Raw genomic sequence first — 510701 nt, 5'->3', positions numbered from 1 at the left:
GAAAAAAAAAAAAAAAGTTATGGGTGTTGGATGGCGGCAATGTAAAAACATTTTCTTTCTTTTTTTTTTAAAGAGTTTTATTGGTGCAAAAGTAGTAAAGCATAAAAAAAATATGTATGTGGTATCGCTGTAATTGTACTGACCCAGAGAGTAAGGTTATCATGTTATTTATGCTAAAAAATGAATGCAGCAAAATTTATAACGTAAAAACTGAGTTTTTCCCATGCCCCGCAAAAAGAGTTAAGGCTCATGCACTTGACAGTATTTTGCGTTCAGTATACTTGCTGTTTTTTAAGTTCAGTATGCGGTACATATACTGAACCATTCATTTCAATGGTTCAGCCAAGAAAACGGAAGTGTCTCCGTGTGCATTCCGTTTCAGTATTTCCGTACCGTGAAAAGATAGAACATGTCCTATTCTTGGCCGCAAATCACGGTGCTTGGCTCCATTCAAGTCAATGGGTCCGCAAAAAAAATGGAACACATACAGAAATGCATCCGTATATCTTCCGTATCCGTTCCGTTTTTGCTGAACCATCTATTGAAAATGTTATGCCTAGCCCAATTTTTTCTATGTAATTACTGTATACTGTATATAGCATACGGAAAAACAGAACGGAAAAACGGAAAGGAAACGGAAACACAACGGAAACAAAAAACGGAACAACGGATGCGTAAAAAACAGACCGCAAAACACTGAAAAAGCCATACGGTCGTGTGCATAAGCCCTTAATAAAATATAATCAGTAAGATATGTGTACCCCAGTATGCATACCCTAAAATGGTACCATAAAAATCTACAACTTGTAGACCTTATACAGCTTCACTAATGGAAAAATAAAAAAAGTTATAGCTCTTAGAAGGCGATGATAAAAAAATGAAAACAAATTGCTTGGTCACAAAGGCCCAACATGCGTACAGGGCGAAGGAGTTAAAGGCACATTGTGCATTAGTATTTCTGATGTGTGTCCCAGCCCAACTTAGTTTTCGGACCCAAACCCGCAGAATCATAGGGGTTTGATGGGCTTTCCATCGTGCTTTCCTTTATTTTTACTGTCCTTCTCAGCTTCTCTGCAAAGTGTGAACAAAACCTTTGAACCACAGACGCTGACTTTTATTATTAGTAGTTTTTGATCTATCAGCAAAATATTAACCAAAATAATGGCAGCAAAAATCTAAGTATTTTTCATTCATTCACTCATTCATTTATCCATTCAGTACTAGTCACTTTTAGGGTACCTGCACACGTTGCGGAATATGCACGTGCAGTACCAGTAAAGTGTATGAGAGTAAATAAATCTCATGCAAGGAAAATGACCTGCCGTGCGGATTTCCAACTTTACACCATGTCAATTATGTTTGCAGTTTGAGTTGCAGGTTTCACCTTTTTCAAATAAAGGTTGAGATCTGCGGCAAAACCGCACAAAATGTGCACCAAAAAATGCAATTAGAGACTACGGTTTTTGGTGCGGTTTGGGTAAGGAAACGCACAGAAATCCACATGGAAATTTGTGGGGATCTTTGCATGTTAACCCGCCCCCATGTGCAGATACCCTTAGGTGTGCGGAACACGTGCGTATTCTCGTGTGGAAAAAACGCAGCGTATTACAGTACCAGCAGAGTGCATGAGATTATACAGCTCTCATGTACACTTTGCGGATTTTTTACGTGCGAAAATTAGCCTGACACCCAGATTTCAAAATAAATAGCATAGTAATTATGTTTGCGGTTTTAACTACAGATTTCCCCCTTTTCAATGGAGGCAAAACCCCATCAAATCAGCACCAAAATACGCAATTATACATTGAAGATTTTGGTGCGGATTTGCAGCAGAACTGCACATAAATCTGCATGGAAATTCGTGCGGATTTTATGTGCGTTCACCTGCGCCCATGTGCAGATGGCCTTGTAGTACCAACATGCTCCACGGCGCTGTACAGTACATATATTCACATCACTTGCCGGAGCTGAGGTCACATAATAACAACTTGACTCCAATCAGTCTTATAATTCATTACGATGCTGATTGTCTGAACTGTACATTAACATGCAGATGTTTTGCGTCTTACGGGAACTATGGGGTCCATCGGGCCGTTTACCTGCAGCATAAACCGCAATGATGAGTCATTTTCGGGCATGTTTAACAGCGTCCTCAGTGTGTCCAGTCTGCAATACAGCAAAATGTGTGGATCCGCTCTCATTGATGAAGATGAGGCGTAATAGATCATATGGTATAATAGTCATTTTTAGGATTTGTTACACTTTATATTATTTTTGTGACTTACAGCTGCCTGCCAATAGGGACACGTTGAGACAAAGGAGACAAGATGTAGCAATAAGGTGCATAACCAATTTCTCTCAGCTCAGATGCTGTTCTTAGCAATGAGGACCTCCTGATGTAGGAACAGATGATCAGCACCACAAGCTAACACCGTAGGGAGGCACATGGATGTCTGAACGCTTTGCAGAATACAAATGAATCATCCACATTCTTCCTCTAGCAGACCGGGCCTCATTAGAATTTATTATCCCTCAGCTTTCTGATGTTAATGTACCAGTTACATAAATAGCAGGCCAGGAGCATGAGGCAGGGGGGAACAAGGCATTCAATATATGCAAAAAAATAAATAAATAGTAGCAAAGGTAAAGCAAAAATAAATAAATAAATAGATAAATCATATTAGTAATCCTGATAATAGCACAGACTCATGTAAATGGATTTCATTGTGAGGAAATCAATTCTACCATAGCAACTGAGAGCACACATGTTCAGAACGACTTACTACAGGGTATAATGCTACATTTAACGGCAACTGACCTAAAGTAAAAGGGAGCCAGTAAACTGCATCCCCTGTCGACACGCGGTACTCGTTCTAGATGTTTTAGTGCCTATAAAGGCTTTGGATCAGAGAGCGTTCTCTTCTGATAGTTCCCTGATCGGCATTATCAAAGATTCACTAATGACAGCCCAAATGCTTCTCAGGTCTCCAGGTCTCCCCACAATGCAGACGAAATGTCTACTTTGTGAACAGGCAGTTGTTTCTGTAGCCTCCATTGCTGTGGATAAAAGCCATGATGTGACAAGAGGGGGGCCGAGCCAAGAATCCAAACTGAACGCCACTCTTCCATCTCCCTATGATATTGCTTTTTAAATGTTTCATAGCGAACCGCAGTCATGGACTGGGATTACATAGCGAACGAATGCGAGCCTTTCCTGCATGATCCAGGGTGAATATTTACTACTGTTATCATGGTAATTAGTGTTGCGCGAATCTCTGTATTTAGGGGAAAATTCGATTTGCCGTGAAGCCGAATTTCCTCGTTCTTCATGGTAACTAATTGATTTTCCCTGAAATGGGTTAAAAAATTAAAAATAAATCATACTTAACTATTCCGTTTGAGCATGAAGAGCCGGCTGCCGCGATCTTGATTGAAGATCCGGTGCACGGTGAAATATGACGTCACCGCGTCGACCAACGCGCCATCGCTGGCCGCCAGAGATTTCGCACTGGATCTTCAATCAAGTTGGCAGTGGCCCACTCTTCGGGATCAAATGGCTCATTATTTTTTTTAATTATACACTTTAATATTAAACTCCAGAATCAGCGATGAACGCGGCATCTGAGGGGTACAATGACGGGGAGCGGTGCAATCGCCGTTTCCTGTCATTGCACCCACTACTTACAAAGAAATGTGCTTTGTGACGAAGTAATTAGTCACTAAGCAAATTTTTTTAGTAAAAAAGCAGCCATATTGAATTTTACAAAACTTCGCTTATCAATGTATATATGTATATATACTTAGTATGTACTTTCCATTTTATTTATTTCCTATTATTCATACAGTATCAGTGTATACCCCGATGCATGTACATCAAATCCTGTCTTGTCTTAATCTAATATCCTTATTTTTAAGCCTGGGTTCGCAAGTGACTGAAGATTCAGCTGGAGAAATCCACTGCAGTTTTTGCTGCGTTTCTGCAGCAAGAACAGCACTAAAAACTGCAACAAAACCACACATACACTACGTGCAGAATTATTAGGCAAATGAGTATTTTGACCACATTATCCTCTTTATGCATGTTGTCTTACTCCAAGCTGTATAGGCTCGAAAGCCTACTACCAATTAAGCATATTAGGTGATGTGCATCTCTGTAATGAGAAGGGGTGTGGTCTAATGACATCAACACCCTATATCAGGTGTGCATAATTATTAGGCAACTTCCTTTCCTTTGGCAAAATGGGTCAAAAGAAGGACTTGACAGGCTCAGAAAAGTCAAAAATAGTGAGATATCTTGCAGAGGGATGCAGCACTCTTAAAATTGCAAAGCTTCTGAAGCGTGATCATCGAACAATCAAGCGTTTCATTCAAAATAGTCAACAGGGTCGCAAGAAGCGTGTGGAAAAACCAAGGCGCAAAATAACTGCCCATGAACTGAGAAAAGTCAAGCGTGCAGCTGCCAAGATGCCACTTGCCACCAGTTTGGCCATATTTCAGAGCTGCAACATCACTGGAGTGCCCAAAAGCACAAGGTGTGCAATACTCAGAGACATGGCCAAGGTAAGAAAGGCTGAAAGACGACCACCACTGAACAAGACACACAAGCTGAAACGTCAAGACTGGGCCAGGAAATATCTCAAGACTGATTTTTCTAAGGTTTTATGGACTGATGAAATGAGAGTGAGTCTTGATGGGCCAGATGGCTGGATTGGTAAAGGGCAGAGAGCTCCAGTCCGACTCAGACGCCAGCAAGGTGGAGGTGGAGTACTAGTTTGGGCGTTTGGGCTGGTATCATCAAAGATGAGCTTGTGGGGCCTTTTTGGGTTGAGGATGGAGTCAAGCTCAACTCCCAGTCCTACTGCCAGTTTCTGGAAGACACCTTCTTCAAGCAGTGGTACAGGAAGACGTCTGCAAGGTAAGAAAAACATGATTTTCATGCAGGACAATGCTCCATCACACGCGTCCAAGTACTCCACAACGTGGCTGGCAAGAAAGGGTATAAAAGAAGAAAATCTAATGACATGGCCTCCTTGTTCACCTGATCTGAACCCCATTGAGAACCTGTGGTCCATCATCAAATGTGAGATTTACAAGGAGGGAAAACAGTACACCTGTCTGAACAGTGTCTGGGAGGCTGTGGTTGCTGCTGCACGCAATGTTGATGGTGAACAGATCAAAACACTGACAGAATCCATGGATGGCAGGCTTTTGAGCGTCCTTGCAAAGAAAGGTGGCTATATTGGTCACTGATTTGTTTTTGTTTTGTTTTTTAATGTCAGAAATGTATATTTGTGACTGTTGAGATGTTATATTGGTTTCACTGGTAAAAATAAATAATTGAAATGGGTATATATTTGTTTTTTGTTAAGTTGCCTAATAATTATGTACAGTAATAGTCACCTGCACACACAGATATCCCCCTAAAATAGCTAAAACTAAAAACAAACTAAAAACTACTTCCAAAAATATTCAGCTTTGATATTAATGAGTTTTTTGGGTTCATTGAGAACATGGTTGTTGTTCAATAATAAAATTAATCCTCAAAAATACAACTTGCCTAATAATTCTGCACTCCCTGTATTACATGCATTTTTTGCCACGGAAAAGCCAGAAGATTTCACACTCTCTATTAGAAAGGGTAAAATTCACAAGAGAAATCCACTGTATAAATGCTGGGGATTTTAGATCCACAATACCGCAGCTTTCCACTTTGGTCGTACTGTACAACGCTACTGATTTGCCGCACAAAAATCCAGCATGGCAAATCCACAGCTATTCAGTCACATGTGACACCCGCCTATGGTTCCAATCTGACCATAAGGCCTCTTTCACACGACCGTATGTATTTTTCTGTATTTTGCAGTCCGTTTTTCATGGATCCGTTGATCCGTTTCTTTTTCCGTTGTGTGTTCCATTTCCGTTCTGTTTCCTTTCTGTATTTCCGCAAAAACATCTCTGTATGGTTTTAGTATGCGATAAGTTTTTTGTGGATCGCACACGGAAACATGACATTTTTAATCATTACTGTAATGTACTGTAATGTTTGTAAACAGTAAACACATGGGCAAAGTGGGCATGGATCCGCAAAATACAGATGACACACGGATGTGTTCCGTATGCATTCCGTATTTTTTGCGGACCCATTGACTTGAATGGAGCAACGGAACATTATTTGCGGACAATAATAAGACAAGTTCCATCTTTTAACGGAATGGATATACGGAAACGGAATGCACACAGAGTACATTCTGTTTTTTTTTTTTGTAGAACCATTGAAATGAATGGTTCGGCATACGGACCGCAAACAGAAACCGCTAAAATGGAACGGAAACGGAAAAAAAATACGTTCATTTGAAAGAGGCCTAAGGCTCTGGTAGTGGAATTTTTTTGCACTTTTGCATTTTTTTGCGCTTCCTATTATTGCAGCATTCTTTGCAGTGAAAACAACTGTACATGTACGGCATTATGGACAAGAGCTAAAATGGAGCCAGCTGCTGCGCTGAGCCCTCACCATACATGCCAGGTGCCGGCTGTATAATAAAGCAGGCACCCAGCCGCAATGGTTGGGATAATTTAACCCCTCAGATGCCACGTTAAATAGCGATCACGGAATTGGTAAGGTTAAACAGATGAAGGGGGCTCCCTCTGTCTTCTAATTAGAGCCCTGGGGGCTCCGATCAGTTACTATGTCAGTCTGGAGCCTGCTGAAAGTTCCCAGGCTTATCATGGCAAACTGCCTGTAAAGCCGTGCACAAGGCACAGCTTCACAGGCAGGCAATCAAAATCACTTAGACCTATAACAGTTCCCTATTACCACCAATGGGACAATCGATCAGAAGATTGCAGGTTAGAGCCCCTAAGAGTAAAAAAGTTTTTTTTTTAAGTAAAAAACAAAATAATTACAAATTCTAACCACCTCCCTTTGCCAATTTTACATATAAAAATAAATAAACAATAGAAAAATAAACATAACAAGTATCATCACGTCTGAAAATGTCTGAACTATTAAAGTATTCAAATATTTTTCCTGCATGGTGTATGCCATAATGGAAAACTAAAAATCTAAACTTGATTCGCCATTTTTTTTGTCATCTTAAATTTTTTTTAATAACTTTGATCAGAAAATAGTACATACCTCAAAAATGGTACCAATAAAAACTACAGTTCATCCCACAATAAACATCTATCTGGAGATAGAAATATAGAAAATATATAAAAAATTGTATTGGTATTTATTTTTAAAAAGTTATAAAACAAAATAAAAACTATACAAATTTGGTATCACAATAGTCATATGGAGAACAGCAGAACAAGGACCCCATGTCATTTTTAGCGCACAATGAACATCGTAATATCAAAACCCCAAAAACCTTGTTTTTGTTTTTTCAATTTTACCCCACAATTTTGTTCCCATTTTCCAAAGCAAGATATGGTAGATAAAATGGTGCCATTAAAAATATATCTTGTCCTGCAAAAAACATGTGAATGGAAAATGTAAAAAGTCAAGGCTATTGGAATGTGGGGAGGAAAAATCAAAAATGCAAAAACGAAAATGGGCCCACACCTGAGCGTATTACAGCGCGTTCCTACGCGCTGTAAAACGCTCAACAAGGAGAAACCAATGCTTCCCGATGGGAATGGTTCTCACCTGGGCGTTTTACAGCGCGTACGATCGCGCTGTAAAACGCCCGACGCTCAAACAAGTTCTTGAGCTTTTTGTCGCGCGTTCCCGTACATAGATATTCAGGGAACGCGCGACAATGTGTGTTCGCCTGTCTCTGTATGCGCGATTGTAAACGCCGGTACAATCACGCATACAGAGCGCTACTTTCAGAACGCTCAGGTGTGAACCCAGGGTTAAGGGGTTAAATTAAGGTCTATGGAAAATCTGAAATGTAGGACATGCAATTTTTATTTATTTTTTGCTCCGTTTTCACTCATTAGGTGATGTTTTTCTCTTTTTGGTTCCTTTTTAACGATGCAGCATGCTGTAGTTCATTCCATTTTTTCAGGCTTTGTGCCAAAACCTTCTCCATATGGGAAAAACATCACAACGAATACTCTACTTTACACTGAAGAAATGCAGCAAAAAACGGAATTGCCCAAAATTTAGAAAAAAAAATAAAAAGAATGCTTGTGCTTATTCTGCTGTTACTAGTAAAAAATGCCAGTGCCAAATGAATGCGTGGGGACCTTACACATGTATATTCTACTGCTCTGATAAGTACAGTAAATGAATGAATAGCCCTTAAACAACAAGCATCGTCACACGCGGAAGAGAAAGTGTTAAAACAAACAGTGACATATGCTATCGTATGTCAGCGGAATTGCTGCCATTACAGGGACGAGAACAGATCGACATGTTAGACAAGCTGTGCATTTTACTGAGAAATAGCATTTTCTGTAAGAGTAATGGAGGCATACCGTATAAATGTAATATAGCAAACTGTAGAAATCCTGCTGCATTTTCCGGAACCATCGCCTACAACATTCAGCTGAAATACTTTCCATGTAAGTTTTGTGTAGCGTGCTGCATGATTGAAGGCTGTATTGTACAGTGATGACATGTGAGCAGTCCACAGCTGCAGATATCAGACATACGGTACGTGTGTACTGATTAAGCTTTTTCCTAATTTTTTCATCATTTTGACCATTACCTGGGAATATTCAATAAAATGAATTGCTTATTGGGCCTTGGATAGTCTGCGTTCACTCTTTGATTCATGATGAATCCGTTTTTGTGATACCTAGGACCAACGTATAGAAACAGACACAAATGATCATACACAGATATACACAATAGTGTTGGGCGCGAATATTTGAATAGCGAATATTAATTGCGAATATCGGCATTTCGAGAATTCGCGAATATTTAGAATATAGTGATAGTTAGTTAGTTAGATAGCTTATATATATAATACAGATAGTTACATACATAGTGCTGTGATGTCACAAGTTCACAACAATACTTAGTGCACCCATCACTAGTAAGTAGTCAGACCTTTTAAAATGTGAAGTTACACGTATTGCGCCAAAATATTCGCATCATTAGTGCCGATTTCAGAATCGCAAATATATTGGAGCACTCTGTTTACATATAAAGCTATTGTAATGTTCTGCCGTGCCAACCATTTTTTCCAGTCTCAGGAAACTTCTAGCAGCTTGAAAAATGTAGCTATAGTGACCCACGCCTGTATTTCACGCGCATTACGCAAATATTACACTGCCGATTTTTCGCGATCAAGAAAATAATCTCGAATTCGCGAATATATGACGAATATTCTACCAAGTATTTGTGAAATATTGCGAATTCGAATATTGCCCCTGCCGCTCATCACTAATACACCATACAATAATACAAACAAATTCAAAGACACATAAAGAGGCTATTGCCCACATGTGCATACACAGATGCATAAAAAGACACATTCACATGCATAGACACATAGGCACATTCACAGTATACAGTATATGTACACACAGAAGCACAGGTTTATACACATGCACATAGAAAGACACACAGACATATTCACTGATGCATACACTAATACAAACATACACAGAAACATACAAAGATGCAATCGCGCACATGTACATTCCCAGACACATGCATAAAAAGAGACATTCTCAAGCAGGTGTGGGCCCGTGCTGCGGACAGCAAATTGTGGCCCGCAATGCACATAGGGCCATTGCATGCGAACGCGGACCCATTCGCCTTCCGGATTGCGGACCTATTTAAGTGAATGGGTCCACCTCTGTGATGCGGGATGCACATGGCTGGTGCCCATGTATTGCGGACCTGCCGTGTGCATGAGGCTTAACATACAAAGACACACAGTCCACACACTGCACATACAGACACACGCATTCACCGATATAGACACTAAGGCCTCTTTCACACAAGCATTACAGATTGTGTCCGGATTTTGCACGCAAGTTCGGTTTTTTTCGACATTCTACATCTCCTAGAAACCATCAGTGAAAAACGCATTGCATCCAGACTGCAGAATGTAGAACATGCTGAACGCAGAAATGCATACATAAACCCATTGAAATTAATGGGTCAGGATTCAGTCCGGATGCTATGTGTTTGCTTCACGCATCACACCCAGACGGAAAACTCGCTTGTGTGAAAAAGGTCTCAGGGTACGGCCATTTATGAACCACGCGGCCAATTAGCCTGCAGCTGGCTTTCACTTCACTAATGAATGAATGAATAACTTATATAGCGCTACAATTGCGAACTAAATCGCCTCAAGGCGCTTTTGCAGCCCTTGACCGCCTGTGCCTTCAGAAGAGGTGGGTCTTGAGCTTCTTCCTGAAGGCTAGATGGTTTTCTTCTGAGCGGACTCTATTGGTCGTGCCCTAATACACAGACACATACAGACACACAGGTCCATGTACTGCACATACAGACACAACATACACAGACACAGATATATTCACTAATATGAACTGATACACATACAAAGACACTTACAGGTACAATCACACACACATTCACATGCACAGGCAGATTCCTGGATACTCTGGCTCAATAGACCTTCAGCAATAAAACAGCCTCATACAAACTCTGTATCTGCATGTACGGGGGAGCCATAGGATTCCACTCAATCATCATCACATTACATATGAATAAAATGATCTGGTGACATGATTGTGGCTGCATCATCCATGACTCTGTCCTGTTACCGGTTTACATTCACTAAACTAAATGCAAATCAGAAATTCTCTGTTGCACTTACTGATGAAAATATGAATTTGACTTTTTACTAGTAAACTCCATGTGTTGTACTTGTAATTCAGCTCGGTGAAAATATGTATCTTTCCTGCATTAAGTCTTCTATATCTATATATATTCTTCCCTTCATGGCATCTCAGAGTTCACTGGTCAAATACTCTATATATGTGTTTATATATATATATATATATATATATATATATATATATATATATATACAGTTGCAAGAAAAAGTATGTGAACCCTTTGGAATGATATGGATTTCTGCACAAATTGGTCATAAAATGTGATCTGATCTTCATCTAAGTCCCAACAATAGACAATCACAGTCTGCCTAAACTAATAACACACAAAGAATTTAATGTTACCATGTTTTTATTGAGCACACCATGTAAACATTCACAGTGCAGGTGGAAAAAGTATGTGAACCCCTAGACTAATGACATCTCCAAGAGCTAATTGGAGTGAGGTGTCAGCCAACTGGAGTCCAATCAATGAGATGAGATTGGAAGGTGTTGGTTACAGCTGCCCTGCCCTATAAAAACACACACCAGTTCTGGGTTTGCTTTTCACAAGAAGCATTGCCTAATGTGAATGATGCCTCACACAAAAGATCTCTCAGAAGACCTACGATTAAGAATTGCTGACTTGCATAAAGCTTGAAAGGGTTATAAAAGTATCTCCAAAAGCCGTGCTGTTTATCAGTCCATGGTAAGAAAAATTGTCTATGCTCTGTCAGTAAATTACTGGAGGAGAGGAGGCGGGCGGCAAGGGAGGCTATTCTAGCAGCTCCCCACTCCTCCCTCGTGCGCCCTCTGTGATGCCGGAATATGACGTCATTCCGGCCCCGGCATACTAAACGGCGCATTGGAGGACTGAGGAGCTGCACACCCTGGACCCCAGGGAGGTGAGTGTTTAAGTGTTTGACTAAGTGAGGGTCTGCCTTTTTATTTATGTCAGTGAGTGAGTGTATGTATGTCTGTCTTTCTGTCAGTAAATGTATGTGTGTCTGTCATTGAGTGTCTGTGTGTGTATGTCAGTGAATGAGTGTATGTCAGTGAGTGTGGATGTCTGTCGGTCAGTAAGTGTCTGTGTTTGTCAGTGAGTATATGTGTGTGTGTGTTTCAGTGGGTAGGTGTATGTCTGTCAGTGAGTTTCTGTGTACATCATTCAGTGAGTGTCTAAGTGCATGTCTGTCAGTGAGTGTATGTGTGTCTGTCAGTGAGTGTATGTGTGTCTGTCAGTAAGTGTATGTGTGTCTATCAGTGAGTTTCTGTGTACGTCATTCAGTGAGTGTCTGAGTGCGTGTGTGTCTGTCAGTGAGTGAGTGACATGAGGGGGCGGCAAAATGAATCTTCGCCTATGGCAGCAAAAATCCTTGCACCGGCCCTGTTTGGGGATGCTTTGCTGCGTCAGGGCCTGGACGGATTGCTATCATCAAAGGAAAAATAAATTCCCATTTTGCAGAACTTAAGGCCATCTGTCCACCAGCTGAAGCTCAACAGAAGATAGGTGTTGCAACAGGACAACGACCTAAAGCATAGAAGTAAATCAACAACAGAATGGCTTAAACAGAAGAAAATACGCCTTCTGGAGTGGCCCAGTCAGAGTCCTGACCTCAACCCGATTGAGATGCTGTGGCATGACCTCAAGAAAGCAATTCACACCTGACATCCCAGTTCTGTAAAGAGGAATGGTCAAGAATTACTCCTGACCGTTGTGCACATCTGATCCGCAACTACAGGAAACGTTTGGTTGAAATTATTGCTGCCAAAGGAGGTTCAACCAGTTATTAAATCCAAGGGTTCACATACTTTTTCCACCTGCACTGTGAATGTTTACATGGTGTGCAGGGCTTTTTTTCTCAGAGAAAAGGTCGTGGAACTCACCCCCCTCCCCTGGCCACGCCCCTACCCACCCCTAGGACCGCCCCCTAAAACCGCCCCTTTAGAGAACAGGGATGCAAGTAAAATTTGGGGGGGCTATAAAAGTCCAGCCCAGCAAAAGAAACCCCCCAGATGGGGATGGCACTGTTAATGGGGGATCTAGGGATGGCACTGTTAATGGGGGATCTGGGGATGGCACTGTTAATGGGGTGGAGGATCTGTGGATGGCACTGTTATGGGGTGGAGGATCTGTGGATGGCACTGTTATGGGGGATCTGTGGATGGCATCCACAGATCCCCCATCTTATAACAGTGCCATCCACAGACCCCCCCATCCTATAACAGTGCCACCCACAGACCCCCCACCCCATAAAAGTGCCACCCACAGACCCCCCTACCCCATAACAGTGCCATCCACAGACCCCCCTACCCCATAACAGTGCCATCCACAGACCCCCCCACCCCATAACAGTGCCACCCACAGACCCCCCCACCCCATAACAGTGCCATCCACAGACCCCCCACCCTATAACAGTGCCATCCACAGACCCCCCCCACCCCATAACAGTGCCATCCACAGACCCCCCCACCCCATAACAGTGCCATCCATAGACCCCCCCCAAGCCAAAACATTGCGTCACCAATGGGTCAATAAGCCACTATTTTCCACATTATCCTGGAGTGCTGCTCTAATTTTGGGACTGGATTTTTGGGTAAGCTAGCCCTTATGAGCTTGCACCCGCAGTATTGTTTATATGTTGGTGCTGCCTTTCTTTTTCTATTATATTATATATATCTATATATATACGCACATAACTACAGCTACATCTAACATCAGTCTATAAAACAGACAGTATTCTTGTGGTATAGACGCTATAGACAGATGTAGCTTGAAGCAGTTCTTTGGCTCTGATGCCAAATTTATACATGATATTGCTCTCCTCGTTAGATCCACGTGTGGCCCTTGATTCTCCGCATCCCCTACAGGTACATCAGGGGTGGTGCACCACCAATGAGGTCAGGTGAGGCGATCACCTCAGGCATCACCAGGTAAGGGCAAGAGGGGGGCAGCGGAAGGGCCATGGGCAATGAGCGCTTTCATTGTGGCAAAGGAGTTAATTTAAGAAATTGGCAATGGGGGGGGGAGTTCAGTTTTCACCTCAGGCAGCAGAAAGGCTAGGTGCACCCCTGAGGTACATCACTGACTTCCAACAAGGCCAAGAAAAATAAATATTGGTGTGACATAATTGTAAATATTTTTAAGCACATAAAACCAAAATGTTCGAAAACTGACATATGAGAGCCATTTCCTAAAGAGAGACATTTATAAAATGGCCTCTATTATGTGAGAGGTCATCATCATAGCCTCCTTAGATCCGGAGCTGACACACAGATTTTCACCGTTATGTAGCATGTATCACCCATATATTGGCATTAGGGGAAATAGATATGGCAAAGCCTTGTGTATGTCCCATGTATAGTGCCATGGTACTATATGGCGCCATAGCTATAAGTGCCCTGTTCTGGTTATGTACAGCACAGATTTATAATACAACGGTTTGAAATTTAGCAGTGAAAAATGTGGGAACTCACAATGATTGATATTGATGATTTTGGTAGGTTATTTACATTATAAGAAGTCACAACTAGGAATAGGAACAGGTAGTATGGCTAAATGCTGTATGAAAACCAGCCTGGGGCAGCACCAGCTTCAGGGCAACAACAGAAACTGTATAAGCCTTTCTCCTATTACTCTTGTGCTAAATGTTCAAGGATTTAACAGAAACACATTGTTGTTGGAGCAGACACAGAATTGGCAAATAATAAGACAATCATTTATTAATAGGACAGTCATCTGGGCTCATAATTTACTCAGAGAGATTTATCAAAACTGGTGCATAAGAAAACTGGCTTAGTTGTCCATAGCAACCAATCAGATTCCACTTTTCATTTTTCAGAGCTGCTTTAGAAAATGAAAGGATCAATTTGATTGGTTGCTAGGGGAATCTAAGCCCATTTCCCCTTTTCACCAGTTTTGATAAATCTACCCTCTTTTTGTTACCATGGAAAGGAGTTACATTGCATGGGAATAAACCAGTACAGGTTTCCATGAGGGGGCTTCTCTGAGGCCATTGTTTAGAGCTTATGACCATACAAATTGCGGAGAATATTTTAACTAGAGGAAATAAATGTCTGCACAGCATGAATCCACCATCTTGTCCATTTACAGGTTAAAGGGGTTTTCTGGAAGTAATATATCTGATTCACCTAATGGCAGCCCCTCCGTCAGCTCTCTGAAGAGGCCATGGCACCCATGCAAGTGCTGCGGCCACTTCCTAGGCCAGTGAGGTCGCGTTCATCGGTCACGTGGCCTAGGCGCAGGTCAAGTGAATGTGCCTGAGCTGCGATACCAAGCATGACCATTATACAATGCACGGTGCTGTGCCTAGTATGTTGTGAGGAGGCCGCGGTGTTCACAGAAGCACCATGTCCTCTTCAAACTGCTGATCATGGCAGTGCCAGGTGTCACACCCCACCCCCAGGGGCGTAACTATCATTCATAGGGCCCCATAGCAAAATAAGATGAGGCCCCCACCACTTGAAAAAAATATATAATGCGTTAGTTTAATTATTAAGTAGTAAAAATTATAGGTACGTATAATAACACAATATACTGTATATGAAAACTCACATTATAGTAAAAAGTCCCCACAAAATTCTTCCACCGGATTGGCCGCCGGAAACTCTGGGCCCTATAGCTTGGGCTATGGCTGCTATGGATATAGTTACACACATGCCTACACCGATCAGATATTGATGACTTCTAGAAAACCTCTTTAATTATCACTATATTCAGTCATTTTTTTGTTTGCAACTTAGAAAAAAAAGTTTTGCCATAAATATTTTATAATCACATATAAAACGTAACACTAATTCTATGGTAAAAATGACATTGCAGCTTATAGATCAAAGCATGGCTGACATTTCTTCCATCAAACACCTCCGAAAATAGTGTTTTCATTTATTTTTTTGTGGCATTTAACATTACTGTAAAACAACCTGTATGCTGAGAAGAATAAGGGGTACAATTATCACCCATGTAGAATATTTGACTACGGATACATCGTGTCATACATGGCCTCATGCTGTTATTGATGGAAGCCAATACTAATAATGACACTACTGACAAATAGCCCTGACAGGACTGCCAGTCATAATTTACTAGCAAAGAATTATTTTAAAAAAATCAGAAAGTGAAAGCTAATGCTTTGTTGATAATGAATGAATATTATAAAATAGTAAAAATCTGATGCAAACCCCTGAGTCATTGCTCCATTAGAACCCGGCTCCTTTAAGACAGCGGAGTCCATTTGCTTGCAGTGATCTAATGGTCAGACTGTAAACTGGCCTTTTACCCTCAGGCTCTCTCCTTCCTATTCTGCCTCATCGAATGTTAATGTGACTTCTGCTGTAAGCCACTCTTGAAGGGAAGTCTACAGCTGCTGCAAAGCCTCTTGGGAAGCACCAATCATGCTTGTGCGGCAAGATAATAAGGCTGCAGCAGAGGTTTTCTATTTCCATGTCACTCGGTGAAGACTGCTGCTGCTTTGATTTACTGATAGCTCAATATCTGGGTCAGTAGGAAGCAGACATAGTTTGTCAGTCGGCTCCTGGACATGCTATGCCAGCCTAAATGAATTCTGTGGTGCTAGCGAGCATCATTAGACGAAGAAATATGGCAAATGTGTGTCTTGCAGTGGAGGTCTGAAGGGTATTAGATAGCAGAACCAAGGAGGATAGAGGACAGGACAATGGAGAACATTTTTGTAGACAGCTGTCTACTGGATGTATAATTTTATACAGGGCCTTGTGGCAAATGTTTTGAAGGGTTCGCCATGTCAAAGAGCAAAAGGAAATCTTTATAAAGGCCCATCATAATGTGTGTGAATAAGGAAAACCTGATGAGACAGCCCAATGTGGCCCCTCCTGTCCTGCCCTGAACACTTCTATGCATTGGCATCACTATAGGTAAAGGTTCTTTAGAAATCACAGGAAGTAGTAGGTGAAGAATGATATTAGATTATCAGATTTTTCTGGATAAACATTTGTAAATTAAATTGGAATAGGTACTTTTTTGCTAATGCCCATAGCCTACTTCAGTAAGTTAAAGATTGATACATACCCGCAGCTCCAGTCCTCCGCGATGGCTCCGCTGTGTCCAGGTGCCGCATGGGCATGGCTTCATCAGTGACATGTCGCTTGTGGACTCATCAATACTGAAGCCAGTCTTTGGTGAAGTGGAGCAAACGTCTATGCCCATGCTGCGCCCTAAGATGGACACATTGGAGTAATCTCTGAGGACAAGAGTGGCAAGGAGCAGGTAGGTATGAATCTTTCACTTACTGAAGTAGGCTGTGGGCATTAGCTAAAAAAAAATTATATTTATTCATGGACAACCCCTTTAACCACTTCCAGACCGGGCCATTTACCCATTTCCTGACCAGGCCTAATTTTGCAAATCTGACATGTGCCACTTTATGTGGTAATAACTTTGGAACGCTTTTACTTATCCAGGCCATTCTGAGATTGTTTTTTCGTGACACATTGTACTTCATGTTAATGGTAAATTTGAGTCAATATGTTTTACCTTTATTCATTAAAAAATCCAAACGTTAACAAAAAATTTTTAAAATTCACTGTTTTCTAAATTTGAATCTCTCTGCATTACAAACAGAAAGTGATACCTCATAAAATATTTATTACTTAACATTCCCCGTATGTATACTTTATGAATTGTTGGCATCATTTTGGAAATGTCATTTTATTTTTTTAAGACATTAGAAGGCTTAGAATTGTAGAAGCAATTCTTAAAACTTTTAAGAAAATTTCCAAAACCCACTTTTTAAGGACCAGTTCAGGTCTGAAGTCACTTTGTGGGGGTAACACAGTGGAAACCCCCTATAAATGCCCCCATTGTAGAAACTACACCCTTCAAGTTACTCAAAACTGATTTTACAAACTTTGTTAACTCTTTAGGTGTTCCACAAGAATTAAAGGAAAATGGAGATGAAATTTCTAAATTTAACTTTTTTAGCAGATTTTCCATTCTAATCTACGCCAAGGGTTAACTGCCAAACAAAACTTAATATTTACTACCCTGATTCTGCGGTTTACATAAACACCCCACATTTGGTCGTAAACTGATGTAAGGCTCCTTTCACATCACCGTTTCTGCTTTCCGTTCTCCGGAAAGGAGACCCTATAGACTATAATGGGGTCTTTTCGGATGTCCGCTCAGATAAAAAAAATCATATTCTGAGCGGACACCGAACGGACCCCATTATAGTCTATAGGGTCTTCAGGCTCCGTTACGCTCAGTTAGGTCTCAGCTATTTGCAGAATCCGTCCTTTCCGTTCTCCTGCTCCTCAACGGAGCCGGAGAACGGAAAGGAGAAATGGTGATGTGAAAGGAGCCTAAGGGCACACGGCAGGGCGCAGAAGAAAAGAAGCGCCATATGGTTTTTAGAAGGCAGATTTTGCTGAACTGGTTTTTAGATGCCATGTCCCATTTGAAGCCCCCCCCCGATGCACTTTTACAGTAGAAACTCCCAAAAAGTGACCACATTTTGGAAACTAGGGGATAAGTTGCCATTTTTATTGCTACTATTTTGGGGTACATATGATTTTTAATTGCTCTATATCACGTTTTTGTGAAGCAAGGCAATGGATGTTTTGGCACTGTTTTTATTTTTTACAGGGTAGATCATGTGCTATTTTTATAGAGCAGGTTGTTATGGACACAATAATATCAAATTTGTCTACTTTGTTTGTTTGTTTGTTTCAGTTTTATATAATAAAGCATTTACATAATAAAGCAAAAAAATTATGTTTTTGTGTCTCCATTTTCTGAACGCCATATTTATTTTTTCTGCCAATCGTCTTGTGCATGGGCTCCTTTTTTGCAGGAGTAGTTAATGTTTTTATTGGTACCATTTTGGGTACATATGATTTTTTCATTCATTATTTTTACAGTGTTCACCTGAGGGGTTAGGTCATGTGAGATTTTTATAGAACAGTTTTAGAGCAGTTTACACAATAATAGCATTTTGAAACAAAAAAAATGATGTTTTAGTATCTCCATAGTTATTTATATTTTTGACCGATTTTCTTAGTTAGCATATAATTTTTTGCGGTATGAGGTGAAAGTTTGATAGCACTACTATTTTGGGGGGCATGCGCCTTTTTGATCGCTTGGTGTTGCACTTTATGTGACGTTGAGTGACAAAAAACTTCTTTTTTGGCACTGTTTTTATTTTATTTTTATTACAGTGTTCACGTGAGGGGTTAGGTCATGTAATATTTTTATAGAGCCGGCCATCACGGGCGTGGCAATACCAAATATATTTTATAAAATTTTTTCTATATTTAACTTTTTTTTTTCTTAATTGGGTAAAAACATTTTCTTACATGTGAAATCTTTTTTTTTTTATAAAACACATTTTTTTAAAAAAAAATTATTTTACACTTTGCGTTCCCCATAAGGTCATACAAGACCTCTGGGGGACATTTAACTTCACTTTTTTTCACTGAGAGGCTGTACAGCAGAATACAGCGCTGTACAGCCTCAGTGCAGGGCTGATCGTGGTCTATGGAAGACCCCACAGCTCCTGCACTTTCCCAACCCCGGCGGTCACATGACCAACGGGCCGGGAGAGGAACTGTCCTTGCCTTCCCTCTGGGTTGCCCTGCTGTCACTGACAGCGGGCCCCCCGCTCGGCAGCTGCCCGATTAGCGTGCAGCTGCCATCTCTGAATGGACGTTTTAGAAAGTCCATTTAGAGACAACCACCCATAGGACGTTTATATCCTATGAGCGGTCAGGAAGTGGTTAAGACCCACACACACTGTAGAGTATGGTCAGCCAAACCCGCAGTGTTTGGCAATATGTTGTCTGTGGGGAGCTCCGGACTCTTCCCTGACAGAAGATGTTGAAGAAGAAACAGATTGGGCACATTGAGGTTCTCGTTGGAGATAAGTCGACAACACAGGGGTCTAGCATCATCTCTCGTCATCTCTCCTATCCAGTAAGTGTTCAGCCGACAGCTAATGGACCCGTGTGGACATCTTTACACTATATTTTTCTTAAAGTTTTTTTCAGTCAAAAAGTGAAGGTAGGAATATCTTCTAGCAAATAGCCATTAGTCGCTCACATCTCATACATGACCAGTGTCAGACTGGGGTGCCTAGGGCCCACTGGGGGCCCACTATATGGATACATTCAAATATTACCTGCTCACACAGCAGCAAGATGCTACCAGATAATTGTATATGGGGGTCCTTGCAGCAACTTAGAGAAGGTAGGTCCTGGGGAAAAGAGGACACTGGCTAGCTTTCCTCTATACCTAGAAGTTATCTCAGCTCTGATCGTGTCTATTATAATACACTGGGGAGTTTCTTTAATAATCTATCAGGTTTTTATATGAACATAGGCTGGTTGAGGTGCTGTACATTGAATATATCTATGTAGTGCAGGAAGTCTACTGTGTTATGTGCCATAAAAAAAAAAAAAACACGAAACACAACCATGGGTGTCAGTAGCCAATTGAGTATACACACGATGGTGTGGCTATATAAATAGACTTCCCAATATTATATATAACTGGACAAGCTTTTGAATGCAAGGAAAAAACAAAAGAACGAAAGCTCATAGACGTCCAATAATGAAAAGTGATATACTTTATTGTGCCACTTGTGCAGTGGGTGGGAGACTAGGGGTCCACCTTGCTCAGGGGCCCACCGGGGATTCACCTGTACCCCTGTGGGCCAGTCCAAGGTTGTGTATGACAATATAAGCCAAAGCTAATTGGCTGCTGTGAATTGCTTCTTCTATTAAAGAGCATCTGGCACCTCTCCTGACATGTCTGTTTTACTACATACATGTACTTGTATTCTTCATGAAATAACATTTCTTGAGCATCTTTTCTCAGGCCTGCACATTATGTTGTCCCTTTGTTATTACTCTTAGAAATTTATGAATAAATTGTCACCTGGGTGTTACTAGTCAGAAGCAGAAGCGAAATTTGAAGATCCTGGGCCCCAGTGTGAAATCTGTAACAGGGCTCCTCACTACTATGTGGTTTCTATAATACCGGTGCCTTCTTATAGAACAGAATGGTCTTTGGTCCCCCTCAGGCGACTGCTACCTCTGCTGCCCCTTTAGCTACTCCCCTGGTTGGAGGTATGTTCTTACACGCTGAGCAGTGCCACACGTCTTAAAGTTAATGGTACCAGCCAGTTACTGAGTTATTTATGCATATATTAAGGCCACCTGATCCAAAAAATAAAGAGAAAAGGCAGCTCTCACCTGTTTCACTCGTTAGGATCACGGATGCAGCTTGGACACAGCCGCCAGCAAACTGGAGAAAAAGACGTGGAATCCAGCTCCATAAAACAAGTAATTCTTTATTTCATGCGGTATAAAAATCCAAACTAATGCAAGGTAATTAGTCTACGCATTCTGGACTACGATATACCAGTCCTTACTCAAGACAGGACATGAGTGTTATAAGTAGGGACTGGTATATCATTATCCGAAACGCGTAGACTAATTACCTCGCATTAGTTTGGATTTTTATACTGCATGAAATAAAGTATTAAGGCCACCTGCACACAAATTTCCATGTGGATTTATGTGCTTTTCTGCAGCAAATCGGCACCAAAATCCGCTATTTGAAATTGCGAATTAGATGCAGTTTTGCTGCAGACCTCACCTTCCATTGAAAAGGGTGAAATCCACAGTTAAAACCGCAAATGTAATAGCCTACAGGTTCTCTTTTTAAAGGGTTTCTGTCACCTGAAAAATTGGTATTTAGCTGGCCGACTTTAGCGATGTGCTAATGTCAGCTGAACATACCTATATTAGTGCAATCTCACCGCCTGCCGCCGTTATTGAGAAAAACAAACTTTTATAATATGCTAATTAGCCTCTAGGTGCAGCGGGGGCGTTGCCCCTGCTCCTAGAGGCTCCGTTCTCCCACCTCTGGCCACGCCCTGCTACACTAGATTGACAGGGCCAGGCAGTGTTGGTCTCCTACCTCCGGCCCTATTTGCAGTGTAAATCTCGCGCCGTTCAGTATTCGGCGCAGGCACAGTGAGTGAAGGACGCTCGCCGGCTGCCAGCTTCCTCTTTGCGCCGAATATTGAACGGCGCAAGAATTACACTGCATATAGGGCCGGAGGTAGGAGACCAACACTGCCTGGCCCTGTCAATCTAGTGTAGCAGGGCGTGGTCAGAGGTGGGCAACCCCCCCCCCCCCCCCTGCTCCTAGAGGCTAATTAGCATATTATACAAGTTAGTTTTTCTCAATAACGGCGGCAGGCGGTGAGATGGCACTAATATAGTGATGTTCAGCTGACATTAGCACATCGCTTATATCAGCCAGCTGAATACCCATTTTTCAGGTGACAGAAACCCTTAAACATTTTACTACATTTAAGCCACCTCTACTAAAATTACCCCTCTCCATATACATAATAGAAATAGACTACTGAGAACATAGCAAGGGGCATTTCTTCCTGCAATGTTTCCAATGAGACATGCATTAGACAACATTCATAAATCTTTACAAGGCGCTTTACATGTGCCCAGCAGCTTCCAGGACCTCGCCACATGTAGATCCTTAGTTATAATATACAGAGAAGAGATTTGTGCCTAGTGCACACAACCGTATCGTACAGATCCACAATATGGAGCCCATAGAAATCTATAGGCCCTCACTGTAGTCGTGTGTGCCTCTGATTTTATAGGGAAGAGCACATCAGAGGCACCCAGATGTACAGCTGATACAGGGTCACATGGAGTGCCTACAGGCACAGAAGGGGGAGCCATACAGATTCGATATGGCCCATACAGGCCGCCTGCACACAGCTTTTATCATGTTTGAGGCCTAAAGTTGTGCAATAGAGAAGAGCAAATCACTCAAAATTCGATTCAGATTCGATTTGGTCGAATCAGTCAACCTGAACTGAAAGTGCTCCAACTGCCTTGAAAATTTGTGTATGACACGCTGCGGTCTCCTAGGACTTTTCACTTGAAAAAAAAATATTATTGAGTTTTTTTTCTCTTTTTTAGAAAATTGGGATCAAATCCAATTCATTTACAATCCTCTCACTCATTTCTAATTTGAAAGTTGAGCAGCAAGTCCTTAATATATGCAGATATGGCTGCGCCTACAACTGGGAGCGCTCCGATATAAAGAGCGGGAAGCCGTAAAAGCTTTTACTTATAAAGGCAGCAATGCTTTTAGGAATGTATGCAGTTCCCTAATATATTAGTGTGGGTTCATGAGCCCTGCCAATCCTTTCTCCTGGATGAATGCAATCCCTCCGTGATCTAGAGGTAAATGAGTGTGTAACATGCGGACTGCTGAAGTTCCTGCGGAATAAGAGGGAGCCCGGGTCCATTCACTTGACAGCAGCACTGTACTTCTTCATTGTGTTTGGAGGCCAGATGGCAATGAAATCATTTACTTCACCTTGTTGTGCTTAATTACTACAATCAACACACTATTTTCCAAATTAATCATAGCAAAGTAATTTCATTAGTAACACAGCAGGCTGTTGAATTATTAGCGTCATAACAGGTTCGCAAACAATTAAACTTTATTTGAACCTTAGAAATTTGCAGGGTGGAACGCTTAGAAAGGAAGGCACTGCGCACAACATCAGCGCACCGCTGGCATTTCAACATCATTCATTTAAGATTCAAGACAAAGGATTCTCCTTTTATTCCTACTGTATAATATAAGGAATTATCATGGGCAGAGATTCAGATACACTGTAGCGTGTGATATATAGAGTTAAAAGAAAAATGCATCAGGAGTCATATATTAAAGAGCATTTCAACTGAAAAGTGAACCAAAGGTCAGCGTAATGGACTGATCAGTTGGTGAAGTACTCCCTCTCCTGGGCACCGGGAGAAAGGGATAAGAATAGATTTTTGGTTGTGGAGTCAATTTTCTTATGTGCACCTATAAAATAAATTAGGGAAGGGGGAAGTTCTAAATAATTCTGGTTGAGCATTTCTATAAAAAATCTGCCACCTGCTGGTCACTGGCTGCATCAACCACCATTTTTTTTGTAATGCAATACTCCATGTATATAACATAATATGTGTAGTAACAGATCATCATGGATACAAAGTGATTAGAAATTAACCAGAAATTCTTAGTCTTGTACATCCAACAATGTATCGTAGATTATAGTGTCTAATTATAATGATCTCTCCTATTCTCCTTTCCCTTTACGCCTAGTTCACACGAACGTATGGCTTTTATAGTTTTTTGCGGTCAGTTTTTTACGGATCCGTTGTTCCATTTTTTGTTTCCATTTCCTTTCCGTTTTTCCGTATGCCACATACAGTATACAGTAATTACATAGAAAAAATTGGGCTGGGCATAACATTTTCAATAGATGGTTCCACAAAAACGGAACGGATACGGAAGACATACGGATGCCTTTCCGTATGTGTTCAGTTTTTTTGCCGACCCATTGACTTGAATGGAGCCACGGAACGTGATTTGCGAGCAATAATAGGACATGTTCTATCTTTCAACGGAACGGAAAAGCTGAATGCTTACAGAACACATTCCGTTTTTAATGCGGAACCATTGAAAAGAACGGCCCATACACTCGCAAAAAAAAACCATCGTGTGAACTAGGCCTTAGATTGTAAGCTCATATGGACAAGCCTTATCTACTGTGTTTTGCCAAATTCAGCAGTGATAATTATCTCTGATATTGACATCCTCAGTATGTACCATGTATAAAGTTAATCCTGGTACAGCCCAATCAAATACTAAATTACTATCATTCTTTGCGTTACCATTGACAATACATTTAGGATGAATTTACAAAATTCTGATTATTATTATTATTATTAACCTGGAAAAATAATACAAGAATTAAGCAAAAACATTTGAAATAAAATATAAGCTATTTTAGATATTAAAAAAATATATTGCAAGTTTACATTTTTTTTAATTTATTTATTGGTGTGTAGAAATAGAAGTAGCACACTATTAAATAGCGATATCCGGCATGCCACAATGTTTAAGCAACGCCCCATATTCTCTATATTTGTAAAAAGCTCATAAACACGACAACGCCACATAACATATGAAATATTCCGCTATTGCGCCATCTTCTCGGTGCTTGAAATAAAGGACGAGTCCTGGTTAAACAAAAAAATAAATAATGATATGAGAAAAGCAAACCAGACGCCATGGGTTTATCATAAATATCACAGTATCTAAGACAGAAATTAATTACAATGTTTGATTGAAGGCAATATTCAGTAGTGAGCAGAGATAAGCACGCAGCGCGCCTGCTGCAATGTGGGATTCTGTTGCATGCAGACAACTAATGGAGCAGTATTAATTAAGGCTTAAAAGCTATTTTTCGCCACAATCCTTAAGTTAATATAAGTGCTGCAGAGGTTTTAGGAAGGAAATGCTTATAAAACAGAGAACAGGAGAACACATGAGCCATTATGGTAGATTGGATTAAAATGTACTTACCCAGGCCTCTCAAATATCATACATCTCCATTATGTACGCTTTAGGCACCAGGCCAATGGATCCCTTCATTTCTCCTACCCACCAGCCATATCTATTGTAGTCCTAATTCGAAACAATAAGCTGGATTAACCTTTTGCCTAGCACAAATGTAATATCATTTAATGCAAAGCTACTTTTAAATGTTTTCGCCCTATGTTTGCTCTGCTCATCACAGCTACAGAAGCCAGGTTAGAAAGAACTCTTAGATAAGATCCGGGAGAGAAAAGCAAATCTATAAATGTATAGTTGCTGTTATTAGCATTAATGTAATCATTATTTTTAATTATCATTTGAAACAGTTGACCAACTGACCATGAAAAACACAGGCACATATATAAATATACACACATTAAAGTTATATAAACTAGAGACAAACCAGCAATAAGTGGCTTAAAGTGACCAATTACATGTAAAAGTTTATTATAAAAACAGTCCAATTTAAAACACATGGAAAGAGATATGAAATATGCAGTAATAGCACATGTTACACGTTAACACGGTTGAATATGAAATATGCCATAATAACAGTTTAAATGTATAAATAAGCTCTGTGTATCAATATATGTCTACCTACCTGTCTGTCTGTCTATCTATCTATCTATCTATCCATGTCTATTTCTAGCTACCTACCTATCTACTATGTATGTTTCTATCTATTTGTGTGTATCTATCTATCTATCTATCTATCTATCTATCTATCCCTACCTACCTATCTGTCTGTTTATCTTTCTATCTAATTATCTATCTATCTATTGATCTATCTATCTGTGTCTGTTTCTAGCTGCCTATTTATTATGCATGTTTCAATCTTTTTGTGTATCTATCTAATATCTATCTATCTTACAGCATATTTTTTAACCTTACACGTTGTCTAATCGAACAACACAGATATGATATGTATAGGCTTGGCAACTTAAAAAAAATCAGAATATCCAGTGAACAATATCTTTACCATATTCCCTGTACATTTTTGCATCCTCTCCTTCTCTCATCAGTACAATGCCTTTGTATTTGCTAATCATATTGTTACCTGTAATCTATGCCCTTTTGAGCATGTATTACAGATGTGCTCTTTGCACGTCATCTGTTATTCAGTGTGATATTTTACTAGATGGGTTGCATGGGATCCCCAGTTATTAAACGTGGTATTTATAAAAAGTTAGATGACTAATTTGAGGTTTAAAAGTTTAGGCCTGCTAGTGCCAGCTCCTTCTGCGTCGCCCATGGGCACATATAAGCACTGGGCTCAGCCCATGTATGCAGTGTGTAGAATGCTCTATAGGAAGGGAATTTAACTTTTCTTTGCAAAGAATATCATTTTCAGTGACCTGCTTGTTAATATCTAATCATTGGCAACTGGGGACCAGGTTTACCATTTGGTAGTTGACACAATCATATGTGTACTTTGTATTCTATTTTGTAAATTTATATTGGAATATTACATGATAATTTTGATTTAGCTAGATACTGTTCATATGTAGTGTCACTGATTACGTACACACGGCGTACGCTTATCATGGAGCCTCTCAACATCACAAATGTTGAATGTTAGTCTAACATAAGAAACCATTTGAATTCCTTCTCATTATGTCTAGAGAAATAGGAAATAAGATTGATATTTGTCTGATGCCAATACATATTTACTGGCAGTCATCTGTAGAAACTTGTATTGTAGCTGTTGGACAGCACGTGCAGGTTGTCACAGAATGGGTTGTCTCTGCTGAGCAGGACACTGTGTGGACTATACATCTCCTAAAGGGAGTGACTCTAATTAATGCAAGTATATTAGGGGATTGTTTGAAGTCCCATAATATAAAAGCATGAATCTGCAACTGAAGCAATATTTTAATAGCTCTCAAGAGATTTGCATTTTCTGCAAGCCTAGTACATTTTAGGGGAGATCCATGAGTAGTATTATAGGGTGCGGTGAAAATGGCACAAGGGTCGGTGAAAATGGCACAAATTGCACAAAATGTATCCAGATGGTATTGGTACGCTGGGTTTGTCGCCGCACTACATGTACTAGATTATTTTGGCACACTGTGCAGCAGAATTGCGGTGCTTTTTGTACAGGCTTCTTCACATACATCTGGTGATCAGGCCCAGTTTCCCTCGAGTGTCGTGCACTAAACGCCGGAGGGAAACTGTAGGAAGAACTGATTTCATGGTTTTCTGTGGGTCCGTCCATATTCATCTGGTGCATCAGTTGGGAGGCTGGATGTCAATTAGCACGCTGCATGCTATGTTTTTCTGTCCGGCACTAATGTGTACATACACATATATCAATTGTGTCTGGCTCCGCAACAAAAAAAAATTAAAAAAGCCGGCCGGACAAAACTGATATATGTGTACCCAGCCTTAGGGTCCTATTAGACGGGCATATATGCTTTCATTAACGAGCAGCAAGCGACAATTTACCGAGTTATTTATATTCAAGACATTCAATTCCACAAAACAATAATCTCTAAATATTTTCCGCTGTTTGCTCGTTATAGCGACTGGCAGATTTCTGATTAGATGGGCGGATCTGGTGGCGACTAACAGTAATCTTTCGGTCAGGCAAATTTGTCTGATCCACAGAAAATGAACTATTTTTTTGGCCATCTTTTGATTGCTGCACACTATTACATGCAACAATAATTCCTCAAATTTTAAAGATTATACAAACCTTCAAACTATAATTGTTCCATCTAATAGGCCCTTAACTGTCGCCCATAACACGGTTATCACACCATGCCATTCAAATTTACATTGAATACAAAAAATATGATTATAAAAATAACAGAAGCATCACAACATATAAACACGCAATAGTACGACTTTTCTTTTTGATACCATGAGCTTTGTGACATTACATATTTATCATTACAACTCACCATTTTCACAATAGCGTAATAAATAAATGAAACATAAAAATATATAGATAAAAAAAATATAATTAAACGGAACATAAAAATACCTCCACATTACATTTGTTGCATGGACTTTTGAATGTGATACATTACAATGCATTAGCCAGATGTCTATATTGATTTCATTCATGGGTTGCTGAGAATAAGGCAGCATAAAGGGTTAACAGCCATTGGTACAACACTGTTGTAGTAAGGCCACTGGAAATTGTAAACTGTGTGTTTGTAATATGTTCTGTGTTTTTTGCTTCGCGTTTGTTTCTACTTGAACTTTGGTAGGAAAAGTGACTACAACAAGTCTAGCATTTTATAGTAACGGCATTTTTTGGTGTAAATAATTGATGTAATGTTTGAAAAGGTGCATCAATGCTACAAGTGCCTAGCCAACTTTTTTATTTCAAGTGTATCATTTGGAAGAAATGCAGTTTTAAAGAATGTAATTATTTAAATTAATTAATATTAGAATTCATAAATAACAATAGAGACTATTAAATATATAAGAAAAATTATCTTTCTATATGTATATCTGTCTGTTTATCTATATCTATTTCTATATCTATCTATCTATCTATCCATATATCTATCTATCTATCTATCTATCTATCCATATATCTATCTATCTATCTATCTATCCATATACCTAGATCTCTGAAAGAAGAGGCAGCACTCCAGGATAAAAAGTGAAATGACCCGCTTTATTTCCCCTGTGCAACGTTTCAACTGCTCATTGCAGTCTTTCTCAAGCATATATCTATCTATCTATCTCTCATTTAGCTTTCTATTTTTATATATATCATCTATCTAATCTAAGATCTATCTATCTATCTATCTATCTATCTATCTATCTATCTATCTATCTAACTATCTATCTATCGCTCATGTCCAATAGACTTTTTCTCTTCTACTTCAAACTCAGCCTAGCCTCACATTCCTCTTAGGGCCAACTTTGTGTATTGAACAGTAATCAAAGAGGTTCTGCAGCGGTTGTACTTTCTAGTTTCATTAGTTTAACATTTAATATTCTCATCATTTTGCAGAAAGGTAAATAAATATACACACAGACATAGCCTAGTAGATAGATAGACAAACAGATAGCTAGATAGACATTAATTTGTCACAAATCACTATAAATCAGGTATACCCAGGCCAATCTGACTATAAGTAACATTGGCCTGTAATACTTACGCACAGTAAGACTATAAATATTGGTGCACTGCACACTTATGTACATGGCGATAAATTAGACCTGCCTGTAATGCTGATGGCGCAGTAACTCTACAGCAGACATGGCCAACCTGCGGCTCTCCAGCTGTTGTAGAACTACAGCTCCCACCATGCCCTGCTGTAGGAGGCTAGCTGTAGGCAGTCTGGGCATGCTGGGAGTTGTAGTTTTGCAACAGCTGGAGAGCCTCAGGTTGGCCATCCCTGCTCTACAGCTAACAGAATGGATTAGCTATAACTCTTGGTGTAATGCACAGTTATGTACACAGCGATAAATTTGTACCAGAGTCTGCAGTTCAGCAGGCTCCCACGCTCTGCCTACACTCTCCCTGCACTCACCCTGCAGTCTTCCTCCACTCACCCTGCAGTCTCCCGGCACTCACCCTGCAGTCTCCCTGCACTCTTCCTCTCCAATATTGTCTAATACTTTCTGTTAACAGGTTGCATCAACACTGTCCCTAGTTCATGATTGTCTTGTCACGTCCCACCTTATGCTCAGCTCACAGGAAAATGGTGGCAACTGCGCAGGATCAGGGTTTTATGTGCTCTGCCTAGCTGTGATATCACAGGGAGATGGCTACCTGCAGATTGCCTGGCTGCACAGCATTATGGGTGATCTTGCGTTCCTGGGATTGTGTCTTCTACACTTTCTAACACATGCAGCCAATTTTTTAGGAAAACAAATTCGTTAACACAAAGCGCAAGGAAATTCGGATTCTTTTAGAGTCAAAGTTTTCCTAAATTTTGGACTGGATTCTGCTTCAGATACTTCACTTCTCTCAACGCTAATAGATGGATAGATAGAATATAATAATCAACAAAATCCTAATTATTTTATTATATCAGAATATTTACAACTATTCTTTTCAGTGTTAGAAAAATATTTTTTAATTGCTGCACAGAAGAAAGGAAGACTGCTTGGTTAAGTGCAGGTGTGCTAGAATTTCAGAAATGTCATCATTCCTCTGCGCTCATGATTTACACAGCTTAGACACATAGCCTGAAGCTGACTAGCACACATTGGTTACATCTTAGAAAGCAGAGCTTAAGAATGCTTGCCTATAAATTGTAGGAAGACATGTGATCCTAATTTTATGGCATGCAGTGTAACATCTGGCTGCTCTGTACTGAGAATGCCCAGGATGCACAGCGCAAGTGATTGAGCCCCCCACTTTTTATGCTCTTAAATATAGATAGCTCACTTCTGCTAAGCATGAACATTTCACATCACGCGTTTCCTAAAAACCACAAAAGCTAATTTATGGCAGGTCTGTGATATCACATCCACTCTCACTACAGTCGTACAGGACAAGGCTTAGAAAGACAGTATCAAAATCGCCACTAGGGGGCAGGAAAGGGGAAGAATCAAAATTCTGTCCAAGCTAGAAGGCTTGAAGAATTTAGTCTAAGCAGAAGACGTCCCTCAAATGGTTTGTGGTCTGTAAAGTTTTATTTAAATAAACTTCAAAGAGTGAGAGTGAAAAGTTTAATCCAGTATAATAGACTGCAACAAAATTACATTTTCCGTAAAATTAAGGAGAATTAGTTGTATTGTGAGTATACTCTATACAGTGAAATGACTTCACAGTAGTTAGCTAGTTCACCCCCCATCCTGACCAGACACATTTTTTTTTTTTTTTTTAGCACATGTGGCTTCCAAAACCATACTTATTTTTCTTTTTGGTTATTTCAATAATGTTTGTTCTTATTTTTTTTTATAAGTTCTGCTTTTCACATTTTAATTTTTTAGCAGCACAAAATGCAACTAAAATACTTCCTTTGTAAAATTGTGCCTTCTCTCCATTACGGTCATTTTTGTATAGGGGATATATTGTTTACAGTCACCAGGGCAGGGCTAGAACTGCATTGTGGGCTAGTCGTGGGATTTTTTTGTTTATTAATTGTTTAGTTTTATCTTTTTTTTTCTTTGCTTACGCCTTGTGTCATACAAAACTTTTTGGTGGCATTAGGGTAGTCCAACTTACAGTGGGAATGCAGCCTCTTGACATGCACTGCAGAGCTGATCTGGGTCTGCTAAGAACCAGCAGCTCGATCAGTTATTCAGCGATTGCAGTAAGACTGGCTTGCTACAACTTATTGAGTACCGTTTAGGCCGCAATAAAGAAGGAAGGAACAATTAAAGGGCACCTGTCAGCATATTTGTACCTTTAAAACTAGCTGAGCTGTTGCATGGGCACTTGTCAGCTAAAGGCAAGTGTGTTGGTCCCATATTCATATGTACCTGCATGGCTGAGAAAAAATTTGAAAAATTATGTTTTAATATATACAAACAAGCCTCTAGGAGCAATGGGGGTGTTGCTGTTAAATCTAGAGGCTCCTCTCTCTTCAGCTACTGCTCCTTCTCCACTTTAATTGACAGGGCTAGGCAAAGAAAACATCATAATGCCTGTTTCTGTCAAACAATGGGTGCGGCAATTGCAGAGAGAGTAGAGCCTCTAGGTGTAACAGCAACGCCCCCGCTGCACCTAGAAGCTCTTTTGCATATTTTAAAACATCATATTTCTCAGCAATGCGGGCACATATGAACATGGGACCAACACAGATGTCTTCAGCTGCCAAGTGCACATGTAACAGGTCAGCCAGTGTCATAGGTACAAATCTGCTGACAGATGCCCTTAAAAAAAGTTTTCCCATTGCTTATATAGCACCAACATATTCTTCACCGCTGTACAGGAATATCACATAAGTTATTCTCTCTAATGGAGCGGGAAGCCAATTAACCTATCAGTATGTTTTTTAGGGTGTGGGAGGTGTTCATACAAGGTGCAGACACTGAGACAGCGTGGAATGCTTGGAGATTTCAGAAAATGTGTTAATGAATCCCTCGAATGTAATACAGATTTTAACTTTTAAGGATTTGTGTGAGAGAAATAATGCAATGCATTTACAAACTTACTCAACTCCAACCAGTCAATTCACTGGGTGCTGGAGCCCAGCAGCGGGACCCGCGGTGCTCTGGAACAGGCACTAGAACAGTCACAGTCCTGTACATGGTTAGTGGCCATGAATGGTACTGCAGCTCTCTCCCATTCACTTGAATAGGTGAGAGCTGGCTCCTTCAACCCGCTGATCAGTGGAGGGGACTGGGAGCCGGACCACCACTGATATGATATTCATGACCTATGGAGCCAAAGCAGTCAAAATGTTACTATATATGTCCCAGTTATTTGTATAAAAGAAAGGTTTATGTTTTTGTCAGGCTGAAAAAGTAGGACACCAAAACAGTAAACATGGACCACACATCATATATGATCTATCTTCTGGTCAAACTGTAAGCCCACTTGGCCACTATATGACGATCTCTTTCAAGTGGATCCCTAGGCTATCGGATGCAGCACTGTATGGCAACCATGACTGCCACCATAACACAGAAAACACAGTCCGGAAGCATCCTGCAGCCAGGCTGAGCTCCCTTGGCCCTGGGCCACTCTACCCCACATGTCAACAACAGCCACCATGCAGTACTGCACCATGTGAACAGATCACAAATGTAGGTTTATGTATTGGTCAGGCAGAAAAAGTTGGACCAGTTGTATTCAGCTGCAGATCAACATGACAAATGTAACCGAGACATTTTAAAAATATGTAGAAAACATATCACACTGTTGTAATGCTAAATGAATACAGTATATAGACTCCTAGACTCTGTGTGGATCTGTGCACCATGACATGTCCAATATTATTCCTAATAGCCAGTCTTAGCGTCTCAGAGATAGAGCAGGAGAAGAAAAGACGCAGAGGAATGCTTGACAGTACTCAAACCATTTTTTAAAGGGGTTGTTTCATAAAGACAACCCCTTTAATCTTTCTCTAATAAACGTAAAAATTAATTACACATCCCCCTCTGAGTCAGACTGTCTGATTAGAGGTTCTAGTGGACCAGGTCCGTCAATGCATTATGCGGCCAACCATTAATTTTTGTATGCTTGTCGTGTAATACTAAATTTCCTTTCTAGTGACCACAAGAAGTGGGGAGACCTGCTGGACCATACTTTTGTGAGACAACTTCTTTAAAGGATCTCTTAAAAGGATAGGGGATTAACATAGAAACCTAGAATGTGTCGGCAGATAAGAACCATTTGGCCCATCTAGTCTGCCCAATATACTGAATACTATGGATAGCCCCTGGCCCTATCTTATATGAAGGATGGCCTTATGCCTATCCCATGCATGCTTAAACTCATCCACTGTATTTGCAGCTACCACTTCTGCAGGAAGGCTATTCCATGCATCCACTACTCTCTCAGTAAAGTAATACTTCCTGATATTACTTTTAAACCTTTGCCCCTCTAATTTAAAACTATGTCCTCTTGTAGCAGTTTTTCTTCTTTTAAATATTTTCTCTTCTTTTACCGAGTTGATTCCCTTTATGTATTTAAAAGTTTCTATCATATCCCCTCTGTCTCGTCTTTCTTCCAAGCTACACATGTTAAGGTCCTTTAATCTTTCCTGGTAAGTTTTATCCTGTAATCCATGTACCAGTTTAGTAGCTCTTCTCTGAACTCTCTCCAAAGTATCAATGTCCTTCTGGAGATATGGTCTCCAGTACTGAGCACAATACTCCAAATGAGGTCTCACTAGTGCTCTGTAGAGCGGCATGAGCACCTCCCTCTTTCTACTGGTAATGCCTCTCCCTATACACCCAAGCATTCTGCTAGCATTTCCTGCTGCTCTATGACATTGTCTGCCTACCTTTAAATCTTCTGAAATAATGATCCCTAAATCCCTTTCCTCAGATACTGTAGGAATGCTTTGGATCCAACCGCTAGGACCCCCACCAATCACAAGAATTGCGTCCTCAAGTCCACCGTGTGAATGGAGTTGTAGTGTCCATTCATGACTGGCTGTCACACATGCGCACTAACACTTCATTCAGGGACTACCGATTCTCCTGATTGGTGGGGACTCCCATTTGCCTGATGGGTGAAGTCCCAACAATCATACGCATCTCTCCTATCCTGTGGATACGTAATACATGCTGACCATGGTCCAACCCATTCATCAAAGTGTCAGCTGATGGATACAACCACAGCTAGTCTTTATGCTTATTAATGTATTGTCTATCAACGGTATCAATTATTGTTTTGTTCACTTTTTACATTTTTTTATATAACGTTGCCCATTTAACCAGTACAAAATAGTAAAACTAAGTAGAACTAGCAATGAGCTATGGTACTACTTCTGCCTGAACAGTCTGCCGCCACCTTATCAGAACTGTGTTAGGCCACCAGACTGGAGTCCGTGGGTGCAAAGTCAAGAGCAAAACTGGAGCCTAATTCTCCTTTTAAGGGTAACAGCATACAGATTTATAACAGTCAAGGGGCAGAGGTTAAAATCTGCCCAAATGTCCAAAAGCTCTGAGGGATAGATAGTAACGGTTGCTGTGCCAGAGGCTTAAATGCACTCGAGTAAGCTAGTAATTGTATCATGTGAAATCAGAAGGACACACATACTTGAGCATTTTTTAAGAAAAACATACAGCCTAGGACAACTTTTGAATGCGCCCTTATAGGGCTGAATATTACAAATAGCCTGATTTGGATTTGTTAAATAAATACCATATGAATGGCCGGCTTCTCCTTTAATAAAAACGTCCTTGAAGTTTACAAGAGCCGCAGCTGCTGACAAAATGTTTTTATTAAGTTAAAAATAATTTGGCCAACTTAATGTACCGATTATATATGTTACATTTCTCTATAAACAATGTCTGGATGAATTATGAAGACGTAATATACACCGAATGCATTCCTTATCAGTATTGGCGTTTTTTTTTTGTTGCAAGGATACCGTGACAACTACTGTGGTTACGTCCAAATAATGTATTGGCAAAAATTGAAGGAGTTTCAAGTGGCCATTCCCTAGCATATTCTTCGTATGACTTAGAGACTCATTTATCAATAGCACGTAGTCTTTGCCAGGCTATTCCCTTCTGCGCTGTATGTTGTACTCAATAGAAAAGCATCATGTGCTCTGTCAGAAATGTAACTGATGCATTCAACCTTAAGCGCGCTATAATTGCTTGTAACAACTTATCAACAACATGGTTTTGTCATGATTCATTTCTGCACATGGCTGACACTTGATGAGGAGAACTTTAGCCTACTTCAAATGCAAAAGCGCACTTCCTCATTCTTGCCACTAGATGGTGTAGAACCTAATAGAAAGGACAAGGCGCTCCCATATGGGCTTTCGTAAACTAAATATTACACAGAATGGTTGTAAAGTGCTCTTTTTGGGGCCTATACAAATTCATCCACCTGTTCACTTAAAAGTGAAAGAGAAAGCGCTGTCCATATAGAAAATGTTTAACCATTAAATCAGATTTTCTCTTTAAAAGGCATCTGTCAGCAGATTTGTACCTAAGAAACTGGCTGACCTGTTGCACGTGCACTTGGCAGCTGAATGTTCATATCTGCCTGCATTGCTGAGAAATGTTTTTTAATACATGCAAAGAGCTTCTAGGAGCAAAGGGGGCATTGCTGTTACACCTAGAGGCTCTGCTTCCTCTGCAACTGCCGCACCCTCTGCACTTTGATTTAAAGGACCAGGTGTGATCATGTTTCCACTGCCTGGCCCTGTCAACCAAAGTGCAGAGGACCTCTAGGTGTAACAGCAACGCTCATTTGCATATATTAAAACATAATTTTTCTCAGCAATGCGGACACATATGAACATGGGACCAACACAGATGCCTTCAGCTGCCAAGTGCACATGTACAGTGCCTTGCAAAAGTATACACCCCTCACAACCTGTAATTAACATGGATTGTTTGAGGATTTGCATCATTTAATTTACAGAACATGCCCACAACTTTGAAGATGCTTTTTTTTTTTTTTTTTTTTTTTTTTTATTGTGAAGCATACAACAAATAGGACAAAATAACAGAAAAAGTCAATGTGCATAACTATTTACCCCCCCTAATCAATACTTTGTAGAGCCGCCTTTTGCGGCAATCACAGCTCCAAGTGGCTTTGGATAAGTCTCTATGAGCTTTCCACATCTTACCACTGGGATGTTTGCCCATTCCTCCTTGCAAGACTGCTCCAGCTCCTTCAAGTTGGATGGTTTGCGCTTGTGAACACAAATCTTTAACCTCTTACAGACACAGGGCGTACAGGTATGCCCTGATGTCCGAGTCCTTAAGGACACATGGAATACATGTACACCCTGTGTATTTCCGATCACCGCCGCGCGGCGGTGATCGAAACAGAGTGCCTGCTGAAATCATTCAGCAGGCACTCTGTGAGAAAGCCGAGGGGGGTCCTGTGACCCCCCAGTGACCCCCCAGTATCGGCGATCGCAGCAAACCGCAGATCAATTCAGACCTGCGGTTTACTGCACTTCCGGGTCATTCGTGTCTCCGGTGACCCGATTACCCGGACTAGGATGGTGATCGGTGGTGTGATGGAGGGATAGTTTAGGGGGGAAAAAATGTTTTTTTTGTGCTTCACCCTGATCGGGTGTCTGGGGTCCACAGCACACTCAGCTGTGCGACCCTACACCCCCCAGGGGTGCTGCAGCTTGCCCCCCTGCCCCCCACCCCATACACACATTTTTGGGGGTACAAGCGCTTTTTTTGTGTGTGCGTGCGCTGACTGTGGCCGGCACTCTTAGCGTCCGGCCACTGTTAGCGCATCGCCCACCCCACTGCTGATCCGCTTCAGAACGCTGATCAGCGAGTTTGAATCATTTTTTATTTATTTTTCAAATTTTTGGGGCTTTCATTTTTTTTATTTAGTTTTATTTATTTTTTCTGTTAGGTTTAGAGTGGGTTAGAGTAGGGTATAAGTGTACGTGAACACCCGTCCCCCCACACAAACGCACAATAAATAAAGTTTTACACACACACACATACTCCACTATGGTCCGCCGGACGTTCTTTGCTGAGGAGGCATACGCCCTGCTTGTCTCCGACTCCGAGAGCCCCAGTGAGGATGAGGATGACCCCACTTTTCTCTTGTCATCCACGTCCTCCTCATCATCTAGTGATGATGATGAGCCCCCAAGGCGGTGGAGACGCCGCCAGGCGGAGCAAGGGGACCTCCATGCCAGGGACCTTGTGGCCCACACTAGTATGAGCAGCCCTGGGGCTCGTACTAGTTTTCTGGCCCACAAGATGTTTATTTTTTGTTTAAAAAAGGATATTATAGTGTAAAACCTAAATAAATTTTAAAAAGTATACATATTAGGTATTTCCGCGTCTGTAAGAATCTGCTGTATAAAAATAATGACCTATCCCCTCAGATAAACACAGTCAAAAAAAGAGAATATAAACGGTGTAAAAAAAGCCATTTTTTTGTCAGCTTACATCACAAAAAGTGTAATAGCAAGCGATCAAAAAGTCATATGCACCCCAAAATAGTGCCAATAAAACCGTCCTCTCATCCCGCAAAAAATTTTGCCCCTACCTAAAACAATAGGCAAAATCATTTTTACATATTAGGTATTGCCGCGTCCGTAAGAATCTGTTCTATAAAAATAACACATGACCTAACCCCTCAAATGAACACAGTCAAAAAAATAAAATAAAAACGGTGCCAAAACATATCTTATTTGCCAAATTTTCCATTTTAATCCATTTTTTCTGTTAACAGAGCAAGGGTTAACAGTAAAAAAAAACTATATTTATTGCCCTGATTCTGTAGTTTACAGAAACACCCCATATGTGGTTTTAAAATGCTGTATGGCCAAACGGCAGGGCGCACAAGGAAAGGAGAGCCATATGGTTTTTGGAAGGCAGATTTTGCTGGACTAGTTTTTTGACACCATGTCCCATTTGAAGCCCCCCTGATGCACCCCTAGAGTAGAAACTCCATAAAAGTGACTCCATTTTGGAAACTACAGGATAAGGTGGCAGTTTTGTTGTGCGCATCGAATCAGAGTGCCTCGCCAGGAAGAATGAGCGCAAGTTCTCGCGAGAATCACGAGAACTTGAGCGTGTAGACATCCTTGAGCTCATTCTCCCTGGCTAAGAGCGGGGCGCTCTGATTGGATGCTCTCACAGCCAGGGAGAAGGTAACCACTCCCAGGGAAAATACAAGTCTCCGTCTAGTATAACCGAGAATACAAGTCTCCTCATTATAATATAAGGCGCCAAAATATACGGGGCCAACAGTGGATGAACGGGGGGTTCTGTAGAAAAATAAATAAAGTGCCATGGCATCAGTAGGGGCCGCCCTATAAGGTAGGATAATAATTAGACTAGAGCTAGCCTGATGATAGGTCCTCTTTAAGTCTGACCACAGATTTTCTATTGGATTGAGATCTGGGCCATTCCAACACATTTGCATGTTTCCCCTTAAAACACTCAAGTGTTGCTTTAGCAGTGTGTTTGGGGTCCTTGTCCTGCTGGAAGGTGAACCTCCGTCCTAGCCTCAAATCACGCACAGAGTGGTACAGGTTTTGCTCAAGAATATCCTTGTATTTAGCACCATCCATCTTTGCCTCAACTCTGACCAGTTTCCCAGTCCCAGCTGCTGAAAAACATCCCCACAGCTGATACTGCCACCACTATGTTTCACTGTGGAGATGGTGTTCTTTAGGTGATGTGATGTGTTGGGTTTGCGCCAGACATAGCATTTTCTTTGATGGCTGAAAAGTTCAATTTTTGTCTGATCAGACCAGAGCACCTTCCTCCATACATTTTGGGAGTCTCCCACATGCCTTTTAGCAAACTCTGAAAGTAATGGCTTTCTTCTGGCCACTCTGCCATAAAGCCCAACTCTATGGAGCGTACGGCTTATTGTCGTCCTATATACAGATCCTCCAGTCTCTGCTGTGGAACTCTGCAGCCCCTCCAGGGTTACCTTAGGTCTCTGTGCTGCCTCTCTGATTAATGCCCTCCTTTCCGAGTCCGTGAGTTTTGGTGGGCGGCCGTCTCTTGGAAGGTTTGCTGTTGTGCCATGTTCTTTCCATTTGGTGAGCGGAATCATTTCACAGGCAGGGAGAGATGTGTGCAGATGCTAGGGAGAGTCCTAGGAAAATCCTCATTGTGAAAAAAGCGATTTACAAGTGCAGGGAAACACTACATGGGGATCCAGATAGTCTCATAATACAGCTCTGTCATTCCAGCAATTAGTTATTGGGGTGCAAGTGCTATGCTGAAAAGCCTTTAGTGGCTTTTATCTGTGGAAAAATATAAATATATATGCAGGTCACTTTTGCTGCTAACTACGCTGATAACATTTAGTGGCCTATTTCAATACAATACGAGAAATATTTATGCAGGTCACTTTTGTTGTTATTTGCACTAAAAGCGTTTATTGCCATATTTCTAGAGCAAAAGAGAAAATTAGACTACGTTCATATTTACTGTTATTGCGCTAAAAGCGTTTCTTGTCATATTTCACTACAATACAAGAAAAATAGACGCAGTTCACATTTGGTGTTATTTGCGGTAAAAGCATTTATTGCCATATTTCTAGAGAAAAATAGACTAAGTTTATATTTGCTGTTATTTGCCCTAAAAGCGTTTATTGTCAAATTTCACTACAATACAAGAAAAATAGACGCAGTTCACATTTGATGTTATTTGCGCTGAAAGGGTTTCTTGTCATATTTTACTACAATACGAGAAAAATAGACGCAGTTCACATTTGGTGTTATTTGCGCTAAAAGCGTTTATTGTCCTATTTCTAGAGAAAAATAGACGCAGTTCACTTTTTCTGTTATTTACTTAGAAATCGTTTTGCGGCCTATTTTAGTCCAATACGAGAAATATATGTGCAGTTCACTTTTGCTGTTATTTACTCTGAAATCGTTTCATTGCCGATTTCAAATCCTTTAGTTGCCTATCTCAGTAAAAAAAATATATTTGGCGCTTTTAGAGGTGTTTTAATTTGCTTTTAATTTATTTAGTTCAGCTAAAAGTATGTCAGACAAAGAAATGCCAGGCCCTGCACATGGGAGTGTCAGAGGCGTAAATGTTTCTGGGGCAGGCACAGGTTGCAGCAGAGTAAGGGGGCGTGGCAGCAGTTTTTTTTACCGAGGCCTCAGGTCCACATGTCAGCTAGCGGTCGTGTCTTGACCAGCAACTCAGCGTTTCTTGATTGGTTGACTGGATCTTCGACTTTGTCGCAAGTGACAGCAGCACTAGCAGCCTGAGTGTAGATTTGCTGATGAGCATTTTTTTACACCCGCATAGTGAAGAAACTACTAACTAGCAGCAGGTAGACCTGGAGCAGGACCTGAACCAGCAGGTGGTGGCATACTTTGACAGCACCCTGCCAGCCGTCATAAAGATCCACTGGACTACTGGCAGCCAAACTGGATTTGTGGCCGCAACTGGCCGAGTTTGCCCTGGAAAAGCTGTCCTGCCCGGCCAGTAGTGTGGCATCAGAGTGGGTGTTTAGAGCGGCGGTACCATAGTTATCCCAAGAAGAACTCACCTGTCCAAAATGTGTAGAGACTTATTTTTGTCAAGATGAATCAGGCGTGGATCAGCCAGGATTTCCACCCACCAATGCCTGATGCATCAGATTAGACCATCCATCCACACTATGTCACCGTGCCACTCTTTGGTATCATACTGCTGCTGTTGCTGCCATGTCCACACTATGTCACCATGCCACTCTGTGGCCTCCTGATGCTGCCATCTCCACACTATGTCTCTGTGCCACTCTGTGGCCTCCTGATGCTGCCACCATCTCCAGACCCCTTCATTGTGCAACTTGGTGGTCTCCTCATGTGCTTCCACCTCACCACTATGTCATAAGGTCACTCTGTGGACTTCTCATGCTGTTACCACCCTTCCCACTCTATGACAGGGTCGCTATTGTCCTTGTTTGGCCTTGAAATCACCATTTATTTGACCTTTCTTCTGATCGGTCAGAAGGAAGGAAAAATGAGACGCACAACGGATCCTGTCTGTGCCTTTAATCAGTGACTTCAACAAAACCTTACTGCTGATACCGTCTCCACTCTGTAGGGGGGGCTCTACTTGTATAAGCGTTTAATAGAATAGGTTCTGTAGACATCGATGTGGAATCAGCTGACGAGGGTGTAAAAGGAGCTTCTTCTTGATGCTTCTTCTTGATGCTAAAATGGACCTGTAAGTTCGTTATTTGGTCAGTTTTGGCCCCTTGACTGCTAAATAAGTGAAGTGTGCAGTGATTCTAATAGTGAAGCCTGTCATTTGCATGTCATACTGACTGACAGTATTATTTCACTACCAAAGCAGACTCCCTATGTGTGCTACTGCAAGGCACAGTGTTCTACACCTATATAAAGGCTCTCTGCAGCCTGGAAATAGCAGTTTTTATAGCGATTCGTTGTGAATATATTCAGATCAAATCAATTTTTTTCAAAAAATTTGGTGAACTGGCCGAAGCGAATTTTTGAGAAATTCGCTCATCTCTAGCTGAAATGTAACAAAACACAAAAAAAAGTCAAGAGGGGTGAATACTTTTGCAAGGCACTGTATCAGGTCAGCCAGTTATGCTTTTTTGTGGTAAAAAGCTATAGAAAAAGGGCTATGGAAAATATGAAACGTAGGACACACAAACCTTTTTTTTACTGGTAAAAACACCAGTAAAAAAAAAGCTCCTCCCTTTATCCAGCAGGTTGGAAAAAAGTTTTGAAAGTGTTTTGTCAAGTTGCTCAAAAAATCTTCCAATGTGCCCTACTTTTTGGACCAAGGCACAGACACGTTAGTAAATCTTCACCACTGTTTGCAAACAATGCCAGAAACCACCACCAAAAAACTGCAGTTGAAAAAAAATGCTTGTGCCTATTCTATTCTAATTTTTTCTTTTCCTGGTAAAAAAAAACAAAAACCGCCAGAGCCAATTTCATGTGTGTAAGGAAGACCCTTATGATCATTATTATTAATAGTTTGTTATGCTACCCTTTAATATTAATATTTTTGTATTTAATTATACATCAAAAAGTGATCCTAAGGCTACATGCACAGAACAGTGATAAAAATCGGTTAAAAACGGACACACTGTCAGTTTTTCATGGCCATTTTTCAACCATTTGTGCACCGTTTTTAACGGCTGTTAGATGGGTGCACTCGTGTCTAAGCGGCTGTTAAAAATGGTCCCATTGAATTCAATGGGGTCCATCTGGCCGTGAAAATGGCCAAAAATAGGACATGTCCGATTTTTTGATGGCCACTATTCTCTGGCCATTAAAAAATGGCCATGTGATTAGCGCCATAAACTGCAATGGTTCTGAAAATGGTCGTGTTTCACTGTTGTGTGCATGTAGCCTAATCATATTTCCCTAGTGGTCATACTCATATAGACAGATACAAGGGTCAATTTTATAGGAAGCTAGATTAAATAATAGTGTAAAATTACGGTCTATGATTTTGAGAGTCAGGGAAAATCTGTGTTATTTCACAATGGGTGACCAATATGACACCAGACCAGCTAATGAGAATATTAAGGGACTGAACAAACAAGAGCAACTGACCAGTTGAAGATTGGTCGGTTTTAGTTTTTTCAACAATTTTAGTTTTTTTCAACAATTTTTGCGCCTTTTTTCAGTGATACATAGGGCTTTATTTTTTATTTAATTTTTATTTATTTATTTTACTTTTTTACCTGAGAAAAAGAAAAAAATATATAACGTTTTTCACATAAAAAAAAAAAGTACAACTAAGGGTACTTTCACACTTGCGGCAGAGGATTCCGGCAGGCAATCCTGACGCAAACAGATGCATTTGTTAGATGGCTCTGGATGCGGATCCGTCTCACAAATGCCTTGCAATACCGGATCCGTCTTTCCGGTTGTCATCCAGAAAAAACGGATCCGGTATTTATATTTTTCTAATTTTTAAAGGTCTGTGCATGCGCAGACCGCAAAACCGGATCCGTTTTACCGGAAAACTTGGGGCCGGCATTAAGGCCGGCAAGTGTTCAGGAATTTTGGCCGGAGACCTTAGAAGACCTTTGGGAGCCTTTAAGCTTTACATTTTTAATTGCTGATTTCTCCTATAAATGGGGCTAACATATCAACCCCAGTTACAGGGGGAATACCACCCCCAGAGAGGTTAAGGCCCACTGCAGAGCTGATATGAGTCGTACAGCAGCTCGTACGGTTTTCAGGCCCCCAATAATCACATAGGACCGTAGCAGAAAGCGACATTGCCACCACCTGATCTGTATATGCAGTGTTCATTGAGCAGTGTGTACACAGTAAAGGCAGGGACTGTGAAAAAAAGCTTAGAAGCCCTGCTGTCACTGTGTAGCTGACTACGCAATGGCTTTCAGGAATGTTCTTGCAGAGTTAATTGTGGACCACCCAGACATTTGTAGTCAATGGATGCTTCTGAAGCGGTTAAAGGGGACACTTCAGGTTGATGACCCTTTTCAAACTGAAGTCAGCTTAGTGATTAGCTGGTTGCTGCAGGTCTGGATTCAGAAATCCTCTGGCGATCAGATGTTATCAATGGTGGAACCTGCAGCCAGCCATACATTTTCTCTGCGGCAGTCTCTGAAGGCTTAAAGGGGTTTACCATAAATGTCAGATAGGTGCAAGTCCCACCTCTAGGACCTGCTCCTATCTCCAGAAAGGGGCCCCAAAGTGAAGCAGAGCACAGCGCACATGTACAGTGCTCTCTCTGTTCACTTCTATGGGTGTTCCGAAAATAGCTGAGCGAGAGCGTTCAATAGTTGATCGAATTGAATCCAACGAAGTGGAATTCTATCCAAATTTCAGGATAAATTTGATTTGCCGCAAAGCCGAATTTCCTCGTGCTTCATGCTAGTAAATCAATTTAATCTGAAATTATGTAAAAAAAAAAAATCATACTTACCTCCTCCATTTGCTCTCGACGGGCCGGCTGCATCTAGATTGAAGATCTCGGCAGAAATCCTGTGCGTGATGAATTATGACGTGATGAGCAAATGGAGACAGTAAGTATGATTTAAAAAACATTTCTGTTAATTTTAGGCCTCTTTCACATGACCGTTTTTTTTTTCCGTTTTGCGGGCCGTTTTTTGCGGTCCGTATACGGTCCGTATACGGAACCATTCATTTCAATGGTTCCGCAAAAAAAACGGAATGTACTCCGTGTGCATTCCGTTTCCGTATTTCCGTTTTTCCGTTCCGTTTAAAGATAGAACATGTCCTATATTTGGCCGCAAATCACGTTCCGTGGCTCCATTAAAGTCTATGGGTCCGCAAAAAAACGGAATGCATACGGAAATGCATCCGTATGTCTTCCGTATCCGTTCCGTTTTTTGCGGAACCATCTATTGAAAATGTTATGCCCAGCCCAATTTTTAATATGAAATTACTGTATACTGTATTTGCCATACGGAAAAACGGAACGGAACAACGGAACGGAAACGGAACCACAACGGAAGCAAAAAACGGAACAACGGATCCGTGAAAAACGGACCGCAAAACACTGAAATGGACATACTGTCGTGTGAAAGAGGCCTTACACTGTTTTTACTCACAGATGCTGCAATAATGTATGAAGGCGGGATCTGAGGGATACAATGATGGGGAGCGGCGCTATCGCAGCTCTCTGTCCTTGCGTCCGCTACTTACAAAAAAATGAGCTTCGTCACAAAGTAAATTTTTTTTGTAAAATTCGCCAAAGCAGCCGAATCGAATTTTACAAAACTTCATTCATCTCTTGTAGCGATAAATCACCAAAAGCCCCTAAGTGTCATGAAATAAGAAAAATAAAAACTAAACTTAGTGGTTACTCCTAACCTTCCGTTTCAGGTATAGGTTCATGTTTTGTTATTCTGGCTTTAGGCAAGTTTTTTAATACCTAAGACAAATCTTTGTGTCACGGCCTTTGGTGTGCGCTGTGACACTTTTGCCACGCTTGCAGTTGCCTGTGGCAGCGTGTTGCTGTTATAGCATGCGGGGGCAGTGTCACGGCCTTTGTTGTGTGCGCCGTGACATGGTTGCCACGCATGCTGTTGCCTACGGCAACTTGTTGCTTTTTATGCTTGTGTGTGCACTTCCCCTTTAAGTTGTTTCCTCCTTCTGTCTGGTGGTCGTGGGGTTAATGTCTTCCCTGGTGTGGAACTGGGTGTGGTCTCTAGGCTCTATTTATTCTTGTGTTTTGAGCCTGAGATCTAGTTTTGTCTCCAGCCTTGGTGTGTGTGTGTTGGAGTGTTGATGTTCCTGGATTCCATCTGTCCAGTCTTGGGGCCATCCTAGTTGAACATCAATGTCACCCCTTGTTTCTATGTTGTGTCCCCTACCCTTACCTGTTGTGTTTGGTGTGGGTTTATGTTATGGGTGTGTGGTGATGTCTTGTTTAGTGTACTATGTCTGGCATGTTTGGTGTTATGCCTGGCATGGTTGCTAGAGATCTCCTTGTCTGTCTATGCCTCCGGAAGTGTACAAAGTCTTTAAGCTTGCCATGTCTACGTCCTCCTTTGTAACTCAGTTTCTTTCGCATAAGGCCCCTTTCACACGAGCGAGTATTCCGCGCGGGTGCGATGCGTGAGTTGAACGCATTGCACCCGCACTGAATCCTGACCCATTCATTTCTATGGGGCTGTTCACATGAGCGGTGATTTTCACGCATCACTTATGCGTTGCGTGAAAATCGCAGCATGCTCCTCTTTGTGCGTTGCGGTGCGATAATCCACGCAACGCAGGCCCCATAGAAGTGAATGGAGTTGCGTGAAAATCGCAAGCATCCACAAGCAAGTGCGGATGCAGTGCGATTTTCACGCATGGGTTCTAGGTGACAGTCTATTCACTGTATTATTTTCCCTTATAACATGGTTATAAGGGAAAATAATAGCATTCTGACTACAGAATGCATAGTATAATAGTGCTGGAAGGGTTAAAAAAATAAAAAAGTTAACTCACCTTATCCTTTTGTTCGCGTAGTTCGTTCCCGGTCTGTTCTTTGCTAGCTGTGGGCTTGGGCCAAAGGACCTGTGGTGATGTCAGATCACATGCTCCATCACCATGGTGATGGACCATGTGATTGGAGCATGTGATCTGACGTCACCACAGGTCATTCAGCCCAAGCCCACAGCTAGCAAAGAACAGACCGGGAACGAACTACGCGAACAAGAGGATAAGGTGAGTTAACTTTTTTATTTTTTTAACCCTTCCAGCACTATTATACTATGCATTCTGTAGTCAGAATGCTATTATTTTCCCTTATAACCATGTTATAAGGGAAAATAATACAATCTTCAGAACATCAATCCCAAGCCCGAACTTCTGTGAAGAAGTTCGGGTTTGGGTACCAAACATGCGCGATTTTTCTCACGCGAGTGCAAAACGCATGACAATGTTTTGCACTCGCGCGGAAAAATCGCGCATTTTCCCGCAACGCACCCGCCTCTTATCCGGGCAAAAAACATGACGCCCGTGTGAAAGAGGCCTAGGGCAGTATTCTTATCTCAGTGGTTTATGGCTGATATTGGAACACCCGTTGTATGCGGCAGCCAGAGGTGGAATTACGGAAACAGCTGACTGGAATTGCACTGTTAACGTAACTCCTATTGAAGTTATTGGGATTTACAGAAACAGCATCGATCAGCTCGTACCGCAGTACTGGTCGCTTCTGGTATTTTGATCTAGTCATGAATGTCTGAGATATGAATACCGTTTTATAGGGACTCTCCAGTCAGCTAAGATAGAGCAATATATTTATCTGTATTATACAAGACACTTATCGGCTGTGACTCCCCCTTCTGCTCAATGGTCACATGAACAGTACAGTGTTCAGCAAGACATCTCGTGGTCATGTGATCTCCCCGCCAGCTTGCCCCGCCCCTGTAGACAGATGCCAATCATGCTCACAGCCATACAGTGCGTCTGCGCTATAGAATCAAGAGCTTGTCCAACTGCCAGCTTTTCCTTCAGTCAGAAGGGGGAATGGCAGCCAAAATTGACAATGAAGTTTAAAGGGATTATTACATGACAATGTAAAAAAATAATAATCAGACATTATATAGTACATGACAATACCTTTCTAACAAAGCTAGAACCATTCCTGTACCTCACATGGGTCCAGAGATCTCCTCATTCACTGCTCCAATTTCTCTGCTAGATTATCTTCAGCTTGGTGTCACAACCAGACAGCTGAGAAGCTCTGACAGACGCCTTTCAGAACCTCCTCCTTGAGTTCTCTTTGTTGTGCTGTTCAGTTCCTCATCTCGTTAGCCTCTCTCAGCTGTCATGGAGTTGGACTGATTGCTTCCCTTTAAATCCCTCCCCATGGTGCATTGCTGGGCGGCTTATACTTCCTCCTGGAGTGTGTGTGCATGCTGATCTTGTTTTCCTGTCTGCTACAAAGTTAAGTGCTGAACATTTATCTGTTATTTTCTGTTTGATGGATCCCAGGTGACCCTGACTCCCTCCGTGTCTGGAGTAGGGAGCAGGTGGTCGTGTCCCCTCACTATTGTAGGGTGTTCAGGGGTTATATAGTCGAGGTACGTGGATATGCAAACCTCCACCTTTCGGATGTTTGCATAGGCTGAGCAGCCAGGGATAGTCTCAGGTCTTGTGCAGGGGTCTCCCTTTTGGTTCCTTAGCTTTGGATCCACTCAGTCATATATGCATGTTGCTTTGTCTTGTTTCCTGTACACCGTCTGTGACACTTGGAAGCTCAGGGGTTATGTACTTTCTGCTGCAGCTCTCGCCCTGCAACTGCCACAGCTTCCAACAAAACATATGGCTAGAGGCAGTTGAAGATTTAAACCGAGCATGTTTGACTAGCTCAGTGAGACGTATAAAAAAAATAAGAAAAATAACAAACAGCAGGTGGCGCTATACAGATACATTTTATTCAATAGCTCACTGGCTATACAATTTTTTTTATTTTTTAAAGTATTTGGCTCGAAAAATGAAGAATGTTTCATGACACACCCCCTTTAATTGGTAGGTTTATTGAACAATGTGTGTGTGTATATACACACTCACCTAAAGAATTATTAGGAACATCTGTTCTATTTCTCATTAATGGATCTAGTTAACCAATCACATGGCAGTTGCTTCAATGCATGTAGGGTTGTGGTCCTGGTCAAGACAATCTCCTGAACTCCAAACTGAATGTCAGAATGGGAAAGAAAGGTGATTTAAGCAATTTTGAACGTGGCATGGTTGTTGGTGCCAGACGGGCCGGTCTGAGTATTTCACAATCTGCTCAGTTACTGGGATTTTCACGCACAACCATTTCTAGGGTTTACAAATAATGGTGTGAAAAGGGAAAAACATCCAGTATGCGGCAGTCCTGTGGGTGAAAATGCCTTGTTGATGCTAGAGGTCAGAGGAGAATGGACCGACTGATTCAAGCTGATAGAAGAGCAACGTTGACTGAAATAACCACTCGTTACAACCGAGGTATGCAGCAAAGCATTTGTGAAGCCACAACACGCACAACCTTGAGGTGGATGGGCTACAAAAGCAGAAGACCCCACCGGGTACCACTAATCTCCACTACAAATAGGAAAAAGAGGCTACAATTTGCACGAGCTCACCAAAATTGGACTGTTGAAGACTGGAAAAATGGTTTCTTGAACATGACAATGAGTTCACTGTACTAAAATGGCCCCCACAGTCACCAGATCTCAACCCAATAGAGCATCTTTGGGATGTGGTGGAACGGGAGCTTCGTGCCCTGGATGTGCATCCCTCAAATCTCCATCAACTGCAAGATGCTATCCTATCAATATGGGCCAACATTTCTAAAGAATGCTATCAGCACCTTGTTGAATCAATGCCATGTAGAATTAAGGCAGTTCTGAAGGCAAAAGGGGGTCCAACACCGTATTAGTATGGTGTTCCTAATAATTCTTTAGGTGAGTGTATATATATATATATATATATATATATATGTATGTATATATAAAGAAGGTACCTGGAATCATCATGGATGGAAGGTATGTGTCACCGAGGTTCCTGGCCTCGGTGAAGTAAGAGCCGGTATTTTATGTGTCAGTAGCAGCTATTGCTAATTGACACCGTGAGATTTAGCATGGCTGTCATAGCTGATCCGGGACGACTCTTACAGGGAGTAGTCAAAGTGCTGGGTGGGTGACTACTCCCCATGTTCCAGGTCGGGTTTTGCCAGGCATAAAAACCAGCCAGCACTGCCAGGTGTGGATTTACCTCCCTCTGACAGTGGAGCTCAGGAGTCTGTGGGCTGTGAACTGAGGGCTGTGCTGGGATTTGATGTTTCAGCCGGGCTGGAGGACTCAGGCCCCTCTAAAGGCGAACAGGCCGCCTATGGACTTGATGAGGCTGAACTGCTAAAAGGGGGTGAATTAACACCCAGGAGAAAAGGTGTATTTTATTGTTTATGGACTTTCCTTGTGTGTGAACAAACACCAAGCCACCTGCGTTTTGTGATGCACCTTATCTGCATTTTGTTATACACCAATGTGTGAATAAACACCGCTGTTTGATTCAAGAACTGTGTACTTTGCCTCTATACTGCATCCGCTAGTCCTAACTACCAGAGCAAATCCCCACAATTGGTGGAGGATGCGGGCACACGCAGTGAGGCTGGCGTGAGCGCCGATATATTTTTGGGCACAGTTGTATGTCGTACATCAAACCAGCTGTATTTCAACCCGTGCCCCACTACAAAATGGATGCTGTTGGTTGTGAAGGCCCTCATGAAGGCTAATTTGAAGCAGCGGGAGACCAACCTGCACCAACGGGAGGCTAATAAGCAGCAGCAAGAGACCAACCAGTTGCTGATACAAGATGTGATGACTTTGCAGACAGCAGGAGCAATACCAAGCATCCACGATGCCCAGAAAGCAGTCCATGCAGCGATCCCTAATATGACACCCTCAGACAACATCGAAACCTACCTGGCGATATACGAGAAAGTGGCCACCAAGGAAAAGCTGCCCAGAGACCAGTGGGCTGAGGTCATGGCTCCTTTCCTGGCACAGAGTCCCAGCGGTTGTATTTCGACTTGCCGGACAATCAAGCGGTCGACTAAAGGGTGAGATTTTGGCAAGACTGGGGGTGAATGTATTGGTCTGGGCCCAGTGGGTACACCAGTGGGGGTTTAAGCCAGCTGAGCCTGCGAGACTCCAGTATTATGACTTACTCCACCTTTTGCAAAAGTGGCTACAGCCTAAGTCACACGGCTATGCTGGATAGACTATTGTCTGACATTCTGGAGGGCGCTGCCACCCCCTCATCAGCACTGGATCGGCCAGGTATCTCCTGGAAATGAACTGGACCTAGTGGAACGCTATGAGGCCACCAAGAATCTCAAGGGCGGTTCTTTTGGGAGGAGGGCAGGCAAACTCCAGAACCCCCCACCCCAGGCCCAACGGTATGAGTCAATGAAACCCCCCAGGAGGTTCCCCCTATGGGTCGGACTCAGTTAATCTGCTGGCGGTGTCAGGAACCTGGCCATACCAGGGCTGAGTGTCCTCATCGGGTTGAGCCCATGGACACTAATTGTGGTTAGTGATGGACGAACATCGGCCGGGACGATTCGCAAACGCGATAAAATGTTTGCGAACCGCAAGTTCGCGGCGCGCCCCATTAAGTTTAATGGCAGGCGAACCTGAAAAACAAATAGTCCCACAACATGGACAGTGACATACCAGAGGGGGATTAATGACAAAAATTCCCACAAAAGTATGTATTTTAATCATGGGCCATTTTTATGCATCTTAAAGGGACATTCTCAAAAATGTGCCCTGCTGGAGCCTAGAAAATTTTTATTTTAGGCCACAGGAGTACTGGCCCTAAAAATTAGGCATTCACCTGACATAAAAGAAATAGTGATTATGTGGCTCAAGGTACATTATGCAGTCACTGAATAACAATTTTACTGTAGCCCACTGCAGTACAGGCCCCAAACATTAGGCATTCACAGGACAGAAAATATCAACTGCTTATGTGGCTGGAGGTATATTAGACGGTCATTGGATATAAATTTTACTGCAGGCCAGTACAAATACATGTCAAATACATATGTTTAAAATAACTAAAAATATAAAATTGGATTAAAAACATGGCTAACAAAATTCCCCTCTTGAATAAACCCCAAATAATAGGTGAAACTCGATAACACGTGGTCGTCACAGGTGTTGAATTCCTCCGAGGCCCCAATAATTAGGCATTCACCGTACAGAAAATATCAAGTGATTATGTGGCTGGAGGTACATTAGGCGGTCACCATATAACAATTTTACTGTTGGCCAGTTAGATTACAGGCCATAAAAAATTATGCATTCACAGGACAGAGAAGATCAAGTGATTATGTGGCTGGAGGTATATTAGACGGTCAATGGATATCAATTTTACTGCAGGCCAGTGGAGTACAGGCCCCAAACATTAGGCATTCAATGGACAGAAAAGAACAAGTGATTATGTGGCTGGAGGTACATTTGGGCGGTCATCGTATAACAATTTTACTGTTGGCCAGTTAGATTACAGGCCCCAAACATTAGACATTCACCATACAGTAAAAATCAAGTGATTATGTGACTGGAGGTATATTAGACGGTCATTGGATAACAATTTTACTGTAGGCAAGTACAAATAGATGTCAAATACATATGTTTAAAAGAACTAAAAATATAAAATTGGATTAAAAACATGGGTAACTGAAATCCCCCCTCTTGAATAAACCCCAAATGATAATAGGTGCAATTCGATAACACATGGTCATCACAGGTGTTTAATTACTCCATGGCCCCAACAATTAGGCATTCACGTACAGAAAAGATCAAGTGATTATGTGGCAGGAGGTAGATTACACAGTCATTGGATACCAATTTTACTGCAGGCTAGTGGAGTACAGGTCCCAAACATTAGGCATTCACCAGACAGAAAAAGCCTTTTATGCTGCTGTATTTAAATAAGACAGGGACCATTCTTTGTTCTGGGTGGTGGTGGATATGTTTGGGCTGGCATGAGGAAATTCAATTAAACGTGGTCATCACAGGTGTTGAATTCCTCCGAGATCCATGCCTCATTAATTTTTTGAAATTTGAGGCAGTCCACACTATCATGAGCTAGGCGAGTGCGCTTATCGGTCATGATCCCTCCCCCCTGCTGCGCTGAACGTACTTTCGGACAGGACACTCGACGAGGGGCAAAGAAAGAGTTCCAAGGCAAATTGTGCGAGCTCTGGCGACAGGTCAAGCCTGCACACCCAGTAGTCCCAGGGGTTCCTCGCTTCTCAGGCCGTTAACTCGATGTAGTCGGACACCTGTCGGTCTAGGCGTTGCCTGATGCTGGATACGGAGGGCGGCTGTAAATAGGTTGGCTGCAAGAATGATCTCATATCCGAAGTGACCAACACATCTTCAAACCGCCCTCTTCTTGCATGCGCTGTAGGATTGGTACCCGCAACTGTTACTCTGTGGGTGGAAATTTCTCTGCCAGCGCCCGCAACAGCAGAATGCAGCATCTCTCGCAGCAGGGCCTGGAAATGCTGCATTCTGACTGCCCTCTGTGATGCTGGTAACATGTCCGCCATTTTGTGTTTGTACCAGGGTCTAAGTATGTTGCCACCTAGTACTGGTCCTTGAGTACTGGTCCTTGCCCTTTATGCTTTTTATACGGGCGTCCCTCTTCAAACACTGGAGCATGAAGGCCCCCATTTGCACCAAATTGGAAACAGTGTAGCGCCCTGGATCCTGCTCATTGCCCAGGAGGTTGTCGTCCTCGGTCTCCTCCTCCCAGCCACGGACAACACCAGGGATCCCCGAAAAGTTTCAAGTCCCCCTCAAAGCCTGCTCTTCTTGCTTCTCCTTCTCCCCCCAGCCACCATCCTTCTCTGACTCCTCTTCAGACTCCTGCTGACTTGTCTCAGATGGAGTATCCCCCCTGGGAATTCATTCAGCATTGTGACTTCTTCATCTTCCAGCTCCTGCTCCTCGACGGCTTGACCAATGACACAACACAATGCACGCTCCAGAAAGAAGGTGTAAGGTACGAAGTCACTAATGGCGCCCTAGCTGCGACTAACCAGTTTGATAATCTCATCAAATGGCCGCAGAAGTCTGCATGCGTTGCGCGTGAGCAGCCACTGGCGCGGTGAAAAGAAACCAAGCTCCCCAGAACCTGTCCTGCTGCAGACTTTGTACAGGTAGTCGTTAACGGCACATTGCTGCTGGAGCAGCCTATCAAGCATATACAAGGTGGAATTCCAGCGCGTCGGGCTGTCACAAATCAAACGTCTGACGGGCAAGTGGTGTCGCCGCTGGACGTCAGCAAGGCGAGCCATGGTTGTGTAAGATCTTCTAAAATGGCCAGAGATTTTCCTGGCCTGCCGCAAGACATCCTGAAACCCGGGGTATTTGGCACTGAATCTCTGCACGACTAAGTTCAGGACGTGTGCCATGCACGGCACGTGTGTCATTTTTCCCTGTTTCAGATTGGCACCGTTGCCGCACACCACTTTGCCAACTGTCAAATTGAGCAGGGTTAGCTACTGATCGGCTTGTGACCGCAGAGCTGAAAGCAGTGCAGGACTGGTGTGGCTCTTGGCTTCCAGGCACAACATGGCAACGTCTCACCTGGCACTTCGAATAGGTTCTGGGGGGCTTGGGAGGTGCAGCGGAAGAGGCTGTAGCAGTGGAAAAGGAGGAGTCAGCCGAGGAGGTGAGGGAGGAGGAGACGAAGAGGCAGGCCTGCATGCAATCTGTGGCGGTAAAACCAAATCCACACGGGTGCTACGGGTTGCATGCTTGACAGCCGTCAGAAGGTTTACCCAGTGGGCAGTAAAAGTTATGTACCTTCCCTGCCCGTGTTTGCTAGACCACGTGTCTGTGGTCAGATGTATCTTGGCACCGACACTGTGTGCCAGAGATACATTCTCATGCCGCTTGACATGGCCATATAGCTCTGGGATGCCCTTCTGGGAGAAATATTTCCTTCCGGGGACCTTCCATTGCGGTGTGCCAATGGCCACAAATTTTCGAAAGGCCTCCGAGTCCACCAGTTTATATGGCAGTAGTTGGCGGGCTAGCGGTTCCGACAAGCCAGTGGTCAGTCGTTGGGCAAAAGGGTTATCCAGCGTCATCAACTTTTTACGTTCGAACATTTGGGCCACGGAAGCCTGCATTTTGCCAGATGAACGCGACGACGGCATGGTGGAAGGTGGAGGACAAATGAGAGGAGAGTGAAGGAGAAGAGGCAGGAAGTGGAGCGCCGGTAGTGTGGCTTTGTGGGTTCTGACGGTGTTGATCCCACTGTGCTCGGCGATGGATGGATGGACAGGTGCCTTTTTAAGGCGGTCGTCCCTAGGTGAGTGTTGGGCTTACCACGACTTACTTATGCGTTGACAGCACAGGCTGCAGATGGCAACACTATTGTCAGCAGCTGACCTGTTAAAAAAAAGCCCACACTGTGGAGCCATGTGCCGGCATCCTGGGAGCGCCAGATGTGAATGTGCATGGTGGATGGCTCGCTCTTCTACCCCCTATCTGCTGCTCTGTCTCTCCCTCTGAACTCTCCTCCTCTTCCTCTCTTGTGGGCACCCACGTGACATCCGTCGACACATCATCATCGTCACCTTCACCACCACTGACATTAGAGATCTCAGAGTAGGCAGCAACAGTGGGGACCTCCCTCCTTGGGCTGATCTGGGTGGCGGCCATTGCTACCTCCTATTCCTGATCCGATGCCAAGAATGTCTACGCATCGGTAAGGTCTGGGAATGGATGGTAGAATAATCCCTCTGAATCGAGTGGGAGGGCTATGGTGGTGGTGTCTTTGGGGGTGAACACAGCAGAGAGTGAGGAGGGTGCAGATACAGAGGATGAGGAGGGTGCAGAAGCGAAAGACTGAATGAGCCTATCAACCAACTCTGGTGTATTGTTTGATGTAATCGCACACACCTTCTCCAACTTCCCACCTAGGCTTCGGCCTGGTGCACCTGCCCGACCCCTACCAACCCTGCGGAATAGCCTGCCTCTTCCTCTGCCTGTCATTTTCAAAATGACCCTGTGACAAAGTCCCTATAGAAGAGCAGTATTTGTGGAAGCAGGTATATCGCAGGCCTCAATCAATATTTGGTGGAAGCCAGTATATCAAACCCCTCTATCAGTATTTTGTGGAAACAGGTATATAGAACCCCTTACTGAGTTTTTGCTGGAAGCTGGTAAATCAAACTCCTTAATCTATATTTTATGGAAGCTGGTGTATCACACCCTTTAATCTGTATTTTGTGGAAGCAGGTATATCGCACCTCTTTTTTTTTAAAATCAGATATCTCTTTATTATCAGTTTTTTAGTCATTTTTCATAACAACGACATGACATTATTTTGTAGACAGAAGACATATACATTATCAGTCATATATATTATATGCATTATACAACACATATCTACAAAAGACATGACATGAATCTACATAGAAACGCTGTTATCAAAGACACCTTCAATGTGATCACAAGTACCATCCATTAACAGACAAACCCTTAACCCCAACCCCCGCCCAAACCCTACCAGAGCAGGACATGTTTATACCAGCCTTTCTCCAACAACACTCCTGGGGTGTCGGCACCATAGTACTTATTAGTAAACCATCCTCCAGCATCAATTCCCATTCCCCTATATATCCATAGAGCATCACCATCCAGCTATCCTTACAGCCACACCTATATCGCACCTCTTAAATCCGTTTTTTTGGGGGGCAACAGGTATATCACACCAGTTGGAATTAGTTATTCCAATAGCGTTTGTCCCTCTATCTAGCTGCGGTATCTCAGCAGAACCGCACACAACTTCTGCACAATACAAATGCACTATAATATACTTTCTATGTTAGAAAGCATATTATAAGTATATCAAACCCCTCAGTATGTCTCACCTATCGATAGCACACTGTAGGGATTTGCTCTGGTAGACAGGGTAAGCGGACACAATACAGAGGCAAGACCACGGTTGAAAAGCAAAAGTTCAGTGTTTAATCACACCAAAAGGCAGAAAAGAAAAACAATACTTTGCAGGGTCCTGGTGTTAATTCACACAGCAAGAGTCCTGCTGTTAATTCACACAGCAAGAGTACACAGAACAAAACATGTCACCTGGCAGTCCACAGCAGGCTTTAGAGCGCCTGACTCCCAGCAGGCAGCTCTCATGCGGCTCTCGGCCTTGCAGTATGGCGGAACTCCTTAGCTCCCAAAAACAGAGCTTTCACAGCTCCACTATCACCTGGAGGATTATTCCACCCTCAGCTCAGCTGCTGGCTGGGTTTTTAAATCCCAGCCCAAAACCTGGCCTGGAACGTGTGGAACAGCCACCCACCCTTCTCTTTGGCTGTACCCAATAAGAACCGGCCTGAATCGGCTTTACAGCCACCCTAAGTAAAAAACAGTGTCAGCCAGCCTAGCTGCTGTTGATAATAAGAGATGCAGTTGTTAATAGAGATGTTTTACCGAGTGGGGATACCCAAAGAGGTTCTGACTGACTTTTATGTCCAAGGTCATGCGGGGGCTCTGTAAGTTGCTGGCTATCAAACAGATACGGACATCCGTCTATCACCCGCAAACTGACGGCCTAGTAGAAAGGTTTAATCAAACGTTAAAAACTATGTTAAAACAAGTAGTAGCTAATGATGGAAAGGACTGAGACCTCCTTCTGCAATATCTTATGTTCGCAGTGTGAGAAGTGCCCCAGGCCTCTACTGGGTTCTCACCCTTCGAACTAATATTTGGCAGACATCCACGTGGTCTGTTGGACATAGCCAAAGAGGCGTGGGAGCAACAACCTACACCATATAAAAGTGTTTAAATACGTCACCCAGATGCAGGAACGTATGGAAAATGTGTTGCCGCTGGTAAAGGAACATATGGTGGCAGCTCAGCGAGCTCAAAGTCGGGTGTATAATCGGCAGGCTTGGGTCCTGCTCTTTAAGCCGGGAGATCGGGTTTTGGTTCTGGTACTGACAGTGGACAGTAAGCTACTGGCTAGGTGGCAGGGACCCTACGAGGTACTCGAAAACGTTGGAGAAGTAAACTACAAGGTACACCAGCCAGGGCAGCTGAAGCCGGAGCAGGTGTACCATGTGAATTTACTCAAACCGTGGAAGGATAGGGAGACCAGTTCTGATGATAGCCCGCGGCCGAGTTTTCTAGGGGGAGAGGTTCTGGCCCCTAAGTCTGATGTAAGGGAAGCGGTTGCCACAGTGAACATTGCTGACAGGCTCTCCTCTAAACAGACTCAGGAGGCCAGGGAGTTCATCAGCAGGAACACAGATGTGTTCTCAGACCTCCCTGGATGCACTTCCAAAATCCAGCATGACATTGTCACTGAGCCTCAGGCCAAAATCTGGTAGAAACTATACCGGGTACCCGAGGCTCGGCGACAGGCCATCTCTGAGGAAGTACAACTAATGCTGCAACTAGACGTCATCGAGGAGTCTAAAAGTAAGTGGGCCAGCCCTAAAGTAATGATACCCAAACCGGACTGGAAATTGCGGTTTTGTAACAATTTTCGAGGTATCTAAGTTCAACGCGTATCCCATGCTCCTATTAGACGAGCTGATTGAGAGGTTAGGACAAGCCTGGTATTTTTCTATTTTGGACCTCACCAAAGGTTCCTGCAGGTACCTTTAACGGAGGCTGCCAAAGAGAAAAATGTCTTTCATCACACCTGAGGGGCTGTACCAGTATAACCCTTGGTCTGCATGGCGCCCCTGCCACTTTCCAAAGGCTAATGGACATTGTGCTGCGACCACATCGTCGGTACGCTTCGGCTTACCTGGACGATATTGTCATCCACAGTACCGACTGGGAAAGTCACCTGCCCAAAGTGCAGACTATAGTAGACTCCCTTAGAAAAGATGGACTAACCGCTAACCCCAAAAAAATGCGTGATGGGGTTAGAGGAGACAAAATACCTGGGGTATGTCATTGGGCATGGAGTGATCAAACTCCAAGTAAACAAAATAGAGGCGATAAGAGATTGGCCCCGACCTGTCACCACTAAACAAGTAAAGTCGTTCCTAGGAATGATAGGCTATTACATGAGACTTGTTCCCCACTTTGCCACTATAACCTTGCCGTTGACAGAGCTCTTAAAGGGACGAAAATCGGTGATGGTTCGCTGGGATGAGCGGGCGGAAGAGGCTTTTTCCACTTTGAAGTCGGCCCTATGCAGACAATAAGGAGTTTGTGGTACAGACAGATGCCTCCAAAGTAGGCCTCGGTGCTGTACTCTCTCAGGAAGTCAACGGGGAGGAGCATCCCGTTGTCTTAAGCCCCAACCTCACCCCAGCCGAAACCAGGTATAGTGTAGTGGAGAGAGTACCTGGCTATCAAGTGGGCACTCGAGTCTCTCCGCTACTATTTGTTGGGGAGAAAGTTCCACCTAGTGACTGACCACTCCCCTCTCAAGTGGATGAGCCAGGCCAAAGAGAGAAATGCCCGAGTCACCAGGTGGTTCATGTCCTTACAGAACTTTAATTTCTCTGTGGAACACAGGGCAGGCCACTTGCAGGGAAACGTGGATGCCCTGTCCCGGGTATAATACCCCCTCAGAGTTGAACAAAGGGGGGGGGGGGGTTATGTAAAAAGGTACCTGGAATCATCGTGGATGGAAGGTATGTGTCACCGAGGTTCCTGGCCTCAGTGAAGTAATAGCCGGTATTTTATGTGTCAGCAGCAGCTAATGCTAATTGACACCATGAGATTTATCATGGCTGTCATTGCTGATCCGGGACGGCTCTTACTGGGAGTAGTCAAAGTGCTGGGTGGGTGACTACTCCCCATGTTCCAGGCCAGGTTTTGCCAGGCATAAAAACCAGCCAGCACTGCCAGGTGTGGATTTACCTGCCTCTGAGAGCAGAGCTCAGGAGTCTATGTGCTGTGAACTGAGGGCTGTGCTGGGATTTGAGGTTTGAGCCGGGCTGGAGGACTCAGGCCCCTCTAAAGGCGAACAGGCCGCCTATGGACTTGATGAGGCTGAACTGCTAACAGGGTGTGAATTAACACCCAGGAGAAAAGGTGGCTTTTATTGTTTATGGACTTTCCTTGTGTGTGAACAAACACCAAGCCACCTGCATTTTGTGATACAGCTTATCTGCATTTTGTTATACACCAATGTGTGAATAAACACCGCTGTTTGATTCAAGAACTGCGTACTTTGCCTCTATACTGCATCTGCTAGTCCTAACTACCAGAGCAAATCCCCACTATATATATATATATATATATATATATATAATTTTTATTTTATTTTTTTATTAATGGGAAAATATTCCATATAACCTGTAAATCCTTGCTCATTTAATGCTTAGGAGTCATGTGGGTGGTTGTTGGCAGCTATCTCTTTATACACAGTCAAGCGGAGATAGGCGTCAATCACCAATAGTACCGCCTACATGACTCTGCCTAAGTGGGCAGGAATAGTCGTAAGGGGAGATTACATGATCGGAAGTCTTGTATGCTGTATAACATGCTGCCCGCCTGCCTTGCACTGCAGTTTTATGGCGCCAGGTTCACTTTAAATGTACAATAATATAAAATTGCATAAATATTCAAAGGTAGCAATAGCTCAGAGCCATTCAAACACAGTTCAGACATGCATTAATTGTGAAACCATCTTAATTAGCAACCGGAATGTCAAGAACTGTATGCAAAATGACAGCAATTACAACATTATCTATCATTTTATTTATGTGACCACAGAGCTCTCCAGCATTGCTTTCTATAAAACTAATGATAGGTTCCTGCAGCTGCCAGGCCGACAGTTACTGAATCTTCTTTCCTTCATTTCTGTGTTAATTAAGTTCCATATGCAAGGAGATAGTGCCAAACTCTCACACAATGGCGTAAGATTTCGGACAATTGTCCTGTCACGTTACAGAGATTTACAGCCGCCCTCAGATCCAGTGAAGTACTGAACTCTATTTCATACATGACTATATTTATGAAGGTAGTGTGCATTAACTTTTTAATATATCCTGTAATTCATAACAACCAATGACAACCACGTGTTGTTGGACCAGAAGGAATTTGAACAAAAAGCAATTCCTTAATATATTTCTGTTAAAGGGGTTGTTCCACAAAAAATATTCTACAGTTTTCCAACCAGCACCTGGATCTGAATTATTTTGTAATTGCATGGAATTAAATAATTAGCATAGCTTCTAAGTTATTCAATAAAATTTATCTGTGTAGCGCAATCTGCAGTCTTTTTTTCTTTTTTCTTTGTCCTGCTCACTGAGATGGCCGCACATGCTCAGTTTCATCCTTCAACCGCCTTCTGAGCTGTGATAGGGAGAGCTGAGACACGCCCCCTGAGCTGCAGCAGGAAAGACACTCCCCCTGAGCTGCCAGCTTGATATAAATCTAGCAGAGCTATGAATGGGGGGATCTCTGAATCCATGTGAGGTACAGGGCTGATTCTAGATTTGTTAGAAAGAGATCGTCATGTACTATATCATGTCTAATAAAATTTTTGTACATTAGCCATGGGATAACCCCCTTTAAGAGAATGTTTTAAATCTGCTCCTTGTCAATTGGGAGCAAATAGATAATATAGCTGGAAAATAGCTGGAGATGGAAATTCCAGTGACTTAAAGGGGTTATTCCATGAATAATGTAAACAATGAAAATCAGATATCATATAGTACATGACATCCTTTTTCTAACAAAACTAGAAGCAGCCCTGTACCTCACATGGATCCAGAGAGCTCCCCATTCAGTGTTCCAATTGTTCTGCTAGATTTATTTCAAACTGTCAGCGTAGGGGTGTGTCTTTTATCAGGGGTGTGTTCTTTCTGCTGCATCTGGTTGCAGTTGAAGGATGGAACTGAGTATGTGCTTCCGTCTCAGTGAGTGGGACAGCAAAATTATAAAAAAGAGCCAACAGCAGGTGGCACTATACTGCTAGATTTAATTGAATAACTCAGTAGCTATAATAAATCTTTAACTACATGTAATTACAAAAGTATTCAGATCCAGGTGCTGGTTTTAAAACTGTAGAAAATGTTTCTTGGAGTTGTGGGGTTGTCGGCATTTGACAACCCCTTTACAGATTCTCTAAAAGGACAGAAGAAATTTAGGGGCGGGGGTCACCTGGATTCTGTCCATTTTTAGTAGCCAGAGCTGAGAGCCACTGCAGAGCGCAGCTCTCACTCTAGTGATCCTAGTGCAGCTGCACATTACCTGAACAACTCATTGACATCGATAGATGACACATACAAGGTTTTATTTCTTCTATGCAACACTTTAAAGGGATATCCCACAAAAAAAAGTGCAGGATCTATCGCAGACCCTTAAAATAAGAGAAAGGCCCCCTATAAACCATTCCCCAACCTTCTGGACCAAAAGGCTACTGCATTTTTTTTAAAGCGGGACCTGGATCTGAATACTTTTGGTTTTGCATGTAATGAAAAATTTAGTATAGGCACTGAGTTATTCAATAAAATGTACCTGTATAACGCCACCTGCTGTTTGTTATTTTCCTTATTTTTTTTGTTGTCTACTTGGCTGAGGTGGTCAATACTTCAGCTTTCACCACCTCTATTTCCTGTTAAATGCTGTGTAAGTTACAGGGAGAGAACTGTAGCTGAATGGAAACGCCCTCTGAAAAAGGACACGCCCCTGAGCTACCAGATTAAAATAAATATAGCAGAGCAACTGGGAGGAGCTTTGGAACCATGTAGCGCATAGGGCTGGTTCTAGCTTTGTTGGAAAGAGATTTGCATGCGCTATATGATTTTCATGTTTTTATATTAATCTTGGGAAAACATTTTCAAAGTGGTCATTTAAGGGGTCACATTAGACTAAAGGCCCTTTTACATGAGCCAATAATCAGGAATGAACCTTTATACAAATGTTCATTCCTAATAATTGGTCCGTGTAGATGCTAATCACCCTATGAATGTGCAAAGGCTCATTCTTTAGGTAAAAGCAGGGTTGATGTAGCACCTAAAATTGTTGTTTCTGAGCAGCATATATCCCTGGGATTTGCCGCCCAGAAACAATGGTGGAAGATTTATCAATTTTGGTGCAATTTGCTAACTATAATAACTGAAAGATGAAAGTGTTGAAAGTTGAGATCAAATTTATCAAATGTCCTACAGAACATAATAAACAAATTGCACCATTTTACACCAATTTGTGGGAGAAGAGCAGGAAGCACTGGTGGCCAGCTCTGCAGGACAGAGAAAAACAGAACAAAAAATGTTTTTTACCCCTTTAAATGGCGTCACAGTCCCTCAGATGGAAATATATACTGTATAGATCCACTGGTTGGAACGTAACACTCGATAGATTGAAGTCTCCAAAGTATTTATTTGTATATATGTATATATACGTATACAGACTTATAGCATGCACATTTAGAAACTCATTTAGAGATCAAATGGACAATGTCATAGTATAGATTAAAAGAAAAAGCAAATTTAACTCACTTCACCCAGGAGGTATCGGATGGGATAAACTCAAGACACCCTCCGGATTACCTCCTGCGCCTGGGTAGCCTATAAGATCTCACGGAATGATAGCAGTCCAATCGTACTTCTTGCCAATCGTCTTTATTGAACCACAGGGTAGGGGTGAAGGTATCTGCTCAACGTGTTTCGGGGTAAAGGAGAGACCCCTTCATCAGGAGCATATGACATAATACATTTTGTAAGGGGTATAAATACATAAAATGTTTGAAAAATGGCGCCAAAATAGAGGGAAGAACGCCACTTCCGGTTTGCATTCCACCGTGGAACGCACTAGAAGTGACGTCCCCCTCACCCCACATAGAGATGCCATTCCACAGAGGCCAAAATAAAATAGAGATTAATTGTTATAAGTACAGTGTTGAAATTATATTCATATATTCGCATGACGTGTGTTTTTGCAACAAATTGGTTTGTTTGGGCTAAAAATCGGAGTGACGAACGTCACTTCCAGTTTGCGCTCCAGCATGAAACGAACCAAAAGTGACGTTCTGCCCACTTCAATCAAGATGCAGTTCACTGGGGCCAAAATAATGCAGTGATTGGTTGCCAATATTTGCAATATTAGAGGTGTGTTGGTGTATTTACATGAAAATATATAAAACATTTGAAAACTGGCGCCAAAACGGACGGAAGAACGTCACCTCCGGTTTGCACTCCAGCGTGAAACGCACCGGAAGTGACGTCCTTGGATACCAAGACTAAAATAAGACAAAGGTTGACAGTTATAATTATAGTGTTAAAATTATATTCATATATTCGCATAGAGTGTTTTTTTTTTTTTTTGTGTGTTAAACTGTTTGCGCCAGATTAGCTTCTTTGGGCTGAAAAATCTCCACATTCAAAAACCGGAGTCACTTTCGGTTTCCGCTCCAGCATGGAACGCACCGGAAGTGACGTCCCGCCCACCTCAATTGAGCTACAGTACACTGGGGCTAAAATGATACAATAATTGGTGGAAATATTTGCAATATTAAAAGCGACTTTTCACTAGTTTCCACTTGTCTGGGGTATGGTTACAACAACGCCTATATTTGCGTCTTTTCTCTGATAACACATTTGTAACATTAAGTTCCTAGCGCCACTTTATTAAACACGTCCACTGTTCTTGGCAGATGTTGGCATGTGGTAGACTTGACGCTAACTGGATGACTTCTAATTTGTCGCATTTTGCATTATTATTTCTGCGCAGATTGATAGATAAATGTCCCCTAATTAATTGACTGGTTAGGCTGTTTAGAGGGGCCTTTATTTTGGCCAGACCCACCAGTCTTGGTGAGAATGTAGTGAGCCTGGTGGGAGGCAAGTGGATGGGAGTAGTAGTAGAAGTCCAATAGTGGTAGTTCTCGTGGTGGCTGTGGTCCTTCCCTGGGCTAGTGCACAGTGAATAGAGGAACTGTATCCTTTCTTCCCCACAGGGCACACCTTGGTGATGGTCTCCTGCCTGGTGGTGGTTTGGGGTGCCCTTGGTGTGGGTGAGCAGGGGGGTGCAAGGCTGATAGACAGGGCTGCCCGTGAGAGGCAACAATCAGGTTGGTTTTGGTAAAATGGATAACTCTTTACTGTCTTGGTGAAGTGCAAATACACGTACCCTTCTAGACAGGCACACTTCTTATTATGTACAGTCTTGTAAGAGTAGGCACAATTCTTGTCACCAGTTGCGCTTAACAGTTTATCCTGAGACGGTGACTATGGGGTGAACAGGCCAGGGGGTCTCTCTGAGTCACTCTCCAATAAACCAAGCTATCTTTCTGTTCCAACCAAAGCAATATACAGTCCTTTAACAGGTGGTCAGTCTGTCTCTTTAGTATGCGGAGTGTCTAGAGCAGTGATGGCGAACCGTTTAGAGGCCAAGTGTCCAAACTGCGAGACAAACTCCACTTATTTATCGCAAAGTGCCAACATGACAATTTACCCTGAATCCTACAGTCCAATATAGTCTATCTTCCATGTACTTTATCATGTAGCTATAATAGCCTGCCTACAGTCAGGCGCTGCCTGTGCTGTTCATAGTGCGGCCTGCGCTGATGAATGGCAAGAAAAAGTCTAACACATATTGCTACACCATAGACTTTTTCCAGGGTGTGGGTGCCCACAAAGAGGGCTCTGAGTGCAGCCTCTGGCCCCCGTGCCATAGGTTCACCACCACTGGTCTAGAGTCTTTAGCTCAGCCACATGTATAATCTTCACAGACCTGCTCCATGCACAATTCCCTCGTAATGGCTGTTTTGTTCAGTTCTCCCCCTCTCCCCCCCAGGCTAGCACCTGTTTCTGTAGCAATTTCAGAGCTGTTCCCTGTCACTGTCTCAGACTACTAATTAAGGCAGCATTCCCCTCTAGATGAGGTAGGTGAAGCAGCCGGCTAGTTAAAGGGAATGTGTCATAAAAAAAATGACCTATTATTTAAATCAGGTAAACTTTTTTTAGAATTTTTTTTCCCTTGTCACTATCTACATTTAAATAAAAATGTATAATATCCTGCAGCTTTCACACTGGCCGCTAGGTTAAAAATATGCAAAGACTTGCAGTCTTTTGAGAGCAGCTACACGACATGTTCAGTGACCTGTGCAGAGGTCAGGAGGGTAGCGGATAAGCTGTGATATTGCATATTGTAAATTGAATTGTGGATCCTGTGTTATCTATATAAGGCAACGTTCACACAACCGTAAGTGTTTTGTGGTCCGTAAATTGCAGACCAGCAAAACACGGATATTGTCCGTGTGCGTTCTGCAATTTGCGGACCGCACATGGCCGGCACTATAGGTTGCGGACAAGAATAGGACATGCTCTGCTTTTTGCAGGGCCACGGAATAGAACAACGGATGCGGACATCAGATGGTGTGCTGTCCGCATCTTCTGCGGTCCCATTGAAATGAATGGCTCTGCACCCGCTCGCGGAACAGATGCTAATCCATTTATGCGGTTGTGTGAATGCACCCTTAAGGTGTTACTTTTTTTTAATAGAGACACTAGCATGGAAAAAAAAAAAAAAAAACTCGCCAAAAATCCTAAAAAATTATATTTTACATAAAAAACGTGATTTAAGTAATAGATCAATTTCTAATGAGCCATTCCCTTAAACCCCATATTCACAGTAAGTTCACACATTAACCCCTTATGCAGAGGGCCACTGGATTACTGCAGGAACAGCTGACCATCTAATAAGAATGGTATGGCATTAAATGGACAAAATAAAACATTGACTTGCACTGCACACATTTAAATTATTATAATTTTATTTTATTAAAGGGGTTGTGCCCCTTTGGGTGGGGGTGGGGGCAAATCCTACCTCTTCGTCAGGTCTGCGAAGGAAAGCATACTTGCCTGCTTCCTTGTGTTGGGTACCCACTGCTCCACTGTGCTCCCAGGATGAAAATGTCTGTTTTGAGGTGGCTGCGCAGCCATTCGCCGGCCACACTGGTGGCCTGTTCCCCTTACATCATACGTGATGCAAGGGGAGGCAGTGACAACCCCTTTAACCCTTAGAGGACCCTATGACTTCCCATTTTTGCATTTTCATTTTTCACTCCCCATTTTCCCAGAGCCATAACTTTTTTATTTTTCCGTTCACATAGCCATATGTGGGTGTGTTTTTAGCAGGACAAGTTGTACTTTCTAATGGCATCATTTAATATTGCATATAATGTAGTGGGGAGCTGGGAAGAAATTCCAACTTGGGTGGAATTGGGAAAAAAAAACGCAATTCCATCACATTTTTATGGGGTTTTATTTTTACAACATTTACTATGTGGTAGAATTGACCTGTTACCTTCATTCTCCAGGTCAGTATGATTACAAGGATATTACACTTGTATCGTTTTTCTTGTGTTTTAAAGGGAACCTGTTATCTGGATTTTGTGTATAGAGCTGAGGACATGGGTTGCTAGATGGCCGCAAGCACATCCGCAATACCCTGTCCCCATAGCTCTGTGTGCTTTTATTGTGTAAAAAACATGATTTGATGCATATGCAAATTAACATGAGATGAGTCAGGGACAGGGTATTGCGGATGTGCTTGCGGCCATCTAGCAACCCATGTCCTCAGCTCTATACACAAAATCCCGGTGACAGGTTCCCTTTAACCCTTAAGGACTCAGCCCTATTTCACCTTAAGGACTTGGATTTTTTTGCAAATTTGACCAGTGTCACTTTATGTGGTGATAACTTTAAAACGCTTTTACTTATCCAGGCCATTCTGAGATTGTTTTTTTGTCACATATTGTACTTCATAACACTGGTAAAATACAGTTAAAAAAAATCATTTTTATTGATTAAAAAAAACAAATTTACCAGAATTTTTGAAAAATGTGCAGATTTCCAAGTTTCAATTTCTCTACTTCTATAATACATAGTAATACCTCAAAAATTAGCTATTAGTTTACATTCCCCATATGTCTACTTTATGTTTGGATCATTTTGGGAATTTTCAAAAACCCACTTTTTAGGGACCAGTTCAGGTTGGAAGTTACTTTGTGAGACTTACATAATAGAAACCACCCAGAAACCCCATTCTAGAAACTACACCCCTCAAGGTATTCAAAACGGATTTTACAAACATTATTAACCCTTTAGGTGTTTCCCAAGAGTTGATGGCAAATGGAGATTAAATTTCTGAATTTCAATTTTTGGCCAAATTTTCAATTTTAATCCATTTTTCCACTAACAAAGCAAGGGTTAACAGCCAAACAAAACTCTCTATTTATTGCCCTGACTCTGCGGTTGACAGAAACACCCTATATGTGGTCGTACACCACTCTACGGCCCCACGTCAGGGCATAGAGAGAAAGGAACACCGTGTGGTTTATTTACACCATGTCCCATTTGAAGCCCCTTGATGCACCCCTAGAGTAGAAACTCCAAAAACATGACCCCATTTTGGAAACTACAGGATAAGGTGGCAGTTTTTTTGGTACTATTTTAGGGTACATATGATTTTCATCTCCATTTGCCGTTGACTCTTGTGGAACACTTAAAGGGTTAACAAAGTTTGTAAAATCAGTTTTGAATACCTTGAGGAGTGTAGTTTCCTAAATAGGGTCACTTTTTGGAGTTTCTACTCTAGGGGTGCATCAGGGGGGCTTCAAATGGGACATGGTGTCAAAAAACAAGTCCAGCGAAGACTGTCTTCCAAAATCCATATGGCATTCCTTTCCTTCTGCGCACTGCTGTGTGCCCGTACAGAGGTTTACGACCACATATGGGGTATTTCTATAAACTAAAGAATCAGGGCAATAAATATTGAGTTTTGTTTTGCTGTTAACCCTTGCTTTGTTACAGGAAAAAATTGATTAAAATGGAAAATTTGCCAAAAAATACCTGTTTTGGCACCGTTTTTATTTTTTACTATTTACAACGTTCATCTGACAGATTAGATCATGTACTATTTTTATAGAGCAGGTTGTTATGGACGCAGGGATACCTAATATGTTTATGTTTTTAAATTTATTTAAGTTTTACACAATAATATCATTTTTGAAACAAAAACAATCATTTTAGTGTCTCCATAGTCTGAGAGCCATAATTTTTTTTTATTTTTTGGGCCATTGTCTTAGTTAGGCTCTCATTTTTTGCAGGATGAGATGACTGTTTTAATGGTATGATTTTGGCATACATACGACTTTTTTAATCACTTTTATTAAATTTTTTGGAAGTAAGGTGACAAAATTATGGCTTTTTTTACACCATTTTTATTTTTACGTTGTTCATCTGAGGGGTTAGATCATGTGATATTTGTATAGAGCAGGTTCTTACGGACACGGCAATACCTAATATGTGTACCTTTTTTTATTTTTTAAGGTTTCACACAATATCATTTTTGAAACAAAAAATAATAATTTTAGTGTCTCCATAGTCTGAGAGCCATAGTTTTTTTTGGTTTTTTTGAGCCATTGTCTCATGTAGGGGCTTATTTTTTGCGGGATGAGACGGCGATTTGAATAGCACTATTTTGGCATACATACGACTTTTTTGATCACTTTTATTACCTTTTTTTGGAAGTAAGGTGATCAAAATTTCAATTTCATCATAGCTTTTATTTTTTATGGCGTTCCCCGTGCGGGAAATGTAACATGACCGTTTTATAGATCGGGTTGTTACGGACGCGGTGATATATAACATGTGTAGGGAATTTGAGTTTTTTTTTTTTTTTACTTTTTTCACTTTTTTGCGCCCGCAGGCACAAAAACACAGAGGGCTGCGGGGGGAAGGGGGGGTGTTAACATAGAAATATAGGCACTTTGGGGTTTCTGATCCTTGCGGTCATGGACCGCAGGGATCAGAAACTTGCATAAGCGCTAAAAAACGCAGGTCTGAATTGACCTGCGGTTTGTAGCGATCGGCAATGCGGGGGGGTCACAGGACCCCACTAGGCATTGTCACAGGGTGCCTGCTGAATGATTTCAACAGGCACCCTGTTCCGATCACTGCCGGCCGTGCGGCAGTGATTAAAACTACACAGGACGTACCGGTACTCCCTGGGTCCTTAAGGATTCGGGAAACAGCGGGTACCGGTACTCCCTAAGTCCCTAAGGGGTTAATACTAAAGAAAGAAAAAAGACCTTTATAAAAATAATTATTTTTTCTTTTTATTGCCATATTCCATATTCTATCCTATAACTTTTTATAGCTTATTTTGTCTTATTTTTTATGGGGTGATATTTAGCTTTCAGTGATACTATTTTGATGTGTGTTTGACTTTTTGATCAGTTTTCATTCAATTTTGTTGGGGAGGTGAAGTGACAAAAAATAAGAAATTGGCCATTTTGGGTAATTTTTTTACGTTATGCTATTCGTCGTATGGGATAAATATTGTTATATTTTAATAGTACGGGCATTTCGGATGCGGCAATGCCAATTATGTTTTTTAATTTTATTAAAAAATTTATGGGGGAAAGGGGGGTAATTTGAACTTTTATTTTTTTATATGTTTAAAAACTTTTTTTTTTAAATCTTTTTTTTATATCACCCTAGGTGATTATAACTAGTAAGCATCAGATTGTATTCTGTGATGAGTATTTATCCATCACAGAAAGCACTATTCACTGAATACAGTGCTGCAACCTGCAGGCTTGTATTGGTATATACCAGTGATAGGTATCGGAGTCTGCTTGAGGCGCCAAGCTATCACAGACATACAAAAGCTTCCCGATCTAAGTCAGGGAAGGCTGTTACTGGTGCGGGAGCTCACGGCTCCCATGTTTTCCCTGCTCAGATGCCGTGGTCATTGTGTAGAAGAAAAGGAGGACCCTCTCTATAATGACCACTATCAGCCGTAAATATGTTCAAGAGGGGAGCAGATTATTGACCTATCCTTGGGGTAGGTAATCAATATCTGATCGTGGGGGTCCAACACCTGGCCCCTCCAGAGGCTACAGCACTCCTGTAAGTACTGTGGCCTCTTCATAGCTTATTATCCATAGCGCCATACATTGTAAAGTAGTTGTGCTTGGCATTGCAGTCCAGGTCCATTCACTCGAATGGGACTGAGCTGCAAATATGCCATGTGACTGATATATCAATGGCCCACAAATGGCTGCAGCTCTCACCAGAGCGCTGTGGCCTCTCCATACAGCTGATAGTCGGAGGTGCCTCAAGCCATAGGCCCATCAACCAGATATTGATGACCTATCCTAAGTTTTTACCCCTGAAAACCCTCTTTAAAGTTTATTATTATCATGGTAATTTATCTGAGGCTTTTTCCTTTCTTTGGCATTCTACTATATGTTGTTATCCTTTCATCAACTCACTTTAGAGGCTACTTTAACAATGTCATTGACCTCCTAAGTTGCTGGACGGACCCCCATAGTAGCTTCTCTGGTAGGCTAATGCTTGATACCAACAGTAGTGATACATTCTTATTAACACTTGTTTGGCACAGATCTGCACTTTACATGAGAATCTAGAGAACACTAGAGCTAACACTGGCTGGTTACTGGTGATAGATTGGGGATTATTGGAGTAACAGTGTGTGGCGGCATAACATGTCATTGCTAATGCAGACAGTGTAATTAATGGCTGTTTCATTATGAGATCTCAGCAAATGACAGTGTGCATGCTAAGAATATGTGGCATTGCTGTTACTTTATTGTTGAGAGAAAACACTTTGAAGGTAGCTGAATCATATTTCATAAATCATAGTCAAGCCTGCGCTGAAGGGACAATCATAGGGCAGACTAGCACATTGTTGGCTATAGAAGTTTTGTGGTTCCAAGTATTTGCCAAGTGCATTCTTCGATCACTTATATTCATGGGGAAACAGAAACGTTCTAGTCTCATGAGCTTACATTCTCTGCAATAATGTAGCAGAGGTAACAACATCACATTTAGCGAAATTGAACTGTCAACGCTCAAATACTACTGAATCTGTCAGACTGTACAGAATGAGGGCAATCACATTGCAGGTTAATTCCATGTTCACAATACCAGCAGTCTATGAACTTGTAGCTCATGCCTCACTGTATTAATAGTTGATACTGACATATTATCCAAAAAGAGACGGCGCCTACAAAATATCTTCTTGTATAAGTATTATATTAAGGCTGAGGTAGGCTGCCTGCAGTTGTATCATCTATCCACAAGCAGGCCGCTGTTCTTGAAAAATCAGCAGCCAAGGAGAGGCCAAGGGCCATGGCCAGTCCCTTGGCAGGTCATGGCCTGTTAACATCTTCAGCAAACCTGAAGGATGGGCTTGGATCCCAGTCAGAGTTGCCGAGCAGAAATGTCAGCTTACTTGGTGCCCAGAGTTGGAAATCCTACTGTACCCATACCTGTCACGGGGGACAGGAACTCAGATACACAGACAACCAAATACACAAGTGTCTAGGCTAGATGCTAGGGACAGGTCACCTCCTAGCACATCCCTGACTTCTCTCACTATGCTGCTAAGCCCACATTCAGACCTTGATGGTAGGAATGAAGTGTCCTCATGCCTGGACTGCAAACACCCTAGAATCCCTGAGATGGTGAAAGCGGGGAAGGGGCAGAAGACACACAAATAGCCTAGACCGCAAACAACACAAACAGAAATAGAACTTATCTGAGCTGGAACAGACAATCCTTCCTTCCTTGAATCCAAGGCCAGACGGAAATCTATAACCTGCACGGCCCTCTGGGATTGAAGGCAATTTAAACCAATGACCCCACCCAGAGCACCTGAAGGAAGGCGGATCCAGCATGATTCCAAAACAAACAAAAGGTTAGACACGTGCTGCCAATCTGACAGACCTCCGCACACAGTCTGAGCAGGGCATGACAGTACCCCCCCCTTCTACGGGTGACCTCCGGGCACCCCAGACCAACCTTATCCGGGTGGGCTCTGTGAAAAGCCCTAACCAGTCGGCTGGCGTTGACCTCCAGTGCCGGAACCCATATCCTCTCCTCAGGGCTGTATCCCCTCCAGTGTACCAGATACTGAAGGGAACCCCAAAGAACTCTAGAGTCAAGAATCCTAGAGATCTCGAACTCTAAATTCCCATCGACCAGAACAGGAGGAGGGGGCAATGGCGATGGTTCCACTGGTCTCACATATTTTTTCAATAAAGATCTATGGAACACATCATGGATCCTCCAAGTCTGCTAAGATCCAGTCGAAACGCTACTGGACTAATCAGTGCAGATATTTTGTACGGGCCGATAAATCTTGGACCCAATTTCCAAGATGGCACTCTCAATTTAATGTTTTTAGTGGACAACCACACCAGATCACCCACACACAGGTCCGGACCAGTCACACGTCTCCTGTCAGCCATTCGCTTATATCTCTCACCCATCGTCTCCAAATTCACTTGTATCCTCTGCCAGATAGAGGATAAGGTAAAGGAAAACCTTTCCTCCTCTGGCATCCCAGAGGAACTAGTCCCAGAAAAGGTACCAAACTGAGGATAAAAACCATATGCGCCAAAAAATGGCGACTTACCCGTGGATTCCTGTCTACGGTTATTCAAAGCAAACTCCGCTAAGGGCAGGAATGAGGACCAGTCCTCCTGATTTTCCGCCACAAAGCACCTCAAGTAGGTCTCCAGGTTCTGATTAGTACGCTCCGTCTGTCCATTCGACTGCGGATGGAAAGCCGAAGAGAACGAAAGTTGAATGCCAAGCCGAGAGCAGAACGCCCTCCAGAACCTGGAGACAAACTGCGTGCACCTATCAGAAACCACATCCGAAGGAATACCATGCAATCTCATGATATTGTCAACAAAAATTTGCGCAAGAGTCTTGGCATTAGGCAGACTAGTTAACGATATAAAATGAGTCATCTTGTTAAAACGATCAACTATTACCAAAATGACTGTTTTCCCGGAGGAACTCGGCAGATCCGTAATAAAGTCCATGGACAAGTGCGTCCAAGGACGAGACGGAATAGATAAAGGAAGGAGTGAACCAGCCGGTCGAGTATGAGCAACCTTAGATCATGCACAGGTCTCACAAGCTGCCATGTAATCCTCAATGCTCCTATGTAACCCGGGCCACCAGAACCTCCGGGACACAAGGTCACAGGTGGACTTACCACCAGGATGTCCGACAAGGACAGTATCGTGATGTTCCTTGAAAACCTTGTATCGCAGTTCTTCGGGAACAATTAACCTCCCTGGGGGACAGGAACCAGGAGCCCCCTCCTGGGCTCCCAACACCTCCATCTCCAATTCGGGATACAGAGCGGAAACCACAACCCCGTCAGCCAAAATCGGAGCAGGATCCTCTGAATCACCTCCCCCAGGAAAACTGCGAGACAACGCATCTGCCTTGATATTTTTGACCCCCGGACAAAAAGTGACAACAAAATTGAACCTGGTAAAAATCAGTGACCTTCTGGCCTGTCTAGGGTTCAGACGCTTGGCAGATTGCAGGTAAGCCAAATTCTTATGATCTCTATAAACAGTAATGGGGTGAGAAGCCCCCTCCAACCAGTGACGCCATTCCTCAAAGAACAATTTTATAGCCAGCAACTCTCTATCTCCCACATCATAGTTCCTCTCGGCGACCGAGAGCTTCTTGGAAAAGAAAGCACATGGGACCCATTTGCCAGGAGAAGAACCCTGCGACAGCACCGCTCCCACCCCCACTTCTGATGCATCCACCTCCACCACGAATGGTTGAGACACATCGGGCTGCACCAGAATGGGAGCAGACGCAAAACACTCCTTAATAGTCGAAAAGACCTGCAACGCCTCCTCCGACCAAACAGAGACGTCAGTGCCCTTCTTTGTCATATCAGTCAGAGGTTTAACAATGGTGGAATAGTTTAGAATACATTTTCTATAATAGTTAGTAAACCCCAAAAATCGCATCAAAGCTTTCTGATTCTCTGGTCGGTCCCATTCCAGAACCACCCAGACTTTTTCGGGGTCCATACGAAAACCAGAGTCGGAAAGCAGATATCCCAAAAACGGAAGCTCCTGCACAGAAAACACACATTTTTCCAATTTGGCATATAACTTATTCTCCTGAAGGATCGTCAAAACCTGTCTCACATGATCCTGATGGGTCTTCAGATCAGGAGAGTAAATTAAAATGTCATCCAAGTAAACCACCACGAACCTCCCCACCAAGTGATGAAAAATGTCATTGACCAATCGCTGAAATACTGCTGGCGCGTTCGTCAAACCAAAAGGCATAACCAGATTCTCAAAATGACCCTCGTGTGTATTGAAGGCCGTCTTCCACTTATCCCCTTCCTTGATTCTGATCAGATTGTAGGCCCCTCTCAAATCCAACTTGGAGAACACCCTGGCACCAACAATCTGATCAAAAAGGTCGGATATCAAAGGAAGGGGTATACGGATCCCAGACCGCAATACTGTTCAATTCCCTAAAATCCAAACACGGTCTCAGTGATCCATCCTTTTTCTTGACAAAGAAAAAACATACTGCCACCGGAGACTTAGATGGCCTAATATGACCTTTTGCCAAACTCTCGGCGATATACTTTCGCATGACCTCTCTTTCAGGTTGGGAAAGATTGTAAAGGCGAGACTTTGGCAATTTAGCTCCTGGGATGAGATTAACTGGACAATCATAGTCACGATGAGGGGGCAATTCCTGGGTCCCACCCTCTGAAAAGACATCCGCAAAGTCTGAGAGATATTGAGGTAGAACCGCAGTGGACACCCCTGTGCCAAGACAATTCTCCGAACAAAACTCTCCCCAACCAATAATTTGTCTTGCATGCCAATCAATAATTGGATTATGTTTTGTCAGCCAAGGTAAACCTAGGACTAAAGGAGCAGGCAAATTCCTCATGACAAAACAAGAAATAAGCTCTACATGTGAATCACCCAATCTCAACTGAATATTATGTGCAATATGAGTGAGACTCCTTTGAGAAAGAGGTGAAGAATCTATTGCAAACACCGAAATCTCTCTTCCCAAAGTGCACGTACTTAGACCCAGATTTTGAATGAAAAAAAAAGTCAATAAGGTTTAGCCCAGCACCACAGTCAATGAATACCTCAACAAAGAATTTTCTTGAGTCTAGCGCCACCATGGCTGGAAGGAGAAAACGAGAATTACAGGGAGCTTGCATATTTGCTTGTTCCGCTACTCCATTCACGCTACCAAGAGTCAGGACGGTTTCTTTTTCTTTCATATCATCACATGATTTAACAAAAGGACAAGCAAAAACAAGATGGTCACTTTTACCACAGAAGTAACATAATTTATGTAATCTCCTAAAGTTTCTCCTACCAGAACGAAAAGATATCTGACCCAACTGCATGGGTTCCTCCCCTACCCCAGAGTTATAAGTAATATCACCCTGGGCAGCAGGTGAGACAAAACCACATGCAGAAGGGATCCCTTGCACGGAGGGACCCTTACACCTCTCTCTGATACGTCTATCCAACCGTATAGCCAAAGACACTGCATTCTCTAGAGTATCTGGGTACTCATGAAAAGCCAGGGCATCTTTCAACCTTTCAGATAACCCCTGACAAAACTGACTACGTAACGCGGGGTCGTTCCACCCTGACTCAGTAGCCCATCTCCTAAACTCTATGCAGTAACCCTCTGCAGTATGTTTACCCTGTAGTAAGTTACGCAATTTAGATTCCGCCATCGAGACCCGATCTGGGTCATCGTAAATCAATCCCAGGACTTTGAAAAATTCCTCCACCGACCGGAGGGCCAGAGAACCGGGCGGCAGAGAAAAAGCCCAGGATTGTGCGTCCCCTTTAAGCAGAGACATAATGATAACCCTCTGATTTTCATCACCTGACGAAAATGGACGCAGTCGAAAATACAATTTGCATGACTCTTTAAAGCGGATTAAATCATCCGCACCCCCTGTAAATTTCTCGGGAAGAGCGACTTTAGGCTCCCCACCAATTTGACCTGCACCTGATGCCAGAACCCTCTGACACTGTGTGACCGAACTACGCAGATCCGCAACCTCTAGGGATAATCCCTGCATGCGGTCAACCAGTGCATCAATTGACGCCATCACAAAACTGCTGAGTAATGGCAGTCACAGTATGGCGGGTTATAATGTCACGGCGGACAGGAACTCAGATACACAGACAACCAAATACTCAAGTGTCTAGGCTAGATGCTGGGGACAGGTCACCTCCTAGCACATCCCTGACTTCTCTCACTATGCTGCTAAGCCCACATTCAGACCTTGATGGTAGGAATGAAGTGTCCTCGTGCCTGGACTGCAAACACCCTAGAATCCCTGAGATGGTGAAAGGGGGGAAGGGGCAGAAGACACACAAATAGCCTAGACCGCAAACAACACAAACAGAAATCAAACTTATCTGAGCTGGAACAGACAATCCTTCCTTCCTTGAAACCAAGGCCAGACTAAAATCTATAACCCGCACGGCCCTCTGGGATTGAAGGCAATTTAAACCAATGACCCCACCCAGAGCACCTGAAGGACGGCAGATCCAGCATGATTCCAAAACAAACAAAAGGTTAGACACGTGCTGCCAATCTGACAGACCTCCGCACACTGTCTGAGCAGGGCATGACAATGCCTTTCACTATCACCATGGAGTTGGCAATACGATGGTTAATAGCCCGTGATCTCGTTTACAGCTGGACAAGACTTTTTATCACACCATGGAAGGTCCCAGAGGGCCAGAGCAAAGAGGTAGAAGATATTAGCTGTTGTGCACCTGCCATCAGAGGGTGCCAGAGCTCTTGCACTAGCATATGCCAGTCCGGCAACCCAAAGATCCTGTTGCATAAAAGGCAGTAAAAAGCAGCAAGAAAGAAAAAGTAAATGAGCCCAGAGCCTAGGGTAATAGACTGCCCTATATTCTCACATTGTTTAGTTTAGTTTTCTATGCTGTTGGTCTGCCGTATAGACTCTACCCTAAATGGACTTTCTTCACCTTACACCTTGCACCTCCCTTCTCTTCCCAGGCAAAAGAAAAAAAATGAAGTTGTGTTAAGTTAAAGCATCATGCCCAGAGAAAAGACTCTGAAGAGACTTCGACATATCTAAGCCACTCTGAAATGTTTACCTATCCTGTTAAGTGTGATACTCAGGGTATGGACTTTAACATACCTAAGCTCCCTGTGTCTTTTTACATTTTAGAAGAAGTCATGGACTATTTTATTTTTATTTTTTATAGTAGCAATGGACTATTTTTCCACTTAAAGTGGACTTTACCCTTCCATAGAGAATGACACCCTATATCATCACTCTATGTGAAGATATTGTCATCCCAGATCCTATCTGCTGTGAACTGAAAGCCTAGATGTACTGTCTATTATGCATGTGCCTTAACCTAATTCTTGCAGGAACAAGACAAGAGGAAGGAGCTAGCCTGTCCTGTGTCTTGTCTGTATGCATGCTGAATTGCAGGGGATCTATGTGTCAATACATCGGGCTGGCTTGTCTCACAATAAGGAGGGGTGCAGTACACCAGAGGAGTACTACAAAGGGTTAACTTAAGCTTAGAGGGTTTATGCAACGTTATTGACTTAAATGTTGTGATTTATTGTATTCTATGTGCACTTAGTAGTAAGGCATAGGCAACCAAACAGTTAACAAATTAGCAGACTGTTTAGGTTACCAGGGTGATGGACCAGGTCTATTACCTGGTGAGGTTCAGGAGTATAGTCTAAAGAAAGCTACAAGAAGGATGTGTGTGGGAGAGTTCCTGCAGACCAGGGCCTAGCTCACAGAACCTCAGTCTCTGAGGCTGCAGCGTCCAAAAAAGCAAATTCACTACCAGAGTACTCCTGAGAGAAGGTCTCTGCATCTGCCCTGCTGCCTTGCACCCTGTCAACTATTCAACATGAGGTACACCCCATCTACCACCATGCAGGAGCCCCAATACCCTGGTATGCCCCGAGGGAAGAAAGGGTACACCCGGGTCGTCACTGGGCAGCCCTAGGGACTGACACAGTGGAGATTGTCACCATGAACTGTGAGTATTACTAACACCCTCAGAGCCACAACTACCACTCCCATCTTCCTTGCTCACCCCAGCGACTCTCTGCAAAAGCAGTAAATTGCAGTGCACAGGGGCACCATGTGGATAGGAAATGTGTGTGGTGCTGTGATCTTAGTTGACCTCTTTAGTGGAAATAATAATAATTCCTAATCAGAATCATCAACTTGAAAAGGGAAAGATGAAAATAATATGCGTATTATCAGTAGGTCGTGGAGGGCATCCTATAATTATTGTCCATTATACTGGCCCTTCACAGGATCCTTGCCAGCCCCTTAGGCATTTGTAAACATACTTTTAAGTTCATTCCTGTTATTAGGTTATGTTTTCAAATGTGATTGTATTAGAATGACAATGTCATTTATTACTGTGTGTGTAAAGACAATTTGTGTGAGAGATTAAAAGATGTAATTCTGGGTAGCACATTGAGTACTGCTGGCAATGCCAAGTATATACTCATGTAATCTGCCAAACAATTGAAGTCCCAACCGGGTTCTCAGCATAAAAGTACAGTTGTGTAACTTACCCTATTGAGAATATATATGACGTCACCGTGCTTAAAGGACAATTCATCAGGATGGTTCCCTGTGCAGTCCCATAGGCCTCTGTAGTAATTTGTATAGTCGGTCTCTTTTCCTATTGAAACAAACAACCATGAGAGAAAGTGTTCCCACTCAGGTGATGCTGTCACTGTATGGATCTGTACTATATTGAATAAATGAACACACAATATTTTCAACTTCGATGCTGGATTCATCTTTTCATTCCTACAAAGATACAACTCACCCTGTACCTCACATGGAACCAGAGATCTCCCCATTCATTGCTCTAATTGTTCTGCTACATTTATTTCAGGCTGGCAGCTCAGGGGGTGTGTTCTTTCTCAGGGGGTGTGTCCGTTCTGCTGCATCTCTCCCTATCACAGCTAAGGGGGGTGTGTCTTTTCTGCTGCAGCACTCTCCCTGTAACTGTCAGAGCTTCTAACAGGCAATATGGCTAGCGGCAGTTGAAGATCTAAACTGAGTATGGGCGACCACCTCAGTGAGTTGGACAGAGTAATAAGGAACAGAAAAAAACAGCAGGTGGCGCTATACAGATCCATTTTATTGAATAGCTCAGTGGCAATACCAATTTTTTTTTTACATAAAATGATAAAAATATTCAGATCCAGGTGCTGGTTTGAAAAATTTTGAATATTTTTGTGGCACAATTCATTTACCATTTTTGCTACTATTTTTGAGCACATCATATGTAAGAACAACAGATAGCCAACATTCCTTCACAGGCCCAGTCGTACTATTGCACAGTGATGAGTGTTAGAACTGCAGTACACCTCAATAACTGATTGACTACTTATTGCTCAACCTGCAGGATAATGTATGGATCTCCTCATGCTTGCCATCTTTGGCCAAAATAAGAAGGTAGATTGAAAATCAAGTAATGTAAATCTAATATAAAATGGAACTAAAGGAGTTAACTTAAAAGTAGGAGAGGGGCATTAATTATACAAAAAGAATAACTTTCTGGTGCCAAATATTTTGACAAGATACCATGTGTTTGACAATGGCAATCTGCATGTAAATTGCATCATTTGATTTTGATGGAAGCATAAACACAGTTGAGACTTTACCGCCAATCTAAGGTTGTTAGAAGATCTTTAAACAGCAGGCCCGGTGGATTCCATAGCACTTTATAACCCACATTTACATATCATTAGCAAGTTGTGTGCATAATGCATAGATCAGGAATAAATTAAGTCAAATCGACTTAGTATGCTAAAAAACATTTTATAGACAGGTTTACGGAATGAGCGATATTGATAACTGAACACTCAGAGAAAGTAGAACACTTAGCGATAAATCCTCAGAGTTCCTCCACGTGACAGAGTTGTACCAATAAATTGCTAATTGCACAATGTCAAGGAAAACCTGCAACTTGCTCCAGAATTACTTCTAATGCTAAGTCACTGACAAGCTCGACAAATTCTTAATAGGAGTGGTGGAATTTCATGATCTTGCAAAAATGCGTTGCACCTTGTGGGTAATTAATTTCTGTTATATTTCCGAACCGCAAGAGAGACCATGTAATAGCTTCAGGATATAGAACAACTAATGATGAGAGTGTTTGTAGGTTTCTGCAGCTTCCACTGATTTCTGCATAGAGGTGATGACACATTTAAAGCCATGTCACTGGTGGCAATGTGGGCTGTGACGTTGGTGGAGGTCCTAGTTGCCTTTCTCTGGCTGCAGCAATCTATGGTTTGGTGGCATAACTAATTTCCTTTGTACATTTTATTTACTGTATTTTTCGCCCTATAAGACGCACCGGCCCATAAGACACACCTATGTTTTTGAGGAGGAAAATAAGAAAAAAAATATTTTTAACCAAAAGGTGTGCCTTTGGTGGGTTTGAACTAATGGCGGTCTGTGCATGACACTATTATGGGGGATCTGTGGGTGATGCACTGTTATGGGGTGGGGGATTTGTGGATGGCACTGTTATGTGGGGGATCTGTGGATGGCACTGTTATGGGGGGAGCTGTGTGTAACGGTCAGCAGAGGAAGAGACCGTAGAGCAGGACTCAAGTACAGTGCAGCAGACAAGGAGGCTGAAGCAGAAACCGGCTTTATTAAAAGAGAACTCTAACTGCCGGAAAAGCAGATTTACAGTATGAACAGCTTGAGAATTCACAATAATGATAATGGAAATTTGCATAAAGAACACAAATGAATCACAAACACAAGTACAGAAAATGGCAGGCTACTCTCTTCTAGGTAGTCCTATCTGTCCCCGCTACCCGGGGTGCACCTCTACGGTGCACTAAACTAAATCCTATTCCACTATGTCCTAGCTCAGATTAGCATCAGTGCACTCACAGTTCTGTGTCCGGCACATACAGGCAGATACAGTCTGGGTCCTGATCTGGTTGCTTGCTTGCTTGCTTGCCTCAGCGTGGCTCAGCTCTGGCAGGGGTGATGCTGCAAGCCTTACTTTGTAGTCTCTGTAACTCTGGTTAGAGATAATCAGCAGCTCAGGACGTATAATCAGGCAGGGCCTGGAATTCACTCACAAGCCCCTCTGGTAAGTGCCTTACACTGCAGCAGTCTCTCTTCTGCACCAGGAAACATCAGCTCAGTCAGAGAGCAAACACACTCTAATGTCCCAGATACTGTGTCACAGCAGGCAGGGAGAAATCACTCTAATCTTCCCTGTGGATCTCCCTCTCAGTGCACAGCGTCCTTCTTCCTGTGTACTCAGACACCTTCAGCCCAGGCTCTCTGCTCAGCCCGGGAAAAACCCTTAACTCCTTATCCTCTGGAAACAACCCCTCTCACTGTCCTACTCAGCCACAGTGGCCTCTGGTGGCTGGAGGGAAACATGACAGTCTGATATATATATATGTGTTGGAAATGTTGCTGGATGATCAGGGCTGCCTCTTACATGTGGATGGCATTATGATGGGGGGATCTGTGGATGGCATTATGATGGTGGGGGATCTGTGGATGGCATTATGATGGTGGGGGGGATCTGTGGATGGCACTGTTATTGGGTAGTGGATCTGTGGATGACACTGCTATATGTGTCATCCACAGATCCCCCCCATAACAGTCCCATCCACAGATTCCCCCACATCATAATGCCACCCACAGAGCCCCTCATCATAATTCCATCCACAGATCCCCCATCATAATGCCATCCACAGATACCCCCCACCATCATAATGCCATCCACAGACCCCCCCCCCTCATTATCTCATCCATAGATCCCTAAGGAGGGGCTGTAGTAGGCGGGGAGAGCGACAGGCAGTGCGCTCCCCATCTGTACAGTACTTACCGGTACATGTCACACTCCGTCTCCTGTAGTAAGCGCTAGCAGGCAGGCCGGGCTACAGGCGGCTGTAACTCACTAAGGTCACGTGCCTGCTCCACCTACTTTATGAATGAAGTAGGCGGAGCAGGCAATTGACCTCAGTGAGTTACGGCCGCCTGTAGCCCGGCCTGCCTGCTAGCGCTTACTACAGGAGACGGAGTGTGACATGTACCGGTAAGTACGGTACAGATGGGGAGCAGGGGGGGCGCAGTTTAGATATTATGATTAACACTAGGTATAATACAGTACATACTGAGCGGCGGGCCAGAGTACAGTGCCTGCACTGCCCGCCGCTCTTCCCGCCTACTACAGACCCTCCTCACTAATACATCGAAATCTGCGATGCAAATTGTCAGCATGCGCCCTATAAGACGCAGGGGCACTTTTCCCCCACTTTTGGGGGGGGGGGAAAGTGCGTCTTATGGGGTGAAAAATACTAATGAGATTTTAGGATCAGGAGACAAAAGCAGAATAAACTGGAATATATATCTAGTTTTGACATTTACCTAACCAATGGGGAGCCCAACTTGTTCGTTCTAACTGTTGCGGATCTTGCTGTGGAAATGGGGCTGATTTGAGGCAGAAATCACCCTTTGCATTACAAAAGGTGGAAGCCGCAATGAAAATCTACAGCATAAAATAACAAGATGTAGATTTAAACTGTGCACCACAGGTCATTTTTTTCTGCAGCATTCTCTCATTTAGTTTGCTGGTACTGTAAAGTGCTAGAGATTTGCCGCACGTAGGATTCGCCATTTCAGGTGAAACATATTGAGCCAATATGGCTCACCTGAAACAGCGAATCTTACAGTGCGGTTTTCAGCGCATTTGTGACCAGTGGATGAATCATTAAACCATGTGCATCCGGCACAAGGGTAGACACATAGAATAAGTTGTGTATAGCACTTTAGGAAATTTTTACCTATTTTAACTCCTAAACAGGTAAAGATAGGTCAAAACGGAAGCTTCCAGTGTGTTTCTGAATAAATTCTAGCCAAGACTGATATATCACACATTCCAATTGAAAAACCTAAGCTGAATTCAATATGGCAGATTTCAAAATGACAGATAAAAACGTTTCCTCCACCAAATAATGCAACCTCCCTCCCAATTAATACTTTTGCACATTGGAAGTCAATTTTCTACAAATTACACCAGTTAAAATAATGTGTCCAGACTTTTGCCTCACCCTCTACATAATATATATAGAAAGATATTACCAGACCTGTGTTTCTATGAATTTACTGTAATCTTTAGGGATTATTCCAATGGTGCAGACAAACTGTGTTTTTCACTGGGCTCACCAACGACAGCCCTTCCCTAATATCATGACCTTATTCTTAGTATAGGTCAATATTGGTGGGTGTCTGACACAATGGCTGTTCTCTGCAGTTGCCAACACTGGAACTATAACTTTGATCTGAGCAGGAAGTGTAGTACTCCAGACCTGGGGTTACTACAAATTGTCTATTGTTATGTATTTTACTGTTCCAGAAAACAAAGAATGGCAAAGGTTGGCAGAAACAGGGTAACCACCCTGTTCCTACCCTCTTAGTAGGAGTGGGTTGGTCCTGCTACTTATTAAGAGGGGAAGTTGCTGAGAAGTTACAGAGGGGAGCGGAAGCAATTTTCAGTGCTCCTGCTCCAGTTACAGATTTCTCCAGAGAACACTACTCCAAATTGTCCTCAAGTAAAGCTTTGAGATTCCAGGCAGCAGAGTGACCTGCTACATCTCCATCTACAGACACTGCTGTAAGGTAAGGGACTACAGTCAAGCCACCCATCACCAAACAACCACTAGACCAGTATTACCTAAGTGCTGGATTACCACCAACCAACCTGCCTTCATATGCTTGCTGGTGCCAGAAAAGAGTTGCACTTGAAGCCTTCTGCTTCTATTTCAAGTTCTACTTTGCACTTAGTAAAAAAGATTGTTACATTTAACTGTGGCCTTATTCTTCAGTACTATAATTCCACTGCACCGATTCCCAGGGAGCAACGGTCTGAGGGAGTACATCGTAACACAACACTTCAACAGATCCACTACCACTCCTATCCTTTAAACCGGCTCCTCAGGGGTTCGCTGCAGAAGCATAGCTACATTCAAAGTCTAGTGCCTTACCTGGGTTACTGCATCTCAGAATGAGAGCTGAGTTGCAGTAACCTATAACAGCCATTACACCGAGAATTGCGCTGCCTGCTCCATTAAATGTGCTAGTTTTAGCGCCACCAGCAGCAGAGAAGAGCTAATCATTGGAGAACCACTGTCGATGAGATATTCATGACCTATCCTGAGGAGAGGTCATCAATAATCAGAGCCCGGAAAACCCCTTTAAGTGAGTAGATTAGAAAATGACTTTGTAGTGACTGACACCGAACAGAAAGCAGAACTTACATACCTTGTTAGTTTACACAATTTTTTAGTAGACATTTTTAGTGCCTTGAAGTGGTGACACACAATATGATGTGCTTGCTTCCTTTCTGCAAAACACAAAGAGAGCCTAAGCACTCATGGTAAACCTGTTTTTGCTTTCCTGTGCGGGCCCTGAAATCAGCCTTTTGTTTCCTGTCCACATGTCACACGAGGAAAAGAATGAAAAGGAACTTCCTGATCATGGTCTCCTTGTCCACCCTTCTCCTGACAGCAGGAGAGGAGTGATGTATAGGGCACGTACAGCTGAGAGGGCGACCCAGACTACATTTCCTTACAGGACACAGTTAAGATACGGCCACTATGCTTTTGCTTTTGCAGAGGTGCTAAGTCCAGATAAGAAACACATCTTCTGCTGGACGGCGTTGTGTAATCTGTCTGTATTATTAAAAGTACAGTGCCCTTGAGTTCAGGAATATGCATTGTTTTAGGGAAGCTTCAAGTGCCTGATATGACATGGTCATCTGTACCATTCTGTATTTGCTATAAATCTCTCTATATAAGGCTGTTTTATCACATAATATCACACCCGGCCCTAATGGAGCTTACAATTAAATTTCCCTAAGTAATGCAATTAGAAGTGAATTATTTTGAAACTAGTAAAAAGGCCAGGTTCACACAGAGAGGGTTAGGCCAATAGTTGGGCTATATCATGGTTCCATAAAGAAAACAGAGTAGCTATGTTGAGCCCTGACATTTTATTTCTAGGAAGCAAGCTGATATCATAGGTATACAGGTATCATAGGAATGGATGTCTGACTGCCTTCTTCCCGCATGGAGCATGCTGATGTTTATAATACGATGTCAGTACGATTTCCTTTAGGCTAGAGCCACAACTAGACTTTTTGTACTGCTATGTAAAGTTTGCAGTGTACAAAGAACACATTAAGTTGCATGCAATCCTGTGGACTACAGCTGTGGAGCCTTAGCCTAATGGAGTGTGCAGAGGCTAGTGGCTCCATTCATCAGGACCTGGTACCTTACATCACCCTGTAAAGCTTTTATCTTTTAGATATAGAACTTTGTTCTTCTAAGGCTGGGGCCCATGGCCACCACTGCTCCCCGGTTGCCAGTGGGCATGCCTGCTGGAATGCTTACCACTCATGCCGCTCCAACAGTCCATGCCCATCAGTGTCTCGCTGCCCTGTCCAAACCTCATTGGCCAGCGATCTGCTCTTCAGCTTTAATGTCACTTTCTGTTTGTAACAGACATCTGCTTCCTCTGGCTCTTAAAGGGCTAGCATACACAGCCTAGTCCGCCCAGCCTATGGATAGCATCCCTGGAATATTTAAGACACCCTTGCCTTGCGGGAGGGTGCCTGAGTAATAAGTTCTAGTTGCTAGTTTCCTGCGGAGGTGTGCTACTCTTCGGTTTGTCTGCCTTTACCCCAACCCTAGCCTGACCCTTTACTGCCTGATCTGACCACTGCATGTTCCTCATATACCATGTGCCGCCCACTCTAACCTTTGGACTGTTTACTGGATTGCATAAATGCTGACTGTACCAACCTCGGCTTGTCCCTGACTATGGTTTTGTCTGATCCCTCGGTGCTCTGCACCAATGTCTCTTGACTCCCTTGGGTCAGCGCCACTGAACAAAGAGCACTCCAAGAGGTAATGGCCTGATGGTTCCTCTGCAGCGGAGTCCAGATCCCTGTATAAGTTTTAGAAAGTGAAGATCGGAGGGCCACTTAGGGACACCGGTGCAAACTTAGCCTTGAGCCAGCCATATATTTGATTACTAGTCAACCTTAATGTGCATGGTGGCCTCCTGACTTTTTTCTGATGGCAGGGGTAGGAAGGATCACACAGTTGGATTTAAACATGTTGGATCCTTTTGTTCATGGGAAAATAGGCCTCCAGAGATGCCTGGCAGTGGTTTACTCCCCTTTCCTGATCCAAGTGTGCATGTCTATGTATAGTTTGGAAGAAACAGCTGTTAGCCAATTAAGCACTAGACCAACACCTATTTAATGTTTATGGCCGACTTGTCTTGTGAAAATTGGTTGCGGTGTTCCAGAGGAAAAAAAGTACTTTTTATTTTTAATGCACATATCAAGCAGTTTCTAGTGCTGGCCATGAACCTTAGTGCACTGAATATTTTCCACACGAGCAGCACAATGCCAAGACGGAATTCCAAGACCTTAGTATTAATGATAACCATTGCGCAAATATGTCTCTATTTTTTTGTGGTAGGCGTATGGTGATTAACACTTGGATACCATACTCCAGCTCAACTTCCCTGCATCGAGACTTCTGCGCTCCTCTAATTTCTATTCATCTGCTGTAGTCGTTGGTCTTCTCTTTTTTTTTCCGATTCGATTGCTTTTTGCTATAATCATATGCAATGAAGATATGCATGGCCAACATTTAAACAGGCTGCAGATCAATTAGTGGTCTTAGGTTTATCTGATTTTTATCAAAGAAGACAGAACTGTGGGTCGATTGTCAGAGCTTGTGTCAAGTTGACCTTTTCACAAACGTCTACATTGCCAGTCCCCTGGGTTACTTGTTGTCCCCTGTCAGCCTCTGAATGGCAGAAGTCTGTTCTGTTGGAGCACAAAGTATACACAGATGTCTATATTACATTCTCATAGGTGTGACAGCGACTGCATGTTGTATCTATAAACTGTCCTTTAGCCGTGACACTTCCTCAATGATGATAAGCTAATTTATGCAAGCAAATCTCCTTTGTGCAGAAATGAAAGCTAATTGAGTCATTACCAAGTAATTCAGGAAGGAATGCCTTGTATAAACCGGCTTACTTTAGAAATCCTCCTCAAGTGTGTTTTGTGAATCCTAAATGGACGGAAGAAGCTTTAGGTGCCACTCAGCCTCCAAAACAGACAACTTTTACAGACGTGAATAAATTACACCTAGACCAATTAACGCTACATTGTAATTACCTGGAGCATTGCTTGAAAGAGCTGGGCTTATGGTCTTCAGAGGCTTCGGTATCTCAGGTACGTTCAAGGAATCGTTACTTTCCTCTGAAACAAAAGAGCAGATTGTTTAGGTTATTGCAAGCGTGTGATAATCTCATTGTTAGACACATAATGCGAGTCAATAAAATCCAAGAAAATGGACAATAGAAAAAGTGGTCATAGATGGTAATAGCCCATCCCTGGAACAATAAGCTGTGTGGTGATTGTTGGTGGAGTTCAATACATTGCTTCCTCCGCAGCGATCTATACAAAGGAGGGGAAGTGGGCAAGACAACAGGTAATAGTAGAAACAGCTGCAATGCAAACATTTTCACAACGGCCTGCCAATATGACTTAATCTGTTCCTCTCATGGTGACAGATTGGTTGGCTTTCCTTGTCCCATCAATCTTTGGCCTTGCTCATGAAATTGTCAGCGAGATTGACAACTTTCAAAAATGAAAACCACAGAGTCCTTTCACGTGGCCTCAAGGAGGCAAAGTCTCTGGTCACTTAGAATCAATAAGCTGCAGATAATTGTGATAGGCCTTCATTGCTCCACAGCATGTCAGACTAAGGTAGACACTCAACACAGGAATGTAACTGAATTGTCTATCACTCCATTGCTCCACATTACACTTCGTAGATTTAAAGAGGACCTGTCACCTCTCCTGCCATGTCTGTTAGTCTGTTAACTACTTGCATTCTGCATGTAGTAACAACTGAGGAGCATCTGGTATTATGACTCTATGTTGTGTCATTCCTTTGCTGTCCCTTCTATAAATGTAAGAATTGCCAGAAGTATACCATAAAGGTCCAACAGTACTAGTAATAGACAATTTAGTATGAACCACCCCGGAAAAAAAATACAAATGCTGCTTCCAGGTGCGGACTGTGAACTTAAATTGGCCCTTGAAAAAAAACCTAAAAGTGGCCCGATGTTGTAGATCTAAGTAGACAAAAGGCTGTGCAACACATGTAGGCAGGAACAACAGAAGTAGGCGGGGCCAGCAATACCATAGTGCAGAACAAAATACCACCCCAGCAGAACCAAATACCACACTGAAGCAGAAAATACCACCTCCGTCCTGTGCCACAGTAGGAAACTATCATCATCCTCAGAACAGCAATACAGTTGAATTAAGGAGGGCACCTGCACTGCTGGCCAGGTGCGTAATTGCCTGATTCTCCTACATTAACTAATGCTGCGAGCATCAGATCTTTATGCGGAGGCCTTGGGCAGCCCCGTGGGCGTAGGCCAACCGGGAAATTTCCCTGTGTGGTCTATGGTCAGTCTGCCCTTGAAATGAATGGGAGGCTGCTTTGAGTCATTTTTTTTATGCTGATTCTGATGTGGAAAATGCGTAGAAATCAGCAGCAATAACTCTGGGCTCTTGCAATTATTCTTTCCACCTTGATGTTAATAAATTAAATATGCTACATGGTACATGTTACATGCAATCTGTGTCATTAGCAGACTGTGGGCATCTTAGCGCTCTTAACGAATACATATAGAATACAACCTAGATTCATTCTGGGAGATTTCTATCAATGACTCATTTACATTGATTTACAAAGCCCCATGTAGACGCACAGACATAAAGTAGTTTTTATTATAATAAATGCTAGTTTACGGGCCTTATAGATTTATGTGTGTACATATGTGTCTATGAGTATGTGGGTCTCTATGCTCTTTTTTAACATTAACCAAAACCAGTTCTGCCATGTAAGACGCTCCATCAAACTGCACAGATGGCTCTGGGGTTTTCATTAGATAGTTACCATGGAAATCATACAGAAAATCTGGAAGATTCGTACAAATAAGCAGCTTGTATTTACATGGCTCTCATCTGCAATGTGGAACTTGTCAGCAAACGAACTTACTATTCCAAACACACGCAACAAAACCAATCGGACAGGCGGCTGCAAAGAATGGACTGATGACAGGTGAGTAGTACACACTTCTACACTGTCCACACCATCCTTTTACTCTTACAGATGCCGCATATCTCATATTTTTCGCACCTGCCTGTAGGACCCACTCAGGTTTTGGAGAAGGGAAATAAAAAAATTTAATGTCATCAGATCTCGGATCAGACCACCAGACACCCCAGTGTTAATCAGACCTCAGCTCACAGGCACAATCAGACCCCCAATATTAATTAGACCCCCAATTTTGATAAGACCTCAGCTCAGACACCTTTTGTTAATTAGACCTCAGCTGAAACCCCCAAAAAGAACTCAGATTAGACCCCAATGGTAATCAGACCCCAAATGCAGGTCACAGCACAGCGTTTGGCACCAGCACACAAAGAGAAGGGAGTAGATGTATTCACCACTCCCTTGTCCTAGTGTACTAATGAGTGCTTCCATAATGAAAGCGCTCAGGAGAATTCACCCTATAAGACGCACTGGGGTGAAATAGTGCATGTTATAGGGCAAAAGATACGGTATATATACTGCCTTGAGCCCTCTCATACCACTTTTCCCAGCATAGTTAAACCCTTTCCCGCCCTCTACTTGCGTGTTTTACATGCCGTGGAGAGACTGAGCTACAGTGCACCGTACTGGTGCTGCTGGTCCTACCAGCCTCTAGGAGTGACTCAATCACTGCCATGAAGATCTTCTTTCTTGTGTCCCACATCAGTGTTTCCCACCAGAAGGTGGTTTATCGCTCTCATTAAGAGAAACAAAATAAGAGTCTTGCAGGTATGATACCCTTTAATGGCTAACAAAAACAAAAGCAATTATGTTACAAGCTTTCTAGACAACTTAGGTCTCAGGCATCTACTCATTCCTCTTCTAAAAGTTCTGGAGCATATGCAGCCATGACCAGCATCTTCCCTGCACTGCCACAGCTAGCCGCTGGCTGACCTATTATATCAGGGGGGCAGAGCTTGATATTATGGATGATTTGCCTGGATTGTCTATTAAAATTCAGGACAATATCAGCAACTTCAGAACAATTAGTAACTATGATATAAATGAGAAAAAAACAAATGCAATCGCACTCTGCAACCAGCACTCTGCCCTGCCTCTATGCTGGATGTTGAATGAGGCATTAGTGTACATTTTGGCCAAAGCGTAATAAGCCACTCACCACGTCAAGGTCGCCTCTATGAGTGGTCCCTAACACTAGTTCCTACCTGTTATGGGCCATGACAGCCACACCAAGTCCAGGGAGCGCAGGTACAGCATGCACGCCAGGCACACTCTGCTTTTAACCCCGTCCGGTGCCATAACAGCTTCCATCGGATCCAGGGATGCTTTGGCCAAAATGTACACTAATGCCTCATTCAACATCCAGCATAGAGGCAGGGCAGAGTGCTGGTTGCAGAGTGCGATTGCATTTGTGTTTTTGCGTTTGTATGTGTATTTCACCATAGCAATGTGCACCTGCATACAGGGTTGTGCTGACTGAACCCCCCACATTTTTTTCTTTGTAGTATATATTGGAGGCGTGGCGATCTCCAAGCAGTCATGCACACCTGACCAGTTAGTCTGCCCTGGAGGCTGGTTTTAAAGTCAGTATAAAACTGAGCCTGCTTTTATAGCACCTACCAGTAGCCATTTGGCTCCAGGAGAAGTATATAGTGGGCTCAGCATGCATGTTGGTACTTGCATCCCTGGATCCGATGGAAGCTGTTATGGCACCGGACGGGGTTAAAAGCAGAGTGTGCCTGGTGTGCATGCTGTACCTGAGCTCCCTGGACTTTGTGTGGCTGTCATGGCCCATAACAGGTAGGAACTATTGTTAGGGACCACTCATAGAGGCGACCTGGATGTGGTGAGTGGCTTATTACGCTTTGGCCAAAATGTACACTAATGCCTCATTCAACATCCAGCATAGAGGCAGGGCAGAGTGCTGGTTGCAGAGTGCGATTGCATTTGTATGTGTATTTTGCCATAGCAATGTGCACCTGCATACAGGGTTGTGCTGACTAAACCCCCCACATTTTTTTCTTTGTATGATATAAATGAGGGTTATGCCATGAAACAAATGCATATGAAAAGTCCCAAAAGGCAATTAGCCACTATTTTAAACCACTTTGCACTTGTCTGTGACCGCTCACTACCATTAATAATCTGTGCTACTGTGGGCAGGCTGCTGGGTCATTTTCAATTTTTTTTTCTGTGTACAACTCCCCAAAACCCTGTCATTTACTCTATTGCAAGAATTCTTATGAGAGGACCTTTTAAAGTCAGTCTTGCAGGAGTCTGTGTTATAATTTATCAAATGTCACACATTGAGGGACATTTACAAAGCTCTTTATGCCATTATTGTGATGGGAAAAAAATAGCAAAATATGGCACATAAGTGTACTATAATTTGTGACTTTTTTAATCTTCTCGCCACTTTAGAAAAAGGGATGGGGCTTCATGGGAGGGGCTTAGCATGGCCCACCGGATTTACTATAACTTGCGCCAGAAACTTAAATTTTAGCTGAAGTCTAGGCCAGTCCCTGGTGACATGTACCCTTTAAGAGGCATCTGCCTCTTAATAAATTAGGTGCATCTCACACGAGCACAGGGAGATCAAGGCTAGTGTATGGGAATGCCACTCTTGATAAATGTCCCTCAATGTTTAATAAATTTGTTGCATCTTTAAAGGGAACCTGTCACTGGGATTTTGGGTATAGAGCTGAGGACATAGCTCTGTGTGCTTTTATTGTGTATAAAAACCGATTTGATACATATGCAAATTAACCTGAGATGAGTCACAACTTGAAAATACACTTTTATGTTAATTTGCATATATATCAAATCGTTTTTTTTTTACACAATAAAAGTACACAGAGCTATGGGGACTGGATATTGCGGATGTGCTAGTGGCCATCTAGCAACCCATGTCCTCAGCTCTATACCCAAAATCCCGGTGACTGGTTCCCTTTAAATCTAACACTTCTATCTGGGGATATCACTATACTTTCTACACCACCCTTTTACTGGACTAAGATTTTAACAATTATTTCGGCTACTTAATAAGTTGCAGTTAATAAATATGGCATCTATCACAATGATCAACCCTGTAAAACCAGGCATCCTGCCTAGTACGGTTGATCATGGTGTCTAAAATGAGCTTTTTTTCTCTGCAATCAATGTTACCGATACAGAGAAATTCTTTCTTTTAGTTATATGTAAATTAGGTGCTTGGAGCACTAAGAGGCCAGCCTAGGCCCTCAGAACACTGCTTCACCAACACCTTTGCCTGTTGCCACTCCCCCTCCCAGAGATACTCGGAGCACCAGGGGGCTGGTCTAGCCCGTCAGAGAACCACTTCACCTCTGCCTCTCCTTATTGACACTCTCCCTCCCAGTGAGATTGACAGAGTCAGGCATCCTCACTGCTGCAATACCTGGTCCTGAAATCTTGTGCATGCATTCCATGGTCGTATGGTTTGACCATGACACGGTTGCCGTGCACACTGGTTGCCGGGGGCACCGAGTAGTTTTCGGTTTGCACGTGCACATTCCCTTGAAGTTGTGTCTCCCTGCTGTGTGGTGTGCGTGGGGTTAATATCCTGACTTGGTTAAATCAGGGTGTGTTTGTTTTTTATTTTAATTTTTTTTTACGGAGTGGGGAGGAAGTAACAGGATCAGCGTCAGTGCAAGCAAGTTTCTTAAAGACTGCTGCCAACTCCCGGAACCACCAAGAAACCAGGCAGCCAGCCACCTTAGAGCTCAGAGAGACCACACTGAACACTGTGTCCACCTCAGACCCAGTTCACACAAGGTCGATGCCAGCAAGCATTCCCCACCAGCACACAGCCAGTACACCACAGGAATGCAGCCAGCACACAACACAAGCACCTGAACCACTGAGAAATGGACGAGGAGAAATGCAAACACAAGTGACGGTTCACACCTACTGCAACCAACAGTCACAGGGAACCACACTGTTAACAGCGTCTAACCTTTCACCCTCCCTCCGGAGGATAAGCATGTGCGCCAGAAAAACAGCAGGCGACACATGATGGGCCCTCTTCCGAAGGCCCGATGGAGACTCCAGTTTGTCTGTTTCCTTGAGGAACCGGTTGTCTCCTATCCCTGACCTCTATGCTAGGGACCGTTAGGGTCAGTAGGATCTAGGTTCGTGTGTATGAGCCTTCCCACCTTTAGGGGGCGCTCATACAATCAGGAGATCAGGGTCAGGATTAGGGCGGCTATAGAAGGTGACACTCTCCCTATCCCTGTTTTGTGGCCTAGTATCAGTTTCCATTATGTGGTGGAGGGTTTCCCCCACTCCCCACCGTGACAATGCATCAGAAGCAGTACCATTGGCGAATGTGCAGTGAAGAATGAGGGACAACTGTTCTGAGATCTTCACTGCACCGCTACATACACAAAATTTCAGATCCAGGCATTGGAGCACTTAGGATGCCTGGCCCTATAAATTTTACAGGGTTAGTTGCAACAGGCAAAGGTGTTGGTGAAGCAGTGTTCTGAGGGCCTAGGCTGGCCTCTTAGTGCTCCAAGCACCTAATTTACATATAACTAAAAGTAAGATTTTCTCTGCACCGGTAATACCAATTGCAGAGAAAAAGTGCTCATTCTAGTCACCATGGTCGACCCTAGCAGGCAGTATGCCTGGTTAAATAGGGTTGAACATGGTGAGAGAAGCTCTTTAAATCAACTCAACAGGCAAACCACATTCCCATCCACTTTGAAAAATAAGAGAAAGTAATGTAAAAATGCAAAATGTTACCATTTTTTTCACAAATAAACACAAAAGTCATGACTTTTAGGAGCCAAAATTCAGGAGTGCGGGGCTTGTTAAATTCCCCCATTATATGCCTTTTACTCCTTCATCTTCAGCATCAAACACCAGTCAATCTTTACTCACTCTGGTTGCTGTAAATATGGTGTCCAGTAAGGTCCCAGTTAGTCATCTTCCCACTCTGGCAGCTGTAAGTGTAATCCCCATATATAAGTACTGTATGCATAGTTCCCATTTACCTCTATTAGAGTTAAGACAACAGAGTGCCAACCCATTGACTATTTCTGTAACTCTGGCCAGCCACTGCCTGTGCTTGCTGTGGGTTATTCCCATCTCAGCCATAAAAAAGCCAAGATGGGACAAGTAGTCACAACCCCTTTAAGAATTCAGACATTGACATAGAGTTAGCTATGATTTTAAGAATGCACTGAAATGACATAAACCTGAAAGAAATAGGGATTTCCTCAAGGATTTGCCCACAGCAGCACTGCATGTCATGGCTACATCATCTAATCACAGGGTTATTATTCCAATGTGACATAGTGTCCTGCTCCAGCAAATGGGCAATTACTTATAATGCTGTAAGAAACAACTGGATGAAAAATCTCTTTAAGGGCTTCTTTAAACATAAAAACCCAATAAAAAATACATGCATTTTTGTTGCATAAGTTTCTTATGTCTTTTTTGTGCGTTTTTTCTCTTCACGTGTTTGAAATACATTTTTCAAGGCCTTTTCCATCTCCTCTGTCTATATAAAAACACAAGAAATAATACCATTGCTTCAACATACTGCTTTAAAAAAATAAAATAAAAAAAAGCCACATGGGTGAAATAAAATACACCCAAACTGGGAAAAAAACTGCAAGCAAAAAAAAAAAAAAGGTGTCCTGCATTTCAAAATTCCTTCACAAACTATCCTCAGTTGACTTTTCTTTCCTGAAAAAAATGCACCAAAAAGCATGTTACCTGTTAAAAAATGCAGCAAGAGGCATTTATTAAGACTGACATTCCCATACACTAGTTTTTATTCAGATGCCTCTTAAATTACTGAAAATAGTGCATTAAAACATAGATGCAAACATTATATATGGACTAAGCCCTCACTCTGATATGATAAACTCAAAGACTCTCAGCCAATATATTTTGATCAAAACACATCTGTGCCCGCCTACTCAGAGCCAAGGTGGTCTCAGTCAGGCAGGCCCTACTCTAAACCTACCTCTGCCATATGGGCATCTACATTCAGGAGAGCAGACACTGCACATATAGTGTGCTGGATCCTGTTACCTCCATGTGCAATCCAGCAGTCAATAAGGAGGAGGAGCCCATACCACTAAATGTGACACCTAATCAAGGTCGCCTGTGGGATAGGCAGAGCAAAAGTGGCTCTGCGCTGGCGGTGGTTTCTCCGAAGTTATGTAAAGGCGTCACCCTCTACATAACTCCGGCGGATCCACTGCCAATTCTAAATCCATGGCACCACGCCCACTTTTTTAGACCTGGCATGAGCAAAGAAACTTCACAGATTATGACACATAGAACATTTGCGCCGCAGTCTGCGCCAGAAATATGCCTAATGTAGACTTATTTCTGTTGGTAAATAACCCCCTTCGTTTTTTTCAATCCCATCAGTATAAAGGCTACTCTCATCTGCAAAAATGGACAGGAATAGGACTTGCGGTGAGATTCTCGGATGTATGAATAGCTCCATTGAATTGTATGTTTTAAAAACAGATAGCATACAGAATTATGCATGAGCCATAAACAGTGCAACAATTCCTAATAAGCGAGAACTCCACATTTATAATTCTAATGCAAATATTTAGTGTAAAGAATAATATTTCACATTTATGGATTCATATAGTAAACACTAGATCTACATGAAGACATAAATGTGAGTAGCCAGGATTAAGATTTCTAGGTAGATGGCTTTGTTTAAGGAAGTACTTCTTCCACACACCTATGTAGAGTATGAATTATAGGATGATATTTCCTTCCTATTATTATCCTATCATATGCACTAACTAAATATTTATTTCCAGTAGGGTATTGCACAGAAGCTGTGTTTTTAATATGTACAGCAGAGGCATGCCAGTAATTTGTATGCATTGTAAAATAAAAAAAATTACACATACGAGGGGCAGCTGTCATGCCGTCCTGTGAGTGATCTGAAAAGATCTGTCAGACTTGCTGCATGTGAATCTATCTGACATATTGCTTTGTTGTGGCTTTGGGCAGGATCCAAAACCCTCACAGGTTCTGCTCATCAGTTAGTTAGTGATTAGTGGTGAACGAACATCTGCCGGGACGGTTTGCTAACGCGATCGTGCGAACGCGATCAAATGTTCGTGAACCGCAAGTTCGCAGCGGGTCCCATTTATTTTAATGGGAGGCGAACCTAAAAAACCTTCAGCTCATATTTGCAGCCAAGAAATAATTACTAGAAGTGCACAAATAGTCCCACAACATGGACAGTGACATACCAGATGTAGTATTCGAATTTGCAATCTCCATTCATAATTTTTTTTCAACGCGAGATATCGGCAATATAATTTTCACATTCGTGCATGCGCAAAATAGGCTGCAGATGGCAACACTATTGTCAGCAGCGGACAAGTAAAAAAAAAGCCGACACTGCGGAGCCATGTGCCGGCGTCCTGGGAGTTCCAGATGTGACCATGCATGGTAGATGGCTCGCTCCAGATACATTTGCAGTCTGATTTTTGCCTCCTGTGCACTGTAAGTTCTGCCTGCTTCTCCTCCCTCTCTGCTGCTCCGTCTCTCCCTCTGAACTCCCCTCCTCTTACTCTCTTGTAGGCACCCACTCGACTTCCATTGACACGTCATTATCGTCACCTTCCCCACCACTAACATTAGAGATCTCGGAGTAGGCAGCAACAGCGGGGACCAACCTCCTTGGGCTGATCTGGGTACTGTCATCAGACTGCTGGGTGGCGACCGTTGATATCTCCTCTTCCTGATCCGATGCCAAGAATGGCTGCGCATCGGAAAGGTCTTGGAATGGATGGGAAACAAATTCCTCTGACTCGAGCAGAGGGGATGTGGTGGTGTCTTTGGGGGAGCACACAGCAGAGAGTGAAGAGGCTGCAGATAGAGAGGATGAGGAGGGTGCAGAAGCGGAAGGCTGAGTGAGCCACTCAATCAATTCTGGTGCGTCCTTTGACGTAATCGCACACACCTTCTGCAAATTCCCACTGAGGCTTCGGCCTGGTGCACCTGCCCAACCCCTACCACACCTGCGGAATGACATGCCTCTTCCTCTGCCTGCCATTTTTTAAATGACTCTGTGACAAAAGTCCCTATAGAAGAGCAGTATTTGTGGAAGAAGGTATATCACACCCCTGCCTCAATCAGTTTTTTTAGGGGACGACTGGTTTATCACACCAGTAAAAATTATTTTTTACAATACCGTTTGTCACTGTGTTTACCGAGGGAATGCAGCAAAACAGCAAACAAATGCTGCAGTACCCAAATGCACTATATAGAAAGTATATTATTGGTATATAACACCCCTGCTTCAATCAGTTTTTTTGGGGGGCGACTGGTATATCACACCAGTTATAATAATTTTTTCCAATACCGTTTGGCACTGTGTGTAGCTGTCATGGATGATATTTTCAGATAGCTGGAACTTATAAATAAACGAGCGACTGGCTTGATCCCAAACTAAGGAGCTATTAGGTGAGCCCTATAAAACCCTAAGAGCTCTCCCTGACCACTATGCACATACAAGGGTCTTGATGGTAGACGATTGCATGCCCACGTACCTAAGCCTGTGTGACACCTGAAAACCCTATAATAGTGAGGGGACACGACCACCGGCTCCCTGTACTTAATATGGAGGGAGTCAGGGTCACCTAGAATCAAGCCAGCAAGCAAACACAATAAAGTAAAGGACTTATCTGAGCAAACAGCAGATGCAGCCTCCAGCAGTGAACGCTTCATCCAGGAAGTAGTATAAACCGCAAAGTGAGGCAGTATGGTAGGGAATATAAAAGAAGACGATTATGTCTAAATAAGTGACACCTGGCAGAAGGAAAGGAGATGAGAAAGTGAAACCAAAACAAAGAACATCATACAAGAGGTAGAGAAGAACGTCTGCCAGACCTTCTCACAGAAGTGGCGGTGACAGTACCCCTTCCTCTACGGGTGGACTCCGGACACTCAGAGCCCACCTTCTCAGGATGAGACCTATGGAAAGCCCTGATGAGACGAGTGGCCTTAATGTCCGCCACTGGGACCCACATCCTCTCCTCAGGACCATAACCCTCCCAATGAACGAGGTACTGGAGAGAACCGCGGATAATGCGAGAATCCACAATCCTAGATACCTGAAATTCAAGCTTACCATCAACAATAATCGGAGGAGGAGGCAAAGAGGAGGGTACAGTGGGTTGGACATAAGGTTTTATTAGGGACTTGTGAAAAACATTATGGATCTTCCAAGTCTGAAGAAGATCAAGACGGAAGGCAACGGGATTGATGACGGACAAGATCTTGTAAGGCCCAATAAACTTAGGACCCAACTTCCAGGAGGGAACCTTCAGTTTGATATTCTTTGTGGACAACCACACCAGATCACCCACATTCAGGTCCGGACCAGGCACATGTCTCTTATCCGCCACACGATTATATCTCTCACTTATCCTCTTCAGATTACTCTGAATCTTTTGCCAAATAAATGACAAAGACGAGGAAAATCTCTCCTCGTCAGGTAAACCAGAAGACCTCTCTCTCGAGAATGTCCCAAACTGCGGATGCATATGCACCAAAAAATTTTGACTTATCAGAGGACTCCTGGCGATGGTTATTTAAAGCAAACTCAGCAAGGGACAAAAAAGAATACCAATCCTCCTGATTCTCTGCCACAAAACAGCGCAGAAATGTCTCCAGATGCTGATTGACATGTTCGGTCTGACCATTCGACTGGGGGTGAAAAGCAGAAGAGAACGACAACCAAACTCCCAAGCGAGAACAGACGGCCTTCCAGAATCTCCAAACAAATTGCGTGCCCCTATCAGAAACGATGTCTGAAGGGATGCCATGCAATTTAACAATATGATCAACAAACGCTTGCGCCAGCGTCTTAGCATTGGGTAACCCAGGAAAGGGAATGAAATGTGCCATTTTGCTAAAACGGTCCACTACCACCAGAATCACAGTCTTCACAGAGGAATAATGAAGTCCATGGACAGATGCGTCCAAGGACGGGAAGGAATGGGTAATGGGAGGAGAGAACCCAATGGCCATGAATGAGGGACCTTGGCACGAGCGCAGGTCTCTCAGGCTGCCACAAAATCCTCAATCATCTTACGAAGAGCTGGCCACCAGAATCTCCGAGCAAAGAGATCCACTGTGGCTCTACTCCCTGGGTGCCCAGCAAGGACAGTATCGTGGTGCTCCTTAAAAACCTTGTGTCGTAAAGCGAGAGGCACAAACAACCTTCCAGGAGGACAAAGATCAGAAGCCTCTGCCTGGGCTGCCTGAACCTCAGCCTCCAAATCAGGATAATAAGCAGAGACGACCACCCCTTCAGCCAAAATGTGACCCGGGTCTTCAAAGTTCCCCCCTCCCGGAAAACAGCGTGACAGGGCATCCGCCTTCACATTTTTAACCCCAGGGCAGAACGTAACCACAAAATTAAACCTAGAAAAGAACAAAGACCATCTGGCCTGTCTCGGGTTCAGATGCTTGGCCGATTCCAGGTAGGCCAGATTCTTATGGTCGGTAAACACGGTAATAGGGTGTCTGGCTCCCTCTAACCAATGGTGCCATTCCTCAAAAGCTAATTTGATGGCCAACAACTCCCTATCTCCTACATCGTAATTTCTCTCTTCAGATGATAGTTTCCTTGAGAAAAAGGCACACGGTCGCCATTTGGCAGGAGAGGGACCCTGAGACAAGACCGCACCCACACCCACCTCAAAAGCATCCACCTCAACAATAAAAGGTAGAGAGACATCAGGTTGTACCAAAATGGGAGCGGAAGCAAAACTCTCTTTAATAGTAGAAAAGGCTTTAAGCGCATCTACCGACCACGAGGAAAAATCCACCCCCTTTTTAGTCATATCAGTGAGTGGCTAAACAACAGAGGAATATTTCAAAATGAACTTTCTGTAATAATTTGCAAAACCCAAAAACTGCATCAGCGCCTTCTGATTCTCAGGAAGCTCCCAATCAAGCACAGCATGGACCTTCTCAGGGTCCACCCGAAAACCAGAAGCGGAGAGAAGAAAACCAAGAAATTGAATCTCCGGAACCGCAAACACACATTTTTCCAGTTTAGCGTACAATTTATTCTCCCGCAGAATCAGCATGACCTGACATAGGTGGTCCCGATGAGTCTTGAAATCAGGAGAAAAAATCTAAATGTCATCTAGATACACCAGTACAAATTTCCCCATTAAATGATAAAAAATGCTGTTCACAAAATGTTGGAAGACGGCCGGAGCATTCATCAAACCAAAGGGCATAACCAAATTTTCAAAATGACCCTCAGGGGTATTGAAGGCCCCTATTCCATTTGTCCCCTTCCCTGACCCTGACTAGGTTGTATGCCCCTCTTAAATGCAACTTAGAAAAAACTTAAGCCCCAACAATCTGGTTAAACAGGTCCGGGATCAGAGGAAGCGGATATGGGTCACGAATTGTGATACGGTTCTGCTCCCTGAAATCCAGACAAGGTCTTAAAGAAGCATCTTTTTTCTTAACAAAAATAAAAAAAACAGCGGCAACAGGTGACTTTGAGGGTCGGATGTGTCCCTTTCTCAGGCTCTTAGAGAAATAAGTACGCATAGAGATTGTATAGACGTGATTTTGGCAGCTTGGTGCCTGGGATGAGATTAATAGGGCATTCGTACTCCCGGTGAGGGGACAACTCCAGGACGCCACTCTCGGAAAACACATCCGAAAATTCAGAGAGAAAAGATGGCACAGTCTTGGTAGAAACCTCTGAAATAGATGCCGTGAGGCAATTCTCTCTGCAAAACTCACTCCAACCATTTATTTGCCTTGCTTGCCAATCAATGGTGGGATTATGTTTAGTGAGCCAGGGTAGCCCCAACACTAGAGGAGTAGGTAATCCGTTTAAGACGAAACATGACATATCCTCAACATGAGCATCACCCACAGTCAAACGGATATTGTGAACTATGCCCTTTAGGGATCTTTGGGAAAGTGGAGCGGAATCGATAGCTCCACTATCTACAAAAATCTCACAAACAATGTTCTTGCTGTCTAGCGCCACCCTGTTATGTAGGAGAAAACGGGAACTACAAGCAAACGGCAAGCCTTCAATTTCCCCATCAACCTTGCCAATAGTAGCAAATGGAAAGTTTTTAGAGTTTTTTGTTTTGTTTTGTTTTGTTTTTATTACCCTCAGAAAACTTCATGAATCTCCTAGAGGGGCAAACATTAGCTAAAGGATTTATACCTCCACAGCAGAAACAAACCCTCCTCTGAGAGCTGAATCCTCTACTATCAGAGGCAAGCAAACTTAGCTGCATGGCCTCCTCCTCAGAGGGGATTGAGACAGACTGAGACCCCTACGCACTGAATGAGACAGCCCAACTGTCCTTGGGCTGAATATGACAGGAAAGAGTAGTCTCCTCTCTCTCTCTACGACGCCTGTCAATACAAACAGCTAGAGACATTGCTGACTCTAAGGACGCTGGTCTCTCATGAAAAGCGAATGCATCTTTCAATCTTTCCGAAAGACCATGGCAAAATTGACTTCGGAGTGCAGCATCATTCCAACCAGTATTAGCTGCCCATCTCTGAAATTCAGAACAATAGATCTCTGCGGACTGTTTACCCTGACATAAAAAAACGCAGTTTAGATTCAGCCTGAGCAATACGATCTGGGTCATCATATATCTGCCACAGGGCTACAAAAATTCATCCACCGATCGGAGGGGCCATGCCCCCACTGGGGCGAAAAGGCCCAAGACTGAGCATTATCCCTGAGCAGCGAGATTATGATTCCCACCCTCTGCTCCTCATCACCAGAGGAATGGGAAAGTAGGCGAAAATGGAGTTTGCCAGCCTCTCTAAAGCGAACAAAATTCTCACTACCCCTAGAGAACGTATCCGGAAGCGAGATCTTAGGCTCGGAACAAACTCCATGAACGCCAGCAGAACCTGTCTCCTGAAACTGAGACACAGTTTTACGGAGATCTGCTACCTCCAGCGAAAGACCTTGCGTTCGGTCAATCAAGGCTGAAACCGGATCCATGCTTAAGACGGTTATGGCGGTTTATAATGTCATGGATGAGATTTGCAGATAGCTGGAACTTATAAATAAACGAGCGACTGGCTTGACCCCAAACTAAGGAGCTATTAGGTGAGCCCTATAAAACCCTAAGAGCTCTCCCTGACTGCTATGCACATACAAGGGTCTCGATGGTAGACGATTGCATGCCCACGTACCTAAGCCTGTGTGACACCTGAAAACCCTATAATAGTGAGGGGACACGACCACCGACTCCCTGCACTTAATATGGAGGGAGTCAGGGTCACCTAGAATCAAGCCAGCAAGCAAACACAATAAAGTAACATAGTATATCACACCAGTTATAATTATTTTTTCTAATAATTTGTTTGTCACTCAGTATCGCTGCAGAACCGCTCACCACTGCTGCACAATACAAATCCACTATAATATGCCTTCTATGTTAGAAAGTATATTATAAGTATATCACACCCCTCTGTACTGCACACCTATCAATAGCACACCTATACCAGTCCATAAAAGGACTTTTGTGGACCTATTTAATAGCGTTTTTGTCCCTAACAGTCTGTCCCTTATCCACACAGTCCCTTATCCACACGCTGTCCTGTACCAGCTGATGGATGTGTCATGGGTCAAAGTTCTTCACAATGTAAAAGAATATGGCGAACGTGAATATCTCCATATGTTCGCATGTTCAGCGAATGGCGAACCGCAAGGCTATAATTAATAGTGATGCTATTTATACCTGCCTCACACTATAGCTCTTGCGGTTTATAGTTTCTCCTGGAGTTCTCTGCTGGTGTTTTATGGATCTCCTGTTCCCAGTTCGACTTCAGTTAAGTCCTCCTTCCTTTTCTTCTGTTGTTTGTACTGGCTAGGCATTAGGTGGACGCTGGTTCCTTTATCTTGTGCAAGGAACCGGTTGTCTTTTCACCTGCTCGCTAGCTGAGGGCTTGTGTCAGTTGCAGCAGGGCTGAGGTTTGAGTGCATGAAGACTTTTACCATCGAGATTTGTTCATGTTGGTAGCAGTCAGGGAAAGGCTCAGGGATTGTCAGGAGGTGACCTTTCCCTGTTCCATAGCTGTAGGGCCTAGCCTGCTGTTTTGTTTAATTCTGTTGTGTTTCGTTTGCTTTGCTTCCCTCACCTTCCGTGACATTATATACCGCCCATACCGTCTTTTTTTTTCCCCCTCGCTCCATGCAAAATGGAAGCTGTTGATACTCTAGTTGATCGCATGCAAGAATTATCTTGGGAGGTAGCAGACCTTCATAATTCAGTTGCACTGTGTCAGAGATCTCTGACGTCTGGTGCTGCTGGTGGGAACCAGGTCAGCCTTGCTAAAGGTCGCTCTCCCAGATAGGTTTTCCGGGGGAAGTCTTGTAAATTATGTTTTCGTCTGCGTCCGATTTCATATGGAGACGAAAATCAAAGAGTGGGGATTATCATTTCTCTGCTAAAAGGAGATGCTCAGTCCTGGGCTTTTTCTCTGCCAATCGGTTTGCAGTTCCTTCGATCGGTGGACAAATTTTTCAGAGCCCTGTGCCTGATTCATGATGACCCAGACCGGGTCTCTCTGGCCGAATCTAAGCTGCGTAGCTTGTGTCAGGGAGAACATACGGCTGAGTCATATTGTGCTGAATTTAGAAAATGGGCGACTGACTCGGAGTGAAATGACCCTGCACTCCGTAGTGAGTTCTGTCAGGGGCTGTCTGAGAAATTAAAAGGCGCCCTTGCGTTTCATGAAAATCCTGATTCTTTGGAGGCGGCCATGGCACTGGCCGAAAGGATTGATAGACGTCTGAGGGAGAGGTGCAAGGTTCCCCTCAGGCAGAAGGCACTGTCCCTCCTGTCCCTCGGGGTACAGCGACACTTGAACCAGGGACTAGAGAGGAACCTCCAGTTAGGTCAGGTCTCTTCTTGCGTTGGTAATAGGAACTCTAGAGTGCAGAGAAGACTGTGTTATTTCTGTGGTAAAGAAGATCATTTCATTAATGTGTGTCCTTTTTTTAATCCTCAAAGTGGTAACGAAAAACAAAAGGGGGGATCTTTAAAAAAAAAAAGTTCCCTTACTCTTTGTAGTGTGAATGAAGAGTCAGAACAGGTATATTTGTATTCTACCTGCAGTACCCGATTCCTCCTGTCTGCCATGGTGGCACTAGACTCTGAAAATATTAAATTAGAAGTATTTGTTGACAGTGGCGCAGAGGTTAATCTTGTTGATTATCAATTGTTCAGAGTCATGGTTTTAGAACTAGCGCATTAAGCAAAGAGATATCAGTGTTTGCTATAGATTCTGCTCCTCTCTCGCAAAAAGGTATATTGTGCAGGATATTCATTTGAGGGTGGGTGATTCTCATGTTCAATCCATTTCTTGTTTTGTTCTTAAATGTTTGCCTGCTCCGCTGGTTCTGGGTTTACCATGGTTGACCAAACATAACCCAACCATTGATTGGCAAACTAGACAAATCAGTAATTGGAGTGATTTTTGTATGGACAACTGTCTCGGCGCATCTATTTCTGGGGTATCCACTAAGGTGTTACCTCAGTTTCTTTCTGATTTTTCGGACGTATTCTTGGAGGGTGGAGATCAGGAGTTGCCCCTTCACGAGAGTATGATTGTCCTATCAATCTTATTCCCGGACCAAAATTGCCAAAATCTCGTTTATATAATCTTAACTAACCTGACAGAGTAGCTTTGCGGGAGTATATTGCCGAGAGTTTGACAAAAGGACATAGTAGACCATCCAAATCACCTATGGCAGCGGGCTTCTTTTTTGTAAAAAAAAAAAGACGGGTCCCTTAGACCATGCTTAGACTTCCGGGAACTGAATCTCATTACTGCCTGTGACCAGTGGCGTTGCAAGGGAGGTGCAGCCTGCACCGGGTGACACCAGCAGGGCCGGCCGGCAGCACCCTGCCTGTGTCACAACTTTCACACTTTTCATTTACGAATCCCAGGCATAGTCATCTGTATTTGCCATCCTCAGGAGAGGATGTGTCTGGGATTCGAGCCCACGACCTTCTGTATCAAAGGCAAAGAACTTACCCACACAGCCATAAAAGCTGCATTGCCACAGACTGAAAAAATATGAGACTTCTACTGTTATAGCTGGCTAAGTGTACATCTATACACATGACAGCTGCCCCAACACATCCAGCAATGCTATATCTCTATATGACAGCTGTCCCAGCAGACTCAGCTCTGCTATATCTCTATATATGATAGCTGCCCCAGCACACCCAGCTCTGCTACATCTAATACACATGACAGGTGCACCAGCACACTCAGCTCTACTATATCTCTATATATGACAGCTGCCCAAGCACACCCAGCTCTGCTACATCTATACACATGACAGCTGTCCCTGCACACTCAGCTCTGCTATATCTATATATCTCTAAGTATTGCTATACAGTAGATAGATAGATATATAGAGATATAGCAGAGTTGAGTGTGCTGGGGCAGCTGTCATGTGTATAGATGTAGCAGAGCTGGGTTTGCTGGGGCAGCTGTCATATATAGAGATATAGTAGAGCTGAGTGTGCTGGTGCAGCTGTCATGTGTATTAGATGTAGCAGAGCTGGGTGTGCTGGGGCAGCTATCATATATAGAGATATAGCAGAGCTGAGTCTGCTGGGACAGCTGTCATATAGAGATATAGCAGTGCTGGGTGTGTTAGGGCAGCTGTCATGTGTATAGAGGTACACTTAGCCAGCTATAACAGTAGAAGTCTCATATTTTTTCAGTCTGTGGCAATGCAGCTATTGTGGCTGTTGGCTGTGTGGGTAAGTGCTTTGCCTCTGATACAGAAGGTCGTGGGTTTGAATCCCAGCAGAAACTTTTCTGATATACAGGCTAAATTAGAATACACAAGCACTGACTCCATATATGGACATACAGGGCGGGACACAGGAAGAGAATGCATCGCATCGCTGACATGGAGGTAAGTATAAGTGTTTTTTTTATTTTTATATCGACTGTTACTGCCATGGGGGGAGCGGGAGGCACTTGATACTGGCACATGGGAGGAGGGGGGTTGGCACCTGATACTGGCACATGGGGGGGGTTGGCACTATGATACTGACACATGGGGGGGAAGGAGAGAGGCACCTGATACTGACACATGGGGGGAGGAGGGGGGTTGGCACCTGATACTGGCACATGGAGGGGGGTTGGCACTATGATACTGGCACATGGGGGGGAGGAGAGAGGCACTTGATACTGGCACTTTTTTGGGGGGGAGATGGCACTATGATACTGGGACATGGGGGGAGGAGAGAGGCACTTGATACTGGCACATGGGGGGGTTTGGCACTTGATACTGGCACATGGGGGGGAGGAGAGAGGCACTTGATACTGGCACTTTTGGGGGGGGAGATGGCACTATGATACTGGCACATGGGGGGGAGAGGCACTTGATACTGGAACTTTTTTTTTGGGGGGGGGGTATGGCTCACACTCGGCCATCAGAATCTCTTCTTCCTTTGTCCATTCCATCTTGTCCTTGGATGCATTTGTCCATGGACTTCATTACTGATTTGCCAAGTTCCTCTGGGAAAACTGTGATTTTGGTGGTGGTGGACCGCTTCAGTAAGATGGATCACTTTGTACCATTATCAGGTTTGCCCAATACTAAAACTCTCGCTCAGGTGTTTATTGATAACGTCGTGAAATTACACAGCATCCCCTCTGATGTGGTGTCTGATAGGGGGACACAATTTGTCTCCAGGTTTTGGAAGGCTTTTTTACTCGTCTGGGTATTCAGTTGTCTTTCTCTTTGGCTTTCCATCCTCAATCGAATGGAAAAACTGAGCGCACTAACCAGAACCTGGAGACTTATTTGAGGTGTTTTTTCACTGAGAATCAGGAGGAATGGTCCTCGTTTTTGTCCTTGGCTGAGTTTGCCTTGAATAACCGTAGACAGGAGTCAACTGATAAGTCACCATTTTTTGGCGCATAGGGTTTTCACCCTCAGTTTGGTACTGAATCTTCTGGTACAGTTTTGAGACTGAATCTTCTGGTATACCTTAAGAAGAGAAATTCTCTTCTTCGTTGTCTTCTCTCTGGCGGAAGATTCAGGTTAATTTGGAAAAGATGGACGAAAGATATAAACGGATGGCTGACAAGAGACTTATGACTGGTCCGGACCTGTGTGTGGGTGATTTGGTGTGGTTGTCCACTAAGAACATTAAGTTGAAAGTACCCTCTTGTTAGTTGGGCCCAATATTTATTGGTCCTTACAAAATCTCGTCCATTATTAATCCGGTGGCATTTCGTCTGGAACTTACGCAGACCTGGAAGATCCATAATGTGTTTCACAGGTCCTTGTTGAAGAAGTATGTTGAACCTGCTGAACCATCTCCTTGCCTCCTCTTCCTGTCTTGGTAAAGGGTAATTTGGAGTTTCAGATCTTCTGAATACTCAACTTGCGTGTTCTTCAGGGTTCCCTTCAGTACCTGGTGCATTGGAGGGATACAGTCTTGAGGAAAGATGTGGGTTTAGGCTACCGATGTCAATGCTAGCCACCTTGTGAACGCCTTTCACAGGGCACACCCGGATAAAGTTGGTCCTGGGTGCCCAGTGGTCACTTATAGAGGGGGGGTACTGTCACGCCCTGCCCTGTGAGTGATCTGAGAACATCTGTCAGACTTGCTGCACGTGAATCTATCTGACAGATTTCTTTGTTGTTTCAACCCCCTCACAGGTTCTGCTCATTAGTTAGTTAGCGATGCTATTTATACCTGCCTCTCACTATAGCCCTTGCGGTTTATAGTTTCTCCTGGAGTTCTCTGCTGGTGTTTTGTGGATCTCCTGTTCCCAGTTCGTCTTCAGTTAACTCTTCCTTCCTACCCTTCTGTTGTTTTTACTGGCTAGGCATTAGGTGGACGCTGGTTCATTCATCTTGTGCAAGGAACCGGTTGTCTTTTCGCCTGCTCCCTAGCTGAGGGTTTGTGTCAGTTGCAGCAGGGCTTAGGTTCGAGTGCATGAATACTTCTACCATCGAGATTTGTTCATGTCGGTAGCAGTCAGGGAAAGGCTCAGGGATTTTCAGGAGGTGACCTTTCCCTGTTCCCTAGCTGTGGGGCCTAGCCTGCTGTTTTGTTTAATTCTGTTGTGTTTGGTTTGCTTCCCTTCCCTTACCTTTCGTGACAGCAGCACTGGTGCTTTGCAGCGCTGTGGTCCTAGATTCGAATCCAACCAAGGACAACATCTGCATGGAGTTTGTATGTTCTCCCCGTGTTTGTGTGGGTTTCCGCTAGGTACTCTGGTTTCCTCCCACACTCTAAAGACATACTGGGACCTTGGATTGTGGCAATCCCTGTCAGGACGTTGGGGACAGCAAACTAAACACAACAGAATTAAACAAAACAGCAGACTAGGCCCCAAAGCTAGGGAACAGGGAAAGGTCACCTCCTGACAATCCCTGTCAGGACGTTGGGGACAGTTGGATGCTAATGTCTGTAAAGCGCTGCAGAATATAGTAGTGCATAAAATAATACTAGTGTGTCTGCACCTAGAATCTGTCTAAAAAAAATGGTGCAACTACAGTTTATATACTTTTTCCCAACCAACTAGAAAAAGGTTGGGCCTACTGGGAAGGGGGAGCTCTGTTAGAGTGGAGGCAAGGCTAAGATGCAACATTTTGCGTTACTATTCTGGTGTAAAAAATTATTTCTCAAAGTAATCCAACCAATAGCTGGTATAGAGTTAGAGAAAAGTGTCCATCCCTGCACCACATTTATCATCCAGTCTGACCACTGTGATAAATCTAGTGCAGGTCTAGACAGCCAGTCTAAGCTTACATGATTTTTAGGATTAGTAAATCTGGTGCAATGTTGTAACGTAGGCTACTGGAAGCAAACTTTAAGGGTATGGCCACATGGTCAGGTCGCTGCATGCAGCTTTGGAAGCCAAAATCAGGAGTGGGTCATAAAAGGAGAGAAAGTACAAAGGACAGATACTACTTTTTTAAATTCAGTCCTGATTTTTGCTTCCCATCAGGGAACCGGACCGTGTGTCCATACCCTTAAAGATTACAGTGTATGGAAAGACCATTAATGTTCAGACAAAAATGTCATAGCTTTGAACACTGTTGTATTCGTCTTAAAAATGGCATACAATAGAACTTGGCAGAGCTTATAAAAGATATATAAGTGGACTAATGTTTTATCATCCTCCTAAGGCATTCTTAGGCAGCAATCACACCATATTTGTGCCCATTTCCAGATGTGTACCTTACAGAAAAAGAAAAGGAAACAGTGTGCTGCAAATAATGTATATAATTATGAACTGTAAGATGTTTTTTTAAGGGGAAGTAAGCATTTTATTTCTTTCATTTTATTTGAAATATTTGTGTTCCATACAGTCAAATGGCCTTTTCTGGCGTTATTTTTTATTTATAATTTTTTTTTAAAACACAGCATGTTCACCAGAGATTTCAGTATGCTTTTAAAGGAAGTCTGTCACCAGGAAATTCACTGTTAAGCCAGGCTTAATGACTTTTATGTGCTAGCTCAGCTGAAGGTAATTATACCCTTTCATTGCTTTATACCAGAGGAAAAAAAATAGATAATCCATTCCATAGTTTAGCTCCTTAGGCTTTTTAAAAGTTGGGCGGTATGTGTGTGTAGTGTGTATATATGGTGTATTTATGTATGTGTACCATGTATATGGTGTATATATGTGTGTTACATATAGATTGTGTATATGTAAACATTTGTCGTGACGCCACTTGTCCGCCGTTGAGTACCTGTTGTTAAACATTTGAATCCCACTCCTGATCCCACCCCTTAGCTAAGCACAAGCCCTCAGTTGGATCAAATCAACTAGGGATTAAAGGGGTTCTCTTGTCTTTTAATATTGATGACGTATCCTCGGGATAGGTTATTAATATCAAATCGTCGGGGGTCGGACACCCGGGACCCCTGGCGATCAGCTGTATAAGGAGACAGAACGCCCCGTGTGCACGAGCCGTCTTCTGGCTCTCTTCCTGCTCTGCTGTATTGCCATAGACATAGCAGCGAACAGGAAGAGAGAAGGGAGACAGCACGTGCGCACTGTGTGCACCATGTCCTCATAAGCTGATTGGCAGAGGTATCGAATGTCGGACCCCCGCAGATCTGATATTAATGACCTATTGTGAGGATACGTCATCAATATTAAAGGCTCGGAGAACCCCTTTAACTGTGATCGCTGAAAGATTTCTTATGCAAAAAAAATGCTGCAGAATAACAAACGGATAGGGCCTCTATATTTCTTGTTTAATTTTATTATGCATTTCTATGTTTAGCGTTCCTTTAAGCTGTTTGTTTTGAGCAGACATACTTAGAGTAATTATTATACACTTTTTGTGCCAAAACACACTATGATTGATATGTTGAGAACTGTGGGGGTTCGCTCTGATAGGCAGTTTATAACTCAAAAACTTTTGAGTTTATTCACACTTGTTGCAAGTACACAGTATGACAGTTCAATTGCAGTATTGGTGTTCGTTCACACTCAGACAGTTCCAAAAGCAAAAACAGTCACCTTTTATCCTGGGTGTTAATCCACACACAATTAGCGTAGCACAAAACAGAGCAGTTTGCCAGGATTCAGGCCTCCAGCCTGGCACAAGGCTCAGATCCCACAGAGATTGCCAAAGCTCCAATGTCAGAGAGAGATCATCACCACCACCTGACACTGCTGGCTGTTTTTTATAGGGCTCTCAAAACCCAGCCTAGAAAGTGGGGAGTAGTCACCCACCCAGCACTTTGACTACTACCAGTAAGAGCCATCCCGGATCAGCTATTTACAGCCATACTAGATAGCAAGTTGTCAAACAGCAACTGCTGCTGACACATGAAAACTGTCTCTTACTCCACCGAGGCCAGGAACCTTGTGACACATACCTATCGTCCACATTGATTCCTTGTACCTTCTTACAGAATACACAAATTATGTATGCCCTATAATTAAAATGAACTGACTTTATATGACAGATGTCCCATGAAGATAAACTATAGAATTCATGAAAGGATCTATGACATGGTATTTTTTTTTTGTTCCAAACTATAATGAAAATAGATGAATCTTCTGCTTCGTGTTCCTTCTGCGAATGCTGAAAATGATTTAGACTTGTATGGGGTTTTAAAAGCTCTTATCCCTGATGAATCCTGAATGAATGATGTGCCCCCTAGTAAAATGCATCAGTGGCCATACAGCTTGTGAGTTTTAGAAATGACCATGATATAAATAATGCGAGTTTAACTTATTTTTGTATGTTTTAGCTGAATGACATACTGATATAGAACAGAGCCTGATGCTTCATCCTCCAAACAGCAAAAATATGTGAAGCATTTACAAGCTGTGCTTCATTTCAAAATGCGGCCTCTTCTGTACACAGAGACAAGGAAATTTTGGCAACTGCGGTTACTGTAGACTGAGATAAACTTGGCCCAGATGAGACTAATGCCAGAGAACATAATTTATAGGACACGGGACAATCTTCTTACTGTACTACACTTTACAAATAGGAAATCCAGCCTTTGGCAGCTTATACAGGAAAAGTCTGGCTCCCAGATGCTTCTTTCTATCCCACAATCGCTTCGAAATTGTTTAGAGAATAGATTTTTTGCACTTACTGCATGGGTGACCCGCAGACAGACCCGAAGAGAAGAATTAAAGTCACCAAACACATAAAACTAACAAGTTCCTTCTTTTGCTGTTTTCATTGCTCTGTCCATACCAGTTTAATTCTAAGCTCTGGAGCACAAGGGTCAAGAGTGGTATTAATGTGATGGCAACTAATATTCGCTATTTCTTTCACTGAATTCTAACGCTCAAGATTAAGTCTTACTTTGGGATTAACCCCTTTGTTTTTGGAAATGATACGACAGCAAGCTATGCTTTAAAGCTAGTATAAGTTGTCCCACAGTTTTTTTAACTTATTCAAGCTAATTTTTGAGACAACGTTTTTGTTATTTCCTTCCTACCTTCCAGGAGTCATGACTTTTTTTATTTCACCATGTATGACGGCTTTTTTTTTTTCTTACTGTGGAGCGACATTTTTAAAAATATAATGTAACTATTAAAAAAAACATTGTGGGGTGGTATTGAAAAAGTAACATCATTCCATAATTGTATTGTATTGAATTTTATAGTTTTTATGTTGTATTATTTTTTACTTTGTGCTGTCATTATGACACCCACAACTTTTTTTTAAAAATTTCATAGTTTGCGAGATGAGCTGTAGTTTTTATTGGTACCATTTTGAGGTAGCATTTTATATTCCATATTTCTGGCGAGTGAATTGGCCAAAAAATAACAATTCTGGCATTGGGAATTCATTCACAGTGTGGGATAAATAACATTATATTTTAATGCTTCAAAAGCATTATTAACTTTATTTGTTTAGTCCTCCTGAGGGACTTGAATTTTAATTGATTGATTGCTTCTACAATACACTGTAGTACTTCTGTATTGCAGTGTATTGTGATTTTAAAGTTATTCTACTACACCATGTCTAAGAAGTAATAAGAACATATGTGTAAAAGTAGAGGGATGGCACTCAAACAACTGAGGTGTATGGAAAAATATTCATTTAATGAGGAATAGCTGATGTTAAAATATATCAGATATAATGGCTGTGTATGCACATGATTAAATAAATCAATACATGATGGTAATAGAGATAATAAAAGAAAATAAAATAAAATAAAATAAAATAAAAAGACACCAAGTAAGGTGGTTCGATGTCAATTCAATAGAAATCGGTTGAATGTCAATTCAATAAAAAATTCAATAAAAAATTCAATAAAAAATTCAATAAAAATCCTGCTGGAAAAAAGAGAGAGGAATCCTGTTGGAAAAAAGAGGGAGACACTCCGCTGAAAAAAAGGTCACTTCCAGTATTATAATGACCAATAATATCCTAGTACAATGTCAATAGTGTATAATCCTGTTGGAAAAAAATTGTATAATCCTGTTGGAAAAAAAGAAGAGGTGCTCCTGGTATGGAGGGAGAGGAGATAGTCTCGTAAATCTGTTTTATCAACCTGTTTTGGGAGAGAGGTATGTACCTTCCTAAACAGGTCTAATTCATATAGCCCAAGATTTTTTAGGGTTTAGAGATTAATCCGGTTTCGGTCCAGTATTGATGGGCTGTGGAATAAAGACTGCTTTGTAAGCAGGTACGTTACCCTCCTTGTGGTTGTTGGTGCGCTGATCAGCGGCTCCTGTCCGGGCGGCGATATCCACGTGTGCCGTTCCCGCTCTCTGGTGTCTCCGGCCGTTAGTTGTTATTAGGTGTCGTCACTTCCGGTGACGTCACCAGCGTTCCTCGGATCTCCCGCTCAGTGCTGATGGAGCTTGCCACGTGGAGGCTAGTGGCGGGAAGCGGAGGCGCTGTAGTTTTTGGGTAGCTCCGGAGCTGATCTGTAGTGGTCGGATCCTTCTTGTTTCGTTGCTAGCTAGATGACATAGACTTACTCAATGCCCATACGCGTTTCAGAGCTCACTGCTCCTTCATCAGTGGGAATGAGTAGCCTCTTGTTTTTTGGGAATATATATGCATCTGATTGGGTCCAATTAGTGGATATGGGAGTGGTTGAGGTTTTTTTCAAATATGGGAGTGGTTGAGGTTTTTTCCAGATATGGGAGTGGTCAAAAGTTTGTTTCAAAAAAAGAGGGTGTTTTTTCTCTTTCTTCTTCTTTTCTTTGGATAAATTCTATATTCTCAAAATAGAATGGATAATCCAATAACAGGTGGTCAATTGTTCGGGTGCAAAAGATATGTAAGAACAGGATATGGAGATAAAATAGGATTAAAATTATATAGTGGACCAATATAAGGTATATTTGTATATACCAATATTTGAAGGATCAGATCATTAGATTGTGAATATGATATAGAAGTGGATGACCTTCATTATATTCTAATGTGTGGATCGATACCATGAATCATTTTATATCCGGTCATAACGCAGAAGAGTAGTTACAGTCTGGAATGTACAGTCTAGGAGTAGTGTTAGGTTATTATACCTTCTCCTCGTATTTGGAGGGAGATGGTGTTCATAGGGACGTAATATTTGCGAGACGGGAAGTGTTTGCATGATGAGAAATATTTATGAGAGGTATTTATAGGGAGGGGGCCCACCCGGGAGGAGGGGTCGGAGTGCTGGTAGACAGCCGGACTACGACCTCAATTCCCGAGGGGGCACCCCGCCAGGTCTAGAGTCGCCGTTCTTTTATAGAAAGCCAAAGATTTCCATTTCTGCATTGAGACCCTTGGGGATCATTGTGTTGAATTCAAATATTTTTCTGGATTCAGACCTTGACATAGCGGCTACACAAGCAACTTAGACAAGAATGGGAGATCAAATCACTAAACCAATATCTAATAAAAGGACTGATACCAAAGGGATTAATGCTAACCAAAGACCCAGCAGACGATCTATATAGCGATGAATTTAAACAAGAATGGGATAAGTTCCTACAAACCCAGTCAAGTATATTAATACAACTGATAATTAAAAGACGTTCCCAGATCCTGGAAGACACGATAGCACAAATCACAAAACTAAAGGGAATAATAGATAAAATACCTAAAGACGACTCATTCAATATATGGCAGGAAAGAATCTGTACAAGTCTAGACAATCTAGAAAAAACAATTATAACTAGAAAAAATAAAAAATTAAAACATAACACAAAGCAGAACCAGATTCATCATAGAGAACCTGTATCATATATCCCCATCAACACCATAGAAATGCCCTTTGAAAGACAAGGAGATAAACACATCAGGAAAAATATCCAAGACCGGTATAATATTCCAGCCAACAACTATTTTGAATCACTCACTTCACCTCATTTTTTAGATCAAACCCCGCCCCATCACAGAACAAGAACACGCCACCACCCACGTTCCCCACAAAGATACAAGAGAGCACCAACCCCGACACACAAATACAACTTAAGACACAGGAACGAAACACACAAAGAAAACCCACCCAGATCACACCGAGAAAGGACACCAAAGAACACCTCCCAACACTTCAGGGAACACCAAGAAGAGACTCCGACACACACCCACCATCAACACCACCACACGAATCACCAGATGATATTAGACCCACAAAGAGAACACCTGCCCAGATCACTAGAGTACAGAACACAAAGACAAGAAGGAGTAGACACAAGAAGAAAACAGAACAGATATCACAGAACCTAGAGAACATCATTGTCAATCTAAGCAATACCAATTTAAATGAGACACAACAGAAACTACTCAATAAGGGACTGAAATTTTCACCCACAGCTACAATGGACAAGTTCAACGCCTACATAGGAATAGAAAAATACGTGAGAAAGTTATGTTTGAAAAAATATTTCATTAAAAACCCAATATCTACAGATAATCTCCTACCATCTATATACAAACATACTGATCTTAAAATTAAATCAACCAAATACCCAAAACAAGAAATGGGAGACAATATAGCTACATTCCGAAAATGCATAGAGTCCGATATCAGGAGAATGAACCTCAACAAAACACAGTATAACATAACCAAAAGAGAGATACATGCAATCAAACAGATACAATCAACTTTAAACCTAACCATAAGACCAGCAGACAAAGGTGGAGCAATTGTCCTACTAAATACAGAAGACTATATGTCAGAATGTAGGAGACAACTATCAGACCTACACACATATACCACACTTAAAAAAGATCCCACTGAAGACTTTTATGGAGAATTAAAAACTTTGACACAAATAGGTAAAGAAAAAGGTATCCTTAATGAACAGGAATTCACATTTATCACAAGCCCTCACAATAGAATCCCGGTATTCTATTGTCTACCAAAAATCCACAAAAACCCAACTCATCCACCAGGTAGACCAATCATCTCAGGAATCGGATCCCTCACCTCGAATCTTTCCCAATACATAGACAGACTATTACAACCAACCGTGAAATTAATACCATCATATATCAAGGACACCACAGACATTGTGAGGACAATTGAACAGATAGAATACCAAAACCATTGGTTACTTTGCACGATGGATGTCAATTCCCTCTATACTAGTATTAATCATAACCACGGCACTGCTGCCCTAAGGGAACAATTGAATCACTATCAGACTCTACACACAGACCAAATTGATTTCTTAATTGAGGGAGTATCGTTTATTTTAACTCATAATTATTTCATGTTCGATTCGACATTCTATCTACAACAACGAGGGACCGCCATGGGTACCAGGTTCGCCCCCAGTTATGCCAACATCTTTATGGCCCAGTGGGAACAGGATTTCATCACCCCACTACTGGGGACGAGCCTGGTACTATGGCGGAGATATATAGATGACATCTTTTTTATCTGGAGTGACACAAGAAACAATTTGGATATATTCTTAGAGAAGATCAACACAAATGATAGAAACATAACATTGACAAGTAGCATAAGCCAAACACAAGTAGAATTTCTAGATCTATTAATAAAAACAACTGAAAATAAACTACTATGCAGTACATACCATAAGCCGGTGATGAAAAACAATTTCATTTTACACTCCAGTTGCCATTTACCTAGCTGGCTACTAAACATCCCGACCAGCCAATTCAGACGCCTAAAAAGAAATTGCACACTAGAAAGCCAATTTGAAACAGAGGCGGCCAATTTGAAGAAACAATTTTTAGCAAAAGATTACCCGATGACAATAATAGACAGATCTTTAGACAAAGTAAGATCAATGGACAGAACAAAGTTTTTTGACACCAATAATGAAACAACCACAATCACGACCAAAAAAGAACAAACACCCCGATTAATTCTACCATATAATGCTCACTACAAAAAACTAGAGAAAAGTATCTACAAACACTGGCATCACATCCTAAGTGACAAAATTATAGGTCAACTATTACCAGATAAACCACCGATTACATATACCAGAGCCCCCAATCTAGGCCTACGTTTAGCACCAACAATCAGAAGAAACACGACCAAACCGAATCAAAGCTGGCTCTCATTACAGGGCTTCTTCAGGTGCGGGAAATGTAATAATTGCAAAATCACAAATTTTCCCAAAAAAACAACAACAGTTCATTCAACTATCACCACATTTAAACATGAGATCCAAGAGCATCTCTCCTGCCACTCCAATAATGTCATCTATGTTCTACAATGCCCCTGCAACAAACAATACGTAGGGCGCACAAAAAGACTACTCAAAACGAGAATATCTGAACACATCTCGAATATTAAAAAAGGCTACGAGCTACATTCTGTCTCCAAGCACTATAAAGAACACCACAATTGTGACCCATCAACACTTATCTATGTAGCCATAGAAAAAATCACACGTCAATGGAGAGGCGGGAATCACATAGCCGCTATGTCAAGGTCTGAATCCAGAAAAATATTTGAATTCAACACAATGATCCCCAAGGGTCTCAATGCAGAAATGGAAATCTTTGGCTTTCTATAAAAGAACGGCGACTCTAGACCTGGCGGGGTGCCCCCTCGGGAATTGAGGTCGTAGTCCGGCTGTCTACCAGCACTCCGACCCCTCCTCCCGGGTGGGCCCCCTCCCTATAAATACCTCTCATAAATATTTCTCATCATGCAAACACTTCCCGTCTCGCAAATATTACGTCCCTATGAACACCATCTCCCTCCAAATACGAGGAGAAGGTATAATAACCTAACACTACTCCTAGACTGTACATTCCAGACTGTAACTACTCTTCTGCGTTATGACCGGATATAAAATGATTCATGGTATCGATCCACACATTAGAATATAATGAAGGTCATCCACTTCTATATCATATTCACAATCTAATGATCTGATCCTTCAAATATTGGTATATACAAATATACCTTATATTGGTCCACTATATAATTTTAATCCTATTTTATCTCCATATCCTGTTCTTACATATCTTTTGCACCCGAACAATTGACCACCTGTTATTGGATTATCCATTCTATTTTGAGAATATAGAATTTATCCAAAGAAAAGAAGAAGAAAGAGAAAAAACACCCTCTTTTTTTGAAACAAACTTTTGACCACTCCCATATCTGGAAAAAACCTCAACCACTCCCATATTTGAAAAAAACCTCAACCACTCCCATATCCACTAATTGGACCCAATCAGATGCATATATATTCCCAAAAAACAAGAGGCTACTCATTCCCACTGATGAAGGAGCAGTGAGCTCTGAAACGCGTATGGGCATTGAGTAAGTCTATGTCATCTAGCTAGCAACGAAACAAGAAGGATCCGACCACTACAGATCAGCTCCGGAGCTACCCAAAAACTACAGCGCCTCCGCTTCCCGCCACTAGCCTCCACGTGGCAAGCTCCATCAGCACTGAGCGGGAGATCCGAGGAACGCTGGTGACGTCACCGGAAGTGACGACACCTAATAACAACTAACGGCCGGAGACACCAGAGAGCGGGAACGGCACACGTGGATATCGCCGCCCGGACAGGAGCCGCTGATCAGCGCACCAACAACCACAAGGAGGGTAACGTACCTGCTTACAAAGCAGTCTTTATTCCACAGCCCATCAATACTGGACCGAAACCGGATTAATCTCTAAACCCTAAAAAATCTTGGGCTATATGAATTAGACCTGTTTAGGAAGGTACATACCTCTCTCCCAAAACAGGTTGATAAAACAGATTTACGAGACTATCTCCTCTCCCTCCATACCAGGAGCACCTCTTCTTTTTTTCCAACAGGATTATACAATTTTTTTCCAACAGGATTATACACTATTGACATTGTACTAGGATATTATTGGTCATTATAATACTGGAAGTGACCTTTTTTTCAGCGGAGTGTCTCCCTCTTTTTTCCAACAGGATTCCTCTCTCTTTTTTCCAGCAGGATTTTTATTGAATTTTTTATTGAATTTTTTATTGAATTGACATTCAACCGATTTCTATTGAATTGACATCGAACCACCTTACTTGGTGTCTTTTTATTTTATTTTATTTTATTTTATTTTCTTTTATTATCTCTATTACCATCATGTATTGATTTATTTAATCATGTGCATACACAGCCATTATATCTGATATATTTTAACATCAGCTATTCCTCATTAAATGAATATTTTTCCATACACCTCAGTTGTTTGAGTGCCATCCCTCTACTTTTACACATATCTCCTTACCACAAGCGTTGGGTACGCTTTGTTTGGATTGAGCACCTAATCCATCCTCTTGCCAACAGAGAGCCGCCTCACTTCTATTCTTCAAGTAATAAGAACACTCTGGCTGCGAACTGCTTGACAACTGAATACATCAGGAGGCAGATTGGGGGATAGAGGGAACCCCTACCTTATGTTTAGCCACTTAGATGGTGAGCCATCTCAGAAATGATCAGGGCACTCAGATGTCCAAGTTCTTATGATCTAAGAAAAAATATCCCAGAAATTGCTAAACCAAAGGGATGTTTTACCCCTTAAAATTGTGAGGAGCTTCAAAGACCAGCTGACAGGCATGGGTCTTCTACCCTGACTTCTGGCAAATAGCTCATTTTGCCAGGTAAAACCACAGTCATTTTGATGAATGGCCCACTATGTAATAGATAGACAGCTTGAGTCGCCATGGCGAAAGCTTGCTAGCAGCTCTCCTCTCCATCTCATAGGAGAGGGTCCTGAATGGGTAACTTCTCTATGACTTTTTTCTATCTAAAGACATATAAAACAGTATATGGGCGGGGGTAATCATAATGGGACAACACCTTTAATATCCTCCTACCTGACTCCTAGAGTTAAGCACTACCCTCCTAGACCTCTGGTAGCAATAATAGGATCAGGAAGACATTAACATCTGGGTTCTCTACAAAATGTGTACAGGAACATACGCAAGTCTGCAAACACTGTGGACCAGCTTTTCTTCTTTTCACTTCCATCACTTATCTAATGTTAAAGGGGTTGTCCCATGAAAAATATTCTACATTTTTCAAACCAGCACCCGGATCTGAGTTATGCACTGAAATCTATCTGTATAGCACCACCTGCTGTTTGCTCTTTTTCAAATTTCTCTGTCCTGCTCACTGAGATGGAAGCACATGCTTAGGCTACTTTCACACTAGCGTTCGTCGGTCCGCTCGTGAGCTCCGTTTGAAGGGGCTCACGAGCGGACCCGAACGCAGCCTTCCAGCCCTGATGCAGTCTGAATGGAGCGGATCCGCTCAGACTGCATCAGTCTGGCGGCGTTCAGCCTCCGCTCCGCTCGCCTCCGCACGGACAGGCAGACAGCTGAACGCTGCTTGCAGCGTTCGGGTGTCCGCCTGGCCGTGCGGAGGCGTGCGGATCCGTCCAGACTTACAATGTAAGTCAATGGGGACGGATCCGTTTGAAGATGCCACAATATGGCTCAATCTTCAGGCGGATCCGTCCCCCATTGACTTTACATTGAAAGTCTGGACGGATCCGTACGAGGCTATTTTCACACTTAGCTGTTATATGCTAAAATAATGCAGACGGATCCGTTCTGAACGGAGCCTCCGTCTGCATTATTATGATCGGATCCGTTCAGAACGGATCCGATCGAACGCTAGTGTGAAAGTAGCCTTAGCTGTAACCTTCAAGTGCCACCAATGGCAGTAGAAAGGACATGCCCCTGAGAAAGTGCACACCCCCTGAGCTGCCCACTTGAAATAAATCTAGCAGAGTAATTGGAGCAATGAATGGGGAGATCTCTGGATCCATGTGAGGTACAGGGCTGTTAGAAAGAGGATGTCATATTCTATATGATATTGGATTTTCATTTTTTATATTAATCAGATGATAACCCTTTTAAGTCCTGCTCACTAAACCATACAGACCAACTTGCAATGTTCCTCCCTGCACCATAGAAATGAAGGCTCAAAATCAAGCATTGAAGAGGACTAACAGACCTGTAAATATTGTTTGCCTCACATGCATCCAATGCTGCATCTCTCATGGAGAAGGATCTAGCACTGTAAGCCATAGCCAAGATCTCTGCATGGAGGGAGCGGTAATGTTTTCAGGGGCACACTTTGGGCATGTAGACACTCCATGAGCATCTGCTCTTAAATCAGAAATTCTGCTAATGAATGCACACATTACTCCATGCACAACTTTTATTTTCATAGACGCTCACCAAATCTGTTACATATAAATTCAGTTTCTCTGTGTATCTGGAGGCACAGTGTGGAATTCTAGCTTTCTAGGGATGTGGTATTTTATAAAATCTTACAAAACCATAACCTTTTGCTTGTATGTTTGTGTTATTTTTATTATATACAGATGTTACAGATCCCTGCTTGTCAGTTTCCATTTCCATCACTACATTACATATTTCTGCCACTAGGTGGCAAGTGTTTAGATAACGTCATCATCTGGTGCATTAGAAATGAAACTGTATCTGCAGGAACCAGCTAGAAATGTAATAACTCCTATTAGCTGACATTCAGGTCTAATATGTCAGTAAATATGCATTTACAGTCCTGATCAAAAGTTTAAGACCACTTGAAAAATTGCAAAAAAATCTTATTTAGCATGGCTGGATCTTAACAAGGTTCCAAGTAGAGCTTCAACATGCAACAAGAAGAAATGGGAGTGAGACAAAACATTTTTTGAGCATTCAATTTAATGAAAACAACGAATAAACTGAAACAGGCTGTTTTTCAGCTGATCAAAAGTTTAGGACCACACCTCCCAAAAAAACTAAACCCCCCTAAAACAGAAATCCAACTTCCAAACATGAATTCAGTAATGAGTAGCTCCGCCGTTATTGTTGATCACTTCAAAAATTAGTTTTGGCATGCTTGATGCAAGCGTTTCCATGAGGTGAGTGCTGAAGACGGCCACACGAAGGCCATCTACTGTCTGGAACTGTTGTCCATTTTTGTAAACTTCCCTTACCATCCATCACCAAAGGTTCTCAATTGGATTTAGATCAGGGGAACACTCAGGATAGGCCAAAAGAGTGATGTTATTCTCCTGGAAGAAGCCCCTTGTCCTGCAGGCATTGTGTACTGTAGTGTTGCCCTGTTGAAAAACTCAGTTGTTACCACACAGACGAGGGCCCTCAGTCATGAGGAATGCTTTCTGCAACATCTGGACATAGCCAGCGGCCGTAGAAAACATGGCACGTAGAAAACATCTCAGGTGGGATCTGCTTGATATGCCAGTAACGTTGGAAACCATCAGGACCATCAAAGTTAAATTGTTTCTCATCAGAGAATAAAACTTTCTTTCACCTTTGAATGTCCCATGTTTGGTGCTCTCTTGCAAAGTCCAAATGAGCAGTTCTGTGGCGTTCAAGGAGAAGAGGTTTTTGAAGACGTTTTTTGTTTTTGAAGCCCTTCAGTCTCAGATGCCGTCTGATGGTTATGGGGCTGCAGTCAACACCAGTAAGGGCCTTAATTTAGGTCGAGGATCGTCCAGTGTCTTGACGGACAGCCAATTGAATCCTCCGGCTCAGTGCTGGTGATTTTTTTTGGGGTCTTCCACTTGACTTTTTTCTTCCATAACCCTCAGGATCATTTAAGAAATTCCAAATGACTGTCTTACTGCGTCCCACCTCAGCAGTGATGGCGCGCTGTGAGAGACCCTGCTTATGCAGTTCAACAACCCGACCACGTTCAAAAAGGGAGAGTTTTTTTGCCTTTTCCATCACAACGTGTGACTACCTGACAGAAAATGACAATGAATCCACATCTTTGCACAGATTTGGCCTTTTAAAGGCATGTGATCCTAAACTTTTGATCAGCTAAAAAAAACTGCCTGTTTCAGTTTAATCGTTATTTTCAATTAATTGAATGCTCCAAAAAATGTTTTGTCTCACTCTCATTTCTTCTTGTTGCATGTTGAAGCTCTACTTGGAACCTTGTTAACACCCAACAATGTAAAATATGATTTTGATCAGGACTGTATAATGCTGTTTTTATTGAGTAGGGATGATGATCTGGGCACACTCAGTTTGCATTCAATAATTGCAAGATTAAATCATTGAATGTCAACGGAATGGATAAAAAAAAAAAAAGAGAAAAGTATTCTGGCTTATATACCCCCCTCCATTTACGATCCACCCTGACATGATACAAGTGCATCAAAACGGCACATGTGAAAGTACCCTCAAAGAGTACTTCCTGAGCATTATTACTGTGCCTGACTAGCAAGAACTGAAGTACATGCCCTGCATTAACCTTTCATTTTCTCTATTTTCATTCTGGTTGAGCTTCTATGGAGAAAAGCTCATTGCAATACGTGAGTGTACCAGACTATGATGGCTGATGTACTGAAATTGTGGGACATGTGTTGCCCTTTAATATATGATAGTTCCCGGAAAGCTTTAGCCCCAGCAAAAGATGACAAATTCACCAGTTCATGTAAGTCATTAAATAACAGTAGGTAAAAAGCAGAGAATTCCCATAAGGACGGAGCCTTTTCATTCTAATGGCTCTATTTGTGCCATTATCTAGAATCAGTATTGTTATGTGCCGCCAAGTAAACACTTGCAGCAAGAAAATTTCAAGGGAGTGCAGTGTCAATTCTGGAGACCTTTTATTGCAGTGTATTGTAAATTACTGTATTGTCATTTTCAGACGGCTGCCCATGGCTATTAGTAACATACGCCTGAAGGAAACTAAGGCTCTACAATGTGAAGTCCAATCACAAAAAGTTTTTCAGTGTGTTGCTGCTCCACTTTTATGTGAACAAAAAAAGGGACTGATATAGAAATGCCAAACCGAGGTTTCAATCAAACGTCATGTCTACATGGCATATAGCTCCTATATTGGTCCTGTTACAAGGTACAATCAAGCAAGATTTAAAGGGAACCTGTCACCGCCAAAATGCCCCTTAAACCACCTACAGTACCTCATACCCAGGGCCGGCGTCATAACCCGGCATCCCCGGGCAAGTGCCGGGGCCCAATGCTCCTGGGGGGGCCCACTGAGCTGCTATGAGCACCTCCATCAATACAGATGGGAGCTCTCACTGCTGTCACTTCACTTACGCAATACCCCTTTGGTGGGGCCCTCTGAGCTGCAGAGACTCAGACCACACCCCCTCTACACAGGACACACGCTGCCTGAGGAGAGAGACCGGAGGGCTGGAGGCTGGAGCTGGAGCTGGAGCAGAGAAGTGTGTAGACAGTCTGTGAGTGAGTCTGCACTGTGACTGTCTCTTGTCTGTGGGACAGAAGGGGGGGTCTCTTCAAACGGCTGCTGCTTCATTCTATTTAGTTGTATTACTGTTTCATTAAGCAGTTTGCCTCCATGATACCTGCCCCCCCCCCCCATATCCTGTCCTATCTCATCCTCATGGGGCCCCTGCTGTCTCCTTTCCTCCCTCATGTATCCAGAGCTCCTGTTTCACCCCCCTATCTCCTATTGCTGCCCTGCACAGACCTCCTGCCCCTACTTCTTGTATGAATCCCCCTCAGAGCCCCTTCCCCCTACTTGCTGTGTCCACCCCTCCTGTCCATCCAGGGCTCCTGTTTCACCCTCCTATCTCCTATTGCCTTGGACAGACCTCCTGCCCCTACTTCTTGTATGAATCCCCCTCAGAGCCCCTTGCACCTACTTGCTGTGTCCACCCCTCCTGTCCATCCAGGGCCCTTGTCTCACTCCTCTGCCTCTCATTATGGTGCCATCTGAACCGCATTCACCATAAGGACCTTCTAACGTCACAGGGTCATGTGACTGTGCCCCCCACCCCGTACTGTACCCCCTTTATACCCTGCATTGTGCCCTCTTACCACACCCTGTGCAGTGCCCATAGTCATTCCGTGTACTGTGCCCTCTTATACCCTTTTATCCGGTCACTGTATGGTGGTTTTATCATTGTATGGCGGTGTTATCACTATATGGCGGTGGTATCCAATAACTGCATGGCCATAACTGTGTCCCCTTCCATGCCCACACCACTTTTTTTAGACCTGGCATGAGCGGGAAAAGATACAGATTGCGGTGTCAGAAATACGCCTAACATAGACGTATTTCTATATAATAAATGACCCCCTAATTGTATTATTATTCGGGGGTAGGGCTAATATCTTTATATTATATAGATTCTAGTGTATTATACTGTGCCCTGTATTTCCCAGTAGAAAATGATCCTTGGGAAACACAGTCCTCATCCCTGACCACCAGGACCAGGAAGCGCTCTGTCAGTACATGGCGGCCTCCCCTCTCCGCCGCGCTGCTCCGCTGTGTACTGGGGCTTATTCTGACACTAGGGCTGGGTTGACATCCCATTTGTGGCATCCATTTAATGTATACCAAAAATGTATGTGTTAACAGATGCCTCAGACTGATGCCGCACAGTGGCGTCCGTTCACCATACAGTTCCATTGTAAAAAAACATATATGCATTTTTTACTTGACTCTGCAGGATACAAAAACGTGGAATGCTGCACATTTGTATACATCAGGCATGTCCAAACTGCGGCCCTCCAGCTGTTCCAAAACTACAACTCCCAGCATGCCTGGATAGCTTACAGCTATTAGAGCATGCTGGGAGTTGTAGTTTTGCAACAGCTGGAGGGCCGCAGTTTGGATATGCCTGGTATACATCAAACAGATAGGAAAAACGTGATGTGAACACACATTGGGGGGGAGGGGGGCGTACTAAAATTTGCTGTGGGGCCCAGTCAGTTCTAGCTACATCACTGCACATCTTCTCTCCTCCAGGCCTGGCTCACTGCTGCAGCGGCCGCCGGAGAGAAGGAGCGCAGGGAACTGCGGTTAGTGAATGACAGGACTGCCAGCTCCCCTGCAATGATAGGTATGTGAGGGGGCCACTGGGGGGTCATTCATCACACGGTGAGGGCCCCTTACACAGTATAATGACTCCCAGTGCCCCCCATTTAGTATAATGATCCCCATTGACCCTCTATTTAGCAGAATGACCACCAGAGCCCCCATTAAATATAATAACCCCTTGTGCCCCCTCCATACAGTATAACCCCCAGTGTGGGGGCGACTGGGGGTCATTATTCTGAATGGAGGGTCACTGTGGGGTCATTATACTGTGAGGGCCCTTTACATAGTATAATGACCCCCAGTGTCCCCCATTTAGTATAATGACCCCCAGAGCCCCCTCCATACAGTATTCCCCCAGTGTGGGGGCTACTGGGGGTCATTATTCTGAATGGGGGCGACTGGGGGGTTATTATTCTGAATGCAGGGCCACAGGTGGTCATTATACAGGGGGGGGGGGAATTGGGGGTTCATTATACTGTGTGAAGGGCCACTAGTAGTCATTATACTGTATAGGGGCCACTGGGGGTCATTATACCATGTGGGAGCCACAGGGGGACATGTCAATGTAAAAAAATGCCTCATGGGGGCCCACTGGGATTTATCGCCCAAGGGCCCACATGAACCTGGAGCCGGCCCTGCTCATACCTAAAGTATGTCCTTGGCTAATTGGTCTGAAGAGCAAGATTGCTGAAAAGCAACCTTTATTCTGCCGTGCGTTGTATGCAAGTGAAGAGCTTGATATCAAGGGGGCAGCAGCCTTAACGCTTGAAGTCAAGCTTGTTGCATCCCCTTCCTGCCGTTTGCATTTGACTGGTGTTTATTTTTATTTTTTTTCATGCCCAATTCCCCAGGATATCTTTCTCCTGTGCCATCGATCTTGTATTCTGCGCCTGCACAGTGAGCCCTGCTGTAGTGCACCTGGCTTCATAGGCTCATCGTGCAGGCACCAACTCACAGGCACGAGCCAAGCCAAGTACTCTGCAGCAGTGCTTTTTGCTCAGGCACAGAAAAAAAGATCGAATGGTACAGGAGCCGAATCTCCTGGGCAATTGCACATGAAGAAACAATAACAAGACATCAACCAAAAGCGAACGAGAAAGAAGGGGACGCAGCAAGCTTAAAGGGGTTCTCCAGGAATTAAGAAAATGAAAATACCTAAATATTACTTACTTATAAATAGATTCCCAAATACCTTTCATTAGTTAAAATGGCTTGTTTTTTTCTATGGAGCAATCATTAGGAGAAATAAAATAGTCACCGTCCTATTAGTACACACAAAACCTGTCCTAATCACACAGCCGGACAAGTTACTTCACAACACTGAGGTAAAATCTTCCTCTCTGCTCTACTTGTCAAGGCTTATGATCTTGAATAGAGCTGATCTTTAGCTGCATCTCTGTGGGAATGTAGTTCATGAGAAGACATGAGGTACAGAGAGGACGGACAGGACAGACTGTGGTATTGCGGGGCTTTAGTAATGGAAACTGCATACAAGTGCTGCTGCTCATTATCCACATCCCCACCTCTTCTCTGTACTTCATGTCTCCTCATGGACTCCATTCCTACAGAGATTCAGATGGAGATCATATTAAACTGTATTCAGGTTCATAATCTCTGACAAGTAGAGCAGAGAGGAGGATGAGGCAGCTCTTTACCTCAGTGCTGTGTAGTAATTTGTCCTCCTATGTGATTAGGACAGGTTTTGTGTGCATTAATAGGACATAGGCCATTTTATTTCCCCTGAGGATTGTTTCCTATACAAAACGTGCCATTATTATTAATGAAAGGTATTTTGGAATATATTCATAATAAAGTAATTTGTATTTTCACTTTCTTAATTCCCAGAGAATCCCTTTAACTTTAAGCTCCTTATTTGCACACGGTGGAATAAAAGTTGTTTTCCTTCGATCTTGCCCATCGGACGAAGTATCCAAGGACATCATTGCAAACCAGATGACTTCAGCTGTGAGGCACTGCGGGTGATTTAGGGGGCATTTTGGCATTGACAAGTTCCATTAAAAGGGATATTCCCATTTTAAGTTGGCCATAAACACAACATGACAATTGAACATTATTTCTCCCAACTCCAAAATACACCTGCACTCTTGGCTGAGATCAATGAGTTCTAATGTGTATGCCCAGCTTATAGGGGTTGTCTAATCTCTCTGTTACTAGGGTTAGATGAGACTAAGCCCTGACCACCAGGTGGACAGGAAACAATGAGCAGGCCGGCATTTGCTGTTTCAGTAGCTGCTACTGCAGTGCATGGGAGCTAGAGAAACAGAGTAGCGCAGAAATCTATGCTACCTAACGTTGAAATAGCATGATTTGCTATAGCAAGTTATGCTGTTTTAATGTTAGGTAGCATAGATTTCTGTGCTACTCTGTTTCTGTAGCTCCCATGCACTGCAGTAGTTTACAGTTTCCATGGCTCCTATGTACTACAATAGGAGCTACTGATACAGCAGAGCACTGACCTGCTCCGTTTTCCGGCCACCTGGTGGTTTGGGCTTAGTCTCATCTCGCCTTAGTAATGGTGAGATGAGACTACCCCTTTAAGATATTAATAGCACTGCAGTCCCCTTTTCTCTGTAATGTAACTTCCATAGATCCCACAGCCACCTCTCTGTTGATGTCAATGGTAGTAGCAGACACTGTAGACTGATTTGCGATGAAGGGAATTTTTGCTTATTGGACATGGGAGATTTATGTCTATCTCTGTGTTCCATCCCTTTTATTCCGTTCCTAGACTGTTGTTTTTGTTTCCTATATAACCCGCTTATTCTGTGTATTATTACACCCCTTCCAGTACTTCATACACCCCAGGAGTAACATACAAACCTCGCAGCTACTTATATAGAAAAATAGTTTACTGATAACATAGAGGAGACAAAGCAATGGATATTATACATAAAGATACAGACACTACAAATAACATAGAGGACACCGCCACACACAGCCACCTCCGTTCCTGCGCACCCTGGATGCTAAGCAAATGTGGCTAATAATGTGTATGTATATACAGTATATCCAGATTTCTCCAATATACTTTCTACTGGATATACACTTCTAACCAACTCACATCCAGTACCTGACCATTAGTACATGTACATATAGAGACTCATGCCTAAATAGCATATATAATCTACTGGTAATACAATTGCAGACTACAAATATCTATATGCACACATATAAAGTCTACAGATATATTATACTTAACTTATATGCATACCCACATACGCACACATATAACTTAGTTTGCTCTTGAAGTAAGGTTGGTCCAGGGGGGTCCAGGAAGAGAGAGAGAGACTCCTAAGTTTCATGTCACCTTTATGTTCCTGTGTCCCAGACCCCACCATGAACTCCACCCTGTGATCACCAAAATATCTTCCCAATCTGTTGGCCAAGAGAATGTTGTCCAACTGCTTTTACAATGTGCCCTTCCTGCCTTTGATATGCTAACAAGGGAAACAATGACCAAATGGCTACTGGCCATACTGATATCACTCAATGGGTGAATACCACTGGCTATCACTATACACTATATCCAATTATTAGGCATATTTGTGTGGTGATCAGGCTGAGGTTCTGGCTAAGAGCCAAATTTTCCTGTAACAGTTTGAATTGGTAAAGGGAGCCTCATGACCCCTATTGTCCCAAACAGTGAGGATCCCAGGGGATATGCCATAAATATTCTAGCTGGCCATACACATTTAATAAATGTCGGCCAACAATGGCTTGGTCGACAACTATCTATCCCAACTTGTGTTCAATGGGGCGGGAGGAGAAAGCCGCTACCAGTCACCTCTGGCCACAACTTATCTTTTGGGAGAACAAAAGGATCAAACAAAAGGGGTAGAGTTGGGAGCTTCCCATACAGATTAGATTGTCAGCCAAACCTACTATTTTTAGTGGATGTGGCTGACAATAGACTAATGTGTATGGGGGTCTTTATACTGTATATGTAGGATTTAAAAGTGGAGGGTTTTACTTGGGTTTCCATTATACAAATATGCCCAGACTTTTTAGGGGCATAATGGTAAGAAACCAAACAATCATCAGGATTTTATGTTTGTTTAGGGGTTACATGGTATAGTCATACCTGGGAGTTCTTCATAAATATCTTCATGGTCATCAATGAGAGACGGCTGGGTCACATCATCATACGTTTCCCCATCTACATAAAAAATAAAAAAAATACATAAAGGGCCCTCTTCAGATGCACGTACCGCAGATGTAAATGCTTTAAATATACTCCATAGAATATTTTTTTTTTTCCATCTGCTAATAATACAACATTTAGGATCAATCAATACAAACTTCATATGTTGCTTATTGCATTTTAGGCTTGCATTGTTCAATATGTACCAGTAGAAAATGAAACGTAGCTTATTCCCTGGGGGAGAGGCACACCATGCCCCCCAAAGTTAAACTTATCTAATCCCGCAATTCTGGAACTGCACAGTCAGCTATGCTGAAGGAGTTACCATCCTGTAGTCCCTCATGGATCGGTAGGGATTAGATAAGTATATCTTTTAGGCCTCATGCACATGACCGTTGTGTGCATCCGCATCCGTTCCGTCATTTTTCACAGTTTAGCGGAGGTTCCATTCATTTCTATGGAGATGTGAAAAAAAAATGATAGTCCTCAGTTTTTTCTCCGCGTCCGTGATCCGTGATTCCAGTCCGTCCAAAAAATATAACCTGTCCTATTTTTGTCAGTGGAAAACGGAGGACGGACCCATTCAAGTCAATGGGTCCGTCCAAAAAAACGGATGCACTACTGAAAAAAAGTAGCATTTTCAGCTTTTTAGCAGAGGGTAACTTTAAATGGTGTACTGAGAAATGGTTGCCAGCATTCCCCTTGTCAATAGAGTCTGTTCCTACAAAGCTCGACATCACTGATTGAACAGTTTCACATAGTGTACAGGCACACCATTTTGTCAAAGGGAAGTTTACATTTACATTCCAAAACTACATCAGGAAACCAGAACGTGTACCTGTACCCTTAGGCCCCTTTCACACACATTGCACCCGCACTAAATCCGGACCCATTCATTTCTATGGGGCTGTGCACATGAACGGTGATTTTCATGCAGCACTTGTGCGTTGCGTGAAAATCGCAGCAAGCTCTATTTTGTGTGTTTTTCACGCAACGCAGGCCCCATAGAAGTGAATGGGGCTGTGTGAAAATCGCACCGCATCCGCAAGCAAGTGTGGTGCGATTTTCATGCACGGTTGCTAGGAGACGATCGGGATGGGGACCCGATCTTTATTATTTTCCCTTATAACATGGTTATAAGGGAAAATAATAGCAATCTGAATACAGAATGCATAGTACAATAGGGCTTGAGGGGTTAAAAAAAAATAATAACAAATTTAACTCACCTTAATCCACTTGTTCGCGCAGCCGGCATCTCTTCTGTCTTGTTCTGTGAGGAATAGGACCTTTGATGATGTCACTACGGTTCGTCACATGATCCATCACCATGGTAAAAGATCATGTGACGGACCATGTGATAAGCGTAGTGACGTCATCAAAGGTCCTATTCCTCACAGAACAAGACAGAAGAGATGCCGGCTGTGCGAACAAGTGGATTAAGGTGAGTTAAATTATTATTATTTTTTTTTTAACCCCTCAAGCCCTATTGTACTATGCATTCTGTATTCAGAATGCTATTATTTTCCCTTATAACCATGTTATAAGGGAAAATAATACAATCTACACAACCTTGAACCAGTTTTTTATCACGCGCATGCAAAACGCATTTCACCCGAGCGATAAAAACTGAACAACAGAACGCAATCGCAGTCAAAACTGACTGCAATTGCATACCTACTCGCGCGGGTTTGCCGCAACGCATCCGGACCTTATCTGGACACGCTCGTGTGAAAGAGGCCTTAAAGTGATATTCCATCTCATAAAGTGAGGGCATCTCACAAATAAATGCCATCACTTAACGATTGTGGGTTTCTGACTTCTGGGTCCCACACCAAGCCTGAGGATGAAGGTACTGAAGGGTTGAATCGGTGCTTTCACAGTCCTTTCCAGCATAGCGACATCCATAATGGAACCAACTGCAGTTGAGGACAACTGGAGCACCACTTTGCTGGGAACAACAGTGAAGGGGCTGCAGCACTCAATCAGGACTGTGGTTCCTTCAGTCTCAGGATCGGTGGGTGGGATCCCCATGAATCGTAAGGTGATGGCATATTCCAACAATATGTCCTCACTTTATGAGAAGGGATTACTCACAGTATGAGCATGCATATATTTTATAGGACATGTCACACTTCAGCCGGGTATTTCTGGTATGTACCTTCTTGAATTGCATGTACCCACTCTTCTGCCTCCTTGGGGGTTGCAGCAGCAAACTGAAAAAAAAAATGTAAGAGTAATAGGCACAAACGATTTTCCAGCTGAAAATGCTAGCATTCATGTCACTTCTTTATGGAAGCATTAGCAATTCTTTACGTGTCTACTGATACTTTTCTTGCAAGGATGCTTCTTATAATGTACAGTTAATTTTGACAAATTTACATAATTGGAGCAGAGGATGATGGATTTGAAACTCTGATCAGCAGCTGGCAGCTGGGCAGAAAAAAACTGCTTCTCTTCATCAATGTCAAAGCCAAAACTGATGAACGAAATTTGCCCTTGACAATTAGAAGACACCCGTGAATATATCTAGACTGCTGGGTATAGTTTTCTTAAAAATGTTCCTGTCAGATTCCAACACATTACCTGACAAGTTAATTAAATGATTTTCAAATGCAATTTTAGATATTTAGACTGTATTAGAGTTACATTCTATATTGATGCAGAGATGATAGAGCCTTGAAATGCTCCACTGGCGTATGAGTTTGGGCTGATTCCCTCATACCCCCTGGCGGCCATGTTTTGTGATTTAGCATTTAAGGTGTTTGTATTGATAAATCTGCATTTATCTTCTGGGGAATTCAATGTTTCTGTACTATATTACAAACTACATAGAAAAAAAATAAAAAGTGACAGTGGTAAAACATAAAAGGAACAATAGAAGTGATATGTATGCAGCCTTTTAATTTGGAGGACATGAACTTTATCGGAATTGTTTTTCTGCTTATATTCCCCTATGCATCAGCACACTGCAGATGTGCCTGCCAGTTAGTGAGCTGTTACAACCCAAATGTTCTTCGTTCTCCTAGCCTGACGATCTTACAGTTTTATCAATTTAATTTAAACAGAGGCGTAAAGAGTCCAACCTGATAGACGCGTTTATCAGGAGCGTAGATTTCAAAACAGCAATCTTTCTTTCCATCCTTGCGTAGCGTATTATTTATCCTGGCACTGTACCCTTCCAGAGAAAATTCACCTTTCTGCTGTTTGTCTGTCAGAGATAAAGAAGAGTAGCACCTGTAGTTAAATCCCTAGTGGCTGGCCATCTAAATGAAGCGGGGGCAAAAGGCGTTGTGCTTGGAGCTTTTAGAAAATTGCTGAGAATTACAATCAACAAAAAATATTTTCCAAAAATATGCGCACCATGATGATGAAACAAAATTAAAACATCTTGCTCCAAGCATTTAATAACTGAAAAAATGTTGGCAAAACATCCGCACTCCCTGTAGGAGAATTTAAGTAAAATAAAGTAAACCTTTAAAGGGGTTTTCCAGAAGTAAAATATTGATGACCTATCCTGAGGATATACTGTATTAGGCTACATGCACACGACCGTTGTGTGTTTTGCGGTCCGCAAATTGCGGATCCGCAAAACACGGATGGCGTCCGTGTGTGTTCCACAATTTGCGGAATGGCACGGACAGCCATTGATATAACTGCCTATTTTTGTCCGTTTTGCGGACAAGAATAGGACAGGTTATATTTTTTATGCGGACCATGGAACGGAGCAACGGATGCGGACAGCACATGGAGTGCTGTCCGCATCTTTTGCGTCGCCATTGAATTGAATGGGTCCGCATCCAAGCCGCAAAAACTGCGGCTCGGATGCGGACCAAACCTACGGTCGTGTGTATGTAGCCTTAGAATGCAGGTCTGACTCCTGTTCATAGGCTAAATGTCCTTTAAGTCTCCTCACACTGATTAACGCATTCTTCCCCCAAGGAGAGATAGGACCCCCCAAAACCTGACTTAGGCCTCTCACCCAGTTCTCTCTGCTCTGCACTGATAATGGGCAATCACCCTGATACAGCTGTCTGCTGATGAGGTGCTGGCTTATTTCTTATCCAAGTCATGTCTCAAGGCCTATTTAAAGGGTCAAACATTGACTTATAGGATAGCTGCCTCACATCTGGTAGAATTAGAGGCGGAGCTTGTTAAGAGCTCATTTGCATCCCTTTCTTTCCAGAATTCTAGAGGAGCATGTATGGCCTATTAAGGCACTCTCCGTAAGGAGAGATAGCACCCCCCAAATCATGACCTATGTTTAGCTCAGTCCCATTCAAGTAAATGGATCTGGGCAGCTGCAATACCAGGCACCGCCACTACATAATATACAGCGCTGTGCTTGGTATGCCGTAAGCAGGCCACAGCACTCACAAGAATACTGTTGACTCTTCAAACAGCAGACTGGTGGTGGTGCCATGAGTTGGACCCCAAGTAATATGAGTAATGAGCTATCCTGAGGATAGGTCATCAATATTCTACTCTGTGAAAACCACTTTAATATGATGTATTGATAAATATATGACATACAGATGAGTCTCACACTTCAATCCACCAAAAAAACATTCTAAGTACGGTCAAATGCAACACCAGGTTTCCTTAGTTCATGGTAGGGGTGCAAGGATAGGTAGAAATCTTTGAAACTATTAACATCATGACGTTTTGGGGACAACATTCCGTTGTGATGACTATGAAACCACATCACAGATTATAAAATCTCTGCCACTAGGTGGGGCTCTGCATTTCTACTTGTACTTCTCCCAATAATAAATCAGTGCTGATTAAGCTCCTAAGCTCCTCCTTGTGGCAGCTGCATGTAGATAGATTTGTTGTTATAATTTAAAGGGATAGTCCAAGATTTCAATATTCACGGTCTATCTTTAGGATAGACTATCAATATCAGATCGGCAGGGATCCGACAACCTGCAACCACACTGATCAATTGTTTCAGAGTAGCTAACACTGGATGTCAGCACAGGAGCTACACTATCCTTAGAATAGTCCATCAATATTTCATCAATGGGGGGCTGACTCCCGGCACCCCCACTCATCAGCTGTTTGAAGAGACTGGCGTTGCATCCCCTCCATCGATGACCAGGCACAACTCATACTTTTCGTAGTGGTCATGCCTGGTATTACAGTTGACCACAGTTTTGTCCCATTTGAATGCCATGGCCCCTTCAAACAGCTGGTCAGGAGACAGACCCGCACCAATCTTTTATTGATTGTCTATTCTAACCCTGAATATCACTTTGGTTCCATGATAAAGCACACTGGAACTTGGCTGCCAACTAGGAAACTATGGGTTGAATTGTGAATCCCTCCAAAACATGAAAAGACGGGACACTTATTACACCAAATATCTTAAAAGTTAATGACTAGTTGAGTCAAGTTGCACTGCATATGTAATGCCACAAGTGCCAATATGATAGATTTAGCATAAGTAGCACCATATACTCATGCATATACCATGCAAACCCCCCATATTGCTCCCTGCTGTCCATCAACAATGTAAAACATGCTTCATCCTATCATGCCAGTTATGTATCCCACAAAAATATCTGGGCATCATTTTATAACTAATTGTCACATGCATTCCTAAAGGTAAGATTATAATGTTAATTTAAAACCTGAAAGAGTTATGGGCTTAACATGTCAGCTGAAGAAAAAAAATAGTAATAAATAACATACCTTTGTCACTGCCATAGTAGTAAAAGGTGGTGTAACTTAGTACACACCAGCGCTTTTGCCATTCTAATGCGAAAAAGCTGTGATCTGGCATGGGGAGAAAGGATTCAGTATTAAACCAGGTTGTTACATTTATGGCTTACTTTTGGTCAAGTATTATACTGGTGTGCGTGTGATCATCTATCTGTGAAATGAGAACAGTATGAGGGAAATCAGTAATAATTATTGGGGGGATTATGTGCAGAAAACGTGGACATGACTGACAATGTTTATGAACAATATATTGATGCAGTTGCATGGGTACTCAAGGTACATGGTCAGGGACTGTCTTCCATTGTCTTGGTGGAGATCACCACCAGCGTTGGAATGGCCCATCAGAGTACCAGAAAATCCTCCAGTGGGCCCAGGCTCTGATACCATGGTGAGTCCCTAAGGTCCAGAGAAAAAATAATTTGGAGATGCCTTTGGAGACAATAAATCACCACTAGGCTTGATTTCTTTGAATTAAAATCTATTAGACTTTATTCATGATATGGAGGTTGGGCCAAGAGAATCATTTTCTCTGGTGGGCCCAAACAGCCCCATTCCGACCCTGATCACCACAATGTCCAACTGCATCTCTTTCCCGATGCTTCAAGGCAAAAGTTCTAACCAATGATCCGCTATACTGCCCTTGATGTGTGATTTATTTACGTTGAAGATTTTTATTAGAGGAGGTAGTTATCTTTTATTTTGACCGGCACTGGTATAAGATCTCTATATGGTAATATTATCCATTTTATCTGAGCACTATGTAGTATATAATTATTTGGGTTTCCTATTATTAATTAAAGGAGTTTCCAGAGGGGTTCTTTAGAAACGGCTCAGAGTAGTAAAAAACAAAAACAAAAAAGGGATGTTCACCCTCACTAATCCCATGCTTACTGGGTCCCCACTGGTCTCTGATTCCTGGACCAAGATTGACACACAAGAAATGCCTGGAAAAGCCTGCTCAGCCAACTAGTGGCGGAGGCGGGTCACTGCTGTGGACAGGGATTGGCTAAGCAGGCATCCGCAGGCATTTCCAGTGTGTTAAGTCAGGACCAGGAAGTAGATATTGGCAGGGACCAGGTAAGCATAAGAACAGGAGCAATAGAGGACCTCTGAAAGTGAGCATCCCTTTTTTATTCTTTTATACCACTCTGAGCCATTTCTAAAGAATCCCCCCTTCCCCCAAGAAAACACCTTTACTCAAGGTAAGCGAGTGGATCTCCAGCCTGCCAGCGGCGATCGCTCGCTGGCAGGCTGGAGATCTGATTTTTTTAACCCCTAACAGGTATATTAGACGCTGTTTTGTTAACAGCGTCTAATATACCTGCTACCTGGCCCTCTGGTGGTCCCTTTTGTTAGGATCAACCACCAGAGGACACAGGTAGGTTAGTAAAGTCGCACCAAACACCACACTACACTACACCCCCCCCCGTCACTTATTAACCCCTTATGACCCCCTGATCACCCATGATCCCCCCATATAAACTCCCTGATCACCCCCCCTGCCATTGATCACCCCCCTGTCATTGATCACCCCCCTGTCAGGCTCCGTTCAGACGTCCGTATGATTTTTACGGATCCACGGATACATGGATCGGATCCGCAAAACACATGCGGACGTCTGAATGGAGCCTTACAGGGGGTGATCAATGACAGGCGGGTGATCACGCATATACACTCCCTGATCACCCCCTGTCATTGATCACCCCCCTGTAAGGCTCCATTCAGACGTCCATATGATTTTTACGGATCCATGGATACATGGATCGGATCCGCAAAACACATGCGGACGTCTGAATGGAGCCTTACAGGGGGGTGATCAATGACAGGCGGGTGATCCTACCCATATACACTCCCTGATCACCCCCTGTCATTGATCACCCCCCTGTAAGGCTCCATTCAGATGTCCGCATGTGTTTTGCGGATCTGATCCATGTATCCATGGATCCGTAAAAATCATACGGATGTCTTAATGGAGCCTTACAGGGGGGGTGATCAATGACAGGGGGGTGATCAATGACAGGGGGGTGATCAGGGAGTCTATATGGGTGATCACCCCCCTGTCATTGATCACCCCCCTGTCATTGATCACCCCCCTGTAAGGCTCCATTCAGACATTTTTTTGGCCCAAGTTAGCGGAAATATATATATATATTTTTTTTTGTTTGTTTTTGTTTTTTCTTACTAAGTCTCATATTCCACTAACTTGTGTCAAAAAATAAAATCTCACATGAACTCACCATACCCCTCACGAAATCCAAATGCATTTTTAGACATTTATATTCCAGACTTCTTCTCACGCTTTAGGGCCCCTAAAAAGCCAGGGCAGTATAAATACCCCACATGTGACCCCATTTCGGAAAGAAGACACCCCAAGGTATTCCGTGAGGGGCATATTGAGTCCATGAAAGATTGAAATTTTTGTCCTAAGTTAGCGGAAAGTGAGACTTTGTGAGAAAAAACAAAAAAAATCAATTTCCGCTAACTTATGCAAAAAAAAAAAAATTTCTATGAACTCGCCAGGCCCCTCATTGAATACCTTGGGGTGTCTTCTTTCCAAAGTGGGGTCACATGTGGGGTATTTATACTGCCCTGGCTTTTTAGGGGCCCGAAAGTGTGAGAAGAAGTCTGGAATATAAATGTCTAAAAATGCCCTCCTAAAAGGAATTTGGGCCGCTTTGCGCATCTAGGCTGCAAAAAAGTGTCACACATCTGGTATCGCCGTACTCAGGAGAAGCTGGGGAATGTGTTTTGGGGTGTCATTTTACATATAACCATGCTGGGTGAGAGAAATATCTTGGTCAAATGCCAACTTTGTATAAAAAAATGGGAAAAGTTATCTTTTGCCAAGATATTTCTCTCACCCAGCATGGGTATATGTAAAATGACACCGCAAAACACATTCCCCAACTTCTCCCGAGTACGGCGATACCAGATGTGTGACACTTTTTTGCAGCCAAGGTGGGCAAAGGGGCACATATTCCAAAGAGCACCTTTCGGATTTCGCAGGCCATTTTTTACACATTTTGATTGCAAAGTTCTTCTCACACATTTGGGCCCCTAAATTGCCAGGGCAGTATAAATACCCCACAAGTGACCCCATTTTGGAAAGAAGACACCCCAAGGTATTCCGTGAGGGGCACGGCGAGTTCCTAGAATTTTTTATTTTTTGTCACAAGTTAGCGGAAAATTATGATTTTTCTTTTTTTTTCTTTTTTCCTTACAAAGTCTCATATTCCACTAACTTGCGACAAAAAATAAAAAATTCTAGGAACTCGCCATGCCCCTCACGGAATACCTTGGGGTGTCTTCTTTCCAAAATGGGGTAACTTGTGGCGTAGTTATACTGCCCAGGCAATTTAGGGGCCCAAATGTGTGAGAAGAACTTTGCAATCAAAATGTGTAAAAAATGGCCTGCGAAATCCGAAAGGTGCTCTTTGGAATATGTGCCCCTTTGCCCACCTTGGCTGCAAAAAAGTGTCACACATGTGGTATCGCCGTACTCAGGAGAAGTTGGGGAATGTGTTTTGGGGTGTCATTTTACATATACCCATGCTGGGTGAGAGAAATATCTTGGCAAAAGACAACTTTTCCAATTTTTTTATACAAAGTTGGCATTTGACCAAGATATTTTTCTCACCCAGCATGGGTATATGTAAAATGACACCCCAAAACACATTCCCCAACTTCTCCCGAGTATGGCAATACCAGATGTGTGACACTTTATTGCAGCCTAGGTGGGCAAACGGGCACATATTCCAAAGTGCACCTTTCGGATTTCGCAGGCCATTTTTTACACATTTTGATTGCAAAGTTCTTCTCACACATTTGGGCCCCTAAATTGCCTGGGCAGTATAACTACGCCACAAGTTACCCCATTTTGGAAAGAAGACACCCCAAGGTATTCCGTGAGGGGCATGGCGAGTTCCTAGAATTTTTTATTTTTTGTCGCAAGTTAGTGGAATATGAGACTTTGTAAGAAAAAAAAATATTAAAATAAAAATCATCATTTTCCGCTAACTTGTGACAAAAAATAAAAAGTTCTATGAACTCACTATGCCCATCAGCGAATACCTTAGGGTGTCTACTTTCCGAAATGGGGTCATTTGTGGGGTTTTTCTACTGTCTGGGCATTGTAGAACCTCAGGAATCATGACAGGTGCTCAGAAAGTCAGAGCTGCTTCAAAAAGCGGATTTTTTTTTTATCAAAGACATGTAGAACAATAAATTTAGCGAAAAATTTATATATGGATGTCGTTTTTTTTGCAAAATTTTACAGCTGAAAGTGAAAAATGTCATTTTTTTGCAAAAAAATCGTTACATTTCGATTAATAACCAAAAAAGTAAAAATGTCAGCAGCAATGAAATACCACCAAATGAAAGCTCTATTAGTGAGAAGAAAAGGAGGTAAAATTCATTTGGGTGGTAAGTTGCATGACCGAGTGATAAACGGTGAAAGTAGTGTAGTGCAGAAGTGTAAAAAGTGGCCTGGTCATGAAGGGGGTTTTAGCTAGCGGGGTTGAAGTGGTTAACAAAATGTGTCCTTGCTATCTTCTCCCGATGTCCCCAAATGACCCAGGTATATTGAAAGTCTAACAACACCCCTTTTGGCATATAGAAGTTGAGGACATAGGCCGGGTCTTATACAACTGTAGCAGTGGTTCAGTCCTGTCAAGGAAAGTGATAGATATTGCCAAAATCTATCCCTTTCACCCTTAGCTGGAACATTTTCACTAAACGACCACAAGCAATGTCAAATGCATCTATGGGTGAATAATAACCCTTAAGTCAGAATTTTTGGGGGGTTTATGCAATTTCTTTATGCTTTTGGTGGGCTGAGAATACTGCAGGTTCAGTCACTTTGTTCTTAGGGAAGTTTCACACTGCCGTTTAACTGCTGATCACCCCTGAACCCCATTGACTATAATGGCATGGATCCGGCTGCTTTCCAGCAAAATGCTGGTTTTGGGGCGGACAAAAAACATTGCATGTACCGGTTTTTGCCTGGCCAAAAACTGGCATTTATGCCAGAAAGCGGCCACATTCCCGCCAGATCCCATTATAGTCCAGCGGTGAAAAGAAGTATCCAGCTAGGCTGGATCCGGGGAAAGACGGCAGGCTGCTGGATCAGTCAAACGGAGGTGTGAACATACCCTTATGCTTTTGCATCTACACAGTCCTGATGAGTACTTGATTGTGGGCTGTGTACTTGCTTGCTGGTGACAGTCCTTCAACTTAAAGCATGACCGGCCTTGAATGAGGCAGAGGATAGTCACCTAATGATCACTACTACAGGACTGAAATGAACTAGCTGCTGTATGAAAATTAAGGTTTTTTAGATGACAATATATTGCTCAAAATTCCGCTTTTTAAAACAGTTGTACAGGATTTAAAAAAAACATGGTTGCTTTCTTCCAAAAACAGCGCCAACCTGTCCACATGTTGAGTGTCATATACTGCAGCTCAGCCCAGTTCATTTCAATGGAACTGAACTGCAATACCTGACACAACCCATAGACAGATGTGGCGCTGTTTTTAAAAGAAAGCAGATTTTTTTACGGATTCTGCACTACCCCTTTCTGATCACAAAGGGGTTAAGAAGACGTTTGCACACAGAACATCGCCTATAACCAGTCCATCTGTCTTTGATATTTTATCATTGTAAAATGACATACCTTTTCTTCGCTTCTCAAGATAACCTGCCTTTGTAACTTCCAGATCCTGAGCAGCAACTGGTGGATGCAGATTTCCTAGAAAATGAAAAGCGGGTTTACAATGTAATTCTCCTGCCAGTAACAATATGTATTGTACCAGGAGCAGCACGTATACATTTCATTGATGTGTAAAGCAATTTCCAGAGCAGGTGGCCTATGGTTGTGAGCATGCTGTCCTCACGATGAATGTCAGAGCAGGACATTATGATGTAGCTGCTTTTCTAATCATACAGCTGTTTTCTATAATATCACGGCATAACCGGCTCCATACAATGATTATGTCAGACTGAGGAATCTGAGACATCTGCCTGCTCCACAAAATGCTTATCTACCATTTCCTTCCATTTTGTAAAACCAATTTTGTGTTTTCGCCGCGGCTATAATGGCATACAATTAGAGAATCTTAGTTTAGAGGAAACATTTTTAATACCCCACCAATGAACAATATTCCAGTATCTCATTTTAACCACTTCCTGACAAAGTGATTTTCCATTTTTGAGTTTTTTCGTTTTTTTTTACTCCTTGCCTTCCAATAACTTTTCTGTTTTTTAATTTACAAAGACAAATATAGACTTGTTTTTTGTTGGACAAGTAGTAGTTTCTAATCAAACATTGAATATTGCATACGATGTAGTGGGAAGCTGGAAAAAAAATCCAAATTGAATGGCATTGGCAAAAAAACACAATCCCGCCCCAGTTTTATGGGTTTGGTTTTTCCAGTGTTCCCTATTCAGTAAAACCGACCTGTTCCCTTCACTCTCTGTGTCAGTACGAGTACAACAATATCATATTTATATACAGTTTTTCTTGTGTTTTGATACAGAAAAAAAAAACCTTTGTAAAAAACGAATTCTTTCTTTGTATTGACATATTCTGACCATTACTTTTTATAGTTACTATCTATGGAGCTGTGTAGGGGCTCATTTTTTGCGGGATGATCTTTAGTTTTTTATTGATACCATTATGTTATTATATTTTGATCACTTTTTATTAAATGCTTGGGAAGGTGAATCTACTGTATGGGGAAAAAAACGTGAATTGGCCATTTTGTTTTCTTTTAACGTTGTTCACTGTATTTACGAGCATTTTGGAATGCTACAATGCCGATGATGTTTATTTTTTAATTGTTTATTTTTATTTTTATTCTGGGGAAAGGGGGATGATTTGAATTTGTATATATTTTTAAAAACTTTTTGTACTTTTGTTTGTTCGTTTTTTACCTTTTTTAAGGCCCCCCAAGGGTCTAACAACATGCAATTGCCATTTTTATTAAGAATGGATATAAATGCACAGCTACATAAAAAATTATGTGTATTCCAATGCAGTGTGCCACCTGCAGGCCTACATTGGAATATACCTGTGAAAGGCCTAAGGGCTCTTTCACATTCACCGCTGCAGTCCTGGGCTCTGTCTGTGTAGGTACTGTTGTTCTGGGATCTGCTCCACAGTTTCCTCTCAGCCCTGGCCACAGCATGCTTGCTGCTTGTTTCCTGCAGTACTTCCTTAAGGGCCGACGCTCGTCAGTCCCTGTGCTTTATGGGTTAGGTCATGTGACCTTGCTGACCTATTCCAGCCCTCCTGCACATATATAAGTGTCTCAGTCCTCTTCCCAGATGCCTCAGTGTCAAGGTCCTTGTGTCCTGCTAAGGTTCCTGATATCTGCTTGTGTTCCTGATTTGTACTTGTATTCCTGGACTCTGCTACCTCCCTGCCTACTTGTCTTGACTCTCATGTTGCCGACCCAGATTGCCTGACCTATACCTGTGCTGCCTGCCATGACCTATTGCCTGTCTGACTTCGCCTCTGCCTCATCCTTCGGTCATGCACTGTTGCTCCTGGTTATGACTCAGCCTGCTGGCAATGCCTGTACCTCTAGTAACTTTCTCATGTACCTCCTGGTCCGCCTGGACCAGCTGCCTCGTGTGCCTATCCTCCTCAAGAGGTAGAGACCTGGTGTTCCCCTCGGAAAGTCTATCCCCACCATCAGGGGTACTGTGAAGATCGAGGGGTTCACTTAAAAAATGCCCTTAGAGGAGGTAGGACACGTGGCACAGTAGGTGGTAGGACACAGTGTTAACCAACTGTTAACGTGGCTATTAAAAATGGATGTATTTCATTGGCTTCCTTTTTTAAATCCCAACCCCTGCAGTTCCCTCAATATACATAATGTCCCCTATTGTGCCTCTCAGTATAAAGAACAAACCCCCCCTTGTGCCTCCCAGTATAAAGAATGGCCCCTTTTGGGACACACCCACGCCCCCCAAATAAAAAGAATGGCCCCCTTTGTGCCTCCAGTATGTGTTAAAAATTATAAAAACATATATACAGTATATACTCACCTCATCCACTTATATGTAATTAAACACTCGCTCCTCCTAGGAGGCAGGACCTGTGCTCCCAGCGTGATGATGTCACATGTGACATCACCACGCTGGGAATGTCAGGATTTTAAAGCCTACAGTGAGGAGCAGTGTCCCAGCGTGTGCAAGTGGATAAATGGGAGTTTTTTTATTTTATTATTTGAACCCCTGAATGTTTTTTTTTTTTTCACAGTGTACCACTGTTTGGAGGAGTGCACTCCTCTATTGAAATGCCTGCTAAAAACTGTTTCATTGATTTTGATGGGGTCAGTCTGGCCAGTCCACCTTTTCTCTGTTTGCGTGAATGCAGCCTTACATTCCACAGGTACTAACAATTCTCGAGCATCTATTCTGCTGGGCCATTCTTTTATTATTCCTGCTAGAAGTTATAATTGAATTAGTAGCAATTTGCAGTAAAGGTCCAGATGAGTGATACCAGTTAGGGCCCGTTCACACAGCGGGTTTTACAGTGTAATTTTTGCATGGATAGCTGCGCCGAAATTTCACCAAAAACCCACCAGCAGTTGCAGCGTTTCTGCCCCCTGTTTATTTCAATGGGAGGCAGCGCTGAGCATCTCGCGGTGGTGGCTTAAAGCCACAGCCACGGTGAGAACAGACATGTCACTTCTTGGCGTGGCCACAGCTATTGAGATGTATGGGAGGCAGAAAGGCTGTCCATGCCAATATTACGCTGTAAAACCTGCCATGTGAATGAGCCCTTAGGGTATCTTTTTACAGTATCAGCGCTGCTAGTATCAGACTGTGCACAGACACACCCACATCTGGTGACACCCAGCTGGACCTTCACTGCACACTGCTAGCAATTCATTCAAACCTTCTAGCAGGAATAATAAAGGAATGGCACATAAACAAACTCATAAGAATAGATGCTCCAGAATTGTTATTACAAGGGGGATGCAAGTAGTCAAACAGTTGTGTCAGCATAGGTGACAGGTCCCCTTTAAGGCCCAACGGAGAGGATAAATTGTTTCTTTTGGGCAGTATATAAATATCATTTACAAGTTGTCAATATACAAAATGGTATGGCAGCAAAAACACGATTGATGAAAATATGACAAGACCTCTTGTATAGATTTGTCTTTTGAAAAACCAGAAGCTGACGTGCCGGTACTTTATCTCCCTGACTTCCAGCTTAAATCACGATGTAACAAATAGTACTCGACTTTGTGGAAATGTTTAAAAATGTAATCACAAAATGACAGCAAGAAGAAAAAAAAATAGACGGGAGGTTGAGCAAGGTCCACGGGACACATCATCTAAATTAGCCTTATTACGAGAAGCCGCAGCAGTAAAGTAAGAAATACAATGAAAACATCGTAATTCAAGGGCTATTTTTTACATCTGCAAGACAGTAGCAGCAAAATGAGCGTCCTACAGATCCATCTTTCTCAATAACCTGTGCCAAGAGCGAGAAGGAGCACTCTGCTAAAGGGTCCATCAGATATTTTGAATATCGCGCTGACTAAATTTCCGTCGAGTGGCAGCGGACATTCTCTGACATTTCCTGCTTTTAACACTACACAAACCTATCTTTAATGCTAAAAGATAAGAATACAATATCATTGTCTCTGTTAACAGCAGAGATGCCCTTTCGGTGACAACTGTCAGTGTTGTTTTCCTCTCATTTTCTTCTTATTGTGACGGAGAGGCTAATACGCCGAAAGGTTGGAGAGTTAATATCCCCATATACTATGCGACTTCTATGGCCACATAGGCCATTACAGGCATAATTGACAGCGAATTAACTCGCCGTGTGGACGTCAAAAGACCATTAGTTCTGATATATCCACGTTTGCACAGAAGAGTAGGACAAATAATAGTATTAAGCAGTTATTACCCAACTTTAATAGCAGGCCACATCCAGGTAATTCGGCCTACTTGGTCTCTATTAAATATACCAAATTACCATAATTCCTCTATGGTCGTACCAGACATATCCATTCTTATGTCGCTAAATCCATCTATATTTAAAGTTTTATACAATCCATCATGGTGAGCGGAGGGCCCCCTAATTCACTTGTGCCTCAATTGTAGGACAGGATGGCAAAGCACTTGGGTTAGAATTTTTCAGAATAGACAATATATAGGCAACTTGGTTGTGGATTTTATGTTTTATATATTTACATTATTATGACCACTTCCTACTATTGATGTGGGCAGCGTGTAGATCATGAACAAGGTCATGTGTGGCGACCTGGCTCAGTGGGTATATAAGCTATGCAATAGGCTGTCTGCACACATACAGTCATGTGAAAAAATTAGGACACCCTTTGAAAGCATGTGGTTTTTTGTAACATTTTTAATAAAAGGTTATTTCATCTCCGTTTCAACAATACAGAGAGATTAAAGTAATCCAACTAAACAAAGAAAACTGAAGAAAAGTCTTTTCAAGATCTTCTGTAAATGTCATTCTACAAAAATGCCTATTCTAACTGAGGAAAAAGATAGGACACCCTTGCCCCTAATAGCGAGTGTTACCTCCTTTGGCTGAAATAACTGCAGTGAGACGGTTCTTGTAGCCATCTACCAGTCTTCGACATCGGTCTGAGGAAATTTTACCCCACTCCTCAATGCAGAACTTTTTCAGCTGTGAGATGTTTGAGGGGTTTCTTGCACGTACAGCCCTTTTCAAGTCACCCCACAGCATCTCAATGGGATTCAAATCTGGACTTTGACTTGGCCATTCCAGGACTCTCCATTTCTTCTTTTTCAGCCAATCTTTGGTTGATTTACTAGTATGTTTTGGGTCAGACTCATTGTCATGTTGCATGGTCCAGTTCCGCTTCAGCTTTAATTTTCTAACTGATGGTCTCACATGTTCTTCAAGCACCTTCTGATACACAGTAGAATTCATCGTGGATTCTATGATGGTGAGCTGACCAGGTCCTGCTGCAGCAAAGCAGCCCCAAACCATGACACTTCCACCTCCATGCTTCACAGTTGGTATGAGGTTCTTTTCTTGGAATGCTGTGTTTGGTTTACGCCAAACATGTCCTCTGCTGTTGTGTCCAAATAATTCAATTTTGGACTCATCTGTCCAAAGAACATTATTCCAGAAGTCCTGGTCTTTGTCAACTTTATCTCTGGCAAATGTCAGTCTGGCCTCGATGTTTCTCTTGGAAAGCAAAGGTTTCCTCCTTGCACACCTCCCATGCAAGTTAAACTTGTACAGTCTCTTTCTGATTGTAGAGGCATGTACTTCTACATCAACAGTAGCCAGAGCCTGCTGTAGTTCTCGAGATGACACTTTAGGGTTTTTGGAGACCTCTTTTAGCATCTTGCGGTCTGCTCTTGGGGTGAACTTGCTGGGGCGACCAGTCCTGGGCATGTTGGCAGTTGTTTTGAAAGCCCTCCACTTGTAGACTATCTTCCGGACAGTGGAATGGCTGATTTCAAAATCTTTTGAGATCTTTTTAAATCCCTTCCCAGACTCATAGGCTGCTACAATCTTTTTTCTGAAGTCCTCTGACAGCTCTTTTGCTCTCACCATGGTGCTCACTCTCACTTCAACAGTCAGGAGCACACCAAACTAAATGTCTGAGGTTTAAATAGGGCAAGCCTCATTCAACATGCAGAGTAACGATCTACTAATTATGTGCACCTGGTGTGATATACCTGTGTGAGATCTGAGCCAATTTATGAGGGAATACATGTGAGGGTGTCCTATCTTTTTCCTCAGTTAGAATAGGCATTTTTGTAGAATGACATTTACAGAAGATCTTGAAAAGACTTTTCTTCAGTTTTCTTTGTTTAGTTGGATTACTTTAATCTCTCTGTATTGTTGAAACGGAGATGAAATAACCTTTTATTAAAAATGTTACAAAAAACCACATGCTTTCAAAGGGTGTCCTAATTTTTTCACATGACTGTATCCCTTGTTTGTGTCATGGGTAAAAGGGGCAATTTATCAGAGATGCAAAAGGAGTTGATTATTGGCTTTTAGCAGTATTTCCGAAACTGTGCGGTGCACACTGCTGTTCACTTGTTGAACATGTATTGTGAGTGCACAAAATCACCCCTGTGAATAAGCGACGTGGAAACTGCATAGTAACATGTACATACCATTGAGGTGAGAGGTGAACATCAGCTATGAAGGTGCGCAAGGGCAGACCTACACCCTACATTGAAGCAGCTCACTGACAAAATAACTCAAGAAGCTACCAGACGTGTCTAAAACACCAGGTCAGAGAACACTACTGCATAAGGGGCTCCAAAGCAGATGGATCATTGGACCTCTGCTAACAAAATTGTATAGGTAGAAAAGGCTTCACTTTTCATTTCAGTATCTGAATTGGACCTTCGCTGATTGGCAAAGGGTTGTCTTCTCCAATGAGTTGCATTTTCTACTTCATCAAGCAGATGGACGTTGGCGTGTCAGGGCGAGAACCATCAGAGAACAAACACCCTGAGACCATTGCTGGAAGAACACAAGTTGGTGGTGGTGGCAGCGTTATGGTCTAGGTCTGTGATGGCTAACTACCGGCACTTCAGCTGTGGTAAAACTACAACTCCCAAGATGCAGCCTTGCATGGCTGTTCTCAGAACTCCATAGAAATGAGCAGAGCATGCTGGGATTCGTAGTTTCACCACAGGTGGAGTGCCGGAGGTTAGCCATCACTGGTCTAGGGAATGTTTTTGTGGCATTCTCAGGATCCACTCATCCATGTGGAAGGCACTCTCAACCATGGGGCCCATTGTTTCTTTCATATGAAATTGAACAACCTTGGGGTGATTTATTTATCAGGATTTTGAGTCACTCCTTCAGCCCCACTCGCTGCTGTCCATGCTACAAACGGTAATTACTCTGGATATTAGATGGTGATCGTAGTAATGTGTATATTAGATATACACCAAGAAGGAGATCTTGGAATGGAATGAAACTTTCTATGTGTGAATGCAATGGAGATATATGTAAGTGAGGGAAAACTGTACAATTGAAAGACGTACCCTGTTGGGCCACCACTAGCCTGGATACAAGATGAGATATGGTTGGGCATGGAGGCATATAGGTTCAGTATGGTATCCACATTTGTTCAGTGTTCACAGATGTTGTAGCTGGACATGTAGAACTTGCACACTCCTAGGATGCTGAAGCTGGCTTCCCACCAGGTCCCATAAATTCTTGATTTACGATAAATCTCTCTCATGCTCTCTCCACTATGCTTCATAGTTGGGATGCATTTTTGGTATGGGGGAGCAGTGTTCTTTAAACTACAAATATAGAACTGCACATTTCTGCAAAAAAAAGTTCCACTTTTGTCTCATTTACACCTACATCATTTTTAGGAATGATTGTGGAATATTTATGTGGTCTTATGCAAATTTTAGACAGGCTACAGTGTCTTTTTTTTTTCTTAGTGTCCTTCCATGAACACCATTCTTGTTCAATGTTTTTCTAATGTGGACACATGAACAGAGGTTTTTGCAGTTTTTAGAGCCTTTTAGAGCCTTCTGTAGGTCTTTCACTGATGGGTTCTCTCTCTTACAACTTTCAGGATTGCTTGATGTGATATAAACAGAATGCCCATGCCCATGCCTAGAGAGGATAACACCAGTCCTGATTTTTTTTTCCATTCGTAGACAATCTTTCTTAAGAAGAACAAATTTATCAGCAACCAGGCTTTGTGTGGCCTTACTTACAATCTTATATCCTTGATTGAAACATCTTTTTCTAATTAGCTCCTGGGGAAGTCATTAGCACAGAGGTTCACTTATTTTTTCTCCATGCAGTGTGGATGCTTACTCAATATGCTCAATAAAAGGCATGAACAATACAACTGTTTGTATTTTATAAGTTTAGTTAAGCTAGATGGGCAGTCCATCTAATGTCTATGGGGCTTCCCGAACATCAACTGTCGATCCTTTAGGCCTCTTTCACACAGGTGTGAGGGCTGTATAGGATGTGGGTGCTTCGCGGGAAAATGGTGCGATTTTGCCTGCGAGTGGGGTGAGTTTTGTATGCAATTGCGTTGCGTTCTTCAGATTTTTCCGCGCGAGTGCAAATCATTTTGCACGTGCGTGAGAAAAAACTGAATGTGGTACCCAGACCCAAACCCGGACTTCTTCACTGAAGTTCGGGTTTGGGTTAGGTTTTCTGTAGAATTTAATATTTTCCCTTATAACATGGTTATAAGGGAATATAATAGCATTCTTAATACAGAATGCTAAGTAAATTAGGGGTGGAGGGGTTAAAAAATAAATAAATTAAACTCACCTCATCCACTTGTTCGCGCAGCCCGGCTTGTCTTCTTTCTTCTTCTTTGAGGACCTCGGAGAAAAGGACCTTTGGCCTTTGGTGATGTCACTGCACTCATCACATGGTCCATCACCAGGGTGAAGGACCATGTGATGGACCATGTGACGGACCATGTGATGAGCGCAGTGACGTCACCAAAGGTCCTTTTCTCCCAGGTCCACAAAGAAGAAGAAAGAACAAGTGGATGAGGTGAGTTTAATTTTTATTTTTATTTTTTTAACCCCTCCATCCCTAATTTACTTAGCATTCTGTATTAAGGGAAAATAATAAAGATCGGGTCTCCATCCCGATCGTCACCTAGCAACCATGCGTGAAAATCACACTGCATCCGCATTTGCTTGCGTATGCTTGTGATTTTTACGCAGCCCCATTCACTTCTATGGGGCCTGCGTTGCGTGAAAAACGCACAATATAGAGCTTGCTGCGATTTTCACGCGACGCACAAGTGATGCGTAAAAATCACCGCTCATGTGCACAGCCCCATTGAAGTGAATGGGTCCGGATTCAGTGCGGGTGCAATGCATTCACCACACGCATTGTACCCGCGTGGAATTCTTGCCCGTGTGAAAGGGGCCTTACTTCGCAGGAGATAAGCCACTGTCAGAGGAAACTGGAAGCAACTTCCTGCTCCTCTTCCTACTGAGAACATGTGCAACTATGTGTATGAGGATCAGGAATAATAGCTGTTAGTCGAATGGGTGTGTGTGGCCAGATTTAGATTGCATTTGTCTATAATTGTGATAATAATCCAACCACATTTTATTAGTAATCAATACAGAAATCCAAGTAATTGCAAAATGTAAATATATATATATATATATATATATATACACATATATTTAACATTATAAATATATAGTATAAACACAAATGCCATAGAAATCTGTCTCTGTAAATAATTTAAATGAGAAAAGTCTGTGCATATGACATTGTGAATTCTGCCAGTGTAGCAAAATTTGTTATGGCTTGACAGAGCATTAAATAGTACAGATGTTTCTTAACATAACTCTGTAAGTTTTTGTAGGACCCATGTGCTCAGAGCAGTCTGTAGGGATCATACTGCCATAACATGGATTAGCTTCCATATATTAAAAGCTGAGTACACAGCAGGAATATATATATATTATACCAGTATGTTAGGTGTATAACCATTGCATAAAAATGGGGACATAATTGATCATTTTCAACATATTATAGAAATATGGATACAAGCACGCATACATACATTACTCCTTAAGCAGCTGAAGATTTATGTAATGAAAACAGAATTATTTCCCTGTATTCCACAACTGTAAATTTTCTGTATTAATTTGTGTGCAGGTGGACTGTGAATCAAGCACTCCCCACTCTACTGATTTTCCACTTCCTCTTTCCCTAAAGCTGCAGCTGCATCCCCTCCCTTCCCCTCTTCAATCTTTTCCATTCTATACACCACACATCATTTTTAGAATTGAGAAGGTTTGTATACATTTCCAGAGAGCCTACACGCAGATAAAAGGAAACTACTACCACTGATAAGGCTAAGGTAAACAGAATCTAAGCAGGTTAGATCGACTTTTAAGGTAAAAGGCTCCAGGAAATACGGCAAAAGGATTGGGTCATCAGAGCATACTTAAAGGTATTCTTTTTTTCTGGACTTAAAAACATTTCAGCTAATGATGTTTTCAGAAACTGCACAAACTTCAGTACAGAGACAGTAATGCTCCCTTTGATCTGTAGTGTGTGATGGTACAACCAAGCTGTGTGGGAAGTAACTTATCATTTCACTGGAAACGCAAAATATTTCTCATTGAAATAGAATATTTAGACATTATGACAAAATAAGATTTACGGAGACCATAGCTTTTGTTTGCAGTAGTTTATACAACTCTCCCCAAAATTACAGCAAGGAGACCAAGCCTGAAGCAGAGGGAGATATCCTTCATCTTTTAGGGCGTTGTGCACACAGGCATCTTTAACTCTTTCCTCTGTTCCATTACTTTACAGGTAGATGGAGGAGAAACAGATACTTTTGTACATAAGGGCAACTGGGTGGATGGAAACATAAGGGAAACTCTACTTTTCCTTCACTCAGATGCTCATCATCAGGAGCTCACATGACAATCTATCACTTCATAGGGTACAGATAAGACATTTGCGAACCAATTTGTTGAACAAAAAGAACAATAATGATAATCCTAGAAGATCAACAAAGTTCTAATTTCGTTGATTGTTCCTCACCAATCAGCCCTGATACAGAGCTCAAGGCAGGAAAGAAATAGAAAGGTAATAATGTGTATAAAGTTGCAGTGAAAGATTGGATTCACATATTATCTTTTTGATGCATTTGCCTATTTTTAAGCACATAATAATGCGTCAATTGGGATCTAGTCAGAAATATTTTCTATGTTAAATCTATTTTAAATGAACCTTTGCTTTGTCCTGTATATGCCTTTTTTTTAATCTTATTGATAATTAGAAATAGACACACCAATTCCTTTCACACTTCATTGGCTGTACAGGCTGAAGTATCCGACATCTACAGTCCTCTTCATCTACTGATATTGCCTTTGTAAGATTTAACCAGTCTAGAAGTACAATGAGTAGCTTAGAGTGAAGCATATGGCTACAGTACTGTTCTGATGGCGCCATGCATTGAGGGCTCACAAAGAGACACAATCCTTTTAACTTTGACAACTGGGATCACTGTATATTCCAAAAAAATGACAGGGTGTTTGCAAAGCACTTAGTAGAGATCTGTTGAGCAAACCAGGACACCAGGTAAGAAGAAAGCACTACTCCATTGATGAATATGCCTGCCGAATAGATCAGTACTCACATAAAAGCTAAGGTATTAAGTCCTGAAGACAATATGATGGTCAGCAGCATCTAAGACATATTAACTGCTTTATATCCTAATGCCATAAATTTTTGTCATTTTGTTACTGGTTGTGTGGCTGTAGGCTCAGTGTTACTGCCTTGTATGGTTGTCAAGTCCTTGCATGGATTCCACATTCATCTTCAATCATGACAGAATAATCCATCTAGCTTGCTTAGCAGAACATTTAAAGTGTCCATACTCATAAGAACGGTATCATCCAAGTGTGAGTGCTATTTGATTAGGGGGATAAGCAAGTGTCGGACATCTTTGGTGCCACTTCTTTTTGGGGAAACAAAAGACCTGGTTGTCCAGGAGACATCTGGGAACAGTTGGACCTATATACATAACATTATGGGTATATCCCATCAAAATTCCCAGTCATTGTCAGTCATTTATTGTCTTACCAAAAAAACTAAAAATCGTTGTGTTGGATTTTTTGGGGGGCTAGTAGCCATCAGTAATCTGTTTATATCACAAACGGCCAATCTGAAGGCAAATGTTCCCAGAGCAGTGAGCTAATAGAACGTGAAGTTAGTTAAGGTTGCCATACACATTAGATTGGCTGAATTTGTCAATTTCAGCAGGACTGGTCAACGATCTAATGTGAATGGTGGTGTCCCGACTTTGCCCAATGTAGGTGCTGGAGCAGAGAAGGATCCTTTGTTGTTAAAGGAGGTGTCTGACAGTGGTTTATGTCCCTCTCCTGGTTGAGAATATATGTACAGGTGAAACTCGAAAAATTTGAATATCGTGCGAAGTTCATTTATTTCAGTAATGCAACTTAAAAGGTGAAACTAATATATAAGATAGACTCATTATATGCAAAGCGAGATATTTCAAGCCTTTATTTGTTATAATTTGGATGATTATGGCTTATAGCTTATGAAACTCAAAATTTTGAGGTACCCTTTGCTCAGGGGGTATGAAGTAATTAGCTGACTAGAGTGTGACACTTTGAGCCTACAATATTGAACCTTTTCACAAAATTCTAATTTTAAGCTGCATTAATGCAATTCCTTTTAATTTGCATTACTGAAATAAATGGACTTTTGCACGATATTCAAATTTTTCGAGTTTCACCTGTATGTAGGACTGAGCCAAGTGTGTATTTGTATGGATGGGGTTGGGAGAAATAACTGTCAGACAAAAGCTCGGAAGATTTATGGTACCCCTTATACATGCATAAGGTTGTCTCAAAAAACATAGTATACTTTACAATGTGCACTTTAAAGAGTCGCTGTACTTTCACATCATTTCATTTACTAGAGACGGCGTAACTAGCAAATTTCCAAATCAGTTCAGTTAAAAAATATGCTTGAGTCCACCTGAAAAAGCTGTAAAGTCATGGCCACTAGGGGTCTCACTTCCACCTAATTTGCAGTCCACTGCCTGTTTTCAGGCAAGATCTGTCCCTAATAACAGAAACACAGAAGATGACACACGGAAAATGGGGGGGTGCCAGAGATAGCTGAGATTCTGAGCATTATAAAAGAACTGCTTATACACTGCCACCTTTGTGTCTGTAATTTTGATTTCCCCCTCTTATCTGTCCTGTGAGCATCAGAGCTGAAAACAAATGTAGTGGGAAGTAAGGGAAAGGACATCACAGTACGGTGCTGGCAGATTTCTTAGAAAGGGAGAAGCTCCCTGCTTCTGAGCGAAATGCATCTAGTTGGGAAGGAAACTGCTAGACCTGATAAATCCTACTGCAGATACATGGTAGAATGGCCATCTGGCCCTGAATTGAAGCTGCACATGTGTGGAGAGGATGGGGAAGAGAGAAATAGAGAGCATGCATTATAAATAGAAACTGTGGGGATTAGAGAGGAAGTGCCAGAAGGTCAATGAAATGAATAATTATAATTCATGGACTAAGGGGTTTTGTAAAATCCTTGCCTATGGCATCAAAGGAGCTTGCACTGAACCTGGTCAAATACTTAATATGTTACATGTACTTCCAGTTTAGTCTGTTGAACACACACATGTACCGTAATTCATATAATGAGATGATATATATGTCACAATCTGACGACTTCTCATTAATGCTCCCTAAAAAAAAACTGTTGGAACCGAGAACAAACTGTCTTTATATGATACATTCCTTATTTTGTGCCATGGACAGATTGATACATGAGCGCTGGCACTCTTTATCTTCCTATCTGTGTATAACTTCAGCTGACGGGTTTCCTTTTCTAAAAATTGCTACATTCTCCACGTTCATAGTTAAGAAATCATGTGTAACATTACAGCTGAAAAAACTGTACAAATGTATTCTTTGCCCTAACCCAACCATTTATCATATAATATATCTGTCAATTTCAATAATACTCGTGACAGGAACATTGGTGTGAATGATGAAAACTTCACCTAGCGCGCAGTCCAGGAAGTGAGAGCTGTTTCATCTTCTTTCAGAGTAGCAAATCAGTAATCAATATTTGTAAAAGCAAGCTAATCCTTTGTAAAATCACTGCTGCAGTGACTTAAATTTGCTCAATCTGCACAGTTAATCCCTCTTCATCTGCTTGATCCCTTTATTTATTCTAACCACTTACAATGCTAACTATGCCAGATTAATGTATCTCTGCGTGGTACATGCAATTTGACAGCTCACACAGGTTATTGATGTCAAGCTAATCTTTATAAACATTGCCCTCCACTTCTGCTCTACTTCATGTCAGGGCCCTTACATCAAAAGTTTACCAACAAGCATCATATGAACTTTGTAATATATCAGAAGACTTATACGTTTTTACAACAAAAGGATGTATTCTTCTTCCATCTTAATTTTTTGTTTTATATTTTCCAATAAAAATGCATTTAAATTCATGCATGAAACGTAATATGTAATATTTCATCAGTGTACCAAACAATATAGCTCAGAACACATATCCAGGGCTGGTTAAGACATCTTAAAGCGTACAGCTTGCATAGTGGCTGTGCTTCTTTGTACAATCACAACTGTGAAGGAAATTGTGTTTTTTGGGCTTCCCTAAAGTCTCTTTCAGCCATATTATTCCTTGTTTCAGCTGCACAGCTAGATGCATTTCACTTAAAAGCAGCGTATCTCCCTTCTGTTGAAACTGCCAGCACTGTATGCAGTGACCTCAATTCCCTTACTTCCTGCTAAGTTTGTTTTCTTCTAGAAAGCTCAGAATGCTGCTGAGGATGAGAGATCAGACTTACAGATACACACAGGAGCTTCTCTGCCCTTCAGAAGCAGTGTAGAAGCAGTGCTTTTATCAAGCTCAGGATCTCAGCTAGCTCTGACATGTTCCCATTTCCTGTGAGCCGTCTTCTGAATCTCTATTACTAGGGACGGATCTTGTTTGACAACAGGCAGTGGAATGAAAATTTGGTGGAAGTGCGACCCCTTGTGGCCATGACTTTACAGCTTTTTTTCAGGTGGATGCAGGCATTTTTTTTAATTAAGTGATTTACAAATTTGATAGTTACATGGTTCTCGATTAAATGAAATGATGTGAAAGTAGAGTGACTCTTTAAAATAGTGATAACCAATAAGGATATGTAGGGTTACATAGTATGAAAAAATCTCATAAACACCCAGTATACATAGTTAATTTTACGGACATATAAGGTTAAACATGATTAGCAAGACACAGACAGGTTAAAAATATTTAAAAACAAGACAAAAATTGTGGTCTATGAGCGGGCTAGGGATAAGAAAGTACAAGTGCAGAAATAGATAGACGGTAATTCAATTCCTAGTAAAAAGACTATGGCCATCTAAAAAAACAGATCTCAGGTGGAAATGGTTAAAATGGATGAAAAATTTGCATAACTGGGCATAAAGGATGCCTAAAATACAGTATCTGTTTTTTGGTTTATTTTTCTGTTTCTCTGACGGATCAGTAGAATGGAAAACTAAACGGTGATGTCAGTCCTGCCTTACTCCAGTTTTCCTCAATTAATTGACTAATGACTTAGAACGCTGAAGTTAGTGTGCTCCTAGGCTACATGTGGAATTGTTGTGGATTTTGCTGGCATGATTACCATGGATTTCACCCTATGCATTGGATGGGATTTTATAAAACCTTCTCTACTTTGGTGCTGCTGTAAATTACCCTCAGCACCCAAATTTATATCTCAAAGTTCCGCTGTAAAGTCCAAAATATTCCTACTTCTGCAATAAAATAGGAGCTACTGTAATTCTTCTGAGAAGCAACCAAAGTAGGAACCATCATGGTAGCCAGATTGGTTGTACCCATAAGTAGATATATCTAAGCAATGGCTGAATAGAATTTTATAATGCCTAAGCGCAGCTCAGTCCCATAGAAGTGAATAGGTCTAAGTTGCAATACCAAGCACAGCCAATATACAATGTATGGCACTGTGCTTGGTAAGCAGGGAGAAGACAATGGCGCTCAAAGGAGTGCTAGTGCCTTCTCAAACAGCTGATCGATGGGGTCCCAGATGCCAGACCCCCACCGATCAGATACTGATAACCTATCTAGAGGATAGGTCATCAGTTATAAAAACTTGAAAACCTATTTTAAACATTATTTTGAGAAAGACTAGCTTTGTCCTTAAAGAATTCAGTTTTTCCCCTGAAATTAGAGTTGCCCTTTAAATTTAGTCTATAAGGTCAATTCATGTATAGAACTGTGGAGGTCATCATTCACAGCATGCAATATATTAGTGCCCTAACTTTATCAAATGAATTTATGGTGACTTGCGCATGAGAACAGTAATTGTGAGTTTAGGTCAATGTACCTTTCAGGTTTGCTCTTCTCATTAGTGTTACAAATGCTGAAAGAAGACTAATAAATAAATAGGAGATGTCAATAGGATTTATGCAGAAAACAGAATTGATGTAAACAGCCACGTATAATTAGAGCCATATTTATTTTAATGCTACTTTCATAAAAGGGTTTATTTAATTGCTGGGGACAGCAGCCGCGCTTTGAGTCATTGATTGCTGACTGGAAACACAGAGCAATAAATGAAAGCGTCGAAATAAAATATGTTTGTACTTTAGTTGAACTTCTTAAAAATGTTAGAAAAAAGTATTTTTACATTACTGTGTAGCACTGTTTAGGCTTTTGAAGTCTTTTCAATGTACATTCAGAAGTCTCTATGTGGGAAGCGCAATCGGTTAATTCATTAAAGGGGTGTTCCTGGAGTACGATACTGATGACATCCTCAGGAGAGGTCATCAATATCTGATCCGTGTGGGTCTGACCCAACACCCCCATCGATCAACTGTTTGAAGAGGCCACTCTGGTGAGACCGTGGCTTACCAAGCACAGCGCCATAGATTGTATAGTGGCTATGCTTGGTATTGAAGCTCAGGGGTCCATTCATTTGAATGGGACTCAGTTGTGCCTAGGCCATGTTACATAGTTACATAGAATAGTAAAAAAAAAACATAAGTCCATCAAGTTCAAGCAAAAGATGGGACGGGGAATGATAACCAGATTTCTACACATTTTAATAAGCATTAATGTTATTTGATTCTAAGAATTAATTTAAGCCATTTTCAAACTGTCCACTGTTTCTGCTGTGACCACGTTCTGAGGGAGACTATCCACAGATTCACAGTTCCTATGGTGATAAAACCCTGTCACCTTTGGAGACTGAACTTTTTCTTCTCCAGGTGGAGGCAGTGCCCCCCTAGTGTTTGAGGAGAACTTTTCACTATATTTTTTGTATGGCCCATTTATATATTTGTATAGGTTAATCATGTCTCCCCTTAGGTGTCTCTTCTCAAAACCAAATACATTTTATATTTTTAGTGTAACGGATCCCCTGGCACCCCGACTGGGTACCTCCCTTGATGGATGCTCCTAGTGCTTCTCCGGTTGACACCTTAAGCACTGCCAACCCCACGAACCACCGTAGCTTGGTTGGGATCTCGCCGTCTTCTACCCACCCTGGACCCACTACAAGGTTTCCAGGTTCCAGTGGGTGACTCTGTCTTCCTTCAGAGAGCAATGCAGGAACAAGCTCCTAAAAGAGCTCAGTGATTATAGCCAGGGGAGTATAGAGCGTATAGCATTCCCCAGTGTAGATGCAGCCTTTTCCCCACACACATAAGACGAGGCTCTATGTTGAGGGTAAACAGGAACTCTTTAACGGGGCTACATCTCAGCCTTTTATGCAGGTCTTCCAGCAAGGGACACTCCCCTGGGGACCTTGTGGAAGACTGAGACTGATTTTATATTAGCCAATCACATGAATTTACAGCATGGAAACACTCCCAGCATTTGTACACAACCCCCCACGCCTGTGATACAATTAACAAACACAAAGGGCTCTGCCTGTGATACAATTACCAAACACAATGGGATCTGCCTATGATACAATTACCAAACGCAATGGGCTAACTTAATCACTCACAGGCAGAAAACACAAATTTTTCCCCAAAACACAGAAAACATCCCACATCCCCACATATCCCCATAGATTATACATCCCTGGATAGCTCTGATCTGGGCGAACAACATATCCTGAAATCACAACACCAATAGAAAAAACTAGCCCAAAAGAGTAATGACTGTGAGGTCAAAATTGAACCACAAACCCCTATAAATACTGAACATAGCAGCATAGAATATAAAATAGGCAATCTTTATTGTTACAAAAACAACATTTTAATAAAAAGACAAATGTACGTGGCAATACAGACACAGGAATGAATAAAGACTATGATAGCATGTCTATACAATAAATGCGGTAACTCCTAATAGCTGCTAACAAGTACCAAGGGGATAAAATCCAGATAAATCATGGTAAAGTGCATAAAACAGAGGTAAACATAGGAGAGATAGTTGCCTAGTATATACAGACCAGATAGTCCTGACCCCAACGTGCGTTTCGCTGTCGCAGAGATTCACATCAGGGGATAATATGAGCAGGCAGCAACATCTGGCAGTGCGGCAATTAAACAAAATTTATGATGTGGTTATAAAACCATCGGATAAGGGGGGCAAAAAAGTATTGTGGCCAATGGCAATGTATGAAAAGGAGGTATTTAGACAACTTAGAGACTTTAAGTGCTACAAAAAACGTACCTTTAATCCATTAAATACATTCCAGGGCATATTGAGCGCTATCCTTCAGGAAGCAGTTGACAATGGGTTGATTTCTCAGAAGGAGCAGAAATGCCTACGGTTGGATAGTCCACCAGTGGCAACTCTATTTGTTGCCGAAGGTCCATAAAAATGAAAAGGTTCCACGAGGATGCCTTGTTGTTTTGGGTAATAATAACATTTGTGAAGCGATTTGCCAACTAATATATTATACTTTACGACCTTCGGTTGAATCTCTCCCGTCTTATTTAAAGGATTCCGGTGATGTATTGAATGGCTTACAACTAGAGGATGATATGATCATCGTCACCTGGACGTGGAGTCACTTTATACCTCGATTCATCCTGAGGATGGAATCCTGGCGGCTACCCATTTTCTGATGACCTCTAACATTGAGGGTGAGTATGGAACATTTATACTCAAATTGTTGGACTTTGCGTTGCGACACAATTTCTTTATCTTCAGGGGGTACTATTACCTACAGCTCCAGGGAACCGCAATGGGGGCAGCCTGTGTGCCGTCCTACGCGAATATTTTCCTGGGACTGTGGGGAAGGGACATTTTCCTGACAGATCCTGTCATTTATATTGAAAAAGTCAATTTATGGTGTCGATATATTGGTTATATCCTGATGATTTGGCAGGGTTCAACTTAAGATCTACGGACCTTTATGACTACTCTAAATGTCAACAATAAGAATATCCATCCCACTTTTTGGACATATTACTCCAGGTGGATAATGAGGGCTTTGTTCTATTTCGAAAACCGACGGCGGTAAACAGCCTCCTACTCCTTCCATCCGAAGAATCTTATCAATGGTATCCCGATAGGACAATTTCTGCGACTGAGAAGGATTTGTTCCCATGATGGTGGAGGATCTTTATAGCAGGTACAGTGAAACCCCATTAGGAGAGGATATATACGGGCCAAACAATCAAATAGAGATGCCCTACTACAAACCCAAATAAAACGTAAAGATAACAAGGATGATATTGTACGGTTTGTCACCACCTACAATTCAGGACATGATCAATTGGTTTCTATCTTAAAAATACATTGGAACATCTTATGTATGGACCATACATTGCATGGCTATTTGCCAATTCATCCTTTAGTGACATACAGATGCGAAAAGAACTTGAGAGATATTCTGGTGCATAGTCACAACCAGGGCAAGAAGCCAAATAAATTATTCGGGTCAAAGGGATCAAAATGGGGTTGCCACCTATGTGGCAACTGTGTTGCCTGCCCCAACATTGAACGAACAACAACCTTTACGGATGGTACTGGTTAAAGAACTTATAATATCACCCATACAATCACGTGTATTGGGGTTGTTTATGTAGCATTGTGCCCATGTAATCTTCTGTACGTAGGGATGACCTCAAGGGAACTGAAAAAACGTACCAGAGAACATGTCCTGGGGATTAATGCAGCAATAGACGAAAAAGACCTGGCAAACCTGAAGACTATTCCCCGACACTGCAAGGTCCACCATGGAGGTGATGGATCACGATTGCAGGTAAGGGGCATAGATAGGATATTTATTGGAGGTGGCAACTGGAAGAGGTTATTGGCCTAGACGGAAGCCAAGTAAATTTTTAAGCTAAATACAGTTTTGCTCCTTTTCTGAAAGTTTAAGAGTAGGCTTGCACCATGTCTGTTAAGTAAGTTTCCCGGTATTCCTTTTTTAATTGTACATCCTTTTATTTTTGGATCTGCTCCTATTTTTTATAGAGAATTTTAACTGTTCCGGGTTTCTTGTGGGATCTTGTCTTGTCAATAATACTATGTGTTAATTTTTTTTCTCTCTCTTTTTCTTCTCCCTTTTTGTTATTTTCAGGTTGAGTAACGTTAAGGACCTATGATGTTTAAGTACCTCGGAAGATAATATATAGTTTTTCGAAATGCACCCTGTGTTTAGGATACCAGTCACACCTCTGATATGTTTATTTACATAACCACAGCCCATAATGCTGTCAATATGGTCAATATAGATGTAATTCTTTATCTTAATTCTCATTTGTCATACTGTTGATATGATATGTTGACACTTTGGCTTTTGCACGTTTGCACTGAGCACTAGCACTGAGCACTGGTAGTGTTATGTAGCTATTAGAGTTGTACATTGATGTATTTACATGTCGGGGTGTAGGTTTACTGATACCGGAGGTGACGCTTAGGTGTTCTCTAGCAACCTGCGTCATTTCCGGTATCCACTACAGGGTATTTGGCGGTCATTTACCTTATCACATGTGTTCAGCGTTTACTCAATCAAATGGGTTTATAAGGCCAAGGGGCACAGTCCATGTTTTTCCCCTGAGGAAGCGACAGCGAAACGCGCGTTGGGGTCAGGACTATCTGGTCTGTATATACTAGGCAGCTATCTCTCCTATGGTTACCTCTGTTTTATGCACTTTGCACTTTACCATGATTTATCGGGGTTTTATCCCCTTGGTACTTGTTAGGAGCTATTAGGAGTTACTGCATTTATTGTATAGACATGCTATCATAGTATTTATTTATTCATTCCTGAGTCTGTATTGCCACGCACATGTCTTTTATTAATATGTTGTTTTTGTAACAATAAAGATTGTCTATTTTATATTCTATGTGGCTGTGTTGAGTATTTATAGGGAGTTGTGATAGCCAGAAATCACCCAGATCCGAGCAGGGGTTCCCGAATTCCATAGAAGTCTACCTTCTCCTTCAAAGTTTTAGTATATTTGCCATAATCCTGAGGCAAAAGGCTAGCAAACAGGCCCCTGCAAAACCCAGTGGCGAGGTTATTTCAGCCACATTTCCAGGGTATTCTTTCTATGAATTTTAGCCAAGAACTGAACTGCATATTTCAGATGAGGCCTCACCAAATCTATGTAAAATGTTTTTTTTAATATGATGTCTCTGTCCATGACTCATTTAATACATGACAATATCCTGCTTGCTTTAGAAGTATGCTATTATTTAATCTATGGTCGACAAGCAAACACAATTATTCTCTACAATTGACTCTCCCATGGTAACTCCCCTAGGACATATGATGCATGTATATGTATTTGTACCCAGACTCATAACTCTACATTTATTCACATTGAACCTCATTTGCTAAGTGGATGCCTAAACATTCAGTGTCCACTTGTAGTTTATGGACATTTTCTATAGACTGCACAGTACTACATAGCTTAGTGTCATCTTCAAAAACAGAAACAGTGCTATTAATCCCATCCTTGATATCATTAACCCCTTAAAGACCTTTCCATTTTTCACCTTAAGGACCAGGTTGTTCTTTTTGGAAATTTGTGTCACTTTATGTGGTAATAACTTTGGAAGACTTTTACTTATCAAAACCATTCTGAGATTTTTTTATCACAATACATTGTACTTCATGATAGTGGAAAATTTGAGTTGATATAATTCACATTTATTTATAAAAAAAATCCCAAATTTACAGAAACTTTGGAAAAATTAGCAATTATCAAACTTTTAATTTCTCTGCTTTTAAGGCAGATAGTGATACATCATAAAAGAGTTATTAATTTACAGTTCCCATATGTCCACTTTCGTGTTTGTATCATTTTGTAACTGTAATTTCATTTTTTAGGATTTTATAAGGCTTTTAGAAGCAAATTTTAAAAAATTTAAGAAAATTTCCAAAACCCACTTTTTTTAAGTACCACTTCAGTTATGAAGTCACTTTGTGGGGCTTACATAGTGGAAACTACCCATAAATGATCCCGTTTTAGAAACTGCACCCCTCAAGTTATTCAAAACAGATTTTACAAACTATGTTAACCCTTTAGGTGTTCCACAAGAGTTAAAGGAAAAGGAGGTGGCATTTTTAAATTTCACTTTTTTGGCCAGGTTCTCTATTTTAATCAATTTTTTACTGTAACACATCAAGGGTTAGCAGCAAAAGAAAAATCTATGTTTATATGTGGTCGTAAACTGCTGTATGGGCACACGGCAGAGAGCAGAGGGAAAGGAGCGCCATATGGATTTTGGAGGGCGGATTTCACTGGGATAATTTTAAGTTGCCATGTGACATTTGAAGCCCCCCAGATGCACCCCTAGAGTACAAACTCCCAAAAAGTGACCCCATTTTGGAAATTACAGGATAAGGTGACAGTTTTATTGGTACTATTTTGTGGTACATATGATTTTTGATTGCTCTATATTATGCTTTTTGTTAGGCAAGGTAACCAAAAATGGCTGATCTGGCACAGATTTAATTTTTAGTTTTTTTACGGCATTCACCTGACAGGTTATATCATGTGCTATTTTTATAGAGCAGGTTGTTATGGACACAATATTAAATATGTCAAATTTTTGGGGGGTTTTAGTTTTACATAATAGAGCATTTACTTTTTAAATCATGTTTTTGTGTCTCCATTTTCTGAAAGCCATACTTTTTTATATTTTTCTGCCACTCATCCTGTGTAGGGGCTTTTTTTTTGCGGGAATAGTTGATGTGTTTATTGGTACCATTTTTGGGTACATATGATTTTTTGATCAGTCAATATTACATCAGTCAAAATGTATAGTTGATAGTAACTGTATTATTAACACCTAACACAAAGATGTGATTTGAGAATATGCTTCTTGAACCTTAGTGAACCTCTGAGGTTTAATTCACCAAAACATGGTGGCATAGAGGTGGCATAGTGTCAGCTTGAGTCTCTTCTACTTACTATGTACAACCCAATTATTCAACCATGCACAAAGTTTGTGTCTCCATTTTCTGAAAGCCATACTTTTTTATATTTTTCTGCCACTCATCCTGTGTAGGGGCTTTTTTTTTTTGCGTGAAGAGTTGATGTGTTTATTGGTACCATTTTTGGATACATATGATTTTTTTGATCAGTCAATATTACACTTTTTTAGGCAAGGTGACCAATCGATGGTTGTTCTCCCTCCCTCCCCCCTCCTCCTGCTGTAAGATTGCTGTGACACCTCCCGCTCTCCCTCCCTCCCCCCTCCTCCTGCTGTAAGATTGCTGTGACGCCTCCCGCTCTCCCTCCCTCCCCCCTCCTCCTGCTGTAACATCGCAATGATTATGAGGCGGCGCTGGGCACGAACGGCAGCGGGTGCGGGCGGCAGCTTGGAGCCATTTATATCCCCTTGGGCACCTTATTTTTATGAATGACAGGTTAGTAATAGCGTATTTTTAGCAAAATGAGCCTACAGATTACATTTATAAGACCACATTAGGAATGGTTAAATAACCATATTTTTATCTGGAGGGGGTGAAACCTGGTGACAGAATCCCTTTAATCTCCTGCAGCCTCACACAAGCTCCATTGTCTTTTCTTTTTTTTTTTTCATCACTCCCCTCCTTCAGCACCTTCTCCTACCTCCTTCCCCTTTGCAAGTGGTGCCTTCCTTCTCCCCTCGCCGCCGACAAAACCACACCCCCTCCACTCTCAGCAGACACGCCCCCGCCATTCCCAACACTTACCACTGCTTTGTATGACACACACCTACCTCAACAACTGCGACCACGCCTCCTCAATTCCACACTAAAGGCTTTCGTGAGAAATCGAAAACACCCACTGATGACAAACCTGGTCTTCCTTTCTCTCTCACCAGAGGAACATTCCACTCCTAACTGCCTCCCCCCTCCTGCCCTGTGAAGAGTTGCACTGCGCTGCTCCTTACCCCTGGTCCCGCCTCTATTACTCCCCCCCTGGCCAACCCCTTAACTACATTATCCTTGAGAATCATTTATCAAGCTTCAGGATCCAGAAGCATCTGGGTAACCTCCTCAAATATCTGTATATCTGTCCTTGAATCCAGGAAAGCTGTGTCATTTGTATGTTATATCACATTACATTATCTTGAACTAGACCTGAGCTAGCCTACATTATAGTCCAGAGCTGCATTCATAGTTCTGCAGGCTTAAGAGCTAAAATTTCCCAGTGGCTCAGTGTATGCACAGATCTTGATTTGGTGACTGACACTCTGGAAGATTTTATACCAGGCACTATACAAAAAATAACTGTCCTTGTTCATTTACATAATAGATGGTCAGGTAAAGATTATAGCAAGATACATAATAGAATGTATTTACAAAGTCACCTGCTTTTTACGTATATTATCTCTCTATCTATACTCATTTGCTTTAAAGGAGTGTTCACTTTAACTACAGTGTAGTTTCATAATGCCATAATTTGTTGTATCATAGTTAATACCATTATATGTAAAATTTGGTCTGCAAAGTGAACTATGAAACCTCCAATAATGGGATGGACAACCTCAGTAACCACATTTTTTTATTTAACAGTACTAAAATTAAAATAAGAAGAAGCAAGGAAAAAAAAATTCTTTATGTCTGATGGAGCCCACCATAATGTTTTATACATCAAAGGAAATTGCATCATAGCTGCTCTTCCTGACCTCTGAGGAGTGACTCTTCTTACACAGTTATCATTATATCCTACTGTTTATGTAATCCCAAGTGAGCTTCAAAAGTGGAGGAAATAAACATTGTTTCAGGATGTAACTTACCACCATTTCCATGGCCTCATATGATAAAAACTCAACATCCATCTTGTAGGTTTATATTTTCGTAGTTAGTGTAAGCTGACAGGTTGAAAGTCACATTCTTCTACTGGTGTCTACAGCAAAGAGCATTACGAATGAAGTGGTGTAAAGACTAGGGGAGTAGACGGCACTTGTGTCGAGTCCATGTCAGTTATTTTTATTGAATTTGCCCATCTATTCTCTAGTCTAGAGCATACAGGAGATACATTGACTAGTTAGGTGCGACCTGGTGAGTTCAGTAGGGGTAAATAACCTCCAAATCCGAAATAAAACACTAACATAAAATATTATATAACATGAGTTGTCTTTTTGGTTAATTCTGCTGAGATTTCTGAGATTATTTATTAATATCAAATTTGCTAATTCACTGGAATTAGTAATGTCTGAGGAGGACTATGACTGGGAACAACAGACATGGTTGGATCATAGCTACGACTGGGCAGTAATGTACAGGGTTACAGTCTGTTTAGAAAAGATCGTAAGAACCGGAGAGGGGGAGGGGTCTGCCTTTATGTAAAGTCCTGTCTAAAGCCCACATTCTGGGAAGATATAAGTGAGGAAAATGAACATGTGGAGTCACTGTGGGTAGAAATACATGGAGGGAAAAAGAATAATAAATTACTAATAGGAGTTTATTATAAGCCACCTAACATACCAGTCCACAGAAAATGGGGGACTTCAACTTCCTGGATATAGACTGGGAAAGTGAAACCTGTAGATCTTGTAAAGGAAACAGGTTTTTGGCAATAACCAAAGACAATTACCTTGTCTACTGTATTTTTCGCCCTATAAGACGCACCGGCCTATAAGATGCACCTAGGTTTTTCAGGAGGAAAAAAGGAAAAAAAATATTTTGGGTGGGTTTGGAATTAATAGTGGTCTGTGCATGACACTATTATGGGGGATCTGTTGATGACGCACTGTCATGTGGGGGATCTGTGGATGGCACTGTTATGGGGGACCTGTGGATGGCACTGTTATGGGGGATCTGTGGATGGCACTGTTATGGGGGATCTGTGGATAGCACTGTTATGGGGGACCTGTGGATGGCACTGTTATGGGGATCTGTGGATGGCACTGTTATGGGGGACTTGTGGATGGCACTGTTATGGGGGATCTGTGGATGGCACTGTTATGAGGGATCTGTGGATGGCACTGTTATGGGGGATCTGTGGATGGCACTGTTATGGGGGATCTGTGGATGGTACTGCTATGGGGTGGGAGATCTGTGGATGGCATTGTTATGAGTTGGGGATCTGTGGATGGAACTGTTATGGGGGAATCTGTGGATGACACTGCTATATGTCATCCACAGATCCCCCTCATAACAGTGTCCCCCAATACACCGGCCCTCTGCTCACCGAATTATTTATAAACATGAATCCTTATGCTGTTATTAAGTTTAACTAACGCTGCCCTCTCCCATGTTCCCCTGTATCCCCACAGCACTTACGAACACGCTTCCATAGCAGGCAGAGCGGACGGCAGCAGTAACGTCACTCACTGACGTCGCGCGTCTGCTCCGCCTGCTTCATTCATAAAGTGGGAGGAGCAGGCGCACAACGTCAGTGAGTGACGTTACTGCTGCCGTCCGCTCTGCCTGCTATTGAAGCTTGTTCGTAAGTGCTGTGGGGATACAGGGGAACATGGGAACATGGGAGAACGCAGCGTTAGTTAAACTTAATAACAGGATAAGGATTCATGTTTATATATACTTCGGTGAGCGGCGGGGCCCGGTGTAAGAGTACAGTGACTGCACCGAGCCCTGCCCCTAGTTCCGGACTCCAGCCCCTCCTCTCTCCCGGCTCATACATCGCAGTCTGCGATGCGGCAGCGTCGCAGACTGCGATGTAAAATGGAAGCATTCGCCCCATAAGACGCAGGGGCATTATCTTTTGGGGGGGAAAAGGTGCGTCTTATGGGGCGAAAAATACGGTAACTGTTTCAGAACCCGACTAGAGGGATGGCCATACTGAACTTAGTATTAATCAATAGACATGACAGAACAACAGATGTGCAGGTTGGGGGGCACCTGGGATATAGTGACCATAAAGTAATAACCTTCCAATTGTCGTTCAAAAAAGCGTTTCTTCAGGAAGGAACAAAAATACCAAACTTCAAAAAAGCCAAATGTGACCAGCTAAGACAGGCCATTGGCCTCACTAACTGCGACAACATTCTCAAAAATAAAAATGCAGCTGCAAAATGGGATATTTTTAAAAGCATCCTAACCTTAAAATGTTCTTCAATTATATAAATGGTAAAATGTTTAAACCTGAAAGTGTTGGCCCTTTACAGAGTCACAAAGGCAGAAGTTGTAGAGAGCAATGAGAAAGCGAATCTATTAAATATTTTCTCTCCTCTGTATTCAATTAGTGTTGAGTAATATTGTGTCTGAAGGAATATGGCAACTTTTATGTGGACTACAGAATGCCATAGGAAAAACAAACCTTCATATGCCTCTACCTGAAATGTGTACACACCAAATTACAGCTCCATACAATTCAGAGGTTATATGGAGCCATAATATGCCCATGCAAAAACCATTTCATGCACCACAAGAAAATGCACAGCAAAACAATGCATCCACAGGCAAAAACCCATATATATATAAATATCACCACTATTTCACTGCATATAATATGGCCATCATGACCTAAAATACATAAGAAAGTTAAAAACAGACACAAACCAAAAGCTGGTAGTCATGGTTTAGGGCTCTTTCACACTTGCGTTGTTCTTTTCCGGCATAGAGTTCCGTCTTCGGGGCTCTATGCCGGAAGAATCCTGATCAGTTTTATCCTAATGCATTCTGAATGGAGAGAAATCCGTTCAGGATGCATCAGGATGTCTTCAGTTCAGGACCGGAACGTTTTTTGGCCGGAGAAATTACTGCAGCATGCTGCGCTTTTTGCTCTGGCCAAAAATCCTGAACACTTGCCGCAAGGCCGGATCCGGAATTAATGCCCATTGAAAGGCATTATTCTGGATCCGGCCTTAAGCTAAACGTCGTTTCGGCGCATTGCCAGATCCGACGTTTAGCTTTTTCTGAATGGTTACCATGGCTGCCGGGACGCTAAAGTCCTGTTTGCCATGGTAAAGTGTAGCGGGGAGCGGGGGAGCAGTATACTTACCGCCCGTGCGGCTCCCGGGGCGCTTCAGAGTGACATCAGGGCGCCCCACGCACATGGATGACGTGATCGCATGGATCACGTCATCCATGCGCATGGGGCGCTCTGACGTCATTCTGGAGCACCCCGGGAGCCGCACGGACTGTAAGTATACTGCTCCCGCGCTCCCCACTACTACTATGGCAACCAGGACTTTAATAGCGTCCTGGCTGCCATAGTAACACTGAACGCATTTTGAAGACTGATCCGTCTTCAAATGCTTTCAGTTCACTTGCGTTTTTCCGGATCCAGCGTGTAATTCCGGCAAATGGACTACACGAAGGATCCGGACAACGCAAGTGTGAAAGAGCCCTTAGAACAACGTGTAGTCACCTATACTTTGGTTTATAATAGTGTTACAACTTGGATGGTATTTAAAGGGACACTTACATTAGAGAGAGGGGTAAAAACAAAATATTCAAAGAAAACTTTTTTTTATTTACATTTTTGACTGTTTTCCTTTTTCATTTAGGTAGCACTATGCCACAGAAAATGAATCACATAATACTGTCCTTCTGTAACAGTCAACACAGAGAGAGAAAAAAACCCTATATAGATGGCAATCCATTAGTACTGCTGCTGTGATGGGCAGATGGTATCTGTTAGAATAATAGTAGTTGCGGAAGTGGGATAACAGTATGAAAAGCTTAGATATAGATGCCCACAGAAGAGCATTGCACTTATCAGTGTGATGCCATAATTTAGTCACTCATCCTTCCTTCTTTGGCTGCAGTGAATGTTCTGACTGAGAAAGTCAAGTGAGACTATTTGCAGTGTTAAAAGTCCACAAAAAGGAGGAAGTTACAGACTCAGTACAGGAAGTAGAATACATGAAGTGACTTAAAAAAATTATATCTAGAAAACTATCCACCTGTTTTATAAAAAACAATTATCTTGAATATTCACATACAGGCTGTTAATTTATGATTTCCCGACTGCTGACACCCCCACTGATCTCAGCTGTTTGAAGAGAATGCAGTGTTCTTGTCTCTGTTTACCTGCTTGCAATTACAACTCTGCGGTCCCATTTACTTTACGTACAAGCGCTGCGTTCTCTTCAAACAGCCGATCGGCGAGGTTGCCAGCAGCTGGGCCTCTGCCGATCGGATGTTGATGACCTATGCTGAAGATCGGTCATCAATATTACAAAAGCGGACAACCCTTGTAAATAATCTGAGCCAACATTGTGCCATTCCACTTTTGTATTGCATTATAATATAGCATAGTTTACATGGGAATTCACATTGACTTTTTGTACACTGTGCTTTCTTTACTCATAATTTTTATGACGATGGCACTGGTCCAATTTGTAATAGCTTTCATGCCATAGAGTATTTGTATAAGTTTATATTGTACTACTGACCAACATTTTTCACTTTGAGCCTGTTTTGAATATCTTTATATATTTTTTAGGTTATGATGGTAAGATTATGTGTAATTTATTAAGATTTTAGCTAGTATACTTGTAAATATGTCTGTAGATTTATTTATTTATTTCTGCTTCAGGATGTGCTGCTTAGGTTTTTCTCATTTTTATTATTTCAATAGGATTACAGTATTAAAGCACGGTGGCTCAGTGGTTAGGACTGGTGCCCTGCAGTGCTGGGATCAACCAAGGACAACATCTGCATAGAGTCTGTATGTTCTCTCTGTGTTTGTGTGGGTTTCCTACCGTACTCATGTCTGTAAAGTGCTGGGGAATATGTCAGTGCTATATAAGTGAGCAAAATAAATTAACATAAAATTCAAGGGGTAATGCACTAATTTTCCCTCCATGTAAATTTCCTGACACCGCTGCATCCAATCACTGGCCAAATGGTCACATAATGCCAGGTGGGGTCACTGCTGCAGCCAATGATTGGCTGCAGCAGCATCAAACCGAAAGTTTGCATAGAGGGACCTGAGACAGGCAGAGGAGGCCGGGGAGTAAACAAGCTGGAACAAAGCACCAGAAATTGGGTTAGTATGATAGCCAATGCTGGTCCCACCAGTCTTAGAAGTCTGGAAGTAAGTGCATAACCCCTTTAAGGCAGCGCAGTTCAGCAAATATGTTCAGTTCCTGATACTTCATTAGCTGCTGATAGGATAATATATCTATTCATAAAATAACCTCTAACTTTCCTGAAATTGCCAGTTCAAAATTACTAATTGCCCTGACAGTCTCGCAACCTGAAAATTGCCTGCTTAATGCCTTGCCATAGATCAGTGATTCATTTAAGCAAATTGATTTGTTTGATATTCTTTGAAGTGCAAATATGGCTCCCTTAATATTTGTCTAAGATCTCCTTAAAGGGCCACTAACTCAGAAACCCTTGGATGATATTATTTAGGAAAAAAAGAGCCAACGCACACCTCTCTGGCGATATTTTAATGTAGTTACTGAAGGATATTACTTATCCATTGCATTGTACTAAATGATCCTTGACACATCTGGTCCTGACCCTTTTGTCAATGCATTGACGTGCTCCCCTATTATTGTATATGATATATGTGCTTAATTATGATACGTGGTAATATTGTTACTTTTGACGTTATTCTTTTTTATTTATTTTTTTGCAGATAAAGTGTATGCCTTTTATTAAATGCGGCCAAATCGGACAATTTAACCATCTGTCAACTGGCTGGGGTTCAGCAAGCATGCGCCTGTAGTTTTACCTCTAATTGTGTTTAATGGTACACTAATTATTTCAATTGGGAATAATTTTGTACAGTCAAAGTTGACTCATTTTATAAACTGGAAGCTCCTCAGCTATAAATTGGCAGGTATCATCCTTCATTTCTCCTAAGCGTTGTGCCAAAGGGGAATAAGTATATGGTTGCTCTGTGACCAAATGTCATGTGCTGGGCAGAAACATTGATCCTGGCTATTAATCACTCTGCAAGCCCTCCCAGTAATCAAAGGGCACAGCTGCAATGATATATAACCAGTGTCACAGCAGAAAGCCCTTTACAAGACGGCGTGCCTACCAGCTGATTTCCAGTATGTTCTACAGCATGCACACTAGCCAGACCAAAATGCCCAGGCTAATTAATCACCACATCTAACCGCTCATACTATCATTAAACACCTTTATTGGCCGAATTACCAGAGGAGTCATAGCCCCTAATTACTTAGGTCTGAAATCCTGCTCACCTGGATACAAACTGCTGCCTATTACCTGTGGTCTACCAGCATGCCCTCTCATTCTCTCCGCAATAAAGAGTGTACTGACCCAGCAATGAACCTGCATCTAGGAGAAAATTGGATACGGTTGTGACTGATCTCAAAGCAGCCTCCTTGTATCAACTGATCAAGACAGAAGCACAACGCAACCATATGAACTTGTCTAAATTTAATAAGACTTAAGGGTCCTGCACCTAGAGACAGAAGGCGCGCAGCCGTTTCCCTACTGTGCTGACATTCTGTTATTTTTGGACTCTCCCATACAGACAATAACAAATAAATTTACAGGCAATGCATTAACTACCGAATGACTATCTATAGACCTTGTCTCTTCTCGCAGCGCGGGGGCTTGCGCTAGAAGGAGAGGGGGCACAGGTTAAATGTGTTTAGACAAAGGGTTATAGTGGGGATATATCGCTTATGTGATCGTATCGTAGGTGAAATCATAGGACTAGAATGTTATAAAGCTTGATTCTATAATATTGAAGATTTCATTGCCTATTATTATGTATATTACATTCTGTATCAACGGTGTGTACTTTGCTACATACTTGGCACGCCACGATAAAAAGAAATAGTTAGTCTTAAAGATGTAGCTTACCTAAGCATATGGCTAAAGACATGATCTCACTAGAGATAAGCGAGTCAATTGAATGCAACCTGGATCTTGTAAACCTTCAAGGTGGATCTGGATCTGAATTTTTGGTTACTCGATTTGGGCAAATGAGATGAGAAGAGGAGAAAAAATATATATTTAAAAAAAAAATGAGAGATGAAAGAGAATAAAATTGTCCTATGACTCCTAGGAGACCTCAAAGTGTCATACACATATTTTCAGGCCCATTGGAACACCATTGATTCAAGTAGAATTGATTTGGACCCAATTCGAGTCGGTCAGCAGTTCCATAGTGAATGCACATGACAATGGTCCTCACACTCATAATGGTGTCATCCACATTATGGACAGCAAAGATGGGGTGCTCCCGCTCAGGACCCCCGGATTAGCCAATCAAACGGCCCCATATGTAAGAGCAGCTTAGAGGGAGTTTCCCCATGGTCAGTCATTAATTGATTTCCTCTTTAGGCGGCCGCCTCGCAGCCATTAGCTGATTGATGTGTCAGCGGTTTTTATAGAACCTGGTGATCTGAGTTTAAAAAAAATGGAAAATAAAAGAAGGGAAGATGTTTCAAACAATATAGAATGTGTACTTGGTTCAAATCCCCTTTGTTCTAGTACTGCATGTTTCTGGTGGCAGTAGTGGCATGTCTGTATACCACACATGACCACGGAAACCAATTACCAATCACTGGCCTTTACCATTGATTGGGGCCAGTGATTGGCTGAAGCAGTTACGTCTGGTATATATGAATCCATCACTGCTGCTGTCATGTGAAAAAAGCCTGATCAGAGGGAGTTGGCTGTAAAAAAACTGCATTGTCAGAATCTTATAAGGATACCTTTATAAAGTTTCCCATTAATATCTTGAAATATAAAATAATAATTATGGCCATTATTCAAGGATCTGGTCACATAAATAGATATTCCGTTCAGGTTTATGCCGCACAGCACATGCATGCTAGAGGTCATTACATGCACAGCGTCGATGCTCACAAAGCCGCACAATCATGTCTGTTCACACTAGCATATAACAGAATGGATCGGTGGGTGAGATGAAGCATACCAACGAGCACAGCACAGTGTTACTTGGACACTTCTCCGAAACTGTTGGTGTATACAGCTCAGCAATTTCCACACAGACATAGTTTGACATACTTGAACCTGAATCTCTTCCCATATAGGTATAGATCAGTCGTGGAGAACCTATGGCACGGCTGCCAGAGGCGGCACTCAGAGCCTTCTCTGTGGGCACCCACGCCGTGGAAAAAGTCTATGGTGTACCAATATCCCTTCGACTTTTCCCGCCATTCATGAGCACAGGGCGCTCTATGAACGGCACAGGGCGCATTGACTGTAGACAGGCTGTTATAGCTAAATGATAAAGTACATGGAAGATATACTATACTGGACTGTAGTATTCAGGTTAAATTCCTGTGTTGGCACTTTGCGATAAATAAGTGGGTTTTGGGTTGCAGTTTGGGCACTCGGCCCCTAAACGGTTTGCTATCACTGCTATAGATAAGGGGTGATTAGTAATTTTGAATATGTAAGTTTTTACATATCATGCAGGCAAAACTGGTTAAATAGAAACTACAGTATAAATTTGATGGACAAATGTTACCAAATGTGAGTCTGCCTTACTGTGAGATTGAAGCTTACCATATAATTTCAGTAGGGAATCATGTAAGGGTCATATTGATGTAAGGAAGTACTGATTGTGGTAGGGATGATGTAACTGAATACTGCTGATGTAAGGGATGCTGATGTAAAGGAGGGCTGATGATGTAAGGAAGAGCTGATGATGTAAGGGATGATGATGTAAGGAAGAGCTGATGATGTCAGAGGTGATAATGTAAGGGAGAGATGATGTAAGCGATGCTGATGTCATAGAGAGCAGATGATGTAAGGGAGGATGATGTAGGGTAGAGCTGATGATGTCAGAGGTGATGATGTAAGGTAGAGATGATGTAAGCGATGCTGATGTAAGGGAGAGCAAATGATGTAAGGGAGGATAATGTAAGGGAGAGATGATTATGTAAGGGATAATGATATAAGAGAGGACTGATGATGGAAGGGATGTTATAATGGAAGACTGCTGATGAAAGTGATCATGTAAAGGATAATGACCTAAGGGAGGACTGATGATGTAAGGGGTGATGTAAAGAATGCAGATGTAAGGAATGATATAAGGGATGACTTTTGATGTAAGGGATGATATAATGGATGATGGTTGATGGTTGGCAGCTAATGCCTGCCGCTGCCCCACTGCTTCTGGCGGGCATGGGTGCTGCTCGACTCACACTGTGTCTGTCACAGTTCTAGTGCTCTGGCTGCTAGTGTGGTTTATCAGGGATATTCTTCATTGAACCTCACCTCATTCTGCAGTACTGCAAGGGTTAAACCCTCCTTTGGCACGTGTGCAGCTGCTAGGCTGTTTCTAATGTGTGAATCAGCTTCTCCTATATATGCCATGCTGTTTGTATCATTCTCTGCCTGAGCAGAGGCGTTTACCTCAGTACTTTGGATTTCTATTTTAAAATGTTTTTAAATACAAAGATAGGAATCCCGAAGTCATTCACCGAAGTCTCGTGCTACTTCGGCAGAGACAAAGTTTTACTACACGGAGCAAATACATTTTAATGCTGTAGGCGGTAACAGTATTACAAACACATTTTTTTTAACTAATCAACTTTGGATCTTTGATCCGAAGCTTGATTTGCTCAACCCTACCTGTTATGTTTGTTTTTCAGAAAAATTGCAGATCATATGTAAAAAAAATATAAATTCATAAAAAATTAGAACAACCAATACAGGTAGTTACTAATGTTTGCTTGAATTTCCACCTGCCTGCTTATTTAATATTAAGAAATTGTGTTTATGATGAAACATTCTGGTGCCCAATATACACCGCCTGATATCTAGTTTCTTTTATAATATCTAAATTCTGAAACGTTACATCTTAAAATCAGCTATAGTTTCAGTTATATTATTCTATACTGTTTGTCTCCCATCTCTTAGCTAGTTAGACGCACATTGGTGATTACTTTTTATCATACTGTGACACATGACAACAATTAACACAGGCACTCAGTATGGGAGACTCAATGGTCTCATAGGGGATACTGTTATTGATTATGAACATAAGGCAGCATTTGAAAATTGGTTTAAAATAACCATTAGGGTAACAGATCTCTTGTTGGGATCATGTTAATTTCTCAATGATTTGTCAGTATACCATGAGAAAGGAACAGTCAAGATGGAAGTGTAACATTAGTTTACATAAGATACAACATTTATAGGATAAAACAATTTATTAGCATCAGTCATGAAATGATTGTGAATGATATATCAGATCAAATCTATAGTAAACTATGTATGGCCAATTGCACAGAAATACAATAATGATAATCTAAAAAGAACGAAAAGTTCCTTATCACAAACCCTTCTAACAAGTATAATAAAAAAAAATCCCCTCCGGTTATCCAGCAGCCACCTTGATTTTTTTACATAAGTAGCAGTATAAGTGGCCACCAAAGTTAAATGTTGATTAACCCCTTCTTGACAGCGATTTTCCTTTTTTAGTTTGTTTTTTTATTTACTCCCTGCCTTCCCTGGAGCCATAATTATTATTATTAATTTTTTCCCATTGACGTCTGTTTGTTTTTTGTGGGACAAGTTGTACTTTTGAAAAGCATCATTTAATATTCCATACAATGGAAACTGGAAGAAAATTCCAAATGTGGTAGAATAGGAAAAAAAACTATTCCGACACAGTTTTATGGGTTTTGTTTTTACCGTATTCCCTATGCGGTAAAACTGACAATTACTTTCATTCTCCAGGTCAGTACAGTTACAGTGATACCACATTTGTATAGTTTTTCTTGTGTTTTAATACCTAAAAAAACTTGAAAAAAAACTTTTCCTTAGCATCACCATAGTTTGACACTCTATGGAGTTGTTGATGGCTCACTTTTTCCAGGCAATCTGTAGTTTTTATTGGGATGTGTATGACTTTTTGATCACTATTTATTCAATATTTTCTGGGAGGGGGAGCAATGAAATAAATGCAAATCAGCCATTTGTTTTCCGCTGAGACGTTCACCGTACAGGATTAATACGTTTATATTTTAATAGTTCAGGCATTTGAGGCATTTAATTTTTTTTTAATATTTTTAATATGGGGAAAGGGGGTGATTTGATTTTTTATATTTTTTTATATTTTTTAAAACTTTATTTTACTCTTTTGTTAATGGAGGAGCCTGAAAAGATCTTGATTCCATGGTTGCAATTGACTACAGCATCTGAGGGGTTAAAAGTCTGTGATCGGTGCTATTGCCAATCTCAAACTTTACACCTGGCCCTAGTGTCTGTGGGGGCTCAAAAGGTTTGTCTGTAATATATGAAGACATCAATTTTATAAGTGGAACATGATAGCTTAGTGGCCATTATAGATTTTGCATTGGGCCCTGAAGGTTCAAATTACATGTCTGGTGATCATGTTTGCTGCTGCACCCATGTATACCTCCAATGCATTTCCTAGAAATTCAGCAGAAAAAAAGAATCAGATATCATATTATCACAGCCAATCTTGGAAGCGTATGACCTGTGCAGTTACCCAGGGCACATCTACTGACCTGAAGGGAGAACCACAATTAGACCGACACCTGAAGCCCTCGATCACCTCAAATCTTGATTTATTGCAGGATTATTTAGACGTTGTTTACCATTGTCATTAGATTGCTTTATCCATTTAGCTATTATTTATTGCATGTATGTTGGTGCTCTTTTAGCACTGTATGTAGTGTATAGCAGTGCTTATTATTTTTGCAGTGTATGTTTGTGGCATCATTGATAAGTATTGTTATTTAGGCAACTATATGTTATTTGGTGAATGTATGCCACTGGTGATTAGGTTCCACACTGTATGGTGCATGTAATTAAAGGGGTTGTCCTTGGACATAAAATGTTCTTTTGCTATTTTGTAAATATAAACCTATTTTGTAAATATAAATTTATAAAACTTACTAATATAGTTTAAAGGGGTTTTCCCATTTCAGACAATGGGGGCATATTGCTAGGATATGCCCCCATTGTCTGGTAGGTGCAGGTCCCACACTGGGACCCGCACCTACACTGAGAACAGAGGCCTGAAAGTGGTGGAGAGCGCACTGAGCATGCCCAGCCTCCTTCCATTCATTTTGATTTGGCCGCCGAAATTAGCCGAGCACTGGCTTGGCTTTTTCTCTTGGCCCGATAGAAATAAATGGGAGTGGTGGCCGCGCAAGCACAGCGCGCTCCCATTCAGTACTATAGGGAGAGCCCTAAGTGGTGGTCGGACCCGGTGAAACCCGAGGTCCTCCAAAAACCACCACCTTCCCCGTTCCATTCTCGGTGTAGGTGCAGGTGCGAACAATATGCCCCCATTGTCTCAGATGGGAATACCCCTTTAATTGTGAACACTTCATCCGCCCGATTTCAGTGCTGGTCCTATAGTCCCAGAAACCCTATTCCCTATTTGTTCTGACACTGGCAGGGAGCTTTCTTCCCTTCTCTGTGTTAACTTGTTTGAAGGGGGCTGCCTGTCCTGCTCAGTTCGTTAGCTAAACCAAACCCTTCTCTGTCACTAAATTTAACCCCCCTCCACCCTCACCCCCGACAACTACTGAATAAATACAGTATAAATCTATGTGTGCTGTGTGCAGAATCTTCAGTGTATTTCTATGAAATTTAACTTCGTATTGCATTTCACCTGCCTCCCTGTGGAGTGCAGAATCTCCAGTGAAAAGCAAGTGACATGATGGGGAATGTAGGCTGTCCTAACTACACTGGACAGCAAGCTATGGGCTGGTAGTCAGGCTGGGGATCACATGACACAGCTGGTCATAATGAAGGGGTTCAAAAAGTATGGCTACAAGAGATAGGATGACATAAATCAAAATTCTAAGCAATTTGAGATTCATCTTCAACGCCGCTGTAGGGCTGCATGGGTGTTTACATGTTGAACACTGGGAATGTCCTAAAAATATCCAGTAAAACCAGCATTTCCTCTTGTTATTAATCAAAGAGACCTTCAGACACCCATATAAATATTTGTATGCACTTTGTTTGCCAGGAACTTGCACAGTATGTTAGGGTCATCACTTAGCCGGACACAGATGACCATGCTGGATTGCCTTATTGTAGAATTGCTCGTAGAGCAAATTAATGATGTACCTTCAGCACATCTGCACTCAGGATTCTTTTCTTGGAAGATAGCTTCTTCTGGCATTGCTGATGATGAGATGATAGTGATAAAGGGAGACTGATCAAGTAAAATGTCCAGTATTGTAGCTTGTTACAGATCTACTGACTGACAGGATTCCTCTAGTGCCATGCGATAAGTTTTATCACAGGGAAACTGCACCCCATAAATCATTCTGCTCATAGGCATCTCATGAATGTATTTATTTAATGTGCCACTGTCTCGTGACAGAGAAAGATTAAAATAGGTCTCCATTCTGATGCCGGTTGACACCACCACCCCTACCTGACACAAAAGGTATATTTGATAGAGAATTTAGGGAATATGGAACATATAATAGAGGTAGATTGTAAGGTCTTGTGAGCAGGGTCCTCTCCCCCTTTGTAACAGTCTGTTAATAAGTCTGTGGAGGTTCTCATTTATCCAGGTCATGGTATATCTGTAAAGAATAAATCAAGGCAACTGGACGTGCTGTAGATTTCTTGAAAACATTTCACTCGTTCGTAGTCTGTTAATAGTTTAATGTTCATCATATTTATGTTTTTATATTATGTATGTGTAACCCCCTCTTGGTTTACAGTACCATGGAAATAATGGGACTTTCAAATACATTATAATAAGAGCCCAGGTTGGTCTTATTCCCAATTCATTGGTGGTGAGAACCTTCACAGGAATGTTGTCTTCACAGTTCCTGCAATGTTAGCAAACAAGTAAGTGAAAATGGTACTTGAAAATGGCATGGGGGCACAGGGACACCAATCACAGGTGGTTAAGGAAGTAGTGATGTCAAGGAGCCTACTTTTCTTGTTTGCTTCTTCTATGTATGTCAGTCCTTATGTCCAGTGTATGGAATTTGATATGTTGCTACATGTTTAGATGATAATTATATTTATGTGTCTCAATAATAGGAAAGAACCATTGACAAAAACATTAGGACTGGGTAAAAGTAATTGTTCTAAAGTTTCATATGGAAACCTGTTTGTTCTCACAATTGAATGGTCTTTGTATTATGTCCATAGCCTTTGACATGCATCAGTCACCTGAAATAGGTGTGAATGAGCAAATCTTTAAACAGCCAAAGAAGTATTTGTGCTCCCCATTGTGTGGGATAGACAAAAAATTCAGCACCAGCTTGTGTATTTAGAGGGTGGGTGTAATGAGGAGTCTTTTACGAAACATTCTTTTTATATTGTGCCTTGCATACTTTGTGTTAACAAACCCCAAAACAAACAAAGCATTTCATCACTGTCTAACCAGAGAAGAAATCTCAACATGCCATTGAAGATTTTTGAGAAAACCAGTCTGGGATAGTAGGGGTATATCTAGATATATTTCTAAAATATACAATATCCCAAATAAGTACCTCACCAATTTTAAAGCCTATGCTGGGCAATCCTTCAGACAACCTCAAATAGCAAACTATAGCAATTGTTTTAGTCCTCAGACAGGGTAGGGGCTAACTGAGAAAAGAAGAAAAATGACCTCAATATAAGATGGAAGTGAACATACTGTTTGAAGCTCTACTGAAGTGAAGTGTTTTATAACAATTAACTCAGTTTGGAAAAAGCCAATGTCTTTGTAATCTAGGGGAAATTATATCATTAGCGGGAATGCTACATTTAAGTGAAAGTAGCCTTTTTAAAAAGAAAAAAAAAAGAAGATGATCACAAAATTGCTATGGTAAATCTGCACATATTAACAAATTAAAAGACTCAAATGGCTATATCAAGTTCCTAAGAATACATCAACAAAATTAAAGCCTGTGCTTTCTTCAGAATATTCATTCCAGGAAGAATTATGGCCCGGAGGCAATTTGTATACTTTTGAAATACTGTTCCCACTCCATTACATCATTTGTAGTGCTACTTAAACCAACATATTTATTTAGCTATATTCTGTTCTGGTGCATTTTTTATGTTAGGCCATTAGTCAAAGATCCTTCTTTTTTTGAAAACACTTCAGCAACTTTAGCAAGCCAAGAAAATTAATTATAAAGATAAATGATGACTATTCTGTGTTGAGGCAGAAATGAGTAAGTGGAATTTTAAATGTGTACATAGGACACAAGTTACCAAGATATATCAAATGGCGGCAGGTATGGCATTGCTGGAGACTGTCTGTGCTACATGTACAAAACATAAGATAGCAAACAGAATCGGGATCTTAAACACTCAAGCTCTCAAGGGTTAATAAGCAAACTTTAACAATTGCATTCTGTATTGACTTAGCGTTAAGCTTGCTCTAATCTAGTGGTGCCCGACCATTTTTCGTCTGAGGGCCGCACTAAACATGGTATAAATTTTGCGGGCCAGAACCAGGTAGCTTTGCCATAAAGAAATGCAAACACTGTGAGGGGGCACGTGTGAGCATTACTACTGTGAAGGGGCAAATATCTGGGTATTTTTTCTGTGAAGAGGCACATCTGGGCATTTTTACTGTAAAGGGAGAACATATGGGCAGTTTTACTGTAAAGGGGGGCTTCTGGGCATTTTTAACATGAAAGGGGGCACATGTGAGCATTACTACTGTGAAGGGGGCACATCTGAGCATTACTACTGTGAAGGGGGCATATCTGGGCATTACCCCTGTGAAGGGGCACATCTGGGCATTACCATCGTGAAGGGGGCACATTTGGGCATTACCACTGTGAAGGGGGCACATCTGGGTATTATCACTGTGAAGAGACACATCTGGGCATTACCCCTGTAAAGAGGCACATCTGCGCATTATCCCTGTGAAGGGGGCACATCTGGGCATTACCAATTTACCACTGTGAAGGGGGCACATCTGGGCATTACCATCGTGAAGGGGGCACATTTGGGCATTACCACTGTGAAGGGGGAACATCTGGGTATTACCACTGTGAAGACACACGTCTGGGCATTACCACTGTGAAGGGGGCACATGTGAGCTTTATTACTGTAAAGGGGCCACTCTCTCTACTGCCAGCCACAGCGCAGACCTCTGCTACCAGTGTCACAATTCCAACCAAGACCAATGAACACCACTCATGTCCTGGCCTACCCAAACAACAAGGAGGGGTATGTACTGCTGGACCCCCTACCACATGGACAACACTGGCCCTTCAGGATATATACCAACTCTCCTCACTAAGGTACCAGCCACACTCACAGGGGGCAGCCCTCCTGAAACCACACTGCTCACAGACCACTGTCGCCTGTGCCAGCCATTAAGCAGTAAGGTAGTCAGCCCTTCCTCCACACGTAGCAGCGCACACATCCAGACACAGCACTGCCGTTACAAACAACTACTGGGCCACGGGAACTTATTACACTTACATTCGTTCCGTGAGTTGCCTTGATGTTGAGAATGGAAATTCAGCTCTGCGCCACAGCAGCTGCCCAGGCGTGTCGCTTCTACTCCTTCTTCTTCCACTGTGCGCAAGCTTCGCCACCGGCCACTGCGCATGACACGGCTTTGTGGCCCGTGGGCCGTAGGTTGGGCATCACGTCTAATCAATCTTTTTTTAAAAACATTTTTAAAGTTGTCCTGCAGTTTGGATAAAGTTGAATTCTTTAACATGCATTGAACACCTATAGACATCACAAGCAATGCTATTGATTAAAACCAGATGTTGTGACTATAGTGGCCATAATAAGATAACACCAGGATTTGTGCCATAATAAAACAGTATATATGTTTTGTTGAAGTCCTGTATCAAACCGTTTTTTTCTTCACTTACTATCAGAGTGAAGCTGCTCAGTGATATGTGGCTTGTTGATTTCTAGAGATACTGTAGTAGGAGAAGCATCACTACAGCCCTTCCAGGACATTTCACACAGTGATGTCATAGCTTAGCAGCAGTTCAATCAGATATAAATCATGTTGTGACTCCCAGAGTGCAGAAAAGAGAGTGGTTAAAGGGAATTTGTCATCAGATGTATGCCGACCTATCTGAGAGCAGCATAAACTAGTGAAAGACCATGTTTCCAACACTTTTTTCATAAAATAGTTTTCGGAAAATCACTGTTGAACAGCTGCAGCACAAGCCACAGCTGGAGTCTTTTAATGATTTGATACGTACAGTGGAGTTATCAGTATTCATGAAATGCCAGCTCCCCACATCCCCCAAATTTCCCCTTGCTGATTGGTAGCTTTCTCCCTATACATAGTATAGGAAGAAATCTGTCAATCATCCACAGCAGAACAGGAGGATCCCTGGACTCTATGCTGGGCCCATGCTGCTGAACACTCATTTTACTAAAACAATTTAACAAAAATAAGTAAATGACACAGCAGTGGAATCAGGGTCCCTGCCACTAGTTTAGGATGCCCTCAGTGCAGTATAAACCTGGTGACCGATTCCGGTTAGGCAAGTTGTTGGGACCAAAGAACCAACCAGGCCTTCCATCAAAATCTTACTTCTTTCTACTGTATTTGGAGAAGATTATCACACCTACTTCACACAGTGACTACACACCAGGGTTAAGCAGCACTGCAAATGAATCTGTGCAAAAAGCAAGATTTTTTCCAGGGGGAACCGCTCTTAAGAGAGTCTAGAGAGACATAGCAGAGCTGGAGAGGATTCAGAGGAGGGCAACTAAAGTAATAACTGGAATGGGTGGACTACAGTACCCAGAAAGATTGTGATGAGGGGACATCCTCCTTGTCTGGAGAAAAGAAGGATACAGAAGAGGATTATCTACGGTAAGAGCAGTGAGACTATGGAACTCTCTGCCTGAGGAGGTGGTGATGGTGAGTGCAATAAAAGAGTTCAAGAGGGGCCTGAATGTATTTCTGGAGTGTAATAATATTACATTGGGACCAAAGACCCAACCAGGCCTTCCATCAAAATCTTACTTCTTTCTACTGTATTTGGAGAAGATTATCCCACCTACTTCACACAGTGACTACACAGGGTTAAGCGGCACTGCAAATGAATCTGTGCAAAAAGCAAGATTTTTTCCAGGAGGAACCGCTCTTTAGAGAGTCTAGAGAGACATAGCAGAGCTGGAGAGGATTCAGAGAAGGGCAACTAAAGTAATAACTGGAATGGGTGGACTACAGTACCCAGAAAGATTGTGATGAGGGGACATCCTCCTTGTCTGGAGGAAAGAAGGTTTGTACACAAACATAGAAGAGGATTATTTACGGTAAGAGCAGTGAGACTATGGAACTCTCTCCCTGAGGAGGTGGTGATAGCGAATTCACTAAAAGAGTTCAAGAGGGGCCTGGATGTATTTCTGGAGTGTAATAATATTACAGGTTATAGCTACTAGAGATGGGTCGTTGATCCAGGGAGTTATTCTGATTGCCTGATTGGAGTCGGGAAGGAATTTTTTCCCCCTAAAATGAGAAAAATTAGTTTCTACCTCACAGTTTTTTGTTGTTTTTTTTGCCTTCCTCTGGATCAACCTGCAGGATAACAGGCTGAACTGGATGGACAGATGTCTTTTTTCAGCCTTATAAACTATGTTACTAAGTTTTACAGAGGAATCGTTTTCCTCTAAAAAGGGTCAGAATGGGTTAAAAATAAATCAGAATCATTACTCACCTCACCGCTCCCCTGCCATTGTGACACTGCTCCAGTCCCTGCTGCACTCCACTTCCTGCTCCGGGTTTTGACACACAGTAATTGCCTTGGAATGCCTGCTGAACCAATCACTGGCCACAGCGGTGATCCTCCTTAGCTAGTGATTGGCTGAGCAGGCAGTCCAAGCCTTTCCTGTGTGTATTACCCAGGAGAAGGAAGTGGAAAGTGGCAGGGACTGGAGCAGCACTGGTAAGGCAGTGGCGGGTTCACATAAGTAATCATTCTCTTTTATTTTTAACCCATTCTGCCCCTTTTTAAAATAAAATTATTTTTATGGAAAACCCCATTCAAAATTCAGCTACATATGCTACTGGTACGCCAAGCCTAATTCTACTGAACGAGGCCTAGATTTCAACTGTTATTTTTGAAACTCTGGCTATGGCTTTAATTCTACAGTGACGCTTGAGAAAATTAGTATAGGAAATACTACAACTGCATCAGACAAGTTGTTAAAAGTTAACTATGATTCTATACGGAAAATACTTCAGCTGCCCTTATCAGTGACCGCAGATATTTAGAATATCACATGTATATGATATGAGTTCACTGACGAGTTATTGCCAGCATCACAATATGTAGAAGGTGGGATATAAAGTGTAAATCCCAGATATGTTGTGGTTATCCTACCACAGTGCATACTCTTCATAGTGTATTTTTGGCAGATTTTGTTGACCAAAAAATGTATGTAAAAAAAAAATAAAGTTACCTAAAACAACAAACTTTCCGACTCCTCCAAGTTTTTTTTATTGTATTATTTTAAATCACTGCGGTTCTTGCGGATCTATGGCGTGGCTCAGATTACCATTACAATATCATATGCTGTTTTAACACAAAAGATGTAATTCCCCATAGAGACTAATGCAACAATAAATAAATAAATTATAAAATAGCGCACCTACTAACAGGTGGGACTTTATAAAGGGGAAATTACAAAGCAGAATATATATCTGAAATACTATCATACTGTATAACTTGGGTGCTGGAGATAAGATATACACTATCTATATATATATATACCAAAATAAACTAATATTGCAATTGTAAATACCAATGAGGATGAATAATGTCCACATCCATTATGATACAGCTCATATTAAATATTCTCCAGTGCAACTTGCAGAGCGCTGACCATGTCTATGCGGCGCTGTGATATAGGTTGGCGCTATTATAGGCAATAAGAAAAATAATACAAAAATGAAAAAGGATGAAAATGCTGGAGGTGGGTGATATATTTTTAATTATAACTAGTGAGTAATATTTTAAGAACAATTTGCCTGAATCACTGCGAGCTCTTTCCACAGACCTCCCCAGATCCAGCCTGGTCTGTCTGAACTTCCCATCAAAACATTGTGCTAATTCAGCGTGATGCCATAAAGCCATAAAAATGGCTTTTTTTTTTTTCCAAGCAGGCTTCTGAAGCGCCATAAAATTAAGGCCATCCTGGCCCCTCTGTCTTGTCCCTTGCTAGAAGGGTTGTAAATACCTCTGTCTTCAATAAAAGAGAGACAGGTTTTCCCATCTTCCAGGCTCATTTCCTGTGGGAAATGCACTGCTGTAAATCCCACTGACACATCATGTATACATTTACATTTTCATCAGGATGCGCTTCGCCACCATAGTGGAAAATGTAGCAATTTTCTTTTTTGATATTCAAGTATATTTTATAAATGAATTAATTTTTATTATTATTCAATTAATGCATAAAAATAATGAATTCGATTTTTTTTATTATTCAATTAATGCATAAAAATAATAAATATATATTTTACAAATAATAATAATAATAATAATCTTTATTTATCTAGCACCACCATATTCCATAAATAATTAAATATTCTCCAAATAAATATATAATACAGGCCAGGTTTGGGCTGTATCGGACAGCGTTACGATAAACCCTTTACTGGCCAGTCAAGGCGGACTGTACGACAAAAAGAACATTTTTCGGAGGCACTAGAGATCTATGTTGTGCAAATCCGGTTGTTGGGCAGTGAATGCGCCTCGGTTCTAATCAAATAGCCAAATTCAGAGATGCTGCTGGCTTGGGGCATGTAGCAAATTCCACCAGCCACAAAACTTAGAAACAGTCCTGCATTATTTGTTGCTGACCGCTGGCTGAACCCAGTCCTGATGAGCACCATTACCATTAGCTACTTCTCAGTGTATTCCATCAACCAATGGCAAGAGCGGCGTGCTGCAGCCCCAGCTACAAGGAATTGATCAAACAGGGTAATGAGACTATTTCTTCACCGAGGTTATTTTAAATGAATATAAATATTTTCTTTCTACATAATTTGCCGCAAAAAGGTCACTGAACTCCCTCTGAGTCAGAAGAAAAATGGGGCAGCATCTCCTTTTAAATCTTTGAGCTGAGAAGAAGAAAAAAAATAAAAATAAAATGAAAATGAAAAAAAATAAAAAAACGGCAAACAATCACAGGCGTTTTGCGATATGCTGGCTGCATAAATCCTAATGAGCGCTGATGCCGGGTAATTAAAGGTGGCTGCTGGTTTGCTACATCTTTAAATTACAGCTTGCAAGCTGATGTGATATCTCCAAAACCTGGCGTTCGGATCTTGGCACGTCAATAATAAATAACGGCGGTGACAACTGAATAGGCTAAGCATTAAATATGCATCATAGACACAACTGGGAAATTACAGCAGAATGATGCCTTGTGAATTTTAACTTTTTTTTTTTCACTCTTTTTATCATAGACCTGACAAATCATTCCCTCAATTTATGTTCACCAAATAAAAGTCTGAGAAAGCGTTTAAACAGTGGGAGATGCACATTTTCAGCAATATTAGTCCTACTCCTTCGCTGTTACAATGGTTATTACCCAATAATACTACTAACGAGTGATAATATTTAATTAATATTTGGAAACTAGTGACTATAATAGCAGAGCAAATGGTCTGGCTCCCACTTAGCGGCTGCTAATCTAAGCTACTAGGCAGTGAATTTCGAGTATAAGTGGCCATGCTAGCAATAAGTCACAAGTCCACCTTTTAGTGGAGAGACAATGGGGCAGATTTACTAATCATATCTAACATTTAGACAATGGGCTAGATTTATCATTAGCTCAAGTCAAAATAATGGAGTGAAAATGTCGAAAAATTTTGCGCAATCGCTAAAACTGCGCAAAAATGTGCAACTTTTATTGGCTCTGCGCTATACTTGCAATTTTTCTGAAAGTGGGAGTGTTTTCTTATGTAAATTAATCTCTAGACAGATTTACTATTGCGACAATTTAAAAAGTCGCAAAAAATTGCGCAATTTCACTCCAGTGAGGACCATGCTTATCTTATGCGACTTTTTAATAGAACATGCAACTTTTTCGTAACGACGTGCGACTTTTGTAAAGTCGTTTACTGAAGGATAAACTGCTACCGTCAAACCACATTGATCACAGTATTAAAGGACCATTAATAAATCTGACTTAGCCAAAAGTGACTTTGGACATATGTAAAAGTGTAGTAAGATGTAAGTGTAATGATAAATCTGGCCCAATGTGTACTTTAAAGGGGTTTTTCAGTTAGTATCAACCTCTTGTAAAATAATTATTTATGGAGGTCGCTGTAATTTTGTAATGTAGTTCTTTAAGTTTCATTGCTCCTATCCACCATTCTAGGCTGTGGTCACATGACAGTGTCCATGCTGCTCTTTTTTATTTCCTGTTATGTCATGTCCATGGGCATGTCAAAGCAGCAACAGAAGTAATGATAGAGTGTCTATGTAACTAGCTGGCTGGGAGGAGCTATAAACTAGCTGGATGTTAGGGGCGGTGCTGGAGGTGTGGCAGAGAAAGGAGAAGTGCATCATGGGTTTGGTTGGATACAGCAACAGGAAGTGCTACATACCGGATGTAAAGAAACGACAATGATTTCTTTACATTGAGAAAACGGGTCAGGAGAGTGAAATTAAAATCGAAAAATATGGGGAAGAGGTACATGAGGTAAGCAACTACATGAGCATATCTGTTCAAAACCATAGTAATGCTGAAAGCCCTGTTTTATAAAGGCCCACCAATCAGCTGACAAGAGCTTACAGTCTATAAGGAAGTGGAGGGTGACACAAGATGTAAAAAGTGCCTGTTTTGTAATTTGGTCTCAGCATATTATTTACTTAAAGGCTATGTACACCTTTGGGGTAAATTTTTTATTATTGCATTGTAGTTATTTTGAGCCTTAAAATCATTTTTCAATTGGTCTTTATTAAAAATATGGAGCCCTTTTTTCTGTACATAGCTGAGATAGCCTCTGTATTTTCTCTCTTTTCCGTCAGTTGGGGAGATGACGGGCTCCTTATCTCCGCTCTTTGACATTATAAACACTCATTATAGCTCAGATCTTACTGATCAGAAAGTGGCTTAAATAAGTGTTTATGATCTTTTAGTAGTTTAGAGATAAGATTTATTAGATGACCAGCAGAAAGTAAAAGTGAAAGTACCAGTCACACAGCTAGAAAAACAGTTAACCCTTTGTGACAGAACGGCTCAATATTTTTAATAAAGGCCAGTTGAAAATATGATTTTTAGTCAAAAATGAGTAAATGCAATCATAAACAAAAATAGCCTCCAAAGGTGTACGTAGCCTGTAACTAAATGGCGTGTGCGTGGGGGAAGGAGGGCATTTATTTTAGTACATCTACCCCAATGTTTATATGGAGTGGAAGCAATGATATTAGTGTCTGTACCTCTTACTCCTGCAATGGCTGTACTTACATGTTCCATAATATGGGGAGTATATAAAGGACCTGTCATCTCTCCTGTCCCATTTGTGCTTCTAAATACTTGTATTCCCCGTGAAATAAAAATTCTGAGCATCTATTCTTAGAAGTCTGCACTGTGTCATTCCTTTGTTATTCCTCATGGAAATGTACAAATACATTGAAAACTTGGTGTTACCATTTTTATGTCAAAGTAGTGTGTCCCTACACAGCCTTTCACTGTCAACACCGATAGCCCAGCTATCACTTTATTCCAAAATTTTCAAGAGGAATAACAAAGGAAAGACAATGCAGAACACAAGATGCTTCAGAGTTTTAATTTTTATGGGGAATACAAGTATTTCCTAAAACATATGTTAGGAACCCTGACGTTCTCTTTAAGTTAATAGGACAAAAGAAAATTGGTTATTGGCTACGATATAGGAAATGGGACTGTTGATCAATGTATGGCTGGGACCTCGCGTAGGCAAAGTAGGCTGCTGGCATAGGCACCACTTAATGGGATGCTGTTTATCTTTTGAAAAAGAAAATATAGAAACAAATATATATATATATATATATATATATATATACATATATATGTATATATATTCCCAAAGTTTAAGGCTGTGATGAATAATTCCTTTAACTGCAAGACTACTGTTAATAACTGTTAAATCGACAGCTACTGTATCATGCTGAACTTCATGACCGAGGGTTTAGGTGGTCTGAAATCTCCACTGGATTTAGGTACTAGGGACTAAGGTGGAGATTTATCAAAACTTGTGCAAAGGAAAAATGGCCCATAGCAACCAATCAGATTCCACCTTTATTTTTTCAAAGCTAATTTGAAAAATAAAAGATGGAATCTGATTGGTTTCAACTAGAGATGAGCAAAGTTTTGCCGGTTTGCCGAATTTTACAAAAAAATCTGCTTCGTGCTTAATTACATTGTCACAAAGCGCATTTCTTTGTAAGTAGTGGATGCAATGACAGGCAGCAGCTCCCCGTCATTGTACCCTTCAGATGCAGCATTAATCTCTGAACACGGCATCTGATACACGGCAATAATACAGTGTAAAATAAAAAAATAATAATAATACTTACCTGTCCATTTGCTAATGATGGGCCAGCAGCCGCCAACTTGCTTGAAGGTCTGGCGCAAAATCTCGGGCAGCCCGAGATGACGTCATCATGCCAGCCTGCGTGGCGACATCATACATCACAGCGCACGGGATTTTAGCCAAGATCTTCAAGCAAGATGGCGGCAAACGGCATGTCGCAAGGAAATAGATCAGGTATTATTTTTTTTTGTTTTTTACACTATTTCAGGTTAAATCGATTTGCCATTGCAAAGCACAAGGAAATTCGGCTTTGCGACAAATTGAATTTATCCTGAAATCGATTTGCTCATCACTAGTTGCAACTAAGGCTACTTTCACAATCACATTTTGGCTTTCCGTTTGTGAGATTTATCATGGACTCTCACAAGCGGTCCAAAACGGATCAGTTTTGCCCTAATGCTTTCTGAATGGAAAAGGATCCGCTCAGTTTGCCTCCGTTCAGTCTCCATTCCGCTCTGGAGGCGGAAACTAGTGTTGATCGAGCATGCTCTTCCGAACACCATTTTGACATGAGCATCGTGATGCTCGGCACATCACGATGTTCGGCCGAACACTGCGTGTGCTTGAGCGCGATGCTCGAGTCTCCTCCCCGCACAATTGTTGGCTGTCAATAAACGTGCAGGGGAGTACTACCACTCACTGTAATGCCGTAGCCATGTTGGTTACTGGCATTACAGTGATTGGCTGGTTGGAACGCGTCATCGGGTGCTATATAGCACCCGATGACACAGGGTTCAGCTCAGTCTTAGTCAGGGAGAGCTGTGCTGAAGAAGGGATAGATAGTGTAGGGACAGGAATTGGTTTATTTTTTTAGGCAGGGTTTATTGTTGAAAGGTGTTAGAGACCCAAAAGTCGTTTTAAGGACTATTGTTTTATTTGGCTGCAATATATATGATTAGCGCAACCTGCGCTAAATTGAGTGCCATTGTTTGGCCGCGGCTGACAGTAACAAACCTCTGCTACATCTGTTGTGTTACATTTGCGCATCCTAAATATCTGACATTCTGCGCAATCGTTTGGCCGCTGCTGACAGCGACATAACCTGTGCTACATCTCCTGTATAACGTTTGCGCATCCTAAATATCAGTGACATTCAGTGTAATTTTTTCGCCGCTGGTGACAGCGACATTACCTACGCTACATCTCCTGTATAATGTTTGCGCATCCTAAATATCAGTGACATTCAGTGTAATTTTGTCTCCGCTGGTGACAGCGACATTACCTCCGCTACATCTCCTGTATAACGTTTGAGCATCCTAAATATCTGTGATATTCAGTTTAATTTATTTGCGCATACACTTACAAAACCTGCGCTACTGTACGTGTGACATACTTGCAAGCATATACCTATACCATTTAATATGCTTAAGCCGAGCAGTAAGGGACGGGGAAGTGGCCGTGCTGCCGATGGTGCACACAGAGGCCGTGGCCCTGGTCGCGGTGAAACTGTGCCTGCTGCCAGAGCACAAGAAACACACTCATCCACGATACCTAGCTTCATGCCCCAGTTTGCAGGGCCGCACAGGACACCACTCTCGAAGTCAGACCAGTGCGACCAAGTGGTTGGTTGGATTGCAGTAGATAATGCTTCGAGTCAGTTAAGCACCACCCTGTCTTCCACAAAACCCAGTCTCAGTAGCCAAGAGTCTGGTCAACAGAATCCTCACCCTGATCCTCCTTCCTCCCACCAAGATGACGGTGGGGAATGGCACTTAGTGTTTAATGAGGTGGATGATGATGATGAGACACAGTTGCCAATAAGTCAACCGCAATTAGTGTCTCAAGAGGTTCATGATGAGGATGAGACACAGTTGTCAATAAGTGAGGTTCTTGCTAGGTCAACAAGTCAGGAGGATGACCAGAGTGAGGAAGTGGAAGAGGAGGTGGTGGATGAAATCACTGACCCAACCTGGGAAGGTGGCAAGCCGAGCGAGGACAGCAGTACAGAGGGGGAGGGATCCGCAACACCGCAACAGGCTGGAAGAGGCAGTGGGGTGGCAAAAGGGAGAAGGCGGGCCACACCAAATAGGCCCACAACTGTTCCCCGGAGCACCCCCTTGTGGCAATCTCCCTTGCCAAGGGGTAAGTGTTCCACAGTCTGGTGCTTTTTTGAGGAAAGTGCGGACGATAAAAGAATTGTCATTTGCAACCTGTGCCGTACCAAAATGAGCAGGGGCGTGAACACTAACAACCTCACCACCACCAGCATGGTCTGCCACATAGCATCAAACCACTGTAATAGGTGGGCCGAACGCCTGGGTCCACAATCAGTGTCTGCGGGTCACACCACTGCCTCCTCTTCCCCTGTCCAAGACGCAGGCCCGGATGCCTTCCACCCTGCACCTGGATATTCGCAAGCACCATCATCTAGCACATCCACTTCTGTGTCCCAGTGCAGCGTACAGATGTCCATACCCCAGGTCTTTGAACTAAAGAGCAAATACCCAGCCACCCGCCAACAGGCCATAGCACTAAATGCTGGCCCTGGAAATGTCATTTAGGCTTGTGGACACAGAGGCTTTCCGCAGCCTGATAGCGGTGGCCGTCCCTTGTTACTCAGTCCCCAGCCGCCACTATTGTTCCTGGTGTGCCGTCCCCGCCTTACACCAGCATGTGTCCCATACCATCACCCGTGCCCTGACCAACGCAGTTATAGGGAACGTCCACTTAACAACTGACACATGGACAAGTGCTTTTTGCTAGGGACGCTACATTTTCCTGACGACACACTGGGTAAATGTTGTGGAGCCCGGGAGCGAATCGTACCATGGGATGGCAAAGGTGCTACCGACAACAAGGATTGCGTGCCCTACTTCCAACAGGATTTCTGCCACCACCTACATTAGTGGCTGCAACCCCCCCCCCCCTCCCCCTTCTCCTCCTCCACCTCCTCCTCCACTTCCATCTCTGAATTCTTATCTTGGAGTACCAGTCAGCCATCAGTCAGTAGCTGGTAGTGTAACATCCCAGAGTATGTCACTAAACTCTGTCTCCCTGCTACAATATGTCAAGTGTGTATGTATTATCATCTTGTGTAATCTAACTTTGCATTTTCCTATATGTGTACTTTCCAGGCCTGTCTTATGTATTTTCTGTAATTTCCCTGTCCGCCAGCAGGTGGCAGCAATATGTAGTAGACCATAGCTAGGTTAGTATATCTAGTCTGGAATAGTCCATTCCAGCCTAGCCTCCCCTGTGTGAGCAGAAGTGGGATGTTCCCATGTCCTGTCTCATGAGGAGGAGAGGAAGTTTAGTTAGTGTACCAGCCACCCCTGCCAGGGGCAAGCTGTGTTGGTAGGAGCTCCCAGAACTAGGGATTCCAACCCTGGATCCCGCCTCGGCTGAGGCAAGGATCCATCTTCCCAGCCTGAGTCATTTACCTCAGCTGGTGACAAGCAAGCAACAACCTCCAGAACTTCAGATCTCCAGGGCAGTGCTGTGAGTACATATCCAGAGTCCAGGAGAAGCCAAATTCCTCCTCAGCTAGTCAGGCCCACTACAAGCAGAAGTCAGACAGAGCAGAAGATCAATACCTGCCAGATTCTTTAGGCATATGACAAGAAGCAGAATAGATATAAATTCCTGCCACATATTGCCAATACCTGCTGGGACCCAAAAAGACTATTGCTGTAACTCGTTTGGATATCTGTTGCCATTAAGTAAAGACAATTTGGATTATATCTCCTGTCTGGATCTCAGTCATTCCACCATTACTCCTACTGACCACACTCAATTTTATTGCAAGTGAGCCAGGATTCAGGGGTCCAGCCGTACCAAGGTAGGAGACACCGTTGACAGGTTCATATACTGGACATTGATGTCATTCATGGCTTCTAGTTCACATATATAATATCATTTGCATTGATTTGATTGATTTGTAATGGATTAGGCTTTGGTTTCTCACAATCCTCAGGTCCTGGGTCGGTTATGGAAACGGCCACATTTCTGATTATCACTTATTGCTTGACTAGGGTCATTGTCTAGACGCAGGAGCAGGTGGGGGACAACTCTGGCTTTCGTGGTGTTTCAGCATTCAGAATCTTTCTCTCCTGTTATTTCCTTTGAAAAGTATCAATTTAGGTAAAAGAAATGGCAGCATAGAACAGGGGGCAGTGGGAAACTATCCCATAAAAACCCCTTCCAACTTCACATCCATGTCATCACTAGGATGAGCCCCATAGTCCAGGGGTAGGCAACCTCCGCCACTGCTACGAAACTACAACTCCCAGCACACATACTTGCTCTGCTCTTCTCAGAACTCCCATAGAAGTGAATAGAGCATGCTGGGAATTGTCACAACATCTGGAGTGCTGAAGGTTGCAGACCCCTGCCATAGTCATTCATTTCTAGCCGTCCTCTGAAACATTTTCTTTTGTACGTTGCAGATCTGGGTCAACATACATAGCGAGAAGATCTGGGCATTATTGTAATATCTGCTAACGTACATATTCTATATGGTTTCAGGCGTCTGCCAGTCTAAATATTACTGCCCCCCAAGTTTTTCTTGGAGATATTATACTGTATGTGCGTATGCTGTTCATGTCCTTCTAAAATGTCCAGACTGTATTTCCAAAGAAAGATATGTCCAAAACCAGTGAGAAGCTCTTTCCGTGGTCATTTAGACCTGTTGGTCGATAGTTCAAATAGCTTTAGTTCTGTAAAGCTTCACAAGAGAACATAGTGTAATAAGGACTATGGCGCAAACATACAAAATCGGTATGTGACGGTTTTCACCTAGCAGTAAGCAGATGCTTTGGATGTGCTGTTTCCCACAACACGCAATCCCAAGGGTCTGGAGAGAAGAATGGATTATTGGCCAAACTCGTAGACTCCCAGCCTGGATTGCCCTGTATGTTAACCCTCTCAGTGGAGAGCGAGCAGCTTCGCAGCACTTCTCTGTCATCTCAGAGCCCCTCAGTGAATGAGTATGTGACCAAGCGCAGTGAACTTTACCAAGACAGGATCATAGAAACATCTGTATCTTTTGCGAATATTTGCGTCATTTGCAGTATTTTTCCCACAAACCTGCAGCCCCAAATCACTTCCCCTTAAATTATTTATATCATGTAGCTCTCTTTATATGGAAAACCTATTTTATGGTAATGTGTTTGCAATGAACATTTGTAAAATAACAGTTTGTTACAGTATAGGACATCAGATGTAAATCCTGATCCCCTACATAACCCTGAAGATGTGACCAGAAGAGGAAAGCTGTCATTTTTGGCAGGCTGTACAGTGACCTGCAGGGAAGGCAAGGATGGAAGGAGTGGTAGTGGCTAGGATGGTGGTACTCTCGTCTTCCCTCAGGAGAACACCTTGGCACTGGAGCACCTGCCTGGTGGTAATAGTTGGGGTGTCCTTGATGGTGGATAGTTGGCAGGGTGCAAGCAGGGGTGCAACTCCAATGAGGCCAGGTGAGGCAATCACCTCAGGCAGCACCAGGTGGGGGCAAGAGGGGGGCAGCAGAAGGTCAGCTCTAGAGGCTTACGAATGGTGGAGTCAATAAACAGGGGCAATTGTTACGCTGAGCGCTCCGGGTCCCCTGCTGGCCTCGGAGCGCTCACAGCGTATGCCCCCAGGCAGCACTCCAGTGTCTCGGCGTGTGCGTCCTCGCTCTCTAGGGCGCGCGTGCGCCGGGACTCTTATATTCAAAGGGCCAGTGCACCAGTGATTGGTGCCTGGTCCAAAAGGGTTATTAAGGGTTAAGGTTTGTGAGAGGCAGTGCTGACTTAATTAGGCTGCACCTGTGCACTGCCCATTTATACCTTCTCCTCCCACAGCTTCCTGCCGGATCTTTGTGCCTTGTGCCTCAGAGAAAGCGTTCCACTGTGTTTGTTTGCCTTGCCTGTTGCCGAACCCGTTGCTACCGTCTACTCGCCTGTGAACCTTTGCTGCCTGCCCTGACCTCTGCTACGTCCGACTACGCTCTTGCCTTCTCCCTGTGTACCACGCCTTATCAGCTGCCAGAGAGGTCGAGTTGTTACTAGGGGACACGACCTGGTAGTTACCGCCGCAAGCAAATCCATCCCGCCTTGCGGCGGGCTCTGGTGAAGACCAGTAACTGCTTAGAACCGGTCCTTTAGTACAACCCGCGCCATCGCCTCTCTGGTCCAGAGGATCCACTACCTGTCCTGCCGGTACGTGACAGCAATAAATTCTTTACTGAATTGAAGATGGGAGTAGTAGTACATACAGCTGTAAGGTGGACAGTTCCAAAAAACATCACAGTGTAGTCTTTCGCCCAATAACGTTGCATAGGCAGCAACAATAATGGAGGTTGTGGTACTTCCTGTCTCTCTCCCTCTCTCTATAAGGACATTTTGCAGTATCTCCAAGACAACCACATGCATGTGATTAGGTTCTTGTTAACCCTTTCTGCAATTCCAGGGTTGAGGGGTGCAGATCTTTAGACAGGGATAGACAGTATGTTTCAAAGTGTGGTAACTGCTCGAGGCAATAATCCTTTCCACAGCTGCAAAGTCTCTAATGCCATAAACGAGCAAATACCTTACTGTCTAAACCTTGCACTGCCTCTAAAAGGTCTGGTATCTTTCCTTCAAGGGTACTCTGGTAGAAGAGTTGTCAATTTGGTAGCTTCAGTCTCTTCCTGTAGTTTTCCTCAGACTAGACTCCCTCAGACTAACTAACCAAGGGGCGGACCCAGTTCATCACCCTGGAAGCCTAAACAGTCTGCTAATTTGTTAACTCTTTGGTTATATGTACATTGCTATTAGGTACACATAGAACACATAAATCACAACCTTTAACTCATTAACATTGCAGTAACTATTTTGACTTTAGGTAAGCCTTTGCAGTAGTCCTACTGGGGTACTGCACCTGTATTCTGGGAATGTAGTTCTCACACGGGGCAAGGGCCATCTGTGTCACTGTCCTGCTCTTTCATCAGAATTATAAATCATTCATACAGAGAGCAATGTCAAAAATCATTATATTAAACATTTTCTCATATTAAGGCCTCATTCACAGGACCATATATATTTGTGCGAACCGCAAATTGCAGATCTGCAAAAACATGGATACCGGCCACGTGCCTTCTGCATTTCACGAAATGGGACATCCTTCTCCATGATATAAATGCATATTCTTGTCCGCAAATGCAGGCAACAATAGGACATGTACTATCTTTTTTGCAGGGCCACGGAACAGTGTGCTGTCTTTTGAAGCCCCATTTAAATGAATGGGTCCACATCCAATCCGCAAAATTGCGGAACGGATGCAGACAGAAATATACGGTATTCTGACTGGGCCCTAAACACAAAGATGTATGTACAATGCATAGAAACCTTTGAAAAACATTTCCATAGAATATTTTGATTTTAGGAACCTCAATGCTTACACTGTAACAGCCCATTTATTTAAATAGCATATGTCAGCTGGATCAACCCAGCATACTCTCTGGTAAGGTTGAACCTGCTGATTAAAATAATGTCAGTCTTGTGAAAATCGGTAGCAGCATTCCTGAGAAAAAAAGGTGTTTATTATTGATGCAAGTCAGAGCTTCAGTGCACTGAGGGGTGGATCTTAGCTTCTCTCTGCTCCTCTGCTTTCCAGTGCTGACCACGCCCCTCAGTGCACTGAGGGGTGGAGCCTAGCTTCTCTCTGCTCCTCTGCTTTCCAGTGCTGACCACGCCCCTCAGTGCACTGAGGGGTGGAGCCTAGCTTCTCTCTGCTCCTCTGCTTTCCAGTGCTGACCACACCTCTCAGTGCACTGAGGCCCTCACTGGCATAAGCAATAAAAGTATATTTTCTTGGGAATACCACAATCAATTTTCGCAAGACAGGTATCATTTTAATCAGCAGGATCCACTCTGCCAGACAGTATACCTGGATTAATGGGGTTGATCCTGCTGACAAATGCTCTTTAAATAGATTACATCATTTACATTAACCCTGGGCTGGTGCTGCAGAGGCAGGGGGAGACTGGGAACTAAAAGTGGCCCTGGAAATAAAAGGTAAAAGTGGCCCCATGTTGCAGGCGGCTCCAAATTGACAGAAGGTGGGGCAACATAATTAGTCAGGGATAACAAAAGTAGGCAGGGCTAGCAATACCATAGTGCGGAGCAATATACTGCCCCAGCTGAACCAAATGCCACAGCGCAGCACAAAATACTGCCACTTGCGCCACAGTATTCAACTGTATCGCTGTCCTGAGGACGTTGAGACAGATGAATTGAGAATGGCACCAGGGGCTGCTGGCCAGGCTTAGATGGCCCTCCTAGGCATCGGCCCACCAGGAAATCTCCCTGTAAGGTCTATGGCCAATCTGCCCCTGTGCAGAGGAATTGACCATTGATGGATGCCCTGCTGAGGTTTCCAGCAATGAGACACCATGCCACCTTCTTATCATGGGACCCTTCTAATAGAAAGGGGTTGTCTAAGGACACAACCCCTTTAGTATAGCTCCCAGGAGTTTTTGTTCTCAAATATATCAGCTAACAATGCTTTAGAGATCTTTCAAGTAGTTGTCACCACCGTATGATCTAAACCTATATATTGCCTACAATGTACCTTACTGTACATCTAAAACCAGAATGAACCATCGAAACCACAATGTAAAAAGCAGCAGACACTAAATGAATGAACATTAATGAGAACTGCTGAGCATATTGTGACCATAAACCTGAATCCTCCGCTATCATTGAATCAGTAATGAAGCAATATTGGGCAATTAATAACCCCCTAATGGCTGAGCCCATTGCTGTTAGGGACACAGTGCTTAACGGGAACAGAAACTCATGAGGGAATCATGAAGATACACAGAGTTTATTAGGATTAATGTGCATATACTGTAGATAACATATCATAAAGACACAATTATAGAGCATATAAATATATATGCTCCATACATATGGTGCTATTCCAGCAAAAGTGGCCGTAGTAACATCATAGCAATATATTAGAGCAGGACCACTCAAATCTCATATGCTAAAGAGGTGAACATCCCTCGACCACTGTGCACAGGATGCAATAAAGATCTGAGATGTGTATAACTTGTTCTGTGCAGTGATCCTCACACTTATTGAATATTTCTTAATCTAAAATGTCACTGCACACTACCTTCCCTGGGCATGACCCGCCATAGATAGCCTCCCAGATGAATCATACTGCTAGCCAAGCCAGACATATGCTGCTCACGGGTCACAACCTTCATACACTGTGGACATAAGATATCTTGTAATTGTGCTAGGCCCTGAGGTTACTATTAAAGCGTCTGCAGCACTCAAGCATTTCCTAACGCAAGCAAAACTCATAGAGAAACATGGAACACACAGCACATCATTTTCGGGGTTCATGCCAGTGGTCTCAAATTGCCAGTTTTTTTTTTTCCTGTTCTCTCTTTATATAAGTTATTGCAAGATCAAAAGATCAAATTTTGCACTACAAGTATTTTTATTTCTAATATAGCATAGGCTGCATAAAAAAATGATCATCCTAATTAATACTCTAAAACCATGTGAGTGGTGCTTAAAGTGTAATTTTGAATATCTTACTATTTAATATCTTACTATATCTTCATAGCGATCAGTTAGTTTCCTGATTCCGAGCTCCAAATCCCCAGATTTAAAATACTGTACAACATTCCAGCTACCTCCAGCCTCCACTAGAGGGGGCTGAGATCTTAACTGCATAATGTTATATTCTGTACTGTATGCAGTAAGCTCCCATGCTCCCTCTAGTGGCAGCTTCCAGCAGACAAGAGGTTAGCCTTTAAATGTTATCCTTCCCATGTTCATGCAGATTTGGAGCTCTGTACAAGAACAAAAAGACAAGGATTAAAAAAAACGGTCTGTCCATTATAAAGAAATTTGGGGTAATTGAGCAGCACCGAATTTTGGACCTAAATATGATATAGTTACATGCAGTTCGTCCTATTACTGTGCAATGTTGATTAAGATGGAGGTAACAAACCCCAAGAGGTAGAAGCCACTTTTTCTTATCTTCCTTTCTTTCATTTCTGACTCCAAATCTAACAATTAGAATACATCCTTGGTCCAAAATCCATATCAAGTAATCTAATAACCAAAGCTTATGATATTGTAGTAGTTAAGAAATAAATGCAAGTCCCTATTGAACGCTCTTAGTGAGTTCACCATCACCATCTCCACCAGCGTAGAGTTCCATAGTGTCACTGCTCTTACCGTAAAGAATCCTCTTCTATGTTTGTGTAAAACCTTCTTTCCTCCAGACGCAGAGGATGTCCCCTCGTCACAGTCACCGTCCTGGGAATGAATAGATGATGGGATAGATCTCTGTACTGTACCCCTGATATATTTATACATAGTTATTAGATCTCACTAGAGATGAGCGAATCGAAGTTGACGAAGTGAAATTCGATCCTAATTTCAGGAAAAATTTGATTCGCATTGAATATGAATTTCCTAACGCTTCGTTGTAACGAATCGCATTTTCTCATAAAAAGGCTGCTGCACATGTGAGGACAAGGAGCAAAGAACTCTGGGAATGAGGGATCACCCACAATGCCATGCATGCAGCCAATCAGCAGCCAGCCAACCCTGTGATGTCACATCCCTATAAATTGCCTTAGCCATCTTGGATTCAGCCATTTTCCAGTGTACTTAGTGCAGGGAGAGACAAGACAGGCGCTAGGGACAGTGCTAGGAAAGAGTTTAAAACTTTTATTTTGCTGAATAGAAGTTCAGGGAAAGATCATTAGAAGTGTAGGAAATAGATAGGGAGGAATTATTCTACACTATAAAAGGAGAACAGGGCCCAATAGGGGACTGTACCAGCCTGGGTAATAGAAAAAAATCCTATTACACCTTGAAGCACTGACTGCGGATCCAAATTGCCATTATACTGCTGCTTTCAGGTTTACAATAGATGATACCTCTGTAATTCCAGCAAACCTTTTTTGTTATTGGGGTGCAAGTGCTGTGTGATACAGCCATTAACAGGGTGTATTACTAGGAAATATTTATACGTCTTATTAGCCCTTGTGCGGTGCAGTTACATGTTCTAAAGCCTTTTTTGGCGTTTATAAGTGGAAACAAATAAGGGCTTTTTTGCCGTTCAGCGGTGCAGTTATATGTTCTAAAGCCTTTTTTGGGGTGTATTACACTATGTCACTGGGCCACTCTGTGGCCTCCTCATGCTGCTGCAACCTCCACACTATGTCACCTTGCCACTCTGTGGCCCCTTCATGCTGCTGCTGCTGCCACCTCCACACTATGTTACCTTGCCAGTCTGTGGCCTCCACATGCTGTTGTTGCCACCTCCACTCTCTGTCATTGTGCCACTCTGCTGCTGCCTCCTCCACACTCTGTCATTGTGCCACTCTGTGGCCTCCTCATGCTGCTGCTGCAGCCACCTCCACACTATGTCACCTTGCCAGTCTGTGGCCTCCTCATGCTGCTGCCACCTCCACACTATGTCACTTTCTCAGTCTGTGGCCTCCTCATGCTGCTGCTAACTCAACACTATGTCACTGTACCACTCTGTGGCCTCCTCATGCTGCTTCTGCTGCCACCTCCACACCATGTCACCTTGCCAGTCTGTGGCCTCCTCATGCTGCTTCTTACTCAACACTATGTCACTGGGCCATTCTGTGGCTTCCTCATGCTGCTGCCACCTCAACAGTATGTAAATGGGCCACTCTGTGGTCTCCTCATGCTGCTGCTACCTCAACACTATGTCATTGGGCCACTCTGTGAACTTCTCAAGCTGTTCTCCCACCCTCCCCACTCCATGACTGGACCACTATTTTGCCTTTTTGGCCTAGTTGACATCATCATATATTTGACCCTTCTTATGATCTGTCAGAAGGAGGGAAAAATGAGATGCACAACGGATCCTGTCTGTGTAGCAGCTGTAAGGCCTGTATGATCCCATCAGAATTGGCTTGTGATTTGGTACCCAAAAGCAGGAGTGGGTAAAATACAGAAGACATGCAAATATTCCATTCACCTGTCATCTCTGTTTTAGATCCACTACTGTTTTTTTTTGGGCTTTCGCAATACTGACAGATTACTGAACAAATGCTGACTGAGTGAAGGCGGGTGCTCAACAGACAGGATCCGTTTTTTGGGGGGTTATTGTTCTGACGGATCAGAGGAAGGGAAAAATAATCAGTGATGTCAACACAAACTTACTGCTGACACCCACTTCACTCTTTCGGGGGGGGGGGGGGGGGCTCTACTTGTATAAGCGTTTAATAGAACAGGTTCTGTAGACATCTATGTAGAATCAGCTGACAACGGTGGAAAAGGAGTGCGATCTTTCACGCTACAGTAGGATCTTGAGCCTTTGCACGGTTCTTTATACCTGGCGCTAACATTGACCTGTAAAGCTGAGTTCACACTTGAGTTATTTGGTCAGTTTTGGCCACGTAACTGCCCAAATAAGTGAAGTGTGCATTGATTCTAAGAGCGACGCCTGTCATCTGCATGTCATACGGACTCACAGTATTATTTCACTACCAAAGCAGACTCCCTATGCGTGTTACTGCAAGGCACTAGTGTTCTACACCACTATACGGGCTCTCTGCAGCCAGGAAATAGCTGTTTTTAACTCGATTTGCCGCAAATAAATTCGGATCGAATCTTTTCAGAAATCTCGACGAACCGGCTGAATCAAATTTTTTTGAAATTCGCTCATCTCTAGATCTGACTTTAGTCGTCTTTTTTATAAACGAAATAACCCTAATTTTGATAATCCTTCTGATACTCCGCCAATTCCACTTATTACCTCAAAGGGATTTTTACAGTTTCCACTGCAGTCAATAGCTACTGAATAAATTTCTATGCACTGAGCTTTCCCCTAGTGTATACAGGTGTAAAATACACTGAGGAAAGCCAAAGACATAGGGCTATATGGGGTGGTTTATCAATGTATGTTTGCCAGTTGTCGGATATGAATACATTGAGAAACATGGTATTCAGAATGCGCACCATATTTATGAAACACCTGTCCCAATTTTTCTAACATAAATGAGGGATGAAGTGGGGGAGGCGGAGGGTGACTTTTTCTATAAAAATTTTTTTAATTAAAATTTCTTATTAAAAAACATAATTTCAGCAGAAATCTAGGGCATCATGCTTTGAATTCCAAGTAGCCTGTAGAATGGACCCCCCTCTGTAGAATGCCCCTCTCTGTAGTACATAGAAAATCCCCCATCTGTAGAATTCCCTTCTCTGTAGATTGGCCCCCTGTGTAGTATACAGAATGCCCATCTGTGTAGATTTGCCTCCTCTGTGGAATGGCCCCCATCTGTAGAATGCCCCCCGCCCGTGGAATGACTCCCCTCTGTATAATGGCCTCCCTCTGCAGTAAATATAATTCTATACCCCTCCTCCCCACACTACGGCCAGCATACATGCATTAAAAAAAGTATGTATATATACTTACCCGTGTTCCGCTCTCTGCCGCCGTCTGCTGTCCCCCTGATCTCCTGCATCCTGACACAGGTGGCCGTGATGATATCAACGTACCCTCCAGCGGTGTATCTTGTGCGATGAAGTGATAACTGTGATGTCATTGCGATCTCCTGCACCGTTCTACTTCCTCATAGGCTTCAGGCCCAATGGCAAGAGGCCTATGAGGCTGAACTTAGTTCCATAGTTGCCCTATGTCCAAAATATCCATAAGAGGAAAGATGCACACAGAGGTACAGTGTGGTCCATAGACTTCTATGGTCTCCGTCTCTGTACACCTCGTCTCATGCATGAGCTCTAGCACTGCACTGAGGACTAGAGAAAAGCACACACATAGGGGGAGACATATCATTCCCTTTACATCTGAAAAGTGGCATTAAGAAGTCACAGGTTTCACTTTTTAACTGCAACTTTTTAAAAAATTATCGCATCTCCCCTTTTTTGTCACCCTCGTCACTTTTCTAAAAGGCGATATGGCAAGGGTGGTGAAGGAGGCATGGCCAGACGCAGTGACAAATTTATCTTCATTTTCATCAGTGCTCTGTCAAGGGAAGCTGAACAATCCCAATAAATTCTTAAAAGGATTTTCCCACACCGCACCCAAGCCGATCAACTGTTTAAAAGAGGCCACATTGCTCAATGGAGTTCCACAACCTCCTCACAACTTATATTGTATAGTGTCCATTCTTGGTATTGCAGCCCAGGCCAATCCACTTGCACGGGACTGAGTTGGGCCTAGGTCATGAGACTGATTAATGTGATGTCTCTGGCCCAGGAAGAGGGCTGTGGCCTCTTCACAAAAGTTGATCATTGGGGTGCTTGGAGTCAGGCACCCACCAATCGGATATTGACAACCTATTCTGAGGATGGGAAAAACTGAGAACTTGAGGACTTGTTAGCTCCACTGGAATGTCTATCTTCTTCTTAGAACTTGTACCTCTTTTCCTCCTCCAGGATATGTGTTACGATTTCCACTGTGAACAGGGTGTATCCTACACAGTCAATGCTGTCTCTGCTGACTGCAGAGTGTTTAGATATATGTCCCATTAACAAAGGGAATACCCACTCTTAATTTATTCAAACATTTCCTGGTTGAATCGCAGAGCAACAGAACAATGTAAAATTCTAAGACAAGATGCTCCAGAATTGATATCTCATGTGGAATACAAATAGTAGTCCTTAAGTCCTCTTTAACTCTAACCCCCTAGAACATGTGGAGCGGGGTGGTTCTGGGCCACACCACTCCACAGGTTAAGCACCCACCTGAATCTACATGTGTATGGAGGGGTTGGCAGCTGGATGAGTGTTTAGCTGACAGGTATCTAATATGTATAGTCACCTTATGTGTCACCTACTCTGCACGGGGAGAAAGCTGTCAATCAAACTCCAACTCATGAACACAGAGGACTTACCACTCATGCACACCGTTGAGAGGACTTGAGCACTACAACTAATAAAGTATAAATTTCTCTAAAATGACACCCCACTCAATGAGCTCATGACCTGAAGGTGCAACGGTGACATACGAGATGTGGCATTGAGGCCCCGCTCCATGTCTCCTATGCCGAGCCCCCACTGATAAGACTGAAAGGCCAGGTAGTGAAAACATATTCACGCCTGGCCAGGCGCTTGTGCTGTAAAGGGATGAAGACACTATGCTTATTCTGCTGAGATTTTTAGTAAAACTGTATAAAATAAGAATGAATGTTCTCTCCAAAAAAAAAAAAAATAAAGCTGTGGTTATTGCCAGGAAAGCATAGAGAAGAGGGAAGGAAGAAGAACGACGTGTGCCCCTGGCAAATGCTCAGGCTTGTAGCTAGGCTTGGATTCAGAATTTGCCAAGGAAACATGGCTTGTTACTTGCTCTCCACACCCTCAATTAATAATCTTACCAGTTCATGTCACCTTCCTTCTCCCTAATTTTGTCACTTCTGAATGCAGCAGAGTTTTTGCGTTTGTTTGTTTGTTTATTTGTTTTTGTAAATGACACAACTTGGAAACTATGCCACCTTTTTGCAGACGCTTCTCAAGGGTCACAAAAAATGGAGGTCATGCAATTGCTCCTCAATACACCCCACTGTACTCACTGAGATATTAGTATTCAATAAAAATTCCTTCATCCTCTTAGGCGGCATAAAACAAACACTTCCCAGCCAATGACAGAAATGAAAGGAGCCCATACACTTTGTGGCGCTGCCAGACAAATGACTCCATTTGGCCATGTGTGCAGTCATCCTGAACAAACTGTGCCATGTAGACTACTGCTGCTCAGCTCCAGCCAAATGAGTAATCCAGATGTTCTGCTTCATTACTAATGGCGTACACGATAATTGGATGTATATAGGCTTTAAGAAAGACTTTTGAAATTTAGTTACTTAAACCATTACCACTCTTTTTATAAAGAGGGCACAAAAATGTCACGAGCCACAGTGTAAAAGACTGACACTATAATGCTATATAGGACTGTGAGATCCAGGGCCTATTGTACGAGAAATTATCTCTTATTGCTTCAACATTTTATATGTTCAAATGTCAAATTTCCATCTATCTATCATCTATTTATCTATATCTATCAATCTGTCTATCTATCTTTCTATCTACTATCTATAAATCTATATCTATGTATTATCTATCTATCAAAGTATGTACCTGTCTGTCGTCTGTATATCATCTTTCATTTCTTTCTTTCTTTCTTCTATCTATCTATCTGGCTATTATCTATCTATCATCTATTTATCTATGTCTATCAATCTGTCTATCATCTATCTTTCTATCAACTATCTATCTTTCATCTATATATATATATGGATCTATCTATCTATAATCTATCTATTTTTCTATATCTGTTTATTATCTATCTAATATCTATCTATATATCTAAAGGCTTCATTGTGTTGGGCTGAAATGTTGCAGTTGGGGTGAATACAAGTGGGTTCATCACCCTTCACCATATCTAGAGTGCTGCCTCTTCTTTGCGAATTTGACATTATGGGATCTATTACCGATGGCCTTGGAGGGATTGCACCCAACTTCAGTTAGATTTTTTCTATCTATCTATCTATCTATCTATCTATCTATCTATCTATCTATCTATCTATCTGTCCATGAGCTTATGTGTACAATTTTACATACATAACCACCAAGAGTATCTGACAATTCATTTTTAGAAATCTATCTTTTTTGAACCATCTTTCTCTAACCCCTGTGAACACTTTTCACACTTCAATCCTGAATGTTGCCAAATATGTTTTGTCATGGTTATTAAAAGGCAGCAGCATGCATATGTATGTGAACTGGCAGAGCGACTGGCTCTCCTAAAGGAGACCAGCTGTGTATGGAGATTTAGTGGCAGTGCCCCATGGGAAAATATTATGCAAAGAGGTAGCTCAATGAGAAAGAGAATTGCATCACTAGCGCCACCTTCTGGAGGTGTTTACCTAATAGTCAATGCTCGACTTTTCAACAAGCCTTGGAACATTACTTTGTCTTGGATCTAGCTCATTGACTCATAGGGTCTCCAGACACAGCTGGTCTCTTCAAGGAGAACCAGTAACCCCCCTAAGCTGTATCCAAGACATCTCCCTAAGTCAGCCACAAAATCCTACTCCATTCTGAAGAGGGGAAAACACCTCGAAACAACTGTATGCAGATAGGTATATGGACTGATGATTTCCCTTGCCTTGTGAAAAGGTGAAACACTGACTCATAAGGAGCCACTTCCGATAGGTGGCAGTAGAGAGCCAGTTCTCCTCCGCTGAGAGATGCCTCTTTGCATACATATGTGTGAAGCCACAGACCTAGTTCAGGGGCAAGGCCTGTGCTTACAGCCGGATGATGCAATTTTAACTCTTCCAAGGACGTGCACCAGCAGGGACGTAGCAGCCAGATGCAGTCTCTGGATATCTATTAACTGCATCACTCCCGTCTGTGGATTTAGCACCCATCATAAGCCAATATATCACATAATTAAAGACACCGCAGCACGTAGTGATAAATAATGGGGAGGCAAAGGGACATTTTGTTTCTATAAACGATTAAACTTCTGAGAAGATCAAAGATCTAGTTAGAATGCTGCACATTGTAGTCTGTAACTTTATTACTATTGACAGGGTGGCTGCTGGAAGCTTTATTGATACTGTGCAATAATATGAGTCCCTGGACATCTAGTACCATCCTATTCTTGAGCTATCACCAGCACGTGAAACCCCTTTTCCCCTCTTTTGTATGAATGCTCGCCCTTTCATCTTTTTAAGGATTTCTAAATGTAACCAGAATTTACTACTTGTTTCTTCAATAAAAAAAATATATAAATAAATAAAAATATTAAATAAAAAATGCAACATTATCAGCTATTGCAGTGGTATAGTATTCTAGGTATGTAATCAACCATTACAGCAGGCTGTATACATATTTCACTGTGAATATTCAACTCACAAAATACAGATTTCAGGATTAAATTTAACACCGTACATGCTGAATTCCCTGGACCGCCTTAAATGGCTCCATTCTGTGCAATTACATCGATCCCTCTAAATCTTTATGAAGGTTTTTGTTTCAGCTGCCAAAACAAAATGTATTCAAGCGTCAGCCCTTCCAATACGGGTTTCATTTCATAACCCGGTCCTGTAAATGTTTCGTAGTCAGTGCGAGTTATTAGCCAGAGAACATCGATAGAAAGTAATACAATTCTGATACCTTCGCATGAGTGTTGATATTGAAATCTGTCTTTTAGATGTCACATAACGGACACATCAATAAATGAAACAGGATTCCCCTTCCAAAATCAATTATCTCACCTCTATTGTATGAAGAACCTTTCAAACAACTGGTATTAATGAGAAGACATGACTATAGAACTGCCATTCATTTTATAGACAAATTGGCGACCACTTTAGTCCTTCATTGAAATTCCATTAATCCTCAGCATCAAGGTCCGTTGTAAAAAAAAATATCAAAATTCCGTCTCGAAGCCTGTGACTAGCTGGCAATAACCTGCGTTTCAGCTTGGTTTGATGCCACGCATGAACTTAGCATCTCGCTATGAATCAGCATACAGAAGTATTCTCCATATTCTCTACGTAATATATTTGGGATATGTAATTACATTATTTGTATGCCATTAGCTGTAGATTTTTGTTCTTCTGCTCAGTACCATGTAAAACCAATCACTTTCAACCCAGACTGTGATAATTGCCACTAGCAATCAAGTCTAGGCATCACTGGTCTGAAGTGTGCTAGAATTTCATTAGAAGATATAACTTATTTGACTTTCCTACAGTACCTAATAATCCATAAAGAAACCAAAACACATATGGCTTCGGGGAATAACTAGAAAATTAGGTGGCCATTGGGGAACCAGATGAACTTTTGAACCAGAGGAACAGTGAGGGAGAAATATTGAAGAGAATGAGAGATTCCTAATGCATATAGAAAAATAGGGATGTGACCTTTTCAGTACCTTGTAAATTACATTAGCATTATGAAAAATACTTATCATGTTTTAGCCTTCCTATCAGTTTATATACTTTTTTTGTTGGTCTCGGCCACAAAAAGAAGAAGTCAAAAGGACAAAATAACAATAAGATTTAATAAAAGACCTTGCCGTGACCTTGGCTAATTTCGTTTCACTCATTGTTAAAATTCTGTCTTGTAGAGTTAATCCAGAATTGTGTGACAGCCGAAGCAGTATTTAAAAAAAAAGGTAAAAAATATATTTTAAAAATGTGTGATATTTTTTTAAGTTGCAATCTAAATAGTACGTACTTTTGAGTTTGATACATGAAAGAGGACATTTTATGGAAACAATAGTAAAATTGTGCATTGGAAGGCTCACTGAAATCTACAGGCAACGAAGACATGATATAATGCCGAGGCTGACCTACGGCTAAGGCCTTATTGAGACGGAGCGTATTGTACCCCTGTTTAACCATTCGTGTTCCACTCTGCTGAACTGAACTTAGCCCCATCGATTGATATAGTGCTTTCATATTCGCTTCAGTAGGGTATGATCGTATTACATTCGGAATAAGAATAGTTAAACCCGGATACAATTTGCCATCTGAACGAAGCCTAATGGGTGATTCCGGTGATGGAGATCTGGTCTGAACACATGACAGGTTTGCAGGCACTCACTTCATATGCCTTTTGAATTCCTTATTTTTAATATAGTCATAAAATTTGAATTCGCATTAAATCTGTGGATTTTACGGCTGCCATTACAGACTTATCTTTAAATGATATTGTTCGTACAATAAACACGTATTAAGCCCCGGCCTTAGCTAAATCTACTAAGTGAGCATTGAGGGAGCCATTTTCAGTTAGTTGCTGATGAATACTCCAGTAAAGCAAAATAGTGTTTCATTTCTAGCAAAAGTAAATCATATTTGGGCAAAAGAAGATGGAATATACTAACTGCTCCCGTATATAGGGGTAAAGTTCTGCGGATGACAAAATATGTTTCCCTGAATCGCAGAGTACACTATTTATTACACATGCATGCAGCTCACTTATCCCTGCCCTGCAATAGACATAATTTTATACCCCATAAAGGCAATTTATGTATCCAACGGGAATGATCTGGATAACATAAAACCTTGAGTGCTGTGTTGCAGGAAGCATATTTTAGTTTGGCAATTGTACTTAGAGACAGAGTGGCCCTGCCTGATCATCACATCATGTCACAAAGCATTACTCAATCATAACTTTATAACCAACTTATAATGCTTTCGCTCACTGCATGTAATTAAATCGCAGGAGAGCACATACTATGCCCATGGAAGTTATTGTTGAAATATTATTTGCTAACTTTTCCTAAAGGGTTCTTTACGTACAGCATCATCAATTATCGCTGTGTAGGAAAAAGTTAAAATGTTAGCCTAATGGCTGGCTAGGAGAAAAGTATTCTCTAGCATTGTCTCCTGCATATAGAAATATATTTCTGAATCCTGAAAAAAAAAAAAAAAAAAAAGAAAAGAATGTTTTTGGGGGCTTTTTTTTTAATATTAACCACATATTGTGTGTGTTCCTAGTTTATAATAAAGTAGTAATGCTTAACAATGTTTGCATTGCAAACAATAGGCATGCAGGATTGGGTGGCCAGTCATAAAAAAAAGATATAACGCTGCTAAGATGTTTAAAATTATAATAATAAACATAAAAAAGAAAACTACAGAAATGTCTTTTTTAAATGCGAGTTGTCCAATTTAATATTTTAATTTATTTATTAGAAAAGTTTAAAATGCTATTTTAAAAAAAATATTTTGTACTTTAAACCTTTTTTTTTTTTTTTTTTTTTTTAATATGCAGAATAGGTTTATATGCTATTAATGTTGATAACAAATATATGTAGAACTATAGCGTACCAAAAGCTCCATCTTTTGAATATTATGGCTTTTAAGCATTAAGAGCAGGCAATTTTTCTTAATATGGCAATTGTAGAATATGCATAAATAAAATGCTTGGTATTAGCATAGGAAATTGTAAGGTCTAAAAAAAATGTTGTTTTATTATTGTAATGGATAAAATATAAAAGAGCAAACTGTATGTAGAAATCACAAAAATTACATAATCTCAAAGCTCTTTGATTTATTTTTGCAGTAAAATAAAATCAATTTTATTTACAGGGCCACTAGAGGGAGCTCTTGAGTTCCTTAAAGATTCAGAGTGAAGGAAAGCACGCACGGGAGCTGTAACCATATTTTGTATCTTTGGCTGTAACCCTGTAAACTTCAATCTGTCTTGTTACATTCATTTATAGGAGGCGGCAGTATATTGAAAAATAAACAGAAGCATACCTTCAGAAGGCTGCTCCTCATCTCGATCTGAGGCAAGAGATGATGCGTCAGGGGGGCGAGGAAACACTTCCAACTCTTCCACATCTTCTGAGTCTCCTGGAGGGAAAGAAAAATGTCAGGTGACTACAGCTTGTATAATACCTTCATGGAGAAGAAATCTGGGCTCTGCTTCAGTCTTTTTCAGTTTTTTTTCCCTAAAATTATTAATTGCCACAATCAAAGTTGCAGATATTTTTTCAGTGTAGAATTTAAGAAATATGCAGAAGAATTATTTTGTAGCATTAATAGTCATTTGCGCAAGCTAAAAAAAAAGTACAAAAATAATATAAAATAATCTTATATGATTAATAATGAAGTTGATAATAAATAACTGTGTAGTTGCTGCCAATAATTATTATTACTTCCTTTTTTTTCGCCGAAAATAAGCGCTACCCCGATAATAAGCCCTAGCGCTATTTTGCAGGGTTTTTAGGGTTAGCTTAAAATATAAACCCTACTCCAAAAATAAGCCCTAGACACAGCCGTATTTTATTTTATATAAAGGGAAGGTGGGGGAAATGTGCGGGCTGCAACAGCTCAGGAGCGCTCACTAATGGCTGACTAAGCTGCCATGAAACTGTGGGCGGGCAGGTAGCGCAGGCTTCAGTGAGTAGACTTCAGTGAAGCCGCCAGCCTACGCATACATCGCGGCACTAAGCAGCACCTAACTGGCGGGCAGGCGGCTTCACTAATTGCTAAATTATGCCAGCAGCCCGCGCTTCCCTTCACTTTCACATTTGGCGGGCTGGCGGCTTCTCTGTATGCCCTGTACTGCCACCAGCCCGCACGTTCTTACTTACACAAATGAGGCAGCAGGAGGATCTCCTTCCCCTCTCTGCTGCCTGGAGGAGCTCCCTACATCTCTCCCGTGCCGTATCTGCTCTCCCTGGTACCGTAGATTGCTGCCTAGGTCCCTTGGGTAAGGACAGCTCAGGGGCAATATACGGTACCAGAATGAAAAATGTGTGGCAAATATAACTATAACCCCCCTCATTCATAGGAATGTACCCATGTAGGGGGGAATTATAGTCATATTTAATGTGTTCTGTAATTGGCATGTGTCTATATAAAATATGTTCATAGAGCCAAAATAAGCCCTACCCCAATAATAAGCCCTAACCCTTTTTTCAGAGAAAAAAATTATATACGACCATGTCTTATTTTCGGAGACACACGGTACTATTACTTCTTCATATCTTAATTTAGATTGTGAACTCCATTGGAGACAGCAAGCAATGATAATGCCTGTAAAGCGCTGCGTAGTCAGTGATATTTAAGTGAGTAAAATAAATACATTTTATTTTAAAAAGGGTTTTCTGGGATTTTGATACTGATGACCTATCCTCAGGACTCTCTTCCCGGGTCCCCCACCATTCAGCTGTTTGAGAAGACATTGCCGATCACAGGAGTGAATGGGACTGAGCGCAATACCAAGCACAGCCACTATACAATGTACGGCGCTGTGCTTGGTGAGCTGCGAAGAGGCCACAGTGCTTACAGGAGTGCTGTTACCTTCTCAAGCAGCTGATCTGCAGGGGTCCCAGGTGCCGGACCCCCACCGATCAGATACTTATGACCTATCTTGAGGATAGTTCATCAGTATCAATATCCCGGAAAACCCCTTTAATCTAGATACAACCTAAAATGATAGATAGATAGATAGATAGATAGATAGATAGATAGATAGATAGATAGATAGACAGATAGATATTAGATGGACAGATAGATATTAGATAGATAGATAGATATTAGATGATAGATAGATAGATAGATAGATAGATAGATATTAGATGATAGATAGACAGATAGATAGATATTAGATAGATAGATAGATAGATAGATAGATAGATAGATAGATAGATATTAGATGATAGATAGATCATTTATATTAGATGGATAGATACATATTAGATAGATAGATAGATAGATAGATAGATAGATAGATAGATAGATAATACAATCTTTACCCTCCTTTCTACCACTGACATAATCACTATTGTTTGGAATAATGACAGGCTCAGTAAAAAAAAAAGTTTTACTTTGAAATGCTGTGGTGTTTCAGAGAAGACATTATTATTATTATTATTATTCACTTATTTATTCCAAAGCCCCTGTAGTTCCAAGGTGCTGTGCCTCTAAGAGTGGGTATACTGTACATAATATAAAACAAAACAAGTACAATGAGCATGAACTTATTAACAGAGTGGTACAGAGGGGTGAGGACCCTGCCTGCAAGGGCTTACAAGCTACTTCAGTCTTAATAAAAAAAATATATATATATCCTGTTGTAAAATGTGCATTTTTTATTATAAAATATAAAGTAGTAGTTAAGAGGCACTCACCCTATATTAATTTTAGACTTTAGCCTATCTTTGGAGGCCTGTGCACCAGAATCACCTAGGAGCTGGCATAGATTTCTGATGTAATTTACACCAGTTTTCTAACTTTTGATGAGATGAAAATACTGCTTGTAATAAAAATGTTGGAACTTTTTTTCTCTATACTTGGCTTAATAATTTCCCTTTATGGTTTTAGAAAGAGCTGGGCACTGGCACAATTGTCCACTGGGTGGCTCTCATGAGTCTTTTCCATAGGATAGGTGCTAATTATCAAGTCAAAGTATCCAAATCCACATTAAAATCTACAACTAAGGCCTTGTTCACATTTCCGTTTCAGTGTCACATCCGTGAAAAAAAGAGTACGTGTTTCATCCATGTAGATGTCCGTGAATGATCTGTGGTTGGTCCGTGTGTCAGTTTTTACCATCCGTGTCATCCGTAATTCACTGACGTTGCTCAGCTAAAAATTAATTTCCAAAGAATCTCGTATTAGTCATCAGTGAAAAATGGACGCAACACGGACACAACATGGATGTGTGTCAGTGATTTTCACGAACCCATAGACTTCAATGGGCGTGCTTGGTCCGCATCACGGATCAAAGTAGTGCATGTCCCCGTGATTATTTTTTACTGACCTGCGGTCAGTAAAAAAATACTGAAATGTGAACAGACACATTTAAATGAATGGGTGCATGTGCTGTCCACAAAAAAGGCGAACAGCACATGTCAGTGAAAAACAGAAATGTGAACGAGGCCTAAGACAGATAAATTTGCAGCAGGTATAAAATGGACACCATGTGTGGATTTACCCAATGACGGTGCAGTTAGTAGAGGATTTGAAGTATCAAGGTGAGGGCACAGTCACTGGAGGATGGGGGTATACATGTGTTACGTGGTCGGCGGTGCTGGTGCTTTACATGTGATGCTGCAGTCAGTAGGATATGGAGGTATAAAGGTGACATCAGTCAGTGGAGGATAGGGGTAAAGTTGTGATGGTGCAGTAGAAGACTGGTTGGTCTAATTTATAACTACATTCATTATACATAGATACAGACACAGCCTGTGCAGGAAGTTTTCTTCATACCGGAATCTATCTTGTCCTTGAGTATTTGGCATGGACCCCATATCGGTCCAGTTTTGCTAGTGCAGTAGCCGGGCTGCCAGGAGAACCATTTGACCCTCTGATGTCTCCCTCATCATAAGTGAGTCCTGATGGGATAACTGCCCAAAATGCCAACATTGATACTATACACGGAGGACTGAAAAGAAGAACAAGGAGAGTGGAACTTGATGGTGGTGAATGCCGTAATGCAAAAAATATCATAATGGTGGATTTTTTTTAATCACTTCGCCAAAAAGGCAAACACACTCTAAAATGGTATCAATGAAAGGTACAGATTGCAGTGGGAAAAAAATTAGCCTTCACCCAGTTCTGTAGATGAAGCTATATAAAAGGTATGGAGGTAAGAATATGGCAATGAAATTAATTAATTTCTAACATTTTTATTTTTTCAGTATTAAAACTAAGAAAAACTGTAAATATGCTATTGCTGTAATCCGTGAGAATGAAGATAATAGGTCAGTTTTCCTGCATAGAGAACTCCATAAAACTATGGTGGGATTCATTTTTTTTCAGAATTTTCTGAAGTTTCCCATTTGGATTTTTTTTACAGCTTCCCATTACATTGTATGCAAAATTAAATGGTGTCATTACAAAGTGCAACCTATCCTGCAAAAAACAAGCCTTGATATTGCTATGTGAATGAAAAATAAAAAAGTTATGGCTCTGGGAAATAAGGAGAGTAATAAATGGAAGCGCAAAAATTAGAAAGTGGTCCAGCCCTGAAAGGGTTAAGGCAACTGTATGTTTCTTTGCACCTTATGGCAATGTTTGTAGATTTTAAGCCCCTCTGTACCAGTCTATTAATAAGTTCAAGCTCATTGTACTTTTTAGATGTACAGCTCCCTGGAACTAATGACACTTTCAAATAAATAATTAACATAATGTTATTTGAGATCTCTATGGTACTGAAATTTAGGCAACATATGGTATGGTTATTTATATACTGTATAATAACATTTTTGAGCACTAAACAGTCTATCTCGGTGTGGGGGGGAGGGCAAAAGAATTGAACGCACAGGGCAGCATGCAACCTAAAGGGCCTTTTACATGACCTGAGATTAAGGGCAATTATTTGTTCCTGATAATTGCCCTGTATAAGGGTCATTTTACACATACAGATGATCGGCAGATTATCGGGGATATTGCATTTGTATAAATTCTTGTTTACGATAATCTGCCTGTGTGAAAGGTGTCGGCAATCACCCAATGAAAGAGCAAACAGTGACCGTGTCATTTGTCGGCATAAAAAAATCCTGTCTAAACAGGAAACTGATACGCAGTACATACAGTGGAGGTGATCGCTGCATGTATATATATCTCTCATCGCCGGTGATGATCGGGAGTGTTTGCTTCCTTTCCAATAATCTGCCGGATCATTTGTACATGTAAAATTACCTTAATTGTGATGCTAATCACCAGATCATTGAACAAATGTATTTGTAATATACTTTATTAGTAAGGGGATAAGTGATCACAGTAGAGATTGTTCATCCCCATATATAGGAGATAATTGCTGCATGTAAACGCACCTTGGCTTAGTGATCAGGCAATTATTGGGACTAGAGATGTGTGAATCGAAGTTGGCAAAGTGGAATTCGATCTGAATTTCAGGAAAAATTTTATTCACACCGAATCCGAATTTCCTCACGCTTCGTGGTAACAAATCACATTTTTTCCTAAAATGGCTGCTGCACATGTTAGGACATGGAGCAAAGAACTCTGGGAGTGAGGGATCACCCACAATGCCATGCATGCAGCCAATCAGCAGCCAGCCAACCCTGTCATGTTACAGCCATATAAATAGCCTCAGCCATCTTGGATTCAGCCATTTTCCAGTGTACTTAGTGCAGGTAGAGACGTCAATAGGCGCTAGGGACAGTGCTAGGAAAGACTTGAAAACGTTTAATTTTCTGAATAGAAGTTCAGGGAAAGATCATTAGACGTGAAGGGAAAGGATAGGAAGGAATTATTCCACACTATAAAAGGAGAACAGCATCCAATAGGGGAGCAATAAAAGGAACAATCCTATTACACCTTGCTGCACTGACTAGGAATCCAAATTGCCATTATACTGCAGCTTTCAGGTTTGCAATAGATGATACCTCTGTAATTCCAGCAAACCATTCTTTTTATTGGGGTGCAAGTGTTGTGTGATACAGCCATTAACAGGGTTTATTACTAGGAAATATTTATATGTCTTATTAGCCCTTGTGCGGTGCAGTTATATGTTCTAAAGCCTTTTTTGGCATGTATAAGTGGGGGAGAAAAAGGGCTTATTACTTGTTGTGTGGTGAAGTGAGAAAATTACAGCCCTTTTTTCGGGTGTATTAGTTGCAAAAAAGGTATTATTTGCCATTCAGCGGTGCAGTTATTGGTTCTAAAGCTTTTTTTGGCCATTCTGCAGTCCAGTTATATGTTCTAAAGCTTTTTTGGCGTGTATCAGTGCCAAAAGAATATATAATTTGCCATTGTGTGGTGAAGTGAGAAAATTATAGCCCTTTTTGGCGTGTATTAGTATAAAAAAAAAGTATTATTTGCCATAAAACGGTGCAGTTATATGTTCTAAAGCCTTTTTTGGCATGTATTAGTAGGACAAAAATGGCTTATTAGCTGTTGCGTGGTGAAGTGAGAAAATTACAGCCCTTTTTGGGGTGTATTAGTGGCAAAAAAACTGTATTATTTCCCATTGTGTGGTGAGGTGAGAAAATTACAGCATATTTTGGCATGTATTAGTTGCAAAAAAAAGTATTTGCCATTTAGCAGTGCAGTTATATGTTCTGAAGCCTGTTTTGGCGTGTATTAGTGTCAAAAAAAGTATTATTTGCCGTTCAGAGGTACAGTTATATGTTCTAAAAACTTTTTGGGCGTGCATTAGTGAGGAAAAAAATAGCTTATTAGCCGTTATGTGGTGAAGTGAGAAAATTGCAGCCCTTTTTGGTGCGTATTAGTGGCAAAAAAAATATTATTTGCCGTTTAGCGGTGCAGTTAAACAGTATGTTCTAAAGCCTGAGGAGGACATCAGTGAGGCGCAGACAGTACTCAATGATGATGTAGCCGATCACAATTGGGAGGCGGGTGATGACGGGGCTTTATCATCATCGGGGGAAGAAGGTGGCAGCTTGCGCATGAGGCAGCGGCGGAGCCAGCAAGTCGGTAGCGTGGCCGGGAGTCAGCAGGGTGGTAGCAGTGGGAGCCAAACGTCCACTTCGCAGGAGCCTATCTGCCTGGAAAGTAGTGGCGCAGGGGTTCACGGAGGCAGCGGCGGTAGAAGTCAGTCAGTGCAGAGTGTTGGGGGTAAAATCACCTACTCGGTGGGGTAGCAGTTTTTTGTTAAGCCGCTGGATGAGGTGAACATGGCCATTTGCCGAATCTGTGGGCTGAAAGTAAAGCGTGGCCAGGTTGGAAATGTTGGCACCACAGCACTGCATCAACATATGCAGCATCACCATAAAGTGGCCTGGGAGAAGTGTGGCTCCAATGTGGTGGTCCAGCCTCCTGCAGCATCCGCTGAATCACCCAATGGCATGACCCTGATTTCAGTCAAGGCTCCACCACGTCAGCCGAAGGGAGCTGTCTGTCCTTGCCATCATCTGCTGGTCTTGATGCTCCTGCTCCTCCTCCTACTCCTCGTCAGTCATTCCATCAGCAATCAATCACCGAAGCGATTGCCAAGAGACAACAGTATGTGTGCACTCATCCAACGGCACAGAAGTTGAATGTGCTGGAGGAGGAGGAGAAGGACATTGGAGCACAAGCAATGTGTAGCAAAATGAGTGGTTTTTCTTCACAGGTGACAGGAGAGGATGAGCAGGAGCAGCCGGAGAAGCAAGAGGGAGATGAGGAAGACGAGGCAGATGACCCAGGCACACCGTGGCAGTATGCAGTGGAGATGGAGGCAGGGAGTCCCTCCGAGTCACTTGCGCAAATGGACCACTGTATGCTCACTTGCTTGGGTACTGACAGCCAAATTGTCACCATTCGGCAGAGGGATGACTTCTGGCTTTCCACCTTGTTTGGACCCTCGCTACCGGTCCAAAATGGGGGCCTAACTGTCCGAATTTGCCCTGGAAAAGCTGTCCTGCCCGGCTAGTAGTGTGGCATCAGAGTGGGTGTTTAGTGCAGTGAGGGCCATAGTTACCACAAGGAGAACTCGCCTGTTCAACCAAAATTTGAAGAGACTGACCTTTGTCAAGATGAATTAGGCATAGATCAGCCAGGATTTATCACCCACCAATGCCTGATGCATCAGATTAGATCATCCATGCTGCCTCACCCAAAGCTTGACAAAAGAGACCATTTTTCTATCTACCTGCCTCAGCTACTATTCTGATGCTGCCACCGCCTGATGCCAAGTGCTCCTTCCTACACCCACCACCGGGTACTGTTATTGCCACCAACCTCCCCACTCTGTCACATTGTCCCTCTGTGGTCTCCTGATGCTGCTGCCACCTCACCACTCAGGTCTTTTCATGCTGCTGCTGCCACCACCACACTATGTCACCTTGCCAGTCTATGACCTCCTCATGCTACTGCTGCCATCTCCACACTGTGTCACCTTACCACTCTGGCCTCCTAATGCTGCTGCTAAATCAACACTATGTCACTGGGCCACTGTGTGGCCTCCTTATGATGCTGCTGCTGCTGCCACTTCCACACTATGTCACCTTGCCACTCTGTGGCCTCCTCATGCTGCTGCCAACTCACAACTCTGTCTCTGGGCCTCTCTGTGGTCTCCTCATGCAGCTGCCACCTCCACACTCTGTCATTGTGCCAATCTGTGGCCTCCTCATGCTGCTGCTACCACCTCCACCCTATGTCACCTTGCCACTCAGTGGTCTCCTCATGCTGCTGCTAAATCAGCACTATGTCACTAGGTCACTCTGTGGCCTTGTGATGCTGCTGCTACCACCTCCATACTACAGTATGTCATCTTGCCACTCTGTGGTCTCCTCATGCTGCTGCTAAATCAACACTATGTCACTGTGGTCTCCTCATGCTGCTGCCACCTCCACACTATGTCACCTTGCCAGTCTGTGGCTTACTCATGCTGCTGCCACCTCAACACTCTGTAAATGGGCCACTCTGTGGTCGCCTCTTGAGACGCACAACGGATCCTGTCTGTGTAGCAGCTGTAAGGCCTGTATGGTCCCACCCGAATTGGCTTATGATTTGGTAGCCAAAAGCAGGAGTGGGTACAAAACACAGAAGACAGGCAAATATTCTATTTAAGTGTCATCTCTGTTTTGGATCCACTCCTGTTTTTTTTTTGGGCTTTAGCAATACTGATGGATTACTGACCAAATGCTGAATGAGTGAAGGCGGATGCTCAACAGACAGGATCAGTTTTTTTTTTTTGGGGGGGGGGGGGGTTATTGTTCTGACAGATCAGAGGAAGGGCAAAATAATCAGTGACGTCAACACAAACTTACTGCTGACACCCTCTCCAGTCTGTCGGGGGGGGCTGTACTTGTATAAGCGTTTAATAGAACAGGTTCTGTAGACATCTATGTGGAATCAGCTAACGACGGTGTAAAAGGAGTGCGATCTTTCATGCTACAACAGGATCTTGGGCCTCTGCACGGTTCTTTATACCTGGGGCTAACATCGACCTGTAAGGATTAATTCACCCTTGAGTTATTTGGTCAGTTTTGGCCACATAACTGCCCAAATAAGTGAAGTGTGCAGTGATTCTAAGAGCAATGCCTGTCATGTACTTGTCATACTGACTCACAGTATTGTTTTACTACCACAGCAGACTCCCTATGCGTGTTACTGCAAGGCACAGTGTTCTACACCACTGTACAGACTCTCTACAGCCAGGAAATAGCTGTTTTTTAACATGATTCACAGCAAATAAATTCGGATTGAATCAAATCTTTTCGGAAAATTCAGCGAACCGGCCGAATCGAATTTTTGAGAAATTTGCTCATCTGTAATTGGGACATTTCATTTCATTCCTGAAAATTGCCTGTGCATCAGCCTATATAAAAGGCATTAAAATGTGTTATTTAAATTTTTTTAAATAAATTTATTTAAAAAATTGTATAAATGTGCAAGGATTTTAAGTATTTTTACTTTGCGAATTTAGTGACTTTGTAAGCTTTTATGTAAAAATAAAGGCCCCAAACTGTCCCCTGACAACTGACTTCTCAGACTTCCTTGGCGTCTCCTTGCCCGCTGTGAAGGTACAGGGGAGTGGTGCTGTCAGTGATTAAAGCTAGCAGCAACTTAAAGGGGTTGTTTCATCTCTTCAGTTCAGAGATGCTCACCAGCCTTGAACTTTCTGCTCTGCAGGGAGGAGGTGACCATATGATTGATTGCACAGGCAAACAGATCTAGGATGATGTAATCTCACCGTTTGCTTGCTCCTGCATACTCCCAAGGCTTCGATCTGCTACTCTTCACTGGACTGGAGCTGCCATTGCTGTGTAGAACAGCTCCAAGACTGCGCATGCCCTGGTGCTATTTTACACAAACTAGGGGCAAAGATACAAGGTGGCCTGGAAGGGAGCTACCGTGCATGCGTGCCTATGCACGCTCCTGCACTCCCAGCCACCAGCGAGGCCGCAGCTGTTTCTTACAGCGTGCAAACGTGGCTGGATTGCAACGGTGGCCGTATCCCATAATAATTAGGGGATGCCAGAATGGATTGAAGGAAGGAAAGGAGGCAATTTGGACAAATAGAATACATTAGTAAGTGGCTTTTAATATAATTTTATTTGGGATAAATGCTAATTGATGAGGTGAGACACCCCCTTTAAGGGCAGAGGTACAGTTGTAGAAGCATTCATTTTTTTAATAAGTTAGGGCCCTATTACACCTACATTCTGCAGTCGCTTGTCAGGAGGGACGCGTTCCTTCCCAGCAATCGCCTGCTCGGTAGCGGAGGAGACAGCTGCTATTACATGTAGCAATCCCCTCCTCAGTATGGGGATGAGCGATCGCTAATGCCATGGCTCATCCCCATACTGAATCATTGTTTGCCGGCAGCAGTGTGCTGATTACACGGCACGATCTGACACCAACAAATGATTATTTTTAAACATGTTGAAAGACTCCGATTAGCTGATGAACAAGCTCCTTTGCTCATTCATCGGTTAATCGGTGGCAGTATTACACTGCCAGATCATCACTAATGAGCATTCATACAAACACTCATAAGCAATTATCTTGGGGATTATCTGTAGGTGTAAAAGGACCTTAATAAAACCTTTACTCTTTAGGGCCAGTTCACACGACTGATTTTGAAAAACATGCTTAAAAAATCAGAGCAGAATCCATTTTTTTTTTCAGCACGAAAATACGGGTTTTTCGTGAGGTTTATGACACGTTTCCTATGCCATTTTTTGATGCATCTTTTTTTTAACCAATGGGTGTTCAGTACAAAGCGAAATTTTCAGCTTGAGGTTTTTGAAGCAGATTTGAAGCAGATCTGTGCCAAGAAAACGCACAAAAAACAGTTCATGCAGCAGTTTTTTTCTGCAGGCAGAAAAGCTCCAAAATCAGTGCAAAAACACTCAGTGTGAACTGACCTTTGAGATCAGCCTTGCTTGGTGGTATTAAATTTCATTGACTCTGCCGTTATTGTGAAAATGTCACCAGAAATGTTTAAAAAAGCATGTTTCACATAGAAACGTGATTTAAACAATAGGTCATTTTCTGACATTAGATTATGTTAATTTGATTCAGTGAGACATTCTGATTATTTTAACCATTAAAAAGAAAAGATATTTTGGAAAATGAGTAACTTTTAGGAAGTGGCAGAGTTCCACCTCGTAAACATGAACAGTTGCGTCTGTACGTCATCATAAAACGCCGTCATCATTTTCATCTCGTTCTTGATGCATCTGGTTAACCATGAATGCAAGCAAAATAAATGTATGGACAGTTTTTTTTCAGGTTTCTGCAGATTTTCTTGTCTGTGTGCACTACAACAAGGGATATTAGAAAGAGTTTTGTCATCATTCTGTTAGTTTTAGATGGCACTGCCAGTTTTTCTGACAGGGCTAAAATACAAAATGCAGACGGGTAAAGCTGAAAAACACTGTTAATGTGCGGACATCATTAACCTTAGTAGAAGTCATAAACTTACCATAATTCAAACATTTTTTTAAACGTGAAGTAATAAAATATAGACAGTTCAATTTTTCATAAAGTTGCAGAGTAAATGAGCACATTATGGGATACATGCCAATGTGCGATAAAGATAGCTAAGTCTAGTCGTTGAATACATATAGTAAATCATAAATGCCTGTTACTGAGATGACAAGTTGTATAACGTACATAAGTTAATGCCTAAATGCAATGTAAAACTGAAAAACATCTAAGGTCAAACAAGTCTATCGGGCTACATTAGTCAAACGGAGGCCAAAAGAGTGTATTTTTGGCCTCTGTCTGGCTGGAACTGCATCCTTCTGCAGTGACCTACAGGGGAGGAGCGGAATGTTAGAGTGCTCTTGATGTAAGGTAGATGGGTGCAAGGCAGGACTCCCTGGTGGTGCAGGCAATGCAATGGGGAGGAGAGGGACACCAGAATAACAACAGATGGGGAAAGACAAAAAACTAGGCCTCAAGGCTAGTGAGAGGGCAACGTTCACCTCCTAGGAAACCCCTAAACCTGGCCCTGACGCCTATCAGTATGTATAGACCCTGAAGGTGGGAAAATACATACGCCGGAACCTAAACCCTAGGAGCCCTGAAATGCCCTAAGGTAGTGGCAGGGAATGAGACAACTGGTTCCTTCCCAGGTGAATGAACGAGTGTCTCCCTGAGACCTAGCAACAACAAGTACAAGGGAACAACCAAATACAAAGAGCAGTACAACTTATCTTATAGAAAATGGATGAGCAGGAACACAGGAAAGGTCCACACACCAACTCTTCCAAATCCAAGCAGAGAATATCAACCGCATGGATTTAAGTGTGAGACAAAACTAAATAGGGAATGCAGTAATGACCACAAGCTGCACCTGACAAGACCTGTGGTCATTACCAAACAACAACACTGAGAATCAAGAGACTGTCAGTTAACCCCACGTGCAGCCAGTCTCCCAGATGTTCTAACCTTTGACACGGGAGGTACCGTGACAGGTGGCAGCAGTGCAGGTGTTGGGTGCAAGGCTAGTGTGAGGTAACAAGTCCAACAAATGAGGATAAGGTCAGTCACTCCAGGGTACACACACAGGGGATCATTTATCATTTAAGGCTGTTTTTATGTCAGTTTTAAGTCTTACTTTGTGAACTGGTGAGTGTGATGTGGTTTACACCTTTTGGTGTAAAAGTAGACAAGGGGGTTGCCTGGCGTGGGTTGCGACTTTTTTGCGACTTTTTCAAAAGTAGTAGTGATAGTGATGCTGCAGCAGCTGTACAGAATGTGGTGGTAGGCAGGTCGCAGCAGTGGCATAATGGAGGCGGCAGCAGTAGCAGTACAAAGCATGATGGTAGGCAGGTCGTATTAGCGGAATGATGGTGGAAGTGGCATGATGGAGGCAGCAGCAACCATACAGAATGTGATGGTAGGCAGGTCACATAAGCAGCAAGGCTAGATCTATTAATTGGAATCAGCTGGATGAGTGTGAAAATCCTCCTGAATTCAGGCTTGGTTCATTTTGACAAAAGTGATGTTTTGGATACTAGAGGAGGACAACGTGGTCCCTTTGGGTGTCACCACACCACCCACAGCACTGAAAAACTTCTCCGAGATGAGACTGGAGGCTGGGCAAGAAAGAAGAAAGAATGTGCTGTGCCAGTTTCAGACACTGTTCCAGTCTGCCTGCCCAGAAATCCATGGGTAATTATAACAGGCTTTTTTCAGCTGTAGAACAAAAAATGACGCACTATAGGGTAATAACGTCTTCAATAGAGAATAAATAATATCTCCAAAACTGGAGGCTCATCTTATAGAGTTGTGCTAGATATAGGCGCAGCTCTAGTGTAGGCACATATAGGGTTAGCAGAAGCCCCTTATGGCGGATGGTATGCAGCCCGGGATACAGATACTTCTGATCAGGGATGCCTGGAATCCCTTAGAAAGCCGGTAATTCAGTGAGGTGGAGATGTCCCACGGCGCAAAAACCACCTGGTGGTTGGATTAGAATAAAGGGTTCTTTAATTGAGCAAGCGGTACAATGCGTTTCGGGGATAAACCCCTTCTTCAGGTAAAAATGACTTGCATCAGAAATCCATGGGGTCAGGGAACAGGGTATGCACCAGAGATTTGCCAGAGTTGAGGTTGGCCTGAACCCGGGCGTTGAAGCGGGAGCTGTCAGCTTGCTCACTGGCCTCACCCTGTCACGGCACATGGAAAACTGCTCAATCACATTGAGGAGACAAAACTGGCTGCTGCTACTGCTACTGTGGCTTTTGCTGCTCACTGTATAAGCCCTTATTATGGTTCATAAGTGATAAATAAAAAGTCTCCGCTCACATCCTAGAGCATTTTGAGCTTAGAGGTACACGTCAGAATGATCTCCCAACTTATACTTCTGATAGAAGGTTAAGGCTTATCTCACTGTATAGACATACAGATGGATATGTTGCCCATAGACTTCCTTTGTGGAAAAAAAAAAAAAGTATAATGTAGTATACGTTATTTTAACATAGGAACATTATAGGCATATGAAAGTGTAGTAGATTATGCCTTCCTATATGGTGATAAAAATGCTATGCTGAAACCTCTGGACACTCTTGGAGCATGATGGATGCATAGGGGCCCATGACATCATGAAACAGAGTCTAAGGTTACCTACAGTACTAAGGATAACCACATAGTGATATTACAGCACATTATGGCAATGATAAATTTAGCTCTACTGTATCTGAAAGGTATATGTAGTCTGATCTGATATCGAAAATGTGTTTAGTGTCAAATTTGTTTTAAAAATTGATATTTTCAAACATAATAAAATTGTTGCATTTTGACATTAGACTCTAAGCACATCCAACATTGGGGCAATGTTCTCACCTAAACAATACCTCTAAAAGCTCTTCACTAACATTGTGCGTTTATTTCAATGAACTGTAAGCAACCTTTTTGTAGACCTGAAATGTGGGACTGAATCCCCATCCATCTTTGTCTAAAGGCACTTAATATCTGTTACTTGTATTTTGCCAAGTAATGCTGTGATTGAAGTTTATGAGCATTATAATTAGGAACATTGCACACTAATCGGACATTGAAATGAAATGTATGTTCAAAAGAATGCTTAGAGCCCCATTAGTTCACAGTCATTCTATTACAATCAGAAATCTTGTCAGTGGTGCCTTGAGCTTACGCCAATGACAACAGCATAAATTCTGCATCTCATTTCTGTGATCATAAAATTAATGATCAGTTTAAAAATACTTCTTTGTAAAAAGTTATAGCTCAAGACAAATGCTAGGATCTCAGCTCGAGGCATAGAGGATAATTAAAACTTCACAGCTAATTAAAATATCTCACCAAGTGCATCCTATTGGAGCAGCGATGATTGCAAAGACAGTGGAGCTTATTGCAGGGAAGAGACAGGTGGAAAATCCACCATTGTCCTGGTCTACTATATGGTAGCTGCTGCTGTTCATTGTAGGTAGTTTGAAGGCATAATATCTTCGCAAATCCTTATTCATACAACTATTTCTTTCTTTCATGTGCTGTCATTTTTTTAAACGGACAGCACACGAGTCCATACAAGTCACGGATCTATTTGCTAGGTACGAGAAGCTCAGTGCATGTCCCATTCTGGTCTGTTTTTGCATATCAGACTAGCCCATTCAAGTTTAAGAGTAAGAAAAACCAAAATGCACATGGAAGACACCCATGTGTTGTGCTACAGGTTTTCAATAGATCCATTTTGGACACAAATTGGACACAGTCATGTGAGTAAGGCTACAGACTGTACAAAAGTATTCTAAGTCCCTGCCGCTCCATAGTACAGAGCTATAGGCCGTCCATGCAGTGGCGGACTGGGATTCCAGGGTTTTTGGGCCCACCAGAGGTAATTTGTCTGGGGCCCAGACTCTATATCACCAATAAATTCTAATAGGTTTTGAATCAAAGAAGAAGACCCTAGTGGTGATTGATTATGTCACAAAGCTCCAAATGAGATTTTTCTCCTGGACGTTCGGGTTCCACTTTGGATTCAGAGATTGGGCCTACTGGAGGATCCTTTGGTGGACCAGTCCAACACTGACTCAATATGCCAATATTTGGTGGCTTCATATGGGCACTGTGTAATGGAGACATTCTCCCCTATTGTTTCTAAAGGAGAATAACAATGTAATTTGACGTATGGTCCAGCACGCCAAAACATGTTGCACTCACAGTTAGCAATTCTTAAGGCTCCTCTGCCCGAAAGCTGCCTGCCTTCTGTATCTTCCACTGTTGCTGCCCACCTCATCTTCTACTGATGTGGCCCTCCAATGTCCTTCTGTGGCTTAAGGGGGTTTTCTGGGATTCCTCAGATTTTTATCAGATATGTTCATGTAGTTGCTTAGCTCTTGTACATCTTCTACATGCTTTTTTTCCATTTTGGACTCTTCAAATCTGGTTTCACAATGTAAACAAATCACTCTAGTTTGTTCCCATCCTGTATGTAGCACTTTCTCCTTTCTCTGCCAGAGCTCCAGCCCTAACAACACCCATCCAGTTTATAAGTTCTTCCACCCAGCTAGTTACATTCTCCTATCACTGCCCATTCCTGCTTTGACATACCCATGAACATGACATCACAGAAAAATAGGAACTGCATGGACAAAGTCATGTGACCACAGTCCAGAGTGGAGGATTGAAGCAATAAAAGTAAAAGAAATGCATTACAAAATGACAGCTACCTTCATAAATGATTATTTGAAAGGACGTTGAGGGAAAAAACCCTTTTACGCAGTGAGGGGCATCCTTTATGTTCCTGGTTTATTACTGCATTTTAAGGCTTCTACAGAAAAAGTGCAACCACCAATACAGAGCTCGAAGATGCCGTCAGAGATTGGTAGGACCTGATGGGATATTTAGATGTAAGGAAATAAACAGTAACATAGGTCCTGGTATCTATGTGTAAGGCTACTTTCACACTTGCGTTGTTAATTCCGTTATTGAGATCCAGCAGAGGATCTCAATACCGGAATTAAATGGATCTGTTATGATTTTACATATCAGGATGATTCCGTTAGGATGCGGTTGTGTGAAATCAAAATGGAAAAAAAACTTCACTAAGTACATTGAAAGTCAATGGATGACGGATCAAGCTTTAGGCTCCTAAAAAAAAAGGATCGGTCACCACTGACTTACATTGTTTTTTTCAGTTTCTATGACCGGACATAAAACCGCAGCTTGCTGATGCATCCTGAACAGATCTCTTTCCATTAACAATGCTTGAGGACTAAATGGATTTTTTTTCCCCCAGTATTAAGATCCTCTGCTGGATCTCAATCCCAAAAAACAACAATGCAAGTGTGAAAGTAGTTTCTGTTATCATATCTATGTAGTGAGCTAAATTCTGGTACCATACCTATACTGTACATGACTGTGTATACAGAAATCACTTATAGGAACGCCTCCCTGACTTCAAAACCCAGAATGACCAGGAATGAAATTAAACTTGTACTGAATCTTTTCCCAGAAAACGATATATCTGTTTGCTCAGCTCCTCCTGTTCTACAACATGCTCCCTGCAGTTCAGACGCCATGTTCAATGTGACAGGATCCCTATAACGCATCTGTGCAGTGTATCTCAGATCATGTTCAAATGTGGGAGGCTCACAATCTTCATACATGGTAGCCTTAATCCGCCACTGGTGTGAGCCTTCAGGAAAATGTTCACGTTATTTATGGCTATACTTTACAATCCAAACTTTCTGGCAATTTATTCTGTTCGTTGGGGAATTGCTCTCACCTCTAATCTTTTTGGAAAGACATTTCAAATGTAGGGCTACCATTCAGTGCTCCCCAATGCAATGCATTTCAGGTGAAGTGGGCTGCAAGGAACAAGTAACAGTAAATAAGATAAAGGCCATTACTATATTATATGAAAGATCCGAAGTTGATTCGCATAAAACTTGGTTTGAATACTGTACGAAGCGAGTTCTCTGTAAAGTATTAGAATGTATTGGCTCATCCGAAGTTGATTCGCTCATCGCTAGTGATAGCTCATTAACGGATTTCACATGCCCCTCACTTTTGTCGTTTTGGATAATATATAATTAAACTGGAGAGGATGAACTGTATACAGTCTTTCCAAAGAGAATGGAGAGTCTGGACAGAGGTGTGTATTGGAACGGAGTGTCAGAAGGACTGGATGGGACTAGACACTTTCACCTCCTCTGTGCTGTTGTCTTGGATAATGGGAGGAATGCAATGTAATTTATACTAATAGTTATTTTTAATTGTTTTCTTGTACTTTGTACTAAGTAAAAAAAAAAATTGGGGGGGAGCATGCATTTTTTACCACACTATCATATACTCAGTAATATTTCAAAAGCTGGCATAATATCAATGTTACCAAGTTATACAAACATTTGCTTAAGGCCGAATGCACACGGCCGTGTTCCACGGATGTGAGTGGTCCGTGGTATCCCAGCCTGGAATCCTGCTGACAGCAGGAGCGCATGGCATCATTGGTTGCTATGACGCTGTCCACTTCATGCCGCCGCTGCTGTACAGTAATACACTCGTATAGATCATACCAGTGTATTACTGTAGTGCAGCGGCGGCATGAAGCGGATCCATCCTGACTTACATTGAAAGTCAATGGGGGACGGATCCGTTTTCAATTGCACCATATTGTGTCAGTGAAAAACGGATCCGCCCCAATTGACTTACATTGTAAGGCAGGACGGATCCGTTTGGCTCCGCATCGCCAGGCGGACACCAAAACGATACAATCAGCGTTTTGGTGTCCGCATCCAGAGCGGAATGGAGGCGGAACGGAGGCAAACTGATGGATTCTGAGCGGATCCTTATCCGTTCAGAATGCATTAGGGCAAAACTGATCCGTTTTGAACCGTTTGTGAGATCCCTGAAACAGTCCTCACAGGCGGACCCAGAAACGGCAGTGTGAAAGCAGCCTAAATCTACAGTATATTGAAACCTATGCAAGGATAGTAACAGATGAGGACATAGGCCTGTGTGGTCACAGCAGCCAATGCCTGGCATCACATCCATCTGCAATGTGGCTCGGATACAATGGAACACTATAGACCTCATTCAAAGCCCCAGAGCAGCAGAGGCTGGACGATAGAGGAGGCTTTCCATTGCATCCTGCCTTTCTCCTGTAAACATGGCTACAGATGTTACCATGCCGCCCTAGTCTAAATGCTAATGTTGTTACCGGATCAAGTACATGTCTCTGTTTCTTTGCTGAATTGTTCAAAAGGCCAAATGAGGAAAAAAGACACTTATAGGGTAAGTATGTACAGGCTGGATGTCTTCAAGTGAGACATTCAGCTTCTTGTGTTATGCTACTCTAGGCACAACACTAACGGAAAAGGGGCAGCGCGGTGGCTCGGTGGTTAGCATTGGTGCCTAGCAGCGCTGGGGTCCTAGGTTCAATAGCTATAACAGCTCTATATAAATGCATAAAATAAATAAATATTAATATTGGTTGTGGTGGTCAGTGGTGCTCATGTGTTCCAGGTCCTCACTGTATAGAGGGCTGACTCTCAGAAGGTAAGGAAAATATAGAGGATTGGTGGATGACAGACCTTCAATCCACCCATGTAGAGACATCCCATGGCACAAAACACGGCCAAAGGAGTAAATTCTATATTGTAACTTATAAGACACTGCTTTTTCAAGTCCAATCCAACGCCATATCACCAAAAAGTCCAATAAAGAAGTTATTCCTTTATCTGGGGATGTCACTACATGCGTGGTCTTTCATCCACAATGCTCTATTTAGTGATGGCCTTGCGGTTCGCCCGGTGGTCGGTTCGCAGCGAACTTTGCTCGTTCGCGATTCGCCGAAAATGCGAACATATGGCGATATTCGCGCCCCGCCATATTCTTTTACATTGTGAAGAACTCTGACCCATGACACATCCATCAGGTGGTACAGGACAGCCAATTGAGACATTTCAGCACATGGACATACCCCCTACCTTATAAATAAACCTGATCTGGCCACCATTTTACATTCAGTCTTTTGTCAGTGTAGGGAGAGGTTGCTGTCTGGAGCAGGGACAGGCTGTTAGGGACAAAAACGCTATTAAATAGGACTGGTATAGGTGGTGCAAGGATTTTTTCCACCCTAGGCAAAAGCTAATTTTGCTGCCCCCTTGACTCCACCCATTGACCACACCCTTACCAGCCTCTTTTTCAGCCACCTATTGCATGTAACATTTAAATATGGTCGTGTACCCTGTGCCAGTCTATGGTCATGTACCCTGTGCCAGTCTGACTATGGTCATGATATATAATATCCAGCCATTGTCTGCCACCTAGTATCATCCCAGTGATTCGAATCACTCTGCGCTGTTCAGCAGGTTGGCACACCAAACACGAGCAGTGCCACCTATTCACTGCCAGGCGCCATTCAGCCACTGTCTGAAATCCTGTGCCACCAGGGCAACATAAAACAGTATTCTGCCTTGTGCCCTCTGCCAGTCTGGCACTGTCCTGCACCATGTACCATTCATAGCCCTTTAGACAGTCTGTGCCACCTATTAGGCTCCATGTGCCACTGCTGGGCACCCTGTGCCAGTCAGAATCCATGGCCCCTAGTCAAGCAGCAGGTGTGCCCTGACCCCTGTACACAAGTGTGTGCCACCCTGCTGCCAATCACTGTCCTGCAGCCTCTGACACCCTAGTGCAGGTTGTCAGAGTGCGGTTGCCAGGGGTGCTCACCAGGTTCTGCTCCTCGCTGTGCTCCAGGTCCACATTGCCTTGGCTCTTGCCAAGATCATGTGTCTTCAGCGCTTGATCCCGCGAGACCCACCTCTGGAGGTCACTGGTCTCGCGGGATTGCGCACCCGAAGTCAGGGCTGGTGCAAGGATTTTTGTCAACACAAGCGAATTTACATTTTGCCCCCCCCCCCATCATTTCACATTTCTGCCCCTCATGATTCATGTCCATTACTTGCCCCCCCATCATTTCACATTTCTGCCCCTCATGATTCATGTCCATTTCTTGCCCCCCCCATGTGCTAATATCATAGTGCCATCCTCTCCCTCTGCCCCCTAATGTGCCAGTATCAAGTGCCTCTCTCTTCCCCCCTCCATGTGCCAGTATCATGGCGCCAATAGCCCCCCTCCCCCGTGGCAGTAAAGTAACAGTCCGGTATTTAAAAAAAAAAAAAAACACTTTCAGAAAAGTTTGTCCTGGGATTCAAACTCACAACCTTTACACATCAGAGGCAAGGCATTTACCCACACAGCCATGAAAGCGGTTTAGCTAGTTAATAAAAAAAAAAAAAAGGAAGACTTCTACTGTAGTTAACTTTGATACACTCGTAGCTGTGTGTCAGCTGTGTGCCGCTCGCTCTGCCCGAAGTGACTGAACAAACTCATACTCGCAGCGCATCTGGCCGGCAAGTACAGGAACAGAAGGAGTGAAGTGAAGGAGATGATGTCAGATTGATCACAAGTAGGGGGCGGCGGCCGGGAGCTACTGCTTGGGATTCGGACTCCTGCCGGCGCCCCCAGGCAGAGTGCGCTCTAAGCGGTGGCCTACTTTGCTTATGGGTGGCGCTGGCCCTGTCGATAGGTATGCAGTACAATGGGGTGTGATATACTTATAATATACTTTCTAACATAGAAAGCATATTATAGTGAATTTGTATTGTGCAGCAGTGGTGAGCGGTTCTGCATAATTATAACTGGTGTGATATACCAGTCGCCCCCCAAAAAAACTGATAGAAGCATGGGGGTTTTATACCAATAATATACTTTCTATATATTGCATTTGGGTACAGCAGCATTTGTTTGCTGTTTTGCTGCATTTCCTCTGCTACACACAGTGACAAACGGTATTGGAAAAATAAATATAACTGCTGTGCGCATGCGCAAAAATTATATTTCTAATATTTTGCATTTAAAAAAATAATTAATCGCAAATTCAAATAATACATCTGGTATGTCACTCTCCATGTTGTGGGACTATTTGTGTACTTCTAGTAATTATTTCTTGGCTGCAAATATGAGCTGAAGGTTTTTCAGGTTCGCCTGCCATTAAAATTAATGGGACCCGGCGCAAACTTGCGGTTCACGAACATTTGTTCACATTCGCGAACCATCTCGGCAGATGTTTGTCCATCACTAGCTCTATTTGCTGAATTATAGCCACTGGTCAAAAAAATATAGGGAATCTGAATAAATATGTGTTTGATGATATCTTGAATGTCTTGCCAGAAAGCTTGACTGGTCTGTGCTCCTAAATCTTAATATGTAATTGTTTACAGTTTGTTAGTGCCCCAGACATCTCCTGCTAATTTGTCATATAAGAAAAAGCGAGTTCTTTTCAGCCATCTTACCATTCTTAATGACATTTTAATCCTCATTTGCAGGACATTTCAACCCAACTCCCATTACACTTTGGCATAAGCCCCTCTTCTTTGTACAGTGTTTCTCCTCCTCTTGTTGGCAGCCAATCACTGGAGAACAAACTTAGCCTTCTCACAAAGCAAAACGGGGAACCGTTGGTCAGTACATGTATGGGGGTCTCCTGCTTGTAAGGGTTCCACCTTGTGATAAAACAATGCCACCATACTATACCTAAATGATCTTATCATGATGTGTCTAAAACAGTGAAGTACAGTACTGCCACAGCCTAACAGACAGCACTGATATAGTGCCCGGGACAGTACAATAAAGCCAGGAGAAATAGATGTGCTGGACTTGAACTGGCCAAGAGGGTGTACACAGCTGGTGCTATGATGGAGGGTCACTCACTACCCACTAGCAACCAGCCCATGTGTGGTGGCCCTCAATGGTGGAGGCCCCTGAGCATTTGAGACCTACTGTAGATGTGCTCTCCCTTCTTGTGACTAAAATACATTGACTCTTCAATTCAACTGTATTGCCATCCTCCGGCAACTGGAGTAGGAGGGCTGAACTTGGCAGTTGGTGCTTGTCACCACAGAAGGGCAGTTCCTGGGGAGATATTTTGTGCTGCTGGATAATTTTGTGATGCATGGTGGCATTTGTTTCTGCTGGGGCAGTAAATTATGCTGCTCTGTGGTATTTGGCTCTAATGGGGTATTATCAGGGGCGTAGCTATAGGGGGTGCAGAGGTAGCAGTCGCTACAGGGCCCAGAAGCCTTAGGGGGCCTATAGACCCTTGTGCCGTGTAAGAAGACACTGGTATTAGAGAAAGTGCATTCTGGTCAAGTTACCCCTCTGGCTGGGGTTAGGGTCAAGAATTTGACGGGGAAGGTGTTGCCGTTTCAATTTTGGACTCAGCCAGTAGAAAGGCTATGTGCTTCTGTGCCCCTGGCCACAAAGCACAGAGGGAAGGGGGCCCAAGCTAAACTCTTGCACCCGGGCCCATGAGCCTTTAGCTACGCCCCTGGGTATTATTATGTGCCGCAATATGGTAATGCTGGCCCTGCCTACTTGTGTTCGCCCTGTCTTCTATCAATTTGGACCTGCCTACAACATGGGGCTACTTTTAGTTTTTTTTCAGGGCCAGTCTGCCCCCGTATAAAGAGGCCTGTGTCTCATAATAAATTAGGTACATGTCCCTCCAGCACAGAACTCGATGAAGACTAGAGTCGGAGTCTCCAGTCTTGATAAATTCAGTAAAATGGTGACTGTGGGCTTCCTGCTGCACATTATTTGGGAAACTAAATTGAGATTTGCTCATCTCTATCCACAGGTCATGGCTCCACCTTCAATCACATAAGCTACATGTAACCTAAGTACATTTTGAACCCCCCAGGGGGTACAGGGCTACACAAATAACATGATTCTACCTACAAAATGAGATACTGCCAGAACTGTTTTAACATGTTCTTTGCCTCTGTGTTCTGATGTGCACCGCTGTGCTGGCTTCTTCTGCACTGAAGGGGGTGAGCACAATGTATGTACCAGCTTGTTTGCGTTTCACACTCCATGCTCAATAGTCAGGCTACATGACGTTCCACTCTGCCTTTGATTCCAGCAGCTGCAGCTTGCATAACAAGTACTGACACATATGTCTAAAACTTTTGCTACATAGTATTAACAGTGCAGAGTCTAAGGAATCAAAGCAGAACTGAAAGAACACGTTTTCTCCCAAATATGAATTGTGATTTAATTTGTTTTCCAGAATTGTGGTATTTGAACAGTAACTTTTCTGTGTTGCCAGTTGGGAGACAAGCCTGCTCATGTGTTCAAATACTTAGCGCCTGTGCAAATATTAAAGGGATATAGACTAGAATAATGTGCTGCAAAGAAAATAATGCAACTTGGGCAAAAATGGTTTTGTAAACTAATGTATGCTCCAAAAGTAAGAATTTCATTTAGACTGGCATGGTAAATCTAAGGGTAAAGGCATATGGTAAATTGCCCTTAGCTGTACCTTAAAGGAGTATTCCCATGACAATGATCACTGGTAAATCTGTTAATGATTTGACAGTGATCATTTTTGTAAATACATTTTATTACCCAATTCCCACCCTTTTTGAGAAAATAAGTCCCCTCTTACCTGATTGTTGTCTTTCATCTCCCCTGGTTACGGCTACCTGTCGTCTCTCGAATCCTGTGGCCGTGCTTGCGCAGAAGACTAAAGATTTTCTCCTGGCTGCACAATGTCCTGAACGCGCATGCCGCCGCGCATGTGCCATGATGACTTTTTCCTGGCCAGTATAGTACAGAGCCGCGAACCCGCACGCCGACTCTGTACTATACAGGCCAGGAATAAGTCACCATAGCGTATGCGCGGCGGCGTGCGCGTTCAGGACATTGCGCGGCCCGGCCGGGAGAAAATCTTCAGTCTTCTGCGCAAGCGCGGCCCGGCCGAGCGAAGACGTCAATCAAGCCCAGCTGAATCCAGGAAGTGGACGTCGCGCTCGCTGCAGGTAAGCATGAAAACCGCTGATGGGAATACCGCTTTAATGACTGTCCTGGAAGTGCATTGGACAGCACAGTGGCTCAGTGGTTAGCACCCAGGAGCAACAAAGGTGTAGAGTGTATAGTTGCAAGAAAAAGTATGTGAACTCTTTAGAATTAGCTACATTTCTAAACTGAAAAGGGTTTCCCGGGATTTTCATATTGATGGACTATTCTCCGGATAAGTTATCAAGATGAGATCGGCGGGGCTCCGACTCACAGAAGTGCTGCAGCCTCTTCATGCAGCTGATCAGTGTTTTTGCTGGGACTCCGACCCTACCAATATGATATTGATGACCTATCACAAGAATAAGCCATCAATACCAAAATCCTAGAAAACCCTTTTAATAATATGTGGCCTGATTATATAACTCTCAGTTATAGACAAACACAATCTAACTGAACTAATGTCACAAAAATAGGTGTACAATTCATGCCTTTTTTTTTAGCACATTGCATAAATATCTGCCGTTGGGGGAGAAAAAATAAGTGAACCCTTTGAAATTACCTGCATTTCTTCATTGATTACTAATAAAATGTGATTTGAAGTCACAATTATAGAAAAAAAACATCATCTAACTAAAGTATTAACACCAAAACAGTTAGTATTTTTCACCCTATAAGACACACCTGCCCATTAGACTCACCTAGGTTTGAGAGGAGGAAAATAAGGGGAAAAAATCATCAGATCTCAGCTCAGAGCCCCAATGTAGACCCCCAATAAGACCCCCAATGTTAATCAGACCTCAGCTCAGATCCCCAGTGTTAATCAGACCTCAGTTTAGACCTCCAATCAGACCCTCAATGGTAATCAGACTTCAGCTCAGACCCCCAGTGTTAATCAGAAATCAGCTTAGACCCCCAATGTTAATTAGACCTCAGCTCAGTTCCCAGTGTTAATCAGACCTCAGTTCAGACCCCCAATCAGACCCTCAATGTTTATCAGACCTCAGATCAGACCGTAATGTTAATTGGACCCCAGCTTAGACCCCCAATCAGACCTCAGATCCTACCTCCAATGTTAATGAGACCAAAAGTCTGATCCCACAAATACCTCAGATCAGACCCCCTATGTTACTAAGAGCCCCAATCAAACCTCAGTACAGGCGAAGAAAAATCAACTCATCTCTCCTGTTCTGGATGCCGCTGCTCCTGAAATCCAGTGCTCTTCCTTTTGGACTGTGCTGTGACCCAGCATCACACAGTGCACCTACGTCCACACAGCGTGCTGCAGGCAGCAAACAAAGACCAGGGAGCGGTGAGTACAGAGCCAGCACACAGAGCGCTGTATTTGCCGCTTCTCAGTCCTACTGTACTAATGAGCTCTTCCATAATAAAACTGTAGTATTCACCCTATAAGAGGCACTGATATTCCCTCCCCCCAATTTTGGAGGGAAAAAAGTGTGTCTTATAGGCTGAAAAATAAGGTAGTTCATGTCTTTTATTGAGCACATTGAGTAAACATTTGCTGTGCAGGGAGAAAAACTGGGTGAATCTTTGCATTTAATAACCTATATATCCAATTTAGCAGCATCTCCAACAAACAATTCCTCTAGTTGTAAATAAGATTTGCACAATGTTGAGGAGGAATCTTGGACCATTCCTCTCTACAAATGTGTATAAATAAGGCAATGTTTCTAGGATATTTTACATACAATATTTCTACCTGTGTGAAGTTGGCACCCCATGTTCGCAAAAGATGAAAATAAATGCACCATTTGTTTGTGCTGCATTTGTGCTGGCTGGGTTGTGCCGCAAAAACGAGCGTTTGTGCCGGTTCGGTTCCTGAGATATTGCGTATTAGATTTTTATGAAGCCCCGCCCACTTTCCACCCCACGTTCTTAAATTTAAAAAAGAAATACACCATTCGTTAGTGCTGCGTTTGTGTTGCAAAAATGAAAGTTTGCGCCGCTTTGGTTTCCGAGATATTGTGCGCTTGATTTGCTGAAACCCCACCCACTTTCCACCCCATGTTCTTAAATTTCAAAAAGAAATAAACCATTCGTTTGTGCTGTGTTTGTGTTGGTTTGTGCCGCAAAAATGAACGTTTGTGCCACTCTGGTTTCCGAGATATTGCGCGCTCCATATGCTGAAAAAAATACACCATTCATTTGTGCTGAATTTGTTCCGCAAATCACTCTAATTGATGCATGGATAAAAGGAAAGAATTGAAAAACACTGGCTAGCCATAGCAATTTTATAATAAGAAAAATGTATAAATTGCCCCTTACTAGACCCCATACTTCATTTCCTGCTTCTGATGCCCCTCCCCTATGCTGGGCACTTTCAGCACCACACATTGTACCTTGGGGAAAGGCATAAGCAAATGTATGCTTAACAAACTGACTACTAGCTGATAGACTCCAGGGTAAATCAAGTGTACCTACCTATTGTAACTAATGTGCTAAACTGTCTTGGCAGATATCTGTATCACCTGAGCAAAGAAACTTTACTTTAGTCATGTGCTGTGCTTTAAGCTGTCTACAAGGATTGTTACACACAGGTAGTAGTATCTGTTTACAGTATGGAGTGAAAGTGCTGTATAGTCTTCTGTGAGATGTTGCAAAACTACAACTCCCAGCATTCCCAAACAGCCGTTGGTGGTCTGGGCGTTTGGAGATCACTGTGGCCCTTCAGATCCCTGCCGCATACTACTGCCGCATACACCCACCGCTGTCTCTGCCGCATATTCCCTGCTCTGCCCGGACTGGGATGGGCGGACAGAGCAAAGGAAATTCATTTTTAATATCCCGCCCCCCTTCCCCCGTGCTATTGGTCGGTTGCTCCAATCGACCAATCGCAGGGATAGGAGGAGGTGGCACCCCTGCCACCTCCTCATATCCTGTCCGAGACAGCACCGATCCCCCTTATTATCCGGGCTATCGGGTCACCAGAATTGACCGTTCAATTACGGGATCGCCATTACGAGGAGGGTCTCAGGCCCCCCCCATGGGCGATGACAGAAAGGCCTTAGCTGCCATCACATTATGTCTGACAATTATCATTGTCTTTAGACAGTTTTTTTTTTTGTCTAGAAAAAGCGCAAGAAAGGTGCCTTTTTTGCGCCTTTTCAAATAGATAATTCTGCAGTTCTTGACCTGCAGTGACTCTTTTCATTTTTGTCGATGCAGCACTCACAAATTTACTAACTGCGCCTTTTGATAAAAAGGCGCAGCTTGGGGCGCAATGGGCCATTTAGAACAAAAATGTACACCAGCTACAGGGAGGTGTGAGTATAAGTTCTACACTTTCTACAACCAGTTCATAAAGTTCCACACTGCAGCAAATTCACCACATAGCCTGCGCCTTTTTTTAATATAAATAAGTTAAAAGAAAGTCACACGTCACACAGAAACAAGAGGGTAAAAAAAACCTCTACAATAGAGATACAGTATCCTTACTGTGCATGTGTGGTTTTCCTCCAGATGCCCACATTTCCTCCCACACTCCAAAAGCAGAGTGGTGGCTTTATTTGTATCCTGTAAAACTGTATGTCTGAGATAGTGAAATTAGATTGTCATCAACACTGAAGTAAACGACCAACCATGTAAAAGCGCTGACGAGTATGTTGGCATTATACAAACAAGGGGATCTGACATCTATTCCATAAAAATACACATATATCTCATTGATTTAAAGCGGCGCTATGTTATATATAAACCATTATCTCCTCCGTGCCGCTGCTGCAGGGCAACTGACCATTTGCTTCCATGTTTCCCTAGAGATCACAGCTGATTGCTGGGGGTCTCAGTAGTGGGAATCCTTACGATCAGATTATTTTCTGTGAGCTGTACTAACAAAAAAAGATTGTCTTATCGAACAGAACGCTGCAAGCATGATTTTCTAAAAAGGTTAACACACTATAAACATTATATCTGCTGGAAATGCGCCTCAAACTGCGGAGATCGGAATACTAGACCCCCTGACCTACCTTATTAACATCAATTTACGAGCTGTAGTCTGAAATGTTTAGCAGTTTATGTATTCAGGCTCCATGCAAATGGTAGAACAACTGTGTGTTGATACAGTGTGAATAGAGGCAGAAACACACAGGCAGGATACACTTCCTTTTAAAAGAAATGATCTAGTACTTTCACACTAGCGTTAAAGTTTCCTGGTATTGAGTTCCGTCCTAGGGGCTCAATACCGGAAAAAAAGGCATCAGTTTTGTCCTAATGCATTCTGAATGGAAAGCGATCCATTCAGTATGCATCAGGATGTCTTCCGTTCCGTCCCTTTTACGGTATTTTCTCCGGCCAAAATTCCAGAACACTTGCCGGATTTTCCATTGAAATGTATTAATGCCGGATCCGGTACCAAGTGTTCAGGAAATTGCCGCATTGACGGATCCAGTTTTCCGGTCTGCGCATGCGCAGACCTTTAAAAATGTGAAAAAAATAAAATCAGTTTTCCAGATGACACCGGAGAGACGCATCCGGTATTTCAATGCATTTGTCAGACGGATCCGCATCCAAATGATATCTGTTTGCATATGGATTTCCGGATCCGGCAGGCAGTTCCAGCAATGGATTCTTCTAACGCTAGTGTGAAAGTACCCTTACTTTATTTCAAAGTTTGGAAATCTTGGAAGACATCCTGCTGCTTGTAGGGAGGCGAGTGAACTGTCAGTACTCTCTCATGTTATCAGGTGGAACTGGAATTCTTTCCCATCTGGAATATATGCCCGGGAGGTGCCAAATATCAGTTCCTATTACTAAATTCTTTGATCATACACTAATTCTGTGCCAGGAACTACTTACAATTCAGAATTCTTGCTTTTTATGCAGCCAGTGCTGACACATGTAAGAGACAGGGACTTTTTCTATAGAACTGAAATTTTGTAAGAAGTTATGTACAAAGATCTAAAAGATTGGGCAAATTTGTAAACAATTTTGCTTCCTCTGTAATGACGGGAAAAAATACATGCAAATTATATCAGATTAGAACGATGACCTACACTGCTCACACATACTGTAGTATTACTGACAACAGGGAGGAAGTGGATGAAGAGCAAAGTGTAGACGATCTCAACAAAGGATATTGACTAATAAGGATTTTACTGAAACACTTCATGGTAAGCTAGAAATGATCTGCTTCTGAGTCTAAGGGAGGTGAGTTTTAAACTGTTATCATCATGATGTTTTTAGGTACAAAATTGTGCTGAATCAACTTTGCTGATTCATTTCATAACAAATATCTTTTTAGTGGTTAGAACTTTGTTTATCTTGTACAGATCACCAAATCCCCTGCATAGACATAGATGTATCACACATAGTTCTGATTGCATGGAGCCACCACTAGAGGGTGCATGGGGGCTATGAACTTAATGCATTGCTGTAAACTGATAAGCTCCCCCTAGTGGTGGCTGCAGGCAGACAAAATATTATTTTTATATATCTACTATATGTCTATGCAGGAAATTCAGCAGTCCAACAACTCAAATGGGTTATCCAACCCCCCCCTCCGCTCCTGAATGCCCGGGCGCTTTATATATATTATACTTACCCCGCTTCCTTGTACCCGCATCGCTCCTTTTGATCCGCACAACTGAGAGATGCAGCGGTGGCCGTGCAGGGATCAAGAGCGACGCAGGTGCCGTAAAACAAGGTAAGTATAATCAATATGATTTGCATGTGAATAAAAATGCAGATATCTCTGCAGTTGTTTAACATACTGACAAAAGAAAGGTATAATTTTAATCATCATGATCAACTCTGCCAGGAAGGTATTAAACCTACCTGGTTAAATAGGGTTGTTCATGCTGCTGTAAAGCATTGTAACCACCAAGAATTGAGAAACACAGCTGAGCAGCATGTTGGTGTCTCAATGTTTGAGATGTACTGTGCCCTCCGGTGGAGGGATCAAAAGTAAAATATTGTATGTTAAAGTTCTGTTTGCTACAAAAGAATTTACGTGCCTCTTATTTCATTGTAATCCCCAAAATCTGTAAGTTCTGCCTGTTTCTCATCCCTTCACTTTACAGATAAAAAGATAGATAAATAGATAGATAGATAAATAGATAGACAGATAATAGATAGATCGATAGATAGTGTCACAACCAGACAGCTGAGAAGCTCTGACAGAGGCCTTTCAGAACCTCCTCCTTGAGTTCTCTTGTTGTGCTGTTCAGTTGCTCATCTCGTTAGCCTCTCTCAGCTGTCATATGTTGGACTAATTGCTTCCCTTTAAATTCCTCCCCAGAATGCTTTTCTGGGCGGCTTATACTTCTTCCTGGAGTGTGTGTGCATGCTGGTCTTGTTCTTCTGTCTGCTACAAAGCTAAGTGTTTGAACATTTATCTGTTATTTTCTGTTTGCTGGATCCCAGGTGACCCTGACTCCCTCCGTATCTTGTGTAGGGAGCCGGTGGTCGTGTCCCCTCACTATTGTAGGGTGCTCAGGGATTATATAGTCAAGGTACGTGGATATGCAAACTTCCACCATTCGGATCTTTGCATAGGCTGAGCAGCCAGGGAAAGTGCCAGGTCTTCTGCAGGGGTCTCCCGTTTGTTCCTTAGCTTTTGGATCCAGCGAGTCATTTATGCTTGTTGCTTTGCCTTGTTCCCTGTACACCGTCTGTGACAGATAGATAGATAGATAGATAGATAGATAGATAGATAGATAGATAAGGAAAAGAAGATGTAACTATGCTAAATTGATTTGCCAGAGTGAATTCTGCAGCAGAATCTTTTGTGACTCGTTTACAAAAGAGGAAATTCGCTACACAAGAATTTCATGTAGACAATACTCCACTTGTTGTAGGAAATCCTCTCCCAGAATGTTTATTTCATACCTATTCATTGTCCATAAAGCTTTATAGTCATATGTACATTACTAGCTGAAGGACCCGGCTATGCACGGGTATATTTAAGTTATTTCATTTAATGTTTGTGTGTCATTAAAAGATATAGACAGTATCCACTATAACAGTGACATCCACAGCCCCCCCACCCTTAACACTGCCCCCCCCCCCCCACACACAGTGCCCCGTCTCCTTAAAATGGGACCTCCACAGCAGCCCACCCCCTTAACTTTGACCTTTACAGCAGCCTGCCCCTTTAACAGTGAGTTCCACAGCACCCCACCCACTTGACAGTGACCTCCACAGGGGCCCGCCCCCTTAACAGTGACCTCTACAGCACCCATCTCTTAACACTGATCATAGGTTACAGTCCCCTTAACTGACCTCCACCATTCCAGGCCCACTTAACAGAGACCTCCACAGCCACTGCCCCTTCAACAGTGACTGCCACAGTACCCCGCTCCCTTAACAGTGACCTCCACTTTACCACACCCCTTTAACAGTGACTTCCACAGAGCTCCGTTCCCTTAAAATGTGACTTTCACAACACCCCAACCCCTTAACAGTGACCTCTACAGCACCCTGCCCCTTAACACTGACCTCCATAGTGGACCGTCCCCTTAACTGTGGCCTCCACCATTCCCTGCCACCTTTACAGAGACCTCCACAGTGTTTGCCTCTTTATCATTGACCTCCGCAGCATCCTGCTCCCTTAACAGTGACCTCCACAGCAGTCTGCCCCTAGGGTAGCCAGAGGTCTGGTTTTAGGCCAGACAGTCCAGCTTTCAGACTCCCTGTCCTCCGTCCAGGGCAGGGCCTGGACAGACACAGGGGTGTCCTTTTGAACAGCTGCCTCTCAGACAGCAGCACTGTGCTGTCTGAGCGTGAGCTGCAGGGAGAGAGTCACCCTTCCTCCCATCCCTGCAGCAGACAGAACTTGATTTTTACCTTCAATTTTTCAGTACCCATCGGCTGTGTGGGCGTGACCTAACCAGGTCAGGGCGTTGCTTGGCGGGACCTGGGGGCGGGGTTTTTAAGTCCGTCTTTTGAGGGTGGCCTGAATGGCCACTCTACCTGCCCCCTGAACTGTGAGCTCCACAGCACTCCGCTCCCTTAACAGTGTCATCCACAGCGCCCTGCCCCTTTAAAGCTGACCTGCAGCAGTGAAAAAAAATGGCTGGGTTGTCATGGAAACCTGGTGTAAAACTGTGTGTATGTGGAGACTAAGGGCCTGCGAGCTTCTATTGGCTGATAAGGGACATGTGACTGTGTGTATGGCAGTTGGGATATGAAGCAAAAGACCTGCAGGCTTCTATTGGCTAATGTAGGTCATGTGCTGTTCCATATTTGCATTTTTTGGGAATATCTCAGGAACGGTACATGCTAGAGAGCTGAGACCCGGTCTAAAACCTCCCCGGACACCTGATGTACCTGTGTGCCAAATTTTGTAAATGCATCAGTGCGGATTCCTTTAGCGAACATACATACACATACATACACTCAGCTTTATATATTAGATTTCTCTACATACACAGCTTGTAGAAAGTTCATGGGGGAATTTATCATATCAATATTTTAAGTCAGTTGTGCTTGAGTCTAGATTGGTGTAGTTTGTGCCAAATTTATCTATAAATATATGTATCAATAAATCTCTCCTCCACCCACAACATGTGTATATTACAAACAGTTGTAAAGCATATGTGTGGGTGGCAGAAATCACAGAACACCCTGGGGGAGAATTTATCATGAAGGGAATTTGTCGGTTTTACAGGAATCTGTGTTGGCACAATTTGCACTAAATTTATCAAAGGTCGCATAATGGTTGATACATTTTGTACATTGAAGTCTAACACGTCTGTTTTGAGATGTCACTGCACTTTTTACACCACCCCTTTACTGCAGTAAGATTGTGATGATTTATGCAACATTTAACAAACGTTGCAGTTGATAAATCTGGATTAAATCAGCTCGACAGGCTAACCGTGCCCACTTCCCCACCCACTTTTCAAAACTGGAGTGAGTGGAGTAAAAATAAAAAATTTTGCGACATGTTTTTGAAGCCAGGTCTTTATAAATTCCACCTGTGGCTCTGTCTTTTAAAGACATGAATTTGACTTGGTAAAGCAATAAAAATAAAAAAATAAATAAAAAACTTATAACAATAACTGAAAATACTGAGGAAAGTCCTTGAGTTGTCCTCTTTTGTGAAATTAGTAAATGCTGGAAATGCTGGATTAAAACCATAAAGACAACAATTTTCTGCTACATACCAATAAACCCCTAGGACCGTTTTTTTGGCAGGCCGCAAACTGCGGATCCCCAAAACAAGGATACCAGTCGTGTGTTCATCCCATACTTCCTATCCCACAAGTCCTACACTATTGTAAAAATGTCTATTCTTGACAAGAATAGGACATGTTCAACTTTTTGGCAGGACGGACATGCAGACACGGATATATGTCCACATTTTTTGCAGCCCCACAGAAATGAGTGGGTCTGCATATGATCTGAGTAGATAGCCGTGTGCAGGAGGCCTAAGAACAGTTCCTTCCTGTGCCTCAGTGACATTTCAGAAGTAGTGTTGATCGAGCCATAGTGCTCGGGTGCTCAAGCCGAACACATCGGGATGTTCGGGTGCTCTGCCGAGCACCCAAGCACAATGGAAGTAAATGGGAGAACACGAGCATCAGGGGCGTTGCTAGGGTCTGAAAACATCCGGGGCACAAGCCCACTGTACCACGCCCCCGTGAAGCCATGCCCCCACCTCATGAATCCAAGCCCCCATCGCCATTGAGGTGGGGGGCAAGGCCCTTCACAGTAGTTATTAACCCCTTTCAGCAGTCCCCCCTTCAGTGAATGGGGGACTGCTGAAAGGGGTTAATAACTACTGTGAAGGGCCTAGCAGTCTGGGCAAGCCCACAGATCATCCCCGCACCCCTTGTACTTGTTCCACTGATCCGCTACTTGGCTGCGTGGGCATGATTTCAGTCACTTCGGTGCGCAATCCTATCCTGCGGCGCGTGATCCTGCGAGACCCGCCACTGTAGGTCACGGGTCTCGTGGGATCACAGGTCTCGCGGGATCACGTGCGGCAGGACAGGATTGCGCACTGAAGTGACTGAACTCGCGCAGCCCGCAAGTAGCGGAACAAGTATAAGGGGGGTGGGGGAAAGCAAAAAAAAAAAAAAAAAGCTACCAGGACAGTATAACATTCGAGGCACTGGACAAAACATCCGGGGCTCAAGCCCCGAGTGTTTTGGCCTAACGATGCCCCTGACGAGCATTAAACCAGTCACCCCCTGCTCTGAAGAGGAGAGGGTGCCTGGTTCATAGGAAAAGGTCAGAAATCGATGGAAAAACCACCGAAATGGTTCAGGAACAGCATAGGGAGGATGTCTGGATGCATCTTGGACTCCCAGGTCGCTGCTGGGAATGATGTTGTCCGAGTAGTACGCCACTTTTACAGACTGACAATAATGCGCACAAAACCGAAGTAAAAATCCATTTTAGAGGAAAAATTGTTAGGAAACATTCTTTCCTTTATATTTACTTGTATATAAAGTACAAGTGCTGCCAAAAATTACAAGGAAGAGGCACTCCGATACAACCTGCATATCACATAAAGGAGGGCCTCATTCACACTGTGGTACAATTGTTGTGGGACTCCTACACTCATAAAGCCTATGCACTAAGTGAAAGGGCTGCCAAAAATTACAAGTAACTGGCACTCCAATACACCCTTAGTTACACATAAAGGAGGGCATCATTCACAGCCTTGAAAAATTATGATTGATGGCCTGTTGGTGACCCTCAAAAACATTTGGATCAAGGGCCTGCTGATCTGACCAGCTAAAATATTATGGGCAAGGGCTTGCTGCTGCTATGGTGACTCTAGATAACCTAGGGCCGATCGCACGTCCCTGTGACTGTGACGATCCTTTTGGATGTCTGCCCTATCAACTTTTAATGTTATTTTCAGCGTGAACCTTGGTGGCCATGGGTAATATGGAATCAGGGTTTGATTCCGAAGAAACAGCTATGGCTACCACTTCCAAGCAAGGCAGCATGCGCGCAAATTACCTATTAGGTATAATTAGGCGAGGGCCTGCTGGTGAGCTGACCCTCTAAAAGATTGTAGGTGAGGGCCTGCAGGTGAGCTGACCGTGTAAAACATTATATGCGAGGGCCTGCAGGTGATCTGACCCTCTAAAAAATTATATGAGAGGGCCTGCTGCTGAGCTGACCCTCTAAAACATTATGGTTGAGTGCCTGCTGCTTAGCTGACCATTTAAAAAAATTACAGTGTTCAAAGCAGGTCGGGTCGCCTGAATACTTCAGGTAGGAATAATGGAATAGTACTCCGATTCTATTTTGTTGGTTTTCGGAAATGGTGCCATGATTAAGAGTGACGGCCGGGGGCATCCGTATTAAGGCGCTAGAAGTGAAATTCTTAGACCGGCGGAAGACGAACCAAAGCCAAAGCATTTGCCAAGAATGCTTTCATTAATCAAAAACAAAAGTCGAAGGTTCGAAGATGATCAGATACCGTTGCAGTTCCGACCATAAACGATGACGACCGGCGATCCGGCGGCGTTATTCCCATGACCCGCCGAGCAGCTTTCGGGAAACCAAAGTCTTTGGGCATCGGGGGTAGTATGGTTGCAAAGCTGAAACTTAAAGGAATTGACAGAAGGGCACCACCAGGAGTAGAGCCTGCGGCATAATTTGACTCAACACAGGAAACCTCACCCGGCATGGACACGGAAAGGATTGACAGATTGATAGCTCTTTTCTGTGGGTGGTGGTGCATGGACTCCTCCGTGATAACTAGTTACGCGACCCCAGGCGGTGAGGGTTGTGTTGACCAGACTCTTGGATAGTGAGACTGGACTTGTAGGTGAGGGCCTGCTGGTGAGCTGACCCTCCCAAAAATTATTTGCGAGGGCCTGCAAGTGAGCTGACCCTGTAAAACATTATATGCGTGGGCCTGCAGGTGAGCTGACCATGTAAAAGATTGTAGGTGAGGGCCTAAGGTGTAAGGCAGGCACGGCACACCGTTAAAAATAGTGGTGGCTGGGGACTGCGTAATGAGGGATGTCCGCCATCGGCTGCGGAAGGCCTCAGTGTCCACAAGCCTAAATGGCAACATTTGCAGGGCCAGTAATTTGGAAAGCTGCACATTTAGTGTTATGACCTGTGGGTGGGTGGCTGGGCATTTTGTGGTAGGCTCAGCACTATGAAGTGCCTTTTGGCTGTGGAAATAGAAGAATTTTGATATCTCTGACTTTTAGTCTAACCAGACTGTGACTCTGTAATTAGTCCTGCGCCGTTCTATGGAAACAGTAGGTTTAAAGAGCACACAAAATGCTGAAAATAACTTATTTATTAAATTCAACTTTTCTTCATATATAACACTGCCGAATCCGTAGCAGATAGTCCATGTACATAAAACGTGTTAAAAAGAGATCACAAGATGGCGGTATGCATAAGATGGTGGTTCAACTGTTCAATCTTGTCATTCAACATAAAATGGTGGATATATTTCAATAGAATCAGTACAGACGGCACTCCTCGCTCCAGAGGTCCCGGTGCTCGTGTCAGGGAAAGACAGCCCACTTGATAATCCACAGAGAAGACCGGCACTCGAGTGTAGTGGATATATTTTACTCTTGAGTATCTGTAATCTCACTTTAAGTTAATTAAGCACTTTCTGATCTCTCTGAGAGGTATATCTAATAGTTCACTTGCTAAATTTGGTCGCAATTTGCAATATGCAGTTAGCAGTAACTATTTGCAGATTGGTTTAGTATGATCTGGTATAGTATGCAATTTGGATTGCAATATGGAATTTGAATGGTATTTGTAGTTTGCAATTAAATTTGTGTTTTGGTGGAACTGTAAGTAAACACACATATAACTGGTTGAATATACAGTTCTAATCACTATATTAACAGTAGGAACATTATATATCCTATTTTGACATCTTAGTTGAGTGAATGTCTGTTCAGCTTCTCTCTCTGGTGAATAATAATTTCTAGCAGTTCCTGCTAGGGAATTTACCACATAGGCTGTGTGTGAGGCTGGCTGTGATTAGCCAAGACTTCTGCTGTGTGTGAGGCTGGCTGTGATTGGTCAAGACTCCTGCCCAGCAACAGTTTAACTCTATGCTTTCTGTTGTTTCTGCTGTGTCATTGAGCTTACCTCACATCCATATAATGAATCTTAAAGGCATATTATCTTTTCTGCTTCTGTGAACACAATTTACAGTATATAACAGTTATATGACATCCAAACATGAAGTCACTGTAAATAACTCTCCTTTTATCTTAAACACACAAATATAGGAACTGTATTAAAGGTATTGGCAGGTCTAGCTGTATAAACATATAAGCAATGTTAGCAACTTAGGACAGGTCTTAGCTGGCCAGCTACATATTCCTGGGGTAAGGACATTTGGACGCTGCTCTGGGACACGGAAGTGGATGTGGTTGCTGATGGTTCTTGCGACGGTCCAGGTGCAGGGTGGGAGGCATCCAGGCCTGTTCCTTCGACATGGGATTGGCCAGCACGTAACACAGGGGAAGAGGAGGCAGTGGTGCGACCAGCAGACACAGATTGCGGACCCAGGCGTTCGGCCCACCTATTGTGGTTTAGATGGCATCTGGCGGATCATGCTGGTGGTGGTGAGGTTGCTAGTGTTCACGCCCCTGCTTATTTTTGTATGGCACAGGTTGCAAATTACAATTATTTTGTCGTCTGCACTTTCCTCAAAAAAGCGCCAGACTGCAGAACACCTACCCCTTGGCAAGGGAGATTTCGGCAAGGGGCTGCTCAGGGGAACAGTTGCGGGCCTGTTTGGTGTAGCCCGACTTCTCCCTTTTGCCACCCCACTGCCTCTTCCAGCCTGTTGTGGTGCTGTGGATCCCTCCCCCTCTGTACTGCTGTCCTCGCTTGACTTTCCACCTAACCAGGTTGGGTCAGTGACTTCATCGTCCATCACCTCCTCTTCCACTTCCTCACACTGCTCCTCCTCCTGACTTGTTGACCTAACCACTATCTCAGTGATTGACAACTGTGTCTCATCCTCTTCCTCAACCTCTTGAGACGGTAATTGCCATTGAGTTATTGGCATCTATGCCTCATCATCATCCACCTCACCAAACAGTAATTGCCGTTCCGCACTGTCATCTTCTTGTGATTGTGATTGCTCAAGAGTTTGGAAATCAGGGCACAAGATCTCTCCTACTTCAAGCGTGCTTGGAGAGAGCGCCAAATCAATGAATGGTGCTGGAAAGAGCTCCTCTGAATATCTGAGTGTGGGATCAATTGTTTGCCCAGACTCTCCATAGTGGGAGGAAGGAGGAACAGGGTGAGGATTAGGTTGAGCAGACTCTTGGCTACTGAGACTGGACTTGGTGGAAGACAGGGTGGTGCTTAACTGACTGGAAGCATTATCTGCTGCAATCCAACCGACCACCTGGTTGCACTGGTCTGACTTCAAGAGTGGTGTCCTGTGCCGCCCTGCAAACAGGGACATGAAGCTAGGTATCGTGGATGATTATTTTTCTTGTGCTCTGGCAGCCGGCAGTTTCACCACGCCCAGGGTCACGGCCTCTGCATGCACCATCAGCATCACGGCCACTGCCCCGTCCCTTACTGCTCGCCTTCTTCATATTAAATGTTATATATGATTGAAAGCATGTCACACATACAGTAGTGTAGGATTTGGAAGTGTATGCGCAAACAAATTTAAAAAGGTATTTAGGATGTGGAAACTTAACACAGGAGATATCCCGCAGATAATGACAATGCTGTCACCAGCAGCTAATGAAAAATTACGGGGAATGTCACAGGTATTTGGGATGAGGAAACGTTATTCAGGAGAGGTACCACCGATAATGTCACTGTACGCAGCGTCTATTTAAAAAAAGTACACTGTATGTCACAGATACATTTTTGAAGCGCACACGTTACACTGCAGATGTGGCGCTGGTAATGTCACTGTCCGCAGAAGACACCGTCTATTGAAAAAGTACACTGGATGTCACAGATATTTTTTGGATGTGCACACTCTACACAGGAAATGTGGCGCAGCTAATGTCACTGTCCGCAGAAGACGCCGTCTAGGGAAAAAGTACACTGGATGTCAAATTTTTTTGGGATGCGCACACATTACACAGGAGATGTGGCGCAGCTAATGTCCCTGTCTGCAGCGGACACCGTCTACAGAAAAAGAACACTGGATGTCAGATATTTTTTAAATGCGCACACTTTACACTACAGATGTGGCGCAGCTAATGTCACTGTCCACAGCGGACACCGTCTATTATAAAAGTACACTGTATGTCACAGATATTTTTGGGATGCGCACACTTTACATTGGAGATGTGGCGCAGCTAATATCACTGTCTGCATCGGACAACATCTATTGAAAAAGTACACGGTATATCACAGATATTTTTTGGATGCGCACACTTTACACTGGAGATGTGGTGCAGCTCATGTCACTGTCCGCAGCGGACGCCATCTACGGAAAAAGTACACTGGATGTCAGATATTTTTTGGATGCGCACACTTTACACTGGAGATGTGGCGCAGCTAATGTCACTGTCCGCAGCGGACACCGTCTATTGAAAACGTACACTGGATGTCACAGATATTTTTGGGATGCGCACACTTTACACTGGAAATGTGGCGCAGCTAATGTCACTATCCGCAGCGGACACCGTCTACGGAAAAAGTACACTGAATGTCACAGATTTTTTTGGGATGCGCACACTTTACACTGGAGATGTGGCGCAGATAATGTCGCTGTCTGCACTGGCCTAACTATTGTACGCTATTTAGCGCAGGATGTGCTAAAAATAGATATTGCTGCCACACACAATAGTCCTTAGAAGGACATTTGGGTCTCTGAAAAGTTTTGGTGGTAATAATATTCTTAAATCACTCCCTACACTGTCTGTCCCTTTCTCAGCACAGCTCTCCCTGACTAAGAATGAGCCGAGCATGTGTCATCGGGTGCTATATAGCATCCGATGACGCGTTCCGGCCAATCACTGTAATGCCATCAGCCAACATGGCAGTACTTACCTGCAGGGGCGGGGCGGAGACTCGAGCATTCGGCCGAGTACCGCCATGTGCCGAGCATCAAGATGCTCGAGCTGAACAGGTGTTCGGCCCAGCATGCTCGATCATCACTAGTCAGAAGATATTTATTCATATGCATAATGATGCAAGTACGTTTGCACAATTTGTAGATTTTTCAAGATAACTTAATTCTGGTTATTTTTAAAGTAGTTTTATCAGTGTTAAGGATGTTTTTGGTTGTGTTTTTGCTCTAAAAATGCCAGCTTCAGATGTTTGCTGCCGGTCTATGGGAAATATGAAATGTAGGACACACAAGCGTTTTTTTTGCTACTGGTGTTTTTGTTCATTAGGTGGGGTTTTTGCCTTTCTGGCTTCTTTTCAAAAACACAGCATGCTGGAGTTTGTGGTGGGAGATTTATCAAAACTGGTGTAAAGAAGAAGTGGCTTAGTTGCTTATAGCAACCAATCAGATTCCACCTTTCATTTCCAATGGAGCTGTGAAAAATAAAGAGTGGAATCTGATTGGCTGCTATGGGCGACTGTCAGTTTTCCTTTACACCATTTTTTATAAATCTCCCCTTGCTGTTTTTATGGGCATTTTGAGACACCTTCTCTATAGGGGAAAATGCCATGAAGAACTCTCTAGTCGTAAGACACAAAAAAAGTTAGATAAAATACCACAAAAAATGTTTATGATTAAAAAAAAGGCCTGTGGCTAATTGGATGCATTTTAGTTTTTAAAGGATATGGACAGCTTTGTAAGATATGGAGAAATCATTTCTCTTCTATTTATCTATCTTGTTTCTTTTTGTATGCACAGCAGGCTTTCTGAAACTCCTCCTGTGTGCACATAGACGCCTGTTCAGCCCATTTTATTCCCTGGAAAAAGACTCGTGTATTTTTATGCATGGTCTTTTTCTAGTCAGGAGCGCTGTATCAGAAGCTGCCAGATCCGACACACATGAACCCATGCCCCTCTCCCGAGAAGCCCCTCACGGACCTCTCTCACCAGGAGCAGCTCCAGAGAACGGACTAAACACTAAATGTTGGTTACAAAACTTACAGGACCTGTGGTGATGTCACAGTCATGTGATCAGCCACGTGTGTAGGAGGAGTTAGGGGAACACAGGCTTGGTGTAGGACTGTGGAGAATGCAGAGGTACTTCATGTATGGAAGGTGTCTGTGTATAAAGCAGGGCTATGTCAGTGTAACCAGTCTATTGTACAGTCAGGGGGTAGCTATGTAATGGCAGCGTCAGGCGTGCGCTGTGTCTGGCTGTGTCAGGCGAGCGCTGTTGGGCAGCGTCAGGTGGGCGCTGTGTATGGCAGTGTCAGGTCGGCGCTGTGTATGGCAGCGTCAGGTGGGCGCTGTGTATGGCAGAGTCAGGTGGGCGCTGTGTATGGCAGAGTCAGGTGGGCGCTGTGTATGGCAGCGTCAGGTGGGCGCTGTGTATGGCAGCATTGATCTTTTTGTTGGCTAAATGAAAAATTGTCTACATTTATTTCTGTATGGGAGACTAGCAATGGTTTCCCTGCAGAAATATGAACAGACCGGGTAAGAACCAAGAGAGCTACGCAGTACAGAGGATAAAGCAAAGAATGGTCAGGAGAAGCCGAGGTCAAATACCAGGCGAGTAGAGACGTACCAGAGGAGTCCGCAAAGAGTAGTCAGGTGGGAGCCGAGGTCACAATACCAGGAGGGATACGCAGTACAGGAGGAGCAGGCAAAGGATCGTCAGGGAACAGGATCAGGATATGGCAGCATTGATCTTTTTGTTGGCTAAATGAAAAATTGTCTACATTTATTTCTGTATGGGAGACTAGCAATGGTTTCCCTGCAGAAATATGAACAGAACTAATCAGTAGTCCAACAAATAGCCAGGAACCTAGAATTAACAGGCAACCTGTGGCCAGCAGGCAGCCTGTTAAATACTGACTAGCTGGGGTCATGTGACGTGGCCAGCGTCACATGACCCGCAGCAGGAAGTTCAGCCGAGCACTGAGTGCCCAGCGTGCGGCCTATCCGTCCCACCCCCTATCACCAAGGAGACGAGGACGCCATACACACCTTTTTGTGTATATGGCCCCAGAGGCTGCAACACCTAAGCAAGAGGCATCACTAACCAGACACTGCCATGAAGACCAAGGAACTCTCCAAACAAGTAAGGGACAATGTTGTTGAAAAGTACAAGTCAGGGTTAGGTTATAAAAAAAATATCCCATAGCACCATCAAATCTATCATAACCAAATGGAAAGAACATGGCACAACAGCAAACCTGCCAAGAGACGGCCGCCCACCAAAACTCACAGACCGGGCAAGGAGGGCATTAATCCGAGAGGCAGCACAGAGACCTAAGGTAACTCTGGAGGAGCTGCAGAGTTCCACAGCAGAGACTGGAGTATCTGTACATTGGACGACAATAAGCCGTATTCTCCATAGAGTTGGGCTTTATGGCAGTGGCCAGAAGAAAGCCATTACTTTCAGCTAAAAACAAAAAGGCACATTGTGAGTTTGCGAAAAGGCATGTGGGAGACTCCCAAAATGTATGGAGGAAGGTGCTCTGGCCTGATGAGACTAAAATTGAACTTTTTGGACATCAAAGAAAACGCTATGTCTGATGCAAACCCATCACATCACCCAAAGTACAACAGTGTTGTGATGTAACTTGTCGTTTTGTGTGTACTAATAGGACGGCGGCCATTTTGTTCCTCCTAATCTTTGCTCCCTAGACAAAATGAGCCATTATAACTAATGAAATGTATTTGAGAATATATTTATAATAAAGTAATATTTACAGAGTTTAATTTTCTTAATTCCCGGAGAACCCCTTTAAACAACATTTCATAAGTTTTCTGCGTTTAGAAATTTTGTTACAATAAATATTGATTTGATTGGTTATTTATCCTATCTGCTAAATTTCTGTCCACTTCTAGTCAACTTATCTCTAGAAGGCCCACAAGTATACAATTATGGCACATCCACACGTGACGGAAAATATAGTGGAAAAGTATGTTGTGGATTTAGCTGCAGCTGTATGGCAAAAGAAAACGCTGAAAAACTGCATGTATTGCTTGCAGTTTTTGCCATGGTAATGGCTGTGGTTTTCACCCTCTCCGTTGCAAAGGGTGAAATCTGCGGTAAAGATCTGCAGAATAAATTGACTTGCTGCAGATTTCAAATACGCAGGTCAATTTACACTGCAGCTTTTTTGCATATTTTTCAAGGGATTTCCAAAAATCTCATCCACTTTCTTGGTACTGTACAATACTGCAGGTCTTCTGCACGATGGAAAATCCACAATGTCTCCACCACGTGTGAACATACCCTTAAAGAGTTCAGAATGATGTATTAACTGCATGAATTTGCCTTTCGGTTTGACCTTATTCTATTAAAAATATATATAAGGGGGACTTCAAATGCAGCAGATTTTGCTGGAAAAAAAATGTCCATTTCATTTGACAGGGGTTTGCAGAAATCCATGTGCTTGCTGTCAAAACAATCCCATTCAGATGAATGGAACTGATTTTCATTCACAGAAATGTTATGCAATCAAATCCGCTGTGTATAAAGGCACCCAAAATAAGCCTAAACACAGCTGTGAAAAAACTCAGCTAGTGTGTTAATAGTTAATGATCTTGCAAGGGAGGTTCCTTTAAAAAAAAAAAAAAAAAAGCCTGAGTATATTCAAATGCAGTACAATTCTGTGCCAGCAGGGTGTGCTATGATCCTCGTTTCTGCATGTTTTGGTCTTAAGCCTACAATTTCATTTGTCTGTAGCTGCTGTATACAATGTAGGGGGGCAGTGGGGTCACCAAACATTACCTTTATCATGGAATTCTTGTGGGTAGCTAAAAAAGAAAGAAAATATATGTTAGGATAATCATATTATCAGGAAATACTTCTGTTAATTAGAAAATTAAATCCATTATGTAATCTGAGATAATATTGCAGGCTATAATTATAGTAAGTAGGCAATAAAATGCAGAACTTTTGCCCTAGAGGTGTCATCTGGGCTGATGTTAACTGTGTCATTTACGCCGTTAGTCAGGATTCATGTGCGTTTTAGTGTTATACCGTCATTCCAAACTATGTGAAATGGTTGATCTCTAACAAACATATTATCCAAATATAATTACCAAATTTCAACTTATAGTCTTTTTATTGCCTTTAAATTAGCAATTATCAATGGTCTGAATGGAGGAAATGTGAATTAGTATAATAAGAGCCAACGTTAGAACACATTATGGTGCTGGGAAATGACAGCAGATATTGAGAATAAAAGGGAAGCCAAATATCCAGAAATGAGTAAGAGAAAACAAAGAAATCCATTATAGATGGACACTAAAGTTAGGCAGATATTAGAGAGATAATTATAGATAGATAGATAGATAGATAGATAGATAGATAGATAGATATCACAGTAGATAGATACATAGTATTATAGATAGATAGATAGATAGATAGATAGATAGATATATAGATAGATAGATAGATAGATATGAGATAGATTACATTAATTGATAGCAAGATATGAGATTGATGACAGATAGATAGATAGATATCACAGTAGATAGATACATAGTATTATAGATAGATAGATAGGTAGATAGATATCACAGTAGATAGATACATAGTATTATAGATAGATAGGTAGATAGGTAGATATGAGATAGAGAGATATATAATAGAGGATAGATAGATAGATAGATAGATAGATAATATATAGATAGATAGATAGATAGATATGAGATAGATTACATTAATTGATAGCAAGATATGAGATTGATGATAGATAGATATCACAGTAGATAGATACATTGGGCCAGATTTATCATTAGCTCAGGTCAGAATAATGGAGTGAAAAAGTCCCCCAAAAATGCGCAAACGCTAAAACTGCGCACAAATATGCAACTTTTTTCTGCTCTGCACTATGCTCGCCAGTTTTCTGAAAGTGGGCGTGTTTTCTTATGCAAATTAATCTCTAGACAGATTTACTATTGGGACTATTTAAAAAGTCGCAAAAAAGTCGCAATTTCACTCCAGTGAGGACCATGCTTATCTTATGAGACTTTTTAATAGAACATGTGACTTTTTCATAAAAACGTGTGACTTTTTCATAAAAACGTGCGACTTTTGTAAAGCTGCTTACTGACGGATAAACTGCTACCGTCAAACCACATTTATTACAGTCTTAAAGGGCCTATCATAAATCTGACTTGGCTAAAACGGACTTTAGCCATATGTGAAAGTGGAGTGAGCTGTCAGAGTCATGATAAATCTGGCCCATAGTATTATAGATAATTAGACGACAGATGCAGACCTAGGAGATAGATTGATAATTAGATATAGATAGATATAGATAGATATAGATAGATAAGACACATAGATAGCACAGTAGATAGATACATAGTAAATACTGTAGATAGACAATAAGACAGATAATAATTAGAGGATAATTAGACGACAGATGCAGACCTAGGAGATAGATTGATAATTAGATAGATCGATCCAGAATTATTATGTCATGGGGTATACACGTTTTACTAGAACAGACATGTCAGGAGAGAGCCGACGATCCTCTTAAGTGCCAAGACATGTTACTTATTCGAAAAGCTACAGTGCGCTGTATATAAGTGTAACCTCAAATGGCATCCATTATTATTTAGTATTTTATGATCCTGATGAGATATATAGAAACCGTACTGCCATTCAGAACTACTGCAAACATTTTTATTGACCAGATCATAAACCATTAGAGACGTCTGGTGTTTTATAGTGATGCATTAATACGTCTAATGCCGACAGTAAAAGCTGCATCAACAAAATTATCCTAAGTGATTTTAAAGAGAAAAGTCTTTTATTTTACAATTGTTCCCGTTCCTCTTCTGTAAGTAACATTTTAGTGGTGGCCGCATTGTAATCTAGACTTTATTTAAGGTGGATCATCACATTACTGATACAGTGAGGCATCCATATGTGCAAATGACATACAGTTTAGAAATACAAAATTACAATTTTACACTTTATGAATATGTGATCAATGTAAGGCGTTCTATATAAAATGTAACTGCATTAAGTATTAGAGAAGCGAATGTCCCCATTTTATCATCAGGCAAGTCTAGTAGGCCCTATTAGGCTACTTTCAGGTAAGTGGGACAGCCTTCCAGCAGCGGTTTCTGTCCTGCCGACTCCCGGCATATTTTCCGGGTTGTGGCTGGATCTCCACTGGTCCTCATTATAGTTAATGGGACCGGCGGGCATTCCAGTAGCATTCGGCAATGCCGGATCAGGAGAACTCCGTCAAGCTGTTCTCTGCCGGAACAGCCTGCTGGAACGCTGTGCTGCAGATGTGAAGCTAGCCTTAGACTGCACGATTTCCAGGCTACTTGAAGGGAACAAGTTTATAGGAACATTCATTCAGGCGTTGTAATAGGGCCCTTAAAAAAATCCACTAGGAGAGAGGGGCTTAGTGTTTGCCAATTTATTTTATTTGTGTTAAAGGGCTTGGCCGCTCTATACCTAAACTTTTGTAATACCATACACTATTGTGTAATGGCATAGGAGACTGATAAATGGTCTCTGAGATTACTGTAGCACGTTTAGAGTTGCCCCCCTGGGAGCCCATGGGTAGCAGTGTAAAAAAAAGGTGCCAGCTTCCGTAGCTATCATCTACTGCGAATGCGCTGAAAGCAGTCAGCATAGGTGCAAATCCAGGACATCCATAGTTTCCCTGGATATTTTGTATCTGTACCTATTCTGACTTGCACAATTTTGTAAAAGCTATGGATGCCGGCTCCTGTTTTCACCACTACCAGTGGCCACCTCCATGCAGGCTAAGTTAAGCCCCTAGGCCAGTAAAGGAGAACCTTTTAGAGACCGAGTGCCCAAACTGCAACCCAAAACCCACTTTTTTTTTGCAAAGTGCCGACACAGCAATTTAACCTGAATACTACAATCCAATATTAGTATATCTTCCATGTACTTTATCATTTAGCTATAATAGCCTGCCTACATTCAATGTGCCCTGTGCTGTTCATAGCGCCCTGTGCTGATGAGTGGGAGGATAAGTCTGGCACCCGTTCTATAGGTTCACCAACATAGGCCATTTAGTAAGTCTTTATTCCATTGCACACTAGTGTATGGAATTACTGAAATTTGGAACAGATTGGAAAATCCATTTAAAGCCTTCCCAACCTCAGGCCTTTAAACATTGTGCCTGCTCAACTTTTGAGCTGCTGAGCTTTTTCTGTTTTAACCCCTTAGGGACCGTGCTGATTTTCACCTTAAGGACCAGGCCATTTTTTGCAAATCTGACCAGTGTCACTTTAAGTGGTGATAACTTTAAAACGCTTTGACTTATCCAGGCCATTCTGAGATTGTTTTTTCGTCACATATTGTACTTCATGACACTGGTAAAATGAAGTCAAAATTTTTTTTATTTATAAAAAATACCACATTTACCAAAGATTTTTTTAAAATTGCAAGTTTCCAAGTTTCAATTTCTCTACTTCTATAATACACAGTAATACCTACAAAAATAGTTATTACTTTACATTCCCTATATGTCTACTTCATGGATCATTTTGGGAATGGCATTTATTTTGGGGGGATGTTACAAGGCTTAGAAGTTTAGAAGCAAATCTTGAAATATTTCAGAAATAAAAAATAAAAAAAAGTTTTCAAGGACTAGTTCAGATCTGAAGTCACTTTGTGAGGCTTACATACTAGAAACCACCCAAAACTAACCCCATTCTAGAAACTAAACCCCTCAAGGTATTCAAAACTGATTTTACAAACTTTAACACTTTAGGTGTTCCACATGAATTAATGGAAAATAGAGATACAATTTCAAAATTCCACATTTTTGGCAAATTTTCCATTTTAAGATTTTTTTTTCAGTTACAAAGCAAGGGTTAACAGCCAAACAAAACTCAATATTTATGGCTCTGATTCTGTAGTTTACAGAAACACCCCATATGTGGTCTAAACCGCTGTACGGGCACACGGCAGGGCGCAGAAGGAAAGGAATGCCATACGGTTTTTGGAAGGCAAATTTTGCTTGACTGGTGTTTTAAGCCCCCCTGATGCACCCCTAGAGTAGAAACTCCCAAAAAGTGACCCCATTCTATAAACTAAACCCCTCAAGGTATTCAAAACTTATTTTACAAACTTTGTTAACACTTTTGGTGTTCCACAAGAATTAATGGAAATTAAAGATACAATTTCAAAATTAAACTTTTTTGGCAGATTTTCCTCTTAAATAATTTTTTTCCAGTTACTAAGCAAGGGTTAACAGCCAAACAAAACTCAAAATTTATGGCTCTGATTCAGTAGTTTACAAAAACACCCCATATGTGGTCGTAAACCGCTGTACGGGCACACGGCAGGGCGCAGAAGGAAAGGAATGCCGTTCGGTTTTTGTAAGGCAGATTTTGCTGGACAGTTTTTTTGACACCATGTCCCATTTGAAGCCCCCTTATGCACCCCTAGAGTAGAAACTCCAAAAAAGTGACCCCATTTTAGAAACTACCGGATAGGGTGGCCGATTTGCTGATATTATTTTAGGGTACATATCATTTTTGGTTGCTCTATATTACACTTTTTGTGAGGCAAGGTAACAAGAAATAGCTGTTTTGGCACCGTTTTTATTTTTTGTTATTTACAACATTTTTCTGACAGGTTAGATCATGTGGTATTTTTATAGACCAGGTTGTCACGGACGCAGCGATACCTAATATGTATACTTTTTTTTATTTATGTAAGTTTTACACAATGATATTATTTTTGAAACAAAAAAAATCATGTTTTAGTGTTTCCATATTCTGAGAGCCATCGTTTTTTGAGTTTTTGGGCGATTATCTTGGGTAGGGTATGATTTTTGCGGCATAAGATGACGGTTTGATTGGCACTATTTTGGGGACTTTTTGATCGCTTGCTATTACACTTTTTGTGATTTAAGGTGACCAAAAATGGTTTATTTAGAACAGTTTTTATTTCTAATTTTTTACGGTGTTCATCTGAGGGGTTAGGTCATGTGATATTTTTATAGAGCTGGTCAATACGGACGCGGCGATACCTAATATGTATACTTTTTGTTTATTTATGTAAGTATTACACAATAATATCATTTTTGAAACATAAAAAAATCATGTTTTGTTGTCTCCATATTCTGTGAGCCATATTTTTAATTTTTTGGGCGATTGTCTCAGGTATTGGCTCATTTTTTGCGGGATGAGGTGACGGTTAGATTGGTACTATTTTGGTGGGCAAACGCCTTTTTGATCGCTTGCTATTCTACTTTTTGTGATGTAAGGTGACAAAAAAATGGTTTATTTAGCACAGTTTTTATTTTTTATTTTTTACAGTGTTCATCTGAGGAGTTAGGTCATGTGATATGGAAGCGGCAATACCTAATATGTCTTTTTCCCCCCTATCTTTTACCTATTTTTTTTTAACTTTATTTGGGGGAAATGAAGTTTTTGTTTATTTTTGGGGGAAAACTTTTTTTTTTTAACTTTCTTTTTTGTCCCACTTTGGGACTTCAACTTTTGGGGGTCTAATCCTTTACAATGCATTCCAATACTTCTGTATTGGAATACATTGGCTGTATGAGTAATACTGTGTGTATTACTCATACAGCTTCCGGCCTGTTAGATACAGGGGACTGGATCTCACAGGCTCGTCACCGGAAGGCAGCGCGGTGCCTTCCTTAAGCATCGCGCTGCCTTCCATGCCGTTGGGTCCCCCCTACATCCCCACGGGGACCCGATGGCACCTGCGCCCACCGCACCATTGAAAAGCCGCAAACTGCAGGTCTGAATTGACCTGCGGTCTGCGCCGATCGCCGAAACGGGGGGGCGGGGGGTCACAGGACTCCCCTGCGCATTTAGCCAAGGTGCCTTCTAAACGATTTGAGCAGGCACCTTGTTCCGATCACCACCCGCGTCAGTCATCGGAAATACACATGACGTACCGGTAAATCATGTGTCCTAAAGAGGTTAAACAGAAGACACAAGGAGCTAATGTCTGTGTTTGGTGATCACACAAATTATAAACATTTAATCCTCAGATGCCATGGTCAATTGTGTATGCTCCTATGGCCTGAAAAAATAGAATAAAAAACTATCAAAAAGTCATGTACACACTAAAATGGTATAAAAAAAACCATACAGATCAACCTACAAAAATGAGCCCTCACATAGCTCTGTAGATATAAAGTTATTGGAGTCAGAATTTGGCAATGCAAAGAAAAAACAACATAAGGGTTTAATTTTTTTAAGCATTAAAACACAAGAAAAACTATTAAAAAAATATGGTATTGCTGTAATCGTTCTGACCCAGAGAATGATGGTAGCAGGTCAGTTTTACCACATAGTGAATGCTGTAAAAGCAAAACCCATAAACTATAGTGGAAAAGCATTTTTCTTTCCAAATACAGCCCATCTGGATTTTTTCCAGCTTCCCGCTACATCATATGCAACATTCAATGGTGCCAATAAAAAGTGGAACTTGTCCTGCAAAAAACAAGCCCTAATATGGCCCTAAAAAGTTATGGCTCTGGGCAGGCAAGACGTAAAAATTGCAGGGTCTTGAAGGGTAAATTGTCTAAGCAGTTTGCAGACAGCTCCCTCTAGTGGTGGAATTTTATCATTTTTGTCTATTCATGGGATTTGGAGCTCTGTATTGGAAGAAGTCAGCTGCTATGAAGAAATAGAAAGAAATGATTCAGCACAGAAGTGTATCACCTGTTTACATAAAAAATGACATATAATAGAAAAGCTTGGAAGTACTAGCAGGTTTCTAGATCTCTCTTAGAAATTTTTAAAGGATAATCTGAGTGCAAACATTATAGCAGAAAACTGATGTCCTGATCTCCTCATACCCTGTCTTATACAGTGACATCTGCAGTTTCATAACTCGTAAGTCCATTCGTCTGTCAGGTTTATTTAATGTGTCAAAAAGCACTAGAAGGTCCAGCACCAGTATAACCAGCATACTGTTCCAATAGTGCACACGACATTACTAATAACTTTCCCATTACTACTATGGCTTCAAGCTATAATACACTGTACACAGAACAGATGCCTCGTTGTACAGGCAATAATGAAGTGCTTTCTTGTCTGAAGTCCAGTGACATGTTTGTTCAAGTGACAGTTCTTATGTGTAGAATGTTACACAAATGATATTTGGCCATTTTGCTACAACTGTACAATTTGCATTAGGTCAATCAATATGTGTGCACATTTCATCTGTATGTGTCATGCATAATGTCAGAAATTGGATAATGTCGACATGTAGATAATTGATGATTGGAATTAATTATCATGTTTGAAAGCATCTTACACGATGGTAAGCTAAACCAAAGCCAACGTGTTTGAGAAGTTAATTCTTCTATGGTAATCTTTTCATATGTACATACATTATCTATCTCTGCTATCTCACATCTATCTATCTATCTATCTATCTATCTATCTCTGCTATCTCACATCTATCTATCTATCTATCTCTGCTATCTCACATCTATCTATCTATCTATCTATCTATCTATCTATCTCTGCTATCTCACATCTATCTATCTATCTCTGCTATCTCACATCTATCTATCTATCTATCTATCTCTGCTATCTCACTACTATCTATCTATCTATCTATCTATCTCTGCTATCTCACATCTATCTATCTATCTATCTCTGCTATCTCACTACTATCTATCTATCTCTGCTATCTCACTACTATCTATCTATCTATCTATCTCTGCTATCTCACTACTATCTATCTATCTATCTCTGCTATCTCACTACTATCTATCTATCTATCTATCTATCTATCTATCTATCTATCACTTTATCTAGCTGTCACCATTATCTATCTATCTATCATTATCTATCTATAGTCTATGGAGGTTATTTACTAACAGAAATAAGTCTATATTAGCTGTATTTCTAGCGCAGATTGCGGTGCAAACGTTATTTGCGCCGCAGTATGCGACTTTTCCCCACTCACAAGTGGTGTAGACAGGGAAAGGGGATGGGCCGGCAGCCAGTCTCATTCGTCATTTTCTAAGCCTGTCTTAGGCATAGAAAATTGTCTAAATGTAAGACAGCAAGGGAGCTGGTGTAGCTTTAGTAGGGGCGGCGGATACACCAAAGTAACGTAGAGGCCAGCACCTCTACATAACTTCGGTGAATTAACCTCCAGCGCGAATTAACGCCAGTCTTAGGCCTCATGCACACGGCCGTTGTTTTGGTCCGCATCCAAGCCGCAGTGTTTGCTGCTTGGATGCGGACCCATTCACTTCAATGGGGCCGCAAAAGATGCATCTGTTGCTCCGTTCCGTGGTCCGCAAAAAAAATATAACTTGTCCTATTCTTGTCCGCGCTTTGCAGGCAAGAACAGGCAGTTATATTAAATTGCGGAACCAACATGGACGCCATCCGTGTTTTGAGGATCCCTGATTTGCGGACCGCAAAACACACAACGGCCTTAATAAATGACACCCTATGTATCTATTTTTTCTGCTGATCTATTTCGATCCATTTTGCTTACAAATTCAATTGCAGATTGTTGATACATACTTTAATTTAATGTCCTTTATCTTCTTTATGAGAACATCTTTCTTATCCTTTGCCTTTTTTGATAAAGCTTCTCCTTTTAAGACATCACATAGATAAGCTTCCAATTCTAGAAGGAAAGGAAAAGTGAAATGAGTGAATATTAGTTTCATTTTATTTCTAATGATGGTTAACATCCATGTTACTTGATAAAAGCAGATTTTGAGGGACCATTAACCCAGTGTCTCACCAAAGAAGTATTTTTAATATAAAAAAATTCTGTGCCGAGGAGATAAATGTCTGGGAAACATGTTTGAGTGTGTGAGATGTAATATTGGGATGGAATTTGGGTGTTCAGTGCCTGAGACAGCTTCATACACTCCTCTGCAACATATGACCGCCAAGTAGAGAAGGAGTTGTCTCATGCCTAAGGCCTCATGCACACGACCGTTCCGCGATTTGCGGAACGGAACGGGCGGCCCATTGTAGACATGCCTATTCTTGTCCGCAAAACAGACAAGAATAGGACATGTAATATTTTTTTTGCGGGGCCACGGAATGGAGCAATGGATACGGACAGCACACGGAGTGCTCTCCGCATCTTTTGCGGCCCCATTGAAGTGAATGGGTCCGTACCCGAGCGGCAAAAAATGCGGCTCGGATGCAGACCACAAACACGGTCGTGTGCACGAGGCCTAACTCTTAACTCCAGGTACTCGGTGAGGAAGCTGCCTCTAGACCCCTAAGGACAGGGATTTGGTGGAGGACCCCTGAGGACAGGGATTTGGTGGAGGACCCCTGAGGACAGGGATTTGGTAAAGGACCCCTGAGGACAGGGATTTGGTGGAGGACCCCTGAGGACAGGGATTTGGTGGAGGACCCCTGAGGACAGGGATTTGGTGGAGGACCCCTGAGGACAGGGATTTGGTGGAGGACCCCTGAGGACAGGGATTTGGTGGAGGACCCCTGAGGACAGGGATTTGGTGTTACATTTTTTCGACTTTCTCTGAATGTAGTGTATATGCCAAGAAAAGCTCTTGATGGATGCATTAAATGGAGGCTGTGACAGAAATCGAGTGGCTTTCATTACCCATAGGCTATAATGGAATTCTCAATAGCTTTTCATGACATCATTGTTTAACAGATGGCATTATAGCATCACAGGCATCCATCTATAAGCTATAATGGCCTTATTTTATGGATAATTCATAAAAAAAATACAGTGAAGCCTACTAAACTAACCCATACTTTTTCTTTGACTGTAAACTGTTGTATATTAGCCAGACGGACACTAAAGAACACTCTTTTGGCCTCCATCTGACTAATGGACCCCTGCGGACATGTTTACAATAAACAGAAATTTTAAAAAAAACATGTTAATGAGGCCACAGTTTTTGAGATTCCATTAATGTTTTTTTTTCCGGACTTTTTTACATTAATGCTGTATCAAGTGTAATGTTTAGCCTGGCTTAAAAAAGTAAACGATCGCTGTTACTTTGGTTTTAACCAAAACAGAGCAAAATCAAAATTTGACTCTGAGTTCTCATGGTGGATTTTGTCTAAGGATTTCAATGCCTATTCTGCACTCAAAACTGTGTAGCATGCTCTCTGAAACTGTCTCCCGTTGTTTTCAATAGGAATTTGCTCTACCATTCATGTGAATTACTTCCATGCAGTTTTCCAGACCATGCCAAGAAAGAGCATGTCCACTCATGGTGCAGTTTCCACCCGGACACCTCTGGAAAAAACAGCAGGAGTCCACTCATGGAGTAGCCCCATTGAATAAGGCTAAAGCCAAGGCTCGATCTACTGCATACAGTGAATGGGCTTCATTTTTTTTTTTAATTATTGTCATGAACCTCCTACAACATTTATCAGACCCCTACGTGAATTTCTACAAAATCTGACATCCATTATAAATGACATTAAATGGTTAAGTAAGAAGGCTTTTAGGAAATATGTGCCTGTTCCCCAGGCCACATTGTTGTCACATTGCGAGTGCTCCAATAAGTTTTATTTTTATGTTCCATGAAATATTTCATTTCAGTGAGCGAGCAACATTCTCAAGTGAAGTTCGAGTCGTCACAAATGTGCTATTAACATGGCTGCAATCGCTATAACATCTGATATTTCAAGTATGTATAGATGTGCATATGTATAATTTGTCATGTGCAGGAGACCTAAGCTGGCGGAAAGGGTTCCCTTTACCACTGACGGTGCGGGCTATCTGCTATTAGATCCTGACTCTACAGTACTCCAAGAATTTATTATAAAATTGTTGAAGTATTCTATGTTAGCCCAGCTACTAAAACTTAACTAGTTCATGACCAGCCATTTTCCCCTCTTCCTGACCAGCCACATTTTTTTATTTATTTTTTTAGTATATGCGACTTTGTAAGGGCGGGTTCGCATTTGCGTTATGAAATTCCATTATAGGTTTTATTATAACTCTGTATATAACACAATTTTAGGATGGAATGCAAAATGGAAGCCTTTAAGAGGCATTCCATTTTGCCCCATCCTAATACATGTCTATGGGGAAAAATAACGGTTCAGTTTGGTTCCGTTATACATGACGGAAAAAATTGTCCTGTCAACATATTAGCCTGCAGTGCCTCACTGCAGAGCTGATCTGGGTCTGCTAAGAACCAACAGCTCTTGCAGTTACCCAGCACCGGAACAAGAAGTGGCATCATGGGAACTTCTTGACCTATATACACAGTGCTGATACAATGATGGGTAAGGCAGGTACCTTAATAAACTGTCTATGCCTTCTCTATGTGGAGCCCTGACTGTCACTGACAGCCATCTCTCTTCTTCTGTAGCTGCATGATCTCCGTGCAGCTATAAACTCAAGGACATTTAGAAACTTTCTTAGAGAGTTACATGCAAACTATCTGGATATTTAAAGCTTATGAGTGGCTCACAACTGGACAAAGGGGTTGTCTCATGAGGCTATATGGACACCATAGGTAGGGTTAATAAGGGAGTAGGTGAGCCAAAAACACTAGCAAAACTGTGCCCCATTCAAAGACGTGCATTTAAACAGAGCTTCATTATCATGCACTGGACTGTTTATACCCCAGGGAAATTACCTGGGCTAGTGTCTGCTAATGCCTTTTTTTTGTTAGTGCATTAATGTGCTCATTAATTTGGACTCTTAACTTGAATGTTATGTTTGCTCTGTTTATGTTGTAGAGGTGGGCAAGATGGGTCTTAGGCACAAAAGTATGGTGCCACAGTGTGTTATCCTGTGCCATGGACCATGAGAAGCCCTCTTGCTCTTTCTGGGAAAAGAGGCCAGACACTAGACTGTGCAAAGCTACAGCAGCCCAGTGTTTCCTTGTTATCTTGAGTGAATTATTGACCCCATTATAGAACTATATACACGCCAGAGAACTGAAACTGCTAGGCCTGGTGCCCATTAGAGACTGTAATCTCTAAACAATGAGCCATTACTTGTAACTGCCAAACTGTGTGCCATTACTTGCAACCATCAAGCTATGTGCGATTTGTGACTGTAACCGCCAAGTTCAGTGCCGCTATCTATAACCAAGCACTTGTTACCCCAAGTGGAGATAAGCCCTGTTCCTCTAAACTATGCTTGTTTGCCTAAAATGTCAGGGTTCACGATGAAAATTCACAACCAACTTGTAGAGTTGTACTGTAAGATACAATTCAAGTTAATTGGGTTTTATTAGTAAGCCTTAGTCACACATAGCAGATTTATTTTACTGTGAACTTTAGGGCATATTGCAAATTTTGATATATATTTTAGAAACGGATCCGCCTAAGGCTACTTTCACACTGGCGTTTTGGTTTCCGTTTGTGAGATCTTTTCAGGGCTCTCACAAGCGGTCCAAAACTGATCAGTTTTGCCCTTAATGCATTCTGAATGGACAAGGATCTGCTCAGAATGCATCAGTTTGGCTCCGTCTTGCAGCGTTTTGGTGTCTGTCTGACGAAACTGAGCCAAACGGTTCCCATTGACTTACATTGTGTGTCAGGACGGATCCGTTTTCACTGACACAATATGGCACAATAGAAAACTGATCCGTCCCCCATTGACTTTCAATGGTGTTAAAGATGGATCAGTTTTGGCTATGTTAAAGATAATACAAAAATTCTGAGCGGATGCAGATGTTTGTATTATCTGAACGGATGCGTTTGTGCTGATCCATGACGGAGCCGCACCAAACGCGAGTGTGAAAGTAGCCTTAGACGTACGACGTTTGATAAATTTGGTGCAAATTAGGCTACTTTCACTCTAGCGTTTTTGCTGGATCCGGCAGGGTCCAGCAAAAATGCTTCTGTTACTGATAATACAACCGTCTGCATCCGTTATGAACGTATCCTGTAGTATTAGCTTTAACATTGCCAAGACAGATCCGTCCTAAACTCCATTGAAAGTCAATAGGGGACAGATCCGTTTTCTATTGTGGCAGATTGTGACAGAGAAAACGGATCCGTCCTCATTGACTTGCATTGTGGGTCATGATCAGTTTTCCAGGACGGAAAGCAAAATACATCATGTTGCGGTTTGCTCTCCGGTCTGGGAACGGAACGGAATGCATTTTGGAGCACTCCGTTCTGTTCAGTTTTATCCCCATTGACAATGAATGAGGACAAGACTAAAGCGTTTTTTTCCAGTATTGAGCCCCTATGACAGAACTCAATAGCGGAAAACTTAAACGCTAGTGTGAAAGTACCCTTACGGAAACAAAATCTCCTGCAAAACTGACTTTAAAAGTCCCCCTGGTGATAAATCTCCCCCCGTGTGTTTTTGTCTTCCACTTGTTCCACTAGCTCCTAACAACATGTGTCAGAAAGCTCTGCAGGAAAACTAGAACAGGAATCAGGTTCACCAGGAAAGTCTAGCTGAGATAAGCAAAAAAAAAAAGTATCAAAAAACGTTAACACGACATTCCTTCCGAAAATAGATAGCAATATTTGTTTAGCTACTGTTTACATTACCAATCTGGGCTGCCTGGGAGCTCTCTCCAGAGAGAGAATGTACTGCAATACTTAAAGGAACAGTTAATACGAGCGTAGAGGGATCGGAGAACAGATAAGTGATAACATACCATTTACAAATTACTTAGTGTCAATTACAGAGAGAAATGATTTGTGAAAATAGAGATAAAACGTACCACAAGCACTTGGGTAAAATAGAGCAGAGTAAAACGCTTTAAAATGAAATAGGATGATCACCTCAGACAATCTTAACTGCTGTGATAAACTGCTTACGCCTAATGTACATGCTTATATAGTGATGAATACTCGCAGGTGGGGATTTTAAAGGTGGAGACTGAGGCCTCCTGGAATTAGGCTTGGAAAGTGTTTTCTTCTACTGTAAGTAGGAAATCAGGAGCCTGCATATTACAGATAAACTTGGCGTTGCGTACAAATTGATGTGTCACACGTCATGCAAATGATGTAAGTTTACTCGAAAAATAGCTGTCCTTCAGAAGGAAGAAAACTCTCACTAGCGACACATATAAACCTAAAACAGTGCCCTCTACAGATGGGTAGCTCAGGTTTGACCGATATCCTTAGTCATGTTTGAAGGTTATTTAAAGGGAACCTGTCATCAACTTTATGCTGACCTCACTGAGGGCAGCTTCGAATAGTGACAGAAATGCTGATGTCAGCGGTGTGTCATTAATGAGCTAAAAGTAAGTGGTTGCCAAGAACCAGCTTTATAATCATTGCAGCCCAGGCCTTGAAAAGAGTCAGATCTACCTGAGAAGAGTCCTGGTTATCCATAATCTCCTGCTCTCTCACCCATCTGCTGATGATTGGCAGTTCTTTCCTAGAGAGAAAGGGAGAAAACTAGGTAGAAGACGGTCAGTCATCAGCAGGTGGGCGGGAGAGCAGGAATTCATGAGTAACCAGGACTCTTCTCAGGTGGCCGTGACTCTTTTCCAGGCCCAGTCTGCAATGATTGTGATGTTGGTTCTCGGCAACCACTTACTTTTAACCAGTGTCGGACTGGGGTGCCTAGGGCCCACCAGTAAAATTTATTTTGGGTGCCCACCGTACGAATACATACAAATATTACCTGCTTACATTACATAGCTGGGGGGGGGGGGGGGGGGTACCTGATACCAGATGATTTTATATGGGGGTCCCTGCAGCAACTTTCAGAAGGTAGATCCTGGGGAAAAGAGGATACTGGCAGCTTTCCTCTATACCTAGAAGACATCTCAGCTCTGATATTGTCTATAATAATAAAGTGGGTAATTTCTTTAATAATCTTGAATGTTCATATATGAACATAGGCTGGTTGAGGTGCTGTACATTGAATATATGTATGTAGTGCAGTAAGTTATGTGCCACTTGTGCAGGGGGTGGGAGACTAGTGGCCCACCTTACTCAGGGGCACACCGGAGGATTCCCCTGTACCCCTGTGGGCCAGTCCGAGCCTGCTTTTAACTTATAAATGACAGACCACTGAAATCAACTCACCTGTCTCTACTTTATACTGCCGTTAGTATGGGCAGCATGAAGGTGATGACAGGTTCCCTCTAATTTGTTCTTTATATTGTGTTAATTGTTGGTGTGGATTTTGACGCAGATTTTGGTATGGTTTTCAGAGTTCTCATTGATTTTCAATGGGAATTTCCACATAGAATCCACACCAAGAATTAAAATGTTGCTTTTATGAACTACATCGCATATTTCTCATTGATTGAAAGTGGATTCAGCGTGGATTTTGGATGGATCACACATCAAAATCCATAAGGAAAATCAAACAATTGAACATGGCCTATGGCCTTACATTAAACTAGTTAAAGACGCGCCTGAACCTCAGGACTGAGCACAGTCTCCTCTCTGGACCCTGACATCCCACCTTCCTTTTGCTTTTACCCTTCTGAGTTGAACAATATTTTATTAGTATACTTTTCGGCCATGCTGCTTTAGTATATGGATGGATGTGCGTATGTGAGTGCATGTAAGGATGTCCCTGAGAGAACATATCAACATGGCAGAATATTCCTGTGAATGAATGATCTCCTAGGGCTATGTCCTTGTGTGCAGCCAATCACAAGGGTGGGCAGCCTTCACATCTGTGGGAAGTGTATGGGAGGATGTGAGCAAGCACGGGTCAACACTTGTATCCAACCTATGGCCAGCCGATACCTCAGAGGAACAAAAAAAGGAGGATTTTGTTTTTTAATCAGTGCTACAATTTGCAAGAACAACAGTATACATGCCACCACTTCCTCCCAGTATGTTTAACATATGTATGATGTGCCTACAGTGTATGGGAAAGGTTTGAGCTCAGACCATTTGTGTTTACATGTGCCTGAAAGGATCCATTAGATGCCACACCACAGATTCCATTAAAAACAGACAAAATAATGCAGCAAGCTGTACTATATCATCCAGTAAAACACCAGTCTTCATGATGGAAGTCTGTTAGGAGGACCTTCTTCCCCCCAGTAATTAGTGGGAACCCACAGCTACAGCGCTGCCCATAATTATTCATACTCCTGGCAAGTTTTGACTTAAAGTTACTTTTATTTAACCAGCAAGTAATTTTTTTGACGGGAAATGACATAGGTGTCTCCCAAAAGATAATAAGACGATGTACAAGTTGCATTATTGTGGGGGGAAAAAAAAAATTTCTCAGCTTTTATTTACATTTGAGCAAAAAGTGTCCAGTCCAAAATTATTCATCCCCTTTTCAATAATCAATAGAAAAGCCTTTATTGGCTATTACAGCAATTAAACGCTTCCTATAATTGCAGACCAGCTTTTTGCATGTCTCCACAGGTATTTTTGCCCATTCATCCTTAGCAATGAGCTCCAAATCTTTCAGGTTGGAGGGTCTTCTTGCCATCACCCTGATCTTTAGCTCCCTCCACAGATTCTCATTTGGATTCAAGTCTGGATTCAACGTTAATGTTGTGGTCTGCTAACCATTTCTTCACCACTTTTGCTGTGTGTTTTGGGTCATTGTCATGCTGAAATGTCCACTGGTGCCCAAGGCCAAGTTTCTCTGCAGACTGCCTGATGTTGTCGTTGAGAATCCTCATGTATTGCCCTTTTTTCATGGTGCCATTTACTGTGATTAGGTTCCCTGGTCCATTGGCTGAAAAATACCCACAAAGCATTAGGTTCCCACCACCACGTTTGACAGTGGGGATGCTGTTCTTTGGGTTGAAGGCTTCTCCTTTTTTACGCCAAATGAAGGAAACATTATTGTGACCAAACAATTACATTTTTGTTTCATCTGACCGTAACACAGAAGACCAGAAGTCTTCTTCTTTGTCCAGATGAGCTTTTGCAAAGTCCAAGCGAGCTTTTGTGTGCCTTATCTGGAGAAGTGGTGTCCTCCTTGGTCTGCATTGTGCAGTGTCCATTGGATTGTCTGCCTTGAGACATTGCCACCAGCAAAGCCCAGATTCACCAGGATGGCCTTGGTGGTGATCCTTGGATTCTTTCTCACCTCTCTAACTATCCTCCTGGCCAGCACTGTTGTCACTTTTGGCTTCCGACCACGTCCTCTGAGATTTTCCACAGTGCGGAACATCTTATATTTTTTGCTCAAATGTAAATAAAAGCTGAGGATTATTTTTTTTTCCCACAATAATTCCTCTTGTACATCTTATTATCTTTTGGGAGACACCTATGTCATTTCCCGTCAAAAATTACTTGCTGGTTGAATAAAAGTAACTTTAAGTCAAAATTTACCTGGGGTATGAATAATTATGGACAGTACTGTACCTAACATTTATTATCTGTGCTGTGAAAACCCAACTTAAAGAGGTTGTGTCATCTCAGACATTGGTGGCATATCACCAGGATATGTGGGACCTGCACCTATCCCCAGAACAGCCCCCCAAAGTGAAGTAGAGTGCACTGCGCATGCACATCTGCTCTCCATACACTTCAATAGAAGTTCCAAAAACAGCAGAGTGAGCGCACTCGGCTCTTTTCAGAACTCCCATAGAAGTGAATGAATGCACTTATACGGTGCACTCCCCTGTACTTCATTTTATGCACTGGATATGAATGGTTTCCTCCAGTGAGTGAAAATGACTAGTAAGTGCCACTCTTGTTCCCATGGAAAATGGGCTAAATACAGTACTAAAGTCAACACCTAAGGCTACTTTCACACTTGCGTTCGGGGTTCCGCTTGTGAGTTCCGTTTGAAGCCTCTCACAAGCGGCCCCGAACGGATCCGTCCAGCCCTAATGCATTCTGAGTGGATGCGGATCTGCTCAGAATGCATCAGTCTGGCAGCGTTTGGGCTCCGCTCCGCTCAGCAGGCGGTCACCCGAATGCAGCTTGCAGCGTTCGGGTGTCCGCCTGGCCACGCGGAGCCAAATGGATCCGTCCAGACTTACAATGTAAGTCAATGGGGACGGATCCGTTTGAGGTTGACACAATATGGTGCAATTTCAAACGGATCCGTCCCCCATTGACTTTCAATGCAAAGTCTGGACGGATCCGTCTGACTAACTTTCAGACTTAGAATTTTTTCTAAACTATAATGCAGACGGATTTGTTCTGAACGGATCCCATTGTTTGCATTAGAGGAGCGGATCCGTCTGTGCAGACACCAGACAGATCCGCTCCGAACGCAAGTGTGAAAGTAGCCTAACAGAATTAGTTCCAAAGTCAATGTTTGGTTATTATTTGGTCATTTAATAAATATATATTTTTAATATAAACCTGGCTTTACCGAAGCATTTAAAATTAAACCCGATCTTGTCTACACCAACAAAACTGATGTTACTTATGGTCCTAGGACCTAACTTTAACTTCAGGAGACATTGTGCAATTCCAGCAAAGCATGAAATCCCTGTAATTAGTAATAATATTTTTAAAATTACTGACATCATTCACCGCCATCCCTGTATGAGTGCGGGCCAAGATATGAAAAAAGGCTTGTTGTGAAGGTAAACCACTATAGAAATTCATTCATTCATTTAGACAAGATGTCAAGTAATTTTAGACTGTCATACGTTTAAAGGTTTGTGGATTTTGGATGGTAAAATTGGTGTTAAAGATCATTGGCTGTTTTGGTCAGTCTGTTACAAATTTCAGAGAGATGCTGTGCCGGCCGTGCTGGCATCAGAAGCAACGCGGGTGCTGGGAAGCGAAGTAAGTACAACCTCTGTGCGGGGCCCGGGCATATGGGGGGGTCTTGGATAACCGCTTGACACGCCAAAGTCTGGTATGATGTTGAAATTTTCTGATCTTTTTATCTTTGAAAGAACATTCCCCATATCAATGAACACGCGTGGCCAGTTTGAACATCTGTATAGCCGATATGAACTAAAATGATCGTTCACCAGAAGATCGTTCATTCTACGGTTGTTTAACCATCGGCCTATGCCTGTGTAACGTGTATGGTCACCTTAAATTTTTTTTTGCACAGGGCACCATACATCCAAAGGACAGCCTGTTCTTAGTAACATGCATTTAGCTGGGTGGCAAAAAACTAGGGGACAGATGGAAGAATATAGATCGGGATCAGACTACGCAGGGTTTATTGGAGTCTGTTACCATGGAGATTCATAGGTCTGCATAGAAAGCCTGTCGACACAAAACTAAATTTTTACCAAGTTGCTTCATTTTTCATTTTCGATGCATTGGAGCAAGAAAAGATGGACAAAGGCTATAAACTTGATGTACATAATACATTTGCTGGACTATGGGAGTGCAGCTGCATTCTTGCATCAAATGTTGTTTAGCATTTTTCACTGTCCTTCAAGGGAGTAAAATGGCTTCAAACAACTTTACCTTGTATATCCTGTCTCACGAAAGCGGACAGATTCTACTAGTTGCTGTTCTTAACTACTTTACTGTTGGAGTGCTCTGCTGGAAGGCTTGAAATGATTGATCGCAGCAGGAAAAAGGTAGAAATAGGGAGTAATGAAAGGCCGCTGCACATTTAGAGGACAAATTGGTTATATGGCTACTGTCATCACAGTTTAGTTACAGTAACACGTTACTGAAGCAGCACTTGTACATGAAGAGAGCCCTAACACATATTACAGAAGGAAACCGCCAAAAGTGAAGTGAAAAGTAACCCCCTAGTGGGATATGAGATGTAGTTTAAAATCTGAAATGCAAATGAATATGAAGTCTTTTCCCCTTTTTCAAAAATGTTTTTCTTAGGATCTCGCTTTACAGGTCACAGCCCAGGCTGTGGTACAGTCGGAGGACTACTACTCCCTAAATTAAGAAGGTTGAACAATCTTTCCTGGACGCACCTAACACACCCTAATATAATTCTGACAAATAGTGACAGTCAGCCGTCGGCCACCATTGCAAGAACAGAAAACATCGTAGTGCGTCACAGCAGGTAGGGCGTGTGATGATTTTGATTTAGTTAAAAGCCCTTTCACATAGGCCAAGGGAGGAGACATTGATCAGGAATTAATTTGTAGGGATGTATGGGGCTGAATGATCGCTACTAGAAACATAGAATGTGTCGGCCCATCTAGTCTGCCCAATATACTGAATACTACGAATAGCCCCTGGCCCTATCTTATATGAAGGATAGCCTTATGCCTATCCCATGCATGCTTAAACTCCTTCACTGTATTTGCAGCTACCACTTCTGCAGGAAGGCTATTCCATGCATCCACTACTCTCTCAGTAAAGTAATACTTCCTGATATTACTTTTAAACCTTTTCCCCTCTAATTTAAAACTATGTCCTCTTGTAGCAGTTTTTCTTCTTTTAAATATTCTCTCCTCTTTTACCTTGTTGGTTCCCTTTATGTATTTAAAAGTTTCTATCATATCCCCTCTGTCTCGTCTTACTTCCAAGCTATACATGTTAAGGTCCTTTAATCTTTCCTGGTAACTTTTATCCTGCAATCCATGTACCAGTTTAGTAGCTCTTCTCTGAACTCTCTCCAAAGTATCAATATCCTTCTGGAGATATGGTCTCCAGTACTGAGCACAATACTCCAAATGAGGTCTCACTAGTGCTCTGTAGAGCGGCATGAGCACCTCCCTCTTTCTACTGGTAATGCCTCTCCCTATACACCCAAGCATTCTGCTAGCATTTCCTGCTGCTCTATGACATTGTCTGCCTACCTTTAAGTCTTCTGAAATAATGACCCCTAAATCCCTTTCCTCAGATACTGAGGTTAGGACTGTATTACTGATTTTATATTCTGCTCTTGGGTTTTTTACGCCCCAGGTCCATTATCTTGCACTTATCAACATAAAATTATAATTGCCAGATTTGTGACCATTCCTCTAGTTTTCCTAAGTCCTTTTCCATTTGGTGTATCCCTCCAGGAACATCAACCCTGTTACAAATCTTTGTGTCATCAGCAAAAAGACACACCTTACCATCGAGGCCTTCTGCAATTTCGCTGATAAAGATATTAAACAATATGGGTCCCAGAACAGATCCCTGAGGTTCCCCACTGGTAACAAGACCATGGTCTGAATATACTCTATTGACTACAACCCTCTGTTGTCTATCCCTCAGCCACTGCCTACTATGATCATTCCTCCCTGTAAAGTTTCCTTGTTTGTCCTTGCTGAAGATGAACAAAGATTTTATGTCCTGCATAAAAGGAGCAATGACCTGACAAACAAACACTCACTCGTCAGGTGGGCGGCAGCACATTTACACTGGCTAATTATTGTCCAAACGCTCATAGCAGATAATTGTCCAGGTGCTCAGCTTGTGTAAAAGGGCCTTAACCACTTCAGCCCCGCTAGGTGAAACCCCCTTCATGACCAGGCCACTTTTTACACTTCGGCACTACACTCCTTTCACAGTTTATCGCTCGGTCATGCAACTTACCACCCAAATGAATTTTACCTCCTTTTCTTCTCACTAATAGAGCTTTCATTTGGTGGTATTTTATTGCTGCTGACATTTTTACTTTTTTTGTTAATAATCAAAATGTAACGATTTTTTTGCAAAAAAATGACATTTTTCACTTTCAGCTGTGAAATTTTGCAAAAAAAACGACATCCATATATAAATTTTTCGCTAAATTTATAGTTCTACATGTCTTTGATAAAAAAAAAATGTTTGGGCAAAAAAAAAATGGTTTGGGTAAAAGTTATAGCGTTTACAAACTATGGTACAAAAATTTGAATTTCCGCTTTTTGAAACGGCTCTGATTTTCTGAGCACCTGTCATGTTTCCTGAGGTTCTACAATGCCCAAACAGTAGAAAACCCCCACAAATGACCCCATTTCGGAAAGTAGACACCCTAAGGTATTCGCTGATGGGCATAGTGAGTTCATAGAACTTTTTATTTTTTGTCACAAGTTAGCGGAAAATGATGATGATTTTTTTTTTTTTTTTTTTACAAAGTCTCATATTCCACTAACTTGCGACAAAAAATAAAAAATTCTAGGAACTCACCATGCCCCTCACGGAATACCTTGGAGTGTCTTCTTTCCAAAATGGGGTCACTTGTGGCGTAGTTATACTGCCCTGGCAATTTAGGGGCCCAAATGTGTGAGAAGAACTTTGCAATCAAAATGTGTAAAAAATGACCGGTGAAATCCGAAAGGTGCACTTTGGAATATGTGCCCCTTTGCCCACCTTGGCAGCAAAAAAGTGTCACACATGTGGTATCGCCGTACTCAGGAGAAGTTGGGGAATGTGTTTTGGTGTGTCATTTTACATATACCCATGCTGGGTGAGAGAAATATCTTGGCAAAAGACAACTTTTCCCATTTTTTTATACAAAGTTGGCATTTGACTAAGATATTTTTCTCACCCAGCATGGGTATATGTAAAATGACACCCCAAAACACATTCCCCAACTTCTCCTGAGTACGGCGATACCACATGTGTGACACTCTATTGCAGCCTAGGTGGGCAAAGGGGCACATATTCCAAAGTGCACCTTTCGGGTTTCACCGGTCATTTTTTACACATTTTGATTGCAAAGTTCTTCTCACACATTTGGGCCCCTAAATTGCCAGGGCAGTATAACTACGCCACAAGTGAGCCCATTTTGGAAAGAAGACACCCTAAGGTATTCCGTGAGGGGCACTGCGAGTTCCTAGAATTTTTTTTTTTTTGTCACAAGTTAGCGGAAAAGGATGATTTTTTTTTTTTTTTTTTTTCTTACAAAGTCTCATATTGCACTAACTTGCGACAAAAAATAAAAAATTCTAGGAACTCGCCATGCCCCTCACAGAATACCTTGGGGTGTCTTCTTTCCAAAATGGGGTCACTTGTGGCGTAGTTATACTGCCCTGGCAATTTAGGGGCCCATATGTGTGAGAAGAACTTTGCAATCAAAATGTGTAAAAAATGGCCTGCAAAATCCGAAAGGTGCACTTTGGAATATGTGCCCCTTTGCCCACCTTGGCATCAAAAAAGTGTGACACATCTGGTATCGCCGTACTCAGGAGAAGTTGGGGAATGTGTTTTGGGGTGCCATTTTACATATACCCATGCTGGGTGAGAGAAATATGTTGGCAAAAGACAACTTTTCCCATTTTTTTATACAAAGTTGGCATTTGACCAAGATATTTATCTCACCCAGCATGGGTATATGTAAAATGACACCCCAAAACACATTCCCCAACTTCTTCTGAGTACGGCGATACCAGATGTGTCACACTTTTTTGCAGCCTAGATGCGCAAAGGTGCCCAAATTCCTTTTAGGAGGGCATTTTTAGACATTTGGATCCCAGACTTCTTCTCACGCTTTAGGGCCCCTAAAAAGCCAGGGCAGTATAAATACCCCACATATGACCCCACTTTGGAAAGAAGACACCCCAAGGTATCCAATGAGGGGCCTGGCAAGTTCATAGAAATTATTTTTTTTTTCGCATAAGTTAGCGGAAATTGATTTTTTTTAGTTTTTTCTCACAAAGTCTCACTTTCCGCTAACTTAGGACAAAAATTTTAATCTTTCATGGACTCAATATGCCCCTCAGCAAATACCTTGGGGTGTCTTCTTTCCAAAATGGGGTCAGTTGTGGGGTGTTTGTACTGTCCTGGCATTTGAGGGTCTCCGCAATCATTACATGTATGGCCAGCATTAGGAGTTTCTGCTATTCTCCTTATATTGAGCATACAGGTAATGAGATTTTTTTTTCCGTTCAGCCTCTGGGCTGAAAGAAAAAAATGAACGGCACAGATTTCTTCATTCGCATCGATCAATGTGGATGAAAGAATCTCTGCCAAAAAAAAAAAATGGAGGGGAAAGGCGTCTGCCAGGACATAGGAGCTCCGCCCTACATCCATACCCACTTAGCTCGTATGCCCTGGCAAACCAGATTTCTCCATTCGCATCAATCGATGTGGATGAATAAATCATTGCCGGAATTTTTTTTTTTTTTTATATATATATATATATACAAAGTGCTTGCCAAAGCATAGAAACGCCGCCTCCTCCTCAGCTCGTATGCCTCGGCAAACATATCTGTCACTGCAGAGGAGAAAATCCCGTCTTGCAGCGCCGCATACACCGACTTGCGTGTAATCTGACAGCAGCGCAATGCTTCTGTCAGAATGCACATCGGTGCTGCAGCTAGTAGATCGGTTGGTCCACCTGGAAGGTAAAAAAAAAAAAAAAAAAAAAACAGGCCACAACGCAATAATTTTATTAACTTTGGAACAGAACATGTAACTTTAACTTTTGGAACTAAACATTAACCTGTTTGCTTACTGGTGTTTTTTTTTGTTTTGTTTTTTGTTTTTTTACCTTTATAGAACAAACCTCTCCTTCCCCATGGGTCAATGTGCAAAGCGCAAATCACCCAAAGATGTGGCGAAGTGCGTTATGCACTTTGTCCCATGTGAAAGGAGACGTTTGCAGCAGCTGTGAGTGAATGGGCCCTAATAGCCCTGTGTGCCTATCCTGGTGAGATGATCCCTATGCTAGGTGTACCTGTGTATGGTACTTTCGGAAACACTCCCCTAAGCATAGGGCAGGGTGGTCGGGACAGTCAGGACAGAAATAGCGGGTGTCACGCCTTATTCCACTCCTGCTACAGACACGACATTTTTTTCGGGGTGGCGGTCAGTTTGAGGTACCAGCAACGACACTGGGGAAGTGTCGCTCGTGTAGACGGCTAACTACACTGGTGAATGGGGCCACGGAACCTCCTGGATACAGGGGGTTCGCGATGATCTCTTCCTGAAATTTGAGGAAGGATCCAGTTCTCCCAGCCTTACTGTAGAGAACAAAACTATTGTACAGAGCCAATTGAATTAAATATACAGACACCTTCTTATACCAGCGTCTGGTGCGTCGGGAAACTAAATACGGAGCCAACATCTGGTCATTGAAGTCGACCCCTCCCATGTGGAGGTTATAGTCGTGGACTGAGAGGGGCTTTTCAATGACACGGGTTGCTCGCTCAATTTGTATTGTCGTGTCTGCGTGAATGGAGGAGAGCATGTAAACGTCACGCTTGTCTCTCCATTTCACCGCGAGCAGTTCTTCGTTACACAGTGCGGCCCTCTGCCCCCTTGCAAGACGGGTGCTAACGAGCCGTTGGGGGAAGCCCGCGTGACTAGTTCGCGCGGTACCACAGGCGCCAATCCGTTCTAGAAACAAATGCCTAAAGAGGGCCACACTTGTGTAAAAATTGTCCACATAAAGATGGTACCCCTTGCCGAATAAGGGTGACACCAAGTCCCAAACTGTCTTCCCACTGCTCCCCAGGTAGTCAGGGCAACCGACCGGCTCCAGGGTCTGATCTTTTCCCTCATAGACCCGAAATTTGTGGGTATAGCCTGTGGCCCTTTCACAGAGCTTATACAATTTGACCCCATACCGGGCGCGCTTGCTTGGGATGTATTGTTTGAAGCCAAGGCGCCCGGTAAAATGTATCAGGGACTCGTCTATGCAGATGTTTTGCTCAGGGGTATACAAATCTGCAAATTTCAGGTTGAAGTGGTCTATGAGGGGCCGAATTTTGTGGAGCCGGTCAAAAGCAGGGTGGCCCCTGGGACGGGAGGCGGTGTTGTCACTAAAGTGCAGGAAACGCAGGATGACCTCAAATCGTGTCCTGGACATAGCAGCAGAGAACATGGGCATGTGATGAATCGGGTTCGTGGACCAATATGACCGCAATTCATGCTTTTTTGTCAGGCCCATGTTGAGAAGGAGGCCCAGAAAAGTTTTAAGTTCGGAAACTTGGACTGGTTTCCACCGGAAAGGCTGGGCATAAAAGCTTCCCGGGTTAGCGGTGATAAATTGTGTGGCATACCGGTTTGTCTCTGCCACGACTAAGTCTAAAAGCTCCGCAGTCAAGAACAGCTCAAAAAATCCCAGGGCCGAATCGATCTGAGCTGTCTCAACCCGAACTCCAGACTGGGCGGTGAAAGGGAAAACTACGGGTGCGGCTGAAGTTGGGGACTGCCAATCAGGGTTTGCCAGCACCTCTGGGATTCTAGGGGCTCTACGGGCACGTCTTTGCGGTGGCTGCGACGGGGTCACTACTGCACGTGCCACCGTACCAGCTTCAACTGCCCTTCTGGTGCTCGCTACTTCACCAGGTTGTACGGCAGTGCTGGTACTAGGTCCAGGAAGGGCTGGGCTGCTGGTGTATGCCTCACCACGTAATCCGACAGCACCAGCCCCACTCTGCTGCTCTTGAAGCGGATCCTGCGCAACCTGCGGTCTAGCGACACGGGGCCGGGTACGCCTGGTGCTATCAGGGACCTCAGCCTCCTCGTCCGAACTTTGGGTCAGAGAGCCACTGCTTTCTACAGGTTCGTATTCTGACCCGCTGGATTCATCAGATGAGGGTTCCCACTCCTCATCCGACTGGGTCAGAAGCCTGTAGGCCTCTTCAGAAGAATACCCCCTATTAGACATGTGGGCAACTAAATTTCGGGGTATTCCCTGAGACTACCCAAGAAAAAAAAAGCAAGCCTGTCTTACAAATGGGAGGCTAGCGAAGTACCGGAGGCCGCTGCGGTTGATAAAAAATATCAAAACAGATTTTTTTATCGCCGCAGTGCGTGTAAAGTGAATGTGCAGCGATCAAAAAAAAAAATTTTTTTTGTCACTGCGGTGGGGCGGGCGTGGGTGTACGCACGTGTGGGCGACCGATCAGGCCTGATCGGGCAAACACTGCGTTTTGGGTGGAGGGAGAACTAAAGTGACACTAGTACTATTATAGATCTGACCGTGATCAGTTTTGATCACTTCCAGATACTATAAAAGTACAAATGCTGATTAGCGATACGCTAATCAGCGAAAAAACGGACTGCGGTGCGGTGGGCTGGGCGCTAACCGATCCCTAAACTACCTAACCAAGGGGCCTAAACTATACTGAAACCTAACTGTCAATACCAGTGAAAAAAAAAAGTGACAGTTTGCACTGATCACTTTTTTCCTTTCACTAGTGATTGACAGGGGCAATCAAAGGGGTGATCAAAGGGTTAATTGGGGTGATCTGGGGGCTAAGTGTGGTGTAGTGGGTACTCACAGTGATGTGTGCTCCTCTGCTCCTCTGCTGGAACCAACCGACCAAAAGAAGGAGCAGAGGAGCACAGCAGCCATATAACCCCATCATATTTACTAATATGTGGGGTTAAATGGCTGCTGATTGGATTTTTTTAAAATCAGCAGCCTGCCAGCCAATGATCGTGGCCGGCAGGCTGCTGACGAAATACTGTGCTTCGAAATGCCGGCCCGCGATGCGCATGCGCGGGCCGGCTGTGACGTAATCTCGCGTCTCGCGAGATGACGCGCCGATGCGTCCAGGAGGAACAAATCAACCACCTCCCGGACGCATCGGTGCGTACAGCGGTCGGGAGGTGGTTAAAGAGGACACGTAAGTAATTATTTGCACTCCCCATGTAATAACAATTCTTATGACTCCATACTATACCATTCCTCTGTTATTTCTGATAGAAGTTTATGAATGAATTGCCGGCACTTTGCTATAATGGTCCAATTTGGTGTTACCAAATGGGGGTCCCTGCACATTCTGGAACTGATATCACTGATTAGATAGTGTCATACTGTGGGGGGACACCCCCAACTGGTAACACCCAGATGGGCCTTTATTACAGACTGCTGGCAATTCAGTCATAAGCTTCTGGTAGGAATAATAAAGGAATGGCACAATATGGAGTCATAACAATAGATTTCTAGAATTGTTAATACATGGGGATGTATGTAGTTACTTAGACATGGCAGGAGAGGTGACTGGTACTCCTTAAAATAAGTGCAAAATGCTCCATCTGTAGTGATCCTATAATGGCCCACCCTGTCTACACACTATTAAAGGGAACCCATCACTAATCCACTAGCATGTCATTATGCAACTGCAGTTTACCATTCCAAATATGCCCATATCAATACCGTCTGTTGTTCTATTGAGTAGTAAAATAACTTATAACTTAATAAAAATGAGCCTAGGACTCGTCATCAGCCACATGTTTATTGCACAGATGAAGCTGAGGACAGTACTGTCCTTGGTTTCATCTGCATAACCCCTTGCTGGTGGTTTAGTGGTCGCAAACAGGTTCCATTTAAATCTTTCCCATGTGCACTACAAGGTGGCCACTGCAAAGAGTTCAGGGAACTGAAAAGTAGAAAACACATCAAGCTAAAGGTCCTTCTGTCCCGGGATTGCATCTTGTGAGTACCAGCCCTGTGAATATCCAACAGTTGGTACTAGGTATATTTTTCATTAGTGTAGCGTGGACTCAGCACAATATGGAACACAAGCTTCAAGTCAAATGACCCAGGTTCACCAGTGAGAAGTACTGTACAGTCTGTGCTGATAAATTATTCTTCCCTTTGTGGGACATGCCATAATTATGGCACCATGGAAGACATTATGTACAAAGTCATTTTGCTCAAAATCTGTCCATTTCTATTTCAGGCTGCAAGCAATATATCTTTATGTACCCTTGATTTGTAATATGACACAGTAGGTCACAGCCACATTACTCATAAGCTCACTTTAAAGAGTAGATTACTCCTTAAAACAAGGGTTCCCTGTGTTCTTTGGGTGCCATGGACAGATGTCCTTTGTAGTCCCCAAGTTTTATTGATCTCACTCTAGCACTTTCTTTTCTCTTTTTTATATTCCTCATCTGCTCAGTTGAAGTCTTTAACTTGACACCCTAGGCACACCAGCGAGGGCAATTTTGGTGACAGGTATGACAAAGAAGATTTGACCTTTAAAAACATAAATCCATATTTTGCTGTAGTTCATGCTTTCCCACATGCATAGCAATACCAACCCACAGAGCTAATAATCGTGCACATGCAGGAGCCCACTATGCATGTTGATGGTGGAGTTGGAGGTCCACAGCTTATGGTTTAGCACTTATTTGGCTGGCAGCTATCTTCTGTGCATCCCCAGCTTAGAAATAGTTCCTGTTCTACTACTACTGAACGCCTCCTCTTCTAAATATATTATTTCCAGGCTGCGTGATAAGCATGAAGTGTCTAACAATAGATCTATTGGCAAAGATACCTCGGAGCAAGGTCATACAGCAACAGGTGTACCCTGGTTAGAGGTTTGCTGGTACGCAGCAGCTGTAGTTCAGCCGAATTCAGATGGCAGACATTGTAATATTTGTTGAATAACATAAGCTTTGTATTTTAGATATAAAGGTCAAAAAAGAATCATACCAGAAATCGGGCAAAATAAACCAGTAGGAGACTAGGAGAACCAAAACAAGGGACATGTAGAAGTGTTCATTTTACCTTTTGCAAGCCGATGGTGAGGCTCCTAGTATATAAGGTAATTCCATACACAGTCATTTCTTTAACGGGTACTTTCACACTAGCGTTAAAGTTTTCCGGTATTGAGTTCCGTCCTAGGGGCTCAATACCGGAAAAAAAACTCTTCAGTTTTGTCCTAATGCATTCTGAATGGAAAGCATTCCGTTCAGTATGCATCAGGCGGTCAGTAACTTTTGCGGTATTTGGCATGCTGCAGTATTTTCTCCGGCCGAAATTCCGGAACACATGCCGGATCAGACATTATTTTCCATTGAAAAGTATTAATGCCGGATCTGGTACCAAGTGTTCCGGAAAAACTGATCCAGTTTCTTTAAAAAGGTGAAAAAATTAAATACCGGATACGTTTTTCCGGATGACACCGGAGAGACAGATACGGTATTTCAATGCATTTGTCAAACGGACACAAATGGTATCCATTTGGACACGGATTTCCGGAACTGCCTGCCGGATTCCTCTAACGCTAGTGTGAAAGTAGCCTAAGCAGGGCATATTTGGCGTTTCTGGAGCCCCAAGCAAAACTATATTTGGGGGCCGCTGTTGCACTGCTAAGCTCTGCCCCCTCACACTACTAATATGGTGACACCATATTTGCCACCCCCACACTATATAATGCCTTTTTATGTGCTCCTCACACAATATAATGGCCCCTTATGTGCCTCCAACACATAATAAGGCCCCTTATGTGACTTCAACAAAACATGGTGCCCTTTTAGCATCTCCAAAATGAATACTCATCTAGCCCATGTTCCCACAACTAACAGCAGTTCTCTCAGTGCTCCAGTTTGTCTGACGGCTATGCGCAGCATGTCTCTTCATCACTCGCAGGGTGAATGGTGTAGCAGGGAGTTCACAGCTCTTTAATTCACCAATGTATTCTACTGCATGTGCATGCTGAGGATGCAGTTGATAGTGGTGCTTCCGCAGGGTAAGCCCCCACTGCTAGGGGGCAGCAGGGGGGCCCCCTGATTCACAGGGTCCCATGCATTTGTGTGTTCTGCCCTGTTATCAGATCTGCCCCTGCCTATAAGAGCCACAGAATAAAAAGGAAAATATACACTAATGTATCATTATATGTACGATCAGACCAAACCCTTAGACACGCTCTACCAGGTTCAGCATAAAACAACATTTACGCGATATTGATTTGTCATTTAACTAAATACTATAAACTTATCTTCATTTGTAGAATATAAACTGCAAACCACAGATAATTCATTAGATTATATGAAAGATATATAAGAATACCGGTGTCGGTGATCCCAGATTACAGGGACATATCAATGGCAAATATAATTAAGTTTAAAGAAATTTCAGCAAATTTATAAAGTTTTATACACCAAATATGCAAGAATAAGATACGCCAATTTTATTAAGCGACACAGACCTTAAATTGTTAGGTACCTCTTCTGTCAGTCCATGCACTAGAATATTAGTTTATGGTGTAAATTATATTAAATATATTGCGCCATGAAACGCTATGACCCCTCCCGCTAATCCCTAGTCACTTTCCTCAAAAGTGTCGAGAGCAGTATAAATTTGATAAAAGTTGCAAATTTTTGCTCAAAACAAAACAATGGCATAAAGTCAAGGATAAATGATATGCTGAAATCTGACTGGCTATTTGGGAGGTGCTTGGCTGGGGTTCCTTGGGGCCACCGGAGGAAATGATTTTGAGAGTCCCCCTCCATCTCTACAGAACATGTTCATGTCCACTTTTAATTGCACTGTAAACTTTGCAATCAATGTACATACAGGACATATCATCAATAAGATCTAAAGCCAAGAGCCTGCTAAGGACTCCTGTGGGACCCCTATGGGAGTATGTAACATTTCAGAGACCATAGCCACTGACTAGAAATTGCTTAGGGAAAGAGCAGTAGAGTTTTGTCCAAAACAAAAAGGCTAAATTTCTGACTTACTTACATAATAAATAGTAATACTGAATTATTACAGCTCCAAGAATAAAATGCATTTAAAGGGAATCTGTCAGCTCCAAAACACCCCCAAAGTAGAGTAAGTGGTGTTGAGTGCAATTCTGTAATTTTTTTATATTAATATTCACTTGCATTCTAACATTGTGCTCCAACAAACCAGCAGTAAAATGCATTGACAGGGGGGGGCATGGCCAGCAGCCAAGATGGCAGGACGCAAGTAAGTGGAGCTCCTGGACTGGCTCCACAGACCTGGGTAAATCCTGCGCAATCCTGATCCATTTGAATCTAACAGGCATCCTGAACAGGTCCTAAAGCCCCACACACCCAGTGCCGGGTGATTCAGCAAGTCGAAGGGCACAGAGGAGAAGACGCTGGGAGCAGCACAGAAAGCTGCTCCAGAGACCAGACCGAGCGAGCCATGTAGAAGCTCAAGTCAAGCGCCGACAGAGAATCACAGCGCTCTGATCCTGGTGAGGTGCCGGGGGATAAGAGAGGGGACCGCGGGAGACATAACTAAAGTAGAGAGAAGGGTCTCAGCTACGGTCCCGGGCGGCAGAGGTTTCCCGACAGTTGGCCATCTTGCAGGGCTCACTGCAGCGTCGGGGAAGGAGGCAGGAGCGCAATGCAATCCAGACCCCGGCAGTGCCACACACAGCCAACTCCTCAAAATCTCACCAACTCTGACATACTCCTATATATCACAGTTTCACCCAAGAAAGCCTATTTTGCCTGACCTGGCACTAAATACATAATTTTTCCTACAAAGGGACCAGATATTCCTAAGAAATACCAGTCGGGAGTTTACTATACGATAAACTGCATCATCTCAAGTACCGACTGCTGACCTGGTTATCATAGCACTGTATTCAGCTTAAGCACTATAATGGGACCACAAAAAGCACAGAGCGCCACGGAGAAATTGCGTGAATTCGCCAGATAACCAGAGGAATGTGCATACTAGAGCTAGCACAGCGATTGAAGTCCCGACCCAATCAACCTCCCAGGGGGAAGATCAGGAATAACCCACTCTTAAACAAGTAACCGCTCAGGTCTTGGAAGCCATCAAGCGTGCAAGACCTCCTTCACGGGTAAGCTAGACAAAGTTAAAATAGATCTGGATTTACTGCGACAAGATCTGCATAATCTGCGGGAACGGGTCCAACACACTGAAGAACGCATATCACGTATTGAGGACTCCACTCCTACTGTTCCAAGAGCCATCTCAGAGCTTAATACTAAAGCGGTGGAAGCAGAAAGCAGAGGACCTAGAAAATCTGCTCCGCAGAAACAATATCAGACTCATCTGATTGCCCGAGAGAGCTGGGGGTAGAGTGCCAGATGAGTTCATACAGAGCTGGATGAAGGAACTTTTTCCAGATGCCAACTTCTCATCAGCCTATGCAGTGCAACGGGCTCACAGGGTACCAGCAAAACCCCCTCAACCAGGGGCCCCACCTCGCCCCATGCTTGCAAGGCTACTCAATTCTAAAGACAGGGATAGAATACTGGCACTAGCTAGAAGGCGACAGGAAATTAAATACGATAATGCCAGAGTTTCCATCTTCCTGCACTTTTCTATGGAACTGCAAAAGCAACGAGCCACCTTCATGGAAGTCAAAAGACACCTGAGAGAGGCCAACATCCCGTACTCTATGGGCTATCCTGCCAAACTCAGGGTCTTGGACGGCGACTGCGCAGTTTTCTTCACCTCCCCTGGAGAAGTATCCGAGTGGATGTCCCTGAGGTGAAGGTCCCCAAGACGTTGAAGCAATTGACATGTCCAGAAATGGTCACCAGAGAACCTCAGTCGATTGGTTTGCTCTCATTGAGATATGTTAAAGATAGTGTAACAGGAAGTTTTATTCACTAGGTTTTGTTTTATCCTAGTTAGTGGCATAGGACTCTGTTATATACATACCACTTATTGAAATGGACACACTAGTTCTGTGGCCGCAGCCTGTATGCCTTTGCCGGTTGACATCACAGACAGAGGCATCCTGGATTTACTGAAATAAGAAATGATTGAAGTTCTAGTGTTGAATCAACATACTGTTAAAGCACATTAATTTTTCGTTTTTCCTGGTTTTATAACTATGCTCTGCTCTTTATATACAATTGTTCATATAGCAATGTTAAGTGTCACTGCATCTGCTGCATTTGCCTCCACTACCGACTATACATGTCTGTCTCTGAGTCCATGGCGGAGCTAAAAGTACTATCATGGAATGTCAGGGGATTGGGGACGCCACAAAAGAGATCTATGGTGCTTGCTTTTATCAGAAACCATAATCCACAGATTTTATGTCTTCAGGAGATGCATTTTATCCCTACTACCTCTCGTGTATTAAAGAAACCTTGGGTTTAATGGGCCGTGCACTCATATCACACCTCTTCTTCACGAGGAGTGTCCTTACTAGTACACAAACAATTGCGCTGGGAGGTAAAATACTTGGTCATTGATTCAGAAGACCGATATGTCTTTGTTCACGCTCTGATTGACAATGTACATTACACATTAATAGGGATATATAACCAACCCCCAGGCTCTATGCAGGTCCTTCACCTGGCGGCTACATTTGTGACCACATATCCACAAGCTAGGGTTATCTGCATGGGAGATATAAACATGATGTTAGAGCCCTACCTTGATAGACTTCAAGAGAATGCAGACCCAACAAATATAAGAACTCCCTCAGGACTTGACAGGTTTCTGACTGAATTTAGATTGCTAGACCTTTGGAGGACTAGATTCCCCACCGACAAGGTATTCTCCTGCCATAGTGGTGCATACAACTCTTTAACTCGCATAGATTATATGTTAGGTAATGAGTTAACTATGTTAAACCTGCATGCGATAACATATCTTCCCAGGAGAATATCAGACCACTCCCCAATATTGGGCACTTTGAAGCAGGGCTTCCCTTCAATAATGTATAGGATGAATATTCATCCATTCTGGCTGAACCTTTTAGGATCAGCTGCGAGAGTTTCTGGAAACACATACAAACGAACCTAACCTAGCACTGGTGTGGGATACCTTGAAGGCATTCCTTAGAGGATCCTTACACTCCAGCATATCATGTATAAAAAAAGATAACAAATGTTCAGAGATGGAGCTGGAATCCTGGTGTAATATGCTGGAACAGCAATATATTACCCACCTGACGGAGGATTTATACCCACCCAATTCTTCCAAGATTTATACAGATCTAGCATAACAGCGACTGAAGCAGAGATAGCTGCATATTTAGAAGACATAACCATACCCACCCTTACTAAAACACAAGGTGCCCAACTTGACCAACCAATCAGCTTGGAAGAAATTGCACAAGCCATATCAGACCTCAATAATGGGAAATCTCCCGGACCCGATGGGCCTCCCAAAGAAGTGTATGCCAAGTATGGGGAGGTCTTGTCTCCTCAACTGCTAACCACTCTCCAATTTTCTTTGGAAAGGGGCAATCTGCCTGATACTTTTATGGAAGCCACAATAATACTACTACTTAAACCAGATAAAGATCCCTTAGACCAGGCATCCTCAAACTGCGGCCCTCCAGCTGTTGCAAAACTACAACTCCCAGCATGCCTGAACAGCCTACAGGTATCAGCCTACAGCAGGGCATTGTGGGAGTTGTAGTTTTACAACAGCTGGAGGACTGCAGTTTGAGGATGCCTGCCTTAGACTGTGGCACATATAGATCCAAAGCATTATTAAACGTAGATTACAAAATATTGACAAAGATTCTTGCCACCCGCCTAAATCGAGTGATCCTGTCACTGATCCATCCAGACCAGACAGGATTTATGCGAGGGAAATCCACCACCGAAAACATCAAGCGGGTCCAGGTGGTTACACAAGTGGGGGTACTCCTTAAATGAGAATTGTGCCTTGGCTTCCTTAGACGCTGCCAAGGAGTCAGATTCAATAAAATGGGCCTATCTAATTGAATGCTTGAAAAAGTTTGGGTTTGGGCCACACATTCTCAAGTGGATTACTTTACTATACAGAAGACCTGTTAGTAAACTAATGATAAATGGAGAGCTATCTGAGAGTTTTTCGCTTCATAGAGGCACGAGGCAGGGCTGTCCCCTGTCACCACTTTTATTTGCATTAGCAGTTGAACCCTTGGCGATTAGGGCAAGGAGCAGTAATAATATAACAGGGATGACTATGGGAGAAAGAGAGGCCCGCATAGGATTGTATGCGGATGACATGATTTTATATCTGTCATTGCCGGACACATCCCTTAAAAGTGCAGTGAAACTAATTAATGAATTTGCAGACTTCTCGGGCCTGCGAATCAATTGGGAGAAATCAGTTTACATGCCTTTAGGTAAATCAGATTGGACAGGTCCCCCACATATGGAAAGATTGAAGGTGGTTGACACATTCAAATATTTAGGAGTAAACATCACCAAAAAGTACTTCCAAGCTCTATCTCTTAATATTTACCCATTAAGGGAACACATACGGAACAAACTCCAAAACTGGAAAACATTACCCATTTCTGTGTCAGGACACATCAATCTAATCAAAATGATCATACTCCCCAAGGTGTTATATGCCCTCCAACACACGGAGGTACCCATACCTAAATCGATATTTAGAGAAATGGACTCCCTGACCAGAGTTATTTTATGGGGAAGATCACTAAGTCTAGAAACATTAAAATGGCTGAAAACTTAAGGTGGCATGGCCCTACCAGACTTTTATTTGTACTATATAGCAAGTCAATTAAGACTTATAAGAACATGGTATACTGCGGAGGAGTTACCCACTTCGGAGCACTTTTTAATGCGCTTCCTAGAATGTCATCCCCTATGGCCAGTCCTAGAGTTATTGCCTAAATTCAGGAAACTATTGTTGCCACTGCATAAACTGGCACAAATTATCTGGAGAGAAACTAAAATACTAAGGCACTTCACGGGAGTGGTTTCAGATATACCTTTATGGGCCAACCATTCACTACCACAGGCACAAGTAATTATGGGGGCGGATAGATGGCAGGAGGCACAGGTTAGGACCCTTGGTGACATTTATGATCAGGGTGTACTGATGACATTTCGAAGCTGTGTCTCAAAAATATGATATTCCCCGTACCCACTTCTTCTCCTACCTACAACTTCATACAGCCATACAGGCTAAAATCTCGAGCACCAACAATATGATTTCGAAATATTCACTAATAGAGATTGTCAAAACCCAGGGACCCAGAGGACTAGTGTCAACGATTTATTCCCACTTAGTACAAGCAAAGGTCAAAACTAGCCCTCTCAAGGTAAATGGAAATTAATGATACCCACACTCACAGATGAATCCAATGCAGATTTATTGGAATCACATTTGCAAGTATTGCCAACAACCAACAACAAAGTCATACAACTATACATCACCCATCAAACATATTTAACGCCAACTAGGCTCTACAGGATGGGCAGGGCGTCATCTACTGCGTGCCCACGATGTGGAGAACTAGACGCAGACTTTTGGCATATGTTATGGAGTTGCAGTCCGATCGCCACGTTCTGGAGGGAGGTGACAACCCTTCTCTCCGGTTTGTTGCAGGTCCGGATAGACTGCACTTCTGAGATCTGTTTGTTGGGACTCTTAAGCGAAGATACCTGGGATCACTATATGACAACATTTCTGAGAGAATCGTTATTCATGGAACGCAAGTGTATTGCTCTGCGATGGTATGACCCCAATACACCGACCCTTTCCATGTGGAAATTACAAATCAACCAAATCATACCATATGTCGTATTGGTATTTAAACTAGGCAACAAAACCCAAAAGTTTGAAAAAGTCTGGGGCTTGTCGGTGTAACTCTCCACATACAATGTATTCAGCTTCGGACGGGGACAGGCACTGTCGGCAGCCCAAGGAACTTTGGATTGGTCAGTCTAGTGGAGTTAAAGTGTTGTTCTGTATAAGTTATGACAATGGATGAAGGATTTTATAGCAATGCAGTGGATGACTGAAGTATGCACAAAATGTACTTGTTATACTTGTATGCATTATGACACGTATCATGGCTGTAAAACGTTGATTTTTTTTTTCCTTCACATTAATAAAAGCGTTTAAAATAAAAAAAAATGCATTGACAGGACTCAACTCTCTCGAAGGGGTTCTCCAAGGCTAGGAACCCATTTTGGTATGGCCAGGCTAGGTGCAGGAATGAACAAACAACAAAGGGGGAGATTTATCAAGACTGGCGCTTTTTGCGCCTATCTTGATGCACTTTGTGCTGCCGGAGGAGGCACCTAATTTATGATGAGGCGCACGCTTTGTCATAAATTAGGCGCATCCTCCTGCATTCTGTGCACCTAACCAGAAATCTACAACAGCTCGGAGCTGCAGTAGATTTCTGGTTTCATTTACTCCAGAAAACTGGCGTAAATTAAGCTAAATTTGTCTCTGTGGCTGACCAAGCCGCCTTCCATGCCCTTCCCACACACCCTTTTAGAAAAGTGGCGAGTATGACAAAAAAGGGGAGATTCCACCATTTTTTTTAAAAGTCGCCGTAAAAAAGTCACACCTGTGACTTTTTAATGCCACTTTTCAGGTGTAAAAGCAATGATAACCCTCCCCCAAAAAAAAGATCTACCAGTCACTGATGCTCCAGAGTTCCTTTCTCCTCCAGTTCCAGATCCCACTGGAACGAAAGTGTGATGTGCCGTCTACACACACACAACACTGCTTCTGCCCACTCAATCACTCAATGGCCTTAGCTGTGGCAGCAGCTCGTGCCATGCCTGCACATGTCACTGCTGAGGCCACCAGTCGGCAGGCATTGGTGACGTGTGTGCAGACAGCACCTCACACTTTCAATCTGAATCTGAGCACTGGTGATAGGTAAGCCTTTTTTTTTTATCCTTCACCATGCCTGGAAATATCAAAATGGTTTCCCAGTCTCAGAGAACCCCTTTAATGGAATTAGCACTCAACCATTGAAGGTACTGGATAAGACTTGATTAGATTCTAGGCGGGTTGTCAAAAGCCTCACAAAAGAAAATTGCCCACAGCAAATATAGTTAAAGGGGTCAACCAGGATTAGAAAAAGGGGTCTGCTTTTTTTCACCAGAAATAGCAACACACCTGTACATGGTCTTTGCTAGGTATCACACTTCTCCCCTATTCACTTAAATGAGCTGGAATACCAGTCAGAGTGCATGAACAGTGGGTAGTGAATGGTTTTATAATCCCGCACCTCAACATCAACTCAATTGTTTGTAAACATGAATATTGCATTCTATTATACTTTGTATCAAGCTCCCATTATAAAGCCAGAGAACAGTATTAGTTGTATTCTGCCAATAATAGAGACATTGAAAACTGGTGTGTAAGAAATAAAACCCCAAATGACACTCAATAAACTCTTAGCCTCATTACATTGATCCACTTTCATACTTAAATGATTATCCGTCTGCAGGTCAGATTCCTAAGTACAAGGTTTATGAAATATTCATATAACCAATGTGGCTGGAAGTTTTGTGGTCTGTTTGAAAAGTTCCATTTGAAGAATTTATCTCCCTTACCAGTTCAGTAAATATTGTATATACAAAAATAAATTAAAAGGTCACCGAACATGAAGGGTTTTGTCTTTTATACCTCAAAAGATGCAAAACAGACTTTCAGCTAATAATCCCTGCGCTGCAGTAAACCACTTTCCTTCACAAATGGCTGGTAATATATTAGAATAGCTTTTACTCAGCTGGATAACATTTATTAATATAAAGTAAATCCCGTCAAACTCTGACAAGCTTTGGAAATGATCACAGTAAATTTATTTGCAAAGACAGGATAACGATGAGTAACTGTAATCACACTATGTACGACTAAAACTAAGCCAACAGACCCATACCTTCCGTGGTATTGACCACCACCCACCCCCAATCCCCCCACATCACTCATAAAATAGAGAGAATTACATACCATACGTTAGAGACTATATTTTATAAGCAGGGGAGGATGGGGTTAAGAGCAAATTGCAATGCATCCTGGGAGATGCAGGTGCTTAATGAGTTTTTGCCCACCCACAGAAAGGATAGAAAGCCCTCTGACTTTTACATTTGGGGGATAACCAGTTTAAAAATAAAGCAAAGAAAAAATGAACCATTCGCATTCTAGCTTACATTGCAAAACCATGTTTTTTGTTTTTTTTTAAGTGCAGGCAGTATTTTCATGCAGCTTTTCTGCTTACTTACTACCCACACAATCCGGCTGGTATGCTAACAGCCTTAGAAATCAGGTAGCATTCAACTTGCTAGCTAGCAAGGGCAGTTTTAAGAGTGGGCAATCTGGGAAATTCTCGTGGTTGCCTTTTCCCTAATGAGGCCCTAAAAGAGAAACCTGAATGTATAGTGAAAAAAATAAAAAATTCTGCTCTACAGTTAACTGCAGTAGTGAGACAGAGTGTTCATTTACGCGTTACCATTACACCTAGAGGCTCTGCTCTCTCTACAACTGTCACGACCTCTGCACTTTGATTGACAGGGCCAGGCAGTGTAAAAGTGATCACGCCCCTTGCCCTTTCAAAGTGTAGAGAGCACGGTCGTTGCAGAGAGAGCAGAGCCTGTAGGTGTAACGACAACGCCCTCTTTAAACCTAGAGGCTTATTTGCATATATTAAAACTTAATTTTTCTCAACAATACAGGCAGTGGCGTAGCTAGAAATGACTGGGCCCCACAGAATTTTTTTTGAATGGGGCCCCCCTCCCCCAGTAATTTTTTCGCAACCCGTTCCTTTATGCCACCCTCATTCCTGTGGCTAGTAAAGATCGCTCTCTCAGACCAGGGCCGGCAGCTGTTCCATCCATTTATTATACTGTCTATACTGTCACTGTATATAATTGCATTGTGTAATACTGTTGAGGGGGCCATGGCAAAATCTTTTAGTTCTCCTCCACCTGGATGGGCCCCAAAGCAGCCGCTTCCCCTGCTTCCCCTATAGTTACGGCCCTGAATACATGGGACCAACACAGATGCCTTCAGCTGCCAAGCGCACATGTAACAGGTCAACCAGTTTGATAGGTACAAAACTGCTGACAGATGCCCTTTAGGTAGTGTTATCTGGATGGCCCCATATTATGTGGCAAATAAAGTATATAGCAATAAAATGTTAGTACTATATGACAGTTCTACAAGGGCTATATACAGTGTGCATGTGCATGTGGACACTGTAGGGGAATACTATTTTATTTTTATTGGCATTTTATGTTTGTAAAGAATGCAGGGACAAGGCACTGACTAAATAGAAAGCAATTGTCCCTAATGCATGACCTCTTGTTACTACCAAATATAACACTGAGTTAAATAATCTAGAGGTATGTAAGGTCTCTATTGTCTGCATATGCAAGAAGCATAACCACAGCTTTGTTATCTGTGTAGGAGCTGAATATGTTTACTATAAATACTTGCAGTATGATTGGTTTCTACACTGATCAGTAAGAGAACATAGGAGGCTATGAGAGAACTCTGGAATTTGGAAGAAAACACTGACAAAAAACACAAAGACTGTACAATGGACAAACCTTTCCTAAAATTATGATAACCCTAAAAAGGGGTATTACCATCTTGTAAATTGACCTCATATTGATAGGATATGCCATCATTTTATGATCTTGGGTTACTTTAATATTTGTTTTCTATTATTTTTACTATTTATGTGACATACACACTAAATACAGTGGAAGAAAGAAAGAAAGTTGTGTGTATATATACAGACGTGGACAAAATTGTTGGTACCCTTTGGTCAATGAAAGAAAAAGTCACAATGGTCACAGAAATAACTTTAATCTGACAAAAGTAATAATAAATTAAAATTCTATAAATGTTAACCAATGAAAGTCAGACATTGTTTTTCAACCATGCTTCAACAGAATTATGTAAAAAAATAAACTCATGAAACAGGCATGGACAAAAATGATGGTACCCCTAACTTAATATTTTGTTGCGCAACCTTTTGAGGCAATCACTGCAATCAAACGCTTCCTGTAACTGTCAATGAGACATCTGCACCTCTCAGCAGGTATTTTGGCCCACTCCTCATGAGCAAACTGCTCCAGTTGTGTCTGGTTTGAAGGGTGCCTTTTCCAGACTGCATGTTTCAGCTCCTTCCAAAGATGCTCAATAGGATTGAGGTCAGGGCTCATAGAAGGCCACTTTAGAATAGTCCAATTTTTTCCTCTTAGCCATTCTTGGGTGTTTTTAGCGGTGTGTTTTGGGTCATTGTCCTGTTGCAAGACCCATGACCTGCGACTGAGACCAAGCTTTCTGACACTGGCTAGTACATTTCTCTCTAGAATTCCTTGATAGTCTTGAGATTTCATTGTACCCTGCACAGATTCAAGACACCCTGTGCCAGACGCAGCAAAGCAGCCCCAGAACATAACAGAGCCTCCTCCATGTTTCACAGTAGGGACAGTGTTCTTTTCTTGATATGCTTCATTTTTTCGTCTGTGAACATACAGCTGATGTGCCTTGGCAAAAACTTCGATTTTTGTCTCATCTGTCCACAGGACATTCTCCCAGAAGCTTTGTGGCTTGTCAACATGTAGTTTGGCATATTCCAGTCTTGCTTTTTTATGATTCGTTTTCAACAATGGTGTCCTCCTTGGTCGTCTCCCATGTAGTCCACTTTGGCTCAAACAACGACGGATGGTGCGATCTGACACTGATGTTCCTTGAGCATGAAGTTCACCTTGAATCTCTTTAGAAGTCTTTCTAGGCTCTTTTGTTACCATTCGGATTATCCGTCTCTTAGATTTGTCATCAATTTTCCTCCTGCGGCCACGTCCAGGGAGGTTGGCTACAGTCCCATGGATCTTAAACTTATGAATAATATGTGCAACTGTACTCACAGGAACATCTAGTTGCTTGGAGATGGTCTTATAGCCTTTACCTTTAACATGCTTGTCTATAATTTTCTTTCTGATCTCTTGAGACAGCTCTTTCCTTTGCTTCCTCTGGTCCATGTCGAGTGTGGTACACACCATATCACCAAACAACACAGTGATTACCTGGAGCCATATATATAGGCCCAATGGCTGATTACAAGGTTGTAGACACCTGTGATGCTAATTAGTGGACACACCTTGAATTAACATGTCCCTTTGGTCACATTATGTTCTGTGTTTTCTAGGGGTACCATCATTTTTGTCCATGCCTGTTTCATGAGTTTATTTTTTTACATAATTCTGTTGAAGCATGGTTGAAAAACAATGTCTGACTTTCATTGGTTAACATTTATAGAATTTTAATTTATTATTACTTTTGTCAGATTAAAGTTATTTCTGTGACCATTGTGACTTTTTCTTTCATTGACCAAAGGGTACCAACAATTTTGTCCACGTCTGTATATATATAGTTATTTTTCTTAAAGGGTTTCTGTCATGAGAAATAACGTTATATAGCTGACTGACATTACTGATGTGCTAATGTCAGCAGTACATAACAGTATGTTTGTTAACTCCCTGCCTGCCACCGTTCTATTAAAAAACAGACTTTTGTAATATGCTAATGAAGCCTCTAGGTGCTATGAGGGCATTGCTGCAGGCACGCCCAGGTCCACTTGATTGACGTCCTTTTTCTCTGCATCGTCCTCATAATCCCACGCCTGCGCCGTCCCGTTTTAGTATTCGGCGCAGGCGCAGTGAGTGAAGGATGCTTGACTGCTGCCAGCTCCCTCACTGCACCTGCGCCGATTACGTTACAGGCCTCCACCGGCTAATGTCAGTCAGCTACATAATGATTTTTCCCATGACAGAAACCCCTTAATGTTGAAAATTTCCAAAATATTTCCTGTGGGCATTTATTCATATAGTACAAAAACTATTTCTGATTTTTCAAATGAATCCATCTAAAACCATATGCCAGCTCTATTACAAAAAATCAATGCAAACATCCCCAGTGATCTAGGGTGGTGAGGGTGTTAGTGTAAACATCTTTGGTGGTCTAAGTGGACTACAGAGTTGAAATATTTCTGGTGGTTTAGGGCAGTGAAAGTAACACTGAAAGACTCCCTGTTGGTCTCGGTGGTGAAAAGTTAATTGAGATGGTCTAGATTAATAAAAAGGAAAGTGGGGTCATTCTTAGTGGTCTAGCTTAAAAAAATGTTTAATAGCACCACCTCTGTGAACTAAGACAGAGAAGACATCAAAGTGGTTTTCCCACTATAAAAGTTTTTCATCTCTCCTGTCGCTCCATGGACCTAATGCCTGAGGGTGCCTAAAGGCCCCTTTGGTGCACAAGATGACACCAGTGTTATAAATGGTCCATAGTGTGGAAGGGGCGCTAGTTACAGTTTTGCACATAGGCTTATGTAAGCCCCACCGGTAAATGGTCAGTCCCACCTGGTTTGGGGCATTCCCAGGGCAGGGCCTGTTTCTCCTGAATTTACCAACTTCCAATTAACTTCAGACCCACCACTCCCTGAACTCACTAAGGACCATCTTCCCAGCAAAACTACACAGTGTGCACCAAGCTTGGAGCCAAAACCTTCTTCCTTATATTGTACTGTACATCATATACTGTACACTACAGTAGCTCACCAACATAACGTTACCTCTCCTCCTCATCTGCCAGCTTGGCCATCCAGGCCACCATAAAAAGGATCAGTGGTGCAGACCTGTCCAGTTGTGATTGAGAGTGTTGTCTATAGTGACTCTGACTCTGCACAATAGATACCATTGTGCCAAGAGTCACTACAGTCAACACTCTCATTCCCTGCTTCTGCTGCCTTCCAGAGATGAGCACAGAAACAGCAGGTGCAAGGGAGACATGGAATAATTGCCAACAGTCCCAAATTTGCAGGGACTGTCCCTAATTTTCGAAGACAGCCCGTGCAAATTCAGACCTGAAAATGGGTGGGGCTTACATGGGCAGTCCAGCATTATTTTGGCGCTCTCCTGGGAGCATGGCCTATTTTAACCCAAATTTACCAACAGCAAAGTCAGTAAGTATGGACAAACACAGTTGAAACCATTGTTGCCACTAGGGGTTCCTCTGCCAGGAGGCCCAGAGCAAGTGCTCCATCTGACCTATAGTTAACGTGGCCCTGGTCCAGAGGATGCAAACACAGTTGAAAATGGTTCCTCCACCAGCAGGTGCAGGGCCTTTGTGCCAATTGTCTTATGGTAAAAGTGGGTAACAAATCAGCTACATTACTACTAGTTTACAACAAATACAACAAAAATGTATTCATTTTTCATACTTATTTAGCAAACAGCATTAAGATATTAATCTAATCTATGCCATAGACCGAAGAACAAAACTGATCTACGAAGATTCGTAACATACTGTATGTACTAGAACATTAGACTAGCTATGTAATGTGGTGCACATATACATGACATTGAAGACACAAGTTAGTCCCTGATCCGAGATCCCGGGTACCACAACAATACCAAAGTGCTGTCTGTAGACATAATGTCAGTGTATGGTGACACCCGTAGGTTCTGTCACTCATATGTGTGTGCTCTCCGTACAGCCGCAGTCCTCAAGAGCTTCGTTCAGGGATTAAATACAGGTAATTACATAGCAGAAGATGAAAACTCTAGAGACCCCCCCATTACCAATCTACCTGGACATAGAGTGCCGTCCACTTAGCCTCACCCCGTGTCATGTACCTGTTATAATGCTCCTAATGTCCTCAGGTAGCAGATGAGTCATTGTGAATGGCTAGTTTCGCCTGTACAATGCGATATTTCAAGAATAAATAGCTGGCAGTGAGGCTTGTAGTTTTTACACTGTACATGAAAACAGGGAAGTAAAATACAGAGAGGAAGAAAGAACAGGCTAACGTGTGCTCGCAGAGTTTAAGGAAGTAAGTGGACAAATCAGCCGGTTTGTCCGTACCTCCTCCCCCTAAGCCGAAAGCACATCATTGTGTAATGAATTACTGAAAATGCTTCTTTTTTTTTTTCCTGTCCTTCAAATGTGAACAGAAGCATCAGTCAATCAGTCGATCATGGCAGCTCCATGAAAAGGAAAATGTCTAGTATATAATATGACGATCAAAGATTATAATAGATATGAGTGCATGCTATCAGTAGTTATATGTTTTGTGGGAAAGTCTAAGATCATACTTTATGTCATCCCCGGCTCGGACTGGCCCACAGGGGTACAGGTGAATCCCCCCAGTGGGCCCCTGGGCAAGGTGGGTCCCTAGTCTCCCACCCACTGCACAAGTGGCACATAACGCAGTAGACTTACTGCACTACATACATATATTCAGTGTACAGAACCTCAACCCGCCTATGTTCACATAAAAAACGGATAGATTATTAAAGAAACTCCGCAGTTTATTATAATAGACACGATCAGAGCTGAGACGACTTCTAGGTATAGAGGAAAGCTACCAGTATCCTCTTTTCCCCAGGACCTACCTTCTCAAAGTTACCGCAGGGACCCCCATATTCAATCATTTGGTCTAGTCTTGCTGCTGTGTGAGCAGGTAATATTTGAATGTATCCGTACGGTGGGCCCCCAAAATAAATTGTACAGGTGGGCCCTAGGCACCCCAGTCCGACACTATGTGCATAAAACAGTGCAGGTGAACAGATAAAAAGTGTGCACAGGAAAGAAGGGTCCCCAACATTCTTCAGGGGATGTTACCATCTTGTAAGTAGACAGCATATTGCTAGGATATGCCATCATTTTATGATCTTGGGGGTAGGGACACTCAATGTTCCTAAAAATAAAGAGAGTGCAGGCCTAATTTAGCACATCAGTCTTTTTCACCCCAGTTGTTTTGAAACTACAACTCCCAGAATACTCCATTCACTTCTATGGGAGTAATTAGAAACGCTAAGCAAGTATGCATGCTGAGAGTTTCACAGCAGCTGGAGTGCCAAAGCAAGTCACCCACAGCTCAGAGAGCTGCACTGTAGCCCCATTCCAGTGGACGAGCCATGCTGCGATTCCCTGTACAACAGCTGTGCAGGGAAAACTTACATTATCATGGCAGCCCTTTCATTCTCAAAAGTGATAGAATATTCTAGTTGCATGCCTCACTTTACCTCTTTAAAGGGTCCTGTAACCTCCAATGATGTCTAACAACTACTTGTGTCCTCGTGTAATAGCAACTGTGAAGCATCTGTTCTTATGAGATGATGTTGTGCCATTCCTTTATTATTCCTTCGAGAGGTTATGAATAAAGTCTGCAATGAAGGTCCAGATGGGAGATACCAGTTGGGGGGGGGGGGTCCCTGCACAGTCAGACACTCTCTAATCAGCACCGCCAGTGCCAGACTGTGAAGGGACAGACCCCCAACTGTTAACAGCCATCTGGGCCTTCATTGCAGACTGCTATCAATTCATTCAGCAATTTACTTCTAGCAGGAATAACAAAGCAATGGCCCAACATTGAGTCATAAGAATAGATGGTTTAGAAGTGTCATTACATGGAGAATGCAAGTATTTACTAAAATAGACATGTCAGGAGAGCGGACGGGTCCTGTTTAATCATCCAAGCCTGTCTTGGGTGGGGCTCAGAGCTCTCTGCCTCCTCCCATTGTATGCATGGTCACATGCTGGAGGTTACTGGGAGATTGCTGTGAGTCGGACCTCACGCTCCTGTAATTCGCCCACTGGCTCCTGGTATTGCCCATACGGCCCAGGTAGGTTTAGCGTTAGGACCCAAGCTACTTGAGGAACCTTGGCCCAGTGCTCAGGCTCAGACATGTCCTCCAAGCAGGATAGGTTGGCTAATTCTCAATTTTATACCAGTATGAGGGTTAGTAAGACCGCTGAGTGCACCTGTCTTTGTTATTGTTATATTATATATACTGTTTATCACATCCACACATTTGCTATCCTGTGTAGTATGTCCATTGTGGTACTTGTGGTCCGCTGCAGGCATCCTCCATTGTATGCATTTTTGCTGGGGATTGCCATTATCAGCGGACCACAAGTGCAGGATCTGCCCCCCCCTGTATAGATGCACCACTGCATATGAGGTTGAGCACTTCCTGCTTTTTAATACCACGCCAATTTATAGTTTGCCTCTTCGGATACAAAGATCAAAATTCTAAGGAGTTTCAGAAACCGTTGCATTGTGATAACAGTTACATTTAAAGGTGCCCATACCCATTACGAGTCGCTGAACAGTAAGGATAAAATGATAATCAAGATCCACATCACCAAAAATATCATATTTCACTGAAATTGTGGAGCCTAAAACATAACTATAAAAAGGTCAATCAGACCAGATAATATCACAAAAACAGAGGATCCCCCCCCCCCCCCCCAAAAAAAAATATAGGAACCACTAACAATAGGGTAGGGGTAGAATGAGAGGGTGGGGCAAGGGAAACAGGTTCCCCTGACCCATGGCTCTTTGATTAAAAGGACTGACTGTAATGAGACCACTTTTATATTTCACATCAGAAGGAGCAACAGGTCATACAGGGAGTGCAGAATTATTAGGCAAGTTGTATTTTTGAGGATTAATTTTATTATTGAACAACAACCATGTTCTCAATGAACCCAAAAAACTCATTAATATCAAAGCTGAATATTTTTGGAAGTAGTTTTTAGTTTGTTTTTAGTTTTAGCTATTTTAGGGGGATATCTGTGTGTGCAGGTGACTATTACTGTGCATAATTATTAGGCAACTTAACAAAAAACAAATATATACCCAATTCAATTATTTATTTTTACCAGTGAAACCAATATAACATCTCAACATTCACAAATATACATTTCTGACATTCAAAAACAAAACAAAAACAAATCAGTGACCAATATAGCCACCTTTCTTTGCAAGGACACTCAAAAGCCTGCCATCCATGGATTCTGTCAGTGTTTGGATCTGTTCACCATCAACATTGCGTGCAGCAGCAACCACAGCCTCCCAGACACTGTTCAGAGAGGTCTACTGTTTTAGGGACCAAGGTCCCCTGCAAGGGTTAGGGACCAATACTAAACCACCCCCTGCTAAAGCCATGAAAGGCCTCCTATGCCAAAGTGTTTGGAACTGAATGGTTCACCCCAAAAGAAGGCCAGGGGGTTCTGTGGTGAGGAACCCAATGGCCATATCCTCTACAGATTGTCAACGGAGCATAAGGCCTCTGCATCCCTAAATCCTTGTTATCTAAAAGTAAAGTCTCACATATATATTTTTTGCCCTATAGGACGCACAGGCCCATAAGATGCACCTATGTTTTAGAGGAGGACAATAAGAAAAAAATGTTTTTCATTTGACGTCAGATCAGACCCCCGATGTAAATCAGACCTCAGCTCACGGCCCCAATCAGACCCCCAATGTTAATAAGACCCTCAATCAGACCTCAGATCAGACCCTGAATGTTAATAAGACCCCAATAAGACCTCAGATCAGACCTCAGCTCAGACCCCAATGTGAATGACCCCCAATGAGATCTCAGATCAGCCCCCAATGACTCTGCTCCTCATAATGGAAGCACTCATTAGTATTCACCCCATAAGATGAAGGGACATTTTTCCCCACTTTTGGGGGGAATAAATGCGTCTTATGGGGCGAAAAATACAGTCCATTCATCTCTGAACCAGGAATACTAGTGCTAGACAGTCCTCTTCTCAGGATCAGCGGAGTCCAAGATAAAGAACCAATATCAGTCTAACATTTATGACTTATTGAATTATGTGTGTGCGCCATAAATGTGGGTGAAAACCTCTTACGTGCTGCAGTATATCACCCTTACATTCTGGTTATAAAACACAAACTCAGGTCAAGTAAAAGGACTTCAATGACAATAAGAATAGAAGGCAGAGCTATAACTTTCAGAAAAGACACATGGATGTGGTACGTTTTTATTTTTAGCAGGCCCATAGAAATGAATGGGTCCGTATGCAGTCTGCAAAAAATGCGTATCGGACACGGATACAAAATACAGTCGTGTGCATGAGGTCATAAGAAGGAGGCAAGATGGCTATGAATGGAGAAAATATTTGAAAACATAACAAGCCAATAAGAAGTCAACGATACAGCTAAGTAACCATTTAAGATTGGAAATAATTACTACAGTTGTCGGAGATGCAGTTCTGAAATGATAATCCTCACTTGTAGATAGAACAATTGAAATGAATACAATGCCCAGTGAGGGTAATAGCTGTTTAAGTCCACATAAATGTAATAATAGCAAAATGAATGGATGATAAGGACCATTAGTCCCACCTAAGTGCTAATAAATAAAACATAGGCCGTGCCTGGGACCCTGATTAAAATGTTTATAACAATGCTGAGCAACATTAGACGGTTGCAAAACCTAATTACTATTTAAATGGCATCTTATTGAAAGTGTTTAGGTTTTACTTATTACAGTATTATATCCATGATTTCTTTAAAGAAATATTGTCTCATTACACTCAGTAGGAGAACCACATATATTTTATGGTCTGTATACAGGATTTAAATGAATTATCAATTTTCAAAAATCGTTTAGGATCTTCCAGAGGCGAGTCCTTTGTTCAGGACTTAAAGGGGTATTCCATTTTAAGGTTTTAAGTTGTTTATATAACAGGATCTAATACAATTTTATAATATACATATATTAAAAACTCTGCTCGTATACCTTTTTTTTATTAGGCAGTTGGCTCCTATATGCACAGTAAAATGGTTTAGCCCATGGATCAGTCCTGTGTAATGTATCCATGGCCTATCTGAAACATGGCATCAGTCATGTGACATCCTACATGAGTAAGCAGCATAAAATATATGTACTGGGTCAGCATAAAGGACACATCCATGTGATAACTAAATAGGACTAGTAGTGGAATATTCTTTATTTTGTTGCCATAAAAATATCAACATCACACTCTCTCTAGGCAAGCTGCAAAATGGCTGCCTGTCTCTAGGTGATGTTGTCATGATGTTAATAATGTTAAGTGTATCAAAAACAAACACAGCACACCCAGAGAAGGCACAGGAAGTACAATTAGATATCTGCTTCTGTGCAGACACTGACAGACATGCTGAGGTACTGCTGCAGGTAGTAATAGTGCACACGCTGTATGTGGTGTTCCATAGGTCACATGACACTTGTGATGGTCATATAACTGATGCAATGATTGGTCCTATCCCGCTGTCCTATGGATCCATTAACACAGGACTAAAATGGGCCATACCGGCTACTGATCAGATATAATAAAGGTCTACGAGAAAAAGTTTAAATACATTTATATTAGAAAATTATATGACTTCCTATTTTCTATACAAAAAAGGTGATCATTAAAACAGTAATTCCTCTTTAAATAGATTAGGAACAGTGGAGCACAGTTCTAAAAATGTGTCTCTCTGGAGGACCCAGACTGCCAACATGTTACACTGGCCTGATTTCAATGTGTTCTATCCTCTGGGGTGGTGCTACAGAGGAATTGAACACTTGCTGACAGATTCGTCTGCAGATTGCAATTGATCATGGGAGATCTTATCTGTGGGGTGCGTAGACAGCAACAAAAAAACTAATGGGTGAGATGACCGCCTTACAGATCCACTCCAAGACCAATATAATTGTGTAAAAATTGTTTAGTCCTGTTTATTTTAAGTAGTTGATTCAGACTTTTCAAAATTGCTAGGTATCAGCTACTGTTCAGAACCTTTAGCGGTCTCACACTGAGGTCCCAAAAGTCCCTCTGTCACATAAAAATAATGATGGTATTTTAAACAGCAGGGTCAATTACTGGGTCAGGTTTTCCAAATCAGTCACAGGAAGAGTACTGCATATTATTGACATAGTGGTCTGGAGAGTGAAATTGCAACCCAACTTTAAAGGCCACCTATCAGCAGGATTAAACCTATTAAACTATCCTGAATGACCAGTAGGGCTGACATGGCTGAGTAAAACTATGCCTTGCATCCCCAGATCCGTTACTGAATTTAGGAGAAATAAGTGTTTTTTAAAAACACTCAACTCTGCTTCCCTGGACACTCCCTCTCCATTTGATTGACAGGACCAGGTGTCCATGGGAGAGGAAAGTGTCCAGGGAAACACAATGTAATAGCTAAGGTGCACTATGTGGCTAGTGCTCCTCACTTTGTACAATCATAACTGTGAAGGAATGTCTTTTTTTAGGCTTTCCTAGTGTCTCTTTCAGCCATATTATTTCCTGTTTCAGCTGCACAGCTAGATGCATTTCTCTCACAAGCAGGGTGCTTCTCTGTGAAATTTGCCAGCACTGCACTGCTGTGACATTTGGAACTGACAGAACTCACTTAGACTACTTTCACACAGTGGCGTTGCGAGGGGGGTGCGGGGGGTGCGGGCCGCACCGGGTGACACCAGTCTGATGGGGTGTCACCCGCCGGCCGCCGGAGTTCTCCTTAACTAACTAACTTTAGGCAGGGCCGGCGCTTCCATAGAGGCAGGGGGGGGGGGCTCTCTCCCTCCCCCTGTGCTGCTGCTGCCGCTGCCTCCACCAATGAGAAGAGGGATGGGAGGAGGAGGGGAGGGGCTGTGGCCACTGCGCCACCAATGAAGAAAACTGACCTGTAATACAAATACAGCAGGCAGGTGCCGGAATCAAATAGCCGGCACCCGACCTCTATGACAGGGAGCGGCACCTGAGGGGTTAACTGCCACTGATCGCAGCCCCCTATCATAGAGGTCGGGTGCCGGCTATTTCATTCCGGCACCCGCCTCCTGTATTTGTATTAACATTGAGTGCGCCCCCCCCCTATAATAAACATTTTGTGCACCCCCCCCCCCCCAGTATAATCAACATTGGTGGCGCAGTGGGAAGTGCCAATGAGGGTTAAAAAAATAAATAAAAAATGAACTCACCTCCTCCAGTTGATCGTAGCTGCCGATCTCCTATTCTATCTTCAGGACCTGTGGTGACATCACTGAGCTAATCACATGGTCCATTACCATGGTGATGGATCATATGATGTACCATGTGATGACCACAGTGATGTCACCACAGGTCCTTTCACAGGTCCTGAAGATAGAACAGGAGACCGGCAGCTGCGCGATCAATTGGAGGAGGTGAGTTAATTTTTAGTTATTTTTTTAACCCTCATTGGCACTTCCCACTGCGCCACCAATGTTTATTATACTGGGAGGGGGCCGCACTCAATGTATATTATACTGGGGGGGGGGGGGGCGCTCTCAATGTATATTATACTGGGGGGGTGGCCGCACTCAATGTTTATTATACTGGGGGGGGCGCTCTCAATGTATATTATACTGGGGGGGGGGCGCTCTCAATGTTTGATATACTGGGGGGGGGGCGCTCTCAATGTTTGATATACTGGGGGGGGGGCGCTCTCAATGTATATTATACTGGGGGGGTGGCCGCACTCAATGTTTATTATACTGGGGGGGGGCGCTCTCAATGTTTGATATACTGGGGGGGGCGCTCTCAATGTATATTATACTGGGGGGGCGCTCTCAATGTTTATTATACTGGGGGGGCTCACTCAATGTTTATTATACTGGGGGGGCGCACTCAATGTTTATTATACTGGGGGGGCGCTCTCAATGTTTATTATACTGGGGGGGCGCACTCAATGTTTATTATACTGGGGGGGGCGCACTCAATGTTTATTATACTGGGGGGGCGCACTCAATGTTTATTATACTGGGGGGGCGCTCTCAATGTTTATTATACTGGGGGGGGCGCTCTCAATGTTTATTATACTGGGGGGCGCACTCAATGTTTATTATATTGACCTTCTACTAAGCATTCTGTATTCAGAATGCTATTATTTTCCCTTATAACCATGTTATAAGGGAAAATAACACAGTGAATAGACTTTCATCTTAGCAACCAAGCGTGAAAATCGCACCGCATCCGCACTTGCTTGCGGATACAATGCGATTTTCACGCAGCCCCATTAACTTCTATGGGGCCTGCGTTGCATGAAAACGCACAACATAAAGCATTTTCGCGCACAAGTGATGCGTGAAAATCACCGCTCATCTGCACAGCCCCATAGAAGTGAATGGGTCCGGATTCAGTGCCGGTGCAATGCGTTCACCTCACGTATTGCACCCGCGCAGAAATCTCACCCATGTGAAAGGGGCCTAAGGGTGAATAGGACAAGGGTTCCAGGGGCTAATAGTAAGTAAAAATAAAACACAAACACTAAGGCTACTTTCACACTTGCGGTAGTGTGATGCGGCAAGCAGTTCCGTTGTCAGAACTGCCTGCCAGATTCGCCGATCTCGATGTGACTGAAAGCATTTATGAGATGCATCCGGATGCGGATCCATCTCACAAATGCATTGCAAGAATGAATCCATGTCTCCGCTTGTCATGCAGACAGACGGATCCGTCTTGTATCTTTTTACACATTTTTACCGGCATGCGCAGACCGAATGGACGGATCCGGCATTCCGGTATTTTGAATGCCGGATCTGGCACTAATACGTTCCTATGGGAAAAAATGCCAGATCCGGCATTCAGGCAAGTCTTCAGTTTTTTTCGCCGGAGATAAAACCGTAGCATGCTGCGGTTTTATCTTTTGCCTGATCAGTCAAAATGACTGAACTGAAGACATCCTGATGCATCCTGGACGGATTACTCCATTCAGAATGCATGGGGATATGACGGATCAGTTCTTTTCCGGTATTGAGCCCCTGTGACGGAACTCTATGCCGAAAAAGAAAAACGCTAGTGTGAAAGTACTCTAAAATATTAAGTTTAAATCCCCCCTTTCCCAATTTTACATATAAAAAATATATACAATAAACATATTACATAGCGCTGCGTCCAAAAAGTCCAAACTATTAAATTATTAAAAAATATCTCCTATGCGGTGATGCGGTGAGCATTCGCCATTTTTTAGTCACCTTGTCACCCCAAAAAATAGGATAGGACTGTTCTATTATGGGCCGAACGTTTCATAAAATGCGAAATGCACGTGGCTTTTTTGCTTGGTATTGAGTATCGCAATACTTTTTTATGGTGATGAAAGCGAATCAAAATTTTGGTATTGAAACAACCCTACGCCGATCTGATCGGCGTAGCGTTGTCACGATACCAAAATTTTCATTCGGTTTTGATTTGGCGACTAAAAATGTAATTTGGCTCCTAAATTTTTCAGTTCAGGAGCCAATGGCTACTAGGTATTCTTTTTAGTCTGGAGCCCTGCTATCAGAGGCCGGCGCAGGCGGCGCGATGACGTCATCGCGCCGCCTAAGCCCTGAGCCGTACACAGCGCGGGACACAGGCCAGAAGAGGCCTGCATCGCATCGCTGCCAAAGAGGTAAGTGTTTTTTTTCCTTTTTTTTTTTTTTCTGTACAATACTGATGGCTTGTGGCACATGATAGGAGAGGCCCTATGGCTAGTGGCACATGATAGGGGGGGGCCGCCTATGGCTACTGGCACATGATAGGTGGGCCTATGGCTACTGGCACATGATAGGTGGGCCTATGGCTACTGGCACATGATAGGGGGGCCCTATGGCTACTGGCACATGATAGGGGGGCCCTATGGCTACTGGCACATGATTGAGGGGCCCTATGGCTACTGGCACATGATAGGGGGGGCGCCTATGGCTACTGGCACATGTTGATGGGGGGCTTAGGCTACTGGCACATGATTAAGGGGCATCTATGAGGGCACATTTCACTGGCACATTATTGGGGGACATCTATGGGGGCACTTCTTACTGGCACATTATTGGTGGCACTATAGGGGCATCTACTGGTGCCACAAAGAACGGTTATTTTATATGGGGGCTCTGTATAGGGGCATTTTATACTGGGACACATTGTGTTGGGTACTATGGGGAAGGGGGGAGAGGACTACTACGGGGCACTGAGAAGGGGTATTTTATGCTTACAAATTATGGGGGACACTGAGGGCATCTACTGGCGCGCTATATATCGGGCATTTTATACTGGTACATTATGGGGGCACTAGGGGGGAGAGGAGCACTATGGGGGCATTTACTGGGGTCACTATATAGGGGTATTTTATACTGGCACATTATGGAGGCACTATGGGGACATTAGCTCAACTGGGGACATTACAGGGGGATATTTTTTGCACTGACACATTATAAGGAGAATTATTTCTACTGGGGGGGGCATTATGGTGGGCGTTATTACTCCCCCATGGTATGTGCCCCCTACTAGCAGCACCGGCCTCTCCCTGCTCTGCTATCCCTCTGCCCCTTCTCCAAATACTTATTATGAAATCTTTCTCATTAGGATAAAACACATCAGCTCCGCCGAGCCCCCGGACAAAGTGTGGAAGTGGCGTCCGAGATCCCCAAGGGCCAAGCCAAGTAATTGTATAGTTTTCATATGAAATATGTTTGTTATATACATATAGCCTACACTGTCAGGTGTCACCCAGGGGGGGTGACACCATTTTCTACCGCACCGGGTGACACCAGCCCTAGCAACGCCACTGCTTTCACACTGGCATTTTGGTTTCCGTTTGTGAGATCCGTTCAGGGATCTCACAATCGGTTCAAAACAGATCAGTTTTACCCTTAATGCATTCTGAATGGATAAGGATCCGCTCAGAATGCATAAGTTTGGCTCTGTTCCAACCCTATTCCGCTTTGGAGGAGGACACTAAAGCACTGCTTGAGCGTTTTGGTGTCCATCTGACCAAACGGATCCATCCTGACACACAATCTAAGTCAATGGGAACGGATCAATTTCTTACTGACACAATATGGTACAATAAAAAACGGATCCGTCCCCCATTGACTTTCAATGGTGTTCAAGACAGATCCGTTTGGGCTATGTTAAAGATAATACAACCAGATCCGTTCTGAACCGATGCAAGCAGTTGTATTATCTGAACGGATGCGTTTGTGCAGATCCATGACGGATGTGCACCAAACGCGAGTGTGAAAGTAGCCTTACAGATACACAGGAGGCTCCTTTATTCTTCAAAAGCTGTGTAGAAGCAGTTCTTTTATCAGAATCTCAGCTAGCTCTGACATGCCTGCACTCCCAATCTGCCATCTCTGTTACTAAGAATGGGTCTTCGCCTGAACTGCAAATTAGGTTGAAGTGAGACCCCTAGTGGCCATGAATTTACTGCTTTTTTCAGGTGGGCGCAGGCTTATTTTTAAATGAAATAATTTAGAACTTTGCAATTTACACTATTCTCTATTAAATGAAATGAAATTGTGTAAAAGTACGATGACTCTTTAAGGCACCATTATTTTTATAACACTTATTTCTACTAACTGCAGCAAGCGGATCAGGGAAAATAAGGTATTTTCTTAATCAGCGGGGTCAGCTCAACCAGCCATTAAGCCATTAAGAGCTGGTCAATCCTTCTGACAGATGCCTTTTAATTGAAGTAATGTCAGAAGTAGCTTAAAGGCTATGTACACCTTCGGAGGCAATTTTTTATGACTGCATTTTACTCATTTTGGGCTAAAAATCCTTTTTTCAATTGATCTTTATTAAAACTATTGAGCCAATCTGTCACAAATAGTTAACTGTTTTTCAAGCTGTGGGAATCCTATTTTTACTTTTGTTTTGTGCCACTCAGCTAATAATCCTTATCTCTAAATTACAAAGAGGTCATGAACACTTAGTTAAGCCACATTCTTATCAGAAAAATAAGGATTTAACTTTAATGAGTGTTTATAAGGTCAGAGAACAGAGATAAGGAGCCCGTCAGCTCCCCAACTGATGAAAAATATATAAAATCCAGAGGCTGCTACTAGAGCATCTCAGCTATGTACAGAAAAAAGGGCTCCATATTTTTAATAAAGACCAATTGAAAAAATTATTTTTACCTCATAAAGAGTACAATGCAATAATAATAATTTAAAAAAATGCTTCAAAGTAGTACATAGCCTTTAACCTCTTTAGGACACAGGGCGTACAGGTACGCCCTAATATCCTGGTACTTAAAGGGAACCTGTCATGTGGATATTTGATTATAATCTAACTAATTATATACAATCATTAACTACTAAAAAGTACCTTAGATGTATTCACTTACTGGTGTGACAGATGGTTACCTCATAATATACACACAAAGATGCCACATGCCGCATGCTAATGAGCTGATTTGAGTCCAGCGTGATGTCATTGAGTCCAGTGTTTATTTAATTCAGAGCTATAGACACTCCCCTGCCCACCTGCTGCTGATTCATATGGAAAAAAACTGTCAATCTGCAGCCGGTAGGCGGGGAGAGTCAGGAGCTCATAAATATTCATAAGTCATCATTATGAGCTGGAGCATTTCAATACAAGATGTTGGCAGATTGACTGGGTCAATTAAAGAAAATGACCCAGCATTTTGTTAAGAGAATCAGTCACTTATTTATGTTGCCCTTAGTTAGGACACCATGAAACTGGTGACAGGTTCCCTTTAAGGACACAGGGCGTACCTGTACGCCCTGTGTATTTCCGCCGTGAACCCCCCCCCCCCATGTCGGCGAATCGCCGCAGACCGCAGGTCAATTCAGACCTGCGGTTTGCGGCTTTTTATGGTACGGGCGGCGGCGGGGGTGCCATCGGGTCCCCATGGGGCTGTAGGGGGGACCCGATGGCATGGAAGGAAGCGCGATGCCTTCCTGAGGCATCGCTGCTGCCTTCTTGTGACGTGCCTGTGAGATCCAGCCCCCTGGATCTCACAGGCCGGAAGCTGTATGAGTAATACTCACTGTATTACTCATACAGCCAATGCATTCCAATACAGAAGTTTTGGAATGCATTGTAAAGGATTATACCCCCAAAAGTTGAAGTCCCAAAGTGGAACAAAAAAAACTGTGCTAAATAAACCATTTTTTTGTCACCTTACATCACAAAAAGTACAACAGCAAGCGATTAAAAAGGCGTATGTCCACCAAAATAGTACCAATCTAACCGTCACCTCATCCCGGAAAAAATGAGCCTCTACCTGAGACAATCGCCCAAAAAATAAAAAAAAACTATGGCTCAGAATATGGAGACACTAAAACATCATTTTTTGTTTTAAAAAGCTGTTATTGTGTAAAACTTACATAAATAAAAAAATGTCTACATATTAGGTATCGCGGCGTCCGTATCGACCGGCTCTATAAAAATATCACATGACCTAACCCCTCAGATGAACACCGTAAAAAATAAAAAGTAAAAACTGTGCTAAATAAACCATTTTTTGTCACCTTACATCACAAAAAGTACTACAGCAAGCGATAAAAAAGGCGTATGTCCACCAAAATAGTACCAATCTAACCGTCACCTCATCCCGCAAAAAATGAGCCTCTACCTGAGACAACCGCCCAAAATATAAAAAAACTATGGCTCATAATATAGAGACACTAAAACATCATTTTTTGTTTTAAAAAAGCTGTTATTGTGTAAAACTTACATGAATAAAAAAAAAGTATACATATTAGGTATCGCCGCGTCCGTATCGACCGGCTCTATAAAAATATCACATGACCTAACCCCTCAGGTGAACACCGTAAAAAAATAAAAATAAAAACGGTGTAAAAAAAGGAATTTTTTGTCATCTTACAGCACAAAAACTGTAATAGCAAGCGATCAAAACGTCATATGCACTCCAAAATATCCAATCAAACCGTCATCTCATACCGCAAAAAATGAGACCCTACCTAACATAATCACCTAAAAACTTAAAAAACTATGGCTCTCAGACTATGGAGACACTAAAACATGATTTTTTTTGTTTCAAAAATGAAATCATTGTGTAAAACTTACATAAATAAAAATAATTGTATACATATTAGGTATCGCCGCGTCCGTGACAACCTGCTCTATAAAAAAAACGCATGATCTAGCCTGTCAGAGGAATGTTGTAAATAGCAAAAAAAACGGTGTCAAAACAGCTATTTCTTGTTACCTTGCCTCACAAAAAGTGTAATATAGAGCAACCAAAAATCTAGTACCAACAAAACTTCCACCCTATCCCATAGTTTCTAAAATGGGGTCACATTTTTGGAGTTTCTACTCTAGGGGTGCATCGGGGGGCTTCAAATGGGACATGGTGTCAAAAAAACAGTCCAGCAAAATCTGCCTTCCAAAAACCATATGGCATTCCTTTCCTTCTGCGCCCTGCCGTGTGCCCATACAGCAGTTTACGACCACATATGGGGTGTTTCTGTAAACTACAGAATCAGGGCCATAAATATTGAGTTTTGTTTGGCTGCTAACCATTGCTTTATAACTGGAAAAAAAATATTAAAATGGAAAATCTGCCAAAAAAGTGAAATTTTGAAATTGTATCTCTATATTCCATTAATTCTTGTGGAACACCTAAAGGGTTAACAACGTTTGTAAAATCAGTTTTGAATACCTTCAGGGGTATAGTTTCTAGAATGGGGTCATTTTTGGGTGGTTTCTATTATGTAAGCCTCACAAAGTGACTTCAGACCTGAACTGGTCCTTAAAAAGTTGGTTTTTCGAAAATTCCTGAGAAATTTAAAGATTTACTTCTAAACTTTGTAACATCCCCCAAAAATTAAATGTCATTCCCAAAATGAACCTAACATGAAGTAGACATATGGGGAATGTATTATAGAAGTAGAGAAATTGAAACTTGAAAATTTGCTAATTTTTCCAAATTTTGGGCAAATTTTGTATTTCTTTTATAAATAAAAATGATTTTTTTTACTCCATTTTACTAGTGTCATGAAGTACAATATGTGACAAAAAAAACTATCTCAGAATGGCCTGGATAAGTCAAAGCGTTTTAAAGTTATCACCACTCAAAGTGACATTGGCCAGATTTGCAAAAAATGGCCTCGTCCTTAAAGAGGACCTTTCACCTAAAAAAATAATTTAAACTAAGACCATAGCTTAACTTACATGCCCCCATGAAGTCTTGATCGTTTTTTCTTTTTTCAAACTGTGCCCCCGTTTGTCCGCTATGCCCCCCGGAATAATTCCCGCCGTCTATGCTAATGAGCCAGCCTCAAATGGGCTGGCTTTAAAAGTTCTCCTCAGCGTGCCTTCTATCTTCTCCCTGGCACGGAGCGCATCCAATCAGCGCGCTCCGCTCTTAGCCAGGGAGAAGACGCTCCAGTTCTCGCGAGACTTCAGAGAACTGGAGCGATTTCGTCTATCCGGCTAAGAGCGGAGCGCGCTGATTGGATGCGCTCCGTGCCAGGGAGAAGATAGAAGGCACGCCGAGGAGAACTTTTAAAGCCAGCCCATTTGAGGCTGGCTCATTAGCATAGACGGCGGGAATTATTCCGGGGGGCATAGCGGACAAACGGGGGCACAGTTTGAAAAAAGAAAAAACGATCAAGACTTCATGGGGGCATGTAAGTTAAGCTATGGTCTTAGTTTAATTTTTTTTTTAGGTGAAAGGTCCTCTTTAAGGTGAAATAAGGCTGTGTCCTTAAGGCCTCTTTCACACGGGCATCATGTTTTTTGCCCAGATAAGAGGCGGGTGCGTTGCGGGAAAATGCGCGATTTTTCCGCGCGAGTGCAAAACATTGTCATGCGTTTTGCACTCGCGTGAGAAAAATCGCGCATGTTTGGTACCCAAACCCGAACTTCTTCACAGAAGTTCGGGCTTGGGATTGATGTTCTGAAGATTGTATTATTTTCCCTTATAACATGGTTATAATGGAAAATAATAGCATTCTGAATACAGAATGCTTAGTATAATAGTGCTGGAAGGGTTAAAAAAAATAAAAAAGTTAACTCACCTTATCCTCTTGATCGCGTAGTTCCCGGTCGGTCTCTTCTTTAGCTGTGGGCTAAATGACCTGTGGTGATGTTAGATCACATGCTCCAATCACATGGTCCATCACCATGGTGATGGAGCATGTGATCTGACATCACCACAGGTCCTTTAGCCCACAGCTAAAGAAGAGACCGACCGGGAACTACGCGATCAAGAGGATAAAGTGAGTTAACTTTTTTATTTTTTTTAACCCTTCCAGCACTATTATACTAAGCATTCTGTATTCAGAATGCTATTATTTTCCCTTATAACCATGTTATAAGGGAAAATAATACAGTGAATAGACTGTCACCTAGAACCCATGTGTGAAAATCGCACCGCATCCGCACTTGCTTGCGGATGCTTGCGATTTTCACGCAACCCCATTCATTTCTATGGGGCCTGCGTTACGGGAAAAACGCAGAATATAGAACATGCTGCGATTTTCACGCAACGCATAAGTGATGCGTGAAAATCACCGCTCATGTGAACAGCCCCATAGAAATGAATGGGTCAGGATTCAGTGCGGGTGCAATGCGTTCAACTCATGCATCGCACCCGCGCGGAATACTCGCCCGTGTGAAAGGGGCCTCAGGAGTTAAAGCTCATGTGCCAAATGCAAATTCTGTAACAGAGCACACACTCCTGCCATAACAATTTATACTGGTCGAAAAAGCCTTTTGGTCACCTCAGGGACCAAAAGCTACTTGTGCACCCCCTATAGCTCTGACCAGGTATAAGCTTTTTGTAATGCACCTCAATATATGATCTTCAATATACTACACCCACGTAAATGAAGCTTCACTGGATAGACAATATGAGACGACTTACCTCACATCATGTCTTTATAGAAAAATAACTAGTAGAGACATTATACCGTCATCTATGCCAGCATCTTGCCAATGTTTTTTTAAGTAGCACTGCATTGCTTTACTGGAAGTAAACTATAAATCAGTGGGTTTCCATTCACTTACATTTACTGAGCATGCCATAGGGGTTAGTACATGTAACCCAGAGTACAATTTAAGAATTTTCGCCTACAAATACTATCAGTTTTGCCCAGCAGGCCTCCTTCCTGTCCATTCCGGTTCATCTCTACCGTTACTTGCTCTCAGTATGTTTTATGCTTTATTTCCACTTAAGAATTTCAGGAACATTTTTGTCAGCGTGATTTGGTGTTTATGCAGCTGCAATCACTTTCTAATGTTTTTAGCCTTGTAAGATATCTTTGTAAAAAAATTAAATAAAAAATAGTCCTAAAAAACTAAATCTTATGGGAGATGTTGCAAATGATGCTGTGACATTCCAAATCTTTCCAAGCTGGAATAAAAAAAAGCATAAATGCTTTTAAAGTATAAATGCATCGGCGAGGTGCTAATCACCATGCGAGGACACAGGATCTACTGTATGAGTATGCAGCAATAATTCGCTTTATAGTTCTGCAAAGGAAGTTGAAGTGTGTTGTTAATTCGCTGGCAATTATCCATGAAAATTGATTTTTTTCACTTTTTAACTTATGACATTTGTTCCCTCTTCTTTCGAGCCACTGGTTTGATAGTGCTGTGATAATAGCTGGGGGACTTTAGTAAAAATCAGTCTGTCCCATTGAAATGATTCATGAGGGATTCTTCAGATTCTCTGATGAATAGATAATTTGTATTATAATTTGGACAACAAATATTGGGATAGATTTAGTATTCAAAAATGTGCTAGAATTCATGGATTTGTTGAGTGTTTTAGACAGTGTTTGCACCTAGTAGAGCTTTGGTTGACATGGAGTAGTACTAGGACTGCCATAGAGGCACATACAGGGTCGGACTGGCCCACCAAAATACCTGAGGTTCGTGGGCTCAAGCTCTGACAATAATGGACCCCGAATAAAACAGGGCCCTTAAAAGGGGTTGTCTAACGTCAGCAAATACAATTTATTATGTAGAGAAAGTTAATACAAGCCACTTCCTAATGTATTGTCCATATTGCCTCTTTTGCTGGATGGATTCATTTTCCCATCACATTATATACTGCTCGTTTCCATTGTTATGACCACCCTGCAATCCAGCAGCGGTGGTTGTGATTGCACACTATAGGAAAAAGCACAAGCCAGAGAGGCCGACACTTTTTTTTCTATAGTGTGTAAGCACAGCCACCGCTGCTGGATTGCAGGGTGGTTGTTAAAATTATTATAAAATAATCTATATTGATACTTCTCATAAAGGAGGACAGTTGTAACCCTTAGGCTAGTTTCACACATGTGGCACAGCAATCTGCATGACTGTTCCAGCAGAGAACAGCCTGTCGGAGTTCTCTGGATCCGGCATAGCCGGATAGTTCCACTTGCCCGCCAGACCCCATTGCCTATACATCCAACTAAATACATATTGTTGTGCCGCACAGTGTTGGACTGGGGTGCCTAGGGTCCACCAGTAAAATTAATTCTGGGTGTCCATTGTACAGGTACATGCAAATGCTACCCTTCACACAGCGGCAGGCAGTAGCAATATACTCAAAATTGATTGATTATGGAGGCCCCTGCCGTGATTTTGAGAAGGCAGTTTAAGGAGAAAAAGGATGCTAGTTGGCCTGCCTCTGTGCCTAGAGGTCACCTCAGCCACCTGATGTATCTATAATAATAAACTGCCTATCTATATGTAGTGCAGTCTGTCTACTGTGTCTCTTGTGCAGGGGTGGGGGACTAGGGGCCCACCTTGCTCAGGGGCCTACCAGGGGTTCACCTGTACCCCTGAGGGCCAGTCCAAGCCTGGTGCTGCATGTGTGAACACAGCCTTACATGATGACTAGAGAGTCACTTCGTTCATAACTTTGGATTAATATTGTACGGAGATCTGTCCTAATTAACTTCGGTAATTGATTTTTAAAGTGGAAAAACACTTTAAAACTTGAAACCGAACTCTGCTTTGGTTCCGACTGGTACCTCGCACAACTTCGTAAAATAACTAACTTCGGCTCATCGGAGCCCATACATTCTAATACTGTGCGGAGACGGATTTTCGTACAGTATTAATCCGAAGTTATGAACAAAGGAATGATGACTTTCAGTGTCACTTTTCCAGCAGTAAATAACAAGAACTACCCAGGGTTTATACACAGGAAACTATAAGGCTTTTTGGGTTTACTATTTCTGTAGGTTTTTCACATCCTTCCTTACCGTGATAAGCAGTGTGATGCTAGGGAGCCGCTAGCATATAAAATTCATGAGAACACACATTAGTTTGATCTCTCTGGTGCTAACAGCTTTAATGAAGGAAGAAAGGTATACTTTGATGTAAAAAATAAATAATCATAAACAAGAATCTGATTTGATGAGAAGCCTCGAAGATTGGTCGGGTAAAATCAGTTGCATGACACAGGTTTACCACACAGAATGGTAGGATCCCAGACAATAGAAAGAGATCAACATGGGATTATGGTCATCTCATGTTGATCCTTGGTCATTTTGGCGGTCTCCTCCCCCCAGCCACGGACAACACCAGGGATCACCAAAAAGTTTAAAGTCCACCTCAAACCCTGCTCTTCTTGCTCCTCCTCCCCCCAGCCACCATCCTCCTCTGACTCCTCTTCAGACTTCTGCTAACTTGCCTCAGATGGAGTAACCCCCCCTGGGAATTCATTCAGCATTGCGACTTCCTCATCTTCGAGCTCCTGCTACTCGACGGCTTGATCAATGACACAATGCAATGCGCGCTCCAGAAAGAAGGCATAAGGTACTATGTCACTGATGGCGTCCTAGTTGCGACAGACCAGTTTGGTGAACTTATCAAATGGCAGCAGAAGTCTGCATGTGTCGCGCATGAGCAGCCACTGGCGTGGTGAAAAGAAACCAAACTCCCCAAAACCTGTCCTGATGAAGAGTTCGTACAGGTAGTCGCTAACGGCACGTTGCTGCTGGAGCAACCTATCAAGCATATACAAGGTGGAGTTCCAGCACGTCAGGCTGTCACAAATCAGCAACGAATTGCTGCACAACTAAATTCAGGACTAGAGTTGAGCGAACACCTGGATGTTCGGGTTCGAGAAGTTCGGCCGAACATCCCGGAAATGTTCGGGTTCGGGATCCGAACCCGATCCGAACTTCGTCCCGAACCCGAACCCCATTGAAGTCAATGGGGACCCGAACTTTTCGGCACTAAAAAGGCTGTAAAACAGCCCAGGAAAGAGCTAGAGGGCTGCAAAAGGCAGCAACATGTAGGTAAATCCCCTGCAAACAAATGTGGATAGGGAAATGAATTAAATTAAAAATTAAATAAATAAAAATTAACCAAAATCAATTGGAGAGAGGTTCCATAGCAGAGAATCTGGCTTCCCGTCACCCACCACTGGAACAGTCCATTCTCAGATATTTAGGCCCCGGCACCCAGGCAGAGGAGAGAGGTCCCGTAACAGAGAATCTGTCTTCATGTCAGCAGAGAATTAGTCTGCATGTCATAGCAGAGAATGAGGCTTCACGTCAGCCACCACTGCAACAGTCCATTGGCATATATTTAGGCCCAGCACCCAGGCAGAGGAGGGAGGTCCCGTAACAGAGAATCTGTCTTCATGTCAGCAGAGAATTAGTCTGCATGTCATAGCAGAGAATGAGGCTTCACGTCAGCCACCACTGCAACAGTCCATTGGCATATATTTAGGCCCAGCACACACACAGGCAGAGGAGAGAGGTCCCGTAACAGACAATCTGGCTTCATGTCAGCAGAGAATCAGTCTGCATGTCATAGCAGAGAATGAGGCTTCACGTCAGCCACCACTGCAACAGTCCATTGGCATATATTTAGGCCCAGCACACACACAGGCAGAGGAGAGAGGTCCCGTAACAGAGGATCTGGCTTCATGTCAGCAGAGAATCAGTCTGCATGTCATAGCAGAGAATCAGGCTTCACGTCAGCCACCACTGCAACAGTCCATTGTCATAAATTTAGGCCCAGCACCCAGGCAGAGGAGAGAGGTCCCGTAACAGACAATCTGGCTTCATGTCAGCAGAGAATTAGTCTGCATGTCATAGCAGAGAATGAGGCTTCACGTCAGCCACCACTGCAACAGTCCATTGGCATATATTTAGGCCTAGCACACAGGCAGAGGAGAGAGGTCCCGTAACAGACAATCTGGCTTCATGTCAGCAGAGAATCAGTCTGCATGTCATAGCAGAGAATGAGGCTTCACGTCACCCACCACTGCAACAGTCCATTGGCATATATTTAGGCCTAGCACACAGGCAGAGCAGAGAGGTCCCGTAACAGACAATCTGGCTTCATGACAGCAGAGAATCAGTCTGCATGTCATAGCAGAGAATGAGGCTTCACGTCACCCACCACTGCAACAGTCCATTGGCATATATTTAGGCCTAGCACACAGGCAGAGCAGAGAGGTCCCGTAACAGACAATCTGGCTTCATGACAGCAGAGAATCAGTCTGCATGTCATAGCAGAGAATGAGGCTTCACGTCACCCACCACTGCAACAGTCCATTGGCATATATTTAGGCCTAGCACACAGGCAGAGCAGAGAGGTCCCGTAACAGACGATCTGGCTTCATGTCAGCAGAGAATCAGTCTGCATGTCATAGCAGAGAATGAGGCTTCACGTCAGCCACCACTGCAACAGTCCATTGGCATATATTTAGGCCCAGCACCCAGGCAGAGGAGGGAGGTCCCGTAACAGAGAATCTGTCTTCATGTCAGCAGAGAATTAGTCTGCATGTCATAGCAGAGAATGAGGCTTCACGTCAGCCACCACTGCAACAGTCCATTGGCATATATTTAGGCCCAGCACACACACAGGCAGAGGAGAGAGGTCCCGTAACAGAGAATCTGTCTTCATGTCAGCAGAGAATTAGTCTGCATGTCATAGCAGAGAATCAGGCTTCACGTCACCCACCACTGCAACAGTCCATTGGCATATATTTAGGCCCAGCACCCAGGCAGAGGAGGGAGGTCCCGTAACAGAGAATCTGTCTTCATGTCAGCAGAGAATTAGTCTGCATGTCATAGCAGAGAATGAGGCTTCACGTCAGCCACCACTGCAACAGTCCATTGGCATATATTTAGGCCCAGCACACACACAGGCAGAAGAGAGAGGTCCCATAACAGAGAATCTGTCTTCATGTCAGCAGAGAATTAGTCTGCATGTCATAGCAGAGAATGAGGCTTCACGTCAGCCACCACTGCAACAGTCCATTGGCATATATTTAGGCCCAGCACACACACAGGCAGAGGAGAGAGGTCCCGTAACAGACAATCTGGCTTCATGTCAGCAGAGAATTAGTCTGCATGTCATAGCAGAGAATGAGGCTTCACGTCACCCACCACTGCAACAGTCCATTGGCATATATTTAGGCCCAGCACCCAGGCAGAGGAGGGAGGTCCCGTAACAGAGAATCTGTCTTCATGTCAGCAGAGAATTAGTCTGCATGTCATAGCAGAGAATGAGGCTTCACGTCAGCCACCACTGCAACAGTCCATTGGCATATATTTAGGCCCAGCACACACACAGGCAGAGGAGAGAGGTCCCGTAACAGAGGATCTGGCTTCATGTCAGCAGAGAATCAGTCTGCATGTCATAGCAGAGAATCAGGCTTCACGTCAGCCACCACTGCAACAGTCCATTGGCATATATTTAGGCCTAGCACACAGGCAGAGGAGAGAGGTCCCGTAACAGACAATCTGGCTTCATGTCAGCAGAGAATCAGTCTGCATGTCATAGCAGAGAATGAGGCTTCACGTCAGCCACCACTGCAACAGTCCATTGTCATAAATTTAGGCCCAGCACCCAGGCAGAGGAGAGAGGTCCCGTAACAGACAATCTGGCTTCATGTCAGCAGAGAATTAGTCTGCATGTCATAGCAGAGAATCAGGCTTCATGTCAGCCACCACTGCAACAGTCCATTGGCATATATTTAGGCCTAGCACACAGGCAGAGGAGAGGTTCATTCAACTTTGGGTAGCATCGCAATATAATGGTAAAATGAAAATAAAAATAGGATTGAATGAGGAAGTGCCCTGGAGTCCAATAATATATGGTTATGGGGAGGTAGTTAATGTCTAATCTGGACAAGGGACGGACAGGTCCTGTGGGATCCATGCCTGGTTCATTTTTATGAACGTCAGCTTGTCCACATTGGCTGTAGACAGGCGGCTGCGTTTGTCTGTAATGACGCCCCCTGCCGTGCTGAATACACGTTCAGACAAAACGCTGGCTGCCGGGCAGGCCAGCACCTCCAAGGCATAAAAGGCTAGCTCTGGCCACGTGGACAATTTAGAGACCCAGAAGTTGAATGGGGCCGAACCATCAGTCAGTACGTGGAGGGGTGTGCACACGTACTGTTCCACCATGTTAGTGAAATGTTGCCTCCTGCTAACACGTTGCGTATCAGGTGGTGGTGCAGTTAGCTGTGGCGTGTTGACAAAAGTTTTCCACATCTCTGCCATGCTAACCCTGCCCTCAGAGGAGCTGGCCGTGACACAGCTGCCTTGGCGACCTCTTGCTCCTCCTCTGCCTTGGCCTTGGGCTTCCACTTGTTCCCCTGTGACATTTGGGAATGCTCTCAGTAGCGCGTCTACCAACGTGCGCTTGTACTCGCGCATCTTCCTATCACGCTCCAGTGCAGGAAGTAAGGTGGGCACATTGTCTTTGTAGCGTGGATCCAGCAGGGTGGCAACCCAGTAGTCCGCACAGGTTAAAATGTGGGCAACTCTGCTGTCGTTGCGCAGGCACTGCAGCATGTAGTCGCTCATGTGTGCCAGGCTGCCCAGGGATAAGGACAAGCTGTCCTCTGTGGGAGGCGTATCGTCATCGTCCTGCCTTTCCCCCCAGCCACGCACCAGTGATGGACCCGAGCTGCGTTGGGTGCCACCCCGCTGTGACCATGCTTCATCCTCATCCTCCTCCACCTCCTCCTCATCCTCGTCCTCCTCGTCCTCCAGTAGTGGGCCCTGGCTGGCCACATTTGTACCTGGCCTCTGCTGTTGCCAAAAACCTCCCTCTGAGTCACTTCGAAGAGACTGGCCTGAAAGTGCTAAAAATGACCCCTCTTCCTCCTCCTCCTCCTCCTCCTCCTGGGCCACCTCCTCTTCCATCATCGCCCTAAGTGTTTTCTCAAGGAGACATAGAAGTGGTATTGTAACGCTGATAACGGTGTCATCGCCACTGGCCATGTTGGTGGAGTACTCGAAACAGCGCAACAGGGCACACAGGTCTCGCATGGAGGCCCAGTCATTGGTGGTGAAGTGGTGCTGTTCTGTAGTGCGACTGACCCGTGCGTGCTGCAGCTGAAACTCCACTATGGCCTGCTGCTGCTCGCACAGTCTGTCCAGCATGTGCAAGGTGGAGTTCCACCTGGTGGGCACGTCGCATATGAGGCGGTGAGCGGGAAGGCCGAAGTTACGCTGTAGCGCAGACAGGCGAGCAGCAGCAGGATGTGAACGCCGGAAGCGTGAACAGACGGCCCGCACTTTATGCAGCAGCTCTGACATGTCGGGGTAGTTGTGAATGAACTTCTGCACCACCAAATTCAGCACATGCGCCAAGCAAGGGATGTGCGTCAAATTGGCTAGTCCCAGAGCTGCAACGAGATTTCGCCCATTATCACACACCACCAGGCCGGGCTTGAGGCTCACCGGCAGCAACCACTCGTCGGTCTGTTGTTCTATACCCCGCCACAACTCCTGTGCGGTGTGGGGCCTGTCCCCCAAACATATGAGTTTCAGAATGGCCTGCTGACGTTTACCCCGGGCTGTGCTGAAGTTGGTGGTGAAGGTGTGTGGCTGACTGGATGAGCAGGTGGAAGAAGAGGAGGAGGAAGCCGAGAAGGAGGAGGTGGCAACAGGAGGCAAAGAATGTTGCCCTGCGATCCTTGGCGGCGGAAGGACGTGCGCCAAACAGCTCTCCGCCTGGGGCCCAGCTGCCACTACATTTACCCAGTGTGCAGTTAGGGAGATATAGCGTCCCTGGCCGTGCTTACTGGTCCACGTATCTGTGGTTAGGTGGACCTTGCCACAGATGGCGTTGCGCAGTGCACACTTGATTTTATCGGATACTTGGTTGTGCAGGGAAGGCACGGCTCTCTTGGAGAAGTAGTGCCGGCTGGGAACAACATACTGTGGGACAGCAAGCGACATGAGCTGTTTGAAGCTGTCTGTGTCCACCAGCCTAAATGACAGCATTTCATAGGCCAGTAGTTTAGAAATGCTGGCATTCAGGGCCAGGGATCGAGGGTGGCTAGGTGGGAATTTACGCTTTCTATCAAATGTTTGTGAGATGGAGAGCTGAACGCTGGCGTGTGACATGGTTGAGACGCTTGGTGACGGAGGTGGTGGTGGTGGTGTTGGTGGTACATCCCCTGTTTGCTGGGCGGCAGGTGCCAACGTTCCTCCAGAGGCGGAGGAAGAGGCCGAGGCGGCAGCAGCAGAATAGGCCGAGGCGGCAGCAGCAGAAGAGGTAGCAGGGGGAGCCTGAGTGACTTCCTTGGTTTTAAGGTGTTTACTCCACTGCAGTTCATGCTTTGCATGCAGGTGCCTGGTCATGCAGGTTGTGCTCAGGTTCAGAACGTTAATGCCTCGCTTCAGGCTCTGATGGCACAGCGTGCAAACCACTCGGGTCTTGTCGTCAGCACATTGTTTGAAGAAGTGCCATGCCAGGGAACTCCTTGAAGCTGCCTTTGGGGTGCTCGGTCCCAGATGGCGGCGGTCAGTAGCAGGCGGAGTCTCTTGGCGGCGGGTGTTCTGCTTTTGCCCACTGCTCCCTCTTTTGCTACGCTGTTGGCTCGGTCTCACCACTGCCTCTTCCTCCGAACTGTGAAAGTCAGTGGCACGACCTTCATTCCATGTGGGGTCTAGGACCTCATCGTCCCCTGCATCGTCTTCCACCCAGTCTTGATCCCTGACCTCCTGTTCAGTCTGCACACTGCAGAAAGACGCAGCAGTTGGCACCTGTGTTTCGTCATCATCAGAGACATGCTGAGGTGGTATTCCCATGTCCTCATCATCAGGAAACATAAGTGGTTGTGCGTCAGTGCATTCTATGTCTTTCACCGCTGGGGAAGGGCTAGGTGGATGCCCTTGGGAAACCCTGCCAGCGGAGTCTTCAAACAGCATAAGAGACTGCTGCATAACTTGAGGCTGAGACAGTTTCCCTGGTATGCATGGGGGTGATGTGACAGACTGATGGGGTTGGTTTTCAGGCGCCATCTGTGCGCTTTCTGCAGAAGACTGGGTGGGAGATAATGTGAACGTGCTGGATCCACTGTCGGCCACCCAATTGACTAATGCCTGTACCTGCTCAGGCCTTACCATCCTTAGAACGGCATTGGGCCCCACCATATATCGCTGTAAATTCTGGCGGCTACTGGGACCTGAGGTAGTTGGTACACTAGGACGTGTGGATGTGGCAGAACGGCCACGTCCTCTCCCAGCACCAGAGGGTCCACTAACACCACCACGACCATGTCCACGTCCGCGTCCCTTACTAGATGTTTTTCTCATTGTTATGGTTCACCACAACAACAAATATATTATTTGGCCCAATGTATTGTATTCAAATTCAGCGGGATATAAATTTGAGGCCTAGTATTTAGGCGCTGGGTGACCGGTATGGATTTAGTGACAGAATTAGACTTGGAAATGCACAGAAGCGTGTGTGTGAAGTTATTCTGAATGACCCAATGTGCACCTTGAATATTATATACCCTTTTAGGGATAGATTTCAAATAGCTCTGATATAGCAGAAACCACTAAATTATGAAATTGCTAAATTGGGAATTGTATTTCAACCCAGAACAAGAAATGTGCTTGAACGGACACTAAATAACTCGCCCAGCTACAGCACTAGGGACAGATTTAGCGGGATATAAATTTGAGGCCTAGTATTTAGGCGCTGGGTGACAGGTATGGGTTTAGTGCCAGAATTAGACTTGGAAATACACAGTAGCGGGTGTGTGTGAAGTTATTCTGAATGACCCAATGTGCACCTTGAATATTATATACCCTTTTAGGGATAGATTTCAAATAGCTCTGATATAGCAGAAACCACTAAATTATGAAATTGCTAAATTGGGAATTGTATTTCAACCCAGAACAAGAAATGTGCTTGAACGGACACTAAATAACTCGCCCAGCTACAGCACTAAGGACAGATTTAGCGGGATATAAATTTGAGGCCTAGTATTTAGGCGCTGGGTGACAGGTATGGGTTTAGTGCCAGAATTAGACTTGGAAATACACAGTAGCGGGTGTGTGTGAAGTTATTCTGAATGACCCAATGTGCACCTTGAATATTATATACCCTTTTAGGGATAGATTTCAAATAGCTCTGATATAGCAGAAACCACTAAATTATGAAATTGCTAAATTGGGAATTGTATTTCAACCCAGAACAAGAAATGTGCTTGAACGGACACTAAATAACTCGCCCAGCTACAGCACTAAGGACAGATTTAGCGGGATATAAATTTGAGGCCTAGTATTTAGGCGCTGGGTGACAGGTATGGGTTTAGTGCCAGAATTAGACTTGGAAATACACAGTAGCGGGTGTGTGTGAAGTTACTCTGAATGACCCAATGTGCACCTTGAATATTATATACCCTTTTAGGGATAGATTTCAAATAGCTCTGATATAGCAGAAACCACTAAATTATGAAATTGCTAAATTGGGAATTGTATTTCAACCCAGAACAAGAAATGTGCTTGAACGGACACTAAATAACTCGCCCAGCTACAGCACTAAGGACAGATTTAGCGGGATATAAATTTGAGGCCTAGTATTTAGGCGCTGGGTGACAGGTATGGGTTTAGTGCCAGAATTAGACTTGGAAATACACAGTAGCGGGTGTGTGTGAAGTTATTCTGAATGACCCAATGTGCACCTTGAATATTATATACCCTTTTAGGGATAGATTTCAAATAGCTCTGATATAGCAGAAACCACTAAATTATGAAATTGCTAAATTGGGAATTGTATTTCAACCCAGAACAAGAAATGTGCTTGAACGGACACTAAATAACTCGCCCAGCTACAGCACTAAGGACAGATTTAGCGGGATATAAATTTGAGGCCTAGTATTTAGGCGCTGGGTGACAGGTATGGGTTTAGTGCCAGAATTAGACTTGGAAATACACAGTAGCGGGTGTGTGTGAAGTTATTCTGAATGACCCAATGTGCACCTTGAATATTATATACCCTTTTAGGGATAGATTTCAAATAGCTCTGATATAGCAGAAACCACTAAATTATGAAATTGCTAAATTGGGAATTGTATTTCAACCCAGAACAAGAAATGTGCTTGAACGGACACTAAATAACTCGCCCAGCTACAGCACTAAGGACAGATTTAGCGGGATATAAATTTGAGGCCTAGTATTTAGGCGCTGGGTGACAGGTATGGGTTTAGTGCCAGAATTAGACTTGGAAATACACAGTAGCGGGTGTGTGTGAAGTTATTCTGAATGACCCAATGTGCACCTTGAATATTATATACCCTTTTAGGGATAGATTTCAAATAGCTCTGATATAGCAGAAACCACTAAATTATGAAATTGCTAAATTGGGAATTGTATTTCAACCCAGAACAAGAAATGTGCTTGAACGGACACTAAATAACTCGCCCAGCTACAGCACTAGGGACAGATTTAGCTGGATATAAATTTGAGGCCTAGTATTTAGGCGCTGCGTGACAGGTATGGGTTTAGTGACAGAATTAGACTTGGAAATACACAGTAGCGGGTGTGTGTGAAGTTATTCTGAATGACCCAATGTGCACCTTGAATATTATATACCCTTTTAGGGATAGATTTCAAATAGCTCTGATATAGCAGAAACCACTAAATTATGAAATTGCTAAATTGGGAATTGTATTTCAACCCAGAACAAGAAATGTGCTTGAACGGACACTAAATAACTCGCCCAGCTACAGCACTAGGGACAGATTTAGCTGGATATAAATTTGAGGCCTAGTATTTAGGCGCTGGGTGACCGGTATGGATTTAGTGACAGAATTAGACTGGGATATGGCCAAAAAATAAACAGACTATTGCTGGTTAAATGCACTTGGTGTGACAGCTTCACCCTGATGTAGGCTTTAGCCAAAAAACAACCACACCATTGAGGGTTAAATGCACTTGGTGACAGGCGCAGCTTGCCCCTGATTTAGTATATGGCCAAAAAATGAACAGACTATTGCTGGTTAAATGCACTTGGTGTGACAGCTTCACCCTGATGTAGGCTTTAGCCAAAAAACAACCACACCATTGAGGGTTAAATGCACTTGGTGACAGGCGCAGCTTGCCCCTGATTTTGTATATGGCCAAAAAATGAACAGACTATTGCTGGTTAAATGCACTTGGTGTGACAGCTTCACCCTGATGTAGGCTTTAGCCAAAAAACAACCACACCATTGAGGGTTAAATGCACTTGGTCGCAGCTTGTGCTGGCGCACCACAAGACACAAAATGGCCGCCGATCACCCCAGAAAAATGTGACTGACAAACGGTCTGTGCAGCCTAAAAACAGTGAGCAATTGAGGATCAGCAGCTCAATGATCCACAGCTGCAGATCGATCAGTTAATCAAGTCCTTTGGAGGAGTTAATCTGCCTAATCTCGCCCTACTGTCGCAGCCGCAACCTCTCCCTACGCTAATCAGAGCAGAGTGACGGGCGGCGCTATGTGACTCCAGCTTAAATAGAGGCTGGGTCACATGGTGCTCTGGCCAATCACAGCCATGCCAATAGTAGGCATGGCTGTGATGGCCTCTTGGGGCAAGTAGTATGACGCTTGTTGATTGGCTGCTTTGCAGCCTTTCAAAAAGCGCCAAGAAAGCGTCACAAAAGCGCGAAGAAAGCGACGAACACCGAACCCGAACCCGGACTTTTACGAAAATGTCCGGGTTCGGGTCCGTGTCACGGACACCCCAAAATTCGGTACGAACCCGAACTATACAGTTCGAGTTCGCTCATCCCTATTCAGGACGTGTGCCATGCACGGTGTGTGTGTCATTTTGCCCTGTTTAACCACGCTCAGCAAATTGGCACCGTTGTCGCACACCACTTTACCAACTGTCAAATTGAGCAGGGTTAGCCACTGATCGGCCTGCTGATCGGCCTGTGACCGCAGAGCTGAAAGGAGTGAAGGACCGGTGTGGCTCTTGGCTTCTAGGCACAACAGCCGCAGCATAGCATGGCAACGTCTCACCTGGCATGTCAAATAGGTTTTGGGGGGAGCAGAGAAAGAGGCAGTAGCAGTGGAAAAGGAGGAGTTAGCCATGGAGGATGGAGTAGGAGGAGAAGAAGAAGAGGCAGGCCCGCATGCAATCCGTGGCGGTAACACCAAATCAACACGGGTGCCACGGGTTACATGCTTGACGGCCGTCAGAAGGTTCATCCAGTGGGTAGTAAAAGTTATGTACCTTCCCTGCCCGTGTTTGCTAGACCATGTGTCTGTGGTCAGATGTATCTTGTCACCGACACTGTGTGCCAGAGATATAGTCACTTGGCGCTGAACATGGCCATATACTTCTGGGATGCCCTTCTGAGAGAAATATTTACTTCCGGGGACCTTTCATTGCGGTGTGCCAATGGCCACAAATTTTCTAAAGGCCTCCGAGTCCACCAGTTTATATGGCAGTAGTTGGCAGGCTAGCAGTTCTGATGCCGTTGGGCAAGAGGGTTATCCGGCATCATCAACTTTTTACGCTCAAACATTTGGGCAATGAAGCCTGCCTTCTGCCAGATGAACGCGATGAAGGCACGGTGGAAGGTGGAGGACAAATGGGAGGAGAAGGAAAAGAGGCAGGATGTAAAGCGCCAGGAGTGTGGCTTTGTGGGTTCTGACGGTATTGCTCCCACTGGGCTCGGTGATGGGAGGCCAGGTGCCTTCTTAAGGGAGTCGTCCCTAGGTGAGTGTTGGGCGTACCGCGACTTATGCGTTGACAGCACAGGCTGCAGATGGCAAACACTATTGTCAGCAGCTGACACGTTAAAAAAAGCCCACACTGCGGAGCCATGTGCCGGCATCTTGGGAGTGCCAGATGTGACTGTGCATGGTGGATGGCTCACTCCAGATACATTTGCAGTCTGCTTTTTGCCTACTGTGCCCTGCGAGCTCTGCCTGCTTCTACTCCTTCTCCTCCATCTCTGCTGCTCCGTCTCTCACTCTGAACTCCCCTCCTCTTCCTCTCTTGTGGGCACCCATGCAACGTCCATCGACACGTCATCATCGTCACCTTTACCACCACTGACATTTGAGATCTTGGAGTAGGCAGCAACAGTGGGGACCTTCTCCTTGGGCTGATCTGGGTACTGTTATCAGACCGTGGCGGCCGTAGCTACCTCCTCTTCCTTATCCGATGTCAAGAATGGCTGTGCATCAGTAAGGTCTGAGAATGGTTGGAAAAATAATTCCTCTGACTTGAGTGGATGAAGAGGGTGCAGAAGCAGAAGGCTGAGTGAGCTACTCAACCAACTCTGGTGCACCCTTTAAAGTAATCGCACACGCCTTCTCCAACTTCCCACTTAGGCTCAGGCCTGGTGCACCTGCCCGACCCCTACCACCCATGCGGAATTGCCTGCCTCTTCCTCTGCCTGTCATTTTCAAAATGACCCTGTGTCTAAGTCCCTAGAGAAGAGCAGTATTTGTGGAAGCAGGTATATCGCAGGCCTCAATCAATATTTGGTGGAAGGAGGTGTATCAAACCCCTTAATCAGTATTTTGTGGAAGCAGGTATATCACACCCCTCAATTTTTTTGGGGGGGGAAACAGGTATATCACACCCATCGCACACAACTGCTGCACAATGCAAATGCACTATAATATACTTTCTATGTTAGAAAGTATATTATAAGTATATCACACCCCTCTGTATATCATACCTATCAATAGCACACCTATACTAGTCCTTAAAAAGACTTTTGTGGCCCTATTAGCTAGTGTTTAATGTCCCTAACAGCCTGTCCCTGCTCCACAAAGCAACCTTTCCCTACACTGGCAAAACCCAATGTAAAATGGCTGCCAGATCGGGTTCTTGTATAGGGTGGGGGTGTGTCCATGTGCTGAAACATCTCAATTGTCTTCTTCGGCTGGTGGAGTTCTTCCTTCTGCCTCTCTCTCTTCTGGTCAAGCTACACGACTCGTGAGAAGTGAACTGAGGGTGGTGGTGGTGGGGGGTGATGATATTCTGCATGCTGGTCCTGTCCCTGTAGCCCCTGCGCTTGTGTCTGTTGCGGATGTCTCCTCCCTGAACACCTGCCCCAGGATCTGCTCTCCCGGTCCCTCTGTGGCTCAGACGGGGGTGCCCTCAGCATCTGCAGGAACACTGGCTGGTCATTCCACTTCTGTGTCCAATATGGCAGGAGCACTATCACAGCAGCAGCAGGGTGAGTTGCCAGCTGCTTTTTTACTTATTCCTTTACTGTCACAGGTGTTGCATACTTTGAAGGGTCTCCCTTCAGTGACTCTGTCCTCTGCTGTCCCCTCACCACCCCGCCACCCCTTGTTCTGCTGAGCCGAGCATTTTACAGCAGCCAGTTGATGCATCTGCAGTCATGTCTGCATCATACCCTGATCCTGACTTGATAATTATCCACCTCGGTGGCAATGATATCAGTAAGTTTGGTACCATGGAATTGGTTTTCCAGATGAAATCAGGGTTGGTGTTGGCGCAGCGACTGTTCCCGGATGCCCAGATAGTTTTTTCCGAGGTTATCCCGCGGTTGCTTTGGCTCAGGTCGCCAGCTATGAGGGATTTGGAAAGAATTAGACACAAAGTGAATAGGTTAATGTCCAAATTTGTATCCTTGCTTTGGGGCTTTTCGTTCAGACATGTGGATTTGGAAGATGGTGTGCCCGGCATTTATTTTTATGATTTTGTGCATTCTTCTGACATTGGACTTGATATATTTAATCTTGATTTAAAAGCCATGATCGAGCTTTCTTTTGGTGGGGTTAGGCCTGCTGGGCTTAGGTAGGCCGCAGGCTGGTGGGGCATTTTGTGTAAACATTTAAGCAAGCTCAAGCTTATGGCTGAGCTTGGCTTCTGTGATTATTATGGTTGGTTCTTTATAACATTATGTGGTTTGGAATATTGAAGTTATTGCACAGGTTAAATAATAAAGGCCATGGTCAAAAGTTGCAAAAATGTTTTTTTTCCCCAAACAATTATTTGTGTTATGTCTTTATTTATATTATTTGTTATTGGGTAATTATGGGTATGGTTAAACATGGTTGGTTAAACATGGTGTTGTTTTCTTCTTTCATATACAGCTCTAAGCAGGGGCGTAGCTATAGAGGTTGCAGAGGTAGCAATCGCTACTGGGTCCAGGAGCCTGAGGGGGCCCAAAGACCCTTGTGCCGTGTAAGAAGACACCGGTATTATAAAAAGTTTATGCTGGGAGGGCTCTGTTATAGATTTTGCACTGGGCCCAGAATCTTCAAGTTACACCTCTGGCTGGAGGAAAGGGGTTATGTCAAGAATTTGGCATGGGTGGTTGCCGTTTCATTTCTTGCCTCAGGCAGCAAGAGGGCTATGTGCTTCCCTGCCCCTGGCCACAAAGCACTGAGGGAAGGAGGGCCCAAGCTGAACTTTTGCACCAGGGCCGATGAACCCCTGGCTCTAAGGATTTGTGCGGTATATCCTTAATTTAAATCATTCACGATGATGTCATCACAACCGCCTGCATCTGGCAACCAAGGCCACTAGCCAGAAGAGGCCTGTGGCCTATATCGCTTACAGCAGTAGTAAGGTGAGTATTTTGTTGTTGTTTTTTTGTCATCACTACTAGGGGCACTATGGGGGGTATTATATGTACAGAAGGCACTACAGGGGCATTATATGTACAGATGGCACTTTTGGATGGCATTATATGTACAGAGGGTTCCTACGGGGGCAAGCCAATTTTTCCTTGTAGAGGAAATTGTAAGCTCTTGTGGGCAGGGTCATCACCCCCCTGTACCATCTGTTAATAGCTTTATGTTTATTGTATTTGTGTTTTATATGATGTATGTGCAATCCGTCTTCAATGTACAACGCCATGGATTTAACGGGAGGCTTATATGTATACAGGGCACTATGGGAGGGGCATTATATATGCCGAGGGCACTATGGGGTTCATTATTAATCTTTATTTATTTAAATAGCGCCAACATATCCTGCAGCACTTGACAATAAGGATACCATTATCTATGGTGAGGACACTTTGGGGTAGAGGGGGCTGGAAACTTGTATCTTTAATTTAATTTTGGGGAAAGGGGCATGATTAAATTTTTTTTTTGTTTGTTCTATTCCACCTTACAGTAGAATGTACAGTACCTTAGAGTCTACGGGGGTCATTTATTATACTGAAATACGCCTAAATTAGGCCTATTTTAGGTGCAGAGGTCTGCGACTTTTCCCCGCTCACCCCAGGTCTAAAATTGTGGGCATGGCTTGGACAGGGATGGGGACGGGCCAACGGGGACTGGCTTGCAGGCCCATTTCATTTATATTTTTTTACGCCTATTTTAGGCATAGAAAATGGTCTAAATATAAGACAGCTCAGAAGCTGTCTTACATTTAGAACTGGCGCTGGATACACAGAAGTTATGGAGAGACCTGCGCCTGTTCATAACTCCGGCAAATCAACCGCCAGTGCAGGGCCTTAATTAAGACCGGCGTCTAAAACGCTGGTCTTAATAAATTTGCCCCTACATTTCTAGGTCCTCCAAACTTCATCGTTTTTTTTTTGTATCTCCTAAACTGTCAATGTTTGCTCACTCAAAACCATGTGTGAAACTTGCTAAGAATGGGCTTTCTAGTCCTACAGTCTGCTGTGTCAATGTGCGACAGGGGCGCAACTGCCATAGCGGCAGACCATGCGACTGCTATGGGGCCCAGGGAAAGAGAGGGCCCAGTCTTAGTTGGGATTATCTCCTCTTCTACTGGAGGTGAAAACTTGGTCAGGACTCTACCCTCTAAAGCAGGGATGGCCAACCTGCGGCTCTCCAGCTGTTGCAAAACTACAACTCCCAGCATGCCCAGACTGCCTACAGCTATCAGCCTACAGCTAGGCATGGTGGCGATTGTAGTTTTACAACAGCTGGAGAGCCGCAGGTTGGCCATCCCTGCTCTACAGGAACAACTTTTAGCAAACGAAGTAGTGGAAAAATGGCCCAAGGGTCATTGAGGAGGGTTTAGGCAGAAACCCTTCTGTCCTGTGTGGGGGGCCTGGTTTGATAATTGCTATGGGGCCCTAACTTCTCTATGTATGCCACTGGTGTGCGACATCAGTATGTTATAGCTTTCCTCCTCTCATACAACTCTTTTGCACCAACATACTGTAGTATATGCCTTCTTGTTACTCTTTTTGAAAAGTGACTACAAAAGTAGGAATGGCTAAGAAGAGTCTTAACCCCTTAAGGACCAGGCCCATTTTCATTTTTGCATGTTTGTTTTTTTCCTCCACACATCAAAAAGGCCATAACATTTGTAATTTTCCATTCACATAGCCATATGAGGGCTTATTTTTTGCAGGACAAGTTATCATTTAATGGCACCATTTAATTTACCATATATTGCTTTGTAAAATGGGAAAAAAAACTGAAATGAAAAAACACAATTCCATTGGAGTAGCATTGGAACAGCAGCAGAAGGGTGTTGGTGAGGTCAGTAATGCTTCATTTTTTTTATTTGTAACCTATTCTGTCACTTAAAAAACTACCCTCCCCCCTGAAAAAAACCTTTAACAACTTTTCATCAATGGCAATAATAAATCTGATCAGTGAGATGGGAATACCCCTTTAAGCCATCTTTATATATTACATATTTACAACTGGATATACTGTCTATTGAACTATTCAGTACTACGATTTTTTAGATTTTTTCCCTTTTTTTCCCCCCTGCAAAAACAAAGTTAATCATCACATCCTATAAAACATTTTATATTATAAGATGTGCTAACAATTATACAATACAGCATTAATACAATTTAGAATTCAGATCAGTACATCGTATAAAATGAAATCAATGTGTCGGTGCACACACACCATGGCTGCAATACAAAAACAGCATCTTTCGTTGGAGATAAGAGGAGTCAGAGGCGCCATTTTCCCTTGTGTGCTATGGAAATGAATGTTAGGCTGTATTCAGCCTCTGTATGTATTTTGCTGTCTGCAAACCGCAAATCCACAAAATACATATACCGGCTGCGGATATGCTGCAACTTCTTTGTAGAAATGCCTATTCTTGTCCACAAAATGGACATAAATAGGACATGTTCTATAGATTTGCTGTTCGGAGTCACGGATGCAGACAGCACACAGCTGACATCCATGTGCTGTCCATATTTAAGGCCCCAAAGAAATCAATAGGTTCAAGTACGATCCTCAAAAAATACGGCCCAAAAATACAGTTATGTGCATGGGGCCTTATTGTGAGCATTAGGGTTTGGGAATGGGGCATTACATTTCTCATATCTAGAGCAGTTGCAGCCAATTGCATAGTTGCCAAAAGTCCTGAATTTGGCGGGACTGCCCCTAATTTTTGGAGTAAAATGGGCATGACTATCACAGACCCCACCCCAAAGTAGGTGTTCCCATACAGTTTAGGGTGTGGCTTATATGCCTCGATTTTACCAACGCATTGGTAAGTATGCAGTTGACAGCCCTTAGTTCCTATCTTCCATCTGTGCTCTGCTGCTCTGCTTTCATACTGCACATGCTGCATCCTCCTCAGTCATTCGCTGTCCTGTGTGACAGTGAACATTAGGGGGGACTTATCAAAACTAGGGAAAAGGGAAACTGGCTTAGTTGTCCATAGCAACCAGATTCCTCATTTCATTTTCAGAGCTCCTTTGGAAAATGAAAGGATCACTCTGGTTGCTAAGGGCAACTAAACCAGAGTGCAGCAATCAATTTTTTGAGATAGTCAGCTCGGCAGCAGGCCCTCGCCCACAATTTTTTTTAGATAGTCTGTGCAGCGCAGACTTGCGCAGATAGTCTGTGCAATGCAGCATTGCTATAAGCATAAGCAATGCGCCGCACAGACCTATGAGTTACAAGAAGAAGGAGCGCCTGGCAGCCACAGCGCATGTAAGTATTCTGCAGAGTAACTGTCCATGGCAGCTAGGACTTCAGTAGCGTCCTGGCTGCCATGGTAACCGATCGGAGGCCTAGAATTACACTGCTGGGACTCCGATCTGAAATGCTACTGCCACCAATGAAGAAGGGGGAGGGGCCCGGGGGGGGCGCAATGCCCACTGCCCACCAATGATTTTTAATACTGGGAAGGGCGGGGGGAGGGCACACTGCCCACCAATGATTACCGGGGAGGGCGCACTGAGGGCTGATGGAGAGGGTACTGGGGGCTGGTGAGAGGCACTAGAGGCCTAATGGAGAGGGTACTGGGGGCTGGTGAGAGGCACTGGGGGCTGATGGAGATGCACTGGGGGCTGGTATGAGGCACTGGGGGCCGATGGAGAGGCACTGGGGGCTGATGGAGAGGCACTGGGGGCTGATGGAGAGGCACTAGGGACTGGTGAGAGGCACTGGGGGCTTGTGAGAGGCACTGGGGGCTGATGGAGAGACACTGGGGGCTGGTGAGAGGCACTGGGGGCTGATAAAGAGGAACTGGGGGCTGGTGCAAGGGACTAGGGGCCTAATGGTGAGAGGCACTGGGGGCTGAGGGAGAGGCACTGGGGGCTGGTGAAAGGCACTGGGGGCTGCTATGAGGCTACTGGGGGCTGCTATTAGGCTACTGTGGGCTGCTATGAGGCATGGGGCTCTTATCTGAGGTCTGATTGGGGGTCATTCATATTGGGGTCTAAGCTGAGGTGTTATCTGAGGTCTTATTGGGGTCTTATTACCACTGGGGATCTTATTGGGGCTGTCAGTTGAGGTCTGATTGGTGGTCTGACCTGAGGTGTAATGAAAAATATTTTTTTTCCGGAGCAGCTTGGAGAAAAAAGGCCTCACAGTCTCCCACACGCCTTCTTCCCGGCCAAGCCTGCCAGCACCCCAGAGGCCAAGCCTGTCATCACCCCTGAGTCCAAGCCTGTCAGCACCCCTGAGTCCAAGCCTGTCAGCACCCCTGAGTCCAAGCCTGTCAGCACCCCTGAGTCCAAACCTGTCAGCACCCCTGATGCCAAGCCTGTCAGCACCCCTGAGGCCAAGCCTGTCAGCACCCCTGAGGCTAAGCCTGTCAGCACCTTTGGGGCCAAGCCTGCCAGCACCCCTGAGGCCAAGCCTGTCAGCACCCCTGAGGCCAAGGCTGTCAGCACCCTTGAGGCCAAGCCTGTCAGCACCCCTGAGCACAAGCCTGTCAGCACCCCTGAGTCTTCAGAACGGTAAGTAAATTATACAAACCGGATTCCAAAAAAGTTGGGACACTATACAAATCGTGAATAAAAACTGAATGCAATGATGTGGAGGTGCAACTTCTAATATTTTATTCAGAATAGAACATAAATCACGGAACAAAAGTTTAAACTAAGAAAATTTACAATTTTAAGGGAAAAATATGTTGAATCAGAATTTCATGGTGTCAACAAATCCCAAAAAAGTTGGGACAAGGCCATTTTCACCACTGTGTGGCATCTCCCCTTCTTCTTACAACACTCAACAGACGTCTGGGGACCGAGGAGACCAGTTTCTCAAGTTTAGAAATAGGAATGCTTTCCCATTCTTGTCTAATACAGGCCTCTAACTGTTCAATCGTCTTGGGCCTTCTTTGTTGCACCTTCCTCTTTATGATGCGCCAAATGTTCTCTATAGGTGAAAGATCTGGACTGCAGACTGGCCATTTCAGTACCTGGATCCTTCTCCTACGCAGCCATGATGTTGTGATTGATGCAGAATGTGGTCTGGCATTATCTTGTTGAAAAATGCAGGGTCTTCCCGGAAAGAGATGACGTCTGGATGGGAGCATATGTTGTTCTAGAACCTGAATATATTTTTCTGCATTGATGGTGCCTTTCCAGACATGCAAGCTGCCCATGCCACACGCACTCATGCAACCCCATACCATCAGAGATGCAGGCTTCTGAACTGAGCGTTGATAACAACTTGGGTTGTCCTTGTCCTTTTTGGTCCGGATGACATGGCGTCCCAGATTTCCAAAAAGAACTTCGAATCGTGACTCGTCTGACCACAGAACAGTCTTCCATTTTGCCACACTCCATTTTAAATGATCCCTGGCCCAGTGAAAACGCCTGAGCTTGTGGATCTTGCTTAGAAATGGCTTCTTCTTTGCACTGTAGAGTTTCAGCTGGCAACGGCGGATGGCACGGTGGATTGTGTTCACTGACAATGGTTTCTGGAAATATTCCTGAGCCCATTCTGTGATTTCCTTTACAGTAGCATTCCTGTTTGTGGTGCAGTGTCGTTTAAGGGCCCGGAGATCACGGGCATCCACTATGGTTTTACGGCCTTGACCCTTACGCACAGAGATTGTTCCAGATTCTCTGAATCTTCGGATGATGTTATGCACAGTTGATGATGATAGATGCAAAGTCTTTGCAATTTTTCGCTGGGTAACACCTTTCTGATATTGCTCCACTATCTTTCTGCACAACATTGTGGGAATTGGTGATCCTCTACCCATCGTGGCTTCTGAGAGACACTGCCACTCTGAGAAACTCTTTTTATACCCAATCATGTTGCCAATTGACCTAATTAGTGTTAATTGGTCTTCCAGCTCTTCGTTATGCTCAAATTTACTTTTTCCAGCCTCTTATTGCTACTTGTCCCAACTTTTTGGGGATTTGTTGACACCGTGAAAATTTGAATCAACGTATTTTCCTTTAAAATGATACATTTACTCTGATTAAACGTTTGATCTGTCGTCTACGTTCTATTACAAATAAAATATTGGCATTTGCCATCTCCACATCATTGCATTCAGTTTTTATTCATAATTTGTTTAGTGTCCCAACTTTTTTGGAATACGGTTTGTATATAAGGGGAGCTTATAATATTAAAGAGACAAATTATGTCAGAGCGGCTCTTCATCTACACGTGTATCAGCACTAGATATATACCCCTTACTCTCCCTAATACCCAAACTACACAAGATACATATCCCCACCTTCTGTCTAATACACATACACACCCCACGATATGTTCTTTCAACTTCTTGTTTTACAGACACCTGTACAATTTAACAATCTTCTTTAACACACAGACATTTACATTAATACATTTCCTACACTGGCACAAATGCGTTGGCAAAGTCCAAGAGGTATGTGGGGGTGGGAGATCCGGGGGGGGGCATACATTTTTTTTGCTATGGGGCCCAGTCATTTCTAGCTACGCCCCTGCTTAGTGCATAGGCTTTATAAGTGTAGGAGTCCCACTACATGATCAATTTATGTGATATACAGGTTGTTCCGGAGTGCCCTTTACTTGTCATTTTTTACAGCACTTGCACTTTATATACAAGTAAATATACAGGAAAGAAAGTTTCCTAACAATTTTTTCCCCTGAAATCGATTTTATCTTCGGTTTGGTGCGTATTATTGTCAGTCTGTAAAAGTGGCGTACTACTTGGACAACATCGTTCCCAGCAGCGACCTGGGAGTACAAGATGCATCCAGACATCCTCCCATTAGGTTGCGTTTTCATCATTTTCTGACCTTTTCCTATGAACGAGGCACCCTCCTCTCTTCAGAGCATTGGGTGCCTGGTTTAATGTTTGGGCTCTCCCACTGACTTCCATTATACTCGGGTGCTCGGTAGAGCACCCGAGCATCCCGATGTGTTTGGCCAGAGCACCCGAGCACTTTGGTGCTCAATCAACACTAATGTTTATCTCTGAATAGACGTTCTGGAACGTCCATTCTGAAATGCTCTAAAAAACAAATATTACATGATCTACCCTGTGAGATGAATGTTGTAAAAAATTAAAACTAAATACAGTACCAAAACAGCCATTTTTTTGTACCAATAAAAACTGGCACCTTATCCCCTAGTTTCCAAAATGGGGTCACTTTTTGGGAGTTTCTATAGTAAGGGTGCATCAGGGGGGCTTTAAATGGGACATGGTGTCTAAAAAACTGTTTGGCAAAATCCTCATTCCAAAAACCATACGGCGCTCCTTTTCTTCTGCGCCCTGCCATGTGCCATGTGGGGTGTTTCTGTAAACCGCAGAATCAGGGTAATAAATATTGAGTTTTGTTTGGCTGTTAATCCTTGATGCGTTAAAGAAAAAAATATATTAAAATGGAAAATCTGCCAAAAAAGTGAAATTTAGAAATGTCATCTCAAAGGGTTAACAAAGTTTCTAAAATCAGTTTTGAGTAACTTGAGGGGTGTAGTTTCTACAATGTTGTCATTTATGGGGGGTTCCCACTATGTAAGCCCCATAAAGTGACTTCAGACCTGAACTGGTCCTTAAAAAGTGGGTTTTGGAAATTTTCTTAAAAGTTTTAAGAATTGCTTCTAAAATTTTAAGCCTTCTAACGTCCTGAAAAAAATAAAATTACATTTACAAATTTATGCCAACATAAAGTAGACATATGGGGAATGTTAAGTAATAAATATTTTATGAGGTATCACTTTCTGTTTTAAAAGCAGAGAAATTGAAATTTTTGCTAAATTTTGGAATATTTTATAAATAAAGGTTATTTATCTACTCAAATTTACCACTGTCATGAAGTACAATGTGTCACGAGAAAACAATCTCAGAATGGCTTGGATAAGTTAAAGTGTTCCAAAGTTATTACCACATAAAGTGACACGTCAGATTTGCTAAATTAGGCCTGGTCAGGAAGGGGGCAAATGGCCCGGATGTCAGCTGGTTAAAAAATATTTTCTATGAATATTGATTATAAAAAATACACCTTTCTGACAGAAGTGTCCCATTAACGAGAGTAAAAAGTATCAAAAACTGTACTGTATGAATCTGGCTTAGAAACAATATTAAAATAAAACACACAAAAATATGTTTGGGTTAAACTCACCAATAAATTTACTGCATACCATTTTGTTATTTATTTTAAGGCATACATTTTAATATTAAAGAGGTCATTTATCAAACTGGTGCAAAGTGGAACTGGCTTATTTGCCCCTAGCAACCAATCAGATTCCAGCTTTCATTTTCCAAAGGAGCTGTCAAAAATAAAAGGTGGAATCTGATTGCTATGCATTTATGATTTTGCACTCTGTATCAGAAAAACGAAACCTCAACCCCTCTAAAAAAAAAATTCAAAATGTATAGAAATACAAGAACTTACTCAACCTACAAATCGCATGACATTAAAAGGTGGACATTCACTTAATGCACTTAATGCACTGGATAAGAAACATCTGAATCCAGCTGTCCCTTTAGGCTTCATACACACGGCCTGTACAGAGACACATAGTTCTCCATGTGCCACTATATGATGCCTCTATACAGGGCTTTAAAGGATAACTGTCATATTTTTTTTTATTTGCTAGTTTTTTTAGAGCTAGGCATGCATACCTGAGTTAGTCTGTCAATGATTGCCAAAAGATCTGTAATTATCCTATAATAACAGCTTTTATTAATGTCCTCTGTCCCTTTCCACTGCTCCCTTAAAAGACAGTTGCTATGGCTTGTCTGTTTCCGACTAGGAAGACGGAGGGGCGGTCCTTCACACTGCATGCCTGCATTAGGCTTCAGAGTGAGGAGGCGTGTCTCTCAGTGATCCAATCTGATTGGCTGGCAGAAAGCTGCTGGCTACAGCAAGTTTGTATGTGACCTGAGGGAATGCAGTTTTGGCCTCAGAGAACTGGCAGAGGAGCCATCTTGAGAAGATCCTCATAGTGTAGGATTCAAAACAGCCGTAACTAAAGGGAAAACTCAAGGAAAACAGTAGTAAGTGAGGAAAGTAAAGATTGCTTTATGCATACTTCTACTGCAGCAGTAACATATGCTAAAATTGATTTATTGATGAAAATATGACAGTTATCCTTTAAGCAATACCTCCGCAAAATGGCTTCCCACGGAACATGGCCCAATTTTTTCTTGTTGAATTCATATTGAATCCTACAGAAAAAAAACATATGTATGCCTCCATATGAAATCAGAGGCCCACAGAGATACAATACAGGCCTTACTGACTGTGTAAGGAGCTGTTTTAGTAATAGCATACGTGAGGCCTTATTACTACTCTTTTGTATGCCGGATGCAACTATTGGAAACCAGACTAATGAGCAAAAGCACCACTGATGGATGAATTTCTTCTGTGTTTATAATGGCTCATGCACGCGGCCGTTGCTCGGCCGTGGCCGTATTGCGGCCCGCATGCGGCGGGTCTGCAATACATGGGCATTGGGCGTGTGCACCCCGCATCACAGACGTGGACCCATTTACTTGAATGGGTCCGCAATTTGGGACATGCGGTGAGGAACGGTGTTTCTGTCTGTGCCTCCGCACATGTTCTATTTTTTTACAGTGCAGAACGGATCACGGACCTATTCAAGCTGCCGCACGGATGTTGCCTGTGCATTGGAGACCGCAAATTGCGGTCCCCAATGCACATATTTTTTTTTAAATATGTGTAAATCCCTGAATGTCTGTAGTGCTTTTCTTATTTCTAGTGGTGACCACCAGTTTAATAAATGAAACATTATAAATCATTGACCCATGACTATTTTCTGAAAAAGATTTTCTATTTCCCATCCTCCCAGGCTCACCCCAGCTTGGATTCTCAGACTGATAATCATATTCAGATGTATGGCACTTAAATAAATGCTGGCCTGAGAAACCATCAAGATCTTTCAGCACTGAGGACTGCAAGGACATCATGGAATAATTATGTCCATATATACGGGAGTCCTATAGCATTATCACATCACGTATCTAAGGTAGACCCCATACCATACTTTATTCAATGTGTATGGAAATCTGAAGCTCATTAAACACCTGTTGCAGATTATGTTCCCAGAGTTTTCTTCATACTTTGGAGTGTTATACATCAAAACTTCCTGGCTGGAAAACAAGGCAAAATCCCATGGTGAAAAAGCCTGCACTGGTTTTATTTCACTGCTAAGACATTGTTTTGATGGTCTTCAATGGATCAAGTGGAGCATTCACAAACAAATGTACTTTTTTTTTTTTTTTACCTACAACCTATTAAGTGGTCTCAAATTTCTTATGACTACAGACTGAAAGCTAGTAAATTGGGATAGAACCCAAACAGAGGGGGAACCAAGTGATCACCAAGCTATGAGAAGTGATCACCAAGGTTATCAAAATATTTATTGTAAATGTTAGGCCCTGTGGACATGGCAGAACCATATGCACAGGGACTGTGTGGCAACCTCTTTGTGCTGATCCATAGAAAATGGAGCATATAACACTTTAAAAACCTAAAACCATTATTTCTCAGATTAAGGCCTCTTTCACACGACAGTATGTCCATTTCAGTGTTTTGCGGTCCGTTTTTCACGGATCCGTTGTTCCGTTTTTTGCTTCCGTTGTGGTTCCGTTTCCGTTCCGTTGTTCCGTTCCGTTTTTCCGTATGGCAAATACAGTATACAGTAATTTCATATTAAAAATTGGGCTGGGCATAACATTTTCAATAGATGGTTCCGCAAAAAACGGAACGGATACGGAAGACATACGGATGCATTTCCGTATGCATTCCGTTTTTTTGCGGACCCATAGACTTTAATGGAGCCACGGAACGTGATTTGCGGCCAAATATAGGACATGTTCTATCTTTAAACGGAACGGAAAAACGGAAATACGGAAACGGAATGCACACGGAGTACATTCCGTTTTTTTTGCGGAACCATTGAAATGAATGGTTCCGTATACGGACCGTATACGGACCGCAAAAAACGGCCCGCAAAACGGAAAAAAAAAACGGTCGTGTGAAAGAGGCCTAAGGAAGACACCTTCACCAATGTCAGAAAGTTTTTGTGGGAGCATTTTTGACAGCATCTGATTTTGGAGTATGGATGCGAAGACTGGTGTGCAGAGAAAACAGCAGCTTTTATTTTCTTTGATGATTTCAGTGCAGTGCTCATATGCTGCGTCAGAAGATTAGGAAGAACAGAGACTGGCGGGACACTGGAGAAGAATTGGCACCAAAGTGGGAAGGTGAGTATTACTACTATTTTGTAGACTGTTTAAAAAATATCATGGAGTAGGACAACTCCTTTAAATACTATCTACACTACCAGAAAATGAAAAACGAACACCTGGAAAACTTAATGCAATTTAGCTGAGATTGACAAAGTATAAACTGCTAGTGGTGCTTGGCCAATGATCGCACAACTAAGGTAGTGCACCCTTTATTTTGGGTTCGGCAGCAGAGTATATGTTGAGGCAGGGTCATATTAACCACTTCACATCAGGGCCATTTATCCCCTTCCTGACAGAGCCTAATTTTGCAAATGTTACCACATAAATAACATCTTTATGTGGTAATAACTTTGGAAAACTTTGTCGTTGACATCATTTTGTAAATGTTATAAAAAAATTTTAGGACATTAGAATGCTTAGAATTTTAGAAGCAATTCTTGAAATTTTTACGAACATTTCCAAAACCCACTTTTTAAGGACCAGTTCAGGTCGGAAGTCACTGTGTGTAGCTTACATAGTGGAAACCCCCCATTAATGACAACATTGTAGAAACTACACCCCTCAAGTTACTCAAAACTGATTTTTACTAACTTTGTTAACCTTTAGGTGTTCCACAAGAGTTAAAGGAAAATGGAGATGACCTTTCTAAATTTAACTTTTTTAGACAGATTTTCCATTTTAATCAATTTTTTTCTTTAACACATTGAGGGTTAACAGCCAAACAAAACTCAATATTTATTACCCTGATTCTGTGGTTTACAGAAACACCCCACATTTGGTTGTAAACTGATGTAAGGGCACATGGCAGGGCGCAGAAGAAAAGGAGCGCCATATGGTTTTTGGAAGGCAGATTTTGCTGAACTGGTTTTTAGATGCCATGTCCCATTTGAAGCCCCCCTGATGCACCCTTACAGTAGAAACTCCCAAAAAGTGACCCCATTTTGGAACTAGAGGATAATGTGCCATTTTTATTGGTACTATTTTGGGGTACATATGTTTTTTAACCACAAAATGGCAGTTTTTATTTTTTACAACATTCATCTCACAGGGTAGATCATGTGCTATTTTTATAGAGCAGGTTGATACAGACGCAATGATAACAAACAAGACGTGCAGGGGCTTGTTTTTTGGCAGCAAGCGTTGATGTTTTTATTGGTACCATTTTTGGGTACATATGATTTTTTGATCATTCATTATTTCACTTTATGTGGCAAGGTGACCAAAAATTTGTTGTTTTAGCACAGTTTTCATTTATTTATTTTTACAGAGTTCATCTGAGGTGTTAGGTCATGTGACATTTTTTAGAGCAGATCGTTACGGACGTGGCAATACTTAATATGTATACTTTTTCTTATTTATTCAAGTTTTACACAATTGCATTTTTGAAACAAAAAAAATTATGTTTTAGTGTCTCCATAGTCTGAGCCATAGCTTTTTTATTTTTTGCGGTTTGATTGGTACTATTTTGGGGGCATATGCCTTTTTGATCGCTTGGTGTTGTAATTTTTGTGATGTAAGGTGAAAAAAAATTGCTTTTTTTCGCACTGTTTTTATTTTTATTTTTTTACGGTGGTCACCTTAGGGGATAGGTCATGTGATATTTTTATAGAGCTGGTTGTTATTGACGTGGCGATACCTAATATGTATACTTTATTTATTTATTTCCCTTTAACACAATAATAGCATTTTTTAAACAAAAAATGATGTTTTAATGTCTCCATGTTCTGAGACCTATAGTTTTGTGGGGGTTTTTGAGCGATTTTCTTATGTAGGGGCTCGTTTTTTGCGGGATGAGGTGACGGTTTTATTGGTACAATTTTGTGAGACATACGCCTTTTTGATCACTTGGAGTTGCACTTTTTGTGATGTAAGGTGACAAAAATGGCTTTTTTTTATCGGACGGGGTGGATCATGTGATATATTTATAGAGCCGGTCGTTACGGACACGGCAATACCAAATATGTCTATTTTATAAAAAAAAAATTATATTTTTAATATTTTTTTTCTAATTACTTAATTGGGGATTTTTTTTACATGTGAAACTTTTTTTTACATTTTTTTTTTAAACACTATTTTTTATTTTACACTTTGCTACAAGGTCACACAATTTCTCTTCAGGCAAACGACATTCCATCTTCACTGTATTAATAACAATGCCCAAGAATTTCAAAGAAGTCACCGGGCCTTCTGTCTTCTCTGGCGCCAACGGGACCGCAAACATCGCCGCCACCCGTTCCATCGTGTGTAGCAGAATAGAACAGGTACGATCGCCTGCCAGCCCAAAGAACAAAAATTAGCACAGATTCACTACCTGACTCCTGCCTGACCACCCATTCCAGAAAATAACTAAAAGATTCAAATAACGAACAGGAAATTGTGCAACCCATAGGCAAACAACAAGCAACATAAACTTGCCCTCCCCATTTAAAACCCAACAGGTGAAAACAATCCGGATGTATAGGGAGCAAACAAAATATCTGTTTTAGCTACTAACGCGCCCTGCCCCAAACGCCGAACCCAAGCGACCGTCTCGTCAAAAGACGTGTAGGACACAGAACAAAGCTCTTGATCTATCCCGGATCAGACAGATGGTCAATGAGCCGAAACGTATTCGTCTCCTTCTTAGGTACCAACCCCAACGGCGATAAGTGCAACCCCAGCAGAGGAATTTCCGAAAAAGGTCCCGCGGCTCTGCCTGCTCGAACTTTCCTCTCAATCTTGTCTTGTACGACTCCCAGCCTAGCAAGCGCCGAAACTAAATTTAGAACACTTCCCCCATCCCCAGCTGACGTGCAAGGTATCCTGAAACCCTCAAAAAATCCCTTCCGCAACAACTCCACTGCGGCCCTCCTAGGATACCTATTTAGAAATGGAAGCATCTCTTCCAGCCTCACCAGCGTTGGTACTTTTCTAAGCAGCCTCCTTTCCCTCTTCCCCGCTTGAAATACCGGGTAAAACTATGTGATCCGCCGCATCCGGAACATTCGTGCTTAAAACGGCAGTCGGAAAGGAACTTGCAGTGCCCTTCATTAAACTGCCAACAGCAACCTTTTCTACCACCAGAAGGTGACTCTGCTGTTCAAGTACCCCCTGTCGACCCACGAAAGGGCTGAGCACCACCCTTAGCAGCAGCCATAAGCCTCATCCACAGACTAATATCTTTGTGGCCCCACCTTATACTAGGCCATATGGCCTTGTGCTGATGGAACTGCTCGTCATACCTCAACCACGCCACTCCGCCATATACTCTATACGCCTCGCCAATTGAGTCCATATAACCAAAACGTGCGGAGCAACGCTCCGGTGCTTTTTCACCAACTACACTCGCCAATATAGCAAAAGCCTATAACCAATTTGCAAATGTGTGCGGAATCCAACGATACCGATGCCTCTCCTCCTTCTCCCGCTTGCTCTCGTCTGGCTTCACTCTATCAAGATTAAACTTCTCCAATGGTAACAACGAGAACATTTCTACATATTCATCCCTGTATATCTTCTCTCTCACCTCTGGCCTCAAATGAGCCCCCTACAGCCCCTCAAAGCACACATAAACCTCCCCTTTCGCTGCATCCGCTAAACGCACCAAATCAGTCTCCCCGCCTTACCGGAGCTAGTTGTGGCCTCCACTACTGGTGCAGCTGACGGCGAAACCACCACTGTCCCCCAGAAACCCCCGAACGCTCCTCTACCATATTTGATCCCAAACCAGCCCTATCCATCAGTGCCCACACCGCCACAGGTGAAGGCCCTGCCCCAGCCCTCGCTAACAAAACCGCCAAACCCTCCAATAATTCCTGCACCGCCCCCTGCTCCCCCCTCTATCATTGACGCTCCAGACACTGCAACACACCCGCACCCCCATCCCTCTGTGTCCAGCTCTCACCTGGCTGTCCCTGGGGCTGTATCCCAGCAGCTGCAGACCGCCTTTCTCCTTGCTCCTGTACGACACTGGAACAGCTAGCCGCCGGGCTGGCTCGGCCGACGTCCCAGCCATCGCCTCCTGTCCATCTTCTGAATCCTGCGACACTTCACCTTCCTCCTCTGAATGCTGCGATGTTGGCCTGCCTCCTCGTCCATCAGGAGCAGGGTCACAATCTTCCTCCCCTACGTAGTCTGGCCCACCAATAGGCGGTCGCCTCTCATCACTTGCTACTGCCACCTCTCCTCCTCCAGATGTCATGGCTGCCACTCTGCTCCTCAAATGGCTCCCTCCCCCCACCGCTGCCGTCTTCAGGGGAGGAGCCGCAGAAGCCTCGCTCCTCTCGCTTCGCCTGCAGTACCTCCGGCTCCCAGAAGGTGGACTTGTCGCTTCCAAAACCTCTGTCCCGGCTTGCCTGCCATCGCGCCCGTCCGCACTTGCATTTCCCAGCTGCCTGTCTGAAGCCTGCCTGCCGGCCCCGCTCTGCAACTCCATCACAAGGTAAGTTCCTGGTCTGCTCCCCACTCACAGTCATCTGCTGGGTGGCTGCCGCCCTCTCCGGAACAGCCGCTTGAGACGAAGGAGAGCAGGGGCAGGAGTTAACCCGTCCCTCTCCCATCGTGCCAGACCGCCGCACAGGATTTCTCCCAACTTGGCTGCGGGCAGAACTAGCGTCACTGCCTCGCTGCCGAGCTGATGGGTCCCTAGGGGGACTCCTTAGGCGCCGCCGGACAGGCTGCGTATTATCAGGGCTTAACCGCACCGGGGGACTAGATCTCCTAGCCCTCTCCCCCACGCTTGGGGCCCCCACCGCCTGCCTTTATAAAGCTGCCCGTAGTGTCTCCTGCATCCACTGCATACCATTGCTGGCCGCCGCAGCCCTAACCTGCTCAATAAGTTGATCAAGGGAGGACATGTTGCTCAGCAAAACTTCTCTACACTTTCCAGACTAACCTAAAACTCCTCCCATCCAGCTTTAAGTAACTGGCACAAATCTACCGCTCCACCCCCCAAAAACTTCTCCCACGCAACCTCACACTATACTAATATTAACCCCATGTACCACAACCTTCCACCGAAGTCAAGCCGAATTTCGCTACGGCTGCACCCCGCTCCATTGCTTTTCTTCCTTCAACATCTGTTGTTGAGGAGAATTTACAATTACAATGACAGATAATACCTCCATTTAGATAACATAGGATTCACTATAGGTGACATCACAGCTTATCTACTTCCTCCTGATCTCTGCACAGGTCACAGAACATGCCTAGGAAAATCTCCCACAGAAGTCAATGGGATCAGCTCCTGTCCATTGTGTCTATGGCCCATGTAGCTGTTCTCAAAGAACAGGAAATCTTGATATATTTCAGTCTTTTGTAGCCAGTAGGAAAACTTTTTTTTTTTTTAAAATAGCGACTTAGAATGTTTTTAAATCTTCATAAAATCTTTTTAAAAAATGTTCAACATAGAAAATTCCATTTAAACAGTAGGTCATTTTCTAATGACACGAAATATGCAGGAAAGTGGTGGTGAATCTTATCCTACTGATTTTCCTGTATTTGAATTAAAAAGATACAAAAATACTACACCTAACTGCTCAATGTGAAGAATCAGGGCAGATCTACAGCACAGAAAGGCAGATAAACGCCTCTTCCTTCAGTTCTGAGGTGGCTTCCAGGACTTCCAGCTCCAGATAAACTACCCACTAAATGAGGAATAATTGAATAACCCCTGAAAATAATGCTCTGTGATATTACAAGTGATTTTCCTGACACGGATCTTTCATATGAGAACGCACACCCACTTTCTACATGTACATGTCCTATTTAAAGGTCATGGACGGTGAACCGCACAGCCAGGATTTCCTGAGGTTATTAGACATGAAGTTATTCCCACCGTTAATAAATCTTCCACTAACAAGGAGGTGTAAACGTGCTTTTATTGCTTATTGTATAACTCAGGTCGGAGCAATCCTCTGTATGATCCCAGGAATCACGCTTCCTATACTATGATGACAGAAAAATTATAAACTGTCTTTTTAAATTGAAATCCCGGCTACTTTCTGTGAAGGCACACATGGTTCTACTTAGGACTGCATTTAGATCTCAGTTTCTTCTAAAATTAATCTAGAAATCACGAAAAGCAAATAGGCCTACAGGTCTCTCCCGAGGGGCGTTGTTAGTCACACATAGCATGCTTTTCTAATTTTATACTGGCGGTGTAACTGGGTCACTAAAATTCTGCAGCGCTTTAACACTGCCGGCGTGTGTAACCTCCAAGCATGACGTCTGTGAACATACAGTGAGGCTCATTGATGATGAGCTGTACACGTCTGTATTTTTAGGACTATTTGTTCATACATGAGATCCCCCTGTAGGAATGCTTGTCATTGTTACTTGACTTGTCAGATTAATCTAGAATATTCTGGAATTTTTTTCATTAGACCGCCAACGGACTGCCTACTGAGGCTGGTTACCTGCTGTTTGGCGGTTGGGGAGGATTGCTATGTGCCAACCTCAAAATACCCCCTATGTGGAATAGTAGAAGAAGTGACCAGTAAAGAACACCGAATCTTTCTGACTGTTTTCTGGTGAATTCTTATGACAGAGCTCAGTAAAAGAAGACAAAGTGCTGGAATTATCTTATTTGTCTTTTTTTATCACTTTGGGCAGGAAGTGTTATTTTATTTTTTTTATATTATTTTTTTAAATCCAGAAAAGTCAATGTCTGTACATTTAAAACCAAGAAGTCCGCGTCCAACATGATACCTTATGGAGATGCATTCCGGTTTTTCCTAGTACTCTTTGTAAAATTATAAAGATGTTCCCAGGCTTCCCTGCTCCCCTTTAGTGTAAGTACCCTACTGTTGGCATGCCCCTTCTGCTTCCTGTTGGGTGAATGTAATCGAGGGGTAAGTACCTGGCAAGGCACTACATGGATATTTCTTATTACAAGATCTACAGACATCAGCAAAGCTCAAAGTTTGGAATAATCTCACCAGAAAACACGGGTAGTACTGGAATTTCTCCATACAAACATTATTTGATATACCCCCTACCTATATTAGTAGACAAGATGGAACAAAGAGACTTTTAAGGGGTTGTCAGTCCCATGAAAAATATTCTACATTTTTCCAACCTTCACCCAGATATAAATACTTTTGTAATTGCATGTAATTAAAACTTTAGTATGGCCAGCGAGCTATTCAATAAAATGTATCTGTATAGCGCCACCTGCTGTTTGTTCTTTTTCAACATTCTTTGTCCATTTAACTAAATGGAAGCACATGCTCAGTTCCATCCTTCGACTGCCACCAGCTGCAGCAGAAAGGACATGCCCCTTGAGAAAAGACATTGAGCTGAGCTGCCAGCTTGAAATAAATCTAGCAGAGCAACTGGAGCAACGAATGGGGAGATGTCTGGATCCATGTGAGGTACAGGGCTGGTCCTAAGTTTGTTAGAAAGAGCGGTTTATGTTCTATAATGATATCTGATTTTCATTTTTTACATTGTTCATGGGAAAACCCATTTAAGGGGAAAATTTATCATTGTAAGTGTGTTTGAGGCTATTTTATAGACTGAGGTTGCTTTGCAAAACTATGTCCAATTTATGAAGATGGCGCTCACGCTGCGTTCACACATGAGCGTACGGGATGGAGCGCTCTGTATGCGCGATTGTATGCGCGTTTACAATCGCGGCTCCGGAACAAGCGAACGCCCATTGTCGCGCGTTCCCGGAAGTCTATGTACGGGAACGCGCGACAAGACGCCCCAAAGAAGCTCCTGTACTTCTTGGGGCGTCGGGCGTTTTACAGCGCGATCGTACGCGCTGTAAAACGCTCAGGTGAGAACCATTCCCATAGGGAATCATTAGTTCTTGCCTGTTGAGCGTTTTACAGCGCGTAGGAACCCAGCCTAAGTTTTATTACATTTGAAACGACACCAGGGTTGTCTGCTGTGCAAATGTGACTTTGTTGTGACTTTTTTAAAAGTTGAACATCATAAATGAGACATAAAAGTGTTGTAATCCCTAATCCTGACCAATTTTGTCACTCCACGTTTGAAAGTGGCGAAGATCTCCAAATGTTACATTGCTACTCCATACATCGCCTGAGACATTTTTATGCCACAAAAATGGTGCAGCAGATTTGATAAATGTCCCCCCAAGAGTTTAACAAGTCTGTGTCTCATCTTTATTTCTTCCAAATGAAGAAAAGAAAGGCCAACTGGAGTCGAGGGGAAAGGCACACTGGAGAGCGCTGCAGCATTTAAAGGAAATGTGTCACCAAATATGTTAAAACCAGATAGTAACATCGTTTTTTACTAATCTGGTTTTATTTTCTGATTACAGATTTATTGATTCTATTTCTGAACCTGATTTTGGAGGCGGCCATCTTGCCTGAGCTGTTCTTACATTTTTGCATTTACAAAGCATTAAGAAATTGCTTTATGGCAGCCCCCTGGGCCATAGACACAGTGGTCAGGAGAGGACCTCAGTGACTTCTACGGGAGAGTTTTTTAGGCATGTTCTGTGACCTGTGCAGAGGTCATTGTACAAGGAAAGAATAGATGAGCTCTGACAATCACCTATTAAGAATGGTGGATAGGTCTTATGGGTGTATTAGATGGGTAGATTTTCTGCCCAATGATCGCTAACGAGCGTTCGCATGAACGCTCTTGTAAGGTAATACTGCCACCGATTGCATGATGAACGAGCATTGGGTAATCCAGATGTTTCAGAATGCTGAAAGATCAGGATTTGCCGGCGGCAGATTGTGCTAATTACCCTCTGCTGCCGGAAAACCACTGTACAGCATGGGCATGAGTGACGGCATAGCAATCGCTCCTCCTCATGTAATAGCAGCATTCTCAGCAAGCAGGCAGGCGATTGCCGGTAGGGAACACTTCCCTCCTGACAATCGTTTGCGTGATAGGGGTGTCTAATACAAGCTGAGTGCTCAAACCCCAAACAATAAGAGAACAAAATAGAAACAAAATCTGCCAAAATGATCTATCCTGATGTCCCACATTTTTGTTTTAATAAGGGAGCATTCACACGACTGTAAGTGTTTTGCGGTCCGCAAATTGCAGATCCGCAAAACACGGATACCGGCCGTGTGCTTTCCGCACATGGCCGACGCTATATAGAGAATGCCTATCCTTGTCTGCAACCGCGGACAAGAAAAGGACATGCTCTATCTTTTTTGCGGGACCACGGAACGGAACAACGGATGTGGACAGCACACGGTATGCTGTCCGCATCTTTTGCGGCCCCATTGAAATGAATTTGCGGAACGGATGCGGATCCATTTATACGGTCGTGTGAATGCTCCCTAAGTGTGCAAATGGGGTAATATGTTTGCTTATCTCTTGTGTGACCAGCAGTAATTCACAGAATGGAATCACCAGCTTCCTGCGCCTAACACCGAGGATACTTGGAGAAATAGTCGGTCATGAGTTAACCTCTGGGGAGGAAAAACAAGCAGGTTAATCCTTAATTAAAATGATCAATACTCGGGAATTAGTGGAAACACATGAAGAATAAATGTATGTAACCCTTGGTAAACTGCAGCCAATGATTGAAATTCACACATATCTATAAATATACGGGTTTTACAGGTAGTGACATGGCAGGTGACATTGGATTTTGAAGGCATGTTCACAGTTGTATAGTAATTGTAGAAATATTGGATGTCATTTCTTCAGTTGTAACTGATGTGAGGTTATAGCACATAGTTGCTGGTACAATCACAACCAGTGCAGACATGGTGCAGAGGAAGGTGGAATCTTTGCCATTTACCCATTATACATTTTGGGGGTCATTTATCAAACTGATGTAAAGTAGAACTGGCCTAGTTGCTTATAGCAACCAATCAGATTCCACCTTTCAGAGGACAGCTCCTTTGGAAAATGAAAGGTGGAATCTGATTGGTTGCTATAGGCTATTAGGCAGGGTTATATAAAGACTGATACTTTGCATGAGACTGAGGGCTCGTGCACACGACCGTATGGCTCTTTCAGAGTTTTGCGGTCGTTTTTTTACAGATCCGTTGTTCCGTTTTTTTGTTTCCGTTGTGTTTCCGTTTCTTTTCCGTTTTTCCGTATGCCATATACAGTATACAGTAATTAAGTAGAACAAATTGGGCTGGGCATAACATTTTCAATAGATCCACAAAAATGGAACAGACACAGAAGACATACTGATGCATTTCCGTATGTGTTCCGTTTTGTTTGCGGACCCATTGACTTGAATGGAGCCAAGCGCTGTGATTTGCGGACAAGAATAAGACATGTTCTATCTTTTCACAGTACGGAAATACGGAAATACTGAAACGGAATGCACACCTCAGTTTTTTTTGCTGAACCATTGAAATGAATGGTTAAGTATATGTACCGCACACTGAACTAAAAAAACGGCCAGTATACTGAACGCAAAACACTGTTGTGTGCATGAGCCCTAACTCTTACAATGTTGTAATAAAAGATAAGGCACCTCTGGGGATTGCTGAGAACCTGCCATCTGCTTTGTGCTGCCGGAATCACAGGCAGTATGAATTCCCAGCAAGGTCCCTCATTAGAGAGTGTTATATTTTATTCTAAAATGTTGCAGCATTTCAGAGAAAACCTAAATGTATAAACAAGACGGGAAAGGGAGAAGAGTCCAGGCACTGAGCGGTGAGTTCACGGCCTCTCTGTAATGAGGGAGCCTGTCAGGATTTCATACTGCCCATGTCCATTCAAAGTTTTATTCAACTTTTAACAAAATTTCAGAGTCCCATTAGATATAACATGCAGTCTAATTTGAGAACTACATTGTATAGAGGTGCTATGCAGATTAAAGGGGTTGTCTCACTTCAGCAAATAGCATTTATCATGTAGAGAAAGTTAATACAAGCCCCTTACTAATGTATTGTGATTTTCCATATCGCCTCCTTTACTGTCTGGATTCATTTTTTCAATGTATTATACACTGCTGTTTTCCATAGTTATGACCACCCTGCAATCCAGCACTGGTGGACATGCTTGCACACTGTAGGCCAAAGTGCTGCTAATCTATGTGCGGTCCCACCGTCCTGACCACCACAGAGGCTGGCGCCTTTTCCAATAGTTTGCAAGCAATGCCACCACTGCTGGATTGCAGGGTGGTCGTAACCCCTGGATATAAGCAATGTAGAATTTGATGGAAAAATTAATCAGCCATCAAAGGTAGCAATATGGACAATCACAATACATTAGTAAGTGCTTTGTATTAAGAATACATTCTCATGATTGTGATGTAGCGGCCCCTCCAAACCCCGGGTCTGCAAAACACAGTCATCAGCCATGTGAATTCTGTGCTGCAGTGCAGACCCATTGACTTGGGTCCGCGATCCGCAAGATACAGCAAAACATAGGGTGTCCTATCTATTGCCGTGCAGAGGCATGGATTGGAAACCCGCAGAAGAATTTCTTCGGGCTTGCGATCCGTACCTCCGCATGGCAAAAGATTGGACATGTCTTATCTTTTGGCATGTCTTGCGAATCGCTGACCATTAAAGTCAATAGGTCCACAACGCAGCACGGAGTTCACACGGCTGGTGCCCTTGTTTTGCAGTCCTGCCATTTGCCAAAGTGAGACAACCCTTTTAATATATAGTTTTGTAGGAAAAGGTTCAGCAATTCCTTGTTCTTTCTGGGCTCAGGAGTCCAGTAGGTGGTCCATCTGAATGACAGCCTTCCTTGTATGGGTGTGCATAGAGAGATAGGATATGTTACAACACATGGAAAACATCAATATGAAGTCTAAGGGTGCATTCACACGACCGTATAAATGGATCCGCATCCGTTCCGCAAATTTGTGGAACGGGTGCGAACACATTCATTTCAATGGGGCCGCAAAAGATGCGGACAGCACACATGTGCTGTCCACATCTGTTGTTCCGTTCCGTGGCCCCGCAAAAAAGATAAAGCATGTCCTATTCTTGTCCGCAGCCACAGACAAGCTTAGGCATTCCCTATATAGCGCTGGCCATGTGCGGTCCGCAAATTGCGGAAGGCACACGGCCTGTATCCGTGTTTTGCGGATCCGCAATTTGCGGACCGCAAAACACTTACGGCCGTGTGAATGCACCCTTAGGAAAAGCTTATTGCTGTGTCAGTTTGTGAGCAATGCACACAGTGGTGACACAAATCCTGTGACAGAACAGGGATAATAAACACAACATCATAATACAAGGAAAATGTAAATGCATAATAACTTATAATTTATGTTGTATGGAACTATTACCCCCCTAAATCCTTAATAAAAGAAAAAAAAAAAAAGAATAACATTGCCAAAATTCTTAAAAAATTCTTAAAAAATTGATTACAGAAGCCATGTGAAATCTCACACAGGGAGACATGTGAGATCACCACGTCACTGTCCCCAGCTAGCATAATGACATCAATACATCAACGCACAAGATTTTGTGCGGTGTCTTCAATCAAGATGGCCGCAAAGGCCTTTCCGCGATCAAATGGATAAGGTGAGTATGTTTTAGGTTCTTTTTAACCGGATTAACCACAGAAAAACATTAATTTTAATCTCAGATGCTGATGATGATGCTTAGTGATGAACGCACCATCTGACGGGTTCAATGATGGGGGCAGGCGCGATCACCGTTCCCCATCATTGCGCCCGCTACATACAAAGGAATGCGCTTTGTGATCAAGTAATTGACAAATCTAATTTCTTTATGAAATTCGCCGAAACAGCCGAATCAAATTATTCATAACTTGGCTCATCTCTAGTAATAATCATAGTAATGCCTCAGCTAATTACTAAAAACCCCTGTAATGCAGTGCAGGGATAATAAACTCTGCATCCTAATTCAAGGGTAATAAACCCAGTGAGTCACAGTAAAGCAATTATTAACACAGTGATGTCATAGCACTGGGTTAATAAACACGCTGATGTCACAGTGATGTCACAGCACAGTCATAATAAAATCAGCATCATAATTCAAGGATAATAGTCACAGTGAAGTCACAAGTAATGATGTCACAGCACTGGCTTAATAGACATGTCACTGGTCATTGGCTAAGGATCACAGTGATGTCACAGCACAGCCTAGCATCATACTGCATAAACCTGTCTTACATTCAGACTGGTGCTGGATGCGCCTAAGGCTACTTTCACACTAGCGTTGTTTAAATCCGGCGTTCAATTCCGACACCGGAACTGCCCTCCGGATCCGGAAAAACGTGTGAAAACGGATTACATTTGAATCCGGATCAGGATTTTGATAACAATGAAAAAATGCATTGGAAAAAACAGAGCCGCCATTTATGGACTTTTTTTCATATTTTTCGGGTTTAACATGCAAAAGTCGGATCCGGTTTGACTGAACACAAGGCGCCGGATCCGGCAAGTCAATGGGAAAAAGACCGGATCCGGCTTTCAGTCAAAGTGTTCAGGATTTTTGGCCAGAGGTAAAAATCATGCTACGGTTTTCTGAAAAGCCTGATCAGTCAAAAAGACTGAACTGAAGACATCCTGATGCATCCTGAACGGATTACTCTCCATTCAGAATGCATGGGGATAAAACTGATCAGTTCTTTTCCGGATTTGAGCCCCTGGGACGGAACTCAGCGCCGGAAAAGAAAAACGCTAGTGTGAAAGTAGCCTTACTTATAAAGAGGACGGCGCCTCTGCAAAATTTCCGCGGATCCACCGCCAGGTATAGGAGTTATAACAAACGCCAGTCTTAATAAATGACCCCCATAGTTTATATTATTTAGCTTTGGGAATATCAGCATTGTATTAGTATTGCACAGTTGTATTCATCTCTAAAACTGACAGCCTGTGCATTATTTTTAGTTTCTAGTTCTGCAGAAGACATGGATGTTTATATACAATATGACTGCAAAATATGTGCTCATCCAATGTCCGGATTTCTGCATCTTCCAGAAAATTTATTTAAATATGCATGTGACAAACAAGTCTAATCTTCCTTTTAGACGGTTTTAATGTGCAGACTGCAGAGCAATATGCAAAATCTTCATTCTTCTGGAACCCAAAACGAATTCCTTAGCCTTGCAGTCTGGAGTCTCTAGTTTATTTGACAGGCATCAGGGACCTGAAGCGACTTCAAGGAAAAAAAAGCGGTAATCATTCAATCTTCATTGGATTTCTATGACAGAGCGATCAAATTCTGCAGAACCTGGCATAAGCACATCATTATCAGGACCTGCCTTAGCATTTCTTAAGTGATCACGGATTGCACTGGTCCTTGGTGGCTCTTGTTGTTTTGGCACCGTTTGTAGTTATTTGACCTTTTCCTGAGTGGATAATCCACACAAAAAGCCCTAATTACTTCCCCAGCTTTAAGCATCCAGGCGCTGTGAATAATCAATGGGGCTGATTTAAGTATTGCACAATCAGATCTTTTCTCTGCTTAAAAAAAAAATCATTCCATTGACCCGAACCTTCTGTAGGACAATATCAAACATTAGATCTTGCGTTCCAGTCATGATCTGATCACAAATCCTTCGTCTTTCCAGGCTTTGAATTTCGGCAGCTGCAAAAGAAAATCTGCAATGGACTGCAAATTTGTCATAAACGTTGCAGTATATTTGGTGGGAATTCATAGATTAACCTGACATGCTGCACATTATCAAACCATACCGCAGCTCCATTTCCGCAGTGAGTTTTTTCCACAGAGTGTGGATGATGATTGGGTGATGAGATCGCATGCACTTTGCCTGTCCTGTAATATGCACCTGCAGTTCCAAGCAGAAAATCCACAGTGTGACTGCAACATTGAGCAGAACCTGATATAGACAAATAAAGCTGGCCTTTCCTGGCAGAGGAGCGGGAACCAAATTACCGTCACAATGGCAGCAGTGGGAGATTGCTGGGGTGAGCATGGATTCTTTTATATCTTCAAGCCAATATGAGCACACTTGCACATCTGCAACATCTGTTGCATGTAAAATTCTCAGTATGGTCTACTATGGGCAGTCCACTCCTGAATAATACACATTGGGGGAGACTTAGGGTACTTTCACACTAGCGTTTTTCTTTTCCGGTATAGAGTTCTGTCCTAGGGGCTCTATACCGGAAAAGAACTGATCAGTTTTATCCCCATGCATTCTGAATGGAGAGCAATCCTTTCAGGATACATCAGGATGTCTTTATGACCAATTTGTGCAGAAACCCATATCATTCCAAAGGGTTCACATACTTTTTCTTGCGACTGTATATATATATATATATACACTCACCTAAAGAATTATTAGGAACACCATACTAATACGGTGTTGGACCCCCTTTTGTCTTCAGAACTGCCTTAATTCTACGTGGCATTGATTTAACAAGGTGCTGATAGCATTCTTTAGAAATGTTGGCCCATATTGATAGGATAGCATCTTGCAGTTGATGGAGATTTGAGGGATGCACATCCAGGGCACGAAGCTCCAGTTCCACCACATCCCAAAGATCCTCTATTGGGTTGAGATCTGGTGACTGTGGGGGCCATTTTAGTACCGTGAACTCATTGTCATGTTCAAGAAACCAATTTGAAATGATTCGAGCTTTGTGACATGGTGCATTATCCTGCTGGAAGTAGCCATCAGAGGATGGGTACATGGTGGTCATGAAGGGATGGACATGGTCAGAAACAATGCTCAGGTAGCCCGTGACATTTAAACGATGGCCAATTGGCACTAAGGTGCCTAAAGTGTGCCCAGAAAACATCCCCCACATTACACCTTGCACAGTGGTAACAAGGCATGATGGATACAAGTTCTCATTCTGTTTACGCCAAATTTGGACTCTACCATTTGAATGTCTCAACAGAAATCGAGACTCATCAGACCATGCAACATTTTTCCAGTCTTCTACAGTCCAATTTTGGTGAGTTTGGGCAAATTGTAGCCTCTTTTTCCTATTTGTAGTGGAGATGAGTGGTACCCGGTGGGGTCTTCTGCTGTTGTAGCCCACCTTTCTTTCCCATTCTGACATTCAGTTTGGAGTTCAGGAGATTGTTTTGACCAGGACCACAACCCTACATGCATTGAAGCAACTGCCATGTGATTGGTTGACTAGATAATCGCATTAATGAGAAATAGAACAGGTGTTCCTAATAATTCTTTAGGTGAGTGTACACTATAGCAGTCCCAGCACTTCTCACTCCAGCCGTGCTCTAAACCCTCAGACTTTACAGAGCTGTGACATGTGGCAAATTATCCAACTTTTTCATGACAGTTTTCAGGGGGTGCTAACTATGCCCCATGGTTAGACCAACCAATAAGAAACCTCAATAAAGTGCATAGATACACTGGGGTCTAGCATATATTACTATAACCAAAAAAGAACCAAACCATTAACCCCATGAAAAATGAGGAGAAGGCCTCATGCACACAACAGTTTTTTTTCACGGTCCGCAAAAACGGGGTCCGTGGGTCCGTGATCCGTGACCGTTTTTTCGTCCGTGGGTCTTCCTTGATTTTTGGAGGATCCACGGACATGAAAAAAAAGTCGTTTTGGTGTCCGCCTGGCCGTGCGGAGCCAAACGGATCCGTCCTGAATTACAATGCAAGTCAATAGGGACGGATCCGTTTGATGTTGACACAATATGGTGCCATTTCAAACGGATCCGTCCCCATTGACTTTCAATGTAAAGTCTGGAGTTCTTTTATACCATCGGATTGGAGTTTTCTCCAATCCGATGGTATATTTTAACTTGAAGCGTCCCCATCACCTTCGTGAACCTCAGATCCGACAGTATATTCTAACACAGAGGCGTTCCCATGGTGATGGGGACGCTTCAGGTTAGAATACACTACAAACTTTGTACAAGACTGCCCCCTGCTGCCTGGCAGCACCCGATCTCTTACAGGGGGATATGATAGCACAATTAACCCCTTCAGGTGCGGCACCTAAAGGGGTTAATTGTACTATCATATTCCCCTGTAAGAGATCAGGGCTGCCAGGCAGCAGGGGGCAGACCCCCCCCCTCCCCTGTTTGAATATCGTTGGTAGCACAGTGTGCGCCCCCCATCGGGCCCCCCCTTCCTCCCTCTAATGTTAGAAATCGTTGGTGGCACAGTGTGCGCCCACCATCGCCCCCCCCTCCCTCCCTCTATTGTAATAAATCGTTGGTGGCACAGTGTGCGCCCACCATCGCTCCCCCCCTCTCTCCCTCTATTGTATTAAATCGTTGGTGGCACAGTGTGCCAACCACCATCGGCCCCCCCTCCCTCTATAGCAGTAACAACATTGGTGGCAGTGTGCGGCCTCCCATTCCCCCCCCCCCATCATTGGTGGCAGCGGAGTTCCGATCGGAGTCCCAGTTTAATCGCTGGGGCTCCGATCGGTAACCATGGCAACCAGGACGCTACTGCAGTCCTGGTTGCCATGGTTACTTAGCAATAGTACAACAGTAGAAGATTCATACTTACCTGCTTGCTGCTGCGAGGTCTGTGCGGCGCATTGCTAAAGAACTGTCACTTACCAGTAGGAGGAGCTCCCGGCCGGTCACAGACATCGCAGCAGCAAGCAGGTAAGTATGAATCTTATACTGTTGTACTATTGCTAAGTAACCATGGCAACCAGGGCTGCAGTAGCTTCCTGCTTGCCATGGTTACCGATCGGAGCCCCAGCGATTAAACTGGGACTCCGATCGGAACTCCGCTGCCACCAATGATGGGGGGGGAATGGGAGGCCGCACACTGCCACCAATGTTGTTACTGCTATAGAGGGAGGGGGGGCCGATGGTGGTTGGCACACTGTGCCACCAACGATTTATTACAATAGAGGGAGGGAGGGGGTGGCGATGGTGGGGGCACACTGTGCCACCAACGATTTATTACAATAGAGGGAGGGAGGGGGGGCGATGGTGGGCGCACACTGTGCCACCAACGATTTCTAACATTAGAGGGAGGAAGGGGGGGCCCCGATGGGGGTCGCACACTGTGCCACCAACGATATTCAAACTGGGGAGGGGGGGTCTGCCCCTGCTGCCTGGCAGCCCTGATCTCTTACAGGGGAATATGATAGTACAATTAACCCCTTTAGGTGCCGCACCTGAAGGGGTTAATTGTGCTATCATATCCCCCTGTAAGAGATCGGGTGCTGCCAGGCAGCAGGGGGCAGTCTTGTACAAAGTTTGCAGTGTATTCTAACTAGAAGCGTCCCCATCACCATGGGAACGATTCTGTGTTAGAATATACTGTCGGATATGAGTTTTCACGAAGTGAAAACTTAGATCAGAAAAAGCTTTTATGCAGACGGATCTTCGGATCCGTCTGTATGAAAGCAACCTACGGCCACGGATCACGGACACGGATGCCAATCTTGTGTGCATCCGTGTTCTTTCACGGACCCATTGACTTGAATGGGTCCGTGAACCGTTGTCCGTCAAAAAAATAGGACAGGTCCTATTTTTTTGACGGACAGGATACACGGATCACGGCCTCGGCTGCAAAACGGTGCAGTCAATGGGTCCGCGAAAAAAAACGGAAAACTGCACAACGGCCACGGATGCACACAACGGTCGTGTGCATGAGGCCGAACACTCATAAAATATATGAAGTTTAAAGACATAAAGTAAGCATACAATAACATAAGGCACAAGGTACTGGGAGGATGGGGCGCCCTGTGTATCAGAGCCACAAACCCTTACCCTCACATATACTGACAGGTGAACGTGCCAAGAGTAACGGGTGCTAAATCACATTAGCATGGGTGAGATGTAAACTCACCCAGAGTAACATATAACTAGATGCATATCACAGATGTACCAAGTATCCCCGATCACACGCGCCATAGCTGCCAGCCAAAAAGAGCGGCAGGTGCCTGTGTCCTTATATAGAGCAGGAGGCCCGGTCACAAAGGCAATTGCAACAGAAGCGTGCGTGAAAGGTAACCAAAAAATAAAAGGACTAAGTGAAGACACTATGAAATGCATAAGTTACCCATGACGTGTGAAGGCACCAAGTATCTAAGCAGAGCTGCACCTCGACGCGCGTTTCGCCAGGAAAGGGCTTCGTCAGGAGGTCAAATATGCCCCATGGAGCTGATCTTGGTGTATGAATAAAATATTATAGGTTATCCATGGTCAAATACAAAGTACAATTTAAATGTACTTATTATCATTAAGTTTGGCAAGTTGGACACCTTGGTAATAAATAGTTATCTTGGTAATGACAAGCCATACAAACTTATTAGCGCTTATTAAACTGATGTGTTTTCTTATGTACTGCAGACATCAATGAAGTCATCCTACAGGAAGACAGAAGCTGCGTAGATTAGAATATGCAGAAAAGGGTTGCCTTTAAACGGCACATTATCATTACCTTTCATCACATTGTACAGACCGCAGAGTATATAATGTCAAGGCTGGAATATCATCAGCTTTCCCCTTTGTGCTCATCTCCAGCCTGATCCATCCTATTTGTAGTAACACTCAGAAGTATAATATCGTAATTAAGGATTATGTTCATTCTATTCTCTTGTGGGTGTAGAGATTTCGCATGAAAATATTTTGTTTTTTTTGACAGAACAAAGTAGTAGAAGCTTAAAAAAGTGTGAATAGTTATATTGAGTACAATACAACAGTGCCTCTAGTGGTGAAATAAAATATAGCAGGCTAGACTTTTTATGTATTTGCCCTTTTCATAGGCAATGACCTGGGTATAAAGCTAATGGAGTAGCCAGCATGTTCACACTACTTAAAACTGTACTAATAACCAATTTAAATAACTAGAATATAAAATATCTACTATTGTTTATAGTAACATTAATCACAGAGGATGAAACAAAGGAACACTTTTTCATATTTCTCAGAAACTGTACCGTTTGAGTAAAAGGCCAATAACAGAAAATATATGCTGACTTTAAGAAGGCTTGAGACCTTTTCTGATACTATAGTAAAATAAATAGTTTTTAATTTATTTTTTATTTACATTAGGCCCTATTAAAATTTCATCCTGATTTATTTTTATAATGAAAGCCATAACGCTGAGCTGGATCTACCATATGACAAATGCCACCAGCACCCAGTAGATTCTACTGTCTTACAATGGGGTCCATCAAGTGGTTTTGATGGTTATAATAGTGCTGTGTGCTGCGCTGTTTTTCCTGTCCATGTGTCAATATGATGGAACCTGAGCCTCTGTTGTTGATATGAACATAGTCTTAGAAGTTTCTTCACATCTCTTCTGGAGACACAAGAAAGATGAAAGGTTTGAAAGATGTTGATATAGAGTATTTACAGCAGAGCTATAAGATGAAGGTGATGGCAATAGGTCATATGCTTTTCTAGAAAAGAGAAAAAGACACTCCAAACTGGAAGAATTTGAAGAATCCGAGCAAAATCTTTAGATCAGGGTACAGTACTCCTCTTTAAATTGTTTTATTTACAAATTACGTATTAGTTTTTATTAAAGAAAATAAGTCCTTTCTGTGGAACAAAAATCACACAGTTAAAATTGGACATGCACATGCTCTATTACGGCCACTTTCACACTGTCAGTATTTGGTCAGTATTTTTCATCAGTATTTGTAAGCAAAACCCAGAAATGGATCCAAAACATAAAAAAGGTGCAAATATTTCCATTGTACTTTTTATGAAGGTTCCACTCCTGGTTTTGGCTTCATGCACACGGCCGTTATTTTGGTCCGCATCCGAGCCGCCGTTTTGGTGGCTCAGATGCGGACCTATTCACTTCAATGGGGCCGCAAAAGATGCGGACAGTACTCCGTGTGCAGTCCGCATCCGTTGCTCCGTTCCGTGTCCCCGCTAAAAAATATAACATGCCCTATTCTTGTCCGCGCTTTGTGGACAAGAATAGGCATTTATATTGAAGGCTGTCCGTGCCGTTCCGCAAATTGCAGAAAGCGCACGGACGCCATCTGTGCTTTGCGGATTCGCAATTTGCGGACCGCAAAACACACCACGGTTGTGTACATGTAGCCTTTGGCTTACAAATACTGATGCAAAATACTGACCAAATACACACCATGTCAAAATAGCCATGAATGATGACGATGAACAGATTAATCTTTCAATTTTTTTTTTTGTAATGTTATGGTTTCTGGATGTTGAAAACTATATGTGGTTTGCAATGACCGCCCAGTGTATAATTTAGTTGAAGCCATGCACAGTTCTTGCTTTATGATCCAATATGCAGAACGTTCCTTTATCACTGCCTAGGAGATCTTGGCTGGCAACAGTATATGTGCAGAGAGCAGCAGGGAAGGCACAGGGCAGAGGTGGCTAGGGATAAGCGAAGCAAGCTTCAGATCCAAGATCCGAAGTCGCTTCATTACAAACTGCGTTTTGATGCTGTACATTTCCATCTCCGTATAGCATTAAAATGTATGCGTTTTGGTGAGACCAAGTGAGTTCCGGCAAGACTTCAGTAAATAACTTCGGGATTTGATTTTTGAACTTGAAAACCATTTTAAAACTTGTTTCCGAAGTCCGTTTCGGTACCAAGGTACCAATCTGCACCGAATCCAACTTCAGATACCTGTTTTAAAATGGTTTTCAACTGCGTAGGTAACTCACTTTGCCTCACCGGAACACATACACTTTAATGCTGTACGGACATGGATCTCCGTACAGTATTAAAATGAATTTTGGAGGGAAGCGACTTAGGATCTTGGATCCAAAGATCTCTTCGCTCATCCCTAGTGGCTATGATGGTGGTACTAGTACTCACAGTTCACAGTGGTAATCTTCATCATGGTTCTCAATGGGCTCTTCACAGTAAAAGGAGGACACTCCCTTACTTCCTTCAGGGCACTCCCTGGCTTTCTGGCGCTCCTGCCTGGTAGTAGTTGGGGGCACACCCTATGTTTACTGTGGTCACTCCCTAATATTCTGGGGCTCCTGCCTGGTGGTAGGTGGGGTGACCTCATTGGTGCATAGTTGGTAGGGTGCAAGGCAAGAGGGCAGATGTAAGGGCTGGCAGATCTGATGGCAAAGCTGCTTTTTTGGTAGTTGTAGTCTAAGAGAGAGAGGTTATCTGGACTTGGGCCTATTCTGCAGGAGCTTCCACATGTAGGTCTTGTCTATACTTAACTAATCAAGAGGAGAACTAAGTCCATCGACCTGGCAACCTAACCAGGCCTCCCAGTGTTCACTATATATTGCCCATGCTACTTGGGATACACAGAGCATAAAGAAATATGTTCTTTAACTGGAAATTACAACATTTTACTTAATAACATTAAATTAACTCTTTTAGCAGTAATGAATCCTTTGCAGTAGTCCTGTGGGGCTGTAAAACAATCTGTCCTTGGCATCTTGTCACATACATCTCCAGTGACCTGCAAAACAGAAACAGATAGCATGCATATACATAAGACACAGTACATTCTGGCTCCTTTTTCTTGTCTCTGTTCTGCAAGAATTATGCTAAGGCATATGCAAAATAGACTGTGCAAATATATTAAGCCAGGACCCTGAATCTCAGCAGGTGGGATCGGGGTAGACTGTATCTTGAAATTTGGTGACATGGGGCAGTGTTTTCTCACACTAATGATAGTGTTTGTGGCATACAGTTTTGTACTTATCAATAGTCACTGGCAAAAATACAATAAGACACAGGGGGCTTAAGTACAACAGGGGACTAAGTATAACACATGAAGATAACTGAAAAACATCTCAGACTGGCATAGATACATTAAATTCTCTTCTCTGGGTTCAGTGCTTAAACGTTGCATAAAAATATAGAACTTAGGCTTTTTTTTCCCTCAGAGAGCTCTGTTACATTAGAGTCTATTCCTTGGGCACATAGCTTATTTATTGTAGAACAATAAATCACAGAGAGTTCTGGTGCGTTAAAGTCTTTTCCTTGGGCACTTGAATGTAACATTAACTTCAGGTTTTGGGTTTAACCTGAGAAGGATTGGGAGTTATAATGTCCCTTTAAGGAAGAATCTCTGCATCTGATGCAATAGTATGCAATGCAAAGTAGGTGCGCGTTGGCTCCATGGGTTCATGGAGCCCAGCTTAATGACACACAGAGTGGTAGTATACCTCCCTGAATTGACTTGTCGGTGGCTCGGGCAGTTTTTAGGGTAGGATATGAAATGGGCGCCTGCCCCCTGGGCCCTCTCTATCGCACGTCCCAGGTGTAGAAATGCCGAGTGGTGTAGTGCGGCCTAAATGTCTCTTTATGTGTGCCACGGTGCTTCATACCTGGATACTGCTGGACCCCAGGTTTGGGCTCCAAAGCAATAAATAGGGGGAATAATTGAGGGATTGGAAAGAATAATTTGAATCCAGATCTTCAGATGAATGACTTCAATGGCAGCTTTAATTTGAATAAACATTTCTTGAAACAGTTTCAGGCTTTGTCTTGGTTCCAGCAGGCTTGAGCATTAAACTGGCAGGCAAACTCAACTCTCCTATATCTTTCTCTCACTCTGCTGTACTGACAAGCTAACTTGGTGCCTTTGTTTTCTCTTTATGCTGCACTTCACTCTTGTATTCGGATTTATGTTCAGCCAAAAAGTAGGTTAGAATCCTGGCAGCTCCAACATGGAGTCTCAACCAGAACAAACTAGAACTCCTTCTGGTAGCAAGCAGGACTGTCCCACTTCTGCCCAAAGGGGGGAGAATCGAATGGTAAGTTCTATTCTCTCTAAGGATAGCTCTGCCATTTATTCTACCAGCTGCTGGTGAACCAGGCACATTACATGTAATAAACAGTTACATAATAAGATTATGAATGCACATTGTGAACAACCTGGAAAGACATACATAAGATGACATTATATTAGCCCATTAGAGATAGTAGCAGGGTGCAGTAGTGGTAACACCACTCTGTTGTGTTACAGATAAAAGACACACCCTGCCTGGCAGTGACTGTGATGAGCAGGTTGACTTACATAATGTTTCCGGTCCTAACAGTGATCGTTGTTGGTTTCTACAGCTATGGAATCAGAGGTTCCAGGGCAACTGGAGCTTCCAGCCTATGGAGTGGCCAATACAATAGAACACCCTCTGGGGCTTAGTGTAGGTCATGAGGAGGAGAGAGGCTTACTTAGTCTTCCGGCCATACTTTCACGGGTCGCATCGGCACAATTGGTTTTGGCAATCTAGTTACCCCTGTGATAAAGTGCCCCCTAGGGCCATTGATGGTGCTGTACTTGACTTACTACCCCATGTAAAAGGTATGGAGGTGCTGGTGTAGATATAGTCTTTTTTCTGACTGGTGGCTTAACAGGAACTGCTCGGCTGTGTCATTATCTTCAAGGAGCCTGTGGCCAAAAGAAAACCAGAGAATTATGTCTATTCTCTCCAGCACAGGAGTAGTCCAGGATGTGGAAAATATCTTGCTCCCATCTGGTCTTTTTCATGAGGGCCACAGTCATCCAGTCCCACATGAGCTCTGCAGGCCTCTGGCCTTACCCAACAGGAGAAAATTGCAACACTCCCTAATGGTTTGGTCGTGCCTGGACTCTGGCAGTGGGTTCCACACCAGCCGAGGCAGTCTCTGTTGGTTGTGCGGGGGTTGGTCCTATAAAAAATTATTCGGAGTTGCTGCTCCAATTCAGCGAGGAGCTTTGACTCACCTCACCATATCATCTCTGCCCAGTTTGGCTGGTAGTGTGCTCCCATCTTCTAGTTGTCCACTCGGACCTAACTTTTCTCTGTTACCTTGACTTTCAGCTTGTTGGGTGAGGGGCCTCTAAACAGTGTTAAGGAAATTATCCAGCTTTTACTGTGGATATAAAAGTGATTTTCATTTTATCTGTATACGTGATATAATTTGCTGACATTTGAAAAGAAAACTATAGAAGAAGTGAACTGTGTGTGTTAAGATAAGTTAACATTTGTACTACTACTGGGATATTTCGCCTCTCTTGCTTAAAATTCTAAACCCATTAGTTAACACATTTTTGTAAAGTGAAACTTGAAAAATAACTAACCAATCAATAGATGGATTCAAAAGCCATTATTGAAATGTCTGTAAACCAATCATGTTTTACTTTGAGGGGTTACACCCTGTGAACTGTGTATAAATAAAGGGTGCAGGACACTTTCACTTTAGGGTCCTGACAAGGTTTTGAACTATACTCAGACTTCTGTCATTTTCCTCCGTCGACGTCATTCACCTGAACACGAGGCAACGATCATCAAGTGGCTGACCTTTGGCCTGCCGCAACAACAGGTTGACTAAAACTTTGTTTGGCAGTGTGGTCGCTTTCCCTGAATAATCAGACCGTTTTTAACTGCTCCATGAAGGGCAGAGTTATGGCAGTAATGGTGAAAAGCAATTCTGGATTTTAACTGCTTGTGGGCCAGTGCATGGATTGGCTCAGGTGAATGACAGCAAGTAGAGCTATTGGCAACACACACGATAGCATAGTATGACAAGTTAATCCACAATACAGTCACCTTTAGCAGAATAAAGTCTCTTTAGGGGTGGCTGTTCATGGTGGCAGTCCTCCCCATGGCACTCCCAGTGGCCATGTAGTGAATGGAGGGCGCACTATTTCATCCCTCGGAGAACACCCTGGCATTGGGTTTCCTGTCTGGTGCTAGTTGTGATGCCCTTAATGGTAGATAGTTGGAAGGGTACAGGGCAGAAGTATGCATGCAGGGCAGAATAGTCTCTTAATAAATATTATGAGAATTACAGAACAAACAGCAGCAACAGGCACAGTTATGAGGTATAACATATTGGCTGTACATAGGCATTGGAAATGATGGTAGTAGTAGTCCAGAGTTTCTCTCTAAACAATTTATAATCTTTCTAAATTGACCACATACATGCAAAACTATTACAGTCAGTACTGCCGGGGTGCAGATCTTCAGATGGACAGCCAGGCCAATCCATTATATAAGGGTGGCAGCATTCTTGGCACATACCCTCTCCTGCAGAGTCAGCCTAGACTGTCTAAACTAGCTACAACTAAGGGGTGTTTCCAGCACATTACCCTGGCAACTATACCAAAAGGCTGCCAAACTAACTATTTGCTTTACCAGATTCATCTACAGGGGATACTCAGTGCATGAGATAAATTACATTGTCCTTTGGGATATGTTCTAACACAAAGGTTGTTAAAAAGTATTACATCTGTTTGCCCTAATATTCAACCACTTTTGACCAGGGCATACTTTTACATCTTTCTTATTTTAGCACACGTTGTCAAGAAGGTATCAGATTGGCTATTTTATGCTGCTTTAGAACGCCCTTCACAGTATAACTTGATGCTACGAAAAAAATTTAAAGGTGTTTTGCAAATAAGGATAAGAGTCCATGACCACAAAGGTCATCTGTGACCCCTGCAATATCTCATTGTTTTCATATGGAAAGAAAAGTGTGGAATTATTGTGGGTTTCGCAAGTCACCAACAACTTTTTCCCTAACAGGGCAACATTGAAAATTAAAATATTGTGGTCTCTCATGGGTTGCAGTAAAGCCGCCAGGTTACCATGATTGACATATGACCTTGTCTCCATGAAGCACTTGTCTAATCCTTATTGTGTAGGAAACATTATATTTCAGATAGTACCGCCTTAAATAAGCCTCAACCTTCTTGTTTACATCCAGTGGCAAAAAATCTTTCTTTAAGGCTGCAGTCACAGAACTGCCGCCGTGTCCCTGTTGTGGACCGCAAACCATTGGCCTTTGGAACTCCGCATTGCAGTGCCGACCCATTACCTTCAATGGGTCCACAATCTGCAAGATGCAGCTAAATATAGGACATGCCGTATCTTTTGTGGTGCAGAGACACAGACCTGGAAGCCCAAGAAAGCCCTTCGCGACATATCCTTGCTTTCCCCACATCTTGGAGATCGTGGACCCATTGAAGGCAAAGGATTCGCACCGCGATGCGGAGTTCGCACTGCCAGTGTCCATGTTTTGTGGACCAGCGGTTTGCGGTCCACAACACGGGCACAGCAGCAGCATGGTCCTGTGAAATAGCCTTGCAATTTCTGCTCACACAGTTGCAATTTGTTACATTGTGTCAAAGCCAGTTAGAAGACATTACCATTGTAGATTTTGTAGGATTTTCAGCCTCCAGAGGCAGAAAAGAATGCTTCCACTTAATAAAGGCAAGCAGAGATCTTGAAAATAGCTAGTATCTGAAACTCAAGACATATTAGAAAGTTGCTTAAACGTTCATAAAACGTAATAACAATTACCTTTATATAACACCATCAGCAAATACTAAATTACACAAAGGGGGAAAAAGGAGCATTTAGGGTCAGGTAACTATAGTGTGTATAGGTACAACAGAGTAGAATTGCCATGCCCTGGAATTTGCAAAATTCTGAAAGTATGATAAGGTAATTCATTGCAGAAAGCCTGCACAACAAGTCTTTCATGTACAGGAGGTCAAACACATGTCAACATATAGCGATTGCTTAACCACTCCACTTTTTTTAGAGAGTCAGGGCTGTCAGAATTTGAGGTAGAACTGAAGTAATGTGTTGATAAAAATGGTGTATAACCTGACCACCATGTATTCTATTTGCGCCACATTTCTGTCCTATGATGACTGATGCATGAGCCCTATTGGATCATGATGTTATTAGTGTGATGAATGGACTTTTCTAAGCCACAAAATGAGCTCTGCTGAGCGTCTTGACCTTAGTTCCTTTTTTGCACAGATGAATATACTGCAATAGTAACAAATGATATGCTGTGCCCCCTGACAACTGTCAGACAATGAACTAGATCAGACTTTCCTTATAGTCATTGTGGCGTTGTATACAATATGGTCAACTGCTAAAGGTGTGACCAACTATTCCATCACACAAGTTTGTGTCCAAATAGACTTGTAGAATTGTCAGAGTACTTATTCTGTGTTAACCAAGCAAATTTTAGCAATGTTTTTTTTTTTCAACCCTGCCTTCGAAGAACAATACATTTTGGGGACTCATTTTTTTATTTGATTTTTTGATGACATCGTTTAATGTTCTATGTATTGAGAAATAGTAAAAACATTATTTGCAGGTTGAAAAGGGAAAATATCCAATTCCGCCAGTTTTCTTAGTTTAATTTTAGAGCATTGACTAAGCACTAAAATCTTCATTCTGCGGGTTAGTGTAACTACTAGAGATGAGCAAATTTTTCAAAAATTCGATTCGCCACATTTAAAAAAAAATATATATTCGCAGCGAATTTTGTTAAAAAAAATGGCTATTTCCTGGCTGCAGAGAGCCTTTATAGTGGTGTAGAACACTGTGCCTTGCAGTAACACACATCGGGAGTCTGCTGTGGTAGTAAAACAATACTGTGAGTCCATATGACATGCAGATGACAGGCGTCGCTCTTAGAATCACTGCACACTTCACTTATTTGGGCAGTCACAGGGCCAAAACTGACCAAATAACTCAAGTATGAACTCAGCCTTACAGGTCGATGTTAGCGCCAAGACGAAGCGCACTCCTTTTACGTTGTCAGCTGATTCCACATAGATGTCTACAGAACCTGTTCTATTAAACGCTTATACAAGTAGAGCCCCCCCCCCTACAGAGTGGAGAGGGTGTCAGCAGTAAGTTTGTGTTGACGTCACAGATTATTTTGTCCATCCTCTGATCCATCAGAACAATAACCCCCCCCAAAATTTTTTATCCTGTCTGTTGAGCATCCTCCTTCACTCGGTCAGCATTTGGTCAGTAATCCACCAGTATTGCTAATGCCCAAAATAACAGGAGTGGATCCAAAACAGAGATGACCAAGTTAACCATTCAAGAACCACTGGATTGCCGGTCAAGACACGACGGCTAGATGACACCGGGAGCTCAGGCCTCTCACTGCGACTCCTGCTGCCACGCCCCCTTACTCTGCTGCTACCTGCACCAGAAACATTTAGGCCTGTGCCCCTCCCCTGTGCAGGGCCTGGCACTTCTCTGTCTGACATACTGTTAGATCAAATAAATAAATAAAAAGTAAAAAGTAAATTAAAACACCCCAAAAAACTCTTTTGTTACCACTAATACACGCCAAAAAGGGCTGTAATTTTCTCACTTCACCACACAACGGCAAATACTTTTTTGTGCCACTAATACACGACACAAAAGACTTTAAAACATATAACTGCACCGCTGAACGGCAAATATATTTTTTGTTTTTCCACTAATTCACGCCACAAAAGGCTTTAGAACAGATAATTGCACCGCTGACTGGCAAATATATTTTTTCTTTTTCCACTAATACACGCCACAAAAGGCATTACAATAGATAACTGCACCGCTGAGCGGCAAATCATTTTTTTTTTCTTTTCCCACTAATACACGCCACAAACTAAAAGCGAATTAGAAGACGCATCCGGGACCACTATAATGATATTGTAAACAAAAAGGACACATCTGTGGCAAGACACATAAATATGATACATGGAGGGGATACAAACTGTATTAAATTCATTAGAATTGAACATATTCTGCAGATGCGGAGAGGAGGTGACTGGGATAATAGGATCCTGAGAGAGGAGGCAAGATGGATCTTTAATAAATAGAATCAGCGGCTCACCTATTTGGATTAATGGATAAGGTTCTGTATCCAAAGGCATTCCCACCGCCTTATTCAAACAAAGAATGTATTAAAAAAAAACTGATGGATGACACTCTAAACATTTGTGAAGCAAGAATATAATGTTAATTTATTAATAATTAAAACAAACAATAATTAAAAAGATTGTAGAAAAGGCTAAACAAAGAAAAAAGAAAAAGGGTAGTCCTCTAAAATGGTATGTGTATATATATATATCAATGTAAAATAAATATAAATATATTGATTGGGTAGATGACTTAGTAATTCATATATGAAAAGGGGGAAGGGGAGGCGTTTACCCTCAGTCCATATATAAATATGCATATGCAGATTCAATCGCATCAATAAGACAGACAGTAGCTATAAAATGTAAAAGATATAAAACAAACTGCTGAAAAGGACCGCAATAAGTCAATGTTAGCAATCATTAGCAATAAATGGATGACGTCAGGAATGGCTGGAATCCCAAGCAGCTCTTCAAATTTTACGTCACTAGTAGCAGCAAAAATAATAATGACAATAGCAGCAATATTTAGTCTGTATAAGAAGTAAGAGACTGGTAACTGCAATATTGAAGGTACATTACCTCCTGGATGAGTTATATATCAGGTATCTGCGATGTAAATCTGTGCAGTAAAGTTGGTAATGTCTATTTGCCTCAGCGTCCCGACTTGGCGTCCCACGTGCTTGGTATAATAATGTTTGTAAACCAGTACTTAATAGAGACAATATTGTTTCTCTTTTATCAGGATAATGTTAAGAGTACACTGCTCCTGCAGTGGTGTGGCAGCAGGGATCTGCGATGTGGGTCCGTACGGCGATGCTGGTGGTGTCTTCTCTCCTCAGAGTCCAGGCTCGGCGTCCCACGTGGTTAGTTAGTGTAGTAACCTGGCTAGCGCTGTAGCTCTCCCGGGCGTCCCGGCTCGATGTTCCACATGGCGTCCCACGTGGTCAGGAGCGGGCTTTTCAATTTAAATGTGGGCAAAGGTGATCCTGCTGATATAGGGGGATACTTACTCCACTCATATGCTGCCCGGATTAAGAGTTATTCGGCACCTTAGACAATACTGCTTTTTGTTAGCCTATTGTGGCTGCATGGCTAATATATTTTCTAGACGCGTTTCGGAGCGCCGTGCTCCTTCATCAGTGGGTATACATAGCCATTTTTTCCCAGGTTTATATCCAGTCTTCAAATAGTAAACAATTAGTAAAATGGGTGGTGGACTGGATTGTTTTATCCAGCTTGAAATAGAAAAGGAGATACATTCGCATTTGGATCTTCCTATTATTCCATTTAATATGGTAAAATAAGAGCAGAGGGGAAATAATGAATATATAGTATATAGTATTCAATCTCATTAAAATAAAAAAATATTTTACAATAAAAAGTAAATGAGAATAAATAAAGTATGAGAAATTAAAAAAGAGAGGGAAACAATAGATAAACTACCACAAGATGAGGATTTTAAAAAGTGGCAAGAGAGGATATGTACTAGTTTAGATACCCTTGAACAAGAAATTATAACCAAAAAAATCTGAAAATTAAGACAGAGAAAACAAATGGAACACACATTTAATCATTTAGCCAGTCCCCAAAACAGAAAGATGGTCCATTAAGCCCAATACAGAGCAACTCCAATGACAAACCTAGGAAAAAGAAAGACAATCAAAACAATAACAACACATTAACTCAATATAATATTCCCACCACCAATCGCTTTGAAACACTTTCTACACCCCATTTTTTACATCAGACCCCACAACATCACAGGACGAGAACCCGATATCACTCCCTTTCCCCGAGACACGACACACAAGAGCACAAACCCCTACACACAGATACAACTTGAGACACAGGAACAACACTCAGATACAAACACCATTATCACTAGACACGACCATTGAACACACCTCACAATCACTATCACTATTGGAAACACCAACAAATGGAAGATCAGAGAATAGAAGACACGACCAGATCTCTGGGACGCAGGCTTCCAAGAGAACAAGAAGAGGAAAATACAAAAATAAATCACTACACAGGACACGCTGACAACAGCCGATATAATTGTCAATCTTAGTAAGATAGATCTAACAGAAACACAGAGGCAATTACTAAATAAAGGTTTAAAATTTTTCCCAACTACCAAATTAGATAAATTCTGTTCACATTGAAAAATTTGTGAGAAAACTCTGTCTAAAGAAATATTTAAAAAAAATCCCATAACCCAGGAAATAGAACCTTCAACATACCGTCATACTGATCTCAAATTAAAATAAAAAAAATACCCCAGACAGGAAATGGGTAATGACATAGCCATCTTCTGAAAATGTGTTGAGATAGAAATTAGAGGAATTAATACGAATAGTACTCATTCTAACCTCACTAAGAGAGAGGAACAAGCTATAAAAGAACTTCAGTCTGCGCACAACCTTACTATCAGGCCAGCTGACAAAGGAGTCAGCCTTTTGTTTACCAAAAATTCACAAGAATTAAACTCAGCCAACCGGTAGACCGATTATTTCCGACATCGGATCGGTGACTTCTAATCTATCACAGTACATCGATAGAATTCTCCAATCGACAGTTAAAGAATTACCTTCCTACATTAAGGATGCAACTGATATCATAAAAACTCTTGAACATATAGACTATCAAGAACATTGGATATTGGGCATAAAGGATATCAATTCTTTATATACAATCATTGATCATAATCAAGGTATATCGGCTCTCAAAAAACAACTTATCTACAACCAAGCACTATATGAAGGCCAAATTGATTTTGTGACTGAAGGTGTACGATATATCTTAACCCACAATTATTTCAAGTTCGAATCAGATTTCTTTCTACAAAAATGGGGAATGGCCATGGGTACCAAGTTCTCCCCCAGTTATGCTAACATCTTTATGGCCCAGTGGGAACATGTGAACATCGGGCCACTACTGGGGGAGAGCCTGGTACTATGGCGCCAATACATAGATGACATAATATTTATTTGGCAAGATACAGAAGAAAAACCTAATCTATTCCTGAAAGAAATGAATGAGAATAATATGAACCTAACCTTTACAACTAATGTGAGTAGAATACAGGTCGAATTCCTAGATCTAACGATAAAGATTGCAGACGGAAGATTAATATGTAGTACATATCAAAAACCCACCATGAAAAATAACTACATCTTATACTCTAGTTGTCATCTACCAAGATGGCTCATTAACATTTCAACCAGTCAGTTCAGGAGATTAAAAAGAAACTGCACAGAAGATAGTCAGTTTGAAGAAGCAGACAATCTAAAACAACAATTTCTATCCAAAGACTACCCATTAGAAACAGTTGAGACCTCTCTCAGTAAAGTAAGATCAATTTACAGACCAGACTTCTTCTCCAAGTCAGAAAAAACAACCAAAAAAGATGACAACATCCGGGTTATATTACCATTCAATGCACAACATAAAAAAATAGAAAAGATTATATACAAATACTGACGCCATCTTTTAAGGGACAAAATCATAGGACCGCTATCACCCAAAAACCCATATATTACATACACTAAAGTTCCCAACTTAGGCCTAAGGATAGCTCCAACTGTAAGTTGGAGAACAACAGAAACTAAATCGAACTGGTTGTCACTTCGTTTTTTTAGATGCGGCAGATGCAAAAATTGTAGAACTACCCACTTCCCTAAAAAAACTACTTCAATCAACTCAACACATAATACATTCTCATACCAAATTAAGGAACATCTATCCTGTGACTCAACAGATGTTATATACCTACTACAATGTCCATGTCTAAAACAATATATTGGGAGGACCATTTAAGAAAAGAGTGTCAGAGCACATATTGAATATTATAAAAGGATACAACCAACATTCCGTATCAAAACATTTCAAAGATCACCACAATAAAGATCCGACACTACTCACCTTTATAGCCTTTGAAAAGGTCAAAAGACACTTGAGAGGTGGTAATCATATAGCCAATATGTCAAGAATAGAATCCAGAAGAATCTTTGAATTCAATACAATAATTCACATGGGTCTGAACGCAGAGATGGAGATTTTCGGATTCTTGTAGATCTGGGCTGGGTGCCTTTTGGGGACTTGACATCGAGGTCCGGCTGTCTACCAGCACCTCGATCTCTTCTCCCTGGGGGGCCTCTCCCTCTCTTCCACAAATATATCACCCCCGCAAATACATTCCATCACTAGAACAAAATAAGCAAGAAAAAATTTGAAAAGACAATTATTGCAGTAATATGAAAAATCTGAGTCAGAAAAGTCAGAAATATAAAATATAAAAAATTAAAAATATGATCCTCTATGAATCACCCACGATCCTCTATGAATTTGTTTAACATAAGGGTCATACACTCTACTATTGAGTATATATACAGTATATATATTTTTTTTTATCATTTTACACTTTCATTTTTTCATTTCTCATACCTTATTTATTCTTATTTACCTTTTATTGTAAAATAAAAAAAATATTTTAATGAGATTAAATACTATATACTATATATTATTTCCCCTCTGCTCTTATTTTACCATATTATATGGAATAATAGGAAGATCCAAATGCGAATGTATCTACTTATCTATTTCAATCTGGATACAACAATCCAGTCCGAGTTTTATGTATCACTAAAAAGTACTACACCGCCCATTTTTCTAATTGTTTACTAATTGAAGACTGGAAATAAACCTGGGTAAATCTGGCTATGTAAACCCACTGATGAAGGAGCATGGCGCTCCGAAACGCATCTGGTAAATATAATAGCCATACAGCCACAATAGGCTAACAAAAAGCAGTATTGTCTAAGGTGCCGAATAACTCTAAATCCGGACAGCATATGAGTGGAGTAAATTGAAAATCCTGCTCCTGACCACGTGGGACGCAACGTGGAACGCCGAGTCGGGACGCTGAAGAGAGAAGACACCACCAGCATCGCCGTACGGATCTACATCGCAGATCCCTGCTGCCACACCACTGCAGGAGTGGTAATGTACTCTTAACATTATCCTGATAAGAAAGAAACAATATTGTCTCTATTAAGTACTTTGGTTTACAAACATTATTATACCAAGCACGTGGGACGCCAAGTCGGGACGCTGAGGCAAATAGACATTACCAACTTTACTGCACAGATTTACATCGCAGATACCTGATATATAACTCATCCAGGAGAGGTAATGTACCTTCAATATTATTAAAGGTTCTATACTACTGCGCATTGTTCCAAGAAGGAAATAACACTTTTTTATATATAGAACTACCTTCTTTTGTATACAAAACACCTTGTTGTGGAAACATTTTTTTCCCTTCAAGACCTGGATTTTGGGTACTTGCAGGTACCAGTCTCTTATTTCTTATGAAGACTAAATATTGCTGCTATTGTCATTATTATTTTTGCTGCTACTAGAGACATATATTTTGAAGAGCTGCTTGGGATTGCAGCCATTCCTGACGTCATGGTCGTGATTGCTAACATTGACTTATTGCCATCCTTTCAGCAGTTTTTTTATGTTTTACATTTTATAGCTACTGTCTGTCTAATTGATGCGATTGAATCTGCATATGCATATTTATATATGGACTGAGGGTAAACTCCTCCCCTTCCCCCTTTTTATATATGAATTACTAAGTCATCTACCCAATCAATATATGTATATTTATTTTACATTGATATATATATACACATACCATTTTAGAGGACTACCGGTTTTCTTTTTTTCTTTGTTTCTCCTTTTCTAGAATCTTTTTAATTATTGTTTGTTTTAATTATTAATAAATTACCATTATATCCATGCTTTATAAATGTTTAGAGGGCCATCCATCTTTTTTGGGATATAATATTGATCTTTGCAATGCAATCCACTGTACCAAATGGACTGAATGAGATGCTATTCTTTAAGCCATTTCTATAATCCTGTCTACATGAGTGTTAATAAGATAGAGTATGGAGACTATCCCCTTCTCTATCATTAATAGACAGAAAAAAAAAATATGTTCCTCTGAAATATAACAATAGCATTTAATACCCATTAAAATTATGGGGGCATGGCTTTTCAGAAAAGAGGAGTAATTGAACTGGACTCCTAAGACCTAGGAAGTCCCGGTGCATAACAGGAGTACCATTGATATATCTACCAGTGATCTATAGCAGTTTGTATGCATGAATACTGAGGTGTCCTTTTGGTAAGATGACAGTTTTTGTAGGTCTATCCTCCCACATATGTGGTTTAACCTTGCGGACAAGGATAGGCATTGTTACAATGGATCCGCAAAAAAAGCGGATGCCATGCGGACGTTATCCATTTTATTTGTGGATCTGGAATTTGCGGACTGCAAAACACATACAGTCGTGGGAATGTAGCCTAAACTGCATTTTAGATTGTTAATACTCATGTAGGAAGACAAAGTGGTTTCCGTGAGCTCTAGTTTTTTACTAAAACTATAGAATTGCAGGATACTGTAACGAGACTGATGGCTGAATTGTTCTTATTAATTCCATTTCCCTAACGAAGGACAGCATACTGTCTGAAACCCGTTGGAAGGAAGTTTGGTACTCACAACTATCCGTAGTTTATATAATGACGTCACTATTCCCCTTTATTGAGAGCGCGAGGTACAAGTTATATGCACTGTATCGCGCCACCGGCCGGGGTGCGATCCGCATCTTAGAAACCAGACCCATACCCAGCTTGATCCCCATACTGCATAGAGAGGAAGAGAGATGCCGCGGAACGAGAACCACTAGTAAGGTAACTTATGTTACAATTGGTTGTAAGTGTCTGCGATCCACTTTCAGCAGGGGCATCTTACTGATTTAGGGAAAGGAGTGCGCGGTATCTTTCATATGTATTCAGTTTTATTTACAGTGTGCAGTAGTTTGTGCGGTCCTGCTGCGATACCACAGCCAAACGTATAGTGACACTGCGATACCACGCCAGGGAGACACTATAGCTTATTAATTACACTCACCTAAAGAATTATTAGGAACACCTGTTCTATTTCTCATTAATGCGATTATCTAGTCAACCATTCACATGGCAGTTGCTTCAATGCATGTAGGGTTGTGGTCCTGGTCAAGACAATCTCCTGAACTCCAAACTGAATGTCAGAATGGGAAAGAAAGGTGGGCTACAACAGCAGAAGACCCCACCGGGTACCACTCATCTCCACTACAAATAGGAAAAAGAGGCTACAATTTGCACGAGCTCACCAAAATTGTGGACTGTTGAAGACTGGAAAAATGTTGCCTGGTCTGATGAGTCTCGATTTCTGTTGAGACATTCAAATGGTAGAGTCCAAATTTGGCATAAACAGAATGAGAACATGTATCCATCATGCCTTGTTACCACTGTGCAGGCTGGTGGTGGTGGTGTAATGGTGTGGGGGATGTTTTCTGGGCACACTTTAGGCCCCTTAGTGCCAATTGGCCATCGTTTAAATGCCACGGGCTACCTGAGCATTGTTTCTGACCATGTCCATCCCTTCATGACCACCATGTACCCATCCTCTGATGGCTACTTCCAGCAGGATAATGCACCATGTCACAAAGCTCGAATCATTTCAAATTGGTTTCTTGAACATGACAATGAGTTCACTGTGCTAAGATGGCCCCCACAGTCACCAGATCTCAACCCAATAGGGCATCTTTGGGATGTGGTGGAACGGGAGCTTCGTGCCCTGGATGTGCATCCCTCAAATCTCCATCAACTGCAAGATGCTATCCTATCAATATGGGCCAACATTTCTAAAGAATGCTATCAGCACCTTGTTGAATCAATGCCACGTAGAATTAAGGCAGTTCTGAAGGAAAAAGGGGGTCCAACACCATATTAGTATGGTGTTCCTAATAATTCTAGAGGTGAGTGTACATGCAGTGTCTTTGGGGGAAAAAGTTATAAAAACAGTAAAAAAAAACGAGTTGAAATTTTATTATGTAAAATGTTGAAAAAGTTAGAATACCTCTTTGTAAATGACAATTTACCGTAATCTATATTTCCTATGTAGACCTTCGTTTCAGGCAAAGGATGACACATTCACAGATGCACTGCATCTCTGGAAATTCACTTTACATTTTAGCGCAGTCAAATGACCATTTAATTCCTTTTGAACTTCAAGGCTGAAGTTAACTTTCACTTCCATTTAAAAAAAAAATTAGATTCTTCATATCTTCTGCAGACTAAGGGCAGTTATTTGGGAATAGGTCTAGGTGCATTGTCACCTTGTAAGAATGCCTCTGTAAAATCTCATGATCAAAAGACTTTTATCTACATGACTGTTTCAGGCCAATTGCCTAGAGTGCATTCTTACAATCTACTGACAAGAAAATCCCACAAAGGACAAAGTTACATATTGAACTAGAATTCATAATGTATCTTTTCAACAGTTGTGAAGGGCTATGTGAGGTTTTTTTTTTTCTGACATTAGCGATACAGATTGAATGACGGCATAAGTTACAATCCACTAGTGTGTTTACACCTTTTAGGGTGTTATAACCTATGTAGTGCCCTGAAGCAAGGTAACTTTGGAGTATGGATGTTTGTGGACATTTGTTTCATTGCCACTATGCAAAGTCAGCAACTTCCTACTTTATTGTGGTTTATGCTGTTGTTTACACTTATACTGTTTCATATTGTTGAGCTGCATTTTCAGCGGAACTGCCTGACGGATCCGGCAAACCGTATGCTAAATTATGTCATTAGTAAGACTGATCAGGATCCTGATCAGTCTTAAAAATACCTGATCAGTCATAAAAATTCATTGAAATGCCGGATCCGTCTTTCATGTGTCATCCAGCAAAACGGATCTGGCATTTATTTTTTTCACCTTTTTTTCGGTCTGCGCATGCGCAGACTGGAAGGACGGGTCTGGCATTCCGGTATTTTGAATGCCGGATCTAGCACTAATACATTCCTCAGGAAAAAAATGCCGGATCCAGCATTCAGGCAAGTCTTCAGTTTTTTTCGCCGGAGATAAAACCGTAGCATGCTGCGGTTTTCTCTTTTGCCTGATCAGTCAAAATGACTGAACTGAAGACATCCTGATGCATCCTGAACAGATTACTCTCTATTCAGAATGCATGGGAAAAAAACTGATCAGATCTTTTCCGGCATTGAGCCCTTTTGATGGAACTCAGTGCCGGAAAATAAAATCGCTAGTGTGAAAGTACCCTAACACTGAGAGACTTTGGGACTTTCTACCTATTGTGACAGAGTGTCTGGAGAAGTGGTGGATGGGGTGTTTATTTTTCCAACGTTCCTCACTTCTTAGTTTTATTAAAAGCAACCAGGATATGTGAATGACAGAGATGTGCAGTTGTCTCTGTATTAGGGTTTGTTGAAAACCCGCTTTCAGGGCCTGTGGGCAATGGACGGCCGCACCCCAAGGCCCTCTATATAACTCGCCCAGGTGTAGGAAATTCCGAGTGGTATGTTGTGGCCTAAAATGTCTCTTATTGTGTGTCACGGTGCTCCTACCTGGATACCGCTGGACCCCAGGCTTTGGCTCCGAAGCAATAAATAAAGGGAATAATTGAGGGATTAAGGAATAACTTTAGTCTAGAACTTGAGATGAAGTTCAATGGCAGCTTTACTTGAGTAAACGTTTTTCCAAAACAGATTTCAGGCTTTATCTTGGTTCCAGCAGGCTTTAGCATGAAGCTGGCAGGCAAACTCCACTCTGCTATATCTGTTTCTCTCTGACACTGCTGTACTGACAGACTGGCTGTATAACTCAGCTTCTTCTATAGGCTGCACTTCTTCTCTGTAGTCTGACTCTAGGTTATATCAGGAAGCTTTCCTCCTGGCTCCTGAGGCTTCAAGTTTTGGCCTCCATGGCCGGCAAAGCTTAAGGTGCTCTGGCTGGCGTAGGCACGTCCAGAAGAGACGTGCCCCTGCAAACCCTTCCCCTGTCTAGGGAAGACTGAATCTAACTAGAACTAGAATGGACTTGCTGTTTTGTTTGGTGCCTGGTATTAGGTATTAGTGAGGTTATCTTTCTGTAGAGTTAGAGCCGGACAGGCAGAGAATTTTTGTTTGCTGTATTTTATTTTATGTTCTGTAGCTCATAAAAGGACAATAAAACCGCTACCTAATCCCTTACACTATGCACTGAAAATCTAGCAATTTTCCATAGTTACTATAGAAGAATATGCTGAGCTAAGTTTTGGAAAAAAAATCTGACTCAATGACCTTTTGACTGGTCAAGCTCTGTCTAGACTGATATTTATGTCTGAAGACTGCCGTCATCACAATTGACGATGATGCTCAGTAGAAGTCTAAGGCGGACTTGAATTGTAACACTGCACAAGCCCTTAGACCAGGGAGCCAGCCAGAAGACTGAGCCACAGACCCTGGGCCACCAGACCCTTGGTGAGGGTACCAGCCTTCTAACAGAGGGACAGCTAGCTCAGGCCATTCTTCTGCATGGTACGTTTGCCTATATTGTTTTGCACTTGAGTTCCTCCAGTAAAGAAGAACAGTGGTTTACTGCAAACCCTGACTCTCTAGACTTCCCATTGGGGTGCAAAATGCCTTTCCATCCCTTCCGGAGAGCAGCAACACATGTTGACACCTCAACGGTGTCCACGGGAGCCAGTGTAGCATTGAGATCACCCACACACCCGGCCACTGCACCCATAATTAGGTCAATGAGTAAGAACAAACATTTGTAGAACCATCTGTTTGTCTGACCATTGGCTTATCTCAGGGGCGTTGCTAAGTTAAAACATTTGGGGCCTGGGCCCCAGATGTTTTGTCCCAGGCCCCGAATGTACTGCCTGCCAGATATATACAACTGTATTGCCATCCTCAGGACAGCAATACAATTGAATCCAATGCCCTGCAAGTGCTGAAGGACCTGTGATGACATCACACTCCATGTGATCAGTTCTAAAGTCCATGTGATCAGTTCTAAATGCATTAGCTGAAAAGGACCTTTGATGATGTCACCATCATGTGACCAGTGCAGGAGAGGATGGCTCATTAGTGAAGAGAACACCTGGGAAGAAGCTGAGGTGAGGTCTGCTACATGAGGAGAGGTAAGTGAAGGGGTGGATTACTCAGTGTGAGAGGCAGAGAAATGTTGGGAGTTGTAGTTATTTAACTGGGACTGTATGTTAGGGCTGAAGGGAGAGATGTTATTTACATGGGACTGTATGTTGAAGGTGTCTGGGGTAGGGAGTAATGTTATTTACATGGGAGTGATGTTATTTACATGAGCCATATTGAGGGGTGATGTTATTTACATGGGACTGTATGTTGAAGGCGGCTGGGCAGGGGGTAATGTTCTTTACATGGGACTGTATGTTGAAGGTGGCTGGGGAGGGGTGATGTTATTTACGTGGGACTGTATATTGGAGGGGGCTGGAGAGATGGTGTGATGGTACAAACCGGATTCCAAAAAAGTTGGGACACTATACAAATCGTGAATAAAAACTGAATGCAATGATGTGGAGGTGCCAACTTCTAATATTTTATTCAGAATAGAACATAAATCACGGAACAAAAGTTTAAACTGAGAAAATTTACAATTTTAAGGGAAAAATATGTTGAATCAGAATTTCATGGTGTCAACAAATCCCAAAAAAGTTGGGACAAGGCCATTTTCACCACTGTGTGGCATCTCCCCTTCTTCTTACAACACTCAACAGACGTCTGGGGACCGAGGAGACCAGTTTCTCAAGTTTAGAAATAGGAATGCTCTCCCATTCTTGTCTAATATAGGCCTCTAACTGTTCAATCGTCTTGGGCCTTCTTTGTTGCACCTTCCTCTTTATGATGCGCCAAATGTTCTCTATAGGTGAAAGATCTGGACTGCAGACTGGCCATTTCAGTACCCGGATCCTTCTCCTACGCAGCCATGATCTTGTGATTGATGCAGAATGTGGTCCGGCATTATCTTGTTGAAAAATGCAGGGTCTTACCTGAAAGAGATGACGTCTGGATGGGAGCATATGTTGTTCTAGAACCTGAATATATTTTTCTGCATTGATGGTGCCTTTCCAGACATGCAAGCTGCCCATGCCACACGCACTCATGCAACCCCATACCATCAGAGATGCAGGCTTCTGAACTGAGCGTTGATAACAACTTGGGTTGTCCTTGTCCTCTTTGGTCCGGATGACATGGCGTCCCAGATTTCCAAAAAGAACTTCGAATCGTGACTCGTCTGACCACAGAACAGTCTTCCGTGTTGCCACACTCCATTTTAAATGATCCCTGGCCCAGTGAAAACGCCTGAGCTTGTGGATCTTGCTTAGAAATGGCTTCTTCTTTGCACTGTAGAGTTTCAGCTGGCAACGGCGGATGGCACGGTGGATTGTGTTCACTGACAATGGTTTCTGGAAGTACTCCTGAGCCCATTCTGTGATTTCCTTTACAGTAGCATTCCTGTTTGTGGTGCAGTGTCGTTTAAGGGCCCGGAGATCACGGGCATCCAGTATGGTTTTACGGCCTTGACCCTTACGCACAGAGATTGTTCCAGATTCTCTGAATCTTTGGATGTTGTTATGCACAGTTGATGATGATAGATGCAAAGTCTTTGCAATTTTTCGCTGGGTAACACCTTTCTGATATTGCTCCACTATCTTTCTGCGCAACATTGTGGGAATTGGTGATCCTCTACCCATCTTGGCTTCTGAGAGACACTGCCACTCTGAGAAGCTCTGTTTATACCCAATCATGTTGCCAATTGACCTAATTAGTGTTAATTGGTCTTCCAGCTCTTCGTTATGCTCAAATTTACTTTTTCCAGCCTCTTATTGCTACTTGTCCCAACTTTTTTGGGATTTGTTGACACCGTGAAAATTTGAATCAACGTATTTTTCCTTTAAAATGATACATTTACTCGGATTAAACATTTGATCTGTCATCTACGTTCTATTACAAATAAAATATTGACATTTGCCATCTCCACATCATTGCATTCAGTTTTTATTCACAATTTGTTTAGTGTCCCAACTTTTTTGGAATCCGGTTTGTATTTACATGGGACTCTATGGCAGAAGGAGGGAGATAATGTTACTTACATTGGACTGTATGGTGGGGGGCTGAGGAATTATAATTTTTGAAGACACTAACCAGAGAAATATAACTACAGGGGGCAGTATAAATACTGGGGGTACTGTGGGGGCATTTTAAATCCAGGGGACATTAGGCATTTTTATTACTACTAGGGTCTCTATAGGTGGGACTTATAGATCCACATTATTTCTACTAAGAGCACTATGGGGGGCCTTATTGCTACTGAGGGGTCTGCAGAGAGCTTACTTATACTGGGGGCTCTGTGAGGGTATTATTAATTCTGGAGGGCTCTTCTACTAATGGAGGCACTCTTGGGGAGCACTATCACTTTTGGGAGCACTTTAGGAGGCAGTATTTCTAATGAGGGCATTCTAGAAGGGAATTACTATTGGTGGGACTATAAGGAGCACTATTACTATGGGGAAGATTATCTATATAAGCTAAGATGCAAAGATGAGGCGGCTGAGAGAAGTTGTCCAGACTGAATGGAGAAAATAATGACAGAGAAGATCTACATCAGTGGAGACATCACCTGGGAGGCACTGAATGTGAGAAGTACGTGCTGCTGTATAGCTGTATAGCAAGTAAAGTAAAATGTCTTCAGTGCTAGTGTTTAGGGGGGAGGTGGCGGTTGGTCGACATAGAGAGTTGGGCCATATGCATTGGGGCTTAGGCCCCGGATCTTTTGAGACCCTAGCAACGCCCCTGGCTCATTTAAACTTAGCTCAAAAATCATTGTTTGTCATTAACATATCTCCTCATAGCCATATTCACTTTAGTGTGGCAAAGCTGCAGTACCAGATATCGCCAAGATATTACAAATAATCATGGTGCTGCTTCTTTGGGAAAAAAAAGAAGCGGACCCTTTTCATTCAGTTATAAGGTTATCCAGTCTCTAGATACTAATTATCTATCATCAGAATAGTTCATCAGTAAGAGGTTAGTTTGGAACTGACACCCAAACCCCCAGCACCAGAAATAACTCAGACGATGGAGTCGGAAGCAGATAGCTCCATCCACTGAGTAGTGTCCATGCCAGGTTATTGCAGATCACTTCTCATTCAAGTAAATCATAGCTGAGAGGCAGCATATTTTGGTTAAATTGTCATCTATGTGACTCCACCATTTTGTACTAGTGGAAACCATCTAGAAATCAAACTGTGATCATTTTTTAAAACTGCTATTGCACTTGTATCAGTAAAACTTTTGACAAAGAAAAAATGCAGTAGCGCAGAGATCTCTGACCACTAGTAAATACACGAAGACAGCTCCAACAATGTACACGTGTATTATCTGTTATTTTGGAGAAGAATGTAGACAGCAGTTCATGATATGCCAACAGACATTTTGACCAGAGGGTTGATGAGATAAAAATTTATCAGGCATCACTCTGGAACAGAACAAGTAGGAGACAATTTTCACTGCATAAGAAGGCACATTTTTTGGATTGTCTTGCAGAAAAACATAGTTCCATTTAGAGGCACATATATTTAGTAGTGATGTTCAATTATACAGTGGCATGCAGAGAAACTAGTGTGTGCCATAAAATATACCAAGGCCTATTTAAAGGGTTGAACATTGACTCACATCTGGTGGCATCAGAGGCAGAGCTTGTTAAGAGCTCATTTTCATCCCTTTCTTCCCAGAATTCCAGCAGAGCATGTATGGCCTATAAGTCTCCTCACTCAGATTAAGGAGCTCTCTCCCCAGTGAGAGATAGTACCCCCCAAATCCTGACTTAGGCCTCTCCAGTTAAGCCAGTGCTCTCTGCTCTGTACTGATGAGGGGCAATCCGCCCGAAACAGTTGTCTTGAGGTCATGTCTCAAGGCCTATTTAAAGAGTTGAGCATTGACTAGGATAGCTGGCTTACATCTGGTGGCATCAGAGGCAGAACTTGTTAAGAGCTCATTTGTATCCCCTTCTTCTCATAAAGTATACCCACACTATGATAGCAGCACCACCAGCCTTGGTCATGGACATCACACTATGCGCCTGTGTAAGTATAGATTTTTCACATTCCAGCTGTCAGTTTTTCAACATATTGAGGGGATGTCTCATTCTAGAACTTCTGTCACTCTTCCCTTCCAAGATTTACTTTGCCTTCTTGTCTTCAGAGTAGTAGAAGTGGATAACTTTTTGCAATCATAAAAAATCTTCTGTCTGTTCCAACTAGTAGCTTCCAATTTACACTAATGTGTTTCTTGAGAAAGTTTATGAATTTTGGCTGCTCACAATTACCAATAGACAAATACCATATTTTTCGCTTTATAAGACTTTCCCCCCCCAAAAGTGGGGGGGAATGGCAGTGTGTCTTATAAAGCGAATGGTGCAATTTTTACATTGCTGACACTGAAACATCGCCGGCCACTATACTGCACGGCACGGACTGAGATGTATCAGAGCTCTATCATGCTGGGTGGGAGGAGGGGCTGGAGGCCGGCACCTGCTGTTGCACTGGCGCCGGGGCCCGGTGCAGTCACTGTACTCCATTACACCAGGCTCCGATCACAGCAGTCTTCATATGTAAAGTCTAGTCATGTAATCATCAACCAGTGGCTAGCAGCGTAACGTCACTCACTCTGTCCCCTATAACAGTATCATCCACAGATCCCCCATAACAGTGTCATCCACAGCTCCCCCCATATAAGTGTGTCATCCACAGATCTCCATAACAGTGTCATCCACAGATCCCTCATAATAGTGCATCCTCCACAGATACCCCAATAACAGTGCCTCATCCACAGATGCACCATAACAGTGCATCATCCACAGATGCCCCCATAAAAGTGCATCATCCACAGATCCCCATAACAATGCGTCATCCAAAGATCACCCCCATAACAGTGTCATCCACAGATCCCCCATAATAGTGTCATCCACAGACCACCATTAGTTCAAAACCCACCAAAAGCACTCCTTTTGGTTCAAAATATTATTTTTCTTATTTTTCTGCTCAAAAACCTAGGTGCGTCTTATGATCAGGAGCGTCTTATAAAGCGAAAAATATGGGTAATTATTGCATTAATTTTAATGCTTAAAAATATGATTCTAATATTCACATCACAGAACATATTTACACAATCATCTGAAGTATTAGCTGCAACACTGCTCACAATGTATTCACATGTTTCAATAAAGAATGTATCCATTCCCAATCTTCAGTGTGCTGAAGAGTTTTACACTCATACTCACTGATACATTTATTATGGACAATAAAAGATAAATAATTACATAATTAAATTTAATATGGAGAAAACCGATGAGGGAATTTCTCACACCCTGCTCTCCAGAATTGTTGCTTCAAAAAAATTACTAAATAGGGCAAATTTTTGCCACCTACTAATGTATTGTGATTGTCCATATTGCCTCCTTTGCTGGTTAGATTCATTTTTCTATCACATTATACACTGCTCATTTCCATGGTTATGACCACCCTGCAATCCAGCAGTGGTGGTCGTGCTTGCACACTAATTTTCTGTGACAGATTGGATACAGACCGAAACTATGAACACGTGAATGCCCCCTAAACCTGAAAAATGCTTCTCTTTATTTTTATGCAAATATGGTTTTTGGTGCACCGTGGGCGAGGTCATTGCATTTGGTGCACCTGGCTTACCGTGCATCAATGCTACCAGCTCTGAAATCTCAGAGACTGTCAATCAAACAAGAGGGGGAGGAACTTGGTGAACATACTGGCAAAGTGATGGTGCATCACACAGAGCCAAGACAAATCGACAGCACATAAGCCAAAAAACATTTCTAAGCAGTTCCAAAGCAATTACTCAACGGCCAGCGGCTTCAGACTATAGTCTCCCCACCCTTATTCGTACTCAGTGTAGAGAGACCACAGGACTCCTCTTACAGCAGCAAAGTATTCACTTTATTCACCAAACATTGCGATTTTTCAAATCATTCTGACACTTGAGAAAGGATCGGCGTTCTCTATATTGGACATTACACAAAGCCCCATGGTGCACCAAATATCTAATTTGTGTAAAACTAAGAAGAAGGATTTTTAGGGTATTTCAGGGCACCTAACCTACATGGCAATATGCTTAGTTTAAAATCAATTTGGAGATGTCAGACCCCCTTTAAAAGGAAATGAACATCTTTAAACTTGCCTTTAAAGAGGACCTTTCACCACTCCTGACATGCCTGTTGTAATAGCTTCATGCATTCCCCGTGTAATAACAATTCTGGAACATCTATTCTTATATCTGTATGTTGTGTCATTCCTTTATTATTTCTACTAGAAGTTATGAATGAATTGCTATTAGCCTTCAGTAAGGGTACAGAGGGGAGGTAACCAGTTGGGGGGTGTCCCTGCACAGACTCACTCTAACCAATCAGTGCTGCCATTTTTAGACTGTGCAGGGACACACACCCAACTGGTTACCTCCCCTCTGTTCCCTTACTGAAGGCTAATAGCAATTCATTCATAACTTCTAGTGCAACTAATAAAGGAATGGCACAACATAGAGCCATAAGAATAGATGCTCCAGAATTTTTAGTACGTGGGGAATGCATGAAGCTTTTAAAATAGGCATGTCAGGAGCGGTGACAGGTCCTCTTTAGTCTACAATTCTGCCATTCAAGTAAAGTGGCTGAGGTATATGTCCAGATACATATGAATACATATGTTTGTACTGAAGGAAGCTGGAGCACCACTGTCTCTTCCCAGTCCACTTATTGTTTGGGATCTTAGGGTTTGAACCTCCACTGATCATATAGTACCGTATATGGATTTTTGTATATGGATTCTCTTTTCCTTATCTTGCCCTGATCCAAGATAAGAAATGTTCAGTCGGATCATGTCATATTTTCCGGGTAGCGGTCGGATCTCTGCCAGACCTTATTATAGTCAATGGGGCCGGCAAGCATTTCAGTAACATCCGGTGATGCTGGATCCAGAAAGCTCTGGCAGGTTGTTCTTTGCTAATGGCAGTGTGAAACTAGCCTAACTCTCTGATGCAACAGTCTGAAGCAATTGCAACATCCAAGGGGTTTCACAGAGGCACTGTCACCAGGGCCATATTTAATATTGATTGGACCCTGGGCAAGAGGGAGAACACAAGTGCCACTGCCGCATTCATGGGTCCATACTCTATTAACTAAGGAGAATCAGCTTTTCTCTGTGGGCGTTCCATCTCCCTGTGACATTCTGCGCTGCGATTGCACAGCGCTACAGCCAGGGAGAAGGAACGCCCAGGGAGAATAGCTGATGTCTTCTCCCTGGTGTTCCGATGCTGTTACTTAGCATACAGAGCGGGAGAATGTAATGGGGGCCACAGTGGCGCAATGGAGCGGCGCCAGAAATAATAGTAAGTGCAGCCCTACATGTCCTGCTACTTAGTTAATAAAGTATGGACCCATGAAAGGTCCTCCAGTGGCCAGCGGGGCTCAAGAGGCAGCTGCCTTGGGCTCCCCAGGAGCAACTAGGCCCGGGGAAGCTGCCCCTTTTGCACCGAGTTAAAGACTGCCCTGCCTGTCACCCCATAAGCACGCCACAATTAGATTCTCGTTGTTAAGGGTTTAAAGGGGTCTGTCTGGTGGTCATCACATGAATTAATGAATTTTGTTCACAAACCCTTAAAGAGCATTTGTCAGCAGGATAAACCCTTGTAAGCCAGTCATAATGCCTGGTAGGGCTGACCCTGCTGATTAATTTTTTTTTCAGAAATTTTTCAGAAATGCTTATATTAATATGACATTTATTTTAGCACTAGTACTATAAGGAGTGAGAAATTCTGCAACAAAAAATCTCAATCTGTGTGTTTTCATGAACAGTTTATTCTTTAGCTTTTTTTCCCTATTTTTAGGTTTGCATAAAAAATATCAGTAACTCCCTAGTAGTCACAAAAATAAATTAGATTTGTAGAAATGATTTAAGCTAATCATCACTGCATGGCTGCATACATATTAGGGATTAAAGTGCAAGTTACAACCTCCTTCAGATCATCTTTAGCAGCATCTGATCATCTGAGGAGCGTTGGAATTCAATGCACAAAATAACCAAAGCTAGGAACAACATGCTAAGTGTTTTCATAGAGAATCAATATGTCCAATCAATGTAGAAAACCATACAATAGTGACCAGACCAGAATAAAGTGAAGCTTGTCAATTCAGAGTTACAGTTACAGAGCATCCAACATATACAACTTACAAATGCCTACATTTATATGACCCTTTCTTTTCATTTATTATATTTTTCTATTTTTTACACTTTTAGGCAAGATGGGCTACTTCCCTGTGCTGAGCAGAGTGTTTACATGATCTGGAGCGGTGGTCGCTATTGTACTCATAGACGTGATTACCAGGCTAGCAGGCATAGCAGCTGCCATGGGACCCATCAGTCAAGTGGAAATTCAAAGCAGATTGAAAAAAGCCTTAACTTTCCACATCCTGAACTCAAACGCTGCTGAAGTTGGCTATGGTGGAGTGAAGCTATTAGTAAATGGTTGAAGATATGTCAATTGCCAGTTAACAATGATATCAGTGCCATTCCTGTGTTGCTTCTGTGCCCATTAATTCAGACAATAACCAAAGCGTCCTCAGAACTCCTTCTATGTGCTTCAATAAGGCCTTGTAGATGCCTGGCAGCCTTTTTCTAGAATATTCTTACAATTACAATATAGTTGACTACCATTGGTTCTCTCTATATAGGAAAAACAGAGAAGGCAAACAAGGGAGAGAAGTGGCCCTGGATGTGAAAGATAGCATAAAATCTGATCTAATACAAGTTAGCGAGACCAATTTAGAGTCAGTTTGGGTTACGTTGCAGCTTGATAATAATAAGGTAACTCGTGTAGGTGTGATATACAGACCACCTGGCCAAGTCAAAGAATTAGGTGATCTACTAGTTGAGGAAATAGCTAAACTGACATTGAAAGGGGAAGTTATCATTATAGGAGACTTTAATCTTATTGATGTAAACTTGAAAACCAAAATAGCTAGTTCTGCCAGGAGTACAGATATTCTAAATTCCGTACTGGGATTATCTCTACAGCAAGTAGTTGAGGAGCCAACCTGGAAGGAGGCCATTTTAGATTTAGTATTCACAAATGGGAATTTTGTATCTGATATTACTGTAGGGGAAAGCTTGGGATCTAGTGATCACCAGTCAGTGTGGTTTACTACAAGTACAGTGACTGAGTCACACCACACAAAAACAACAGTTTTAGATTTTAGAAAAACAGATTTTTCTAAAATTAGATTAGTGGTATACGAGTCCCTATCAGACTGGAATAGTTTAAATGGAGTCCAGGAGAAATGGGACTACTTAAAAGTGGCACTATTGAAGGCAACAGCTAATTGCATTAGGCTTGTCAGTAAAAGCAAAAAAAAGGAAGAGACCACTGTGGTACTCAGCAGAAGTGGCCAAAATCAATAAAAACCAAAAGATAACATTTAGTAATTATAAAAAAATAAAATAAAAATAAACAAGGATGACAGGGAAATTTATAAGATTAGGCACAGAGATGCCAAGCAAGTTATAAGAGCTCCTAAAGCACAGGCAAAAGGGAAATTAGCTCAGTCAGTGAAAAAAGGTGATAAGACATTCTTCAGATACATAAATAAAAAAATCAAAACTAAAACAAGGAATTACCAAATAAAAACAAAAGAAGGAAGGTATATGGAATAAGATAAAGAACTATCTGACTGCCTCAATGAATACTTCTGTTCAGTTTTTACAAAGGAATATTAAGGAAAAGGACCTCAGTTAGGGAGGAAGACTAATTAATCTTTTGATGCATGTGTCTTTACAGAGGAAGGGGTTCTAAGACAGCTGTCTAAAATGAATACAAATAAGTCACAGGGGCCTGATGGTATACACCCAAAGCTATTAAAAGAGCTAGCGGTGAACTAGCAAAACCATTAACAGATTTATTTAACCAATCACTGCTGTTACCAGTGATTGGTTAAATAAATCTGTTAATGGTTTTGCTAGTTCACCGCTAGCTCTTTTAATAGCTTTGGGTGTATCCCATCAGGCCCCCGTGACTTATTTGTATTAATTTTAGACAGCTGACTTAGAACCTCTTCCTCTGTAGTCCCAAAAAATTAGCAAATGTGCCCATTCACAAGAAAGGTAGTAGGGAGCAATCGGGCAACTATAGGCCAGTAAGCCTGACATGAATAGTGGGGAAATTAATGGAAACCATACTTAAGGAAAGGATTGTGGAACATCTAAAATCCCATGGATTGAATAATGAAAAACAGCATGGGTTTACTTCAGGGAAATGATGTCAAACTAATCTTATTGATTTTTTTGATTGGGTGACTAAAATAATAGATGGCGGAGGTGCAGTAGACATCGCTTATCTAGACTTTAGTAAGGCTTTTGATACTGTCCCACATAGAAGGCTTATCAATAAACTGAAGTCTTTGAGCTTGGACTCCCATATTGTTGAATGGATTAGGCAGTGGCTGAGGGACAGACAACAGAGGGTTGTAGTCAATGAAGTATATTTAGACCATGGTCTTGTTACCAGTGGGGTACTCAGGGATCTGTTCTGGAAACCATATTGTTTAATACCTCTATCAGCGAAATTGCAGAAAGCCTCGATGGTAAGGTGTGTCTTTTTGCTGATGACACAAAGATTTGAAACAGGGTTGATGTTCCACGAGGGATACACCAAATGGAAAAGGATTTAGGAAAACTAGAGGAATGGTCAAAAATCTGGCAACTAAAATTTAATGTTGACAAGTGCAAGATAATGTACCTGGGGCGTAAAAACCCAAGAGCAAAATATTAAATCAGTGATACAATCCTAACCTCAGTATCTGAGGAAAGGGATTTAGGAGTCATTATTTCAGAAGACCTAAAGGTAGGCAGACAATGTCATAGAGCAGCAGGAAATGCTAGCAGAATGCTTGGGTGTATAGGGAGAGGCATTACCAGTAGAAAGAGGGAGGTGCTCATGCCGATCTACAGAGCACTAGTGAGACCTCATTTGGAGTATTGTGCTCAGTACTGGAGACCATATCTCCAGAAGGATATTGATACTTTGGAGAGAGTTCAGAGAAAAGCTACTAAACTAGTACATGGATTGCAGGATAAAACTTACCAGGAAAGGTTAAAGGACCCTAACATATATAGCTTGCAAGAAAGACGAGACAGAGGGGATATGATAGAAACTTTTAAATACATAAAGGGAATCAACAAGGCAAAAGAGGAGAGAATATTTAAAAGAAGAAAAACTGCTACAAGAGGACATCGTTTTAAATTAGAGGGGCAAAGGTTTAAAAGTAATATCAGGAAGTATTACTTTACTGAGAGAGTAGTGGATGCATGGAATAGCTGCAAGTGGTAGCTGCAAATACAGTGAAGGAGTTTAAGCATGCATGGGATAGGCATAAGGCCATCCTTCATATAAGATAGGGCCAGGGGCTATTCATAGTATTCAGTATATTGGGCAGACTAGATGGGCCAAATGTTTTTTATCTGCCGACACATTCTATGTTTCTATTGTCATGACTACCATAGGAGCAGATATAGTAAATGCTGAGTCCATGCTAAATAAGGGGGCACCACTAGTCAGCAATAAGTATGGATGATAGAAAGAGACCATGGAAAACTAAATAGAGATCACTAGTAAGGACCAAGGAAAGGATGGAAAAACACATTTGACCAAAGTATTCATCAGCTTTTCATGTTCTGAACTGATATCCTAAAAGTCTCAATGGTTGCTTGTTATGCCTCTGTAGGACCACTAAAGGATCTCCTGAAAAGTCCCTGTGCCGGTCTTCTCTTGCAAAGTACAGAGTAAGGCCATGTTCATATGGCTGATTTTCAGGGCTGAAATCCACCTGCAATCTGCATTCTATTATTTTCACTGGAAAGCCATACCATAGTCCATAAGCACGGATCTATGGCGGATAGCCACACTTGGACTAGCCCCATTTGAATGGGGTTAATTCAGGTGTAGACACGTGGGAGTCAAAACTGCAAATCTGCAGCAAACATTCATGGGTAAGTCTTATATTTCTGCTGTGGATACCACGGCTGATTTTTCAGAGTGAAAAATTAACACTGTAAACATGCCCTAAGGCTGAATTCAAGCATGGTGGTTTCACTGCTGATAAATCTGAAGTCGATTATAGTATCTCATCCATATGAAGCCAGAAATATAGGTAGAATATTTTACTGGGCACATCACCTACCTGGCATCAGATTTAGATGCTGACATAAGGGATTAGAACATGCTACAGTGTATGTACAATATAACGATCATTCATTTATCCAGTGAGATATATATGTATATAGAGCAAGACTACACTACTACTGTGAAATTAGCATGAGGAATCATTGTGCCTCCTCTTATAGTGTTGTTTTTCTCTTGGGTTTAGTCTATGGTATGGGGCTCCAGTAAATGGGACCAGTTGGACACAGGGACTTGTTGGAGTTTGAGCAATGACTGGACATGTAATCACCAGCACCAAGTACATTTTTACCTCTTGATCCACTATGAACATTGAAATTGTCTGATTTATAGTTTAGGGCTGATGAGACCCAAACATGCCAGAAAGGAAGAATGAGTACAACAGCAATAACTATTCTTTAATCAGAGGCATGTACTATAAGAATGCAAGCAGGGACAAACATTCTGAATGACTAAGTTTCTCTTTCCTAAGTTCAATTTATCCCCATGACAGTTTCCTATACATATGTGACATCGATTGAACATGGGTTAATATGGATTTTTAAACAGTGAAGTTATTTTTCTACTGTTTTGTTTCAGTGATGACAAATAGAGACCTTAGATTGAATTTAATGCTGTTTTATTTCAAGTGTGTTTACAAGAAAAGCGGCAGTAGGCAAAATGCTCATTTCGGTTTTCCGGCTAGGATGTTTCTAATTTACAATCAAGTTTATTTATTGGAAGTGTATGACCTTATTGCATACAGTGTTATTATCCAGTCCACTGTATAACTGTATGCAGTAAGCGACTTTGCTCCCTCTAGTGGTGGCTTTAGATAAACAGCACCTTATGTTTTAATTCTGTGTCTACGTAAGGGAATTTCTGTATCAGAAAAACAGAATTCTGACCTCTGTAAGGATATCTTAACAAATGTACATTGTAGTCTACTGTGTAGAGGGTCCCCACATAATCCACCAAGAATCTTAGGTGTATGAGGGCAGCACCATTAGACCAGTCAGCTGTTAAGAATTGTGTCATGTTTTATTTTAACATGCCTGATGATTTGTTCCCCTGGGGCTACATGGAGATTCTGGCAGCACTTATCCCTCTCTCCCTAGGTCAGTTAGCATTAACAGTTGGCTTTAGTTGGTTTAGTTAGCAGAGATGGGCTCTCAAAACTCCAAAAAAGAAAGAAACCCTCGCCCTTATGCTGGCCATATACATTAGAAGTATGTTGGCTGAACAATTGATCATCTAATGTACACGAGGGACTCCCAAGTCTGCCCCAAATGACAGATGTTGGAGGAGACAAGGGTTTGGCAAGTTAGATTTCGATATGCCTGATCCTTTTGTTTTCAGGGAGATTAGCTTCTGGCAGAGTCTTACTCCCCTGGCAATATGGAGGAAACATGCTCACTCAGCCAAGCTGAGGGTACATGTGAGTGGGGTAGTTGGAAGAGATAGTTGTCAGCCCAAAAAAAATTTGGCCACATGTATGGCCTTAGTTAAAGATATTGACAAACACTGTAAAATCGCCTCTTCTGCAGTATATTAACATTCTATATTATTGAAGAAGCACATAGAAAGTCATATGATTGGAGAGTATCAGATGAGAAGATTGGAAGGTGGAGGTCCTTGGACAATTAACATTTCTACCTTCTCTACAACTCTGCTTTGTTAAAGATAGGTGTGATTTTACCATATTCCTGAAAAACTGTGCTATGTGAAGTCTTATCCTTAGAGGGCTCTGAATGAAGGAGATCCCCATGGGGCTCCAAGCCACAGGACACCCTGTGATCTGCTAATTACTGAAGTACATTTTAGGAAAAGGTAATTGTCCAAAGTAGACAACCCATTTGAGTTAAATTTTACCCAGTCTTTGTGGGGGGGTTTTTGTGTCAGGGTAGAGAAATGAAGTTTCCAAAAGGCATGAAATCAATAAAAACACAAGTTTCTCTGTAAAATGTGTTAATGATCATGTTATACCATATCTATGATAGAATATGTGCTTTAAAGTATGGAATTTGGCTTGTTAAAATGTAATTTTAGACGTAAATTTGCACTTTGACCGCCTTCCGAGCTTGTGTTTGGTAAATTGGCATATGAGAAAACATCTCAAGAGTGCAGATGCCCTACAGATACCCTTTTATACTGTTCAACTCTTTTCAAGAGAATACTCATCACCTTCAGCGCTGTCTCTACCTTGCATTTCCTGTGACCTCTGCCTCTAAGGTTAAAGCTGAATATCAAGCTGGCTGGATTGTCTGGCAGTGTGAAGGGAAGTGCTGAAAAGTATATATTTGCTGTTTGCTGATTCAAGAATAGGGACGTGTTTTGGCAATCTGTAAATGTTACAGGAGACCTCCTAACTTCAGCCTTTTGTGGGGATGATTTGAGGTTAATGTTTTCAAGTTGCCCTTTTGCTCACAATATAGAAATTGTGAGAAAAAAATGTTTTCACTAATAACTCAGAAATAATGTTGCCTTGTGTACTGAGCTGGTAAAATGATATCATAGAAGACTCATCTGTGTGGTCAAGATTAGAGATGAGCAAATCGACTTCGGATGAAACATCCGAAGTCGATTCGCAAAATACTTTGTTTGAATACTGTACGGAGCGAGCTCTCTGTACAATATTAGAATGTATTGGCTCCTATGAGCCGAAGTTATTACTTTGCAAAGTCTCGCGAGACTTCGCATAATAACTTCATACATTTATTTCTACTGTAAAAAAACACCACTTGGAACCGAACCCAAGTTCGAGAAATGTTTTTTTTACAGTAGAAATTCATTTATGAAGTTATATTGCAAAGTCTCGCGAAACATCGCAAAGTAAGAACTTCGGCTCATAGGAGCCAATACATTCTAATACTGTACGGAGCGCTCACTCCGTAAAGTATTCAAACAAAGTATTATGCGAATCGACTTCGGATGTTTTATCCGAAGTCGATTCACTCATCCCTAGTCAAGATACTAGTGATGTGAATGAGAAGCCGATCTATCAAGTTGCAGGAAAGTTTAGGGTACCGTCACACGTGAAGATTATTTAATGCAGTTTTTAAAGCGCAAATCAAAAATGGATCATAAAAGAAGAGAAAGTGTTAAAGGGGTTGTCCTATTAAGATAACATCCCCTGTCGTGAGGATAGAGACTAAGAGTCTGATTGACTGGGGTCCAACCACTGAGGCCCCCACCGATCACAAGAATGGAGGCCCCAGGGGGACTGCCAGAGCTAGTCGGTTCATGAATATCACTATTTCAATTATAAAAGCATAGCACATAGATAGGCAAAGTCTCTTTGGTATCAAGTGCTGTGGATCAATGAAATAAAAAGATTGAACTCTGGCTGCAGTCAACACAGTATGTTTGGTGAATAAACGGAGAAGCATTTCAAGAAAAGAAAACCATGCAGATTATTAAAGGGGTTATCCTATGACTAATGTAAAAAATAAAAACCAGACATCACATAGTACATGACACTCTTTTTGTAACAAAGCTAGAACCAGCCCTGTACCTCACATGGGTCCAGAGATCTCCCCATTCTTTGCTCTGCTAGATTTATATCAAGCTGACAGCTCAACTGGGTGTGTGTCTACGCTCTCCCTATCACAGCTTAGGAGGCAGTTGAAGGATGACTGAGCATGTGAGGCCTTCTCAGTGAGCAGGACAAAGAAATAAGAAGAAAAAACTGCAGGTTGTGCTATACAGATACATTTTATTGAATAACTCAGTGGTTATACAAATTTTTTATTTACATGTAATAACAAAGGTTTTCAGATCTAGGTGCTGGATGGAAAAATCTAGAATATTTTTCATGGGACAACCCCTTTAAGCTTTAAGTGATTCTGTTATGCTTTTGTGGTGTCTAGCAGCAAGGCGCAGTAAACATTCGGTAAATGAAAGAGTGGATTCTATTAAATGTAAAGATTCATGGAAGATAATCTAACTTGTCTTAGCTGAGAACAAGGGGATGGGGATGGAGGTAGGCATCCAATAAATGTCACCCACAGTTATCAGACATTAATGATATTTCCTGTAAATATTCCATACATTTCTAAAATGGGAATACCTCTTTAAATTAAAAAAGAAAAAAGTGTGAATGTTACAACAAGACAATGACCTATTTTGCACAATGAAAGATTAAGGTTTTGGAAAGTCATGTACAGTAGATAGATTTGAATAATACTGAAAAAAATTGTTGAAAGATCTCATGGTAGATAACTAATTTATATTCTACCAGGAAGGATGGAAAAACTGTTCTTAATCCTAAAAGTAGAGATGAGCAAATTTCTAAAAACTTCTATTCGAGCAGTTCGCCGAATTTTCTAAAAATTTTTGTTTAGTTCCGAATTTATTAGTGGCAAATCGCATTAAAAAAAGGCTGTTTCCTGGCTGCAGAGAGCCTTCATAGTGGTGTAGAACACTGTGTCTTGAAGTAACACACATAGGGAGTCTGCTATTGTAGTGAAATAATACTGTGAGTCCGTATGACATGCAGATGACAGGTGTCTCTCTTAGAATCACTGCACACTTCACTTATTTGGGCAGTTTCGGGCCCAAAACTGACCAAATAATTCAAGTGTGAACTCTAGCCTTACAGGTCAATGTTAGCGTGAAGAAGAAGCACACTCTTTTTACAACGTCGTCAGCTGATTCCACATAGATGTCTACAGAACCTGTTCTATTAAACGCTTATACAAGTAAAGCCCCCCTGACAGAGTGGAGTGGGTGTCAGCAGTAAGTTTGTGTTGACGTCACTGATTATTTTTCCCTTTATCTGATCCATCAGAACAATAACCCCAAAAAAACAGATCCTGTTTGTGGAGCATCCGCCTTGACTCGGTCAGCATTTGGTCAGTAATCCATGAGTATTGCTAAAGCCAAAAAAAACAGGAGTGGATCCAAAACAGAGATGACACGTCAATGGAATATTTGCATGTCTTCTGTGTTTTTGTACCCACTTCTGCTTTTGGCTACCAAATCATAAGCCAATTCTGATGGGACCATACAGGCCTTACACCTGCTACACAGACAGAATCCGTTGTGCGTCTCATTTTTCTATCCTTCTGACAGATCAGAAGGGTCAAAAAAAAAAAATTGTCAGTCAGGCCAAAAAGGAAAAATAGTGGTCCAGTCATGAAGTTGGGATGGTGGGAACAGCATGAGAAGTCCACAGAGTGGCCTTATCACATAGTGGTGATGTGAAAGCAGCATAAGGGGACCACAGAGTGGCCCAATGACAGAGTCTGGCAGCATCAGGAGGCCCCAGAGTGGCACAATGACAGAGTGTGGAGATGGAGACAGCAGCAGCATCAGAAGGAGGCCACAGGGTGCTACAATGACAGTGTGGAGGTGGCAGCAGCAGCATGAGGAGGAGGCTACACAGTGGCACAATGACAGTGTGGAGGTAGCAGCAGCATCAGGAGGCCATAGAGTAGCACATTGACAGAGTGTGGAGGTGGCGGCAGCAGCATCAAGAGGAGGCCATGTGGCACAATGACAGTGTGTAGGTGGCAGTAGCATCAGGAGGCCACAGAGTAGCTCAAAGACAGAGTGTTGAGGTGGCAACAGCAGCAGCATCAGGAGGAGGCCACAGGGTGGCACAATGACAGAGTGTGGAGGTGGCAGCAGCATCTTCAGAATGTCACAGAGTGGCACAATGACAGCGTGTGGAGGTGGCAGCAGCATTAGGAGAAGGCCACAGGGTGGCACAATGACAGAGTGTGGAGGTGGCAGCAGAATCATCAGGAGGCCACAGGGTGGCACAATGACAGTGTGGAGGTGGAAGCAGCATGAGGAGACCAGAGGGTGGCACAATGACAGAGTGTGGAGATGGCAGCAGCAGGAGCATCAGGAGGAGGCCATAGGGTGGCACAATGACAGTGTGGAGGTGGCAGCATCCACACTAGGAGGCCACAGAGTGGCAAGGTGACATAGTGTTGAGGTGGCAGCAGAATCAGGAGACCACAGAGTGGCAAGGTGATATAGAGTGGAGGTGGCAGCAGCATCAGGAGACCACAGAGTGGCAAGGTGACATAGTGTGGAGGTGGCAGCAGCATCAGGAGACCACAGAGTTACCCGGTGACAGAGTGGGAAGGTGGGTGGAAATATCAGTACCAGCTGAAGATGGTGGGTAAAAGAAGGAGCACTTGGCATCAGATGTGTGGCATCATGCAGGTGGCAGCATCAGAATAGTAGCTGAGGCAGGTAGCCAGAAGAAACCAGTCTCTTTTGTCAAAGTGTTGGTGTGGCGCCATGGATGATCTAGTCTGATGCATCAGGCATTGGTGGGTGGTAATCCTGGCTGATCCACACCTGATTCATCTCAACAAAGGTCAGGCTCTCCACATTTTGTGTGGACAGGTAAGTTCTTCTTGGGGTAACTATGGGTAACCATAGCCCCCGCCGCACTAAACACCCGCTCTGATGCCACACTACAGGCCAGGCAGGACAGATTTTCCAGGGCAAACTGCCAGTTGTGGCCACAAATCCAGTTTGGCTGCCCAGTAGTCCAGCGGATCTTCAATGTGGGGTGGCAGGGTGCTGTCCAAGTATGCCACCACCTGCTGGTTCAGTTCCTGCTACAGGTCTAGCTGCTGCTGCTGCTGGTGAGTAGTTTCTTCACTAGGCGGGTAAAGAAAGCTGCTCATCAGCGACTCTAGACTCAAGTTGCTGCTGATGTAACTGGAACTGCTCCTACCCCCCCACCCCCACCCTGCCACAGCAGCCATGGCAGAGGAATGTGAGCGTAGAGGGTCGCCCGGGTCAGACCTGCAAGAGGATGGACGATGGTGCAGATAGACAGCGGCCAACTGACTACATATGATGTCTCTATAGTAGTTCAGCTTGTCCTCCCTCTCAGTGGGTGTAAGAAAGGCCCCCATTTTGGACCAGTAGCGAGGGTCCAACAAGGTGAAAAGCCAGCAGTCATCCCTCTGCCAAATTGTAATAATTCGGCTGTCACTATGCAAGCAAGTGAACATGCATCGGGCAATTTGTGCAAGTGACTCGGAGGGACTCCCTGCCTCCATCTCCATACTGCCACGGTGTGTCTGGGTCCTCTGCCTCGCCTTCCTCATCGCCTTGTAGCTCCAGTTCAGCCCCACAGGGCTCATGGGGCCATGAGATCTAGGCGCCACATCTCCAGTCCCCTGACCAGCCAGATTTACCAGCATCCGTTCCAGGACATAAAGCAGTGGAATTACGTTGTTCATCACATAGTAGTTGGTCCAACATATGGAGGGTGGAATTCCAATGGGTGGAAACATTGCATTTTAGCCTATGTTGGATGCCTTTTTGCATCTGCAGCTCAAGGAGGGTGTGCTTTGCAGTGTACGAGTGGCTGAAGTGCATGCAAAGTTTCCTGGCCATTTTTAGGATGTCTTGCAAATGAGTGGAATTGCTTGAAAAATCAGATTGAACACGTGTGCCATGCAGGGCACATGGCTCAGCCCTCCTTAATGCAGCACCAACACCATGTTCTTTGATTCAATTTCTTGATGAAGGACACAGAGCAGTTCCTCCCCTGTATGACTCCGTTCGCCCAGGCAAACGTGGTGCAGAACAGCGTGACACCGCCGTGCCCTGCACATGTGGTATGCTGGAGGGGCACTGAATTGTCCCTGCAGTGGAGGCTGAGGACACAGTGGAAGATGAGGAGGCAAAGGCGGACATTGTCGCAGGACCAATGGCGTGAAAACATTGAGGCCTAAGTGGCGTCACCTGGCCAAGTTGCTGGTGTGGCTGTGCAGGAACCACATGTATTGTCCCTGACTGTAGTTACAGCTCCACACATCAGCGCTGCCGTGTACTTTGACAGACATTGACAGGCTCGAGGACTGGCACACCTTCTGTTCTACATACTGTAGGTGTGCAGCCCTTTTATAGCACATATGGTTTATGTAGCTATGAACGTGTCGATTTTAACATTTTTTATTTATTAATAATTTTTTATTGCCTACTAAATATTTGTCATTTACTATCATCTATAACTATTTTAATTACCCATCTAACCCAATGCATTTAACTCTTTTCTGGGGGGATAATCAAATACCCCTATAAAGGAGATTCAAACTATTTTACATAAGAATGTCGCATTTATATGCTTCATGCCCACTACATTCCTGACCTATATACTAGATCAGTGTAGGTAAAATTTTGAAAACCGCCAGAGATCTGTACCCTACAGGTCCGCTCTGCACAGACGAGTCCCGTACCCTATAGGTCCCCCGCACAAGCACCAGCGCAAGGAACCAGGAGATAATGCGATTACCATCAGCGCTGCACATAGAACTGACATGAGCGTCTCTGGTGCGCTGTGATGCCGCTAGGAGATCAGAGCAGGGGAGGATATGTTTAATGAAATAGATGAGCCAAAAGAGACAGGATATAAAGCGCCCGATACAGCGCTATGTAGGTAAACATTTAAATGGCATTTGAGTTTTTTCTCTGTGTGTAACACTGTTGTCCCTCTCCTCGGAAACAATTTAATTGACTGTTTTGATAATGAGGTCCACAGATTAGGAGCCTCATTATACTAAACACGCCCGCTCCTGCCCCTGAACCTCCCCCAGATCAACCCGCAAAAAATATCTTTTAAATTCTCTAGTAGTGAGCAAACATGTATACTGTGAATTGTCCTGATGAAGGGGGCGCTCCGCCCTTGAAACGTGTTGACTTTATATTCAATAAAAGAACATTTACAAATACAGTGGATCCATTTATATGTCAGCAGCGCCGAACAATTGGTCTCATACATCGTTTGATCTTCACTACTAACTTCTTTCCTGGAATCTTGGAATCGAGACAGAAAGAGACCAAGGCAGCAGCACGACATTCCCTGATGCTGGTCGGGATAGATACCACCTAAGCCATATATAGTTGTTGTGACTCCTTACAACAACCTCCGGTGAGCGAATTACGCACCATATAATTCTAATATTCTTAAGACATTACCACACATGAGGCGCTGTGTGTTTTTTTTCTCTCTCTTGCAGGGTGGGTACTGCCATTTTGGCAAAGAAATGACGGCTTGGGACTCTTGACCTCGGCTCGGCACAAGCCATCAAGTTTTCTGGTGCAGAGTCCACCACTTGGAAAGGGAGGGACTGCAGCATCAGCAACTTGGCCAGGAGCACATTCAGCTTCTGCGCCGTTGGATGAGTGCACGCATACTGTTGTCTCTTGTCAATCACTTTGTTGATCGATTGCTGATGGAATGACTGACGAGGAGGATGAGCAGGAGCATCAGGACCAGCAGATGATGGGAAGGACAGACAGCTCCCTTCGGCAGATTCTACAAATGGCCATGTTCACCTCCTCCTCCAGCTTAACAAAAAACTGCAACACCGCTGAGTAGGTGATTGTACCCCAACACTCCGCACTAACTGACTGCTACCGTCGCTGCTTCCGTGAACCCATGCACCACTTCTTTCCGGGCAGGTAGGCTCCTGTAAAGCGGGTGGTCTACCCAGACACGTTTGGCTCCCGACCTCCCACTGCTTCCACCCTGCTGACTTCCGGCCACGCTAGTGACTTCCTGGCTCCGCCACTGCCTGACGGACAAGCTGCCACCCTCTTCTCCCGATGATGATGAAGCCCCTAATTCACCTGGCTCCCAAGTGCGATCAGCTACATCATCATCATCGAGTACTGTCTGCACGTCACTGGTGTCCTCCTCAATGGTCTCTGGGTCAATTGCCTGACCACTCGCAACACCAGCTCCCACGCCACTCTCCTCATCACTACTTGCCCGCCTACCGGAGAAAGCGGCAGATGTCTACTCCACATCTTGACGGGCCAGTAGCTGCTGACTGTCTTCTAGTAGCTCGTCCTCGTTGTATAGTGGAGCTGAGTCCACAGCATATAATACTTGTCTGGCTGAGGGAATAGAAAAGGACAGAGGCAGGTTGAGGACAGATGAGGGAACAGGGCCTGCTCCTGGGCCATGCCAACTAAGGGTTGTGTCTGACGAACCCAACGACTCTTGGCTCGGGGTGTCTGATGTCACTTGGGACGAAGTGGATGACCGAGTCAACCATTCAAGAACTGCTGGGTTGCTGGTCAAGACACGACTGCTAGATGATACTGTGAGCTCAGGACTCTTGCTGCGACTCCTGCTGCCACGCCCCCTTACTCTACTGTGACCTGTGCCTGCGCCAGAAACATTTAGGCCTCTGCCACTCCCCTGTGCAGGGCCTGGCACTTCTTTGTCTGATATACTGTGAGATCAAATAAATAAATAAAAAGGACATTACAACAACCCAAAAAAGTCTGTCATTTTTTCACTTCACCACACAACGGCTATTAAGCCCTTTTTTCCCACTAATACATGCCAAAGAAGGCTTTAGAACATATAACTGCACTGCTGAACAGCAAATAGGCCCTTACTTTTTTCCACTTATACACGCCACAAAAGGCTTTAGAACATAAAACTGCACCGCAGAATGGCAAATAATATATATTTTTTGTCACTAATCCACGCCAAAAAGGGCTTTAGAACATATAACTGCACCACTGAACGGCAAATAGGCCCTTACTTTTTTCCACTTATACACGCCACAAAAGGCTTTAGAACATAAAACTGCACCGCAGAATGGCAAATAATATATATTTTTTGTCACTAATCCACGCCAAAAAGGGCTTTAGAACATATAACTGCACCACTGAACGGCAAATAGGCCCTTACTTTTTTCCACTTATACATGCCACAAAGTGCTTTAGAACATATAACTGCACTGCTGAACGGCAAATAGGCCGTTACTTTTTTCCAGTATCAAGTGCCAACCCCCCCCCCCCCCCACATGCCAGTATCAAGTGCCTCTCTCCTTCCCCCCATGTCCCAGTATCATAGTGCCATCACCCCCCCCCCCCCAAAAAAAAAGTGCCAGTATCAAGTGCCTCTCTCCCCCCCCCCATGTGCCAGTATCAGGTGCCTCTCACTCCCCCCCAGGTGCCAGTATCAGGTGCCAACCCCCCCACCCCGCATGTGCCAGTATCAAGTGCCAGTCGGGTACTAAAAAAAAATAACACATACTTACCTCCATGTCCGCGATGCGATGCAGCCTCTTCCTGTGTCCCGCCCTGTATGTCCATATATGGAGTCAGTGCTTGTATTTCAGAAAAGTTTCTGCTGGGATTCAAACCCATGACTTTCTGTATCAGAGGCAAAGCACTTAACCACAAGACCATAAGAGCTGCCTTGCTGCTGAAACTTCTACTGTTATAGCTGGCTAAGTGTACATCTATACACATGACAGCTGCTCATATATAGAGATATAGCAGTGCTGAGTGTGCTGGGACAGCTGTCATATAGAGATATAGCAGTGCTGGGTGTGTTCGGGCAGATGTCATGTGTATAGATGTACACTTAGCCAGCTATAACAGTAGAAGTCTCATATTTTTTCAATCAGGTGCAATGCAGCATTTATGGCTGTGTGGGTAAATGCTTTGCCACTGATACATGGAGGTTGTGGGTTTGAATCCCAGACACATTAGGAGACAGTAAGATTAGATCACATTAGCAAGGGGGCCTGGTCAGCTGCTGCTGTGAAGGGGCCCTGAACATTAACAATTGATCATATTTAACTAACTTGAAAATAAACTGTCACACACGTTGCCGAGGTGCCGGGTCCCTGGTAGTTATGCCGCTGCATAACCTCATAATACACACCTCAGCTGCTGCAGAACCTCCTAACACACACCTCAGCTGCTGCAGAACATCATAACCTGATGCTAGAGAGCTTTGATCACTTGTGTGTTTGGGCTTCATTCACAGATCAGGTCATAAATGCTGGACACAATTTTATATCCTGGCAGATGGAAACACGTCAGATCTCATCATGGTCAGTGGGACCCGTCAGATGTTGACATCCAGCACAGATGTAAACAAAGCCTAATACACACCTCAGCTGCTGCAGAACATTATAATCGTGACAAGGGAACTATAAGTCTCATCATCAAAACATAGCAATACAAAGATATACCACCGGCGCTGATTACAGTGTTAAAGCAGCAGTGTCAGAAACAGCTCCGCAATAGCTGTTATGAAGGGGTTAAACACATGCTTTATAAAAGAGAGAGACACCGCGCTAAGCCTAATTTACCTGACCCTTATTAACCTCTTGTTCCGATCGTGTAAAGCCTATCCACCTCAGTTTTTAAAAAACAGGATTACCTTGGTTCTGATGTGTGGGATTAGGGGACCACCTTCTCGGGCGTTCCGGTATGCACGTTGTCTTCTGCACAGAGGTAAATAGCAGGTAGAAGTAGGCTGTATGGAGTTCGCCCCGGCCGGTAGCGAGACTCCGTTTGTACTTACACTCACGCTCACAAGAGGAGCTGGTGACGTCTTCTGTGCAGAAGACAACGTGCATACCGGAACGCCCGAGAAGGTGGTCCCCTAATCCCACACATCAGAACCAAGGTAATCCTGTTTTTAAAAAACTGAGGTGGATAGGCTTTACACGATCGGAACAAGAGGTTAATAAGGGTCAGGTAAATTAGGCTTAGCGCGGTGTCTCTCTCTTTTATAAAGCAAGTCTCATCATCACCAGATTGTTATTATTGGAAATTAGGGGGCAACACAGGGAGTGGTAAAATGGAGAGAATTACAACTCCCAGCATGTCCAGGCTGTTATTATTGGATACAAGTAGATATTACACAGAGAGAGTATTAGGCTGGATTCACATCTCTGTTTAGTTTTCTGTACGTCTTTTCTGTACGTCTGATCCGTCAGAAAAACAAAAAAAATAATGAAAAAAACGGATCCTGTAAATTCAAGCATTAGTTCTGCATATTTGGCATCCGTTTCAGCCATTTCTGCCTGAGATCCATTATTTTAGATGCAAAAAGTCCTGTACGCAAAACAGAAAACTAAACGGTGATGTGAACCCAGTCTAAAAAGAGAGAACTACAACTCCCATCATGTCCAGATTATTATAGGGCATCATCCAGTTGTACCCAGTATGGCCCGACTCTTTATGAGGCATCAGTATACATTACAGAGAGGGGGTATAACAGGAGAGAACTACAACTCCCAGCATTACCAGACTGTACTAGGGCAAACATTGAAATTACATGGAGAGGGATATAATAGGACAGAACTACAAATCCCAGCTTTCCTAGGATGTTATGTAGGTTATCTCAGGACACCACGAACCTCTACTCCAGGCACCACACGGAAGCTCCGCCCCCTCACAGCGACATCCCATAGGTCTTTCACCAGTCCTCTGCACTAGTCACATGATGATATCACCAAAGATTCTTCAGACTTCTGCTCCTCTGCTATTCCTTGGCTTCCTGCACTAGTCACATGGTTGATGGCATTACCAAAGGTCCTTCTCCACTTCTTACATTCTATTTTCACACAGGTAGCTATACAACTGTAATTAATGGGCGAGGCCTATCCTCCACTGCGGGGCCCGCTTCCCTCAGGGGCCCCATAGCAGCTGTGTGGTCTGTCTCTATTGGAGGTACGCCACTGGCTGTGACATCACAGGGCTGGCTGCTGATTGGCTGCATTCATGGCATTGTGAGTGATCCCTCATTTCCAAAGTTCCTTGCTCCATGTCCAAACACATGCAGCAAACATTTTAAGAAAAAATGTGATTTGTTACCACGAAACGTAAGGAAATTCAGATTTGGTGTGAATCTAATTTTTCCTGAAATTCGGATCAAATTCCATTTCGTCAACTTCGATTCGCTCATCTCTACTTAAAGGTATAAATAAATTAGATTAATACAGTTTGGCAGTTCAACCAAAGCACAGCTTAGAAAGAGGCAGGTTTGTGCACGGGTTAGATAAACTCAAAACTCTTAATGTAAATTATGAATTATAGAACACACCATCTGTCAAGGTGCTCACATCATATATGCTACATTATTCATGTACCAATGAAATTACAAAATAAATGTGCTTGGTGACATATTCCTGCTATACAAATAGTGATAAATACTGATATGTCTTGAGGTTTCTAAAACAAACATATGGAGAATACCCTATGGATGTTGACTGAAAGTGTTCACAAGATTTTGAACATGCCAAGATCCATTTCCTCTTTCCGCTATGATCAATTCAGCAAATAAACGGTTATAATACATTGAAAGTTACCTTCACCTTTTCACTTAGAAAATTGGCAGAACATAAAATTTGGCAAGACATGCCCTCATTTTTCTATAATACATTAGTTGTGTTGTTACACATATGCAGTACTGATCAAAAGTTTAAGACCACTTGAAAAATGGCAAAAAATCTTATTTAGCATGGCTGGATCTTAACAAGGTTCCAAGTAGAGCTTCAGCATGCAACAAGAAGAAATGAGAGTGAGACAAAACATTTTTTGAGCATTCAATTTAATGAAAACAACAAATAAACTGAAACAGGCTGTTTTTCAGCTGATCAAAAGTTTAGGACCACATGCCTTTAAAAGGCTAAATCTGTGCAAAGATGTGGATTCATTGTAATTTTCTGTCAGGCAGTCACACGTTGTGATGGCAAAGGCAAAAAAACTCTCCCTTTTTGAACGTGGTCGGGTTGTTGAACTGCATAAGCGGAGTCTCTCACAGCGCGCCATCACTGCTGAGGTGGGACGCAGTAAGACAGTCATTTGGAATTTCTTAAATGATCCTGAGGGTTATGTGTGGTAACGACTGGGTTTTTCAACAGGACAACGCTACAGTACACAATGCCCGCAGGACAAGGGACTTCTTCCAGGGGAATAACATCACTCTTTTGGCACATCCTGCGTGTTCCCCTGATCTAAATCCAATTGAGAACCTTTGGGGATGGATGGCCGTCTTCACCACTTGGAGAAATGTTCCCACTCACCTCATGGAAACGCTTGCATCAAGCATGCCGAAACAAATTTTGGAAGTGATAAACAATAACGGCGGAGCTAATCATTACTGAGTTTTTTTTTAGGTGTGGTTAGCTGAAAAACAGCCTGTTTCAGTTTATTCGTTGTTTTCATTAAATTGAATGCTCAAAAAATGTTTTGTCTCACTCCCATTTCTTCTTGTTGCATGTTGAAGCTCTACTTGGAACCTTGTTAAGATCCAGCCATGCTAAATATGATTTTTTTTTGCCATTTTTCAAGTGGTCTTAAACTTTTGATCAGGACTGTATTTGCTTGTCCAATAACCAAGTAACCATTATAGTCATTTCATTTGTAACAGCCAAAAATGATGTACCAAATCCAATCATTTAGTGCTACACACCTAATTAATATTACTTGTGTACTAATGATTATTGCTTATGGTTAGTTATTGCTGCCATCATTACATCTATTTCCTATGATTCTTCTGGCTTTGTACAATATGCTTTGTATATCACGTGCCCAATGACCAGTCTATCATGATTTCATCATTCAAAAAGCAAGGGTCGAAAGTACCTATCAGCAGTGGCTAGCTGCTTGCTTATAGTTAGCTCCATCTATCTGTGGCAATAGAAATATGGAAAAACTAATACGTTTGCCAAAACAGTCATTCCAATCGCTAACTTTCAAAACTATACAGAATTTAAGGAAAAGTTTTCTCATGAAGAACATAGCCTATAAATTCTTTAGGCTGTAAACAACTCCAGAACCCTATCTTCAGGGAACCATAGGAATTGTTCATTATAAAGGTAGATATAAAGATTAGTCTAAAGTTGATCAAAATTGACAATTTTGACCATGTAAAATGTTTGTTGTTTGAAATCTAACAACAAACGATCATTTTAACCGACTAATGATAGACCATGGCAATACATGTCATATATGCCCCCCACATAAACACCCTTTAACACAAGATAAATACACATTAATAAAAACACAGACTAAAGAGTGGAGCTAAAAAATAGGCCATGGCCTGTTTATTAAACCAACTTAAACAAACTTTACCAAACCACTTATGAGCCTAGTCATAAACTCCGACTCAAATAACCATAAATATATATACATCAGAGTCCATCCCATCATGGGATGACTATCCTTAAACCACCTGTCACGGACGGTGTACAGGAAACGAGACAAAGCAACATGCATATATGACTGAGTGGATCCAAAGCTAAGGAACCAAAAGGGAGACCCCTGCACAAGACCTGAGACTTTCCCTGGCTGCTCAGCCTATGCAAAGATCCGAAAGGTGGAAGGTTGCATATCCACGTACCTCGACTATATAACCCCTGAACACCCTACAATAGTGAGGGGACACGACCACCGGCTCCCTACACCAGACACGGAGGGAGTCAGGGTCACCTGGGATCCAGCAAACAGAAAATAACAGATAAATGTTCAGCACTTAACTTTGTAGCAGACTGGAAAACAAGATCAGCATGCACACACACTCCAGGAAGAAGTATAAGCCGCCCAGTAATGCATTATGGGGCGGAATTTAAAGGGATGCAATCAGTCCAACTCCATGACAGCTGAGAGAGGCTAACGAGATGAGGAACTGAACAGCACAACAAAGAGAACTCAAGGAGGAGGTTCTGAAAGGCCTCTGTCAGAGCTTCTCAGCTGTCTGGTTGTGACACCACCCATTTCAAAACCATGGCCACAACCAAAAGAATGGGGCGGGTGGGAGGGGGCACGCAGGATCCGACTCCACGGGCAGGCGCAGATCAAAAGCAACCCATCCCGCGGAACTCAGATACTTATAGCCTGCTTTAAAACCTCTCCACCAATTAGACCCTTGTTACCAGGGTCCGGGTAACCCTACCCGGAGCACTGGGAGACAATAGGCAATTAACATTAACCAATTAAGGATAAATCACTGGGCAGAATAAAACTTCTGCCCAGTAACCCCAGAAAGAGCAGGAAATCTTTTCCCTCCATAATCTTAACCTCAAAATAGCTATCTCATCACTGGGCAGAAAACCTATTCCGCCCAGAGACAAGATAATGGCTAAAATGTAATGACAGTATTGCCATGTGAACCCCTCCATAATGTCCCCTCCTCAGTCCTCCAGCGCACCGTTTAGTATGCCGGGGCCGGAATGACGGGGCCGGAATCACAGAGGGCGCACAAGGGAGTCCGACTTTTTTGTCCGGTGGCCTCTCACTGCACAGTGCTGTGCTGCGCCGGAGCTCCGCCCCATCCCCATTATAGTCAATGGGGACGGAGCAATGGTCCAGCAAAATAGCAGCAGGACGGATCCGACAGGCTGAACAGCCTGCCGGATCCGTCCTGCCGCAGGTGTAAAAGTAGCCTTAGTCTGTCATATAAGGAGAGGGGGGGAAGAAACCCCAGAACTAGAGTGTGCCCCCCAAAAGAAGGAAGGGGCGCCCTCCTTATCACTGCTGGCATCTCTTTTTAACTTCAGATCATCAGACTCTCACTTATTAATTACAGCACACACCCCTGTAGTGTCCACCATCAGACAGGGGAGGGAAGAAACCCCAGTTGGGGGGCACACTCTAGTTCTGGGGTTTCTTCCCTCCCCTATCTGATGGTGGACACTACAGGGGTGTGTGTGCTGTAAATTTGTAATTAGTGAGAGTCTGATGATCTGAATTCTGAAGTTAAAAAGAGCTGCCTGCATACCTGCAATGATAAGGAGGGCGCGGGGGCCCCAAGAGAAGGAAGGGGGCAAGGGCACCCGCGCCTCCTTCACATCAGGTCTGCAGGCAACTCTTTTTAACTTCAGAATTCAGATCATCATTATCAACATCAACACGATACTGATCATCATAATCTTCTTAGTTCTAAGTTCTCACAATTCTTTTTTACTTAAAGGGAACCTGTCACCAGGATTCTGTGTATAGAGCTGAGAACATGGGTTGCTAGATCTCCACTAGCACATCCGCAATACCCAGTCCCTATAGCTCTGTGTGCTTTTATTGTGTAAAAAAAAACGATTTGATACATATGCAAATGAACCCGAGATGAGTCCTGTTCCTGGGTCTCATCTCAGGTTAATTTGCATATGTATCAAATCGTTTTTTTTGACACAATAAAAGCACACAGAGCTATAGGGACTGGGTATTGCGGATGTGCTAGTGGAGATCTAGCAACCCATGTCCTCAGCTCTATGCACAAAATCCCGGTGACAGGTTCCCTTTAATCACTTACTTTTAGAGGCACACTGGCACAGTCAGAACAGCAGCAGCTGTTACATCAGGCACTGGGCAGCCGCAGGCACAGTCACAGAGGCAGCTCCCAGTGGAGTGGACGCCGGAGTGGAGACCACTGACCAGTTGAGGAGGAGGCAGGAGCACCGGCCGGGAGCAGACTGGAGAAGGGTCGGACCGGTCACCGGTCCCACATCGCAGGCAGGCTGAGCTGACACTGCTGCGGCGGGAATCTGACTGGTGCCGCGGCGGGAGTTGAGACCACTCCCTCCTAGACTCCAGGACCAGGTAGTACACACCCCGTGACCCCGGCTCGACCCCTCCACCGCAGCCTATCTCATCTACTGCCCGGCCCCGTCGTGCCCTCACTGCCCTGCTCTCTCCTGACTCCTTCTCCCCAGCCAGGCCCGAGCCGGCCCAGGCCACGCACGGGTCGGCAAGTGTATGTAAAAAAAAATAAAAAAATAAACAGGTCCGGGCGGGCCACCAGTGGTGTAGGGCCCCATAGCCACTGCTATGGTTGCTATGGCGATCCCTACGCCACTGGTGTTGTGAGTGTGACATCACTGTGTGCACTAACCCTGTGCTGTGACATCACTGTGTACCTTATTCCTGTATGGTGATACCATTTTATACACGATCCCTGTAGACCAACCATGAGCATTTCTGAACTTGCTGCTGGAAGTGGTCATGGTAAAGTGGGTGCCCATACCCATGGGCGTAGCTAAAGACTCATGGGCCCTGGTCCAAGCGTTCAGCTTGGGGGGCCCCCCTTCCCTCAGTGTTTTGTGGCTAGGGAAGCACCTAGCCTTCATGCTGCCTGCGGCAAAAAATGTAAACAGTAGGGCCCCCCCCCCATGCCCAATTCTTGACCTAACCCCTTCCCTCCAGCCAGAGCTATAACTTGACCAGCATGCACTTTCTATAATACTGGTGTCTTCTTATGTGGCACAAGGGTCTTTGGGCCCCTCAGGCTCCTGGGCCCAGTAGCGACTGCTACCTCTGCACCCCCTATAGCTACGCCCCTGCCCATACCAAGCTTTGCTTAGCTTTGTGATGCCCTTGGCTGGTACTATAATATGCTGTGGATTTTCCATGCACAGTTTCGAAGCTGAAAATCTACAGTGTATCTGCCATGTGTGAACAAACCCTTAAGCTCCTAAACTGTATAAAATCGATACCTTAGCACAAAGCTGGTTAGGACAATGTTTTGTGGAGCAGGGACGCGTCTGTTTACCTTTCTATCCTAATTATAAGAAGCCACCAGGCGTCTTGAGGAGCACTTTCAATCATGCGCTAACTGCTGAAGATCAAGCAGAATCCTTGTTAGTGATCATTTCAATGTAAGTGTAATGTCAAACATGATATTCAATCTGGTCAATTTCTTTTATCAGTTGAATCAACATTTGTGAAAGGTCAAGCAACAATACTGGCAATTAGCCATGCATATCATTTACATCGCACTCAAGGGCCAGAATATGTCTGCTGCTAGGTTCTCCTGTGGTATTGAACTCGGGCAGATGAAGATGTGGAGAACATTTTTATTTGTTACAGTATCTAGTGCGGGTTTGGCATAGAAATCATGTAAAATCTGTGTATCAGAGCATCAATGTCCTTTGCCTCGACTCTGTTTTATACCCTTCTATGCGTGATTTGGCAATGTCAGAGTAGTTATACAGAACACACTAAGCGTAGGAAAGAGCAAGTCTGTGCAGTCAGTATCTATGTAAACACTCAAAGCGCAAAGTAAACACCGTAGGCAGGAAATGCATTATATATGCTAAATATATAGTCAATGGACCAAAAACAAATCATTATGAGGGATAGATACTGCTAGGCTTTTGTGTCTTCCATCCTTTTCAATGTAAAAGTGGTCAAATATATGTGTATGGGGTCAGAGTAGCTGACCAGAGTATAGGAGGATCCTAAGGAGGCACAATTATAGCCCTCAAAGTTTGGCAAACCCCCCTCCTGGGCAGACCTGCAAAGGGAAGCATACTTAACTGGTTTACGGCACTGGCTCCCTACTCCTTCTCCCTCCGGCTTTTCCGCTGCAGTCCCTGGATGTAAACTTCCATTTTAATGCCGCTACATTATGTGTCATGTCAAATGGTCAACGGCAGCAGGTTACTTCTGGGGCCAGCGACTGGCTGCAGCGGCATCAAAATGGAAGTTTACATCCCGGGAGTGCAGTGGAGCAGCTACGGCCTGGGAGAGAAAGAGCAGGGAGCCAGTGCCAGAAAGCCTGCAACTATGCTTTCCTTCGCAGGCAAAGAAGGGTGCTTTCCAAAAACTCCCCCAAAGGTGCGCAACCTCTTTAAGGACCAGCAGAAGACAACACAATTTGGTGCTGAGTTTGAGCTTTGCACAGGCTGATAATCAGGAAGGATCTTCAATCATTACCTGTTGTAGGTGTCCCTTTACACAGGACTATGATCGAGGCAGTTATCAGGAAGGAGTACTCATAGGGATGCTTATTGCAACAATTGCTTGTGTAAAAGTGTCACTGATCATCTGATGAACAAGCAAACATTCATTAGGTGAATGCATCACTGCTGAGGACACCTAACTCATGATTTCTGGGCAGCAGATCGTCCTGTGTAAAGAGGGATCTGCTGCCCAGAAACAATGAATCCATATAGAGATGAATTATCGCAGTAGCAATCACTGATCCCCATACAGCAGAGGTGATTTCTGCATGTAAATGCAGCTCTCACGTTTACTAACGATCAGGCAATTATCAGGAACAAACTGTTTGTTCCTGATAATTGCTTGCCCAGTTTGCCTGTGTAAAGGGGTCCTGGGGCCCATCTCAGACAATGGGGGCATATTGCTAGCATATGCCCCCATTGTCTGATAGATGCGGGTCCCAGGAAAAGAAAAGCTCACCTTCTCCCTGGATGTGACGCGTCCACTGCGATTGGGCAGCTCACAGCCAGGTAAAAGGAGACGTCATGTGAGAAACACGGCCATCTCCTTCCTGTAGCGATGGTATGGATTTACATACAGGTTGGGGAACCAGACGGTGGGCACAGCGGGGGAACGGAGCAGCCCATAGAAAAAAAATATGTGGTATCACATCTCATCAATATGCGCTGCCAGGTACTGATATGGTAATGCCAGGACCGGTGAAAGGTCCTCTTTCATTCTGGCATCACCCTGCACACTAGATTTCTGGCTTTATAAAGTTGCAAAATAGAACTTTTGTGACTTTTTGGAGTTACTTCTACAACGCTTGTGTCACTGATGGTGTAACAGAAAGCAAGAAGTTACAAATAAGGATCTGACTGGCTTGATCTGAAACTAAGGAACAAAAGAGTGACCCCTATTAAAGCCCTGAAGCTCTCCCTGTCTTCTCAGCCCATGCAAAGATCTCTATGATAGATAATTGCATGCCCTCGTGCCTCGACTGTATGACACCTGAACACCCTATAATAGTGAGGGGACACGACCACCGGCTCCCTACACTTAATACGGAGGGAGTCCAGGAAGTTGTATAAACCGCAAGGTGAGGCAGTATGGGGAGGAGATATATAGGGAGGCAATCACTGCTAATAGATGACAGCTGGGAGAGGGAGGAGAGATGTCAAAACGAAAGCAAAACAAAAGAAGATCATGCAGGAGGTACTGAAGAACGTCTATCAGAACTTCTCAAAGATCTGGTGGTGACAGCTTGCTTCAGATCTGAAAAGTGGGTGAGAAAGTGGCTGTGGTTCGCTATGTTAATCTGTTTCACTCCAGATTTATCACTGTGACTTAAAAATAAAAATCAGGAACAAAAGTCACAAACTCAGTTCAGTAGGAGGTGGCACAGAAAAGCTGGAGTAGCATTTCTAGACAAATTTGTTCACACAGGATGTTTAGCTGTTGGATGATGCTACCTGAACCCGCCGGTAGCAGCTCTCAATCTATCTCCAATTCTTTACAATGGGAGGTCGCACTGAACTTCATGTGGCCGTAATTTATAGTTGTGACTTCACCAAGAACGGACAAGTCCTGGACGAACAGCGCTGAATCCAACAATGGGTGTCCACTCGCAGTTTAGCTCCATTCAGTGTGGCTATACCAAGTGCGGATCCACCTCACTAAAAATGAAAAACTGTGTCAGATTTTGACATTGTCGAAATCTACTATGTGAACTACCCCTTAAGTTTAAAGATGCAAAATATTTTGGGCAAAGTGTACCAAAGCAGACTCAAGCCAAACTGACTTCAAATATTACCCTCATGATAAATTCCCCCTTTATACAGACACACTGCACTTGACAGAAATCTCATGAGACAATATTACTTAGTTACTCTTTAGGCTACTTCCACACTCGCGTTTGGTGCGGATCCGCACCGATAATACAACCGCATGCATCCATTCAGAACGGATCCGTTTGTATTATCTTTAACATAGCCAAAACGGATCCGTCTTGAACACCATTGAAAGGCAATGGGGGGGCGGACCCGTTTTGCATTGTGTCAATGAAAACGGATCCGTCCCCATTTACTTTCATTGTAAGTCAGGACGGATCCGTTTGCCTCCGCATCGTCAGGCGGACACCAAAACGCTACAAGCAGCGTTTTGGTGTCTGCCTTTAGAGCGGAATGGAGGCAAACGGAGTCAAACTGATGCATTCTGAGCGGATCCTTATCCATTTAGAATGCATTAGGGCCAAACGGATCCGTTTTGGAGCGCTTGTGAGAGCCCTGAACGGATCTCACAAACTGAAAGCCAAAACGCCAGTGTGAAAGTAGCCTTAGTCTGACCAATTTTTTCACCATACTCATCATTTTTCAATTTTAAACGCAATAAAATAAGAATATGAAATAAAGAAAACTCCAATAACATTGTTAGAGATTCTCTGATTTTTTAACTTAGGGGGTCATTTATTATTGTTTTTACGCCATATTGTGGCGTATTTTTGTCGCAGTTTATGTCACAAAGGGGCTTTGCTGCAAAATCTGCAACTTTTTCTTGCTCACACCACTTTTCCAAGGTGCCGGGAAAAGGGGGCATGGCGTGGGAGCAGTCCCATCTCATTCATCATTTTCAACACCATATTATGACGTGTAAAATGGTCAAGGGAGCTGGCATAGTTTAAAGCATGTCACATGGTCAGCGGCACCAAGCGCCACAGTTATGTAGAGGCCTTTTCCGCCACTAGTGCAGGGGGTTAAGACCAGCGTCTAAATCGCCACTCTTAATAAGTGACCCCCTTATTTCATACCAGTGCTATGTCTATAATACGCCACACAGCTGGTGGCGCAGTTGAATTGATGTCTATGGATAATATTTGGCTGGAAACCTGGTGAAATGTGGTACTGCAAGTGACCGAAAATTGTAATTGCATTTCAGTGAAAAAATGCTTAGCGATTTATTTTATCACACAAATAGGGATGAGCTAACCCGAACTATATAGTTCGTAACTAATTTTGGGGTGTCCGTGACACGGACCCGAACCCGAACATTTTCGTAAAAGTCCGGGTTCGGGTTTGGTGTTCGTCGCTTTCTTGGCGCTTTTTGAAAGGCTGCAAAGCAGCCAATCAACAAGCGTCATACTACTTGCCCCAAGAGGCCGTCACAGCCATGCCTACTATTGGCATGGCTGTGATTGGCCAGTGCAGCATGTGACCTAGCCTCTATTTAAGCTGGAGTCACATAGCGCCGCCCGTCACTCTGCTCTGATCAGTGTAGGGAGAGGTTGCAGCTGCGACGTTAGGGCGAGATTAGGCAGTGATTAACTCCTCCAAAAGACTTCATTCAGAGATCGATCTGCAGCTGTGGATGATTGAGCTGCTGATACTCAATTGCTCACTGTTTTTAGGCTGCCCAGAGCGTTTTTCATTCACTTTTTTCTGGGGTGATCGGCGGCCATTTTGTGTCTTGTGGTGCACCAGCACAAGCTGCCACCAAGTACATTTAACCCTCAATAGTGTGGTTATTTTTTGGCTATATCCTACATCAGGGTGAAGTTGTCACACCAAGTGCATTTAACCATCAATAGTGTGGTTATTTTTTGGCCATATACTACATCAGGGGCAAGCTGAGCCTGTCACCAATTGCATTTAACCCTCAATAGTGTGGTTGTTTTTTGGCTATATCCTACATCAGGGTGAAGCTGTCACACCAAGTGCCGGCGATTTATTTTAACCAGAAATAACAACTCTAGATAACTATAGCTTTCATATGACAGCTGGCAATGTCCAATGCCTCCTTCCTCAGCAAGTTGATGTGTCTGTCACCACCCCCAGCAGACTGTTTTGCACATGTATCCCAGCAAATAGTAACCAATCACAGCCACCATCGCTGAGATTCTACATATCCTGTGTTCACATCCCCATATTCAGTATTTTGTTGACTTATTATTTGCTTGCTATCTGTGATATTACTCATTATAGTTAGAGCAAAATATTAAAACTCTATGGACAAAAATATCACACCTTAGTAGTCATTGAAGGGAACCTGTCATCAACTTTATGCTGACCGTACTGAGGACAGTATAAAGTAGTGACAGAAATGCTGATGTCAGCGGTGTGTCACTCATCAGCTAAAAGTAAGTGGTTGCCGAGAACCACCATCATAATCATTGCAGACTGGGCCTGGAAAAGAGTCACGGCCACCTGAGAAGAGTCCTGGTTATTCATGAATTCCTGCTCTCCTGCCCACCTGCTGATGATAGACCGTCTTCTACCTAGTTTTCCCCCTTTCTCTCTAGGAGAGAACTGCCAATCATCAGCAGATGGTCGGGGAGAGCAGGAGACTATGTATAACCAGGACTCTTCTCAGGTAGATCACACTCTTTTCAAGGTCTGGGCTGCAATGATTATGATGCTGGTTCTCGGCAACCACTTACTTTTAGCTCATGAGTGACACACCGCTGACATCAGCATTTCTGTAACTACTATATATATATATATACTATAAAGTTGATGACAGGTTCCCTTTAATACCTCAATTTTAATACCATTACAACCATATGTATGATATCCTGAGAAATCAGTTAATTACATTAACTTGGAAGACTTCTTTAATCCTTAAAGGGGTTCTCTGGGCTACAAATATTGATCACCAACCCTTTAGCTATCAATATCACATCAGTGGGGGTCCAACACCCAGCACCCCCACCAATCAGCTGTTTCAGTCTGCCGCGGTGCTGGATACTATACAGTGTACAGCACTGGAGGCAAATAGCTCCATATACTGTGCTAGTGGCCATGTCAGGGTACTGCAGATCAACTCTCTGTCAAGTGAATGGGAACAGTATGCCGATGCGGAAAAGACGCAATGTATGGAGCCTTCTCCTTCTACAATGTTAGCTGCCGGGGCCATGGCACTACAGCTGATTGTCGTGGTTCCGGGAGTCAGACCACCACTGATCAGGGGTTGATGATATGTCCTGAAAATAGATTATTAATATCTGTAGCTCAGAGAACCTCATTAACTTAGGATCACTTGAACCTTGAAGCACAAAGGAGATTTGTCAAACTGGTGTAAAGTAGAGCTGGCTTAGTTGCCCATAGCAACCAATCAGATTCCACCTTTCATTTATCACAGCTTCTTTGGAAAATAAGAGGTGGAATCTAATTGGTTGTTATGGGCAACTAAGCCAGTTCTACTTTACACTACACGACAGTTAGATAAATATCCCCAAAAATATGCACCACATTAAAGCATGGTGTTAAAGAGTTTTTTTTTAAGTGTAACTCTTTTTCTAATGAAAAAGAGGATATAATGGGTTAAAAAAAATGATTAATCACTTCACCGATCCCCTGCCACTGCATTTCATACAATGCTCCAGTCCCTGCTGCTCTCAATTTCCTAGTCTCAGGCTTGAAACAGAAGAAACGGCTTGGATTGGTCACCATTACGACCAGTTATGGCTTAGAAGACAGATACAAGGAAGTGGAGAGTGGTGGGGACCAAAGCAGCATTGGAACAGCAGAGGCGGGAGATCAGTGAGGTGAGTAAGGATTATTTTTTATTATCAACATCCAGTTTCGTTTTTTTTACTGGAAAACCCCTTTAAGCATAATTTAAAATTCTAACCCACTCAATACTAACAGACTTATTTATTAATTCAATTTTCAAGCTGTGTTTGCCTAGCCAACTAAGAAGAAACAACAGTAAAATACATTTTGATACATTTCTTAAATTTTAGGCACAGTATACAATGTAAAACTGTGTCATTTCTATAGTCACCATATTTGCTAGTTTTATAAAAGATTAAAAGTGCAAACCTTACAAAAATATTTCCTTAAAACACAATGCTTCAGCATCTCGATATTGGCTGGAAGGTTTTAATATGCAAGACAAGATGTAGGGTGCTAGCTGATCCAAATGCCAGTCTATAGATTTGAAAGACTAAAGATCACATCACTGGGAGGTTGACAGAAGTGACACTTTGCAAAGTGCCAATGATTTATGCCAATGTCTGACTCGATGATACTGTTATAGACAGCACTGTCATTACACACTCCCTGGGGACTTCAGGCTACATTTCTAGTGCACAAATTATAGGTGAGCCCGGTGATCGAAGCCTGACTTTAGCTTCAAGCTAAAGCAGATTTTCACATAACTCTCCTGTGTATTATTTCTAATGCAGCAGGGAAGCTCTGTAATGTCTTATATTTCTAGGATTTTTCGGCATTTCTCATAGAACGGCAGCATCTCACCCAGAAATGTATACAGGACTGTTCAACTACATGCAGCCTGAACTAACGTTAGCAGGCGGCTGGTGACCTTTATGAAGAACACTAACCCGATCTATCGATGGCTGTAAGGGACACAAGGTGCTGATTAACAGCTTAAATACCATAAAGACCAGCAGCACCCTATGTCATAGAAAGGCCAATGATTTAATGACTCTCAAGACCTCTTTATGTATAGAAGGCTTAGGGTACATTGTTATCTTTAATGGTAGTGAGAAAGGTCAATGAACTAGAACTAGGCAGAACAGCAGTACATGTAGAGGATACGTGCATTATTAACCTAGAACTGAAATTCATAGAAAAAGATTCCAATCCCCTTAAGGCTGCTTTCACACTAGCGTTCGGGTTTCCGTTCGTGAGCTCCATTTGAAGGAGCTCACGAGCGGACCCGAACGCAGCCGTCCAGCCCTGATGCAGTCTGAATGGAGGCGGATCCGCTCAGACTGCATCAGTCTGGCGGCGTTCAGCCTCCGCTCCGCTCGCCTCCGCACGGACAGGCGGACAGCTGAACGCTGCTTGCAGCGTTCGGGTGTCCGCCTGGCCGTGCGGAGGCGTGCGGATCCGTCCAGACTTACAATGTAAGTCAATGGGGACGGATCCGTTTGAAGATGCCACAATGTGGCTCAATCTTCAAGCGGATCCGTCCCCCATTGACTTTACATTGAAAGTCTGGACGGATCCGTCCCAGGCTATTTTCACACTTAGCTTTTTTTAGCTAATATAATGCAGACGGATCCGTTCTGAACGGAGCCTCCGTCTGCATTATTATGGGCGGATCCGTTCAGAACGGATCCGCCCGAACGCTAGTGTGAAAGTAGCCTTATTTGTCAGAAATCATATGAAAAAAACACAGAAATATAGTGGCAAATCTGGGGGAGCTGCTCAACCCCTAACACTGTAGCGTGTTTTTCATTGGGGGAGCAGCCCCACCGCATGTGGACCGCAGCAAACGACTATCCCCAGCAAAAAATATTTTGCATACGGTGGAGGATGTCGGCGCGGTCCACATGCACCACAAAGGCATCCTACACAAAACAGAGCATTGTGCGGATGAAAATACAATCATAAATCACAGAAAAAATGCACCACACGGATATGCCACTGACTATACTGGCTAGTCATAAATGCAGATATTAAAAGCTGAGACTTTTGCCAATATATTCCTGTCAGGAAGATATCGGAGCCCCAAGCACCACGTCACGGTTCTCAGCATGGCAAGGGGTCCTACCACTACGCTACCTATGGTGTGAACAAGGTCTGAGGGTGATGTAATCCAGCTCACAGCCAGGCTTCCACACAACCGCCTAGCAGGACAACTAGTGCAATGTGAACAAAGCCAGACTGTAAGCCACACCCATATCAGACTATGTAATGGAGGCTACCAGGTGCAAAGAGTGTTTGAATGCCAGGTGAAGGCACATACACTACATATAAAACAAGACAAAAACACAGAAATATAGTGGCAAATCTGGGGGAGCTGCTCAACCCCTAACACTGTAGCGTGTTTTTCATTGGGGGAGCAGCCCCACCGCATGTGGACCGCAGCAAACGACTATCCCCAGCAAAAAATATTTTGCATACGGTGGAGGATGTCGGCGCGGTCCACATGCACCACAAAGGCATCCTACACAAAACGGAGCATTGTGCGGATGAAAATACAATCATAAATCACAGAAAAAATGCACCACACGGATATGCCACTGACTATACTGGCTAGTCATAAATGCAGATATTAAAAGCTGAGACTTTTGCCAATATATTCCTGTCAGGAAGATATCGGAGCCCCAAGCACCACGTCACGGTTCTCAGCATGGCAAGGGGTCCTACCACTACGCTACCTATGGTGTGAACAAGGTCTGAGGGTGATGTAAGGCTGAGTTCACACGGGCGAGATTTCCGCGCGGGTGCAATGCAGTAGGTGAACGCATTGCACCTACACTGAATCCTGACCCATTCATTTCAATGGGGCTGTGCACATGAGCATTTTTTTTCATGCATCACTTCTGCAATGCTTTAAAATCGCAGCATGTTCTATATTCTGCGTTTTTAACGCAGCCCTGGCTCCATAGAAGTGAATGGGGCTGCGTTAATAACGCATTGCATCTGCAAGCAAGTGCGGATGCAATGCGTTTTTCACTGATGGTTGCTAGGAGATGTTGTTTGTAAACATTCAGTTTTTTATCACGCGCGTGAAAAATGCATCAAAACGCATTGCATCCGCGCGGAAAAAACTGAACAACTAAACGCAATTGCAGCCAAAACTGACTGAACTTGCTTGCAAAATGGTGCGAGTTTAACTGAACGCACCCTGAACGCATCCGGACCAAATCTGTCACGCTCGTGTGAACTCAGCCTAATCCAGCTCACAGCCAGGCTTCCACACAACCGCCTAGCAGGACAACTAGTGCAATGTGAACAAAGCCAGACTGTAAGCCACACCCATATCAGACTATGTAATGGAGGCTACCAGGTGCAAAGAGTGTTTGAATGCCAGGTGAAGGCACATACACTACATATAAAACAAGACAAAAACACAGAAATATAGTGGCAAATCTGGGGGAGCTGCTCAACCCCTAACACTGTAGCGTGTTTTTCATTGGGGGAGCAGCCCCACCGCATGTGGACCGCAGCAAACGACTATCCCCAGCAAAAAATATTTTGCATACGGTGGAGGATGTCGGCGCGGTCCACATGCACCACAAAGGCATCCTACACAAAACGGAGCATTGTGCGGATGAAAATACAATCATAAATCACAGAAAAAATGCACCACACGGATATGCCACTGACTATACTGGCTAGTCATAAATGCAGATATTAAAAGAAATCATATGAAACTCAAGAACATTATCGTTTCTATTAAGCCAGTCCACAATGAGAATGGTGACACCGTCAACATTCTTTTTAAAAATATGAAAGTGAGAACTGTCTATTCTTGACTAAAATAAAATGTCGCCATATTGCCTTTTTCCTGACATTCAAAGATTTCTGGGAACCCAAGCAAAGTGATATCTTTGGGCCCCTGTCATACCGTTAAGCTTTGCCCTTAAGCACAGCTAAGCTCCACCCTGTAACACTGCTACACTTCACCCCATCACACCGCTAATATGATGACCCTTATGGGCCCCCACGCACTATAATGCCTCCTTATGTGCCTCCAACTCCGTATGATGCCTCTTGATGTGCCCCGCTGCATACAGTCTAATGCCCTCTACATATTTCCCCATACAGTATATTTCCCTCTACATGTGCTCCTCATACAGTATAATTCCCCCTAAATGTGCCCCTCATACAGTGTACTACCTCCTACTTGTGCCCCCATACAGTATAATGCCCCCTACATGTGCCCCTCATGCAGTATAATATTCTCTCAGACCGTATAATGCACCTTCCGTGCCCCATCTGTGCACACATGGCATACTGACCTAGCCCACGTTCCCCCTATGAACGAAGCAGATTTCTCACTGCAGATCTGCTCCTGTCGGTCTGGTGGCTCGGTGCAGCAGGCATGATCATTTCCCTTCATCGTGCCTGCCTGTGCCAAACCACTGGCCGCAGCGTAAATGATGGTGCAGGGAGCTGACAGCTCCTGGGACCCTACGCAATTGTCTGGTTTGTCTAGTGGCCAAAACCGCCACTGTTTGGAAGACATTATAAAATCTTCACATTTCCCAAAAATATATATTTATTGCCCACGTCCAGCCTTTATACTGTATATGTGTCAAAATTTAAAGCAGTACCGTTTTTTTTTATTGACACAAATACCTTTTCAATGTTCCTAAAAGTCAAAGGTTATGAGTAGAGATTAGTGAAGTTTTGAAAATTAGATTCGGCAACTTCGCTGAAGTTTAGCAAGAAATTTGATTACCGGTAGTTCTGAATTAATTTGTCTTGAATGGCTATAAATCAGGTATACCCAGGCTACTCTGCCTTAGGGTACGGCCATACAGATTGGTCGTTACTGCATCTGCTTTTTATTTAATAATGAAGACCACACTGTATAGTTGGTCTTCACTGTTAAAGGTGTTGTCTCATCATAGACAAAGGGGCATATCGCTAGGATATGCCCCCATTGTCTTATAGGTGCGGGTCCCACCGCTGGGACCCGCACCTATATCGAGAACGGAGCCCTGCAAGGTGGCTGGAGGACTCCAGTCCGGTCACCACCAAGCCGGCTCCCCATAGAAGTGAATGGGAGCGTACCGCGCAATGCGCGGCCCTCGCTCCTGTTCATTTCTATGGGGCCAACGGAAATAGCCTCAGCTATTTTCGCTGGCCCAATAGAAAACGAATGGAGGGCGGCTGCGCAGTGCACCCTCCTTCACTTGCGGGGCTCCGTTCTCGATATAGGTGCGGGTCCCAGTTTCGGGGGACTTTGCTTGACAAAGGGGGCATTTCCCCCAAAATGTTGCTCGTCAGCTGAGTACAATTTTGCAGCTTCAGCTGTTGTGGATGTTGCTGTATGGAAACGACAACTGAGTGCACATGGATTGTAATGCACAGAGGCATGGCGGTCTGAACATGGCGGAAAGGAATGTGTTACGTATTACTGAATTTTATCTTTTTATGGAATATCAAATGGATTTATGAATAAAGTAATTAATCTAATTTGCTCTGTGAAAGTATAAGTTTAATAGGCGGCTGGTGGAGCTGCGGTGTATGAGGACCTTTAACTGTCATTTTTTTTTTTATTTGCTAGTTTATTAGAGCTAGGCATGTATCCCTGAGTTAGTCTTTCAATGATTGTCAAAAGATCTGTAATTACCTCATAATAACAACTTTCATTAATGTCCCCTGGCCCTTTCCACTGGTCCCTTAAAAGACCATTACTATGGCTTGTCTGTCTCTGGCTAATTGTAAACAGAAGACGGAGGGGCGGTCCTACACACTGCATGCCTGCATTAGGCTTTAGAGTGAGGAGGCGTGTCTCTCAGTAATCAAATCTGATTGGCTGGCAGGAAGCTGCTGGCTACAGCAAGTGTGTATGGGAAGTGAGGGAAAGCAGTTTTGGCCTCAGAGAACTGGCAGAGGTGCCATCTTGATAAGATCTTCATGTTGTAGAGGTTAAAACAGAGTAAACTCATGGAAAACATTTGTAAAATAGATTTTTTTTTTTTTATGAAAACATGACAGTTACACTTTAAATTTTTTGATGGCTCATTCTTCAGTACCACTCTTCAGTACCAGAGTCTCATTTGCATATATTAAAACATCCTTTTTCTCAGGAATGAGGGCACATAAGAACATGGGACCAACACAGATGTCTTCAGCTGCCAAGCGCACATGTAACAGGCCAGCCAGTTTCATATGTACTTTAATAAATTAGGTGCATGCCATGTGCCTGAAGCTTGTTCATCAAGCAATCGGCAGTACCTTCACCCCGGCAGATTATTGCTCATGAGTGTTCGTACGAACGCTCGTTAGTGATACTCTGCCTGAACATTGGGCAGTGTAAAAGGGTCCTTAACAAATGGGGGTATTTAGGGTTGACTGTGTCAGAACACAGTAGTTTAGGACATTTTAGAAATTATACTAGAAGGTGGCCAACCCCCTTTCATTCATGAATGTGCACCACTTTCGTATCGGCTCCCCACTCTGGATAATAGAGGAGGTTCTTGTCACTGGACGCCCTCTATCTCATACATATGACCTAATAGGGCGTATGGAAATTGTCTTAATGAGATCATTGCTTTAACCCTTCGTAAAAGGATCCCTATCAAGATGCACAAACATTTGCTGCTCGTGTTCCTCTTGTGATTATCTATCAAATAATCTCTTTGAAAAATTGACACCAAAGGAGCCAATTCTATATTTTCAGATGGATATAGTGAACCTGTTGTGCAGGCAGATGTGTGGAAGTGTAAAAAGCACTGACGATTTCACCATCCATGTAGCAGTCTTGACTGCTTAGCTTCAGGGCACCAGAGGATTATAACATTTTGCTGTAAAGAGGATTATGTTAAGCTTACAACTTGTTTGAAATACCAGAAGCAAACATGGTATTAAATGTAAATGATACCAGAAAAGTCTCATAATGAATAGTCATCCTGTCTGTCATAGGGAACATTACATGGAGTCTAGGATGTAGAAATTATTGGATCAACTAAAAATTAAGAGCAAACTAGGATAAACAATATGAACCAAATATGTTACCCGTGTCTTCTATCAATCATGCCTATGTTACTTCTGCTGTTAGAGATTGTTATCCAGGCGATGTCAGTCTACCTGCCACTACTTGCCTTGTGCTCTGCATTGGAGCTATGAACATGTAGTATTGTACACAGAAATGGGCAACCCAAAAGGGAAGCTTTATTAATCCTGTAGATGGTGTAAAATATTAGGGTGTAATTTATCAAATGCATTGCACCATTAAAGTGGAGTTATTTTGCCTGTTGTGTCAGTGGAGTAGGCATTTATGATGTATTTGCTCCATTTTTAGGGTGGGTTACACCATTTCTTGCAGTTTACATTTACTAAGGGGGTGACACATGTTTTGTGGATGGAACTTCATTTTTAGCCAGATACTTTCACACTAGTGTTTTCAATTCCGCTTTTGAGATCCGTCATAGGATCTGAATAGCGGATGAAAACGCTTCAGTTTTGTTCCCATTCATTGTCAATAGGGACAAAACTGAACTGAACGAAACCGAGTGCACCAGAATGCATTCCGTTCTGTTTGGTTGCGCTCCCATCGCGGACAGAATAACGCTGCAAGCAGCGTTTTTCTGTCCACGATGTGGTGCGGAGCAAGACGGATCCATCCTGACTCACAATGTAAGTCAATGTGGACGGATCCATTTTTTCTGACACCATAGAAAATGGATCCGTCCCTCATTGACTTTCAATGGTGTTCATGACGGATCCGTCATGGCTATATAAGACATAATACAACTGGATCTGTTCTATGACGGATCAGCAAAAAACGCTAGTCTGAAAGTAATAAAAAGATAAGAGTCTCTATTTGAAATACTTGTCCTCTCTAGCGCTGCAAATCCAAAAGACGATGTGGGAAAAGTCCGCTATGTAGATAAATGTAGAGGAGGATTGCGCTGCAGGAAAAGAATCTTCTTGTAAATGTAAGCTCCCTTATGAAAGTCTTAAACCATTGGGATCACAGACCAACTTTACAACCTTCACTGGTATGGAAATCTGTGGAATATAAAAACGCACTATGGTGTAGCGAGTTCAAACATCTAACGCACCATGTGAACAGGATATACTCACAAGATTCCAGATAGGTAAGTGCACGTAGAGATCTAAACGATGTTTCCTATACGGCTCTGCTGAAAGGAAAACACTATGGTGTCCGGAATCATTTGGGAGGAATAACAGCATGCGGCAGAATACCATTGAACAAATAGTGATAGAGGATGGTAAGGATAAGTTACTAGTTATAGCAGATTTACATGAGAGAGACCTGAGCCAAAATTTTCCCCACCAGGGTATACGGGGGATACAGAGGAACCCCCCCAGGAGAAAATAATCAAAGAAACAACCAGAACGCCCCAAAAAAGAAGTTACATCGAGGATGTAGAGGTAGGGGACGGAAATCCCATCCCAGGAGGGAAGAAAAGCAAGGGGAGCCAATAGGAATTTTCAATTTAAGCAGACATCCATTATCTAAAGAAGAGAAATTGGTCTTGCAGAAGGGATTAAAATTTGCACCCAGTAATGGCATTAATAAGTTCAGTCTATTCCTCGATATACATAGATTCATTAGAAAATTGAACTTAGCTAAGTATCATTTAAGTTTACAACCGTCTCTGCCGGTAAATAGTGTGACTACTGTAGGGGTCGTACACACTGATCTACGTAGTAGATCAAGATTTTGCCCAAAAAATAAAAATAATGAGTGCATTGATGCGTTTAAATGTAGCCTCCTAAATGAATTAGAGAAAATAGATCACAAACCTAAAAAACAAAATCTCTCTAGAGGGGAAAAGGAGGCACTAAAACAGCTTGAAAAAAATGATACGATAGTGATCAAACCGGCTGACAAGGGGGGAGGAGTTGTCATAATGGATGTTGAGCAATATACTAGAGAAATGGATAGACTGCTTTCTGATGAAGACACCTATTTAGTTTTGAAAAATAATCCACTTGTTCTGTTCAAGGGACAACTGGAGGTTATTTTAAAGAAGGGTTTGGAGAAAGAAGTGTTAAATAAGAAAGAATTTGAATACCTTTTCCTAAAATGCCCTGTTACTCCTGTCATCTATTTTTTGCCAAAAATGCATAAGGATCCCATTAATCCACCAGGGAGACCTATTGTTTCAGGAATCAATTCCCTGAACAGTAGGGTATCTGAGTATATAGATTTCTTTTTGCAAAAATACGTGACAGTGGCTCCTTCTTATCTCAAAAACTCTACTGATGTCATTGATCTCATAGATGACATGGGTGAGGTGTACGGACCTGTGTGGTTGGCCACAGTTGATGTCTCATCGCTCTATACCTGTATTCCTCAAATTTTGGGCATTAGAGGGGTCCAGGAAGCATTGGATCAAGATGCAGAGATGGGGTTAGAACAAAAAAAAAATATTTTAGAGTGTGTAGTTTTCTGTCTCACTCATAATTATTTTTTGTATAAAGACAATTTTTATCTGCAGCATTCAGGCGTGGCGATGGGGGCGAAATTCGCCAACCTTTTTATGACTATGTGGGAGAGGGAGAATATTGACCATATCCTCAAAAAAGATCGAGAAGGGGGGAGGCTATTAGTGTGGCGAAGATATATAGACGACTGCCTTCTCATTTGGTCTGGTGAGAGGGAGCGTCTAGATGCCTTTATAGCAAGCATTAACGTTAATAATTACAATTTAAAATTCACCAGTAGTATTAACGATACTGCTGTAGATTTCCTTGATTTGACCATCTTTATTGAAGAGGGGAGATTTAAGACTAAGACTTTCTTCAAAAGTGTGGATGTGAATACATATATTGAGCTGACAAGTTGCCATCATCCATCATGGCTTAAAAACATTCCCAAAAGCTAATTCCAACGCATCTCAAAAAACTGTAGTAAGGTGGAGGACTATAGAGAACAGGGACAGATGGTCAAAAATAGGTTTCTGGAAAAAGGATATGAAAAAGATTTTTTAGACAATTGTAAGGATGAAATAGAACAAAAACGCACCAATACTAAACCACAGGCAATTAAGAACAAAAAAGAATTTAATAAGGATTTTAAATATACATTTCTGACCCAATACAACAGCAAAATGGGCTGTATTAAAAATATAATCCCCAAAAACTGGCATATCCTTCAAAATGACCCTATTTTGAAAAAAGACTTGCCAACAAGGCCTCCTGTAGTTTTAAAAAAAAGCGGACAATCTTACCAACAAACTAGTTCGTAGTGCCAGTCTTGCCACTAGTAAAAATAAAAATCCTACTAGTACTAATAAAGGCAGGTTCACATGGTGCGGCTTTTGTCTACCATGTAAAAACCGCAACCTAAAAGACCGAGCGAGATCTGTAGACACCATTTCAATTAAAAAAACAAAAGACACCATCTTGAAAATTAGAGGCCGTTTTTCCTGCAATAATGTTGGTGTAATCTATCTGTTGGAATGTCCTTGTGGGCTCCAATATGTTGGCAGAACCACACGGAGTTTAAAAACTCGGGTGCAGGAGCACATCCGTAATATCAAAAAGGGTCTTGAGACACATAGTGTCTCATTACATTTTAAGATCCATCATAATAAAAATCCCAAAGGTTTGCGGTTTTTTGGATTAGAATTAGTACATACCCCAATTCGAGGAGGGGATTATATTGCCTTAATTAACAAAAAAGAGGTGGAATGGATGTTCCTTCTGGGCACCATCCAACCGCAAGGGTTAAACATTGAGTGCGATGTTAATGCTTGCTTATTTTAAATGTTTATTTTCGCCAGTCTGCTAGTTTCTTTGTGCTGTATTTTATTTGTTCAATTTTAGTCTATCTACTTATGTGTGTTTTATGCCCAGTCTTTTAATTTTATGACGTGGGATGGGGGAGGTGTTTCTGCTAATTTAAAACCCAGCGGTATCCTGTTACCTATCAATGCCCCAGACGAAGCAGCATTGCGAAACCTGGGTCGGGCTTTTTAGATATTTTATACACAGTTTTAGCTGTAACCTTTTGTTCTTATTAAATACATTTTCATCTGACCCCTTGGTGCGTATTACATCTGCGATCCCTCTACCGAGTTTTTTCTGAAAGCTGTGGTTCGTTACCATCTAGTTGTAGGAGTATTCAATCGGTTGATTGAAAAATCCTATACTGACGCTCTTGGACCTCCGTCCTTCCGATCTGCCCAGCTGCCTGTGAAGATTTTGTCAGGATTCTTTATGCTTTTGTCCAGAGAAGTTCTGTAAGTACAATTGTCTTGCAGGAGTGCACCGTGTCTTTTCATACTACACCATAGTGTTTTCCTTCCAGCTAATCTGAAAGTAGCCTATTCGCGAATGTACTCCAGCCACCTAGTAGCATACAGACTGACAGCCTTTCTATAAATATGATTAGACTGTAGTATAAAAATCCACAGGTATATCCTGCAACATTTAAGTAAATGAGGTGCAAATTTTCATAAATTTGTCACAAAAAAACTGGCTTCAAATCAAGTTGACACTCCTAAAAAAAAAAAGAGCAAAAAGTCATATATTAATACATTACCCCCTTAGACTGGCTGTCTAGAACTGCACCAGATTTATCACACGGGATCAGGCTGGATGATAAATGCGGTGCAGGGATAGACACTTTTGTTAAGCTTCATACCGATTAGAAATGGCCGTTGATGGAGCATCATGTGACTAGTTCCATCCATCAGCAGCCTCCATTCACTACACTAGTCTGTCTCCTAGGTAAGTCATTGGAGGTCATTTTGGGAGTACAGTTCCAGTAAGCAATAAAGCATACCTGCACATAAACAAGCTCTTAACAAGCTCTGCCTCTAATGCCACCAGATGTAAGGCAGCTATCCTATAAGTCAGTGTTCAACCCTTTAAACAAGCCTTGAGACATGACTCGGATATTGTATAAACCAGCATCTCATCTGCAGACAGCTGTTTCGGGGTGATTGCCCATCATCTTTTCAGAGCAGAGAGTACTGGATTAACTGGCTAAGAGGCCTAAGTCAGGATTTGGGGGGGTACTCTCTCTCCTTGGCAGTTAAGCCAGTATTCTCTGGTCTGCACTGATGAGGGGCAATCACCCCGAAACAGCTGTCTGCAGATGAGGTGCTGGCTTGTTTAATATCCAAGTCATGTCTCAAGGCCTATTTAAACGTTCGAACATTGACTTATAAGATAGCTGCCTTACATCTGGTGGCATTAGAGGCAAAGCTTTTGAAGAGCTCATTTGCTTCCCTTTTTTCCAGAATTCCAGAGGAGCATGTAGTACCCCCCTAATGCAAGTAAACATAAATTAGGCAAATTAAACCATCCAGCTTCAGCGCCATGGTTTATAATATCTATTACTAGCTGCATGTATGTGCAGCTACTAATAGATAGTGGCCAACCCTTTTAAGTCAATTGATATGCATGATGAGCCTCACCGCTTCAACATATTGCGGTGTATAGGATGGAATCAGAAATCATGATGTTTTTAATGCAGTTTTTTTTAGCCACAAATAGTAGTGGACCCAAAAGGAATACAAGGGACATTATTTCAGGCTAGGTTTACATCTGTGTCACATTTTCCAGTTTTCTCTTCCAGTGTAGGAACAGAAAAAACAAAAAAAAAATAAATATGGATTCTGGATCTGACACATGACACATGCCCAGTGGACCCTGTTGACTATAATGGAGTCTGTCTGGTTTCTATTACAGTTTCTGTCATTCTGCTGGACAAAATATTGCTGCATGCGCCACTTTTTTGTCCTACATTTTTGCTGTAATCTGCAAAAAAGGCTTGAAAAAGAAGCTCCTCCGCAAATATGAGGGCGGCCTGAACTATATAGCTCTGTGTTGCATCCATGCAAAAATGCATAGAAAACGATGTACTGTACACTTGAGAATCCAGCCTCGTAACAGATGTTGTCTGGTTGTTTCTAAACATCTGGTCATTTCTGAACACATTCCTTTTAGTTTTGCCTTTACTTGCATTGTTTAGGAAGGAGCCACGTGTGCAGTTTTTGAAGCATATTTTGGTGCAATTTTCTGCAAAAGACAAGAGATATATAAGGCTAGAACCACAGTTTTAATACTACGCTCCTATTTTCGGAGTAGTATTCATGTGCACTTTTGCCCCCCTATCTAATAGGCGACCTTGATTAGGGTGGTACATATAGTTGTATGTGCTCCTCCTCCCACCGGTTTCTGTTGCACATGGAGGTAACTAGGAGCACACACTATATGTGCGGGGTCTGCGCTCCTGAACATAAATGCATAACGGCATAGGCAGGTTTAGCGTAGGACCCGCCTGAACTGAGACCACCTTGTCGCTTGGTAGGTGGGCTTAGATGTGTTTTGATCAAAATGTATTGGCCAAGTGTCTCAGATTTTATCAATAGAGTGAGGGCTTAGTCTATATGTTATGCTTGCATCTATTATTATAGTGCATTATTTTCTGTGATTGTATAAATGTAGCCATGTACATCCGCAACATTCATTATCATATCGTGCAGGATGTTTTATTTATTTTTTCTGTAATTTTTCTGATTCTGTATTACCCTGCAGTTTTCCTGCGCAAGAATTCTCTCGGAGACATCATGTGTGATTCGCACCGTGGGCAGCTACCCTTAGTCTTTGCTGCATACTGTACCTCTCTTTCTTTCTGGAAGACTGCATGGTGGTGTATTCAGTTATCATACTGCTCAGAAAGAATTCATCTTCAGGCCAGAAACAAGCCAAAAATGACAGTGTTAAAACCGTACGGTCAGGTTTCTGTATGCAGTTTTGAAAGCCAAAACCAGGAGTGGATAAAAAAAAATGAGAGATGTTGCATCTGTCATTTATTTTATTTTATTTTATGATCCACTCCTGATTTTGGCTTCCAAAACTGCATGCAAAAGCCTGACCACGTGACCGTTCTCTAAGACTCATTACATAAACAGATAGTTCAGCTCTTGATATTTGGAGGCGAACAATAAATTGGTAGAGTTTGTGAAATGTCACCTAGATTGGCATTTTTAAACTTTGTGAGCTGCGATGGCTGTGAATAATATTCCACCACTTTGCAAGCCTAAAATAAGTTTCCTATGACAGATTTTGCACGTAAGAGTATAAATGACATTTTACTGGATTCGAAAAACCTTAATGGAAAAAAAAAGCCCATTGAAGGTCAGCATTTACATATTGATCCGGCTGTAAGTTGAAACATGTAATTAAGTTTGTTGTTATTGAATTGTGGTTCATAACCAATGTATTAGTCATAGTTGCGCCATCACGAACAATTCAGGTGAAATGAAATGTGAGTGGCAGGCATTTGTACAAATGCCATATGCAACCTCAGATAAACTGATAATGCCAGCGCCTATCCCAAAAGTAATTTACACATGTTTTAATTGGGTCATGCATTTCATATTCTCTGCTCCAAGCTGTAGCTAAAGAGTATATGGTAATTTGCCAATCAAGTATTACACGGTGTGCTTTATGAACTATGAAAATCCTACTGACTTAAAAAAAATAAAAATATATTTTCCTTCTGGACGGCTTTGCTGTAGTTCAGCTCCAGCCTGAATATATTGCAGTCGTCCATTACACAAAAGACGGCCTGAATTTTTTCTAAAATTGTCTAACCCCCAAAGCTATTTTAACGATGGCCCTTTTCACCAGTGCTCCAGTCCAGTGCCAAGGGGTCTTTTAAATGTGGCAAAGGCTGGGTCTATATGTATGCCGTGTACCGGCGTAGGCTCCCCAGGATACAGTGACGTTACGAACAAGGAAAGCAACCCCAACACCAGCTTTTGCCAAAACAGAATTTTACTTAAATATGGCGATAAACAGAACCACAAATGCTGGGAACATACAATAAATTTACATACACCCAGCCCAAAGACTGAGACCCTTCTGCTGCACAGAACGGCGCCCTCAGATAGATGCAGGAGGAAAGAGCAGTAATTTACCTACTGGTGGGCACAAATAAACTACCCCACCTTACCTGTTATTACCCTAAAAGAACAAGAATCACTGTATGGGTGTGTGGTACGGGCTTGCCTGCGGTGCAGCTCAACAGCTTACAATCTTACTCAGATCTACAGTATTCCCCCTCCCACAACTGGTCCTGTAGCATGTGCCTGAGTACTCCTTCTGAGCAAAACACCAGCTGGGCTTGAGTTTGTGGGAATTTTATCAGCTTTCTAACGTGAAATGTCACTTTAAGTTATGGAGTCCTTGCAATGAACAGTAGTAACACTTGTGGCCTGACACAAACAGAGACACTAACTAACTACAGGTCTGGTCTCATTCTCTAGGCGCCAACACTGTAATGAGGTGCGTGCACGATCTTACCGACCCGAGTCTGCTCTGCATCCGCTAGTGACTCTGAACAGAACAAATGCCTCTCCAACAAGCATGCGGTCCCGCAGTGTATGTAGCTTTGCTCCTTAGCTGTCATCAGCGTTCCTGGAAGCAATCCTCGTTCCTCTGGACAAGATCAGGGTCTTGAACACGATCAACTGATCGGCCATTAATATGAAAATCCTGGGAAACCCCTTTGAATCACATGTTTTACAATCTGAAAATCTTTCCTGGAATCACTGGACATGGTTGCGCATTTTTAGGGCACAGTGTTTACCCTATTAAAGTCAATACATAAAATACAGCATGGAGGAAACTACCCAAAAATGCCCACAAAAGTTTCAAAAAACCTATGCATGCTGTAAAACCAATGTGGTTTTAAATTGCATAGTGTGGATGAGCATTACAAAAACCCCAACCACTTCTGTGTACAATCTTTCTGGTATGGTTCCGTTGCATTTCCCCAGGAAAATACATTAAAGATCCTTAACGACAAATACCATAGATGTCAAGAAGAAATCTTGTAATCAGCAGCTGAACAGCATCTATACCAGAGGTGGCCAACCTGTGGCTCTTGATTCACATGTGGCTCTTTGCTTCTTCAAGTGCAGCTCTAACTGTGGAGCCGGGAAGCAGTCAGACTGGCTCACTCTCCACCCCGCGCTCAGATCTCTTTTCCTGTTGCTACTTTGCAGCTCCAGCTCACTCTCCACTACGTCCTGATGCACACAGTGTGAGAACGTTGTACGTGGAGACACGCACTATGACCTAATGTTGTGCTCATCAGGTCACAGTGGAGAGCATGTCAGACCTGCAGAGTAGCAGGTGCCCAAGCAGGAGCCCAGTGCCTGATCAGTAGAGGGAAGAGATTTTTTTTTATTATAGAACTGAGCATTGGGGTCTGATCTAAGCATGGGAGGTTCTGATCTGGGCAATGGGGTTCTGATCTGAGAATGGGGGGGTCCTGATCTGAGCAATGGGGTTCTGGGGGGGGATCTGAGCATGTGGGGCAGATCTGAGCATGGGGGGGTCTTGTTTGAGCTTGGGTTGGTCAGGTCTGAGCATGGGTGGTCAGATCTGAGAAGGGGGAGATCTAAACATAGGGGGAGATCTGAGCATGGGGGGGAGATCTGAGCATGGGGGGACATCTGAGCATTGGGGGGGGGTCTGAGCACTGAGGGTCTGACACCGGGAGTCTGATCTGTGTTCTCTGATCCGAGCATTGGGGGTCTGGTTTGGAGGTCTGATGAGGTTTGGGGATCTTATTTTAGGTCAAATGAGGATTGATGATCTGATTTAGGAGTCTGATCTGAGGTCTGATGAAAAATATTTTTTTTTCTTTTTCTCTCTGCTAATGAAAAATAAGAAAAAATATTTTTATCAGACCTCATATCAGATGAAAAATATTTTTTTCTCTTATTTTTCTTTGTTAAAATCTAGGTGCATCTTGTAGGGCGAAAATTATGATGACTCGTGTGTAAATGTATAGCTTGTGGCTCCTGGTAGTCATCAGTTTTTGTTTTTTTTTGTTTTTTTGGCTCTTTGTGTCTGTAAGGTTGGCCACCCCTGATCTATACCATCAGTATACATTGCCTTCAGCCTTCATTCCATTATCATTACAGTCATCAGTCTCATGAGCCAAAAGACCTTTCAGATGTTCAGGTCAAATGTGGTTCACCGACTGGAGATGGAAGGAAGGAAGACATGAGTCCTCACTCTATATCAAATCATGTCAATGTAATAATACTGTATATTGATAACTGATATAAACCACTCAAGTAACCCAGATGTTAGCATATAAGGCAGTTGTCAATGGATGAATGCTTTGGCTAATGGTTAAATTTTTTAAACATAGCTGCAGAAATTTACATCTATTCTGCTTCAACATTTAGCTTTATCTTGGAGTTCAGACAAAGGGTTAAGGTGCATACATTTTCAATAGCCATCGACCAAATACTATCTCTCCCTATTCGCTCGGCTTGGCCAAGAGTGTATGTGTATTCGGTGGCTAGAGAGAAAGCACTTCTAATAGTGGCTTTTCTTCCAGGAGAGCAAAAGAATTGGGTAAAAAAATTCAATGTGCCTGATCCCTCGGCCCCCACTAACGTCATCTGTTGAGGCAGAATGTATATGCATTATATTGTCGACAGGTCCTGCCGAAAACCGCGGGTTTTGGTCAACAGTAGTCTAACATGTAAAACAAGTGGGCCTTTAGATAGACCTGAACTGAAGTAAGGACCTTATGCAGGTCTTTCACACCAAACGCAGCAAATCAGTTTATGGTCTTCAAATCCAGAAATGCAAAATGCTCTCTTTCTATGCTGCGATATTAAGGGTCTCAACCCAAACTGTGTGAAACAGTCCCAGTCCATTATGCTCCTCTTCCAAACATGACTTTCTTTTAATACCACAATTGCATAGAATTTAGACATTTCATTAAAGGGGTTCTGCAGTTCTTTTAAACTGATGATCTATCCTCCAGACCCCGCCGATCAGCTGTTTGAGGAGCAGTAGCTCTATAAACAATAAATTGGGGGGGCAAGTAAAATTAAGTGCACTGGCGGTTCAAATCAACACATATATACTCAAAACAGGCCACATGGCCAAAGAAAACCCCAATAAAGTGCACATCCACTAGATATAAAAACAATATATCAATTTTATTAGGCTACAAAGACACACAGATATGCTTAAAAATTGTATACAATATACTATGTGCTGGTAAAAATAAGACCAGACACAAACACAGCTCCCACCGAAGTCCGTTAATGAGGACACAATGTGTATAGTCCAAAATGACAATGGCCAATATTACAAAGCAAAGATTCAAACAAAAATCCACAATAAGTAAATAATAATGTGACATCAAATTACCTAGTACCTCAATAAAATACAAAATGTAAGCCAAGGGCTATAAAGGTGGGCCTGGGTCAAAAGAAGTGTCGCCCCACGCGTATCGCCGGTAAGGGGCCCTGAGGAAGCCGGAGCTTATGTGCAGCCCGCTGTTATTGCTTAGATATACACTGAGGGACCCAAACCTTTTTTATTAGGAGCACCTGGTGACGATATCATTATTGTACAGGATATATACCAATATTATATACCAATACTGAATTTTTAAAGAGGACAATTATACAGTCGTTTCATTCTGCTAATAAGTGGGGGATACTGGGACTGGACTCCCACACACTTGTTCTAATCGTCCTTTACAAGAAATGCTTTACTTCCCACGTAAAACACATTCGTTGTACTACCCTGAGCGCAAATCTACATATATATAAAGGACGTATATATGTACAGTACGTGTGTATGTTCCGCGATCACTCAAAAATGCAGCTATCGATTTCAACGAAACTTGGTATACACATCCCTTGCTACCTGGAAAGAAATCCTGTGGGCGTCTCAGCTCTCTAGGATGTACCGTTCCTGAGATATTCCCAGAATATGACCTGCATTAGCCAATACAAGCCTGCAGGTCTTTCTCTTCATATCCCAACTTCCATACACACAGTTTTACTCCAGGTTTCCATAACAACTTAGCCATTTTCCTTCACTGCTGTAGGTCTTTAGGCTAGGGCTGCACGACACATAGGGCACAACTACACTGCTACATTAATACAACTTGGATGGATTTTTTGCAACTGTTGCGTCGCAGCGTGTCACAGTGCTACACTATAGCCTATCATTATAAAAATTGTTGCGCAACAGTGGTACAACAAAATGTCATCATGTAGCCCTAGCCTTAAAGGGGCAGGGCGCTGTCGAGGTCACTGTTAATGGGGTGGTGCCACTATTAAAAGGGCAGGGCGCTGTGGAGGACAGTGTTAAGTTGGCAGGGGCCACAATTAAAGGGGCCTCTGCTGTGGAGGTCACTGTTAATGGGGCAGAGGCCACTATTAATGTGGCAGGCCGCTGTGGAGGTCACTGTTAAAGGGGCGGGCTCTGTGGAGTTCACTGTTAAGGGGGTAGGGGCAACTATTAAAGGGGCAACGGCTGTGGAGGTCACTGTTAAAGGGGCGAGCACTGTGGAGGTCACTGTTAAAGGGGCGGGCATGTGGAGGTCACTGTTAAAGGGGTGTTCACTGTGGAGGTTACTGTTAAGGGGCGTTCCCTATGGAGGTCACTGTTAAAGGGGAGGGCACTGTGAAGGTCACTGTTAAATGGGCGGGCACTGTGGAAGTCACTGTTAAAGGGGCGGTCACTGTTAAAGGGGCAGGCACTGCGGAGGTCAATGTTAAAGGGGCAATTCACTGTGGAGGTCACTGTTAAGGCGGTGTTCACTATGAAGGTCATTGTTTAAGGGATGGTCACTGTATAGATTACTGTTAAGTGGGCTGGCACTGTGGAGGTCACTGTTAAGGCAGCAGGCACTTTGGAGGCCATTGTTAAAGGGGCGGGCACTTTGGAGGTCACTATTAAAGGGGCAGGCACTGTGGAGGTCACTGTTAAAGGGGCGGGCACTGTGGAGGTCACGGTTAAAGGGGCGGGCACTGTGGATGTCACTGTTAAGGGGGCGGGCACTGTGAATGTCACTGTTAAGGGGGCGGGCACTGTGGAGGTCACTGTTAAAGGGGCGGGCACTGTAGAGGTCTCTGTTAAGGGGGCGGGCACTGTGGAGGTCACTGTTAAAGGGGCGGGCACTGTAGAGGTCTCTGTTAAGGGGGCGGGCACTGTGGAGGTCACTATTATGGGGGATACTGTCAATATCTTTTAACGACACACAGAAACATTAAATGAAATAGATGAAATTTACCTGTGCGAAGCCGGGTCATTCTGCTAGTAGAACTATAAACTAAAGGAAACTGCACAAGACTGTGTAGAACAAGTTATTCCTGTTCTTCCATAATTAAAAAAGCCATACTTAACAGGCTATCAGTTTCTTGCCTCTGGCGTTTTCTTCCCATTTTATACAGTATTTATTTTCATTTCCATATTCTTTGATACCTTTTGGGTCCATTCACACATCAATATGTGTTTTGCGGATCTGCAAAACACGGACACCGGCAATGTGTGTTCCGCATTTTGCAGACCGCACATCACCGGCACGCTCATAGAAAATGCCTTTTTTGCGGACAAAAATGGGACATGTTCTATTTTTTCGCGGAACGGAAGTGCGGATCTGGAAGTCCGGATCCGCAAATGCGGATGCGGGCAGCACATTCTGGCCCCATTGAAAATGAATGTGTCCGCACCTGTTCCGCAAAATTGCGGAAAGGATGCGGACCCATATTGAGGACGTGTGAATGGACCCTTACTCTTCTATTATATCACAGGACATTGTAGGAATGAGTTCAGACAGAAAACAAAAGTATACCATAAGCAGGTCAACTATAGACAGCAGGTAACAAGAAGAAGAGTATGAAGGAAGGTCACTAGCGTCAGACTAAGCACAGTTTGTTTATAGTCTGTAACCACGAGACCCATAGGTCTACATGGGAGCTGTGTACACAAAGCGGAATTATATTTTTAACCATTGCTATTTATAAAGCTATTTTTTTATTTTTGGATGCAATAAAAATATTCAGTTTTGCTTGTTTATTTATACTGGTTGCTGAATACTGATTTTGTGAATCTTAAAGGGGTAATCCAGGAATGATTTAAAATGGCCCCCAGCCACCTGTCCTAGAATGTGAGCAGGACTGGTTGCCCCTATTTTCAGAGCTGTCTAGGGGGGTGAGGGGTTGCTATGGCACTTGCATATACAACATATTGGTGAGTTTTCCTTTTAAGCTGCGCAGCTATGACATCATATCGTAGGCAAAATTGCATGATTACCATCTATTGTAGGGCAGTGTAGTGAGCCCCCCCCCCCCCCCCCTCACATCCCCCTTTCCCCTAGGTACACCCCACTAGGCATCTCTGCAAATGGTGGCAACCAGTCTTACTCATATTCTAGGACAGGTGGTTTGCAGCCATTTAAATCATTCCAGAGAACCCCTTTAAAGAAGACCTGTCACCTCTCCTGACGTGTCTGTTTTAGTAACTACTAGCCTTCCTTGTGTAATAACAAGTTAAAAAACGTCCATCAGAATGTTGCCAGTTGGGGGGGGGGGGGATCTCTGCACAGACACTGGCAGCACTGATTGGATAGTGTCAGACAGTGCAGGGACACACACCCAACTGGTAACACCCATCTGGACCTTCATTTCAAACTGCTATAACTTCTAGCAGGAATAATAAAGGAATGATATACCATGAAGACATAAAAATAGCTTCTCTAGAATTATTATTACAAGGAGATTCAAGTAGTTGCTAAAATATGTTCTCAATGGTAGAATCCACATGTTATAAGATATATGTCTCCCTCCTGAGGAGATCCATGCAAGAATAGAACATTCTCATTCACATTGGCTTGTGTGCTGGAGGTCATTTTGCTTTTGTATCATATAAACTAACGTTTGTGACTACTGATATTTATTAGCATAGCTGATAGGTTGGGTAACTGGATGTTACTTAACATACCTTATCTGATAAATATCAAAGAGGTAAGATCACTATTCTTAAAGAGGACCTGTCACCGCTCCTGACATGTCTGTTTTAATAGTTACATGCATTCCCCATGTAATAACAATTCTAGAGCATCTATTCTTATGGCTCTATGTTGTGCCATTCCTTTATTATTTGCACTAGAAGTTATGAATGAATTGCTATTAGCCTTCAGTAAGGGTACAGAGGGGAGGTAACCAGTTGGGGGCGTGTCCCTGCATAGTCTGAAAATGGCAGCACTGATTGGATAGAGTGAGTCTGTGTAGGTACACCCCCCTAACTGGTTACCTCCCCTTTGTTCCCTTACTGCAGACTGCTAGCAATTCATTCATAACTTCTAGTAGAGATAATAAAGGAATGGTACACCATACAGACATAAGAATAGATGCTCCAGAATTGTTATTACATGGGGAATGCATGAAGCTATTAAAACAGACATGTCAGGAGCGGTGAAAGGTCCTCTCTAAAGATTAGTCAGAGATATAATTAGTGTCACTGCAGTAATTGATATGTTTCATTTGCTTTTTTTAAGAATTCTTTGGAAATACTTCATCTGTTTGATTACCCTGAGCTACTTACAGTTTGCCAGCGCAGTACTTGGATTAGAGAGGTGCTGGGTCTGGTGATCATTAGGGTCTCCTCGCATATTGATATTGGTCCATTTAGGGCTCGTTCACACGACCGCTGGTGTCCTGTTCCCGTATTGCAGACCGCATTTGCAGATGATGGATGCGGACCTATTCATTTCAATGGGTCCGTAAATCCAGAGATGTGGAACAGAAGCACGGAACGGAACACTATGGAAGCACTACGGAGTGCTTTCTGGGGTTCCGTGCCTCCGCACCTGCAAAAAGATAGAACATGCTCTATCTTTTTGCGGAACAGAGGGATCGCGGACCCATTCAAGTAAATGGGTCTGCGATCCCCATGCGCCTGCCCCGCGGAAGGTGCCGGTGCATTGCAGACCCCAATTTGTTCGCGTGAACGAGCCCTTAGATTGTAGATATCACTGAGCACTGAGAGGGAACAAGCGTTCATTTTCCCAGTCATTGCCCGCTTGTTAGCCACATCTACATGCAGCAGTCGTTAGGCCTGCATTGGGATGAACTATTGTAATTATGACCATTCATCCTTATTGCTTGTCAGCAGTACATACCTGTTTATACAGAGCATTGTACTTGCAGCAGACTTTTGGTGCCGCATAAACGTTCAGACCACCCGGCAAATCAGAATATGCTTGGCAGCAAGTTACAAGCCGTGAGTAATACTTCATCAATTCTTTAAAAGGGGATGCTTGAGATTAGGAAAAAATCCACACATAGCATCATACTTCCCCATGGGTTGTGTTTAGCATTGGTAGTGTATGGGGATGAGCTTCAACACCAGACCCAGTCCATGAAGTGGTGTTATTTCGGTGTTTTTTTTTTTAGTTCGTACAACTGCAGCACCCCAGAATAGGGTACCTGCAAACTGTCCTTCTTTTGTAATGGTATTTAATGTATTGTGATAGATTTTGTATGGATTAGTTGGAGTTAATAATCCTGACTCAGCCCCTGTAGGAAGTTAGGTGATGAACTTAGATCCACCCCTAGCTCAGTTAGTTGACAGCTAGCTGAGGAAATGAGAGGGAGGTACATGTGTTCACTACTTAGAATACTAAGTCTTTATCCTAGAATATCAATATCTCTGAGAGATCCACACAGAGAAAACCATCTCTAATACACGGCACCAGGGGCGTTGCTAGGGTCTGAAAACATCCGGGGCACAAGCCTATTGCATCACGCCCCTGTGAAGCCACGCCCCCACCCCATGAAGCCACGCCCCCATGGGCCTTCACAGTAGTTATTAACCCTTTTCAGCAGTCCTCCCTTCACAGTAGTTATTAAGCCCTTTCAGCAGTCCCCCCTTCAGTGAATGGAGGACTGCTGAAACGGGTTAATAACTACTGTGAAGGGCCTAGCCGTCTGGGCAACCCCACATATCATCCCCTCAGTAATCCGTATCCTGCAGTAACTTAACTTTAAATCAGCGCACATCTCATTACTATCTTGACTTAGACACTCAGCTCCAGTAACAGGCAGTGCGGGCGGCGCTCACTCACTGACCTCACGGCCTGCACCGCCTAGTGGGAGGAGCAGGCGCGTGACGTCAGTGAGCGAGCGCCACCAGCACTGCATGTTTCCGGAGCTGAGTGTGTAAGATAGTAATGAGATCATAAGCGCTGTTTTAAAGTTAAGTTACTGCAGGATACGGATTAGGATGGCGGGGCTGTGCAGCGCAGGAGAGTCAGAGCGGCCGACCCTGCCAGCCAGGGGCGTAACTAGAACTGACTGGGCCCCACAGCAAAATTTTGTATGCCCCCCCCCCCCCCCCCTCCATGACTATCCTGGCATCCTATATGTGCATATGTAAGGGAGAGTTAACATCACATTTTTGCCATCCGTTTAATGTTTACGTTGGAAAATGGGATGCAAAAGCGCAGTACACTACGCTTTTGTATCCTGCAAAGTCTGTTAAAAAAAAACGTATACATTAACGTATCATTTTTTTTTATTGTGTCAGTCTGAGTCACCTGTTAACATATACATTTTATGTATACATTACCAGGGGTCAGCAACCTTTGGCACTCCAGCTTTTGCGAAACCACAATTCCCAGCATGTTCCATTAATTTCTATGGGAGTTATGAGAAGAGCAGAGAAATAATGCATGCTGGGAGCTGTAGTTTCACAACAGCTGGAGTGCCGTAGGTTGCCTACCCCTGCATTAGACGAATGGCAAAACGTGATGTGAAACCGGCCTTAGTGTGGCATGATAGTGCCAAGTGGCAAGCACTAGAGACAGAGAAGGGAGGCTGCAATTTACAGGGCACAGTATAGTATAGGGGGTACAGTACAAGGCAAGGGGGGGATGCACAGTGCAGCATAGGGGGTACAATGCAGCATAGGGGGCACACTAAAAGGCAGGGGGACAGTACAGCATAGGAGGCGCAATACAGGGCAGGGGGCACACACAGTGCAGCATAGGGGGCACAGTGCATTATCGGGGGTACAGTATAAGGCAGGGGGCACACACAGTGCAGAATAGGGGGCACAGTGCATTATAGGGGGTACAGTACAGGGCAGGAGGCACACACAGTGCAGCATAGGGCAGAGGGCAGAATACAGCATGGGGTGCACAGTACAGGGCAGGGGGCAAAACACAGCATATGGGGTACAGTATAGGGCAGGGGGTATACACAGTACAGCATAGGGGGTACACTAAAGGGCAGGGGGGACAGTACAGCATAGCAGGCGCAATACAGGGCAGGGGGCACACACATTGCAGCATAGGGGGCACAGCGCATTATAGGGGGTACAGTATAAGGCAGGGGGCACACACAGTGCAGCATAGGGGGCACAGTGCATTATAGGGGTACAGTACACGGCAGGAGGCACACACAGTGCAGCATAGGGGGCACAGTGCATTATAGGGGGTACAGTACAGGGCAGGGGGCACACAGTGCAGCATAGGGGCACAGTGCATTATAGGGGTACAGTACAGGGCAGGAGGCACACACAGTGCAGAATACAGCCAAAACATGCACCTAGAAATGCTCCATTCACATGTCATACCTCAGGAGTTGATAGTTCCTAGTGGGCACAAGGACCTTTCATGATGTCAGGAGCACATGATCAGTCACATGAGTGGGCGGAGTCAGGCTCGGGCTGTGCAGGAGATTGTGTGGAAATGACTGCCAGCATAACATTCGGGGCACTGGTCAAAACATCCGGGGCTCAAGGCCCGAATGTTTTGACCTAAGGACGCCCCTGCACGGCACTCCAGAAAAATACAATGGAAAGAACTTCAGTGGCGTACCTCCAATAGAGGCAAAATTGGCAGTTGCTATGTGGCCGTGGGAAAAAGGGGCCCTCAGTGAACCAAAGGCCCACCCCCTAATTAAACTCATTACTGTCCAGCTCCAGTATAGTATACCTATCATCAGTGGAGAAAGCTAAAGGACCTATGATGATGTCATCACATGTCCTGTACATCTAGTAAAGGAACTGCACAAAGAATTGTGTAGTTCGCAAGGTTAGATAGGAGCATCTGCCAGGACCTGTGATGACATCATCTTCAGCATCTCAGGTCCTGTGCATCTAGTAAAAGAACTGCACAGCAGAGCATCATCACAGGTCCTTGAACTCCCAACAGCATGGAGGAGAAGAACTGCACAATGAGCTCTCAACTGAGACTAGAATGGAGTATTAAGAGGAGGTCCTCCCCCTTTCTCTTCATTTGCACCCCATTCCCTATTTTTACTCATATTTCACTTATATACTGAATGTATAGTACTGCAGACAGTTGCAACCACTATTACCTCATGTACCTCACACAATAACTATAATATTTAACTGACCACGTATATCTGCGCACACTGCATCTATTATACCTTGTACTCCTCACATGAGTACACTGCTCTATATATATATATATATATATATATATATATACACACACACATTGCATCTATTATACAGTATAATAGATGCAGTGGGCACAAGTATATAGTATACACAGCAGTGTACTGATATGTGAGGTACACTGTATAATAGATGCAGTGTGTACAGATATATAGTATATACAGCAGTGTACTGATATGTGAGGTGCGAGCTGTAATTTATACCTCATACCTCACATATCAGTACACTGCTGGCCAGGAATGGGTAGTGGGAGGGGCTATGAATGGGGCATGAGGGCCCAATTTAGATTTTTGCTATGGGGTCCTGCTGGCCGTACCCTTGAGATAGTTGAAAAAGAGTATCTGCTTCCCACCTCCCCATACATTTGCATGCTTGGCTTGGCTGAGCATTAATATGTAGTGAATGGGAAGAGGTGTAAAATCAGCTGCCAGACATCTTTTGAGAACTAAAGGATTGGGCAGTGGAAATCCAGAGATTTGGGAGTTCCCCACAAACATTAGATGGTCGGCCTAACCCACCAAAATCATCAGGCATCTAATGCCGTGTGTTGAAAGATGAGGCTCTAATTGTCTGAATTGTCAGTCTGTCCTTGCCCCACTCCTATAAATAATAACTGGAGGTAATACGCCATTATGGTGACTATAATGGCTTACTATATATGTAATGAAGAAGTGGCTGAAACGACTTTTATGTAAAGAGCACCCATCAGCAAGATCAATCCAATTTTGAAAATCGGTTGCAGCGTATCAAAGAAAAAGATTTGTGTTTTTTATGTAAATGAAGGCTTCAGTGCACTGAGGGTTGGGCCTAGCCCCTTGGTGCAACTCAGCTCCTTAGCTTTCTAGTGCAGTGCACTGAAGCCCCAATTTGAATAAAGAATAAAAGTAGTTAATTTTTTTCTCGAAAATGCGCATCCAATTTTCACAAGAAAATTCTCTGTAAAAGATAAAAGGGAAGACAAGCGCTATTTGTGGCTCACAGAAAAGTTCATGAACTCTCAAATTGCTCCATTCCTTCTAGATTCTTCTTAAAGAAACAGGGCAGGTCTGCATTTTTTTATATGTGCAGCTGCAGAAGGTGTTTTTCAAAAGAAAACCTTAGGTATCTACATGTACACACTTGCTGTGTCCTTTGATTGACTGCTCAACGCTGTTTACCTGGGAAAGAACGGGGCAAACAAGGGAGAACTCCTAGAGTCGCCGATTCAGGACATGTTTCATTTCAGAGTTTACCCAGAATTACTTTGTTTGTCGACTGCAACTTTTTTTTGTGAGAATAATACAGAAAGACATTAAAAAGAATATGTCAGATCTCTTTAAAGGGGTTATCTTCTCAAGACAACCCTCTTTTTTTTTTAGATGAAACTGACTCTTATTTCTCTGTCCACGGCAATCAGCTGTTATGGGATAAGACACTCTTTCGGGCGGGGGCAGGACATTTCCAGAGATGGGGCTTATATACCCCGACTATGCACATGGCAGATATTGTTTTTATTACATAGCAGATTTTGCCTTTGGGTCCATTTAAATGGGGACCCCATCAATGACATTCACATGTTTCCCGGAGGAGCGGAGGATAAAAGTGGCAATCCTTACACAGATGCTCCCTAAGGCCAGGGCAGTGATAGGAGGGGGCACTCTATGTTTCATTGGGGCACACCCTGATGTTGTAGTACATCCAAAGTATGAAACAGAGTTCTCTCTGCAGAATCTAGAGTTGGTTATATTATTCATGCAATTTCCAGCTGAGAGATACAGGAATCCCATACAGTGGGCCAGACTGTGTCCAAGTGTGAAAAGTGTCTTAGCAATGTCCCTTTCACTGCAGTATAGTCTATATCAGCCTTAAATAGAAAATACCTTATTGACTGACTACAAGGCTTGGCCATGGAGATTCTGGACTGTCTAGTTCTTTAGATTCTCTTTTCCTGGAGTACTGTGAAGTAGAGATGGTTTCATCTCTGTGGCTCTCTCAGAGATAGTGGTTCTCTTGAGTTCATGCCTAGTACTGGAGTGAACACAATGTGGCTTCCTCTTGTTAAAGAAGTACCCAGCTTTCCTGTGACTCCCTTTTACAGAGAGACTTTTGTGTTTACCGGTAAATTTCTGTATACGCCATAAGAAAATGGTGATGAGCTTTAAAGGGGTTCTTCACTTTGTTTAACTGATAATCTATCCTCTGGATAGATCATCAGCTTCTGATCGGCGGGGGTCCGACACCTGGGACCCCCGCCGATCAGCTGTTTGAGAAGGCAGCGGCGTGGCCTTCTCACTTCTCACTTCAAGTGAACAGAGCTTAGACCAGCCCATGCAAGTTGATACTAGTCGTGAGTCAGTGGGCCGGCGGTAAACAGTGAGAAGGCCGAGGCGCTGCTGGAGCGCCGCTGCCTTCTCAAACAGCTGATCGGCGAGGGTCCCGGGTGTCGGACCCCCGCCGATCAAAAGCTGATGATCTATCCAGAGGATAGATCATCAGCTAAATAAAAATGCAGAACCCCTTTAACTTAAAGGGAACCAGTCACCAGTTTTATGGTGTCCTAACTAAGGGCAACATAAATAAGTGACTGATTCTCTTAGCAAAATGCTGGGTCACTTTCTTTAATTGACCCAGTCAATCTGCCAACATCTTGTATTGAAAAGCTCCAGTTAATAATGATGAGTCCTGAATATTCATGAGCTCCTGACTCTCCCCGCCTACCTGCTGCTGATTGACAGTTATTTTCCATATGAATCAGCAGCAGGTGGGCAGGGGAGTGGCTATATCTCTGAATTAAAAAAACGCTGGACTCACTGACATCACGCTGGACTCAAATCAGCTCATTAGCATGTGGCATCTTTGTGTGTATATTATAAGGTAACCATCTGTCACACCAGTAAGTGAATACATCTAAGATACTTTTTAGTAGTTAATGATTGTATATAATTAGTTAGATTATAATCAAATATCCACATGACAGGTTCCCTTTAAAGATAAAAGAAGTTAGCAACTGTGTGTTAAGATAACATAAGCTGTGTATGTGCTAAATAACCAGTATTCATTTTTGAAAAAAATAAATAAATGTCTTAGCGATTAACCCATTAGTAGAAAATAGAAAGCTCATCGAATACTAACCAATCAATAGATGGATTCAGTTCTGACCAATTAGAAGTATTATTTGTGTACCAATCAGAAGTTATTATTGGAATTCTTGTAAACCAATCATGTCAATACTTTAAGAGGCTACACCTTTGGGATAAGTATAAATAAAGGGCCTAGGACACTTCCAATTTGGGATCCTGGCAGAGATGGCATCTTATCTCTTGGTGGCAGTTTATCTCCTGAGAGAACAAAAGCATCAAGCGAAAATATTCGCTCTGCTCAATCCTCTCCCGCAACATCATCTGTCAGGGGAAAGTCGGGAGCTCCCCACATCCATTAGTCCATCAGCCGAACCCACCATTCTCAGAGGGTTCGGCCTACAATACACTAATGTGTATGGTGGCCTTAAGTCTATTACAGGGCTGAAGAGATTCCATAAACTATAATATGGAGCTCTGCGCCAATATCTATTTAACACGGCATCTGACTGAACATTGCACAGTTTGTTTCCAATCAAGTATAGTACGGTTATCAGGCATAGTATGGTTTCCAGTCAAGGTATCGACAGGGATGAAAAATACGGTCGTGTGCATGAGACCTTACTCTACCAAGGATCTGGCCAATATTGAGAACTAATGTTTGTATGAACTTGTTCCGATAATTGTCTGCAGATTACTCACCAAACAAGCAACATACTCATCTTTCATGTGACCCTAAAATCATTGTTCATTGGCAGCACATCACCCTGTTAGAAAAGGGAACTGTGCTGCCAAAAATATTCTAATTATTGGGGGACAAAGGATCGTAATAACTTTTTTCTATTGGGCTGTGTGACAGACACTTTAAACAAGCGCTAATTGACTTGTATATCATGGATCAACATTTATTGGTCAAATGTAGGCAATAACCCTTACAGGTAATAATATAAACTCATCCAACATTTCTTATGAATTTCACAGAAAAGAGCAAGAATCTGAACATATTTGAATGCAGTCACTTAGAGTGCATGTAGCATCAGGTGTGCTAATCTCACCTCACATCTCTAGGTCTCTTTCTATAAGGGTAGATGGGATCACACAGCTGTATCACTATCCGGCTGTTGACCTATCATTATCACTGTTGACTTGGAGTTGGCAGGCATGACCCTACCTTGCTGGCAGCGTTATCTAATGCTGACATGGGAAAGGGGAGGAGGTGCTCCAATAATGACTGTGCAGAGCTGACAAAAGGAACATTTTTTACCAGCTCCAGAACTGTGCTAATCAGTGGCGTAGCTAGAAATGACTCTGCCCCACAGCAAATTTTTGAATGGGGCTCCATTCCACAGTAATTTTTTCGCGACCCCTTCCTTTCATGCCACCCCCATTCCTGTGGCTAGTAAATATCGCTCTCTCAGACCAGGGCCGGCAGCTGTTCCATCCGTTTTCTACACTGTCTATACTGTCACTGTATATAATCTCATTGTGTAATACTGTTGAGGGGCCCCTGACCAAATCCTTTAGTCCACCTCCTCGGTCAGGCCCCAAAGTTGCAGCTTCCCCTGCTTCCCCTATAGCTACACCCCTGGTGCTAATAGTTGCCGTCTTTACCGAGTGATATTCCATTTATTCTTAAACACAAAGCAACTATAGAGATAAAAGACATGGTTCTCACATCCACAAGTTACACCAAGTTTATAAAGTTGAACATTAGGGTCTTAGTTTGTATTTTGTTCAAAATGTGTAAGTTCACTTGTCAACTTCATGCTGATCTCTTTCAAATGAGTCCCTACATTACATTTATGTAGTACTGCACTGCCAATGCACCCACAGGAGGAGGAGGGGGCAACCCAGCAGCCCAATGGCACCTAAGACTCTGGGCCACCCCACAAACACACCACCAGGGCAATGCAGTGTGCAAGCGGTCTACTGTATAAAGGGTTAATGTGCTTTTTTCATGTATTTTCTCCCAGAGGTTGTGTATGTTGAGTGTGGGCTGACTCCACCTCTTTTGGATTTTGTTTTGGGTTTGCTGGGGTTACATATGAAAATCTTCACATCCTAAATAACAAAAATACACTTTTTTAAATCCAAAAACGAATGATGATTTTCTGGCTCTCTTCCTTTGTCACCGCCAGATCTCTGAGAAGCTCTGACAGACGTTCTTCAGTACCTCTTGCTTGAGGTTCTTTTGTTTTGGTTTCGTTTTGTCATCTCGTTTCCCTCTCTTAGCTGCCATCTAGTTGCACTGATTGCATCCCTTTATATCCCCTCCCATACTGCATCACTTTGCGGTTTATACAACTTCCTGGATTGTGCTCACTGCTAGATGCTGCAACTGCTGGTTCATCAGATAAGTCTGTTCCTTTATTTGTGTTTTCCTGTTGGCTTGATCCTAGATGACCCTGACTCCCTTCGTATTAAGTGTAGGGAGCCGGTGGTCGTGTCCCCTCACTATTATAGGGTTTTCAGGTGTCACACAGTCTAGGTACGAGGGCATGCAATTATCTATCATAAAGATCTTTGCATGGGCTGAGCAGTCAGGGAGAGCTCTAGGGCTTTTATAGGGTTCACCCTTATGTTCCTTAGTTTGGGATCAAGTCAGTCGGATTTTTATTTGTGTCTTCTAGTTTTCTGCAACACCATCCGTGACATCCTTGCTCCCATGTCCATCTCTGCACAACTCCTGTGATAATGCCAATCACAGGCTGCAGTGGTCACATTGGAGTCTGGATTATACAGAGGTGCAGGCAAGTGTTATTTTTTTTTTTATATTTTCTCCACAGCTCAGCTTTTGTGCACAAGTACAATTGCAGCGAGCCCATTAGAAGCCAGAGTGGAAGGTGGGACTGGTAGTATCTCTGGCTGTCACAGTCAATCATGACATCTGTCCTCACACCATTGCTCCCTAGGGCCGTGCAGTGAAAGGAGGGAGCACCCTTTTTTCCCCGGGCACAAAGTGGTTCTGGGGCTCCTGCCTGATGGTAGTTGGGTTGCCCGTGATGTTAAGCCTTGGTATGGGTGCAAGGCAGGGTATGTACATGGTAGTGACCAGTGCACAGTGTAAGAGTCAGAAAATTAAGTCAGAGGTAGAAGAATAAACATCTCTCTTTACTGTATTGAAAATGGGGGTTGTAGTAGATCCAACTTTAACAAAACACAGTTCCAACTGTATACAGTGCACTTCTCTACCAGATACAGATGTATGGATTTAGGCAAGAATGGGAGTTATGACCTTCTTTGTACACTATCAAGCTGAAGTCTCTCTCCTTAGACGCTATGGCAGGCAATAGTGATCTGGCAGTAATATAGTGTCCACTGTGGGATACAGGGTTCTGAAGGCACATCTGGCCAGGACATGTCCAGGTGTGAAGGATGTTTTAACGGTGTCCTTCACAGCAGTAAGGTCTGAATGGCTGTAATTGCAGATTATCTTACAGACTCCTATGCTATCCTAGTTCTCTTTTTTTCCTTCTCTCTCTGTCTTTCTCTCTTTCTGTGGATCTTGCAGAGATCTGTTGGTCTCTGTAGCTTTCTTGGGCATGTGAAGAAGGAGCATAAGGCACAGCTTTTTTCCTCTCAGAACTCTCCCTCTACACTTCCTAGAGCAAGGGGTGGAGCCAGCTTCCACATAACAACCTGCAAAGGCTGAGCCAGGATTACTTATCCTCGGCTGTGCTTTATAACTATATGACTATACTGGTTACATACTGTACTGGAATGTGGGAGGAAACCAGTCTACCCAGAGGAAACCCATGCAAACACGGGGAAAACATACAAACTTTATGCAGATGTTTTATTTTGTCAGATTTGAACCCTGTCCCATAATTTAGATTCCCTCTCAGTATGTCTTTAGACTGTCAGAGGAAACCCACACATATTTAATGCAGATGTTCTGCCAGGAAACCATGGGTCATGGCATGATACTTTAATGTGTATCACCTGCAATGGGGATAACTAATAGTAGAGTAGGCATAGCAGCTGTTATGGAGCCCAACAACTAAGGTATATCATCTCCACTTAATTTTACAATGGAGCCCTATGGTTACCTCTGCTGCGCGCACTATTTATCACTGCAACATTACTTTTTGCATTATTCCGTGTTATTCCGGTAAGAATATCCCAGGTCAATAAATCTCCTATGGTATAATCAAGAACAAGATCAGGGGACAGTGTTCATTCTCTTTGGTAAATATTGTACCGAGTCTATAGATGGAATAGCGCTCTAGAATAAACTAATTCACAAAATATATTTAAACGCAACTATTATGCAGCCACTACCGATCACTTCTGCACCATCTGACCTCTTGTCTCTGGCATGACTGGTCAAATAAGAAGGAATATACCAATCTCATTATATTATAATCATTTGGCCCAACTATAGATTGAGATACAAAGCCATGTGCAAATTATTAGGCTCATGCTCCAACTGCACCCGGCAGTTGGTAGCTAAAGATCCCAATACTTGTGTGACCGATGGGTAGAAATAAAATGGAGCCACTGTCACGTGCCGGGGGTCAAAGGCAGACCTCCGGGACAAAAGCAGACCTCCGGGATGTCAGGGAACCAGTATACAGGTAAACAGAACCAAGAATACAGACGTACGCATAGGTGCACTACACGGAACAGCGGGTGTGGACCCACTGTGCCACTGACTGGCGATACTTTGGAGGGGCGTGACTATGCAACACCTGGTATTCACTAGAGCCTCAGATGGTGAGGATAGGCTTGGACCAAAGGTGGTTGCCAGGGGCTACTCCACAGCGTAAACTGAGTCAGTGGCAGCTGGTCCAGACAGACCAGGAGGTACCTGAATCAACATACGGGCACAGACAAACGTAACCAGGAGCAACAGAATACAAGGATAGCGACAGAAGCAGACACTTGTGCCGCAAGCAATAGAAGCTAAGCAGCCCCAGGCAGAGCTGCACAGAACAGAGAAACCAGACACAGAACAGGCTAGAGCAGAGACAGAAGTAGTTACCTGCGCCGCAAGCAAAAGGGGCTAAGCGGCCCCAGGCAGAGCTGCAAGGGTAATACCCCTCCGGGAACCACAGAAACCCTCTTCCGAAGGCAGGGCATGGACAGACATGAACAGAAGCCAAAGGCACTACAGGACTGACATGGGACAGGATACATCGGAAGCAGTTAAGCACTGCCAGGCTCTCTGATGCGGTTACGCACTGCTAGCCAATCAGACGCAGTTACTGCTAGGCGATACATGGAACAGAACTGGATAAAAGACCATAACATGATACATGTCAAGAAAAGAACAGATCAAGACATAACATGATACATCAGACAGGGCAGGTACAGATCAGAACATGACAAAAACATCATAACAGGACAGGACCAGAGCACAGACACGATGCAAAGCCAGGCAAAACCACGCAGAAGGGTAGATGGAAAAACCCCAGGAACAGAAGTGAGGTGCTACACCGAGCAGCCACAGACAGGGCTCAGGACAGACTGACAAAGACTAATCAAGCCTCACCCCCCAGAACCACAGCTCGCAGGACTATATAGCTGGGTAAGAGGCACCTGGGAAGCCACACACAGGCACAACAGACAGGCTCAGATCAGGGGAGTTAACCCCATCAGAACCGGAGCTCCAGAACCGACCATAACAGACAGACTGAAGCACAGGCTGTTGCCCCTGGCAACCGGCATCCACGGGGACACCCGCAGCCAGTACACCAGAGCACAACAAACCTGTGACACTGCAGACATACAGACACGGGGATAGCAACACCCACAGGCGAGTTCACTGACCCCGCAGCCAGCACGCAGCCTCAAGCAACCAGCCTGCACAGGATTTCGGCCTGCAGCCAGTACACAATGGCGCATGCAGCCAGCCTACACAGAAAGCGTCACCTTAAACCGCACTGTGACAGTAAATTAATGTCAGCCAAATGTGCCAATTTTGGCCCGATCAGATGACCATGTAATGCAGGGATCAGCAACCTTTGGCACTCCAGCTGCTGTCAAACTATAACTCCCAGCATGCACACTTAACTTGGCTGTTCTTGTAACCCCACAGAAGTGAAAGTAGGATCATAGGAGTTGTAGTTTCAGAACAGTTGGAGTGACGGAGGTTGCTGATCCCTGATCGAATGTGCATGTTAGTGTCCTAACTCTTCCCTGATATTTACTGTTTAATTTCAACATGCCCAATCCTTGAGGTTCTCATGGGAGAAAAACTGTCAGCATAGGTACCTGGGAGCAGCTACCTATCCACTTCCTAGTGAAAACCCTTCCATAGTCAAAAAGAGGTGGTATGTCTATTGGGGGTCGGGAGAATTAGCTGTTGGCCAACAGTGTATGACCAGTTCTACTGACTCAAAAATGAGCAAACCCGGTTTAATATTTGCAATCATGTTTGGCAAATCAGCAAAACAAGTTTTCAAAAAAAATCCAGGTTTAGTGGTTGAAGGACAATTTTAAGCCATTATTCTTCTACTTGTTGGATGATATGCAGCTTAAGTTTTGAACTTTATGACCTTTTTATCAAACACAGTTTATTATTATACATTGATATTCTTTGTCCAGAGTAGTTTATTAAACAATTTTGTACATGACAACTGTTCTTTGGGGACAAGACGAGGTGGTGTCAAGAGTTGGAGGTCCCAGGAGAGAGACCACCGCGTCTTCAAGCAATAAACAAACGGAAATCAGGTACAGACACACAAGAGTTTATTGCACAAACCAAAACCAGGGAAGGCAGCACAGACAAAACATGAGCTCAATGTACCGTCAGCACAGTGGGAGCAAACCCCCACTGCGCCACTGTCTAGTAATACTCCAGAGGGGCGTGACTAAGCAACTCCTGGTATTCACTAGGGCCCCGGATGGTAGGGTTAGGCTTTGCAGCAGGAAGTTGCCAGGGTCCACTCTGGAGCGTGAACTAGACAGTGACAGCAGGAACGAATGGACAACAGGTACCAGAAGGTACCGATGGCACATAGGCAAACATAAAATAGACAGGCAAATACAAACAGGGCAACTAATAACACAAGCAGGAGTTCACGCAAGGGAACAGGAGTGGCAATGAGCAGAGAAGGACTAGCTCCACCAGTGGTATACTGCGTGGCCTTGCCCATAGCACTCTGCAGCAAGGCATGCTGCAGCAAGGGCTTGCTGAACAGAGAAATATAAAAACACAAGGTAACTCAAACATAACTGGCAGAACAGATAACACAGAAACGAAACTTCAGCGAGGAGCGCCAATCGAACAAGGACGGAAGGTCACAGCCAGAGATAGTGGCTGTGACAGGTGGTCCTTGAAACACCATGTTTGCTCTAGCAAATCTAGGTACAGGTGAAAATCGAAAAATTAGAATATCGTTCAAACATTCATTTATTTCAGTAATGCAACTTAAAAATAATTGCATTAACCCCTTAGCGCAGAACGCCGTACATGTACGGCGGGGGATGCATTGCCAGAATGCATTCCGCCTTACATGTACGGCAGGATGATCGGGCGGGCACGATAGCCGGGCCCCTGCTATAGTCCCTGGTAGCCAGGCCCCTGCTGTATCCGCCGGCATCGCTGTTTACAGCGATGCCGGCGGATTAACCCTTTCTATGCCACGGTCTGCGCTGACCACGACATAGAAGTTGTTTGCGGCAGGTGAGTGATCGCATCGAGTCCCCGCGCTGCTGTGGCGGGGACCCGATGCGTGACAAGGCAGCCCGATGCCGAGCAGAGGCTGCCCAATGCCCTGCACGGCATCGGGAACTGCCTTCTACGGGAGCCGAGGAGATCCAGCCTCAGGCTGGGTCTCCTAGGCAACCAGTTAGTGTATGACTCAGTTTCATACACTAACAGGCAATGCATTACAATACAGATGTATTGTAATGCATTGCAGAGGGGATCAGAGTGGGATAGAAATAAAGTTTTAAAAAAAAGTGTTTGGAATAAAAAAATAAAGTTTCAAGTAAAAAAAAAAAGAAAAACGCCCCATTCCCCTGATTTTCTAATACAAAATTGAAAAAAAAAGAAAAAACACACATATTAGGTATCGCTGCGTCCGTAACGAACGACTCTATAAATATATTACATGATCCACCCCATCCGATAGGCACCATAAAAAATAAAAAATAAAAACTGTGTATAAAAAAGCCATTTTTGTCAACTTACATCACTAAAAGTGCAACACCAAGCGATCAAAACGGTGTATGCCCCCCAAAATAGTACCAATCTAACCGTCACCTCATCCCACAAAAAATGAGCTCCTACATAGTACAATCGCCCAAAAACTGAAAAAACTATGGCTCTCAGACTATGAAGACACTAAAACATTATATTTTTGTTTCAAAAATGAAATCATTGTGTAAAACTTAAATAAATAAAAAAAAAATTTATATATTGGGTATTGACGCGTCCATATTAACCTTCTCTATAAAAATATCACATGACCTAATCCCTCAGGTGAATACCGTAAAAATAAAAAATAAAAAACGGTGTAAAAAAAGCCATTTTTTGTCATCTTACATCACAAAAAGTGTAATAGCAAGCGATCAAAAAGTCATACGCACCCCAACATAGTGCCAATCAAACCGCCATCTCATCCCGCAAAAATCATACCCTACCCAAGATAATCGCCCAAAAACTGAAAAAACTATGGCTCTCAGACTATGGAGACACTAAAACATGATTTTTTTTGTTTCAAAAATGAAATCATTGTGTAAAACTGACATAAATAAAAAAAAAAGTATATATATTAGGTATCACTGCGTCCGTAATAACCTGCTCTATAAAAATATCACATGATCTAACACCTCAGGTGAATACCGTAAAATATAAAAAATAAAAACGGTGTAAAAATAGCCATTTTTTTGTCACCTTAGATCACAAAAAGTGTAATAGCAAGCGATCAAAAAGTCATACGCACCCCAAAATAGTGCCAATCAAACAGTCATCTCATCCCGAAAAAAATGAGCTCCTACACAAGACAGTCGCCCAAAAAATAAATAAAACTATGGCTTTCAGAATGTGGAGACACTAAAGAATCATTTTTTTTTTTTCAAATGCTTTGTTATGTAAAACTGAAACAAACAACCCAAAAAAGTTGTCATATTTGGTATTGTCGCATCCGTGACAACCTGCTCTATAAAAGTACCACATGATCTAACTTGTCAGATGAATGTTGTAAATAACAAAAAATAAAAATGGTGCCAACACAGCAATTTTTTGTTACTTTGCCTCACAAAAAGTGTAATATAGAGCAACCAAAAATCATATGTACCCTAAAATAGTACTAACAAAACTGCCACCCTATCCCGTAGTTTCTAAAATGGGGTCACTTTTTGGGAGTTTCTACTCTAGGGGTGCATCAGGGGGGCTTCAAATGGGACATAGTGTAAATAAACCAGTCCAGCAAAATCTGCCTTCTAAAAGCCACACGCCGCACCTTTCCCTCTACGCCCTACCGTGTGCCCGTACAGTAGTTTACGGCCACATATGGGGTGTTTCTGCAACCGACAGAATCTGGGCAATAAATATAGACTTTTGTTTGGCTGTTAACCCTTGCTTTGTTACTGGAAAAAATGGAGTAAATAAAAAATTTAGAAAAAAATTTAAATTCTCGAATTTCATCTCCATTTGCCAATAACTCTTGTGGAACACCTAAAGGGTTAACAAAGTTTGTAAAACCAGTTTTGAATACCTTGAGGGGTTTAGTTTCTTAGATGGGGTCACTTTTATGGAGTTTCTACTCTAGGGGGGCTTCAAATGGGACATGGTGTAAATAAACCAGTCCATCAAAATCTGCCTTCTAAAAGCCACACGCCGCACCTTTCCCTCTACGCCCTACCGTGTGCCCGTACAGTAGTTTACGGCCATATATGGGGTGTTTCTGCAAACTACAGAATCTGGGCAATAAATATAGACTTTTGTTTGGCTGTTAACCCTTGCTTTGTTACTGGAAAAAATTGAGTAAATAAAAAAATTTGCAAAAAATTTAAATTCTCGAATTTCATCTCCATTTGCCAATAACTCTTGTGGAACACCTAAAGGGTTAACAAAGTTTGGAAAACCAGTTTTGAATACCTTGAGGGGTGTAGTTTCTTAGATGGGGTCACTTTTATGGAGTTTCTACTCTAGGGGGGGCTTAAAATGGGACATGGTGTAAATAAACCAGTCCAGCAAAATCTGCCTTCTAAAAGCCACACGCCGCACCTTTCCCTCTACGCCCTACCGTGTGCCCGTACAGTAGTTTACGGCCACATATGGGGTGTTTCTGCAAACTACAGAATCTGGGCAATAAATATAGACTTTTGTTTGGCTGTTAACCCTTGCTTTGTTACTGGAAAAAATGGAGCAAATAATAAATTTGGCAAAAAATGTAAATTCTCAAATTTCATCTCCATTTGCCAATAACTCTTGTGGAACACCTAAAGGGTTAACAAAGTTTGTAAAACAAGTTTTGAATGCCTTGAGGGGTGTAGTTTCTTAGATGGGGTCACTTTTATGGAGTTTCTACTCTAGGGGTGCATCAGGGGGGCTTCAAATGGGACATGGTGTAAATAAATTAGTCCAGCAAAATCTGCTTTCCAAAAACCACACGGCACACCTTTCCTTCTACGCCCTACCGTGTGTCCGTACAGTACTTTACGGCCACATGTGGGGTGTTTCTGCAAACTACAGAATCAGGGCAACCCATATTGAGTTTTGTTTGGCTGTTAACCCTTACTTTATTGCTGGAAAAAATGGGTTAAAATTGAAAATTTTCCAAAAAATAGAAATTTCAAAATTGTTTCTCCATCTGCCATTAACTCTTGTGGAACACCTACAGGGTTAAAAAAGTTTGTAAACCCAGTTTTGAATACCTTGAGGGGTGTACTTTCTTAGATGGAGTCATTTTTTTGCAATTTCTATTCTAGGGGTACAAGGGGGGGGCTTGAAATGGAACATGGTATAAACAAAACCAGTCCTGCAAAATCTGCCTTGCAAAACCCATATGGTGTTCCCCTCCTTCTATGTCCTCCCGTTTGGCCAAACAGTAGTTTACGACCACATATGGGGTGTTTCTGCAAACTACAGAAGCAGGGCAACCCATTTTGAGTTTTGTTTGGCAGTTAACCCTTTTTTTTTCCAGGAAAAAATTGATTATATTGGAAAATTTTCCAAAAATCAAAATTCTTAAAATGTATGTCTTTTTGCCATGAAGTCTTGTGGAAGACCTAAAGGGTTAAAAAAGTTTGTAAAAACAGTTTTGAATACCTTGAGGGGTTTAGTTTCTAGAATGGGGTCATTTTTGGGAGGTTTCTATTATCTAAGCCTCACAAAGTGACTTCAAACCTGAACTGGTCCATAAAAAGTGGGATTTTGAAGATTTCTGAAAAATTTCAAAATTTGCTTCTAAACTTCTAAGCCTTGTAACATCCCCAAAAAATAAAATATCATTCCCAAAATGCTATAAACATGAAGTAGACATATGGGGAATGTAAAGTCATCACAATTTTTGGGGGTATTACTATGTATTACAGAAGTAGAGAAACTGAAACTTTGATATTTGCAAATTTTTTCAAATTTTTGGTAAATATGGTATTTTTTTATGCAAAAAAAATTTCTTTTTTGACTCAATTTTAGCAGTGTCATGAAGTACTATATGTGACGAAAAAACAATCTCAGAACGGCCTGGGTAAGTCAAAGTGTTTTAAAGTTATCAGCACTTAAAGTGACACTGGTCAGAATTGCAAAAAATGGCCTGGTCCTTAAGGTGAAATAGGGCTGTGTCCTTAAGGGGTTAATGCAGCTTAAAATGAGAAATTTGTGTAAAGGTTCAATATTCTAGGCTCAAAGTGTCACACTCTAGTCAGCTAATTAATCCATAGCCCCTGAGCAAATGGTACCTCAAAATTGTGACTTTGGGGTTTCATAAGCTGTAAGCCATAATCATCCAAATTATACCAAATAAAGGCTTGAAATATCTCGCTTTGCATGTAATGAGTCTATCTCATATGTTAGTGTCACCTTTTAAGTTGCATTACTGAAATAAATTAACTTTGCACGATATTCTAATTATTCAAGTTTCACCTGTATTTTTCGGGGATTACACTGAAAAAATTGCCACAGATTTTCAGTTTGGATGCAAAACCCGGTCCACATATAGAGGGGCAAATAAGCATGGAATTGAGGACAAGCTGTAGATGTTCAAAGCAGATGTTCACAACATGCCAGCTCTGGAAGATGCAGTGATCCCATTCCAAAAACTGCATTTAACACATTTGCTACAAAATCTGGGACAGAAAAGCTGCACTTGATGCGGACTCAGGCTTACAGCTAATCTTCTTGTTCTGTAAAGGGTAACAAAGTAGCATAGTTTGTAAGGCTGAAAAAGACATACCTCTTGTGTCCATTCTGTTCAGCCTATTATCCAGCAAAGTTGATCTAGATAAAAGTGAACACCCCATGAACTAGAAGCCAATTTTCCTCATTTTAGGGGAAAAAAATTACTTCTTGACTACAATCAGGCAACTAAAATAAGTCCCTGGATCAATGATCCATATCCAGAATTCTAGCAACTATACCTGTATTATTATTGTACTCCAGAAATACATCCAGGCCCCTCTTGAATTCCTTTATTGTAGTCACCATCACCACCTCCTCAGGCAGAGAGTTCCATAGTGTCACTGCTCTTACCGTAAAGAATCCTCTTCTATGTTTGTGTAGAAACCTTCTTTCCTCCAGATGCAGAGGATGTCCCCTCGTCACAGTCCTGGATATAAATAAATCATGGGATAGATCCCTGTACTGACCTTTAATACTTGTATATTATTTTGATACATATTATTAGATCTCCCCTCGGTCATCTTTTTTTGTAACCTAAATAATCTAAATTTTGATAAGGCAGGTAGTGGGACAAAATAAACTAATGGTGAAATCTGTAGGGTAGTTTCCCTCATTGACCCAAAAATTTTAATTTCTTACTTTTTCAGTTTTTCCCACTGTTATAGTATTGTAGCATACTTTAGTGCAGTTTCTTCATAGATAAAATTAAAGGGGTTATCCCATCATAATGGTCACTGTTAAATCTGTTAATGATTTGACAGTGATCATTTTTGTAAATATATTTGATTAACAAATTCCCACCGTTTAGGATAAAATTCATTCCCACTTACCTTACTGTTCTCATTCAGTCTCCCCTGGTTACGTCCACCGCACTGCTCCGGAATCCTGGTGGCCACACTTGCGCAGAAGACTCCTTCTATTCTCCCGACCGGGCTGCTCGCTGTCCTGTACGTGCACGCCGCCGCGCATGCGCGATGGTGACTTCTTCCCAGCCAGAATAGTACAGAGCCGCGAACGCGCACGCCGGCTCTGTACTATACTGGCCAGGAATAAGTCACCATGGCGCATGCGCGGTGGCATGCGCGTTCAGTCCAGCGCGCAGCCCGGCCGGCCGGGAGAAGACTTAAATCAAGATGAAGCCCGCCCCCAGCCAGAATCCAGGAAGTGAATGGCGCGCTGGCAGCAGGTAAGTATGAAAAGGTGGGATAACCAAAGTCAAAGTGGGCAAACTGAGCAACATACCGTATAAGCAGAGCAATATTTTACAAGTTTTTCTGTCGTAACACTTCTTGTTCCCCAAGAAAAAAGTGGGACATGATTGCATTTTTCATTGCAATGCGTCAGTGTCTTTGTGACAGTTACAAAGCAAGGTTGTCCAAGCAGCTCCTGCCATGGTGGACAGCACAGAAAATGGAGAGAACTCTAAGGTCCGATGCTCTACATTCTAAGTTTTGCACCCGGTACATGGTAAGAATGGGGCTGTGCATGCACGCGTCTACTCTGCCAATACATTTTCTTCTGTGTGAAGTCTAAGCCAGATTTCAAATATTTCTATGAGTAACCACACTTATTATTTTTGGATCATAATCAAATGCTTCACTTGATCACACAATTATTATTTGTCATGTAAAGGTCTAGATGAAAAGCTATCAGATAAAATGAAACAGACCCAGAAGGTTAAGATTTTTCATGTATATCATTATTACCGTACAAATTACTGAGGTTTTATTGTTTTTAGAATTAATATAACTGAATTTGCTACAGGAGATGAGGGAGGTCTACAATGTATAGAAGACCAGAGAAGTTTATAATCTACAGAAGATCCACATCTTTCAACAGGTTTAAAGATCATCGTTTTTTTTTTTGTTTTTTTTTTGTTTCGTTGTTTCCTGCAAGGTGGGGGATGGGTGGGAGGGGTGAGTTGGGGAAAATTCAATCTGTCCGGTGTTTCCTTATGTACATTATTGAGGAAGAATGTGAAGGTATATCCGAGCACGGGCGGGTCTCCAGGATGGTGGAGGGGGGACTTCCCGGCATTATATGATGATGGGAGCTCTCAGCTATTTAAAATATCGAGCGATATGTGAGTGGGGTGTCGCGGCTTGGAGTCCGGGGGTCCCCGGGTGCCGGGCGCGGCTCGGGGTACGGCTCTTCCCGTTGATACGGAGTTCGAGCGCAGGCAGGGATGGATTATACGTGACGAGCACGCTATTGTGTGCTCTTTTAAGGAGACAGAGCTGATTTTAGGCTCTGTTTTCTGTTTATATCTCCTTTTTCAGCTGCTAGTATCTGACATTTGAGTTGAGTTCCCTGCTGCATGAAAAATCTAAGCTAATGTACACAAGGTATGGCGAACTATGGCTCTGATATGATTAATCATACGGGGATGAGGCAGTGAAATATGTGAGTGGGTTTCTGACCACTGTGGTGAGACTGCTGGACCCCCTTTTCTTGGTTTCCGTTTTATTAAAGGCCTGCGATCAAAGATCGTGGCAAGTTCGCCTACAGGTAGTATGGGAATATCAAGCGATTGGTCATACTGGTGCCAACCTCTTGGCTTGTATTTTTCTGTGTCTGGGTGAGGGCATGCGCGAGCGGCGCTCGTTGCTTGGTGGATGTCTGGGCTTCGGACCTCTATCCCTATAGCCACATAGAACTTGGGCTGAGAGTTTACTTATTCTATTAAGCCATGGATGCTGGGTGGTCCTTGTACCCTCCCCTCTAGGAGACCTCCCTTTGTTTTTTGTCTTCCCTTTTAATGTTAACACTGTTAGGGATAATTGTTTGAAATTATTGTTAACTATGTTTACAGATTGGAAATGGTGGACTCATGGAGTATGTAGTAAGGATTTAAAATTTTGTATTGAAATAATAAAAATATTAAAAAAAAAAAAAGATCATCGTTTGCAGGCGGCAAATCGTGCTTTGTAATCTCAATCTGCTGCCAGCCAAAAGTGATTCAGTATAGGGAAGAGCGATGACATAACCATTGTTCCTCTCTATACTGAGGAGGAGATTGCTCCATGTAATAGCAGTGGTCTCCTCCACTGATGAGCAGACAATAGCTGGGAAGCAACACTTCCCTCCCGACAATCGGCTTGCTGATCTTGCTGTCTAATACAGCCTTTATGGGAGCATACAATCTACAGAAGATGAAGGAGCTTACAGTCCAAAGAAGATGAATGGGCTTATATTGAGGGATCTTACAATCTACAGAAGATGGGAAGCTTGCAATCTACAGAACATGAGGCGTTTACAATCTACAGAAGATGAGAGGAGCTAACAATTAGCAGAAGATGAGGGGGTTTACAATCTACAGAAAATGAGGGGCTTTAGTCTGTATTACACTGGCCGATTTTTTCAGTCGACAATCGCTAATAAGCGTTCGCATGAATGCTCGTTAGCAATCACCTTGTAGTGTAATACTGCTGCTGGTTGCCCGATAAACGAGCAAACGAGGAGTTTACAGTCTACAGAAGATGAGGCAGCTTACAGTCTACAGAAGATGAGGGGGTTCACTGTCTACAGAAGATGTGAGGGAGCTTACAGTCTACAGAAGATGAGGGGGTTCACTATCTACATAAGATGTGAGGGGGCTTACAGTCTACAGAAGATGAGGGCGCTTACAGTCTACATAAGATGTGAGGGGGCTTACAGTCTACAGAAGATGAGGGAGCTTACAGTCTACAGAAGATGAGGGGGTTCACTATCTACATAAGATGTGAGGGCGCTTACAGTCTACAGAAGATGAGGGGGTTCACTATCTACATAAGATGTGAGGGCGCTTACAGTCTACAGAAGATGAGGGAGCTTACAGTCTACATAAGATGTGAGGGGGCTTACAGTCTACAGAAGATGAGGGCGCTTACAGTCTACATAAGATGTGAGGGGGCTTACAGTCTACAGAAGATGAGGGAGCTTACAGTCTACAGAAGATGAGGGGGTTCACTATCTACATAAGATGTGAGGGCGCTTACAGTCTACAGAAGATGAGGGAGCTTACAGTCTACATAAGATGTGAGGGGGCTTACAGTCTACAGAAGATGAGGGAGCTTACAGTCTACAGAATATGGGGCAGCTTACAGTCTACAGAAGATGAGGGAGCTTACAGTCTACAGAAGATGAGGGGGTTCACTATCTACATAAGATGTGAGGGGGCTTACAATCTAAAGAAGATAAGTTTATAATCTAGTTATTGGTGGATCATACAATGTACAAAATATGAGGGGAATTTATGGTCTACAGAGCGTCACAGTACAATTAGGCAGTTTACAATATAATGGATACATTTACAATGTACAGGAGATGAGGAGACTATAGGAAGCGAAGTTAGTGACACAATAGAAACAAAGTGTTCATTTTTCCGCATGCTTGAGGTAGGTGGAAATGTTTGTATATAAAATAAATTTCTTCAGTTCTCATAAGGAACATTATGTACAGGAGAAAACCACCATGGCGTAAACTTGGCTTAAATTGTTTTGGGAATATCAAACAGTTTCATACATGTGTCACGCTACTTCTGAAATACTTTAATCTCCCGCACAGTGTCTAATTTGACATCTGCCCCAGATTTGTCCTGATAACATGTCAGAGAAGACCTCTTCAAGAGTTAAACGTTCTATTGTCTTGGTTGAAAATTATGTTTTTCTACCTTTTTAAAATAGATTTAGCCTCATTGCTCAATGTTGAAATATCTTTACCTAAGGATAATCTTCATTTGCTTATCTTAAACCTGTCACACTGTCTAATTTCTAAATAACTGAAATTACCTTCTGGCACTTTACCACATGGCTGTCAATCTGTCTTCACTCCTAGGTATTTGCTGTAAACTAAATTCAGGTGCATTACAGGTAAGAAATATACTCTGCCTTATCATGTTCTCCTGTCCTTCATGTAGTTCCTTAGTGCAAAATATGTTATTTTCTTCTTCTGCTACAAAACTTATTTCTGTGTAAAGGAGTTATCACGTGAAAATTATTGTATTGCACTCAACAGAATGTTGCAAACTAAGTATATTAGCAAGAGCAATCTATTAAATCTATTAAAAATAGCAATCTATTTAAAATTCGGTGCCAGCTCCCCCTATAGTTTTCTGTGTCCAAAATCTCTGTGCACCTTCTGCATTGGGCAGCAGGGGACACACCTGTGGTGCCTTCCCTTCTGTATGTCCAGTCAAGAACCACACATTGATCTCTAAGCTAAGTGTAAAGCACAGCTGGGGGAGGCAGTGGCTTGGGAATCACATGTGGCTCGTTGCTGCCTGCCCACAGAAAATGAACAGAGCTCAGTTGTGAAGGGGCAAGTAAATTAGCAGCAATAGTGGGGGGGGGGAGTGTTTTTTTTTTGCTGTTCAATAATTGCAGAGAGTTTTTTTTTATTTGTGGGTTAACAAAAAAATAAAAAATAATAATATACAAATAACCCCAAAATATATATAAGTAAATACATAAGTAATATACAAATAACCCAAAAATAAAAATAATTATTTACTGTTAGAACATTTGCAACCCTAAAGGGGTTGTCCCATTTGCACATTTATGGCTTATCCGCAGGGTATGCCGTAAATGTCCGATAGATAGGGGTCCTCTGGGACCAGCTCCATCATGTGCCATCTGGAATGGAGTGGAGGGCTGTATGCGTGGTTCTCTCCATTCACTGCTATAAAACTTCTGAAAATAGCCAAGTGTACTTACTCAGTTATCAGAAATTTGTGAATGTCCAGATGGGACAACCCCTTTAATATAACACTTTCACTTCAAACCTTCCCTCATTACTACACCTCTAAGAAGACGTGCTGATCAGGCTTTTATAAAGAAGCTGGGTGACAACTCCTGGATAAGCTGTTACAGCAGCCATCTTGGTTGTCACCCAATTGTCCCCAAACAAATATAACAAAGATATAACCAAAGAGGTTACAACAGAAGATTATATTAATTAACAAATAAATAAATAAATATAATTCACAATCTGTAGACTTTTTTTTTAAATCTATTTAGTTGTGTCAGGTTTTTTCTTTTACATTGAGTGAATACCTTGCTATTTTCTTCTACAGTTTACTTTGATCTTCACAAAATAGTTTTGACATGTTGGAAGTAGTGAAAGATTGAGTAGCAGCCTGAAGGTAAGTGTTGCACGGTGACTTATAGCTCAGCTTGGAGTGACCTAGACTCTAGTGTAAATATAACATATTGTACAAATTTGGTACTTAATGCCTTTTAAATTGTGTGTGGAAAGAAAAATGGGTTGCACAAAACTGTTATATTGTACATAATGGACTAAGACAGGACCATCAAGACAAATATATGAAAAGGACTGAGGAAAACAGCTTTGCCTATAGATGTGCAGTGTGGAAGCACTTAGGTTTCTCATAGCCCGAGAGAATATACATTTATCCAGCTAAACATGACATTCGTGCATATTTTAGCTGGATGGATCTTGTACTCATCTAGAATGTATACGTTCACTCATGTGGTGGATCCAAAATGACCAGCCATAGCAGTTGTCCTTTTCAGCTTGGGCCAAGCACATTTTTTTGGTCACAAAGAAAACAGACATTGTGCAGATTGTCGTCTACAATAACACCAGGTAATCTTTATAACTTTATTCATTCCACGATATGCAGGTCATATTAGTGAATAGAGATGGCCTTGCGGTTCGCCTGGCGGTCGTTTTGCAGCGAACTTTGCGTGTTCGCTATTCGCCGAACATGCGAACATATGGAGATATTCGCGCCCGCCATATTCTTTTACATTGTGAAGGACTTTGACCCATGACACATCCATCAGGTGATACAGGAGAGCCAATTGAGACATTTCAGCACATGGACATACCCCCTACCTTATAAATAAACCTGATCTGGCCCCCATTTTACATTCAGTGTTTTGCCAGTGTAGGGAGAGGTTGCTGTGTGAAGCAGGGACAGGCTGTTAGGGGCACCAATCGCTAGCTAATAGGGCCACAAAAGTCCTTTTAAGGACTGGTATAGGTGTACTATCGATATGTGTGATACACAGAGGGGTGCGATATACTTATAATATACTTTTATAATGAGTCAAAAACCCATAGATCTATATAGTGATCACCTGGAAGTCAGGGGCCTAGGGGCTGGGTCAGCTGCCCAGTAAACCCCAACATTTTACTATATGGGACTCAAATAATTACACTTAATGAAAAGTCCCCATTTAGTAGGCAATAACATGCAAACATAAGTGCCATTAAATTCACAAGCTGCAAAAAGATGCATATCAATCTACTTGGAAATGGACAATTTCCATCCAATCATTCATCAAATGAAATTTAACAACAAATGATAGAATAAATTCATCTTGTTTTAACATTCCCATATGATAGTCACTAGTCCTCGACAGTGTTGAATTGGGGTGCCTAGGGCCCACATGTATGATTCAATTCATTCTGGGGTACAACTATACAGCTACATGCAAATATTACCTGATTCTCCTTTTTTTTTTTAAAAATCCCTAAAACTGAACCAATTTTTTTTTTTTCAGTAGTAGCCCATTGCCTCAGATTGTTTTGCCTGGAGACCCTGTCAGTAACCTGCTGACTGACTCCTTTAGTCTACTTTCTCAATCTCAAGGGACCTATCAAGTGTATAGTATGGATCTGGAAACATCATAGAATCCATATTCCTATTATATACTTATTTGTAAATGAAGATTAATCATATGATCTAGGTACAACCTTTACCCTTATGTGATAAAGGGCACTAGATTTGCCCATCATGTTATTTTAAACATGGTCCTTTTATCTTATTAGTTAAACTTTTTAGCTTCCATGTAGCAATGAGGGAACAGCACATTGATGTGGATGTCAGGTTTGGGTCCGTTATTTGCCTGGGACTCTGACAGCAGCACCATCTGTAGTGCCCCGATGGTGGCCCTGGATATATGTGATGTCTTAATACTCAGTAAAGCTTGACATACCAGTTTAATTATTTTAGGGTGGGCTGAATAGTTTAACATACACTATGTGCCTTAAGCAAGAATATACAATGATATGTAAAAGTGACTTGACAGTGCTTGTCGGTGAAGAAGTTGCTTTATGTCATTCCAGTATCTTCAACTCCATATACATCCCCTATAACATCACCTCCAGTGCCACATGTATGAGAATGGAATATACTATTGCATTTAAAAATGTATTATAATGCATCTTTTAAGAGCGGTGTTTGCTGTAGTTATTGGTTCAGCTCCTTTTCCTATGGTTATTTAGAAGTACAGTAGAACCAAGGGTTTTGGCCAAGGGTGCATGTTTATTTCAATGTGGTGGAGAAAGAAGAAGCCACTGCTGGACAGTTCTGGCAGCAGCCTATCTTCTGTGACAATAGAGTAGTGGTCATGTGGAAATCCAGCGTGCCAGATTCTACTTTGCCCGACATTTACTGTCAAGAAACATTTGGCACACCCCAACACACAGGAGATCGAGAGCGGATCTGATCGATATCACCAGGGTCAATTGCCTTCTTTCTCATGTGTACAAAGATAATATGTCAGACCTGAATTTTGATTCTGAAAGCCTAAGCATCCTTTTACATGACTCGATACTGGGCCATAACAAGCACTAATTGGTGATGAAACAAGTTCATTGGTGCTCAAATTAAGGCCTTTACAGAGGCAGTTAGAAAGTGCATGGTCACCTCCACCCCATAGCTATACATACGTGTTCATTGGGAGAGGTCCGAACCATTTCATGTTCACATAAAGGATCCAATCACTTGGTAAACAAGTATTTGCTTGATGGCTGATCCTGGAACATTTACATGGGCCAATTATCAGGAACAAGCATTTGTCCGATCATCTACATGTGTTCATTAGCCCATTCATGTGTTCAGTAGCCCATTCAGTACTTGTGATCATAATGTCAATAAGCAGCAAGTCTTGGACTTAAGGTCAGTTGTCTTACTTTATACTTTGTCTTCCTCATCTGTTTTTCTTCTACTTCTTTCCTTCCCTACTCTTCATATAATCATCCTTGACTAAATGTTGGTACATCTAAAGTCATATCAACCCTCGGGCAAAAATATATTCTTTTCTGGATGTTAGCCGCCAACATAATATGGAGTTCACAGTTTACTTATTGTTCCCCAAGACGGTGGAAACACATTTGCATGTTCCTCCCATATTTATGCAAGTTTTCCCCCAAACTCCCAAAAATTCTGGCTTGTTATTAAAGAACAATAGTACTACAGAATGAACCTCTGTTAGATACTGTGCCAAATGTATTAATATTGCCTTACATTTAGACAGCATAAAGGGAACCTGTCTTCATGAAAATGCTGTGTAATCTGCAGGCACCATTTTATAGATTAGGAGAAGCTGAGCAGATTGATATATGGGTTTATGATGATAACACAACCGATTATAGTCGGTCAGACTATGGTAATATCTGATATGCTAGACCCTATAGATCCCAAAAATTATATTAACAAGTAGTGGGTAGCTTATTTAAGTTAAAACTTAACATTTAATAAAGTATTAAAGATAAAATTGTAGGCCCTTTAATTTCAAACACTAGGTTTTGTAGCCACTGGTTACACTAATCCCCTAATAGATGGCGGAGATAGGAGAGGACCATATATAGGGACAGCAAAAAAATGTTGACAGACAGGATGAAACGTACGTGAGTACTAAGACAGAAAGATACAGTGCTGGGTCGAAACCCTAAGCAACCCTGTCAATCTCTCTTCGTCACCCTAGCTGATGCTCTGACCCTAATGTCACCCTCCCTAAATGTGGACTGCCCAGCTTTGCCCAAAAGACAGAAGTCGGTCCTATTGGTGATAGGCCAAATGGGTTACAAAGAGGACATAGAGACTGGTTTAAAATGTGCAATGAGTGGGGTCTGGTATAGATGTCCTATAAATGTAGGGCACCCATGACACAACACTCGGTCTTACTCGCACACATATCCATCCATGTAAATATATATGTTTGTGTATATATACATTGTTTTTTGTGTATCATCGGTTACGTTGTCCAGACGATATAAGCATACACATACATATATTAACAAAAGATCACAATGTCCCGACGCGTTTCCTCAGTGATATCAGATTCATCAGGGGACAAAAAAACAGGATTGCAGGAGATCCCTTTTGTTCAAGGTACATATCTCCAGTCACAAAGGTGGAGTCACAAGGCATATATTATAGTAGGTATAAACCGGTCTAAGAGAGCATGATGTTTGCTCAATGGACCCTAAATCATACAACCAGTGGGTAGTAATGGGGGGTGAAATAGAGAAAACCTTTCAAGGACCAAAATGTATGGTTTGGTTAACCTCTTGATCACATGGCATGGGGTGATTACTAATATTAAATGTTTAGTTAAACAAACACTCAAATGTGCACGGTTAAATTGCATCAGAATTATTGTCCGTGTACATATATCTCACAGCCCGGACCAATATCCCGGAAAGGTCCCATGCATTTAATGCCCTAATGAAGCTCCAGTCCAAAAACAATAGTGCTCCAACCAAAAGTCAGGTCACAAAACAAATCACATTGATTCACAAGTGTCTACTTATTATACATTGTAGCAGACCTCCCAATGATAATAGTAACACCGGAAATAAACGAGGTCTCTGCAGTGTCTTGTGCTCAATAATGCTGGATCCTTTTAATATGTAGGTATCTCAGCACTGTCAACTTATCTGTCCAGTCCTAGATGTCGACTGTTTCCAGACAACGATGGGCGGAGAGTGCTCCCCGGCGTCCCGGCATTTCCGGTGTTACTATTATCATTGGGAGGTCTGCTACAATGTATAATAAGTAGACACTTGTGAATCAATGTGATTTGTTTTGTGACCTGACTTTTGGTTGGAGCACTATTGTTTTTGGACTGGAGCTTCATTAGGGCATTAAATGCATGGGACCTTTCCGGGATATTGGTCCGGGCTGTGAGATATATGTACACGGACAATAATTCTGATGCAATTTAACCGTGCACATTTGAGTGTTTGTTTAACTAAACATTTAATATTAGTAATCACCCCATGCCATGTGATTAAGAGGTTAACCAAACCATACATTTTGGTCCTTGAAAGGTTTTCTCTATTTCACCCCCCATTACTACCCACTGGTTGTATGATTTAGGGTCCATTGAGCAAACATCATGCTCTCTTAGACCGGTTTATACATACTATAATATATGCCTTGTGACTCCACCTTTGTGACTGGAGATATGTACCTTGAACAAAAGGGATCTCCTGCAATCCTGTTTTTTTGTCCCCTGATGAATCTGATATCACTGAGGAAACGCGTCGGGACATTGTGATCTTTTGTTAATATATGTATGTGTATGCTTATATCGTCTGGACAACGTAACCGATGATACACAAAAAACAATGTATATATACACAAACATATATATTTACATGGATGGATATGTGTGCGAGTAAGACCGAGTGTTGTGTCATGGGTGCCCTACATTTATAGGACATCTATACCAGACCCCACTCATTGCACATTTTAAACCAGTCTCTATGTCCTCTTTGTAACCCATTTGGCCTATCACCAATAGGACCGACTTCTGTCTTTTGGGCAAAGCTGGGCAGTCCACATTTAGGGAGGGTGACATTAGGGTCAGAGCATCAGCTAGGGTGACGAAGAGAGATTGACAGGGTTGCTTAGGGTTTCGACCCAGCACTGTATCTTTCTGTCTTAGTACTCACGTACGTTTCATCCTGTCTGTCAACATTTTTTTTGCTGTCCCTATATACGGTCCTCTCCTATCTCCGCCATCTATTAGGGGATTAGTGTAACCAGTGGCTACAAAACCTAGTGTTTGAAATTAAAGGGCCTACAATTTTATCTTTAATACTTTATTAAATGTTAAGTTTTAACTTAAATAAGCTACCCACTACTTGTTAATATAATTATATGGGTTTATGGGAAAAGATTCAGTAAAAATTTGCATTCCATCAATTTAAAGAGGACCTTTCATCGCTCCAGACATACCGGCTCTAATAGCTTCATGCATTCTCTATGTAATAACAGTTCTGAGACATCTATTCATATGGCTTTATGTTGTGCCATTTCCCTATTATTTCTACTAGAAGTTATTAATGAATTGCTGGCAGTCTGCAGTAAGTGTACAGAGGGGAGGTAACCAGTTGGGGGTGTACCCGCACAGACTCACTCTAACCAATCAGTGCTGCCATTTTCAGACTGTGAAGGGACACCCCCCCAACTGGTTACCTCCCTTTTGTTCCCTTACTGCAGACTGCCAGCAATTCATTCATAACTTCTAGTAGAAATAATAAAGGAATGTCATGACATAGAGCCATAAGAATAGATGTTCCAGAACAGTTATTACATGGGGGAATGCATTAAGCTATTAAAACAGGCATATCAGTTGTAGTGACAGGTCCTCTTTAAATTCCTGTTCATTCTGGGCTGTGAAGTCCAGGAGGCGGTCCTATCAGTGATTGACAGCTATCTCTGTATACACAGTCATAGAGGGAAAGCTGTCAATCACTGATAGGACTGCCTTGTTGACTTCAAAGCCCAGAATGGACAGGAATTTTGATGAATACATTAAAAGTTTTACTCAATCTTTTCCCACAAAATTACCATATATATCAATCTGCTCAGTACCTCCTGATCTATAACATGTTGCATGCAGCTCAAACATCGTGTTCAATGTGACAGGTTCCATGTAAACTAGACCAGGCAGGCAGAAGATTTACCAAATTATTCACAGAAGCTCACGCTGCTTGATATGGTGCGCCTTGCTAGATATGTTAAGTTGTGATCACATCTTCCATCAAGAATGGGTCACCTGATTATAGTCAAAGGGGTCCAAGGGTGCTGTTTGTGTCCGCTATAATAAAGCAGAACATTGGAGATAAATAGTGCCAATGTAAACGCAGCCTAAGACACTTGATATGTCGGCAGTGCACGTCCACCTCCATCACACTCCCTGGGGTGGGCACAGTCACTGCTCCACTTACCACTTACCCTGCTGCTGCTCCTGCATTCTGGACCCCTCTGCTCCCCAGCAGCCAATATAGGCCTCATTTTCTGCTCTTAGGGCACACGCATACTTCCCAGCTCTTAAAAGGCCATTACGCACACCCTAGTTCTCTCCAGACAGGAGACTGCCAGGATAACGCCCTTAGGTTTAGCCCTAATCGGTTGTTGGTTGACTCAGTGTTTCCACACCCACTGCTGTAACAACACTTTTTTGTTCCTTGCACTAGTTTTTTGTTTCCTCATTTTCCCCTAATATTTTGAGCCAAAATGTTGGCACAATTCAGTGCATTGAAACCATGTCCCTTTTCTAAGCCATGGCCATTTTTTAGATATTTTTAAAAACTGTCTAGTGAAGCGCAAGAAGTGTCTAAATAACAAATAATATATTTATTAATAAATCTGGCACAAGACACATGGACCAATTTGCCGATGCAAATTGAGACAGAATCAAGGGTGCTAAATGCATTCACCAATATTCTGATCTTTGCTGAAGATTCAATCTCCATAGCAGTGCCAAGTTACATCCAGTCCAATGTTGCTGGTCCCCAACAGTTTGCAACACAATTTCCCCTTAAAATAAAATTATATTAGAATGATGGTAGATTTGTTGGCTATATACCAGGACCTGATGTAACGTAAGGGCTCCTTCACATACATTTTGCAACAGCAAATAAATGGCATAGTCCTTTAATGGGGTATTCCCATCTCAGCCTTTTGTGGCCACGTTGGGAATGACCTATGTGAGTGTTGGCCACGGTGGCCAGAGTTACAGAAGCATCCAAGGTAGCTGCGCACTGCTGTTTCTGTCCGTCATAGCAGTAAATAGGAGCCATGCAAACAACATAGCACAGCAAGCTACACTGTTTCCAGTAACTCAGGAGCTATGGAAACAAAGTAGCTAGCTGTACTACTGTTTGCATAGTCCCCATTCACTGCTATGGGAGTTATGGAAACAGTGGCGCACAGCCCGCTCGACCATTTCTGTAACTCTTACTATACCCAGCCAGCGCTTATTCCCATCTCAGCCATTAAAGGCTGAGAGTGCAATGATCCTTTAAGCTTGCCTTTGACATCAGTTACGTTGACCAATCTTACTTTTTTTGAAGTAGAGCTTTGAAGGGGTTTTCCAGGTTTTTATTTTTTACTATTTCCACTCCAGCCGGTGGCACCTGTGGAAAAATCCATTGCTCCATTATAGCTCCCTGACTGTCTTCACTTGACTTGTGGTCCCCATCTGTAAATTTCCAGATTGACAGGGTCATGTATGCCACTGCAGCCAATGACTGGCCTCAGTGTTCACCTATACCCAAGCGGCACATTACTCTTTGGTCATCTTACTGTCAGTGATTGGTTGCAGTGACATATGTGACCCTGTCCATCCAGAAGTTTACAGATGGGGAGCGGAAGACTAATAAAGAGAACCAGGAAGCCGAAACAAAGCAAATGAGTAAGGATTTTTCCAGATATACTACAGGCTGAGGTGGAAATTTAAAAGAAAAAAGCTAGAAAACCCCTTTAAGGCTGGATTCACACATAGAGTTTAACACTTTGTGTTGTTTTTATTAGTGTATTTCCCAGAATTTTTATTTTGTAAAAAAATGCTATAGACAAATGTTTCTTTAAACTCTAGGGAAAATATTGTAAAGTCTACACACAACATGTTTACTGTTAGTGTAGTTATTGTGTGGCAGTTATATCAGTTACCGGTATATAGTCTACAAATCTACCATCATTCTAATATATTTTTATTACCATTTTATGTTTCATACATATTTCAATTCATTTCATTCCATATAGTGTACAAAAAACTTTAGCTTTCTGGAAACCTTATAAGAAGTGCTTATACGCGATGCTGTTGAGGCGGTAGCGGGTCTGTTTTTTATTTTATACGGTGGCATGCAGGGGGGGTTTCTGTCATCTCCTACAAACGGTTGTGATATGTACAGCAGCAGTCCCCTTGAAGTAATACTACTAGAAGAATATCTCTTGATTAGGGATGAGCGAATCGACTTCGGATGAAACATACGAAGTCGATTTGCATAAAACTTTGGTCCAATACTGTACGGAGCGAGCGCTCCGTACTGTATTAGAATGTATTGGCTCAGATTAGCCAAAGTTATTACTTCGCAAAGTCTCGTGTGACTTTGCGTAATAACTTCATAGATTATTTTTCACTTTAAAAAAAAACATTTCCTGAAATCGGGTTCGGTTCTAACCATTTTCCGAGTTCGGGAAATGTTTTTTTACAGTAAAAATGAATCTATGAAGTTATTACCCGAAGTCTCGCGAGACTTCACGAAGTAATAACTTTGGCTAATCTGAGCCAATACATTCTAATACTGTACGGAGCACTCTGTACAGTATTGGACCGAAGTTTTATAAAAATGTACTTACAATGTTTCATCCGAAGTCGATTCGCTCATCCCTACGCTTGATACAATACCTGGCGGAGTCTGTGCAGCAGAACATGGAGGGTGTACAGCACCATACTAAGGAGCTCTGTGCCTCCATCTCCTGCAGTACAGGCTCCATGCACAGGGCTCTGCTGTGTGCCTGAGCCAAACCTCAAAAAGACTGCACTTTCCCATAATTTGATCGCAGCTGTCCATCCGCATAGTCCTCTAGCACCAGGAGCTGTGCATCTAATAAGAAACGGATGAATGCACTCACCTAATAATGAAGATAACTTCTTTCCTGTTTAGTTAACTCGATTTAAATAGCAATATTTTTATTTTTTCATTTTAAAGACATGCCAAATGAGCTTTCTTTCATGTTTAGTGGCATTTTCTAACAAATATATTTTTAGAAAAATCCTAGGAGAAGGCAGTATAATTAGGGAAATACAGTTTCCTGTGAAAGTTCCTCTATTTACTTCAACCGCGATTTTCCTGACAAGTTGGCGATTGCTCCTGAGAACAACTATATAATGAGTGCAAAATGAATTCAAAGGACCAACTCATGGTGGGAAACAAGCCTAAATTATCATCTTTATAGTTCATTTTGGTTTTTCAGTTTTCGTTTTTGGAAAAATGTTGGCTATACATGATTTTGTGCATGGAAGGATTAGCCGGACATTATCTGCACAGTTTAAAATCTGTCCTGACCTCATTTCTGGGTGTCCGGAGGATAGGCCATCAATATTAAAAGCTCAGAAAACCACTATAAGATACCTTTAGGTTAGGAGATGTTCTGACCAGGGACAATTCTGGTCTCATTCTGCTTCTGGCCAAGGAAACAGCAAACATTTAGGCTACTTTCACACCAACGTTTTCCCTTTCTAGTATTGAGATCCATCACAGGATCTCAATACCGGAGGAAAACAGTTCAGTTTTGTCCTAATTCATTGTCAATTAGGACAAAACAGAACTGAACGGAACAGAGTACACCAGAATGCATTCCGTTCCATTTAGTTGCGTTCCCATCGTGGACAGAAAGACGCTGCAAGCAGAGATTTTCTGTCTGGCATGTGATGCGGAGCAAGACGGATCCGGCATGACACACAATGTAAGTCAATGATGTCAGATCCGTTTTGTCAGACTTAAAAGAAAAAAGAACCGGCACCCATTGACTTACAATGGTTTTAGTGCCTGATCCGTCTTGGCTATTTTAGAGATAATACAACCGGATCCGTTCATAACGAATGCAGACGGTTGTATTATCATGACAGAAGCGTTTTTGCTGATCCATGACGGTTCCAGCAAAAACGCAGATGTGAAAGTAGCCATACCTTTTTTTTGTAGATTTGAGTCCATGTTGTGCACTGTTGCTGCAGTGGGAAATTGATCTCTGTTTGTTGAGGGTTCCCACTCCAACTGATCGAGGTCTATGACTCACCACGTTCCTGCGGTTGTCGTCTGCTCACCAACATCTCCAACAGACAAGCTTTCTCTCATCAATGACAGATTACGTTCCACAACCATCTCAGTAAACAAACGTTAGATTGATGCTGTCATTCTCATTTTTTAGTCAACAAAAATTATAATATTCTATGGACCATATAGATAGAGGAATTTAGAATTGCAATAGACTCTTACCTTAAAGCAAACTTTCCATGTTGAACATGTCTGATTTAAAGAACATCTGTCAGCAGATTTGTACCTATAAAACTGTCTGACCTGTTACATGTGCTCTTGGCAGCTGAAGGCATCTGTGTTGGTCCCATGTTCATATGTGGGCGCATTACTGAGAAATATGATGTTTTAATATATGCAAATGAGCCTCTAGGAGCAATAGGGGGCATTGCCATTACACCTAGAGGCTCAGCTCTCTCTACAACTGCAGCGCCCTCTGCACTTTGATTGCCTTTAGGAGAAGTCACGCCTGTTATGATCACATTTACACTACCTGGCTCTGTCAATCAAAGTGCAGAGGGCGCAGCAGTTGCAGAGAAAGCTGCGCCTCTAGGTGCAATGGCAACGCCCCTGTTGCTCCTAGAGGCTGATTTGCATATCTTAAAGCGTCATTTTTCTCAGCAATGCAGGCACATATTTATTTATTTTATGCACTTATATAGCACTACTATATTCTGCAGCGCTTTACAGATATTAGCATCAAGCTGTCCCCAATGGGTCTGACAATCTAAGTTCCCTATCACTATGTCTTTGGATTGGGGGAGGAATCAGAGTACCCAGAGAAAACCCACACAAACACGGGGAAAACATACAAACTCCATGCAGATGTTGTCCTTGGTCAGATTCGAACCAGAACCCTAGAGCTGCAAGGCACCAATGCTAACCACTGAGCCAATGTGCTGCCCATGCTGACTATCATGGGACCAACAAAGATGCCTTCAGCTGCCAAGCGAACATGCAACAGGTCAGCCAGTTTCATAGGTTCAGGTCTGCTGACAGATGCCCTTTAAAGCAGAAGGAGCTTAGCAGATTGATATATACCTTTGTAGTAAATTGAGTATAACTTGTAATTGTAACCAAAATGGCATACATCTACGACAGGCTAGACCTGCTGTACAAGCTTCCCACCAGCACACAGGCTCGACCCGTCACATTGGCTTCTCTGCTAATTTTTGCTGAGATAAATCTACACGGAGTGCCGCATTTCTAAATTTGCCATTGAGCGAATTGCAAATGACACCATTGATACATGACTCCTTTAAAACTCAGACCTTTCTTTATTTCACATGGTAACTTACTTCCTCATGTTGCTATCCTTCAAGGTGAGACAGGCTTCCTTCTCCATGAAAATGCACTAACACAATTTGCACAACTGTGCATGGTAAACTTGTGCAGCGCATCTAAACACACTTTCTTCTCTCCAAATCCCCAGGATACATTACAAAATCTCCTTGATCTCATGTCCTTAATAGGCTTAAGTGGCTCACCACCAGCTGAGCTCGGGGTCACACTCAGGGCGGACTAGTTTGGGAAGGCTGAAGGCTGTCAGTAGACCACCTGACCCAAGTCACAGATGGCATCTCCAAAAAAAAAGGAAAAAGCTTCCCAATCTGAAAACTTATAAACGCAAAACCAATTTTTTTTTGCAGCACATATCCATCAGTTATCACGTTTGTACACTGCAGGCTTTCAAAATCTAACTAAACAATTCAGTTACTTGAGTTACACAATATTTGGTGAAGCAGAAAGGATAATTGCTTTTGATATGAACTGAGACCATAAAAGTATACTACGTAATTTGTATATAACCCAAATTAAAATATACCGTAGCCATTATCATACAAGCAAAGGACAGTGTTTATCGTAGTGGTAAACAATGACTAAATGTCAATAAAGCTGCATGAGCGCATTAAACTTTAATGCTTTTTACCGTTAATTGCTGTAATGTTTAACATTTACCCATCCAAAAACTGGAACGGTGGGGAAATGTTACCATAAGCTTTAAAAATACACTCTCTGTTGACTTTAGGACGAGCTTTGCGGATATTGCACAATTGTAGAACTTACAAAAATGGGTTTTCTGCTAACAATCAGACATTTTGTAAATATAATCCATGTTGTGTTTAGTTATGCATGCCATAGAAGGGTACATTTGACTAGGTACCATTTGAGACATTTAGTGAAGTCCAACATGGGATGCCCTATGAATGGCATAAGAGTGGTTTAAAGTGGTTTGTGAAAAGACTCTCCGTAAGGCATTGAGTAAATATTAAAGGGTTTGTCTGGGTTCAGAGCTTACCTCATACATATCCACATCTTCACCCCTCTGGCCCCCCTAATATGAGCATTGGAGCATGCTTCTTTGTTTACACTGGCACACTGCTAGACAGAAGCTTCCGCCCAGCAGTGTTCCAAGTGACGTCACCGTCTCTAATGGGTGGGCTTTGGCACTGCCCTAGCCGTTTTACAGGTTAGGGCAGTGCTAAAGCCCTTCCATTAGTGCCGGTGGCGTCACCGGGCTCACTGCTAGGTGGAAGCCTCCATGAAGAGGCCGGTACGTCACCGGATCTCAAAAAAATGCCTTAAAGAGGGCATCGGAGCATATAATATTTTGATGCTCTAATCAGGGGGGCTAGAGAGGTGAAGATGGGAATATGTCCAGGTTCAGCTCTGAACCTGGACAACCCCTTTAACATAACTGGTCTATCAGCAACAATAAAGGTGTCCATACGATTTCAATAGTTGTCAGCCGAAGGCTCATTTGGTCTAAATCAATCTTTCCCAATTCCCCCATACACATACACAGTGGACTTGGCCGAGCGTGTGTGTGATTTAAATGACGAGAGAAGAAAAAGCTGCTGCACCACCTCTGGGGCAGGCTTATTTCCTAGTACAACAAAAAAATCAGGCACTGAAATTGAACTCACGCGATCCTTCCTCCTACCTACACCATCTATTGGGGAAGAGTCGAAAGCTTACCATACACATTAAGGGAGAATTCTCAACCTCCTCTGTTAAAAAAAAAAAAAACTGGAGCAAAACAATTGCACACCACAGGTTTACAACTTCCTAAACACCATTTGTGCAAAATTTTTTGCACAAACTGCATTTTTATGCTGCCCTCACCACTTTTTCAAAAGGGAGCATGGCTTGGGCATGGTGTTGGTAAGGCCAGACAGCTTTCTGGCATAAATTATGACTTAAATCTAAGCCAGCTATAAGTTGGCGTACATTTCATTCTAGGTGTATGGACTGTCAAAGAATGATCTTAATTTATGATGAGGGATGAGCCTTGTTATAAAATAAGCATATACTCCAGTGGTTCATGGGATATCAAGACATGCATAGAAAACACCAGTCTTCATAAATCTGTCCCATTGCGTTGTCATTTGGTTCCAGCAAAAATTTAATTCAGAGAGTTTCGTGGGAATAGAATAGAATAGAAAAAGTCTTCCCATTGCAGGAAAATAAAAATCTGCAATTTTCTGGAAAGAGATTTCTAATCCATTGGTCAGTCAGGTTTAGGGTACAGCTACAATGCAATTTTTGGCACAACGTGTGTCGTATGCAGTGTAGCAACCATACAAATGAATGGGGTCACAGCATGACTCACACATTTACTGCGACCGCAACCCCAGATTCACAAAAAATCCAACGCTGCTGTATTTTTGTGATTCTGGGGTTGTGTCAAATGTCGAGTCTCACTGCGACACCATTAATTTCTATCACTGTCCATCTACACTATACTTGGGTACGCAACACAAAATTGCTGTGTAGCCGTACCCTTATCGCAATAACTGTGACTAATTATAAAAAAAACTTGGCCCTAAAAATTGGATCAGATGGACCCAATCATTGTGGCAAATTAAACAGATTAAAAAAATCTATGTCTTGAGTGTCAGTTGACTGGACATGATTAAGGGTCCATTCACACGTCCGTTGTTTCTTTCCTGATCTGTTCCGTTTTTTGCGGAACAGATCTGGACCAGTTCTGTACCCATTCATTTTCAATGGGTCCTGAAAAAAAATCTGACATTGTGCTGTCCGATTTTTTTCAGGACCCATTGAAAATGAATGGGTACAGATCTGGTCCAGATCTGTTCCGCAAAAAACGGAACAGATCAGGAAAGAAACAACAGACGTGTGAATGGACCCTTAGAAAGACACAACAACCCTATCTTTATTAGTTCTCACAGCTGATAATGCACATCAGAACAAAAACTAAGTCATGAGTAGGAAAAAACTGCCTGTGGAGATACAAGACAGGATTGTGTGGAGGCACAGAACTAGAAAAGGGTACAAATACTTTCTGCTGAACTGAAAGTTGCCAATAGCACAGTAGCTTCTATAATTCTTAAAACGGAAGAAGTTTGGAGCAACCGCCGTCAAAACTAACTAATTGTTGAAGAAGGGCCTTGGTAAAAAAAAGTGACCAAGATCCCAATGGTCATTGTGGCTGAGCTCCTGTGTGGAATTGGGAGAAACCTCCAGAAGGTGAAGCGTTCCACCAATTTGGGCTTTATGGCAGTGGCCAGAAAGAAGCCTCTCCTCAGTAAAAGACGCATAAAAGCCCTCCTGGAGGTTGTAAAAAAAAACCACCTAAAGGACTCTCAGACTGTGAGAAACAGTATTCTCTGCTCTGGTAAAACAAAGATTGAACTTTTTATTATCAATTCTAAGCGTCTTGTCTGGAGGAAACCAGGCACTGCTCATCAGCAGCCCAATATCATCACTACATTGAAGCATGGTGGTGGCAGCATCGTGCTGTGGGGGTATTTTTCAGCGACTTGGACAGCTAGACTGATAAGGGATGAAGGAAAGTTGGAGGAAGCAAAATACAGGGATATTCTTAATAAAAACTTGATGCAGAGTGCTCTGAACCTCAGACTGGGCCGAATGATTGCATTTCAACATGACAGTGACCCTAAGTGCACAGCCAAGACAACACAGAAGTGGCTTAAAGCCAACTCTGTGAATATCCTTGAATGCCTTCAAATAAGTCCTGAGTAAAGGGTCTGAGTACTGTGACACAGTGAGGAGTTATGTATGGTAAGGCAGGTATTTTCCTCCCAGCATGTGCGGCTGGGCTGGTTTCCAGTCAGGTGAGGTCAAATACCGGATCGGAGTAAGTGCTGGTCCAGGTTTTGGCAGCACCTGGCTGTCCTTAAATAGGCAGCTGGGCGCAGCAGAGATGTCTCTGTTTTTGGGGATCTGAGGCTTTGTGCCGTGCTGGAGGGCTGAGAGACGCATGCTGGGGAAACAGGCCCCCTAAAGCCTGCTGTGGACTACTGGAGGCAGAACTGCCAGCAAGGTGACTTATGTTATATGAACTTTCCATTGTGTGTGAATTAACACCAAGACTGCAAAGTTACGTGCTGTTTTGTGCAATTGCCTCAAGTGTGAATAAACACTGACGTTTTGAGTTAAGAACCTGTATTTTGCCTATGTACTGCGCCCACTTACCATGTCCACCAGAGCGAAACTACACAATTAGTGGATGATGCGGGCAAAAGCAGTGAGACTGGTGTGAACGCCGATATTTCTTGTTTCTGCATTTTTCAGGCACGGTTGTATGTCGTACATTAAACCAGCTGTATTACAGCCAGTGCCCCACAACAAAATGGAGGCTGATGTGAAGGCCTTCATGGAGGCTAATCTGTAGCAGCGAGAGACAAACCTGCAGCAACGTGAGGCTAATAAGCAGCAGCAGGAGACTAACCAGTTGCTGCTACAACACGTGATGGCTTTGCAGACAGCAGGAGCAACCCCGAGCATCCACGATGCCTGGAAAGCAGTCCGTGCCGCGATTTCTAAGATGACCCCCAAAGACGACATCAAAACCTACCTGGCGATGTACGAGAAAGTGGCCATCAGGGAAAATCTACCGCGTGACCAGTGGGCTGAGGTTGTCGCTCCATTGCTGGCATCCGATTCCCAGCGGGTGTATTTAGAGTAAGTAAAGGTTACAGCAGGTACATCAGTGGAGGTTTAAGCCGGCTGAGCCTGCGAGGACCCAGTAGTATGACTTACTCCACCTATGCAAAAGTGGCTACAGCCTGATGTGCTGAGTCCCACGGCTATGCCGGATAGACTATTGGCTGATATGTTCTGGAGGGCTCTGCCACCCCCTCTCCAGCACTGGTTCGGCCAGGTGTCTCCTGTCAACACCCTTGCAAAAGTGGCTACAGCCTGATGTGCTGAGTCCCACGGCTATGCTGAATAGACTATTGGCTGATATGTTCTGGAGGGCTCTGCCACCCCCTCTCCAGCACTGGTTCGGCCAGGTGTCTCCTTGCAACACCCTAGAAATGGTGGACCTGGTGGAGCGCTATGAGGCTACTAAGACTGTTAAAGGGTTTTTTTTTGGAAGGGGGGAAGTCAAACCCCATAAATCTCCATCCCAGACCCGGCGAATTGTACCAACCAAACTCACCCGGGGTGTACCCTATACGGACCTGGCTCCGATAGCTGGCGGTGTCAGAAGCCGGGCCATCTAAGAGTTGACTGTCCCCATCAGGTGGAACCCATGGATACTAACTATAGCTACCATCAGTCGTTTCAATGCCAGGAAGCTGTGTGCAGCAGTACCCCAAAAACTCTAAACCACCTGTGGCAGGTGGAGGTAGGAGACACTCCAGCAGAGGCTCTGCTGGACTCAGGTAGTCTGGTGTCCCTAGTACGGGCTCCCCCGGTGCGGTCAGCGAAGTATACTGGCCGGAAAGTCAGGGTTATGTGCATCCATGGAGCCTTAAAAGACTATCCCACCGCCCTTGTGTCTCTAACCACAGGGACTGGCATATGGACTCACAAAGTGACAGTTGCCCCAAATCTACACTATGAACTTATAATAGGGAGAGACTTCCCAGGCTTCTGTGGCACTGTGGCCTGCTATGGGAGTGACTGATACCCATGAGACAGGGGTAAACCTAGCAGAGTGGCCCTGCTCAGGGGGGAGACCAGAACCCTGGGAACCTGAGACCAAAGGGCCTGCAATAGAGGGGACCACCACTTCAGTGGAAGAGGGGGAGACAACCCCGCTAAGTGTGATGGTGGGAGAAGTGGAGGATTTGCCGCCGTATCCTGAATTGGCAGACCTCAACGTCTCCGGGGATAATTTTGGTACCGCCCAGCGTCGGGACCCAAACCTATTTCGTGCCTGGGAAAATGTGTTACAACAACCTGGGGCAGAGTCAGTGTTTCCCCGTTTTGTGGTTCATCAGGATATGTTGTATCGGGTAAATCAACTACGGGGTGAGCCTATTGAACAGTTGGTGGTCCCCAAGGCTTATCGCAAGCTTGTGTTAGATCTAGCCCACCAACACATTCTCAGGGATCACCTGGGGCTGCAGAAAACTCAGGATCGTATACTATGTCACTATGTTACAGCGGTTTTACTGGCCCAGAATATTCAAATAAGTGGAAGAGTTTTGTAAGTCTTGCCCGACCTGCCAGATAACTAGCCCCCAGCCACATTTCTGTAGTCCTCTAGTACATCTCCCGATTATCGAAGTACCATTTGACAAAATAGCTATGGGCCTCATAGGCCCAGTACCGAAGTCCGCCAGAGGGCACCAACAGATCTTAGTCATTCTAGACTATGCCACTCGGTACCCAGAGGCGGTGCCACTGCGACATACCACGGCTAATCTCATAGCTAAGGAGTTAATGGAGATTTTTTTCCCGAGTAGGATTACCTAAAGAGGTTCTGACCGACCAAGGGACCTTTTTTATGTCCAAGGTGATGAGGGAACTCTGTAAGTTGCTGCACATAAAACAACTATGGACATCCGTTTACCATCCACAAACGGACGGTCTGGTAGAACGGTTTGACCAAACATAAAAAAAATGTTGAAAAAGGTAGTTTCTAAAGATAGGAAGGACTGGGACCTCCTTCTGCAGTATCTCATGTTCGCAGTGCGAGAGGTACCCCAGGCCTCTACTGGGTTCTCGCCCTTCGAACTGCTATATGGCAGACACTCTCGAGGTCTCTTGGACATGGCCAAAGAGCCGTGGGAACAACAACCCACTTGACATAAAAGTGTCATTGAGTACGTTACTCAGATGCAAGATCGGATAGAGACAGTGTTGATTCGTGTTAGGGAGCATATAGAGGCAGCTCAGCGAGCTCAGAGTCGGGTCTATAAACGGCAGGCTCGGGTCCGGATCTTTAACCCGGGTGATCGGGTTTTGGTTCTGTTGCTGACCGTGGACAGTAAGTTCCTAGCTAGGTGGCAGGGCCCCTACGAGGTACTCGAAAATTGGAGATGTAAACTACAAGGTACACCAGCCAGGGCGGCAAAAGCTGGAGCAGGTTTACCATGTGAATTTACTCAAACCATGGAAAGATAGAGAAACCTGTACAGAAGACAGCCCGCTGCCGGGTTTTCTAGGAGAAGGCAGTGGGCCAGTCCTATAGTATTGATACCAAAGCCGAACGGGATGTTGCGGTTTTGGAACGACTTTCGAAAACTTAACCGAGGTTTCCAAATTCGATGCGTATCCCATGCCCCGGGTGGATGAGCTCATTGAGAGGTTTAGACAAGCCAGATATTTTTCTGTTTTGGACCTCACGAAAGGGTACTGGCAGGTGCCCTTAACGGAGGCTGCCAAAGAGAAAACTGCCTTCATCACGCATGAGGGCCTGTATCAATATAAGGTCTTACCCTTTGGTCTGCAAGGCGCCCCCACCATTTTTCAGCGACTAATGGACATTGTGCTTCGTCCACATCGTCGGTACGCTGGGAAAGTCACCTACCCAAAGTGCAGGCTGTAGTGGACTCCCTTCAGAAAGCTGGCCTAACCGCTAACCAAAAAAATGTGTGATAGGGCTAGAAGAGACTAAGTACCTGGGGTATGTCATTGGGCGCGGAGTCATTAAACTCCAAGTGAACAAAATAGAGGCGATACTGAGTTGGCCCCAACCTGTCACCACTAGGCAAATAAAGCCATTCCTGGGAATGGTGGGCTATTACATGAGGTTTGTTCCACTACTCTAGCCGCGCCCTTGACAGGGCTCTTGAAGGGACGAAAATTAGTGATGGCTCGCTGGGATGATTGGGTGGAAGAGGCTTTTACCGCTTTGAAGTCGGCCCTGTGTGGGTCACCGGTTTTGGTGACGCCCGACTTCAAGAGGGAGTTAGCAGTACAAACTGATGCCTCCGAAGTAGGCCTCGGTGCTGTACTGTCTCAGGAAGCATATCATTGTCTTCCTAAGCTGCAAGCTCACCCCAGCCGAAACCAGGTACAGTATAGTGGAGAGAGAGTTCCTGGCTATCAAGTGGGCACTCAAGTCTCTCCGCTACTATTTGTTGGGAAGAAAGTTCTGCCTGGTAACTGACCACTCCCCTCTCAAGTGGATGAGCCAAGCCAAAGACAGGCATGCCCGGGTCACCAGATGGTTTTTGCCTCTGCAGAACTTTAAGTTCTCGATATAACTCAGTGCAGGGAAACGCAGATGCCCTGTCCCGGGTACATTGTCTGGCGTGTGTCCACCCCCTCAGGGTTAAACAACAGGGGGGTATGTGACAGTGAGGGATTGTCTGGCATTGCAGGTATTTTCCTCCCGGCATGTGCGGCTGGGCTGGTTTCCAGCCAGGTGAGGACAAATACCGGACCGGAGTTTAAGTGCCAGTCCGGGTTTTGGCAGCACCTGGCTGTCCTTAAATACTGTAGGCAGCTGGCAACAGAGATGTCTCTGTTTTGGGGGATCTGAGACTTTGTGCCATGCAGGAGGACTGAGAGCCGCTCGCTGGGGAAACAGGCCCCCTAAAGCCTGCTGTGGACTACTCGAGACAGAACTGCCAGCAAGGTGACTTATGTTATACGAACTTTCCATTGTGTGTGAATTAACACCAAGACTGCAAAGTTGCGTGCTGTTTTGTGCAATTGCCTCAAGTGTGAATAAACACTGACATTTTGAGTTAAGCGCCCGCTTACCCTATCTACCAGAGCGAACCCCCACAATACTTATCTCAACGCATGATTTTAGTTTTTCCTTTTAAATTAGCAAAGACTGTGACTGTGAGGGGGTACTCTGCTTCCACACTCATCTAACACATTAAGCTACCAATAAATTAAGTGACCCCCAGACATGTCCACACACCCACAAACAACGCTTCCACCACCCGTCAGTACAGCCGAAATGGCACTAGGTTACAAATGCATAAGAACTCACAGGCACACACTGGATTCTAGCATACCTGGATTCAGACAAGCCTCTGGCACATTGGCCTTCAATGGTAACCTAGCAAAGAGGTACTAGGCGAGTGTGAATACTTTTAAAGCAGAAATGAATGGACTTATTACATTTAAAATTTACTATGCTATTTACGCCACTTTAGTGGGGTTAAAAAGACGCAAATTTTGTCTCATGCTATTTTTTCAGCAAAATTTCGGACTTTTCCCCCTTCACACAAATTTTCTGAAGTGGCAAGAAAAGTGGGCAGACCGAACACAATTTTCTTTATTCATGCCAGTTTTCTGGTGTGAGCAAAGACAGAAATCTATGGCAGCTAGAAGGCTGCCGTAGATGTAAGTCTGTTACACAGCTAGTGGAAGGATACGACAAATCTATGAGAGGCACTCGCCTCTACATAACTTTGGCGCATCCTCCAGCTGTGCAGAGGGAATCAAGACCACTGAAAAAAAATGTCCCCAACAGTGCTTAAAATGTTACAAAAAGATGACAATAAAATGACATACAGTTATACAAACAGCACAGAAATAAACTAACGATAAAATAACAAATTGTGTGCCAGATTGATGAGGGATCCATGCTTAAAATGAATCGGCCAGACAATCTAGGTGTAATTTTGGTATCTGAATTTATACAAATAATATACACATGATACAATGTGATTCATAACAATTTTCACAAATCAAATATAATATATAACAATTCATAACAGTATATTTCGGGCATTGTGACCAAGAGCGATATATTTTCAACAAACAGAAAGGAAAAAGGGTTCTTTCGATAGCTCTCACATCATAATGGTCATTGTTTTTCAATATAATGTAAAAACATGAAGTCTTCTCACTTATGCTGGTGATGCTTTTTGTAATTAAAAAGCACTGCAAAATGACGTATCGTCAGATAACTGTTCCTTACTTTAGTAACTTCAGTTTTGACAAGATATACCGTACTCTTACGTGAGTAAAGCAGAAATAGGTAAACCATTACAGTCAAACAGAAGCAAAAGCATATGGAAATATACAAAAGTTTACACATATGAGAAAATATTCATTATAGTTTCCCACAAAACCACCTCCTACCCATCTGATTGAGAGGGAAAAAAGAAAATATTTTTATTCTTTTAAATCTTTTTGATCCAGGTGTATTGCAAACCAAAGGCATGGAGATTAGTGATGAGCGAATCGAAGTGCACAAAGTGGACTTTAATCCGAATTTCGGAGAAAATTTGATTAGCCACAAAGCAGAATATCCTTGTGCTTCGATTTTCCAAAGAGCCCGCAACTGCCATCTTGATTGATGATCCCACGAAATCCCATGCTCGGTGAAGTATGACGTCACCGTGCCGGCAGATGCGATGACTTCATCACGGGCCGTGCAAGATTTTGCGCTGAATCTTCAATCAAGATGTCGGTGGCGGGCTCTTCGTGAACAAATGGATGAGGTAAGTGTGATTTTTTTTTTTTTTATTATTATAGACTCGATAATCTTTTTTAAATTCAACGAAGAAGCCGAATCGAATTTTAGAGAACCTCCCTCAACACTAATGGTGATCAAAAGTTTAAGAAAATTTTTAACATTTCCCCTTTGTATATATATGGATTATAACTAACTATAACTAGCTACAGGTTCTAGTCTAATTTCTCTTGTGGTATAACTAGCTACAGACATGTAACACTGGTAGCCAAAAATGCACAAAATAATGTGCCATGTAGCTACTAGCAAGAAAGTGGACATGGAAAGAATATACCGGTCTCATAGCCTGAGCCTAGCTATATTCATGAACAGAATAGTCCTACCTCCTCTCCTCACCCCTCGGGATGGTGATTATCAGGCTACTGTGTGTAAGCGCATACGCAGCTGTCTGTCAATCACCATACCAAGAGGCATGGAGAGGTGGAGTGAGAGCCCTCCTTATAAACAGAGCCAGACTCAAGCTATGAGACCGCTGTATTCAGTGAACAAGATAATTTTATGCTGTTTTCTGGCTACTAGTAGTACACACCAAGGGCGGCTACTAGTACACACTAGTAGCTTCCCTTGTATATTAAGCTGACAGATCTGCTTTAATGGGCACTGAAAACAACCAGCTCATCCTGGATGGTTAAAGGGATTGTCCAGTTTCCTATATTGATGACCAATCCTCATGATAGGTCATCAATATCAGATCAGTGGGGGTCCAACTCCCTGCACCCCTGATGCTCAGCTGTTTGAACAGACTGGAGCACTTCTCTTTACTGTTTGTCGATGTCGACGGCTGCAGGTGTAATTACAGCTCCGCCGTCAACTGTAACTACAACTGCTCCTTCCCATTCAACTGAATGGGATGGAGAAGTTGTTATTACTCTGATTGCCTTTGCAATGTCAACAGAGAGCAGGTAAAAAGTGAAGTGAACGCAGTGCTTGCACAAGCTGATCAGCGGGGCTGGCGGGAGTTGTACCCTCATATTCTGATATTAATGACCTATCCCTGGCGATAGGTCATCAATATAGGAAACCGGACAACCCCTTTAAGAGTTTCATGATATTAGGCAGCACCAGGAAAGGGCCCAGTTTTAAGGGGTCCCCTCATTTCTGTGTATGCCGCTGAGACTGATAATTGAATATTCACTCTTTATAGATATTAGAAGATCAGCTCTCATACAGGTTTGTAAGGAATGTTGCTGCGTATCACTGAGTATATTTTTCCAATTTAGGTAAATCAAGCACCCACTGGGCATAGCTCATTGTGCTTAACTGTATCCCACTTACTTTAATTGTCTCAGATCGGACACAGACATCAGTGTACAGTACATCTCTGTTTAGCAGTAAAAGAATGGATGCGTCTTTATTGACTGCACTGTTTCATCAGCTGCCAGGCTCACATGAATAATGCAGACCAGAACATAGTCAGTCAGCCAAGTGACAAACCTATCCCAACTAACAGGACGTGGGGTGATGCTTAAATACAGTAGCTAAAAAAAGTAGCTAGCTATACTACATTTAAACACAGAGATATTTGCTGTATTAGGACGCTGATGTGACAATAACTTATAGATGGCTCATAAGTCATAGGACAAAGCGTGTTACTGTCTGATCAGGGCAATACCTCCATGTGGTTTGTTAGTTTCCTTCAATTACTCCAAATATATACTTACAGTAGGTTTATTTGGTTTCCTTGTGTGTCCCCCTAGAGCTGGCTATAGACATAACATTTTAACCAGCAGTCGGTAACAACCACAGTTATTACCAAAACTCTGGAGCTGGATGTCACCTATAGCAGTCGAGTTTTCTGGGTGCTAATGGTGTCTCCCAGTACTCAATTATCCCCAGTATTTACATTAGGGCCAAACTATATCACAAGTGGAAAATTACATAGTTACATAGTTGTTAAGGTTGAAAAAAGACAAAAATCCATCAAGTCCAAACTGTAATCCTGCGGAACAAATCCCTGGATCAATGTCCATCTTCCTTTTAAAAGGGATTGGGCCAAAGAGAAAGGGTGAATAGAACAAGATTTCTATACATTATCATAAGCCTTAATGTTATTTTGAATTAAAAAGTCATCTAAACCTATTTTTAATCCATCTACTGTATTTGCTGTGACCAGCTCCTGTGGCAGGCTATTCCAGAGAATGCTTGTCGCTTCTTATGACTGAATCTTTTTTTCTCTAGGTGTAGGGAGTGGATCCTTGAGGGGATTTAACACAGAATAGCTTCCCTTAATATTTTTTGTACGGGCCATTTATATATTTGTACAGGTTAATCATGTCCCCCCTTATACGTATTTTTTTTCAAGGCTAAACAAATTCAGTTCATTTAATCTTTACTCATATCCAGTGATGGTCAGTTTGCAGTGTTCGCCAGCAAACACATGCGGGCTGCCATCTTTAGTAAGGTAGACTCACCCGTCTGGCAATGCACAGGTAAGCCCTTACCTGTGCCTGTGCTGGGAGCCGATCTGAAATCAAATGCAGTCACCGGGAGCAGGCAGTTCTGAGAACAGCCCGATGAAGGCCCCCTGCGACTGTTCTTGGAACTGCCTGCTCCCGGTGACTGCATTTGATTTCAGACCGGCTCCCGGCACAGGCACAGGTAAGGGCTTACCTGTGAATCGCCGGACGGGTGATTCTACCTTACTAAAGATGACAGCCCGCTGTCACGGAAGGTGTACAGGAAACAAGACAATGCAAAATGAATATATGACTCACTGGATCCAAAACTAAGGAACAAAAAGGGAGACCCCTGCATCAGACCTGGCTCTCTCCCTTACTGCTCAGCCTATGCGATAATCCCAATGGTGGATGATCGCATATCCTCGTACCTCGACTATATAACACCTGAACACCCTACAATAGTGAAGGGACACAACCACCGGCTCCCTACACTAGACACGGAGGGAGTCAGGGTCACCTGGGATCCAGCAAACAGAAAATCACAAATGAATGTACAACACTTAACTTGTAGAAGACTGGGAAATAGGATCAGCATGCACACACACTCCAGGAAGCTGTATAAACCGCACACTAATGCATTATGGGGAGGAATTTAAAGGGAGGCAATCAGTCCAACTACATGACAGCTGAGAGAGGCTAACGAGATGAGGAACTGAAAACCAAAACAAAGAAAACTCAAGGAGGAGGTTTTGAAAGGCTTCTGTCAGAGCTTCTCAGCTGTCTGGTTGTGACAGTACCCCTCCCTCTACAAGTGGACTCCGGACACTCAGAGCCCACCTTCTCAGGATGGGACCTATGGAAAGCCCTGATGAGACGAGTGGCCTTAATGTCCGTCACTGGGACCCACATCCTCTCCTCAGGACCATAACCCTCCCAATGAATGAGGTACTGGAGAGAACCGCAGACAAGACGAGAATCCACAATCCTAGAGACCTGAAATTCAAGATTCCCATCAACCATAATCGGAGGAGGAGGCAAAGGCGAGGGTACAATGGGTTGAACATAAGGTTTCAATAAGGACTTATGAAAAACATTATGGATCTTCCAAGTCTGAGGAAGATCAAGACGGTAGGCAACAGGATTGATGACAGACAGGATTTTGTAAGGCCCAATAAACCTAGGACCCAACTTCCAGGAGGGAACTTTCAATTTGATATTCTTGGTAGACAACCACACCAGATCACCAACATTCAGGTCCGGACCAGGCACACGTCTCTTATCTGCCACACGCTTATATCTCTCACTCATGCTCTTTAGATTATCCTGAATCTTTTGCCAAATAGATGACAAAGACGAGGAGAATCTGTCCTCATCAGGTAAACCAGAAGACCCCTCTCCCGAGAAAGTCCCAAACTGCGGATGAAACCCATATGCATAAAAAAATGGTGACTTATCAGAGGACTCCTGATGACGGTTATTTAAAGCAAACTCAGCAAGGGACAAAAAAGAACACCAATCCTCCTGATTCTCCGACACAAAACAGCGCAGATATGTCTCCAGATTCTGATTGACGCGCTCTGTCTGGCCATTCGACTGCGGGTGGAAAGCAGAAGAGAATGACAACCGAACCCCCAAGCGAGAACAGAAAGCCTTCCAGAATCTGGAAACAAACTGCGTGCCCCTATCAGAGACTATGTCTGAAGGAATACCATGCAATTTGACAATGTGATCAATAAATGCCTGCGCCAGCGTCTTAGCATTGGGCAAACCAGAAAAAGGGATGAAATGCACCATTTTGCTAAAACAGTCCACCACCACCAGAATCACAGTCTTCCCCGAGGAACGAGGCAGGTCCGTTATGAAGTCCATGGACAGATGTGTCCAAGGACGGGAAGGAATGGGTAAGGGAAGGAGAGGACCTGATGGCCGTGAATGAGGGATTTTGGCACGAGCGCAAGTCTCGCAGGCTGCCACAAAACCCTCAACCGACTTACGAAGCGCAGGTCACCAGAATCTCCGAGCGATGAGATCCACTGTGGCTCTTGCCCCCGGGTGCCCGCAAGGACCGTATCGTGGTGTTCCTTAAAAATCTTGTGTCTTAAAGCGAGACGCACAAACAACCTCCCAGGAGGACAAAGATCAGGAGCCTCTGACTGGGCTGCCTGCACCTCTGCCTCCAATTCAGGAAAAAGAGCAGAGACCACCACACCTTCAGCCAAAATGGGACCCGGGTCTTCAAAATTCCCACCTCCCGGAAAACAACGTGACAGGGCATCTGCCTTCACATTCTTAAGCCCAGGGCGGAACGTGACAACAAAATTAAACCTTGAAAAGAACAAAGACCATCTGGCCTGTCTCGGGTTCAGATGCTTGGCTGACTCCAAGTAGGCCAGATTTTTATGGTCAGTAAACACGGTAATAGGGTGTCTGGCTCCCTCTAGCCAATGGCGCCATTCCTCAAAAGCCAACTTGATGGCCAACAATTCCCTATCTCCCACATCGTAATTTCTCTCTGCGGAGGAGAGTTTCTTCGAGATGAAGGCACACGGTCGCCATTTGGCAGGAGAGGAACCCTGAGACAAGACCGCACCCACACCCACCTCAGAAGCATCAACCTCAACTATAAAGGGTAGAGAAATATCAGGTTGTACCAAGATGGGAGCGGAAGCAAAACTCTCCTTGATATTAGAAAAGGCCTTACGCGCCTCTACCGACCAGGAAGAAAAATCTACCCCCTTTCTGGTCATATCAGTGAGTGGTTTAACAATAGAGGAATAATTCTAAATAAACTTCCTGTAATAATTGGCAAAGCCCAAAAAACGCATCAGCGCCTTCTGATTCTCAGGAAGCTCCCACTCAAGCACAGCGCGGACCTTCTCGGGGTCCATGCGAAAACCAGAAGCGGAGAGAAGAAACCCCAGAAATTGAATTTCTGGAACCGCAAACACACATTTTTACAGTTTCGCGTATAATTTATTCTCCCGCAGGATGAGCAAGACCTGACGTAAGTGTTCCTTATGAGTTTTGAAATCAGGAGAAAAAATCTAAATGTCATCCAAATACACTAAAACAAATTTTCCCATTAAATGATAAAGAATGCTGTTCACGAAATGCTGAAAAACGGCTGGGGCATTCATCAAACCAAAAGGCATAACCAAATTCTCAAAATGGCCCTCAGGGGTATTGAAGGCCGTCTTCCATTCGGCTCCTTCTCTGACCCTGACCAGGTTGTATGCCCCTATTAGATCTAATTTGGAAAAGACTTTAGCCCCAACAATCTGGTTAAACAGGTCCGGGATCAGAGGAAGCGGATAAGGGTCACGAATAGTGATACTGTTCAGCTCCCTGAAATCCAGACAAGGTCTTAAAGAACCATCTTTTTTCTTAACAAAGAAAAAACCAGCAGCAACAGGTGACTTCGAGGGTCGTATGTGTCCTTTTCTCAGACTCTCCGAGATATAAGCACGCATAGCGACCCTTTCAGGTTGGGAAAGATTGTATAAACGAGATTTAGGCAGCTTGGCGCCTGGGATGAGATTAATAGGGCAATCGTACTCCCTGTGCGGGGGCAAATCCTGAACTCCACTCTCAGAGAAGACATCCGAAAATTCAGAGAGAAAAGGTGGTACAGTCTTAGTAGAAACCTCAGAAACAGATGTCGTGAGGCAATTCTCTCTGCAAAAGTCACTCCAACCATTTATTTGCCTCGCTTGCCAATCAATGGTGGGGTTATGTTTAGTGAGCCAGGGTAGCCCCAACACAAGAGGAGTAGGTAATCCGCTAAGGACGAAACATGACACATCCTCAACATGAGCATCACTCACAATTAAATGAATATTGTGAACTATGCCCTTTAATGATTTCTGAGAAAGTGGAGCGGAATCAATTGCAAAAACAGGAATATCCTTTCCCAAAGTGCACACCTGGAAACCATGAGTTATCGCAAAATGATTATCAATGAGATTGACAGCTGCTCCACTATCTACAAAAATCTCACAAAAAATGTTCTTGCTCTCTAGCGCCACCCTGGCAGGCAGGACAAAACGGGAACTACAAGCAAACGGAAAACCTTCAATTTCCGTCTCAACCCTGCCAATAGTAACAGATGGAACATTTTTAAAAGATTTTTTCCTTTTTGTTTCTTTATTACTCCCAGAAAACTGCCTGAATCTCCTAGAGGGACAAACATTTGCCAAATGATTTATACCTCCACAACAAAAACAAACCTTCCCATGCGGGCTGAATCTTCTATTGTCAGAGGCAATCAACCCCAGCTGCATGGGCTCCTGCTCAGAAGGGGCTGACAGCGGCTGAGACCCCTGCGCACAGAATGAGACCGCTGCACTGTCCTGGGACTGAGTATGACAGGAAGGAGAGATCTCTCCTCTCTCTCTAAGACGCCTGTCAATACGAACGGCCTGAGACATAGCAGAGTCCAAGGAGATAGGCCTCTCATGAAAGGCAAATGCATCTTTCAATCCCTCTGAAAGACCATGGCAAAATTGACTTCGGAGTGCAGCATCATTCCAACCAGTATCAGCTGCCCATCTCCGAAATTCTGAGCAGTATATCTCTGCGGATTGTTTACCCTGGCATAACAGACGTAGTCTAGACTCAGCCAAAGCAACACGATCCGGATCATCATATATCTGACCCAGGGCTAAAAAGAATTCATCCACTGAACGGAGGGGCCATGCCCCCACCGGAAGCGAAAAGGCCCACGACTGAGCGTTACCCCTGAGCAGCGATATAATGATCCCCATCCTCCGTTCCTCATCACCAGAGGAATGGGGAAGAAGGCAAAAATTTAGTTTGCAAGCCTCTCTGAAACGCACTACCTCTCACTACCCCCGGAGAACGTATCCGGGAGCGAGATCTTAGGCTCAGAACAAACTCCATGAACGCAAGCTGAACCGAAACTGAGAAAGAGTCTTACGGAGATCAGCTACCTCCAATGAAATACCCTGGAAGCGTTCAGTCAAAAGTGAAACCGGATCCATGCTTGAGACGGTTTTGGCGGTTTATAATGTCACGGAAGGTGTACAGGAAACAAGACAATGCAAAATGAATATATGACTCACTGGATCCAAAACTAAGGAACAAAAAGGGAGACCCCTGCATCAGACCTGGCTCTCTCCCTTACTGCTCAGCCTATGCGATAATCCCAATGGTGGATGATCGCATATACTCGTACCTCGACTATATAACACCTGAACACCCTACAATAGTGAAGGGACACGACCACCGGCTCCCTACACTAGACACGGAGGGAGTCAGGGTCACCTGGGATCCAGCAAACAGAAAATCACAAATGAATGTACAACACTTAACTTGTAGAAGACTGGGAAATAGGATCAGCATGCACACACACTCCAGGAAGCTGTATAAACCGCACACTAATGCATTATGGGGAGGAATTTAAAGGGATGCAATCAGTCCAACTACATGACAGCTGAGAGAGGCTAACGAGATGAGGAACTGAAAACCAAAACAAAGAAAACTCAAGGAGGAGGTTCTGAAAGGCTTCTGTCAGAGCTTCTCAGCTGTCTGGTTGTGACACCCGCATGTGTTCCCAGGCGAACACTGCGAACTAACCATCACTGCTCATAACTAAGATCTTCCAGGCCCTTTATGAGTTTAGTTGCTCTCCTCTGTACTTTTTCTAACTCCAAGGCATCCTTTTTATGGACTGGTGCCCAGAACTGAACAGCGTGTTCCAGTTGAGGCCGCACCAATGCTTTGTATAGTAGCAATATTACATCCCTGTCCCGCGAGTCTCTATACCTCCTTTAATACAATGATCAGAATAACATCATAAAGCAAGTATCAATACTGGTAAGTAACAAATATACAAATGGAACTCACTGATAGATGACAGGAATGAAATGATGGTGGTAAATGAATGATGGAGGAAGGAGATGTCTAAGGCAGTAGCTAAAGTCTTGTGGGCTCTGGTGCAAGAGTTCAGCTTGGGCCCCCTTATGGCCAGGGGCAGGTGAGCACATAGCCTTCGTGCTGCCTGAGGCAAAAATTGAAACGCCCCCCACATGCCAAATTCTTTACCCAACGCCTTCCCTCCAGCCATAGGTGTAACTTGACCTGCATGCACTTTCTATAATACCAGTGTCTTTTTATGTGGCACAAGGGTCTCTGTGCCCCCTCAGGCTCCTGGGCCCGGTAGCGACAACTACCTCTGCACCCTCTATAGCTACACCCCTGGAGATGTCAGTCATGTAATGAAACAGACAGAAGAAGATGACAGTAAGCTAATGAAGCAGACAGATGAAGATAACCATGAACCCTGTCTGTAGCTTTCCCTGAATCTTCCCTTAGATCTATCCCTGAAAATTGACCCATAGGGTTCTATTACACTGCCTAATGTTAATGCAGGGAAAGCTGATGGAAACTAAATGCAGGAGTAACGATTGGTACAGCATTCGGTCCTCCCTCGTTTTTTTCTAGCCATTATTAACAGCACATCCTTGATTACACATGGAGATGTGCTGCCAATAATTGGGCATCTTTCATTCTGATGAAAGATGCCCATCAGCCGATTTGCCCATTCATTGGCTGGTCAGATGCTCAATTATATGGGCTAATTATCAGGAGATAAACACTTTTTCCCTATAATTGGACTCAAAATTGTGAGGTCTGATATGGCCCTTAAAACAAACACCAATTACACCCAAGTTCTCTTCAGATATCCCTATAGTAATACTGAAATATTGACCCCTAGCATTAAATAAGAGGGAGCTAGGACCACAACGAAACCAAATTGAGTGGAGCAGAAATGGAATCAAAGCAAATAGATTAAAACAGCAAGGACACAATAAAACTACAAACTACAAGACAGAAAAAAGTTAGGGACTATAAATAATCATAATAACTAAACTACACAGATCTGGAGCAACTAGAGAAGGAGTTACCGTATATACTAGATATAAGATACAATAATTTGCTGGATACAACTGCACAGAGCTTATGTTATCAATGGCAAGTTCATAGCAAGGACTACAAATATTTAAAAGAAATGTGTCATCACAAAAATGATTTCCTTTTCTGTTCCGTTTTTCCGTTCTGTTTCTCCGTATGTCATATACAGTATACAGTAATTACATAGAAAAAATGTGGCTGGTCATAAAATTTTTAAAAGATGGTTCTGCAAAAACGGAACGTATACGGAAGACATGCGGATGCATTTCCGTATGTGTTCTGTTTTTTTTGCGGACCCTTTGACTGGAATGGAGCCACGGAATGTTATTTGCGGGCAATAATAGGACATGTTCTATCTTTCAACGGAACGGAAAAACGGAAATACGTAAATGGAATGCATACGGAGTACATGCCGTTTTTTTTTGCGGAACCATTGAAATTAATGTTTCCGTATACGGACTATTTACGGACCGTATACGGAACACAAAAAAGGCCGTAAATGGGGTGAAAATCATCCATCATCAATTAATCATCCTAGACAAGAGTTCCTTAACATCAGTCCTCCAAGTATTCCCCGACCAGCTATAATTTGGGGACATGGCATACAGAGAAAATTTGCTATAATCCTAAAAGGACTTAAAGGGGTTGTCTCACTTCAATAAGTGACATTTATCATGTAGAGAAAGTTAATAAGGGCCACTTACTAATATATTATTATCTATATTGCTTCCTTTGCTGGCTGGATTAATTTTTCCATCACATTATACACTGCGCGTTTCCATGGTAACGACCACCCTGCAATCCAGCAGCTGTAGCCGTGCTTGCACACTATAGGAAAAAGCACTAGCCTATGTGCGCTCCCATGGACCCGGCCACCAGAGAGGCTGACGCTTTTTCCTATAGTGTGTAAGCACAACCACCACTGATGGATTTGAGGGTGGTCTTTAACCATGGAAACGAACAGCATATAATGTGATGGAAAAATGAATCCAGCCAGCAAAGGAAGCAATATGGACAATCACAATACATTAGTAATGTGCCTTGTATTGACTTTCTCTGCATGATAAATGCTATTTGCTAAAGTGAGAAAACCCCTTTAACAATAATTCTATCATCTGAACAAGGAGATTCTGAAAACATGACTTGTTGGGAGTACTTGAGGACTGAAAAGTTACTGTGCTAATATATTTGGTGTGACTGTAATGTGGCTTACACCTATTTTTCGCCCCATAAGACGCACTTTTTCCCCCCAAAAGTGCGTCTTATGGGGCGAATGCTGGCAATTTACATTGCAGTCTGCGATGTATTAGTGAGGAGGGTCTGTAGTAGGCGGGGAGAGTGGCGGGCTGTGCAGGCACTGTACTCTGGCCCACCGCTCAGTATGTACTGTATTATACCTAGTGTTAATCATAATATCTAAACTGCGCTCCCCCTGCTCCCCATCTGTACCGTACTTACCGGTACATGTCACACTCTGTCTCCTGTAGTAAGCGCTAGCAGGCAGGCCGGGCTGCAGGCGGCCGTAACTCACTAAGGTCACGTGCCTGCTCCAGCTACTTTATGAATGAATAGCAAATATAGCAGTGTCATCCACAGATCCACTACCCCATAACAGTGCCATCCATAGATCCCCCCCCCCCACCATCATAATACCATCCACTAGTTCCCCCCACCATCATAATGCCATCCACAGATCCCCCACCATCATAATGCCATCCACAGATCCCCCCACCATCATAATGCCATCCACAGTTCCCCCCCACCATCATAATGCCATCCACAGATCCCCCACCATCATAATGCCATCCACAGATCCCCCCACCATCATAATGCCATCCACAGATCCCCCACCATCATAATGCAATCCCCCCACCATCATAATGCCATCCACAGATCCCCCCCCACTATCATAATGCCATCCACAGTTCCCCCCCACCATCATAATGCCATCCACAGTTCCCCCCCACCATCATAATGCCATCCACAGATCCCCCACCATCATAATGCCATCCACAGATCCCCCCCACCATCATAATGCCATCCACAGATTCCCCCCCCCCACCATCATAATGCCATCCACAGAACCCCCCATCATAATGCCATCCACAGAACCCCCCATCATAATGCCATCCATAGATCCCCCCCACCATCATAATGCCATCCACAGATCCCCCCCCACTATCATAATGCCATCCACAGACCCCCCATCATAATGCCATCCACAGCTCCCCCCCATAACAGTGCCATCCACAGATCCCCCACCCCATAACAGTGCATTATCCACAGATCCCCCATAATAGTGTCATGCACAGACCGCCATTAGTTCAAACCCACCAAAAGCACACCTTTTGGTTAAAAATATATTTGTTCTTATTTTCCTCCTCAAAAACCTAGGTGCGTCTTATAGGGCGAAAAATATGGTAAATATGGTAAATACGACCTTTGTGCAACTTTGTAAAGTCACACATAGTAAATGAGCCATAATCCAGGATTAATCCCTTAAACATAGACCACTTTGAAAAGTGGCAAAGTGTGGTGTAGGTGGCTAAATGTTGCAGGTTTTTAAGCAAAATAAAAAGTGCAACAAAATTTTCAGCATTTTGCCGCCAGATAAATGGCACACTGAGATTGATAAAAGTCCCGCTTAGTACAAGGATAGGTCATCAATATTTTACTCCTGGGAAAAAAAACTTTATCGAGATCATGCATATGGAATATCTGACTACTGTAAGAAAAATTCTTCCATAATCAATAAAAATTGTTTACCCTTTCTGCCGACTATGCCCAGTTTGTGGATGTCCAGGCCTGACTCTTCTGACATGGCAGCTAATCATTTGCCTTATGTCAGGGATGCTCAACCTGTGTCCCTCCAGCTGTTCTAAAACTACAACTCCCACCATGCCCTGCTGTAGGCTGATCGCTGTAGGCTATCCAGGCATGCTGGAAGTTGTAGTTCTGCAACCGCTGGAGGGCTGCAGGTTGGGCATCCCTGCCTCATGTCAAACATCGTATTACCCTCCTCCCTTTAAAGAGAATGTGTCATCAGAAAGGTACCTATTGTTTAAATAGATTTTATGTTAAACAGATTTTTAGGATCTTTGGTGAGGTTTTTTTTCTGTCACTATCTATATTTCAAAAATTTTGTATAATCCTGAAGTTTTCACACTGGCCACAAGGCCTAAAATATGTTAAGACTTCCTGTTTTTTGAAAGCAGCTACATGAGTTATAGACGCAATGGACCCCATTGACTTCTATGGGATCGTTTTCTAGGCATGCTCTGTGCCCTGTGCAGAGTCCAGGAGGGAGTAGATAAGCTGTGATATCACCTATTGTGAATTCTGTGTTATCCATATAGAGATGTTACTTGTCATTGTGGGCCAGTGTGAAAATTGCAGGATTATATACTTTTTATAATACAGATAGTGACAACAAAGAAATAAAAAACCACCAAAAAAAAAAATATATATATATATTTAACATAAAAACATGATTTAAACAATATGTCATTTTCTGATCACACATTCTCTTTAATATTCTTTCTCCTTCCTCTCTCATTCCATTACTCTATTCCTTTTTTTCCCAATTCCCTTATTTCCCCTAGCATTCTTAGCTATATCTCAGGAGTGGTTTTACCTAGTTATTAGCAAATATCTCTGTACGCTTCTGTATTATGTTGTTATATTTATATCGCTGTCTCCGTGTATATTCATTTTTTTTTCTCGATATTTAGCAACATATTGGAGGAGATTTATCAAGAGTGGTGAAAAGGAAAACTGGTTCAGTTGCCCAGAGCAACCAATCAGATTCCACCTTTCATCGTTCAGAGCTCCTTTGGAAAATGAAAGGAGCCAGGCGCCGGCTTCGGTCCAGTGGAAGAAGAATTATTGCGGCCTTCACAGATCAGAAGGATCCCATCCATGTACCAGCTATTATACCAGCGCAGCGGTCGGACGGCCGGACGGCGGGGGGGCATCATCAAAATAAATGTGAGACACACACAAGTAAAGTTAAGTAAATAAGTGTGTAATTAAGGGGGGGGGGGGTCGGGGTGTACCGTGTAATTAAGGTGGGGAGGGAGGGGGTGTAATTAAGGGGGGGGGGGTTTGTTATTAAGGGGAGAAGAGAGGGTGTAATTAAGGGGGGGGGGTGCAGGATTTGTTCATTTTATTGATGGGGATTTGGATTTTGCAGCCTGCACCCCCTTAAAAAAAATCACTTTCCATCTGCACCAAAAAGAAAAAATATCCAAATCCCCATCAATAAAATGAACAAATCCTGCACCCCCCCCCCCCCCTTAATTACACCCTCTCTTCTCCCCTTAATTACACACCCTCCCTTAATAACACCCCCCCCTTAATTACAACGGAAGGTAAGCGAGTGGATCTCCAGCCTGCCAGCGGCGATCGCTCGCTGGCAGGCTGGAGATGTGATTTTTTTTAACCCCTAACAGGTATATTAGACGCTGTTTTGATAACAGCGTCTAATATACCTGCTACCTGGTCCTCTGGTGGTCCCTTTTGTTTGGATCGACCACCAGAGGACTCAGGCAGCTCAGTAAAGTACAACAAAACACCACTACACTACACCCCCCCCTGTCACTTATTAACCCCTTTTGAACCACTGATCACCCCATTAGACTCCCTGATCACCCCCCTGTCATTGATCACCCCCCTGTAAGGCTCCATTCAGAGGTCCGTATGATTTTTACGGATCCACTGATACATGGATCGGATCCGCAAAACACATGCGGATGTCTGAATGGAGCCTTACAGGGGGGTGATCAATGACAGAGGGGTGATCACCCATATACACTCCCTGATCACCCCCTGTCATTGATCACCCCCCTGTAAGGCTCCATTCAGACGTCCGTATGTGTTTTGCGGATCCGATCCATGTATCCATGGATCCGTAAAAATCATACGGACGTCTGAATGGAGCCTTACAGGCGGGTGATCACCCATATAGACTCCCTGATCACCTCCGTCATTGATCACCCCCCTGTAAGGCTCCATTCAGACGTCCGTATGATTTTTACGGATCCACTGATACATGGATCGGATCCGCAAAACACATGCGGACGTCTGAATGGAGCCTTACAGGGGGGTGATCAATGACGGAGGTGATCAGGTAGTCTATATGGGTGATCACCCCTCTGTCATTGATCACCCCCCTGTAAGGCTCCATTCAGATGTCCACATGTGTTTTGCGGATCCGAAAATTTGTAAAAATATTATTGAAAACATTGAAAAAAGTTTGTGCATGTTTTCTTAACTTTCTTGGGGGGGGGGATGCCAAACAAAGGGTTCGCCCCGGGTGCCAAATGCTCTAGGTACGCCCCTGGCTTAGCAACTGCACATCGGTCATGAATGTAGGGATGAATAGGATATGGATATACCCACATTCTGCTGACCCCAGACCTGAACTACCAAATATAGGAACCGCTTTTTCTAAGTCAGAAAAACAGCTCCTTTTTATTATCTATCCAGATAAGATTTTTAAGGTATATCAAATAAAAGATTCTGATGACCCATCATCCATCTATGCGATTCAACTTCTTAACTAATTTAATTGCATTAGAAATTGACTTTTTGATTGGCTCTAATTTCAGCTCCAAGTTGGACCTTCTGCTGGACCTTGGGGGCCCAGTTATATAAGTACATTGTTGGATCAGAGCCTCAACACCAGGATCCTGCGTTACTCTGGTGGGCCAGTCTAACACCACATCCAGCATAACTACTGATGCCAGAAATGATCACATGGAAAATAATGAAATCAATTTTGTCACCAGTTTCCCGCTAGCGTTTCCCTACAACACCAGAAAAAAAAACATATATAGGAATGGATCCTAAACCATTAGAAATTGAAGTTTTTGGATACAAATCAAAACAGCTCCACAATGTACTAGTGTAGAGAAAAAAAGGGAACAATAATAATTAGCAATTTGACAAATTTATGATTTCCTTGTATGAATGACCAGTCTTTAATTCCTGCTCACGTTGGGCATTCAGCAGCTATCATTGCCATTACTCAGAAGCATACAAATCTTAATGCCAATTTTTAACTTGGAAATGG

At 42.7% G+C, this 510701-nt stretch overlaps 1 protein-coding gene across 1 annotated transcript; it reads right to left on the bottom strand.

The window, feature by feature from the left end:
- Positions 1–24652: 24652 nt before the first annotated feature.
- On the bottom strand, positions 24653–301906 carry SKAP2 (src kinase associated phosphoprotein 2). The gene is made up of 13 exons (XM_044295336.1): positions 301727–301906; positions 265502–265607; positions 256749–256774; positions 212539–212634; positions 141628–141702; positions 135926–136009; positions 133318–133442; positions 132393–132447; positions 130175–130249; positions 87331–87414; positions 78650–78759; positions 25205–25306; positions 24653–24858 (listed from the first exon to the last, which is right to left on the bottom strand). The coding sequence occupies exons 1-12, from the start codon at positions 301767–301769 to the stop codon at positions 25214–25216; spliced, it is 972 nt and encodes a 323-aa protein (XP_044151271.1). The 5' UTR covers positions 301770–301906; the 3' UTR covers positions 24653–24858; positions 25205–25213.
- Positions 301907–510701: the final 208795 nt, after the last annotated feature.

The sequence above is a fragment of the Bufo gargarizans genome, chromosome 5 (genome assembly GCF_014858855.1).
Source record: "Bufo gargarizans isolate SCDJY-AF-19 chromosome 5, ASM1485885v1, whole genome shotgun sequence".
Classification (NCBI taxonomy): Eukaryota; Metazoa; Chordata; class Amphibia; order Anura; family Bufonidae; genus Bufo; species Bufo gargarizans.
The sequence above is the reverse complement of the archived record's forward strand: the minus strand, read 5'-3'. Positions and strand labels throughout refer to the sequence as shown.

Bases quoted from the DNA above. Each gene is read 5' to 3' on its own strand.
- SKAP2 (XM_044295336.1), bottom strand. From the start codon at position 301,769: ATGACTCATCTGCTACCTGAGGACATTAGGAGCATTATAACAG. The intron at 141,703-212,538 runs GTATGCTTCTGT...TTCATTTTCTAG, and splicing joins TGAGGAGCAGCCTTCTGAAG to GAAATCTGCATCCACCAGTT. The intron at 136,010-141,627 runs GTATGTCATTTT...TCCCCATGCCAG, and splicing joins TCTTGAGAAGCGAAGAAAAG to ATCACAGCTTTTTCGCATTA.